The sequence below is a fragment of the Triturus cristatus genome, chromosome 5_1 (assembly GCF_964204655.1).
Source record: "Triturus cristatus chromosome 5_1, aTriCri1.1, whole genome shotgun sequence".
Lineage (NCBI taxonomy): Eukaryota > Metazoa > Chordata > Amphibia > Caudata > Salamandridae > Triturus > Triturus cristatus.
The window spans coordinates 735,476,335-736,053,050 of record NC_140587.1 but is presented as its reverse complement, the minus strand read 5'-3'; positions in this window follow the sequence as shown (position 1 = coordinate 736,053,050).

The following is a 576,716-nucleotide window of genomic DNA, read 5'->3' as shown; positions in this document are numbered from 1 at the left end:
TAGCAGATTACTAACTTAAAACGAATGATATGCTTGAGGATAATGTCACTTATTTAGATTTTTCTAATTTTAACTTTTTAAAATTTTTAGTTTGAAATTTATTGCTTTAATAATTTGTTTTATTTTATTTTTTATTTAGTTTTTTTACCATTTTCATAAGATCTGACATCAATGAATCAACCCCATGTCTGCATAGGTGCACAACAGCAATAATTGTACAAGGATTTTTCAATTGTTAGCTGCACCTCCCAGCGTGCCACATCCCACATGATGCACTGCCGATAAAGCAAACAACTACTGCTGAATTGTTTTGTTGTGTTGTTGCTCTTTCTAATCCTTCCTGCATGTAGAGTCACCATGAAAGTTTACGCTGGTGTAGTTTTCCGTTTTACAAATGAACACTCTATACTATTGTCAATTATTTATAATAACTTAAGTAACCATACTAAATGATATTGTTTGTTTGTATTACTATATGAACTGCAACAATGCCATGTTTCACTGATTTTTTTCTTGCCTGTTTGCTGCCAGATAGAAGTACTGTGCATGACTTGATGGGTGATTGACTATGCAACATGGTTATCTCTTCAGCTTGGTGTGAAGCTAAGTGCCACTGCCAACTGACAGCTTCAAGATGGCCCCAAAGAAAGGTGCTGCAAAGAAAGTGGCTAGTGGGGAGCAGAAGAAGCATATTTCCATCACTGATGTGTCGATCGCAGGAAAATTGTGGCTGCCGCACTGGCTTCCGGTGAGCAAGCTGAGAGCAGTACCCCTGCACCACCTCCTCAACGTAAGCCCAGGACCATGTGTGTCAGTGAGACAGCCTGTGCAATCATGTCGATGCCGATGAGTAGCGATGTTGAATTAGATTTGTCCCTTTCACAAAGTAGTACACAATTGTTTCAGGAAACACAGCAAAGTGAGCAGAAGCCACAGCCAGCAAACGATTTGTCTGATGTTGGAGCAGAAAAGGAGGTTGAGCATCATCAGAGTAAGAAGTTGAACCGCCTCTTTTATAATCATTGGCTCCCACATCTCCAGCAAGGAAAAGGAACAGTACTGCTAAAGCAACCCACTTTTCCAAGCGCCACTTCTGATGATGATGATAGGGACATGGAGTGGATCCCGACAGAGACCAGGAGACAACAGGAGAGACAAGGGAAAAGAAAAGTTCCAGAAAGACTTAGACTTATGAAAGGTGATGAAGAGGAGGATGATGAGGTAGTCATGTTGGAAGGTGGCACAGAGGAATCTGACATTTCTATTTAACCAGCTGAGAGGGATGTATCACAGGAAACACTGCCACCAGCTCCCATATTTGCAAAGCCCTCACTGAGACCTGCCCCAACCCCTGCCTCAGGAGAAGCAGAGAGGCAATCGACCCACCTACCTCTAGTTTGTCCTAAGGCATTGGCAGTGGCCCTGTAAAAAAGTACTCATCCCCATTTTGGGACTTTTTTACAGTTAGCAAAGAGGGCAAGCACATTGCAGTATGCACCATTCGCCACCCAAATGTTCGTCAAGGTAAGCCTGGTACACATTATGGTACTGGAGGCCAGACGACCCATATAAAAAAACACCACGCAATCAAGTGGGAGAAGCACCTTAAAAAAATTGATGAAGGTGCTCGTGGTGGTGTGGAGAGCCACGGAATATCAGCTACAACTCCAATAAAGGTGGAAGGTGATGACGAGGAAGAAGAGTGTGACATCTTCACTCAAAGCAGCCCTGTCCCCAGCAGTGCACCAGCAGAATCAACCACCTCAGCAAGTTCACAATAGCACAAGAAGACTCAGAGGAAGATGATGGAGACACCGCAGCATACAGTGACTGCCTCACCACCATGAATCACATTGAGTCTACCACTAGCGTCTACTTCTCAAAAGAGACCTGTGTCGGTGATCCCAAGAAAAGAAGAAAATCCAGGCTACTATTACGGGCATATTTAGGCAGGAAGGGCCCTACAAGCGAAACCACCCAACCGCACATTTGTACAATGGGAAGCTGGCAAAAATGTTAGTGCTGGACCTCCTCTCTTTTTCATTTGTGGAAAGAGTGGGATTTTTTGAATTTGTGGAAGCCATCTGCCCAAAATGGAAGGTGCCAAGTAGGACCTATTGTGTCAGAGTTGCTTCTCCAGCACTGCATCACAATGTGCTGCAGTAGGTTGGACAAGTTTTGCAGCAAAGTGTTGTTCACACAATCCACATGATGACAGCCATGTGGACCATTTGTCAGGCGACTGATCACATGTGCATCACTGCACACTGGATCTCTTTTGAAAGGGAAAAGCAAAAAATATCTTCAGGTCTTGGCCCTGAATAAAGATTTAAGATAATTTGGTGGCAAGCAACAGTGGCCATGCTCGCCATGGAGAATTCAAATACAGCTGTAAATATCTTTAGGAATTTAACAGCAAGGTTTATGAATGGCTGCAACCCAGAGATCTTAGAATTGGATTTGTTGCCACGGACAATGGCTGAACATAGTCAAGTCTATTTTAGACGGAGGCTATTTCAGGGTCCTGTGTTTGGCCCATTGCATCAAACTGGTGGTGCAAGACTTCCTCAAAAAGGAAGACTTAGTCAGCAACATACTGACTACCTGCAGAAGAATCTGCCCCCATTTCAGCCATTCTTTTAAAGTCCAGAAGCAACTGCGGATTATTTATAGTAATAATAGAGCACCAGATAAAGCCCTGATTCAGGAGGTGCCAACACGTTGGAACGCTACCTTTTACATGCTGCAACATCTGTTTGAGCACTACATACAGATCAATGACTATGTCATTCAAAGAGGAGGGGTTGCAGTTGGGAAAGCTATGACCATAGATGCTGACACATGGGGCCTAGTCAAATGCCTGACACAGATGCTACACCCTTTTGAGGTTTTCAGATTTTAATGCTGCGTGAGGAACGTTTTGCAATGAGTGACGCACATAGGAGATTTGTTCTCCCCACCCGTGGTCAGCTTTGCCAGATTAATTCATCCAGCCACTGGGAAATTATTGTATCAACATAAGTTGTGTAAATTCACAGCTCTTCACTTCTGCACTTAGAATTCTTTTAGCTTCCTCGAGGCATTGGTGAGGTGCAATATAATCTGTGCACGTTACAATTGTTCTTCGTGCATTTGGAACTGTTTTGCCTACCTGAGGGGTGTAAAAATCGCTGGCCAACTACTCACCAGTGCTGCCACATTTCCTCGCCTTCCTCATTCTTTGTGTCTCCCCCGCCGCCGCCACTGCATACTGCGGACGAGAGCAGGGGAGACTACAGCCCCCAGGATCCTTAGTGGACGCTGACGCCGCCAACGTGCCCGGAGGCGATTAAAAACTCGTGGCTCCCTCGGGGGAGCGGGTCACTTTCCTGCAGCTGTTTTGCCTACCTGAGGGGTGTAAAAATCGCTGGCCAACTACTCACCAGTGCTGCCACATTTCCTCGCCTTCCTCGTGCTGTGTGTCTCCCCCGCCGCCGCCACTGCATACTGCGGACAAGAGCAGGGGAGACTACAGCCCCCAGGATCCTTAGCGGACGCTGACGCCGCCAACGCGCCCGGAGGCGATTAAAAACTCGTGGCTTCCTCCGCGTCGCGGGACGCGCGTGGGCGTCGCCGGGCTGAGCCCGGGCAGAGGGCGGGCCGTCTGTGGCCGTCAGAGGCCAGAGGAGGCCGGGCCGGGCCATCACCCTTGGTCACCGAGTCAGGATCTGGACTTCTCCATATTTGCAAGAGAACATTTGAGATAAGTCACGGGGGGGTTTGAGGGTCATCCAATGTTGGGTTACATATCGGATAATATCCTCTGATTTGTGTTTGTAATAGGTTCATCATTAGTGGACTAGTGGGGATAAGGCAGCTCAACGAGGGAGTGATACGATATTATAAATCCGTGAGGCCAAAGTTGTGACATGGGGAAAACATAAAAAAACCCCAGTAGAACAGGGGTAGGAGTAAAGGGAACTCTAGACGCTTTTATTACACGAGCAGAATCCTTGTTGACACACGAAATACTGCTCACGGAGCGTAGGTTATCCCTTGACTCCCTCCTGGCACATAAACGATCGTCGTTGGGGACAATAGCTGAGTGTGTTACACCAGGGGTTAGCACCCTTGAAGGACAGGGCACCCCCACCCATAGTAAAACCAAGCAGGTTATCACAGCACAAGTCCACACAAAGACGTTAGTAGATGGGGGACATGAGTTAATGGTACCTGAGGGGTCTCCAAGTTCCACTCGACAACATGATATTTCACCCTCGAGATTGAATGTAATTGTGTTAGGAGATCTAGAGTCAGATACATCGGGCAATAGGGCAACCGGAGAAGAAGAGCAGAATGGTATTATAACAGGGGGGGAGAGGGAACCCAACACTTTATCAGGGAGGGAACGAGAAGTGATTACCCGCTCCAAGAAAGCGTTATTAGTGCCAGGCCCCACCCTAATCTCCGCCCCCAGCGACAATGCAAGGTCTCCGGCTATTTCACATTGCAAAGGAACGAATAAAACTAGAAAGGAAAACAATTCGAAAAAGGGAGGCCCCAGAAAAGACCCGCTAATTGCTGAGGAGGCAAGAATTCGTCCAACCTGTAATCAATGTGAAACTCGCTCTCCGGTAAATAGGAAGGAATGGTCACAGGAGATATTGAAAGTATTAGAGTCCAATATAGAAGCTCTTCTCCGTAAACATCTGGCCCCCTTAGCGGAACACATTAAGAAAATTGATGAGAAAGTTAACAGGTTGTTAGATCCACATAATGGTGAACACCCAGTGTCCCAATTAATGATGAGTCAGGAAGGGTTAGGGAGCGCTCTGTGCCCTGCCAGTGCCGGTACAAATAGTAGTAGGCTGGCAGAGAGTGAGCAGAGAGTTGCTCCTATCGTGAGTAAGGACAAAGGTAGACCCCCTAACACCGTACCCCCTTGCTCACAATACGAGGGTAATAACAAAGGGCTGGCAGTAGCCCACAGCCTTTCAGACGCACAGGTGCAGAGTACACTGGGTTTGCAGACGCTGGACTTGCCTCCAGCATCTTGCCCTTACACAATAGTCTTAGCGGGAGTCCCAGCCCATAATCGTGATAGAGAAGAGCCCACAAGTTCCCTGATCAACAAGATTAATCATTGGTTGTACAATAATGTGAAGGGAGTCAAGTTGAGGAATAGCCAAATCCTTATGGCAAGGAGGGTAGCTTGGGTTGGACCCTCAGAGAAAAAATTTGCAGGAGACTGCGTGATTGTTAACTTTAGAGACCCGCAGATGGTAAAAGAATTACTTACTTCTAGTTACGGGATTTTTGACAGAGGGTCGACAATAAAAATGCTTCCACTTAACTTCTTTTACAGGGACAACTCAACTGAGTTACGCCAAACGATTGGGAGAAGAAGGGTAATACCCACTACAAGAATCAATAGTCTGGGGTCCGCCCCAAATCGGTTCACCCCACTGTTTGATGCAGCAGTGATGGATGAACTTGATTGACTGGCCCAAGGTGTGTATATGGAGTCCCCACCACCTCCAGTTAATTTAATCCAAAAGGAGATTGTGAATATCACGGGAAATACTCCTGCACCTAATACCAATCAATACGAGGTTATACCAAACCCTTCAGTTAATAGCTTAGTTTCTGGAGGGATTTATCCTGCAGGATTTTCTTCTTTTTTAAAACAGCCTACCTTAGTCAGGAGTAAGATAAATCATGAGGCTGAGGAAATCAGGGTGGTATCATGGAATATTGCAGGAATATCAACCAAATTAAAAAACAAGGAATGGTTAGATTTCAGTCGGAAATTTCACGGTATTTGTTTACAAGAAACGTGGGAGACGGATAGTAGTGCTCCACATTTAGAGGGATATAAAATGTTTTTTGTGTCTGCTCGGAAATCTAACATGGGAAGAGCGAAAGGGGGACTAATAACGTATGTGTCTCTTGCTTTACAAGGGACCTGGGAGGTCTTGGGCTGGAGCTCGGATAATATACAGGGAATCAGCTACTGTAAGAAGGGCTTAAGATTTGTTTTGATAAATTTTTATAATGCGGCCCAGTCAACTCAGAGGCTGAATGAGCTTGAGGATAGATTGGCAGATTTACATTCCAGGGGAAATAATCCCCCAATCCTGATCTTGGCGGGCGATTTTAATTGTCATCAATGCCCACACCTGAAATGGGGAGGGGGTAAATGGGATTCCTGCCCATCCATCAAGGATTGGCACCTAGAACATACATTGGAAGGTAGCAAACTGGGAAATATACTGGGCACATATGATTTAATGCCCACGATGGATTTAATTAAACCTAGGAATTCTAACATCATTAACCCAACGTTTAAAGGCAGGGGCAGGGATACAATTATTGATTTTATTTTTGTTTCACATTGTCTTAAACACAGGATCGTAGATTTTAATATAGAGATTAGTATATTTAGTGACCACAACCCCTTGGTGTTGTCATTGATGGATGAGGATTCTTCCACACAGACAAGGCCTAGGATGACGAGGGGCAAATTGGAAGCTATCGACCAGGGTAGGCGCATACGTTGGTCAAATATAGATGGGGAAGCAGTTTATAAAAAACGTATTGCTTCGCCCGATAGCGGGATCTGGATGTGCCTAGACCAGGAAGTTAAAGGTAAAAAACTGATAAGTGCCTTTGAAAGTATGGCAAGGGATATTGACAAGCTACTTAGGGCCAAATCATCATCCACGTCGAACCTTCTTCCAAAATGGTTCGACAAAGCATGCTCCAGTGCCCAAAAAGAACTAAAACGGGCACTCAAAATGGTACCTAAAGATAGGAGTAGGATTGTGGAATGTAGGGCACAATATAAATTGGCCATAAAGAAGAGGAAACATACTATCCACTTTGAGGCCTGGGAGAATTTAAAGGAGGCAGCAGAGCTGAGAGACATGTCTAAATTTTGGAAGGTGATAAATGACCCAATTTTCCAGCCACTGAACAATGAGAAGATGACTTGTAACATCCTGCCAGAAGCATGGGTCTCTCATTTCAAAAAGTTGTATAACCACGGCAGTGGAACTGCCCAACAAGCTATAGATATGGGTACTCTCCCAAACTCATGGGAGCAGTTTAAAGTGGGCGAGGTTAAAAATGGAATACTCGCCCTGACAAGAAACAAGGCCCCCGGTCCAGACGGGATTCCCCCTGATCTATTTTTATCCCAGGTTGAGCTGTGGGCCCCTATACTCACGAGAATTTTTAATACAGCAGTGGAAGAAGGAATGCCCAGGTCCTGGTCAACCGCCAGCATTGTCCCCTTATTTCAAAAGGGCAATAAGAGCGATCCTCAATGTTACCGTCCGATTTCCTTAATTGATGTGTCGGCAAAGGTGTTAGGGAAGGTGATTCTAAATCGTTTAATGGACTGGGCAGAGGAAAACAAAATTATCACAGACACCCAGTACGGTTTTAGAATGGGCCGCTCCACATCAGACCAATGCCTCAACTTATATAACTTAATCGCAAAGTATACTGTGGCTGGCGAAGGCACAGTTTTTTTAGCCTTCATGGACCTCACAGCAGCTTTCGACCGGGTTAACCGAGGAAAATTATGGGAGATCCTAGAGCTGCTAGGGGTGGATTTAAGTTTGATATTCATTTTAAAAACACTGCACATGAATACAACAGCCCAGGTTAGATACAGCAACGAGGGGACTCTCACCGACCATTTTTCTTGTACAGGGGGTGTGAGACAAGGCTGCATCTTGGCGCCTTTTTTATTCACACTGTATATAAATGGTTTGGATAAAGCCTTAAGAACATTGGGGGTTGATTGCCCGAGGGTGGCAAATAGAAGTATACCTGTCTTATTATATGCGGATGACGCAGTACAGGGAGGGGACTGCAGTCTCTTATTGATGGCTTTTGTGAGTTCATGGCAAACCTAGATTTATCCCCCAACCTAACAAAATCCTACATCATGGAAGCAGGAAAAAGACCAACAAGGAATTTTACTTTTAAAATTGAGGGACACAAACTAGAGAAGGTCGAGGTTTTCAACTATCTAGGGATAATCTTCGATAAACACCTCAATTTTAACACACTAATTTCAGAAAAATGCAAGCAGCATGTGAGCATAATGGGCTCAATTATGAACCGAGCCACGAGATTAGGCCGTTGGTCATTGATGGAAATATTGAATTTATATAATTCAATTTGTTGTTCCAAAATCATGTATGGGAGTGAGGTTTGGGGATTTAGAAGCATCTCCACTATACAACTGGAGGAAAATAAGTTTCTTAGGAGGATTTTGCAAGTTCCTCAAAGCATTCCGGCTCATATTATCCATGAGGAGCTAGGGCTCCCCTACATTTCTGATAGATTAAGTCTTAAGCCATTATTGTGCTGGATTAAAATCTGGACCAACCCTGAAGCTAGTCTAAGTAGAGAAATAATTATAGACTGTATTAACAGGGACAAAGGTCACAAGATACCATGGCTCAAATATGTGAAGGATAAGCTGGAATGGCTGGGTTTTGCCAGATACTTCAAGGATCCCACGTCCTTAACACCCCAGTTAAAAGCCACGATAAAAGCAGAATATATGAGGTGGTTAGCCTGCGCTCGGGAAGATAGCGAAATATTGAAAGGGTCAGTACGATCACATATATTAACAAAATCTGTTGTAGGTTTAGAACCCTACCTGGCACAGATCTATAACAAAAACGATAGATTTTTAATGACCAGATTTAGACTGGATCTTTTACACCACATTTTAGCTGTTCCTGCAGGGTTCACGAAAAATATTGGTTCAAAGGGTCCCTGTGGCTGCGATCTGGGATCTCCACAGGACACCCTCCATTTTGTATTCTTTTGTCCACTATATGACTACCCGCGGGCTCTCTTTTTAAAAACCATCCTAAGAGTGAATAAATTCACCCAAGTTAGGGTAGCACTCTTATACTTAAAACTTTCCGCGGACCCTTTTACTTTGTTCTGTACTGTAAATTTTTTGAGATTAGCAGCAAAATTGAGGAAATCTAGAAGGGAGGTGTAAGTAATCCTATTTGCCGGGTATTACAGATGTGGCATCGGGTTTAAAGCTCCTCCACAAGAATGCTATTCATTGCGTACACAACAGGAGATAACCCGTGGATTTTTGCAATTGTTGTACTGCAACGTTTAGAGTATTTGGGATGTTATAAGAAGTCTCTTTTTATATAGGCCACGGCTTATTTTAAAATGGATTGTTTTATGTAGACTACGATCAGGTTTTTTTTAATCGATGTTATTGTGTTGATATCCCATATTTTTATAGTTGTTAGCACCCCGCACTTTATAAAACTATGTATTTGTAACCTATTCAGATGTTTAGGCCCAATCCTGTTACCGTGTTCTTGGAAAGGCCCATTAGATATGTTTTATCTTAATGTTTTTATGATGAATTGTTCATATTACTGTATGTGTAAATATACTGTTCTTTTTCTTGAGGTTTTAATATCCGAATAAAGATACTTTTGATGATGATGAGGTTTTCACATGGGAAGTAAGCCAGGAGGACAGTACGATGGGCCAAACAATCCAATTGCGGCATCTCCTACAAGACCAGGTAAAGAAGGCATCTGAAATGATCACCCCTGCAGGCTTGAATGAAAACATCGAAGCACATTCCTTTGTTGAGAGCTAAGTCCCGTGCTTGGCTCGCAATTTAAAGCTGCAACATGACATTGAGTCCAAAGATTATATATGTGCCACACTACTTGATCCACGGTACAAAAAATTCTGTCCACTTTCGGAAGGGGATGTTTTAAAATACAAGGGGTGGATTGTAGAGTAAGCCGTAAACTTGGAAGAAGAACTGCTTGAACTTCGAGTCCCAATCCGCACTTCTGGGGTGCCGCCTTCAACTTCCAGAGAGGGCAGTCTCTTCTCGTGGCAGCCAACAACACCATCAACCAGAACATTGGCAACAACAGAAAAAGAAGGTCCGGACCCAACCTCTGCATTGTATTGGGTTCCATTGGCAGGGCTCAAGGCCAGTGCAGAGGCGATGTCAAAACAGGTAGAGCAAGTGGCAGCACCAATGACCACCCACAGGATGTTCTGGATGATCCAAAATAGATCTATGTGGATAAAAATCCATTTATGTATTGGTATGGGAAGATGCGCCAATGGCCAGAGGTCAGAAGGCTGGCAGTAAAGTATCTGACTTTTCCTGTCACTGGTGTGTCTGCTGAACGTGTGTTCAGTGCACCTTTCAAGGTTGTATTAGTGAGAAGGACCAGTCTCTCGCCTCAAAAGGTGGAGAGATTGACTATGATCAAAATGAACCAAGATTGAATACCACACAATTACACCATTCCTGAAACAGCAGCACAGCAAGAGGAAAAGTGTGATTGGTCTGAAATTGAATCAAATGTGTTAGCTGACCAACTTCTGGGTGAACCACCTGAATTTGAGGATGAAATCTACTTCCCGGAGTAAGTATGCCAGTGCCCCCATATAACATTTTAAATGTTCTTGTTGAGCTTAGTAATTTCTTTGCAATATATATACATTTTAAATTGGCAGGAGGAACATTATTATTTTTGTGTCAGATTTATGCTGCTGCACATTTTTTATTAGTCACATATACATTGCCAGATAGCATTTGAACCAGTGTGCATTGAAGAAGCCTCCACAATTCCTTCATGACATTGGGGACAATGCCTTCTCCCCTTGTATGCCTATTGCCTAATGCTGCCTATCCCTTTTTGAATCACTTAGAACTAGAACGGCTGCTCCATAAAGTCATTTATCATGTACAGAACTGCCTGCCAATACCAAATTCCAATTTACCCAAGTACCTGAACTACTAGTATTTGCCTTGGATTGAATAAGGTAACTTCAACTATTGCAACGGTGAGTGACTGATTGCGTGAGTGATGATTTAAGTTGACTGATGATTCATGTGGTGGCAGACACTCAGGGATGGTGTGCGTTGAACTGTAATATGGGTAATTTTTTAAGATGATTATTGATTTGCATTGTTTGGGGCTTGACTGAAGGTTTATAATGGAAGAACTCAGGGCGGTACTGGGAGCTGCAGCAAGAACAACAGCAAGATGCATGAAGTTATTGAGTATCGACTTCAGTTCAGAGGTAAACCAAGAGTCTGAGGCCTAGTACAACTCAGCTACTTGGAATAGATAGAGGTGCATTTGTGAAATGCTGTTCTGTGTGTGTGTTGAACTTGAGGCAAGTGAAACTAAGAATCTCCCTCTTGTTTTATTTGCTCTTCCTCCAAGTCGTCTTATCTTGATGCATTCCTCATGTACCTTACTTTCCTTCCGTCTTTCGCCTTGACTCTAAAATACAGATTCTCTTTTACAATCCGCAGACCTTCTTCTAGTCTCCTTCTCAAACGGAAGGCTAAAACTAGTTGAGCTCAACAACACTCCTGCTTACCTACCCGACCAGTGTAGAGAGGCCACAAAGAGTGGACATTCCTGAGGAGAATTCAGATGCACCACCCAATTTTGCAATGCAGTATCAATTTTCTTTTGGCAATCATACTAACTAAGAGAAGTGGGTGGATGGGTTCACTTCCTAACCTAGAAGACAGAACATTTATATATATTGTAAATTGGGTCTCCGGGCAGAATAACTGTATGTAATTCATGTATCTGTACTCTATCATACTCATTCCTTTCTTTCCTTCTAACAACAGATTGATGGCGAATGATGTGCTGCTGCTTGTTGCCCAGGTAAATGTTGGCCTTGTGTTGTAGTGTTTGTCTTTGTCAAACTTTTTCCAAAATCCCATTACTCAACCATTCAACAAAAAACTTAACACATTTCCCTGGAGTTGGGTGATTTATTGCGGTGTGGCTTAAATTACACCATAAATGGATCACACACTTGGTGGAGTGGATGTGGTGAAAGCAATACCAACTTACTGTAGAATATTCAAAGCAGTAACCCACACCAGCCCATTACCATTCTGCACATTAAAAATGGTCCAATGTTTTTTAGATATAGAAGGAAGATCATTCGTCAGCATCATCATTATTCGGGCCTTGTGTTGCCTAACTATAAATGCCTAACTTAAGCTAGTCAACTCCAGCCTTTGCATCCTACTTTCATAACTTGTGGATTTCACAAATAATACTGCTAGCTCCACATTAGCCACATTAGCCAAAACTTACTAGCATTGTTATTTTTCTATTTTAGCACAATCAGGAATTCTCATTGTGTCATTATCATCACGTAGTACTCAGGTGGTGTCAATTGTTTGTAAATATTTGATAAATATATAACCCACTTACTAAGTCTTCCTACTTCGATTTAGTTGCCTACAATGGATAATCATCATTCAATAATTCAGAACAAGCTCACCTGGATGGAACTGGAAATGGGGCCTCGCTTGTGAAGTTGTGATGCCTCCCCTGTTATTGCTGCACATATATTCAGGTAAGGCAACTAGTATGGATGTAATTTAACTTAGTAAGAAATAAATTAACTGCTACTATTTTTTATCTAGATAGTTCAGACCCTGCATACAAAATGGCCTAGGTCACCTGATCATGGCAGCGTTCCTCATTATGGTCAAGATAGTTAGAGAAGTATAAGCCTAGATTTGATAACTAAGTGCTACGCTATCTCTAGTCTTATGTTACAAGTGCATAAACAATCTGCATAAAACTACTTGAAGGCAGCAGCACAAAGTAAACGTGAAATAAACTACTCCAGGCATAAATTTAGATTTAAAAAAATAGTTTACCCCTACAAAGCAAGCCACCCTCTCTATCCAAACAACATGCCCACCCCTCTTCCAAACAAAACTGACCCAAGCCTCAAACTCAAAATGTTCAAGAAAGTCTCTTGAGTCACTCTCCCAACTCCCTTGACACCCTCTCCACCCAGCCCCAGCAAAAAACAAATCCCTCCCACCAAATCAAAATATTTAAAAAAGGGTTAGAAGAGGGCATTATGGACGTTGGACTAAAGCTCCTCCATGTTCTGCACCATTGAGGTGAGCCAGCCCTTGATAGTGTACAGCCACTGCAGGAGGCAGCGCAGCAAAGGCTTGTTGCCATTCTGGGGAGGGGTGGAAGCAGTTGGCAGGCAATGGCACTGGCGATGGGAGTGCCAGGAGCCTGGAAGCTGAGGGGGACCGCCTGCACTGAGGACCAGGATCTGTGTATTGATTTCCTTCTTCTCCTCTTCCAGGACCACCAGCCTACAAACGGGCTGCTTTCTATTGCCCGTCGTGTGGTTCCGCTGGACCTGCAGGAGCAACTATATTGAGAAAAACAAAAAAGAAAAATTGTAAATAATGCTCTATGCAAACAATTGTTTTAAATTACAGTGTGACACAGTAGCAGTACACTTCTGGTCCCCTGGGGCCATTGGAATTTATTTAATGTGATGATTATGATTAAGAGAATCACAAAGCCAATTATATGTTTTCTTTTACCCACACATGTTGCCAAACATGAACAATCCGTGACTGTGTGGCAGAAAAGTAACAGTCAGACTAGCAGAGAATAACATCACAGGATTAAATACAGTAATTGGATTATTTCTTACTTTTAAGGCCTTTTAAAGCAACTATAAACAGACTCAGACACTTTGAGTTGAAAAATAAATGACTTCTTATTAATGAGTACAACATTATGCACTATTATGGAGTACAAGTTGTGTGTGGTGCTAAAATAATAAAGCCATGCTCTTTGCTAGCCAGCACCTCTGCTAGTTTGCTACTGGCTGCAGCTGCAGTTGACAATTATCTAATTCCAATGGCCCTGATCTTCGCCAAATGAATTTCTCTTTCTACCCAGTCTTGAAAAAGGCTGATGAATAATATACTACGTCAGTCACACACCTCATATATGAAATGCGAATATTAATATATATTATCCTTTCTACCGTAAAGAAGGTATTGAGGAAAATGAATCTAATGGACTGCACTACAGGTAAAGTAACAAATTATATAGATTTTATTTGGCACATTTGTTAATGTGTATCCAATATGCCAAACTTGGAGAAACCATGCACTTACTCCCAATTTACTATGTGGCCTCTCCCATCACTATGTTTTTTGACAAATTCATTTGCTGGGTAAGAACCAAGGAAAGAAGATTGATTTTATCTACTGCAGGGTGTAGCAGGGTGTAGGGTAGAGGGTTTAGACAGGTAGGGTAGAGCTTTTTTATATATATATTAGAGGGGCCACTACACTGATCATCGATTCATCATCTTTAGCTTATTCAGTCACGGTTCAATTCACAAGGGAACAATCTGAACAAGTGTGAATTAATTTGTTATGGAAACCATGATATATGTTCTGGAATCACTTCACATGGGTACCGCGTGATCAAAAGCATGACACATGCCAAGAATGGTCCACCCACCCTTTCACTCATATATCATTTCCTTTCTTTTGAGTTACCTTCCGTTCTTGCATACTTGCCTCAAGCCATCAAAGCTCATTATGTGAGATTTTGCTGCATTGCAGATCAAAGAGTCCATAATAACTGTACCACCGCTGTGGCTGGTAAAGCTCGGGGAGGGGAGGTTCACCTCAGAGTAATTTCTGATGATGACGAAGCATAGTAATTGCAAGAAATGTGTGACTTACCAGTGCCCATCCCTGATGCCGCTTCTACCCCTTCAACTGAGCAGTCATTGTCTCCTCCTGCAGCAGCACTGGAGGTGGCATCACCGATGGTCTGTGGGGCTAGAATATAAAACATTATACATAATTTAGATCCCAGATACGGCAATGCAGCACTACAGCTCAGTTAGCACATATCTTCCAAATATCTGGGCATTTTATTGGTTGGTTCACAAAGTTAGACAAGCCAGGCATAGAATACCCTATGGTGTTGGGCGGCAAATGCAATGTGAGTGGGACCTCATTCTTTTTTTTCCAGCCTTGCTGCACTGTCATTGGAATCAGGTGGCGCACTCTAACTATAAATGAACGGGTCTGCAGCGCACTGCACTGGGGGGTGGTCCATGATGAACTGAACTGTGTTACAGATAGGCATAAGCAGGAAAAGGAAAGCCTTTTAAAAAAACAAACATGGTGATTTTTTTATATTTTAAATACTAGCTTACTTGGGCATGCTACCTGAATCTTCACGAATCATGATACAAAGCCCAACATTCCAATGTACAAAAAATACCCCAGGATTCTATGGTTCTACACTAAGAAGTCCACAATAATCTTAAAAGGACTTACTGGGATCTGCAGAGCCCTCAGCATCAGAGCTGGTGGTTGGCGCCAGCTGAACAGCTTTCCCCAGACCCTCGAAATTGTCCCTCTTCTTCCCCTTGGGTGCTGATGAAAAAATTAAGAAGATACATAAAAATAGATTAATGATTCTGTTAATAATCTCCAATAATTATTTTCTTAAAGCAAAAGCAGTCGCTAAAACAGATCACCTATAGTACTACTAGTTTATTTAGTTAAATCCATAATCAAAATCTCCTTAACAAAAACTGCATTTGGAGTTAATGTATTCCAGTTAATGATCTTTGATTTTACTCTATTTCCATTTCGCAACACCCTTGCTGAGCCAACTCAGTCTACCTTTTTTGCAAGGATAGATGCATACTTCACATCATCACTGTGAATTCAATTAAATAACCTGGAACTGTATGAGCTACATAAACAAAGTCACAGAGAGAATGCGCTACTCAGTGATTCACAATAGTGACAGAAGAAACAGCCTGCAATGGCTTCTTAATTAATCTGCAAAAGCAAGCGCCTGATGAATGCGATTAGGTAGCAGCACCTGCTTAGCAGAAACTAGAAACTGGATCACACAATAAATAATATACCAGCTTAAACTTTACTAAACATAACTTACCTCTGAGTTTGAGCAGCATGCTATTCAGATATTTTCTTTGCATTATAGAACACAAACACATGAAATAATTAATACTCACCGACCCCCGGAATCTCGACGCCTAGCAGGTCCAGCATGTCTTGTTCCCGGTCGAGAATGTCTGCACAGCGGTGTGTCAGATGCTGTGTGGTGCGCCAAACCTAGCTGTGCGCTGCACACACCGGCGCACTGTCTCCCAGCCCATTGATGCTCCTGCAGGGGGTAGCCAATAGAGGGCCTGCTGCTTGCTGCCAGCATAGAGGGGAGGTGGCCCTGGCCAAAAACAATTTGTGCTGCCAGCTCCTCTTCTCCAAAGTACGGGGCTGCACACCTGGGTGGCATGGAAGACACACCGCTGTCATGGCGCTGGGTGGGTAAATAAAGTAAGAAGGGAAAGGAAGGGAAAGTAGAGAAGAAAGAAATAACGAAAGAAGGGGGGAATAAAATCAAATCACAAAACACGAAAAAATGTAAACAAAAACGTAAAATACACAAAGATGCACACTATTGTAAAAAGGAAAAATTAGGAATGTAATAAAGGAGAGGATGTCCAAGACTAACAAGAGACATAAAATTAGGCCCTGCACCATAACAGAGAGCAGAAAAACAAGCTGGCAACTGATGGTGAGCTGTTGGATGGAGATATGATTAGGAATTCTATTTTCAGGGCATTCAGTTTGAGGTGGTTTTATGACTGGCAGAATTGAGTTTTCCTACGTTTGCTGTTGAGAGAAGGAGAAGTGTTATCAGCATACAAGTGATAAGAGATATTTGCTTGTTTGAGAATTATGATAAGAGGTTCCATACAGATGTTGAAAAGAGTGGGGGATATGGTGGATTCTTGTGATACACAGGTGAGACCAGGGATGGGTTGGAAAGTGAGCCCTCATATTGATTTATTGCAATTGATTGTGAAGAAAAGAGATGAACTAATTTAATACTTTTCCAGACATCCCGCCTGTTCAGTGTTCTAGTACCTCCAAGAGCCTGCTATGACTGAGTGGGTAATTAGCATAAACTACAGGAAGTTCTAGTCCAAATACTTCAGATCTTTCCCATGTTGCATGAGGAGAGTTTTGAGGAGATGTTGAGACCACTACGAGGCATGCTGGTTTGAAAAGCTTGGCACATTTTTTACCAAAGCTCTAAACAAATACAAGACAATTTATTTTTATAAATTCATTAGATGGCTTGCAAGGAATCCTCTTTTGAAAAATTGATACTTATGAAATCTTAAGAAACAATACCTCCCTCATTATTGTTGAAAGATTCTAACTTTCAGCACTTCTAATCCCAGATTTATGAAGCTTATACATAGGTGTAAGAAAGTGTCTCTTTTTCCACAATCACGCCAATTTTCGAACTGATGAAGTTAGTTTGAGGACACTGTACATTAGGACCATGCTAACCAGGACCAATTGTATGTGCTCTGACCTGAAACATTCCCAGTGTACCCAGCGCCTGTAACCTAAATGTGACCAGTGGACTGCACTACCGATTGTGCCACCAATAAATTGACAATGAAAAACATGTCTTCAGGCTTGCACCTGGCGTCTGCGTGTGCAGTTTTCAAGCTGCAAATTCCACTTGGAAAAATTAACCTTTTTTCCATGCCTAAAAATATGTTTTTATTACTTATAACTTACTCCTAAAGTAGTTTTTGAATATGCATATGGTAGGGTGCATAGTATTTAAAATGTAGAACATGTACTTAAATTGTACATGTTCTGGCAGTGAAAAAGCTTCAAAGTTGTTTACCACTGTGACAAGGCTGGCTCTCTCATAGAAAAAAGCACTGGGTTACATAATAACATATAATGCACAACTTCATTACGTGAATAGCAAGATCCATGATTCAAGCACTCAATATAATAGTAGCTTTAAATCCATTCTAATGGTCAAGTTGGATTCTAAATTACTATTTTGAAAATGCCACTTTTGGAAATTTGGTATTATCCCACCTAGAACCTGATCGCATTTGTATCCAGGAAAAAAGAGTTAATTCTAGGTGATAGCTGGCTACCCTCTTGTTCAGATCAAGAAACACAAATGCTGTAAAACGTTCAAGTGCTAGATGTATTAGGAACCGTTTTGCAATTCCCTAGTTGCGAATCCTTGCGATTCGGCATGTTTGAAAGTGTGTTGAACAGTTTCTGCGATTCCCAGTGAGTCACAAAGGATCTACCTCATGAATATTAATGAGGTAGGTCACAATTTGCAACCCATTAGGAATTGCAAAAATCAAAGGGATTGTGGCCTTCTGAGGTCAGCAGACCACCATTTCTGGGTTTGCTTTTAAATAAAGCATCTTTTTTTTCCAAAGCAGCCTGTTTTCCTTAAAGAAAAACAGGATGCTTTACAAAAAGAAAAAGAAAAAGTGTTCCTTTCATTTTTTAAGAGCAGTAGAGGTCCCTGGGACCCCTGCCTGCTCTTAAAAAAGGATTGTGCATACATTCAAAAAGGGGAAGAGGTCCACAAAGGGCAAATGGGTTACCAGCAACTTGAAGTTGGTGGTAACTGCGAATGTTTTGCGACCACATTCATGGTTACAAATCTTTGCACATACTGCTGCGATTCGGTATTTGGAAGGGACGTCCTCAATACGCCCCTTCCCAATACCGAATCGCAAACCCATTTTGCGATTCGATAATAGGGTTTGATACATGGGCAAAGCATTTTTGCATTTGAAAAAGGGCAAATTCTGTGAATTGGCCTGTTTGCAAATGCAAAATTGCATGATACATGTGGCCCCAAGTCTTTGCTGAGCCCAGTCGGCTGTGTCCTTCAGGATTTGCCCTAGACCCTGCTGGTGGCTTCTGTGAGATTGAGTCCTAACTCCCAAGTGGTGCACAAAAGCACCTGAACCCTTGGCTTTTGATAGAGGTTACTCTTGCCCCATACAAAAATGCAACACTGGACACTTAGAAACGTTTTACAACCTTTCTGCAAAAAGAACCAGAGGCTACGCTGGACCGCCACAGAGTCTCAGCCAACGACATCAAACTGGTGGTCAGGCTCAACTTATTAGTTTGCCCTGCTGAAAGGATCCAGACTTTCAGAAAAGTTTCTAAGTTTGAATGTGGAGGACTTCACCTGGACCAATGCAGAGTAGCAACCCGTCGACGAAGACTTCCTGGACCCTATTTTGGACTGCTTGGAGTTTTTTCACCCTTAACATTGAAAGCCTCGAACTTTCAGCCAGAGTGGTTATTTCTGAGGTCCTGCAATTACACCACCTGTTGTTGATGATTGCTACTTCAGATCCAGCTGGCATCCCAACCTGCTCCCAAACTTTTTGCTGAGAATATTTTCCAGAAAAATGATAAAGTCAGAAAGTAACCTCTCCACCCAGATGAATGTGGTCTTTGTATCCAACTAGGCCTGGGTGGATTTCACAGAGTTCTAATACGCAGAACTCTCTGAAGTGACAAAAACCTCAGCGGAGCTCCGCAAGTGGCAAAGTGTGGCGTGAACTGCTGTTAACTCTTCCCGCAACTTGGGTAAAAATTGTACCTGAGCGGAAGCTCATGCTTGCCAACTTACTGTTGGCAAGCGGGGAAAAAACTCTACTTTGCTACTTGGAGTGGAGTTTTCTGCATTCCATGAGCAGTGCAAAGCGCAGAGTATAGAAAACTCTACAAACAGAGCAGAGTTCACCACCCAGGCCTATATCCAACCTTTCCTGCATCTCAGTCTGCCTTAAGTTTTGACTTTTACCAAATCTAGTGTCACTATATACAAGTGGTTGGTGCTTTGTGCTTTTTGGAGCTAGATTCATTTAAAACCTTTAAAAATCATATCTCCAGTTCCCTACATTAGATGTTTGCAATTTTGGTGTTTATTTGCTCATTAGAAGTTTCTTTATGTTTATAAAATGGAGTGGGATTGTTATTGTATTGTATTTTCTACTTTCTAACTGTTTTGCTACTGATAAATGCTTTACATATTTCTCCTAAGGTAAGCCGTCTTGCTCTGTGCTATAGCTACCAAGGCTTTAGCTCAAGTTTAAATTATTGAAACATAACAGGACCTAGTAATGAATAGTGCCAATTACTTCAAGAGGACTACTCCCACTTACATTTGCTTTATTCGGTCTGTTCATTGATTGTTTTGCTGTGAAGTTAAGTACCCCAATACTAAATCTCTGAAAGAGCTGTTACAGCTCGCTATCCTGCGAGATAAGAGGGGAAAGGCTTGCACTTCATCCAGTTTCCCGAATAGAAGAGACCCGGAACATCTGAGGCAAAAGATTTAAAACACCACTGTTGCATCAGTACTTACTTTCTTTATGACCCCCTGAAAGGGGTCTAATAAGAGTATCACACATAAACAAGCATTGGCAAAGCCAATCGGTCTCTCCTATGCAAGAACTACTTGCTTCCCCAATGTGATTTAGACATGTGTGGCATTGTATTTTATCCATGTGTGGCTGCAGTTCAACATGGCTAAAAGCTAGTAAAGTAGAGGAAAGTGGTGTGGAGTGTCATTGAGTGGAAGGGCAAATACTGTAGAAGAGTGCTGAAGAGTGGAGTGGCATTGAGTGTGATGTATTGGAGTGGCATAGAGTGGAGTTGTGTGGAGTGGTATACAGTGGAATGGTGAGGAGCATAGTGGAGTGGTGTAGAGTGGATGTGCATAGTTTGTTGCAGAGCATAGTGGAATAGAATGCAGTGGCATAGAGTCCAGCGGCATAGAATTCAGTGGCCTAAAATGCAGCGTCGTAGACTGTAGTGCTATAGATTACAGTGTTGGATAGTAGAATGCAGTGGCGTAGAGTGCAGTGGTGCAGAGTAGAGTGGTGCAGAGTAGAGTAGAGCGATGTCGTTTACAGAGGCATAGACTAAATGGTGCAGAGTAGAGTGGTATACAGTGGATTGACATAGAGTGCCAGGGCATAGAGTTGAGTGCTACAGAGTAAAGTGCATTGGCATAGAGTGTAATGGTATTGAGTGCAGCGGAATGGAGTGCAGTGTTACAGAGTAGCATAGGGTGAAGTTTTGAAGAGTAGATTGGAGTGGTACTAAATGGAGTGGTGTAGAGAGCAGTGGCGAAGAATGCAGTGGTGTAGAGTAGAGTGGTGTTCAGTACATTTGCATAGAGTATAGTGTTGTAGAGTAGAGAGGCCTAGAGTGCAGTGCCATGGAGGGTTGAAGAATAAAGTGGAGTGGTGTAGAGTGGACCATGCGTGGTGTGGCAGCAAAATGCTGTTTTAGACATCACATTTTCAATTGAAATGACCATTACATTTGCACAGTCATATAGGTTTTCTAAAAAATCTATACAGCATACAAATAATAATGTGTGGAAATGGCATCACCTAGTGTATTGAATTGTTTTGATTATATAAAAGTATTTGTTTCTAACATACTTCAGAATTAACAAAAAATGTACTTCCTTTTCCTAATTCTGATATATTCTGGAATACTTGCACAGTTCATTTAAATGGATGCAATCAAGCATGCGATTATTCCAATTAAGCCAAGAGATATTACTAGTATACAAAGTCAGGAGCCCAGACGGGGTTGGGAGACTGGTAAGAAGCAAAAATCCTGCCCAGAAATGCCTTTAGTTGAAACCAATGTGCAGCATTTGGGGCCAAAGTATAGGGAAAATGAGGGGCTAGACACACAAGATCTTAACGGGGCACAGGGAATCGCATTATGAATTAAAAAATAAATGCATTTTTTGGCTGTAAACAACTCCAATTCTCGTACAAGGATGCAGGTGAAATCTTATTAACACGAAGGGTGGCATGGGTGGGCCAGAGGCTGAAAGACATATATGGCAACACCATTGTGATTAATTTTAGAAATCCCCAGGTTGCAAGGACCCTTCTAGTGCGAAACCAGCAAAGGCAGGAAGGGGGGATCAGCCCTATCCCATTGGGGTACTTTTACCCCCCGGGACTTGCGCTAAAAAATGGAATGTGGCCAGTCTATGAGGCAGGGACCAGGCACCAGCAAAACACCATTTTGGGGCCAGATCAACCAAGCCCACTGTTTTTTAATCCCCCACTTGAAAATAGATTTGCGTCCCTAGAAGCAGTAGACTGACTAAAATTAGTACAGACATGGGAAATGGATCTGAACTCACAGACGGATCACTGGCGTGATCTCCCCGAATAGAGAGAGTTGCGTAAGAGTCCTGTTATTTCTAGAGAGAAAGCAGATCAGGTCACCAAGAGGGTTGTCGGAGAGGGAAGAGCCCAAATCGAGGGGGCAGAAGGATCTTTTGTTAAGTGTATCTGTTGGACTTGGCCCTTTTGGCAGGTTCACCCCTGAACTTTTTGCCTTGAGCTCTGACATAGTGGTAGTGATTTTTGGCCTTTGCGCACCATAGCACTGTGGCCCAGTGTAAAGTGAATGTGCTCTCTGAGTGCATGTGGTGAAATTGGCCTGCCCTCCCATAGGAATGCATGGGGGATATGTGTGTCCATGGTAATTCCTGGTATGAGAGGAGTGCAGGGCCGAGTTTAGTATGTGCGGACTCGTGGGAATAAATGCTGCGCAATGGTGTGCGCAGATTTATGGTGACTGGTGGAGAAGTGCCACTTTTAGAAGTTGGCATTTCTGTGTGCTATGTTTCTGCCTGCCTGATGTGGAGTGCATGTCTGGCTTGGGATTGACAGAAGCTGAGGAGCCAGGCTGAGTCTGCCCAGTGGTGAATAGAGAGATCTGCATGCAGACGCGAGGGAGGAGTTGTACCTGGGACCTGAATAGGGCTGTGCCTTCCCTCCACAATGCTGGCTCCGCCCCCTGTGGTGCATCTGAGCACCTAGCCCCCACCTGACAAAGGAGAGAGGAGCTGAGCAAAACAAAGTGCTCCAAAGCTCCCCCAAACCAGTTCTGACTGGTATCCCCACGCCCTGTGCTGTGACACAAAGTAAAAGGGCATATAAATATAGGGGCTGTGACCCCATGAAATTGTTCAGTTCCTGTTCAGTGTTCCTGACAGAGGGGGGCTTGCTGCTGGTGGGGCCCAGGAGGAACCGCCATGGGGTCTGCCTCCCTGCTGGAGGGCCCTGTGTGCTGGCCCCTGAGCTCTACATTGCCCCCTTGATGCCTAAAGGACTGTTTGGGACCCTTTTGCTTGCTTAGGTCCCATATTTGTGGATACAGGACTTTTTGATGCCTCCAGTGCCTCGTGTGCGCTTTCTGTCACTTTTCCAAGAAGAGGAGCTGTAGGCTCCGCAGCACTCAGCCGCCATGTATGACAGAGGGAATCCCCGGTGTAGGGATTCCCCAGTAGTGCAGGAGTTGCGGGTGCCCACCCTGTATACTGGTTCCTTTATTTTTGCGGCATATTAGAAGAGCGGGTGCCCACCCCGCTCTTCCTTTCTGAAGACAGGCGGGTGCCCACCCCGCAGTGTGGCCGTGAACCGAAGCTGCCGCAATCGGCGGCAAAGCCAGGAAGTCAGGCCTGCTGCGCCTGACTGTGGGCGGGGCCTGGTGTGCTCCACTTCCGCTTCCCCCTGCCTGGGGGAAGCTGTGCCGTGCCTCACTGGTCTCCCGGGCGGGGAGAGAGACCGGAACGGGATTCCCCGCGAGGCTCCCGTGATGAAGACGGAGCCCCGTGTGCAGCCTGGGTGAAGAGAAACAATGACCGAGGCCGCCAACGGCTGTGCGGGGCTCCCAGGAGTCCAGGGAAGCCCCGCAAGAGAAGTGCTGCCGCCTTGAAGACCCGGAGCTGCACAAGTCATCCCCGGTGAGTGCTCAGGTGGTGAGCGGCCCCAGCTGGCAGCAGGCCGCTTCACCATGGGGGGAGCAGTCTGGTGTGGTCCGGGCGGCCCGAGAGAGAGCAGGCCACCCCCATGACGGGCACAATAACTGAGAGAGGGCCCAGAGGGGCCCGTGCCCTCTAGTTTCTTTCTGGGTGCATGTTGTGCCTCAAGAGCCAGCGCGCTCCAACATTGGGGACCATTTCTGTTGCGGGTATAATTGTTGATCAGAGGGCCCAGAGGGGCCTGTGCTTCCCCAGTTCTGGCCATATCCTACAGCTTCCCCAGTTGGCTACTGGGCAGCTGCAGCATTTGGCGCACTTCTGCCAGGGGCACATTAAGTCCAGAGGCACAGTGGTGCCCACATTTTTGGCTGATCCCAGCTGCCCTGCGAGAGTGCAGGCAGCTGCAACGTTCTTTGCGCAGTTATTTGCGAGACTCCCTGAGAGGGACAGAAGTGGCACAGAGGTGCCAGGCCTTCACCATTATTTACAGCTGCCCAGCAAGTAGTGGGCAGTTGCACCGTTTAGGCGCACAGTTCTTTGGGGGCATGTTTTGAGTTAGGAGTGAGATGCACTCCTTTGCCCCATTCTTTCCCAGCTGCCCAGCAAGTAGTGGGCAGCTGCAATGGTTAGGTCTGCGCAGATTGCGAACCCTTGACTTTCGCTGCTTTGGCAGCGTGCCCTTACATTTGGGACATAGGGCATTTGAGCCCCTATTTGAGATGGCCAGTTGGCCAGGGGGTCTGTTGGGATTGTAGGGCGCCAGGCCCTAATGTGATGTTGTGCTAGGAAATGTAATGTATGTAGTATGATTACGCACTCTGTGTTATACGTCTAACTGTGGTTTATGATTATGAGGTTGTTTTGCATATTCAGGCTTATGCTAGTGAGATAATGTTTCTCTGTGTGATCTATGCCCCTAATGTGAGTTATGCTTAGGAGGTTTGGGTCTAATGCGTTTAGACTTGTGAGATGATTGCATAATGTGTTTATGCTGGTGAGGTTGGCGCAGAATGTAATTTGCGCCTGATGTGATACTGTGCATAATGTGGTTTATGTTACAGGCTGATGCTAAGTACAGTGGTTACCAGTAGTTACTGGTTGTGTTCTATGTTTATAATAAGTTCTACATTTACTAAGTTCACTTTGTGATGGTACTGACAGTGGTTCAGTGGGCCCTGCCAGGTGTATATAATCCCGTGGCACCATGTATATTATGTGTTTACTATTCTAATGTGTTTTGAGAATACAATGGCTATTTTTTATATAACCTTGTGTGGAGTTCCTTTTGTAGTGTGCCAGGGATGCTGTGTGCGTGCGCAAATGCTTTACACATGGCCACCGGGATAAGTCTGGCTGCTCGTGCCAAGCTACCAAGGGGGTGAGCGGGGGTTATCTTTGGCATGTAACTCCCTCACCCTGACTAGAGTGGTGGTTTCTGCCTGGCTTTGGCGCAAGCCTTAGCCAACCAGAAATCCCATTTCCAACAGTATCATAGAAGGCACACTATTGAGGCCCCCACAGACACCTAAAGTCCATCAGCGGGTGACTATAGAATCCACACCCCCTAAAGCCGACCGTCCCACTATTGGGAACGACTCTGGGCTGCCTGCAGAGGAACCTAGTGGTCCAACACAGCCAACAAATGATACACCCAAGTTCCATGTATTATCCTGGAACATTGCGGGCCTCACTTCCAAACTATATAATCCAGAGTCGGGAGCTTTTATCCAAGAAAATTACATTTGTATGTTCCAGGAAACCTGGGCTAGGGAGGATACCCACAGACTAGGCTATGCGACCTTCTGCCTAGCAGCTACAAGTGGGGAAAGGGGAAGACCCGCAGAGGGAATTTGTACCTGAATTGCCTTGCACCTGGGATGTACGGTAAAACAGGTTGAGACATCCTCTCGAGATATACTTTGTGTTATTTTGAGCTTCCCCACTAAAACTAAAATAGCTGCAATTAATATCTATTCCTGCCCAGTTAGTCATGCCCAGGAGTCGACAACCCTTGATTATTTGACAACTTTTTTGCATACCATTCCTGATAACACTCTGGTGATCCTTGCCGGTGACTTTAATTGTCAGTTTGAACCTCTGAAAGACCTGATTCCCCGGCGAATCGTACTTACAACAGACCGGGAAGTTCTTCCATTTTAGATTATATCTTGGTGGACACTAAATCTTGGCACCTGGTTACTGATTTTATGATCGTGCCCCGATAGGACAGTGACCACAATGCCTTGATTCTTACGATGGTACCAACGTGCCCCAAGGATGCACATAAAGGTCAAACTCCCGGCCCTAGGGTAACTTTAACTAGTTGTAGGAGAAGAGTTAAATGGGGGGTATTTTGCAAATCTCAGGAAGAGCTAGCCTCCCTCTACCAAACAGCCATCCCATATCTTGAGGCTGCAAATCAACTTAGTGGAACTGTTGACTCCTCCACTGACTTACTTGAAATCACAAACAACCATCAAGGTCTTTGGCTAATAGTTTTTTCCCCAACACAGGATCTAGGGAAAAGGAGTCTCCAGGTCACCTTTGGTATAATAGCGACTTCTGTAAGGCCAAGAAAGCACTAGCCCTAGCTATTAACTCCAAAGACAGACTTCTAATAAAAGACAAGTGGATAGTCCACATAAATATAATCAACGTGGCAAAGAAATAATGGGAGGGAGATAACTGGGAGAGCCTGAAAAATGCCTTATGTACCAGGGACATGAGGACTTTTTGGAAATTAGTAAATACTGTACAGACGGTAAGTTGGCAGTAGAAGCAAACTTGGGGGCAGAGTTCTGGAAGGCCCACTTTGAGTCCTTATATGCAAGGGTAGATGGTGAAGCAGGGCAGGCCACAAATGAGTGCCCACACTTGCATTCACCCCTTTTTGATGTCCCAGTAATCTCTTTAAAATAGATAATGGATGCCCTAACTAGGGTAATCCCCTCTAAGGCACTGGGCCCAGGCAATATCCCAGGTGACCTCTTCTGTAATGAGCCTAATATTTGGGCCCCGTACTTATGGACCCTGTTTAATGCCATCATGCAGGGAAAGCCGATTCCTACGACATGGTTGGGGGCGGAAATTATCCCAATTTTTAAAAAGGGCTAACCTCTCCTTCCCATTAACTATCGCCCAATCAGCCTTATAGATGTCACCCAGAAGATATATGCACGAGTGCTGTTGGGTCGATTAGAGAGCTGGCTGGAGGAGTATACTATACTTAGCCCCTACCAGGCTGGTTTTAGAGCCAGAATTTCCATAATAGAACAAATATTTAGGCTGCAACTACTATACTAGAAGACAGTGTTTTTGGATGGTGGCAGCCTTTATTTGATCTTTGTGGACCTAAAATCGGCATTTGATCTGGTCCCCAGGGACAAATTGTGGGCCATTCTACTAGATCTGGGGGCCCCTCTGTATCTTTGCCACCAGATGAAACGGCTCCATGAATGTAATTTTGCCCAAATCAGGCACGGGAAAAACAGTGAGCTCACTGACCCGATATCCATAGATAGAGGGGTACGACAAGGGTGTGTGTTGGCCCCGACCCTTTTCTGCTTATTTATTAATGGCCTTGTGGAGGCCTTGATTGCAGGGAGGGACATAGATGCTCCTAGGTTGGCGAACCTCAAGTTACCTGCCTTGATGTTCGCCGACGATACCCTCCTACTATCTAAGTCCCCTATGGGAATACAGAGGGCTTTATATATTTTTTATTTATTCTGTAAAAGCAGAGGTTTAGAAATAAATTCACAGAAAACCAAATACATGGCTTTTAATGCAGGAAATACCACACAACCAAATCCTCAGCTAGATGGGAAACCACTAGAGAAAGTGACCGTCTTCGAATACCTGGGAATAACACTCACAGAGAAAATGGAGGGGGGTGCACAAATAAAAAAGGCCAGCCTAAAGTTGGCACAGACAACGGGGGGGTTAGCAAAGATGCTCAGGAAGTGCACTCACAAAATGGTTGGACAGGTAATGGAAATTTATAAAGTTCAAGCTAGGGGGGCGGCCTAGTACAGGGCAGAAATCTGGGGCCATCGGCCACCCGACCCTCTATCCAAGAATGAGAATTCCTTTGCCAGGCAACTCTTAGGTCTTCCCAAAAGTACACCACTTATGCTCTGCCAAATGGACTTTGGGGTCGGTCCAATTGCAGAGGATGTTGCCCTCAGACCCCTCTTACATTGGTGACATTTATGGAGTACCCCAGAATTAGCAGTTTTTAGAGAAGAGCTGAAGGAAATTCTAAATTTACAGGGAGCTAGTAAAATTCCATGGCTGGTCTATATCAAAAATTCTCTAGAAGCTATGGGGTTGGGCGACCTATGGGCTAATGCCGAAGGCAGTTGCCTATCAATATCCAGGAAGGCCCTGTCACAGATCTTTAGGGAATACAGACTCAATCAGACAAAGAGGAACCCCGCGACTGGTATATTGACTGCAACCTTCCTAGAGGCTAAAGAGCAATACAGGTTGGAACCTGCTCTTTATGTCATCCAGCCTGCCCTTGCCAAAAAGCTCCACCTACAATTTAGGCACAGACTATTGCCATTACGTGCCTATACAAACAACTGGGGGGGCACTCTGACTCAGGGTTGCCCGCTCTGCAATAATATATCGGAGATTGACCAACGCATATTATTTTTTAGCCCGGCATACAAGAAGGCGAGACACCCATGGTTACTACAGCTATGTAGAAACCTCGGAACAAATCACTGTCCGGAGGGCTATAGGATACTAAAATATCATACTAGCATGAATATTGTGTACTCAGTCTCTCGATATTTATTTTCTATGTGGTGTGTACGTCGAGCCATTTCAAAGTTCGGCCTTACCCAATCTGATTATTTTATCCCATTTCTGTGATTACTAATTTCTTCCAACCTCTTTTTTTCATATTTTAAAGTTACAAATATGTATTTTTATATATTTATTACATTTTAAAACTTTTATTCGGAATTTCTGACATTGTAATGCACATGCTCTTTATTTCTGGGAAATTTCTGGGAAATTTAAATATAAGAATTGTGCTGTACTTCTTATTTGTGCTTTTATGGCCTTAAAGGCCGAAATAAAGAATTCTTTGACTTTACTTGACTAAAGTCAGTAAAAGAACAGTAAGCACCCTGAAGACAGAGCCTGACATTTGACCTCTGTCTTTGACAGTGCAGCAAATTCGATAACATTGGAACAAGATTTACTGGCCTCTTTACAGAAAGGAGCACTCGTGGAAGAGTACACACAATTGGTGTGAAAATGCTGTGCTCCTTGGGAGGGATGAACTCACCCTAGACAGCCTAAAAGAAATAAAGCTAGCAAAAAGAAAGTCGGAAAATGTGAGTTACAAACCACAAAACCAATGGTAAGCAATAGGCAGAATGCATTCCCAAGAAAGCTCTCTGAATGTGCCCAAGATGCCTTTAGCAAACCAGACAGCTTTTCTGTCTCGTAAGCTTCAAACTAAAAATGAATAACATTAGGTAGTCTATTTACATTCACAATTTATTGGTATAGAAAAGCTTGGACGGTGAAAGGTCTTTCATCTTGTTTAAATGTATTGTGATCTCATTCCATCAGTAACTCTTTGAAATCACACCATCTTTTAGGATAAAAAACAAGCAGAACTGTTAGTCGAGGATTTAAAAAAAAATGGGGGCATATTATCAAGAAACGGCGTTAAAATTATCGCCGCTTTAGCGGCAGAAAACTGACGCTAAAGCAGCAATAATGGGCTTAATAATATGCCCTTGAGAATTCCCATAGAAGCCCATGTTCTGGTGTCAACATGGGCTTCTATTGGAATTCTCTGCGGCATATTATCAATCCCATTATCGCCGCTTTAGCGGCAGTTTTCTGCTGCTAAAGCGACGATAATTTTAACGCCGTGCTTGATAATATGCCCCGTAGTTGGGCAACAGCCATAATCAAATAAATGATGGCACTTTTGTGTAAAGCAAGGAAGATAGGTTGGAAATCGGGGTTGACTGAAAAGTATTTGACTTAGTTTTTGTAAAAAGGTGACCCAAAACTCCTCTAATCTGGACAACTATCAAGCATGTGAGTGCTGTCTCCATGTGTATTATGGCAATAAGTGCATCATTGTATTTGTCTGTGCCATTTAGAAAGTCTGGATGGAGTTAGTTAAAAGTTAAACAGCATTGGATAAAAATGGGTTCGTTATCTTGTTTGTGTAATATTATTGTGAGATTTTTGTTTATTGGAAACCATTTCATATTTCCTCAATTGTCTCAGGGAGCCATAGGACCACTTCTTAGCCCAGCACAGCAAGTCATCCAACTTAGGGCCATAATAGTGTTTGCGATGACCAAATAGCAAATTTTGGGAATTTGCTATTTGGCAATCTTAAACACTAATGTACTAAAGTGTGTTTAATGATATTTGCAATTCCCAGGTGGTCGCAAATAGACCTACCTCATGAATATTAATGATATAGGTATTAGTTTGCGACCCGTTGGGAATCACAAACATCACAGGGATGGTGGCCTGCTGGGGTTAGCTTACCACCATGTCTGCACTTGTATTTAAATAAAGCAAAATAGGATGCATTTCTTTTTTTTAAATGAAAGTTTTCATTTAATTTTTTAGGAGGAGGCAGTGGTCTATGGGACCACTGCCTGTTCTTCAAAAATATTTTTACAGCCATTCTCAAAGGAGAAGGGGTCAAACATTTGCACATACCTATGAAAATCTGGGTCAAACATTTGTACATACCAATGCAGATCAGTGTATTTGAAAGGGATGCCCTAAAAACGCCCGTTCTAAATTCAAATTTGCAAAGCAAAATAGCGATTCGGTAACAGGTTACTGAATGACAATTTGGGCTTGGTACATAAAAAATACCTTTTTGCCACAAAATGGCTTTATATATGTGGCCCTCTGTCTGTACTGAAATAGAAATAGAGGAAAAACTAATGCCAAAGGGTAGCTTTAAGAAAGAATGTTAAAATAGTGTAGAGTCAACATAGCCTTTTCATCAAGAAAGTATCTAAATTGTAAATAACTGTTAATCCTTTTGGTGCATCGAATGGCCAGGAGCCGTCCAACGCACCAGTGTTAATGTACGTCGGACAAGGCAGCACACATGGAAAAAGCAAAAACGAGGAGAAATAATACATTTCTCCTCCTTTTGCCAACTTAAGACCAGGATTTATCTGGTCTTAAATTTGGCGCTGCCTCCTATGTACTCCACCCTTGTGCATAGGGGGCAGCGTCAAAATGAGTGGGTGTAGCGGTGGAACGCTGACCGTAACACCCACTGCCCACCCCTTTTACGCTAACCATAAAGGCTGCCTTCTTGGGGATCACCTCAGAAGGGTAATCCCCAAGTAGGGATCCACCCACTAGGCACCAAGGAGGGGGGAGGGCAGCCCCTTGGGCAAAGGCTTATGGCCCTCCCAATATTTTGAACATAAACAGTCTTTCAGCCCCCCCTGGGAGGCAGAAGGGGTCAGAAGAGTCAAAAACCCTCAATCTGCCCGATGATCCCATAACTTTCCACACAGAATAGTGAGGAAAATGTGATTTTTCACAATCTAAAATGAAGGTTTGAGGGGTATTTGGGGTAGGAAAATGTTGGTAGATCCATGCACGCCACACATCCATAGACTCCCCTGGGTGTCTAGTTTTCAGAAATGTCTGGGTTTGGTAGGTTTCCCTAGATGGCCACTGACCCCTGGACTAAAAACGCAGGTGACCCCCTTAAAAACACAGGTTGTTTTTGGGATAGATAGGTGAGCAACTTTGTTTTTGGTCCTGGGTTTGCGTACATCTAGGGGAACCGAAAAAACCCACAGGAATTCTGTGTAGGGAAAAGTTGGGGGATCTACGCAAGTCATACTTCCCTGGACTCCGCAGGGTGTCTAAGTTTTCAGACATGTGTGGGTTTGGTAGGTTACCCTAGATCGCTGCCGAGCCCATTGCCAAAATCGCAGGTGCACCCCCTTGCAAACCAGGTTGTTTTTTGATAGGTGATTTTGATGTCTCCACAATACGTTTTTGGCCCTTGCCTGTCGTGGGTACTTAGCCCCCCTACACGAGTGAGGTACCATTTTTATTGGGAGACCTGGGGGTAATGCTGGGTGGTAGGAAATCTGTGTCACCCCGATGATCCCACAACTTTCCAACAATTAAATTTGAGAATTTTTTTATTTTTTTCTGTTAAATTTGAGGTTTGCAGGGGATTCTGGGAAGGAAAATGTTGGGGGATCCATGCAAGCCATTTCTCGCTGGACTCCCCTGGGTATCTAGTTTTCAGAAATGTGTAGGTTTGGTAGGTTTTCCTAGATGGGCGCCGAGCCCTGGACCAAAAACCCAGGTGACCCCCTTGTAAATCCAGATCGTTTTGTGATAGGTAATATTGATGTCTCCACAATATATTTGGGGCTCTTGCCTGTCACGGGTACTTGGCCAACCCACACAAGTGAGGTACCATTGTTATCGTGAGACTTGGGGAAACGCTGGGTGGTAGGAAATTTGTGTCAGCCCAGTGACCCCACAACTTTCTCACAAAGAAATGTGAGAAATATGTGATTTTTTTCAGCTAAATTTGAATTTTGCAGGAGATTCAGGGTAGGAAAATGTTGGGAGGTCCCCGCAAGCCATTCCTTCCTGGACTACCTTGGGGGTTTAGTTTAAAAAAAAGTGTGGGTTTGGTAGGTTCCCCTAGATGACCGCAGAGCCAGGGGCCAAAAACCCAGGTGACCCCCCTTGCGAAACAAGGTCATTTTGTGATAGGTAAATTTGATGTCTCCACAATACGTTTTGGGCCCTTGCCTGTGGCAGTTTCTTGGCCCAACCACAATAGTGAGGTACCATTTTTATCAAAAGAACTGGGGGTAACGCTCATTTGTAGGAAATTTGTGTCAGCCCAGTGATCCTACAACTTTCCCACACAGAAATGTAAGTGTCAAGACTCGATTCTCTAATTAACCACACAGGACCAGAATGAAGCCATTTCCCAACGCTCCCCTCAATACGTTTCCGCCAGGCTGTTCTACAATCCTTTGCGGGTAAGTACTAAGGGGGGAAATGGGGACTGGATAAAGAGGAGACTGCCCTGCTTTCTTCTTGAATCTTGAAGGCTGCAAGGTAAGACATTACTAAGTACAAATTGCTAACCATCCTTAAAGTGTTTAATATTTTCTCAAGTCTTTATGCATAAGAAATTAGTAAGGAATTTTTGTCTTACCAGATGACTTCTTTGGGCTTGCCTCTCTTCTATATGTATGTTGATTGAAAGAATGTTTTTGTTTCTATTTTTTTTAACAGGTTGTGCTGGATATCTTGATTCTATTTCTCCTGGAGAGAGAACAAGGTAAGTATACATTCAGCATAAATCATTTTAGAGTTATTCGTTCTCTTTTGTCTAACTCACTTCAAAATCTTCTTCACTAAGGTAAGTTGATAGGTTATCGTGTTAGGATGCTCTGGTTCTTAATGACTGGATTCAATACTAGAAAAATTGATCTCTTCAGATTATATGAATGGAAAGTTTTCTTTTATTTCTTATCTGTATTCCTGTTCACTCTACTCTCCTATTGATGAGCCCCATTATTCTCAGATTATTATAACTAATCTGGAATTTCTGTAGCTATCAAGCCTTACGGAGAGAAGTAGATTTAAATGACTTGCGTATTTAGTTCTAGTTGATTTTGACTAAATACTGTGCCGGTTTATCTGCAGGTTCCTGACTAGAGTAGCGCTGAACTGTAGAAGCGCTACCTCAAATTCTTGCAATGACTGTTATAATAGGGAGTAGTTCACTATTTTTTAAGAATGTAAATTATACACTACTTTTCTTTAGGTTGCGCAGGGCAACACTCTTTTTGCCCTGCGCCTTGACAAGGAAAAGCGTACTGGTTGTTCGCAGGGTAGCGTCGCCTTTCTAACTCAAACGCTACTCTTTTGGTCTTGCGCGATATAAATTTTCTAGTCGCGTCGCTTACTTGAGTTCTCAGAGCATGCACGGACTTCGAACACTAATCTGAAGGTTTTTAAAATGATGGGAACTGACGCAGGATGACCAACGGCCTCCGGTACGCTCCCTGACTAAACTTTTATCCGACGACTTGAGGTAGGTCTCACTCGGGTGAAGCTCTCAGTGAAGTGCGCCTTAGAACGTTAACGTGCACTTCACCTGAGCTGCTCAAAACACAAGGAAAGAACTAGACTGCTAAACAACAAGTGTGCTGGCAACGTTGGACATCTAAGATGGCCGCCAGCACACTCTCCAACTCCGGGCACAACTAATCTTAGGGCACAACCGCTGGGAGAAACAAGTGGAAGTGTTAGCGACAACTGGGCTGCGTGGAGGAAACCTCCCGTGAGCCCTGACAGTAAGAGAAATTTGATTTTTCAGCTAAATTTAAGGTTTGCAGGGGATTCTGGGTAGGAAGACATTGGGGTGTCCACACAAGCTATAGCTCCCTGAACTCTCCCCGGGTGTCTAGTTTTCAAAGATGTTTGGTTTTGGTAGGTTTCCCTAGATGGCTGCTGAGCGTGGGGCCAAAGACCCAGGTGATCCCCTTTGCAAAGCCTGTTTGTTTTGTGAGTTTTGGGTCCTTCCCTGCCGTGGACACTTGGCCCACCCACACAAGTAAGGTACCGTTTTTATCAGGAGACTTTGGAGAATGCGGGGTTGGTGGAGGTTTGTGTACCCACGCAGATTCCACAACTTTCCATCACAGAAATATGGGTAATATATTTATTTTTTTACAAAGTTTGATGTTTGCAAGGAATTCTGGGTAACAAAACCTGGTGAGAGCCATACAAGGCACCCCATGCAGAATTCCCCTGGGTATCTAGGTTCAAACAATGTTTAGGTTTTCAAGGTTTCCCTAGGTGCCGGCAGAGCTAGGGTTCAAAATCCACAGCTAGGCGTTTTGCAAAAAAAGGTCAGTTTTCACTGTAAAAATGCGGTGTGTCCATGTTGTGTTTTGGCATTTTTTCAGCTGCGAGCACTAGGCCTACCCTCACAAGAATATTGGAGAATGTGGAGTGGGTGGAATTTTGTTGATCCACGCAGATTCCAGAACTTTCCATCACAGAAATGTTTTTTTTTTACAAGGTTTGCGGTTTGCAAGGGATTCTGGGTAACAGAACCTGATGAGAAACACAGAAGCCACCCCCTCCTGGATTCCCCTCATGTCTACTTTTCAAAAATGCATAGGTTTGCTAGGTTTTCCTACGTGCCGGGCAGAGCTAGAGTCTCTACAGCTAGGCACTTTGAAAAAAAACGGTATGTTTTCACTGTAAAAATGTGGCGTGTCCACGCTGCATTTTCAGCCCTTTGCTCTTGCAGGCACTAGGCCTTCCCACACAAATGAGGTACAGTTTTTATTGGGAGACGTAGGGGAACACAGAATTGTAGAGTAACTGTTATTTCCTAGTGACTTTCATTGCCTTTTTGCCTCCAAATGTAAGACATTTTGAAAAATGTCCTATAATTCACATGCTAGTATGGGTACCCACAATTTTGGAGATGTGCAAATAGCTACTGCTTCTAAACTCTATATTTTGTTCCCCTTTCGGAAATACATAGGTGTCCTTGATACCTATTTTTCACTCTTCATATTTTACCAAATAAATTGCTATGTACCCGGTACACAATGAAAAACCATTGCAAGATGCAGCTCAGTTATTGGCTCTAGATTCCTCGAGTTCTTGGTGAACCTACAATTCCTATATATCCTCAAAACCAGAACTGTCCAGGGGGTGTAACTGTATATTGCTTTCAAAAATCTGTCATACTTAGAAGAAGTTACAGGTGAAAACGTTGGCACAAATGGCTGTTTTATTAACTAAATTTAAATTTTTATTATTTTTGACTGTTAGTTTCTAGAAAAAAAAACCTTGAAGGATCTGCACAAATGACCCCTTACTGAATTTAGAATTTTGTATAATTTTTAGAAATGCATAGCTCTCTGGGATACATTATTGCTTTTACACTCATTTCTACCACCAACTGGAAGGAGGTGGAAATCACAAAACGTAGCAAAAATAGGCTATGTCCCAGTAAAATGCCAAAACTGTGTAAAACAAAAGTTTGCCTTTCCCTGAAAGCTGGGAAGACGGTTATTTCAGCACCACAAACCCTTTGTTGACACCATTTGCAGGAAAAAACAGACACTTTCTTCTGCAGCACTTTCCCCCCATTTTTCGAGAAAAAAAATATAGCTGTATTGTGGCTAATTTCTAGGTCCCCTCCAGGGGAATCCACAAACCCTGGGTACCTTTAAAATCCCCATGATGTTCGAAGAAACGGACGCAACTTTGCAATCGATACCTTATGTGGACAAAAGGTTACAGGGGCCTAAGTGCAAACTACCCTAAATAGCCAAAAAAGGATTGCACGGGGAAGGCCTAGCAGCAAAAAGGTTAAAAATTGTGCTTGTGTAGACCAAATTCACTTTGCAGTGAGTGGAGGAGTAAGGTATCTAGCCTTGAAGCCGAGCCAAACGTTCATTGATTCCTAGTTTGTGCCATTTCTAGAAGTGTTTTCACCAAAAATAGTAGGCAACTCTAAATTAGGGTAAAGGGTGGGCTTTGTTAATATGTAGAAATATGTAGAAATCATCTAATGTCATACTAAACCTTACCCAGGTTGCGCAGCACCTTTAATCTACCTTTCTAGATGCATTTACATCACCAAATCTGCCGATGTAAATTGATGAATCCTATTGATTATTGATACAGGAACCTGCTGGTTGATTAATGGAGTAAAGTACATTTAGTATAGTCCCTTGTAGGCTCAATAATAAAGCTTCCAATTAGGGACGGCCCAAAGGTCCCGAATTAGTTAATGTTAGAGATTTCAGTAATCTGTGAGGCAACCTTTTTCTGCATTATATAACTGTTATGGCCACTGCCACCTCCCAATACCAGCAGAGGTGTGTGTGTGGACATGGAAATGTGACTCTCATTGTTGGTTTAAAGTAAAACTTTTTTTTCTTTTTGTATTGGGAGAGTACACCAAATACATCGTATATCTATAAAAAGAGCAAATAATTCATAAAGGTACAATAAATATCCAAGAAGAGCCACTCAATTTCTCTTATTTACAGAACGTATATGTGTTTGTGGCCCTTCCAAACACTTAAGATATTTTGTATAAGAGTCTGAGCGCAATGTAGAGCTCCATTTTAAACCCTTTACCTTCAACATTTTAGCCCAGCAATGTTCAAAAGTGGGGAGTACCTTAAATTTCCATTTATGTTAAATTATGGAGGTAGCAAACAAAATAAACAAGAACAATGTATTTTCTGGGTACGGGATCAATGAGTCCAAAACTGAGTGTATGGCTTGGAAACTGAACGTCTCTCTCCCCACAATAAAAAGAGAGATAAGATATTTGGGTATCAGGATCACGCAGAATATTGAAGACATCACAGTTACCAACTTACATAGAGTTGACAAGGAAATCTCTAACTCTTTAGCGAGTTGGGCCTATCTGCCCCTGTCTTTAATAGGAACAGTTAACATTATAAAAATTATGCTCCTACCGAAACTCATATTTTTATTCCAAAACATCCCATTAGCTTTTAAAGAGGAGGATTTAAGAAAACTACAGACAAAAATTACTACTTTTATATGGGCCCCCAAAGGTATAAGAATTTCCTGGAAAAAGTTTCAGAGAAAGAAAAGCAAGGGAGGTTTATGCATGCCCGACTTAGGGGCAGATTTACAAGAAAGTGACGCATCTGTACAGATGCGCCACTTTCCCTGCGCCACCCTTAGAAACTCTTGCGCCACCATAGATGCGCCGTATTTACAATACGGCGCACTATGGCGCAAGGATTAACAGATGCGTCAGAAATTCTGACGCATCTGTTGGCGTAAAAGTCACGGATTGCTGGAGTCGTGTCGCAAGCACTGCGCAACTCCAGCAACGCGTGTTGAGGCCTATTCCCACTGCACTGCATCACTACTTACGCCTGTTTGAAGCAGGGGTAAGGTTTTGACGCAGTGGCATCCCAAAAGTAGCGCAGTGAAATCTTGTAGATTTCACCGAGTCACTTTTACGAGGTCTTCCTGAGTGGGAACGCCCACCCTGCATACATTATACCTAACACAGGTATAATGTGACGCAGGGCTTTACAATGTGACGCATCTCCCTAGATGCGTCACGTTGTAAATAGGCCGCATTGTTTGCGCCGCTGTTGCATCACAAAAGTGACGCAACTGCAGCGCAAAAGTCACGCACGGGGCTTGTAAATCTGCCCCTTAGTTTTCTATGCATGGGTATTTCTAATGAGGGCAGGGAAAATGCTTATGAGTGAACCAGGCAGCTCAGACATTGGGAAAATGCTTAAAGAAATGCTGAAAGACCTAAAAGGAGGAGATCAAGCCTTCATATACAAATTTGGAGACCCAAGGTTTTTCAATAAGGTACGACTAAAGTCTCTAAGGGGCCTAGCCACTATTTGGTCCAAAGTCAGAAAGCTGTTGAAAATTAGCTATTACAGCACTATGGTGCCTATTTGGGATACTCCAGGCTCACCTGAGTGGACTAAGGATTCTCTGGTAACCTCGCTAAAAACTGCAGGGATATCGTGCTGGGCACAACTTATTCCTGAGGGCTCACTGCTATCTTGGGAAGACCTAAGGAGCATTACAGACAGCGAACTATCCAAATTTAAATATCTACAAGTAGAATGTTGGTCTCAGGCGGTGGGTACAACGGTTGGTCGCTCAAATTAACTGGAGACGGCTCTGAGAAAGAGAAATCGGAACAAGAAAGAGGTGGCAAATTTATACAGGCTCCTGACAGACCTAGCAGATGGTGATTTCATCTTCCCATTGCAGCTGTGGGGCGAGAGCTTGCCTGAAACCAGTGTGGAAGAAATATGACAAGTATCTTATGATCTTTTATATTCTACAGTTCAAGCTGCTAATTTAAGAAGAAACCATCTCTTTTCTCTTCACAGGGTATACTGGTCTCCTTTAAAGCTCTCCAAGTTTGCAAAGGGACCAATTCCATGCTGTCAGAAATGCCAGCAGGAAAACGCAGATGATGAGCATATGTTTTTAAGCTGCCCTATGCTACATCCGTTTTGGGAATTGGTTACTAGAGGTATGGAAGTCATATTTGGCTTTGACATTCAGGTGAGCATAATTTTAGTATTTTATGGGATTTTCCCAAATTATGAGCTGCTATCTTTAGATGAGAATAAGTTGTATTTTTACCTCATCTTACTTACTTGGAGAGAAATCTGTAAATGTTGGGTTAAGAATATTCCTCCGACGTTTCTAGACTGGGTAAATTCTATCAAGTATACAACTAAATTGGACAGGGCCAGATGGAAAAAGAATAGCAAGAGAAGAAAAGACTTTTGAATGCCGTGTGTGGGCTGGCTCGAAAATCATTAACATCAGGGGTACAACAGCCCAATGATTATCTCTTTACATAGAGATACTTCACCACTCGGGTCAGTTCTGGGGGCTAAATAGATAGAGGAACAGAACAGACCGAATACGAGAGGTTTTGTGCAAAGCGCACCCATTTAGATCAGAGTTCTCTTGCCAGTGCCAATCAACTGGGGGGCCGCAGAGCAAGTTAAATGGCTCTGGATATATCTAATGGCATATGAGGAGAAAAAAAAACCCCATCCAAATACTAACATCTGCGGAATACCCCAATAAGATAGCTTGAACATCCGGAGCAAAATCAATAGTCCATGTATGTGTACAATATTCATTAATAGAGGCCCAACATCCCACAATCTTTGGACAATCACACATATTATGGCTCCAGCTCCCTTTGCCTTCTTTTAGACATTGGAAAAATTTCACCTGTATCTGGGGGTTAATACTATGGAAAGAAATCAGGTGTTCTATATAGTAGCCACTTCGTAGAAAAATTGCATCCCGCGTAAGTTAGCGCTTTTTAACAAAGAAAAGTTGAACACGTTAATCTTATTACAAACCTCTGTCGAAATTAACACTCCCTCCCTTTACTACCATATCTGTCTGGCTTTACTAGACAAGTCCCCTTCCTTATACTTTTGAAATGTGGCTATCCAGTGTGTCACAGGTTTACAAGATTCAATCAGTTCTTCCACTAATTAAGAACTGATCTTAATTCTTGTCAGGTCCATTCTTTTAACAAGTATCCAATTTAAATAAAGTACAAACGAAGAAATGTCTTCCAGTACCTGACATCCAGTTCTATATCTGGCCACTCTTTACAGGTATCTTAACTTAAAAAAATCCCCAATAGTCTGATAACCGTTCGTCTCCCATTTATGGGCAGCATTCTTGCCAAGAATGGAATGTGATCCACTAAAAATATAAGTCAATCGAGCAGAGCCATTAATAGCTAGTGTATTAAAATATTTAAATAGTTGTTCCTTATGTTTGAAAGGTCATTGCAAATGTTTATAGTGACATTTTTTCAGTGATTTGATCAGGCATAAGAAATCCTTAAGTTTGTATTCCTGCATATTTAAGTCTAAAAAATAATTATCAATTGGTTTACCAAGACCTAGCAGACAAAACAACTTAAATGAAAAATGAGCAAAGTTGACAAACAAATATTCTTTTATACTTGGCAGTACAATACCTCCTTTTATTGCTAGCCTGTATAAAGTACTCAGCGCAATCTGTGGTGTTTTAGTGTATTATTAGCCCAAATAAAAGTAGAAAACAGTAACTCAATTTCCTCAAAAAACTTCATCCGTAGGGGAGAAGGTAATGCAACAAATAAAAAATTAAACAGAGGCAATGCGGACATACGAATCAGAGTAACCCAACCATTAAATATATTTTCAAATCTGCCCTTGTAGAGAAGATTGCCTTGATCTTCTCAATAAGAGAAAGATAGTTAAATGTAAATAAAACATCAACACCTTCCATAGTGTAGATGCCCAAATATCTCTTGGTCTTGGAATTTATCAGACGTCGAAGTTTTGTGGGTAAAGAATCAGTCATACAATTGCATATGAGAATTACAGTTTTGAACCAATTTATTTTGTAACCACCCATTGACTGAAATTCCTGAGAGATGTCCGAAACCCCTTCTTAGGTGACCACGGTAGGTTTTAAAAACAATGCTACATCATTGGCATATAATTTGATTTTTTATATTGCCCCCCAAAGGGGGTTCTATCCACTCATCTTTTCGCATAGCAATCGCTCAAGGTTCTAGAAAAATTGCAATTAGGATGGGTGAAAGAGGACACCCCTGTCTGGTGCCTCGATTGATCTTACAGGTGCCGATATCGTTGGAGTTTATACTTAATCATGCCATTTCCCCTCATAAATCTTTGTGATGGCCTGAATAATATTAATAATAAAATCTAAATTCTCAAGAATTAAAAAGAGGCTATTCTAACAAACCAGGTCAAAAGCCTTCTCAGCAATCAATAAAACATCTGTGCCGGTTCGTTTTTGTTTAAAATTATCTAAAGCCTTGACCCAAAAAATTTTATTCATTGAAAGTTGAGAGCTTTTTAACTAATATAAACTGACACTGATCTTGATGAATAAGTGCTCCTACTAATTTATTTATTAGGTTGGTCAATAGCTTCATCACTATCTTATAGTCTGTATTAAAAAGACTAATTGGTCGATAAGAACTAATGTTCTCTGAATTCTTATCCTTTTTTATAAAGCTAACCACAATGGCAGTGTTACATGATGATGCAATTCTACTGTTATTAAAATATGGTTAGCAAATTGTGCTACTTTAGATTTTAACAGAGATATATATTTTTTATAATATTCAACTGATAAGCCATCTTTACCATAGGCATTCTCTTTGGCTATTCATTTAATGACCTCCTCCATCTCCTCTGAAGTGAACTCAGCTGTCAATTCCTGTGTTTGATCTTGGTTTGGTCTGGGAATAGAGAGACTACTCAGGAAATTTACAAGATGTTCAACATCAATTTCCTGTCTAACACAATATATCTGTTCATAGTGTTTCCGAAACACGGCCTGAATCTGCCTTGGATCAGTAATCTGGATCTCGTCTCCTCATCGTGGAGTAACAATATTTTATTCTGGGCCCTCCTCTCTCGGGCCTGCCAGGCCAAAAATCTTCCTGTATACTCGCTCTCTTCATATACTTTTTGTAGATAGGCACTATCAGCAAAATAGGCTGGCTCATAATAGTAATCCTGCATTAACAGTTTCACTTTCCTAAGCTCTTGTTGATTACTAAGACTGTTATGCCGCAGAGCTTTTCCATTGGCTTCTTTCAGAGCCTGCTCTAGTTCAATTGCTCTTCCTGTGAAGCACTATTTTTCAGCGATACTCTTAGACATTATACAAGAATGCATGGCTGCTTTAAAGGCATCCCATGCAATTTCAAGACTAGCTGTATGTTGATTAACGTTAAAGTAGTGGTCAATCTCAGCCTCAATCTCTTTAGATCAATCCTCATCTTCTAACTTGACCCTACTGAAAGTCCATCTAGCACCTTACTTATCAAGCCGCAGCCCCATTACTGAGACGGCTGCTAGGGAGTGGTCTGAAAACTCATTTGGCAAATGTGTATAATCCCTTAAGGATACTTCCAGGAAAGTAAAAAGGACAGCCCAACCTTGCTGCAGGCTTATACTGTTCTGAGACACAAGTGAATTCGCAACTGGATGGATATATAGTTATCCAGCCACCAAATTCAGAACCTTCCTACAGTCAGATGTAAGTTTTGAAGACCGTGGTTTCTTCAGTTTTAGAGCAATAGTGGATAAGTGTAACATGAGGTTCAGAAGTAGATAAAAATCCCCTCTCAGGATTAATTTACAATTGATTGATGACAAAATCTGATAAAGTTCCGACAGCGTGGTTTGATCGTCCACAATAATGGCATAGATTGTGGTGACCGGAACAGACCCTTCCTGACCTTGTGGCCCAGAGCCTGGCATTGTGGCAGTTATCGTACCAATGAAAGAGGGGCAACTCCCTGGGGACTAAATAGAGGCAGAAGCAGTTCAGGCAAAGCTATCTGGAACATCACACCAAGGGGAGCCACCTACAGGCAGTAGGGTCATTGAAGTTGTTCCCATCTTCCATAATAAGCCAAGTACACTGGGTCCTACAAATGAGCCAGACTCAGAGACCAATTTAGAACTATCTCCTCCTGCACAGGTGAATAGAGATAGTTTATTGCAACAAATAGAACTGAATGTCTGAAACCTCAGCAGAGATAGTACCTTGAATGTAATACTTGAATCGAGGCACCAGAGCTGTGGGGGGTGACATAACTGCAGATGAAGGCTCGAGAGTAATCGGTTTTCCGGAAGCTCTGTCTGGGGTCCTACATGAGATCCTTGAGGAAATAAAAGCAGTCAAAAGAACTCAACAAACAATTGCTGAACAGGTGGCGGGCTGCCTGTTCAGCCTAGAGGGGAAAATATTCCAGGCACTCGACAGAATGGGAGAGATGGAGTGGTGCATCTAAGATTGTGATGGTAAGCTAACCCAGGCCACAGGGACAAATCAGCATGTTTAGAAACATGTATTGGCACTAAGAGCTAAATGAGAGGTGTTAGAGAATCACTTGTGAAAGTCAAATCTCAGAATTACAGGTATTCATGAACACAAAGAGGATGCTGATGGCCTTTCACTTACATAAAAAGCTTGATTAAAAGGTTTGTTCTGCCTGATCATTCACAAGATGTAGCTATTGTACATGTGCACCGGGTACCTGCCCAAGCTCAGGCCAACTCCAAATACCCTTGCATGTTACTTATAAATTTAGCTGATTTCGGGGTCAAAGAGAATATACTAAGGAAGGCAATCCAATAGAAAGTATTTGATGTGAATAATGGATGCTCAATTTGTATATTTTCAGACATTGCTGTAGAATCTGCAAGAAGGAAAAAGGACCTACTACCAACATGTTGGCAGGCGGGAATGCAGGCGATCATTACTCGCCCTGCCAAAATGAAAGTTTTACATGAAGGTGGGGAAAGTCTGTTCTCCATTGAGGATGCACAAATCTTTTCCATGAGATAGTGGAGAGCTCAGAGACTTTGAAGACTGTATATCTGAATTGAAAGCCTAATTCAGTTTTGTTTATTTTAAAAGAAGCCTGTGAGATACGATTTAAAGTGTTGTATATCAGGGCTGCGAGGAACCCTAAATGTGCATGTTTTCTGATGCACTGTACCTTCTATAAAAGACCAGAGAATCATGATTATTGCTATTTTACAGAGAATGCAGTATACATATCGCTATAAGCACTAAAGTGCTATGAATAATTGATCATCAATATGCAGATCACCTTAAGCGCAAATGCGCTATGGACCATTAGAATAAGGTGAAGCATTAGGAGCAATGCATTTGTGAAGGGATCACACTGAAAACCACTCTTTGATGAGCGCAAGATAATACAAAATCTCGGTGGCCATTTTAACTGAAGGGTATAAAATCCCCACCCAGGCCCAACAATGCCTTTGATTCGACAATCCAGTCTTTAAGAGATACTCACCTAAAGATTTGGAGTGCCAATTCAATCTGGATGACACCATGAATGAAGGGTACAATTTTGAAAGGTAGTGTCCTTTTGCATTGTATTTTTCCGAATGTGTTCTCAACTGACATATTTGTACACGTTCCAACTCATTCACCATTCTCTGTTACAATAGAAGCCATTTAGTGGTCGTTTAGGTGTTCCCACCACAATAATATGCACAACGGTTTCCTCGAAGGTTGTACTCCACTCTAAGCAAGTCATCCACATTTTGGTGTTTTCCCCCCACAGTGTAATCTTGCACTTCTATTGTGGCTCATTTTCTTGCTTTACTAGATGCTTTCTGCTGTAATTTTCTTTCATTTCCTTCTCATCTCTGCCATTGTTGCTTATCAGCAAGCAGTGGCTTTGACTATTTAAATCACTAGCATTGAATATCAAATTACAAGAAGTAATTCATAAGACCTGGCCTTTTCTCAAATTGTAGGGCAAAATCTCAGCATTCTTGGTAACAGCCCAATAAAGGAAAATGATACACTTCAGTGGAGTTCCAAATAGTTCAGGCTTTATTGCGTTTTGTAGAGGTCCAATCACCCATACTTCTCTACAGGTGGCAAGACGAGGATAATTCATCAGAAACAACTACATCTGCTAACCTCTTTCAGTAGTAAGTTTATTCTTTGTTTAGACATAAAAATAGCACTGATGGTAAGTCTTTTTGTGGCTTTACTCCCATTTACTTGTCTCCTCCTAAATCAAGTAGTTATTTGATTCTGCTAGGTCCTGATCCGCCCTAAAGCTAGAGTGACTAGACCAATGGAAAGACAGCATTGCTGTTGCAAGAGGCACACTATTTGTACTCCTTGAGCAAACTGAGTGAATTTGTCAAATGCAATAAATATCCAAGAATATGCACTTTAGTATCCTGGAGGATCTGAGTAGAAGATGAAATGAAGCCATAGTAAAAAAGGAAGAAAACAGGTTTAAAGCTCTAACAGATATTCGTATCAGTCAATCAGTGGGACCTTTCTCCACCAAGTGTACCCGAATACGTAGGTTACAGTAACAACATATTGAAACATTTGCAGTGTGCTATTGGACACAGATAGATTTTTACAGGTTTTCTTCTATCAATATTTATTGTTCAGTCTTAAACTGAATGAGGAAGCAGAGTTTGCTGGAATTATAAGACGGGTCTTACATATCACAATGTTGATAAAGGCAACTAAAGTAATAGGGCACTTAAATAAATACAAATTTGTGCAATTAACGCGTGGAAATATTGTGTAGGCCTAAAACGAGAAGCAAGATTTATTATAGCAAATGGCACTATGCTTTCCTAGTTAGTCATGTCAAGTTAGAAATGCTTTATGATGCAGTTCTGCTTTCCTTTTCTTCACTAACCTTATGTCAACATTTTTGGTATTGTGACTAAGTGACGATTTCAATGATAAAATGTGCTCCCATTGAAAACATGACCCATAAAACACGATTGTGAATATATGAGAGTGTGGAATGACAAACCTAACTGTGAACTGTTTCGTTTTATAGAAGAGAGTTGAGTGAGAACCAAACCACGACTTGTACAATGTTGTCAATAATGTTACATATAACACTTAATAGCTGTTCCCATGAAGACATTGTGATCCTATTGGACAAAGGAACCAGGCTACTACAACAATTGAATTAATTTAGATAGCAAAATGATATAATTGTGCATGTTCCTAGACTCAAGAGAGAGCTTCTTTAACAGATGCAGATTTCCCTTTCTCCATACTCAGGAGAACTTCTCAGACTCTCTGTGGTCTGAAGCCCTGTGCTCTGAGCAGAACTTTTAATTCCCCTTGCCAGATTTAGGATATATTTTCTGAGACTCCACTGAATTTCTGAACTTCTCTTCTTAAGAAGTACAAATTGAATTGCTTAAAACCTTTTGCTTTCACCTCTTGATTTCAAACTTTTTTTGGGTTCAAGATACTTTTTTCATCTTAATATTTATAATAGGAACTCTACTTATATGGAACGTGCTTATGCAATTGTTCTGTATTGTATTACAGATTAATTGATTACTTATTGATGACTAATAAAGAAATATCTACAAAAAGAGATTAATACAACTCTTTTAACTCATGGCAAAATCTCATAGTTGACTTCCTATTATTGATGTTAAAGTATGATATTTAAATTTGAATGTTGAATTGCAACTTCTGAATAATTCTTATCTACAGCAAAGGACCATGACCTTATGGCACAGTAAGAGTGGGGACCTTATTTTCAAGTATGCTGAAACCGAAATTCTGGTTCATAAACCAAATATTGATTAAGGTCCTTTGCACCAACAATAGAATAACTTCAGCCGCATGATTTAAAGACTTTGCCTTAGCGAAGCTCGTGCATCTGCCTCAAAGATTGCCAAATCTAAATTGTCAGTGCTTGGAAGAGCTTTGTAATTCCTAAAAGCAAATCTCTGTGCAAGTGTTGTGACTCCTTGCAAGCCGTAATGAAAAGAATTAGGCCAAGTGGCATTCAGACTGTGCCACTGTTTGTTTCATCTTGAGCCATTCCATTTATTGGCAGCAGTCGCAATGCCAGTATATTGCAAATGCGAATGCCAGTTACAATCCACTTACTTGCATCTTGAACATCTCTGAACTAGCAAGCACATCAAACATTACAGCACCAATAGCGTCCTTTATGCATTAGGCCCAATATTGTTTTTTTATAAATGTCACATTAAAGCGAAGGAGTTTCATGGCACTGTATAACTGATAGTCATTTGTATCCAATTCAATTGTACACATTATGCCACCCTTAATAGTGCAGAACACTGAAGGACCTACTGGGTTTCAAACTAGTGACCTTGGGGTATAAACAGATTCTTGAACCTCATGGATTATACTACTGAGCTATAGGAATTAACAAATATATAGAGGTCCATATTATTAACTAACTGTGATATCATCCTTACCTAAGGCATCTTTCACCATTCCTCCCTTACTGTTAGAAATGGTATTTCTGGTTGGCTAAGGCTTGCGCCAAAGTCAGGCAGAAACCACCACTCTAGTCAGGGCAAGGAAGTTACACGCCAAAGATAACCCCTGCTCACCCCCTTGGTAGCTTGGCACGAGCAGACAGGCTTATCCCTGAGGCGATGTGTAAAGCGTTTGCGCGCGCACCCAGCAACAACACCCAAGGCCCACCACAAAGGAAACTCCACACAAGGTATTATATAAAAATAACCTTTGTATTATACACAACACCTTAGATAAAAACACACACTTTACAATGTGCCAACAGGCACGGGCAGAATTTACAAGAGATTATATATACAGGGGACAGGGCCACATGGACCACTGTCAGGAATTAGCACTTTGTAGAAATAGCACTTAGAACGTAGGAATAATATTTTAGAACATAGCACATACAATCACTGTAGCACTAAAAATAGAACATATAGCACACAACCAGTAACTACTGGTAACCAGAAAGTACCACCTACGCAACCCTAACCACCTTTAGGAATATATCACGCAGGGAACTAGGACCTCACTAGTACCACCTGTACTAAGGAGAAAACAACCACCTAAGTATCACTCTACCTGTAGGGGTCTAAGCACATAAACACATGATGCATAACATTCAGAGGTGTAAACACAATTCAGGACAGAAAATATCATGAAGGCATTGCGCAGGCGCAAAAAGTACATGTATGAAAATCACCAAGTGCCCTAGGGGAGGGCACAACACAAGATAACTGTCCGCAGGCCAACTGGCCTCTCAGGATGCAGAAATACCCAATATACAGCGATATCAGGGAGCGACTATGCAGGCTGCGCAAGCCAGGCGCACAAGGCACAACCTAAACGTGGCAGCTGCCCACTAAGTGCTGGGCAGCTGTAGGGACTGGGGCCTGGGCACCTCTTTGCCTTTCAAAACAAAAATATGCAGCACGTGAGCCACCTAGGCTCTGGAAGTACTATGCCCAAACGTTGGAGCCTCACAGGCTCTGGAACCACATAAGCACCACATAAGAGCCTCACGGGGCTCCGTGAACCATTAGGCCCCTGTCGTTAGAGCCTCTCTGGGCTCTGGAACAAGAATGGCCCCGTAACGTTGGAGCCTTCTCGGGGCTCAGGGCAAACCAATGCGGGTCGTTGGAGCACACCAGTGCTCGAGAAAATATTGCGGGCCCCTTCGTTGGAGCCTCGCGGGGGCTCAGAGACACTGCGGCGCGTGGGAGCCTCGTGGGCTCCACGCACCATAGAAATGCCCTCGGAAGGTTGGAGTCCCGCTCGGGACTCTGAAACAACAATGGCCCCAACCGTTGGAGTCCCGCTCGGGGGACTCAGCAAGATAGCAGGCACCAGCGTGGGAGCGACCCCCCCCTCACTCACCGGGGCTTCGTCGAGGTAACTTCCTGCTGGTTCTCTGCTTCGGTCCCTCGCAGCGGGGCGGCGGAGCTTCTTCTCTGCGTGGGGAGGCTCCGGCAGCAGTACGTCTTCTTCAGCGGTGGGGGCAGGCACCGGCAATGTGCCTCGGGCCCCCTCCGCTTCTGCTAGCCGGCTGGTGCACTTGCGGGGCTCTCCTCAGGGCATGGGAGCCCCGCGATCCCCAGCACGTCCGGAGTTGGCCCCGCCCACATCCGGGCCGGGTCCTTACGATTTCCGGGTTGCCGCGGGCAGCGGCGGTGAGCTCCTCAGTACGGCGGCAATGCGGGGTGGGCTCCCGGAGTGAAAAATAATTAACAGGCGGCCATGTGGGGTAGGCACCCACTATCTAATGAACATAAAAGTGCGGGGTGGCACCCGCTATCAGCAAATCACTCCAGTAGCGGGGTGGGCTCCCGCTTGGTTCTCCTAGCGCCGTGATGCAGGGTGGGCACCTGCTCGATAACTAGACAATAAATCGAGGTGGGCACTCGATATTGCGGCAATGTCCCTGGCAGGGTGGGCACCTGCCAGGGGACCTCCGGATCAGTCACGAACAGGGCAAATGCCGGGTGGGCACCGGCTTGCAGCAACAAAGCGCTCCTGAGTGCTGAAGGGAAATAAAAGCGCTTCCAGGCGCTTAGGGGCAAAATAAGGCGCTCCCAGCGCTTAAAGGACAAAAGAACCACAAAATCCAGCAAAGTCCTTCCCTGCATGCAGCAGGGCAGGGGTGGGGGGCAAGGCTGGACCCAGAGCCAGCTCACTGGGCCTCCAGGCAGGGAGGTAATCCAGGTGGCGGTCCTCTGGTCCAGCAGCAGCAGCAGCCCCCCTCAGGTAAGATCCTGGCAGAGAACAGTTTCTGTGGGGACACAGCCCCATTTTTATACAGGCAAACCCTTTGTTCTGGGTTCAGGGTGAGGGGGAAAACCAGTCGCAGCTGGTTGGGGAGCACCCTTGATGTGCTCAGCCCCTCACTCTATTCACTGGCAGGGCTAGGGTCGTCAGTCGCACCACAGGGGGCGGGGCCAGCATTGTGTGTGGAAAACCCTGTCCTATTCAGGACCCAGGTGTACTCCTCCCACCCATCTAGCTGCTGATCTCCCCATTCACCACTGGGTGACTCATCCTGACTCTGGGGAATCCCTAGCCCGTCACATGACACGACCAGCCAATCACGCGACAGACACACGGCACACAGAAGTGCCCACTTCTAGAAGTGGCACTTCCACACTAGGTACATGCACGCCGCACACATCATCGCGCAGCATTCACTCCCACGAGTCCGCACATACCAAACTCGGGCCTGCACACCCCACGCATCAGGAACTACTAGGGACACATACATTCCCCATGCATTCCTATGGGAGGGCAGGCCTATCTCACCACATGCACTCAGAGCACGCACGCACTTTACCCTGGGACACAGGGAAAGTGCGCAGAGACCAAACAATTACCACACCAAGTCATCAGTAAAAAGAAAAAAAGTTCAGGGGTGAACCTGCCAGAAGGGCCAAGTCCAACACAACCCCCTTCCAGCCAAAACGCAGGGCAGCCCAATCACCACCGTGATGGACTTCCCTGCTTGGGGCGATAGAACACGGACGCGGGCCCGCAACTGCAGGGACACCCTCCGGTTCTACGCCACGGTGAACCCATGGAATTCTTTCTAACACCACTGTCTGGACCAACTGGGCTACCCCACTGGTACTCCCAAGCTGTCCGCGGCCAAGACCAGGCCCTAGGCCACCCAGGTGCCACTGGTCTTTGCCTAACCACAGAGTGGGGGGTAGTAACCCCTGGCACATAGCGGCCATTCTCCACTCTTCCTCTCTGAAAGACAGGACTAGACTGCCACTGGTTCTCCAGCCTAGGGTCTACACCCTCAGGCGGACCAGGAGTCTCAGGGAAGGCTCTCCTCCCCCTACCTCTTCTCCTAGGGTTCCTCCTCCTCTGGCGAGGGGTACACCTAGAACGCCATTCCAACCCAGGGTTTAACCCCTCAGGTTGTACAGGGGGCAGAGGTGGGCTCTCCCACCCTCTGCACCCCCTTCCAGAACCCTGCTCCCTACCAACTGGGGCGGTACCTCTGGAAGAAGAACTGGTCGGGACGCTGATTACAGACGTCCCACCCTTCAGGTTAGGCTGATCCCGAACCTGGCCTTCCAACCTCCGGCCTAGAACCTTTGGTGGAATAATTGCCTGGCACTCCAGGACTTCTGGGGATCTCCACTCCATCCCCCTGAGGCTATCAAATGACACATATGTCGAGCGACTGTCTGTCTGGCGCTGATCTCCCGTCCCCTGTCCACCTGACAGTGCGCGGAGATCCCCCAGAACAGAAGTGGTGTCACCCTGGTCACTACACGGGAACCTAGCCCAACTGTGAAGTCCCTGACCCACCGGCTCTTCCACTGGGGAACTCATCCCCCAATCACTCACGCTGGACTCCTGTACCCTCCCTACCGGAGCGGTACCGCCAGACTCCAGAACCACAGGAGCCCTGGTTACAGGTGCTCCAGGTCCTCCACTCACTAAGAGATCTTCCTCAAGTGGACTAACAGGACAGCCTAGGTCCCCAACTTGGTGTTCCCTCATGAAACCATCCAAGTCCTGAGGCAGGGTTTCGGGCGTCTGGGGACCCTCGGTCACCCCCTCACTCCTGCTCCACTGAGCCAGGCAGTGAGCCCCTACACCCTCCTCGCTATCCTGGGACCTAGCTGGGCTACACTGAGCCTCCTCCACCACGCTGGGCTGGAGGATCTCTGACCCACTATTGTTGGAATCACTCACTAATGACACTAGAGAACCTCTGGCCCTTTCCCAGCGGTCTGCTTCCTCTGCAAGGTCAAATGGACAAAAAGAGTTATACCTCAACAGGTGTTGGCGCAACCCTGGAGAACAACTACTGAGCATCTGCTCCTTGATAATCATATTTAGTACTCCATCCAAATCCTGCTCCGGGTTAAACACCAACCAGTCCACCAGTGCATCATGACATTCCTCCACAGCCTCCTCCCAAGACTGGTGAGACAGCTTCTTACTGCCCCTGAACTTCAACCTACATTCCTCCTCTCGGGAACAAGGTACCACACTCGGGGAACTGGGACTGGGACTCTCTATACTGCACTTTATATTGCGGCCCCCCTGGACTCCACCCTCACTGGGGAATCCAGAAAACTACCACTGCGCTCAGGGGACAGGGAAAGGGGTGAGGCGCTATCTTCTACGCTGGACCCAGCAAGGGACTCCCTGCCTACGGGGTCCTCACTCTCTACTGGCGTCCAGGTACTGTCATCTTCTTCTGAGTCTTCAGGGCTCCCCACAGACCCACCACCCTCCAGGTGTGAGGCCCGGGCCCTTTCTTCCTCACTGCGCTCACGTTTCCATTCATCTGCTTGCCATCCAATCATGTAGTTCCTCAATTCGTACACAGTGTCTGACTCTCTCACCCCTATGTTTCTTTCTCTACAGAACCTTTCCAACTCCTGCATACTGTAATAAACTAGATCACTGAGATCAAAAGCAGGCTCCATTCTGGCAGACGTTCTAGAGAAAAGATCACACAGGGAACCTAGGGGTCTGAGTTTAACAGGAGTACACAATTCACAAAAAAGGATTCAGCAAGCTCTCTATCCCAGAGAACTCACACTCACTTGCCTAGTGCCACACACCATTCATCCACACACAACCCTCCCCTCGGACTGGTAAGGTAGTTTCTACCACCCCTGATTCCTCAACCTGACCACCACGTGACACAGGTACCAACTCTGGGCGCAGGGCGGGGGACAAATGTACAGGACACTATTACGCTGCCACCACTGGATCCCACCCTCTGGTGAATCCAGAAAACACAATGCACTTAGGGGGATGATCTACCCTCCCGAGCTAGGGACACCTAACTCACAGTGCACAAAAACACATTTCCAAAGAAATGACAATTAAAAACAAACTTAGAACAATAATCCCTATACCATGTGATTTATCTAAATGCAGAGTTTTGTAGTGTGGCCAGTTGCCGCTGCGGTACAGCGCAAACGCAAGTCCAAATCCCACCGCTGATCACCAATGTTAGAAATGGGATTTCTGGTTGGCTAAGGCTTGCGCCAAAGTCAGGCAGAAACCACCACTCTAGTCAGGGCAAGGAAGTTACATGCCAAAGATAACCCCTGCTCACCCCCTTGGTAGCTTGGCACGAGCAGACAGGCTTATCCCTGAGGCGATGTGTAAAGCGTTTGCGCGCGCACCCAGCAACAACACCCAAGGCCCACCACAAAGGAAACTCCACACAAGGTATTATATAAAAATAACCTTTGTATTATACACAACACCTTAGATAAAAACACACACTTTACAATGTGCCAACAGGCACGGGCAGAATTTACAAGGGATTATATATACAGGGGACAGGGCCACATGGACCACTGTCAGGAATTAGCACTTTGTAGAAATAGCACTTAGAACGTAGGAATAATATTTTAGAACATAGCACATACAATCACTGTAGCACTAAAAATAGAACATATAGCACACAACCAGTAACTACTGGTAACCAGAAAGTACCACCTACGCAACCCTAACCACCTTTAGGAATATATCACGCAGGGAACTAGGACCTCACTAGTACCACCTGTACTAAGGAGAAAACAACCACCTAAGTATCACTCTACCTGTAGGGGTCTAAGCACATAAACACATGATGCATAACATTCAGAGGTGTAAACACAATTCAGGACAGAAAATATTATGAAGGCATTGCGCAGGCGCAAAAAGTACATGTATGAAAATCACCAAGTGCCCTAGGGGAGGGCACAACACAAGATAACTGTCCGCAGGCCAACTGGCCTCTCAGGATGCAGAAATACCCAATATACAGCGATATCAGGGAGCGACTATGCAGGCTGCGCAAGCCAGGCGCACAAGGCACAACCTAAACGTGGCAGCTGCCCACTAAGTGCTGGGCAGCTGTAGGGACTGGGGCCTGGGCACCTCTGTGCCTTTCAAAACAAAAATATGCAGCACGTGAGCCACCTAGGCTCTGGAAGTACTATGCCCAAACGTTGGAGCCTCACAGGCTCTGGAACCACATAAGCACCACATAAGAGCCTCACGGGGCTCCGTGAACCATTAGGCCCCTGTCGTTAGAGCCTCTCTGGGCTCTGGAACAAGAATGGCCCCGTAACGTTGGAGCCTTCTCGGGGCTCAGGGCAAACCAATGCGGGTCGTTGGAGCACACCAGTGCTCGAGAAAATAATGCGGGCCCCTTCGTTGGAGCCTCGCGGGGGCTCAGAGACACTGCGGCGCGTGGGAGCCTCGTGGGCTCCACGCACCATAGAAATGCCCTCGGAAGGTTGGAGTCCCGCTCGGGACTCTGAAACAACAATGGCCCCAACCGTTGGAGTCCCGCTCGGGGGACTCAGCAAGATAGCAGGCACCAGCGTGGGAGCGACCCCCCCCTCACTCACCGGGGCTTCGTCGAGGTAACTTCCTGCTGGTTCTCTGCTTCGGTCCCTCGCAGCGGGGCGGCGGAGCTTCTTCTCTGCGTGGGGAGGCTCCGGCAGCAGTACGTCTTCTTCAGCGGTGGGGGCAGGCACCGGCAATGTGCCTCGGGCCCCCTCCGCTTCTGCTAGCCGGCTGGTGCACTTGCGGGGCTCTCCTCAGGGCATGGGAGCCCCGCGATCCCCAGCACGTCCGGAGTTGGCCCCGCCCACATCCGGGCCGGGTCCTTACGATTTCCGGGTTGCCGCGGGCAGCGGCGGTGAGCTCCTCAGTACGGCGGCAATGCGGGGTGGGCTCCCGGAGTGAAAAATAATTAACAGGCGGCCATGTGGGGTAGGCACCCACTATCTAATGAACATAAAAGTGCGGGGTGGCACCCGCTATCAGCAAATCACTCCAGTAGCGGGGTGGGCTCCCGCTTGGTTCTCCTAGCGCCGTGATGCAGGGTGGGCACCTGCTCGATAACTAGACAATAAATCGAGGTGGGCACTCGATATTGCGGCAATGTCCCTGGCAGGGTGGGCACCTGCCAGGGGACCTCCGGATCAGTCACGAACAGGGCAAATGCCGGGTGGGCACCGGCTTGCAGCAACAAAGCGCTCCTGAGTGCTGAAGGGAAATAAAAGCGCTTCCAGGCGCTTAGGGGCAAAATAAGGCGCTCCCAGCGCTTAAAGGACAAAAGAACCACAAAATCCAGAAAAGTCCTTCCCTGCATGCAGCAGGGCAGGGGTGGGGGGCAAGGCTGGACCCAGAGCCAGCTCACTGGGCCTCCAGGCAGGGAGGTAATCCAGGTGGCGGTCCTCTGGTCCAGCAGCAGCAGCAGCCCCCCTCAGGTAAGATCCTGGCAGAGAACAGTTTCTGTGGGGACACAGCCCCATTTTTATACAGGCAAACCCTTTGTTCTGGGTTCAGGGTGAGGGGGAAAACCAGTCGCAGCTGGTTGGGGAGCACCCTTGATGTGCTCAGCCCCTCACTCTATTCACTGGCAGGGCTAGGGTCGTCAGTCGCACCACAGGGGGCGGGGCCAGCATTGTGTGTGGAAAACCCTGTCCTATTCAGGACCCAGGTGTACTCCTCCCACCCATCTAGCTGCTGATCTCCCCATTCACCACTGGGTGACTCATCCTGACTCTGGGGAATCCCTAGCCCGTCACATGACACGACCAGCCAATCACGCGACAGACACACGGCACACAGAAGTGCCCACTTCTAGAAGTGGCACTTCCACACTAGGTACATGCACGCCGCACACATCATCGCGCAGCATTCACTCCCACGAGTCCGCACATACCAAACTCGGGCCTGCACACCCCACGCATCAGGAACTACTAGGGACACATACATTCCCCATGCATTCCTATGGGAGGGCAGGCCTATCTCACCACATGCACTCAGAGCACGCACGCACTTTACCCTGGGACACTGGGAAAGTGCGCAGAGACCAAACAATTACCACACCAAGTCATCAGTAAAAAGAAAAAAAGTTCAGGGGTGAACCTGCCAGAAGGGCCAAGTCCAACACTTACTAATAAGAAGCTCATCACCGCTAACAGGTTAGGAACATACAACTAGGGGGGTTTATTATTTTGGAGGGCTTTGGCCCAGGGTGATATGTGAAAATCCTATAACATAGCATAACATAACATAACATAACACAACATATCACAACATACCATAACATGTCAGCATTTACAGTGGTGGTTGACAACATTAAAATATGGTGGGTAGCAATACCCGAAAAACTCATCATATGTTTTGCACTTGCTGGCCTGTATAATCGGGGCAAGATGACAGGACTCTTCACATTTTAATTAAGTACAGCTCCTCGGTGGCGGGCAGTTGTTCCTCGCGGGGGATCCTGGTGAGTGCAGCAGGAAAGGGAAGGACTGCAGGATTGGTTGGAACTGGCTAACCTAGTGCTCATTTTGAGGCTGGGGGCCTGTGCCTGCAATCCCATGGCTGTTTAACAGCGCTGGAATTGCAGGCAGACAGATTAGCCGGCTGTAGACAGCCAGACAATCTGTCATGGTCACTGGCGAGGCTGGAGTAATAGCAAAATTATAGGAATCACTCAGCCCTGCCCCCCGCCATCGTACTAACAGCGCGAGTCTGGGACAAATTATAATAAAATGGTATTTATTGCCCTTTTATTAATGTCTGTTTACCTGCTGCACTCGCAGCAGGCAGGGCGATGCTCCTCCGCCCTCAAAGACGAACCGCTCCTGAACCTGTGAAGTGAATGCTACCTTATTTTCGCTCAAGAAGATGTAGCAACAGAAGTGAAAGCGCCTTGTACATAAAGGACATATTAATACACACATACATGCAAACTGCATTGTGTTCTCAGACCCCACAAATGTTACATTCACATATTAATCAGGATCCCATGATGATGCCAAATCGAGCAAACACATGCACACCCCCACCCCACATACAGAGATACTCACAAGTACAACATCTGTCAACCAGAACCAATTTTTTTGAACATTCTTCTTTATTGAAGGATGTTGCGCTCTATGATATCACAGCAAATGTTCCATTACATTTACACGTACTGCTATTCCTTAAACACTGCGTGCTTTCTCATTTTATTTTCAAATTACTCATTTATTAACTCAGTGGTTATCTGTAGTTTTCAGACATGCCTCTCTATAAAAACACACTTATGAGACATGAAATACCATTAGATCATAATTGGCTAGAATTAGAACTAATTTACGCACAACATAAAAACTTCTAAACCCATCACGTTCTTTTAACATGCGCGGCAAAAGTGAAAACAATATTAAAAATGGAAAAGCAGTTTCAAAAAACACAAATAGTATTTCTTAATACCTGGAATGCGCAGGTTCTCCAGAGGGGTACCGTACATATACGTAGGGGCAGATTTATGTTGCACTTGCGGCACTTTTGCGCCGCCGTTGCGTCACTTTTGTGACGCAGCAGCGGCGCAAATCCTGCGCCATGGTGCGGGGTATTTACAAACGTGACGCATCTCCCAGATGCGTCACGTTGTAAAGCCCTGCGCCACATGTAGGCGTTCCAGGGCAGGTGGGGGCGTTCCGGCGCAGGAACGCCTCCTAAAACTGGCTGAGTGAAATCTACAAGATTTCACTCAGTCACTTTTAGGCCCATGCTGCGTCAAAACCCTGCGCCTGCTTGAAGCAGGCGTAAGGATTGACGCAGCATTGTAGAGATAGGGCCCCCCAGATCATTGCTGGAGCTGCGTCGCGCTTGCGACGCAACTCCAGCAATGCGCCACTTTTCGGCACAGATGCGTCACGCATCTGTGCCGTTTTTGCCCCATGGTGCGCCGCATTATAAATGCGGCGCATCCATGGTGGCGCAGCGGTGGCGCATAGTAACTGGCGCATCCCTGCTGATATGCAGGGATGCGCCAGTCGTCATAAATCTGCCCCAGAGTATTTTAAGACGGATTATCAGAAGTCCCAGATTTTCAAGAATATTCACTTGTTTGTTTAGCTTCATGTGAGCTTCACTGTTTATTTCACACAAGTACTTATTTACCTACCGGCAGGGATTGCGCCACTTACATGAATCCAACACTCATACAAATGATTGGAGATTATTGACGGATTTCCAAAGGATAGGTTTCACAGGTGTGGCAACCAGTTGTCAATTTACATTTTACAGCGATTATGGTAATTAGATTGGACCACAAAATATTGTTTGGATTGACCTGGAACAAGGTGAAGCTCCTCGTTGCGCTATTGTAGCACTGGTGTAATTGATGAATCCTCTTTTCTGGTGTGAATTGTTTCGAATTGCCATACCCAATGCACATAACGTTTTTCGTATTGATACGGACAGGATATAGTAAAGCAAAAGAGGTTTGCCCAAGTCACCTCACACTCTTTGGACATGAAGTATGACCTTGAAGAAAAGGCATCGAAAACGGGGATGAATTGTAAAACGATAATATTTGGTCTCAATCGACATAAGTCTACCTATTGGACGTGAGACCTAATCACATAACGTTATTCGATTTCATGTATTTGTTATTTCAACTATGTATCCCTGTAAAAAAGTATGTTTATTACAACAAATTCCATGTGTAGAAGAGAAACAATATTTACAAATCAACAATTCTTTTCTTGTTCAACAATTTTTTGAATCAACATATATATATATAATATATCTGTTGATTTTATATATATAAATAAATATATATATATATATACTCAAAATTTCAAATATACAAAACGAACACTATATACACATTTCAAATGCAAATTCATTCCTTGTCCCTAGTTTCTCTATTATACACCAATTCCAAACAGCTTGAATGGCTGAAGTCCCACAGAGCCAACCTAGGAGTGGGTGGCCATGGTGCCAACCGATCAAGCGGACCAGAATTGAGCCACATGAAGCCAAGCCTAAGCACAGAAACACAACAAAGGCATCCCAAAAGGAGGCACACAGGCACATGACCGCCCACAGGGCTGAAAGCCCAGGACATACAGGGCAGCAGTAAAGAGCTCAAAGTGACAGTGGGGTTTGAATCGTGAACCAAGCAAGTGACAGACAATTCCTGAAAGCCAAGGAACAAAAAGCAGAGTGTGCAACATGTTGGGGCAGCATAATGTAAGGTCCAAACCCTTTACATACAACACATATGCTTAACGATTGTTTAACTGTATTAATGTGTGTGCCCTTTATTAATCAATTGCAGTAAGTGGGTGTATATTCCTTTTTAATGACAGCCACCCGAATATTTGGATATATTGGAATACATGTATTCATTGCTAAAGAAAATGCATTCCTTTTCAAAATTGGCATTTGATATAATCACTTATGGTAACCTTAGAACCTGTTTAAATTTAGGGTTGGCCTAGCATGTAACTATGCCTGAGAACACGTTACATATTATGATATGTTTGCAAGTGTCTTGTTTTTCTCTTCCTTGTAGGTGCCTTATCAATGTCCTTGTTTGCTTAGAATAGTTTCATTGTTCATTGTATAAGATTTGCAGACCACTGATCTTTTTAATTGTTTTTGGTCTTGGATATGAAGATTGAGACAGTGGGAGAAAACATTCTGTATCAGGCAGACCAGACTGATGCTACATTCAAGGCCGTCCAGATGACCTCATTTTTTATGGTAGCTGGAAAATAGGGAGTCCATCTGCAACTGAAGTACACTGTCTTTTGATTGGTTTGTCAGTGGAAGATAATAAAGAGAAGGCTTCTAAAATCTTCTTTCATGTTCTGTAGTGTCTTTAGTGTAACATATCAGACCATATATTTTGACTTTTGCTCAGACGCAATTACGTGAAACCCAGAAACTGTAAGCGGACTCAGAGTCTGCATCTACTGGTGTGTAAACAACGGAACCGTAGTCGTGAAGAGTAATCGGATTACGGTTGCACAGGGCGAAAGAATGTTAGCGAGCCAATTCTAAAATTCTTTTCCACAGAATACCCCTGATGAAGGGACCAGGTGTCCCGAAATGCATTGGGGTCTGCGATTTGTTGTACAGAAAAGTCTATTTTATTGCAACTATGTTGTAATGTCGTTTGCTTTCATGTAAATAAGAATATGCAAAATATTTGATGCTCCAATGTATATTGTGAAAAATTGAATAGAATAGAATCCTTATTAAATTTGTGTTTAAAGTACATACTGTATAACTAGCAGTGCCTGTTGTAGTCCTAGTTGCCACCCCAGGACTAGGCCACTTTTCTAGAAATATAATTTCAGGCCAGATTTGGAAGGAAGGCTGAAAGAGCCTTTCTGAAATACACACAATCATCAGCATCAAACATTGATTGTGTGAGTGTGCATTTAAGTATGTGCCAGTGAAATAGATTTCAGTTATCTGTGTGAATTGTTTGGATATGCAGTAATTATTGTAGATTCAAATGGTGGATTGATTGCTATTGTGATGATGTATTATTCACATTTGTAAAGTCATTAGAAGTTCTATTGGATCTACTGGTTTGGTTATCAGATTACTCGAAATCCAAGCTCTAGAGATATGTTGGTTACTTGTCTGTCATTGTGGTGTGTAATGTGAGGTGTTGGGTGCAACTTAATAGGGATTGTGAATTACCATGTTTTCGGATTGTGTGCCTAATTTGAGTTAGTGTACTTTGCTCCTAAGTGCACAGGAGTAAACACACTGGCTCGGGTGGATTTCTGCTGGATAGTAGTTTGCCTAGTGACATTTTTTATAATTACTGAGCTTTCCTGTGGTGTTTCACATGATGTGTCTTTACATTTTCTGTTCTTGATTTGAATTTGAATTGTATTTATTAAGTTTTGTGGTTTGCAAATGAATTGTCATACTTGGGTTACTGATCTTATTTCCTTTCAAGAGTAAACAGACAAGGTTTCTATAGATGTTTTGGTTTAAAAGTGGTTTTAAAATTGGTTTCCCATTCATGGAGAAGCATTGCTGTGATTGGTTGCTCAGCCAGTGAGCCTCACTGGGATTGGCGAGACACCACAATGAATCTGCGCTCCGATTGCCTGGTTGCTGACAAAGCTGAACTGTGATAGGTCAACCTTTGATGGAGCCACACTGTGATTGGTAGCTGTTCACTACTTTGTTTGTGGTGATCTTGAGTTTATTTTGAGTTAGAATAACGGGATATTTATTAATAAAGCCTAAGGCTACTGTAATACCTAGCGAGGATCTGAAATTACCGGTAGGAGGAACATGAGGCTACGAAATGATGAAAGAAAGTGGGTATTATAATTGTATCTGAATTTAAAATTGGAATAAATACACTGCCCATAAGGAAGCTAAACAATTTCCATCAGATAGTATTTTCTTGAGACCAACCATGTACGATATGAAGCTGTGAAGCTGATGACTAGACCTAGTCAGTTTGAGGTGCTTAATAAATAGGATTGCATTGTGATAGAGAAAGAGAGAAAGATACTGACAAAGCAGGTGTAGAGTTCATTAAAATATTGACTTGAAAGCAAAATGGATCAGCAGGAGATACATTCGGAGAGGATATAATCAAATGGGTGAAGCCATTTTCTGCCATAGTGAATAGGAAGGGGGACCAAGCTAAAACAAATAAAAGATAAAAACAAGCTGATGATTTTGATGATGATAATAAATGTATAAATTAGCTTTCCAATTCCAAACCTCCTCTGTATACAGACAGAGCAGCAGGTACGACTCCTACTAGTGTTGAACTAGATACAAGTGCTGGGGAGAAAGTACTGTGGTGCAAGCTCCTGCTGGAGCAGTACCGATTGCACTGAGTGAGTCGATATTGACAGCAGTGCCCAGTACCATCAGGGATTTGCAATCTGAAATACGTATTCAAGCTGCCACTTCTGTAAGGACAGTGGTAATTGAAGAGGCTACAAGAGAAATTAATATTTGCATTTAAAAAAATGTATTTGGCAATGTGCTGCATGGTAATGTTGATTAAAATAGGCCATTGACTTACAATGTTATTGAAATTAAATATTTGATTAAGGAAGCAGCTAGATGTGCAAGAGAAGCACACCAACAAACTTGAGGCGTTAGCTGATGAATTACAGGGTAACATTAGCAAAATGAAGAATGTGAAATGTAATTACAAACTCGATTTGGCACATGGTGAAATGAAAAAAAAGATTTGATTATATTAAGAGCTCATATTAAGGAATTAATTGAGACAATCAAGTAGAGTTATTTAAAGAAATATTGAGAAAAATGCAAAATAATTTGAAAAAAATCAAGGTGTTGTGGATGGATTTTAATGTATTATTTGAGATTGTGGTTTCTGGTGATCTGTGGTAGAGTGCAAAGTTTGAGTTGGATGGCTGACACAAGAACCAGCTAGGATTGGTAGAAATAGGGCAGCAGCTCGAGAGGTAGCAGACAAATAAAATGATGTATATGAGTAAATTAAAAAATGAGTTCCTGAAAAGGATATCAATTGGCAAAATATTTATTTTGAACACTTTGTAAAAGCAAAAAAGAGTCAGTGCTTTCTTTTTATGAAAGGCTTATGTATAACTTTAAGAAACACAGAGGAGTCAAAACCCCGAAAAAGATGGCATTTGTGGATTTTCAGCTGCTTTTGTAGTAGGATTAAGACCAGAGATTAGTAATCATGTTCGATAGAGTCAATTATGATGGCAGACAAATAGTATAGGCGAGATAGTGAAGCTGGCGAAAAACAGTAGGGAAGGGAGTAGAGAAGCAGATGATTGCTGAAATGAAAAAGTTTAAGAAAGGGTCCAGAAAATTATGAATTCAAATATGAATTTGTCACAGGCTGGTATGAATGGAATGAATCCAATGCATGGTAGACAAATGGAAAATGGAATTATGCAGCAAGGTGGTGAATGAGGAATGACGAATGATAGAATAAACATGACTGTTGAAATTATGATTAAGAATTCAGCTTGCCACTTCTGCTGGAAAATCGGGCATTGGAATGCCGACAGAATCTTATTCGGGGAAATGGATGTAGTTACTAAGCCTGGGCGAAGCACTACGCTACGCTCGCGTAGTTTGCGAAGTTCGCACTACTTCTGCGGTCATTTTTTGCTTGCTCGCGGTCCGCAACGTCAAGTTGGCGACCGCGAGCAAGCAAAATGGCATCCCGGCGAGACTTTTTCCTTGTTCGCGATGAGCAACATCAAGTTGGCGATCGCAAGCATGGAAAATAAACCTCCCGGTGAGATTCCCAACGCGAGGAGGTCAGGTTTCTCATTGCGAGGGGCCGCGTATGCTCGCGACCGCTCGCGATGAGAAACTACCAGTTCGCGTTGAGAAAGCTGCCGCTCGAGTAAAAAATCTACTCGAGCAGCAGAAAACTACAGCTCGCACTGTGCAAGATGCCATTTTCAATGATTGCACAGTGCCGGTTGCTTGTCCGCACTGTGCAATCATTGAAAACAACATCTTGCACAGTGCGAACATGTTACTACGCAGTTCGCGAAGTGCTACGCCTAGCTCGCGTAGTGCGAACTTCACTTTGCGTAGCTTCGCAAAGTGCTACTTTGCGAACTACGCCCACCCTTAGTATTTACACAGATGCAGAGAAATGTCTCAAATAAGCACAATTTTGAGCAAATGTACAGAATCAGAAATAATTTATAATGGCAATGTCTAAAGCTCCAGTGATGCAGCAAAACATGAGAAATAAGAAGTTTTATAGTGCAGGGTATCAGCAGAATCCATTAATTCTCAGTGATGAGGTTTCAGGGAGTAGTTTTTAATTACAGTGCCTGAGGGGGAGGAGGACTGCATATTTGAAACAGTTCTGGAGGTAGTCTAAAGTGGCCCATATACTGAGGGAGAAATCAATGGTCATCTCATTTTATTTCTGTTTAATACGGGGATTACTAAATCTACAGTTCGTTCTGAAGAAGTCCCAAACCTACCACTCACGGCTATAGAAGTCTAAATTGAAGGTATCAGCAATAAACAAATTGTTAATCAGGTTTTAACATATGTTCTAGTTAAAATTGGGCAGGTGATAAATATGTGCCAGCTTAGTTTGTTTCCTGTAAACCTGTTGGGAAGGGACTTACTCTGCAAAATCGATCATGTGATTTATTTCACTCCAGATGGCATTACTAATGGAGCACAGGATGAGTATTCAGTATACAAGATGAATTAATAAAATTAAAGAATTCAGTTGTTTCAAGTTTTGACAAAAAATTACCTACAACTGGATTGATGAGGTGTAGGATTTTACTGTAAAACTAATGAGAATGATTAATAGAGCAAAACCAGTCAAAAGAAATGTTAAACCTGATGCAATCTTTCCAAGAACTAAACAGTACAGACTAACAAAAGAAGCAGAAGAGGAAATAAAGTAAGTGCTTTAAAGAATGATTGAACAAGGAACCCCCCCCCCCTCCCCCCCCGGGAGGTACTTGGTAGTTATTGTAATGCTCCCGTGATAGGAATTAAAAAGATGAATGATAAGTGGAGGAACGTACAGGATCTTCACAAGATCAGCAAGATACTGATTCATATTTTCCAGTGGTACTGAATTCAGCAGATATTTTAATTCAAACTCCATCTGAGGTACAATGGTATGCAGTCATCATCTTATGGCAAGAGCTTTTCTCTGTTATTTTGCATGAGAAATCATACTTCTTATTTGCATTTCAATTTTAAAATGAAGATGTCATGTGGTGCAGAATCCCACAAGGGTACACAGAGAGTCTTCAATCTTCTCCAAAATATTGAAGACAGTTCTTCAGAGTTTGAGGTTGCTGTGCAATTCAGTGTTGGTTCAGTATATAGATGACCTACTAATTGCATCAAAAACTAAAGAGGACTATAAACAAGATGCCACTGCTCTATTGAATCATGTGGCTGAAAACGGATAAAAAGTTTCCCCAACTAAAATGCAGTACTGTAAAAAGGAGGTGATATATCTTTGACACCATTTTATAACAGATGTGAGGAATATCTCAAAAGAGCTTGTTTCTTCAATTCAGATATTGTGTCTTTCAAACTCACACATGGAGGTTTGGATGTTTCTTGGTTTGGTTTGCTGCTGTCATCCGTGGATTCCAAACTTTCCCTTGATTGAAAAACATTTAGCAAGGCTGACTTACAGTCATGTTCAAGAACCGATATCACTTGACAAAGAATGTTGTTGTGCATTTGAAAATCCAAACGATTTTGCATTGTGCGCCTGCACTCAGGCTGCATGAGTAATATTTCACATTTTCCAAATGTTATCATTAAAGATCTGGATATGCACTTTTGATTCTTACCCAGTGCAGCACTTGGCCCTTTCTGAAGGGTCACCCCAAAACATTTTGCCTTCCTCCTCCCTTTTTTCTGACCTGGTTTTTGTTGGCCCCAGGACTCTGGGCACTTTACCACTGCTAACCAGTGTTAAAGTGCACATGCTTTGAATCTAAAATGTGGTAACATTGACTTACCCAAAATTCATATATTTAATTTACTTGTAAGTCTCTAGTAAAGTGGACTATATGTGTACCTGACCTGTAGATTAAATGATGCAAGTGGGCCTGCAGCACTGATTGTGCCATCCATTAGAAGCCCTTTAAACATGGCTCAGGCCTGCCATTGCAGAGCCTGTGTGTGCAATTGTAAGCTGCCGTTTTGACCTGGCAAGTTAAACTACTTGCCTGCTGAAACCTTCCTTTTCATAACATGTAAGTCACCCCTAAGTTAGGCCCTAGGTAGCCCCATGGGCAGGATGCAGTGTATTTAAAAAGTAGGACATATATATGCTTTTAAGTTTTACATGTCCGGGTAGTAAAATGCTCTTAAATTCATTTTTCACTACTGCATGTCCTATCTTACCCATAGGTTAACATTGGGGTTACCTTAAAAAACTTTATAACAGTAATTTCAAATTGGGAGCAGATGAAAATTAGGAGTTTGGTGTGTCTGAACTCAACATTTAAAATCACAACTTATGGTGAAGTCTAAAAAAATGCCACTTTAAGAAAGTTGGATCTAGCTGTATTATTTCAATAAAATATAACTTTCAAAACATAATCCAGTAACTTAATTGCCTTGGACCTTGCTTTTATTCACAGTGTTTATTAAAAATCATTTTCATAGGTAATACAACATACAATATGTTATAAAAGGGCTACTTTGTACTTTTTGTTTATAAATAAAGATATCACACAGAACTGTACTGAATGAATCAGTGTTCAACATAAATTACATTTAACGTGTTAGGCTAAATCAGATTGTGCAAAGAAACCTGTGAAGCATCAATGAAAAAAAAATAATAATGACATTTTGCATTCTCATTGTAACACAAAACCTGAGAAAGTACTCATAGTACCAGTCATCTATTTGTAACTAGAAACCGATTTGCCCAATCACTGTTATTCTAGGAATTGTCAACCACTTGTTAATGGTGACACTTGGGGGCTGCAGAATTGATTTTCGTTAGAGTGGGATGGTCATTGTATACAGAGATGCCCACTGAAATATCGTATTCTTGCAAGGTCTTCCCCAATAATTTTCATCAGTGCATTTTGAACCTCCTGAGATTAACTAGGTTCTCCTCAGGACTTTGACTGTCTCCATTTTGTGGAACAATAATTTGATGAATGTAATTAAATTCAAATATATTTATACTTTCCTTTCTACTCATTATTGTTTTAATCTCTGTAGTTTAAGGACCTTATGTGTCCCATCACTTGATGCTTTTTATCGTATTCCAATTGTCCTTAATCCAACTGTTCTTTGTACTGATTTTGTTTCTGTAAAAATGAGTAATTAGCTTGTGTTATATACTTCCGCTAGGGAAGGATATGTTGATGAAAGCATATGTGTAGCTCATGTATGTCTCTAACTGCTTGATCGATACGGTATAACAATTCGTCATCATTTATATGAGCAATAGCTGTCATATAAATAATTGAATTGAACTGTATGGGCAGTATTTTATGATGATGGGGCCCGTGTGTTTGGTGAAAAGTGCTGTAACTTATGGTTACAAAGAAACTATTTGTTTTCAGATCCCATCAATGGGGGCATCATATTACAGGTAAGGTCTTAGTTAAATGCGTTGCACTGTTTCAAGTGATTCATTATTTACGGTGAACACTGCAGTGGTGTTTGTCCTCCAACTGGGGGCCACTAGTACAAATCAGGTTTTGGAGGAGTATTAAGACTCTGGAGTTGATGGTGGGAGGGCAATGAAATCAGTAATGAGGTTAGTGAAAGTAGCTTGCAGTCCAGGTGGTTAGTAGACAAGGGTTCTGTTTAGGGTGAAGTTTTCGGAGACTTACAGATTGAGATGCATGGGGTGGTGCTTTCTGTGGTATTGAACACTTGATGGAGTCTTTGTATATGACTATGAGTCCTCCTCCTTGGTTGAGAAGGTGGTCCATTTGTGCAATCTTCTAGCCCTCTGGGATTGCCTGGAAGATGTTGGGTGCTGACGTTGAGTTCAGTTAGGTTTCTGTTAGGAAGAGAAGGTCTGGTGCATCTCTGCTCAGCAGGTCACAGATATCAGTTGCGTGTTTGCTGAGAGATAGTTTGCTGGTGCTTGCATGTAATGTGTGGGTAGGCTGCTGCAGGTGAACTGTGGGTATCTGACAGGGACAAAGTAACAAGTTCAGACCGACCACAATGGAACACAGGCCGACTACAGGGATCAAGTTAGGTCTTAAGTGGAAGAAATGTCCTCCACTAGGACAATATCATAACCAAAACCTTTAGGTCCCTATTCCATCTGCCACGACACACATCAAACCCCCAGCTGAGGCTAGAATTTGGCCTAACAAAACAAACTTTGGCCATGCAAGGGGTGTACTGTTTTAAACTAAAAAATGGCAACACGTAGACTCTAAACTGCCATCTATAGCAGGAAATTTGCACAAGAGCTCATTCCTCAACTACAGCCTACCTCGCATTGTCATTAGCAACTCTTGGATTACATTCCCTTTGGGATGCGCAGATTAGCTATCTTCAATATAAAATCTCTGTGAATAAACTAATTAAGCAAATCTCACTGCTAACTGACAAAGAATCTCTCTCCAAGAGACGCCAGCCTGGATGACTACAGCCAGGTACTTCATTCTGAGCCCTCAACCATTCATCGATACCAAGTCCACGTCAAAGGGAGGTTTATGAAATAGAGATTGGGATGCCTTCTCTCTCTTCTATATCTGCCACCATAGCAACACTCTTAGAGAAGGGAGAAATGCCGGATATGGAGACAGGGTCCTGAAACAATGCTTCACATACTTTGCCTGTGTAAATCCAAATTGGAGGATCACAAAATCATACTAAAAGCAATGTTTAACAGAAGGGGGCTACATCACTGTAAACAGGTCATAGCCTGTTTTGACACACTCCTGGCTGGTGAAATACCTAGCAAGAGTTGAGCAAAAAAAACACTTTCGAAACCAAGGCAGTGGAAGAAATGTGAAATAAAAATGTTGAGGACCTTAATTCACTTTGCACAGACAGCTAGACAAGCATGGCTATCTTACTGCATTTTGTCCAACCTTACGCACAAAGCTAGCCAAGGTCCTCCATGTAAAGTAGTGTCACTGCCACTTCTGCACTCAGCGGTATATGTATGATCTGAGTTGTGTGGTGATCGCTGAATGGAACATGATGTATGCACAACACAACTTTAATATTACATTTGTAGAAATAACCAAAGCTTGGGTAGCCCTGAGCGGATCATTATTCTTGAATGAAGCAATGCATCACAAATCACTGCATTGCCTTACTCTGACCCAGGGAGAGATTCAATGGCCATTGCATTGGTGTGTCTATGCAACTCCCATGGTTTTAGAAGTGTTTCCAAACTTACCAGACATGGTATACCTGGCAAAGCTAATAAAGTTAAAGACACGCACTACCAAGATGTTTCAGATTTGAAAGTTGTAGCATGCTACTGGGGAGTCACTTTCTAATCCAAAAAGTGTAGAATGTGTAGAACAACCAAGTTTCATCTCCTAGTTAGGCGATGTCCCCCTGTACACAGCTGTTGGTCCCAACTTAGTGGGTAAGAATTTAATCCAAAATAAATAATTCTCCAGTTGCTTTTTGCTGTGATGTTTATTTACATCAATCCGAAATATTGCTTCATATCAAGTATCATGCGTGTTTGGGGCGAAAATCCATATGTACAAATTTAATACATCATTCCTGATGCATTTCGGGCAGCCCAGTGCCCTTCATCAGGGGAAAAACATCTGACATTCAATAAATACAAGCTTTTACATGCGGAAAGCACAGCTACTGGTTGTAATTATGCAGATGAGATAGAAAAAAAACGTATCTCCCACATATGAAAAGGAATAATGAGTGAAAAAATGGAAACAGAAATATATCAGTAAACAAGTCGGTGCACATGAGAACGTGGCAGAATGAAACTTGTGAATCAGTGGGTTGCAGCGCGTGCTGACGGTAATACGAAAGGTGCGGCTTGTCAGTGTATGTATATCATGGCAAGCAATGTTCTAGTGAAAAGAGGAACAAGGAAACCCTGAGGTCAGACGGGACCGGGGGTAGACATGTATTTACAAGTAACAGTGGTCCCATTCAAGACAAGTCAAGAAAAATATCACAATTACTACAATAAGAATTGGAATTCAAAAGAATGAACAATGCATGTGATTTTTATGTTGATTTTAAGAACTATAATAAAGAACAAAAATGAGTGAGCTAGCCGTGAGAAGGTTTGAAAGGAAATCAGCCGATTTCCTTAACCCAGGCTGGGGACTTAAAAAGTGACTTTTAAGTAAACAATGCAAATACGAAAAGTCAAATCAACATCTCAGACGTTTCGATCCCCAAACAGATGATGGGATCTCTTCAGGACAAGACGGAGGTAAGGATGCCTGGGAAGTTAGCCTGGGTAGGAGGGGGAAATAGATGGTGGGAAGGGAAGGGAGGAAAAGGGAAGAAAGGTTGGACGAATTAGGTAAACAGTAAGTATAGGATGAAGTGATAGAATAATGCGGGATCAGAATATGTATAGAGAAGTAATAGGGTGAGTACCGATTGAAAAAACCAGGGTGGGTGAGGAGGGGGGAGGGGGGTCTATCGAGTTTTAAGAGGAGTTAGTAAAAATGGGGGTGGGGGAGGTAAAAGGGAGGGTATTAGGAAGGGGGGGGCGTGTGTGGTGGATGCCAGAGGTGAGGAGATGGAAAGAGTAGTTCCTTGTAAAAGCAATGTTCTAGTGGCAAAAGTGATCGAAACGTGATGGTTAAATAAACGGCTCTATCTTAGGTGAATGGTGGCGAATGAATGAGACCTGTGTGAAAGCATGCGTTATACAAACATGTGATGGGCTGAAAGTCATTCGGTCCCATGGTACTCACAGTACAATAACGGAGGTATGTACGCCGCAACTTCCAACCTAAGAATTCAACAGTCACAGATTAGTCTCTGTGGCTCCCAATATCAAACAGTCTCACACGCATAACCACTGTGAATCGAGTACTTACAAAGAGAGCCTCCCGCAGACGTACACCTCAGCATGTAGGCAAACAATGTAGATATGGCGCGGATAGTTCCCGGAAGCTAAATGTGAGTCAGATAGTGGGCTGTGACCTCTTTGTGATAGGATGAGCGCTGTCATGTGTCACGGAACGGTATAGTGTAAACAACAACAAATGGTGATGTATAATAGAAGAATTCAAGCGCCATATTGTAAAGAGAGATGATCGCACGAAATTTGTAACGAAAAGCACGCAAAGTTTGTACAACTGAAAAATGAACCCCGGTTGTACCTGAATGGTTGTACAACAATGGATATTTAAAAAAATATATAAAGCGCCATTATAAAACGGAGTAGAACGAAGAGTCAAATTCCGCACTGTAGCGCAAAACGTGCTGTGTGGAAAACGTTAAGACAAAAGAGCACAAAAGTACACAGTGCTGTATGAAAAAGTGTAAAAATAAAAAAGTACATAGAGGTGAATGCACGTCTAAAGGACAACTGAAGCGGGGTGAGTAATGAAAACGGAAAAAGTGATAGCCAAGACGAAAAGGGTAAACAAACAATGATAGAAATGCAGGAAACAAGTATAAGCAATGGGGCTGAGGTAGCGAGATGTAGGCATATAAATAGACATTAGAGGTAACACAAAAACTCCATGCGATCATTAAGTCCGTGAGGTTTCATCGTGTTCAGAAAAGGGATCCAGTGGTTCTCTCTCTGGAGTAAAATGGTGTTGTTGTCCACTCCTTAATTTTTCACTATAATTTCGAGAACCAAAAACTTTAGTTGGCAAATGCTCCATCTACCTGCAGCACAGGTAGATGGAGGAATATGCCTCTCAGGATTTGTTGTTTTGCAGGAAGGCACCCCTTCATGCACAAATGCATTCCTGCATGCAACACGAGCACCCTTGCACTATAGTGAAAGGATGCCTGTGTTGGTGCAAGGCAGCCAAAACTGCACCGGTGTAGGGGAAAAAGGCAGGAATGCATTGTTTTCTATTCAGCACATTCCTACCCTTCTGCTTTTGCATATAACAATGCAGTAGAGTAACTTACTGCACTGTGTGACTATGCTTAAATTATGCCTCTTAGTGTGCAGTCACAGGACATTCAGTAACCAATACTGTGATCCTCATGTATCAAGCTACCACCAGCATAATGCCATGCAACACACACACTCAGTCACCACACACTGTTTGGTTCTACACTCACTTTCAACTGCACTTGAGTGTGTCATGGTGAACACACACTACCAGCACACCCACATTAACCATGTGCACACTGTTCCACACTTGAACCTATGTGTTGTGTATGTCTTGTACAGGCAGATACATTCTGCACATGGTTTTATCAAGCATACAGGGGTGAGTGTAACACACTGCAACAGACCTTTTGAAGAGGTGAGTGAGCCTGTAGGCCTCGCTGCAGTGAACCAGGGTTGAATGGTAATTTACCCTACTACTGTTAAGTACAAAGCATGCTCCCATCCCTACTTTATCTTTGTCTTAATATTGGCAAAGGCGTATTCTTGAGGTAATGCGATGGTTAGCAAACATCTCCATTGTCTTACTTCTCTGGTTAATGCCACACATTGAAAATTCATTTTGCTTATTGTGTTCCGTTACAGGCCTTTGAGCCTCATTGCATTGCTGTGCAAAGAATAGTAAATGTGTATTTTGTTATCTGTGGCTAGATGTGGTATGTATAACAATCTGTCCAGAAAAAGTGTCACATGTGTAGTGTTTTGTGGATCACCACACAAGCATGTATGCCTACTTTATAAATGACAGTTTTACATCTACACCTGACAACTGTCACTAATGATCTGTGATGGTATGTGCAACAACATTTGCTGCTGCAATATGCTGTCATTCTGCATGCCGGTCTGTTTGTGAGACACACTGCAATGAGGTGTTAGCCTTAGACACTGACACTGACATTTTAGGACATTTGTGTTCTATCATTCACTGAGTATCATATGGAGCACACTTTGCTGCTGCAGAACACAGCATGACTGCTAGCTGTGCTATACTGCACTGCTTAAGTGCGTGAAGACAGGAATGGGCTATTACTATATAGATATGTGGTAATCCTACCCTGTCCCTTTCTTGCAGTACACTGCATCACATTGGCTTGCTACTTTGATTGTGTTATTTTTCGTGTTATGACCCCATGTTGATCAACAGCTCACACAACATGAATGTTACATGTTGAGGCCTACATCTGATCAAGAAGATGTGAGTGAACTGATTTTTACATTGGCTTTCACATATACACAACACAATGAAGTAGTTCTAAGGATTATTTATAGGTAAAAAATGAGACATATTTTCTGTTAGACTTACCATTAGATGATATATAATACCTAAATATTTGACCAAAATCTGGACACATCTCTGCCAACCAGCCATTGTGTGTTGGATCTCTCCTTTGTTGTCTTCATCCTTGTCAAATCCCTCTGTATTTAGTGACTCGTAGTCCCACTGGACCTTTATTTTTACACAGATGTGTGCAATAAAGTACATACGAAGATTATTTTGCACACCATACAGTGAGTTCCACAGTCTTCCACCCGACATATCCAGTCATCTGCACCTGGACTTTCAGACACCAAAAGTCCTCTCCACAACATTCCAAATCTTGGTGTGTACTCTGTTATATTGTTTTTCAGCCTCCATCCAGAGATGGGTGAATGGGGCCATGGCTACAACCCATATCCTTGGTCAATTGAAAGTACAAAAATACAACAGTAAATGGTTTAGCAAATTGTTACTGAGACATAACTGTACATGTATGTTATGTTTGCCTGCAAACCTATACACATTTCTTATATTTAGATACTGTTGACCATTGGTTTAGACTTGTATCTTCAAGTTCTATGTGTCATTGCAAATATTGGCAATATCCTGATACCTTGGACACTTCTACGTGCTGACTGATATGTTTTTGGCAGTAGATTAGTGTGATATGTATTTTGGTATGTTCTTAACATTTCTAGGTTATTTACACTCACTATATGTGCAAAGTTAAAAACTTATGATCTGGTTTTCAGCCCTTGGTAGGTTATGACAGTACCAACATGTTTGGCACTCACACATACATTTGTCCTTTTGTCACCTCCGATGTCCTTACTTACCTAATTGACATTAGCACAGCCTTTTATGTGTTCACTGAATTTAGCATAGCTTTTTGCTTAGTACATGTAGCGAATTTCCAACATGTGACATGTTTGGTTATTCTTTTTTTTTCAACCAATAGCTAATGCTTTTTAGATTGGCAGGGTGTTATTGTGAACTTAGATTGGCACATAGGTATGGCAATGTAGGCCTTTTTTGGGGGGATACCCTAATGTTGATACAAGTAACTTTCTACTACTGACCTCTACACAACACTTTAATATTTCACATGCATGTATGTGATTTAGCATTGTAGGTGATTCAGTACTTATACGCCCTGAATATTAAATCATTTATGTGGCAAGATAGTGTTGAGTTTGGGATCCTGAGTTCCCTGTGATACCTTATCCAAGTTGCATTTTATTCTAGGTTACTTACTGGAGTTTGACATGTTAGACAGCATATTGATTGACTTTGTCAGTTTAAGATTGATGGACTGAGATGCAGGAAAGGTAGGCAACTTGAGCCACCAAACTGGTCTTCTCTCATATTGATGAAGAATGTCAGTGTGGGTTGATAACTATGTGTATTTTAGTATCTAGACTGTAAGAATGGGTGTGACATATGTGTACTGTGTACTATTGGTATCATATATGTACCTGGTTTTGATATTTACACACAAATTGAAGCTACACTTACAGTGCATGACATAAATGGAATTACAACTACATATTCCATTATTGCTCCTGATACTTAGTTCAACATACAAGTTTACTGTTATGTGTGACACATTTACTTAAGAAAACATGATTTGTTCAACACCCATTATTTTACAGTAACTTTCAGAAATTTCACAAGACTAGATTAAACAAGGAACATTCATACATCCCACAGTTAGCTAATGTGTACCCTTTCTACTCATATTGACTTTACTTGTGGACCGCATGATGGTTCTGTTGATTTGTTAACCAGTGCAGAAAATGTGTTTATGTCTACTCACACAGTATGAGATGACAAAATAATTCTCACAGGTGATTTTTGCATGAATCCATTGCAGAATTTCTGAGGGAATGACACAATGGGACATCATTGTCTACATTGTCCATTTAAACCACTATCTGCATAAAACATGAGAACTATTCACAAACACATAGATGGCTATTATTTTGTACATTTAACTTCTTAGTTAGTATTAAGTATATTTGTGATTTCCTTACAAATGAGCTGGAAAAGGTACCCTAGCTCCTCTAAGCTTCTGAGGACTTTCGCGCTTTAGTACTGTATTGAAGGTGCGCAGCGTTTGTATTTTTAATCACCTGCTTTTGTATTTATGTTATTAGTTAGTTTATTCTCCCTTGCTTTTAACACTGGGCTCTCTCCCTCTTACCTGCATCTTAAATTGGTGACTCACCACTGCTTTAGCGGGTACGGTTCTGGGGGTCCTAATACTGTGGGAAATCGGCCGCCATCTTGGAGTGGTGGTGGTGACGTTTTCGGGCCGCCATTTTGAGCGGTCTAGTGGTGTTGTAGACGCGCGGTCACTCTACTTAAGGCAGATCCTCAAGGGGGTCAGCCTGGAAAAGGTACCCTAGCTCCTCTGAGCTTCTGAGTACTTTCGCGCTTTAGTACTGTATTGAAGGTGCGCACCGTTTGTATTTTTAATCACCTGCTTTTGTATTTATGTGATTAGTTAGTTTATTCTCTCTTGCTTTTAACACTGGGCTCTCTCCCTCTTACCTGCATCTTAAATTGGTGACTCACCGCTGCTTTAGCAGGTCCGGTTCTGGGGGTCCCGATACTATGGGAAATCGGCCGCCATCTTGGAGTGGTGGTGGTGACGTTTTCGGGCCGCCATTTTGAGCGGTCTAGTGGTGTTGTAGACGCGCGGTCACTCTACTTAAGGCGGATCCTCAAGGGGGTCAGCCTGGAAAAGGTATCCTAGCTCCTCTGAGCTTCTGAGGACTTTCGCGCTTTAGTACTGTATTGAAGGTGCGCAGCGTTTGTATTTTTAATCACCTGCTTTTGTATTTATGTTATTAGTTAGTTTATTCTCCCTTGCTTTTAACACTGGGCTCTCTCCCTCTTACCTGCATCTTAAATTGGTGTCTCACCGCTGCTTTACCGGGTCCGGTTCTGGGGGTCCCGATACTGTGGGAAATCAGCCTCCATCTTGGAGTGGTGGTGGTGACGTTTTCGGGCCGCCATTTTGAGCCGTCTAGTGGTGTTGTAGACGCGCGGTCACTCTACTTAAACCAGCCCTCAAGCGCGCAGCGGTAACGCGCAGCGGGCGTGCCGTGATCGTGCCTGAGTCAAGCCAGAGTCCTGCCCGTCTGCGCCCGTCAGCGATAAGGAGGCGCGAGGCGGGGGGATACCCTGCTCGTGGGAGTCTTTTACCTTCTCATGTGATGTCTCCGGTGCATGGGTATTCCAGGGACGAGCTGTTGGACATTGTACAGTCGGCCCCATTTTGTGCGCGTGAGCCTGTTAGCCCCCTCCGTGGCCAGTATAAATGTGCCTGTGGGAATTGGTTGCTTAATGCCCCCTCTACAATCTCGGCCCTGACGGAGTCCTTGCCGGTCAAGTCCTCTCGTAGTAGACCCTCAGACTCACGAGATATTTCCATTTGGAATCTTAACGTCAGGTCCCTTCTGAGGCATCACTCTGAACTCTATGAGCTCTTAAGGGATAAGACACCGGACGTGTTCTTTATGACGGAAACCTGGCTTCAGGAAGTAGACACGGCAGCCGTGAATCTTGCACTCCCTCCAGAATATTCCATCTTTACCCACAATCGGGCATCTAGGGGAGGTGGCATTGCTATGGTCGTAAAGTCCTGCTACCCCTGTGAATGGAGGGTAGTTACTCTTTTAGGATGTGAAAGTGCGTTTTTTAGAATCTCTATTAGCCATCAGTTTTCTTTTTCTGGCCTCTTAATTTACCGCCCTCCCGGGTGTGATACTGCGTTCAGAAAGGCTCTCCCGGACTGTGTCAGTTCTTTGGCATTGGGCTGCGCTAACTTCAGCATTCTTGTAGACCTTAATCTCCATTTTGATCGCTGTCATACCTCTGCCATCAGTAGCACTTTGGCGGATTTGGAGGCCCTTCAGCTTAAGCAGCTGGTGACCTCCCCCACTCATGTGGGGGGCCACATTCTTGATCCTTTATTTACTAATTTGATAGGGGTCAAGGTGGCTATGCCTTGCCCAGTTGCTTGGTCCGACCACTTTTTAGGTAAAATTTATCTTCTGATCAATGGACATCCATTTAAGTCCCTGGATAGAGTAGTGTATAAACGCCATTGGAAGAAACTTAAACTGGAGGATTTTCACCATCTGTTGGAGGTCAATCCTCTAGGCCCTTTTTTCAATGTTGACTCTGGGTATGACCTTTTCTGTGATTGGGTTTCTCGGGCCTTGGATGTATTCATCCCTGTGGTCTGGACGAAATGTCGCCCCAGAGTACCTAGCCCATGGTACGACAGTTCCCTGGTGCCGTTAAAAAAAGCTTGTAAACAGGCAGAAAGGGACTGGCGGAAATCCTATGAGGCTGGGAAAAAATCTCTGTATTTTTCTAAAGTTAAAAAATACCATAGAGCTGTGTGTAGAGCACGTGCGGCTTATTACTCACAGGAATTTAGATCAAGCCTCAACCCGTCCAAGCTAATTTTTAAGGTCCTAAAGGACCTGACGGCTAAAAGAGCTTCTGCGGCGGAAATTTGTTCAGTGGCCCATTGTGAAGACTTGGCCTCTTTTTTCCTTGAAAAGGTTCAAGCTATCTATCGTGCCTTTCCCACTATAGAGTTAGTAGCTGAACCTCTTGGCCCTATACCGGCTATAGGTGAGGCCTTGGCATCATTTCCTAGTCTGTCGATGAAGACATTTCTGAAACTGGTCCATAGGATAAAATCTGGTTCCCCAGCGGATCCTATGAGGCCAGCTCAGTTTAGAGATTCTGCTGCTATCTGTCTTCCTCCAGTGTGCCATCTTATAAATCTTTCTCTCGCCTCAGGTGTTGTTCCAATTAAATGGAAACAAGCTGTCGTAACACCCATCTTGAAAAAGTCTACATTGGACCCCCTATAACTCGAGAGCTATCGTCCGATCTCTCTCCTCCCTTGGGCCGCGAAAGTTGTTGAGTCCCATGTGAACGGGGTGTTGACTGAACATCTTGCAAAGGCTAGCATTCTGGATTCTTCCCAGAATGGCTTCCGTGCTGGACACAGCACCGAGACAGCCTGGCTTTCAATGATGGAACATCTTCGTTCCGTACTTGACTCTGGTCAGACTGCGGCACTGATATTACTTGATCTTAGTGCCGCGTTTGATACGGTTTTGCATGGGATCCTTCTTCAACGTCTCAGGGAGGCGGGTGTTACGGACATTGCTCTTGATTGGTTCCGCTCTTTTCTTACTGATCGGACGTTTAAGGTCCGCCTTTTGAGTCCAAGTCCTATTCGCTGGAGCTGGGTGTGCCTCAGGGCTCGTCGTTGAGTCCCACATTATTTAACCTCTATGGGAGACCGCTAGCTGCTGTCGTCAAACATTGGGGCATTACCATGGTCTCCTATGCCGACGACACGCAGCTGGCGGTTGCCCTGAGTAGAGACTCCGACCTTGACGCCCCCAGATTCCGGGATGGTCTTTTGGCGGTAGCTAGCTGGATGAATGCCAACTGTCTCCAGTTAAATGCAAAAAAACTGAGGTCATGATTGTGGGTAAGCGGACGGATCTTTGGGGCGACGTGTGGTGGCCTCCTGAACTGGGTGTAACTCCTATTCCAGTCTCAGAGGTAAAAAACTTGGGGGGGGTGGCTAGATCCAGCCCTAAGTTTTAGTATTCATACTAAAAAAGTGGCGGCCACTTGCTTCGGCATCTTACGAGGGTTGAAACCCATCTTGAAGTTCTTTGATGCTCCTACTAGGCAGCTGGTCATACAGGCATCCATACTATCTCGGCTTGATTACGCCAGTTCGCTCCTGTTGGGGGCCAACCAGGCTGAAATTGCCCAGATGCAACGTATTCAGAACGCCGCAGCTAGAGCCCTGGTAGGTCTACCGAGGTTCTGCTCTGCGGAAAGTACCATCCGTTCTTTGCACTGGCTGCCTATAGCACAGAGGATCTTTTTTATGACCTTGTGTCTTTCTTTCAAGATCCTCAAGTGGGCCTCTCCCCAGATTCTTGCTAACCTTTTGGTGCCTTATGTGCCCTCGCGTTCTCTGAGATCCTCAGGTCAAAACCTGGTGGTGGTTCCACGGTTTAGGCTTTGCAGGGCTGGAGGCCGGTCTTTCCGGGTCCTGGCTGCAAAGTTGTGGAACTCTCTTTCACCCTACATTCATGAAATGGATGAGCTTCTGAAGTTTAGGAGGGCTATCAAAATGCATTTGTTTCCTTTTTCAGTCTAGTACTTGGTTTGCGCGCTTCTGCCCTTATACAGTTTTGTGGTGTTGGGACCTTTCTTCAAGCGCCGGGACACCCCTTGGCTGGGGCATCTGTGCGCTATAGAAGTGTTTTTAACATAACATAACATAACATAACATAACATACGTGCCATTCTGACACTGCTCATTGATGATACTATGTCGGAAAATGAAGGCATCATGTGCACTATTCGGGTTTTTTGCCTGCACATTTATGAACTTTCCTGATGATCCACTATGGGCTGGACATTGATGGATTATGTGTGCTTGCAGTTTCTGTACAGGTGGTATGTTGCAGAAGGGGGCACCAATTGCACATGTGTGCAGTCAATTGCACCAAGGACATGAGGCAATCTAGCGATGGCATGGAATCCTTGCTTGGTAGCCAGTTGTTGTAGAGTTTTGGGGAAGAGAAGGTACTGGGCTGTGAGTTTGATTATGCCATCCAAAACAGAGGATAGGATGGTAGAAAATGCTCCAGGGGAGATTCCTGCCAATCTGGCTTTTGTGACCTGGAAGGAACATGATGCCAGTAAGTGGCTCACAGCAAAAAGTTTGACATGTGGGAAAATGTTAATGAGCCTTGAAGTAGGTGGGTCTAGACTTGGCCCAGTCTTAGCTAAAAAATGCTGGACTCCCTCTTGAGCCGGTAAAACTTTATGATCTCATTCTCTCTGAGGTCAATCAGAGCTAGGCGCTGCCGTAAACACGCTCCTTCCTCCTTCGCTGCTTATGTGGTTGTGGTCTTCTAGCTACTCTGATTTGCCGTATGACGACCTCCATGGTGTAGTAGAAGTTGCCAAAGTCCCTTGTGATGTGTATGTTTTTATATCACAGCCACTGCTTCATTTCCTATGCCTAGTTTGCCGATGTGCAGCAATTGCAGCGCATTTTAGGTTTTGTGTCATGTTTCCCAGAGAGACGTTGGGGAACCCATAAATGCCACTGCATCACAGTTGTGTCAGAATTTGCAGGAAAACGATTACATTGCATAGATTAAAATGAGTGAGGCACAGCTACTCTCAATACAGCTTTTGCAACACACAACCCTTGAAAAAGAAAGTATATTTGGAAATTAGTCATTTCATAAATATGACTTAAAACTCGCTCCACCATTGCATCACAATACCTGGCGCAACACCAGTGCACGTCTCTCGTATACATTGCCCTTGTTGTATTCATAAACACTTGCTCTAGCATTATTTGGCTCCTTAACCAAATGTATGCCTCAGGCAGAAATGTAGTATTCTTAGCTTCCCATATCATCACCCCTAAATGCTGTCTGACACTGATGCCTACTATCTGAAACAGGAAATAATGTAGTTGTAATATGATTTATATGTGGTGTTCTACTTTGTATAGTGATGTTTCCATATTATATCATTTCCACTCACTGTGTCTCATACTTCTGACCTTGAACCATTTGCAATTGCTATTTGCCCACTCAACTGTTATGTGGCTCCAACATCATTGTACGCCAACTTTGGATGGGTAAACTTAGTCTATTTTGCAGTATTTTGTTTGCCTTCCATACCACACTTCAAAGTAGGAAAAACAATGATTGTCAATTCATGGGTATTTTCTCGGCACTAGAGAAATAGCACTATCGTATTTGACGTAATCTAATCAAATCTATACTGTATTATTAAAATGCATAATTACATTTCAGTTGTTCTGCCAGAATTTACGTATGTGACCTACAGGTTGCACAGATACCTGTGCAACAGGTGCTAATCCTACTGAGATATCCTTAAATTCTATTTTTTTTTAATGCACTACATTGTAACTTATTACAGCATATCTGAGGTCACTTGCAAGATACAATTACTACTCATTGATTGTGATGTTTTTTGCATGTGGATTTTTGCAAGAAACTCAGGAATTTCATGCACATTTAAATCAACATCCACCTAATTTCAAAGTCTTGAGAAAATCATTTAAAAAGTAATTTGAGAGGAAATGGCACATACATTTTTTAAGCCAACTGCAGCTGTGATATATTGCACGTTTGCATTGAAAACCTATGCCAGAACCTAGATTCGGCTGGTCTACCTGAATCTTTGATAGTCTATTTTTCTGAAATGTTTGGGCTGTTTTTGGGTTATGTTTAAGTCCATGTTAGGGCTGTATGTGGGCTGCTATTCAGAATGTAAATCTAAACATTTTTACATACAGATAATGTCTTCTTTACAGCAGGATTGTGAGCTGAGAGCTCAACTGAGGAGGTCAGGTGATGACGTAATTAAATATTTTATCTACCTCACTAGTGGCCATTATCATCCTCAGAATTTGGCCAAGCTCAGACTGATACCAAGAGGGGTGAAGGTGGCAGGGGAAGCAGATCCACTGATGTCAAAAGCCTTGGATTTGCCCAGCCCACTAGCTGAATTTAGCTAACTGGACCAGGGTTGCTCCCCTCTCTGGCATCCTGAGCTTCTTTGATTTTGTCTCATCCTTGTGCAGTGAGCTGTTTCTGGCTGACGCTCAGGGCCGGACTGGGTACCAAAACCGACCCTGGCAAAGTGCTCGGCTGGCACTCCCGGGGGGTTGCGAGTGCGGCCGAGTTGTTTGCCAGGGCCGGTTTTGCCCGATTTTTGTACAGGACCGATATTGCAGCTATGCTGCACAAACGGCCCTGTAACAAAAACGGCCCCCGGGGGCCCAAAACCGCCCCCCACCCTGGCAGCCCACCAGGGAAATGCCCGATGCCCCCTAAGGCCAGTCCGGCCCTGCTGACGCCGAAGAATGAGGTGCCTAAAGTAGTTTAGTCTGTAGCCTGTGAAGTGTAGAGTCCAAGGGAGACCACTAGAGCGTGGCGCAATGCCTCTAGGTGAGTTGGAATGTCAAGGAAGCAGGGACGTCTGCCCACATTTTAAAGTGTATTAGAGCCTGAGCACATTTTGTCTTTCTAAGCTTTTTCTAAAATATTATGATATTTGGTGCTAGGTTATGCTATTGCAGTTATATGATGTGACAATCATTTTAGTGCAGTCTGACTTGCACAAACCACAATTTCCATGTGCCAAAAATCTAAGATTTGAGCTTTACAAACACTATGCAGCATGTTTATATTTTCTGAAGCCAATGTTTGTGCAGTAAATGACAAGTCCGTAAAGAGATGGATGCAATACATCTCTCTGCTCAGAAGCAGACTGAGAATTACGTACACAGTGGGTCTGATTCACAAAAGTAACCTTACATGTTTTGTGCAAGTTTACGATTGTTTGCTATTCACAAAGGTATTATACTAGTAGTATCTTAATGACTGAGGTGCCTATGTACATATAAAGATAGGACAGTCCTATTTTTTGTTGCATGAGACTTCGGGTGCAGCAACAGCCAAGCTTCATCAAATGAGGGGCACTCAATGCCCGACCCACAAGAATAATAACTTCTCCTTCACCCCCCATTCCCTGCCCGACTACTTAGAGCAGATGATAAATTGTATGTATTAAAACCCTCTGAAATGGTGAATTCTGTGTGGTTTTATAACCGGAAAAATCCGTCCCAAATCGTAACTCTCCACTCCATGGGGTTCAACTCATAATTTCACTTTACCTGCGGTGATGTTCCCGAGTGGTAACAGTAAAATTACATGCGATTTTCCCTTTCTCGAAGGGAAACTCATAAGCAGGGCCTCCACAGAGCATTGTAATTGCCACTTTTAACAAGTTCACTCAAAGCACGTGGTGCACTCATTGAAAACAGCCTCTTTTCAATGCATCAGCCAAGCATTTCGCTCCTTTGTTTTGACAAACTTGCCACTTTGGCACTTGCAAGATGTAGTAGTTTCTGTAATGTGCGGAAGCACACGTGTGATTTTACAATAGCTAAAGTTATTTTTGCATTTATACCTGTGATAACATGTAATTTGTCTGCTGCCTTCATTTAGCTCTCATAAAACGAAACGTAATATCTTCCTGTACTTGTTTCTGATGTTATTGTGATGCATGAATTTGGGACACAAGCGTTTCTGCTCTTCCTTTTATCATGTTGAGAGTAAACAAAACAACTCTCTCTATGCTCAGTTCTTCTCTGGTGTTTTGGTTCAGCAGACTTAGATGACAATCTGGGACACTGGCCGTGCAATCAGTAATGCTTTGGCCTGAGCACCTGGGCTACAACTTGCCCAGTCAAGCACTATATACTAGAACCACAGGTTTCTCTTATTGAAAAACTTCCTATTCTCCCTTTCTACATTAGTTGTGGCACAAAACACACACACTGCTTATGTGCTGTTTTTGTTTGATAAGTTAGGAATAGCTGAGGGGGCGGTGTCACAATTACTGGCATCTGTTCAGCTGTCAATGTACGGGTACACTGTGCCAGCCGAGAGCTGTGGGCCAGTAAGGCCACACTTGACTGGTAAGGAAATGCACAGTCACATGGCAAGGGTACATTGCTGGAAGTAACAAAATCATCCACTCATGTCAACAGCTGGACACCACATTTGACAAACTACCCTGTAGTAATGTAATCTGCGTACCATAGACCACGCAATCATTTCCCAGGATGGAAACCAGTTGAGGAGATGAGGTTGTCTCATACCACCCCAGAACATGCAAAACCTACAGACACCATTTAAGAAGATGGAACATAGGGTATATGTCCTGACTACCAACCTTGGAAATATTTGCAGTATGTGAACAGGTTTGTTAGGATTGGGATTAGCAATTTGGGGGCATATCAGCAACAACCGGCGATAATTATCGCTAAGCGCACTTAGCGCTAGGATAATTATCGCTGGGTAGTGTGGATTTTTATCGCTGAGATAGCGTGCTATTAGCAACGCTTATCTCAAAAGTGATAAAAATCCTAGCGCTAACTGCCAAATTTGAGATTATCGCTAGAAACCCAGCGATAATCTCACGAAGTTTGGCGTTAGCTTGATGATAGGGCCTCACATACTTAGCTATGATATCCACCTTCCATAGGATATCATGGCTAAGTCAGTCCTGAAGCAGGTGTAAGAAAGTAGCGATAACAGGGGTTATCGCTACTTTTCCTGCCGCTATGCTTCATAGCGTGGGGCTTGATGATAGGAGAAATGTGGCTTAGCGACATTTCTCATGTCAGGTCAGGAACGTCCACTTTGCATCTCATTAGAGATGCAAAGCTGGGCGTTAAGAATTTGTGCGCTAATGCAAGGTTTCACGCGATAGCATGACCTTGCTGATTAGGCGATAGAATTATCACCGCTTTTCGGCCGAAAACGGCCGCAAAAGTGGCGATAATTTTCTATCGTCGCCTTGTAGATATGCCCCTTGATGCCTATGCTTTAAGCAAAATTTGGAGTTTAAACTCCGCCCACCTGAGACTGATGTTCCAAGTTGTAGTTGTAACAATCTGCATTTTTTTACGAGCTGGGTTGAAAATGGGAGCCACTTAATTTTGGAACTTGGGTCTATTTCCTGTCTCTATCTGACCCTGTAAGATCCCAAAGCAAGGCAAAGTGGGGAACATCGTGAACTCTACGTAGCACAATTATCAGTTTTTTATATGAGAATTTGATTTAAGATAAGAGGGCATATTAACAAGGGCTTTAACTCCGCTTTTTTGGCTTTAAAGCCAAATAAGATGAGATAAAAATATCCCCCTATAAACAACAGGGTGCTAACATGCAAAATCGCATGTTAGCACCCTTTTTCACTACGTTTCCCTTTGCATCTCTAATGAGATGCAAAGTGGGCGTTCCACAGCAAAATAATAGGAGAAATGTCACTAAGCGACATTTCTCCTATTACCAAGCTTCACGCTAACCGTGTTAGAGACAAAAAAGCAGCGCTAACCACGGTTAACGCTGCTTTTTTACGTCTGCTAAATTTCCGACTTAGCCATGTAATCCAGTGGGAGGTGGTTTACATGGCTTAGTCCACCATGGGCTATCAACAAGGATATCCCTATCCTTGTAGTTTTATCACTGCATTACCAGCGATAACCTCCCAAAATGCCGCTATCGCTGGATTTTTTATCGCCTAGGCGGTTAGCGTTGTTAATAACGCGATAACCAGGCGATATTATCCAGCGATAGCAGGCGTTAAAAAAATTAACGCTAAGCACTCTTAACGTTAATTTTTCCTGTTCCTTGTTAATATGCCCCAGTCACCTTTGCAACATCAACCCACAGAGCTGTATCACGCATCTACTAAAGCCTGGTGAGAGAGTGGACCCATGCAGCAGAAAAAAAACGTCTTCATTTGAAAATAATGAAAGTAAAAAAATCAAAGACAGTATAAGAAGATTTTACTAGTCAGGAATAGAGGGAACATTTAGTGGATCCCAGAAACAGGGCATCCAAAGTTAAGCTGTGGATGTTCTTTTATGCTGACCTCGTGATTCCCTGCTTCATTAGAGGTGGAGAAAGCACTGTTTCCAATGCTGCAGCATCAGTCGACTTCACAGTCAGAAACTCCTTACCAGCAGCCCCTCCGTCACTGAGCTAAAGGCTTTGCAGCATCAAAAGACCCACTTATTTTAGGGTGATGTAAGAAACTGGGTTCCTGATTGAGGACGATGAAACCCTACTTAGGCAGGCACCAGAGTCCTTGTCAGGATGAAGTCAAACGCAAACCCCAAATCAACCTGTTCTCAAATCTCTGGGAGCATGGCAGTCAAGTTCATTTAGAGAGTGCATGTAAAATATTTATGCAGCACTTCAAACAGCAATAAAGGGAAAACACAGCACAAAGAGAACCCTACACCAGACTAGGAAATAGAGTTAGCTTTAATAAATAAAACAATACGAAAATGACAAAACACAAGGTATGCAGTTTTAAAGATTTCAGTGAATATAGTGCAAAAAAGCACAAAGCAACAACTATGGTTATCTGGTCATGCCAGACAGGGAAAAGGCCACAAGTTCATGCCGAACACGATGGAGTGTGGCCCAGCTACAGGGACCCAATTAGGCCCTCTGAATAAGAGTACCTTTAATCCTGGTTGAGGAGCATTGCATGGGCCAGCGTCAAGGATGCGTTGTGCGATGTATCACACAGGCTCGGTTCCGGGGAGCAGCAAGCCTGTGATGCAATGTCCTGAGTCGTTATTGAGAAGGCAGTTGATGAGGGGGTTTGCAATGCAAAGTCCTGCATCAAGATTGCTTCCCACACTAGCTGGGTCTGAAGAAGTTGCCTAGCTTGAGATGCGAAGTCTTGCGTCGTCATCGGGGCTGCTGTTGACGAGATGCTTGTGATGTAAGGACCTGTGCCCTGTGCTGGGAATGCGTCTTACTGTGGTGGTGCCGATGAGGCTGCAAAGACTATGCAAAGTCCTTACACCGGTAGAGTAAACAGAGGCAGTGCTTCGGTTCTTCACAGGGTCGTGCCGAGCAGCGGAGGAGATGCGTCGGCTCTTCTGCATCACTGATGGGCTGTCTGAAAACCCTCAGGCCCACTTCCAAAAGTCCAGGACTGGGGTGACACCACTTGGCAGGGTAGGACTCACAGTTGCTGGTTATGAGAGACTTACCTTTGGAGTCACTCTTTTGGTTCTTGGTGCATGTCCAATCCTGCTCACCCAGGCAAGAGGGCAGCAGGTCAGCGCAACAGGCAGCAGTCCTTAACTGGCATCTTCACCTACCAGCATCTCTTGGCTTCCCACAAACAGCGCTACTCGCTGCAACGATTCCCTTCCTTCAGCCGCCATTCCCGAGGGCGAGGCGAGACACGCCCCCTCGGCTGGCCACGCCCCCCGCCATACCTACAAATAGAGCGCGCCGGTGCCAGCCGTCGCATTTACGATTGGCTCCTGAGGCGAAAAGCCGGGAGCAGGGGCAAACTACTTTTTAAAATTATTGTGTTTTTATATTGTGTTTTTAACTGGCATCTTCTCCTACCAGCATCTCTTGGCTTCCCACAAACAGCGCTACTCGCTGCAACGATTCCCTTCCTTCAGCCGCCATTCCCGAGGGCGAGGCGAGACACGCCCCCTCGGCTGGCCACGCCCCCCCGCCATACCTACAAATAGAGCGCGCCGGTGCCAGGTGTCGCATTTACGATTGGCTCCTGAGGCGAAAAGCCGGGAGCAGGGGCAAACTACTTTTTAAAATGATTGTGTTTTTATATTGTGTTTTTAACTGGCATCTTCACCTACCAGCATCTCTTGGCTTCCCACAAACAGCGCTACTCGCTGCAACGATTCCCTTCCTTCAGCCGCCATTCCCGAGGGCGAGGCGAGACACGCCCCCTCGGCTGGCCACGCCCCCTCCAACCTCCCCGACCCACCGGCATAAAGCATGTGTCTTAGTAGGAAGCGCAGCGGACGAGCGCAGCGGGCGCGACTTTTGCGCGCCAAAGGCGCGCCTAAGGCAAGCCCGTCTGCGCCCGTCCACGGCCGGACGGGGCTAGGGGCACGACATTATGCCAAAATGATGTCTTATTCCTCAAAAGAACTCATCGCCCTTCAAGGCCACTGGCCACTTCCCGATCCCACCCGCAGGCTCGTCTCCGCATTAGGCCTCGCTTCTTCCTCTTCCTCCCCCACGACACCACACCCTCCGTTGCATACCCCCCCGTCACCATGTCCCCTCCCACCCGACCCTCACCCCACTACCCCGCCTTTGTCTGTATTCCTACTCAACACCAGGTCAGCGGTCAAGCACCACCACGAGCTGTTCGTCCTACTCGATTCAGAGAAACCTGACCTACTGCTCCTGACCGAAACCTGGTATTGTGATTCCTCCCTTCCTGTTCTCCTGGCCACCCTACCCCCCTCCTATGTGGCCTTACGTGCCGACCGCCCAGCAGGCAGGGCCGGTGGTGGGGTCGCCTTAATCGCCCGGTCGGAATTGAACTTTCAATCACTTCCCTTTTCCCCTATCCCCTCTGCTGACTTTTTGGTTGTCCGTTCTCTTCTATCCTCCCCTCCTATTATTTGCCTTTTAATGTACCACCCTCCTCAGCCTTCGCCCTCATTCCTACCGGCATTTCAAGACCTGTTGGCCAACTTGGTGGTCAACTACGCCTCGGTCTTGGTGCTGGGAGACTTCAATTATTGGCCCTCAGACCCACATGAGTGTACGGCCTCTAAAGAATTCACAGAATCTCTCCTGTATCTCAACTTTGCTCCGCATATAACTGTCCCTACTCACTCCCATGGGCATATACTCGACCAGGTCTGGTCCCTCAACCTCCCAGTGGCTTCGGCAGCAGTCTCTCCCTGCCCCTGGTCTGACCATGCCCTCATTTCCCTCTCCATTCTCCGCAACCCGGTATCAAAAACTCCGCATGCCAAAAACACCTGGGCGCGGAACTGGAACAAACTGGATTTTCCCTCCCTGACCTCCCTGCTTCGAAACTCCACTCCCACCCTCTCCGGCTTATCATCTACCTCTCAAGCCAAGGCCATAAACACCTGGCTGGCTGGTGGCTGTGATTCAGTGGCTCCCTTACGTCGCATTTCCATCCGTCGACCTAAGGATTCCAACAGATGGTTTAACGACCACCTGAAAGAGCTTAAACTGAGCGTCCGACGGGCGGAGAGGCAATGGAGGAAAAATTACTGTCCTTTATCAAAAACTCACTTCCTCACATCACTGGCCAAATATAAAATAGCAATTCTCGCCGCAAAAACCACCCATTTCTCTGCAAAAATAACGTCCGCTGAAAATAAACCCAGGGAAATTTTTGGCATAGTGAATGACCTGGCATTCTCAGATCGAACCTTACCCCAAATCCCCCCCTCCCAGCCTCTTTGTGATCAACTTAACGCCTACTTCCTGGATAAGATTGTTACCATCAAGGCCAACATTCCACCACCTTCACCTGCATTCGTTGATCCTTCCCCTCCCACCGTTCAATGCCCTCTCACCTCCATTCCCCCCCTTTCTCAGGAATTATTTCTGGAGATCCTTCCCAAAGTGAAGTCGGGGTCTCCGGCGGATGTCTGCCCGGCACGTATTCTGCAGCAAATTTACTCCTGCTGTTCTGAACCCCCCATCGCCTTCCTCAACAGCTCCCTAGCACAGGGTGTAGTGCCCCCCGCGCTAAAGGCAGCTACTATAGTACCCATTTTGAAGAAACCTGGCGCGGACCCTTCCATCTCGGCCAACTATCGCCCCATCTCCTTGCTGCCCTTCTTGGGCAAGGTGATGGAACGCCACGTCACCGTGGTACTCAGCGCCCATATTGAGACCAATGGGGGGCTGGCATCTCGCCAGGCCAGTTTCCGTCCCAGACATTCGACTGAATCTGTTGTGGTCTCAGTCCTAGACAACCTCAGAAAGGGTATGGATGATAACAAACACCAGGCACTGGTCCTCCTTGACTTGTCCGCCGCCTTTGACACGGTGGACCATACCATATTACTGTCCCGTGTCAGGGCGGCTGGAATCGGGGGATCAGCCGTGGTTTGGCTCTCCTCCTTTCTGAGGGACCGCACCCAGGCAGTGCGGCTAGGCGTCTTCTCTGCCACTCCCCTCCCTGTCACTTGCGGCGTTCCCCAGGGATCCTCTCTTTCCCCCCTGCTTTTTAATCTCTATATCTTCCCTCTTATCTTCGCGCTTCAGCAGCTGGAGGTCACCGTGTACAACTACGCGGATGATCTCCAACTCATCTTTGATCTGTCCTCCTCTCCCCTTTCTGTCTCTAATTTCCAGTCTACCATGACATTCATCAGGGACTGGATGAACCACAACCACCTTAAGCTGAACCCGGATAAAACCGAGTTGGTTCTCACCGGTGGTTCATCCAGCCCCTGGAACTCTCTTTTTTGGCCCCCCTCTCTTGGGCCCGCACCTTCCCCCTCAACCACGGTCAAAACACTGGGTGTCAAAATGAATAATCAGCTCACCCTTCACCCACAAATCAGCTCCGTGGTCTCCTCTTGTTTCCTCACTCTCCGCACCATCCGCTCTGTTTCCCGCTTCTTTTCCCCTCAGGCACTCAAGATCATCATGGCCGCCCTGGTGATATCAAAACTGGATTATGTCAACGCCCTCTATCATGGCATTCCAGCTTACAGCCTGCGAAGACTTCAGTCGATCCAGAACCAGGCGGCCCGGCTGGTTTACGGCCTCCCACGCTATCACCATTCCACCCCCTTTCTCAGGGAGCTTCACTGGCTTCCCGTAAAAGAACGCTCCCTTTTTAAGACGGGCTGCATGGTCTTCCAGGCCCACCAAGGCACTGCCCCCGCCTTCATCTCTTCTTTAATAAAACCCTATGTTCCCACAAGAGAGCTCCGGTCTTCCTCTAAGTCCCTTCTTCAGATCCCCCGCTTCACACGTAAAAAGTGGGGTGGGGCCAACTTCTCCACCTTGGCTCCAACATTCTGGAACTCCCTTCCTGACCATCTCCGTTCTGCTACCCAGTACCTCTCTTTTCGCAAAGATTTAAAAACCTTCCTCTTCAATCAGGCTTTCCCCGCTTAGCTCTTCATTCTTATCACTCTTGTCTTTTCCCTCAGTTGCCGATCCTGCCTACTAGCGCCAAGAAACCGCATGGTGTACGCTGCGCTTTAGAAATGTTTTAAATTAGAAATTAGTCCTTCAGGGCAGCAGGCCAGCAGAGTAGCAGTCCTTTAAGCAGCAAACTGTTCTTCTTCCTGGCAGAGTCTTCCACAGGTCCAGCAGTGTTGCAGAGAGCAGGGGGTCAAATATTTATACCTGGTGCCTTCTTTGAAGTAGGAGAAACGTCTAGAGAATTCTCATTGAGGTTTTAAGGTTTCCTGCCTTCATTGCCCTGGCTCCAGACTAGTTACAGGGGGTATTCAATCATTTGTGTGATGAGAGGATACAGTTGATTCAAGTGTAAGTGGGACTGCACCTACCTTTGCCCTCCCATCCTGCCAGTGATGGTCCATCGAGGCCCACCTAAGCTCTCTATTGTGTGTGGCTGTCTAGGTGGTCGAACAAAGACCAACTGCCAACTACACCAAGTGGTGTTACCCAGGGACAGGCACCAACCACTAAATGGCTAAGGCAGAAAAATGGCAACTCTCTAAAAGTGGCGTTTCCAAAATTTTAATTCAAAATTCGACTTTACCATAAAAGAGTGTTTTTCATTACATTTCCAAAGTCATCAAACAAGAACTGTTTACCTTCTTCCATTTAGAAGATATTCTTAATACATTTTACAAGGTAACATCAATATTATCCTAAGGGAGTGGTAGACCTTTCAATAATGAAGAATGAGTTAGTCACTATCAAGGCATGTAAAACGTAAAAATATAAGTCCTACTTTTTACATCCACTGCACCCCACCCTGTGGGGCTTTTAGGGCATACCTTAGTGGTGATTTATAGGTATTAAAAAGGAAGGTTTGGACCTGGAAAAAGGTTTATTTTGCCAGAGTGATTACAGTTTAAAACTGGACACACAGGCTGCAAGTAAAGTTCTGAGACAATTTTTAAGAGCTACTTGAGAGGGTAGCACAATAAGTTCTGCAGGCCCACTGGTAGCATTTAATATACAGGTCTTGTGTACATGCAGTAACTCTTTACTTGAATATGTGTAAATTGAATTTGCCAGTGGGGGTCAACTCAACATTAACATGTTTTAAGGAGTGAGCATTCACACTTTAGCACAGGTAAGCACTGGTTAGCAGTGGTAATGTACATACAGGCACATGCATCAAAGCGTTTTGCGATCGCAAACGGAGCGAATCGCAAAAATCGGCCGTTTGCGATCGTAAAAATAGCTTTTGCGATGCATGAAACAACTTGCCAATCGCAATTTAAGAAATCGCTAATTTTTGTGATTTCTTAAATTGCGATTGCATTTAAGGAATCACAAATTGCGATTCCTTAACTGCAATGCAAGATGCCTTTAAAAATAGCGATTTCGCTATTTGGGCCCACTATTTACCGTGGAATCATACCACATGGTAAATAGCAAAAACTTTGAAAAATGCACTAAAGTGCATTTTTCAAAGTCGTAGGTTACACACACACATGTCCTTTGGACATGTGTGTGCGCAACATTGGTGCACAGATCGATTTCAGGGGTGCAACGGGGTGTTGTCTTGACACCCTTGCACCCTTGAAAATGCATTCTCAATTTGCGATTCTCTAATTGAGAATCGCAAATTGAGAATGTCTTCCCATTGATTCCTATGGGCCTCTTGGCCCATAGGAATGAATGGGGAGGTATTCCTTAATTGTGACTCGCAATTTGGGAGTCGCATTTAAGGAATGTTTAGAAATCGCTATTTTTCCAGCGATTTCTACATGCATAGGCTTTTGCGATTCCTTAATTGCGATTCCTTAAAAATCGCAATTAAGGAATCGCAACAGCCAATATTGATGCATGTGCCTGATAGAGTCCTAGGGACAACAAAACCAAGATCAGAAAAATATGGGGGAGTAAGGCAAAATGTTTGGGTACGCCCACTCTAAAGCGGACAGGTCTAAGAGGCAGGATATGTGATGCTGATTTTTCTTGTTTGCAGCTGCCGTGAAAGACAGAACAGAACATGAAAAAAACAATGGTCTGAACACTAGGGAAAAAAATCACTGTGCTTCTGGTGTACTGCAATTTTTGTTTTAATGGAACGGTAGGAAACCATGACAGGGTGGTGTGTCTGAAATTAAATTTTTCCTGAAAGAGTTCAAGCTGCATTGAAAAGAACAGTTTTAAAAAAAGTCTTCACAAACACATAAATATCTCTAAAAATGATGTGTGATTTTTCTGAAAAGCTGCTGAAGGCAGGCATACGATACTCCAGCATAATGACAGTCCATCCTTGTACTCAGAATGATCCCCTTAGACCAAGGTACTCACTATCTAAATCATCCATGCTTTGTCTCACTCACCTGGGGTTTAATAAGGTGATATCAGTTAATCTATTCAAATGGTTCTTCTCTATCTCCTCAAAATAATAAATTTTATTACATCCTAAGTTTGTATGTGAAAATTTTTTCAGGTTTGTCTGTCTCTCGATTACTCAGTAATGATTGTACATTTGTCTTTTGATCCTTCGAAAATGATTATCTACCCTCTTGGCTTGATCCACTCTCAGCAAATACACAAATTAATAAATACAAAAACTCAGTGTTCATGTGTGTTTTTCTCATCACACTATCACTCTTACAAGAAATAAATGTCTGTTTTCATTACCATGTTACGGGACATATTATCAAGCACGGCGTTAAAATTATCGCCGTTTTAGCGGCAGAAAACTGCGTCTAAAGCGGTGATAATGGGCTTGATAATATGCCGCAGAGAATTCCAATAGAAGCCCATGTTGACACCAGAATATGGGCTTCTATGGGAATTCTCAAGGGCATATTATCATGCCCCTTTTCACCGCTTTAGCAACAGTTTTCTGCCGTTAAAGCGGCGATAATTTTAACGCCGTTTCTTGATAATATGCCCCCACGTTCTTTAAAATGTGCAGTAACAACTCCCTCTTTAGGGATTAATAAGAACTTGGGAACAAATTGATTGTGTTCTTCCTCTTCTTGTCTCTTCCGCGACTCACATACACAGACAGAAGCACCCATAAACATGTATGAGACATTTCTCTAAGCAAAATAGTTGAAAAATATCCCTTAAATTCACAGATTCAGAAAGCCACTCATAAGCGCAACTGATAAATAGATTATATTTTTTCTATATCTTCTATATTAAGGTGCTTCAGAAAGTTTTCCAATTAGATGTGTTCACAGTGTTGTCCCTAAAACACGAAGTTTCCATGAATTACTGTTTTATGCAGAGAGATCCACTTCAGTACCTATCTAATTTTCTGTTTACCTTAGCTGAAAATATATTATTTTGAGACATGAAATACCATTAAATGTTAATTGTACAATAATTTACCTGTAATAGAACTACAAAGTAATTGTAAACATATCTTGATATTGGATGAGAGATAAAGCGATTGAAGGCAATTATGAAATTTGGAGAAAAAAAACTGCGTTGGTATCATTTCAGCACTTTGATTAGGCAGTGCTTGACTTTGCGGAGCAGGAAGTGTGTGTCTACCCCCTCCTAATAGTTCGAGAAAAATCCCAAAGGCTCTAACATGTTTCAGGTTATTCAGGATGGTTTCTGTGTCTATTTAGCATCATTAACCGCAGAAATCAAAATTATTTATAAATTCTTGCGTTTGAATAACCATGTGCAGCTAATGTAAATCAATATTTCCATACCTTCCCTTTGCTGTCACTCTTTTCATTCACTCTCTCCCTTCACTTTGAAGTGAAGGTTTACAGTAGGAAATATGGTTGGTTAAACATTTCTGATACCACTCTTGGAATGGAATATCATATGGGGAAGGAAAGTGGTGATTAAAGTCAATCATCAGAGGTGCCTAAATGTCATTAATAATAACTTTAATACAATCCAATACATTGATGTGAATGCCTGTACTGAAACAGAAAACTCTCCCACAAGATTATATGCAGGTGTGGGAATGTCATATTGCCAAGCAGGGATTTTCTTGTGTTTGTTGGTCTGAGAGGTTCCAGCAAGTTTGAGAGAGTGTGCCATGATACGCACTTGCATGGTAGAGCAGAGTTTACTACTGAGAGGAAATAATTGCCAGTATGTTAACTTTAGCACCACAAAAAATAAATATGGCTTGCAACCTAGCTGAGATTGTGTATCTTTTGGTAGGGACAAAGGTGATACATACTATTGGTGCATTTATGTATCTTCTGTGGCCAAGCAATACAGGCAGCAGTGGACATGTCTTTAATGGAAAGTTCTGAATGCGTATTAATGTAAACTGGGATGGTCTGGCTGTTAGCATGTCTAATTTGGGAAGGGGTGGCTCCGAGAGGATCCACCATAAAAAAGCTACTGATGTCTAAGGTTGTCAAGCCCCATTTGTTCTGGGCTTTCTTCTGTGTCTTTTACTGTGCACAGCTAGGCTGTCCAAGTGTGTTTCTTGTTTTTTCTTTATTGGTTTTTAATCTAAAAGTTCAGACTTAACAGTCGATCAAATAAGTCTGGTGTGTTTGAAAATACAAATCTTGACATGCTTTATCACAGTGTTAAAGAATAAAGCGATACATTAACACATTAACACATTTTAGCGGTGTCAAGAAAATTCATGTCAGAAAAAGCTCCCCTATCCCTACACCCCACTTTCCAGTGATCTAAGTCTCCCAGTATCCAAGAGTCTTCCTCATCCCCAACATAGACCCATTATAAGTGCAAACATCATGTGATCAAGGCCATCCGTATCCTCTCTGGTTGATACATTTTTCAACGACACCTGTCCGGTCAAACACCACCAAGAGGTAGACCTCGCAGGTCAAAGTTAGTATTCGATATAACAGTACAGACTCAATAATCCTATCCAATAAATCCAAGTGTACATTGGGCAGGCTCAAATGTAAAAAGCATGTGTGTTTTTCTGTATGGCATGCAGATACATTAGAGTCACTCCCTAGGAGTAATGTCTAGTTTTTTGTGTTTGCCTGTGCTTTTGAAGGAAATGCTGAAGGTGGTTAAGTGTGGTTTGACGTTTCATCTTCACAATTGATGGGCCTGTGGTGTATGTCTACTTGTGCTGCATAGTGTATGTTTAGGGAAGTCTGCCATGTCTTGAGCATGCTGCTTCTTGCTATGGACAACAGTAGCACAAGTTTACTAGTGAGAGCAAAACATTGCCAGTGGGTGTCATAAACAAAGTGTTCTGAGAGTGTGGATGTTGAGACCAATCCCTCTGTCTCCCCCTGGAGGGCGACTTAACCCCTTGCACTGGATCACTGGTATTAAGAAAAACCTGACTGGGTTATGGAGACAGTAGCTTAAGGCCAAGTTTAAGGATATCAGGGTCTCCATCTTTGGCTGATCACAATTACTGAAGGGATAGCAACAAGGAACAGACATTAGACTTATGGTTAACAAGGTTGGAGAGGTTCCCAATGCAACCAGAAGGAATGCTGTAACTTGCTCCTGTCATACTTCAGTCCCTGCAGAAGAGTCAAAGTGGAACTCCATGCTGTACTGGGACACATGCGGCCTAGACACAATGGCAAACTGGCAAGGAGGTAATTAAGCAGGATTCACCAACACATGGAAAAGGGACGAAGAGGGAAAAATTGGGAGAAAACAACAGAGGTGAAGGTTCCAGCAAGGAGAGTGCACACTATTGCAGAAAGAGAAGAGTCAAAAGAACCATTCTCCACTGATCTGTGTGTCATCTCCTCTAAGTTTCCAGTCTCTTGTGCCCAAATATGTGCCTGTTAGCAGGAACGTGGGAGGAAAAAAACGATAAGATGGTTTGCAGCCCAGATGAGACTGTGCTTGCGACCTAGTCCTATAACCCAGGTTCAGGGCCTTTAGCAAACCAGTATAAACCTTGGCAGCAGGCTATTAGGCTATATTTGGAACATTTAAATGGTGGGAGCTCCATTGAAGACAATAAAGTGGCTCAGGAAGGATAATGTCTGGTATAGGCCTTCTGTCTTTTCGTTTCTTCATTTTTAATGTAGAACATTCTACCCTCTACCAGTTGGTAAAGACCTACTCCATTGTTATGTCTCTCCCTGTTGCTTGGGCCCATCACTTGGGTGCAGGGCCTTTAACATCCTGTATAGCCCTTAACAGCAAGTAAAAAAGCTATATTATTGACCCTCATTTAATCCATTGTCTTTTTAGTTCTGTAGTGATCTAGATCCTCTTCATTTGTTGGAGGAGTTTAAGCCTTGTTTTCAACTAGGCATTCTAGATCAGTGTTGCTTCCTCCTGTTGGGTGACGTATCATGCCTCAAATTCCAGTTTGTTTAGATTCTCCTGGAATGTACTCCTTGTTTTAGACTATTTTCCATTTTTACACCAGGTTATTCTAGTCCCTGTTTTGACAGTTGAACAATCCTAGCAGAGTTGGTTAACTGTCCATTCTCCTACTCTTCTTGGGGAATTTCAGTTTGTGGATTCCACCTTCCTCAATTGGGACTTTATCAAAAGTATCTCAATGGTCTAAGAAAGGGAAGGGCCTTGGGTCTAATATGATACTTAAAGACTTTCAGACACATTGATGTCTGGGCAACATCTTTTATCACAAGTTTTATCAAGTTCTCAAGTCAGGAAAGACATTGCAATCTATCATAATGTGATGATTGCTCTAGTCTAGTATAAGGAAAAATGATACTTGACAACAACTACTATCCAGTTTTCCTATTAGATAGGGTGGGGGGAATTTATTGGGAAGTTGTAGCAAATAAAATGGATAAATGTGAATCTAAATGCCTGCCTTTCCAGCTGTCACACAATATTTAGGTGTGAAATGGTTGTGATAAAATAGTGTTTCTGTGTTCTTGTTTGGTTACAAAATTCACTGCTGTAGAGAGGTGAGGTATGTGTTTTGCCTTCCTCAATCTCTGAGTAGCATTTGATACTGTTGTTTACAATCTAGTGTTGTTAGGGAAATCTATGGTCTCACATGCGGTGCCAAGAGGCTATACTGCGTGGGTGCACTAGGTAACCAGTGGGAAATGTTGTAAACAATTTTGGGGCATATTCTCAAGGATCTATCGCCGAGTTATCGGCACTTTATCGCAGCCAAAGTCGCGATAAATTTATCACCCCATTCACAAGCTGGTGCTAACAGTCCATATCACCAGTTTACCTGCGATAGCAGTCGCAAAAATCTTCGCCACAGATGACCCAGGCAATTAACGCTAATGATATGCAGAGTAGGCGTTCCCATGGAAAAAGCCGCGACAACATTCTCAATGACCACCCAGATCGGCGATAAGTTCACAAAACAGGCGATAAGGTGCATTAGCAGTAGGAAATTAACACCTGCTCTGACCTGGTGCAAAGTTTGATGACAACCTTCACCAGAAAAGGGAGCCTAGCCCATAGCCACACATGAAGAACAACAGATGCCCTGGAGCAACTGATCATTCAACCCGGAGCCCTAATAGGGCAACAACACCCACCGCCATTTATTTTATTTATTTATTTATTAGAACTTGTAAGGCGCAACAGCTACCCAAAAAGGGTTTCCCGGCGCCGAGATACAGCATGAAAACAGTGTTAGGAGCGAAAAAGCAGGCTACTCGAGTTATTGGTCGAATAGCCAGGTCTTAACGTTTTTACGGAACCTGTCATAGTTTTACTATTTTCGGATGAAAAGGGGGAGGGCGTTCCAGAGGGAAGGGCCAAGGAAGGCAAATGATCTGCCACCCATTCTTGCCAGCTTAAATCTAGGGATACAAAAATTAGAAAGCGATTGAGAACGAAGACTGCGCTTGGGATAGTAGGGCTGGGCTAAGGATAAAAGATAGTTAGGTGCAGTGCCAGCCTTAATTCTAAACATAAAGGTCAGAGCTTTGAAGCAAATTCTGTTTTCAACCTTGAGCCAGTGGAGTTCCCTGCGATGATTTGAGACCCAAGAGTTTTTCGGGATTTTACAAAGTAGACGGACTGCAGCTTTCTGAGCAAGTTGCAGTCGATTCACTACCACTTTATTTGAACCGAGATACAGTATGTTACCGTAGTCTAGCCGAGAAGTAATCAAAGCATTTACTACAGTCTTCTGAGTAGAAAGAGGCAGCATCCATATGATTTTCCGCAACCATTTAATAATGGTGAGACAAAGACCCACTACTTTGTTGGCTTGTTTACTCATAGAAAGAGTACTGTCCAGAATAAAGCCCAGGTTACGAACATGTGTCACTGGGGTAGGGATATTGGCCAGCTGGTCAGGCCAGTGGGAGGAATTCCACAGATCATGCTGTTTTCCTAAAAGAAGAACCTTCGTCTTGTCTCCATTTAGCTTTAGCTGGTTGCTAGTCATCCAGTTCAGGATGTTTTGCAACCCCAACTTAAGGGGAGAAGAGGAAGAAAGACTAGGCTCAGAAAGGGAGAAAATAATCTGGGACCCCCCCATGGGCCCTACCCCAGGCACCCTCCACCCTCCCTTTGGACAAAGATATTGCACATCAACCCTACGAAATCATGAACCAAACAATTAGCCTGAAATCACAACACCTAACATACATGTGTGGTCAGAAAAAGTGGAAATCATACATTCATCTCATAATATTCAAATAATACGTTTATTACAGAATAAAACCCAAAAAACTATTCTGAAGAGTCATGGCGGGTCTTCCTAGGACATTCTGTAAGTCACAGCCTGCAAGACAAAAATCTAGATAAGAAGGTGTGACATGCGCTCATCAAAGTACAGAGAGAGAGAGCGAAAGAGAGAGAGAGATAGAGATAAGGGGAGAGAGAGAGAGAGAGAAAGAGAGAGACAGACAGAGAGTGAGAGAGTGAGAGAGAGAGAAAGAGAGTGAGAGAGTAAGGGAGAAAGAGAGAGAAAGAGAGAGTGAGAGAGAAAGAGAGGGCGAGAGGGAGAGGGAAAGAGAGAGAGATAGTGAGAGAGGGAGAGAAAAAGAGAGTGAGAGAGAGTGCCAGCACTGCATACCCAGGCCTCACTGTTCACCTGCTGCCACCGGTGTGTCTCCAACCACGTGCCGGTATACACTGCAGTCCCCCAGGTCCCTTATCTGAAACAGTTTCCAGAGACATGAATGGCAGAGTCCATACAGTTGCACACACCATCATCGCTTGCACACCCCTGCACACACAGGCTGCTGCACCCCAGCCCCTCCCGCCGCCCAGCAGTGATTGCCCGCCCATGCGCAACCAGGCCTCACTGCTCACCTTACACCACGAGCGTGTCTCCAAGAGGGCCCACCACGTGCCGGTGGGAGCTCTAAGCCTAGGGCCTGTGACCATGGCACCCTCCACATCATGCAGCCCCGCACCGAGGGGGCACCAGTACACACACTTGATTCTGGGTCTTGATTTCACAATGACAGAGACCATACCAGTGCACACGGCATCATCGCAGGCTGCACACCTGCTCAGCTCTTGAGGTGCCACTAACTCTGTGAACCGCGAGGCAACGCTACGTGGCAGGAGGCCCACACTGCCCGCTGGCTCAGGCCTACACTGCGGTCCAGCAGGGCACACACTAATCCCTACCAGTCCAGACTGCCAGGACGGCGCATCATCGAAGGCTGCACACCCGCTCAGCACTACCTCAGTGCACCGCCAGACACCGTCCCGTGGCGGTGTGCCTTTGCCTGCCACAGTGTATCCGGTGCCACCAAATCTGTGCACTGCTAGCCATGGACCCTTTATAATTGAGTTCCGTGGGGCGAATGCTATCATGTCACCCCGTAACTGAGTAATGTGACGTGGCAGGGCCCTAGGCCCTCATGCATAAATGATAACAACACGGAGACACCCAGTTCGAGAGTGGAAATGGCGTCCAGCATGTGCACCAGGCTCTTTTTATTGGCAGGGTCACATGTCCTGTGATGCCTGTGCTGGATGGGAGCCATGAGGGATTGGCTATGGCATGCTGACAACTAGACCTGTGAGCAGCAGAACCCTACAGGGAAGACCCGGGACATGTAGCGTTGTCGTCCCCCCTAGTGAGCGTAAGCGAAGTGGGCTGTCCTGGCATATGCCAGTCCAGCGTAAGAGTGTGAACAATGACCCCGGGGCTCTGGGCGTGGTTCAGTCCTGGCCTGGACAAGGAAGTAACTAATGCATGTGTCTCCGTAGTTGTGTCGGCATCACCCGGACCGCAATCTGCAATGTATCACCCTGTGACCCAAGTTCCACAACATGAGCAACATGAACGTAAGGGGAATCACTGTCCCTACATTCATACATACTTCCACACTTGAAAGATCATAGACATGACACATCTGTGTAAATAGGAATGTTTATTGCACATTCGGTGGAGTGTTGCAGCTGGAGCCCTACAGGGCCATGCAAACCCCACTTTACATTGTTGACCCGTGGAGGGCCAGCCAGAGTCCTTCAGGGAATGACAAGTACATCAGAGGAGGATGTGTTCAGTCCACAGTCTGATAGCTGTGTCATTGGTGAGTAAACAGAATATGGCAGTCCATGTCGAGGCCCAAGGTGAGTGTCGCAGAGTGCATCGGGGGACTGTGGAAGGTGATGATGCAGAGGGCAGAACCAAGCAGAAACAGGCCACATGGTTGGGATGAATGATACTGCGTCCTGACCACGAAGGCAGATTCATCTGCATCTTCGTCCTCTGCTGTTGCATGTGCCTCACATGTGCATGGTGGTGTTCTGTCTCTAGCACTGTGTGGCAGTGACACCTCAGGGGCCGGAGGAGGAATGTCTGCCAGACTGTGTGGCACAGACACATCAGGGTCTGGAGATGTGGATGGGGTAGTAGCAGCAACATGCATCAGTGGCAGGCCTTGTGGCAGCAATGCCATGAGGAGTGTCTTTAGGGCATTGAGGGAACCAGCTACCTCTCGCTGGTGTGCTGCCATGGCAGCCGCTCTTTCCGCCTGCATCCGCCGCTCCATGTTCTCCATGATCCTCCGCATTTGTCCCAACTCCAGGGCGAGATTGCTGGAGGCACTCTGACTAGACAGTCGTTCTTGTCGCAGAGTCAGGACTCTAGCGATGTCAGCCATGGTACGTTGGAGAGCATGGAGCGGACTGTGGGTGTCTGTTAGGGACTGTGAGGGGTCCCTGATGGTGGTGGGTGCTGCCTGCTGTATGTTCTGTGCAGGGGGTGGGTTCTCCTTGTAGCAGCTGGGCTGCCCTGCTCGTGGAAGTGGGCTGCGGAGGCTCTCCACAAGCTGTTGGAGGGCGTTGAAGGTGTGGTGGTCCTCTTCGTCATCAGAGAAGAGAGGTTCAGCCTGCTCTGCATGAGGTGCTGGATTTCCCCCTGCAATGTGAAGGGGAGATGCAGTTTAACATTGTGTTCACATGTATGTTGACGCATTGTACATGTTTACATTCAGACTGCATGACCATGTACATTGTGATTGTATGGGGGGAGGTGCCTATTTGATGCGGGACAGTGGACATTCTAACAACATCATGGATGTGTGTTTGTACTTGTACATTGTGAACTCACATTTCCCTGCAATGCCAAATGTGATTGGCCAGTTTCCATGCACATGCGGCACCAGTTGTGTCCTCTGTTCTGTTGTGGACGTGTTGCGGTTTGTACCACATCATTGTCAATGTTGTTGTGCTCTGCATGTAATGTGTGTGTGCCACATTTTGGGGGAGTCGCCCCTGCAGCTCTGATTTAGCTGCCCCTTATCCCTTACATGTGGTGTGCCTCTGGCTTCTGTGCTGAGATGTTGCATACTTGGGTGCATTGGTCTCTTGGTGGGAGTTGGGGGTCTGGGGCATGGTCTGTCCGCAGATGTGCAATGCTTAATTGTGCATGTGTACCATTGTGCCCATCTCTCCCTGTCCCCCCAGTCCCTGGTCGTTCCTCACCCTGTTGCTGTTGTGTCCAGTCATGTTGAGCAGTGTTCGGGCCCCCTTCTCCTGCCACCATCACCCCACTGATGACTGTGGACACAATTTCCACCATCTCATGCAGCTCCTCCTGTGGCGCTGAACTCCCACCTCCAGTCTGCATTGCTGCCTTCCGGTTGTTTGCGAGTTTCTGCTTGGTTTTGTGCTTCACATCATTCCAGCGCCTCTTGACCTCTTCCATTGTCCTCCTCTTCAGCACTCCCACTGTATTCAACTTGACCACGATGGTCTGCCATATTCCATTTTTAGTTGCCGATGAAACAGTGGAGGTGACGAACAGTAGTTTATGGTGTTCCACCACCTCCGTTATCAGGATCCTGTTTTCCTGCGGGCTGAACCACTTCTTCCTACTCTTCTTATCCTTGCCCTTCCCTGACCCCGAGGTCCCAGGCTGGTCCTCCGGGGGGCTTGTGGGGTTCTGGTTGTCCTCTGTACTAACTCCAGCTACCTCCATTGTGCTTCGCTGTTTTTTGGCTTTTGTTTGTATTTTTTTTTCTACTTTTATAGAGCATTTTCCCACATGGCACGTGGGAATTGCAGGCCTGTGGCTGGTTTTTGCAGATTTTTGTATCGCGATTGGCGTCATTGCTACTATTTTTGCGTTTGTGTTTTACGTTTTTGCCGTATCGCGTTGATTTTAATGCGTCCATTTGATGCGTTATTGTGAGGCTATCGCATGGTACCGCCGTGTTGGGAATGCCACGTTAACACGACGTTATTTACCCGCGATAGACTGCGATGTGAAGAGTTGCCTCAAGCTAATTTTGCGGTAGTTATCACACGTTCTTGAGAATATGCCCCTTTGTGTACCCTAGGGTTTAAATCAGACTCATGACCTGATACCCTTTCTGTTACATGTCCTCATTATTATCTTACAAAAATACCATAAAGCATGTAGTGTGTTTTCATAAACATATTTGGCTTGGATTTTGAGTAAATATATACCAAAAATGAACTTTGTGAAAATGATTTGATTTACGAAGTGAGAATGGAGTCACAGATGCTTAGAGACAACACAGCAGCACACAAACTTACACAAGACAAAGGAATAGATTCATAACACAACCGCCAACAGAAACCACTAGAAAAAAGAGAAGATGAAGACATTTTCTACAAAATAAGAGACTTCACAAAATGAACACTACTATCTTAGAAAAGGTGATACTGGAATACAGAGAAGCCATACAAGGGCCCTGGGAAACAGCAGGGTCACAAAGGTCCACATAGCCAATGAGAATAGTACTGGGGCAAAGGGAACACCCACTTAGTTCGCCTGTAGATGGAGGGTAAAGCATTTCATGCTGGGCAATACAAAACAAAAAGCATTCATATGTAATCAACGATATCAAACATGTTAGGTAAGATGATGTGCCCAATATTTCATGAGGGGAAGAGAAGAATGCACAGCTTTTTTTAATTGAAAGGGTTCTTATTGATCAATCAATTTATATTGCATGATATATGTGTTATAGTGCTATACACTGATGAAAGGGCAATGATATTCCCAATATTCTTGTAGGTTCCCTAATCCATTTAAGTTTCAACAAAGATATTCAAAAATCCCTATATTAGCTGAATGTTACCCTAGTGCAATCAAGGTCCACATAGTTACGCTGAAGATCCCATGCATTCTGCAACTCATTAATCAAGACCAGTGCTGTTACTCAAACTGACGTGTTCCTTTCCATCCAGACATAGATACGTTCTATTCCTAGCACCCTCAGTTCTGGCCTGGAAAATTTTGTAAAACTACTCTTTTGCTCTTGAAACCACCTTCAATTGAAAGCCTACCGTCATTCAGTACCTTCCAATTCCCCTAAGTTGCAAAGATCATCTATGGTTACTGAAACATGTAAAATTCCTAACTATCTGAAACTTCCCCATCACTCACCTATTAGCATTGTCAAAAATATCTACATTTCTGACATTCTCAGTGCTATCTTATCTATAGAATATGGTCATGGGTTTCCTTGGAAATTTGATTTTAGCCATTGTACATAGGGCTTGAAAAGAGCTATATGCCCAAAGTTTTATTGTGTCTGTTTCACATCTCCGACAAAATCCAAACCTACTTACATTAAAAAATAACCAAATTAGAAGACATGTCTTTAGGTATAAATCCTATAAATTTTTAAACAGCTGATCATCCTGTTTAGGATCCTATTATTGTCATTGGCCAAAAGACTGTCTTTGATTTGAAAACTTTGGATCATGGTCAGCTTCAGTACCTTCCAGAATCCCAATAAATGTGAAGAAATTTTTCTGAGTGCATTTTTTTAGATCTTGTGTCTAGAAATGCAGTTTCCCATTGATGATAGATGATTAATTATGCTCTTATTTATATTTTTTATGTTTCTGTCAACATTACATTTGTGCTTTACATTGTAGGAATGTAATCACTGGCATCCTCAATTTTGTTTGCTAATTTGAGGAAGTCATCTTGCCTTTCTACAGAGAGTTCCCAAACCGGAACTTCTACATGTCATCATTTTTCTTATAATAAAGGCTCTCAGGTTTGTCTTCACAGGTGGGTTGGGCTCAGGGCCTGGTTAAGGTGTGGTGGTATGTGGTATCCAAAGTGATATAATCTATGATGCTATTTTTTATGTCATTAGTTGTATAACATATGAGGGCATGACCAAGCATATTACAGTGCTACCTCCAGGAATTACTGTATCTCTAGCTATGAAGGCCTGACCCTATGTTTTCCCCCATATGGATTTTCCAGGTAATATGCAAGATTCTGAGTCTTGGAGTTTTACAATTAGGATATTAGAAATCATATGGAATGTCTGTATTACCTCTCTTTCCAACATGCAGAATCCAAAAGGGGGAGGTAGTACTGCTTGATAGGGTGACATACTTTGCAGTATCAGTATTTCCATGAGTGTTATTATCTCCCAGTATTAAAATGACCATCATTATGAGGGTCACAGAGGATATTAAAAATGCAAAAATCTTCCATTGCACGTAACTGGTAGAACCAGTGCCAGAATTGAAATCTTTTCAAGGTTCATTGTATCTTCATAAACACTACACAACTAATTACTTTATATTGTCTTTGATTTAGAATAATATGAAAATAAAAAACAACTGACAAAAGTGAACCCTCCAAATATGGCTTCAGCTCTTACATTGCCTGACCTTTAGCTCTTGTGAACATTTATTGAGGTATCAAAAATAGTAAAATTCATGTATGCTGTAGAAACAAATCAGTGCAACAGCACAAATTATAATGGATTTTTAAGAAAATGATCTTACTTTAACTATTGATGATAGTGGCATAGTATGAGTAACGATATTGTATTACCTTTTACATATTTTTTTTATTTATTTGCACAGCTTCCATGCAATGTTTTTTGCATTTACTGCTTCATTGAAAATAAACAGGTCATACAACCAATGACGAACCATGAGACATTGTTTTTTACAAAATACAAAATGTTCAAGCAATTGCAGTATATTTTTTGACTCCATGGGTCCTATCACCTTGCCACATAGGGTCATTTAATGTCAATTATCCTCTCTTAATTAGGCCATGCTTTAAAAGCCTGGACCATCTTGGTTCATCATTGCTGCTGCTGCCGCATCAAGGCATATGGCTTGTGTGATGTTCTTTATGTTTATTGGAGCCTAATGTATCATGTCTTAGCAGCAGTCCATAGAACCATTTCTGCCATGAAAATGATGGTGAATAAGCTCAGGTGAACGCAGCACACCATGAACCAACCTATTTTGTAGCCCCTCGGTCTGCACTGCATTTCTCCTTCCTTGCGCATAGTTGAAAAGGGCGCAGTTTTCTCAAGCTGAACAAAATATACTGTTTTTAGTAAATTGGGTTTAGCGTGAGAAACCTTGGGTGGTTGCATAGGAATGTCCATGCACCACCCTTGGTACGCCCCCATGGCCCAAAGTAACGTGAAGTAGCTCAATGCACTGCTTCACATTACTTATACGTTATTTCCAGTGCTAAACAAGTTTAGAGCTGGAAAGTAAATTGATCCTGAACCACACAAAAAAAATACATTGCTAACATATTTTTTTTCAAATTAGGAAACATGTTAAAAAAAATTATAAATTCAACCGTCCACCATTTTGTACTCAGTAGTACAATAACTTTGTTGGTGAGCAATGACAGTTTGCTGTCCACACAGTGCCACCTATCTGCTCAAGTAAGTAAAATGGATGTAATAAACACATTTAGTAATAACCCAGATAATACCTAAACATTATATACATTTTTATTTTCTAAAAAGTTCACAAGTTTTTGACAGACTAGCTACAGCCTTAAAATTGCACATACTGCCTGGAGGCGAACCTTTGATTCTTTATATTAGCAAAAAATGTTTACCTAAACATAAAAAAATTAAAAAAGGCCTTTACCTCAGGGAAGGTGCTTGACAATGGTGGGGGTCAAAAATATTATTACTACTCCGACAGGTGCTTGCTTCTGGAAAGGTGTTGGACAGTGGTAGGGGTCAGATTTACTTTTGCCACTCTGCCGGGTGCTAACATCAGGGAAGGTGCTGGAGAGAGGTGGGGGTCAAAATTACTATTAATCCTCTGCCAGTGCTATCCCCAGGGAAGTTAGTCCACAGTGGTGGGGTGGTCTAAACTGCTACTGTAACCCAGCCGGGTGCCTGCCGCAGCAAAGATGCTGAACAGCGGTGGGGGTCAAAACTTACCATTGCTAGTCCTCCGGGCACTTGCCTCAGGGAAGGTGCTGGGCAGTGGTGAGGGTCAAAATTACTATTACAACTCCGCTGAGTGCTCGCCTCAGGGAAGGTCCTGAATAGCAGTGGGGTCAAAATTACTGTTATAACTCTGCAGGGTGCTTACCGCAGGGAAGGTGCTGGACAGTGGTGGAGGTCAACGCACTATTAGAACTCCACCGGGTGCTTGTCTCAGGGAAGGTGCTGGACAGTGGTAGGGTTCAAAATTACTATGATAACTCTGCCAGGTGTCTGCTTCAAGGAAGGTGCTGGAGAGTGTTTGGGGAGAAAATGGAATGTATTACGGTAAAATATAGTGACATTCTAATTTATTTTACAGACCTTGCAATTTCTCGATTAAATTGGAAGTTGTCAATCCAAAATCACAAACCTAAACAATCAAAACCATCACTTTTTAAGAGAAAAAGACCCCCAAAGGTAAAAATCATTCCTAACATTATTCAAAGAAAAAAGTTGATAAATGTCTTTTAACAGATAAGCATGAATTAGATACAAAGATCTCTCGTTTCATTTACACATTTTGAAAAAATATGTCTTGCCAACAAAACAATGTCTGACAGTGTCCTTTAAAAAACCCTTTTTGCCTTTAACAGTTACATTGCAAACCATAAAATCATGGTTGAAAACCTGCACAATCTGAAACCTTCTCTTTTGTCCACATTCTTTAGCAGTACAAACTACTAAGAAGCACCAAAAAGTAGCAATTCAACCACTGAAAAATCCACAAGTAAAATCCCATCACCATCAGACATCACACCTCTCAGGGATACAAACAAGTTGAGGTAAATAAGGTCATCAGAGTAGTTGCCTTAAAAAACAAGTACATTTCTCTGCACAGGCACCCTATTTTAACACAATTGTCTACTTTTTTGTACATTATAAATAAAAGAATGGTTTTCAATTTTACTACAGTAGAAATAATAGCCTGGTTTTCAAACAGTTTGTAAAATAATCATACAGGTGCTTATTAAAGAATTTTTTTGGTACAAACCATTAAAAAACATGTACTTTTTTCTGTGTTTCTACAGATCCATACTGAATGGCATCAAAAAATCAAGCAAGCTACATGCATTCAAACAGAGGAAATAGACTTCTAAAGTACGATGGCTACCTTTATTGTAAGGAGAGATTAACTGAGACAAGGAGCCATTGGAGGTATGTGCAGTATTTTGCGTCCCATTGCACAGGTAGAGCAGTTACTCTTGGTGACACTGTTGAAAGGACCACAGAACATAACAACTCTGAATCTGCAACAGACATCAAAGTGGGAGAGAACAGCCAGGTGATAAACATGCTTCCACTTCCAATGAACCCTATGGTTTAGTTTTGAGGGAGGGACCCCAAAACATTCCAATGTATGTTGCAAGTTGTATGCCCGCAATTCCTAACCTTAGAAGGATTATACAGAGACAAAAACAGGAAAGTAACACTAAATGGGTAACACCACAGACCTACTCAGGCATTAACATTCCTCCTGATTAGACTGTAACCTTCGATAACAAAACCTTCCTTTTGTATGAAAACAAAAACCCTCCGAAAAGAATAATGGGGCATATTATCAAGCATTGCATTAACATTTTTGCTGATTTAGTGGCAGAAAACTGCCGCTAAAGCGGCGATAATGGGCTTGATAATATGCCCGTGAGAATTCCAATAGAAGTCCATGCTGACACCAGAATGTGGGCTTCTATTGGAATTCTCAAGGGCATATTATCAAGCCCATTATCACCGCTTTAGCGTCAGGAAAGCGGCGATAATTTTAATGCCGTTTCTTGATAATATGCCCCACTAATTGTTAGCACACCCCATAACCTCATAACTTTGGAGAATAGTGATATTTGGATGATTGATGGCACCTTTAGGTCCACACCACATCCATTCACCCAAATGTACACTATTTATGCCAATATCAATAACACCACAGTTCCTTTAGTTTACTCACTGACAAGCGCTAAGGGCTTGATTACGAGTCTGGCTGTCCACGGACTGCCAAACTCACAGGGGCGCAGCAGTGGCAGTCTTCTGACTGTCCTATTACAAATTAGGGCAGTTGGACTGCCATTGCTCCACCACACCCACCAGGAAACCACTGTACCCTGAAGTGGTGGGAGGGAGTATAAGGGAGAAATATGCTTGGCATGGACTGTCATGATTCCTTCTCCGCCACAGTTTTCATGGCTGTTCCTCCTCCATGAAAACTGTGGGGGGGAGAAAACAAAAGGGGCCCTACAGGGCCCCTGGTGCCTCACACTATGTTGATGCACACAGAGGGGCCCAACATGCATGCGCCCCAATTCCTGTATGTCATGGACTTCACAGTCCATGCAGAGCAGGAACTATTTTTGCCATTTCCATTGCAGTGCCCATTTCCAGTGGGAATGTAAAAAAAAGCCCGCCAGACAGGAGAAACACTCGTAATCCGGCAGGCGGCCCAACTACGGGTTTTAGGGTTCGGTGGGGGTCGGACCTGTTGCTACACAGCCACACGCATAATCAGGCACTAAATAAAAGTCCTAGAAAAGTGATCATTAATTTTGAATTGACCATGATTATTACTATTACTAAATTATACACTGAAACCCAAGGCATATTTGCAGAAAATCTAAAAATAATATTGTTTGAGGATTGCATTTCAAACAGTAAACTGCAGTATGAATTGAAGAAACTAACTGCATTATGCTTTGTACTTCCTGACTGTCTGGATGAGTACTACACTTCATTTACAGAATCAGAGTATTTTACACAAAATGAGGACAAATCGCTGCCACTACAAAATTATTTTGAGGACACAAGGATTGGCAATGTAAGCAGGCTGGGTCACAGGAGGAAGCCAAGGTTTGTAAATTGAGTGATGGAACTGTTACGTGACCTGCTTAGAGGGAGGTGCAAAGAAAAATATTGCCATTGAGGGATGGCACAACTCCTTCACCAGATCTAGTGGTAGACCTGACCCTAACTTCCATCATTTTTGGAAATTTTGAAGAAGGAGCAAAGTTTCTAAGAAATGAAAATAGCACAATCATTTACAGGTGCTCTGAGCCCAAGTGTTTTTAAAAAAGAAAATAAAAAAAAAGATCTATCCAAGCTACTATTGGCTAAAATTCAACAGCTTACATTGATGGTGGCTTCAGGCTCCCTTGTCAATCCTGCAATCATACAACATTTCTAAACACATACTAACCCCTGCTCTAACTTAATTGCCTTTTTTGACCTATTTAAAAAAAATTAGATTGCCATATTTGCACAACTGCGAACGTCAAGGTTAAAAGTACATGATAAATAAGGACTTTTTACCCCACTGCTTTTAATGGGAAACCATGGGGAAAAAGCCTACACAGAAACTTTTCTTTATATACATTAGACTTCTATTATCCCTGGCTACTCTAAAAGCAAGACACGCTGACCTCTCAGAGACCTGCTGGACTTGCCTCTGTCCACATGCAGATTTGTACCATTTATTTTTTAGATGTCCGCCTGTCCACAATTTTTGAAAAAGGTCTGGACTCAAATCAACTTAATTTATGGCTCTAGTTATCCTTTATCTACTTCTCATATATTTTTGGGGAGCTTATCTCTCATTTGGATGGCGTCTGATTCCAACACAAAGATAATAGACTTATTGCTAGCAGTTGCTTTACAACAAATAACCAAAAATTGGAAGGATTTTACCAAATTATCACATCAAGCATGGTGGTACGCTGTTTGCTACAACCATAGACTGGATACAACTTTGGTTTACCCCATTCATATGACAACACAACGCTCAAATGTATGGTTACATATCACAATGTTCATTGATGCTAATGCTAAACATCCCCTTTCCCTGAATCCAATACAACAGGAAGTCTCTAAACCTCCTTGACTTTCCTCAAGTTGATATTATATTAATTTGTTACTCTAAATTTTGCATTCAGATCTACTTATGAAATGTAACCTTCTTTTATCTGCACTGATTATTTTGCATACCCTTGTTATCTTTCTATCTCTCAAGATATGTTAAACTGACTCATTCATCCAATAATTTTGATTCTGAATTTAGGTTTAATTTATGAACTTATTTACTGTTCATATGGTCTTTTGTATTGTAACTTTGAGTTCTCTTAATAAACTTTTTTTTAACTTAAATGTTTAAAGATATGTTATTACAATTGTAAAAATGTTGAAATATTTTTTTTCAAAAATACTTCAAATTCTGAAGTATTTATTGTACTTTTTAGATTTTTTAAAAATTGTTAATAAATGTATTAGTGTTCATTTTTAAATGTTATCAGCATTTTATAAAAAATACCATTATGATCTGAGTAATGTTTTAACATTCCATTAACTTTGAAATATATGTTTTCAATTCTAGTGGTCTAGTGGTTCAAGTTACTATTTTAGTAAATATTTTAAATCTGACTAAATGTTTAATTTGATGAATATAAATTAATACTGAGGTATTACAATTAATACCTGAGTATTAACACACTTTCCCACCCATTACTCCTATATCCCTCACATCCCATGCCTAAGGATGTATGTTACACCTTATTTTATAAAATGTATTTTATTTATTTTAAATGTATAAAAAAGTATAAATAAATTCTCAGGAATACAAATAATACTTGTGTATTAATACACGTCCCCACCCAATCCCCTTAAATTCCTGTTATCTTGTGCCTAAGGGTGTGTGTTACACCCATGTATAATGTTTTAAAAATAAATCATTTTTTTTACATCTGTAGTACAATAGTACTGAATTACCGTATTCATAGTATAATAAACCAAATACTTGCAAATATACTTACCCACTAATGTGCTGTAAGTGCACTACACAATAATGTGTGGTAATGGCATGCATGGTAATGTTGTTTTAATGGTGTGGAATGCATAGTAATGGCATACATTGTAACAACCCCTGTGTAGTAACAGCTTTGTTGTAATGGCATCTCGTGGTAAAGGATGCAATGTAATGGTTGTTTCCCGAATTATGTATCTGATGGGGGAAATTGGGACACTAGTCAATGTGTGAATGTGTATGGCAGCCTCAGGCTCCCTTATCCTGTTGCTTCATGTCATTTTTTCGATTTTAGTTTTGACCTCCCCCTTGCAAACAGGTAGGGGATGTGTAGGGGAATCATAGCAAACAAATAGTCACGTCTAGTCACTATATTCATTTTTATCAACTGTCTTTCAATGGAATCCCGTTGGTGACTGTGAGCCTTAGGAGGGGTCAGAGTACTGCAAGCCCCATGAGCTCTTGTGGCAGATGCCACCTTCAATGCTAGCAACGCACTCAGGGGCACTCATTTCTGTGGGTCACTCATTTCCGGCTCACAGTTACTAACGGGCCTTCCAGCTGCGAAGGGAAGGCCCATTAGTAACTGTGAGCCATAAGAGGGGGCAGAGTTCTGCAGGCCTCGAGCTCTTGTGGCTGATGCCGCCTTCAATGCACCTATTTCATTTGTTGTGGGCTCCCGCTGTGTGGGTACTTGCCCGGACCAAGACCAGGCAAAGAGGGGGCCCGTCTGCGCTCGTCGGTGCCAGGTCAAGACTGGCCCCACTCTTTTGGTCGGATGATCTTGGTGCACAGCTCATCATTTCTAACCCTGGGCAGAGTTCACGTAGTCGAAGTGGTAAAAAAACTCAGCGACCTACACAGAATTCCGCAAGGAAGCGGAATTGCTTGTTCTGCCCGTTTGCGATGCGTTTTTCCTGTTCGGGAACGCATATTGTGTGTTCGGGACTCTGATTACATGCTTGGGGGAAATATCTCACGAACTTGCTCATGCGGTCACCAATAGGTGTGGCCATCTTGTTTTTCACTTGTCCCTCCCGTTCGCGATACGTATTTCCTGTTCTGGAACGCGTATTGCATGTTCCCGCCCATTTGCGATATGTATTTCCTGTTCGCGAACGTGTTTTGCGTGTTCGCGACGGTTTCTGCATGCTATGGGGAGGAAATATCATGCGAACTTGCCTATGCAATCGCAATGGGCGTGGCCATCTTGTTTTTCACTTTTTTGCAATGATCCTGAGCCTGTTTTTCCATCCTCCCTCTATCTTTTCAATCCTTTGTTTCTGTAAACTTTTTTTTAGATCTTTTTTATTTATTTTCTGTCTCTCTATTTTCCTGATTCTATATTTTGAGTTTTTTTCTACTTTTTGTGTGTTTTTAACTACTTTTTCACTCTTTTTCTATTACTTGCTTTTTTCATTTCTTTCACTTACTTTTTTAATTCCTACCTTTTCTTTTCCGCCCCCCGAGTACAGAACCATGCTAAAGGCAAAGGGCAAGGCTCGTAGCCGCAGCCAGAGCGCGACCGCCTTCCTTGCAGAAGGAGGCGCCCAAAAGGGGTGCAGGCACGGGAATTATTTGGTGAGGCGGAGGTGGCCGCACTGGATTTTTTTGTGCGGCGCAACCTCCCCTTAACCCTGGCAGCAGGCGGCAGGCCTGGGTCCAGGTACAGGCTCCTGGAGCATCGCCAGTGGTGGGGAAGTGTGCGCCGGGCAGTGTTTCACTGCTCTGGGGTCCGGCGCCCCCCTAACCAGCTTACTCACCGGTGGTCCGATATCCTGGCCCGGGAGAAGGACCTGCTGCACCTGCTAGGAGTTAAGGTCCCAGGGCTTGGTGAGTAGCTATTTAATATTACTTCTTTGTGTTCTTCTGCTCTGTGTTATATATTGCGAATATCATTTTTTTCTGAATAGCAAGAATGCTGGGGCTTTCATTGCAGGTAAATTACGTTTAAAAATCTTCTGTGATTGTTGTGCCACAGGTGCTCGGTGCTACTAATCTTGCTTGTTTGCAACTCTGGGCTTGCTTAGCTTGATTATGTAAGAGTTTCTTTTAGAGAACTTAAGTTAGGTAATGCTAGAGAGACTCTAGTCCTTCCGTTGTCCTCCTGTCACTAAGAGATAGTGGTGGATTGATAGGTTTAGTTACTTATTAGTATGAGGGGGTAATTTTTTAGCGATTTGCGTGACGCATGCTCTGTTACGTCACGTGCTGTTAAGTGCTGCTTACCCCAGTCCTTGGTAGAACCTTTTGTAGTTTGTTTAGTGAGTGGTAATAAGCTTAGCACTAGCAGAACATCAGCAGCAACCAACAAACAATTTGGTGTATGCAAAAATATATGCATGTGTCCTCCATCAATGCATTTTTGTGGACTAAAATAAATGGAAATGCAGACTTAGTGAACAGTTGGACCGTCTGTAATACGTGGGCTAGGTGGTACTAAGGCTTAGTTAGTATTCTGGAATCAGAATGGAACACTGGATTAGTGTTGATAAATATAAACTAGACGGACCGCGTATCCCCTGATACTACTAGTCGACCAAATTAGATAGGTAAATTTTATTGGAATTGTTGTTTCCATAAATGTCTTTTTGACCGTTTAAAAAAAACTATTTTATATATTTCACACCAATCATCAATGTTTGTCTATTTCTTTCTTATATCTTTCATGATCAGCATCCAGGGGCAAGAAGATGAGGTCGGAGTTGGCGGGAGCAGCGGGAGAACACCAGGGACAGGACCAGGAATGCTCGTCTACTGAGGGCTCTGCTGCTGGCCCCAATAAGTCTTCCTGTTGTTAATATTAATAATTATATTTCCCTAACTTTTACTGATCCTTATTTTTTCTGAACTATTGTATCCATTTCCTAATGCTATTTGTTACCAATTCTTCTTCGTTCTAGACTATCTGTTTCTAAATTCTTGTTATCCCTGCCTCTAACTGCCTGTGCTATGACTCTCTGTACTACTACTATTACTCTGTCTGTAGCTAAGCTTGCCCAGTTGGTCACTCTTTATTTAAAAGGTATTATTAAAATTCAGATTCACCAATAGCTCTAGCCACTGAGTCCAGTCCTTTGGTTTGGCCTCTTCTAGTCTTCTTAATCTAGAGAGGCTTTTTGACAATTCCCACCAACAAACTGCCCAACTAGATATTTTACTATTTTTGATAGGATAGGAAGTACTACTACTAGTCTACACTACTCTAGTACCTGATTTGTACTAGTGTTGTATGTTGTATATGTATGTATTAACTTTTTTTTCAATCTTGCTAGTGAAAAAGAATAAAATAGGAGGAAATGTATATGGCATCTAGAAAACGTGTAATGTTTTTTCTAGGCGTACCAACCACCAGTGCCGGGGCCAGCGACGAAGGCGATGTAGGCGCAGCCAGAATGGAGGGTGCACGAGATGCAGCAGCTGCAGGGGGTGAGACAGCAGCAGTGGCAGGCGGTGGTAAGTTATTTTCCTTACTTATTGACATAAGACTTGCTGCAAGACACTGTACTGTTGAGAAAGACTAAGTTGTTGTGAACAACGGTTGAAGAAGACACCCTTTACTTAGCATTAGCAATAGCATTAGTGGCGGGAATTGAGTAACTAATAGCCTCTTCTATCTGACTTCAACTCAGCTGTGAAAGTTTTATGGAGAAGACTAAGAGTCCGATCAGATGACATTGATGGAGGGGTTGAAGGAAAAGAGAAAGAAGGGTAAGATTTCATATTTATGATTATGACTGGCAGAGAAGTATACGCGGGATGCAGGCATAGGTGGCTGATAGGAATCAGATGCATAGGTGGTTGAAGGATGGGTGAAGGTGAAAGAAAAGATGCCTGCCTCGGTGGGTGAAACTGTATGGGTGGATAGCAAGAATCCTCTGGGGTTTTTCATGGGTCAAACTCAAAGCCAAGGCAAGCATGGAAGGAAGGATGCACGGGTGGTGGTTTGTAAAAATGAATAAATGTTTGTTGTTGGTGAAACAAACTGAGGTTTGTTGAGAGATTAAGAAGAATGATAGACATGTTTACTTTGACTGGATGGATGCCTGGATAGTATCCATCATAGATAGCATAGGTGGAGACTGTGACTGGATGAGGAGTCTTACTTTGAAAAGAAATCGCGCCAGAGTAGCAAAGCCAAGGAGAATAGAAGTTGTATTTTCAGAATACACCCTTGACTCACAGTAGTTTGCAAGCACAGCATATATATTGTGTATGTATGTTGTTATCAAGCGCCTCCCTCCGACTCCGAGGCCCACTCCCTACCTATGTTAATTTATTTTCGACTGTGCCAGCCTGCCATGGGTGGCCTAGCTATCGGCTGCATGGTTACACAATCAACCAAAACAAAGTACCTCATGTCATCCCATATGTAAGCAAAGATCATTTGGATCAGATATCATCTGCCTTTTTGTAGTAGTCAGGGCAGGATGAAAGTGAAATTGAGCAGTTGCCCTTGATGAGTATGGCCAGTGCCACCCGTAATAGAAAAATACGATGATTGTGTAGTCAGCTTCCCCACCTGCAGACAGTAGTAAATAAAACTAACTGAGTCTGCGTCACAAGTATGTTTGTCTTGGGCCCAAGCTGACTGAGCTGGCAGGCCGGCTACAACAAGGTTACATAATTTCACTAAACAAGAGAAAAGAAGGAGACTGGTGTACTGTGTACTCGAGTCCATAGTCCTAGTATAATGCCTGAAACTTCCACAAATGTTAGAGGCCGAGGAAGTGGGAGGATAGATACATACCACAAATGTTATGTACTGTGCTTGCTAGTGCTACTGTGCCATTCTGTGTCAAATGAATTTGTCTTACTCTTTTGCTAAGAGTATATGTTAGTTTGTTACAATACACTTTTTTCTCCTTGTTATAGCTACTCCTTCCCAACCCAAATACAAACTGGCAGTCATGGCCCGCCGCCAGAAGCTCGAGGCCATTCGAATAGAGTATCGGCGGCATGTGGTTCTGGCGGATGAGGAGGAGGCGGCAGCAGCTGCAGTCTCCTCCAATGCCCCCTGGCCCTCAAGGGATACGGCGCAGCGGTCTGGCAGCCGCCCACCGCCACACTTCATCCAGCACTGCTGCCCTCGTGAATGCAATTGCAGGAAATTCCAGCGCTGCATGCTCCTCCAAAATGCCGGCCTAGAGGAGCGGATAAAGGTCCTAGAGAAGCAACTAGCCTGCCGATAGAGACCCTGTTGGATTGCCCCTTTTTTATTCCTTTTTATGGTGGGTTTGAATTGGGTGTTGGGGTTTATGGACAATTGGTTGGACTTTTTCGTTTTAGACATTGGTTGGGGTTAGGGAGAGGAGTGGGTCATAGTTTATTTTTTTTAGAGGATTACATTATTTTTATTCTTTACATACGATGCTAATGTTTTGTGAGGGGTTACTGTTTTACGTCACACTGTTTCCTTGCTGCTGCAGGGCCACAGCCAGTGTTTGATTTAAATAATCTGCCAATTTTGTAAGACACAAACAGATAGATGCGGTACCCCTCACTGAGTGACTTGTCCTACTAGTACTGTCAGTCTCTCCTCCTAGTCTATGCATTCTGCAACTGGACTCAAGGGAAGTGTGAATTAATGAATTAATTTCCATTATTAATTATGCCTCCCCCAAACTTCTTCTCTTACCTGTAATTGATGTTTACCTTAGGCTCATTGATGTCTGCATGGTGTTGATGGTATAGGTTCCCAACATGCCATGGTTGTGGTGGTTGTACTAGTAGACACTGGCAGTAGCATTAGCAAAAAAAGAAAATGAGACAGTCAGTAGCCTGAGAGAAACTCTGGGAGGAGTAGTAGAACTAAGTACAGTACAGTACACAAGAAGACTGCCAAACAATAATAATAATGCTGATTAGCAATGGTAAAGTAAAATAAAACATAATGGTGGTAGGGATAGCCTACTACAACAAGTTACAAACTGTAGTCGTGTAGATTCACTCGACACAAGCGTAACCTTTAGAGCTGTGTAAGAGGATGACAAATCCAATCTATGTCGGCAATTAATGATGATGGATTAGGTTCCTTTGGAAAAAAAATTACTTTCAAATATACTGAGCATGAGTGGGCAAGCAGAAGAAGATACTCGCCCTGTCTTGAAATTGAATTAGTGTTCCTTTCACCACGTCCGCCCCAAGCGTGTGATCGATTATTGGTGTACATTTAATTTAGTCACACCTCAATATAAATCACACAGCCTGGGGGAAGAGGGTTAGGGTTTTATGAATGGTTGGGAAGGGGGGTTTGGGTAGGTTTGACAAAGAAAAATATTACGCATGGACAAACAACAAAAAAACATCTTGGCAGACGACCATCACATCCATAAATCTGTTAAGGGAGAAAAAGGAAATGCATGCATGATGATGATGACTTGATGGTTAATGATAAGTAATACATACTAGCTAGACTAGTAGACAGTACAGGGAAGCAGTATATTATTAATTATTATGCAATGTGTCTTGCCTGTCTGCCTTCAGAGAGACCCAAATTACATACATTTTTACTTCTGTTGTACCGGGGTTACTTTTTAAAGCTAGCAGAGAAAATTAAAAAATAGCTGTAGGGATCAATTATAAGCAGAGAGCAAACAACAACAACACACAGTATGATTGAAGAATCATTAATACTGTGTCATGAATCAAATTATTTAAAATATGACGAATGTTGACAATAAAGTGTTACAGTATGTTATCCTGGTCAAATTGGGGAGTTGCATCTTGGCATTCCTCTTGGTCCTCCGGTCCACGCTGCATCCGTCAATCTTGGGTGCCACTGCCTGCCTGGCGGATGTGGATTCTTAGGTGAGTGTGAGCTGTTTTTCCCAGTATAGCACAGGGTAAGGGCTGGCCTGTAAGTGTAGATGGAAAATCAAAAGGGGTATTTAAAAATCAAGTAGAAAAACCCCCCATAAATTACGGAGGAGTGCAAACACTTTCAGAGCAGCATGGCTAAATCATGTCTACTCTGTTGTCTGTTTCCAGCATTACCCTACACCAGCAACAGGACAGAACAGGCCCACGGCACCCACCCATTCTCCACTTACCTTAGATTTTGACTGAGCCAGACAGAGCACACATGTCACATATATACAGCAACATAGCATTTTCCAAAGTAGGTAACCAAATCAATGGAATGCACAGCTGTTAATCATACCACCACTACTACACCCATGACTCGACTCCACCACTACAGTTATTCCATCAGTCCTCTCCGATCCTGAATACGAAGATATTATGTCACTGTGGTCATCATCATGGTGTGTGTCCACATTCCATATTCAAAATGCAATGAATTGGCCTGCAGTAGAAGTACAATTTTGTTATTAAATGACAAGAAGGGAAACATTGACTTGAGTTAATTTTAGGGTGCAGATTAAATAATAGTACACAATGACTTCACTTCATGCACAACAAACAACAACAACACAAACACCAATCACTCAGTCAGCGTCCAATGCAAGCCATCATTCATTACTTGTTCCTTCTCATCTTAAGTTAAGGGGCATTCTGTCTCGGCTCGGAAAGAAGCATAGCTATAGTAGTCATCATGTTCCACTTCTTTTGGGGGGACTCAACGAGACAACATTTTCTTGTACTATTATTCTCCATCCAATCATCATCTGGCTTGAGGGAAATGGATTTAGGGTGAGTAAGGAGGATGGAGGAGCAGGACTCAGAGGAGTGGACTTTAGTTAAATGCAGACAGCTGCAACTGCAATATGGCAATAAAAAGACTAAAAGACGGTGGTGGTGGATTTGTTGTGATTCAAAGTTTCTAACCAAAAAGACAGGCACACACAAATAAAAGTAAATAAGGAAGGAAGAAAATAGGAAGTTCAAGCCTAGTTGTCAGGGAAGTATAGCTCGTCCTCAAACTCTGGGGGTTCAACCAGAAATAGGTAATCATCTAACACACTACTTCCGTCACCTAAGTCGCTGTCCTCATCTTCCTGCATTGATTCATGTATTGTGTAATTCGGTGCTGATTAATTTTGATCGTGGTTAACCACTCCACGTTTTTGGGCGAGAGACTGGTCCTTTTCACTGTTACAATGGCACCAGCAGCACTGAAAACACGTTCAGAAGAGACCCTTGCGACAGGGCAAGCCAGATAGTTTATCGCCAGCCTGCTGAGCACTGGCAATTGGCCCCTTTTCCCATACCAATACTGCAATGGGTTTTGATCAATGTAGACCTCTATTGGGTCATCCAGATAGGCCTGGACCATCTGCTAAATGTTCAGAGGTGCTCCACTTTCCACTTTGCTTGGCCTCTTTTGTCTTTGCATCAGCACTGGACCTAGCAAACCCTTGCTGTAAATACCAATCCTGTGCTGATTTTACTGGGGCTGATGATCCGGTTCTAGCTGTTGTCGATAGTGTTTTTGACCGCTCTGAGCCAAACGCACTGCCCTCAGGCTCTGAAGTTGAACTTGACACTGGATGCCCTGCTGCAGTACTTGTTGTGGGTGTGAGTAGCGGGCCTTTAATTAACAGCCGTTCATTTTAGTCACTGGCTGCCTCAGCTATCCAAGTTTTGTACTGGGCAACATCCACTTCTGAAAAAGGAATTAATGTTGTGTCGATTTGTACCGTGGATCCAGAATTGTGGCACAAATGCAATGTTTTTCTGAAACAATGCAAACTTGTACCATTGTATTTTCAGCTAAGCGATGGGATAAGCTCTCCACCAACTCATATGCTTTATTTTTTTCCTCCACAGCTGTGTACGCTTGAGACACCACCTTCAGCTGTTGCTCTAGCATGTGCAACAATGGGATAGCTTGGCCCATAGTACAGTTGTCCTTGCTGACTTCACGTGTGAAGAGCTCGAAAGGAAGAAGCATCTCTGTCAGGCATTTAACTAAGCCCCATTGGTCCATCTGTAGGGTCATACCTATCACAGTTGCATCTCTTATTCTTTGTATGACATACTCATTGATTGGTCTGTACTGATCAAATAGACGATCAAGCATGTAACAAGTTGAGTTCCAACGTGTTGGCACCTCCTGGATGAGTGCTTTGACTGGCATTCTATGCTCACGTTGAATGATCCTCAGCTGCTTTGAAAGAATGGCTCAATGTGTGCTTATTCTTCTGCAGGTGGTCATTAAGTTGCTGACTCAGGCTTCTTTTTGCAGAAAGTCTCGAACAATGATGTTAATGCAGTGCGCCAAACACAGGACCCTGAAACAGGCACCATCCTCCATGGCCTTAACTATATTACTGCCATTATCTGTGTCAACAAAACCAATGTTAAGCCCTCTTGGGTGCAGCCATTCAAAGACCTTGCTGTATGAGATTTCTCCATGGTGCTCATTGCGACAGTTGCACGTTTCCGAGTAGCATTAAAATCGCAGCAGTGTCAACAGCACCTGCTTCAGATATCTTTTCTCTAACCCCCACAAAAGAGATCCAGTGTGCAGTGATGCACATGTAATCAATGGCTTGGCAACTGGTCCACATGTCTGTTGTCAGGTGGATATTGTGAACAGCACTCTGCTGCAAAGCTTGTCCAAGCAATTCCAGCACATCATGATGTAGTGTTGGAACAGCAACTCTGGCGAAATAGGACTGGCTGGGAACTTTCCATTTTGGTCAGATGGCTGTCACAAATACAAGGAAACCCACCCCTTCTAAAAAAGAAAAAGGGAGAAGGTCCAGCGCTATCATTTTAGCCAGCTTCGCATTGTACAAACGTGCCGTTGGGTGGTTGCGTTCGTATTGCCCCTCTGACCTAAGCATGCTGACAATGGTAGGATGGATTATTTTCCTTTGCGATGCAGCTGATGTAGGTGACTTCTTGAACCCAGTTAGGCTCAACGACAGCAACACACTTTTTTTCATTGCAGTACTCTGTTGACTTGGTGTCTCTGCCTGACTCATGGGACCTGATTCACAGAACTAAATTAAGAAAAAATCCTAAACTTACTACCATTTTGGTATTCACAAAAGGCACTTACTCATTTTGGTATTCAGAGAAGGCACTTAATCATTTTGGTATTCACAGAAGGCACTTACTCATTGATGAGTAAGTACCATCTGTGGAAACCAAAATGAGTAACTGCACTTACTCATTTTGGTATTCACAGAAGGCACTTACTCATCAATGAGTAAGTGCCTTCTGTGAATACCAAAATGAGTAAGTTCCTTCTGTGAATACCAAAATGAGTAAATGGTAGTAAGTTTAGGACTTTGTTTTAAGTTAGTTCTGTGAATCGGGCCCCTACTACGCTGCCACTGAGATGTTGCTGAGGATGTGGGTGGTACCACTACACAGCTGGGTACAGGGCTACTTTGTGTACCAGAGAAAATGTCTCCCTCTTGTTCACCTTCCACCGCGATCATATCTTTTTCTACTTCTTCATCGACACCAACAGCAATGGGTGCAGTTTTACTTTTTAGATCTTTAAGGTGTTCCTCCCACTGGATCAAGTGGCGTTTTTTCAGATGGGTTGTTTGGCCTCCGGTGCCATAGTTTGTACCAAGCTTACCCAGACTAACACTATGTCGGCAAATTGAGCCTATAGCAACGTTCTCCTCCGTACTGCTAACTGAAAAGAAGTTCCAAACTGGGGAGGTGCACTTTCTTGCGCTGCTGGAGGTGCCACTTGCAATGCCGGATGAACTGGAGGGTGTGCCTGGAATTTGACTCTGTGCAGTACCACTACTATCTACTGAGGTGGTGGTTGTGCTCGATGTAGGTCCCTGCCGGGCCTTTGCAAATGCAAATATGGAAGCTGGAGGTGGTGTTTGTGTTCCCTGTCCTGGTGGTATCTGTGCCACATCCCTCACAGCAATTTGGGATAGGGTAATAATGACAGCCTCCATCTCCACTGGGCCTGGAGAGATGTTCATGATAACCGGCTCGTCATCATCATCCCCCTCTTCTACATCTACTTCCATAACTCTAAGGCTTTCTGGAACCTTCCTTTTACCTAGCCTAGTATTGTGGCATGCCTCACTCTCAGACTGAGCTGGTGGCTTCCAAGTGGCATCTAGATCATCAGAAGGGGGGCTTGAAGAAGAAGTTGATGGACTAACCCTCCTTTTCCTTGCTGGGGATCTGGAAGACAATGGATCTTCTGAAAGAGTGGCTTGCTCTTCTTCGTCTGCAGGAAGCTCGATTTCCTGAACTGCCCCTACATCGGGAGGAACAACTACTATTGTGAGCTGTTTTTGCGGCTTTTGTTTTGGTTGTTGTTGCGGCTGTTGTTCCGGCTATTGTTCTGGCTGTTGTTGCCCACTTATCTGCTGTGTTTCCACCTGCGTTGATTGAGTACTACTTTGCGATAATGACATTTCAACACTGCTTGTTGGCGTTTGTGCAAGTAGACTGGTTACCTCTGCGACACTCTTGGGCTTGGGCCTAGGTTGGTGGGGTGGGCCCGCTGATGCGGAGTTGCTGCTCCCAGCTTGGTCCCCGGACACCGCTGATGCAGGCCTAATTTTTTGTTTCCCAAAAAACATCTTGGCCAGCACACCAGTCTTGGTAAGTGCCACTTCCTTCTTCTGTTCCTTCTTCTCACTGGCAACTTTCTTGGTACTGGAGGACCTGGGACCTTTCTTTGCAGCCATCTTCTTCTTTCCGATGTCAGCAGGACGCAGGTGCACAAGTTGCAAAGATGTCTGTGGTCACACGTGGACGTAACGTGTTGCACAGCAGGACTTCTGTCTGGCAGTACAATTGGTGATGATGACACCTCCTCCTCTGTCGTTTTGTGCACCTAAAAGCAAAGAAGCCAGGAGAAGAACATCAGTGAAATGTTGCATTTGTTGTTGTGGTTCAATTTCTACTAGTACAAACAAACAAATATCATATGTAACTTAGTGGGTGGTGGTCACACGTGTTAGTGTTATATTATTACATTTTATTAACTCAGTTTAAGTTATAAAAAAACATAACAGTGTAGCCATTTGTGAGACTTTAACCACAAGGGCTTTCATGGTATACTGTGTACACTCAGGAAGGATAGGAAAGAAGAACAAAAAGAAAAATGCAAATGTAATGGAATTGGAAACTATTTGGCATTAATTTGCTCATCACGTCATTCAGGGAGCTGCAGCTGGCAAAGGGGATGGAAGCAGTAAGCAAGGAGGAACAAAGGAAAGATATGCAGGCCTAAATGGCAAAAGCAGCACACTACTAAACTACCACCACAAAATGGCCGCCAGCCCCATGACCAGGCCACGCACAGCAGCAACAAGAAAGGGAAGACAGACAATGCAGGCCTATGGCAAAAGCACGCTGTCTGGCCTCAAAAGGGCCACCAGCCACATGGCCAGGCCCACAACAACAAGAAAGGGAAGACAAACAATGCAGGCCCATGGCAAAAGCACACTGCCTGGCTTCAAAATGGCCTCCAGCCACAGGGCCAGGCCCACAACAACAAGAAAGAGAAGACAGACAATGCAGGACTATGGCAAAAGCACACTGCCTGGCTTCAAAATGGCCCCCAGCCACATGGCCAGGCACACAACAACAAGAAGCCTAGGCCAATAGTAACAAAGGAAAGACATGCAGGCCTATATGGCAAAACAGCACACTACTCGCTACCACCACAAAATGGCCACCAGCCACATGGTCACTCACAATCACAAGTTCACAGCAAACAGGAGACCTGGAAAACAATGAACTCAAGCAGGCCTATATGGCCAGACAAAGGAGGGATGCTAAACAACACAGCATTCGTGCAAAAACGAAAATCCACAGGGCTAAACAAGGTTTGCAAGTTACATAACAACCCCACCACACGCACGCATCCAATAAAAAAGGCATTTATTTAACGCACACCAAAAAAGTGAAATAAAATAACCCAAAAAATGCACATTTAGCAATTCAGTTCAATGCCATCCATGCCCTAAGTGATGTTTAAATTCAACAGACACCATAGAAACAGTTGTTTCATTTCATGCATCCATGAGTATGAGTAAAGAGTTTAAGCTTTATTGTTCAATTACTTAAAATCGCTACAATATACTAACATTTCAGTATACTATAGGTATGAAGAGAATAAAAAAAAAATTAAAAACACACGGATTGCTAAAAATTAGAAGGAATTAAAATGTTTAAACCAGTATCCAATCTGGCAATAAAGTGCGAGTGCATAAAACATGGAGAGGAGTTTATCTAGGTCTCTCTTGCTTGACAACCAGCTGGTAACTTTTTGTGCCTCAGTTTTTCTCTGTCTGTGCGGCCCGGATTGGGTCTATACATTTCCCTAGCCTTGCGAGCTGTATTAGCGGAGAAACACAAGTCTGAAACTTGGCCATGAGATCTACAGATGGGGATTACCAGTTGGTGCTGCTCGCTTGCTAACTTTGGGCAGCAGCACAGCAAATGGAGCCAGGATTCATGATGGTAACTACAAAGACGTCATGTGAATGAATTATCCTGCCGGGCCCAGGATTTATTAAAGTCCACAATGGGCAGTGCAAGAAGTCTCATGCAGGTAAATCTTTTCCGGGCCGGGTCTGTCAGTGCTTGCTCAAAGTAAGGCTGTTGTTTTCCCACGATGTAGGAAGTGTCCAGTGATTAGAGATTGTGTTGATGATGTAGACTATCCAGGTCCCTTTCATACAATATTTTCTTGACCTGTTTGTTCACTGTTCTTTTCCAGTCAGTTAAAGGAATGTTTGGGTTATGCAAGTTTTGGACGTCTATTTCCATTTGTCTAATGGCTGCAACCAGCTGTACCTGCCATGGGGATCTGCTTTCTTCAAATAGTGTTTTAATTTGCGTTTTCAATGAGGTAGCTGGGGCACGCAGGGTGCTAATATAATATTTTAGAATGTCCACTGAGCAAGTTGCTCTCCTAGCCTGTCGTGGAAGGCCTAGAACCTTTTTATAGTATGGAACAAAGTGGTCCCAGTACAATTACATCAATCAAAACAATATAATTAAACAATAGCAAATACATCAAAAGGTTTGAATAATGTTCAAGTGTTATTTAATCACACTGAACATCTGCTGCAGATTTTTGAGATCACAATATACAAAAGACATTCAAAACCATCATTGGTGTGCCCAGATGGGTGGAGAGGGAAAGGGACAGTGAATTGTGTGAGATTGTGAGGTAAGTGAAAGATATTACTAGCAGTTGTTACAATCAAATTGTTGGGCATGCTATTCAATGCCACACATTTTAAACATGGTTCATATCACATTACACTACAATAGAATATATGCAGCCATGTAAGACAGAAGTCACAGTGCGACATGCGCTGTTGATGTTACTGGCATCAATGGTGTGTCGACGTTTCGACCCCTGGATTCGAGTAGGTATTCGTCAAAACCTTACTAATGGGGTCTTCCTCAGGACGGAAGTGCAAGTGGAAGGGAAAGGGCACCATATCTGCCTGAGTTGGCAGTATTCAAAGGCGCATAAAGTCATCTAAGAAGGTGGGGCACATTGCCTCCAAGGAGTACGATGGAGAGAGTGGTGAACACTCAGCCAGTGGGGTGAATTCCCTATAATTGGAAAATCAAACGCAGTCCAAATACTGCTAGAAAGAACCGTGGTCAGAAGACCAATGGTTAAAGCATAATAGCTAAATCAGAATTATTTCAGCTGGTGGAATGAATCCTCTTAGCGCAGCATCCTGTCACTGGTAGGAATTAACCATTTTATCGGCAGAAAGTTGGTGGTTCATGAGGAACTTGGTGAAGGCGCCAGGGAAAACTAGGTGGCCGTAGTTAAGAGAGGGAACTAGCTTTGCTTTTAAGACTTTCAGAATGGGTTCTGCAGTCAGACTATGTAGTCGTCGATTAAGGCTTCTCAGACTATGGATGATTCCGGCCCCCTTGCTTCTTAGATGTTTCAGGTGGGCTGTGGGCTTGTCCCGTCCGATAACCTGAGCCCCAGATGGTTATAACTTATGCATGTTCTGATTTGCCGGTCACCTAGGCGCCATTGTCCTGTCTTCTTTCGGTGGTACTTCCCAAAGATAATTATCCTGGTCTTCTCCTGATTTGCCTGGAGATTGTTCTTTTGATTAAACCTGTACAGGGCATCAAAGGCTTTCTGTAGTCCTGTCCTAGTGTGATCCATTATAACTATGTCGTCGGCGTACAGGAGAATTTAGAGCCGCACGTTCCCCAACCTTGGTGTTAGTAGATTTGCCCCCTGCAGGGCTTTTCCCAGGTCGGCTGTGTAGAGATTAAAAAGTAAAGGGGCTAGGACGCACCCTTGTTTGAGGCCTTTGTTGGTTGGAACCTTAGCTGTTACGGTTGTTTGGCTGGTTTTAATACGGACCCAGGTCCCCTCATGAAAGGCAATTATAGCCTTTAGCAGCTGTTGGGGAATTCCCCAAGAGTCCAGTTTTTCCCACAGCTTCCGACGGTCAACCCGGTCAAAGGCTGTGCTGTAATCCACGAAGCAGCAAAACAGGGGGAATTGTGATGGCTGGGTTGCACGGATTGACAAGTTTCCCAGAACTAAGATGTTATCTGTGGTGGAGCTTTGGGGCCTGAAGCCGGATTGAAAGAAGGTAAGGATGTTATGCTCTTTTGCCCAGGTTTCTAGTTCTTTCAAAAGTTTTCTGGCATATGCTTTCGCTTCTATATCTAATAGAGTGATGAGCCGATAATTTTCAGGTTTCGTGTGATCCCCTTTTTTGTGAATGGGAAAAAGTAGTGAGCCTTTCCACGGCGATGGAAGAGTGGAAGTGGCAAAGGTGTACTTATAAAGTGGTGTTTTTTAAATCAGGTTGACTATCTCGGCCTTAGTGATATCAGGTGTTTTGACAACTTTATGTATTGCTGAGGGTGTTTGTTGTGGCTGATTGTAAGTCATATTCTGATGTGTTGAGTACAACTGTTTTGCGTATTTGACCCATTCAGAAGCTGCTACGCCGTTTGCCTCAGACTGACCGGTGTGGCTATGTTGCTTGATATGTCTCCAAAGTTGGATGTGCCCCTTTTCTTTAAGAAAGGTAAATATTTTCAGCCACTCTGCCTCAATTTTCTTCGATCGTATTTCCCATACTTCCTTTCTGTGTTCTCTATGAAGTGCTGTTATTGCCGATGTTTGGGAATCTGTGGCTCCTTTTCTTCTTACCTTCAAGGCCCTTGAGAGACTGAGCTTGGTTTGAGTTGAGGCCCTTGGTATGATTTGTGATGGTACACGTTAGGGATAGAGATCCTTCGCTTGGGGGGTTCCGGTTCATCCACCAAGAAACATTTTTAGTTCGAATAAAAGTGCCTTCCAGCACTCCAGGGGGGATACAGTACTTGTGTCTTTGGAGCTCGACTCTTTAAGTGTAATCCACCTCAGGAGTTTTTGACCAAGGTTTGTGGACCATTTTATTCTGCTCAGAACTTCGTGGTGCTCTTCTCCCGTTGAAACCCCCAATGTTTCCAATTGTTTTGCAGATTTCACGTTTAACTGAAGAGTTACCCTCAGTGGTCTGTGATCACTCTCGTCCCTAATTCCCACTGCGAAGTTGTTAAAGTATGTTTCCAGGTGATTCGAAATAAAGATGTAGTCTATGGTGGACTTGTCCCTGAAGGTTGGGAGAGGAAACCAAAGAGGATCCGCAGCTTTTTTGATGACATGGGCATATACCAAGTTTTGGGTGAAAAGGAGCCGCTTCAGTATGAGTTGGGAAATCCATTTTTGAGTGCCCCAACTCCCGGGTGTTCAGTTCTCTGATGATTATTGGAAAGAGTGAGTCATATTTATTTATAAGCTGGTCCATTTTTGTTGCCGTTATTTTTAATACTTGTTTTTATTGCTGCGAGGCGGGGTTGACGTAGCGGTTTATTATCAAGAGGCGAGTTGTGTTGTTGTTACTTTTTAATCCGCTGATGAGTACTGCTTGCAAATCCAAGGTATTGGTTATTACGGTTGACTCTATTGTGCGCGCTTGATTAATAAAAATTGAAAGCACCTTTTCCCCAACTTTCTCTACAGAAGAAGACAAGGATAACTTCGCCGATCTTTCGGGACAGAGTTATCATAAAGAATAGTGGTTTCACAAAATCAAGGTGGGTGATTGGGTCAAGATAAAGATTCCACATAATGTGCCAAAGGGTTTATCTAAATTCAGTAAACCCATGTGTGTTGATATGGTTTCACGGTATGCTGTGAGAGTTGATGGTAAGAATTGGTGGAATGTAATTAGGATTTACAGAATTCCTGACAATGTTGTGCATCAAATGGGTTTGAAAGATAAAATTGTTTCTTCTCTTAATAAATCTTCTTTTGAGGTTGGGAAGATTGGATTGAGTGGAAGAAGTTCATCTTGTGACAATTCATCACAAGATAAGTCTACCTCATTGGTGAGGAGGAGCACCCGTATGAGATGTGTTCCCAAACGTATGGATTTATAGAATGTAGTATTCATTCTAGTTTTGTGTTAATAAAATAGTCATTCTAATTTTAGTGTTAATGAAACTTTGCTTCAGTATTTTTATTGTATGTTTTTGGCATATGGTTTCCTTTTCATGCTATTTATTGTATCTAGCTTTGTTTTAAGTTTCGTTTTTGTTTTTCTTTAATTTCTCAATTATTGTGTTTCTGTAAAGAATGGAGATATTGTAATATCTGTAGCTGTGATGTCATGGCTGACTGTGGGTTCTGTCCTTTCCTTGGTGATGGAATGTCTATGCTTGAAACAGCTTGACACTCCCTGGAAGCTGATGTAGATGAGCGGTAATAAAGTTGACCTCTCCTCATACCTGCCTTTATTGTGGTCACTTCAGTATTTGGGCTGTCACAACCTGCTCGTGATTTCCTCAAGTTGGAGCTGTGGTGTCATTCGATGGATCACTTCCGTGTCTTTGTTTAGTTCCTGGAGGGCGACACGGCCAAGAGCAGGATTGGGTCCGCCGTCTCCCGATATTTATACTTTGTTCTTGTGTTGTAAGGAGATTAATGTTGGAAGGGCTCCCTGGCTGGTCGTTCATTCCATTGTTTGGGAGACATTTGAATAAAAATTGAGTTATAAGTCCTGCTGTTGAGGACTTTAAAAAGGAATTAATGTCAGGGACTGCGTTCTGGGCACTCCTAAGGATTCTGGGTGATACTTGAATCGGGGGAGTGACTTTACAGGGGCATTTTCTTGGCGTTTGAGGGCTTTTTCTTTTTTTTTGTCATCCTTAAGTTGGGGTGCCCGGTTGTCAGTGGCTTTATAGTGCCACGGTATGCTTAGGCTTCCTCCTTGGAGTTCGAGCAGGGGGAATGTCGGTGCCCTGGGTCATAGCGGGGTGACTAGATGGTCTTTGGGCTGATACTTTTGCCTGGTTGGTACCCCCGTAAGCCACTCCACCTCTAGCCACACAACGCCACTGCCCAAGTGCTTGGATGCAAACTGTTCTCTCGACTTCCAGCACCAAGTTCAGAGCCTTGCCCCTCGGTTTTCCTGCAACTGCTGTCCCCCTGCAGCACTCCCAAAGTGATGCCCACCAGGGGTGAGCCGAGACAGGTGACCTCTCCCCAAGGGTGACACAAGATCAATTGTCACTGCCCCAGGGATTTACCTCAGGGGGAAGGCGCGTTGGTTCAAAGTGAGTCTTGCAGTCACCCTTGCTTCCCGCGGCGTACTGCGCTTGTTTGCCTTTTGCATACCTCTCAGCCGGTCACCGTCAAGGTGCTTCTTTTTTCTGCAATGATGATGAAGACGGCGGATGATGGTCACGGCAGCCTCTGATCCTGGCCACTTGCAAAAGCACACTCCCTGGCTTCAAAATGGCCGCCAGACCCATGGCCAGGCCTACAACAACAAGAAGCCTAGGCCAAAAGGAACAAAGGAAACACATGCAGGCCTGTATGGCAAAAGCAGCACACTTCTAAACTACCACCACAAAATAGCCACCAGCCACATGGTCACTCACAGTCACAACAAGCAGGAGGCCTGGAAAACAATTAACTGAAACAGGCCTATAATGGCCAGGCAAAGGAGGCATGCTAAACAACACAGCTTTAATGCAATAAAATGCAAAAACGAAAATCCTCAGGGCTAAACAAGGTGTGTAAGTTACACAACAACCCCACCACACACACAACAAAGGCATTTATTTAACACACACCAAAAAAGTGAAATACCCCAAAAATACACATTTTGCAATTCAATCCAATGCCATCCATGCCCTAAATGATTTTTAAATTCAACAGACACCACAGAAACATTTGTTTCATGTAACTCTGGGCGTAGTTCACAAAGTAGCGCTATGCATAGCTACGCAAAGTGCCGGGAGGTTTATTTTCCATGCTCGCGATCGCCAACTTGATGCTGCTGATCGCGAACGAGGAAAAAGTCTCGCCGGGATGTCATTTTGCTTGCTCGCGGTCGCCAACTTGACATTGAGGACCGTGAGCAAGCAAAAAATGACCGCTTCACTACGCAACGCTACACTACATGTGTTTGCACTGTGCTACGTGCAATTTGCATAGTGCGAAGTAGCGCAAACTTCGCAAACTACACGAGCATAGCGTAGTGCTTTGCCCAGGCTTAGTTTCATGCACCCATGACTACTTCTGGGACTACTGGCTACCCACAATATATATTTTTTTTTAAATGAAGAAAAGTACAAAAATTGTAGTTGCAGCCACGGCAATGCCCCAATCAAACAAACAACACCAACTTACTTTTAAACTCTCCAATCCAAAAGTCCTCAAATCCAATGACATATGATGCAGCACACACAAAGGGTGATCCTTCCAGCTCCAACTCCAAATGAAAAGTGGACAGGACATGGACAATGTACTGGGAGGAGCCTGCTGGACAGGAACAGGAAGTTAGAGACTCTGGGGCACTTCCTTCCTCTCCAAAAAAAGTAAAAAAAGAAAAAGAACTCCTTGCACAAAAAAGTACAGCCAAATGTCAATCTGAGGAGTTTTTTTTATCCAAATCATCATTTTCGAGAAGGTTTTCTGCTGTTTAGAGGTGGGCGGCCAATTCCGTTCCGCTCGCGCAACTTGCGAAATGTTTTCCACGTTACGCGCGGAACGTGAAAATGTCGAAACTTCCTCGATCCACAGCAAAACGGAATTCGGGGGCATGCATGAGGTAATTAAACCTCACCAGGAAGTGACCAGGAGGCTGCTTTCTCCTCATCTGCTGCTCTGATCGGCATCTGACCCTTTATAAACAAGAGGCATGTGAACTCACATTGAAGCCCCACCCGTTTGGCCATGCCCCACGCACACTATCGGTATATACCGTCTTCACGCCATTTCCCCAATATGATGGACAGCTGACTCAAAGGACCTCGGCGCCATTCGGCGTGGTGGCAAACTTACACACATACATGGTCACTGGAGACAACTCTTCTGGCCCTTTACACAGCTGTAGTGTAGGGAAAAAGACAAACATCTATCTGCAGCATAGTGCATGGGGACGCTGCATGCAGCAGCAGTAGGGAGCCGCTGCATTTACTAGCTTTATAATCTGTATGCTGCGTGGGATCCAGTGTGTCTAGTGGTGCGAACATTTTAAATGTGTTCGAACAACACTTCTATAGCGCACAGCAGAAAATGAAATTGCTTCTAGGAGCTGATGGGATTTCGGATCTTGGTGAGTTACAAACCGGTAATAATAGCACTCAATATTTGAAATAAAAACAGTACCCTGTTGTTGTTTTTCATTAATAGAGCGCACAATCTGCAATTATTAAGACATTGCAGCACCTTTCGGAAATCCAGGGCATAAAGAGTAAAGCAAAAGGGCACCATGTTTCTTTCTGAGCCCCACTCCATCAGCTGGACACAGACATAACTTCTCATCTTGGACCCTGTCCACAGTAGGGTCCTGCTGAGCATCAAGCTACTGTCTGCTGGCGTGTGTACTATTCACAGGCAGCAGTGGGAAGAGCATGACAAAGGAGTGAATAACTTGCTTAAAGCACTCTACATCTACCCAACTAGGTAGCACTTACTGATTAGCCTGCATAGATTACAACATCAGCTAAATCTCCGCGAACATGCAAAATTACGCGTGTTCGCGGAGATTTCGTGCCTTTTTGCGGAAGGCACTTCCGCAAATTCTGCCCACCCCTAATGCTGTTCGAGAGATATTCTTCTCCAGATTGCAAATTTTGCTGTTCGGAATCGTGAGCTTCACCAAACTTCCGCCGGATCTCCGATGGCGTGTCCGAATGACGTGTTCGCGATCGCACACTCTCGCGGGAACACGCGGCCGGCTACCAAAATCTCGTGGTGTATGCGAACAGATAGGAAAACTCGTCGGTGAATGCAGGGATCCTGGTAAGGTGCTACTGCGCACGCGAAAATGCATTTTGAAAGCACGAACAAGGGAAAAACTCCGCTACGCCGTGGATCGTGGAGTTTTCAGTAACTCCGCGTTCTACACGGAACGCAAAGTTGCCAAAAATCCACAAACTCCGCAAGCGGAGAGGATTTTACCGCCCAGGCTTAATCATTTCTACTGCCTGGCTGACTTTGCCAAAGCTTGCCCAGATTTAGGGGGTTTAGGACATATGCCCAGTAAATAACATTCTCACTGACGATCTTATTTAGTTTTGTGGGCTTGCAAATTTGGTGCTTACCCCCCCTGTAATTTCCCAGGGTTCTGCAGAAACTGTCATATTGTCATATTTGGCATCATTGGGAAGAGGAAGGCATTACCCGTTATGGCACCATCGGGCAGTCTTATTTAACTATCGACTAGTTCTTGGCTCAAGCTGTGGGGGCCATGTCTAAGGAAATTGACAGGGCTAAAAGGCGGCTTTCAGTTGATTTAGGAAGCACTGGACCCTTTTCCACAATTGTTACATCACTGCCTGCCCTCCATGATCAGGGTCTGGTCACAGTTACTTCTAACTTAATTCTTGTGACTTCTCTTTCCAATACTGCTGCAGCCATGGGCCTTCAACTTCCATGCCCTTTCTCTTCTCTTCTCCAAATACTGATGTGTTGAGCCCTCCAGCACCCAAACAGAAGACAAAGAAGAGGGTTAGAGTTCCTGTGGTCACACAACAGGGGATGGCGAGCCTGCATGCCAGGAACAGTCCACAGGACATGGTGATATACCTGGCTCCAGTACTTCAAAAAATAACAGTTACTCTCACTGACTTATTAGGCCCTCTTTAGGTTAGACTTGATAATTTGGAGGCAGCCTCCTGGGATCTGCCAAGTAAAATTGTCAATCTTTTGAGGCTTATGGATAAATCCCCCCATTACTCACTATCTAAGTCCCAAGCCACATCCTCTGACGCATCCGCAGTCAATCCCCTTAGTTGTAGTAGTAACCAAAATTAAATTGGCCACATTAAGCCCCAGGCTGCACTTAGTCAGATTACTTCCCTAGGGCCTAGAGTTCCCCACCAAAACATAGATGACCGAGCCCATACTAATTTGCTTCCCTCGGTTCCTTATGTGGTAGGTGCCCTTTGTACCAGGGATCGGTCACTTAAGGGCACTATGTCTCTGTCTTCCGGCTTGTGCCCCTTACACTGTAGTTTTGACCTGGGTTCCTGGACTGCCTTCATACATTGTGAACACCATTGGGCAACTGATTATTAAAGCCTCATACTGGTTAGCTCTACATAATGATTTTACCATTAGAGACCACAAAGACATCTTGATGGTGCGGAGGGTTCCTTGTACATGGTCTATTAGAAAAACAATTAGGGGAGATTGTATCATTATCTCTGTGCAATACCCAGAATTGGCATGAAAATGTTTACATGGAGCATATAAATTGTTTATTAAAGGTTCATGAATCAAACCACACCTGCAGTTATTTTATAGACCCCCCCTTGAGCACTCTAAGGGTAGAAGAGCAAATGGATGGTGGGCATGTAGATAATAGAGCAGGGACCCACCAATCATTCGTAAATTGATATGCTTCCCTGGCGGACCTTAACTATTTGGATTGACTCCATGAAGCAAAAGAGATTTTTATCCTCCTGTTCCAACAACTGGGCTCCTTACCCCAGCGCACATAGGAGGCTAGTGACACAACAATTTTAAGACCAAGTCAGACCTACCTACCAGGTAACTCCCATTCTATGGGGATCCAACAATCATCCCTTTCTACCTTAACTTTTCCTGCAGTCGTTACCCCCAATCCCGGGAAAGACCTAAACCTTATTTCTTGGAATTTGTAAGGTTTGTCCTCCAAGTTCTCTGATGATAGTTGGCTACTGTTTATTAGGTCTTTTAACAGTATGTGCTTACAAGAGACTTGGAAACCCAAGCATACATTATTTTTGAATGGATACAAGACCTTTTTTTGTCCAGTGATGAGCTTGAATATGGGCAGAGTCAGAGGGGGTCTTATTATTTGCATAGCTCTCTTGTTTGTAACTCCAAGCAGATTATGAAGTGGGACTCCTAGGTGTTCCGGGCATAAAATTGCGCATTGGGAATTCCCCCTCAATGGTAATTATCAACTTTTATAATACAAATAGGGGGTCGGGCTGGTTCTCTAATGTTATTGCCCTAAGAATTGCCTTAGACTTCTGAAAGAGGGAGGGCCTTGAGCATGACCATTGTATCCTGGCTGGGGATTTTATTTGTCGTCCATGCCCATATTTCTTATGTTGATTGCCCAATGCACAACCGTGCCTGATCTCGGATGATGTGCACCTGGAACATACCATGGAAGGGGAGGAAATAATTTTGTACACATGTATAACCTGGTATTTACCTTAGATCAGTTGCTAACTGGGTCTAGATCTCAAATCCCTCTGACATTTAAAGAAAGGGGGTCTGGCACAATTACAGATTAGATTTTTGTAGCAGCCTCAATGGGGGGGCCAACAGCTTCTTTCAATATTTTACATAGTCCCTTTAGCTATCACAATGCACTGACTTTGTCCATGTAAGGGGTAGGGAATCAAATGGAGGGCCCTTGAAAAGCCCTGGGGAGTCCTGGCACCCATGATCCAGGGGAGGTGACTACGCTGGTCACAAATAGGAGCTAAGGATTTTAATCATAGTCTTTTTGCTCTCTGTCAGCCGAAGACACACACTTGCCTGGATCCAATAACATCCGGTGAGGAGGTTTTAAGTTTGTTTGCCTCCATCGCCCAGGCAGTCTCTGGGCTTTTATTGACCTAGGCGGTTGGGTATCGTCCAGCTCTCCATTCTTGGTTTGACCCTGCATGCTCTCTGGCCCTAAGGCAGCTGAAAGTAGCCCTGAAACAATTGCCTTGGGACAAGGCATGGGTGTCAAACTCCCTACTAAACTATAAAGAGTCCCTGAAAAAACGGAGACATCAATTACAGAAACAGGCTTGGGCTGATTTAATGAAAGCTGGGGAACTGAGAGACTCTACTGTATCCTGGAAAATAATTAATTGCCCCTGCTTTGTAAAGCCTTCCAAATCTACCCAGTGCCTATATATTAGTCCAGACCAGTGGCTTTCCCATTTTGAGTGTGTATATAATGCTGGCCTTCCCGACGGGCCTGATTAGATATTGTGCCAAGTGTGGCTGTTACACCAGTTACCTTCTCGTTAGAGGAAGTGTATAGGAGCATTAAGTCCTTGTTACGGAACAAGGCCCTAAGTTCTGATGGGATTCCCTTAGACCTTTTTTAGGTAGGTCAGATATTTTTCTCTCACGTGATAATGTACATCCTGCGGGCTGCTTAAAGAGCCAGACGTTCTAGACCTGATTGAACTTTGACTGGCATTTGTGCCTATGTTGTACCTATTTTATCATATTTACCAGCTATGACAAGGTGGGGCATCCTTTTTTATCCCTCTTTTAAACCTGGATGTGCAATAGTTTTATCTAATATTCTTAATGATGAAGTTATTTCTTAATGTATGCTTAATGTATGCTTGTATCTGTTATGGTTGCATATGCTTCTGAATAAAGATTTATTATCATAACGGTGTCTTATCCCATATAGAGAAGCTGCGGAGTGACCATTTGTTTAGGTCTAAATTGATTTTTTAGAGTAGGGGGTTGATGCTCAGCTCTACCTTGTCTTTCAACCCTGGCAATACCTCTATTACTAGGTTGGCCATTCCAAGCTGCTATTGTTGTATAGTAGGCTAGCAGAAGAGACGTGTACTTATCTCAGTTGATCTTGTAGCCGGAAAGGGCTGAAAAGCATGAGATCAGAGGTTTGAGGGTGCTAAGTGAGGAAGGCGGATCCATGAGAGGGGCCAATATATCATCTGCATATAGCAATGTTTCTTGTGTCCCACGTGGAGTTAGAATGCATGAATGTCTGGGGATTCTCTGATTGCCACTGCCAGGGATTCCAATATGATTACAAATAACAGCAGGGAGAGGGGACACCCCTGCCTAGTGAAACGATTGATTGCAAATAGTGTAGAAAGGTGCCCATTGCAAGAGATATTCACGGTGGTCTCTGAGGATAATCTCTGAATCCAAAAGAGGATCATTGGTCCTATATCCAACAGACAGAGTACTTCAAACCTGTTTGTCTACTTGACCCAGTCAAAGGACTTCTCGGCATCGAGGGAGACTGTCAGCTTTCCATCTCTATGATTGCATACTCGCCAAAGTAGATAGACTAAAGAACAGAGGTGGGAAGCCGAAGTGAACTGTCGGACAAACTCTAATTGGTCCCCATGTATAAGGGTTGGTAACACCAGCTTGAGTCGATTTTCAAATACTTTGCCCATTATCTTTGTGTCAATATTTAGAAACAATAATGGCCTATAGTTGGAACAATGGAGGGTGACCTCTCCCTGGCTTCAGAATAAGGGCAGTTTTGGCACTATTGTTTTCTGACATCATATAAAGATTATGCCCATACATAATATTGGGGCCAATAGGACGTTATGCATTTTATAATATTCTTCCAGGTATCCATCCATGCCTGTTGATTTACTCTATAGGAGGCTGTCTATGACGATCTTAATCTCGCCCTGTGTTATGTCTGCCTCTACATTCTGCCTTTGATTGTGGTATAATTTGGGAAGTCTGAGGTATGCTAGTAAAGGGCCTTATGATGTACCCAAAAAGTGTTCAATATTTGTATTAGATGTGTAGCATTGTGGAAGCTTAGGATGGCTAGTACAGCATGCTCATTCTCTTAACGTCTCAGTTACATAGCTAGTAACCTTCATGCTTTCTCTCCCCTTTCAAAATGTATTTTTTTTAGTCTTAACCAGGCTGTTTCAGCTTTAGAAGTATACTAGGTGTTAATTTCGTGTTTTCCTCCATGAGAGCTTTCAGTGTCTCTGCCAAATGAAATGCTGAGAATTGGGTGTTGAACCTCGCCACGCTGCTTTCAACAAATGCTTTGGGGTTTGTGGCAGCCCACATCTGAGATGCTGGGTCCTGACAAAGGTCTCCTCTTATGGAGGCCTTGTCTGTGGTTCATAACATGTTGGTGGTAGCACCAAACTTTTATTTTCCACTATGCATGCTTGCAGGAAGGATCTCAGCCTTTGTTTGCCTTTGGGGAGCCGATATCTAGCTAGGTTTATTCTACAGTGGCTGAATGGGGGCATGGACCTTTGCATCCAATAGTATCTGGATGGTATCATAGTCTGACACCCTGGAAGGCTTAATGACCGAGCCTACTAACTGCCCCAAAAGTGTTGTGGACACAAAGAAGTAGTCAATGCATGCTTTCATTCCATGTGAACAAGAGGTGACTGTGTAGTCTCTTTTGGTGGGGTACTGAAGCCTCTGTGAGTCAACTAATGAGTAGCCAGCCTTCAGGTGTCCCAGTGCCCCTCTGTCGACCGTAGGGCAGGGGAGTGGGTGATCTGGATTATCCATGTATTGGTCTAAAAACAAGTTCCAATCACCCAAGGAGTGTCTTGCCTTGTTCAATGTAGGATACAGGAGATCACCTCCAATGTTGTTCTTTTGTATTGTGTTGGTGTGTAAATTGACTAAATAAGAAGAGTTTGAGTACACAGTGATGCTCTAATAAAAAACGTAGTGGCCAGAATTTGGTATTTCCATATTTTGCAGAGTATCAGTGATAGGTCTTTTCTAATTAGGATGGCTACTCTCCCCATGAGATACAGTTGGGAAATGAGTTTGTCATTATCTCCGAGTATAATTCTACTGGCATGATATTCTCTACCTTTCCACTCCCTCTTTAACTTCTGACTCTCCCTGTCAAGGAGGTGTGTCTCCTGGATCATGGCTATATCTGGGTGTAAGGAGTGTGTGTAGTCCAGTACTTTTTTTCCTCTTGAAGTAGTAAGAAAAACCATTGTCATTAGGGAAGATTATTGAAATATTGGTTGCTGTCAGCATTGATCTGACAGGAATCTTGTGTGGTCACCAGTGTTAAAAGGTGCTTCTGGCTTATTATAACCTGGTGTACACTTTGTGATAGTGATTTATTGTAGTTGGCTAGCAATGGGACCCGCACCTGGTGGTAACTGATGTGGGGTACAGTTAAGTGCCCTCCATCTTCCCTAGGGTACCTGAGAAATGCAAGTTGGCTCTCTGGTTCTGGTCTTCGAACAACCTTCTTTTGCAGTTTGTTGAGGCTGTGATTTTTAGTTCCATTTGATCCAGATGGCCCTCCGTTGTCAATAACCTGAAATTAAATGCTGTAATGTCTGCACATACTGATTGGATGTCTGACTTTCGGAGGTGTTCTCAACCACTGCAGTTAGTGTTATTCAGAAAGCTTCCACTTATTTCATGATCACTGCATGTCCAACGTCTTTTAGTGGTTTGGATTGTTAGCCACAGACTGCCTCAACAAATGGAGTTGTCTGGCTAGTTTTGATTCTAGATATTACAGGGATCAGACAGGGTGCTAGTCATTTCTTTCTCTGTACTGAGCTGTATTGAAACTATAATGTCTTAGGGAGATGTGGTAGGGTGTGTCTCTTGAGAGGGACGTCTAAGATCTCCAGGTTGTTGATTCTGCTACCATGTTATCCTCCTCTTTAATATTTATGGGTCTGTGCCAACCCTCTTTCTCTTCAGGAGTGAATGGAGGGGGTGTCTGCCACTCCTCATCTGATCATGTTGTAGGGAAATCTTGGACTCTCCTGTGTTGCTCAGTTAGATCAGTTTAACTCCTTGTGGTGATTGTCACCCTTATTATCAGTTTGAAATGGCATTGATTCTGTACGGGGAGCCAGTAGAGTTGCCTGAGGTGGAGTGTGAAGTTTGTTCATTGGGGAAGGCAGAGGATGAGACTGCCTGCAGTGTTCTGTATTGTCTGAAGTCTCTGCAGGAGGTGTGCGGTAATTCTTATGTACAGGGTGTTGCCGCAGTCCAGTCTGCTGGCGATGAAGGCCTGTTTCACAATGCATCTTGTGTGTAGGAGTAGCCACTTGAAGATCTTACGTAGCATGCACAGAGCAAGGAAGCAGGTGGAGGAGATGGCTTTGATCTGTAAGTTAATGGTGAGCTTGCTCTCAATTATGAGTCCGACGTTTCTAGCATGGTTGAAGGGAGTGAGTGCGGGTCGTAGGTCTGATGGCCACCAGGAGTTGTTGCTGTTGCCAAAGGTTAGTACTTATATCTTGTCTGTATTCAACAGCAGGCAGTTATTCTTCATCCAGTCAGTGATGTTTGTAATGCATCTGTGAAAGGTGGACCTGGTGGTGGAGGGGTAGTCGTGAGTTAGAGGATGAGTTGGGTTTTGCCTGAGTAGGAAATTATGTTGAGACCATGGTATCTGACAATGTAAGCCAGCAGCGTCATATATGCTTTGAAGCGCATGGGGCTGAGGGATGAGCCCTGGAGAACACTGCAGGAGATCTCCTTGGGTTTAGACGTCAAAGGTGGAAGGTGGATCCTCTGGGTTCTTCCGGTGAGGAAGGATGTGATCCATCTGAGTGCTTCCCCTTGAATGCTAATTTGGTGGAGTCATTTGATCACTGTGTACTGGGATACGGTGTTGAAGGCTACTGAGAGGTCGAGGAGGATCAAAGCTACTGTTTCTCTTTGGTTGAGGAGGATTTTATGGTTGCGATCAGGGTGGTTTTGGTGCTGTGTTTGGTATGTTGTTCGCAAGTGTATACCCACTGCCTGAGTCTGCAGTGGATATGCAGCTTTGTTCCTGTCACTGATTTCCTGCTTGTTGCTCCCTTGCTGCTCACCTTCTCAGTGATCTGGCCTCCTTTATTGCATGCCTGGGGTCCCTGATCCATCAGTAATGTGCAGTGCCTCTGAGGTTCCGTGCGAGACGGAACGACACTTTTTGGGTGTGGTCGAATATGGATGAGTTTGGTATCTACGAACCGCAAATGACGAGTTTAGTGGGTGTACGCGGTTTCGCTACGCAACCACGCATGGTTCGTCTCATTTTTGGGTTTGTCCATCCGAACCCTCGGGTTCCATTTTAGATGCGGCATCCATCTTGTCTCTTGCCCTCAAGTAGCCAGCGAACTGACCTTATCCGCTCTGTGACCCTGGGATTCCCAAGCTTACACCAAGGACACGTGTTTCTTTGAGGGTGACTTTTATGATAGGGGAAATGACACGGCAAAGGCAGATGGCCCCGTCTATTGTTTCAGTCGTGCATGCATTGGGCACGAGCTCTTTGATCCTGTAATCAAGTTTCCGTTATTACTCCCAACACTCTTTTCCAATCTGTCGTGTATCCTTGTTCTTTCTCTGCATCTGTTTCTGTCCCTTCTCCTAATGTGTTTACAGTCAGAATGGAATGTGTTTAAATGTGGGGATGATATGTTTTTACAGTTGGGAACCGGCAATGCTGCTGTAATTATGTTCCGGCCTCTTGAAACATGAACGCGACTCTTTTGAAGTTTATTGTGGGAACTGAGTTGTAACCTTTGTTTGCCATGTTGTGCAATGGCAAAAATATGTATAAAAGGAGCGATCCACTTTTGCAATTCGAAGCAGTCTCTCAGAACCTACACGTTGTGTACTTCTTGCGATTTCTGTATCCCTGCAGTAAATAAACGCTGATCTTTGACGTCGCTGGAAGTGTCCCGTGTCTCTGTGTTTTGTACGCCAGAACAGGTAACCCACGAAGGTTTCAGGTGTTGTCCCCTGGCACCGCTGGGTCTTAGAATAACCCAGTCCTTCAGTTGGCGCCCAACGTGGGGCGACATCAGCGGTACCGGTCCAAAGCCCGACGATCGTGAGGAACTTCATGTGAAATCTCCGAGGGAAGGTGCACCCCGCTTCATCGATCCAGTTGTCGAAATAAGTGGCCCGAAGTCTTTTCCCACGAAGATTCCCGCTTCCAGACGGCTGCGACGGACTGATGCCCTGACTGTCGACCTGTTTTGGCGCCTGGCGTAGTCCTTTGTACGGCGAGACGATAGACGGGCCTTCCTGGTGACGCCATTGCTCTTTCAGTTAAGTATTTGTGGGTCGCTCCCAGAGTTACCTTGTTGTTTGCATGGTTCCATTGCATTTGTGGTTCTTAGTTGTTGGTTCTTAGTTGTTGGGTTTTCTTTGACGATTGCAATTGCCAAAAACCGAGGGTCTTGCATTTTTTGTGCGAGGACATCATAATTCGATAGCCCTCGAAGTTTGTAAACTCGGTTAGTGTGCGCGATGCCTGACCGTAGTACTTTGTTTGGTTTCCTTAAACGTTGCAGCACGGATTCCCGGCTGGAGGATTCATGTCCGATACCTCCGGTTGGAAGTCCAATTTATGAGCTCTATAGTCGCCATGGCGTAGGTCCTATCGTATATAATGAATATTGGGTTCGTTACACTAAAAATGATGGTGTTCTTAGTTGGCCATCACATGGTAGTTTCGAAACTGCCGTCTTAGATAATCTTGAAGCTAAACTGTTTAAAAGGAAGGCTAGGCCGGCCATGTTTGATTCCTTCCGGTTATGGCGCAAAGAGGCCAAGCAGAAAGAAATCAAACAGATTAAGAAAAATAAGAGAGAAGGTGTTATTACGGTGATGCGAAATGCAGAACAGTATCAGCGAGACAAAGATGAGAAGGAGCAGGAAGTCAGTGCTCGACTTCATCACATGGCGGTGGATAAGTGTTATCCGGTGTTACCCTCTAGTTCTGATAAGACGGGAGAGGAAGTGATAGAAGATTCGTTATTGTCTTATCTATTGAAATCACCACCTCCCTATGCTCCAGATACCGTGGGTCCTATGATTCTTTCTATTCCTCAACCTGCTGTTCTGGCGGCTGCTGGTCAGCCCGCTGTTCCTCCTGCTCTCCCGAATCCTCTTGTGCCGCAAATTGTTCATCCTCCTTTACCATCTCTTCTTCCTACTGCTCCTTTGCCAGTCCCTCATCAGCCTATTGTTACCACTACTCCTGTTACCCCGTCCACTACTCTTGTCTCTACTCCTACTGTTGTTACTCCTGTACCTCCTTCTTCTTCTCCTTCTGTTCGTAGCCGTCTCTTTAATGCTGTTGCTACTCTCTATTCTCCGCTTTTTGGGCCAATACTAGGATCGACTCTTTCTGATGTTGCTCAGAGGCGCAGTCAGATTCCTGATGGTAGGGAACGTGAGTCGTTGGTAAAAATGGCGCGTACATGGATTCGCCATCCTGTGAAGTACACTTCGCGTATAGTGTTTGAGACATTTTCTCAGTTTAATGCGCCCACACAACGATTCGTGTTCGAGGAAATGTGTAAATCTCTGAGAGAAGAGTGGGATAATGATGCGGTCGATAATGTACCGCCCGAGGTCTCTGAGCTCCAGAATCAATTTTCGACTGGTGTGATTGTAGGTGATAATGTTCGATGTGCTGTAGAGCGTCTGTTATCTTTTCGATGTACAGTGCAACCTCGAGCATTGTTTAAGGACGAGACTGAAGAGTGGATGGCGAAACCTGGTCAGTATCCTATGCGGGAAGTTCCCCCAGTATGGATGCCAGGTGATCCTAATGCTAATCCTGCTATTCCAGCACGTTTTCAGAGAGTTTGGATACACCTCCCTTGGAAGCGATCGGAAGTTTTGCAGGTAAAGCAAACCTTGCCCGACCCCCGTAAAAATCCAGCAGGTTATTATAAGGAGTTGTCCCAACTAGTGGATGCTACCGTTATGAACCTTGCCGATATTGACATGTTGTTTGGCAATGTAGTGCCTCAGCCGATTTGGGCGAAAATCCGTCACGAGAATCACGCGGCTGAGTTAGACGGTGACTGGGCTGCTCTTGCGGCGGCAGACGCCCAGCAAGTTGGTGGGGCTAAACCTGAACAGCTTATTGCGGATTTGCCCCAGAGGATAATTACCCTTATGAAGACACTTATGCCAGCAATACGCGTTAATTGGGACAAGTTGTCTGCGTGCAAACAAAAGAGGGATGAGAGTGTCTCCGATTTCTTTACGAGATTTGAGGAGGCATTTATTGATCATAGTGGTCAGGACATGAGCGCTGAGGGAGGTCAGCGGTTGTTTGTTGATAAATTCGTATCGAATTTGTTGCCTGAACTCAGCAACAAGCTGAAGAATTCTGAAAGTTCGTGGGCTGTTTCTACCACTGCTCAGATATTAGCCACGGCCCAATACTACGAAAACAGAGAGAAGGAAGAAAGCGAACGCGCAGACAAGAAAACGAAGGATCTTAAAACTAAGGTCTTATTGCAGCAAGCGTATCCTCCATGCTCAAATTACAATGACTCGCAACAGCCAAATCGATCACAATCGCAGTTTTCTAGATCACAGTTGCGTAATGACTCTTCTGCACCTCGCTTTGTGTTGGGGTATAATCAATGCGCAAATTGTCGGGGTGAGGGCCATTTGAAGTTTAATTGTCCAGTTTTACGTGACAGGAACAATGGTGTTTCGGCTCGAGGAGGTCGTAGTGGTCCTCAACAAGCTTCACGTGGTAGAGGTCGCGGTGTTACTCAGAATCAGACCGAGCGTCTTGCCACTTCCTCAGACTCGCAAAATTGTTTCGATCGACGCGATCTCTCGTCTGGTAGATCTGCACAGTATCATGTGGATGACTATTATGTTGAGCATGATGTTGATGCGGATGGTATCTACTAGGACAGCCGTAGACAGAGGAAGGGAGAAGTATCAGTTCCGGTTGATCAGAGAGGGCCTTATGTCGCAGTTGCCACATTGGGCGTGGTCGAGCCTTTTCTGTTGGACACTGGTGCAGCGAAAAGTTCCATCATGCATTCGAAACTCCCTGGCGCGCCTTTGTCTGGCTTAACGAATGTTTCCGTTGGATTCTCTGGCGCCCCCGTTAGCAATCCAGTTTCTAGCCCCTTGCCCCTTACAATTGGGTCTTCTGAGTTGGAAGCTCCGTTGATTTTGACTACTGGTTGTGGTGAGAATCTTTTGGGCTTGGATTTGTTGAAACGGTTACATGCGACTTTGTATTGCTCTCCTGCGGGAGTGGAGCTTACATTGGGTCAGAGAGTGATCTCTCCTATGTATTTGTCGATTGATAAGCTCCCACCGGAATTGAGTTCTCTTCCGGCTTCTTTGTGGGCGGCAGGTCCCAATGATGTGGGCCTGCTGGATATCCCACCTTATGTTGTTCAATTGCAATTCAACGCGCGACTGCCGCGCATTCCCCAGTATCGTATCTCCCTTGATGGTGAACGAGCACTATTAGCGATCATTTACGATTTGATCGATAAAGATGTCATTGAGGAAACACGAGGTAACGTGTGTAATAGTCCTGTGTTGCCTATTTTGAAGCGAACTGATCCCTCCAAGCCTCCTGTGTACCGTCTAGTTATTGATTTAAGGGAAGTAAATAAAATTGTTGTTCCACAGTTTCCCGTGGTACCTGACATTACAGCTTTGCTGACTCTGATTCCAGCCTCTGCATCATGGTTCTCGGTAATCGATCTGAAGAATGCGTTCTTTAGCATTCCGATTGCTGCGGAAAGCAGAGATTTATTCGGTTTCTCATTAGGTGGTCGTAGCTTCAGGTTCAAACGTGCTCCTCAGGGCTACTGTGAGAGTCCATCGATCTACAGCCAAGCTCTTAAGAATCAACTTGATGCGTTCGTGCTGCCAACTGGTGCGGCCTTGATTCAGTACGTTGACGATCTGTTGGTAGCTGCAGACACTGAACAGATTTGCAAGACTGCTACAGTGTCACTGTTACAGCATCTTTGTGACTTACATCACAAAGTGCCACCTTCTAAACTGCAATATTGTTGTCAAGAAGTAACCTACCTAGGTCACTTATTGTCAAAGGCGGGAAGAAGGTTGACCCCTGAAAGAATTGCAGCAATTGCTCAAATGACTGTGCCAACAACTCAGAGAGATGTGCGTGCCTTTCTAGGTATCACTTCATACTGTAGACAGTGGATTCCAAATTTTTCACTGTTGGCGAAGCCATTGATAGCTCTCACGTGCAAGGATGTTTCGACTCCTTTGCCATGGACGGAAGAATGTCAGAAAAGTTTTTCTGAACTGCGTGATGCGTTGTGTTCGGCTCCTGTGTTAGGTACTCCTGATTACAGTAAGCCATTTACATTATATGTCCACGAGAGGGAAGGTTGTGCGTTGAGTGTTTTGACGCAACAATTTGGTGGCAAGCAGCGTCCGTGTGCATATTTTTCCTCGACCTTAGACCCGGTAGCTAGAGCGTTGCCGAGTTGCTTGAGGGCGACGGCGGCAGCTGCGGCGTCTATTCGACAATCCGCAGGTCTGGTCATGGATAATATGCTCATAGTGATGGTTCCGCATGCAGTTGACACTCTCCTGAATCGGACAAAAACTCAACATCTGACGAGTGCAAGGTTGTCTGGGTATGAGTTGACCCTTTTGGCAAGTCATATACAGATTAAGCGTTGTAGTGTACTGAATCCGGCGACATTGTTGCCGACTAATATGGAATCAGATGATGTACCACCACATGATTGTTATTTACGAACTGAGGAAGAAACAAAGGGTCGTGTGGACCTGAAAAACACTCCATTGACAGATCCCGATGGTACTTTGTATGTTGATGGTTCCTGTTTTAAATTGCCGAATGGCGATGTGACGACCGCGTATGCTGTAGTGACGTTGAGCACGGTTGTGGAAACTGCGAGATTGAATCAGAATTCAGCACAAGCGGCAGAGTTGATTGCATTGACAAGAGCATGTGTTTTGTCTAAGGGAAAGCGAGTGAATGTGTTTACCGATAGTCAGTATGCATTCGGTGTTGCGCACAGTTTTGGTCGATTGTGGAGAGAAAGAGGATTTATGACATCGCATGGTACGAAGATCCAACACGGGCAGCTCGTGAATGATCTTTTGGATGCACTTACATTGCCTAAACAGGTGGCGATCGTTAAATGTAGTGCGCATCGAAAAGTGACGGATGATGTTGGTCGTGGTAATGCATTTGCGGACGAGATTGCTAAGGAAACGGCTAAGAATCTTGCAACCTGAATGTATGTGACAAGTTCAGCGAGATGGTCGACGGGAACTGGTATGTGTGAAGACACTGTTGAGAGTGTGAAAGCAATTCAGAACGAGGCCACCGAAGCTGAAAAGACCAAGTGGAAAGAAAGCACGGGAAAGTTGGATATGCATGGATGTTGGGTTGACTTGTCGGAACGTCAGAGGTGGATGTTACCGGATGCGTATGTATTAGCTGTCGTGACGATGGCTCATGGGTTGTCACACATTAGTGCGAAAGGGATATGCAAGTTCTTGTCCCCTGTATGGAAGAATGATGGTATTGCAAATGTGCTGAGAGAGTGGTTAAGAATTGCATGGTGTGTTTGATGCATAATCCTGGCAAGGGCACCCCCACTCCACCTGGTCATTTTGCTCCCCCTGTTTGTCCCTTTGAGGTTATCCAACTGGATTTCATCCATATGGAGAGATGCAATAATCTGAAGTATGTTTTAGCTGTGGTTTGTGCGTTCTCCAGATGGATTGAGGCCTATCCTCTTAAGGATAACACTGCCCTGTCCACAGCGAAAGTCCTACTGAAGGAATACTTTCCTCGGTATGGAATGGCACGGATTGTGTGGTCAGATAATGGAAGTGAGTTCGTGGGAAGTGTGATGCAGAGTGTATGTAAGGGCCTTGGAATTCGGCAGAAATTCCATAGCGCTAATCATCCTCAGGCAGCGGGTTTAGTTGAAGGGTACAATGGTACCCTGAAGCTGAAACTTGCAAAGATACAAGCTACGACTGGTCTATCATGGCCTGATGCCTCTGGCTCTCCTGTCAACCAGAGCGACTGTACACTCTCGAGTAGGGCTCAGCCCATATGAGATTGTGTTCGGCCGCCCTGCGAACATATGGGGAGTCCCGAGACCTAAGGCCTTTGATAGTCTTGAGTATCCAATGCTAATTGATTATCTTCATGATCTGACTACTAAATTAAGGTTAATTCACCAACAGGTCTTTGAAGCTCTACCGGCACAGACAGGGGGTCCTGGACATCGGCTCCGGCCAGGCGATTGGGTCGTTACCCGAAATTTTGGCCGAAAACGTAACTTGGAGCCGAGATTTGTGGGACCCTTTCAAGTGTTATTAACAACGAGGACTGCAGTTCGGTTGGAAGGCAGAAAGAATTGGGTACACGCTGGCCACACGAAAAAAGTACCGATCCCCTCACCAACAGATGGTTGGGTGAGAACTGGGATTGTGGCAACGGAAACTGAGACCCCTTTATGCTTTGTTCCGTTTAGTGATGCTTAACCTGTAGGAGACAATTCGTCACTGCCAGACACACCTGTGAAGTCATCAGTCGTAGAGAACTCAAGGTCTGAATCGTCGTCCACTCCACCGAACACTGTTTCACCAGCTGAACAATTGTTTGTAGAGCAGACTCGACCTGGCAGAAATCGATACTTTCTTCGTCCACGTAGCAAGGACTAATAAAATTTTGTTTTATATTTTCCTTTACTGGTGCTACGAACATTACGAACAATTACATCCTTTCTTTTTGAGTTTTTTTATGTGCTTTTCACTGCTAAGAGATTTGTATTAAAGCTGAGCGTTTAAGAAAACCTATCATCCGGGTTAACCGTAGGGCCGTGCGGGTACTCCTTTCTGTTTAGCAGGTTTCTGACACTAGGTCGGTTACTTTTGTCGACTCCTGGGAACTCCTGGGAATTGATAATCGCTACTCGGAACGAAGTGCGTCAAGTACGTCACGGATGGTTTGTAGAGGATGGCATTCTCTAAGCTGTTGGAAGTAGAAAGGATGTCGGCGCAAAGATCAAAATTGCATAAGATTGTACGAACAAAATGTTTTCTGTTTCAGGTATTCCTACTGTTTCTGACTGTGTCTATGCTATTGGTGGGCGGAGTGTATTTTGGAATACAGTCGTTATCACCTTCTGTTTTACCTACTCTTTCTCCTAAACTAAGCTCCATTACCACTGTTTCTCCACGTTCTTTTCATCCCCTGCCTCAACACAAACAGGTTAGACGTTCGGAATTCATGAATAACTCCTTCGTTCAACTCCTACATCAGCATCAGTTGGTGATGAATACTACCAACTGCTGGGTGTGTGGGTTAATGCCACATACCATGGATAGGCGTATTCCGTATCTGGTTCTTCCTTATAGCTCCCAAGGGTCAGCTCGAGCATTCCAAACTATGTTCCGTAGTGCACTAGATTCCTACCCCAGTCGAGAGCCACGCTCTGCGAACTTCGGTCCTGGTCCATACCACAAGCCTTTGGCGATAGCGATTGCGGATCTAGATAGAGATGTTTTTGACGCATCGCTTATTCCAGATGAAGAGGTGCAAGCCTATAAGGATCTGAGTGAGGCTGAGTATAGTACGTCAGTGGGTGATAGACAGCTCAAGAGTTCGTCCCCAATATGGATCGTACCCCACCTCGGTAATTTCTGCTTGAAAGGTTTGGGTCGAAATCCGAGAGCACAGCTTGGGAACAGTGCTTGTACTGACACGTATGTCCTACCGATGCTCTCTTCCCCTGTTTTTCTGACTGCTAAGGGCACTTATTTCGTATGTTATGAACGTGCATATACATGGTTACCCCGTGATTTCTCGGGTACCTGTTATATTGCGAATCTTTTACCACCGACTTTTACGGTTGCCTCAGACTATCACAAGACTAGAGTTGTGAGAGGCGTTATTAGCAAAGAGGACACTGCCGGTCAAGAAGCAGGAGACTTCTTTAAGGGTTTCTTGCCGTATTGGGGACCTATGGTTAATAGTAGGAACCTAAGACAGTTGACCGTGTAGTCGAGTCGACTGCTAACATAACTGCGAGTGCTCTTGGTAATTTAACAGCCGAACTTCAGGCGGATAGACTCATGACGTTGCAAAACCGTATGGTTCTAGACGTTGTTCTTGCAGATAGAGGTGGTGTGTGCAAAGTTATCCATTCGAGCTGTTGCATTTTCATTCCTGACAATGCTCCAACTGTTTACCAAGCCATCTCGAAGTTGCACAAGATCTCCGAGTCCATACACATGGACGAAGGTAATTGGACACTTCTAGGATGGTTATGGGGCCTGATATCCACTTGGGGTTGGAAGATTCTGATGATCGTAAGGGTTGTTGTAACGTTTCTATTCACGTGTTGTCTTTGCGTGCAGTGTGGTCCTGCCTTATGTGGCCTTTATGCTACAACGTGTATAAGACGGCCATCTGTTACCAAAGAGACATTGATGGATAGAATGATGTTCCAGCAGCAGCTGAACGATTTGATGAATATTTAAATTGTTTCCGATCTTGACTAGTGCTTGCCTACATGAGGGCAAAAGGAGCGTCTGAGTTTCCGTGCGAGACGGAACGACACTTTTTGGGTGTGGTCGAAAATGGATGAGTTTGGTATCTACGAACCGCAAATGACGAGTTTAGTGGGTGTACGCGGTTTCGCTACGCAACCACGCATGGTTCGTCTCATTTTTGGGTTTGTCCATCCGAACCCTCGGGTTCCATTTTAGATGCGGCATCCATCTTGTCTCTTGCCCTCAAGTAGCCAGCGAACGGACCTTATCCGCTCTGTGACCCTGGGATTCCCAAGCTTACACCAAGGACACGTGTTTCTTTGAGGGTGACTTTTATGATAGGGGAAATGACACGGCAAAGGCAGATGGCCCCGCTCGAGGCTCATCTTACCGTGCTAGTCTATTGTTTCAGTCGTGCATGCATTGGGCACGAGGTCTTTGATCCTGTAATCAAGTTTCCGTTATTACTCCCAACACTCTTTTCCAATCTGTCGTGTATCCTTGTTCTTTCTTTGCATCTGTTTCTCTCCCTTCTCCTAATGTGTTTACAGTCAGAATGGAATGTGTTTAAATGTGGGGATGATATGTTTTTACAGTTGGGAACCGGCAATGCTGCTGTAATTATGTTCCGGCCTCTTGAAACATGAACGCAACTCTTTTGAAGTTTATTGTGGGAACTGAGTTGTAACCTTTGTTTGCCATGTTGTGCAATGGCAAAAATATGTATAAAAGGAGCGATCCACTTTTGCAATTCAAAGCAGTCTCTCAGAACCTACACGTTGTGTACTTCTTGCGATTTCTGTATCCCTGCAGTAAATAAACGCTGATCTTTGACGTCGCTGGAAGTGTCCCGTGTCTCTGTGTTTTGTACGCCAGAACAGGTAACCCACGAAGGTTTCAGGTGTTGTCCCCTGGCACCGCTGGGTCTTAGAATAACCCAGTCCTTCACCTCTCATGGGCATGGTGTCTCAGGCTGTATTGGCCTCAGATGTCGTAGATGAGTGCCTCTGTGCTTTGCGCTGATGTCTCCCTGTATTACCCAGGGTTAATCCCTTCAATTTGTTGCTCAAATATGAATTTACCTTGAAAAACAAAAGATGAGAGCTGTTTGGCAAAACAAGAACAGTTGGTTTAATTAAACACTTCAGCTGGGAGCACCGTTATAGAAGTAAGTCTGAGTACTGTTTCAAAATACAATAAATCTGAACACGGTTTTATACAATTCTTTGAGTATCGTAAAGTGCTTCCATCAATAATTTTTTGATAAAAAAAATGTGGGCCTTATCTTTGAAGTCATAAACAAGGCCCATAATAACAAATGCAGGTGGCCCTCGACCTTGTGTGGACACAATGGGGGGCCAGTGGGTAATGTGCCCAGATGTCTGGCATGGGGGGCACGTGATCACTGCATGTACTGTATGTGTTCTTTCCTGATTGGCTGTGTGTTCAAAACTTAATGTGGCATGTGACTTTATGTGTTTTTAGGAATGAGCGCTCCCCTCTGTCCCTCTGTCCATATGTGCTTTCTTGGGGACAATCTAACTTGACCGTTGTAGTGTTGCTGTGCTTATCTGAAGAATTGACCTGAGCTTCCTGTTTGCTTGTTTTTCTGTTGGCTTCGTGTCACCCCACCTGTGGCCTGTCAATCAATCACCTCAGGACTTGGTCTTGGCACCTGCCTGACCACTTATTTTTGATTTGGGGTTGATGGAGAGTTCATTTCGGGTGAATTTCATAATAGAGAGGCGATTTCGTTCTTATATACACTGGTATCAATTTTATCAATATTAACACATTTAATGATGTGTGGTCAGTGTGTCCTCCCTTAAAGCGACTGTAGTAAAGAGGGACCACACTGGATTGATTAAGTCAACATAGGTTTATTCAAGTAGCAGGTAAGCAGGTAAACAGGTAGAACAAATCCAAGTATAATGCCACAGAAACCCCACCGGGAGCAGCCTGCTAGCTGCTCAGCCCCATCCATCAACTGTCATCCCTCATTCAGTCACCCAAGCATTCCACTCATATCCCACACACCAACCATTCCATTCAGAACACTCACACAGGCTGAGCAGCCAGGGACAGGGAAACATGGGAGAGGCAATCCATAACATCAGGACACTACATACCTCTTCCCTAATGAACAGAAGAATGGTGTAACGTAATCAAAGAATAAAAGATAAAAACAGCATTTAACTATCAACATAAAATGACAGCAACAGTAAATAGGAAAAAAAAATATCGCAAGGGGAATATAACTAATCAAGATGGAAGCCACAGCAACCCCACCGGGAGCAGCCTGCTAGCTGCTCAGCCCCATCCATCAACTGTCATCCCTCATTCAGTCACCCAAGCATTCCACTCATAGCCCACACACCAAATATTCCATTCAGAACACTCACACACGCTGAGCAGTCAGGGACAGGGAAACATGGGAGAGGCAATCCATAACATCAGGATACTACAGCGACCTGTTAATGTAGCCAAGTGCAGAGCTTCACAGGAGTGCTGCCATGCCAACGGGCACCAGACCATTCCCGATGCAATGGCTTTAATGAACTTTGTATGAATAAAGTCAAAGAACACAGGTTAACCAAAGATGCAAATTTCAGCTTTTTCCGAATTAAGCTTGAAGAAACTCTTGTTATAAGAGCCTTGACATATATGATCTTTGTCTGTAATAGGAATGATACGTTGGATATTGGCTGCATAAGAAATAATATTATGCCCAAAAGATTGGAACTGATCAGCCAGTAGTGGAAGATATATGTTAAAGAGTGTGGGGCACTAAGATAAACCTGGAGGCACCCCATGTTTGAGAGCATTGGAAGAGGATGAATATAGGGGAAGGAAGATCACCTGAAGAAGCTAAACATAGAACAACATATCCAAGTTAAAGGATGGCCACATCTACCAAGGTTGAGGAGTCTTTTCAGCAGAATAGCAGAACTTTATCAAAGGCTGCCAACAAATCAAGTGCCAACCTGATATAAAATGATTTTATTTTGCTCTCATTCTGTGAGCAGAGCTAGTTATGTGCTATGTTGTGGCTGAAAGATAGATTGAGATTCACAGAGGATAAATAGACACAATATACTCAGAAAGCTGAGAATTAGCCAGTTATCAGCACTTTAGATCCAGTAGAAAAATGGTAGATAGGCCTATAGACTGATGAATCCTCAGAGACAGTAGAGGGCTCATTTAATGAAGAAACAACCAGTGGACGCAAGCTGTTTAAAGCGAGGTGTTAAACTGCTCATTCAAGACAAGAGCAATGACCTCAACTGCTGAGGCCATAATGTGTGGAGGACATGGAACCATAGAGGAGCCTGATATGTAGGATAAAATGTCTGCCCTAGGCTCTTGGCCAGAGATAGAAGAATTTTTGGACAAAAAACCCCACCAGGGTCCGTTAAGACTCCTGAGCATGCAGGCTGATCTGTGAAGCGAGAAGCAAAAAAAATGGAATAATATTCACTATTCTAAAGAATACTCAGATGTTTTGTTACTTCACAATTCCCTGGTAGTGAAAAATCTATTTTATAATAGTTAAAACTGTAGGTAAGGTTTACATACAAAATGGACTTAAGAATACTTACGCTTCTATTGTGAGTACTGAAAAGGTAATCATGGCCGAGAAAATGAATTATAATCAAAAAAGACTTGAGCAACAGCTTGATTGGTCAACAGTTAGTATGAAACAAGAAACACCATCAGAGTAGGCACTGATATCAATTAGCGAAATTACAGATAAATGGTAGAATACATCTTTTATGACTTCTTAAAGGTGTACATTTTGAACACCTATCTCTTTATTTTTTCTGACACTTACTGTGTGCATTTAATGAAGACAGAATTCAGACTTCATTGATTGATTTTGGTTTTCATTGTTTTTTTGGCTATGTAATATTGAAAATTATACTACTTATTCTCGGTGGACTCTTTGTAAACTATTCCCTCAAGCCTGTTTTACTTTCCCATCCTTCCCATCTTGATTTCGTGTAGGGCATCTGCCACATCAGTCATCTTAAGGTACTCTCAGACGGCCTTTGTGCTCAAGCTCGCTCAACAGCCAGCATGTAGGCTAATGACCATAATGCTGTCTGCCTGCAAATTTACTCTACTCTGCTTAGTAATTATCATAATTCTAGTAATTCTGGAATGCTGAACACGCATTATTTAATCATTAATGTTAGTTACCTATCAATACTTGTGCATTAAATTTTACTGCTCTTGCGAGTTCTATTGTTTTTGCCCTATAAGTACAGCAATGTGGCTTTTTCCTTCATCCTTGTCTGTTCTCATTAACATGCTTGTAAATTCCAGGTTCCATTGCAGTTTTCAGATTCTATGAGGAAACAAGACGCCCCTGTCAGTAAGTATATCAACCCATGCATGCCAAATCACCCGAATCATTTCAGTGATCCTCACTCATACTCACCTCCCTCTTTTCTGAGCCTTTTATGGACACAGGGACCACTTTGTTCTTTCTTGACCCTGCCCCTGGTCTGGATAATGACACCCAGACTACATCTAAGTAACCGTTGACCATGATTTTATTCTAATTTTGCTCTTAATTTCATCCCTCCATGGATTTAATTGGAATCCTGCTTCCATTTTTGCAAACCATGCTTGGTTTGGTCTCAACATCGAGACCTTGTGAACGGGCCTAAAGTTAAAATGCTGTTGACATTTCTTGAAATTGGACTAACCATTGTCTATACTAGGTTGGCAGGCCACATACTGCTCTTTACTCACTTTTAATTTCCTGTGTATAATTGGCCTTCTGCTTAACTTGCATATACGCTTTCTTCAAAAAAAATTGACAATATATCACTATGTGATCATTTGAGCACAAAACACATTTTATTGCACAGCATTGTATAAAACAATGGTATGATAATATATTAATAAGTGAATCTGATCCTTCCCTGCATGGTCCTGCTGTTGCTTCAAAAGTATCTTGCCGTTTTTGTTAGAACAAGCCAGTGACATGATTCATTTACAGATATTTTATTAGGCGGAATATACCAAAAGCAGCGTCTGTTACCTACTGATTGAGACATAAAAAATAATGTGGTTCAAGAGGTTTTTGGGAAAGGCTAGCTTCTATATAAAAGCCATAATTGCTGGATTGGGTAGCCATTTCAGACCATGTGCTTTTCATAGGAACTGAAAACCCTGGCTCATAAGCAAGGACAGTATCGACAGAGACATGAAAATAATGTTCATTTTTCATCACTGTCAGTAAATTTGTAAATCAATATTTGCGAAAGTGGAAATCACATTTGGTTTGACTGGATCAAAGAGCCATTTTTTATGTTTTCGCAGAGAAAAGGGTCTCTTCCCTGCTGTCAGCTAGGAACCATCCTTTAACTAAGGATCTATTTGAGGGTGTTGCTCAGTTGCATGACAATATGACATATAAATGGTGTTAGAAATGGGATCTCTGGTTGGCTAAGGCGTGCGCCAAAGCCAGGCAGAGACCACCACTCTAGTCAGGGCAAGGAAGTTACATGCCAAAGATAACCCCTGCTCACCGCCTTGGTAGCTTGGCACGAGCAGTCAGGCTTATACCGGAGGCAATGTGTAAAGCATTTGCGCACGCATACAGCAACAACATCCCAGGCACACTACAAAAGGAACTCCACAGAAGGTTATATCAAAAATAGCCTTTGTATTCTCAAAACACATTAGAATAGTAAACACATAATATACACTGTGCCAACTGGCACTGGGCAATATTTACAATGGATTATTTACACATGACAGGGCCACCTGGACCACTGTCAGAACCATCACAAAGTGAACTTAGTAAATGCAGAACATATCATAATCATAGAACACAACCAGTAACTACTGGTAACCACTGTACTTAGCATCAGTCTGTAACATAAACTACATTATGCACAGTATCACATCAGGCGCGAATTACATTCTGCGCCAACGTCACCATCATAAACAAATGAGACAATCATCTCACAAGTCTAAACGCATTAGACCCTGACCTCCTAAGTACATTAGGAAATAAATCTCACTAGCATAAACCATAATATGCGAACCAACCTCATAATCATAAAACACATTTAGAGGTATCAACACAGAGTGCGTAAATCATTCTACGTGCATCACATTTCCTAGCACCCGAAATCACAATAGGGCCTGGCGCCCTATTAACCTAACAATCCCCCTGGCCAACTGGCCATCCCAAAGGGGCTCAAATGCCATCTGTCCAGAATGTCAGGGCGCGCTGCCAGAGCAGCGAAAGTCAAGGGTGCGCACTCTGCGCAGGCCTAAATGTTGCAGCTGCCCACTACTTGCTGGGCAGCTGGGAATATTAAATGAGGGCCTAAACGGTGCAGCTGGCACTAATTGCTGCACAGCTGTAAATGATGGGGAAGGCCTGGCACCTCTGTGCCACTTCTGTCCCTCTCACGCTGCAGCTGTCAGCGCTGGTGCGGTGCAGCTGTTGATGAGGAAACGGGCCCTGGCACTACGGTGCCTTGAAGATAAATGCGCCCACACAAGAAAAGCATGGGCCCCTCTGGGCTGGCCTAAGACAATTATGGCCATCGATGGAGCCACGCACAGGGTCTAGAAATAAACATGCCCTAAAACGTTGGAGCCACACGGGGCTCTGTAGATAATGAATGCCCCCATAGTGTTGGGGCCACCTAGGCTCGGAATCTAAGCATGCCCATGTTGGAGTGGGCCACTCTCCTGGTGGGACCGCTCAGACTGGCTCCGTGCCTCACTCGGCACCCACAAGGACCTTTCAAGCACTTCGGCCCCATGATGCGGCCCTGTCCCCTGCCCAGCCCTCACTCACTCACCGGCTCTTGGCGGGGAAGGCTCCTCACTTGGATGTGGCGGGGGCAGGCACCGGCAATGTGCCTCGTGCCCCCTCTGAGGGAATCCTGCTGCCGCACTAGCTTCACCCGGTCCCCTGTCTCGGGACCGGGACTTTAGGATGGGGCCAGCGAGGCCCCAGGCTGCCTCCTTCTCTTCCGGCGCCATCCAGTGCGGGGTGGGCTCCCGCCTGGATTTTCCTAAGCGTGCACCGGGGCTCCCAACAGCTCACGGGAGCCCCGCTCGGGGGACAACTTCCTGCTGCACCGCAGGCTCCGTCCACGTCCCGGGCAAGGATGACTGACTTCCTGTGGGCCGCGGAGGTGATTTCTTTACTCCGGCAGTAAGAGGGGTAGGCTCCCTCGTAATGAAAAATATACAGCGGGGTGGGCACTCGCTTAATTACTAGCACAAAGTGGGGTGGGGACCCGTAATTAAATAAAAATAAGCGGGGTGGCACCCGCAATTGCGGCATGACGGGGGAACCCCAAAGAGGGGGGGATCCCTCCCGAAGGGGGCAGCAGCACCGTGCTGCTCAGCCCACGCTTTTCCCTTTCAGGGGAAATTAGAATAAAGTGCTCCCCAGGCGCTGGAAGGCTCTATCAAGTCTTGGCAAAGCCAAAAGAGAGAGCAGAAGGTCCAAGAGGTCCTGGAGGTATCAAGGGGGCAATGTAGGGCCCAGGGGCCAGCACAAAGGGCCCTCTAGCAAGGAGGCAGCCCCCATGGTGGTCCCTCCTGGGCCCCACCAGCAGCAAGCCCCCCTCTGTCAGGATCCAAAGCAGAACATTTTCATGGGGTCACAGCCCCTATATTTATACAACATTTCCCTTTGTGGCACAGCACAGGACTTGGGGAAAAACCAGATGCAAATGGTTTGGGGGAGCTTTGGAGCACTTTGTTTTGCTCAGCGCCTCTCTCCTTTGTCAGGTGGGGGCTCAGGGATTAGACGCACCACGGGGGCGGAGCGGCCTTGTGGAGGGAAGGCACAGTCCTATTCAGGTTCCAGGTGCAAGTCCTCCCCCCCATCTACATGCAGATCTCTCCATTCACCACTGGGCTGACTCACCCCGGCTCCTGGAATTCCCCAGCCCTCTCAGCTCTTGTCAATCACAAGCCAGACATGCACTCCACATCAGGCAGGCAGACACACAGTACACAGAAAGGCCAACTTCTAAAAGTGGCACTTCTCCACTAGTCACAATAAATCTGCACACACCATTGCGCAGCATTTATTCTCACGAGTTCGCACATACTAAATTCGACCCTGCACTCCTCTCACATCAGGAATTACCTTGGACACACATATCCCCCATGCATTCCTATGGGAGGGCAGGCCAATCTCACCACACGCACTTAGAGAGCGCACGCACTTTACACTGGGCCAGTGCAGAGGCCAAAAATCACTACCAATATGTCAGAGCTTAAGGCAAAAAGTTCAGTTGTGAACCTGCCAGAAGGGCCAAGTCCAACAAATGACAATATAGGCATTGTTTTTAATTCTAAAGATCAAAAGGAAGGAAAAATCCTCAATGTTCATGTACTCATAGGAGCAAATGAGACTTCAATTTTGCGGAAAACATTTGCATTTGAAGTTATTCATTTTTTTTCTTTGCTTATAGATAACCTATGTACGCGCAATGTTGACAGCGCATTGCAATCTGCAAACTAGGGGGCAAATTTACAAGCCCCTTATGCCAGATTTGCGCCGCTGTTGCATCACTTTTGTGACGCAGCAACAGGGCAAAGCCAGCGCCATGCTGCAGACTATTTACAACGTGACGCATCTAGGGAGATGCATCACGTTGTAAAGCCCTGCGCCACATGTGGGCGTTCCTGCACGGTGGGGCGTTCCGGCGCAGGACCGCCTCCTAAAAGTGGCTGAGTGAAATCTACAAGATTTCACTCAGTCACTTTTATGGCCATGCTGCGTCAAAACTCTACGCCTGGTTGAAGCAGGCGTAAGGATTGATGCAGCATGTTAGGAATAGGGGCACCCTGAGCCTTGCTGGAGCTGTGTCTTGCTTGCGACGCAACTTCAGCAATGTGACGCCTTTCCGCGGGGGATGCGACACGCATCTGCCCATCCGTGCACCACGGTGCGCCGCAATGTAAGTGCGGCGCATCAGTGGTGGCGCACAGGTGGGCATATGCGTCGCAACTCTTCTGGCGCATCCCTGCTGATTAGCAGAGATGCGCCAGAAGTAGTAAATCTGCCCCTAGCTATACACGGGTATTTTCAGGAACCTAGCCTTAGCACGTTTGTATTGCACATCGGGTCATTATTGTCGATGTCAGTGGACATTGTGAGGAAATTAAATATTCCTTCCTTAAAGTGTAATGTGTGGTCTCTGATTTGCATGAATTTCCATATCTTGAGCAGCCACTCATCTCACTCATCTGTTAAACGTGCCACTGAAGCAATCAAGCAAAAGCGGAAAGAGCGACTTCAAATATAAATCGGTTACACAGAAAGGTCAGGCACAAATTCCGGAAAAAGTAAGTAACAAGCAAGCGAAGATGTGTTATTGATCTAATCCAGTCAAGTGAAGTCAACATCTGATTACGTTAATATAGCAAATGTAAAAAGTTCCATGACACAGGAAGGAGGATGCAGCCAGCGGAATGACAGATAGACACGTCAGTGCATCAGCCTTTGGAGTCGGTGACGCTGAGGATTAAAATAGCAGGCTATAAAAAGGAAAGCCTTTTATACATATAGATTCTTGGGTACTGGTTCTTTTATAAAGCAAATACATATAACGATTCTTCATCCTTGTTTGTGAAAGAAAACTCCCAGTAAATGGCAAATCATGAATCATTTGCTTGACCTAAGAGGGGTTTATAACTAAGCCCGGGCGGACTCGTGAGGCTGCCAACACATATTTGTGACACAAAACCTCAACAGATTGTTGGACATAGACACACAGGCACTGGCCAGTGTGAAGATGTAGAAGCAAAATGGGGTCAGCCTGTACAATGGGCACATGTAGCACACTTTAGATAAATACAAATGAGGCCAGGGAACAATGCCACAGAGGGAAAACTATGCTGAACACATTGAGAATGGGCACAGTGTTGGATGACACACATGATACCGAGGCAAGGGTGTCTTAGGGAACTGAAGTGGGCACACTGCTCCATGGGCCTGGAATTATCTGACTGTAACATGAGCTACCGTCCCGGCACTATGCATATCTCCCACTCATGCACACAACATCGGTCATGCATGCTGCAAGTCTGTTCATTTGAACACTCACACTCCTTTAAGTTTTAAAAGAAAAGTTTATTGAAATTTAAGTACAACAGAATTATAATAAAACAGCATGGCTAAATTCAACTAAAAAGGGGTATTGTCCTACAGGAGGGGAAGAAATAAAGAAATAAGAGAAGGGAATAAAAATGAAAAAGAGATTTTCAGTTAGTTTAACAAAATTGATACGCAAAAAGCATAATTATTACTGTATAAAACGTATGCATAGGAAGTATAAAGATACATTGGGTATAGAAAGACTTCTCCAATAACAATGTATGACATACTTAGAAATACAAAACATTTTATATGTATAGATGCTTAAACTCAACAGAAATATGTTCAAGGAGGATTGGGAACTTCTTCCATACGAGGATTGTGTAAGGGTAGAGAACGTGCAACTTCATTTAAAAAGTTTGTGATTGGTACCCATAATATATCACGTTTAATAGCAAGTGTAATGGGATATACATAGGCCCTATCTAATCTATGGTGGTAACAAACCCCATACCATCAAGCTTGAAAAGAAACATTTGAGGCATCCTTCCAAGACTTAGTGATTTGTTGAAACGCCACAGCTATAAGTAAATCAATAATGGAAGTATTTGTAGTGGAAAAGGACCATATGTCGGAGAGACTGCCTAAGAAAATATGTGAAAGAGTAAAGGGGAAATGTGTTGAAAAGATTTTGTTGATCTGCCGCCACACGTCATTCCAGAATTTGTAAATCGCTGGCCATGTAAATAACATATGTTTAAGGTCTGCCAGTGAGGCTGAACAAGTCCAACAGGTAGAAGGCACAGAAGGATCAATCATGTTCAATTTAGCAGGAGTAATTAAAAGTCTATTGTAGATAAAAAATAACGTTTGAGTTGTATTAGCTGCTCTAGACGACTTCCTTATTTTAATCCAAATTTTCTGCCACACGGTAGCAGAAAAAGAGTCCTCTAAATCTGACTCCCAATCGGATTCTACTTTGGATTTATCCTGAGTAGTAGGAAACTCTCTCAACTTTCTGTAGATTTGGGAAGCAGAAGAAGAAGCAAGTAAGTAAGGGAGAGGAAGAGGAGAAGGGTGAGTGTGAGTGGTAGATGAGGAGAGGGAATCATAGCTATTCTGTGCAGCCACACGTAGTAGATTATATTTAGGTTCAAAGGAAACTGGTAAAGAAAAACGAGATTGAAGAGTATTGAAGGAGACACAAGTACCTTCATGAAAAAGCTGGTGAGTCCAATTAAGACCAAGATCTCTCCAGTCCTTCCAAAAAAGCATCTGATTTTTTAATTTAATAAGGGGATTATACCATAGGGAGGAATGCAAGAAACGTGAGCGATCATCAGAGCCGTCCACCAAAAGAGGAGAAAACGTTTTCCGAGAATTTTTAAGAATGGGAAGGGAGAAGCTCTTGGGAATGCGGGACAATGACACAAATTCTTCAAAGGTGAAAGGATGAAAGAAAGAGGACTCAATGTCTACCCACAGAGGTTGAGAAAGGATATCAGACTTATGATCAGATAAAAGGGAAACAGAGTGCTGAAGAAAAAATGAAGTATGATAAGTAGCAAAATCCGGGAAATTAACTCCACCCAATTGCTTAGGGCATTTAAGTCTGGCAAAAGACATCCTAGGTTTCTTATGATGTCATAGGAATTTTGATAAGATGGAGTAAATATTTTTATAGGAGGATTTAGGTATATTAATTGGAAGATTAGAAAGATAGAACAAAATTATCGGAACTAACATCATTTTAATAGAATCTAATCTACCCCACCAAGATAAAAACAGAGGATGCCACCGAGCTGTAGAATCCTTTAGAGTTGCTAATAAGTTTTTAAGATTAAGTGCGACAGTGTCCTTAATAGAGGGTTTAAACCAAAAACCTAAGTACTTAATCTGAGTCGGGCTCCAGTGAAAAGATGAGGCCAAAAAATCTACGTAGAAACAAAATTTATTTAGCGGAAGGATTTCACATTTGTCTACATTTAATTTATAACCCGATACCTTCGCAAACCCAGAAACTTCAGATAAAAAGGATGGAATAGAGGATTTAGGATTAGAAATGAATAAAAGTATGTCGTCCGCATAGGCCAAAAGTTTCAAATACTTCTCCCCATATGGAAAACCGGTGATACTGTTATTTTCTCGGAGCTTTGTCAAAAAAGGTTCTAATGCTAAAATAAAAAGAAGAGGAGAAAGGGGACAACCTTGTCGGACACCTCTAAATAGGGGAAACGAAGAAGAGACAAGGCCATTAGCTAATATAAAGGATCTAGGAAAGGAGTATAATAAAGAGATGTATGCAAGAAATTTTGGACCAAAACCAAACCAAGCAAGAACTGCGAATATAAATTGCCAATTAACCCTATCGAAAGCTTTTTCGGCGTCTAATGCAATAGCAGCTAAAGAGTGTGGGTAGGAATGAGACTTACTTAATACGTTAAAAAAGAGTAGAGTATTATCAGAGAGGTGACGGCCCTTAACGAAACCACATTGTTCCTTACCAATCAAGTGAGGTAAAATTTTATCGAGACGGAGCGCTAGAATTTTTGCAAAGATTTTGTAATCCAGATTAATTAGAGAAATGGGTCTATAATTCTTACATAAGGTATGATCCTTATTCTCTTTAGGAAGGAGGCAAATTAAGGCTTCCTGGAAGGAGCCTTCAGATTTTTTGGAAGATATAAAGAATGAGAACAGTTGATGAAGCTTAGGAACAAGCAACTTGGAAAAATGTAAGTAGAATTCGATCGTAAAACCATCTGGCCCAGGAGCTTTGCCTTTTTTAAGCACTTGAATGGAATCCTGAATGTCTTTAGGACTTATATCAGCTTCCAAGGGGGCAAAGTCAATGCCTGGAAAAGAAGGGGAGGGAATAGAGGATAAATATTGATCTATATCAGTTGACAAGGGAGGAGATTCCGGAGTATAAAGCTTTTGATAAAAAATTGTGAATTTCATCAGAATATCCTCATCTTTATGGAGTGTGACATTAGATGAGGAAATAATAGATTCAATTCTTGTGCGCTCTCTCTTAACTTTAAGGTATTTGGCAAGAAGATTGCCAGCTTTATTCTGAGCAGTATAATATTTGGCACTAGATTTAAGTAAACATAAATTTGCAGATTCCGTAGAGACTTTATTAAACGAACATTTAGCCTTGAGAAGCTTGTCCAAATCAGAGGGGGATTTAGTCAAGTAATAGGAATGTTCCAATTGTTTGATTTGTAAGTTAATCGATTGTAAAGACTGGGAAGCGACACGCCTTTTACGAGAGACAAAAGAAATAATGAAATCCCTAGAGGCAGCTTTAAAAGTGTCCCATAACACTTGAGGAGAAATCATACGAGATTCATTTTCGGTAAAAAACAAGAACTCAAGAAAAGCTGGGGTAAATTTAGGATCTAATAAAAGAGAGTTGTTAAACCGCCATCTCCTAGTACCTTTTACGGGTGGGAGTAAATCTAGGTGCAAGGAAACTGGAGCGTGATCAGAGATTAAAATAGAAACTATTTCAGAATGAGTAATATGCTGAGTCAAGGCTTTAGAGATAAAAATATAGTCGATCCGGGATTGGGAGGAGTGGGCTGGTGAGTAATATGTGTATTCCCTAAGTGTAGGATGGCAGAGTCTCCAGGAATCAACAAGAGACCGTTGGGAAATAGTAGAAGTAAATTGAGTGTGCATCAGAGAGGGAGAGAAATGGCAATTGGAGCGACGATCAATAAGAGGGTCCACAATTGTGTTACAGTCCCCCCCCCAGAATGAGGTAGTCATCAGAAGATTGCATCAATGAGGTGAGCATCTGTGGCCAAAATAGCTTGTCCTGTGTGGTAGGAGCATACACATTAAAAATAGTTATAGGGATGTTATCAATTAACAAAGATACATTCACCCATCTACCATCAGAGTCATTGGCTTGGTGTATAACTTTGATATTTAAGCGTTTATGACAAAGAATAGCAACACCATTACGTTTTCCTGAACCAGGAGATGCAAAAACATGACCCACCCAATTACGACGTAGTTTGGCAATTTCAACCTCTTTTATATGAATCTCCTGTAATAACACAATATCCCCTCTCAAATTTGCCAAATGGGATAACACACGCTGCCGTTTAATGGGAGAACCCAATCCTTTAACATTCCATGTAAGTATATTTAACGACATTTAAAAATACAATTTATACCAAAGAAGTTGTGTGGAAGTCAAATACATACATAAGTGATAAAATACAAAGCATCTTGTAAAAATTGGAGAAAAAATGGCATTGCGTCTAGAGGAGTAGCTAAGAAATAAGGAGAAAAAATATGAAATAAGAGAAAGACTTGGAGAAGAGAGATTAAAAGTAGAAAGGTATGAAACGAAAAGATTGAGGATCAAATATAAACAAGAGGAAAAACAACTGGAGGAGAGATATGACCAGAGAGAAAAGCAAAGAGAGTAAAAAGAAAAGGAGAAAGAGGATAAAAAACAGTTATTACAAAAAACAAAGGTACAAAACGACAGACAAGAGTAATGAAAAAATAGAAGAACAAATAGACATACCACCAAAAATAATGAAGAGCGGGGTTGGTGAAGCCACATGAGGAAGATGGGACACTAAAACGGGAGACTCTACAGCGACGATGAGGAAGGGACATCCGCTAGGCAAGCTGAGGAGAACAAGGAACGATGAAGAACCACAAAATCGCTACCTGAGAAGGAGAAGAAAAGGGGGAACAAATTAGCACAACATAACGTTACAAAATACAAGAGGGGAGAGTTTAATATCATTAATGGTGAGACAAACAGACACCGCTAAAATGAAAAGGTCCATCATGACTGAGGCACTTCCATGGACTCCGTTCTGCAACTGTACAGGAATTGTTGGAGCAGCGCAGGGTCTTCATAACTGGTAGTTTTGTTGTTATAAGTTACTTTAAAGAGGCATGGATGGAATAAACCATAGCGTGCGTTTATACTGCGTAGTGCAGGTCTCATGTCTAGGAATTTCTTCCGAGGGTCAGCAGTTGGTTTAGCATAATCCTGGGCAAAGAAAAGAGCAGAACCATTCCAAGTAATTTTCCCCGGTTGCTTGGCAGCCTGCAGGACTCTGAGTAGATCCGTATTCTCCAGAAAGTATAAGATGACTCCCCTCGGTTTAGTAGACGATGATGAAGGAGAGCGAGCTAAGGGACCTAAACGATGCGCCCTTTGAATATTTAATGAGGGATTTTCTGGAAGACCCAAAAGAGTTGGCAAAAAGGATTTGAAAAATTAGATTGAATTGGCACCTTCAAGACCTTCAACCAATCCATAAATGCGCAGATTATTGCGCCTATTACGATTTTCTAACATTTCAACCTGTTGTTTAAGTTGAGCCACCTCCTGAGATATAAGAGGAACTTGAGCTGTGATGTTTTGAACAGAGTCAACACGTAATTCCAGGTCTCCAACTCTCTTCTCAGTGAGAGACCAGTTAGCTTCCAGATTCTGAAGTCTGGCGTTAGTTTCCTCCATATGTGGTTTGAGGGCACGAATTTCATCAAGAAGGAGTTCCATAGAAATCGGGGACGATGAACTAGTGGGAGAAGGCGGGTTAGCCTTCACCCTTTTGCCAGAAGTAGACGGTGACGCAGAAGGTATCTTGGTATTTTGTTTAGCACTTGAGCGAGGAGTAGACAGAGTAATAGACTTGGCGCCAACATAGTCTTTGGTATTATCGTCAGTATGTTCTTGTAAAACATCAAAAGGATTAAAGACCTCTAAATTGCCCTCGGTGGAGGAACGGGCGGCGTTACAATTGCCGCGAGGCATGATGTTCTGAGAAAAAATATACTGAGAGTCCTTCAAAAGAAAGCAGAGTCAAAATTGGAGGATAGTAGCCCAGCAAAGATGAAGAAATATTGTTGAGCAGTAACTGCAGGCACACCAGAAATCAAGTAATATAGATGCTGCCTAAAAAGGACGAAAGAAACGTGATACTAACAAAGAAGGCAGCCAAATATGGATCAGCACCGTCATACAGCCGCAGGCGGGGAGCAAAGGATCGTTGAAAAAACAAAATGGCGGCCGCGGCGGTGAGGTAACAGGAAAAACATTAAAATAAACTTTCCAGCCTCACCCTATGAAAAAATAAAGGTATCATTCTGGAGAGTGGCAGTTCCGATTGTCAAAACGAACAATTTCGGCGATTTCGACGAAGAAATGCTGCCTGCAGAGGTCGCGTTCCCTCACGGCTCGCCGGAGTTCCCGGGAATAGCGGCCATCTTCTAAGGCTCCGAAGCCACGCCCCCGAACACTCACACTCCTATGTTGAGACTCAGCATCAGTGCCAACTGATATGGACCCCAAATGACTGAACAGGACAGGGCACAGGCAAGGAAACAACACATGTCTCCGACCCCACCCCACATGATGCAGACAGCAATGTGCACTTGGATTAACCGCCAGCCTAGATGAGCATGTGCAATAGTGATTACACACAGACCAGGGAACACATGTCAAGGAGGGGAAAGGAGGAAGAACAGCAGCGGATGACTTTGGGGAACAGGAAATGCAATGCACATATTAACCCTGCCAGTGTATCGATGCGACTGGGCACTTCCCAAAGCTGGTGACACACAACAAACACACATGTACCTATCCCCTTGCTGCTGCTGCATCACCTGTAACCGCCTATCCATGTCAGGGAAGACCACTGCCAGGACACGCTTCATTTAGTGGGTCAGGCGCCGGCGCCCGCGGTTCTTGCCTTCTGGTGAGTCCCCCAGCAGGAACCGGGTGATCCTCCTGGTCCAGCACCGGATGTCCTGCCAGCGTTTCCTCACCTGTGCCAGATGCCGACTGCGACCCTCCACAGATCTCACGGCCCTGACGGCCCGCTTCCATATCTCCCCCTTCTCGTAGGTGGTTACCTGTGAGGATGACAAAGTGAGACAACATCACTACACCTGCTCCATGTCACAGAGACACACATTTCAACATCTTTGATATGTTGAACAGGGCATAGTATGCTGCCAACAAATAGCACCTTTGTCATAGGGACATTAGGCTCAGTGGAAGCCCCAATGCACTACATGGCATTGAAAGTACACAGGTGGCAAGAGGGGTGCGACACACTTCCTGATCATGGCACACACTGGACATCACAAGCAACACAAAGCTGATGGCCAGCACCTCCAAGCAGTCACATACCCCAGGCCACTGACCCAACAACAGCAGACTACACAGACACACACAGGCACAGATCATTCACATGCCAGTGGCAACAGCCAATACAAACCTCACTCTGCACATGTGCCACTTGCCTGGGGGGTGTCACAGGTGTGGGGCTAGCCCAGCAAGTCAGACACACAGCACGGATCACTTCTCACATCAGATGGGTCGAGCTGTTGCCTCCTCCATGCAGCTGTGGTGCAACACTTCACATAGACACTCACCCACATGACAAGGAACATTCACACACATCAATGTCCAGATCATTTGGACACTCTCACCACAGCTCCACTCAACTCACACACATCTGTGGGTACAGTCACCTGTCACACGGGGGGAACACTGAATCACCTCAGGACTATAGAACAAGAAGGGCCAAGAGGATTAGCAATGCTGAATGCGCCATGCAGCATGCAGTGAATGTCACAGTAAGCACAATGCAAGTGAGGAGTGCACATATGAACCACATCATGCTCTGCATGACAGACATGAGCCATTCCCCTCCCCCGGGACCCACTCTAAACAACATTTCATGTCTGTCACACCTGGACACAATACCAGAAGTGCCAGTCACAAAAAGAAGGGGCACAGTCAAAGGTAGCGGAGTCAGCACTCACCTGCACCCCTGGTCTACCATACAGGCTGGGGAACTGTGGGAGGATGACGTCCAGCAACGCCTCATTCTCTTCCTGTGTGAATGGCTGGGCCCTCTCCACAGATCGCGACATGGTGCCAGAGGAATCACAAGCAGCAGCAGTGGTGTCGAATCAAAGGTTGTGCAGGCAAGTGCCCTCTCATGAGTTCTGCCTGAGTTATATCTGCCTTGCTGGCCAATTTCGGTAACAGGAGTGGTGCAGAGTGATTGGTCAGACTCCTTTGCATCCTACGTTTCCTCCAATCCCTTTAAACATACACCAGTGACAGCATTAGCATGTTTTCGAATTTGCAGCATCATGTCAAGTCAACAACCACTTTGCAACAATGTATATTGTGGCCAACTGTTTTTTCCAGGCCACATGATGGAAAAATTTGAACTTCAAACTGGGTATCCATGACAACCAGCATGCATGTAGGCCCTAATACTTGTCCCTTATGTGAGCCCATTGTAAATATCATATCCCCACACAGGTACGGTGCGTTTCACATGTACCCCTAGGGCACCACTCCTCTAGTGCTACGGGCCATACACGCGTGTGTAGGGCCCGTAGCCCTATGCTGGTGTTGCTGTACGCGTACGCCATAGTGCTACGGGCCGTACCTGCGTGGGTAGGGCCCGTAGCACTATGGTAGTGTTGCCGTAGGCGTACGCCATAGTGCTACGGGCCGTACCCGCATGGGTACGGCCCGTAGCACTATGGTAGTGTTGGCGTAGGCGTACGCCATCGTGCTATGGGCCGTACACACGCAGGTACGGCCTGTAGCACTATGGTAGTGTTGGCGTAGGCGTACGCCATTGTGCTACAGGCCGTACACATGCGGGTACGGTCCGTAGCACTATGGTAGTGTTGGCGTAGGCGTACGCCATCGTGCTATGGGCCGTACACGCGCGGGTACGGCCCGTAGCACTATGGTAGTGTTGGCGTAGGCGTACGCCATCGTGCTACGGGCCGCACACACGCGGTTACGGCCCATAGCACTATGGCGTACGCCTACGGCAACACTGCCATAGTGCTACGGGCCGAACTCACGCGTGTGTAGGGCCCGCAGCACTATGGCGTACGCCTACGGCAACACTACCATAGTGCTACGGGCCCTACACACGCGTGTACGAGCCGTATCTCTATGGCGTACGCCTACGGCGACACTCCCATAGGGATAGGACCAGTGTGTACACGTACGTGTGTACAGTCCGTACACACATGCGTACTCCTACCCAAACACCATATAGTGATACGACCATACACACGCCCTCAGAGCGTGTGTACGGTGCGTTTCACAGCTTACACTGGTGATAGGAGGCGCACAGGAAAGGAATGGAGGTGTCTGACTCGCACAAGGATGGACATCAAGTCATTGTCAGTGCAGTGCTTCATGTGTAGGGCCTAGGTGTGTCAGGCAGTGAGCTGGCACATGTCTCCTCATGCTTTAACCCAATAGTTGTGTGATGACCTGTGCACACATGTCATGTGTGATGGGGCACTATGTGGTGCACTTCCCCTTCACACCTTTTACATGTGTGCATGTAGTTCAAACCTGTCAAGCACTGCATCACTGGCATGGCACAGTCACCAACACCCACAACTGTCCCCTGATGCCAAGGTACACGGATGATGACACCTGACATCTCACTACCAGCGTGCCCCGATGTGACAATGTCATGTGTGTGTCCATGATCTTGCTGTTGGTGTTCTGTCAACGGCATCTGCTGTAGCTGCATCCAACATGTGTCTGTGTGTAGATGCCCATGTCACACTATTACGCACACCAGGACACATGTGGAATAACACGTAACGTGTGTCTGTATGCATCGAACAGGGACTTGCGAGCTTAGGACATATCAGCGTAGTCTCAATGTCTGTGTGATAATTTTTGACATGTACCCCTTCATGGCAAGGTGTGTGGTCTGTCCTTTTTCCATGACATGTGACCTGTGCGTCTAGCTTGCCGGCAGCTGTCTGTATGAGATAACATCCTTCAAATGCACATATGTGGATGTATGTCACTCCTGTAATGTGTCTGGCTGTTCACTCACACTGGCCCACAGTTACTTTCATGGCATGTCATGTAGACCCTGACAATCCACGTTTGTAGCTGGCTCTTGGTAGGAGTATCACCTGGCTGGCATACGTGTGCAGGATGTATTGCACAGACCAGACTCTGTATATAGCATATGTGTATTAGCTGTTAAACATGTGCTCAGTTCATTGACATTGGTGTAGTAATGTACTCAATCTTCGTTATTCCTTCCAAATTGCTGCAGGGCACCGCCTCTCCCCCGACCAATGCCAGACTTGGCTGCCATGAGGGAACGTGACTGCATACGCCGCTACAGATTCCCCCAACAGTTAATTGTGGACCTGACAAACAGGTTGGCCCCACACCTCCAACCGCAACACAGTTATCCGACTGCGCTGACCTCCAAGATGAAGGTGATGTCAGCCCTACATTTCTTTGCCAGCGGTACGTTTCAATTGACCATAGCTGATGTGGGTGGCATGTCCCAGACCATGTTTAGCCATGTCCTGCATGATGTTTTAGAAACTATGTTGGAGCACCTGGATTAATTCATCCATTTTCCAACTCCTGAGCAATTGACAGGTATCAAGGGTGAGTTCTATGCCCTGGGAGGGATGCCCCATGTAATTGGGTCCATTGATGGGACACATGTGGCTTTGGTACCACCACAGGCACAGGAGGTAGCCTTTCATAACCGTAAACATTACCACTCTATTAATGCCCTTGTGGTGTGTCTTGCTAACATGGTAATTTCCCATGTCTGTGCACGTTTTCCAGGGTCAGCACACGATGCCTACATCATGAGGCGTAGCATGGTGCCAGAAATGATGCTGCAGCTGCACAACGAACGAGCATGTCTTGTTGGTGGGTAGACTCTGTTTGTCCAGTATTCAGCGGTATCTTAGTATATGACGGCATCTCCTGACCCACTTCTTTACATGATGTTTCCATGTAGGGGACTTTGGCTATCCCAACATGCCATGGCTGGTGACGCCTCTCCGCAACCCGAGAACAGCTGCAGATCTCCGTTACAACAACGCCCATGGGCAGACCAGGCGAGTGATTGAGAGGACGTTTGGCCTCCTGAAGAGCCGATTCAGTTGCCTCCACAAGACCGGCGGGTCCCTCCCATATGCACCGGTGAAGGTCTGCAAAATCTTCCTCGTGTGCTGCATGCTGCACAACATGGCAAGGGAGAAAGCTGTGCCACTCATCCTGGATCCCGATGAGCAGGAACATCCACCCGTGGAGGATGACGGCCTTGGTCACAAGGCAAGTGAGGAGGAGGAGGAGGAGGACATCCGGAGTCAGCTCATACGCAACTTCTTCTCATAATGGTGAGTCCCTGGGTCTGAGGGTGCACGCTTGGAGCCTTGTGTGGCATGTGTTGCAATGTGTGTGTCCAGCTGACTGTATGCGAAGTGACTTTGAGGTGTGTGCTGATGTGTCACTCGAGTGCTGATGTCATTCCACACATTTTAGCTGACACACTCAATTGACAACTAGCATGGTGTCAACTTTATCCATGTAGAGTACATGACCATGCATGCGGATGACTATGTTTTTCCTAACTTCTTGTGTGTCTCTCATCCCCAGGTATTTGCGCATGCTGTCTGCTCGTGGCATCGTTGTGCTCCTGCTATTCCTCATGAGTAATGCAACGTGTGCTGAATAAGCGTTACATGCACGGACATGGTGAGAAGTCTCCTTTGGGTAAGGATTGCAGCAAGGCTTTTTGGGTGTGGTAGTTGTTTGTAATGTGTGGGCACTGCTCCTGTGCAGGTATTGTTACTATGCATACATGTCGACTCACCATGGGGCACATAACATGTAGCATGACTCACATGAATTGATAGTCACACTTCGTGACAGTCATCTGTTATGGGATTGTGGATTTTGATGAAGGCATCTATGTGTGTACAACTTCCCTCGGAAACATACGTGAGGCTACGGGTGAACATATTGCGGGACATCCCCATGAGAGGCTCAATGGGGATTTGCAGCCTCTCCGTGTGCAGCAGGGGATGTTTGGCTCACCCCTTCACTGGTGTGCCACTCCTATGGATTGACAGCATCTGTGGTGCGAAGGGGGTGTCCAGTGTAGGTCCCACATGTTAATCCAAAAGACCATGTGAGTCTGTTAATATTGATGCATTTCCATAGGTGTGAGCCTGAGTAATAAAGGCGTTCCTTAGCCTCCAAGGTGCCTCATCTCTGTCAATTCAGGTCTCTTGCCACTGTGCATGCGCCATCTCTGGCATGGTTGTCAAGGATTGTGCATATGAGTCTATGTGTAGATTAGCAACCTGCATGCTGTTCTACATGTATTTGATTCTCTATTGTGCATGACGTCCATGGCTGTGTATGTGTTTTGGTATGTTGGTCCCCACAACGGGCCATCAACACCTTCTGGGGTGTGTTTCCTGTGCGCAGCTTGGCCTTCAGTTTCATGAGCCGGTGTCAGTCATCTTTGGGGATTGTGCATCCTTTGTCTCTGGGTGTGCCATTGAAAACCGGTCACTCCTTCCTTGACATACACCTGTTGCAGTAGTCCTTTCTGACATCCTAGTCTTTGTGTGAAAATTGTGGCATAGTTCCCAGGACATGCCGCCTGCTGTTGCAGCCACTGCAGCAATGGCACACAAAGTTTTCTGATTTGGCAACACACACACATCAAAGATGCTCCTCTCTTCCTCCATCAACCCATTCATTTGGCTTTCATCAGCTTGTCTGTGCCACAGTTGCGGCCATGCCGTCCCAAAGGCTGGACCGTCTGCACATGCAACGTGCACATTGCACGAGCCTCATGTCCTTGCATGACCCACATCACACTACAGTCTGATGTTGCAGCCACCCTCCAAGCAATATCCATCCACACATCTGCCGCCAGCTCTCAGGCATACACTAAGCACACACACAACACCTTTGCATGATGAGTTTGCAACTCCGACTGCCTACACAGTGCTGCCATGCCTTCCAGGCCCTGTCACACCCACCAGGTCATGTCCCTCCTACTCCCCACCTGCTCTGTACCCCGGCAAGGACATGGGAGTGGGACTCAAGGCTTCTGCATGTAGTATGCTGTCGTTGTGAGGCACATGGCACAGGTATCATCTCTCAGCGTGTCAAACTACAATGTGTCCAGGACCCCCCTCTCCACCATCACATGCGCACACAACCTCATCATCAACTCGTATGCCATTGACAGCCAGGTGCTCCTCACCCTCACCAAGGGCGCAGACATTGCCAGTTCCAATATTGTAGATTGTATGGGATCCATTGATGAATGGCAGAACAGCAGCCACCTGAGGCTGGACTTGTACAGGACTGAGGTCAACATCTGAGCATTGTCCCCTTACAGCTGGGTCAACTGCTTGTGTCCCACCCGCAGAAGCCCCGCACAAGCACCCAGTGTCCATGCACACAAGATGGTGTGCATCATGGATTGCTTGCTCACATTTGCCATGGTAATCACCAGCATCTGTGCCTCAGACTGCAACACCCTCTGCATTATGCACATGATCTCCAGATAGATCCACTCCAAGGAAAGACGGACCATCCCCCAGGTCCACGACAACATCCGTGTCAAATACTGCCCTGCCCTCTATGGGGCAGCCACATTCAAACTCCCAGGACACTTGTCCACATCCAGGCTGCATCTGCACACCTCAGCTGCAACATCCTGCGCCCCAGCCACATCACCGTCCAGCAGAGATAGCTGCAATGGATCACTGTGTGCTGCAGGATGACCTTCAGACTCCCCACCCACACTCAGGAGGCAGGCCACAACCCCGACCCGACACCAACCTTGTACCACTGTCATCCAAGACCCCGTAGTGCCATCTCCGTGCATCCAACCTTGACCTGGCCACCATTCTTCAGATCCACCGTACTCCAGCATGCAGGACATAGTTCTCCAACCTGGGAACACATACCTGGGACTCCCTCCCCGGGAACCTCCGAATGAGGCATGACCTCTACGCCTAAATGGTACTCTTCCAAATAGGTCTGTCGTCACAGTATTGCATGCACCCCCTCAGCAGCTTGATGCCATCACAGGTGAGTATTGTGCTCCATGTCTGCATTGAATGATACATTGTGACCCATGGGTGTTCTGTACCAGACTCCGATCCCACGGTATGGATGTGTGGAGTTAGTTCAACACTCAGGCATAGTTTGACATTTACACACACATATGTTGGGGAATAATGCCAAATGACAGCAAGATCTCATGACAAAATAAAGTATTTATTTTTGGTGGGGTAAGTCTTTTGGTAGATGAAGTAAGGTGCTCCACCGGGTGCATAGAATCCAAAGTTCACAGGGGGAGATAGCATCCTTGTCAGTTGGAGTCATCAGAGTCCAGACCACAGTGTTGGTCATCATTGGTCAGACTGTGACCAGCAAATCCATGTGGCAGAGAATGTCATTGGGTGAGGTGGTGCTGTTGCGCCAGAGGGCCAGGTGCCAGGCCAGGTGACCTGGGAGATGTAGATGGTCCGCTGACTCTCATGGCCTTTTCTGTGGACGACCCACCTTCCTCCGGGGACCCCCAGATGCAGGCCTTGACGATGTCTGTGAGTCTCCGTCGGACGAATCCTCCTCCTCCTCCTCCCTCCCTGTGGCTGGTGCTGGTCTTCGCCTGGTGTCACAGGGAGGGTTGCCCATGTTGTCGGCAATCCGACGGAGTGAACGGCTCATGTCCGTTTGCACCGCCAGGAGCTCAGCCAGTCTTGCCTCCATCCGTCCTTGGTGTTGTTGTTGACTGGCATGTTGCTCGGCCTGATTGATTGATTGATTGATTGATAAAAATTTATAACGCGCAAAACAATAACCCGCAGGTATCAAGGCGCCTAACAATACGATCAGAATTGAAGCAAACATCCATACATATAGGCTTGCCGAAAGAGGCAAGTTTTGAGGGCACTATGGAATTTCTGTAGGGAGGGTAGGGATCTGAGGTCCAGAGGAAGGTCATTCCACCATTTGGGGGCCAGAGTGGAAAAGGTCCTGCCACCCCACTTAGTTCTTCGTATGCGGGGAGCTGTCAGAAGCGATTTCCCGGAGGAACGCAAGTTCCTTCCAGGAGTGTAGTGAGAGATGATGGAACCAACTCCCGAGTCGCTGTTTTTTGCAATGGCTCTATATGTCATGCATAAGACTTTGAACCGTAGTCGATGTTCTACCGGTAGCCAATGCAGCGTTTTCCTCGCCGCCGTGGCCGAAGAGCGTCTGGGAATATCCAGAACAAATCTAGCTGTGGCATTTTGAACTACCTGTAAGCGCTGCAGGAGGCTCCTGTTTAGCCCCGCATACAGCGCATTACAGTAGTCTAAGCGTGAACCAATGAGTGCGACAGCTATTTGCTTTCTGGACTGCAAGGAAAAGTATTTCCTAATCCTTCGAAGAGTGTAGATCAAGCCCCAGCAGGTGGAGATGGTTCTACTCACCTGTTTGGTTATGTCAAGGGCAGGGTCTATCATCACCCCGAGATTCTTAGCAGATGTAGTGGGGGAAGGACACTTTCCCAGCGAGTCAGGCCACCAATTGGCTGACCAGATGTTTTCTTTCCCTCCAAACACCATCACCTCAGTCTTCTCCCCATTCAGTTTAAGAGAGTTCTGAATCATCCAATGACCAACCGCCTCCATACAAGATCTAAACTTGGAGGCGGTTTGCACATCTGAATGGGAGAGAGAGACGAGTATTTGGGTGTCATCTGCATAAGAGACTACCTCCATCCCGAAAGTTCTTATTAGTCTGGCTAGTGGGGTCACGTAGATGTTGAATAGGGTCGGGCTAAGCGCCGACCCTTGGGGGACCCCACATAGCACAAGTCGGGATGGAGATAGGAACTCCCCCAGCTTAACTCTTTGTTCCCTCCCATCAAGGAAAGAAGTCAGTAGATCTAGGGCTGCGTCCTTCACCCCCACATCCCTCAGGCGCGATGTAAGTACTGAGGGGGAGAGGGTATCGAAGGCCGCAGTTAAATCTAGTAGGACCAGGAGGGTGGTCTGGCCCCCATCGACTGTCGTGCGGATTTTATCAAGTACGATGGTGAGGGCTGACTCGGTGCTGTGTTCCCTCCTGAATCCATGCTGGGAGGAGTCCAGGCAGCCAGAGCTCTCCACAAAGACAGCGAGATGCTTGTTAAGATGTGCCTCAAGCATCTTCGCTGGAGCCGGAAGCAGCGAAATAGGACGGAAATTTTTTAAGACCTCCGGATCGAGAGAGGCCTTCTTTAACAGGGGTTTCACTACTGCCTTCTTCCACTCCAGAGGGAAGATGCCGTCTCTGATGGCAAGATTCATTATTTCTAGCAACGGTGGTAGGAGGGTCTCCCTGCACTGCTTGATGATTTTCAATGGGCAGGTATCCAGGGGAGAACCTGACTTAGTCTTATTAAGCAAGATCTCCAGATCATGCAAGGCCAGCGGGGGAAAGGAGTCCAGGGTGCACAGTGGGGAGATGTCAATAGTGGTCATATTCATCTCAACCCGAGCAGTGGGCACACTTATACAAGCTCTTTGTTCCTCAAGAGCCAAGTGGATATACTGTATTTTCGTGTGGAAAAAGGAGGCAATCTTATCACATAGGTCTTGAGATGGAATAACAGGATCAGGAGCTTGCAGGATGACTAAAGAGTCCACGATTTTAAAGAGCTCCTTCAGCGAGGAGAGCGAGGTTGTCAGGGCTACATAGTAGTCTTGTTTGGCCTGCACAATCGCCGCTTTATATTTCCTGACAAGGAGTTTATGGGCTTCCTTGTTCTTAAGGTCCCCGCTAGCATGCCAGAGCCTCTCCTTCCTCCTCACTTCTTGCCTGAGGAGTCTAAGAGAGTCAGAGAACCATGGGGCAGATGGTCTCTTTTTGGCTCGGCGGCGGGTCTGCACTGGGGCCAATTCATTCAGGGCCTCCATAGTAACCTGTTCGAAATGGCCAACTGCGGACTGTACACTGTCCAAACCTGTAATAAGAAGGCTATCAGCCCAGGGCGCAAAGGAATCACTGCTAAGATTTCTAAAGTTTCTAGCAGTTTCCTTTACGTGATTCCCTATTTTGCAGACACCCACCCTATGATATTCCAAGAAAAATGGAACCGCAAGGTGATCCGACCAAGATAGATACACCGGATCTTAGATGGTCAAACGGAGATCATTTGAGAAAATGCCATCTAATGTGTGGCCTGCACGATGAGTGGCCCCGCTAATTCACTGCGTGAGTCCACAGGACGCCAGGGCCTCAATAAGACATGATGTATCGGATAAATCATGCCGTTCTAAATGAAAATTAAAATCACCCAAAATGGAGAAATTTTCTTGACCAAAGTAGGGTTCCAGGGCCTGGAGGAAGTTGTGCGTAAAATCGGTCCTCGAGCCTGGAGGTCGATATACTAGGATTCCATTAAAAAAGGGACATTGCGCTTCCTTTATTGTAAAATAAAAAGCTTGAAAGCAATCCGGGAAGTCGAGTGTAGGTACAATATGACATTGGAGGTGGGCTTTATGAAGGATCGCTATGCCCCCTCCCACTCGACCCTGTCTGTCGAATCTAGCCAGGCAGTATCCTTCCGGGACCGCTTCAATTAGATCAGGACCAGATGAATCTTTGGCCCATGTTTCAGTGACAAACACTAGGGTAGGCATTCTATCTGATACCATCTCCTTAAACATTATCTTATTTTTGACAAGGGAGCGGGCATTAATCAGGATGCCTTCTACTCCCACTGTCCTAGAACTGATGATGGCAGGTTGGCTAGGGAAAGGTGATAAGGGACAAAATTGGAAGGCCTACGCGTGAGATGGCAGCCACATCGTAAGGGAAGAAGAAGTTCGTCAGGCTCGTAGGAATGCGAACATCCTAGTCTTCGACGTTTCAGGCATAGCATTTGCCGGTGAGAATAGCTATAGCGGAGTGAAAGGGTATCGACGAGGTCCAGGGTCCAGCCATCCAGCGCTTCCTCAGCGCGGACGGGCGCAGACGGGCTGTACTCTGGCGTGACTCCGGCGTCACTAAGGCGTCCACGCTGCGTGTACACGCTGCGCGCCATACTCTGCTAATTATGTAGGGCTCTAGCCAGTCCACGTACCGGCTTCAGCGAATGGCTGAGGAGCGCTTGTGACCCACCCAAGATGGCGTCCCAGGAAAACAAAGCGCGGGGACCAGGCCGCCCGAATGGCGGTGAATGCAATCCTGTTTTACAGTGCAGCAGTGCGATCCGGGTCTAAGGGCACAGGTAGGGCAACTGATAGTATCTAAACAATTTATTCTAACTTTTAAAAACAAGGTGTAACAAGCGCAATTTAAATCAAAGCAAAAAACAGAACGGGGTTTTTTAAAATTCAATTGCGGCCTTCCAGCACATAGCGCTATATACAGGACGAGATTCAGGCAAGAGTGAGAGGCTCTCCTACCTGACTTAAATACTATTGCCAATTTCAGCCTCTAGCCAGTCCACGTGCCGGCTTCAGCGAATGGCTGAGGAGCGCTTGTGACCCACCCAAGATGGCGTCCCAGGAAAACAAAGCGCGGGGACCGGGCCGCCCGAATGGCGGTGAATGCAATCCTGTTTTACAGTGCAGCAGTGCGATCCGGGTCTAAGGGCACAGGTAGGGCAACTGATAGTATCTAAACAATTTATTCTAACTTTTAAAAACAAGGTGTAACAAGCGCAATTTAAATCAAAGCAAAAAACAGAACGGGGTTTTTAAAATTCAATTGGGGCCTTCCAGCGCATAGCGCTATATACAGGACGAGATTCAGGCAAGCCTGCAGGTTCTTCATCTCGTCGAGGGTCCCCTTCATCTCTGTGAGGCTCGACACTACCTGGCTGATACCCCTGGTGTCACGCCGGTATGTGTCCAGGATGTGGCATATGTGTGACATACCAGTTCCCTCAGCTGGCTGGTCAGGTTCGCGCCTCCGCCTGCCTCCACTCCCACCACCCCTGCCCACATGAGCCTGGCCTGCCGTTGTGGGCACATTGGGTCTATGGGACCCCTGAGGGATGGCATTATCGGGGTTGTCTGCCTCCTCCTTGTCCCTCCTGGTCAGACTGGCTGTGTTGTTCAGTGCGAGCAGGGCTCCTGGGTGTCTCCTGGGATGTGGCAGGAATGGGGGTGGTGGTTGGCGCAGATGTACCTGACGCAGGTGCGGCAGGGGCTTGGGCACCAGAGGGGCCAGGTTGGTCGGGGTCATCCACGGAGTGGTGAGAGTCGTCGCTGCCAGTGGGATTATCTTCACGCTGAGCCTGGGACTGTGATTGTTCGCCCCCATTGTTGGGGGGAGGTCGATGACATTGCCCTGTGTGTGAGAGAGAGACAATGTTAATGCTGTTTCATGCCACATCCATGTTTCATACATATTCAAGTTGTCACAGATCCTCCAGGTAGTTGGATGTGCCTAGCATTCCTCTCAATGTCCACTTGGGGATGGGTATGTTGCGGTGGACAGTTTGGTATGTTCTCCTGAGTGTTTGACCAGTAGAATTTTGGCTCGGATGCTTATTTGGCGATGGATTGGTCTTGTTGTGTCACATGTCCATTGTGAGAGTGGGTAAATCCATTGCCTGCCCCGGGGGTATGTGCTTGTGTGAGGGGGGTGTGTGACCGGGCCTGCTGTTGGGTGTAGTGTGATTTGTCATTGGGTCTCCCAGGTGATGTGTCTGTCCCCTCATGGTGCATGCTGGCATGACAGTGAGTTTGAGTGCCTGTGCTAGATATCTGAGCTTGTGTAGTTGGTGTTTGAGTGTACAGTGGTCACAGAAGGACCTTGTGCTGCATGGGGTACGAGCCTGGGGTGTGTCACGTACAGGTGGGGGGCTGTGCTAAGGTGTTGGGGTACGGTGCGTACAGGTGCGGGGCTGTGCTACGTTGTTGGGGTACAGTGCGTACAGGTACGGGGCTGTGCTACGGTGTTGGGGTACGGTGCGTACAGGTGCGGGCCTGTGCTACGGTGTTGGGGTACGGTGCATACAGGTATGGGGCTGGGCTATGGTGTTGGGGTACGGTGCATACAGGTGCGGGGCTGTGCTACGGTGTTGGGGTACGGTGCGTACAGGTGCAGGGCTGTGCTACGGTGTTGGGGTACGGTGTGTACAGGTGCGGGGCTGGGCTACGGTGTTGGGGTATGGTGCGTACAGGTATGGGGCTGGGCTACGGTGTTGGGGTACGGTGCGTACAGGTACGGGGCTGGGAGACGGGCCTGGGGTGCGGCGCATACAGGTGGGGGCTGGGGTACGGTCCTGGGGTACGGGGCGTACAGGTGCGGGGCTGGGAGACGGGCCTGGGGTGTGGTGCATACAGGTGCGGGGCTGTGCTACGGTGTTGGGGTACGGTGCGGAGGGGGGTACGGTGCTGACATACGGGGTACGGTGCTGACATGTGTGGGGTGAGGGGGGCTGTACGACTCGTATCCGGGCACAAGTTTACCCGTGTACATGTAGGCTACAGCGTTCGCTCCGTACGGGGCCTTTTACATGCGGTTGTGGATTCGGACGGGCGGTACGGATCGTACTTGTGCGCTCGGACTTCTGTTTTACGATTTGCACGTAAAAATGTCCGGCTCCCTATCGGACACTTTTCCCGACGCTATTCGGACGTAAAAATTTACGGCTCCCTCTCGGACCATTTTCCCGACGCAATTCGTATGTATTTTTCACGTACGAATCGTACTTCGCAGTTTGTACGGTACTTGTACGATTCGTACGGGAAAATATACGGATACGAGTCGTACGCATTTTTTTTTCCCGGATCGGAATCGGCACCTATGTGTTCCTTATACAGTTGGCCATAGGTTTCCACATGAATCTTCCAGTTCTCTGTGTAATAGCAAATGATGAGCATGGCCTGACAGATTGGACACTTCTAAATCCTGGCTTTCATGTTTATTCAGCAGCTTGCTGTACTGGGTATTTAGAAATGTTCCTGATCACTCTATGATATGTGCACTTACTGCATGTGTAAAGTGATAGATTATTGACCAGATATTTGACTACTTCGTCCTTCCTAGGTAGATAGTGACATTGCAAATATGTTTTACACTCACACATACATATGTACATGTTAAACCACTGAAGTTGCTGTTGGCCCATGTGACAGTAGCACAGCCGTTTCTTAGTTCACTTAATTTACCATGTGATTTTGGTGCTTTCATGTGGTGCAGTTCCGACATGTCACATGGATTGTTATGCCATTTATTTTCAGGCTTCAACTATTGTTTTGCCAGAGGAGTTGTCATGGTGTACTTTGATTGACACACATGTATTGCAATATGGGCGATCTATATGTGGGACACACTGATGTTGTTACAAGTAGCTGTCTACTACAAAGGTCGACATTAAACATTAGTTTTTCATATGTATGTGTATGACTAACTTTTAGGGGAATGTGTGCATCTATGCCTTGATTTTTCCTCATTGCTGTGGCAAACGAATGTTGAGATTGGTATTCTGAGTACACTGTGGTGCCCTTATCAGGTCGGATTTTATTTTATGTTGATGTCTGATGTATGATATGTTTGGCATCATCATGTTTGACGTGAGGTTCACATTGCTGGATTCATATGTTTTCTATTTGGGCTACTGACTACACAGGACAGGTGAGCCATCACATTCATTGCATCAGTCAATGCGGCTTAAAAACCTACATTTATGTGTATGTAGGCTGTCAGTATTGCTGAGACATATGTATGTTTTGTAGTGTTGGGGTCACAATGTTATCCAGTATTGACATGTACACATGTCTGGGACCCACATTGACATGGCATATCACACATGGTCTTTCCACGCGCTTCTTCCTGTGTTGCTCCTGAAACTTTACTCCATATACAAGTATGCTGCCATGTGTGACACGCTTGCTCAATTCCACAGTACTTGCACTCACACCTCTGACCTTGTTGACCTTTGACTGATACCAAGAGTATGTACACCATTGAGGAAATACTCATCTTTACTTTTCTCTTGTGTTTCATTTATACTAATACGTGCTTTCTTTCTTGCCACATGGTTTCATTTGAGATTAATTACCCAGTGCAGTTGACATGGTTCCATCCATAAACACTGAGTAAAATCCATTGCCTCCAATGATGTAAAGCAAGTGGCCTTTGTACATTTTAAGGGAGAGAAACTGATACAAAATATTATATTCGAATCAGAGAGTGAATTAAACCTCCAGGGTCTGGTATGCATTTGAATCTATCACCATCGGACTGCAAAATATTCTTCTAATTTATTGCAAAAGAATTTGTTTTGTTTTTAACGTTTTTCTTCTTTGCACTACTTCCTTTTCATGCAACCTGTTTTAAACTGATTTTTAAAGAGTGTGTAATAGTATACGGTTTGTTATAGTTAGTTATACCCATGTCCTACTACCCTCTGTAACTATATTATTGGTTGAACATTAAGGGGGTAGGGTATGCTACCATTGCTATTCCTACAACAACCTAGATAAACAAGGGAAGTTAAAGTAGTATCTGCAAGAGAAGTACTTTACATACAAACTAAACGGGTTCACTTCACTCCATAGTTCTCTTGCCTGAAGAGTTTACCAAAGTGCCTTCTTAATAATGGTGTTAGTAGTGGCATCAAGCTAGTGCTCTAACAGGAAAAGATTCACAACAAGTGAGATCCCAATACCACCTAGGTAAGCTCCAACTATAGGTTTAATCAAAAGGATTAATCATCGCAAGCAACTACATTGAAGAACAAATGCTGAGTTAGTGGGTTATATATGAACATAGCTTTACAAAGAGTGAGACAAAACTACTACCACAATGATACAATAAAGAAAATAATACCAGATATTATAACAAAAGCTAGCAATAGCAGTTTCTTCTGAGTAATGGGGAGCAAGTATTAAATTTAAAACCACAGTTATGAAATCCTCAAGTCAGGAGGAGAGGTGTACTCAGAGTCCGGAGTGGATTTGTTAGCATTTATAGAACACAAGGCCTAAATGATGGTGTTGATAAATGAGGTACTCTAAATCTCATCTAATACTTTTACTGGTATGGTCTTTTTTTGCTCAGGAAATAGAAGACCCCTCGGTGAGTTGGTGTTGCTTCACCAAGTGTGTGATCCCATTATGGGGTAAATTCACACCTCAATAAATCACCGATCCCGGGGGAAAAGGGTTAGGGGCTTGAAGAATGGATGGGAAAGGGGATTTGGGGAAAGGTATGATAAAGGAAAACACTACACAACAACACAATATTTACTGGGCAACGATCAGCACATCATCAACAATCTGTTGTGAAAGGAAATGAAAACAAAATATACACTTCAGTAAAATTCTATGCAAACAGTCCTTCAACCCCAGAGATGCAAGCTACTGAGGCATCTAAATGTTCTATCACCTATGTTTGAAAAATACAAATTATGGAGTAGGGAAAACTTAAGAAGTGTAGTCTAAGGGGCATATTTACAAAGGAAGTGGCAGAGTTAGGTGTTTCCCTTCCTGGCTTAACACCTCACTCCGCCAATTCAGAAACTCAGGGCTGGACCATATTTACAAGACTATGGTGCAGCCCTGCATTTCACCCTGCGCTGGCGCTATACTTAGCAGCCTAGCGCCAACACAGGCAACCTTGCACCGTAGTACAAAGGTGTCTGAGTGCAGGGGAATATTGTTTATGTCCAGGAAGGTCATCCTGTTTTTTAAATAACGTAATACTTGTTCTGATGTTTAGTAAATACTATATTTATGTATTTAAACACACTCAGTATAATTCTAACATCTATTAAGCCTGCAACATTTGCAAGGCCCTGGCTGTAATAGCTGTAAAAGTATGATGTGCATTGTGATATTAAAAAGGTTTGTATCACATATCTGTCACTTTATTCATATTTTTAATTTTCTAATATTCTGTTGGCACAGTCAACCTTTAACACTTTTTATTTGTCCCCAAGTAAAAAAATACACAGGTACAATTTGAGAACAATTTGGGGGATTATTTCAAACACTGGTGGGGCAAGAAGTCTTCAAGCTCCTAAAATCAATGTTATACATCAGGACACTGGGCAACTACTTTGGGTGTAAGGGTCGGGGGTCTTATTAGAGGTAGTACATGCTATACAAATACAATTATGATTCTTTGAAAAGGAGATATGTGAGTACCTGGAAATTACAATCTTCGACCATGGTATAAGATGTGAATAACATCACATCACTTTAATTTTGAGTGCACCACTGTCTAAACCTTAAATAGTTTTTGAATGTACCTAATCAACCATAATAAAATGTTTTGAGTGCCTAACCTTTGTTGTTTGTGGAAGCCAACTCAATCTGTGTGGGTGTAACAGATACGTAAACTCTATGCAATTAAAACTCTTTGCATGATAGTCAGTGAAGCAGGGTTACTTCATGTAGAGTTTTATTTTAAGCAACATATTATCAGGGCAGCCCAAATCAGAAGTTCTAGAAGAAGCACAACATACAATAAAATTGCAAGACACTACGCACATAAAGGTAGATAGCTACACAAATCTGTCATTCAAAAGGAAATACTCCTAAAAGAGTGATTTGTCACGTGGTTTGGAAGCAGTGCATATTTGGGGTAATACACAATAGCTAAATGGGTTTTTAAGTGCAGAGTCCTTTTAAGATAAATAAGTAAGATAGCTCAGTGAATTTACACATTGCTCTGACATTTGCAATGATGTGGAGATCATGAGTTTGAATCCTTGCAAAACAGACCCAGAATTCCATCCTTCCATGTTCCAAGGAAATGGCAGGAGGTAGATATGAAGCGATTTACCTTTAGCTATCAGTATTATTTCTGCTTCTATACTGACCCATCATGTCTCGTTGTTGACTGAATGATGTGGTAAAGCATCAGAGATGCAGTACATTTAAGAAATCAATTATGTGTGAGTGTGTCTGTATTTGCTTGGGGCTGTAAAGCAGTTTCAAACAAACTATTTTCTCAAGGATAGCTTTTGGCTAGTACATTGTCTTGAAATTCTATCCCAAGCCCACCCTTTTAGCTATACTAGCTCCTATGATACACTTTAGAACTTAAATTCATGTCTCACTGCTTTTCAAATCTACCCCCTGCCACTGGGTTGGGGTGGTGCCGTTGATGCTGGAGTGTTGCTCCCAGCTTGCTCCTCGGAGGCTGGTGCGGCAGGCACATGACCCCCAAAAAGGTTTATGCCGGCATGCCAGTGGTGGAAATCTGTTTCTTCTTCTCCTCTCCATTGGCCACTTTCTTCGCAGCACCTTTCTTTTAGGCCATCTTTAAGCTGCCAGTTAGTAATGGCACTTAGAGCCACAAGGCTGTCTGGCAGTACTGTGGGTGATGTCTCTTGTGCACCTAAAATCAAACAAGCAAGAAAAACGTTTTGTGAAACGTGGCATTGTTGCAGTTTGAATTAGCATAGACAGAGACAATATAATTTAGTGTGGTTTTCAACCCGCCACATTTTGATGGGTAAACAGACAAAGTATCGAGTTTAATTTATTGACCTACTGGAATATCGATGTTGAAATATCGTCATGCCAGAATATCGACAGTCAGAATATCGTCGACAAGAATATCGAGTTGAAGGTAAGTGAAAGTAAGTAATATCGTTTTTACAAATATCTATGTTAAAAATATTGTTTTTTAGTTAGTGTTATGTATGTTAGTATTTAATTTAAATGTATGTGTTCTATATTTTTGTGTAAGTATTGCTTTTGTATTTTAATATATGTGTATAATTTTTATAAGTTATTACATTTTTAACAACATTTTGCTTTTTAGTTCTGTATTGGGTTGAGGGTTTATAGGGAAATAGGGTGGGAAGTAATTTAATGATAATTTAATGATAACACATTTATTAATAATTTCTAGAAGTTAATAATTATTTTTTAATTAAATTTTACGTTTTATTTCCGTAGCGGGTTGTGGGTTTTTAGAGAAGTAATTTAAATATTATTAATTAATTAATAATTGTTATTAATTAATATGTATATATAATATTTAATACTTTATATTGTTAATTGTGTAAATTAATTTAATAATAATGATTTATTAATTGGTTAATAATAATGAATAATTAACTGTTAAATATGTTAACTGTCTCATTTTTTAGGAGTGGGTTGTGGGTTTTTAGGGGAGTGGGGTGGGAAGTAATTTAATTATAATTAATTAATTTATGTTTTGTAATAATTAATATTTATGTTTGTAATATTTTATATTGGTAAATGTGGTTATTAATGTATTAATAATTAATTAATTATTATTTGGATATTAATCAATATTAAATAATTAATAAGTATGTTAATTGTGCCTTTTCTTTAAAGAGTTTGTTGTGCGTGGATAGGGAAGTAGGGTGGGAAGTAATTTAATTTTAATAAAATTTTTATTATTTTTTTTTCTACAATATTAATCTAAAGGTATTTTATAGTGTTAATTAGTGATTGTTTTTAATTTGCTTGTTAATTGTTATTAGTTAATTCATTAATTGCCAATTAATTATGTTACATTTTTCATGTTTTACAATATTGGTGGTGTCATTTATAGGGGAATATGGTGGGAGGTAAATTATTTTTGAATTATTAATTATTTGATAATTAAGGTTAATTATTTTGCTGGAGTGGGAATACTCAATTATCTCCCTCTGCTATCCAACACTTTCCCTACTGTTGCATTAGCTGGCGTGAGAATACTAAATTATTCCCCTTTGCTATCCAACACTTTCCCTACTGTTGCATGTGCTGGAGTGGGAAAAGTAATTTTATCCCCTCAGCTGTTTAACACTTTCCCTACTGTTGTACTTGGTGGAGTGGGTATAGTAAATTATTCCCCTCCGCTATCCAACATTTTCCCTACAGTTGAACTTGCTGGAGTGAGAATAGTAAATTGTTTTCCTCCGCTAACCAACACTTTACCTACTGTTGCACTCACTGGAGTGGGGATAGTAATGTTTACCTACCCGCTATCCAACACTTTCCCTACTGTTGCACTCACTGGAGTGGGAATTGTAATTTTTACCCCCGCTATCCAACACTTTCCCCACTGTTGGACTTCCTGGAGTGGGAATAGTAATTTTCACCCCTCCGCTATCCAACACTTTGGGGCCGATTCCGATCCTGTATCTTTTTTTTCCGTACAACTCGTATCCGTAATTTTTACCGTACGAATCATGCAAGTCCCGTCCCACCCGTGAAGTACGATTCGTACGGGAAAAATACATACGGATCGGCCCCATCCGTACAACTTCGCTCGGGAAAAGTTGTACGAGACGGACCCGGACACTTTTCCGTACGAATAAAAAAAATACCGTCCGGGCGTACAAGTACGATCCGGACCGGCTTTCCGATTTACGAATCGTACGGAAAATGTCCCGTACACGGGGAATGACTTTACCCGCTACAAAGCAAACTTTGCACGACTCGTATCCCGGGAAAAGTAGTTCCGGGGGTGCGAGTCGTACAGGCCCCCCGTGCATATGTACGCACCTCACAACAACATCGCGTATGTACACACCTTACAACAACATCATCACATATGTACGGTGCGTACCCCAACATCACGTATGCACGCACCCCACAACAACATCATTGTGTATGTATGGTGCATACCCCAACATCGCGTATGTAGGCACCTCACAACAACATCATCGCGTATGTACGGTGCGTACCCCAATATCGCGTATGTACGCAACCCACAACAACATCATCGTGTGTGTACGGTGCATACACCAACATCGTGTTTGTACGCACCCCACAACATCATCGCGTATGTATGGTGCGTACCCCAACATCGCGTATGTACGCACCTCACAACATCATCGCGTATGAACGGTGCATACCCCAACATCGCATATGTACGCACCCCACAACAACATCATCGCATATGTATGGTGCGTACCCCAACATCGCGTATGTACGCACCCCACAACAACATCATCGCGTATGTACGGTGCATACACCAACATCGCGTATGTACGCACCTCACAACAACATCATCGCGTATGTACACACCGAACAACAACATCATCGCGTATGTACGGTGCGTACCCCAACATCGCGTATGTAGGCACCTCACAACAACATCGCGTATGTACACACCGTACATAGGCAATGTAAAAAAGCACAACACCACAAAACACGTCTACAGTGCACAAAACATGGAAATGATCCATCCAAACAGGCAAACAGAGGGGCAACCTCACAACCACCCCTTATAACAAACCCACCAAAAATTCAAACTGAGGCCCACCCACAAATGGACCAATAAAAAGGGCCCACACACACAAACCATGAGCCTTTGTAACAGACTCACTGCAGCTAGAGAGCACACATCAACAGCTGCACCCATTCACCTTAACATATACACCTTCACACAACCTCCTTCACACATACCACCTCTTCACATTCAGACCAACACCTTCACATTCAGACCCACACACCCACAACCATCCACACCCTAACCCCACACCATGCCCACAGACAAGAATCCAAAGTTCACAAGGGAGGAGCTGGACATCCTTGTCAATGAAGTCCTCAGAGTCGAGCCACAGCTGTTTGGAACATTGGTCAGACAGACCAGCATAGCCGAAAAATCACGCCTGTGGCAGAGGATCTTCGATAGGGTGAATGCTGTTGCACCCATCAGAAGGACCAGGACTGAATGCCAAGCCAGGTGGTATGATCTGCGGAGGGCGGTCAAGCGAAAAGTGAATAACGACTACGCCCAGAGCAACATCACTGGAGGGGGTGGGCCCCGCAGACCAGTACATTTCCATCCCTGGGAGGAGAAGGTGATGGCCCTGCTTCCACCAGTGGGAGTACATGGACTTCAAGGACTTCCAGAGCCTGGTGAGTACACAAACAACTTACGTAACATGGGGGTAATGGCATCCACACCCCAACTACACAAAATGCACGCAACACCCCCAAGCCCTCACCAGCCAGAACCACAGTCAAAAACAATGCTAATGTCACTAACATGTGTATGCCCCATTGACAAAGCAAGGCTATGCTATGTCCCATGCTACACGAAGCACCAACCCAAGAATGGATGGCCAGTATGCTGGGAGTGTGGGTGTCACAAAACACATTTTTGAACTCCAAATCAGACACAATTGCCCTCATCCCATATGGCCCAGGTACATACCCATGCACCATGCGCAATGCACAGGAATTGGGAAAGTACTGACAAGATAGCTGACACTTGGCCGGGGTGTAGGCAGCACAAGGCCCTCCTGTGACCAGTGCAAACACAAACACCAAGACAACAAGGTCAGATATCTAGGACAGGAACTCACACTCACTGTCATGGCAGCATGCTCCATGGGGGGACAGCTACATCACCAGGGAGCCCCAGTGCAAAATCACACTACACCCACCAGCAGGCCCTGTCACACACACCCCTTACACGAGCAGACACCCCCGGGACAGGCAATGGATTTACCCACTGTCACAATGGACATGTAACACAACAACACCAATACATAGCCGAAGAAGCATCCAGTCTGGAGAACATATCAATCTGTCCCCCGCAACATACCCATCCACAAGTGAACATTGAGGAGAATGCTAGGCACATACAACTACCTGCAGGAACAGGGCCATCTTGAATGTGTATGAAACATGGATGTTGCATGAAACAGCATTAATATTGTCTGTCTCTCACACACAGGGCAAAGTGATGAATCTCCCCCCAACAATGGGGGTGAAGAATCACAGTCCCAGGCTTGGGAGGAACCTGATCCCACCGGCAGTGACGCCTCTCAACACTCCGTGGATGACCCCGACCGACCTGGACCCTCTGGTGTCCAAGCCCCAGCAGCACCTGGTTCAGGAACATCTGTGCCAACCACCACCCCCATTCCTGCCACATCCCAGGAAAAACCGAGGAGCCCTGCCGGCCGTGAACTACTGAGCCAGTCTGACCAGGAGGGATAAGGTGCGCTGGGCACCCAGGAGGAGGCAGACAACACCGCCACTGCCATCCCTCAGGGGTCCCATAGACCCGATGTGCCCACAACGGCAGGCCAGGCTCGTGTGGGCAGAAGTGGTGGGAGTGGAGGCAGGCGGAGGCGAGAACCTGACCGGCCAGCTGAAGGGACCGGTATGTCACACATAGACAACATCATGAACGCATACCGGCCTGACACCAGGGAGTTCAGCCAGGTAGTGGTGACCCTCACAGAGATGAAGAACCAGCAGGCCGAGCAACACGCCAGTCAACAAGAACACCAATGACGGATGGAGGCAAGACTGGTTGAGCTCCAGACGGTGCAAAGGGGCATAAGCCATTCACTCCGTCGGATCGCCGACAACATGGGTAACACTCCCTGTGCCACCAGGCAAAGACCACCACCAGCCACAGGGAGGGAGGAGGAGGAGGATTCGTCCGACGGAGCGTCCCAAGCATAGTCAAGGCCTGCATCTGAGGGTCCCCGGAGGAAGGTGGGTCGTCCACAGAAAAGACCGTGAGAGGCAGCGGACCATCCACATCTCCCAGGTCACCTGGACTGGCACCTGGCCTCCATGTGCGACAGCATCACCTCATTGACTTACATCATCTGCCACATGGACTTACTGGTCACAGTCTGACCAATGATGCCAAACACTGTGGCCTGGACTCTGATGACTTCAAATGCCAAGGATCCCATCTCCCCCTGGGAACTTTGGATTCTATGGTCCCTGTATTGCACCTTTTTCTGTGCACAAATCACGCCCCAGACCTCTAATAAATAAATTTATAATTGTAAATTTATGTTGCTGTCATTTAGCATGAGTCCACAACATACGTGTGGGGATATGTCAAAGTATGCATGAGTGTGGGACTAACTTCAGCCATCCACACACTTGGATCTGAGTCCGGTTGAGGACACACATGGGTCACAATGTATCACCAAATACCGACATGGAGCCCAATACTCACCCGTGATGGCCTCAAGCTGCTGAGTGGGGGCTTGCAATACTACTCAGACAGACCCATTTGGCAGAGTATCATGAAGGTGTAGAGGTCATGGGTCATGTTGAGGTGCCCGGGGAGGGAGTCCGGGTCTGTTTGGATAGGTGGGAGAACTATCTCCTGCATGCAGTTTTCCTGTGGATGTGATGAATGGTGGCCAGGGTAAGGTCGGCTGCACGGAGTTGGGCCAACGGGGTGTTGGGAGACAAACGTCCAAGGTCGGTTTTGGGTCTGGGGTTATGGACTGCCTCCTGAGTGTGGTTGAGGAGTCTGAAGGTGATCCTGCAGCAGACAGTGAGCCATTCTAGCTATCTCAGGTTAACGGTGATGTGGCTGGGGCGGGGGATGTTGACGATGAGGTGTGCGGATGCACCCTGGATGTGGACAACTTCTCCTGCAGTTTTGCTGTTGTTCCTCCGTAGAGGGCGGTGCTGTAGTTGACCCGGCTGGTGTTGTGGACCTGGGGGACGGTCTGTCTTGCCTTGGAGTGTATCTATCTGTGGATCATTTGCAGCATGCGGGGGGTGTTGCAGCATGAGGTACAGATGGTGTTGAGTTGCATGTTAATTGTGAGCGATGAGTCCATGATGAACACCAGCTTGCGTGCGTGGCCACTGGGTGCTGGTGCGGTGCCCAGGCCGGTGGGACACAAGGAGTTGACCCAGCCGTAAGGGGACAATCCTCAGATGATGACCTCAGTCCTGTCCAAGTCCAGCCTCAGGTGGCTGATGTTCAGCCAATTGTCAACGGATCTCATGCCTTCTTGAAGGTTGGATCTTGCAATGGCTGGGTCTTTGGCGAGGTTGAAGAGCAGCTGGGTGTCAATGGCATACGAGATGATGATGAGGTCGTGTGCGCATGTGATGGTGGAGAGGGGGGTCATGGAGACATTGAAGTTCGTCACGCTGAGAGATTAGCCCTGGGCATGGGCCAGATGGCCCCAATGTACTACATGCTGCAGGGTGGAGGCCGACTCACTAGGCCTTGCTGGTGGGCTACTTGTTGATTTAATCCGGGGCCCTCCTCTGGATACCAGTGTTGGCGATGTGTGAGCTGACAGTGTGGTAGCATATGGTGTACGATGCCGTTGAGAGGTCAAGGGGGGTTGTCTCACCATTGTTGAGCAGGGCAAAGTTGTCGGTGGTGGCAATGATGACGGTTGCAGTGGTGTGATTACTGTGGCAGATGTTCTGGTGCCGGTTGCCTGGAGCTGTTTGCACGGAGGAAGTATGTCAGTTGCTCATTGAGTGTCTTCCTGATGACATTTGCTGAGTAGGGAAGCAGGGTGATGTTCCATGAGATCCTGCGGTACTGCCGTCCGTTGTTGAAGAAGGGCCTGGGTCTCTGCATGCCTCCAGCTCCCATGGAATGTGGCAAACTCAAAGGAGACATTCAGAATGCGCTGGACGTGGGCTTCAAGGATGGGCAATGATGTGGTTGAGATGTTGTGTGGGAAGGGGCCCGATGGAGAGCCAGAGTGGATGGTGCACATGAGCCAGGTGGTGTATTTGCTGCTGACGGGAGTCCAGAACTTGAGGGGGGTTTGTCCCGTGGATAATAGTGCTGTCTGCCTCTGTGTGCCAAGGCTGTCGTGTATGGCCATGAGCTTGCAGTGGTAGAAAGTTGCAAGGGATTTGATCTGCCTTGCAAGGGTGGGGTGTCTTTTGGATGGAGAGCTGCTGTCAGTCCACTCACAATGCTGATGAGCTCCTTTATGTCGTGTGTTGTGGTGCCTCGGCCCTATCTGAAGGATCTCCACTTGTCCTTGCTGATGATATGGTGATGGCTGTGTGTGGCTTTTTCCAGGGCTGTAAGGTAACTGATGGTTATTTGTGTTGCAAGGTTTGCACAAGAGTACGGCTAGATCTGTATGAGTCCAGTAGGTCTGCCTTGTCCAAGGTGGCTTAACTGTTGTTGTGCTTCACAGGAAAGTCCGTCAATGTGGCCAGATTGTTGGATCAGTTGCTGATCCAGTGTGTGAGGTTGCAGGGTGTGGCGGGCGTGTTGGTTCGAGTGTCCCACACAGCTTGTCTGTGGCGACTTACATCAAGCATCTTTGGGTGATCGGTAGCGGGGTGTGGGGCAGTGTGCTGGAGATCTGTAGATGAGAGTTACTCTGAGGGTTGCCAGGGGGTTGGTGTGAAACCGGTTTTGTGACTCTGAGGGTGTACTTGTGAATAAATTGCAAGTCATCCGCCGGGATTGTTGGTGCCATCCCTGCGGGTAATCTTGTATTTGTCAGAGATGGCAATGAAGAAGTTGTGTGCTGAGGATGCTTTTATCCAGGTTACTGTCATGAAGGTGATGTGTGGGGCTGTTGTGTTGAGGAGGTAACAGATTCCAATGGCGTGCTGGTGGACGGAGCGGGTGTGGAGTAGGAGGCACATGACCTGGTTGTTCTGACAGGGTCTGGTAGGCGGGGCAGCACTGTGTAGGCAGTTGGAGTTGCACACTCAGCATGCAAAGGTGTTGTGTGTGCGCTTAGGGGTTGCCTGATAGCAGGCGGCTGCTTGTCTGGTGGACATTGCTTGGAGGGATGGCTGCAGCATGAGCCTGTTGTGTGACGTGGGTCATGCAAGGACCAGAGGGTCATGCACTTTGCACATTGCAGGTGCAGACGGCCCTGCCTTAGGCACAGCGTTGGCGCAACAGTGGCACAGACAAGCTGCTGGCTGCATAAAGAATGGGTGGAGGGGGGAAGGGAGGAGCATTTTGGAGGCGTGTGGGTTGCAGAATCAGGGCACTTGTTGGGGCGGTGCCGCAGGTGAGGCAGCAGCAGGCGGAAGGGGTGAGAAACTAGGCAAAAAGTAGCACACAAAGACAAGGATGTCAGAAAGGCACAGTGCAACAGGTGTATGTAAAGGAAGGAGTGTCAGGTTACTCATGGGTCACTCCGAGAAAATGTATGAAGAATCCACCAAAATGACGGCCACAGGATCAGGCAACAAAATGCGGAGCTGCGCACAGGAGACACACCGTCAGCAGGCGTTGAAGTCCCATTTTGGGGAGCAACCTGCACAAATACATACACAACCAGGTACTTCATGCACAATAGAGATTATTAGCCATGAAGAAATGCATGCATGTTGCCGAAGTACACATACACTCATATGCTCAATCTTTGACAATTAGGCCATAGATGACGCATGCAAACTGGCAAGAGATCTGCTGTGACAGAGATGAGGCACTTTGGATTGTGCTGAACACCTTTATTGCACAAACTCACACAAAGGGAAATGCATCCATACGAACAGACTCACAGGTCAGTTGACAGAACATGTGGGACATACGCTGGACCCCCCCCTTCACAACACGGATGTTGTAAATCCCAATGAACTGGCACACAAGTCAAGGGGATGAGCCAAACACATCCTGCGGCACACGGAGAGGCTGCAAATCACCATAGAGCCAGTTGTTGTGATGTCCCACACTATGTCCACCCGTAGCATCAGCAATGTTTCAGAGGCAAGGTTTACGCGTTTGATGCCTTTATCAGACTCCACACTCCACTACAGATGACTGTCAAGAAGGGTGACTATCATGTCATGGGAGTGATGCTGCATGTTATATGCTCCATGGTGAGAAGACATGTATGCATGGTACCACAACATGCACAGAAGCAGTCCCCACACATTCCCAACCCGTACCACCACCAAAAAGCCTTGCTGCAATCCTTACCCAAACTGACAGTTCCACATGTCCGTGCATGGAACGCTGATTCAGCACACGTTGCAATCCTCATGAGGAATAGCAGGAGGACAAAGATGACACGAGCAGACAACAGGCGCAAAAACCTGGGAATGACAGACACACAAGAAGTCACCTAAAACAAATCTCGCCGCACACATGGTCAGTTACGAAACATGAACAATGTTGGACACATGCAAATTTCAAAGAAAGTCTCTCCGCAAAACTGTGTGGCATGACATCATCACTCGAGTGACACCTCAGTACACACATCAAAGTCACTTTGCATTCAGTCAGCTGGACACACACATTGCAACACATGCCACTCAATGCTACAAGCTTGCACACTCATACCCAGTGACTCACCATTATGAGAAGAAGTTGCGTATGAGCTGACTCTGGATATCATCCTCCTCCTCCTCATCACTTGACTCGTGATCAAGCCCTGGATCCTCCACGGGTGGGTGTTGCTGCTCATCAGGATCAAGGATGAGTGGCACTGCCTTCTCAACGGCCATGTTGTGCAGCATGCAGCACACAATGAAGATTTTGCACACCTTCTCCGGTGCATATAGGAGGGACCCGCCTGTCTTGTCAAGGCACCGGAATCGGCTCTTCAGGAGGCCAAACGTCCTCTCAATCACTCGCCTGGTCTGCCCGTGTGCATTGTTGTACCTGTGATCTGCAGCTGTTCTTGGGTTGCGGAGAGGTGTCATTAGCCATGGCATGTTGGGATATCCAGAGTCCCCTACATGGAAACATCATGTAAATAAGTGGGTCAGGAGATGCCGTAAGAGCCAAAGATACCGCAACACACTGGACCAAGAGAGTATACCCACCAACAAGACATGCTCATTCGTTGTGCAGCCGCGACATCATTTGTGTCAACCTGCTACGCCTCATGATGTAGGCATCATGTGCTGATCCTGGAAAATGTGCACAGACATGGGAAATCAGCATGTTAGCAAGACACACCACAAGGGCATTTATTGAGTGGTAATGTTTACGGCTGCGATAGGCTTGCTCCTGTGCCCGTGGTGGTACCAAAGAGACATGTGTCCCATCAATGGACCCAATGACATGGGGCATCCCTCCCAGGGCATAGAAATCACCCTTGACATCTGTCAACTCCTCAGAAGTAGGAAATTTGATGAATTCATCAAGGTGCTCCAACATGGCTGCCAAAACATCACGCAGGACACGGCTGAACATTGTCTGTGACATCCCACCAACATCAGCTATGGTCAATTGAAACGTACCTGTGGCAAAAAAATGTAGGGCTGCCATCACCTTCATCTTTGGGGTCAGTGCAGTAGGATACCTGTGTCGCGGTTGGAGGTGTGGTGCCAGCCTGTTGGTCAAGTCCTCAATCAACTGTTGAGTGAATCTGTAACGTTGGATGCAGGCACGTTCCCTCATGGCAGCCAAGTCTGGCATTGTTCTTGGGACAGGCGGTGCCCTGCAAGACATTGTTAGGAATCATGAAGATTGAGAGTCTGCCAAAATCAATGTCAATGAACATAGCACATGCTAAACTTCTACTAAACATCAGGTAACTATGGAGTCTGGTGTGTGCAATACATCCAGGACACATATGCCGTCTTGCTGGCACTCCTACGAAAAGCCAGATACACCTGTTGATTGTCAAGTCTACATGACATGCCCTGAAAGTCTGAGTGAACAGCCAGAGATATCACCGGAGTGACACACATCCACATAGCTGCATTGGAAGGATGTCATCTCATCCAGACAGTTGACTGCAAGGCACACGCACAGGTCACGTGGAATGTCAAATGTACATATGACACACATTTCGATGAAGGGGTACACGTGACATCAATTAAACACAGCCATTCAGACGACGCAGACATGTATGCCTGGGAAAATATGATGTCCGATGCACACAGACCCTACAGCTGTGGGAATCCACATGTGGCATGGTGTGCGTAGATGTGTGCCATGCCCATCTCCACACAGACCCATGTTGGATGCACCAACAGCAGATGCAGTTGACGGAACACTAACAGCAAGCTCATGGGAACACATGACACACACCTGACATAGTCACATAGGGGCACGCTGATCGTGACATGTCAGTTGATAGAGTGTCCCTGTCCCTGGCCTCAGGAGACAGGTGCGGGTGTTGATGACTGTGCCATACCACTGCTGCTGTGCATGACACAGTTGGACTACAGACACACATGTGGCAAGTGGCAAGGTGATGTGTGCCACATAGTGCCCCATCACACATGACATGTGTACACAGGTCATCACACATTAATTGTGCAACTAGATGAGATGACATGTGCAATATCGTTTGGCTGACACACCTAGGGCCTGCTCATGAAAGTATGCAATGACAAGTACTTGATGGACATCCTTGTGCGACTCGTAGCCCTCCATTCCTGGCATGTGTACGCCTGTATTACCATTGTAAGCGTGTGAAACGCACCGTACACCCGCAATCATCGAGTGTGTACGCTTCGTTTCACCATTGTACTTGTGCCGTAGGGGTACGTGTGAAACGCACCGTACCCACGCATTCATTGCGTGTGTACGGTCCGTATCACTGTTCTACTAGTTCCGTAGGGGTACGTGTGAAACGCACCATACACCCGCAATCATCGCGTGTGTACGCTTCATTTCACCATTGTACTAGTGCCGTAGGGGTACGTGTGAAACACACCGTAGACCCGCAATCATAGCGTGTGTACGCTTCGTTTCACCATTGTACTAGTGCCGTAGGGGTACGTGTGAAACGCACCTTGCACCCGTAATAATCGCGTTTGTACGCTTCGTTTCACCATTGTACTAGTGCCGTAGGGGTACGTGTGAAATGCACCGTACACCCGCAATCCTCGCGTGTGTACACTTCGTTTCACCATTGTACTTGTGCCGTAGGGGTACATGTGAAACGCACCGTACACCCGCATTCATCACGAGTGTACGCTTCGTTTCACCATTGTACTTGTGCCGTAGGGGTACGTGTGAAATGCACCGTACACCCGCAATCGTCGCGTGTGTATGCTTTGTTTCACTATTGTACTAGTGCCGTAGGGGTACGTGTGAAATGCACCGTACACCCGCAATCATCGCGTGTGTGTGCTTCGTTTCACCATTGTACTTGTGCCGTAGAGGTACGTGTGAAACGCACCGTACAACCGCAATCATCGCGTGTGTACGCTTGGTTTCACCATTGTACTAGTGCCGTAGGGGTACATGTGAAACGCACCGTACAACCGCAATCATCGCGTGTGTACGCTTGGTTTCACCACTGTACTAGTGCCGTAGGGGTACGTGTGAAACGCACCGTACCTGTGTGTGGATTTAAAAATTACATAGGGGACACATAAGGGACAAGTATTAGGCCCTAAATGCATGCTGGTTGTCATGGATACTGAGTTGAAATGTGTCCATCAGGTGTCCTGGAACAGTCAGTTGGACACAAAATACAATGTTGCAAAGTGGTTGTTGACTTGACATGATGCTCAAAATTTGAATTATGCGAATGCGTGTCATAGGTGTATGTTTAAAGGTATTGGAGTAAAGGTACGATGCAAATGTGTATGACCAATCACTATGTACTCCTCAAAATGAATGCCCCTCAGCAAGACAGATATAAGGCAGACAGAACCCATGAGAGGGCACTTGCCTGCACAACTTTCGAGCCGGCCACACTACTGCTGTCTTTGCTTCCGCTGGACCATGTCACGTACTGTGGAGAGGGCCCAGCCATTCACCCTGGAGGAGAATGAGGTGTTGCTAGACGTCCTCCTCCCACAGTAGACCAAGCTGCATGGGAGACCAGGGGAGCAGGTGAGTGCTGACTCCACTACCTTTGCCTATGCACCTGTTGTGTGACTGTCAATATTGTGTCCAGGTGGGACAGACATGCAGTGTTGTTTCGAGTAGGTCCCAGGGGGGGACATGCTGATGTCTCTCATGCAGAGCATGATGTAGTTCCTGTGTGCACTCCTCACTTTCATTGTGCTTACTGTGACTTTCACTGCATAGTGCATGACACATTCAGCCTGGCAAATCCTTGGTGGCTTTTTTTCCTATTTTCCCGAGGTGATTCAGTGCCCCCCCCGGTGTGACAAGTGACTGTACCCACAGATGTGTATGAGTTGAGTGGACCTGTGGTGAGAGTGACCAAATAATGTGTACGACCTCATGGACATTGATGTGTGTGAATGTTCCTTGTCATGTGGGTGAGTGTCTATGTGAAGTGTTGCACCACAGCTGCATGGAGGAGGCAGCAGATCTACCCATCTGATGTGACAAGCAAGCCGTGCTGTGTGTCTGACTTGCAGAGCTAGCACGACACCTGTGACACCCCACTGGTAAGTGGCACATGTGCAGAATGAGGGTTGTATCCGCTGTTGTCAATGACAGGCGAGTGATCTGTGCCTGGGTGTGTCTGTCTAGTCTGCTGAGGGTGCATCAGTGGAGTGGGACATGTGACTGCTTGACACGTGCTGGCCATCAGCCTGCTGTTGCATGTGCTGCACAGTGTGTGCCATGATCAGTGAGTGTGTCGCACCCTTCATGCCACCTGTTGACTTTCAATGCCATGTAGTTCATTGGGGCTTGCACACAGGCCAATTTCTTATTGTGAATGATGCAATTCCTGTCAGCATCCTATGCCCTGTTCAACATTTAAAAGATGTTCAAATGTGTGTCTCTGGGACATGGAGCAGGTGTTTTGATGTTGTGTCACTTTGTCATCCTGACAGGTAACTGCCTACGAGAAGGAGGAGATCTGGAGGGACATCGTCAGGGCCGTGAGATCTGCGGGGGAGCATAGTCGGAGCCTGCCACAGGTCCGCAAAAGGTGGCAGGACATCTGGTGCTGGACCCGGCGGATCACCCGGGTCCAGCTGGGGATCGACCCTCCTCGCCCCCACGGCGGGTGCCGATGCCTGACTCCCCACATGAGCCGTGTCCTGGCGGTGCTATTCCCTGACCTCGATAGGCAGTTACAGGAGAGACTGCGGCAACAAGGGGGTACATGGCTGTTTGTTGTGTTATGTGTCACCAGCTTTTGGAAGTGCTCTGTAGCCTGGATACACTCCCAGAGTTTATATGGGCAGTGCATTTTCTGTTCCCCAATGTCACCTGGTGCTCTTTTTCATCCCTTCCCCTCCTTGACATGTGTCCCCTGGTCTGTGTGTAATCACATTTGCACATGGTGATCTAGGGTTCCAGTAAATCTAAGTGCACATTGCTTTCTGCCTCATGTGGGAGGGTGGTCTGTGACTTGTGTTGGTACCTTGCCTGTGCCATGACCTGTTCACTATGTTGGGGGTCCATATTTGTTGGCACTGATGATGATTCTCAACATAGGAGTGTGAGGTTTCAACTGAACACCCTTGCAGCCTGCATGACCAATGTTGTGGCCTCAGACATGATGTGCATGAGTGGGAGATATGCATAGTGCCATGACAGTTGCTCATGGTACAGTCAGCTCATTCCAGGAACACGGAGCAGTGTGCCCACTACAGTCCCCTGAGACACCCTGTTCCCCTAATCATGTGTATCATCCAACACTGTGCACATTCTCTGTGGGTTCAGCATAGGTCTGCCTCTGTGGCATTGGTTCCTGGCCTAGTTTGTATTTTTCTCATGTGTGCTATATGTGTCCACTGGACAGGGATACACCATTTTGCAGGTGCATACTCACACTGGGCAGTGCCTGTGTGGCTATTCACAAAAATCTGTTGCTGGTTATTTGTCACAAATATGTGTTGCCAGCCCCAGGAGGTGATGTTGTGTAAATCTAGCAATTTTTGCTGCACAGTTTTTGTTACCCTGAATAAGAGGTTTCACTTCTTGATCTATATCAATCACTTTGACTCAGGTATGGGTGGTTGTGCGGGAGAGGCCTACATGGGCACCCCTGATTTTTCCTTGCCAGGTCTGACCTGTGTGTGAGAATTGGCTGTACACAGAATCACCGTGCAGTGCCCCTGTGATGCTGGCCAGTGCTTAATGTTCATGCTTTGCAGCCTGTGTCATTTTAAAAAAACATGATTCCTGCTCATATATTTTTGGCACCTGTGTGTGGTTCGATGCAACGCAGTTTGGACTTTGTGTGCTGACATCTGTGTGGACATTCTGGCTTGCCATGAGGATGTCTCCACAGTACAGCTATGCTTTTTAACAACCCAATTTCAGGCCCAGTAGCTTATGCATTGTCCTGGGTGTGGACATTGGTGCCACTTCAGATGACAGGCAGTAGGTAATATGTGTAGCCAACTGTGTAATCAGGTGACAGATGGCCATGTGACAACTGACATAATTCAAGTTGTTACTCTAAAAAAAATTGTACCTTGGCACTCAGAGCACTTGTCAACAGTTCTTCATGTTTTAAATGTGGTAATTTGATTATTTGTGTTAAGAACACTGATGTGCCTGCATGAAAGATGTCTCCCAAGGAAGAGCACACCAAACGACATTCCCACTTTCATGGAACACGCTGGCACCTTTGCAAAGAAGCCACTGTTAGAATTAAATGGCGTTGCAGATTCTCCATATACATGTTCCCACAGTGGTCTTGATTTTGTGAGACTCCTTTGTTGTTGGTGATACAAACTAACAAGTCTCAAGACATCAAGACCTCCGTGGGCCCATGTATATGGACTTCTGCAACACCATTCATTTCTAACATTGGCTTCTTCGAAAAGGTGCCAGCTTCTTCAATGACAGTGTAAATGTAGTTTTGTGTGCACTGCCTTGTGAGACATATTTCATGCAGGCACATGAGTGTTCTTTTCACGAAATGGCGAATTGGCACATTCAAAACATGTCGATTGTGTAAAGTATTGTGAGTCCCAAGGTACCAACATATTTTCGTTTTGTGTTCCAAAGTACTTACATGTCTCTGAGTGTGGTGACACCTTGAGTATTGAGGTGTGTCAGTTTACGTTGGGTGCACCACTACTGTTTCTTTCAGGGTAAACAAGAGGTGACATGACTTCATTGTATTGCTGTGCTCACCGGTTCACAGACACTAGCTACTCAGTGTATTTCTCATTCACGTTGTGGCCTGGTGTGTTCTTTTTTTCCTTGTGTCCAAGTGGCATAGTGGGTCTACCAATTGGGCAGTACAGGGCTTACATATGTGCGGAGTAATCTAGCTGTTACTGATGATGCTTTGCCTGATATGCACTGTGACCAATTGTTTTTGTGCTCATGTGTCAGATGTATACAGGTGACTGATGCATTTCGGTTTCTTCTCCTTGCCCACAGCATCATCATCCGCAACGGAGGGAGACACCTGCATGGACCTGGAGGAGGGACCCAGCGACAGTGCCACCAGTGCTGTGGAGTAGGGAGGAGCCAGTGGCACGGAGGGCGAGGGGAGTCAGTCAGAGGACCTGTCTGGACACGATACCAGCCACGACGCCGACGGGTCCGACGCTGACCTCCTCGAGGAGGCGGAGGTTGCAACACCACCTGGCAGCATCCCCACATCTATCCCCGCATCCTCCGTTACCATCTCCGCCCTCCCAGTTGCTCCCATCCCTTCTGTCCGTGAAGAGGTCCACCATGTCTCCTTTGGCCCCAGGCACCACACCCCCTGCCCCTCTCACCCCTGCTGCCCTCAGTGAAGAGTCTGTGGACATACTGCGGCAGTTGCAGGTTGGGCAGGCATCGGTGCTGAATGTCCTCCATGGACACACTCAACTGCTCACACAGATGGTGTCGTTCATGGAGGGCATGTAAGCAACGATGTCTGACCAATGCAGGATTCTGCGGTCCATGGACTCTTCCCTGACAGCAGCAGTTACTCTCCTGCAGCGCTCCGTCCCCCCCTACCCAAGACCCATCCACACTTCCCTCTCCCATGCCTGTCCAACGCACACACAGACAGTCACGGGCACGCACCCCACCAGACAAAGCCAGCACACCCCCAAGTAAGGCAAAGCGCACACCTCCTGGCACGCATACTCAAGGGATGTAGGCACACCCACAGGGTCTGGGGACAGACGATATACACGCAGCCACAGTCGCAGTCCGCAGTCCTCACAACCCTGTTCCTCCAAAACCACTCCCCTTGGCTCCCCCACCAAACTCTCACCCAAGGAGATCTTTATGGGTGAGCTGGACCTCGCCCCCTCTGAGCGACCACCCCACAAGCGGGCGAGTTAGTCCCCGGGCACGGGAGTTGAGTCCCCCACCGTGTCGACCCCCTCCCCGAAGAGCGCTGCACCCCATCCCTCACCCACCACACCCTCTGTTGACCCTGGGGAATCCTCTGGTGCAGGGGTTCAGATGGAGGTACTGACAGCGGTGTGCAGTGCCGAGCTCACCTCCACCTTCGGCACTGCCCCACCCCCTGTGGTGGAGACATCCCCCCCTGCATCCGCAACACCTACCCTTCCCCCTCCTGTCCCTGATGTGCCTGGTACTGCCATAGATGATGCCCCCCCCGGTCGACAAACCTCGAGTTTCCTTTGTGCAGGCAAGCTCGGGGTAGACGCGGTCCCCTACGTCCCCCCTTGGACTTGAAAAATGGACTGGACATTGGCCTCTGTACATAGTCTATTTTTCTTTTATTTGGTGCTGAATAAAGCCTTTCTTTTTACTTTCAACACTATTGCATTTCAGGTACTTGATGTTGGTGCTGAGGCTCCTGGAGTTGGTGTTCTGGTAATGTGTTAGGGTTGTGAGAAATGTTTTTGTATGATGGTCATGAGGTGGACCATGGTATCTGTGTGCCATCACAATGTCTCTGCAAAGAATCATTGGTAGTGTGTGTTAATTTTGTTTAGATATATTGTCCCAAGGAGTGTTCCTTCCTCTGTGGCACCTGACATGTTCCCTGCAAACAGTTACACAATTGTTGTGCTGACCTGTGTCAACATTTCCTTTCTTGGTGACGGATCCCTTCAACAATGGCCATGCCTGCTCACCGATGTATCCTGCTGAATCGTTTCTGTGCCATCCTTGCTAGTCACTGCACTTGTGTTTTGAGTATGTAGGAATGCCTTCAGGGACAAATTCCCCCTTTTCAGCACTATGGATGTGCGTAATCACAGCCTACCACACAAATGGTACTTGTTATGAAGGGTATTTGGGCACCTGACTGACAATTGTGGGCATTGTATCTAGGGGACTTCCACCCTATTCCTTCTATGAGAGACAACATCTTGGTGGCTGGACCAGCACCTGGACATTCCTATCAGTCCTGGGATGTGCGTGACAGTGTGTGTTCCCTTTGGCTATCTTAGTTTTGTAGGCAGTTACATGACTATACAGTCTTGTGGCATGATATCAGGATGTGTATTGTGCTGCATCCGCCATGGGTGGGTATGCATGTGTTATATGTCCTCACACCCACATGTGGTGTGTCATGCAGTGTGTGAAATACATCCATCCTCCTGGGAGTGGGACACTGCTGTCAGTTATGTGTTGTTATAGCACTATCATCATAGTCCAAAGTTAGGGATGCGTCCATACCACCATGTAGGTGTGGTCATCTGATACTGATGTACACCCCCCCATATCTCTGTCCACTGCTGGGAGTCCTGTGCACCCACCCCCATATGTCTGGACACTGCTGGTATTCATCTGCACACACACCTCATATTGCAGGCCACTGCTGGGAGTCCTCTGCACCCACCCCCATGTCTCTGTCCACTGCTGGGAGTCCTGTGCACCCACCCCCATATGTCTAGACACTGCTGGTATTCATCTGCACACACACCTCATATTGCAGGCCACTGCTGGGAGTCCTCTGCACCCACCCCATTGTCTCTGTCCACTGCTGGTATTCATCTGCACCCACCCCTATATGTGTGGCCACTGCTGGTATTGATCTGCAGCCACCCCCATATGGCTGGCCACTGCTGGGAGTCCTGTGGACCCACCCCCATATGTCTGGACACTGCTGGTATTCATCTGCACACACACCTCATATTGCAGGCCACTGCTGGGAGTCCTCTGCACCCACCCCCATGTCTCTGTCCACTGCTGGGAGTCCTATGCACCCACCCCCATGTCTCTGTCCACTGCTGGAATTCATCTGTACCCACCCCTATATGTGTGGCCACTGCTGGTATTGATCTGCAGCCACCCCCATATGGTTGGCCACTGCTGGGAATCCTCTGCACCCACCCACCCACCCCCTTGGAGAAGTACACTGCTGGCCTGGACCTACACACACACCAATATGAAGGTAACATGCAGGGCCAGTCCGTAAGCCCATATTCCTGGCGTGTGTACGCCTCGTATCCCAAATGTACTGGTGCCGTAGGAGTACGTGTGAAATGCACCGTACCCAAGCATTCATTGCGTGTGTACGGTCCGTATCACTGTTCTACTGGTGCCGTAGGAGTACGTGTGCAACGCACCGTACCCACGCATTCATTGCGTGTGTACGGTCTGTATCACTGTTCTACTGGTGCCGTAGGAGTACGTGTGCAACGCACCGTACCCACGCATTCATTGCATGTGTACGGTCCGTATCACTGTTCTACTGGTGCCGTAGGGGTACGTGTGCAAGGCACCGTACCCACGCATTCATTGCGTGTGTACGGTCCGTATCACTGTTCTACTGGTGCCGTAGGAGTACGTGTGCAATGCACCGTACCCAGGCATTCATTGCATGTGTACGGTCCGTATCACTGTTCTACTGGTGCTGTAGGGGTACGTGTGTAACGCACCATACCCACGCATTCATTGCATGTGTACGGTCCGTATCACTGTTCTACTGGTGTCGTAGGGGTACGTGTGCAACGCACCGTACCCACGCATTCATTGCATGTGTACGGTCCGTATCACTGTTCTACTGGTGCCGTAGGGGTATGTGTGCAACGCACCGTACCCATGCATTCATTGCGTGTGTACAGTCCGTATCACTGTTCTACTGGTGCCGTAGGGGTACGTGTGCAACGCACTGTACATGTCCACTTCCGTTGTTGCGGTACGCAGGGGTTACAGGCCACGCCCCCAAGTGACCAGACCCTGGTGGTAATGTATGGGCTACATATTATAGGTTTTGCTTTGGGGATGGGGTATGGTTCCTGCCCCTCACTCCCCCCTGGCCCCTGGGTGTTGTTCTCACTTTCTGCGGCGTGTGCGTCGGGTCCGGTGCACCAGGTCGTAGGCTAGGAGGACCGGGATGACACATACGATGGGGTTCATGGCGTGTACATCGCGTACCGGGGGCCGTTGCGTAGCGGGTCGCGTCGGACTCTGCTTTTCCGGCTGTGTTTGGCTCCCGTAAAAAAAGAGCCGTATGGAGTGACGTAGGGACGAATTGTACTTGCTGAGTCGGAAACCGCTGTTTGAATGCGTCCGGACGTCGCGTACAAGCTGTTCCGGATCAGAATCGTTGTTTTTTTTGACCCGCACGGTCTTTTGTACGAAACGTACGGAAATAGGCTTTCTGTACGAATCGTACTTGGAGAAAACGCTCCGTACAACGATTCGTACAGCCTTTTCCCAGGATTGGAATCGGCCCCTTTATCTACTGTTACACTCGTTGGAGTGGGAATAATAATTTTTACCCTCCCGCTATCCAACACTTTCCTTACTGTTGCACTTACTGGAGTGGGAAAAGTAATATTAACCCCCGCGTTATCCAACACTTACCCTACTGTTACACTCGTTGAAGTGGGAATAGTAATTTTTACCTCCCCGCTATCCAACACTTTCCCTACTGTTGCAATCACTGGAGTGGGAATAGCAATTTTTACCCCTCCGCTATCCAACACTTTCTCTACTTTTGTACTAAAATATTATTTAAAATATAATTGATATTTTATATATTAAAATTATAATATAATTTGTATTTTATTTATAATATTTATGCTACAGGTGTTTGTGTATATATATTTAATTGTATTTTTTAATATATTTCTAATATGTTTTAATTAAATAAAAATATTATTTATTAATTATTTTAAGGTAAATATATATATATTAAATTGTAAACATGTGTTATTTTTTTTTAATTAAATTTAATATTTATAAATTTTTGCATTTACAAATCAATAAAAATAATTTATTTTTAAGTTAATAGTATTTTTTCATTATTTTACAATATTTTTTTAACATTAAAAAAACCCAATATATTTAACTTCAAAATTTTAACAACAATATTTTTTTCCGATATTTTTGTACTTACCATGTTGTAGATAGGATGTCGATATTCTGGACATCGATGTTCTTGACACGATATTATGTCAGTGATCCATTTTGATGGCGGGCGGCTGCGTGGCGGTCAGAAACACCGACCACCACTGGTCCGATGGGTTCAAGGAGCCCATTGGTCCATTGGAGGTGAAGTAATGCCTACAATGGAGGCGGTGCATACCAGGCCCTGTCGTAGGCATTCCGATGTTCCTTTCTGCCGACCCATTCATGGCAGTTAACCAGCCATGAAAAGGCTTGCAGAAACGGTCTTTGGGGGCCCCTAGCGGACCCCCATCCCCCCGGTCCACTGATATAGGCACTGGGGTGCCCCCTACATGTCCCTTTAGGGTGCTAGAGGCACTCCTATGGTGTGAAACCACATGATGACCTTTGACTACCATCATTTTAATTGACCTTTGGTGTTTTACTTTACCCCAGCCTGAATGTACGTCCTGCATATGCCTTTTTCCTTGAAGATTTCTCCTGTGTAATCTTGCAGTTTTAAAAGTGGGACCTGTCACAGAGTAGAACAATCTTGCTAAGAACAGAACATGTGGGATGTGCATTTAAAAGCATGAGAGAGAGCGAGAGAGAGAGAGAGAGAGAGAAAGAGTTTGAGAGAGAGAGATAGGTGGACTGTACTTTTTGGTCCCGAAGTGCAGTGTCATGAGCAGTGGTGCACAAATGTGCATTGTGTTGTACATTGATATATGAAGTATGTGATGGTATAGGCAGTAGTGCACAAATGTGCATTGTGTAGTACATTGGGAAGGATTACGTTTGACTGACACTGTCAAGATTTTAAAAGGAAGTTGTGGAAATTTAGGAAATGTAAGGCTGTACTATTAAATGACAAAAGGTGAGAACTTATCTAAAAAACTAAAATTAGGCATGCCATCCTAATTAAACCGAGGAAGACATAGTATTACAGAGCACATTAGGACAGGATGTTAACATGCAGCATTGTGATTTGTTGGGAGAGTCTGGGTGCTTCCAGTGCTACCAGTGCTGAGACTGAGGATGGAGGAGAGGTGGAAGTGGCAGCGACAGGTAAGTTTATCTACATATTTTTCTCATCCCCCCTTCCCCACCACCCCTGTTCTGAAGCAGCCACCACTGACGTTGATATTGAATGTAAAATGATATTGCTGCATGAACGTTGCCTCAAGATTAATCAGCCTAGCTTCTTAAGCAAACGCCAATCATTTTACTGCTACTTCTATGACTGCGACAGAAGAGTTCATTACCTGTAACAGTCATTGTATTTTAATTGGAACATTTTGATCTCAGGAATTTTAAATGTTGGATAGTTATTGTTTATCCGCCTATGATTGATTTTTGGTTCGGAAACAGCTTTGGCTGTCTCGCCAGTCTCGTATATTAAAAAATTACAGAAATATAAAATTCACATACACTCACATAGAGGGGGCTCCAGATTGGATATCTTCATCCATTGGTCTACTCTATCAACTGTTATTAACATTTTGTTTCCACTCACCATTGCACACAGATGTCTCTCTTGCAGTTTGAGCCTATTTTTCCTGAACACTTGTTCACATCTGCCTCCAACGCAGTGAATTTCAGTGTCACAGGTGGTGGGGCAATATTAGATGTATTTTTATTTCAAATCTGCTTACCTTTTTAGTTATGCTTGTGTCTTTAATCTCTATCTTTTGGTTATGGTAATTCAAAGTCAGTAGTATCTTTTCTGTGTGCCAATAAGAATCATGTTTTCCTATGACATGCCGTAAATTTGAAAGCGGTTACTTTAGCAATTCCACTTAGGAAGTATTCATGCTGTTTTGGTTTGACTGTATTGTTGCATACAGCTACAGTATTTAGGGAGCAACATTTTTCTTTTTCTTTATTTTGTGGCCTATGCTTGCAATAAAAATTTGGAAATGAAAAAGCCGCAGAGGTGGGGAGAGCCACGTAGAGCTCCCGTAATGCTCCTTGGCTAGCTCATTTCCAGTTGAGGAGACAGGGGGATGGCGGCCGTACTCCAACTACGCAGGTAGGTCCGATGTCTGCCGTAACTTTGGGTGGTGTACTTGAGCCCTTTTTTCACAGGGTGTGTCATGGCAAGGTGCAGCCTCGGGGAGGCGGCGCATGAAAGGTAAAGTGGCAGCGGCAGCGATGTGGATCAAGAGGAGCAGGGACAAAGAAGAGTAATATGAAGCGGTGATTGAGTGGTGATCTGTGTGGGAAAAATATTTGTGGCTACAGATCAGCTGAGCGGAGCGCGCGGAGCCACAGATCAGGAGTTCAAACTCAGCGGCGCTGTAAGCCTCAGTCATTTCAACAGCTGTGTTATACTTGCTTCATAAGGTTCTTTCAGCACTTTGATGTGTCAGCTTTGAATATCCTGCTCTGTACTTTGGTGCTATTTTCTTAAGGATGCGCTTACTTAGCTCTGTTATCTGCCATCTAGCTCTGACTCCCAGAGGACTTCTGGCCTCCTCCTTACTTCTCTATCCCCCTCCGCTGCCCTTTCTATCATCACTAGTTTTCCTTCTTGTTTCACCAAAAGGAGAGGGATTAGTGAGTGAGGGAGGGAGGGAAAAAGAAGAAAAGCATGGGAAAGAGGGGCCCTGAGAGGAGCTGAAATTATAGCAAGGAGAAAGAAATAAGAGCAATAAGAGCTGAGGAGTGGAAATAAAAAGAAGAAGTAGAGACACAGTGAAATTATTCCCAACCTGAGGCGAGACATTAGGTCTAACCCCGAGTGGAGGTTAAAGGGGTGTGCTGCGAAAGCGGTCTTTATAGCACAGATATGGCTTGTTGGTTATCTCGTCTAACTGACCGCCAAATTTTTCAGTATGATCCGGACAATGCCTGACATTTCTTGATATTGCTCCTTGATCATAGAGACTAAGAGGAGCCCAAGAGGACTCAAAAGGGAGAAGACAAGACGATGAAGGAGGGGTGAAAGTATAAACTTAAAAAGTGATCACTTCCAACTTTATAGTTATTCAAGGAGCTGCTGGTGATCCTCCACCTTCTAATTATTATCATAATCTGCTATTTTCAATGAAACGCATCTCAAGGGACTCCTCTATGAAAACAGGTACTGCTAAACGGAACCTCAAATGGGATAAAAGGTACAAGACGGATAGCTTTAAGGCGTTATAACAAATGCGCAAGAAATAGCTTCAGACCCCGTATAAACAGTCTCTCTATCCTGTGGAATCTTGGCTTAATATGTCTCAGGAACCAAGTAGCAGAATAGAATCCAGCTCAAGCACTGGAACCATATCTCTTATAGCAACTACAGCAGTTATCTGCACTTCTGACCCCCGCAAGAGCCCTTTACCTGCACCCTCAAATCCACAAGAAGGGCCAACACAAAAGAGATTCAGGAAAGTAGCCATACATCTCCCAATTTCACTCAAGCAACCACCGAATTACTATTAACTCAGACATCCAAACCGCCATCTGAATCTTCGATACAGAATTTGACTATTGAACAAGACCTGGCAATGGCAACCACCTCAACTATTGACTCCTCACTGCCTGTACTGCCTCCTCCAATTGAGGTGACTCTGCAACAGATCCTAAGTGAACTACACAAGATGAAGATTTCACAAGAAAAAGCTCCTAAAAAACTAACCAACAATTCAAACAAATCATCAACAATCTCCAGCAACTATCCTCTCGCATTACCCAGGCAGAGCTTAAAGTCTCCTCATTAGAGGACTCTTCTAAGAATCAGTATACAATAAAACACAAGATGCGGATGGGACTTGATGATCTTCAATTTAAGATTGATGATATTGAAAATAGGGCACAACGTACCAATCTGCAAGTTGTGGGGATACTGAAAGACTCTGAAGCTGGCTCAACTCCTATAAAGCTGATTTCTGATCTAATTCATAAGCATGTATTGGTGGACAAGGCAGTTATAGGCGAGGATTTCACCATTGTTCAGGCACATCGGGTTCGTCCAACTCGCCCTTCAAACGCTAAATATCCCCGAACAATTGTGGCTAGCTTTGGGGATGTGTGTATAAAAGAACAGATCTTATCTTAGGCAAGCTCTAAAAAATTATTTTCCACAACAGAGAACTTTTCGTTTCAATTTTTTGGGGATATGTCGATTCCAGGGGTGCGCAGACGAAGAGAGTTTGCTGGATTGATCAATGAATTCAAGAACTCATGGGCACCTGCTGGGTTTATGCATTGATCAAAATTAAGAGTGTTACATAATGGACATGGACATGTTTTTCTGTCTGTAGATCAAGATAAAGAATTTCTACGCATAGCAAGGCAGGGAGGTGGGTAAGAATGTGCAGCATTCTGGATCAGCAATTCTAGTGAGGGGGCTCATAAGAGGTGTAAGGAGAAAGGGGCATAACTTTATGATACAAGTGATGCAGCCATCAATGAACCTAAGCCATCCATTGCTCCTTATGGAAATGAGCTTTTGAGTGCAACACGAAAGTACTCATTTAAGGGCGAAAGGGGCAAAGGGGGAGGGGTGGGACAGAAAATTGGGCCCATGACGGCTAGGGCCTACAAAGGGGGTCTTGAGGGCTGGGAGGCTCACAGGGTGCAGGGGTTTGGGGAGAAAAAGAGAAAAGTTGCAGTTAGTAAAAATGTAATGTTGGTTATTGAAGGTAGCAAGGAAAAAAAAAGAGTTTTTGAGTCTTAATATAGTTCTATCACCTTGGTGTAATATTGAACCAGAATAGCACCACAACAAACAAATATATGGATTAGCTTAATGTAATATCAGTGAAGCCAATAACAAGACCACATTTAAATGTACATTTGGTGTCAGCACAAATCCAGAATATTTTGCTTAAGGTGACACATTTAACACATTTGAACACATTTAAAAAGAGATTTGTGCCCTTGCAGGCTACCAGGTTACATCTCTCGAGCTTTTTTGCTTCAGCAGGGGGCTGCAGTAAGGGGGTAGCAATCTTGTTTATGCGCCATTGCGATGGAAAAGCATCACATATTATCAAAGATCCTAGCTCTAGATGGATTATCGTAAGCTGGAAGATGGGCAACGAGATCATCCAGATAGTTAGTTTGTACGGTCCAATATCTGATGATACAGCCGTCCTCGAGGGTCTTAAATACGCTCTATCCCAACTTCCGGGTTATATTATAATAGGGGGAGATTTTAATCTAATACAGAATTTACAACTCGATTCCTCACGTAAGAATAAAGCTCAAAATAAACCCAGAGTAGCAAGAGGTGTGGCCACCTTAATACATGATTTCGATTTAGTGGATCCTTGGTGAATCCAGCATCCTCAGGCACATGAATATACCTGTTTGTCCAATAGATTCAATTCCAACCTCGAGAATTGACTTTTTGTTTAATCTCGCATCACTGAGAACAGGGCAAGACTCATATTCTTTCAAATCCATTTTCGGACTATTCGGATCCAGTGATAGAGATCAAGGTCAATCCTGTTAGACAAGAATATTCCCGCTGGACTATAGATAAGACCTTATTAACCGAGGAAGAATGGGTTACGAATATGCGTGTCAAGATCAAGGACTTTTTAGAAATAAATAAGGGGTTTGCCTCTTGTATGTCAGTCTGGGAAGCCTGTAGAGCTGAGATCAGGAGGGAGATAATATCTTACAAAGCCAACGTATCCAAACTAAGAAGGATTACTGCTTTGGCCCTACAGTGTGATTAGATCAGGCAGTCCAGAGACACATAATCGACTATTCTCAAAGTACAAAAAATAATTTGGAAAAAGCCAGACATGATTGAAAAGCCTTATACGTCTCCAATACTATTGAGAATGAAAATACATGCTTTCAAAAACTCAATGAAGAAAGCGAACATGCTGGCAAGTTCCTGGCGTGTTCTTTAAAAAAGAGAACTAATAATGCTACGATCAAAACAATTTTCGATGAAAATAGAAATCAAGTAGTTGATCAAATGAATGTATTTGGGCTGTGTTTCTTTCACATTATAAGAAAATATACTCATCCCTATCTTCGACTTCTTCTGCTTCTATAGACAAACTTCTTAATCTTGTAGAGGTACCTAATGTCACCGATTCCCAGCAAGACCATATAGTAGCTCCCATTACAGTCAAAGGGGTCCAAGAGGCCATTAAGGAGTCCCATAATGGGAAAGCATGTGGCTGTGATGGCTTCCCAGACAAATTTTATAAGGTATTTATGTCCCAATTGATAGAAACCTTAGTTGAGTTACTCAATGCAATATTTGGAGGAAGCCAAGTCCCTAAGTCTTTTTTCTGAGGCAGTTATAATAAGCTTCATTAAAAGAGGCAAACCCCTTGACAATCCGGGATCATATCGGCCAATCAGCTTACTTAACTCTGATTACAAATTGTTCACAAAATCATGGCAGTAAGAATAACCATCTCTGCCCAAACAGTGGTTCATAGAAATCAGTCAGGATTTTTGCCGGGGAGAACAATGGCAAGCAATACCAACTTTTTAATCCAACTGATTATTATATGAATAAAAAGATAGAAGCTACAATAAATATTATAGATGCTGAAAAAGCTTTTGATTTAGTTCCATTGGAAATTCTGTTTGCAATCCGTTAGAAATTTAATTTCCCCTTACAAATTTTCAGTTTATTAAATAATCTTTATAGCAATGCCGAAGCAAAGATCATAATAAATTCCCAAACCGTAGGATCATTACAAATCAAGCGAGGAACTTGGCAACGGTACTCAATGTCACAAGTGCCCCTTGTGTTATTCATAGTGACTCTAGTTTCTTTGTTATGACAGGATCCACAAATTAGAGCACCGTTGCCGGGAGCTCCTAAGCTAAAACGTTTTGCAGATGACGTAATTTTATATTTCGCTGAGTAGAAGCAAATTATCTTGAATGTTTTAAAAAAAAATCAAATCCTTTTCGGATCTGGGGGATATAAAATTAATCATTCTAAATCTGAGATTTTGCTTTTTAACTGTTCTGATTATATCCTTCCATTAGCTATGCGTAATCAGGTCTGTACGACCGGGTCAATTAGATATTTAGGGATATATGTGTCACATGATCCTTCACAGTTATATCAGCTTAACTATGAAACTATACTTTTAAAGGCTAAAAATCTCTTAAAACAGTGGCAGGCCTTACCACACTCTATGATATGGATTATTACTGTTATATAGATGATGATTCTGCCTCTATTTCTTTTTATATTTTCAAATGTACTAATTAAAGTCTCTACAAATTTTTTAACATGTTAGATCAAATGCTACGTCATTTTGTTTGATCTGGCAAGAAACCTCAAACACAACTAGGGACTTTACAGCTACCTATCCAAGAGGGTGGTCTAACACTCCCTCACTTTAAAAAGTATTACCAGGCAGCATTTTTGGATTGGTGTACAAGGTGAATTACTAGACGTGATCTGGGTAGCAATTTCTGTCTGAAGCAAATGCCATATAAGCCAAAAAAGTATAACAACTTGGGAAACGGTGCGGATATATTGCTTTGAGGATTTCCTTGTCGGAGGTGCAATGAAATCTTAGACTCAAATTAAACTGTCCAATCCAGGACTCACATCTTCATTACTTTTTTTCTTTTTTCAACTTCGGAATTTTTTGAGCAGTTTACAAGTACCCCCCCCGGATGCTCTAGCAAATTTGATTAGTCTCAGCTCCTATGTGAAAAAAACCGGAGGGGTAGGGAATTGGTACCAAATTCTACTTGATCAACTATATGTTAAAGTTGTGCCACAAGCACTACATAAGATTCAAAGCACTATAGGTTGTAGGTTGGATGTGCACACATGGAGAGCTTACAACATCTGGGTGCATAAAGCCATAAGGGGGACCAATTTCAAACTCATGGCTTTTTTTTGCAAGTGGCAACTTTATTATACCCCATTTCGCCTCTTCAAAATGTACCCCTCTGTTTGGGGAGCATGTTTCAGATGTAATTGCCATAATGGGGACTGGTTTCATATTTGCTTTTCATGTCCAGCTCTAATTACATTTTGGAAGCAAATATTTAATTGGTTTAGCAGCATACTCCAAATAACCTTAGGGGCATATTAACAACGGACTTATCGCCACTTTTCCGGCACTAAGCGGCGATCATAATTTCACAATATTTACAATGCGCCGCTAACATGCATTAGCGCATGTTAGCAGCAGTTTTCCTAACGCCTTGCCTTGCATCGCTAATTAGATGCAAAGTAGGCGTTCCTGAGGAAAACAGCATTGCAATACGCGCTAAGCCCCCATTACCGCCTGATTTTAACGCTTGCAAAAAAGCAGACTTAGCATTATGTAGTATGGGAGGTGGATTGTGAAGTTAAATCCACACTTCAGTATCACCGAGCTCTGCTATTATCGCTGATCATTTATCTCCGGATTTCTCGCGTTGAAGGGGTTTTTGGACGCTATCACTGGATTTTATATCACCAATGCGCAAAGCATTGTTAATACAGCGCTATCATAGCGATAAAATCCAGTGATAACCGGCGATAGAAAAAAACGCGCTAAGCGCGTTTAGCGATAATTATTGCTACGTGTTGTTAACATGCCCCTGTGTTCCTGAACCGAGTACTGTTCTTTTAGGAATGATTAATACACTCAGTCTACCTATTCAACAACAACAGTATTTTTTTATTGCATCGCTTGTTGCCAAATCTCTGATCCTGAAAAAATGCAAGGAGGCTGAGCTCCAACCTTTTCTCAATGGCTACTCAAGAAATCCTGAATTGAAGTGAAGGAAAAATTATATTCGCAAAGATTAGGAGCTTTAAGAATTTTTTTAAAATCTAGGTTGGAGGTAGGCTAACGTTTATTTATACCTGCGAAAAGGGAGCTTCATATCGTTAATATAGGTTTTTTATTCATGTTAATTGACAGGTATTTATCATGTATATTAATGATAATTGCATTTCAATGTTTGTTCTTACTAACTGCAAAAATAAAAATTTCTATAAAAAGTTTTTTTGAAGGTTATAAACATGTAAAGTTAGCACCTGCTTGTGAAGAACTGGTTAATAGGCTTCGCCAATACTTGTTATTTTTATACTGGCACTTACTAAGCGAATACACACCTTTAATACACTCCTAATGAAGGATTGATCTTAGTATGGGAAGTGAATGTGTACCAAAACATTTATTTTATTAGGTGGGTGAATGCCTTAGCAGTTTTTATGCAAGCCACTGGTCTTAAAGTCATCAGGCTCATAGAGCCATGCAGTTTCTTTTAGCAGTACACAAAGTCATTTGTCAGCTCCTGGCCATTATGGTTCTAGAGGTCTATGTATCCAGATCTATGTGTGGCACTGGGGGTGATCTCTATGTGGACTAGTGGCTAACTTAAAAGAATGTTTGTATCCATCTGGAAGAAAGGATGTGTCACAAGAGGTCATTGAGCACTGAGTGACTTCCTCACCCATGACCATGGACAAAACCATAAGCCCTTCTAATAAAAAAAGCCAGGAGCAATCAAATACTCCTTTATCTCATCTCTATTTTAATTCTCTGAAGGGATTTCAGGTTCAGCTGGACATTTACTCAATTAGAAAATCTGTAGTTATCTGTACAATGTTTGCCCACAGCAAAAGCATGTTTCCACAAATAATTGCTTTGGCACTGGTTGAGGAATGTTGATGCATTTTTTAAGGAAGGATACATTTATGTGAGTGCACTTCTCGGGAATTTTCTGCAGGTTGGCTTAGAGCATAAGGAGATTCAGGGATCCGAAAATGTGAATTTCTCCTCCAGTTGTTACTCTTTGAGCTGTTGCTCTTTGGGATGGAAAATACCTCTGAATGACTTTCCAGCAATCTTGGAAACAAGGCTGTGCTTCGCCAAGCATAAACGTGTTTTGGTTTGATGTAAACATGGTTTCCAAGAATAACAAAGGGTGTTTGGTGGACTAGAAGAGTCATTGAAAATCTGTTGCATAGATCTTAACTGTATTTTGTGTAGCTAGCAGAGTGGATTAGTAAAGGCCGTCTTTACCAGCACTTTAAATGTATGTGAGAGAGGGGCTATGGAGAGACGAGGAGCACTTTGTCGGGTGGTAGTGATGGAATACGTGGAAGACATCATGGCGTGGTGCCAAAAGGTTTGTTGCATCAAGAGCCATCTGCTCTAAAGCGGACCTGCATCGTGTGTCCCTTTCTCTCAAGCACATTTAAAATGAAGCAGTTAAGAATGTGAAATCATATCTACTATTATGAATTCATACCGACTTTAGATTCTTTTTTATGACCTTTTACACCATGGAAATATATATACAGGGTCGGACTGGCCTTAATAGGTGCAATCAGGCAGTGCCCAATGGACTGGTCTGACAGGTCAGTGTGTGGGCTATTGTTTTGCCTGTTTGTGGGCCATTTTTATGGTCTGCTGGGTTGGTTCTCTCTGTTGATTTCCTTGATATTAAAACAAACATTGCCTACAGCAAGTTCAAATCAATGGAGCCCTCTATAACTTGCAAAACACTTATACAGCATGTCGTTACAAGCGCCAAACTGCGACAATTTGCTACCATGGACACTTTTTAAGCTATCTAATTCCTAAATGTGGGCCACTTTTATTTTGGTGCCCAGGCCTAATTTGTGTCCATGTCTGACTCTTCAAGTACAGACAAGAAGCTAGTTGCGAGAGAGGGTCATATGTATTCCCCCATCCTGGGAGGCTATACTGAAATAACATGCCAACAGTCACAAAAATGTTAATCAATACATGACAACATGGTGTATGCTTGTTTTGATGTGCATACAAACAGCCTCACTATTCACAGCCATGAGAGGAACCTCAAATTTATACTCTTGGGATCATCTTTTATCACCTTTTAATAAAGCTCTTATATGTGTTGGTTTTTAACCATAACTGCACCTCAATTGTTTTAGCAATTATCACTTTCTCAACATTTTTTATATTTCTTTCAATTTTGAGTATTTTTCTCCTTGTTGAAGGAATCTCCTAAATATTAACGCTGTAATTGGAATAAAGTATGGGATTATTTATGAAAACGTTGTGCAGTGCAGTGATGCGCAGCAAGTCAGCTTGCTGCAGGCAATAAGGCACATTCCTGCCGTGTTCTCTATGCTGCCACCCTTTTGGCAGCCTAGTGCCAATGCAGGCACCCTTGCACAATGGTGCATGGGAGCCTGCAATGCATGCAGGAATGTTTTTGTAATGTATGGGACACTTTCCTGCATCAAAACAATCCTAAGAGGCATGTTCCTCTTTCTATGTGTGCTGCGGAATGCAGCACACATGGAAAGAGGAAGTAACAAGGAGAAATAAAAAAAATCTCTTCTTTACACCTCTCCAGGAAAGGAGTATCTTTTTGGGCATTCCCAAGTTTATCAGTCCTAGTAAATAAGAGAATGCGTAAAAAACCATGGGAGTTGTTTAGGAACACCCAGGCAATGCCATGGAATGCCTTACCAGAGCAGAGCAAGGCAACTTAGCGAATTGCACTGCGTTGCCTTACTACAGATGTATGGTGTCACTCAAAGCCATGGAAAGTGGCCTTGTGTGGCTTCATAAATATGATTTAAGATTTCCATCGCTCTTGTACGATGTTGTGTGGTGCAAGAGTGACACAAACCAGCCTGTAAATGTGTAGATGAAAATGGCACAAGTGAGAAAGAGAATTTATAATAAAACTGTGGAAAGGCAGACAGAGCATGCAAAGAGAGGAGCATTTATATTTTATTTCAGGAGAGCACTTTAAGCATCTGCTTTTCACATTAGTCGGTTCATGAGAGGGTTGTCGTCACCATGCAATAAACCTGGGCAACTCTAAAAAAGTTTACTTTTATTTGTATTTATTTGAACTCGATGACGGAGTAGGTCTCCACAACATGTACCAGATACAACTAAAAATTGCAGGTGCAGTTTTCTGAGAGCCTTCCCTGTTTTTTGCCACCATTTACCACACCTTTTTGTTTAACTGAAATAAGTTTCCAAAGCAAGGTGTTTCAATAAAACAAAAACATCAATGGCTCGCATCAAGGGCATTGTGAATCCCCCACTTTAGTAGCTACAGCGGGGGTGGGGTTCTCTATGGGGTTCTCTATGGGCCTGGGAAAAAGCTGCAAATTATTGTTATACATTAATACAGAGTCAGTAGAAGAGCAAGCAGAATCAAGGAGTAGTGAAAGATGGATAAAAAGAAGAGGGAACAATGGAAGTAAATTTGCATGGAAGGAAGGGTGAAATAATGGATGGATGAGTGGGTGGATGGATGAGTTGGTAAAAGGGCAAGTTACTGGGTGGACAGGCAAAGGATGGCAGAGTAAAGGGAAGGATGTATGAAAAGAGGGATGGATACTTGAAAGGATGGCAGAGTAAAGTGATGGATGGATACATCGATGAGCAGGACAAAGGATGGGAGAGTGCAGAGATGGATGGGTAGGTGGATGGACAAGTGACGAATGACAGAGTAAAAGGACTGATGGATGACTAGGTGAACAGATGAGTGAATGCATGGCAGAGTGGATGAACAAAGGCATGGATAGTTGCATGGCAGAGTGGGTGAATGCATGATGGATGGATGGCAAGACAGATGAATGGATGGATGGTAAAGTGGAGAGATGCATGGCCGAGTGAAGGAATGAGAGGATGGATATATGGATGACAGAGTGGATGGATGGATAGATGGACTAATGGATGGCATAGTTGGATGGCAGAGGTTCAGTTCAAAGTGGGGGGTATTTTAATTTTCTGGCTACTCCCTTGGCTCTCATGCATGGAAAATGTTCCCGGTCCAATTGATTGATTTACATTCTCGGGATGCTATTAAGCAGTGAAATCCAGTAATAGACGAACACTGAACTGGCAAACCAGTGGTGACTAGCTGTAAAGCCAAGTGTCTCTAATCACAGCGACAAGACTTATGCATGTATTCAGACTTAATTCATGATAATAATATCCAGTTTTTTTTAACTGACACCTGATCTTAGATCAGAAAGTGTTTCTTGGTAGCAGAGAAAACAGGTGCAAAATATACCATCCAAGACCTTTTTCAAATGTATTTTTTCTTAAATGAAATTGCATGTATTTTCCAAAGAGCATCTTAGTCTCTAGTTTCAAAGATGTTCAGCAGTCACAAAATCTGTTCTGTGGTAACTGGTATGCATGTTTCAATTAAAGACAATAAGAGAGAGGTGGTATTCAAATAGTGTCTGATACTGAGTTACCATGACTGTCCATCTTTTCTTCTTCACCATTTGACAGCGAAGGATCACTGATATAAACATAGTCAGAGAATAAACATGATAATATCATGCAGTACATTATCAATCAGTGCAATTGACTCTGCCACTCACGTTGAAGTTACATTTGGTAGGTATGATGCTTCTCAAATTTCTGAACTGGAACATACTGCATAGACTTCCTTCCGTGCTCTATGATGATCTCTCAAACAAGAACTATCCAAAAACAAAATCAGATCAGCCATTTCTAGGGGAATTTCTTTAATGTCTGGTTTTGGGTTGCTACATAACCCCCATGGACACTGATGGAGATGTGTTCTTGTTCATTATTATCACCATCACTCCTGTCTTCATTACTGTCTGGAACAGAAAGCAGCATTGCAAGATTGAGGACACTACAGGCCACATGTAGGATGCAATTTTGCTTTCAGAAATGGGCTATTGGGCTGTTTCTGACCTCAAAAATACTTTTACAAATGTACAAAACACAAATTGCGATTCAGTATGTGGAAGGGGCGTGTTCAGGGTGCCCCTTCCTAATACCGAATCAGAATGGTATGTACAAATATTTTGCAACCGAAATGTGGTAGCAAAACATTTGTACTTTACCACCAACTCAAAGTTGGTGGTAACCTACTCACAAGTGGGAAAGGATCCCTATAGGACCCCTAATCCTTTGAGAATGGTTGAAAATATATTTTGAACCACAGCCTACTCTTCTAAAATGAACAGAAAGCTTTTCATTTTTTTTTCACAATGCATCCCATTTTCCTTTAAGGGAGAGGGGCTCCATTTAAAAAAAATTGCTTTATTTAAAAGCAATCATAATCTGCTGACTCTACCAGGGCACCATCCGTGTGAGTTTTGGGAATTCCCAATGGGTAGCAAACTAAACCTACCTCATTATTATTTATGAGGTAGGTCTATTTGACACCCACTGGGAATCACAAAAGTGTAAAGCACACTTTAGTACATTAGTGTTTGCAATTACCAAATAGCGATACACAAACATTCAATATTTGGTCATCGCAAATACATGTGCCTCCACATCTATTGGATGAACTATTTTCAGCTACTCATATGACTTTTTTATTTCTGGTCAGATTGCTTTTCTCAGATGCTGAGTACGGGTCAGCAAAGTCTTAGAATGTGGAACAAACCAATTAAAGTATGTCTCATCACAATTCCTTCAGTTTGCTCAATTGCTCTGCAAATAGCTGCAACTGCAGTCAGACAATTAGGAAGACTTTTACTGGATCTGACACAGCTGATAGGTAGGCTACAGGCCTAATGACTCAACCATGTCTCTGAGTGAAAGCTGAAAGAGCACACCCGCCTCTCTCATGGCAATAAAAAAAAAACTCCATATTGTAATTGGGCATTCCAAGGGTATGTGTATTAAACAACTTTTCCCTCAATACCAAGAAGACCTCTAAACATTCATAATTAAATCGTACCGGATCTCTGATATTGTTGTGAGATAGCCATAATAAAGGTTTTGCAAACAAGGAAAGGTTTGGAATCCATTGATGGCAGTAGCCAAAGGAAACATCTGCAACTCCCTCTGGGTAGTAGGAGAATGCATCTGCAGCATTGCAGAAACATGTTCTTTTGATACCTTCCTTGCTCCTTTTTTAATGTGATAACCAAGGTAAATCCTTGCTTTCTTATAATATTTCATCTTTGAAGGGGAAACCCAAAGACTATTATCTGCTAAATGATTCAACAGTGCAATCGTGTCAAGCTTACAGTCATCCTTGGTTTTAGACACCACCAATAGGTAATTTTTATATTAATCAGGACTGAGATACAATGTAAGTGCAAACTTTCTAAACCTTTCTTTAGAATCTGACTAAAAATCAAAGGACTTTCAGTAAGCCCCAATGATATTCAACACCAACCATGAACTTTATTATGGAACTTAAATGCAAAAAGGTATTGACTATGCTCGTGCGCATTGTATACCATACTGCATCAGTTGAATTCTAAAAAAAATTACTGCAAGATTAGGTCCCACTGGACACCACAGAATCACTATTTTATGTATTTTTCTAAAATCCTGTATGATTTGGATCTTGCCACTCACTTTTTTCAATGCCTATTGTGGGAGAATTGTAAGGACAACCAAGCATTCCCCCACAAAATTCCCTGTGCAATCATTTTTTCAACCCTAGGCTTCATTCCCTTTTCTACCTCCTTTGAACGTTTGTACTGTTAATTTTTTGTTTTTAGATTACTCTTGACAGGCTTTGCAGTTTTTATCACTCCTATCTCTTCTATTGGGAAATCCCATACCTTTTCTTTGAAAGTACATCCAAACCCAGAGGTCTTGTGAGTTTATTTTCAACACTTAATCTTCATCTTGTGTTTCAGTTGTGCACCATCCTTGTGTTTCAAATGTGCACCATCTTGTGATCAATAAATGATGCAGTTCATATTCCAAAGCAAGTCTTCACCCAACAAATTGACAGGAAATCACACAATATGAATTTATGATTATTCTCTAATAATCCTAATTAATTTTAATTGGGGCATCTGCTGTAACCTGGTTAACACTCTGTTTATTGCTAATGCCTAAACTTTAACTTATTTTCCCAAGAAGGGGTCGGTATGGAATCTTCACAGAATGAACTGTAGAGAGAGTAGCTCCTGTAGCTATCAAAAACTACACTGAGTTGCCACTGGCTTCACCACCAATGTATGGGTCACTCTGGTCTACCTCTAAAACTGTTTCAAGTTAGCAATCCCCCTCCACTCTTAGTCACAATCATTGCCAATTAGTATTTGTAAACAACGGAGGTAAATCATTATTCATAATCAATGGATTCTGTTTGTATCTTGGACTGCAAGGTATTTTGTTTTCTGTTTTTTTCTGCAACACCGGGACTGTAGTCATGTTACTGCACATACTGCAAAAAAGCTGAATGGGCTGGGGCCATGGACTGTGTTTGCACCTGATTAATTTCTCACTGCATCTGGGGAACAAAATCATTCCTGATTCAATCTGGATTCTGTCTACATTCCAGCTTCCAAAGTCTGATTTTGCTACAGAAATGGTAAGCAGCACTCCTCTTCAGCAAATTAACACGTGCATTAATTCCAGAACTATTTACAACCTCTCTTCTAGGACCTTGGATCTGCCTCATCTGAGCAACCATCAACTTCTCTTTGACTTTTTCTGCTTCATGTCAAACAAATTCCAACTGTATTAAGTCCTGCTCCCGAGCAAAAAGTGAATTCAATTAGTCAAAGAACAAGTTCATAAAGGAATATTAGTCCATAATCAGTATTCTTCTTTATTTTCAATATGTCATCATATACAGAAGACACATGTGTTTCACAGGCGATTCATATCATTATGTTGATGTAGCCGATGTAGCCAACATGTGTTCCGTCTTGGGTATATCACCCACTGACTTCCTCAGGGCTACAATAACAATAATATAAAAATTTACACTCAGAAATCATCCTATGCTGTGTATCCAAAAGGATTTCTCACTAAAAAAGCAAACGTAAAAGAAAAAAATGAAAAAGAAGAAGACCACCAGAATAATACACCATGTGAGATACACCATCCAATAAATCAAAAGCACTAAAGTAGTAAGCAAAGGGGATATGAAACCACTGAAGTGAGGTGAAAAATACCCTGGAAATAACATAACGGTGTATCGGCAGAAAGTGTACACTCAGTTCAGGAGCAAAAGAGAGATTATATATTTAAAAAGGGAACGCCCAAAGAGAGAAGTTGAAATGGTGCACATAAGTTGCCTGAGAGTGCCAAAAACCAGAGTGAGTATGCTTGTGTCAAAACACAAGCATATCACTCACCAATAATTAATTTGAAAACAGGTCCACCACTATCCAGGCAAACGTACAGAAATCCCATTCAGCATTGGTCAGAAAAGGAGAAAGATTATTTTAAAGACTATCATTATCACTTAATATCACAAATTGGCCTTCATGCCACACCATCACAATCAAAGATTATGTCAGGAAAACACAATCCAAAATCTGGGCCCAGAATATATCATTAGTATTATTCGAGAAGTTAAACATCATTAAATCATAATGACAACTCGAGCATAAATTTCGATCAGTATCTTTAAATAGAGAACCCCCAAGGTACACAAAACACACAAACCGGTAAGTGATACATATATCAGAAAAGCCTTTCTGTAATTAAACCTAAAGAGTATAAACAACATAAACAGTTTTCATACACCCGAGTAAGGGAAAACACATAACTCCTAACATTGTTAAGACTCCGCAATTATGTGGAGTATGTGACAGGTTTACCTGAATCCGCTTGTATCCAAGGTAGTGTGTGAGGTAAAGATGTTAACCTAAAAATAAAGTGACATGCATTATTCTAAGCCACACTCCAGTATAAATGTGCCAATGAAGTGGTGTCATTGTTTCTAATTGAAAGCTGTGTATCACCCGCCCATATCAATAGTTTTCAGACATATTAAAGTAAATATCTAAAATATCAAGGTTGTCTCGCATTATGGAGCAACCATAATTTATGAAAAACTACATTGGAGACCACAAGGTCTCTCTTACCAAAACACAAGCATAACATTCCCTGAGTATGCAGGAGAGTGAAAGGTAAGAAGAACCTCAGTAAGAGGAAAAATATATGTGAAAGGCAAACTGCCTCCATAACCTAAGGTGAGCTTAAGTGCCGTGTACAGTACGCACCAGCCACCTGATCTAAGGTAACCAGTCACGAAGTCACCATATGGCCAGAAAAGAAGAGAAATTTTACCAGTTTTTTGGAGAGTACTCCAGTTCTAGTCTCCAGCTTACAGCAAGAGTCCACCTCAGATGTACCTCTATAAGTAGCCGACGAAAGCTCGTATATTCAAATATCGGGGCGGAAAGAGTAGAGATGGAAATCCGAATGGTGGTGTGAACAGTCGCCATCTTGTAGTGGTTATATAAACCCATGCAAGAATACAGAAAAGGGTCTGCCATATTGTAATGTGATACAATAGGGCAGATAACTAAATAAATAAAAATACCATCTAATTTAAATATTAGTAATAAACTAAATAACAATTAAAATTATTTATGTGCATACAGGCCCAATCAAAACACATTCTGAGGTGTCAGCACCACTATTCAATTTTACTGCGATCGATCAGCTCTAAGTAAATGACAGACAGCAGAAAGTCAGTATGGACGCTGGAGTATTATTCCCAGCAGAAACAGGAGGAATAACGTATCAAACCATCTCTAGCGATTTATATCATCTTAATTCTAAGATCTGGTAGTTATCCAATACATAATATACGGTCTCAATAGCTATAAAAAGCTCAAATAAAGAAAAAAAAGAGAAGAAACAAATAAGAGAAAAAGGGGAGAAGGAGAGACCAAAAGATCCAGAAGTCTGGAGTCGTGCACAGGTCAGGGAGTATGTAAACATTAGTTGAAAATCACATAGAGATTCACCGTTGCATGGTTGAGGCATGGACAATCATCAATACATGTGATACATCATACATGTAGAAAGTAGTGTAGTCATTATCCACATTGATTCCCAGTTCCACTGCCCGTAGGTTTATGATCCAGAGGGTCTCAAATTGCCTCAATCTGAGCTCCCTCTTGCCTCCCCTAGGGTCGGTCTTTACAACCTCTATCCCGTGAAATTTGAATCCAAGTGAATTTTTTCTGCTCCATACATTCACTTGCATGGCTTCCTATTGGATATTTGATATCCAAGTTTTTTAGTACACAGAAGTGATCTGCTATTCTGTCATTGAGCAGGCGGATGGTGCTGCCAACATAAATTTTATTACATTTAACTGTATCTCATATACTACGAACTTCGTCATACAATCTATTTGATCATGAATCTGAAATTTGCGTGATCCGTTGTACACAAAACACTAATGCAACCTGGCTGACACAATTGAATGTCAGCTTGTTATCTGCGGATGTTGCAGTATGTGTAGGTTGGCTAAAAGAGGGGTCAAAGACTTTGAATACAACTGATCTGTAAACTACCAGGTGTTTGTCAATCTAATGAAAATGTTGAGTAAAGGCAAAAAAAATTTGGTCTAAAAAATGTACACACTACCATAGGACTCTCTGGCGCTGAAGGGAACTACTTTGCGTTTGGATGTGCCTATTGGGAAATGGCAGCATGCCATAACCAATAGTGAAGTCAGCCAATGGCTGAAGTGGACTGATGCATTGCCCCTTGATAGATGCCTGAGTGGGTTGGAGAAAAATGTTAATGACAAAACCACAGCGGAAAAGATGAAGTGCGGCTGAAAGAACAGTAAAGTAACTATGTCATTCACATTATTTTAGTAAAATCAAAAGTTCTTGGCTAACACAGACCTAAAGTCTCTTGCATTTGAGAAAGAATGAAAGAACGAAAGAAAGAAAGAAAGAAAGAAAGAAAGAAAGAAAGAAAGAAAGAAAGAAAGAAAGAAAGAAAGAAAGAAAGCAGGAAAGAAGGAAGGATTGGAAGAAATAAGGAAAGAAAGAAGTAAAAAAGATAGCAAAGAACATAGGAAAAAGGAAAGCACAGAAAGAAGGAAAGAAAGAAAGAAAAAGAAAATAGAAAGAAAACAATACGGAAGGAAAGAAGTAAAAAATCAAGAAAGGCACAGAAGCCAAGAAAGTTGGAAAGCACAAAGGAGGCAAAGATAGAAAAAAGAGAGAAAGAAGGAAGGAAAAAAGAAAGGAAGGAACAAAGAAAAGAATAGGGAAAGTAAAATAAAGGAAAGAATGAATGAAAGAAGGAAGAACAGATCAAAAGAAAAGAAACAAAGAAAGAAGGAAAGATGAAAATAAAGACCAAAAGATGGAAAGAAAAAAGGAAGTTAAAGAAAGAAAATAAATAATGGGAAAAAGAAGAAAAGAAAAGTAAAAAAGAAAGAAATATGAATAGAAGGAAAGAAAAAAAGAAAAAAGGAAAGAAAAGAAGAAAATAAAGCAGAAAATAAAGAAAGCAATTAAGAAAAGAAAGAAGGAAAGGAAGCATGAAACAAGGGATGAAAGCAAGAAGGATTGAAAGAAAGAAGGACGGAAAAATTAAAAGAAACAAGGAAAGAAAAAAGGGAAGATGAAAAGAAACAAGGGAAGAAAGGAAGAACAAAGTAAGGAAAGGAAGAACTACAGGGAAAAAAGGAACGAAGAAAGAAAGAAAGAAAGAAAGAAAGAAAGAAAGAAAGAAAGAAAGAAAGAAAGAAAGAAAGAAAGACAGAAGGAAAGGAAAAAAGAAAGAAATATATTTTAAAAGGTATTACAAGTGCTGAAAATGAAACACGATAGGCTGATTTTCTTATGTAGGCAATGTTTATTAAAGAACCATTGGTGAAATTGAGTCCAAAATAAACTTGTTCTGAAGATTTCACCACTTCGGAAATCACATGTATATTGAAGCTTTCCGTATGTGTACTGCATGCATAGTAAAAAGAGAATAACTTAATACAGAACAGTTTCAAATAGATGCAGTCTGTTATGCTGTGAAATACCAGCAGCCAGATAAACAAAGGAGACTTCAAAAGGAATTCACAACAACATTTGTAGCAGACAGCAACTAATAAAGCATGGAATGTGGCTTGTGCTCACATCTGGTACAAAGATCCTGCTTTTACTACAGACTTTAAGCACAGAGACTGCTCTATTTTAACCAGAAAGTAAAAACAAAAACACCAGCTCTGACAGGAACTACATTGTCTGCAGATGTTGGGGCATATCTACAAGGCGGCGATAGAAAATTATCACCGCTTTTGCGTCCGTTTTCGGCCAAAAAGCGGTGATAATTTTATCGCCTAATTAGCAAGGTCACGCTAACGCGTGATACCTTGCTTTAGCGCTCGCAATCTTAACGCCCAGCCTTGCATCTCTAATGAGATGCAAAGTGGGCGTTCCTGACCTAACATGACAGGAGAAATGTCGCTAAACGACATTTCTCTAACATCAAGCCCCACGCTGTGAAGCATAGCAGCAAGAAAAGTAGCGATAACCCCTGTTATTGCTACTTTCCTTACGCCTGCTTCAGGACTGACTTAGCCATGATATCCTATGGAAGGTGGATATCATGGCTAAGTTTGTGAGGCCCTATCAACAAGCTAACGCCACATTTAGTGAGATTATCGCTGGGTTTCCAGCAATAATCTCACGTTAGGCAGTTAGCGCTAGGATTTTTATAGCTTTTGAGATAAGCGTTGCTAATAGAACGCTATCTCAGTGATAAAAATGCACGCTAGCTGGGAATAATTATCCTAGCGCTCAGTGCGCTTAGCGATAATTATCGCCGGTTGTTGCTGATATGTCCCGTAGTCATTGTAAAAGAGCAAAATGCAGTCACTCAAATTGATGGTGGCTGAAATAAGCTGACCAAGTCCCCCATGCTGTATGTCGTAGTGGCTGAAAGCAAAAAGTGAATAACACAACAGACTAATAGAGAGATGGCTGAAAGCCACTTTATGTAACTATAGTACACATCAGTTTAACAAAATCAAAAGATAAAGGCAAATCCCAGACCTAACTATAAAACGATACAGAGTTTGTGCATGTAGGGTCTCAGCAAATAGCTCATTACAGAGGTTTTAATCAAAATTACGTTAAGTCCCAAATGGGCATAAAAATCAATAGAGACACGGACAGCATCCTCTGAAACATCTAAGTCTTCAGGAAAGTCTTTGGGCTCACCCCCAAAATCAAGTGTTTTTATACATTATTGTCACAGATGATGTTAATAAAACTCCAGATTCATAGTGGTATGATCAAATCTGTTACTTTCACCGCAGATCAGAACAGAGTCCCATTAGGCATCATATTGCCTAAACACCTAAGCACTATCCTACTACATGAATAATTATTCTCTCCAGTCTATGCTGATACAATCCAGAGCTAGTGGATCAAACTAGATACATGAACAACCTCAAGCTATTATTAATGAATAGAGAATAGTGAGAAAGCAGAAAGGCCTTGAAGTAATAGTTTCAGTTTTGAGTTTGAGCCTAGGAAAATTCAACAAGAACATAATGAACAATAATTGCGGAAAAAATCAAATATGATTTTGCTTGCCTAGAAATGTGCGGGGGAACACACGAGTGATATCCCTTTGAAGAAAAATGGATGCTAGGCCCAATATTGAAGCCTAGTTAAATAAGGGAAGGAATTAACACTTATACACATCATAGAGAACTTGCTTTAACAGCAACAGTATTTTAGCAGTGTGTACATGGGTAATCAAGAGTGAAACAAACATTAACACATTGTTGATGTACAAAAATACAAATGCAAATAAATCCTCCGCAGTTGTTTGAACCAAGAAGCCACATTAAGGTAATCATTAGACTTTGCATCCTTCATAACATACCATATCATAACAGAACTTAATATAGAATCATATAACATAACTTAACCATTGAACACATTGAAAGAAGCAACAAACTAGATACTGTACAACAGTGGTGGCTCCTCCGCTAAGGCAGGGGAGCGTCACCCAACTGCTTTGCAGGAGTGAAAGAAAGGGAAACAAAGGATAATACCTCAAGGGTATTATCATCTTATTTTTTCTTCCTGCAGCTGCTTTGCGGGCTGGGCAGGGCTGCTCTGATGACAGAGGAGCAGGGAAGAGGTGGTGGCACACTGTAAGTGTGCGTGTCTGTTTGGCCCGCTGTCTGGGGATGGCCAAACAGTCATGCACACTTTACATGTTCTCCACCCAGGCTGCATTATAGCCTGGGTGGAGAACATGCCCAGGCTCCCAGACCCTGGCTGAGCGCAGAACCACGGCGCTCAGACCAATCACAATGCTGCATTGCAGCACTGTTATAGGCTTACGGGAGCCTTAGTGCTTCCTGTTTCCTTCTGGCTGGGAGAGTCGACAGAGGGACAACGGAGGAGAGATGCGACAAGGAGGTAAATCTTTTTTTCTTTTTTTATACCTCCTTATCCTCCCACCTCAACTCCGCCACCCCTGATCTGTGCCAGCTGTCACTGCTATACAATTGTGCTGCAAGAGAGGGTGACAGGTGAAATCACAAAAGTCCTCTAAAAGACATCTAAATAACAAATCTCAAGGTCGGTGGGAACTTGTCATTTCCAAGCAACCATGACATGAACAAAACATTCAATCTTTCCCTCCCTCAGCTTCCAACTGATGTTCTCACTCATGTATTTTGGGTTAGATATTAAAAACCAACCCTCAATCCATGTCTCATATGCCTAAAGAGAGATAATTTCATGCTTCTCTAGCTACACGCTCTCCATATGCTCCGCACTGCTTGTATGCACAGTTATTAAACAAGCACACACACAGACACACACACATTTTCAGTTGTTGGGTAAGATGACTAGCCACAATACCCCTTTGAGCTTCCACAGCAGTGCCAACTCACAAATAGCAGGCAGGCCTCTGATGGTGACCCTGGCAAAGTCTTCATGGATAATAATTACAGCATGGTGAGTTCTCTATAGCAGGATCCTCAGTGACATCGTGTAGCTTTATTGGTTTACTTTTACTATCTTTATATTTGTTTGACTTTATTGTGATTCGACTTATTTACACTTCTCTGTTCCAGCAGTTAACTCTTCCTTGTTGTATTAATGGAATATTAGGAGAAGAAATATCTAATTTACACACTATTTACATATTAGGGCCAACAGGTACAATCATAACCTTACTTACCTTGTTACATTACTTTTGTGTCCACCATTCTAAAAGTCCACATATTTCATGAACATTTTCCCTTGCTTTCTTTCCCTTTTGGTCATTATTAACAGCTTCCAACTGATAACAATGACATACCCATTCCCACCAGTGTGCAATTATAGGCAGATTTTTCTCTTGCCAATGTCGAGCTGTGCATAGCCTTGATATTAATATTAGAATATACCAATTCCTGGTATTGTTTGGTATCATAGCATCTGTACCCGACATAGCAGATTGATTTGTCGCCCTTATACCAACATTAAACATTCTAGATAATAAAGCTGCAATTTGTAACCAGTAATTCGGCATGCGTGGGCATTCCACAAATGCATGCATACTCCATAGAGCACCGGTCATGCCTGGAGTGTCCCACCATTTTACCTTTATATAGCTCAGCAAGTGTATAATGTAATCAATTGATCACTTACTATTACTGACCCTTCAATCAGTACATATAAATTTAGAATGACCCTAATTGAATGTCCTGGATACATACACATTGTCAACATTTGACCATTTTTCTGCGCTTTTCCCAATTTCATCTTCGAAAGATACAGAACAAAATTATAAATGAGCCTCACAGTTAACTTCCCCACGTATTCATCCAGTAACTGCAGAAAGGGTATTGAAACAATAATAGTATTAGTTATCCCAACTTTATAAATGTAATCCCTAATTTGCAAATATTTGCAAAACATATTTTGGGGGATTAAAAGTTCCTTTCGCAGTTCTGAAAAAAACAGTAATATTGCAGATTGAACCATATAACCCACCCTATTTATCCTTGGATGAGCCCATGTCTAACATTGTGTATCCGTAAAAATATCTGGAAATTATAAAGTACCCCACAAAGGTGTATATATATTGATACATCGAATCTGAAATTTCCGTCTAAGAGCATTACATACTGTATATACAGCCATTATCACCTTGAGTCTAACCCTTTTAAAATACCCAGCATTAAAATATCAAACTAGTGCACAGTTGGCATGTTTTCCACTTTTCATCCAATACATTTCCAAATATCGCAATTTACAATCTGCAACTATTAAACAGGATATTTGTGCCGGATGACTGTCCAAAAATAAGATTTGAAATCTGGTTATGTCCAACCCCCTTTATCTTGTGCTAATTTTAGGAACATGATTGCTTTGTGTGCTTCTGTTAAACATAAACTGATTCATAACAGATTCCATTTTTTTTTTAAAAGGGGGTTTGAATAAGCAGTGGGATCGAGTGGAATATATAGAAAGACTTTGCCGGTACAACCATTTTGTTGAAAATACATCTTCAAACAATTGTTAAAGACAATCAGTTCCAAATGTAACATTTTTGTAAAGATTTCTTCATTAAATCTTTATAATTTATTTAATTAGCAATGCGGTGGTCGTTCATATTCTCTGTGTAATTCATAAACTTTTGTCTACATTTAACCTGCACTCTCAAATTACTCTGCCATGTCTTCAATAACCTCAAGGACTTGTAAAGCCTTTGTAGAATATGCAGCCAAATCATCTGCATATGCAGAGACCTTAATCCATACTCCATTTCACCAATTCCAGCATTTGAAGATCCAATATCTGACTTATGAATGGCTCTAAATTAAGAGCAAAAAAGAGGTGGTGAAATAGGGTATCCCTGTTGAAATACCCTATTTCAGTGGTTCCCAAACTTTTGACTCCCGAGGACCCCCGTTGACTCACCACTGGAAGCCGGGGACCCCCAGCAATTTGTATGATTTAAATTTCAAACATTAAAAGAGTAATCCCAAAAAAATAAACACACATGTGCACACAATAGAAATACTCAAATTACTAAGGATTTTAGAATTTTATATTGAAAGAGTTTGCAAAAAAATGAAAACTTTAATGGGAAGGTTGGTGCTGCATCTCCGTGATTAACTTTTAAATGGTTGGTTTTATTTCGCAGTACAAGGCTCCTGCTCCTGCCAGGGCCAGACTAGAAGCTCAAAGCAGCCCTAGCAAATGTTTTAAGACCAGTCCCCATACAGTGCACACCAAGTGCAGTGAGTGAGCCTGACCACTACAAAGGGGGCTTTGGGAGGCTCTCTCCCCCCCAAGAACATTTATGATACGATGGTGCATTCTACAACACATTTTGTTTATGATATATTGAATTGTATTAGCTTATAAAGAAAAGTAAATGATGACCTTACTATGCACCAGGATACAACAATATTTGTTGGGGTTCTTCAATGATTCCCTTATTACCACCCTTCAACAGTGGGTCTCATTTCTCCATAGCACATCTGTCACATGTATTTCATTTGATTTATAGCATCTCTCATACCATTGTAGAATGTCAGAGCACTTTACATCAAACACATATATGACAATGAATCATACTTGTAAATCAGTGTAGAGAAAATGTTACATAAGGCATAGGGGACTACAAGGTGTAGGATTCACATGTCTTTCTTACTGGTAGGCATTTTTAAAGAGAGCTTGGTCTGGAAATGCACAAACTCAGGATTCAGAACATAACACAGTGGTTAGCAATGACTAACAATAAAAATGTATTTACACCCAAATAAACCCCTTAGCAGCATCAGGATAATGAAAGACTGGGAAAAAACATACGTTACTAACTTGTACCATGCAGTGTGTAAGCAGCTCCTTGATGACAGTTTATAGGTCACTGTGCTAGATTATGATTGTCTCTTATGAGCTGCAGAGTAACAAAAGAATCGGTGACAAAAGCAGTATCCCACTGACCTATGCACATAAATTACTCTTTTTTAAAATGCATGGCACACGTTCCTTGCAGCACGCATATTAACCCTCTGTGCTACATTTGATAAGTCAAACATGCCACTAGACAAAACTCATCTCTCTCTTGCAGGTACATTAATCACTGGTGTTATCTGGACACTTTTATTGTTGCTCAAACTCTGCTAATTCTACAAGGAGCTGTGCAGTGCTTTTAATACTGCTGCCTGCATACCCCCTGGGAATGTCTCACGGACCCCTGGGGGTTCATGGACCCCAGTTTGGGAAACACTGCCCTACTTAATCTTGATGTGTTGTGATGTCAAACCCATGCTTACCAGTCTGGCCCTAGGAGCAGTGCATAATATCTGTATGCGCTGAATTACCACATACAATCTTGAACAACCCATAAGAATCCCTGTGATACATGATCAAATGCTTTTTCAACATCCAACAAAATAATACTTTCTGGTTGAAGAAGAAAGTTGGCTGCATCAAGCATGTTCTTATGCCTCTCAGCCAGGAATAAACCTATGCCATTCATGACTAACCATATTAATAATTACTTTTGATAAGTGTATTACCAGTATTTTAGATTACATTTTAGCATCAACATTTATCAAAGATATTGGACTATATGGCCCACCTTCCTTTGCTGTCTTTTTTTTTTAATATCACCACATTAACCAGATTTCATGTTAGTAGAAGTCCCTTGCCAACATCAGCTGCTATTTTGGCCATTATAGGAGCAAGGATATCAACAAAATGTTTTGCAGAAATCAATATCACCATCATCTTCCCCTGCAGTTTTCCCAGATTGTTATGTTTTTATTACTTGCATTATCTCAGCAACATACATTTATTTATCTAATTCTTTTTGCATATCATGTTTTAGTACTGGTAAGTAGCTTTCTCATACAAATAACTAATTTCCCATGCATTTATAAATTTGCTCAATTATTTCGTTACATTATCTTGCTCATCTTTAATCTCTGCTGTCATATTTTGATTCCTTTTAGCCCCAGTCTTAAGAACCAGTAGCCATTCTATTGCCACCTCACATTAAAGGTCTTTAGTTTTTTTTAACAAGAACTATTCACAGCCTTTCTTCTTCATATTTCACTTCATATTTCCACTCTTATTGCCACCAACTACTGATATATTATTTCCACACTATCCGTAATACCAAGAATAGCAATAGCATGTGCCTCTTCCAATCTGCAGGTTCTATGGGTCCTATCCTTTCCCATTAATTCTCCTTGTTTCCTTTCATGAGCTATACATTTAATAATTCAGCCCCTTATGTAATTATTTGTAAGGCATCCCAGATTGTATTTAAACTGGTGTTTCTCATATTAATTTCCAAAATTTCAATTATGGATTTGTTCAGGAATTACTTTTATGCTATCTCCACTAATATTGACCTATCGAAGGTCCATCAAAATGGGCACACTGACTGCTTTGCTTTAGCAAGTGTGATCTTAATATAGCCTTATAGCCCGCTGTAGCCGGATATACCGGCTATTAAAGGCCCGCTCCAGAGTTAAAGGCCCGAGCTGAAGGCGAGGGTACTTTAACAAGGGAGCGGGACTTTAATAGCTGGTATATCCCAGCTACGAAGGGCCATAAGGCTATTAGAACATTATGCCACTAGAGGGCAGAATGTTCCAACAAATAAAACAAAGGCCTCTCAGAGTTTGACGATTTTAAATTGCCTCGGGCTCCGAGAGGCCTTTGAAAACAACATTGGAATATTGCTTTGCGGGCCTTTACCGGCCCATAAAAGCATGGAGCACTCCATTGACTTCAATGGAGCTCTCAACATTCCAACGTTATAATAAGAAGTAAATTATGATCTGAGATCATCTTTTGGACCAAATTGAAATGATGGATTTACTAATATGTCACAAGCAGCCATTATCATATCTACTCACATATATTGTTAATGGGCCTGATTCACAGAACTAATCTGAGACACAATCCTGAACTTACTACTTTTGGTATTCACAGAAGGCCTTTAGCAGTAGTAAAGTTAGGATTTTGTCTTAAATCTGTCTTAAGTCTGTCTTAAGTCTGTCCTAAGTTTGTCTTAAGTTTGTCTTAAATCTGTCTTAAGTCTGTCTTAAGTCTGTCTTAAATCCTAACTTTACTACTACTAAATGCCTTCTGTGAATACCAAAAGTAGTAAGTTTAGGATTTTGTCTTAGAATAGTTCTGTGAATTGGCCCCAATGTACCTTTCAATAATATATAAAACCAGATTCTTGAGGTTTAAGATATCTCCAACCATCAATCAGCCCAAATTCTACACAGATCATTTAATTGTTTCTCTAAGTCTAATCATTCACAGCCGTTTCTTACTTTTAGTGGTATCAATTTCAGAATCCATGATGCAATTAAAATCATACAATATAATTACTTCTCCGATCCAACCTACCAGATCTTCTTCTATCACATCCCATACACTTACATCAACCTTATTCGGTCGGTCAACTCCATGGATATTTTATTATATTATGCTCAAGTACGAATCTGCCCTATGCTTCCGATTTTGCCCTAATTGATTGGATCTTCATAACAGTTATTATCTCCACCCCCTGATTGATATTTGTTGCGGTGTACATACAATGACTTAAAGTCCTAGTTGATCAGCCAGAATCTGCCTATATACACAATGTGCGATTGTGTTAAAATTATGATGTCAGCTTTGTATCTCTGTAGACTATGTTTATTGATCTTCACTTATGGGGACATCTCAGTTCTCTGAAATTCCTAGTAGTAGTGCAGAAATCCCCCACAGCTCATGCACCCCAACCACCCTTTCCTCCAATGCCCCATTTATGTTAAATACACTTTTCACATTCCTCTCTTTCTCTGGGAAAAATTAACCTAACTTTCTGGGGTTACCATTCCATAATGCCATGAACATACTACACCATCTCCCTCCCCCAACCAGATCTAAATGAAAAATATCAATCAACTTCTACTTTTTCCTGCCGCCAATCAATCTAACAATTGTCTGTGTGTTTAGAGTCCTACTCGCTCAACATTGTCCCCTTACATTAATAATTTCTCAACCTAAGTATATCCATTCCTGATACAATCATCATACTTTGCAAATCGATAACATGTTTCTGCATCGTAATCACTTAATGCATAATCACACACTTATGTATATTTTAATCTCCTGTGTACAACTGCATCTCATGACATTTCCCCCTTTTCATAATTCATTCACCACTCTACATCACTTAGTCCACTAGCTGTACAGTTTTTCTGTTTTGCTGCATCTTCCCACTTCTCTAAAGCTCTTTCACGTCACTGATCAGGATAGGGGGAAAAACAAGGCACAATGGACAACATTCGAACTATATGACCAGAATACCATTGCCAAAACTCTCTCGGATATCAAACCGAATAACCACTACAATGACCCACTCCCTTCTAAATGCCTAAAGTGAATCAACCATATCGTCGTCCCAATATGGACAAAAATAATAAATGCCTCACTATCACAGGGGATCATTCCAGAATGCCTAAAAACAGGTCAAGTCATCCCCATCATCAAAAAACCTACAGCGGACCCTGCAGAGCCAAATAACTTTCGACCAGTAACTAATATTCCATTACTTGCCAAACTAATTGAGAAATGTGTCCAAAACCAACTGAGCCATCACATCGCAAAATTCAAGCTACTGGACGACTGCCAATCAGGATTCAGAACAGGCCACAGTACGGAAACAGTGATTCTACATATAGTGGATGATGCGCTACAGGCCCTAGATCAAAATCAAACATGTCTACTAGTCCTTCTTGACCTGTCATCTGCATTTGACACGGTAAATCATGAAAAATTACTAGCCAGGCTTCAGGACAGGATGGGTCTATCCGGGAATGTGCCGAAATGGTTTGAATCCTTCCTTCAAAACAGAACACAAAGATTCCTAGTCAACCAGAAGTTATCACCATCATGCCTGAATGCAATTGGAGTCCCTCAAGGATCTACAATATCTGTCACTATTCAACCTGTATGTCGAACCCCTTACTGAAATTCTCCGAGAGGCAAACATATCCTACCACATGTACGCGGATGACACTCAGATCTACATCAAGATCGCGTCACTGGAAGACATCAAGTTAATGAATGAGGCCTTAAAAGTATCATTACACTGGTTAACTAGCAATCATCTGAAACTAAATGCGCAAAAAACGGAATTCCTATTAATGTCACCAACAAAGAACCACACAAAAGTGAAGGAATGGACCAAAATTATCACAGCACTAAACTGCACCCCTATTCTAGTTGATTCAGCGAAATCATTAGGAATCACAATGGATAAGAACCTAGACATGAAAGCTCACATCAAATCAATGGCAAAAAGTGCCCGGTTTCACCTAAACTATATTAGAAAAATGAAACCATTCATTTCTACAGCGGACCTCAAATTGGCAGTCCAATCCTTAGTTATGACCATATCTCCCCACACCTAAAAGCCTTAAACTGGTTACCATATGAAGCTAGAATTCAGCTTAAACTAGCTTGTATTACCCATAAAGCGCTCCACTACAAAACACCAGGGTACCTAGCCCAGAAAATTGAGCTATCAGGGGGAAGCAGACCAGCCAGGTGTGCCAAAGAGCTGCTGTTCAAACCACCCATCTTTCGGAAGAAGAAAACGTATGACAGAGCTTTCTCCGGCGCAGCCCCCAGAATCTGGAACTCTCTACCTCCAAACATTAGAAAAATTCCAAATACAGCAAAATTCAAGAGGGAGGCGAAGATCTTCCTAATGAGCAAGTTCCTTCCGTAGGCAAGACTGCTCATCACTAACACCTGATATAGGTGCTACCAACACAGAACAACAACGTATGTAGAGATAAGGTCACCAATTTGCCGAGAATAGGTTCTACGATACAGTACTATTCGGGACTTGTTTTCAGGTAGAAAGTCACGATAATAAGACACATCGGAACCATTAATACGGGAAAACTGTTACACCTTCTACACTAGTTAGCTTTCAAAAATTGCTATCTGAACACAAGAAGAAAGACTTGTGCAGGAATCTCAGATTGATAAGACACTCCTGCTATCAAAACTGTACATAGATGTTATGGCTTCTTTACTAGATGTTCGCAATCCTACCTCATGTAACTGTGAAGCGCTCTGATACCCAAGGGTCATGTTCGCGCTATATAAAACTCTATAAATAAATAAAATAAATAAATAAATACTCAGAAAAGCATATCTGACCATTGATAATTATCGTCAGTCTGCATAGTTCTTTCAGATATACAGTTACAACCAGTTCTTATAATGGTGTTATGTATTTGCGCAATTGCCAGCTACTTTCCACAGGTAGGTAACAAAAGTAAGATCTTGCAATGAAAGATATGTCCCCCTCAGTAATCAGAGTACAAGCGGGGACAAAATGGCAGCGGTTAAAGTTAGGTCTCAGGAACCTAATTCTCACTCCTTCCCTATACAAGGGACTATATAGGAATTTTTGGATGTTAGAGCCTACCATACCCAGCAATTTAAGAAAACTGGCTTTTCCATACCATAGCAGTTAGCATAATGTGTGGTACATTGTCCCCGGTGATGAATAAGATAGCGGCACCAGAATTACTTGCACTGATTCTTTCCATCAATGACGTTGCAATCATCATGGTCTCTTGCTGCATTATGAAAGGTCACACCATAGCTGCAGGGCCCAGAAAAGGCAGACAAAGTGAAGTGAACAGAGAAGGACCGGCTGCCATAAAATCATCAAGCAAACATAATTCCTCCTCCTGAGCCTCATTCATCACGGTGCCAAGAGCAGAGATCAGTGAGACGCAATCAGGTCTCCAAACTTTTGCCTCCTCTGCAGCTAGGGCTCACAAAGGAAGTACCAGGAGTAGCAGGGAGCAAGCTAGAGGTCTCAGCTGTGACCCCTGACTCCCTCCAAATGTCGTCCATGGTGCTAGTGATATAGAAGTTGAGTTTGGAGGTGCCAGCATACCACTTAGAGATCGATTCCGATGTTGTTCGGAAGGGCTCCAAGCAGGATTGTGAAGAAACAAATCTGATTCGGAGCATATGTTTCCGACTGAATTGTCCCCCGTTCCAAATGACCAAGTACAATGCGAGGAAGCCATCCACGCCGATGGAATCTGTTACAAACCTGAATCAGAGCTGACTCGTTCAGCTCAATGAGCCTGGCTTACCGAACGAGTGAGTACGATGTCCGATTCTGACAGCCGTACTGACTCGGTTTTAACAAGACAAAACGGCTGTGGGAATCTGACTTGTACGGGCCGTAGCAGGCGCCCCTTCACCCGGGGTCCTCCGAATCGGACAGAGGGGTACCCATGGGTCCCCCCTTTCCATGCATGCACAGTGTGGTGAGCACCATTTTTGCAATTGGAGCCTGTGTACGCGTTTGGTACACAAGCTCCCATTGAGTACAATGGAAGTCCGACCGAACCGAGTCCATCACTATACATACACATCAAAATCAGTCGTTCGGACTCATGGAGTGTGATTCGTTTGGAAAGCTCTCCGGGACCGAGTCGTTCGGAGGGCTTTCCTAACGAGAGCGGAATCGACCCCTTAGTGAGACAACGTGCATTATTACTACAAAGGAAGCACAAGGCACACTTTATGTGAATGGTATATATGTTTTATTGTATGGCTTAAGGAAAAGACTCCACCAATGAAGCTGTGGCAACAAGGCCCTCCCCTGTGCACACCTTCACAGGAAGGAGTCTTTAATATTTCAGCCACACTATGGTGTGCTGTCGAAATATCTATATTGTGCAAGTGATCTGGTGCTTGTGTTTGTGGCTGAAATATCTCCAATTTAAAAAATGCATCACTGGGAATTCATTGTAACAAAGAAAACAAAAGAATACTTTTGGATTTAATGTGACAACATGTGGCTCGTGAAAGGCTAGACCCACTTAATTTGCCATACACTATGTGCAGCACTGGCAAGGACAGTCATCTAATAGCAGGTATGCCAACCATTGATCAGAGTATTGCTTTGGACAGCTCAAGTAAGTCTATTAAAAAAAATTTACATCATATTGTTTTTATAGCATAGAAGATTACATTTTTTGTGTGGAACTTATCGTCGATGGCTGGTTACATTGACGTTCGGCTATTAACCTATGCTTTGAAGTACTTAAAGTAAAGTTTCTTGGTAATATCCCATATTCAACTATTGCACCCTGTAACAAGTTATAATTGTAATTGTAATTGGATTTATACAGAGATTACTACCTCTGACAAGGCATCGAAGCACTTTACAGTGAGTACCACACTACTCTGAAACTCAGATGTAGCGTCTTGTGAGTTTAAGATGATGTCTCTGATGGACTCCATTGAACAATGACATAAGTGCTTGGGTGTAGGGATAGAATTCATCTTGTAGAATGTTAAGCTAATGATTTGACGCTGAGGAATAAAGACACACAATACCAAGCTGGGTGTGAGATGTGATCATTTGCCTGTACTTGGGACCTTTCAACTGGCAATGAGATAGGGGATTATGCAAACCCTTCAACCCAAAGAACCATGAGTACTCTCCCTCCACGAGAGGGGGGTATGGTAATTAATAAAGCCGGAAATGAAGAATGCAGGCTTCAGGTGTGTTGTTTACGCCCATGAAGAAGGGGCCTTTGCCCTTGAAACGTATCGGCAGTGATAAACAAAGGGAGGAGCAGGAAAGCAGGCTGCATAATTATGCAGGATGGCACAGCATTTTTGAGTGCTCTTTCAATGCCCTAGGGCACATTCTTGAATTCATATCTGCACACGGTGGCCCGGCCATGGGGAGGGCACCATCGTCAGCTGGAGAGGACTACAATCACCGGCTGGGTGAGGCTAGAGTTTTGAACAAGCCAGGACTGTAATGGCACAATGCACTAGATGCTTCCAGAGCAGACTTTCAGGCTCCATAACCCACTAGAGGAGATAATGAATATTTAATTGTTAAACGCACGCTTGAACTTACTCAAAGTGAATTGTTTGCTTGCATCATGGACCCCATGCCCCAGAATGCACGAGGGACACTAAGCACATGCCCACGAGAGGGGTGTATGTTAATTAATAAAGCCGGAAATGAAGAATACAGGCTTCAGGTGTGTTGTTTACGCCCATGAAGAAGGGGCCTTTGTCCTTGAAACGCGGAGGAGCAGGAAAGCAGGCTGCATAATTATGCTGGATGGCAGAGCATTGTTGAGTGCTCTTTCAATGCTCTAGGGCACATTGTTGAATTTATATATATATATATATTCTACTCCAAAGGTTGTCCAGCAGGTGAGTAGCACTCGATCAGCAGCTCCATTTATGATAGGCAGAGGTGAGGATCCGCTTGTAGAAGCTGTTCCGTAGTGGAATTGCCTGACGCGTTTCGAAGCTCCACATGCTTCTCTTCAGAGGCTTGAACGGAGACGGTGTGTGCAACCGCTGATTCACTTCACCATTTTCATATTGCACACCCACCAATGGGAAGCTCAAATGAGACTGTGCATTGTGGGAAATGTGGTCCGGGTAGCACACAAATCTTGTCCTGTATGGACCCTGCAAGTGGACTCGTCCTCAATCCTGTTTGCCGCTGCTGGCCCACATTGCCGACATGATAGTTACCATGTCGGGTGGCCCCCATAACATTACCGGGTGGTGCACTCTCCGCGGCAGGATGGCCGCGTATTACATTCTGCTCCAAAGGTTGTCCATCAGGTGAGTCACACTCGATCAGCAGATCCATTTCTGATAGGGAGGGACGAGGATCCGCTTGTAGAAGCTGCTCCGTAGTGGAATTGCCTGATGTGTTTCGAGGCTCCATATGCTTCTCTTCAGAGGCTTGAATGGAGACGGTGTGTGCAAACATTGAACCCACTTCGCCATTTTCATATTGCACAGCTACCAATGGGAAGCTGAAATGAGACTGTGCATTGTGGGAAATGTGGTCCTGGTAGCACACAAATCTTGTCCTGTATGGACCCTGCAAGTGGATATATATATATCTAAAAGAATTCCCAAGTTCGCTGAAGCAGCAAAACAACACGGGCACAGACTCCAATTAATATGTGGCTTTGTTTCACAGCAACAAGGTCCATATGACGTGTTTCAGCCGCCGACCTGTGGCCTTGATCACATAACGCACTGTGTGAAAGTAACATCTTATATACAGGTGAGGTTTTTTTTACATTTTTTTCTTTTCTTAACCACAGAGTGCATTTCGACCTAGCCCCAGGCAGCCACATGTTCTTGACCCACAGGTAAAATAATGGACATTATAAACAGGCTCACAGCATGGGTTTTTAGCATAGAAAGCAATGGACATGAATGCAGTGAATGAGTCTGGGTGAATCCAGTATATTGAAGAGAGTACCCACTGCATATATAACAGCATAGTGCTTTATAGACATGCTGAGAAAATTAAATACATAACAGGTATATTTTCACCGAGACATGGTTATAAAGAAAAGACCGCAGCAGTGTCTGATATAACTCTATTGTGGGTTTAAAACCACCTAGCACACATAGATATGTGGCAGAATGACCATATTTAGAAGAACGGAAGCTATGTTAATGGCTTCAAACATTTGGGAATAAATGGCGGTACCGTAATCCTGTATTAGATCAATGCCTGTGATCCAGGCTCAGGGATTTGATATTTTGATCTCGTAATGAGCACAGTAACATTGTGTGTGTCAACATAGAGAGTATACCTGGGGTTGAGAAGTCAGTGCAGAAAATAGAAAAAATGGCGTGCAAGTGCATAATTGAAAAGAGTGCTCAAGTGTAAAAAATAAAAACAAACTCGTTCTACAAACTAGCACGATGTGCTGAAGGTAACAGTTGTTGCAAACACCAAATTGATAAACGGATGTCATGACGTTCCAGCCTGAACAGCCAATGCTGATATTACTACTAGGGCAAGGTACCCATAAAGCACAAACTGACACATATGAAAAAACTATAGGAGTCTATGCAAATATTACTGCATAAATGCATTGACTAAGACAGCTAGAACATGCATAGAAATCAGGACAGGACTTAGAATTAGCTTCCACATGAATCAATAGAAATAGAATAGTGTAGCTCATTCTCATTTAAAGATAATTGTATATATTTTCACTAATATTAAGACCAGGCAGAGTCTTGGTGTTGAGATCCAAAATGTAGCGTGTCTCTAACTGTCTCAATCTTTTCTCACAGTTACCACTGCGTCCAAGTGTAGGGTCATTGTCAATAACAAAGTACTTGAGATGTTCAAGGTTGTTATTGTGAACCTCCTTGAAGTGCCGTGCCACTGAGTATGAAGGGTCATTGTTGACAATGGCCCTCAGATGCTGCAAAATTCTCTCATGGACTTGAAGGTTGGTGCTACCTACATATCTGAGGCCACAACTGCACTGTAGTACATAGACTGCAAATACTGTTCTGCATGTATATTTTATGTTGATTATGATGGATTCAGTACGAAAGGGGACTGTGACTTCTGTGGTGTTAATGCCAAAATGACACGCCCTACAAATACTGCATTTGAAAAAACCTTTGATGTTAGTGAGCCAGTTGGATTTCACAACCACCTCAGGACTACTTTTGACCAGAGCATCCCTCATGGAATATGAATGACGGTATGAGATGGTTGGTCTCTTAGATCTAGAACTGGGTCAGTCAAAACAATGCGCCAGTGTCTATTAATGATATATCTAATGGTTTGTTGTTCTTTACTATATGTAATGACTAAGCGAGTGTCCACCATCCCAATGTCATTGGCATCAGGGGCAATCGTGGTATGGCTCTCTTCCTTGCTGCTATCACCTGTCAAAAGTTGTTCTCGAGGTATAGCATTTGCTCGGGTTCTAGCTTTGGTGATAGTCTGTTCTGAATAATCATGTGCTAGGAATCTTCTATGGGCATCATTTGGGACAGTAAAAGGTAATTCACAGAACAGCAGATCCTGTGGAGCCATAGCATTTCCCCATGGGGGATACTAGCAATGAGGTGCCTGGGATGAAAACTAGATGCATGCAAAGTGGAGTTACCAGCAGTGGATTTGCAGTGTAACTTAGAATGGAGTAACTCATTTTCAATGTAGACAGTGACATCCAAAAATTCTATGGCGGTAGTGCTAATGGTAGCATTAAATTCAAGTTTGAAATCATTAGTATTGAGAGCAGAAATAAACAACAGGGCACTCTCCTTTGTGCCATTCCAAATAACAAAAACATCACTGCTGTATTTCAGCCGTGTTACAACATTTTCACTCCAAGCTGCATGATGCATCACCCTGAGAACCCGCTCCTCCCACCAGTCCACATGTAAACACGTGTAGCTGGGGGATAAGCAGTCTCTCATTGTGACACCTCTCAGCAAAATATTCCTGTCAAACATTAAAAAGTTATTGTTAAGACACCACTCTATCATGAACAGAATCAACTCATTATGTCTATAACAATGTATGGGGTCTGTCCTTTAAGAAATGTTCACAAGCTCTCAAACCATTGCAATGCTTGATGCTGGTGTAGAAGGAAGTTATGTCCATAGACATCAAGATGTAGTGTTTGGACCAAGCAATATCCTTAATTTTCAGCAAGAAATCACTTGTGTCCCTTAGGTAGGAAGGTAGCTGTGTAACAAAGTGCTGCAAGAAGTAATCAACGTACGTAGACATATTTTCACATAAGCTGTTGCAAGCTATAATGATCGGATATCCTGGGACCGGTGATGTGCCAGCATGTACTTTGGGAAGAAAATACAACACCGGGAGCACTGGTGTTTCATTGTTGAGGAAAAGAAATTATTCCTTAGTCAAGAGTACCTATGTTTTGAAATTGTTTAGTTTCTTCTTCACCTCTTTTATGTTTTTTTGTAACTTCCTGGATATCGGATATTTTGTAGCAGGTATCGTCATTCAGATGTGCAAATATACTTGGACCCCATCTACTGAATCTGTCCAGGACTCAGGAGAACTACCACGAGACTTGTGGAGTGACAAATGTGATTCCTATCATCTAATCTCCTTAAATAATGTTGAGACCAAATTACTGCCCACAGTCTTGACCTCTCAACTACCACAGGCAGTGGTGCGGCGGTCCCGCACCGGCAATTAGGATGCCACCGCCACCGTGGTGGTGGCATCCTCTATTCTCAGCATTGTGGCGGGCGGTGCTGTGAGCATGCTGGGAATTCACGTTGTGCATTGTCACGCACAAGGTGACAATCACCGCGCGGTGCCTGCCACCTTGTCCATGACAATACAGGGGGTACCATAGGTACCCCCCCATGTGCACCTCCCACTCCCCCAATACCCTGGGGGCCCGTAACGGGCCCCGACAGCAAAATCCACCTGGCTTTCCATGGCGGGGTCTCCGCCATGGAAAACCCTGCACCGCTGCCCCTGCTAATATGGATGGCGTTGTCCAGCAGACACCGCCACCATATCCAGTCCCTTTTCCGCCCGGTCGACTGGCGGATGGTCTTTCAGTCCGCCGGGGTCCCCCCGCCATACTAATATGGCGGGGGGAAATGGGTGGCGGGCGGAGGGAAAAGTCAGGCGTGCGGTGGCGATCCGCCCGACATCGTAATCACCCCCTTTGTTTTCTCAAAGACTTTTATCATTTACTCAGGAATTATTTCTGCTTAACGATACTCCTGATATCTGCACAACTTCTTTGGGATTCCTATGGCTATAGATTTCATTATTGCATATGGTTCTAAATAACACAAACTTAGCAATCAAAAGTCAACTGAACTCAAAGGCTACACCACAGTTTCTTGAGGTCAAATAGGCCAATAGAGATCATGAAATAAAATATTCAATGACCTTGCCGGTGAAGCTGTGAGTGATTGCAGACAGAAGACCATGGGGCAGATTTAGAAGCCCCAGCGCCACCAGTACATCACTTTTCGTGACGTACTGGTGGCGCAGGGGGCCCTCCATATTTACAAGGACAGGAAAAGCAACCCTGTATGACTTTTCCTCTTCTTGTAAATATGGCCTCTTCACAAGCAGCACTGCATTGAAGGGGCGTTCCATGGGTGTTGTTCTGGGTGTTCCCACGCAACACCCATGGAACAAGACACATCTCCAGATTTACAAGAAATCGTAAATCTGGAGATGCATCTGAATGCTACGCCACCCTAGAGGTGGTGTAGCGAGGCGCAACGAGGACAAATGTTTTCATTTCTCCTCGTTTTTTCCTCTTTCAATGCTTTGAAAGAGGAAAATGCCTGTAGTGATTATTTTTGTGCAGGAAGGTGCCCCTTTCTGCACAAAAACAATCTCCCCACGATGCAGGCATCCTTGCGCTAGCGCATGGCTGCAGTTTGTGCGCCTGCGCAGGGTGAAGCACAGAGATGCGACATATTCTTGTAAATATGTTGCATCCCTGTGCTTCAGAATTGCCGCAGCGTGGCGCAGCCAAAGGGATTGCGGTGCCATGCTGTGACACTTCCTTGTAGATCTGCCCCCTGGTACTTTACCATTTCTAATGAGGCTTGAGATTGGTTGGATGGATGGAGACTGGTTGGTAGTGCTGAACATCGATTGAAACCGGTGAAACAACAACGGAACTCCAAGTCCCCGGACAAAACACCAGACTCAGAGGGCCAATGACAATGACAGACCTAAACCTGATGTCTATCGGCTGGCCCAGGGGCCAAGCATCATCTCCATTTTACACTAGGTTGCAGGGATCGAGATCAAGCCATGGGCCAGACACTAGTACTGTATGACATTGAAGCCTGTTTGCATAAACACTTCTAAATGATCTCCACCCACACAGTCAGGATGTTTGGAGATAAGAAAACCAGACGGATTGGCGTATGACTGATTACTTTTGTCCTTTTTCCTTCTAAGAGGTGGTGATGCAAAGAGGTGGTTATTTGAAGACTACCACAACCTCCTAAAGTTTTTGTTATGTGATGGGACGACAGACGCCCTGCAAAGTTGGGCACCGGGCATTTTGAGGTCCATCATGTAGGGAGGCAGGGAAGAGGGTTTGAATTGGTTTTTTTGGTTGCTTTTTTGGTTTTCGTAATGTTTCATTTGTATGATGCTAATTGTTTAGCAATGATGTAGCAGTTGCAAGAATTGTTCCACACCTCTGTCCAGGACGTTGACCCATTCTGTAACAGTATGGGTTCCTGCCTCACTTTCTCAACAGGGGTATTCACAATTACGTCTAGTGTATCACAACAGATTATTATCTGCCTTTTACATATCTACAAATCCTTAGGGGAGATAGAGGGCCCACCTTACCCACTGCCCGTTCATACAGTATCTTCATGGCAGGCACACTGGTGACACCCACTTTTAGAATAATGTCCTGGATTGTTAATGGACTAGAGTACAAGATAAAGAGAGGAGTGGTGCTGCAATATCTTAAGAGACATTCCCTCAACTTGGTCCTACTCCAGGAAACACACCTTAAGGGGAAAACCTACTGTGCACTAGACAGGTGGGGATATAAAAAGGTTGCCCATGCTGGCTATATCATGGGTTCACAGGGAACTGGTATCCTAATACACAAGTTGCTACCACTAGGTATACAAAACACCTGGCCAGACACACACAGACTTTATGTTGCTCTCTCAGGAATGTGAGAGGGCCAGACGATTAACGCTATTTCAGTCTATGTGCCTCCGAGGCTCCACAAATCAGCCTTTACTGACCTCAGTGTGCTCCTCCTAAGCCTCCAGGAAGGTGAGATTTTGATGGGAGGTGATTTTAATGCTGCCCTGCGTAATGCCAAGGGCAGATTGCCATCTAGACATATTGGGTCCCTTTTTCGACCACTGGCTGATGGCCCAGGCCTAGAGGACACATGGCACACTTACAACCCCACCCAACACGAACACACATTTCTTTTGGGTGTCCACTGTAGCTTCTCTAGGTTAGACTACATTTTTACCCTCTCCCACCAGCTCCCTCAATTCAAGGAAGTTCACCACCTTGTTATAGGCTTCTCTGATCATTCACCAGTGTGGGCGGTATATGGCTTACCTGTTCGGATGACCCTTGGCAAATTGTGCTTAACCCCTAGTATCTGAAACTTCAGAATATTCGTAAGAGCTTGCAAAAGCCACTGAGAATTATTTTGATTAAAATGTGGGATCTGTAGACTCAGCACAATATCTATGGGAGGTCTACAAATTTCCCTCAGTGATGCAACCAGAGGGGATGCAAGCCACATCCTGCATCTGAAACAAAAGCAAAACAGGGACACTGTAATAGAGGCTGCTAGGGCAAATTATCGCACCGCATTTATGAGGTAGGGGATAGGGTCAGAAAGCTCTTAGGAGGCTAGGCAGAAAGGAAAGGGCCACCAGGAGTTTGAGTTAATGAGGGAAGGTGGAGACCGGATCAGGGAGAGTCAGGGTATTGCTGGTGCTTTTGCCATTTTTTATAAACAACTATATGCCCCTACACACACCGCTTTGACAGAGGAATCCTTTGAGTTACTGGCAGACCTTCCGCTCCTTATCTCTCACGCTCCAACAAAGAGACCCTAGAACAAGAACTCATAGAAACAGAGATAATGCAAGCAATTGTGGACTTAAAGCGAGGCAAAGCAGTGTGCGTTAATGGTATACCCATGGAGCTCTGTAAATTCTGAGCCTCAACGATTGCCCTCCACCTCCTACGTTTGTTCCTGAAAAGCAGCAAATTAGGTCTACTGCCCAGAGATCAGTGGCTGGCCACCATAGTTGTCATACACAAGGTAGGCAAGCTGCCTGATGATTACGCATCATACAGACCAATCTTATTGTTAAATGTAGAGGCCAAAATCCTGTCAAAAATATTAGCAACACGACTCATCCAAGTGGTCGAAACTCTGATCATCCAGATCAATCTGGCTTCATGACGGGTGAAACACCAATCTAAACTTGAGGCACTTGCATGGTGTTATGGGTTGAATGGATGGACTTGGTGCAGAAGCCTTGGTGCTCTTGCTAGATGCATGTATGGCTTATTCTACCATTGAATTAACCTTCCTGTTTGCAGTACTCTCTAAATTTGGCTTTGGCCCACAATCAACAGGTGGGTGCACATCCCTGAGGAGGAACCCACCCATCGAATGAACAGGCTGAACATGCAACCGGAGGAATATACTTAAGAGCTATCTATCGAAAGGAGCTCACCAAGTAAGTCCTTCCCAATTCCTAATGTAGTTACGCTTGCCCTCTGGTACACACCCCTGGGTGCATTGGGTTTGAGGAGTAGGATCATGTATAGGTTGGAACATGTCTTCATGCTGCAAAATGAACTGATTCTTGCCATTGTCAAATTGACTGTTTTATGAGTAATAATCAGATTTATAAGAAAAAGTCAACTGAACTCTTACAGCATATCAAACATTTAGAACACCTATATTATACTTCTGAATCTTAACCCCACCTTGATCAGTTTACTTAAAGCTGAATTACATTTTAATAAACTTTCTACAGAAGACGTCACTTCTTATTTACTTAAATCTAGTGCCAAACACTGTGACGGGCAAAATGAAATAGACAAACAATTAGCCAATTGTCTCAAGGTTCGAAAGGAATGTTTTAAAGCTGATTTCCTCCTTGACAAGCAAAATAATCCTCTCCTTACTAATGCTGATATCCCAGAGGAATACAAATACTATTATTCCACTTTGTATACTCAGGAATCGCTCTCTTCTTCTGACTAATTTTCACAATATTTCTCTTCTATTTATAGGGAACATGACTCATCTATTTATTTTACCCCTCTTGAGAAAGAGATCACTACTTGTGACTTTCTTATCTCAATTAATTTAATCAAGAAAGAGAAGGTTTCTGGGTCAGATAGTTTCACAATTGAATTTTATCTTCACTTTTTGAAAATCCCATTACCTAAACTTTTCAAGCTATTTTCATTTTTTATCACTAATAACTCAGCAAAAGGGATATTTCCAGAAGCTTTAATTTGTTGTATCCTGAAGGAAGGTAAGGAGCTCAAACTTTGCAAGAGTTATACACTTATTTACTTAGTTAACTTAGATAATGAGATTTTTGCAAAGCTCATTGCTCTCCGCCTTGTTTCACTCTTACCACAACTGATAGCTCGAGAGCAAACAGGGTTTGTTAGAGGCAGAAACTTAGCAAATAATCCCCTAATTTTTCTCAGTATAATAGGCAGATAAAATTGACATGCCCAGTCTTTAGCAGTGGTTTCTCTATAAGCTGAGAAAGGTGTATGAGCTCATCTTTCATTTTACGCAAGCTTAAATAGTTTGGTTTTGGGCCACATTTTCTTACTCTAATTGGTCTTCTATATTCCTCTCCATCTGTTTCTATTCTTGTCAATGGTCTTCAATCACAATCCTTTTCACTACATAGAGGAGTCCGGCAGGGATGTCCTCTTTTGCTTCTAGTATTCTTTTTGGCTTCAGAAACTTTCTTGCTTAAAATACGTAAAAATTTGGTAATTACGTGCTTTGCATATGATGAGACACAGGTTAAAATGTCCATACATGCAGAAGATATTCCAATGTTTATTTCTAACCCAGCTTCCTATTTACCAGCTTTCTTAAGTGAAGTAAGAAAGTTTGCTATAGTTTCTGGATATAAACTCAAATGTGATAAATTCAAAATTCTCCCTCTCACTAAATTCTGCTTTAAAAAACCTTCTCCAACCTGCCACCTTCAACCCCAATGACCTGAATCAACCAGAAAATATCACCCAAACCATCACACCTGTTCTCCGCTCACCACCTGGGCCACCTCAGCCACACTGGGTCACTCACTGACCTCTACCCCCACCACCTATACAACCTCACAATGAACCCAGTGAGCATACAACTCAACAGCCTCCTCAGCACCTCCATCTCCACAGCAACATTCCCAGACAGATGGAAACATCCAGACATCAGAATCCTCTTAAAGAAGGTCTCCGCTGACCCCATCGATCTATTAAATTATCGGCTGATCTCCCTGCTCCCCTACCTGGCCAAAGTACTCAAGAAAGTCATGAACCAGCAGCTCACCAACTTCCTGGAACAAAACCACCTACTGGACGCCTCACAATCAGGATTCTGTGCTAAGAACAGCACTGAGAAAGCACTGATTGCTGCCAAAGACGACATCAGAACACTCCTCAACCATGGCAAAACTGTGGCCCTGATCCTCCTCAACTTATCTACTGCTTTCAACACCATCTCCCACAACACCCTCATCAACGGACTACAACATAGGCATACAGCAAAACGCCCTCAAGTGGATCGCCTCCTTTCTTACAGGATGCACACATAGCATCAGACTGCCTCCCTTCACCTGCAGTCAAAGACATCATATGCAGCGTACCACAAGGATCAACCCTCAACCCCACCCTGTTCAACATCTACATGCCCCCCCTCTCAGATGTCATCAGATCCCACGGACTCAACATAATCTCCTATGCAGATGACACTAAACTGATACTCTCACTCACCAAGGACTCCTTCCATGCCAAAACCTACTTCTGCAATGCCATGACCAACGTAGCCAAATAGAAGAGAGACAACTGCCTCCAACTCAACCCTGACAAAACTGAAGTGCTCATCTTCGGGAAGAATATCTCCACATGGGACCACAGCTGGTGGTCCGCTGAACTTGGACCTACACCCACACTGACCGACCATGCACGTAACCTCTGCATCATCCTCCACATCCATATGACCATGAAATGACAAGTCGGGGCAATAGCTTCCTCTTGCTTCCAAACTCTGCAGGCTCTGCAGAATTTTCAGATGGATCCTAACCAACACCAGAAAGACTCTCACTCAGGCCCTCAACATCAGCTGCCTCAACTACAGCAACGCCCTCTATGCCGGCATTTTATTTATTTATTTGAGTTTTATATAGCACTGGCTAGTCCCGGAGGTATCAGACAGCTTTACATAAGGTTCCACAAAGTTAAAAAATTACATAAGTTACACGTTACATCAGTTACTAGAAAAACATTTCAAGAACGTAGAAGATGAGATAAGTGTAGATTAGAAGGGAAAGGGTGTAGGGTAAAGGGGTAGGAGGGAAATAGGATGGAGTGACGAAGGAGAGTCTGCCCAGAGTCCGGCTAGGTACGTGACAGCCGAGGGGGATGTCCACAGCCCATCTCCTCTATGTCTATCAGGTAGCTCTACCGGTCATCGGTCAAATAGCTAGGCATCTCCACCCAGCTCCTCAGAAGACTCCAGACCATACAGAATGCTGCAGCCAGACTCATGCTTGACCTCCCAAAATGAACCCACATCGTCCCCACCTGGAAGACCTCCAATGACTCCCCATCCAGAAGAGATGCCAGTTCAAGATCCTCACGCAAGTCTACAAAGTCCTTCATGACCTAGGACCTGCTTAAATCAATCAACTTTTATCAACCCTCTAGACACCAGTGCTCCTCTTCACTTGCCCTCGCACCCCCCAGCATCCATAGCAGCCAAAGCGGTGCCCGCTTCTTCTCCTACATCACTACCAAGACCTGGAATAACTTTCCCCTCCAGCTCTCTACAGCCCCCTTTTATAACACCCAAATATCTAAATAATAGAAATCCAACTATCTCTTCTGATTGTTGATCATGTAAAGCTTCTTCTGCAAGTTTATCTCATACTTTCCTTAAATTCATTACTTTTGGTTAAAAGTATGATCTTGACTCAATAATATTTTTCGTGCCAATGTCCCTTTTCCAGGGTTGAAGTAGAGCCAAAATTAGGCCCAGGCAACAAAGAAAAAGAGGTCCACATTTGTGGCTAATGACCTTTCATGAAACATTGCTTAATATATAAGAAATTTCTGCTACACAAAGCTTTCTAAGCTTGTTGGGCAATAAGCGTTGCCCAAGATTAGTAACACCATTATTCTGCTGCAATTCACCCACAAGACTCCTCACCCTATCTTCAGGACTATACATTTCTCCTCCTTGGGTACATGAATTTGCTAGTCACCCCAATTGGTCCCTTAATCTGTGATCCCCCTCAGATTCCTAAATGTCCTGTATTCCATCAAGTGATGAGTCAGAGAACCATGCTCGTCCTTTTGTCCGGAGGTTTCTGTTCACCCTCAAGAAACATGAGGCTCTGCTCATCCTAAAGACTTGAGACATTTTCTCATCATTACTTAGTGTTGAAGTTTATGGCACACCAACAGTACCCTTATGCTCATTTATATTCTCAGTCCTCTAATTTTCCTGCTCACACTGAGGACAATAGGGGTTTCGCCTCACTCTCAGGTGCCTATGGAATTCAGCTCACCTGATTTACCTATTCATCATTGCTCCCTGAAGCTTGTTCACTCTTAATCTGAAGCTCCAGCTCATTCTCACGTTACTGAGAACCATGCTGACCTGAGATGCTCTGATTCAAATGTTTATTCTTAGGTGAAAACACCAGATGCTCTTCCCCCTCTAAGGTCATCAGGCTCCTATTTCCTTCCAGTTCCCACAGAGGATAATGGGGCAAGCCTATTGTCCACTTTAGATCCCTGAGACTCCAGTTTACCTTAATTTCCCTCAAACTATTGCACACTCTCATGTCCTTGATGCTCTGAGTCTCCCCAGGCCTCTGTTCAGTTACCCTGGGCTCCTAGTCACCCTCGGGTACACAAGGTTGCTGCTCACATTTGTTTCCATGAAACTATTGGTCACTCTCAGGTCTCTCAGAGTCTTCTGTTCAGGACATACTTTCCAGAAGCTCCTGGTCACATTAGGTGCCAAAGACTCCTTAAAATTCTCACGGCACTAAAGTTCTTGCTCACTTCACTACCATGACACTGAAGTTCCTGCTTACCATTGAACCACTGACATTCTTGAGCTCCTTCAGATCCTGTGTAGCTGCCACCCACCTTTAGGTGACTGGCAAACCTGGCAAGTTGCAGCATGCATCAACGGTTGAACACATTAGCGTTGGATTAGGCTTGCTTCTTTGGTTGCCACCCGGAAGCCTCTCTGCAAGCGATGTTTTTTTTAATTGCATACAGCTTGGTACTCAATGTCTTTTGTATTGTGGGTAGGGACATGATTTTAATCTTGAAAAGCTGCAGGAATTCACTCTAATTGCAAAATTTTAATTAACCTCCTTGATATTATCTGCCCCCTCTCCTGTGTCTTCCCTGTGGGCTATTTCTTCAGTTCTTTTTATACCTCTTGTGCCCTTATTCTTGCTCTGATTTTGTACCTCTTCTTAGAGATTTACTTGATTTTCTCTGTCTGCAAATGTTCCTTTATCTCCAGTCATGTTCTCTGCAGTCAGTGCCACTCACTTACCACTGCCCCTTGAAACATTTTGTGCTGTGTACTACACCTAATGTTAAATTCTGTTGCAGTGTTTTTTTGTGATCTTTAAAGGTGGTGGGGTGTAATTCTTGCCAGGAGTTCACCCCATTATTTTTAAAAATTTGTCTTGAGAGTTGCCCAAATGTTAAAATGAGCTTCATCGTGCACACAGTATTTCAGTACCAGATTTTTGACAATGATATTGCCTAAATTCCATGGATGGCCTTTATGTCAAAAATTGCCTCCAGTATTTCAGAGGCAGCATTTAATCATGGTTTGCTTCCCCCAACTCCTCCCTTAGCCCCACTATGCCATGGCTGCGTTCTCTAAGATAAATAATTGTCTCCAGTATGCCAGCACCAGCATTTTGTTACAGATGTCACTTTATGTCAAATGTTTTGTCCAGTACTTCAGTGTCTTTATTTTGCCTTGGGAGACCTTCTTTATGTCACGAATTACCTCCACAGTGTTAGCGAAAGCATTATGACACAGGGGCCCCATGCCAAGAATTTTCTCCAGTGTGCAAGCACCAGCACCTTGCCAAGAATTGCTTCTAGCATGTCAGGGCCTACATGTTGGTATGGGTGCCCTTTCTTACAAGTTACCTCCAATATACCTGCAGCAGCAGATTCTGCTGGGTGCTGCCATAAGCCCAAAATCAAATTGAGTATGCTATTGCCGGCTACAGACTCACGCTCATAAACAGGCAAACAACCACATTCTTACTCTTACTCACACACTCTCCCTCATACTCACTCCCTCTCAAAGTCACTCTATTTCCCCTCTCACTATAACTTCCACTTTCTGACTATCACACAGTTACTCACACACAAACTTACTCATACACACTGGTTCTCACTCTCACTTACAAACACACACACCCACCATTTTACACTCAATGACTCTGGGGCCTGGTACAATTGCAGTAGTTTCACCTTTGACAGATACACACCTAATGCCCTTCCACATGCTGTCACAATCTCCAATCACCCACTCCTTATAGCACACTCACACTACTTTATCCTCAAAATAACTTACATTTATTCATACACTCTCACAATCTCATATTCCCATTCACTTTCACTCTCATTGACACTCAAATAAATTCACACAAACTCTGACATAATCTCAGTCACTGTCAATCACTCTCACACATACACATGCACAGAGAAATATCATGTTACTTACCTTGCTTCCTTAGATGGCCACTCAGAGGCTCCTTGGCAACAGCAGAGTATAAATCTTGTGCTGGGCATTAGAACCACAAACTATGATTCACAATGATGAGCCAGACAGAGCGTCAGGGCTAGGTTTAAGAGGAAGACCCACCTCAAGCCCTCTCCCAGATTCTTGATAGGAATGGAAACACAGCCCTATAAGAAATTGGTTCAGTGCTTGGGATCCTGTCCCTGCTGCATTGTGTGGCTCCTGATTGGCCTTATGGATGCACTATGTGTGCCCTGAAAGATACATTTTAGCAGAAATACAGTTACACCTGAGGCATGCGCACTATGACTGCTAAATAAAATGGATATTGCTTGAGTGAGGGTATCGTAGTTGAACTACGCTCCTCACATGCGCAATCCGGGCATCCATTTACAGAGTGCTATGTTTTAACAGCTCCCTTTAGTTGGTTAATGCTTCAGCGCCCTCCTACTCCCTCCTTCTGTCATCAAGCACCTGGAGACAAGGCCTAGAGGACTGACCTGTGCAACAGCAGTGCTAACGAAAACTGGAAACTTTAGTTTTTATGAATGCTGATCAGTTAAATCTTCATCAGCAGAGGCGAGGGAAAGAAAATTGGCCTCACAGGGGACAGGGCTACGCTCCTTATTTGCTGATCAGGAGCAGTTATTTTTCTATTATGTCCCAGTTATTGCTTTGCTGCAGAGAGTAACATAAAGTCCTCCTGTGTCTGGAAACAATGTTAGAACCAAAGGAGAATCCACTGGTGGAATTTCCTTTACCATTCCAGCCCTTTGATGATGGAACTTCCATCGGTGGATTGTAGTCTACATTTAGCACTATCTCTCAGAATGCCAACGGCCTCTAAACTAAGCCTTAGACTGAGGGGGAGAACTAGCATAGTGCATTTGAGATAGTATCAGCCCTTCCTTTTTTGTCATAGACCAGGAAACATTTGACACTGTCTTCTGCCTTTGTCTCCTGTCCATCATTTCCTTCATCATTCACTTGCCTCCCTCCTCTCCAAGGGGCATATTATCAAGAAACGGCGTTAAAATTATCGCCGCTTTAGCGGCAGAAAACTGCCGCTAAAGCGGCAATAATGAGCTTGATAATATGCCCTTGAGAATTCCCATAGAAGCCCATGTTCTGGTGTCAACATGGGCTTCTATTGGAATTCTCTGTGGCATATTATCAAGCCCATTATCGCCGCTTTAGCGGCAGTTTACTGCCGCTAAAGCGGCAATAATTTTAACGCCGTGCTTGATAATATGCCCCCACTTTCGCTTTCCAGCTTTCACTCTCTCTTCTCTAGCTTTGTTAATTTCTACCCTTCTTTCTACTGTGTTTCATCATTTCTGCATCCTAATCGTTTCCCTCTCCCTCCCTCCGTTTTTTCGCCTCTCTAGCATTCTTATCCTCCCTCTTCGAACTTTCCTATCTTCTCTCCCTTGATAACACTTTTCTCTTACTCTCTTTTTGTCATTCTTGTGCACATTGCCTGTCTCACTTCTCTTTTTGTCTCTCTCCACATTGCACTCCTTGCTCAATCTATTTTGTTACTATCCAACCATGTCTATGCTACCTTCCATTTGTCATTTTGTCTCAGTATACATGTTTTTCATAGTAATGTTTTTTTTAAGAAAGAGGTTATTTACTCATTTTGGTTGTTTGCATTATTTTTTTATTTATTTAATGGAGAACGGGAGTCCCCTCACAGTTTTTAAGACATCAGGGTGACAGCAGGCACCTAGGCTCAAATGTCTGTTGGTGGGAATAGCAAGCCTATTAAATGGCCACCACTCGTATTCTGGGTTCCTGCAAAGCCCCCATACATCTCACCCCTACATGACACTAGTGCTACCTGTGATGCTCAAAAATAGGACCACCACTCCCTGAGGCCCCACTTTCATGCACAGACTCTCAGGATGGGAAGAGACCCACCTCATGCCCTGCCGGCTCAGTTTGTCATTTGTCCTACTACACAGGACAAAGAGCCATACAGGCTCTCTACTTGGGTATACTGTGTTCTGACCTTTGTTTTAAGCATGCTGCAGCTTTTTACATTCAGCACCAGTGGGCAAGCCGGTCCAGACAAATGTGATTGTATCTAGAGCTGAAGAAACCAGCCCACTAGCTGGCCATTTACCACGGATCCAACAAGCCATGGGCGATTCCCCGCCTTGCCAATTTGATGTAAATATATTTCTAGGAGGTCTACTAGTAGAATGGAACTCCTCTCCCTGTCCTCAAAATCTTATTGATATATTGACTGCTGTTGCTTTTCAAGAAATTACCAAAAGCTGGAAAGACTCATATGCTATTTATTTTCAAGCCTGGTGGTATGGTGTGTGCTACAATCATCTATTAGAAAGAACATATGTTCACCCTCTATCCTTGGCAATAGGCAGAGACTCTTTGGTTACCACTCGCAAACTGTATGGACTCATCTGTTGCCATGGTGTTGAACCATCACCCCTCCTCTGAAGAAGTTACTAAACCTCCTTCACCATTCCTGTAATGTTGTTCAATTTACCGTTTTAAAATGTATACTGCACAGTTTACACTCAATTTCATATTATCTCAACAGTGTTTTCATATTTAAAGTTTTGTTTATATGCTATGTTCATTATATTTTCCCCTTTCACCTTTTCTCCTTTCCCTTTTATTTTGTTGCCCTTCTTTCTCTTTACCTTCTCTCTATTATGCTTACCTGTTCATTATAATTCATTATGTTTTTTTGTATTTTATTGCTCATCATTTGTTACTAGTGCTATTGACTTGTTGTGACTTATTTTTCTTGCTTATTCTTTAATAAATCTATTTTTAAATGAAAGAAACCTAATTTTTGCTTCGTTGTCTGATAAAACTAACTAGATAATTATCTACAGAGCGTGCCACGTAACTTTAATCACATGCTTTGCGTAATAATTTGCACTTCTTGCTGTATCAAATGCCTACCTTTTCCACATCATCAAATCAAGGGGTATATTATCAAGAAACGGCGTTAAAATTATCCCCGCTTTATCGGCAGAAAAATGCTGCTAAAGCGGCGATAATGGACTTGATAATATGCCCTTGAGAATTTCCATAGAAGCCCATGTTCTGTTGTCAACATTGGCTTCTATTGGAATTCTCTGTGGCATATTATCAAGCCCAATAGCGGTGATAATTTTAATGCCGTGCTTGATAATATGCCCCCAAATCTCTTGCTTAATTTCATATTCTACTACCCTATTATTCCTTTGGCCCTAGGTGTTATGAATAGAATACAAACTCCTTTCGCTCCTTATTCTTTGCCAACAACTTCAACATTATCTTAAGTACTGGCATGATGTTCACTACTAATGCATTTCTGGATAAATTGCATTGTGTCTGGACACTGGTGAATATACAGGAGTCGCTAAATATGGGCACTTTGAAGCGAGAACATGCAAGATGTGACCAAGAACAATTAGACATATAACCTCAACTGTGATTACCTCCATAATTAACAAACTATACGCAAATAAGTGCTGATTGTTATCACAGAGGTAATATTGGAAGAGAGAAAAACAGCACCTACATATTTTCCCTCAGAATGTTTGGGCAGGGCAAACCTAATAAAATTTAACAAGAAAAAGGCCCAATGAATACCTAGACATGTAGATTTTGGTGTGGAAAGTACCAAGGGACATATCAGCAAGGGCCGGAGTTAAAATTATCGCTGCTTTAGCGTCCGTTTTCGGACGAAAAGCAGTGATAATTTTAACGCCCTATTAGCAGGGACACGCTAACGCGTGAATCCATGCTTCTTCGCCCTTTCCCTTAACGCCCAGCTTTGCATCTCTAATGAGATGCAAAGTGGGCGTTCCTCCCCAGAATAACGGGAGAAATTTCGCTAAGCGACATTTCTCCTATTATCAAGCCTCACGCAAAGAAGCATACCGACAAGAAAAGTTGCGATAACCTCTGTTATCGCTACTTTCCTTATGCCTGCTTTGAAACCGACTTAGCCATGATATCCTATGGAAGGTGGATATCATGGCTAAGTATGTGTAGTCCTATCAGCAAGCTTTTGCCAAAAGTTGTGCGATTATCGCTGGATTTCCAGCGATCGCACAGTTGGCAGCTTGCACTCTGAATTTTATCGCTTTGGAGATAAGCATTGCTGATAGCACGCTATCTCCGCGATAAAATTCAGAGTTGGCCGGCGATAATTATCCTCGTGCTACGTGCGCTTATCGATAAATATCGCCGGCCCTTGCTGATATGCCCCCAAAATCCTCATATTATACTCAGCTTTTGAGGGCTCAACTTAGGTGGTATTTATCGTACTAAAAATTTCTAGAAGTGATTAAGAAACTATTGAAAATGACATTGACTTTTTTATGCAAATCGTTTTTCTCTGGATATATAGAACATATGGCTACAGGTTTGTACAGTACACTTTTGTGATAAGGCATCATCTCTCAGGTATTCTCTCGGCTGCTCACCTTGTCTGGTTCTTATTTTTATTTTTTTCCTTCACCTGCCTCTAATATCTGAAAACTTAAGCCTAGCTAAGCAAACGTAAACCGTCTTTAAAATCACAAGGGAATGTGTCTTAATACCGGCGCATCCGCCTCAGCACACTGCGTACTTCACAGCTTTAGCCTTCGGAAAATAAGCGGCTGTTTTAGCTTCGAAACAGATTCTTATTTACTGCGTTTTTTCAGAATATTGACTTCAAATATAATGTAAGGGTTGTCATCACCCTGCACCTAGAATGTTCATAAATATATCTGAGAGACGTAAACATACAGTGTGATTAAAATATAAAGCTTCGGGTTAAAGCAATAAATGAGTTTTAGAAAATGGCGGAAGGGCGCCAAGGTCGAAGTAGTGCTCATTGCAACAGCGAAGTAGAGCCGGCTCATGCAGTCAGGTTTAATTTCCCCGGATAGGAAGCCTTGAGCTCAGATTAACTTCTCTTCAGGCTGACCTAGATCACGGTAGCCTGTGCAGAAAGTTTCTCTGCAAAAGGTAAACGAAACATCCATATACGTTCAAAGTGAAGCAAGTGCCTAACTGTAATACAACAGTACAATCAGTACCAGCATTACCATTGCGTTTGCTGCTCTCATATCATGTAATACAACCAAAGGAGACATGCTTGTTAGAATTTCAGCTGGCAAACTGAGGGGAAGTGATCAAATATGCTTTTAACCTTTCACAACAAACCAGAGATTCATCAAAACTCAAGTGGCTTTTTTTGTTTGTTTTTTTGTTATGTATATTTTGTGTGTAGTGTATGTTTTGTGTTCAGAGAAAGCGATGTGAGTGGGTAGGCTGTGGGCTCAGCTGTCAGTCACGTGGAGGATACTGAAAGAGATGTATTATGCCTAAAGCAGCAAGGCGGCGGGACAGAGAACAGAGAAAGGACGGCAGGAGTGGAGAAATAGTGACTTCAAAAACAGAGGTGGATAAAACAGGAAAGTCTGTACCTTCCATGTACCTGCATATTGATGATGGCATGCCTTGTTAGTGGTATGCGTTTTTAATCCTGTGTTAAGTTCACTAATAAATGCTTTTTAATGCCAGTGAAAACTCTAAAACTCCACATAAAAATAAGCATGTTCCCCCCTCTGTAATTATCAGTTTTCTCAGAGAACTACCATCCTCCTTTCCCTCCTCCCAGAGTCCAAAAGACTGCAGCCCTTATTTATAAATGCCTGCGTCATTTTTACATCGCCGTTGCATCACATTTTGTGATGCTGCGGCGGCGTAAATAATGCGCCACATTAGGCCATATTTACAAAGGGACGCATCTAAGCAGATGTCACTTTGTAAACCCCTACGCTACATTATACCTGCGTCGGATATAATGCGTGCAGGGTGGGCATTCACCTGCAATTAAGGGTCGTAGAAGTGGCACAGTGAAATCTCTGAGATTTCACTGCGACACTTCTAGGACGCTACTGCGTCAATATCTTACGCCTGCCCCACAGCAGGCATAAGACTGACGCAGGCCCTATCACATGCGGTTGGCCCAATGTGAAAGGACACATTGCTGGAGTTGCGTCTATTTTCAGATACATCCCAGCAATGTGCCGATTTTGCGCCTACAGATACTGAATGCTGACGTATCTGTAACGCCTTGCGACATGGAGCGTCGTACATTAAATACGGCACATCCATCCTATCGCCAGGAGGGCACAGTTAAAACTGTTGCATCGCTGTTTTCACGCAGTTATGCAACAGTTTTCATAAATAAGTTCCTACGTGCGCTGCACCTCGTTCCTCGGATCCTGGCCACACTTTCGAACGCCGGGTCTTTTTTCTTTGGCTACCAACCGATCTGCGGATGACCATATGGCCAATTGAAGTCATCAGCAACAGCCATTTCTGTCACTGAGTATTAGGGTTTGCAACAGGGTGCCCCAACATCTGTCCGAGGTTGTCCAGCCAGTACCTCACCGCAGCTGAACGTTCACATCTGGACAACAGCGGTTTGCCCCACCACTCCCTATAGCTGGCAGACCCCACTCCTAGAGTGTTATTTCCATTTTATTTAAGAGTTTTTTCCTCTCAGTTCAAACCATGTCAAATGAAACTCTACCTTCACCTTCCCCAACACAAGACAAAACAAAACAAAGCATCTATAAGAGGTGATTGCATATGAGCATGCAGTACTAAATAAATTGACAAATATTTAAACATGCATTTCAGAATACAAGTCGCATGAAACAGGAATCAATAAAAATAGACACGAACAATGAAGCTTAAACAAAAAGTCAGCTGATAGGAGAGGGGGCATTATTTGATGGAGACAGAATCATACCAGTCTAAGGCAAGGAGGCTCCTCGTAGCATACAATATCTATAAAAAAAGGGATTCCCCACCAATTACATCAAACCTGATATTATAAATGCGCAATCAAAAGGAATTAAGTGGATTGAAGAGTAAAGAGGAAAGTGCTCTAGTGGTTGCATATGACCCAATAACATCTGCCACCTACCTAAGATTCCCAATGGCATGCTTCTCCTAGACATGGAGGGCCCTACTCACAAAAGTAAATACAGTCGGAAGCATACTTATCAGACTGAATTTAACTTTCTTCACCTGCTAGAACTTCACAAAGCCATTCCTAGAAGGTGTAAAACATTTATGGAGTGGAGATCTGCGACATGAATGCGGAGATTGCCACAGCCGTAATTCCAACTCACCGGGAGGGACGGTGCCCATCCCAAGGCATGGTTTGCCTTGGAAGCTTGATAAAAACATGCATGTTTGTAGGCATTTCCAAACTCCAAATGCAAAGGAACGGCTACCTCTACTGGGAAGATATTTCTCCAGAGGAGAAAATAAAAATGAAACAGTCCATTTGCACAGGGGATTCTACTCCCACAGTGTGGAGTGCACCAATTTAGACAGCACAAGTAAAGGAGCCAGCGGGAATGTCCCATCGGCCTTCCAGGACCCCTCCTAGAATCCTGCATCTGGTGCAGCCTTCCACGTGTACTCCAGTGAATGTCTGTGAGCAGAAAAAGCAACACAAGTACATTCACAATGACATGCAATATTTTCACATTCGAAGATTACATCTTTTTACAAAAAGTGTCACCTTATTGGGTGCATGGTTGTGCCTAGTTTTCCCAACTAGTATATTCATTATGTGGTGGAATGAAAATTCTGAATCACATCTGTATCTTAAAGAATCAACGCCTGGAAGTCATGCATCCATGGTCTACTGATGGTTAAAAGGAAAGATCACTCTTTGACTGGTCTACCAAAGTGTTAACCGCGGTCCTTTATATTACACCAAAAGATCGACTGACAACAACTTGGGATGGATTCCCCAGATGCACAAGAAGTACATAAAGTGAAATTCCAGAGGGACGTTTAGTTTCTAAGCCTCTTTTACAATTTTCAAATGATCATATCTAAACCCCCTTAAATAGGTCGCCTGATTTTCCTATTCAATGTCGCTTCATTTCTTATCTGCTACTAATTCACAAACTCATGTGAAGTATTGGTTGAAAATAATGGACAATTGTTGTGAAGGTAATGCTCTTTCACTACAGAATCCCATACCTCCAGAAGCATGCCTGTAATGTGGCTACAATACATTCTCTAACGCAGGGGTCTCCAACCTTTTCTATAGTGAGAGCTACTTCTGCTCAAGGAAAGTGTTCCCGAGCTACTAGCAAATTTTATACCTGTAAAATAGTGATCACACTATGACCACCCAAAGCAAGATTTTCAGTAGTTACCACCGAAGTATACCAAGTGCGGTTACCAGCAGAAATGCTGGAAAAAAGTTCTTCAATATTAAATGCCTCCCCTTGACTTATGAAGTAACATTCAAATATTGACATGACCAGTGGCACAAAGGACAGAAGCACAGCAGTACGTTTCCTTAGCTCTGCTTGAATTACATTCACCAGTTTCTGAAAATGCACATTTTTCTATCTAATACTACTTTCCACTGTGGGCAAACAGACTCAATTTTCCAGTAGAAACCTCATTTTTGAAAACTAAAACTGCCTTTAAAATATCAGTTTTCAGTTTTTGAGAAATGCACAGTCTCAAAATATCAGCTTGTCATTATCATCATGTACTCGCATGTATAAATGCCTCATATGCACAGACTACTTTGAATTCCCAGGTATTAGTCATATGCCATGGATGCTCACCATTGGTGTAGGAAACAATGGTCCTAGACTTCTTTAAAGCTACAATTCAGTTATGAAAACCATTCATTTGTCAAAGGGCATCCGGTACATATAGAATTAGCATTGTATCATTAATGTACCACCATTTTCTTTACAATGCAAAGAAGCATATCCCAAAAAGACACAAAGGCACACAATATCGCTCCAATAGTGACTGTTTATTATTTAGTTACTTTTATAACAGATCACCATATTCAATGCTCCAAAAAGAGAAAGAGGTTGCTCCAAGAGGAGTTGAAAAAGGAAAGTGCTTGTGAGGTAGGACAGATATAAAGGAGGGGAATCCAAAAGGCAAATTCAATAACCAATCAATTACACATTCTTGTATCCTTAGTAAAACTGGTCGTGGTTCATAGTGTCAACGTTTCGACCCTGGTCCGTGGACAATTGCGGGTTACCCCATTATATCATAATGGATGCTCACGATAGTACCACGGGTGCCTGGATTATGCCAGTAATGCCCACCATAATGCTAGGGCCACAGTTGTGCCAAGGCTGGGAACCAAAAGGTTCAGGGATAAGACCACATATCAGTCATGGCCATTAATATGCCAGGAATAGGTACATATAGGCCAGTCATGGTCAGAGTAGGTCTATGATGGCTGCCAGCATATCACAACTGGGCCAAAAACACTAAAATTGTCAAGGATGACCATAATCATGCCATTGGCACTATTATGCCAGGAATGGACACAATTATGCCAAATATAACACTCTTATGATGGGGCTAGCATTTATATTTGGCGGTTCTTGGCACCAGGCATAGTTTCAGGAAGCAATAGTGTTTATTATGGGCACACACATTAATGTTGATGAATCTCTTAATTTTCTCCGGTCAGGATCATACCCTGTTCTCCTCAGGTCTTGAGCTGATCATGCATCTAACTGACACATTATCACTCTGACTCCTGCGGTCCCGCACTTTGGTGGGTCAGCACTGATTACCGCACAGGCTACTGCTGCCATACTTTTTTGATGGTGCACTGTTCACACACATGTTGTGACTGATAAAGGAGGGACTGCAACATGGTCAATCTCCTTGTGGCTTAATTATATTGAGATTGGATACAGACTGTCATGTAGCAGGTCCTATAAGCTGGCACAGCGTGTTTGAGTGTTAGTAAGAGTTACTGTGATAAGTTTGGCTGGCTGTCACTCTTAGGCACTCTTAGAGTCTTGAGATGATCAGTGCTGCCTTCTTTAATGGGCACCTATTCAGAAATTGATACTGGGCTTGACTTCACCTCAGAGAGCTACTATGAAGGTACTGGCGAGCTACCAGTAGCTCCCGAGCTACTCGTTGGAGACCCCTGCTCTAACGTATGCTTCTCTAAGATACCCAGACCATGCCCCACAAACATCTAGCTTTTTCATGACCAGCCAGTTCTTTTAAGTCTATCTGGGGTCAATGGCCTTGCAGCCTCAACTGAGACACTCTGTAACAATCAGGTAAACCTCCCACGCGCTTTATTCAGAAACTTTAATCAATCTTCCTTGTAGACAGATTTGGCTGCTTCCCCTGATACACAGAATCTATCAGAGCCCTGTAGAGAGATGCAAATGCTTCCCTGTCAGTTTGAATTGGGAGGGCCTGAAAGGTGTATTGTATCTTGGGGGCAATATTCATTTTAATGGAAGCAATCCTACCTAACCAGGATATGTATGCATGCTTCCACCTATTCAATCCGTCTTTAGTTATTTGAGAAGTGGCGTTAGTCTTGTATAAAATTGCACCAAGTTTTCTGAAATTTAATGAGGGTTTGTGATTTTGAGTTTTCCTTCTACCAGCTGCCCATATTAATCAGCAGAAGAATAATTTCCCTAAGTTTATTTTATATCTTAAAACTGCCTCAGTGGTGGGTAGAATGAAATGAGAGGTATAAAAAACATGGGACATCTTGCACTGTCAGAATTAACTCCACACATAGGGACATATGGTGCTTCTTATCACCAAATATTACCAATTAATTTGCCATGGAATACCGAAGGCCATTGCCAGTGGCTCAAAGGTCATCACAAACAAAAGAGAACATATCAAGTGGCCCTATCCTTCTGCTTAAGGTAAACCAGCTGGAGGGGGCACCATGTTGACTTCTATCCTAGATACAGGCTGGTGATATGTGGCTATCAGCACATTTATATTATGCCCTGGCAACATTTAAATTACACCAATGTATTTCATGCAATTTTGGGAATTTCAGGTTACACTTGTTCCACAAGAGTCCGTAAATTATGCCTCGTCACTCAATTAGGTGCCATTTGTGGCTACATTTCACAGCAAGCGCATGGGAATAATGCAAACAGCCAGAAGGGGAATGGCTGTTGCTCGTGCCACCGGTGCATTTTTAAGGTGAAATGAGTCCTCACATCATAAATTGTCACAATGATGCATTTTTCCCTAAAATATAGTTTCCAAATGACAGATTTGCATTTTGTGTTATTAAACATAATATTGCGTACATTTCTCAAAATGTTTCATATTACATGACAGAAAATTACACGCATGGTGAACACCTCTAATGTATAACGGTTTCTCCCGTCACAGATATCCACATTATTTCAGTCATAAAGAACCTATTCACCCCATTATATGCCTTCTCTGTATCTAGAGCAGGTAGTACCATTTTTTTTTCTCTGTTAAACGTTTTAAGAAGGTGATTATTCCTCTTGCAACACTAAAAGATGATGGATGAAATGTTGAACATTGTCAAACATTCACCCCCAGTCACAGATCTGGGTTTAATCCATCGTCATTTTGCTCACCACGCCACCCCAGTTCAGACATAGTCATATGCAAATCAGTCTTGACCCTGTGCCTCATGGGAACAGTCCAGACCGAACTGCCAGGCCATGTCTTCCCTGGACAGGAATCAAGCATCCTAGGACCGGTTTTGGGCTTTCAGCCCTCATCAGCCAGGATAGCTTGACTCCAGTGGCGTAGTGAGCACGGGACCCACGTCTGGGCGTACCCTTCCCACTTAGGGTGAAAATGCAACACAAAAAGATGATGGACAGAATGTTGAACATTGTCAAACATTCACCCCCAGTCACAGATCTGGGTTTAATCCATCGTTATTTTGCTCACCATGCCACCCCAGTTCAGACATACCCATATGCAAATCAGTCTTGACCCTGTGCCTCATGGGAACAGTCCAGACCGAACTGCCAGGCCATGTCTTCCCTGGAAAGGAATCAAGCATCCTAGGACCGGTTTTGGGCTTTCAGCCCTCATCAGCCAGGATAGCTTGACTCCAGTGGCGTAGTGAGCACAGCACCCACGTCTGGACATGCCCTTCCCACTTAGATTGAAAATGCAACACAAAAAGATGATGGACGGAATGTTGAACATTGTCAAACATTCACCCCCAGTCTTCTTGACCATACCTGGACAAACTCCACCTGATCCCAATGTATCATGTCCAGAAAAACTTTGGACAACATTTTAGCCAAGCCTTTCATATAAATCATCTTGTCAATGTTGTGTATGTTTCTAAGCAGTACATTAAAGGTCCTCTTTACCCAATTTGAAGAGAACTACCACTTTTACTTCATCACATACTCAGTCAATATACAGATTTTTGTCATTGTGCAGTAAATAACCATCAACACTGGAGTCAAGCGTGGGAGAATACCTGGTAAGTCCCTCCATGAAGCCACTTGGTCCTGGGCCTTTACAAGATTTGACTGACTTTATCATTGCAAGTAGAGTTGAATCCAATACTAATGCTTCTGGGTCTCCCTCTATTCAGTCATCATTCCAGTGACGATGACCTTTTCAAGAAGCTCACCCCAGCCTTGGAATGAGCCCTCACATCCCAAATATAGGTCCTGATGATACTGTTAAAACATGTCCATCTTTTTCCTGTCCCCACATATGTTCGTGCCAAGCACGTCTTTTGGTTCTGTTGTATGAGCATAATGTGTTTGGCTCTTAATAAATTAGTCAGCATTGTTCGAGCCTTAAGATATCTAGACTATGTTTTTTTTATTTTTTTTATAATATTTATTGATGGAATAAACACAGAATTAAAACAGTACATAACTGGGAAAAGATGTAAGGAATGATAAAGGCATCAAATATCTATAACATCCTTTGATGCAAGAATAATACATAATGACATTAATAAATATTGTGATACAAAAAAGGAAGAGAAAAAGAACGCTTATAAAAGGAGAAGAGTAATAAGGATAAAGAATTACAACATCAGAATAAAGGAATGTGTTTCTTAAGAGAAAATGTGTTGGTTGTAATGTTTTGTGATATAAAGAGAAAAAAGGAAAGAAAAGAGCAGAAAAAAGGAAGAAAGAGGGGAGGAAGAGAGAAAGAAGAGAAAAAGGGCGCAGAGATAGAGTAAAAATGGGTGTTATTGGAAGGGTGAGTGTGAGGATAGAAATGTATTAAAAGGTGACCATAGTAAGTCAGATATAATCTTTAAACAAATGGAAGAATGAGAAACAGAAGCAATTTTATGTTCATCACAAATCAAATTCCACCAGAGTAAATAGGAAAGCTTAGAATTATCTTTCCAACATGTTAATATAACTTTAAAGGTGATTGCAATAAAAAGGTCAAATAGAATCGTTTTGGAGGGGAGGTGATCAAAGACAGCAGATATGGTACCTAAAAAAACATTGTGAATAGCAAAACGAACATCACAAGAAAATATCAATAGACATTTCGACCATATAGTTTGCCAAAAGTCATATACCTTGGGACAATAATAAAGTAAATGCATCAACGAGCCTTCCAAAGAGTGGCAGGACCAACATATGGGAGAGATAGAATGGTCAATATTATGGATAAAAAGGGGAGTAATTACAACTCTGTTATAAATAAAATATAGGGATTGTGTAATACTGGTAGCTTTAGACGTTTTGAAAATCTTTTGCCATAAGCGGTCCCATTCATAAACAGTAAGTGATTGAGATAAGTCTTGTTCCCAAAGTAATTCAATAGGAGATTTATTCCTAGTACTGATAAGAGTGGATAACGTTTTATATATAAAAGAGGCACTAGGAGTAGGATCAAGGGGAGTCTGAAATAAGGATGTAACAGGTGTAAAGAAAGTGGGGATAGGATCAGAATTAAAGTTTTCTAAAAAGATTAGGGGGCAGATTTACAATAACTGGCGCATCCCTGCATATCAGCGCCAGTTATTTTGCGTCACGGTAGACACCTCTTGCGCCACCATGGATGCGACGCATTTGCAATGCGGCACACCATGGGGCAAGAATAGACAGATGCCTGACGCATCTGCTGCCGTAAAGGTGACACATTGCTGGAGTCGCATCGCAAGCGCGACACAGCTCCAGCAAGGCTCGGGGTGCCCCTGTGCCTAACATGCTGCGTCAATCCTTACGCCTGCTTCAAGCAGGCACAGGGTTTTGACGCGGCATGGCCGTAAAAGTGACTGAGTGAAATCTTGTAGATTTCACTCAGCCACTTTTAGGAGGCGTTCCTGCGCCGGAACGCCCACATGTGGCGCAGGGCTTTACAACGTGACGCATCTCCCTAGATGCGTCACGTTGTAAATACCCCGCAGCATGGCGCTGGCTTTGCGCCCCCGCTGCGTCACAAAAGTGACGCAACGGTGGCGCAAATGTGGCGTACGGTGCTTGAAAATCTGCCCCTTGGAGAACAGGGGATAATGTATTATATTGAGGAAGGCAAGAATCAGGAAGGTTAAATTTCTCTTGTAATTGGGAATAAAGTAGAATTGAATTGTTAACTATCAACTGGTGTACATAAAAAATGCCTTTCTCTTTCCAGTGTTTGTAGTAGAAAGATTTATTGCGACACTTAATATATTTATTAAACCATATAGAGGAGGAAAGAAAGGATTGGTAAGAATCAAACCCATGGAAAAAAAGAGTATGTAATAGATGGTGAGGGTATTTTAATATAGGATACTTGGAAATGGAAGTACAATTAGTCATAAACACAATATCCTGAAAAGAAAAGTCATTTAACATCAAACGTTCAACAGCAACCCATGTAGGCATTGGCCAATCGTGATATTCTTTAGACATGGCATAAAATTGACGAATTAAAAATGAAGTGTGATATAATTTAAAATCAGGAAAACGGACACCACCCTCTGATTTTGGACTGATTAATTTAGATAGAGCAATACAAGTGCGTTTTTTATTCCACAAACATTTAGTACAAATAGAAATAACCTGAGAAAAATATTAATTAGGAATTTTAAAAAGGTAGCATTGAGATCGTGAAAAGCACCTGGGGAACAATCATCATTTTAATTGTATCAAGTCTGCCCCACCAAGATATAAAACAATGGGGACCAGGAAGACAGTAAATTGGTGAGCTTAAGTTTTAAGGCAGAGAAGTTATGGGCTAGCGTATCAGGAATATTTGAGGAAAACCATGTACCCTTATGAGGACACTAAGTGAAGTTAGTTGTATCAAACATGTAATGGTAACATGATGAATTTAGAGTTAAAACTTCAGTTTTTGTAGAAATTAAGTTTATAACCAGAAACCAATGAAAATAAAGCAATGTCTTGTACAAAATGAGGAAGGAAAGTGCAGGGATTGGACAAGTAAATAAGGATATCATCTGCATATGCAGAAAGTTTAATTTCGTAAGAGTTAAGTTTAAAACCAGTAATAATTGGATTATGTCTAATACGTTCAAGAAAAGGTTCTAAACAAAGGAGAAAAATTAATGGGGAGAGGAGGCAACCCTGACGGGTGCCTCTTTGTAAATGGAAATATGGGGAAAAAAGACCATTGACAGACATACAAGCACGCGGGGCAGTATATAGTAATTTGATATATGAAATAAACCTTTGAGCAAAGCCAAAGCATTTGAGAGTATATAGCATATTTTGCCAATTTATACGGTCAAAAGCTTTTTCAGTGTCAAGGGAGAGGGCAGCTAAAGGAGAAGAGCAATTTTTTACAAGGGCAAGAATATTTGAAAACTTTCTAGCATTGCCAGAGGCAAGTCGGCCGTTAGTAAAGCCAGCTTGATCTGGTTTGATAAGTGGTGGAATAATCTTCTCAAAGCGAGCAGCTAAAATCTTTGCAAAAACGTTACAATAATAGTTAATCAGTGAAATGAGACGAAAAGTTTTACAGAAAGAAGGATCTTTGTCAGGTTTGCGGATGACAACAATCAGGGCTTCTAAAAAAGAGCCGCATGCTTTGGAGTTGAAGAGGAATGAATTAAAAAGATCCAATAATTTTGGGTCAAAGATTGTTGAAAAATTTGATAATAATTCCAATGAAAAACCATCTGGTCCAGGGGCTTTGGCTTTTTAAAAAGATTTAAGAGCGTCAAGTATCTCCTGAAGAGAGATATAATTTTCAAGAGGTAAAAAAGCATCAGAAAGGGAGGATGGTTTAGGGATACCTTGGAAAAAAGTATTGAAATCTGTTTCGGATGGAGTTGTATCTTCTGTATATAAAAGTTCATAATAAGATTGAAATGTATCAACAATATCTGAGTCTGAGGAAAGGAGTTTGTTGTTTTTTTCTGAATGTATAGGTCCAATATTTTTACGTTCTGATTTGATTTTTAAATAGTTGGCTAATAATTTACCCGCCTTATTTTGGCCTCCATGAAATTTAGATTTGATCTTGAGAAGAATGTTACAAGCATCAACAGTAGCAATTTTGTTTGAGGTAGACTTGGCTATAATCAATTCTTGCAAAGTGGAAGAGGATTTAGAGGGAAAGTAATTATGTTCCAGGGTTTTAATCTTTTGAAGAGTTTCATTATATGTAGCATTGAGTAGTTTCTTTTTCCTTGCAGAGTAAGCAATGGTAAAAGCTATAAAAGAGGCTTTAAAAGCATCCCAGTTGTTATGAACTGAGGTGTCCGATGATTTATTGAGTTAAAAAAATTCATTAATAAAAGAGGTCGCTTCTGAAGTGAAGGTTTGGTCTGAGAGTAGGTGATTATTAAAACGCCAACAGCCGTGTTTGCAAGTGTTGAGTACATATCAAAAGAGGCAGACATAGGGGCATGGTCAGAGATAAAAATAGAACCAATTTCAGAGGCGTGGATACATGGGAGCAATGACTTAGAGACCAGAATATAATCAATCCGGGACATAGTATGGTGAACAGGTGAAAAAAAAGTAAATTCACAAATATCTGAATTACATGTTTTCCATACATCATACAGAGGACGGGAGGTGATGGCAGATTGAAATAATTTGTGAGTCTTATCAGGTTTAAATTTGCATTTCGATTTTCTATCAGAGAAAGGATCTAGCCAATTATTAAAGTCGCCGCCAATGATTATATTGGGACTAGAGATAGAGGATAATTTCAATCTAATACTTTGCCAAAATTCCGGGTCTGGTTTGACAGGGCCATATAGATTGAAAAAAGTGACTTGTTTTTGACAAATAATAGCATCAACCAAAGCCCAACGTCCCCTGGAATCACATTCAGTTGATAATATTTGTGCATAAACTGATTTATGAAATAAAATAGCAACTCCACCATGGCGGTCAACAGCAGGAGAGAAAAAAAATTGATGAACCCATTGACGTTTGAGCCTAAGAGATTCCACATCATTACAATAAGTCTCCTGCAAAAAGTCAAAATAAGCATTAAGTTTGGATAAATGAGACAATACCTTTTGACGTTTGACAGGATGACCAAGACCATGCACATTCCACAAGACAACATTAAACATGTTGAAGGGTGAGAGGGAACATATGGAAACAGGAACAATTAACTGCAGAACCAATGTAAAAGAAAGAGAAACAACATTTATCATATTTGAAACGGTGAAAACATGAAATATAAAAAATTTGAGAAAACAATAAAGATAAAGAAAAACACTCATAAAGGTAGGAAGATAATAATAAGAAAAACCCAAGACTTTATGTTTTAGCATGAGCCCAGACGTCACTGATCTGTTAACTGGAAGCTTGGTAAATTGGCCCCTTATCTGTATTATTGTTTGCAAATTCTATACAGTGTGTTTTTTTCTGTGACGCTACTGCTTCTTTGAGTTCTTGGACTCATCTAATAAGTGAAAACTCAATTTCTCTTTTTTGTTGCTCCTACCACCATTATTTCACCCGTAATTACTGCTTTGAGAGCCCATAGAAGCATCCTGGAAATCTCCAGTGTGTTATTTTAAGCCCAATTAGTCATGAATGTCCTTGCTGATCTCTGCCCTGTTAGCTGCATCTTACAGTATGCATCTGCTGGAGACGCCATTTCATTTATATCAAGGATGTGGCCATACCATATATAGTTCAACCACGTTTGGGGCATTATCTGAAATTATTATACAATGTAACTCTGCTCTTTCTACTCCTGTCATTAAGTCCTTGTTGAGATATAAATTATATGTCTGGATCCTGATAGTTGCATGAATGAATAAACGTTGCATTCCCTTTCCTTAGAATGTTAAATTCTCCAGAAATCCACCTGCACAAATCTTCCAATGTTTATAGCACCTCTGATAAGGCCAATCCTGAGGGGCTTCTAGCCCCATCATATCCATTTGTGTACCAATCACTTGATTACATTTGCCTCCCAAAATTATGAAACTCTAATCAAAGCCTTTCAGTTTCGAAAGCACTGCACTCATTAATTGGTCTTCACATCACAAGGTTCAATCACCAATTACGGTAGCCCTATTCTGCTCTTCATCATTTTGTGTCAAATTCCTAAAATGAATTACAATGAAGGGTTTAATTTCCTTTCTCGGTTACAATGTATGTCACAGACTGTATGTGGAAAAAGAAAATCCTTGGTTTGGGGGTCAGTGAAACATAATATAGTGGGGCTTTGTGTATTTCATCAGTTAAGGAACTAGGGAGCAGATTTACAAGCCCCTTGCGCCTTCCTGCGCCGCCATTGCATCACTTTTTTTGACGCAACGGCGGCGCAAAAAATGCAGCTTATTTACAACGCGACGCATCTAGGGAGATGCGTCACGTTGTAAAGTCCTGCGTCACATTATACCTGCATCAGGTATAATATATGCAGGGTGGGCGTTCCCACTCAGGAAGGCCTCGTAAAAGTGACGTAGTGAAATCTACAAGATTTCACTGCGCCACTTTTAGGACGTCACTGCGTCAAAACCTCACGCCTGCTTGAAGCAGGCGTAAGTAGTGATGCAGTGTAGTGGAAATAGGCCTCAACACGCATTGCTGGAGTTGCGTCGTGCTTGCGACACGACTCCAGCAATGCGTGACTTTTCCACCAACAGATGCGTCAGAATTTCTGACGCATCTGTCAATCCTTGTGCCATAGTGCACCGTATTGTAAATACGGCGCATCTATGGTGGTGCAAGGGTTTCCAAGGGTGGCGCAGGGAAAGTGACGCATCTATACAGATGCGTCACTTTCTTGTAAATCTGCCCCTAGATCAACAAACAGAACTGATGGCATAGTTGCAGAATCCTGAATGGGCCATTTGACCTGAGGAATATAGCGTTTTTGATAGTTAATTGAATCTGATATAATTTTTACTCCCAACTAGGGTTAGACAGCAGTGTGTTGCACCAGACGTTTCCAATATCCTTTGTCCTGTACTGAAGAATACAAAGGTCGTAACGTGAGTGTATCCAGCCTACCAAATTAGGGTGGGTTTGGCCAAGTCTATTGATTAAATTAAAGTACTAAATTATTGTTAGCTGAATAATATTCCTGTTGTAACGAAAGTCTCTCACAATAAATTATGTCTGTTTTATTATAATGGCATCTGACTCAGGTGAGAGTATAAAAAGGTCGGTAGGAGTTAAATTAATTAATCTTTTAGATCTCTTCTATCAGCACCTAGATCAATGTACCTCATACACATTTAAGTATGTTTACCTATGGTGATAATTAAACAATACAGGAGCTATATTTCGCTTCAGATTATTCAAAATTATTTAAATTATTCCTTTTCACTAAAGAGGTCAAGAAGTTAAGAGATAATTCATAAAGGTACATAACACGTGTGAGCAATGTACAGGTGTAATCTACAACTATGCTTTTGAGTTACAATACTCCTTTCCGCTACTCACAAAATCTGAGTCTATAGTTTCTCAGCAGTGTAGCCCTACAAGTCTCCAAAAGGGGGTGGAGGCAAATTTACTAGTGTTACTACTAGGGGTGGGCGAAATTAGATGCCATTGTTGTATCTCCTGTAATTTTTGGAATTTTTACGGAAAATTACACCATGCCCACCCGGACTGTATCTTTTACTTGCGGCAATAGACTGTCTCCTTCAATTAGTTGGTAGGCACCTTCTTTTTGTCATTCGTCCACGAAGCACGATGTTGCAGCACTATGCCCTCTAAATTGTATGTTTTTTTAATTTCTTTAATGAGCGCGGCGCCCGCTAGGGACACCGCGCTCACTTTATTTATTCACATTTTTGCGGCATCCACTTCAGAGACACGGTGCTCTATTTGTTTATTTCGTTTTTTTTACTTTAAGACTGAGAACGGCGCCGCTTCAGGGACACCTCACGCGGTATTTTTTGGCTTTGACTCTGAATGCAGCACCCACTTCAAGGGCGCTGCACCCAGTGTTAAAGTTGAACAAGCATTTGCAATGCAATAGGTCTCGCATTTACGTGAGTTTGAGCTATTGACATTGTAAATGACAATGCCTTTTATTTTTGTTTCTGTTTTTAAAACATAAATAAAAGGCATTGTTATTTACAATGCCAATAGCTCAAACTCGCGTAAATGCGAGACCTATTGCATTGCAAATGCTTGTTTTATTTGTGTTTGCTTTAAAAGTGCTTGTGCTTCCAATTGACCCTCAGATGCAATGAAGAGACAGCCGAGGGGCTAAGAGAACAACAATATGGTGTCAGTCACTGAGGTAAAAGGGTGCGTAACGCCACTTCATCTAACCCTGGCATTTTGGTGAATAGATGTGTATCAGAGACTCAGTGATGCAGCGTGAAGGGAAGCTCGGCTGTCATGTGCCTTGGTCTTCGCCTGTACTCACTGCACTGACAACCATAAGCTCTGAGTGAGACAACTCATCACAAAAACACACATGCCACTGAATCATAACAGGCAGAAAACAAAGAGACAAGTAAGGGTGAAGCAAACCAAGCAATGCAGCTGAGATACAGTCAACGACTGACAGTGACGGGCGAAGGGACAGAAAGGTGGCGGGCAGAGGCAGACACGAAAGAGACATCCAGTCTGAAGATCACACAGGGGAGAGGAGAAAAAGATCAACCGGCCAAGGAAGCAGTGGAGGCAGCAACAGACCGGGTGAGATGGGCTGGAAGGACACAAGGAGACTAGAAAACAGGGATAGACGGAACCCTGCTGACAAAGGCAGGGGGAGGGGAAGGGACGATCAGAGGCAGTGAGTACTGGACACAAGGAGCAAACAAGACTCACATGACAAACAAGCTGCCGCGAAAGTGAAAGTGATCGCGATCAAACATGTGAAAGCAAATGGTGTGCAGGCTGCCAAATGGTGCGTGCGCCTGGCGCACATGCACGGTATTTGGAGGCCTGAAAGCACTAGTTTGCAATTCCAGATCCCCCATTTACAAAAGCTCTCGTGAGAGCAGCGCTAAAGCGCTGTCTCAGGCGAGACCTAAAAAGGAGAAAACGAGCACGGTGTCCTTCAGGCGGCGCCGCGCTCAGTTTTGATGAGGTGAGTGCAGACCTCCCTTGCCCTGGCTACTACTGTGAAACGTGGATGTTTGAGGGAACTTGTCCGTCGTCCCTCGGACAGCAGGCAGGACGCACGGTGTTGTCGTCCCTTCAGCACTGAGCAGGGAGTGCGCAAAGATTCCCAAACTTGTAATGCGGTTCTAGGGGGCCCCCCAGAGGGTGCTGGAAAAGGTGAGTTAGGGAATTTTGGGACTAAATGAAGCGGCTGCGTGTGCAGTGCGCTGTGCATGGCAGGGTGTGACAGGCTCCAGGGGCAGCTTCTGCAAGCAGAAATCAGTTTTTGCAGGCGGGCTGGTAGCCTAACAGTGAAACTGTGTCCCTGCTGATGAGGCGTTAGTGGCTGCAGCTGACGGGCTTTGTGGTTTTAGTGCGAGTTCTGTCCACATTTTTCATACACACAGTCACCTAAACCAGTATTGTAATTTGGTGAGGACCAGAAGACTCAGAGTTGCAAGGCACGTGATTTCATTGTATTGGTATATTTTTGTAGCGACATTAAAGATATACTTTGGTAGCAGTCACACCACTTGCTGACCGGGAATGTCTGCTGCCCTGAGCTAGATCGCGGGAAGGCGAGTCCCCACGGAGTGGCACGCCACAGCGCCTCATTAATAATGCTGCTCCCCGTGTAGGCGCTAATGCTGAGTGCATTGGCCACTGGAAATCTCAAAAGCTTGCTGTACCTGCAGAGACCAAGGTGCACGGGCCAAGACGAGGACCCGCGGTGTTCTCTCCATGACCTTCTGTGCCCCGGTTCACCCTCTGCCCCAGCCCCGACCCTGTCGCTGCAGGATGTCGGGGCCATGGTTGCAGTAGCTTCACTGGCGAATTGCTTCTTGTGTGACGACAGTGCTGATTGTTGGAAACACAGGATGTGTTTATTTTTTCAATTAAAAAATACTTCTCCAGAGGTGCTTCATATCTCCTGGAAAACCACTACACTCTTCTGTTTTTTTTTTTTTTTTTTTTTTTAAAGATTTTATTGTGCACAAAAAGGGTTACAAACACGGGCCTACAACCACCAGGGCCGGCCGCTAGTAGTCGAAGTGTTCCAGCATATCAGAAAACAATGACTGGCCCACAGGGGCTCCGCACTATCACAGTAGATCAGACTGCACATAAGGGAAATCAGAATACACACTTTTAGTATAAATAACAACAAAAAAGAAAAATACAAAAATACAACAAACAAGGCGAAACGACTTATGAAGGGCGGCGAACACCATCCGGGGGAGTCAACACCCAACCACCCAAGGGCGGTCAATAAAAGAAGACCTGAGAGGGAGGGGGGGGCCACGAGAGAACCAAATCTGTACTCCAAAGTACGAGATACACAAGGAACCCTCAAGGATCAGGGGGACGAGGCAACCCCGGACGTCTCCACCAAAGGGGGAGCACAGATAGACCCACGATACGCGTTCCACTGCCCCCAAATTCTACCCCAAGCCCCCGGTTTACCACGAGCCACATACACCGTTTCTCCCTGAACATGCACCAGTCCATGTTCTCCTTCCAGACGGATACGGTGGGAGGCCGCTGGGAACCCCAAAGCTGTGCAATATCTCTCTTTGCAATCATGTTCCCCAAGGCCGCCCACCGAGCCTGAGCCGCATTGCAGTCATTGGGCTCCCATACATTCAGCACACAACGACGCACCTCCGGCAGCAGAGCGACCCCTGTGACTCGTCTCATAATATCATGCACCCGGCGCCAGTATTCCGCCACCTCGCGGCATTCCCATAGGATATGGAGAAAGGTAGCACTGAGCCCGCAGCCACGCTTACAGAGTCCGTCGTCTGAAAACCCCATCGAGACCAGGCGGGGGCCCGTCACATATACACGATGGAGAATCTTAAGCTGGACCAGGCGGAGACGGGCCGGGATGGCCACCTCCTTAGGGGATGACAGTGCAGTCTGCCAGTCCTCATCGTCCAGCTCCACCCCATCTCCCGTCCATGCCTCCCGAAGACGCACCAAGAGGTCAGCCCGATTGTTTATCAGTTTTTTGTAAATCAGGGAGATAGTACTGTCGGGGACGTGACCATCGAGTATGCGGTCCTCGAGAGGCGAAGAAGAAGGGACCGTGGTCCCCTCCCCAAAGACCGAAAGCAGGGCGTGCCGAACCTGTGCATAACGGAAGAACTCTCTGTCACTAAGCTCATACTCGCGCTGAAGCGTCGCGAAGGATTTAACCGCACCTTTAACCCACAGGTCCCCCACTCTGCTGATGCCGATCGTATCCCAGCGCTCGAAGCCTTTCGTTGTCCAGAGGCTTCCCAAGCGGTCTGAGTCGAATAGAGGAGTGGCGCACGTTAAACGCTCACTCCAGCCCATCGCTACGTTAGCCGCCTTCCATACACGGACCGCAATCCTGGTAGGGCCCGTAAGGGCCCTACCAGCAGACCGCGAGTAAAGCGCTCTGTTATAGTTACCGCCGGGGAGCAGGAACTTATCCATCTCATATGCCGGGTTCGAACCAGGAGCGTACGTAGCATGATTAATGGCAGACAGCTGGGAGGCCCAATAGTACCGTCTAATATCAGGAAGCGCGATGCCCCCGTCATACCAGGAAAGAGTCAGCTTGGCCAAAGCGATACGCGATCGCCCGTCCCAAACCAGTCTCCTCTGCAAACTCTCCACCTCCCTAAAGTAGGCCGCAGGAATGACATCAAAGGAGTTCTGGAGTGCATAAAGGAATCTGGGAAGGGACATCATTTTAAACAGCGCCGCGCGACCAAGCGGAGACAAGGGCAGCTTACACCACCGAGCCGTATCTGCCCTCAAACGCCGGAGTGGAGACAGGAGATTCTGCTCATAGCGGACCGCCGGATCCAACGAAACGTACACCCCCAGGTATTTAAAGCCGGACTGAGATATTTGGAGCGGAAGCCGAGGTGGCAAGAGAGGAAGACCACCAGAGATAGGATACACACAAGATTTGGACCAGTTAATTCTCAGACCCGAGTTTTTCCCGAAGGAAGTAAGGACATCAAAGAGAACATTGAGCGACTTCCGCGGTGAGGTGAGATACAAGAGAATATCATCCGCGTACAATGAAACCCGATCCTCGAAGCCCGGGGCCCACCAGAGCCCTCTAATCGAGGGCTCCCAACGGAGCCAGGCAGCGAGCGGTTCCAGGGCGAGAGCAAAGAGCAGCGGGGACAACGGGCACCCCTGCCTAGTTCCCCTCCCGAGAGCGAAAGGCCGAGAAACCCGCCCATTGACAACCACCTGAGCCATTGGTCCAGCATAAAGTAGCTTCACCCAGCTAAGGAACCCCTCCCCAAAACCAAACTTCGCCAAGACGGCCCAAAGAAATGGCCATTCAATGGTATCAAAGGCCATCGTGGCGTCTAGGGAAACCAATATGGCCGGTTCAGCGAAGTACTCAGCCCTAGCGAGGACGCCGTGCAGACGCCGTAAATTGAGAGCGGTATTACGATGTGGGATGAAGCCACATTGATCCGGATGTATCAAGTCACATATAACACTCAGCAGGCGATTGGCGAGGACCTTAGCAAGGATTTTGGGTTCGGCATTTAGCAGGGAAATAGGCCTATAGGAGGCACAGCGGTCACGTGGCTTACCCTCCTTGGGAATCACCACTATAGTAGCCAGACGCTGGTCGTCAGGAAGGGAACCCCTCTCGAGCGATTCCTGAAACATATGACGGAGGAAAGGCGCGATTTTATCCGGGCGCAACTTATATAGTTCAATCGGCAGACCGTTGGGGCCCATAGCCTTGCCCGAGCGGAGGGAGCGAATCGCAGTAGCTATCTCTTCGACAGACAAAGGGGCATCCATCAGCTCGCGGTCCTCGACGGATAAGCCGGGCAGGGCAATATCCCGAAGCAGAAGACGAGAGTCGTCCTCATCTCTATCAGACACCGGGGAGTACACTGCACGGAGGTGGTCAGCAAAACACTCAACAATCTCACCAGGCTCAGTCACACACACTCCATCCGACACCCGAAGCTCCGGGACCACACGATTCACTCTCTCCTTCTTGTCCAACCAGGCAATCAGCTTACCCGCCTTGTCTCCGGCGTCATACAACCTACCCTGCTGCTCCCTATACATAGTCTTGGCAGCATCAGTGACGAGAGACTTATATTCAAACTGCTTCAGGCTGAGGGCATGCAGCCCATCCGGGGTGACGCCCGCCTCCAAGGCTGCCTCCAGCCCCGATATTTCAGTCTCCAGCGTCACAACCGCCACTCTCTTAACCCTCTTGGCCTCCACTATCTGGGACAGGGCATGCCCGCGGAGCACTGCTTTGAAAGCTTCCCACAGGGACACCGAGGACAACACCGACCCCTCATTCTCAGAAAAATATTGATCAATCGACTTAATCAGGCTATCACGGATCTTGGGGTCTCGCAGGTACCAAGGGTTAATAGGAGCGATCCGCCCAGCGGACCGCGACCCGGTGTCAAAAAGCAACCACAGTGGGGAATGATCATAAATACCCCTGGCCCGGTGTTTGACCTCTCGAATCCGAGTAGCCTGGGCCGCGGGCATAAGGAAATAATCCAGTCTGGAGAGACTCCCATGGGCCCCAGAGTGAAAGGTGTACTGACACTGTGTCGGATGCATTAACCTCCAACAGTCCACCAGACCGAAGGTCTCCAGGAGCCCGCCCAGCCACGCCTGGGCAGCAGGGAGGGCCCTGGGCGGATGACGGTCCAGGTCACCCGAGACAACCGAATTAAAGTCCCCACCCATAAGCAAAAGACTGTCAGGAAGCCCAAGCAACATACGACCCAAGTCTGAGAAGGTGGAGTTCTGGAGGCCCGGGGGAACATAGACCGAGATCAAGGAAAGGGACTGCCCCTCCCACCTCCCAGTCAGAGCCACATAGCGCCCTCTATCGTCTGGGACCACCCCGGTGATCTCCAACGGAAGTGAAACTCGCAAGAGAATGCCCACCCCTCTCGAGCCAGTGGTGAAACCAGAGTGGGCCACAAGTCGATATCCCCCCCTGTTCATAGCCCGACAAACATTGCCAACCAGATGCGTCTCCTGTAAGAACACCACATCAGGAGTCAGACGACGCAGATATTGCAGCACAACACCCTGTTTGATACGGTCCCCCAATCCATTGACGTTCCAAGACATCAATCTCAACCCGTCCCCCCCATCCCCTCCAGTAGATCAAGGGCCCCCTAGCAAAGAGCTCAACACCCAAGGATGAACCATAGCCAATACTTCGCCTTGAAAACAAAAAACACTAATCCAAACAACCCCACCCACCCACCAACCCCCCCCAACTCCAACACCCCCCACCCTGCACCCTTGCGGTCCAAAAAACCACCCCAACTTGCAGTGTGCCTGTCGCCCTACAAACCCCATTCTACGAAAAGACCCCGGAGGAGGGAAGGGACCCGTCCCCGCCCGCTCCCCACACACAACATAGTGAAACAAAATGCACAAAAGAAGTAGAACCCAGCCGAACAGTACAACATGGCAGAGTCCGGGACCATAAGTCACTCCAAACGAGACCCGCCACCCTCGGTACCGGCAGAGGGCCCAGTCCGGTCACCCCGGTCCGGCAGCGAATCCAGCCAGTCACTCACAGTCGCAGGAGAGTCAAAAAAGGTAGTCCGATCTTCATGTTCCACTCGGAGCCTTGCAGGATAAAGCATAGAGTACTTGAGACCGAGGTCCCGGAGACGCCGCTTCACCCCCTGGAAGCCCATCCGCTGTTTCTGGACAAGTTGGGTGAAGTCCGGGAAAAAGTTAATGGACGAGTTCTCATGTCGGACCGGGCCATGGACCCGTGAGGCCTGCAGAATCGCGTCTCGGTCTCTGTAATGGAAAAGTCTCGCAACGATAGGCCTGGGGGGGCACCCGGTCGCGGCCGGCCACCTGGGACTCGATGGGCCCGCTCCACAGCGAAAAACTTACTCAGGCCAGCGGGAGCAAGATGTTCGAGGATGAGCTCCTCGACCAGGAGATCAACCGGGCGGGTATCGGAGGTCTCCGGAACGCCTATGACGCGGATGTTATTGCGGCGGGCCCGTCCCTCGAAGTCTTCCAGCCGCCGGGCCATCAGATCATTGGCCGACTTGAGATCGCCGAGAGTGGCCTGCAGGTCCGACACATCCGTACCAAGGGAGGACGTCCACGTAGGGATGTTTTGGTCTTACGCCTCTCGGGGTCCCCCTTGCCTCCCATGAGAACCTCGATCGCCGAAGGGGACCACCGAGGAAGCGTCGAGGTGGCACAGGCCAGGCAGACGCGTGTCGCACCACAGGCCGCAATATGGCGGAGCGAAGGGACCCCCGTCAATGAGCACACTGGCAGCAGACGAAGCCACCGGCATCAAGCGAAGGCAAAATGAGAGCCCAGTCGCACCAAGCAAGTCCACAGTCCAGCCCCTCAAAGACCAAAAGTGAAACCGAAAGTGATGTGACGGCCACTGGCACAGCCCCGCTGCCGTTGTTGTTCAACTACGCCCCGGCTCCACAGATCGCCCTCGCATCGGGCAGCCGTCGGGTGGGCCTCAAAAGTTCAAACCGCCATAACTCCGGATTGCCAGGTCCGATTTGATTTCCGAAAGGAGTTTAGTGTTCAGCCAGCATTCCTCTCCCAGATTCCATCAACCAAGTCAGGATAGAGTCAGGATAAATTCCAAGGAGCAGCGAGGGTCCGGGGAGCCCTGAGCTCACGCGACCATCTTGGATGCGCGCTAGGCTCCTCCTTGGACTACACTCTTCTTGTTGCACTGCCACTGTTTACTTCCTACCACCCTTATGATAAGAGGAATTCATTTAAAGCAGCCATTAAGTAAATTATGTCATTATAGGTCTCAAAAACGCCATCAAACATTATAGAATGCTTCCTGATGTTGTTTGTTAAAAGGATGAGGCCTGGGCAAAGATAACTGGCTCTTCTGTACACTGGGTGACCCCATTAACCTCCTGCCTCACTTCGTATGGAATCATACTTTGACTTTGCTTCAGTCTAGATAATACCAGGAGGTGTGTTTGTCTGCTTTACCCAAGGCTGTCGCCTTTATTCGGCGTCTAAACATATTGTTTGTGCTCTTGTTTATTTTAGCTTTGCAGGGGCCGGAGACGGGGTCAGCACGCGTTTGCCACATTGCTGCCCTCATTGCGCGAGCCCCGGGCCCGGCCACTGAGGGAGGGATGGTTTGAAGAGGGTGATGGCATGCAGCTGGGCCCTCTTACATGACACGCCGCCCCGGCCCTTCATGGCCACCGTGAGCGCGATGGCGCATTGGCTTTCTTAAGTTAGTGGACGGATTACTTCTCCTCTGGACATTCTCTAACAGGCATTTGCAGTGCGATGGGTCTCGCATTTGCGAGACTTTGAGCTGTTAGCATTGTGGGTGACAAACCTTTTATCTATGTGTTGGTTTTGAAAACAGATGGATGGGGGCATTGTCATTTGCGGTGCCAATGGCTTGGGGTTCTGCCGGTACGAGACCAATTGCATTGCAAATGCTTGTTTCAGTAATCCTTGAGTACCACTTTTACTGTATTATCTCGTTCAGAGTGTTTTTTAGCATTATGATCACAGTTTTACATTGATGTGTTGATGAAATTGTATCTTTTATGGTCATATTTTCTTATATGCTGAATAAAGATTATTATTATTATTAATATACCATTGCATCACTTTGTGTAATTAAGCATGATTAGCAGAAAAATGTACTGCAAACAGCGCTATCTGGAGTAAAGATTTACTGTGATCACCCAGAACAAGAGATAGTGAGTGACAGTTTCTTGCAGAGCTTTTGATTAAATGTGTCCCTGCACCAAACACTGACTAGGTGATGCATTTCACTCTAAAATATAGCACAAAATGATGGATTTGCATTTCACTTAATGATGTGTAATTTTGTGTAATTTTGGCATAATTAAATGCAAATTGTGTGAATTTTGGGCACTGTAGGTTCTAATGCAAACAAAAAAACAGTTGTACGCCATATTCACAAACTGAATTTTGCAGCACATTAATAGTATTACAATAATATTACTAAAGACCAGAAATTAAATTCACAAACCTATGAATTTAAATCTCTATCTCCACCTCTCCTATCTTTCCTATGGGGAGATCTGAAGACATTTAATCTTACTACTAAGTAGCAAATATGGAAGGGACGGGGGCAGGAAGGTAACTGAAAAAGGGATTTACGAATTAATAAATGGGAGGGATTTAGGGAAGAGTAAGAAGGGGTTCATGGAGTGTAAGAGAGGGGTTGAATGAGGGAGATGTACTCAGCCACAAAAATGTAAGCACCTTGCTATTCACAAACTGCACCTCTAAGGTACTACAGTCAAAAAGGGAACCATAACATATCATTCCTTTAGTGAATATGGTTTTGTTTCCCTCTGATGGTCAAAAAATTAAATGTTGGTTTCTTTGTTAATAAGACATTGAGCCCTCACCCTCCTAATGGTGGTAGGCTAAATCATCGAGTCAACTCCTAATTCTTCTCAAAGCTCTTGACACAAGTGAGTTTCACCACAAACCTGAAGGACCTCTTACGGTGCTGCTAATGTGTTTGTGAACAATACCGATGTGATGTGGGAATCCACAAACCCTGAGTACCTTTAGAATCCCCATGATGTTGGAAGAAAAGGACGCAAATTTGGCGTGGATACCTTATGTGGTCAAAAAGTTACAGGGGCCTCAGCGCGCACTACCCCAAATGGCCAAAAAAAGGCATGGCACAGGAGGGGGAAAAGGCCTGGCAGCGAAGGGGTTAAACACGATCCAGACCTCTGGGCAGAAATGTTGGCACCAGTATCACCACAGGTCAGGAGCACATATAACACAACAGCAACATTCAAAGGCTCAATTATGTCACCAATCTTTAAAGGAGAGGATAGGTCTTCTCCAGTAAACTACCGTCTGATAACGTTAACTGATAACGATGCCAAATACTTTGCTGGAATCATACTTGAAGAGTTAACTGCATGGGCCTCCAACGATGCCGTCATACCATACAGCCAGACTGGGTTTCAAAAAGCATCCAGCACGATCACAAACATACTAGCAATTTCTCTACTAATAGATGCTGCCCACGCTTCTGGAACACCGCTATTCTTCTGTTACATTGACTTTAAAGCAGCCTTCAACTGCATGGAACGAGGGAGGTTGTGGCAGAAGCTAGCCAGCTGGGGAATATCACAAAATCTGCTAAACCTGAAGAAAACCCACACACAGGCATGCTTCTGGGGTGACACCTAACAGGAAAACACAGAGGAATAGAAATATCTTGGAGTCATTGTTGACAGGAAAGGCACCTTCACAGCCCAGGAGAAGGCGACAAGAAGGAAAGGCCTTGCTTGGCTATAGCACTGAAAAACATGAAGAAAAACCTAGCCGGCTGAAGCCTCTGCTCAAAGTCGCAAGAGCGAAACTTCTGTCAACAATTTCATACGGAAACAAAGCATTAAGAGGATGAGATGCTAGCATCCTAGATACCACAAGCATACGAGTCTATAGAACCATTTTTTCTCTGCCCAACTACACCTCACCGTCCCAGATAAGACTGGAATTCGGACTGTTCAAACAGTCGTAGCCAGGTACGGCGCATACATAATATCTTGGAACAAGATTCGGACAGCCGAACCAAACACCCTAAACGACATACAATGGGAAGTATTACAGTACGGTAACACATCACCGGCAAGAGTGTACTTACAAGAGTCTCTCAACCTTACAGGACTGACAGAACTCTAGGACTCACCTATCAGTTCCCAGACCTTGAAGCATCTGGTTACAAAGTCACTTAAAATTCAGTTTTCCATAGAGGATAAATCTACACTATCCAAAAGAGCACATGGATGGATGACACTTAAACATTATACAACTCTTACCCTCCACAACTATTTTGCAAAAGGCTATCCAGCCTTTATTTTAAGTTTTTAAAATAAAGGCTGGGACTACTACCAGTTAAAGATCATCTGGCACCCTGGATGCGTGGAAATCTTCCCATCACTTGCCGCCTTTGTGGGACTGGAAAGGAAGTTCTGATGCATTTAGTCTGTTCCTGTATAACTGTAAAAAAAGTAAGGTGCTATTTCCTAGTAAGGGCAGGCAATCATGTGCGGCAGCAGCTCCTGGCACCACCACAGGTCTGTGGCAGCAGAGCATGTTGGAGGCCAACTGGGGGACATCCACAGGAGGACAATGAAACGGCACCCCTGGACACCGTGCTAACTGTCCTTGGTGCATACCAGCAGAACCAGGGACAGATGGGTCAGGTTCTTGAAGAACTGCGGGAACTCTGCCGGCTGCAGAGCTCCATGGACACACGCTTGGGACAACATGTGGAGTACATGGGCCAGCTTGTGGGTGCCATGAGGGACATGCATGCGGCAAAAATTGCTTCCAATCCCCCCCGTGGCTAGCTGGATGATAGTCACACCACCTCAGCAGCGGACACAGGGAGGGGTGAGTCACACCACGGCGAATGTTCAGACACCTCTGCGCATGCAGCAGGTCCCCCCCGGCCAAATGGAAGAGGGGGCATCTGAAAAAAAAACAGGAAGTTCACGTGGCACAGCACAATACCATACCAGTTCTCGGAGCAACCGCTGATGTCACCACTGTAACACCGAGCATTGACTTTGTCGTAAATACGAATCCACATTGCCACAAGGATGGGAGTGTTCGGTTGGACTTTGCAACTCTACCATTGTGTGTTCTACCCTAACTAACCGTGTACTATCACGTTCTACTTCACCCCTCACCTTTCACACATCGCAAAATAAACACAACTCACAACAGTATGCCTTTGTGTCAACAGCATTCTCATCACATTAAGTAGCATGTTGACTCACATTGCAATGTCTCAGAATATGTAAAAGTGGAAATCCATTGAGAGAGTGGTGGTACCTGGAATGACACAAGGAAGCAACAGTGCATTGCCATATCATGCAATAACCGCAAAAGCACACCACGAGGCAACACTGTACAATATGCATTACAGACAACACCAGCCAACACAATTAACATGGACAGCAGGGGGACTGGAGCACACAACTGCACCTCCCAACACAGTTTAGCCCTTAGCATCCTGGGGAATGCAGTCCAGTTTAAAAGCTGACTTCTGTTACCGTTTTCGTGTGTCACCTAGGTTGGTGCAGGTCAGTGCTGTGAATCTCTGGACACATGTATGTCGCGTTCTCCTCCCACATCAGTAGGGGTAAGATACATTGTGATCAGTGTCTGCTGAGAAAGCTGCCACAATCTACTCGGGTCTCTGTACCTCTCCCTGCCCAACTCAGGTGAAACACCTCAGTCACTTGACAAGTAAGCATCATGACTTAACTGCATTTACCAGAATGCCAAGGGGTGAACTGTGCTGGGAGGTGAAGCAGTGTGCTCCAATCCCCCTAACAACATCATCATGGACATGACGGAAGTTGTCACAGATCACACAGCGCAGACCAATGAAATCGTTGGCTGTGTACCCACAAGACCCAGCATCACAGCAGATCCTGTCATGTGGACAATGGTGACATTGTCGCATTCACACACCCAAGTACTGTTGCACAGGGATTTTCAAGTGACATGTTTACCCACATGTACACCAGTCCCAGACAACATAACCATGCTAAATCTGTTTCATAATCTGTTTCATAAAGGACGTCATCTTCTCCTGAATGTGCACAAGTGCTGCGGTCACAGGGCAGGCATCGCGTATATAGGAACTGTTGCATGCCGTATTCCTTGCTGTAGCAATGTCCTCCTCACTCCCCCATAAGTGATTGTGGATATTCATTTCTGGCCTCACATTCCCACAGCGAAAGCGGACTTCAATAGGTGTGCAGGTACAATGGGCTTCTGTTTCAACAAGTGGTCACTCCCACATCAGCCCTGAGACCTTTGAATTCCAGGTACCTTGACCGTCCCACACAATTCAGTCATTGCTGAACACGGCACTCCCACTTTTTTCCAGGGTACTGACACAATAATGATCGAAAACCTCTGATACTGAAGGCTGTTGCACATTTTTTCAACACATGTGGGCTCTGGCATTGTCCCTTCATCTGATGCGATTTCTGGTGTTCTACTGGGTGTCATTCCTCCAATTTCTAGACTGCATTTAGCAGTTTGATATCCTTACTCATGGCTGTACAGCTGAGCGCTGGTTCAGGGAGTGCTCTCACGCCATGTCTGCCTGTCCTGTGGTCCAGGCAAACCCTGGTCAGTTGCAACAGTACTGTGACCTCATGCAGCTTCTCTTTGGATGTGTCCCATTAGCTGTGCTATGCATCAGTTATAGGCTAACCTTCCGCTATGCCTATTTCACCTGCGTGCAACCTGTGTTCTACTGCCGAAGATGCCCCTTTCAGTGGTCCAAGGATCTCTGCCTTTCCAACACATCCCTTGCTGCCCTGGATCATGAGCTGTGGGTCAGTCCTTTGTTGGTCCATGATCAGGACTGCTCCAGTGATACACGATTGTGCGATGCCTTTCAATGTGTCAGACAGGCTGACAGCTGCGCCTGTGCGCTTGCACAAAGGCTCCTGTGCCATTCCTACATCTGACCTCTCCCCGGTTGAAATTGGGATGCTCCTTTCATCCTTGTGGTGCGAGGAGCACATCTGTTCCTTCATACTGCTGGATTGAATGGCAGTCCTTTTGCTGGAGATGATTTGGGTCATCTTTTGGAACTGATTGCCTTCAAGGCTACCTGTGCCTTCTTGGATTCATAACTACTTAACAGCAACAGGAACTGTTGGTGACTAATTCAATGTCCTTTTAATTTATTTTTTCATGCCTACTAACAGGAATTGTCATTCAGCTCTCTGACTTTAGCACTTTATGCATCTGCTTTGACTCTGCTGACCTCTGCGGTCTGTTTCGCTTGTTCACAGACCTGAGCAAGGGGAGCCTGTCATCTGACCATCGTGGACATTGTTGACTGACATGAGCCCGGCTTTCATCATGCAGCTTTACTGCACAAAATTACATGACGTTGTCGTTTTGCAAGTACCTTAGTATTTGTCTGTCACTTGAGCAGTGTCTGCAGAGCTTGTTCTCTGCGTGGTCCAGGAGCACTGCCTGAACTTTCGGTCCGTGTCCGGAGGCCATTGTCTGTTGACATTCTGTTCTGGTCAGGCCCTAGCACCCTCACTCAACAAGGTGTCACAGCTGCTAGAGGACACAGGTACCTTTGGGGAGGCGGGCTAGTTGCCCCACACTTGGTGAGTGATCCATCCAGTGATGTGGGTGACACAGCAAATGGGATGTACATTTCACCATGTAATGGTTGAACAATAGGTCTGCTGGCAAAGCCCATAGACCTGGGACATCTCATTCAACTCCTCCCAGCAAGGGGTGGGGGGATATGCTTGTGGGTCTTTGTCCAGAGGGATTATTGATATGACATCTTGCTTCATCTGTTATGGATGTGTCTCAATGAAAACTGTATATGTACTCATGCATTCTCAACTTATTGTGGCACGTATGTTGCCTGTACTGACACTGTAGTAAAAAAAGCACATTTGAAAGCGTTTCTTGTCTGCGACTTATCAACTTGTGTACATGCACTTGCAAACCTCTGAGTGAGTGGGAGAGCTAGTGTGGCACTATGGCAATTGGGTCCTGTGCTAATGGGTGTTTCTGGGTGCTCAGTCCCTGCCTGTCCAAGTTCTACAATCCTGTAAGTGTCCAAAATGCCAGAAACAAATCTCAAAGTTTGTTAGACAACAGCAGGGCACACACACACAGTCATAGTCGCTCATTGTTAACTTACACTCAGCAGAAGTAGTTGACGATGAGCTGTTGTCGCTGGTCAAGGCCTTCTTCCTTACCACTGTCATCATCACTGTGCATGTGTGCATTGGGTGTGGGGGGCTGCTGCTGTTCATCGTTGTCCAGAATCAGGGGGATCCTTCTGTGCATGGCCAGGTTGTGTAGCATGCAGCAGGCGACTACCATCTGGCATACCTTCTGTGTTGAGTACTTAGCTGCACTACTAGTCTGGTCCAGGCACCTACATCTTAACTTCAGCAGTCCAAAAGTGCACGCCACCACACAACGTGTCCTCCCATGTGCATCATTGTATTGTACTTTCCACTGCGCTGTTGGATTTCGCGGTGGGGACAGCAACCACAGATGATTGGGATGCCCAGAGTCACCTAGTTGTGAGACAGACAAGCAAACAGTGTGATCTTAATGTGAGGGGGGAACAGCATGCCACACATACATCACAGTCATTGACACAGCCCACTCACCAACAAGCCAGGCCCACTCGGGCTGCAGATTGGCCATCAATTGGTGTATGGTGGTATTCCACAAGATGTTGGAGTCATGTGCCGACCCAGGATACATTGCACACATGTGTGAGATGATCTGATCCGCCTGGCATTCCACTTGTATGTTGATGGAGTGGCAGTATGTGTGATTCCTATAGATTTGTTCACTTGCCTGTGGTGGAACGAGGGCAATGTGGGTACCTTCAATGGCTCCCACAACATTTGGAATGCCTGCCAGGTCATAGATGACCCCCTTCACAGCTGCCAATTCCTCCCTCCTCGGGAAGTGGACATGTCTGTCCTTGTAGAGCATCAATGCTGACAGGACGTCACGCAACACCATGCTAAACATGAGCTGTGACATCCCCTCGGCACTGGCCACAGTGTACTGGAAAGACCCAGTACCGGAGAAATGCAGTGCAGCCATTACCTTCACTCTAACAGACAATGCAGCCGGATATTTTCTTTTTGGCTTCAAATGGGGTTCCAACTGGGCACACAGGTTTTGTAGTGTGCGGCTATCCAAACGGAATTTCTGGATGATTTAGCTGTCGTCCATCATCGCCAGGTCAGGGACAGGTCGAAAGATGGGTGGTCTCCTCCTACGTATGTCAGGGTACACAAGCATAGGCTGAGTTCTAGATGAAATATGGTGCACAGCTTACCCAGAGTCTCCCACAACCACAACATTGACAGGCCTCATGGTCATGTAAAATGCACAAGTGACCTGCATTCAAACGTTGTTTTTCTTCACTCACTCAACATACTGACACTGCGACATCCAAGTAAGTCGATGTGTATGGCATATTGTACACTGCTACATCAAGGATGAGCTGCCCTGTAGTCTGCTGGCATGGCACTAGTGTATCCCAGAATCATTGCTGAGTTGCTTGTATCTGCTGTTACTGCACAAGCGTAAGCTTCAGTCCAACAATACAAAACAACATTATGGGATGAGGGCAGTCATCTGGACAATGAAACATGGATATGCTGCACAGTGGACAGACACATGTAGACATTATGAGGTCAGTCCTGCGTGAGTGTGTGTGGAATTTGTGTAACAGACATTGCAATGTTCACCTGAATGAGGCACTAATGCACATGGATTGTGAATACATGCCCACATGGCTGACAATGACCGATGATGTCGGTCAGAGCAATGTTTGTTTGTTCCACATGTGCACTCCTATTACGTGTGTGTGAATATGTCAAGCAATGGCAGCTGTGCACACTGCATGCCACACCAGTACGTGTGTTGGGAGTGCTAGGGGTTACAACTATGTCTGATTTGCAGACAGTGGACACCTCTGATTGTCTGCCTACATCACTGGCACTTCACAGGTCGACTCCTGGCCAAGGGACGCCAGCCAGTTGTCAAGGGATGTACAAGCGATGTTCACAGGTTGAATTTTTCATTACACAACATTGGTACAGTGCGAGAGACCTTTGGCCTTTTAGACTCCTTCCCTCAGTTGGGTCCATGCCGGTCACGGAGCATGACTATGTATATACTTTCCCTCTCCTTTTCTTGGACATACCATGTGTGTGGAGACTTGACTCAAAGGTCACACTCTCTCATACCTTCACAGTGTAGTGATCAGCTGGTCACTATTCTAGTTGTTCTGATGTACCAGCCACTCCCAGAGGGCTGGCTTACCCCCAACCCACAGCCACCCAGCACAGGCGTCACTGGACATAGGACCCTGCCAACAAACGGGTCCGGATGCACGTGCCCTGGGCCAATTTTCCAATAAATGTACGGTGTCTGTGTGGTTATGTTATATGCATGGGGGCCTCATGCCCCACAGCATTACACACGGGGTGCCCCAATCACTTTATGCAAATGAGTTTTGATGTGTGATGTAATTCTCATGGCGCCAATGCAAATGCAGTATGTGTTCGCATGCGCCGTAGGTGGTATCCACAGTGATGACACGCATTGGCCACAATTGGATGATGCAGGGTTGCAGTCGCATATTTCCGGCCGCCGTGGTGTGGTAACCACTATGCGAATGAGCCATCAGCCAATGGGGCCCTTCAGCGTAGATATTTTGATATTGTGGTGTGCTCGCCCTGCAACTGCAGGGCTCGGCATTGGCCCCATTTGCCTTCAGGGGCACCGAGGGTCACACATGGGGATTGGGTGAGCCTCGCACTAAGCATTTTTGCAGGTTGTCACATTCATCGTGGTGCTGCAACACTTGTTGGGAGTTGTAGTTTTTCAGGGGTTGCATGTGTTGAGATGATTAATACGTACCTCTGCTGTTGAACGCGGTGGCATCTTGTCTGCCGGAGATGCATCAGGTAGAGCTGCAGGAAGATTTTTCCAATATTTACCTAATGGAGAACTTATCTGTCTATTTAGCCGATTTGATCCTTTAAGAACTCTCGACGGCCCAGTGGTGATCAGAACCGCCTCACTTTAACCTATTACAGTCTGATCAGTTCCTCTCATTTTACACTGGTGAGCGCGACAATGAGTCTCTTGTTCATTTTAATTAATGCACTGCTAGCCTTTACCTATGATGTTGATCTATTATATACTAGTCATCTCAGCCCTATTTTTGCCTCATATACTTTTATTCTCTATTTTTCACTTTCTTGCTTTTTCATTATGTTTGAGGCTTTTTGATTTTGGACATTTTTTGCCAGACCTTCTTGATTCTCTTTTTCCCTCTTTTTTCATCCTTTTTGACTATTTTCTTTTCTTTTCTCCCAATCCTTCCTAAGTCTTTTTGTCATATGTATTTCAGTGTATCCTTTTCAGACTGTCCTTTTAGTTTTTACCCTATTATCTGTTTGATTTCAATTTCTCCGTCCTTTTGAATTGGTGCAATCACTATCATTTGTTTTTCTAGTGTTGTTCAAATTTTGAAAAATTGGGTGGCTTTGACACTTGTGACTGAAGACCATTGTACGATATGAGCAATTTCCGAGTAATAAAATTAATGAGGTATTGTATTTTGAGCTTTCATATCTTAATTTTCTGTTCATATTATTTTATATCCGTCAGGTCCCATTACATCGTCAGTCCATTTTTACGGTCTTTGTAAGCCCTGAGGAAGGTGGTACCCAAATTAGGGTGTGGTCACCGAAACGCGCGTCGGTGCATCTAATGAGGCCCTTCTTACAATTTCCTTTGTTGGCTCTTTAAAGATTGAAATTGTATTTGAAAGTATATATATTATATATATATATATATATATAAAAAAATATGTGTGATTACACACTGTACGGAATATCTATATATTGATCTTTGAATTTTGATTCTCTTGTATGCGGGACCTCTATTTCGATTTGAGCTACTGTCGGTATAAGTGAGATGTATGTATTGATGGTGCTGTATGACATTGGTGCGAGTTTGAGAGTGTGTTGTGAATGACTTTATATGGGACCTTTTCTGTATATTTTTTCTGTATTTTGATTCACGCTGTTGTACCTATAACGCTTTGTCACTTTAATGTATTATTATAAATTGTGTCCATATAATTATTTGGGAACTGATCAATTTTGACCATAATATAACATGAAAAATGAAAAATAAAATTTAAGAATAAATATCTTTTTTCGTGTTAAATGGTCTGTCTGCTGGTCCAGTTATAGTGTCAATGCCTCAATAGATGATACTGTGTACATATCGAAATATACAGGTAGAGAAATATTATTTTTCTTAGAGCTGCAGGAAGGCCTGTAGCACAAGATCCATGGCACCTCCGGTGGTTTAGATGGGTTCTGTATCGCCTCTTCCTCTCTGTTGTTGTGTTTCCGCCATCCACAACGTGGTGGTTTTTATGCGGCGGTGGAAATGGCTGTTTGCCACATCGTGATCTGGTTGGTGGATGGAACTTGTTTCCGCACACCGGTCTTGCTCTGTTGGCTCCATCCGCCACCCTTGCATATGCAGCAAACGTGCGGAGCCTGTGAGACTGCAGCAGGCGGTGAATGGCCTCTGTAGGGCCATTGTAATTCAATGGTCGCAATGACCCCACCTGGAGCGGGAAGATGTCGTTTTTCTACCACCACCACTGGTGGGGATGGGCTTCTGTCCGTCATCGTAATGAGCCCCTTAAATTTTAAATGTGTTATTCAATCTACATGTACCTTTGTATTACATACTAAACTTACTTAGGCTATAGTGGGGTTCTCCTTGGCCATTCATTTAATGAATTTTTTGTCTTCTTTTTTATTCTTCTTTTATACTTTGATATTTTTTAACATGTTTAAAGACTTAACTCTGTTAAATTTATTTATAACATGGAATTATATATTTATATTTAGTTGTATTTTATTGCGATGGCTTTAAGTAACTTAGCCATTATTTAATAAACTTGAAACTAATCTTGAAACATGCTGGAGTGAGGGCTACAGTTTCTTTACTACAGAAACACTATTAGTCTCAGGGTCTTCACTATCAGACTAAAAAATGAAGTCCTTCATCAACATTGATGATTTTTCTTCTGTCTCATTACATTCCTCTATAAATGGTATACATGAATTTTTCTCTGGCTGAAACAGACTTATCTGGTTCCGCCATGGTCCTAATGTTGGATTTTTATTTCATTACTTTTTCTTTTCCTCTGGAATGGCGTTATAGCAGTTTAATTCTCCTTTTGAAAGGACACTATCTTGCTGATTGTTCTTCACCCGAACTTGTATCTGAGGAGCGCACGTGCCATTCTCTTTCACATAAGGTCCAGGGTCTATACAAACAGACTAAAAATGAAGTCCTTAGCTTGACATTTGTCAGCAGATTAAGACATCCTCTGCTGCACATCCACTGCAGGCACCTCTTTTAGGTTCCAACAAGCCTGTGAAGTATGTCTATTTAGACCATTGCAGACCACTGCATTCAGATGGCTCCTTCAAATATATCTAGTGGCTGTTGATTCTTACTCTTGGTTTCTTAGGGTTTGGCCACAGCAATTAGCTCACTCTCAAACAGTTAATAAAGATTTGCAAGTCTTTGTAGGTACATATGCGGTAGCAGCATTCCACTCGGACCAGGGACCGGTTTTTGCCTTTAAGGCACCCTGGGTGTTGCTGTGCATTATTCCGCCCCCTATCATTGTGAGAGAAACTCGATAGTGTGATGGAAAAAACATGACTTAAAGCAGTCCTTAACAGCTAGAGTACTAGGTTTCGGTCGTAGGTGGGTCCATCACCTGTTTGGAGCCCAGAGAGCATTAAATACTCTGTCTAACAGGTCTTTGGGTGCCCAGACCCCATACAAGATTCTCTTTGGGGTCTAAATGTATGTTCCAGATCTTGATAACTCTGGCACAGTGGCTAGAGATGCACCTTTGACATCAATGAACGTTTTGCTATCTTAAAGGAATTATATGACATCCGAGATGAGCGCTCCAATTTGAATTCTAAACTTTCTACCTCTGATGAAGGAAAGGAGCAACCAGTGGTTTCTGGTTGGATTCGTAAAGTCAGGATCTACTCTGGGAGAAGTTTGCAGATAAATTTGGCACGTCTGATTGTGCCAGTCCTTTCTGTTAAAGGTTGTCGAACTGTGATTTTGCCACTGCTAGCTGGTGGTTAACACAATAGACTTGTTTCACAAGATGTGATCAAGCTACACCATGTGACCAATCCTTTACAGCAAGCCATGGGGTTTCTGAATAGTTTCTTTAAAACTCTCCCTACCGAACACGAAATCCATACTCATGCTTTAAGCAGTCTAAATCTTTGTTCACCCCAGCTGGGGTGCACAGAAACTGAACTTTCCATCATACCAGTTAATGATGATAACACAGGACCTGTTTCTAATGTGAGTTTGCCATTTTCCACTACTGTACCTAGCAATGAAGTTATATATTATCAACTGGTATCTATCTTGTCTCCTTTGCACACTGAGGTTCCTGTTTTTACTCAGACTGCCTCTGGTTATTTTATCAACATTGATGATTTTTCTTCCATCTCATCGCATTCCTCTATAAATGGTATACGTTCATTTTTCGTTGGCTGAAACAGACTTATCTGGTTCCTCCATGGTCCTAATGTATGATTTTTATTTCATTACTTTTTCTTTTCCTCTGGATTGGATTTATAACAGTTTTATTTCTCCTTTTAAATGCACACTATCTTGCAGATCCCTCTTCACCAGAACTTGTATCTGAGGTGCTTACGTGTCATTCTCCTTCACATAAGGTCAAAAGAGACTTGTCCCTTGTGGACATTACTGCAATTCCTGTACATGATGGTATTGCTTGAGATAAATTGCCGTATGAAATTTTTGTTCCAACTGAAACATTACAAATTGCCTATGTTTTTAAAATTGCTATGGGTGATTTTCTTTCTCCACGTTCTATGTCAGAGGAATGGGATGTTTCTAATATGATTAACCTTGAGCGGAGTTCGGGGAGTGTCGCTACGCGAAACTCTGAGAAGTGGAAAAAAAACTCCGCCCCGCTACGCGAAGCACCGCAAGCAGCGGAGTGCAATAGAAAAATCCATTTGCAGTGATTTTCAGTGCCGGATGCTTGTCCGCACTGTGCAATCATCGCGAACGGCACCCTGCACAGCACAGGCGCGCACTGCTTTCCGTTCTGCCGCTCGAGTAGATTTTTACTCAAGTGGCAGCTTTCTCAACGCGAACGGACAGTTTCTCAACGGGAGCGGTCTTGATCATAAGCGACCACTCGCAATGAGAAATCTGACCCCCCCGCATAGAGAAATCTCGCCGGGAGGTGTATTTCGACGCTCGCACTCTGCAACTTGATGTTGACGATCGCAAAAGAGAAAAAATTTCGCGGGAAGTGGATTTTCCTCGCGCTTTCCAACTTGACGTTGACAATCGCGAGCGAGGAAAAAAACCTGCTACGCTACGTGGAGCGGAGTTTTTGAGAACTCCGTGAGCTCCGCGTAATGTGGAGTGTGGAAAACTCCGTAAACTCCACGAGCGGAGTGGAGTTCACTGCCCAGGCTTAAATATGATATCTGAATGAGAACCGTACCTTGTATTTAAGGATGAGGATTTGCAAATTATGGTGAAATGTTTTGTTACCATCATTATGTACATCACTATTTACACTAATACAGAGCTAGTATTCAACATGCTGTTTTTTTTGCACACAGTGATTACACTGTCTGACTAAACCTGTGGGTAGTCCAAAAGCATATGACAAAAAGTTACCATATTTTTCTAGCATGTCCGTACAGATCCTGTTTAATATCTTAAATTTACACTTTTGTCAGTGAAGACAAATATGCTCATGCAATCAAAATAAATGTATTCAATTTTCTTTATTTCACAACTAGACATCCACGGTTATAAATATTGGAAGCAAAATGCTAAGCTGCTTGGGTAACATGACACTGGCAAGTCCAGGGCACTGATGCTTTATTTCAGGCTTCTCAAATCCCTCGCCAAATTATGTTTTTTGAACAGAACAGACTAGATGTCTTGTATTGGCTAACATTAAAAATGCAAATACTCCAAGCATTCCCTCAGTTGCAAAATTTGATGATTGGCATCAGTTTATAAATTTAACAGAACAGCTCAGTGAGATGGTGCAAAAAGGAACATACAATTCGTGCCTTTCTGGTTCAGGTGGGTGGTTATTATGGCCCACTGACACAAATGACTGATCTGACAGTTTTTTAAACTCTTTCAAGTGGGTTACTGCAAGCAGGTCATGCCCCCGGTATAATCAGTCGCAACACTCAGGAGTGATCACTACTTATAGCTACTTATAGCATAGGAAAGTTATGCTAGCAATGGCTTGAACATTCCAACTTGTCCACAGTAAAACATCATTTATCTCTATTCTCATATAATATATATTTCCAAGATTTCTGTTAGATCCCAGAGCCCCTCATCTTAAACATTTTATTTCTGCCACATTCAATTACATTTTGGAAATTTCTCAACAAGAAACTGCTGTAAGGCTTAGACAAATTGATGAAGAAAATTATGAAAAAGCATGGACAGTTGTTGATAATGAAATGACTACATTGTCCACACTTATTTAATCTTTTAATAATATTGTTTCATCTGTGTTTGATATTATACAGAATGTCTATACTTTACCAAGGCCAAAGTCAATTGAGATCAATTTTGCAGTTAGGTTGGACACTGCAGTTTTTAAAATCAAATAGAGTGCCATCGAAATATTTAAATGCACTGAATTTTTTTTGACTTATGTTTTGGCACATATGCAAAAAATCATGATGAAAAAGGAATCCACTTACACACAGCTTAAGAAAGAACGTTTAGATATATTGCCTTTTACTGCAGCAGAAATTCCTTCCACTACATGGCTGATTCACGGATTAATTTCTTTACCTATATTAACATTTCATATCACCTCATGTCTAAAATACTTTCTTGTGGGCAGGAACGAAGAAATAGGCACACAATTTCTACATGAAGCTTGGTTTTTACCCTTTCAGGTCAAAAGCATTTATGACAGCAAAGAAGTTTTTGTTAGTATATAATACTGTGAAACTTCTTTTGGAAACTCCTATGTTTGGAGAAAGATAACACTTTGTGGTGTATGTAATGCCTCAATGGCTAACCTTGGGTGCTATTTAAAGGGGGTTCCTATTCCAATGATGAAGCATGATTTTTTTTAAATTAACCCCTTCAGCGCGGCGGGAATTCCCCCGTGGTGCTGAAGGGTTCGAGCGCGGGCGGGGCCATGACGGAACGGTTCCGTCATGAGCACAGCGCAACCGATGCTCATGACGGAACCGTTCCGTCATGGGCATGGAAGGGGTTAAAACTGCAGCTATTTCATTTTAAGTGATCAGAGCTGCTGTAGGATGAAAGTAGGTGTCCCTTATGTAGTTCCTGTTTCTAACCCTGTGAATTACAGCATCAATGTCTTATTTCCTCCTACACATTCTCTTTGGAACTTACTTTGTGGCCGACGGTCCCTCTTTCACAGATAAACTTTGTAGGCCTGTGTAGTTTTAGAGAGTGCAGCCTGTGTGTCACTGACTACTGTGCTCAATTGAATGCACTATTAACTTATGCCTTGCCATGCAATTGTCCCAGTTTCTGGACATAAATCTGCTCTTGTGTGTCCTTTGCAGTTGCACTAATTGTGTTGTCCTGTGATTGTGCCCCCTTTGCTGCAAGATGCCAACTATGAACAAATGCCAAATGCACGTTCGGCTTTTGATTCCTTTACGAAGCTTGCACTTGCACTGCAGTTGCCCTCAACTTTTGTCAATTGGGCTGGAGATGACTCTCATTGCCATTTGGGTCTTGTTTAGCCGGCTTCTGTTGATGTGGTCGCTAAGGATGCCAATTTATATGCCTCTTAGACTCTTTGATTGGCTTTTTCTTTTTTTATTAATTTCTTCTTTGCATTTTGTATTAGTTTACATGGGTTTTAATTGGCCTCTTTTATTGCTTTCATTATCTATTTATTGTTTAAAGTTTTGTATGTGAAATGCTAGGCTTTTCAAACATACATAACGCACTACTTTTATGTATTTTATGTATTATTATTTATTTCTCTTTGAGTAGTCCCTTTTTTGACCAAGTGGAGGGTGTTATGTGGCTTGCATTTAACTTCCATTTTAGTTCACCTGTTAAATAATTCTCATTTTCTAACAACGCTTTGTACATGTTTTGCTTATGCCTTTGCACAAATTTCTACCTGATTGGGATTGTCGCTCGGTAGCCTGCCCAGTTAGTTCCAGGGTCGCACAAATTCAGAACATGAGGCATTGTTTTATTTCTGTGCGTGCAAAGAGGCAACTCTTCTACTTCAGTCTAATTTAAATTCAGTCCTGCACCATTGACACAGGTTGATTAGCTTACTGTTTTATTTTAAAAACTGCATCCATGCTAAAGTCACTGAGAGGTTCACTTCTGATGGAGACCTCATGGAACCCTGCTGAAAGATGCAGTCCCACTACCCTAAACCTTAATACTGAGATGGAAGATAGTGAGTACCCTCCGAGATGCATTTGTGGATGCATTGATCCCAGTTTCCTGACATACACTTCCAAGGTATGGGGTTAGGTCATTCCAACAGATCATGCAGATGGGAACCACTAATAAATTCTCTTTAGTATAGAGTCTAGCAATAGATAGGAGTAACGTTAGCCACGTTATGAATTATTGCCTTGATTGGTTTGTATTTTTCTCTGGTCTAATAATGATCATTACAATAATGTGTCTCATCTTTTCTTCAATAGCAGTTCATGTTTTATTTCCGAGGATTAGATCTTTTGAATAAATGTTTGAAAATGCAATATTGTATCTTTTCTTTGTGACCCTTTGGGCATACAAGAGTGACAAACAAAGGGGCTGGATCTGTTTCCATAATTTCCTTGGAAATCTGAGAGTCATGTTCTAGATTACTGACAACATCCATAACTATGGAGGTTTAAGAGTTTAGATGAGCTACCAACATTTACTGATTATGTAAGAAGACTTTTGTGGCACAGGGCAGCACAGCTAGTCACCTTGCTGCACTGCCCTGTGTCACAGGAAAACAACAGGAATGTGCTGTTTTTATCCACTAGAGTGCATTCCTGTCCTTTCCATTGCACCGGTGCCGATTTGGCAGCCTAGCACCAATGCAGGCAAACCTGTGTTGCAGCACAATGCAACATACATATAAAGAGGAAATAAGAATGAGAAATGAATATATTTCTCCTCTTTATGCCTCTCCTGGGGAGGCACATCTTTTAGGAGCATTCTCAGGGTTATAAGGCCTTGTAACTCTGGGAATGCGCAAAAAACATGGGAGTTGCGAGAAAAACACCCATGCAGTGCCCATGGAATACCTACCCAGGGCAGAGTAATGATTTGCGATGTGTTACATTACTCAAGGTTTTTGGAGCCACTTGGTACAAAAAGGCTTTTGTGTGGCTTCAAAATTTTGACTTAAGGTTTGCATCACTCTTGCACTCTTGCACCATGTTGCGTGTTGCAAGAGTGATGCAAGTTGGTTCATAAATATGGCCCTCAATGTTTGTATTATGAATTTGTGTTGTTCTAAATACACAGTTCTACTAGATTGGTGGGAACCGTGTAACATCACATTTGTGAAGGAGTAACCTCTCCGCCAAACTCTAAATCAGGCCCTAAGTAGTAATTTTAGCTAAGATGCAGAGGTTTTAAATCCAGGAGACAAAGCACAGGCAGAGAAGGCATGTTATCATGTTTCCTGTTACTAAATTGCTGACTCAAGCCCCCCAGCATACACTCGTACTGAGAATTTATATGTCAGACTTTATCACAAGTTTCAGGCACAGGAGCTCAGAGTAATAGGCCGAGTTTACCACAGGAACAGTTTCTTCACGTTATTGGTGACTCCCCCGGGCCTCGCAACTTTTCCTCTCCATACCGGGCCGGTTTCCTTGGCTCTGAGTGAGTGAATGATTTAGGGGGGAATAACATCGGTCTTTCCAAGGAGGTCTTGGGCAGATTAAGAAGCTATAGAGGTCCAGGCAGGACGCTGGAAGCAGGAGGCAGGGGGTGGGAGGAGCATTTCATTTAAACTTCAAACATTGTTAAAACTCTGCCAAGCGGCTAAAAGTACCCCTTGAAGTGCACAGGACTGAGCAATTAGGAAGTAACTCTTGGTGATCAGGGCAGTATTTGGTACACTTAGCACTTTTGATAACGAAATCAAGGCTGAAAGTGGGAAAACACTTTAAACATACGAGTGCGGTGGCTAAGGTTAATTCAGTGGCCGGGCTAAAAGCTAAAACACGCTTAGCCCAGGTGAAAGCCACAGCGCAAACAGCCAGAATTGAGCACAGTTCAAATCTCTCTGGTTTAAATTCTAGCTTCGAAAGCTCAGAAGAAGAGTAGCTTCTATCCCCGGTGCAGCTAGAGGGAGTAACACTAGAGATGCAAAAATCTACGGAGGCCATATCAGCATTGGGAAGGGAACAACAAGTTGATCCTACAGCTGGGGGTTTTAAGAGGGATCTGAAAGGCACTAAGGATTTTCCTCTTTTTATAAAAAAAAAAGCATCCCTATTGGCTCCTCCTAACCTCATAACAAAATATCAAGAAGTTCCAGGAGAGTTGTTACTGGACTCAACACAGGTCCTATCACCTCCACCACGAACTCGGACGCTTGGACAGACTTCATTTTCTCCCTCAAAGGGGGGTCCGGCTAAACAAAATCAAAATCAGAACAATTCTTCGATCAATCAAGAAGGACTGCCAGCTCCCAAAGAAAGAATGGCTCTGAAATCGACTCAGCCAGCGTTGCCCGTGCCTAAAAAATTGTTATTATCAGTGGAGACTCAAAACCAGTTGCAGCCACAGGCTTCATTCCTGCCTCAGGGGCAGCTACAGGGCAGAACCTGTCTGGAGATTGAGGCGCCACAAACAGGGAATAAAAAGCCTGATGGGAAGACATTCCAAGATTACCAAACAAACAGAGTATAGTAGGGTCTAAGGGAAAAACCTTTAATGACCTGCCACAGTTCTATTCCCCAATATCTACAATATCAATAACCTAGTGACTGGGGGTCTTCCGACAAGGTACCCAAAAGTGCCTTAAGGCTACAAGGGACAGAAATAAAGAAGCAAAGTAAAGAATATTGTGAAAGTATGGGGACCCTTGAGCAGAGCTTGGATTCCCGTCAATTGTCTACGTGATCAATCTTATCATCTGGTCATCCACCCAAAAGAATGATAAGTCTCTTGATCATGAAGACTATCTTCAAGGGAAAGCTCTCTCGTTAGAATCAGCGAAGGAGCGCCAGATAGTGAGAAACTGATCATATATATCTGCGATTAATGATCACACAGAAAAATCATGCAGTGCATAGAAAAGTGAGTGCAGTGTTTAAAATAGAGTTGCGAGGAGAAAACGACAGTTTAATGAAAATATCGCCTCACACACTAAATAAAACCAAACAACAGTGCAAAAAGCAGTTAACAAATAACTGCTGTTCATCAAGTTCGACATGTTTCAGCCAAACGGGAAAAAACTTTACCCACAGCTTTCTTCAAGACTTAAGTTGTCAAATATTGCTACTGCATGGATGTATCAACTAATAACAGAATGTGTAAAAAAAATAAAAAAAAATGTGCACATATGACCCCTAAACGGTTGGATTTAATACAACCTTTCTTTACAGATCCTCCGCTTCAGGGGATGCAGAAGGCATCTAAAGAAAAACATAAATAGCAACAATATTCTTTTTAGCTTCTTACAAAAGGAAAATCTGTATTTTGTACTCAAACACTAGACCACCTAGCTTGTTAACCAATGGTCTGCATCAGCATATCAAATATATATTGATGCTCACTCTATTTTCATTAAACAGTCATTTTCTCCTCACAACTCTATTTTAAACACTACACTCACTTTTCTATGCACTGCACGATTTTTCTATGTGATCATTAATCACAGATATATATGATCAGTTTTTCACTGTCTGGCGCTCCTTCGCTGATTCTAACGAGAGAGCTTTCCCTTGAAGATAGTCTCTATGATCAAGAGACATATCATTCTTTTGGGTGGATGACCAGATGATAAGATTGATCACATAGACAATTGATGGGAATCCAAGCTCTGCTCAAGGGTCCCTATACTTTCACAATATTCTTTTCTTTGCTTCTTTATTTCTGTCCCTTGTATCCCTAGGCACTTGTGGGTACCTTGTCGGAAGACCCCCAGTTCACTAGGTTATTGATATTGTAGATATTGGGGAATAGAACTGTGGCAGGTCGTTACATTTTTTTCCCTTAGACCCTACTATACTCTGTTTGTTTGGTAATGTTTTAGAGCAGCTGACGGCTGTGGGTCAAGTTTCAGAGAACTACACTTTAGAGGTAGTCTTTTTTCTAACCAGAGTTGACAGTTAGTGTAATATTGATGTAATTTGTGTTTTCTTCCAGTCTTTTTTCACATTTTTCTATTCTTTTGTTCTTTTTTCGTTCATCCACTTTAAGATGGCTGAATACAGTGGTCTAGCATATGACGATGCAGTTTATCAATCCATTCTTCACAACACTCCTAGTATACTCGAGGGACCCAATATTCCATCTGTAGGGGGAGGAGACGAGTGGGGTAAAGTACTTATTCTTAAAAAATCAGATTCACGATCTTCAGTACATGGGGCAATTATGGCAGAATAGCTAAGGGCCAACCGTGCACCCCCAGGTTTAGTTGTTACTAATGCCCCTCGTTTGTTTTTGCAAGATAAAGTATTTTTAAAAGATTGGTCTCTCATAGCCTGGCGCTGTACACGCGATTGGATTATGATTATTAGCACTGCTAAAAGAGTTGCTGATTCTATTCTAATAGAAATACAACTTCTAGAATCCCAAATTAAGACCACGATCACGGCGACACTCTTCAGAAAAAATCAAGAGGAGTCCAATAAAAATAACAAAGAGTTTAAAGATTTGATTCTACAAACCAAAATTGAGAAGTTTAAGAAAGACTTAGCTAAGTTTAAACACGAGAGAGTATACCCATACACGAGTGAGAATTATTCCCCTCCAGAGTTTAGAAACAACGGCAAGAGATATGGGTCTACTTACTCAGGCTCTAGCACAGAAGATAGTGCCAGTGATTCGGAGGGATCTGGCTCTTACAAACAACAATACAGAGGATGAAGCAGGTTTAACAGATTTAATAGTCATAGAGGGCATCCTATGTCACAATTCCAACAATGGTGGCCACCGGCACCTTGGGGTTACCCAATACATCCATTCCAACCCCCAATGGCACCCATCCAAGGATTTCAACTTGAGTTTAACAATCAGTCTTTTTTAGGGTCTGGCTCACAGAGATCAAGAGGCAGAAGAAGAAACCAACGTCCACAGGTACATTGGGATCTGTCAGCATGACCGCACACAGGAACCCGGAGCCAAACGAGGAGGAATTTCCCGCAACCAGACAACAGTCCAAACCTAGTCTCATAGTGAATCTGAGTACTAGAACCTTGACTAAGGAGGAAGAACTGGTTCTAAATAGAGGCCTCGGTTTTGTTACTACCTTTGAGAGTGATCCATTTCAAATTCAGTGCGAGTTAGCACAGTTTTTTCGGAGGTTAAGACTACATTACTTCTTTAAAGATAAACAAGCAACAGGAGTTGATCCAGGTGAAAATAACACTGCCCTCACGAAACGGTCTGTGTTTAATCCCCCAGGACATACAGTACCGCCGCCAGTATTGACCTTTGAAAAAGCTGTCGAAGAGGACATCTCCAAACTTTGCAAGAACCACAAAAGCGTATATAGGATTTTGCCATGGGTAGAACAACAAGCCCTACACACTTTAGCACAAGACCCTCTAGTTACATTTAAACCTGCTGGCAAGGGCGATGCAATTGTCATTCTAGATACAGTGGACTATAGAACAGAATACCTTCGCTAATTGAGTGATAGGCGATTCTATCAGCCACTGAGAGAAGATCCAACCGAAAAACTGAGAAAAACAATCACTGACATGGTTGAAGAAGCCCTGAACGAAGGATGGATAACAGCTCGTGAATCTCAATTTCATCAGACAAAATATCCAATTATGCCATACTTCCATAACCTACCCAAAGTGCATAAATCCCAAAGACCACCTCCAGGACGGCCTATAATTTCTGGTCAAGGATCCATTTTGGAACCTTTATCTACTTTTGTAGATTTTTTTTAAGACCGATTGTACGCAAGATGCCTACGTGTCTTAAAGACACGAAAGACGTACTACGATTGATACCCTCTATTGATTATGACACGGAGAGATACTTTTTAGTCTCCTTCGATGTTGAATCATTATATACTTCAATTCCCCAAGATGAAACCTTGAAAACAGTAGCATCCATCTTGAATGGAACACCCAGTTCATTTCATCATGGCACTTGCCCAGTTGGTCATGAAGGACAATTTCTTCAGATTTGAAGACACGATCTATCTGCAAATCTCGGGGACCAGCATGGGCAGTGTTTTTGCGCCAAGTTTGGCAAATTTGTCTGTACACTTTTTTGAACAACAACACATTTTGACACCTACCAATCCTTTTTTTACATCTATTCGCTTATGGAAACACTATATCGATGAAGTGTTGGTAGTGTGGCGGGGAGACCGTGGTTCTATACTTCTCTTCCATCAATGGCTAAATACCAGAAATCAATACTTAAAATTCACAGTAGAAATCAATAAAATGAAATTGGCCTTTCTGGATTTATCCATTTTTTCCACTCCATCGGGCTTAGAGAGCGAACTATATCGTAAGCCAATGTCACGCAATTCTTTACTGCAATATGGCAGCCAACATCCCAAAGCATTGAGGGATAACTTGCCCTATGGGCAATTCCTTCGGGTTCGAAGGAATTGCTCAACAGAAAGTGCATTCAAAGTTCATGCTGATACCTTAACTGAACAACTGGTATCAAGACACTATCCTCGCAAACTTGTCAAACGATCACTCAAACGGGCTAGGAATAATCATCGTGAAGCGCTTTTGGAACCTTCTATTGACAAACCAGCTCTTGACCGCCTTACCTTTGTAAGTACTTTCAGTACAATGACTAATGATATACAAAAGAGTGTCCACAAGCATTGGCGGATTCTGAACTGCTGTAACGAGAAGATTGCTCCGCCATTGTTTTAATTCAAGAGATCAGGGAATATACGAGACCGACTGGTCCATACTCGTCTGAAATCAACACCTAAGAGGATGGTAGGGACATTATGGGACCTCCCGGCAGTAACAGGTCATCCTCCATGTGGCGGTTGCTCGATTTGCCTTCAGACTACGCACACAACAACTATAGACATAGGGACTAACAGACCATGGGTCCAATCTAATTTCACAAATTGTAACAGTGACAATTTGATTTACCTATTAACTTGTCCCTGCCAGACCAAGTATGAGATAGTGTGAGATAGAATACTCAGGGTGGAAAGCTGCAGAATAGTCAATCAAGATGTGCATTAAGCTACAGAGTTCCTTCGCTAACTCTAATTAGTTGGCAGAAATGGAAAATCTCCCAGGAGCCAGCAGGGCATTAGCGAACAGAAGAGTATAGTCAACAACAACCGCTTTTACAATGCTGGTGAGTAGACTTAGATGCTACATAAGATCTCCTTGAAATAGTGAGTGTAATTTATAGGTGTTTCTAGCTGACATTTTTTAAGTTAGTCCGGTGCACTGAACTTGGTTTTGCGCCTATGATAGGAGTATGGTGGATCTATCTGTTGCACCTATCTTTGTCACTGGACAGCTGTATTTTTTGACTGTGAAATAGAGTATTTTTCAATCGTGAAATAGATTATCTATTCTAGATGAGCACAGTATTAGAATCTAGAAAGGAACTACTATTGACAGCTCTGTGACGCTTTTTTGTAGTCACATAGTAGCCGTTTATGGCGGGACGTTATGTCGGCCTACGTGATTTATTTAGGGTCGTCTGAGGGGACAGGTCGTTTTGAGTGAAACTTAATTAGCAAGTGCCATTCACTAGCTCGATGTAATTTTAGCCTTTAAAAGTATTTATTACCACATCGGAGGTGTTTTTTGATTAGTAGCGAAGCACTGGAGAGAACTACAATCGCCATTTTGATTACGTCACATTGTAGTTTTAGTGACATGATCACCAAGAGACGAGCCTCTGCACTAACGCGGAACACATGTGGACGCGGCAGTTGACAGCATTTATAGCAAGCTCCCTGGACCGATCGTTACCTCCATCCTCGACTCAGATGAACGCCGGAGGCAACGACGGACAGGTAGGGGCATGCAGACTCTGTTTTCGTCAGTCGGTATAGCGGAGCTTTTATCCTCCAAGTTATTTTGCTTTCATGGCTCTTTTCCCGCTTTTCCGCTTTATGGGCTAGAATTTTCTTTGTAGCAAGAACTAGTGATAATATGGACAGACAATGGAGTTCTTTTCGTGTTCGTGAGATCCATTATGCGAGATTTTAAGCCCAGGCAACAATGTGCAGGTCCTCTTTGTCAGACAGAGGAGTAAACTGTATTATGTTATTGATTCATTCTTTCGGGTCACTGAGACCCTTTGTTTAAGTCTTAAAGGCAAGGTCACAACGTGTAGGGAATCCTTATTAGACATCCTAGTCCCTATCTAGAAATTGAACAGAACGGTTTAATTTTAGTAACACTCGTTAAAAGACTTATAATAGAAATGAGATTTGTGTGAAGACTTTCATGGCTCGTCACCCGTTTTCCGTTTTTGGGGGCTATAACTGTATTTGAATTAATAACTAGTCACAATATGGATAGAAAATAGAATTCTTTGTGTCATGCAAGATGTAAAGGCAAGGCCACAACTAGCAGTTACTCCTTGACATACAGAGGAGTAAACTGAATTTTGTTCGTGATTCATTCATTCGTGTCACTAAGACCCTCTGTTCAAGACTCTTAGGCAAGGTCATAACGTGCAGGGAGACCTTAACACACGGTCTCGTTCCTTCCTATAAATTGAACAGAACGGTATAAGTTTATTGACATTCGTTAAAAGACTCAAAATGGAAATGAGGTCTGTGTGAAGACTGGCAAGAAACACATTACATCACATTGCGATCTGGATACACATTTTTAACAGCACTACAGGGGAGTTGACGTAGTTGAGGTTGTGTAGATCAGATTGATCACAGCTGGGAAGTTTTTTTTCCCCCTTTTTTGTTTGCTTTCTTTTATAGAGCGGGGCCTCGTATTTCTGAGCAAGGTTCCAGGCGAGGTGAGGTCCAGTCCCAGATCAAGACGGGTGAGCATCAATATATATTTGATATGCTGATGCAGACCATTGGTTAGCAAGCTAGGTGGTCTAGTGTTTGAGTACAAAATACAGATTTTCCTTTTGTAAGAAGCTAAAAAGAATTTTGTTGCTATTTATGTTTTTCTTTAGATGCCTTCTGCTTCCCCTGAAGCGGAGGATCAGTAAAGAAAGGTTGTACTAAATCCATCTGTTTAGTGGTGATATGTGCACATTTATTCAAAAAAGTTTTTGACACATTCTGTTATTAGTTGATGCATCCATGCAGTAGCCACGGCTGAAGAAAGCTGTGGGTAAAAAAAATTCCCGTTTGGCTGAAACATGTCGACCTTGATGAATAGCAGTTATTTGTTAACACTGCTTTTTGCACTGTTGTTTGGTTTTATTTAGTGTGTGTGGCGATATTTTCATTAAACAGTCGTTTTCTCCTCACAACTCTATTTTAAACACTGCACTCACTTTTCTATGCACTGCACGATTTTTCTATGTGATCATTAATCGCAGATATATATGATCAGTTTTTCTCTGTCTGGCGCTCCTTCGCTGATTCTAACGAGAGAGCTTTCCCTTGAAAATAGTCTCTATGATCAAGAGACATATCATTCTTTTGGGTGGATGACCAGATGATAAGATTGATCACATAGACAATTGATGGGAATCCAAGCTCTGCTCAAGGGTCCCTATACTTTCACAATATTCTTTTCTTTGCTCCTTTATTTCTGTCCCTTGTAGCCCTAGGCACCTGTGGGTACCTTGTCGGAAGACTCCCAGTTCACTAGGTTATTGAGACATTCCAAGATAGCAGTTATCCCTTGACGGAAGAATACATCACGAAACAGATAGACATAAGGGAAATGTTGAACCTCATCTTGGTGGAGATAAGGGAGATGAAAAAATCACAAGAGCTCGAGACTGCCACCCTCCATCTGCGTCTTGGCAAAATCGAAGAAGCAGTAGCTTGTTTTCCAGCCAAGTTGCAGGACATTGAAACAAGAATTGCGCAGCTAGAAGATCAGATGAGCGACATGTTTTTGAAGATGAATGAAGTGCTAAAAAAGAAAAAAAATGTGGAGAACAAACTCGAGGAACTCTAAAATCACTCCCGAAGGTCAAATCTTCGAATAGTGTGGGTCCCCAAAGAGATCAAGGGAGCTCCAACTATCAAATGGGCTGAAACGTTTATTAAACAAAAGGTTCTCCCAGAACTTGATGGGTATCTAACAATTACTATGGCACACCGAGTTCCCTCTCATCCTATGTCAAATTCCAAGATACCACAAACAAGCCTCTTGAACTTTTCCGACTTTCGTGTTAAGTAGAGAGTACTGGTGAAGGCAATACAGCAGAGACAATTTGCTATAAATGAATGTCAAATGTTGTATATTTTCTGACATGTCAGCTGGGGCAGCATGTAGGCGGAAGGAATTTGTGAAGATGTTATATCTGTTTAAAGCACAGGGTGCTCAGGCCTCAATAGCGCAACAATCTAAGCTCTGGGTTCCTGTAAAGGGGAAGTTTCATCTTTTCTCAAATATAGAAGATGCCGAGGGCTTATTGAAAGACATTTCTTCTAGAAGTTAAAAATTATTTGTGTGTATAATAGAAGATTTGGGCTTCAGTATTGATGGGGGTAGCAGGGTCACCTGGGTGTAGTTCCATGACACCCAATAGGTTTGTAGGGAGGGCTGAAATGTGGCTAGCGTGGCTAGTGGGGTTTTTCATATTTTAGGGGAGGGGTCACACTTTTGTAGGGGGGTGGAGGGGTGTATTGGGGAATTTTCAGAAGGGAAAAGGGCAGTAGCAAAAGGGACCAAAATTGGAGATAACAGGATGTCTTATTTGATCAAATATCAAGTTTATCTAAGATACAGAAATGGCTAGTAATTGTAGTATTCTGTCAGTCAACGTAAATGGGATCCTCAACAAACAGAAATATGGTGGGCTCATCAGATGACTAGCCTCCTTCACGCCCCATGTTTTGTTTCTGCAAGAAACACATCTCAAGTCCAATTCACCTAAGCTTTACCTACCGAGTACATTTTCTGAGGCTTTTTTTGTGTAGCCATCTATTTTTCTAGAAATGTGTCCTGGGAGTTTGAGCAAATTCATAGGGATCTACAGGGGAGATGGCTATGGGTAGCTGCAAGACTAAATGGGAGGATTTTAAATTTTGTAAATTACTATGGTCCGATTATGGACGATGCCTCGGGCTGGTGAAGATCAATGAGCTGTTAAGGGGTGTCCCCAGTCAAATTATCATCGGGGGATTTTAATGATATACAGGATCTAAAAAAGGATACCTCAAATAAAAATAAAAATAAAAAACAACTAAAACCAAACACTAAAAGAGTGTTTGAGGCCATCAAGTACGACTTCCAACTTATAGACCAATGGCGCAAAGCCAACCCAGATATAAACTCCTACACTTGTCATTCCCGCCGTTATCAGACTGCACCCTGCATTTACTTTTTTTAACATCTTAGGTCATTCAACATCTTAAAGTTAGATATTGGGACTAACTCTTTTTTCTGATCATTCTTATATTAGGCTCAAACTTGAAATTGGTGAGGGGAGGAGGGAGTGTTCCAGGTGGCAGATGGATCGCCTCCTCCTTCAGGTTTAACAGTGGGTAGAGGGCATCAGAGTATGGATCCTTGAATATTTAAAGATCAACGAGGGTACGGCAGAACCCTTTTCGGTCTGGGGGGGTTTTAAGGCAGCGGTGACAGTACAAATTATCTCCTTCTTGGCCACCCAGTCGAGAATTTGTCGAGCTAAAATTGCTGAACTCCAGCTGGCAGTGGAAAGGGCACAGGTCCAGAGAACTGTGACAGGTTCCCATCAGCTTGAAGACGCCAAACAGGCATTGAGGGAATTCTTTTTTTTAAAAGAGATCAGTAGCTCCCGAACCTACCAACAACGGGTTTACGAAAATAGCCAAATGGTTGGAAAATTGCTAGCTAGCTCCACAAAAACTAGACAAGAAGCAGCTTTAATCTCGAAGGTGATAGATCCTAAAAGTGGAGGAAAGGTATTAAATAGTGACGAGATTGCACAGGTTTTTATGAAACATTACCAGCAGCTCTACACAACGGAATATCCGGTTGTGGAAGATGTCATTCAGGGATATTTTGATAAAGTAAATTTCCCAAGTCTATCCAATTTTTTGGTGGATCAGTTAAATTCAGATCTAGAAGGTATGGAAATCTTGGCTGCCCTAAAATCAATGGCTGGAGCTAAAGAGTGTGGGGAGGATGGACTTCCAATAGAATTTTTCAAGGTATTTGCAAAAGAATTGACCCCGCCCTTGACAAAACTTTTTAATTATATTAAAAATGGCGGGCTGGTGCCCTCACCCTTTAAAGAGGCGACAGTTGTCAGCTTTGTGAAAAAAGACAAAAACCCAAAAGATATAAATTATTACAGTCCTATTAGCCTCCTCAACGCCGACTATATGATCTTAATGAAGGTTTATAGCTGGCAGATCAATGGCCGTAAATACCAAATTTTTAATACAGGCGTTGGACTATTGCAATACCAATTTAACCCCGGCTTGTATTATGATGGTTGATGCTGAAAAAGCTTTCAACTTGGTTAATTGGAATTCTTTTTTTTTTTGCTCCTGATAGATTTGGCATTCCTCCCCAGATCATTTTAATGCTGCAAAATATCTATCAGGGAGCATTGGCTCAGGTGGTAATAAATGCAAAACGGGTGGGTACAGTAAAAATAAATAGGGGGGGGGCAAGACAGGGGTGTCCGCTTTCCCCTTTACTATTTACGATTTTTATAGAACCATTAGCCATCCTTATACGTGAAAATGATGCAATTAATGCCCCACTTTTGGGTATGGCCAAGCTAAAGCTATTTGCAGATGACATAATTTTATACCTGAAACCCAATATCCAGAATTTGGAGTTGGCTATGAGGGAATTTGTTGAATTTTAGTTAATTGGGGGCTATAAAATAAATCACAATAAAACTGAAATTCTTATATTGAATACTGACACAAATTTTCTCCCAGCCAATCTTAAGATACAGGCAGCAAAACCCAACCCCATACTATATTTAGGGATATATGTCTCTGATCAATACCAACAATTATTTAAGTTGACCTACGAAAACACGCAGGGTAAAATAAAGCAACTGTTGGATAGGTGGCTGTTACTTCCTTTAACCCTGGTAGGACGCGTATCTCTTATAAAGATGTCCATTCTCCTCTTACTTGTTTTTCTGTTTAATAATTTACCTATTAAAATTAATATTAACTATTTTAAAGAATTGGAAACCATGTTTAGACAGTTTGTTTGGAGAAAAAAGACATTGTGGGTTAAGCTCGCTTCGATACAATTAACTATCAAACAGGGTGGACTGGCCTTACCGCTCGTATGCACTTATTATGAAGCGGCCTTTATAGATTTATCAGCTCGTTTATTGTCTTTTAATGGATTAAAAGATAACTTTTTTGGGAGAAAATGGTGCAGGAAGCCGGGTCACAGATTCCGATATTTCTAAAAACCTCCAAACTACAGAAAAAAATGAGATATAAGACGTTGAAAGATTATTCCAACAGACTTCAATTCTTTTTTAAGGAAACGGGCTCCTCTGGGTTTCACTGTTTAAAATTGGCGGAATGCAAAAACCTCGATCTTCAAATTCAATCTTGTCACTTAGGAAATTGGAAGCTTTGTGGTTTAGAAGAGCTAAGACACTTCGTAATCCAAGATAGGATAATAACTTGGCATGAGGTACTGATGAGGAGTGGGGATCAGAGACACCCTGCTTTTTTTGATTATTTGCAGATTGTTGATTTTTTGAGTCAACAGAATTTTTCTTTTGGAGCACTGACCAAACTTGTAATAGCCCTATTCGGAGCTAAATTAAGAGGAGTGGGGAATTGGTATCGCTTGTTGCGTAACCAGGGTCAATCCCAATTGATGGTGAGCCATCTTGAAAGGGTGATGCGGGAAACGCAATGTACCTTCTCCAATCAAGAAACTCGGTGGCTGGCTTACTTTACACCGAAAGCACTAAATAAAAAATATACGGAAGTCGAAAACAGTTGCTTTCCCTGCTAGGCAGAAGGCAAAGGAGCCTGGCTCCATATTTGTTTTGCATGTCCTAGAATAGGCCATTCTGGGAGAAGATTTTTTTCATCCTTAAATAGGGCAACTAAGAAAAGAATATTGCCAGAGGCCGAGGTGGCTCAGTTCGGAATTAGCAAAGATCGGACTAATTTGAGGAAGGCTGAAGAGATTTTTCTTTCCGTCGCTTCCTGAATAGCCTGCTCTTTAATTCTTCAGAATTGGAAGTTGAGGGAAGTTCCCACATATGACAAATGGTTCAATAAAATGAAACGGATGAGGGCTTTCGAAGAGGCCTTCACGATGCGACTGGGCGCTTCCAAAAAGTTTAACGAAAATTTGAGGTTTTTGAATAATTTGGAATGCTACACTGACCAGGAGTATTATACTGAAAACAGAGCTTTTCTGGTCAACTATAGCACTTTAGCACAAGCAGTTTAGTACGGAGTTATCTTCTGGCTTCTCTGAACGTTCTCTCTTTAGCTCTTAAAATACATCAGCAGCTAAATATGTTTGTTTTTTCTAAGATGGCTTCTCTGCTTTTATTAATATTTAATAAATGAATTTGATCTTATCCAAATGTTAACTTATGAACGATTCCTGTTTTGGTATTTCACATGTGATTGTTCTGTTCTCAATGCTCTGCTCAATATATATATATTTTTTTTAAACTAAATGTCTGACACAGTGAGAGAACAGCAAATAAGAATGAAAACCCTAACAAAAGAAGCTAGGGCCTTGTGTACCTAGAGCTAGGTCACCAATAGTGGGTGTAAATTGCTGACTATAGTTTTGCAAACTGCTTGTCATTTTACTACTCTTATTAAGTAACATTGCCTTAAAGGGACACATTTTCCTTTTTTCCATTTGGAGAGATATCTAAATTTCTTTTTGCCCTGTGGTGCAAACGCAGATGTTTAGTGAAAAGTTAGGGTTGAGATTTGGATGGTGTTATTTTAATTGATCCTGTTACCTTGATCTTAAAATGTTATTAACGGACGTTTATACTTTAAATCATGTTTATTAGCTTATTTATGTTTTTAAATGTATTGCGCCAGAGGATGACATTCTCCCTTACAGGGAGGAAAAAGTACCATTATTTGTTCCTTCTTCTTCTTTTTTTTTATTTTCAAGCTATATTATGATGCTGCATTTTCACTGCTATTTTATTGTGCTTTTATGGCAGTAATTGCCAAAATAAAGTTTTTCTGATTGATTGATATCGGGATTTGCATACAATGGTCCATCTCAAGCAGAATCTACCTCCAGAGGTCCCAGAATTCATCTCTACAGGATGTGACATCACCAATTGTGTGCCAAAATAATCATCAAAAGAAGAAGACAGGCAAATATACCTTAGTTACCAGCCCAGCACCCATATGAAGGAGACATCTGCAGATTTCCCAACATCTATCTATACAAGAGGTGACATAGCTGAATTTCCCAGAATTCATATATATGAAGTGACGTCACTGGTTTCCCACCACATCCATCTATAAAAGAAGTTGCCAGTTAATTGGACATCATTTCTCAGCATCAAGTTTAACAGGAAATGATGTCCAGATTTCTTAGCATCCATCTTTACAGCAATTCATCCACCATTCCCTGCCTCCTCTCCTACTTTATCCAACTCCTCAGGGTGTCCCATCTACTAGGCTTCCCCAGTTAGGAAATGATACAGGCAAGGGTATCACCTGTTTGAATATGTAAGGACTTAGTACCAGAATGCCTGCTCCAGATAACCTATCTTCATCATGTGTCTTGCAAACATCACTTTTTACACACTCACACCCAGACCACATAAATACATTCATGTTATTTAACAAATATCACTCACTCGAACATACCCTCTTTCCACAAAAGAACAAATTCAATTGATGCCCATTAATGCACACTCATCAGTCAACGAAACTCAGACATCACTGACAATGTCAAACCCTGCCTTACTTCACACAATACCGATGGAGCATTCTCCTGTTCTTCCTGCAAGTTTCCATACACTTACCCACACCCAACACTCATGGCACCCGCAGTGACATCACCACCCTCTCTTACAGTCTCACAATCCTGCATACACCTATGCAACACTCTGTACTCACATGTACGCTCCTCAACACCCGCTCACTGATCAAACACGCCATAGAGATCTAGGACCTGCAGCAACAGTGCACCGGACCTACTTTTCATCATGCAAACCTGGCTGAACCATGCATCAGCACCTGATGCCACCACAGCCCCTCACAGCTACAAGATCACTAGGCAAGATAGCGGCAGAATCATCATCATCCACAAGAACACCATAAGCTGCACCATGTCCACAGATACATCATCCTCCAAAATGAAACACCTGTCATTGAAGCTCAACTTCACAGCCAACTACACCCTGAGCAGCACTCTCATCTACAGACAACTACACTGACACCATAATCTACAGGACACTGGGCCCACGCACCAACTACATTGACATCATTATAGACTGTGTTGCACCATTTTCTCTCGACGCTAGCATTTGCATTTTACTCAGAGGTATGAAGTTCCAACTGTAAATCATGCCGACCCCAACTCAAATCCACTCATCAAAGATCTTGGGAGCCTGCATCTTACCAAACATGTAAGGGACCAACCCAAGTCACCAGACACCTCCTGGACCTAATTTTCACCATCTTTAACAGCATCAGAGTTGACAAGGCCACACCAGTCTTTGGACAGACTACACCCTCGCTAAGTTCAGCAGTCATATCGCGCTCCAATGCACATGCACCAACACAAGACCAGCCATCTGAAACTGAAACAGCATCACTAACAAGCAATGGAACACTGCTGTCAATAGCCTTCAACCTGAACACAGCAAGAGTTTCCCCATAGCATCAAGAATTTCAACAATTGGATTATCTCATGCACTGACTCCCTGGTCTCCCTCAAATACAGCAACACTCTAAGATCTAGATGCCAGGCTAGTCGGTACATAGAGAAGCTAAGACTGATGAAATGCCACTGCAGACAACTGGAGTGTAAATTAAGAATGAGCAAGGACAATACAGGCAGGAGTACATTCAAATCTGCCTTAAGATGCTACTACCAAAAGATATGGACCACCACCTCCACCACTCTGAAGGATCAAATCAGAGCTAACACCAACAGAAGCAAAGACATCTTCAAAAATTCTGAAATATTTCACCCTCATACGACCTCTGCAACAATCTCTCTTAATTCTTCAGCAACAAAATCACAGCCATTGAAAGCAAATTCAAACAACTGGACCTAAATTACCTCTCCAAATGCCTCCTGATCTTTTCCACAAATCACCCCAAAAATATTGCCACCACCATGAATTCCATTCACTCAGGGGCCGCATTGGACCACTGCCCCCACCGCACCTATTCCAGAGGACTGCAACCCATCAAAACCATTCGAACACAAATTCTGAATGGCTCTATTTCTTCCATGATCTTCCCAGATGCTTGGAAATACACAACTGTCCGCCCATTGCTGAAGAAATCCTCTCTTGACCCTTGAATGCTCGCCAACCACAGACCAATCTCCCTACTACCATTCCCAGCAAAGGTCCGAGAGAAAATCAACAGACACCTCACCGAATACCTCAATGACCACAAACTCCTCAACTCCACTCAGTTTTAGACCCAAACACAAGACAGAAAGTGCCCTAATCACGGACATGGATAACATCTGCATGACTCAGATGATACACAGCGGCCTCACTCTCCGGGACCACTCCACAACATATGACAAGGCCTCCGACCCCATCCTCATCCAACAGCTTCACAACATCAAAATCTAAGGGCATGTACTCTGATGGATCTGCTCTTCCTACCTGGAAGGACCTAGTTAGTACTCCTAGCACTATAGACCTCGGACGCCTGCAAACTCATCCGCAGAGTTCCCCAAGGATCCTCTATAAACCTGCCCCTTTTCAACGCATACATGATCCCTGTAGCCAGCATCATTCACTATCATGACATCAACACTCTCTTCTACACCAAAGACACACAACTCAATCTCTCACTCACAGACAAGATACTCAGTACCCGGATCAAGTTCAATGCATGCTAGACTGAACTGCCCACTGAATGGAAAAAAACTGTCGAAATCTGAACAATGACAAGGCTAAAATTGTGATCTTTGGGAAGAGCACTTCACCCTTGCACTCCACCTGGTGGCCAACAAAGCGAGGAGCGAGGATAGACACCCACCCCCAAAGACTGCTACAGCAGACTCTGGTGTTCAATATCTGGGACAATGTCTCAGTGAGTTATATGGTTGTCACTGACATGAATGTTGATCAGCAGTGCTTGCGTCTAGCTGGGCTGATTTAGGGCCTGATTTAGATCTTGGTGCTACTACCACCGTCCCGCCACAAAGGCGTCCCAAGTACTCCGTCGAGCTGACAGGGGTCTACCTGCCATATTTAGATGTTACAACTAGAAATAGAAGACTAGGGCAGTGGCAGTCTTATCTGCTGGCTCGCAGTACTCAGCCGCCATCAGCCTGGCAGGATTGCGCCAAGCCGATTTAGATGTTCCCATTGTGCTGGTGGTGTCCAGGCGGTGGAGAGCTGATGAGCTGAGGCCATGGTGGTGTGAAGACAGGTAAGTATGACTTATTTTTACATAGAGCTTTGAAAGCCAACAACATACACACACTATTGAATGTGCACCCATACCCACCACTAAAACCTATGTTGGCATACTGGTCAAGTAGCAGCAGCACATGATGGACCTGGTCAATAGTGTTCAAGATGTAATCCGTGGTGGAACCCCCAAAAAAGGTGGGTTTTCACCTCGTTTTCCTCAATTAATCCAACTTGAGGTTGGAGGTTTCCCCACCACAGTTGCTTCTACGGAAAGGCACATCGTAATCTGGACTGCGGAACTCTGGACTAGAGTCCCGCTGCTAGCCGAATCTGCCTATCCTGTGGACGACGTAATTGAGAATTCTTGGTGGAGTCGTCGGGAACCACAGAGGCCTTTTGTCTCAGGAATTGCCAACATCTAATTATGGGGTGCAGACATCCAACCTGGTGGGAGGGAACACTGCTGAAAAAGCGACGGTGAGGCCTAGTCTGCCAAGATCTAAATCTGGCCCTTCTTTTATTTATAAAGCTAATACATGTCAGAAGTGTGGTATAAAGAGCTATATCTAACGGAAGTTATCATTGCCAGGCTTCACTCATCTGAAACATCATGATATATGACAGGGTAAGAGAAGTCTTGACTTATAAATATGTAAAACTGACCCACCTGATCAAATTAGGGTAGGGACTTCAATGTGTGGGCACCAGGTCAACGTATGTATGTTGACTTTTCCGTTTCAAAATCAGGAACGAGACTCCATGCATATTGGGAAATCAGGAACCTAGAGAACTGTACATCAGCTCATAAAAAATAATGTCTAAAGACACCTCAAACACTTCTAATGCATTGAGTTGGACAGTGAAAGAGGGTAAGCAATTGCTGAACTCCAACGAGTGTAAAAATGAATACAGGGCATGTAGTTATTAATTAAGCCTAGGCGGGGTTCACGAAGTGCAAAAAAAACTCCGCTGCAATACGCAGAGCTCCTCGAGCAGTGGAGTGCATTAGATAAATGATAAATTGTCAGTGCCAGGTGCTGGTCCGCACTATGGAATCATCGCAAACGGCACCATGCACAGCGCAAGCAGGCGCTGCTTCCTTTCTGCCACTCGAGAAGATTTTTACTCGAGCGGCAGCTCTCTCAACGCCAGCCGCGGTTTCTCAACGTGAGCACTCGAGAGCATACGCAACCACTCGCAATGAGAAATCAGACCGCCCACGTTGAGAAATCTCACCAGGAGGTTGATTTTCCACACTTGCGCTTGCCAACTTGATGTTGATGATCCCGAATGAGGAAAAATCTTGTTGGGAGGTGGAATTTCTTCGCATGCGCTTGTCACCTTGATGTTGCGAACGCGAGCGAGGAAAAAAAATCTGCTATGCTACGTGAAGCAGAGTTTTTCAGAACTCCGTGAGCCCCGCGGAACACAGAGTGCAGAAAACTCGGCAAACTGCGAGTGGAGAGGAGTTCATCACCCAGACTTAGTATTAATATTAGATTCATGTGTATCGATGTATGCATTGAGTACCTTTTAGGTCTGGCCTAGAGACAGTTTTAGTTGTCTTATCAGCCTCATGTAAAAAAATCATAAATTAAAATACCCAAAGCTCTCATTAGCGGCATCCCTCAAGGCTCGATACTCCACTTTTATTCAATTTTAATTTCAACATGCACCAAAGTGGGAGCGAAATTTTATATGTACACTGAAGACACACAATTGATATCTGGGTTTGTAAAGGACCAATCTAATACTTCTTCCATAGTGCTTCTTGCACGCTGATGGATGTCACAGAACTGCTTGAAATTAAATCCAGTGAAGATTGAGCTGCCAGTTATCCCTGAGGGTGTGAGCACCATGGATTCTCTGACCTGGCCTTCAGTAATGAGTCCCTGCCCTCCTCCTGCAACTACACTCAATTATATGGAAATCTGTCAATTTATCTGTGACCCTAAAGCTTCCAGAATCTGAAGATCTGCTTTTTCCATCTAAAAACGACAAGAGATATTCTTCCATTCATTCATAATTGATTTCAATCTTGCCTCAGTTGCGGTAATGCAACTCTTATCAACCCTGACAAATCTCAGAAACCATGCAACTGCCCATTTGACTTGCAAGGTTTCAAAGAAAACAATTACATAGGCTTCTGGTGCTTTAAAGAACGATTTTAAGTACATAGGGGCAGATTTATAATAACTGGCGGATCCCTGCATATCAGCAGGGATGCGCCAGTTATTGTGCGCCACAGCTCCGCCACCATGGATGCGCCGCTTTTACAATGCGGCGCACCATGGGGCAAAAACGGCACAGATGCGTGACGCATCTGTGCCGTAAAAGTGGCGCATTGCTGGAGTTGCGTCGCAAGCGCGACGCAGCTCCAGCAATGCTTTGGGGGGACCTATTTTCACAATGCTGCGTCAATCCTTACGCCTGCTTCAAGCAGGGTTTTGACGCAGCATGGGCTCAAAAGTGACTGAGTGGAATCTTGTAGATTTCACTCAGCCACTTTTAGGAGGCTTTCCTGCGACGGAACGCCCCCCCCCTGCACAGGTACGCCTACTGCTGGCGCAGGGCTTTACAACGTGACGCATCTCCCAGATGCGTCACGTTGTAAATACCCCGCAGCATGGCGCAGGATTTGTGACGCAACGGCGGCGTAAATGAGGCGCAAGGGCCTCATAAATCTGCCCCTCAGTCCATAGAGCTGTTTCTCAACTCTTTCCAGGTTGTATTGCATGTGAATAATGTCGGCAGAGGGCCCTTGCAATTGAAGGTTCAATGATCAGTTTCCCTAGAACCAGAACGGTCACCTTCAGCGATCATGACTTCTCAATTGCAGCTGCTTGGAAGTGGCATTCTCTACACTTTTTACTCATTATTTTCAGAAAACACTTGAAAACGTTCTTATTGTTGAATACACTGATGCAACTCCCACGCTTGGGTTATTTTAGCACCAAGAAACTTCAGTGTCAGTGCTCTGTACAAGTAAACCTTATCGTAGGATAACATTGGCCTTAAGCCCTCCTTCTTCATCAGTTAGTCTATGCAGCTATCATTCACATGTTGCTTCCGCCCACCACAGCATTCAGCAAAGGGCCCCCTTCAGCTGATGGCTCTCTTGTACTGCGACAGACATCATTTCGCCTGATCACATGTGCACATCACTTAAAAAGAATGATGTTCCAGTGACAAGGCCAATACATTCTCCTTTGCAATACATTTTATTTTACATTCTTTAGTATTTTAAAGTCCTTGTGTGCTTAACCTAGGTATTCAGGTTGTAGTAGTTCAAAAGCCCCTTTTTTGTACAAATACGAATCACATTTCCCTCTAATTTACATTAAAACTGAAAAGTTCTCTTCACCTGCGCTATGTACACATACCTGCTAGGACATACTCGCACTGGCCAATTAAAATGATATCTAGTTATTCATTTTCTATTTGTTTATTGCAAACATATGGCTGCCATGTGTGGATGATGACTCTTTTCTTCTGTTTATTTTTGTAGCACATGCAATTGCATTTCCATGCAATCTTTCTTTTGTGCAATTAGCCATTGCACCAGCTTGCCAAGGCCAGAAATATTGGATTTTGGTGTTTTCTTGTCATTTTAAAATTATGTATTAATTGTTTTCTAACTTGATCAACATTTATGCTAGGTGTTTATGTTGTCAAAACTGTACATGAAATTGAATACAATGAGCATTTTTAAGGAAAGCTGGTCAAAAAACAATAACATGTTAAATTTCTACATTTAGAAATGTAAACTCTATTGAACATGTGAAGTGTCATTATTGAAGGGGCATATTAGTTATAATTCTGCATGCATGAAACATGAAGACAATGTGAAAATGGAAAGAAAAAGTGACAGTCAATAACACAGACTGACAATGACTGATATCAGAAACTGCAAAGGCCCAACAGAGAAGAGATTTAAGAGAAACAAAAAAACATAAAGGGGCCGCATGTCATTTTGCTACACCGCGCTGCGTTAGTGTCGAAGTACAGGGATGCGACATATTTACAACAATATGTCGCATCTCTGTGCTTTCCCCTGTGCTGACGCACAAACCAGCCATGCACTGGCGCAGGCACCCTTGCACCAATGATGCCTGTGTCATGGGGGGATAGTTTTTGTGCAGGAAGGGGCACCTTCCTGCACAAAAACAATCAATTGAGGTGATTTCCTCTTCCAATGTGTGCTGAAGAATGCAGCACGCATTGAAAGAGGAAAAAAACGAGAAGAAATGAAAACATTTCTCCCCGTTGCACCTCGCTACGCCACCCCTAGGGTGGCATAGCATTCTGACGCATTTCAAGATTTACGATTCCTCGTAAATCTGGAAATGCATCAGTGGACATGGGTGTTGCGTGGTAACACCCACAGCAACACCCATGTGTTACTGTGGGTTGCGTGAACAGGGGAGATATTTACAAGCACAGGTTAATTCATGCAGGGTGACTTTACCTGTGCTTGTAAATATCACTCAGCAGGCTGCGCTACCGGTGCGTCACGCAACGTGATGCACCGGCAGTGCAAGGGGCTTGTAAATCTGTCCCACAATGTCCATTAAAGTTACTTTATTGAAAACATACATACGTGTGTCTTTTTATAGCAGCCACCCACATGTTTAAAGACCTACACTTGCTCCCCCTTCTATCCCGGATCACCTTCAAGATCACTTCCCTCACTTATAAAATCCTCAGCAATAAGACCTCAGTTTATCAAAAAACTAACCATGTTTGGGGGAGAGTGCCAGACCAGTAGCCTGGATATTGCAGACTGGGGATGAAAAATTGCAAATAAAACAGAAGGTAAGCCTTCTATTTTCAATCTCCCAGGATCCGGAAGTCAATTCTATCAACATTATATCAGCACCAACATTCAACAACTTAAAAAAAAGCTGAAGACAGCTCTTCAAAGAGTATTTCCTCTGACATGAAAGTCTATCCTTGTCCTTAGCCGACAAAAGGATCAGGTTCTCGTTAGTGAAATAGATCCCAGCCATACGTGGGTATTGGTATCTGATCACTGATCTGTGACCACAACTGCATTCACAAACCATTGATACATGTCCTTACGAATTGCATTTAGGAATGGGTGCTCCTCTAATAAACCCTCCTAAATGTGATCAGCGTTGTTGAAACCATTTTGTGAGATTGAAAGACTTTTCTGACTTGCAAAATAATGTTTTGTGCATCAAAAAAAGTTTGTCAACCCTGAAATTTGGCAAACTGCAGGCTTTGCAACTTCAAAATTCTTTTGTACGTGAGGTCTTTAGCAAGCAAGTAAAATAAATGTGGAAGGTGCTGTGTACCCCAGAGTGAAGGGGAAAGGGTAATTGTTTTCCACCTTTTCATCTGTTACATGTGGTACAATGGGGAGGATTTATAACAATTTAAGTGAGCAACTCAGAGACAGACCAAGGATCACTGTTATAAGAGGAAAGTGGATTACTGTTAGTGAGAGTTATTCCAGCTGATGACAAAAGGGGAAGCAAATCAGTATGGTGTGGATCCATTGATGCAAAAAGGATGCAGGCAGTGTTCATATCTCATTGGTCTGCAACTTGAAATTGAAGAAGCAAAAGGTGAATGGAGTGCTAAAAAGTAAACAGACACTGATCTTGCCACCTTATATGCATACCACTTGTGCTTTATTATTAATACCTAACACTGGTGATATCACTGATTTTGGTAACTGATGCAGAGGACACTGGAACACATTAGATCTCTGTGTTTGCAAAAGTGGAATGGCTGTACTTATTACCCTGCAGAACAGATTCCACCCCATTTCTAGACTATGGAGGGCAAGTGATGATTGTCATTAAGTGTGAGCTTCTTGCCTTTTTTGAAGCACCTGTTCACATTATATGAGTTGCCGAAGGCAACACATGAGGAACGCCCCCAATCATTTTCCCAGGGGGTCACCACTTTCGCCAGAGGTGCAATGATGGCTACTTTGAGATTAGTAAAGCCTACCTGGCTCCAAAAGGAATGCAGGGATGAAGTGATGTCATTGGTGGGTGTTGAAGAACTTGGGATGACAGTGTATGTGATTCTAAGGGTATAGGAAGAAAATTATATATTTGATGCTCGTGAATGGAATGCAGGAGTGAAGGTGATCCATGAGAATTAGAATGGGTAATAATAAGATTTACATTTGTTTGGGGATAGTAAAAAAAACATGGAGAACCTTATGTGTCGGGATGGATTTCATGTAAATTGGCTGAAAACATTAATGCAGCTGAATTGGGAGGGGGCATATAATTTTGTTGGTCAGTATCACTTCATCAGAGATCACATAGCACATAGCAGAGCAGGATGGAGATAGGAAAACAGCTGTCACTTGAGGGGGAGGGATCCAAACTGAAGACAAGCAGGAAAGCAAGAAGAGAGGTAAAGCTTCATGGATCCAAATATTTCAGTTAACAAACTTCTGCTTACATCCGTGTTTTAACGCTATTTGTGACATGAATGTGGAATTATGAAAACAAATGGACTTGGCAGTGCAGTTGGGCCAACAGTTACATTTTGCATAGAAGGTGCTCCAGAAGTTGACAAGGAGACGATTATCAACACCCAGACAGGTAGAATATTGACCTTGAACATGTATCTCTCTCTATTTCCCTCAATATGAGTTGTGCGGAGTGGATTTACAGCTTATTTTTCAGCGATAATTCTGATCCCTACAATTTCACATTTGCAATATTTTTAGATGTTTTCACACCCGGTAAAACTGTGATTTTACTGCATTCCCTTATACTCCTTGTGATAAAACAACACCCAGCTTTATAAGATACTACACTATCACACTGGGCAAATCCAGGTGCAGAAATGGAAATGCTACTACAAGTTGAAGCTGAAGCTACAAAACGTGCAGAATTACCACAGAAAAATATAACCTGGTCAGAGCAAACATAAATACACGATAGATAACACAGACAACATAATCAGCACAGCTGAACGCAATTTATCATTATCAACATATATTCATATATATACATATATTAGTGCAGACCACACCTTCTTTCTCACACTCTGCCAAACAGCACTATGGTCAAAGGTCTGGTGCTGTGTCACATCTGGCTCCAGGATGTAAATCTATTGGTTATGCAGCTACAACTAAAGATGCAAGTGCAGTTGTAGAACCGACCAAACAGTTTCCAAGCACCTAATAGGTGTAGATGAATGCACAAATTGACCAGGAGATGCCTGAATCTATAGAAAATATTCAGAGGAGCTCTTCTAAAAAAACTCGAAAGCTTGGCCTGAACACAATCCTCAGCTTAATGAATGCAACAGGGAATGCAAAGGAGGCCAACATTGGAAAACGTTTTTTTCCCACCATCTTTAAAATGTTGGTGGTCAAAACCTTTCAGCTTACAATGCTATTTCAAGGGCGGCTGGAAAGCCTTCGTGCTATGGCATAGCATTGATTTGCACAGGTGTTAAACCAAGTAATGGGTGCACTACTGCACCTAGCAAAACAGTACATCATATTTACAACAGATATAGAAATAGTGAATGGTGTCAACGTTAACTATTATGCCATTGGTGCATTTCCAAGCTACTTGGTGCCCAGAGCTGCATGCATGTGGTATTTGGACAATCAATAGCAATTAAATAGACATGGCACAATTGGAAGAAGCAGATTACCATTAATGTCCGAATGATGTGTAATGCAGACTAGTAATCGCTCATTGACGTGCCTGTTTCCCAGGAAGTACACATGATTCAATAATCCTACAAAGTAGCTGGATACCACACACCATGTCAAAATGCCACTCACAAAGGTCATGGGGGCATATCAGCAACAAACGGCTATAATTATCGCTAAGCACACTTAGCGCTAGGATAATTATCGCCGGCTAGCGTGGATTTTTATCGCTGAGATAGCATGCTATTAGCAACGCTTATCTCAAAAGCGATTAAAATCCTAGCGCTAACTGGAAATCCAGCGATAATCACACAACTTTTGGCGATAGCTTGCTGATACGGCCTCACGTACTTTGCCTTTTTTTTAGCACAGTTTTATATAGCGCAAACTTGACCTGAATCCAATCAGGTATCAGAGCGCTTTACATAGCACCAGTTACGTTGCATGAGGACACACATTAATTTTTTTGTTTTTTTTGTTAGGCATTGGGAGATTAAGTGATTTGCCCAGAATCACAGGAGGTTTAGCGTCATTACTGAGACTTGAACCCAGTTCCCCCAGGTCCGAGGTCGAGCGCCCTAACCGTTAGGCCAACTCCTCTCCCACGTAGGATATCATGGCTAAGTCAGTTTCAAAGCAGGCATAAGGAAAGTGGCGATAACAGAGGTTATTGCTACTTTTCCTGTCGCTATGCTGCTTTGCATGAGGCTTGATAATAGGTGAAATGACGCTTAGCGACATTTCTCCCGTTATCCTGGGGAGGAACGCCCACTTTGCATCTCATTAGAGATGCAAAGATTGGCATTAAGGGAAATGGAGATAAGGCAAGGTTTCACGCGATAGCGTGGCCTTGCAGATAAGGCGATAAAATTATCACTGCTTTTCGTCCGAAAACAGACGCAAAAGCGGTGATAATTATTTAACGCCTGCTTGCTGATATGCCCCATGGTTACTTGGTGAGTTCAAGCACTGCCATTTAGATATTGTTTCATAAAGTAGTACATCACTGAGAGGTCACATACCTTTGTCGAAAATATGGAGCTTCCATATATTTTTTAGATTTATTATTCTGTATGAAACAGTGTATTTAAAATTGTAACCAAAACATAGAGGGGAGACAAAAAAACAGAATAGAACACATCAAATTTGGTCAAGTAGGGTTAGTCTCTAGGCGGCTCAAGTTACCAACGTAAGCTTTACCCTGGCATGTGTATTGTAAAGACGATATAACCCGAATTTAACTTACCTCATGTTTCCCAAGCAGGTGACTTGTGTTATCCATTTCATGAGAGGCTGATGACAGTCGCCCCTGGCCCTACAACTACTTTTGGATGTGCATGCAGTGATTCGGAATCATAAACACAAAATGCCATTGAATTCGCGTTTAGGCTGCTCTCTTCAGATGTTCTTCACCAAAGTGGGGGCACTAGCTTATTCACAGAGAAAGAATGTCAAATCACACTTTTGTGCTGTATTCTGCACAATGTAGTAAAAAAGCGTTGTGTACCCATGCCTAATGATATGAGGAAAACCAGGCAGATGTTTGGTCAATGAGGAAGATGAGAATCCTGAGTCACCAGACTCAACAACAGCAGGGCACAAATGCTGTAGCCACCAGGGATGAAATAATTAGAACGTGTTGCTGATTTATAAAATGTTGTTTTGACATTACAATCCATAATAATATAAGTCTAACGCACAATGAATAACTTTTCACAATAATTAAAATATATTCATGTTTTTATTAGCTGACTAAGCAAAATATTCTGGCTAAAGTTATGTCGATCAAACTGATGAAACCCACAAAAAGACACACACACACAACGCTATCACTAACCTTGTCTGCTCTATCCTATCTCCAGTTCATAACCCAACTATTAGCATGCCCTACTGTCGCTTTTTTAACCCCACACCATCCCCCAAAAATACATTTAACACAGCCTACCTTTACAATCGCCCTGGTAACTTAATACTACCTACCTACCTATCTGCAACTCTAACTCTACCCTTGCATCTCAATATTAAAAACAAACTATTGAACCCCCAACTAATCCTTCACTTGTACTGTTAGACCTGGCACAATTGGCGTGAGTCTCCCCTGCATTTTTTGCCTTCGCTTCCCGTTCTTTTGCTGTGTTTTGACTCTGTTTTGCTAGTCTAGATGCTTTGAGCAAAGTGCAAGTGCTCCCTTTATTGAATTGTTGTTTTGGATTGGTGTTTCCATGATTGGCTGATTTTTACATTCTGTGTTTGAAAATTTCACTCTTAGAAAGTAGGTTTTTTCTTGCTTGGCCATCCAGTATGCCTCTGCCTGGTTTGTGTATTGCATGTCTGAGTTTTGGATGAGAGGGGCTGGGGAGGAGCAGGGGCTACAGAGAGCCTGATGATTCAGGGCTGGGCTGAATAGACCTGGGCTACATTTAGAGTAGGGGGAGGAGATTTTCTTTCACCTGAATGGGCCTGGTCTGCCAATGACCTCCTCCCAGGAAGCTGCACCAGAGAGGACAGAACCGGTTTTGACCAAGCACAGGGCTTCTCTATCATTAGAGAACAAAGGATTTTGTAGTATTAATATTGGGGCCAAGACCCCAGAACTTTAGATCACTTCTGGGAATCAAGAGGAACCTGTGCCAAGGAGAAGAGCTGGAGAAGCTGAGGAGGAATACTGCCCCTGTGCTGTTTGCTGTCTGGGGTTAGCCTGCAGTGACTACTTGCTGCAAGGAAAGGAAAAAGGACTTTGCTGTTTGCTGTGTCCCCTGCTTGAGGAAGATATCCCAGTGCTTGAATTGAGCTTGTCCCTGTTCACACAGTCTCAGGAACGTCAAAGACCTCACCAAACGTCTTTGCACCATCTCTGGAACCGTTGGTTTCAGTTGCCTGGAGAAGAAAAGGGTAACCAACTCTATCATCGAGTCAATCGCAGGATTCCATGTCCTGAAGGCACCGTAGAGAGCACCGTCTCATTGCGCAGCACAACCCTGGTCTCACCGACTCAGTCAACAAGCCACTGCTTGCACCGCGTCCTGTGGGCATCGCACTCCGCAACACTTTGCTACACACTGCAGTGATGTCACCGACTGTCGCTGCCCGACCGAAAACACCGACCAGCTCCATCGCTGCATCGTGACCTGCCAGCACCGCATCGAGCACCATTTCACCCTGCAACGCAAGCCTTGGTCTCATCGACTCCATCAATGAACCGCTGTATGCGCCGAGCCGTGAGGACACCGCAAGCTGCAATGCTTCCGTCTCTCAACCGCAATGGTTGCCCCTGACCAGCTCGTACCATCGTCAGCCGTAACAGCAAAAGTTACTACTGTCTCTGAGTCTGTCACCACTTTTGCTAACCCGTATCGATGCAGTTGGCCGAAATTGTTGGACTCTGTCATATTCAGTATCATTGTAACCCCGGAGGGAGCTACCCAGTTATAGGAACTGTATTTTCACGCTTCTCCCGCAATTTAAAGGTTAATTTTTGCACAGAACTATTTTTAGGAGTATTGCATGTTTTATTTTTGTCATTTTTGATCTTGTTGGTTTTTAGATAAAGTTTACTTATTTTTCTAAACTGGTGTGGTTTCCATTTGTAGTGTTTTCACTGTATTACTGTATGTGTTGACAAATGCTTTACACTGCCTCTGAGATAAGTCTGTCTGCTCGTGCCAAGCTACCAAGGGGGTGAGCAGGGGTTATTTTAGAAGTGTATCCCCCTTACCCCTTAGGAAGAACACCCAGAGGCTGGTTCAACTCAACTTGCTCGCAAGCCAGAAGAGCACTTGTTAACGCCCTACAATCCCAGACAAGAGACCCTCCTGAGATAAGTAGGTTATGCAGAGACTGCAAGTTCGCCAGAACGGAAAGAGTAAAGGAAATTAGGGAAACATCCTGTGACGGTCTCCAGCAAATTGCAAATTAGGGTAGCCGCAGCGACTTATGGAAAGTAATTATTGCACCCTATTTTAAAGACCCTAAAGATCCATCCCTGGATGTTCACGTAAGTGAGGACGACTGGATAGGTTATTTTGAAGGTATATTTGGTCGTGAAACCTCCATCTCCTCCCCGCCATCTGTTACTATCCACCGTCGGCAAGGTACCTTGAAATTTTCACAGGATGAAGTCACAAAAGGACTAGAGGCTTGTGTCCCAGGGAAGGCAATGGGGACAGATGGGGTGCTGATCGACCTCTTTCAAGATCATTCTGAGATGTGGGCCCCGTACTAACCAATGTATTCAATAGCTTAATGATCGAGGGACCCCTACCGTCCTGTAAGCACAGCATAATAGTCCCGATCTATAAGAAGGGGGACAGAAGTAGTCCAAAGAGCTACAGACCCATCTCCCTTCTGGATACCACGGCCAAACTCATTGGTCGGATCTTACTAGCTAGACTGGAGTTCAGGGCCCAGGAATATAACATCTTGATGCAGGCCCAATATGGTTTCTAGAGGGGAAAGGGGACTGTCGATCAATGCCTCAACCTCTCACTGTCCATCGATAAATACACCAAAGGTAAAGGTGGGAAGATCTACATGGCCTTTATGGATCTGACAGCGGCCTTTGATTGTGTATGCCATCATAGGCAGAGGTCTATGATGGAAGAGATGGGGATTGATCCACCAATACTACTTTTCATCCGCCAGCTATATGCCAATGCCACCGCCTGTGTTAGATATGGCACAGACGGGGAATGCACATGCCGAGTCAGACAGGGCTGCATGCTTGCCCCTTTTCTTTCTTCCATCTATAGAAATGGGGTTGGGGCTACCCTGACTGACTCCCCTAGGGACGTGCCCATTTTTGACAGCACCCCCCTTCCAGTATTGGCATACGCTGACGATGCCATGCTATTCACCAGGACTGGGGTAGCCCTGCAAGGCTTGATAACAACCTATGCCTCATTCATGGCCTCACTAAACCTAAGGGTGAATGAGTCAAAATCATTTATCATTATAGCAGGAGCACCCAGAGGTTCGAAACCCCCTTGTTTTCACCTGGGACCAAAGAAAATCGTGGTAGTTGAATCCTTTCCATACCTGGGTGTATTATTCGACAAAAATCATTGTTGGGAGAACCTGGTTACCGCCAGAGCCCTAGGTATGGAAAGAAGTCTCCAAGCTATTAAAGGCTTTGCTAAAAAGCTGTACACAAGTCCGTTGAACCCCATTAAAAAGATTTAGGCTGCAAAAAACTAAAACAGCAGCGACGTATGGAGCGGGAGTCTGGGGGATGGCCAAGATTGAGAAATTACAAATATTATAAGATAGCTTCTTTAAAAACAGGGTGTCACGCCCCCAGTCCTTCTCTAACTTCATTCTACATAGTGAACTTGGGTTGCCTTATATGACAGATTCAATTAGATTGGCCCCAATCTTGCTTTGGGTCTCAATCTGGCGTAGAATTACTGTTAATTTAACGCAACGCATAATGGAAGACTGCCTGAAACTGAAACACCATAACAAAATCGGCTGGCTCAGCTATGTAGAGGCACAGCTTAGTGCAATCAGATTGGGCAAACTATTCAGGGAATCTGCATCCCGCAAAATGGTGTCTAAACAGAAAATCATAGGGGCATTTACCCAGAGGGCAAATTTTACCCGTAGAGAAAAGAATCGCCATCAAAAAGGGTTAATTGTATATAACCTCACCCCGCAAAGAGAACAGGGATGTTTCTTCTATTTTTCTAGATTTGCGTCTAGCCAAAACAGATTCATTCTCCTTCTCTTTCACATGAACCTCTTCCCCTTGATGATAGGGTTCCCAGAGAAGCAATTTAAACATGCAGATCTGATTCCACGTCCATGCGATAATCACTCGCTCAGTCAGATCTTCACCTCATATTGTTCTGTAAATTTTATCAGACAGAAAGAGAAGTTTTTATCCTCCCAATTTTAAGGCATAATAATTTTAGTCAATGCAGGGTGGCACTGAATTTTTTAAAATCCCTCCCAGATCCATTTGTCTGTTTTTCTGTTGCCATCTTTTTATGGGCATGCATGAGAAAGAGAAAATCCCAGGGGAGCCACTGGAAGTAACTAAAATTATCGTAATTTTGTAATTTTGGAAATAATGTGGCAGCGGGCACTATAACTATCATAGCCCTTTTAAGATCTGGACGTTTTATTTGATGCATTCTATTTGATTGTAGTCTGCCTAAAATCTGTTTGAAATGAATTTGTGCTTTTATGACCACTCTCAAGTGATCGAATAAAGGTTTTAAAGAAAGAAAGAAAGAAGGAAAGGAAGAAGGGTCCCTACTTGGACAAAGGTACCTACTTCTATCAACTAGAGACCCCAATTTCTAACATGTACAAATTCACTTTACATTTACACTGTCCTCTTCTATAGGTAAAGTAAGTATATTTGCTAATGTCAATATGCAGCCCAATCATACCCCAACTCATCCCTAAATGATCTATATGTACCCTACATGTAGAACTAACAATAATACCAGCTCTCAAAAGTAAGCTTTATGTACCATTTTTCTTAGCAGGCATATCAGAGTGCTCTGGGAAGTTGACTGCACATGCTGATCTGCGCATCGACCTCAGAAGAGGCACCTGCTGTGAGGTCTGAGGTGGGGAGGAGGTGGAGGGTGGTAGTGGTTGAGTAGTGGAACTGCTGTCCACTGTGGTGGCACGGGTGGCGAGAGCAGGCATCCTCAGCCATTTGGGCCCATATAATATTGCCCCCATGCTCCACAGAAGGGACACTTTTCCCCCTGAAAGCTGTCTTGCAAAGTTTGGAATGGTATTAGCAATCCTGTGTAACATTCTGCAGTTTGACTCAGAATCAGAGGTCATATCTCTGGCCCACAGATCTGTATTCTGCTCCTGATTTTTATGTTTTATGTTTTTGGTGTATCATTACAGAACATGCCTCCTGGTTCTGCAGTGTCACCTGATCCCTCAGTGAGTCATGTGTGTCATTAAGGATGGTTCAATTTTTCGAGGTTTGATGCAGGATTATAGTATCATAAGCCTGAATGACACTCAGCCTCTCAATATTGTGTGCCAGGGGCCAGGTGATGTTCTGAGAAAGTTCTGAATGCGGAGATTCTATCCTCACTGAATCAGGACTGAGACCTAAGGTAAGTATTTGCTGTATGCCTAATTTCACACTCTCTGTGCCTCATGCTTCAGTATCTGAACCATGTTTCACCTTGGATTATCACCTGTCTTGGTCCACACTTGTGATTCCAACTCAATGGCCAAGGTAGACCCACTACATTTGTCATCTAAGGGAACACATGTTGTTTGGGATATGGATATGGTGGTTTTACCTTCACCAATGGTTGTGGTGAGTGATGTAGTAAAGGTGGTTGAGACAGATAGAAAAAAATCTATATTATTTTAAATCTAAATACATTGTGGTTATAGTTGTGTTTACTTAATGAATTTGGTCTCAACATGGTCCACAGTGAGCAGCATATTATTCTGTTCTCTACATTAACTGAGCACATATTTGTTCTCAGATAAGTCAACTACCTCAAACTAAGCTTAGATACGTGTGTGACTCAGAGATATGTACAATGCCATGTGCAGCATCGGACATGTAATATCCCATAAAATGATGTATTGCCTTGATCATATACAGTGTTGTCAGAAAGTATTACCCTTCATATAAACTTTTGTTGGCAAAACAGTGTAATAGTGTGCATGGTTGACCTTTCAGTACAAATGCTTTTTAGTAGCAGCTGATATCACATAACATATGTAAGGACAGACCCCAAATGGCATTGATTAAACCACTCACATTTCCTTTAAATTGAAAAGTATTCTCCTCACCTAGCTCCACAGTTTCACTAACCTCCTTACCACCTGCAATGCCCTGTATGCTGGAGATATTTATTAGCTCATGCATTGTTTTCTTCCTGGGCTCTAATTTAGGACAGGACGAGGACCCTATTTTGTTGCCAGGCTTTCATTGCAGTGTTTGGCTAGGATACCTTGAACCCTCCTTTTGAGGTAATTGAATCCTCAGCTCTGTGTGGCTGGGTTGAGACAATATTTACGTTATTTGTGATGGCATGTCACGGTTATGTTCCGAACTTTGGTTTTGTGTTTACAATGGTGCTCCCCATGAGAATTGGCTCATATTTCACCATCCTTTCAGCCCACAGCTGACATTCATACTCAGAAAAATCTATGCTTCCTCAGTCACCGTGCATACTTGGTGACTTGCTGGTCAGATTATTTTTGGTTAGTATCTCTCCAGGTGAGAGGATGGGAATAGATTGTGTATTCATACTTTCCATTGCACTAGCAATGATAAGGTGTTAGTCTGTTGTTTTCTCCCGTGTCTACTGCACATGGTGTGTGTGAGACTTATTTCATGACTCACATTCCTGTTTTTGGCATGCAGATCTGATGTATTTCCTCTGTGTCATGTGAATGTAACAATTTTGGTAAATTTTGTGCACCTGCTTTATTTCTGCTTGCCATTTTATTGCACCTGCAATTACTAAGAGAGATAAAACTGCATGAGGATATCCTGGATATAGAACCACACCTGATCATTTTGATTCTACAGGACCCGAGAAAAGGGCATAATCCCTTCTTCAGGGCCCTGATTTAAGATGGTTGACTGGGGTGTGAACCCTGGACAAGCAAAAGCCCAAATCTCTTTCAGGATGAACCACAAAATGTCAATAATTAACCTGTGCTTAACCTAGGGTAGCTTGACACACAAAGCAGTCAGGCTTAACTTAGAAGTGATGTGTAAAGTATTTATGCAGCACACAGACAGTTACTAAGTGAAAAAACAACACAAGAAAAATCCTTAACCTATTTAGAAAAATAGAGCACTTTTTAATTAAATTATTTGACACCGAAATGACAAAAATGTAAGCAGTGGAACCAGAGTTATTAATTTTCAGAGTTTTTAATGAAAACTAGCACCTAAAAGATCAAAGTGCCAACTTCTGACATCTAGTCACGTGAGACCGGGTCAAAGTTGAAAAATATGTCTGACTGCAATGGAGCACAGTTTGCATACAAGAAGTGGATTGGGCCGGACAACACTTACCTTTGGAATTGGAAAATTCTGACAAAAAAAGAGTCTGAGAAGGTAAAGTTCAGCAGAGCAAGGCTGTAGGATGTGTCTGAGGAGGAAGTGTTGTCATTGGATGGCCTTGGGTCAGAGCTGCGGTAAAGATTTTTGTGTTTGGGAATGGAAGTTAAAAATCTCCAGGGGGGCAAGACAGAGGGCTTTATCCGAAGACAGTTCCATGAGGCCAGATACCCCTTTGGTAAAGGACTGCTGAAAAGGATTTGCTGCTATGGAGAAGAACCTAGTGGGAGAAGCTGCAAAGTCAATCCGACCACCAATTCACCTTGGGCTGATAGACGGGTGGGTTGGTCCCAGTCTCCTCCTGGTTCTCAGAGCAGTTTTTGGCTAAACTTTTCCTAAAATCTCAGTTTTGGTATTTGCCCACCTGAGCACCACAACCAAGGGTCCAGGACTTGTGTGATACATTTTGTGGTTTCAGGACTCACTCAGTCTGGGTACAGGTGTGGGTTTAAGATGGTGAGAGCCTTTTGTGTCCCTGTGGCTCTGAACAGGAGGCTGGCAAACTATCCCTTGTGAGTCACTTTAGAGGTCCTGAGACAGGTGAAGATCCAGTCATGGTAACCAGGCAGAAGGTGGCAGACCAGCAGGAAAATAGGTCAGCAATCCATCAGGGCAGCAGTCCTTAAGAACAGCAGTCCAGCAAAGTGGCAGTCCTTCCAGCAACGCAGCTGTCCTTCTTCCTGGCAGAGCATTCAAAGGTCCACAAGTGTACCGAAGAGTTGCTGTCTAAGGTCCTACATTTATACCCTGGTGCCCCGGTTCTGGAAGGTGGGAGAAGCTTCTAGACAGTGGCTTTAAAGTATGTGGAATTTCCTACCTCCTCTGTCTTAACTCCATCTAACTGCAGTGATAATGTGTGGTCATTAGGCCCTTTGTGTGACGGCAGAGCACAGGCTATTCAGTTGTAGGTGGTGCTGTGGCCAGCTCTACCCCCATCCTGCCAGCAGATGGCCCACTCAGGCAGTCATAATCCCTCGATCATGTGACTGTCTGGGAACAATTCACAAAGTCTAACTGTCAGTTACATCCAGTCATGTGACTCAAGCTGGGTTACAGGTACAAATAGGCTGAGGGCAGAAAAATGCTGACTTTCTAAAAGTGGCAATTTAAAAATTGTAATGAAAAACCTGAATTTATCATTAAAGATGGGTTTTCATCACAACACCAAACATGACACCAAACATAAGATAGCTATCTGTTCCCAATTGGAAATTACAGCTTATTAAATATAATAAGGGATCCCCAAAGCTATCCCTGGAATGGGTAGGCCTCCCGGTAGTAAAAAACGAATTTAGGAGTTTTCACTACCTGCACAAGTAAAATGTAAAAGTACAAATCCAACCATTCAATTACACTGCATCCTGCCCGATGGACTTCCTAGGGTCTACCTTAGTGGTAGCTTATATGTCATAAAAGGGGAGTTTAAGGCTTGGCAAGGGGACTTTAATGCCAAGATGACATGACAGTTTAAAACCGCATTCATGCTGCTGTGGAAGACCTGGGACATATTATGAAGTGCTACATAGGCAAAGGACAGAATAAGTGCCACAGGCTTATTAGTAGGATTTAATTTTTAGGCCCTGAGTATATGGTATACAACTTAACAAGGAACTTACAAGTAAACTAAATATGCCTATGGGTATACGCTAATGTAATCGTGTTTCAGGGGCGTGAGCACTAGCACGTTAGCACTGGTTAGCAGTGGTAAAGCACACTAAAATAATTTCAGCAAAATGGAGGAGGTGAGGCAAAGAGTTTATGAGAAGACCACCCAAATGCTGACGGGTCTAACAAATCCTTATTACTGGGTGTGGGTTTACAGCACCATGCAATTAAACACATTATAATGAGGACTTTTTTAGTGAGAGGTCACAATGTTATAAATAAGCAATACCATACACCACTGCAGAATGTGTTTCATAAGAAATTGAACACTGGAAATCATTAGCTAGAAGGACAGACAGCATGTCTGGACAAAGGATGCTATAAAGGTGGAGTAAAGATGGGCAGGCCACCTCACTCATGTCACATCATCCATCATCATGACGCAGAGTGCTGTACTTCATAAATGGATGAACCCACTAAAGAGTGACGAGGTTAGGGGAATTGTTGCTTACTTTTTTGACAAGGAAAAGGCAGGACCTCGTGGAAGATAATATAAAGTGCAGATGCCTTTGAACAAAAATGTCATATAGTTTGTAACCAAGTTCATTCAAGACAGATTTTTCCTCATTTTAAGAACTGAAGGAAAAATCAGATCTATTAATACAGAAAGCTGACTTCTGAAGAGAAGACACATGAACTGTATCAGGTATATGATTTTGATCAATGGTTCTTGAATCAATGCATAATGTGGGTTTACCAGCATGGACTTGGAGAAATTTTGGAAGAGGCTGCAGATTTGTTAATGCATTTGGGTCATTTGAATGAAGGGGAGCTATGGAGTGCAAGCATTAGAATTGATAGCATAGTTAGCTGAAATGAATGAATGCATGCAAATCAATGTGCTATATATTGCCTACACTACCTGCCACATGATAACCTTATGAAAATCCAGTGGTATCATATATCATGAACAGTCCCAAAGGAACAGTGGTACTCCATACAAGTGAACCACATGTCTATATTGCCTCATGCCAGTAGAGGAAATATACAGAACTTACTAGTCATAAATGGCTTTTTCACATGGACGAAGGTTTTTACCACTCATAGTGATTTTTCCTTATAAACAACATGCCGGATTTGGGTGAATTAACCCCAAGTAAATACCAGTGGCTGAGATTCATTGTTGCAATTCAACCATCACCTAATTGTGAATGGTATGCCAAAATGTAGGTCATTTGACATTTTGCCAGAGGATTGAGGTTGCACCTCTTTGAGAGGGACAACAATGCTTGAAACTGATCTGGTTTCCTCTGTTTTTCCTTCTGGAGGGGACCTGGACTTGTAGTTTGGAATGAAGAGTTATTACTAAAGTAGGAACAAATGTGATTTGCAGATCATTGTTGAGGTCACAAAGACATGGCTCAAGGGTCTCTCCCTTATAAAGTTTTTTTTTCAGAAAATGACAGTTTGATAGAACATTGTTTCCCAAGAAGAGGGCATTGTAAAGAAGTGTGAGCGAGCAAATCAAGAGTTCAAGTGGACAAAGTGGGAAGGTTGTGAGATATCCATGCCCTGATAAACATAAAAGAGGAGAGGGTATGGAGGAAATATTAATAACCACAGTCTTTGTCAGGGTGAACTAGTATATTCACAAAACTAACCTGAGCTCAACCCCCTGGTAGCTTGGCACAAGTAGAAAGGCTTAGCAATGTGTAAAATAGTTATGCATTGTCAAAAAGTGATAAAGTAAAAACATAGAACAAGAAAATATAGACAAGTAGAGTAAATAATAAATAAAATGACACTAGAATGACAAAAATCCAATAAGGGATATCGGAGTTGTGAACTTGAAGGATCGAAGTACTGCCAAAAAATGTTAAGCAACAAATGAAGTCATCTGGTTGTGATTAACTGGTACCTAGGCGCAAGCGTGAATTAAGATCAACAGTGATAGAACACCATTTGGATACAAAAACCAGGTACGACCTGGTCAGATGTTTAAACTTTAGACTTAGTGGCATATGTACAAACCCCTGTTGCCATCACAGTGTAACTTTCACTGACCTTGTGGTGGTGTTAGGGACCTCGCCTTATTTGCAAGGCAGCATTAAACCACTGAACAAGGCTTAACGCTGCCTTATAAATAGGGCCCCCTTTCATGCTATGCTTAGCGTGAAAGGAGTGAGCAGTGGGTGTTGTGGTGGACATTCCACCGCAACACCAATTGTTTTTGACGCTTTCCCCTATTTACAAGGGCAGAGTAAATAGGAGGCAGTGCCAAAATTAAGACCAGGAAAAACCTGGTCTTAAGTTGGTGAAACGAGGAGCAGCACACATGGAAAAAGCAAAATATCTTGGATTGTTTATGTGTAGGAAGGTGGCCTTTCCTGCACATAAACAACCCTTAAAAAAAATTAAATTTTGTAACTTCCATGTGTGCTGCATTAAGCAGCACACAGTGAAATTACAAAATGGCATTTGAGGATTGTTTATGTGCAGGAAAGGATACCTTCCTACACATAAACAATCCTTCCCTGCATGCAGACACACTTGCACTATGGTGCAAGGTTGCCTGTGTTGGCGCCACACTGATAAGTGTAGCACCAGCGCAGGGAGAAACGCAAGGCTGCACCATATCCTTGTAAATATGGTGTAGCTTTGGGTTTCTGAAGTGGCACAGTGAGGCGGTAAGCCATGACGGTTAATGCCTCACTCCGCCACTTCCTTGTACATATGCCTCTTAGTCTCTAAAATGGAAGTCAAAAATCCTCAGCAAGGGCTCCATATCATTGGATCATTGGACAGCTGCTGGACTATGTCTCTGTTAACCTGTTGACCTTTGGCGGTAAAGCTCAGGGAGAAATTTTAATTTTGCACCAAGATAAGATCCCTCTCTGGCCAGATACCTGTGGCACCTAAGCCCTATACAGATTTCTACTTTTGGACTTAGTCACTGTTTTTGAGCTTGGATTCTTCCAGAGGGGCAAGGCTGTAGGCTGTAACAAAAGAGGGCTCTACAAAGCTGGATACCTTCTCTACAAAGTCCTACCAAACTTGATTTGCATCTGTGTAAAAACTCCAAGCTGGAGAAACTTGAATCTTTTGCCCAGTGGCAACACACCTGGATCAGATTGGCTTGGCAGGTTGGTCCTTTTTTCTCCAGAGGTCTTTGAAGCCAAAATGTTTCTAAGTCCCAGGTCTCCAAAGATTTTCAGAGGAGTACACTTTGACATCAGCCCGGGCAGGTCCAATTGGAAAAGGAGTTTGGCCATATGACCTTTGGAACCCATGTCTTTGTGCTGGGTACTAGAGGGATAGCTGGTCCAGTCTTCTAAAGCCCTTCTCAGGTTAGACACAGCAGATACAGTCCTCTTCTATTTTTCCACAGGCCCAGGAAGTGATCTGAGGTGGTTCTGTGGGTACCATATTTATGCCTGGTGCATTCCTGTGGGTGGGGGTGACTCCTGACCCATCTCTAACCAAGAGGTAATAAGGTCTCAGGGGTTACCTTATCCAGGTTTGCAGCACTACCTATGTGCCCAACTGCAAACAATTCCAAAGGGCCCTTATCTGCCTAAATTCAAGATTTTTAAATCCATCTCCCCTTGTGCAGAGTCTGTGTTCCCACCCCAGAGGTGTGGCCAGGGAAATGATCACTGTGGTCACTCCAGACCAGTTCAGGGGGCATCTTCTCCTCCACTAGGATCAGTGCCTGCCTGTCTTAAAAAAAATACAGACGGTGCTGACCAGCTGGCAGCTAATATTTGCTTGTGACAAGGTAGGCCTTATTGAAGTTAAGCAGCCTAGATGGTTGTCTTGTCAGAGGAGCAGAAAATCTCCCTACACCCTAGGTATTTGTCCCAGCATTGGGAGCAGGTTCGTACCTCATCAAGGGGGCTATTCAGCTACCAGGTGACAGTTGAGGCTCATACAAATGGGCATCAAGAGGCTTTAGGCAGGGAAAAGGTAACTTTCAAAAACTGCTTTTTCAAAAATATTTATAGAAAATGTGGCTTCACCCTTGAATTGGGCTTGTAGTGAATATTTCTACATTCAATATTGCATCCTACTCCTTTCTTGTGGAGCAGCTAACCCTGCCACAGTGAAAAAGGTTTTTATGGTCTTTTCACTGTAAAGACATTTTTAACATTAAACTTTTCCATTTCCTACTTTTAAATACCTTGGTCCTCACCTTATGGGCAGTATCCCCTACTTAGGGATGACTTATTAATATTTAAAAAGTTTAGGCCAGCAGAAGGAGCTATTTTGACAGGTCAAATTTACAGTTGAAAACAGCTTAGCCAGGCTACAGATGGTAAGACTGCAGTTATGTCTACGCTGCCACTGTTGTTGATTAGACAATGGTTGCTGCAGTCTACTTATGAAAGTTAATTTACCGGCTCTGCGTACATTTTCGTACCATATACTAGGTACTTATAGATAAGTTAAATATGTCAAACAGTGGTATGCCAATTTCATCCCATTGAAAGCGGGAGTACGGGTACTTTATCACCAGTTAGCATAGGTGAAATGCAACATTCTAGAGCCAGCAAAAATGGTCAAGGCAAAACTTTTTGAGGAATACCACGCTTAAAAGGACCAATAAAGAAGCTGACATAAGGCAGTTAGGGATCAGGGTTGTTCGTGAAACCAAAAAAGAAGTAATTCTGTGGCCAAAGAGCAGGGAAGACAGCAATATGAAATCCTAAATAATATAACACCGGCAACAGTACATAAAGGGGCATATTCAAGAGGATCTATCGGTGAGTTAACAGCACTTTATAGCAGCCAAAGTTGCGATAAACTAATCGCCCCAATCACAAGCTGGTTTTCACAGCCCACAGCACCAGTATACCCCTGATAGCAGACGCAAAAAACATCGCCACAGATGACCCCCACAACTATCGCTAATGAGATGCAGAGTAGGCGTTCCCATGCTAAAAGCCGCGACAACACCACACCTCAACATCCTCAACGACTAGCCAGATCGGCGTTAAGAACACAAAGGCGCGTTAGCACCTGGAAACTAACACCTGCTCAGACCTGGTGCAAAGTCGTACGACAGCCTGCACCACAAAAGGGAGCCCAGCCCAAAGCCACATCGGAAGGGCAACAGATGCCATGGAGCCACAGGTCATGCGGCCTGGACACCCAAGAGGGCCACAACACCCACCGCCACCACCCCAGGACCCCAACCCCACCCGGAACCACAGAGGCAGCGCTGACAAAGACAGTGGACCCCCAGGAAACGCACCAGCCTCACAGACCCAACACCTGACCAAGTCATTGCCCACTACAGGCTCATAAGGACAACCATCGTACGCATCCTGACCATCATCGCCCAACAGGCCGACGGCACCAACACAGCGGACAACCAACATCCTACCCACAGAAAGCTGCTGGCTGTGCTGCACCTGTTGGCCCCTGGTACCCCCAGCCAACACCCGCCAGAGTCGGAGGAGTCTCACAGCCAGCCACATCCAAGTCCCTCACACCTGTCCTGGACATCACCATCAGCCTGGTACCCCAGTCCCTATACATCCAGCACAATGCGCAGAATCTGCTGGAGACCAAGCAAGGACCATACACCATAGCTGGATGCACACATGTGTTGGGGGCAATACACAGCACACATGTCCTACCTGTGCCCCCTGGTGACACAGCACACAATTACCGCAAAGCACACGTCTCACATCAATGTGCAGGCAACATCCGAACACTGTGGAACCTCCACCAATGTCGCCTCCAAATACCCAGCCAGTGTGCATGATTCCTCCATCCTCCGACAGTTCATCAGCAACCAGCGTTCCCAGGATGGCACCAAGGTAAATGCAGAGCCCCTTGGCAAGTTCCAAATGAACACCCTACTCACCTCAACTCCACAGCCATGCAACTCACAACTCTGGCAATGCACATGTCACAAAATCACAACCAACATGCAAAACAACATGTCCACCCACTAGACACGACAGAACAACTCAAAATGGTAACTTGGGCAAGGCCGTGAACATGAGCCATCAACGGCATGGCACCCCAGCCACACAATAGCCAGATGTGGGGAGAGGTGGCAACCAGGCATGTGTGAAGGATGCAGGAGAACCATGATTGGGAAAGTACACAATGCCAAAAGTGGCGGAGATGTGCTGGACAGACCGCAGTATGCAGAACACACCCATATCCATGGCGACATTCACCTCAGGTGTATGGAGTGTAGTGGACAGTGGGCGCAACCTTGTCACCCCAGCCAGTGGGGAAGATCGCGGAAATGTTGCCTGTTACGTCCCCCCCGTAGGCGTGAGCAGAGTGGGATGGCCCGGCGTATGCCAGGACAGCGTAGGGGTGTGAATAAAAAGCACATAGCCCTGGGCGTGGTCCTCTTCCGGAAAGTCCAACGTCTCTGCCAGGGTGGCGCCTCTCACCACGCTACAAGGCCGACGCCGTCCTTGTGAGAAGAGTTGCCTGCGATCCTGTGCCCCTGCAGTACCCCAGCCTGCTGGACCCTGAACCCGTCAGGTCTGCATCCTGCACAGCCAGGCCACACTGATCACCTTCCAACACCGGCGTGTGTCAAGGACGGCTCACCACGTGCCTGCCTGCGCAAGCTCCAAGCCAGAGGCCTGCGACCTTGGCAGCCTCCTCAGACCATCACAGCCTCCACGACACAGGCCTGCTGTAGTCCTTTCTCGTTGACGTACTCTACTGCCGCCTCCGGCCTACACCAAGGTCAGAGTAGGTCACACATTTGGAACTGAGTCTTGATTACATGATGGCAGAGTACATATATTCATTGCAGATTTTATATCAGTGTACTCCCTTTGATGTGGTGCCACCAACTCTGTGCATGGCATTCTTACGACACGTGTCTGTTGTCCCCTGCTGACTACTGCCTTCGGCCTACACTATGGACAAGTAGGTCACACATTTGGAACTGAGTCTTGATCATACATTGTCCGTGTACGCACAATAAGGAAGACTCTACTTCACTGTACTCCCTTCGGTCAGGTGGCAGCAACCATGTGCATAGCATCCCAACGACACGTTACTGTGGGCCCTTGCTGACCTCTGCCCCCGGCCTACACTGCGGTCGAATAGGTCACACACAATTTCAAATTCAGCCTTGATTTATTTATGGCTGTCTTGATGTCATTGTACAGGCCTCATCACAGACTGCTTCCCCTTTCAGCCCCGGTGCTACTATGTCTATTCACCGAGACCCATGGACACATTCTGGTTGGACTTTGGTGGCGACTGAGTCCATGGACTTGGGGTTGTCATCACCATCATGGCGGTGATACTGACTCTGTGGCGAAAACGAGGCCGTGGCATTTCACCCCTCCATTTTCTGCTACCGGACAGCTTCCCCCCTCTGCATCATGCCCTGGAGGACACCTTCCACTGTCCCCTGCAACCCTCCGCAACATACACCTCAGACATTGATGAAGACCAGCTCAGGTCTGACTGCACCGCAATTCACCATCCTGTGGCTGGGTGCCTGTGCCAGCCGCAGTGCATCCGGGGCCACTAAGTTTGCGCTGGTCATGTCCGGGTCCCCTTCTTCTTGATATTGGATGGCCTCTGAAGCGATGGCCCTGGGGTCATCAACGCCATGTGTCTGTGTCCCTGTGCTGTCCTCAGCCTCCGGCCTCAACTGCGGCCCACCAGGGCTCACTCATCAAATCGAGTCCTGACCGGCCTGGACGTCGCATCACCGCAGGAGGCACACGCCACCACCGCCAGGACCGACTCCAACCGCAAAATGCCTGTGTCGAAATGGTCGTACTGGCAGACTGACGGAGTTGCCTCCACATGTCATGGATGCCATCTTCTGCCTGATCCCCTGCTCAGCACTCCAGGTGCCACTGACTGAGTACACCATGAATCATTGTCCATTATTGTCTTGGTTATGTACTGTAGTGGGTTCACGCAGCAATGTCACCTCAGGCGGTTTGGGAGACCTGGGACGACGATGAGGAAGATGATGCAGGTGCGACACCCCCCCACTGCAGCTGCATCATGTAGGTTCCGAAGGGACAGAATCCTAGACATTATCTTCACCTGAGTGTGCTCAGCTCTGGTGCCCCATACTCAGCGCACTGCAACTCACGGACACCTCTGTTTGCTCATTGTGTGCCCTCTGGACTTGCTCAGGCTACCTCCATGATGCTACGCAGTTGTTCCTGTAATTCCAGTGTTGTCTGTTTCCGCATTCATTGTGTTAACTGTTGTATTTGTTGCCAGCACCAACAACTCCCTGAGGGCTGACTTGCACCCACCCCACACATCCAGCACAGGCGTCACTGTACTTGTAGCCCTGCCAATAAAGGGGCCAGGCGCATGTGCCCGTAGCCAGTTCGACATAATATCTGCGTGTGTCCCTGTGGTCTTGTTGAATGCATTAGGGCCCTGGTCCCTATGACATTACATTGTGCTGTGTACAGCGGACGCAGACATGTCACCGCAGGCAGCGGGTTAGAGCTTGGACATGTAGCTTTGTCGTCACCCACTCAATTCGTAAGGGAAGTGGACTGTGCCGTCGTACGCAGAGCCAGTGTGGGTGTGTGACTGATATGTGCGTGCCCCTGGCCGTGGTTCTGTACTGGGAATGTGCATCTACTTGTGTCTCTATGACAGTGTGGGTCTCCTTTGTGGGGTGTAGGTGGTCCCAGAAGGGTAATGGACACCCATGTATGTTTTCTGTTATGCCTTTCATGGAATCGGACCACACCTGCACCTGTTGGGCCACCTTCTTTTGGCATTCTGACACCTGCCATTGGTGTGCCATGTGTGGGTCGGTGAAGTGTTGTGAGCCAGCTGTGCTTGCGGGTGCTTCATGCTGTGTGGTCTGTTGCAGGTGCTGGGTTCTCCTCTAAGTGGCCTGTCTGCCTTGGTCATGGTGGTGGGTTTCGTGGGATGTCCATTGGCTGTTGTAGGTCGTCGGTGTCGAAGGTGTGGTGGTCGTCTCCGGCATCACTGATGGGTTGTCTGCTGCGACCTGCTGGAGGTGTTGTTTGTCCCTCTGCAATGTGAAGGGGAGATGCATGTTGACATTGTGTTGACATTTATGCTGGCGCATTGTTCTTGTGGACATGCAGACTGTGTGACAATGTACATCATGACAGTTTGGGCGGTGCTGGCAATTTGCTTGGGACAGTGGACATTTGGACTACATGACTGATGTGAGGTTGTACCTGTACCTAGTCATCTCACAGTTCCCTACTCTGTCCAATGTGATTGGCCTGTTTCTGAGCATGGGTGGACCCAGTTGTGTCCCCTGTTCTGCAGTGTCGGTGTTGCACTTTGTGCCACATTGTCATGTGATGTGCTGTGATAGCTATGTGTGTGTGCTGCTGTGCGCTACAGAGATGGGGAATAGGTCCCTTGATATTTGTGGTTGTGCAGTGTGCTACACATCGTTGCGCATGTGTGCCATTGTGCCCATCTCCCCCTGTCCCCCCAGTCCCTTTTAGATCCTTACCCTGTTGTTGTTGTGTCAGGTCCTATCGAGCTGTGTCCGGACTCCCAACTCCTTGCACCATCTCCACACTGATGACTGGCCTCCATTTCCTCCAGCTCCTCCTTGTGCGAAGGACTCCCACCTCCTGTCACCGTTGCTGCCTTCCTGTTGGCAGCGGGTTTGTACCTGGTTCAGGTTTCCATGTCATGCCATCGCCTCTTGGCCTCCTCCATTGGCCTCCTCAACACTGTCTGCATTCAAGATAGTCTGCTTGTGGGTCAGTCGCTGGTAGTGTTCTGTCACCTCTGTGACACTGGTCTTGATTTCTTGCGGTCTGTACCCCGTCTTCCTCTCCCTCTTCACCTTGGCCTTGCCCGACCCCGTTGTTCCTTGCTGGTGGTCTGTGGGGCTTGTCGGGTTTGCGTTGGCCTCTGCGCTGGGTCAGGGTGCATCCATGTTGCTACGCACTTTGGATTCTTTCTGGTGTGTTGTTTTTGTTGCTTTTATGGTGCATTTTCCTGCCAGATGTGTGAGATTTGCTGGGCTTCCGCTGGTTTTCACTGCTTTTTGTATCGCGATTGGCCTCATCACAGCTTTTTTGGCATTCGTGTTTTGCATTTTTGTGGTGTGGCATTGATGTTTGCACAGCCATTTGACGTGTTATCTGGTGACTATCGCATGCTACCGCCACGTTGGGAATACTTGGTTGGCAGGGCGTAATTTTCCCGCGATAGGCTGTGATGTTGAGAGTTGCGTTAAGTTACTCTTGCAGTAGTTATCACACGTTCTTGTGAATGTAGTATACCCCAAAGTGTGCTGGCATGACTGTGATGGAAAAAGGCAGATGCACATTGTGCAAGCTAAAGTAGTCTCACAATTAGATAGCAGCGTCACTTGAAAAGAAGTGATTAGAAAAATGGGAGATGATGAAATGAAGGTCTAAATGGTGATTGAAAAACAAAGACATACTATTGCCATTGTGCATTGACCTGTTGTTAGTTTTTGCTCCCCTTCTTGCCCACATAAGATTAAAATAATTTCTATATACCATAATATACCTCAAATTATCAAAATATATTATATGTACACAAAAGCAGATATTGAAAGTGATTAGCCCCACTGAACAGTGTTTTGTTGTTGCTGGCTTCTTATGTTAGGTGCAGGATTTGCAGTGGATGGTGCTTTAAAACCCTCTTGTCTGTAAACTTTGCCTGTGGATATGGATCTAGGTAGGAGAATGAACTACCAGGCTTGTAAAAATGATTGGGGAAATTGGGTTAGATATGTGAAATCACAGGGATGGTGGACCCGTTACTCATTAGATGGAGATCACTACAAGGGTGATGTATTAGGTAGCCTTTCTGCAAGGAAGCAAGGCTTATAGCAAGGGGGTCATAATTATCACCTTTCACACTTTTGCATACAGAGGATCATTTACATGAGAGGGGCACATATTTGATAATTATGAGTCAATACAGGTGTATGCTCAAAAGGTCGCATTCCGGAAAAAAAGATCTCAGTTCGGCAAGCAGGCTTGAAGAGCATATGATTCTTTTAGTGACCCAACAGTTCTTGGGAATACATTTCCCTACTCATTTCACTTTTCCTCTGCACCTACATTCTTGCTGTTGTGCATGCATCTCTCATATACAAATGTTTTTTGGAGGTAGTCCATACCTCGACAATGTGCAATAGCTGAAAGAAAGAGTTCTAACACTAAATATATCACTGGGCAATTCTGGGAATAATTAGTCAACTCCACGATATCCAAGCTCCCAAACAGAAACAAATAGTCTCTAATTAGTAGTGTACAGATTTTATTAAACTCTGGGCAAACCCTGCCAACTTAGGGTGGCAAAGCAAACACAAGGAGATGATGGACGGAGCGCTGAAACTTTTCAGACACTCACCTCCAGTCACATATCTGAGTTGAATCCATTATCGTTCTTTAGCTCACTTTGCCACCCTAGTTCAGACCCAGCCATATTCAAATCAGTCTTTACCCTGTGCCTCATGGGAACAGTCCAGGCCGAACTTCCAAGCCAGGTCTTCCCTGGCATGGAAACAAGCATGGATGATTGTTGTGCATTTGAGAGGACCATACATTTACATTGTAACTCATATCATGGGTCCTGGAATGATATTTTATGGTTATCCACTTACAGACACCATTCCAACATGTGGCATGTCATGGAGTTGGATACATGTGCTCTGATATACAAAAATACACACTGACACATACAAACCACCATCTCAGATATTTTGAGTACTGCATGTGAAGAAAGTAGATATACAACACAACAACAAAAGCAGAGTTGAGACCAAACAGGACATTGAGATATTGTGAAAGTTATTGAAGTGTAACTTACCAGAGTCCACTGCCCCAGCTATTCCTGTCTAGCTCTCAGAATACAGGATGGCCATGACGGTCTCCTCCTAGGAACACCATTGCAATGGGGCGCTGAGAAGACCACTGCCAGTAGTTTTAAAATCCATCCAATGGCAACTGTAGTGGTGCCTTTTGCGCATGCACTGCTGCTATCCCCGGTATGACTGAGTAGTTTTAAAAGGCTTGGCGGGTACACCACGGCCCTGACGACATGAGAGGACGCAGTACCAACATTTAGGCCTGGGCTAAAATTCCGTTCCGCTCGAGGAAATTGCGATAATTTGACATTTTCGCGTTCCGCGGAGAGCGCGAAAATGTCAAAATTTCCGCAATCCGCATTTTACCGGAAATATTTTGCTTGCTTGCACTGTAAAATAATACATTCTCGCGTGTGTGCGATCGCCTTACCTGAATCTTCGCGTTCGCCGACAAGTTTTCCCGATCCGGTCGCGTTCTCCATGAGATGTTGGATTGTTGGTAGCCATTTGCGCTGTCTCGTGACAGTTCGCGCCCACAGTAACGTCATTCATCTCGCAATCACTTCTTTCTTCTCGTGATCATGCACCGCGAGACAAGTGAAAACAAGATGGCCGCGTCCGTGAGCAACCGCATGGGTAAGTTGGCGAGCCCCGACCACGCAGAAAATACCGCGAACGGGCAGGAAAAAAACTTCCGCATCTTCGTGATATTTCCACGTGTTTGCGGAGATTTTTAACATTTTCGCGATAATTTGCGAAAGTGAATTTCGCAAATTCCGCCCACCCCTACCAACATTGCCAACCACAACAGTCTCAGAAGGAAGAGCACTGTGGCCGTGTTTCAGATAGCACAACACGCCATACAGCGGGTGGTAGACCGGCAGCGCTGTGGTGTCTTGGAGGACGTGGATGTGGTGGTCAGGCAGTCAGACCACCGAACTCATAATCAGGGCTTCAGATTTCAGTGGGATTAGTAAATGCAACCACTTTAGTGTTCAACAATTCTCCTAATATGATTAAATTGGAGCAAGAATAGTAAACGGTACCTCTTTATTGTCCAACATCTTCCCTCAATATTATTAGTTTGGATTGGTAATAATAAATGCCACTATTTTAGTGTCCAACACCTTCCCTAAATTGGTTTGGATTGGAGTGGGAATAGTAATTGTCCCCCATTCAATATTCAGCACTTCACCCCTATATGGTTAGATTGGAGTGGGAATAGTAAAAGTCACCCATTTAGTGCCCAACAGCTTCCCCCAGTATGGTTAGATTGGAGTGGGAATTGTAAATGTCACCCCTTTAGCATTTAACATTTTTTTTTAAATGGTTTATGTTAAAGTTTGATTATTTAAGTTTATAATTTTAGTATGAATTTTTTTATTTTATTGTATTTTTATGTAGTAGAAATAGTTTGCGTTGTTGTACTACCATTGTTTGTGTTCAGAAATATATTTGAAAAAAGTTAGCTGAATGTTTTTAAGCAAAAATATAAGTAATTGCATGTGTTTATAAACAAAAACATGTAACATATTTTTCTCATTTTTGTTATTTTTCATAGTGTATTTATTATATACTTTTAAATATTAAATATACATGTTTCAGCATCAAAGAACATTTATATAAACTTAGACAAATCATTTATCATTATTTTTATTATTAAAAATTATATTTCATTACTAATAGATGTATATTTTCGGCTTGAATTTAAAATTTTCTCAGTTTATTAACATTTCTTACATTATTATTTATGCATTTAACAAGTTTTTTCAGTATATATTAAATAATTTTGTATATCTTATACTATTATTTCATATATACTTAAACATTTTGCAACATTTTTTGCAAAACTTTTTTGCATGTTGTACATGTTTAATAAGTTTTTTACATGTTTCATGTATTTATCCAACATGTTTACATTTCTTTTCCATTCGTTCCTTCGTAGAGATTGTCTTTATTTTAAGTTTCATTTAGCGCCCATATTTTTTACCGCTACCTCCTATTTTGTAGTCTATTTGTGTTATTTTTGGTCTATTTTCCCAGAGCCAGGTCACAGTAAGGTGCTTGTTTAAGGATTTTCAAGGATTTTGCGGCAAGGGTGGGGGGAGGTCTACTAATTAGGGCCTGATTACGATGTTGTTTGGAAACTGTCCCAAACAAATCGGTTCAGGACTAGTTTCTAAACGAATCGTGTCCTATGAGTCCAGACGACCGGTTACGTTGCCTCCCAACATCCTTCGGTCGGATTCGCATTGACTTCAATGGGAACCTGTGTTCCGTACATGAACACAGGCTCCCATTGAAAAAAGGGGTGCTTGGGAAAACCTTGCACACTGTTGTGGGCACCCTGTGGCTCCTACCACATTGTGTATGGTTGGGAAGAGGGGTCCCTTGGGTACCCGCACAGGCCCCATTCAGACACCTCTGGGTGAAGGGGGGCCAGCAATTGGCCCCCAAAGACCAATTCCGAAAACCCTTACCTCTGGGGCAAACCGAGTCGGAACAGCTGTCCCAATCGCTCATCGTAATCACTCATCTGGAAACCATGTCAATAGAGCTCTACGAATCAGCTCAGAAAGACTCAGCCTGTCCGGATGCCTTTTGGAACTGATTTTGACTGCTCGAACGGTTTCCGTGCATCGTAATAGGTTGTTCGGAAAACTGTACATTTTGTAGGAAACAAGGGTTCCGGGTCGGATTCGACAGTACCCAGTCCCATCTGGGACCCTTCCAAATGACATTATATTCGGGCTCTTAGTTGCAGTGTTTTTGGGGGATTTTTTGTATCTTCAGATGTATTAACAGTACTGTTTTTCACTAGTTTGTAGTTTTGGGATTTTGTATTCTATTTTAATAATGTATTATGTTATGTTAAATTGTCTTATGTTATTAATATTTTGATGGCTAAGTGTGATGTATACGTCTTTTTGGGAATGCAATGTGTTTTGTGCGTGGGTATTCTAATCTTCTTATCAGGCTTTTTCTAGAAACGTGTTCCATGGGCATTGGGAGTTCCCATTTTTTTTTTAAAGGAAGTCAAACGTGGGTTATAATAAACCAATGCGTTTTATTTTTCTTCCTCTTTTTGGGTTTCCTAAAGCGTTTCTTCTTTTGAAACATTTTTTTTTTTTATGATTCCTACATACTTTGGATTGCTTTGAGGGATCTCTAATGGATTCCTTTTATTTTTGTTTTCTGGGGGGATAATATTTTTCACATTTTTGGTGGATTACTATTTTTGACTATGTGGATACAGAGGAAGATCTGCAACTACAGAACAGTAAGTTTTATTTATTTCATGTCTTTTGGTGGGGAAATGTGATATTGTGTTGTTTGTGTAAATATTAAGTGACAGTTACATTTTTATTTAAATAAATATACATAACTTTATTATCTTAGTCTTCAGTAACATTGGATTTTTTAATTTATTAACTGATGTAATAAAATATTATATTTCTTATTTACAAAAAAGGATTAGTTATGATGGTTCAGATTTTGTGATAATTGTTTAGGACTTTGGGTATGTTAATATTTATATTATAATATGATTTTAGCTATTATTTCTAAGTAATTTACTAGATTGCTCCATTTACAGTTGTTAGTAGCTTTTCTCTTTTTGTTATGCTTCTATAAATTTATAGAGTGTAGACTGGGTTCTGCATAGTGTGAATTGGAAGACATTGTGCCATCCTTCCAGTGTGTTGAAGTGCCAAGTTGCTGTCATTGTGCTGCAGCAACACTGAAAACTGGAATGGTATAGGGAGAAAAATACAGTGGATTGAGGCCCGGATATCTGTACTGGGGTGAATATTTGCCATTGTTTCTCCATTCTGTCAATCAATTGTTCGTTTTGCATTTATCACCAAGATTGGGACGGGTTTGCCCAGATAAGGGTCCCATGCTCTCAATGTCACTGGTGTTAAGCTAGCCTGACTGGTGAGTGGTGAAACTCCGAAACCGGTCCCAGGAGGCTTGTTTCCAGTCCAGGGAGGACCTGGCCTGGCAGTTCGGGCTGGACTGTTCCCATGGGTAGCAGATTCAAGACTGATTTTCATATGGCTGTGTTTAGACTGGAATGGCATGGGGAGCAACGCAATGATGGATTTAGGCCCATGTCTCTGTACTGGGGTGAATATTTGACATTGTTTAGCAGTCTGTCTATTAATTGTTCTTTTTAAAGTTGCTGTCATAGACATTCCACCATGGTATATGTGTCCTGAGTGCTGCAGTCTGCCAACCAAAGTGTCTTCGAAGTAGTCCATTAAGGGGGCTTAGTTTGTCTTCCTTTTGTTGGTAGAAAGGGCTTTCTATTAGCACATTATAGCAGTTGGCTACCTCTTTTACAGGAACACAGGCTAGAGCTGTCATTTTCTTTTTAATTTTAAATGCAAATTGCCTGTTTGTAGCCTATTCTACACTTAGGGCCTGATTACGAGTTTGGTGGTCTGGTCGCCAGAGCTCTATTGTGGCTGTCGGAAGAATGCCGCTAAGCTGGCAGCTTCCCAAACCAAAATATTACAGCAACACAGTCAGGTTTGCGGTGTTGAGTCGGTATGCAATTGTGGTGTCATGCTTCTGCTCATAGGGAGCCTGAAGCATATGCTGCTGCAGTGGAAGCACCGCTTGCAAGTCAGTGCACTGTGTGCCATGCACCATGTTGTCCATGGCACACAGTGCATGCATGACAGTGCAAGAAGGGGGGCACACCATGTGCCCTCATGCACACAAACCATGAGTTAAAATGCCCTGGGGCCCGGTTTTGGGTCCCTGTCCCTGCCTTCCTGCTGACCTTTTCACAAGAGGATCCCCACCATGAAAAGGTCAGATGAAAGGAAGGTCTTAATCTGCATGGCCGCAGACCACCTCTTTCCTCACTGCCGTCCTGTTGGGATCCTGGAGGCGGTCTTGTGTCTGGCTGGTCTTTATCTGACTGCCATAACTGGGCAGTCCGGCCGCAAAGGTTGTAGCAGTACGGCAGTTTTGGGACCACCATACTTGTAATCAGGCCCTAAGTGCAGATTGTTGGAGGTGCCTCCATATACTTTGATTAAAATGATAGTAAGAGCTTTGCATGGCAGTGTGAGGGTACATTTTTTAAATGGTTTGAATCATGGCATGCTCAAAGTCTGTGATTATTTGTTGGGGTAGTAGTTATTTTTTATGTTTAATGTAATTTAACAAGTCAGAGTGAATGCTGCTTTGTATATTTGTTAGTAGAGCATATATAAGAAGGATATTTGTCTTCAGATATTTATCATGTATGGTGTATATCTGAGTGAATGGTTTGGGACACATTTTGAAGGTCCCATCCATCATCCACGTTTGGCTTTGGGTAGGTTTTAGTAAGTTATTTGCTGTAGTGAATTTTAGGATTAATTTCTCATTATTTAGGTTGTCATGTAAAAGGAAAGGTTCTTTATTATTAATGAATGAATGAATGAGGAGGCACTTGTAAAGCGCCTGGTTACCCGAGGGCATCCCAGCGCTAAGGAGTACGTTAACACAGATTCACAACAGATCAGAGAAAAAGAAGGGTTTTTCACTGTTTACGAAAATCCAGATGGTTAGATTGAGAGCGGATGTGAATTTATATTTGCTGTTGATCCACATTCTTGGTTGTAGGTGTAGCCCAAGCGATTTAGTAACTGCTTTCCCTTCTGTGAAGTGAGGTACTTTGCTTCCTCTGTCATTGTATCTGAACGTAGTGTAATAGTATAAATACTAACAATATTTTAAAGTTTTTACGCTTATTATCTACATGTAAAATTATGCATTTATATCTATTGTGTTGCTTACATTTATGTTCTGTTTAGCTGTTTCACGATTCACAGCTTTTCCATTGGGGGTTGGTAGTTTGTAGAGGTTGAGGTAGTTAGGTTTAGTTTTACTCATTATTTCTGTACGTTTATAGCTGTTTAATAACTTAATTATTCTTACTTTCTTATATATTTTTGATGATTTGTGGTAGTTGTTTTTTCTGGCAGTTTATGGCTTTTTTGAGTCATAGTTTTGTATTTTAGAAAGTCTGTGTGGTGAGTTAGAAGTTTGAGAGTGTATTATTAATTATTTGTTATTTTATGTCTTTATGTTTATTAACAAGTATATTTTCCTTTAAATATGTTTAACTTACTTGGTTATGTAGTTGTTGAGATGCATTTGTTTTTTCTTTAATGGTCTGGTGTGAGAATATGGCAGAGCTTCCTCATTTTGCAGCACCATTTTTTAAAGTATTTGGTTGTTTAGACTAGTGTGCCTTTTATATTGTTTATTTAACTTTTCGTCAGATTTTATTTTTTAAAGTTGTTTACACTTCGATTTTATTGGTTGGTTTAGTTTTAGTTTCAATCTTTTTATGAGTTATGTCCTTTTATGGTAAACTCTAATTTAGGTTTTGTTTTTAAAGAATGTTGTATAGTCTGTTTGTTTTTAATATAAATATTATTATTATTAAGGTTGTTTGTTTAGATGTTTGTAGTTAGTGGTTTTTGTTTTTGGATTGTATAGTTATGATATTAGGTATATAATTTATTGGGGTGAATGGTAAAGATGTAATATATTCATCGTTAGTTTTAGCATGTGTATAAAATGTTTTAGGTTTATCTCCAATATTTGTTATATGGAAAAAGATTAAAAATATTTATTTATGCTTATTCAATTATTTGGTGATTATATTGTAGTTGATATTGTGTGAAACTATATTTTTGACATATGTTTATTAGGGCAACTCCACAATACTGTAACACAGGCACTAGCCCAATTTTGCTCTCTGAAGTTTTCATTTCCATCAGCCATTTTCTAGCCCTTTATCAGTACCATGTCAAGACACAAGCTACGTTTTATTTGCTCTTGCACCCATGAGAAGTGGGTTTTGAGTGGAATTTGTCACGTTTGATTGAAATGTAGAATTCACGTTTGCAATTTTTTCTAAATTTATTTTATTTTCAGGATGCAATTATACATTTGGAATTACTTTGTCATGCATTTTGATAAATCATAATGTATGTTTCTACATTGTATCTCAGCTTGTGTATGATTTGAAGACATCTATCTTCTATGTCCATAACATGGAGTAGCAAGGCCTTCTGCACTTTGCCCTCTGTTTATGTTTATTTTTCTTTAAAGGTAATTGGGCACAAAGAGTATTCAGTTTTGGCCGTGATGAAGCCCGGGATCGGGTAATAAACCTTCTTGCTAATATCCCAACTGTGGAGTGCGAGTTTACCTTGGAGTTACGTTTTTTCCTTGGATCTTGGAATATATGTTTATTTAAAAGTAGCAGTGTTATTGCTTTTGATCTAGGGAAAAAATGATATTTGTAACACTCATATTTGTGTTCTCGATATTTGTGGTTTACTAGTTAAGCATATAGAGTCAATATTTTTGTAATCGTTATTTAATTTCCAATATTTTTGTGTTTTGATTTTGTATGTATCGATCTTTGTGTCAGGGATCCTTCAATTACATAATGATTTGTGAATTACTTCTTTTTGTCTTATTTTGCTATTTTTGTGCTTCACATATAATGAGTGCATTGTTAGGATAATAATAAATATCTAGGAAACAAAAGACATCTTTGACAAACATCCATAAATGTATAGAATTTAACAACCAATGAAGATATTCATGTAGTCATACAGATCAGTGGTGGTTAAAACAGCAGACGTGAACCAGGCTATACATTGGTGCCAGGAGTAGCAGAGGGACCAGAGAAACAGCAAATGACATACATATGAGTCTTCATACATATGAGTCGTCATATGTACTGTTACTGTGCAATGGTTGGGTAGCTGAAGCCCTAGAGCACGACCCCTGCTTTGTATGTTCATAACTAGCACTGTGCTAATTGAAAGTATATACTGCAGAATTGTATTCTGTCTAAAATACAATGCATGAAAATTGTGGGCAGCACTTTATTTGTTATCAGAGGCCCATTCATACACACAGTTTGTGAAGGCCCTATAGGAGGATCTCCCAGACTAACAATGTAGATCCAGTGCTCCAAACTGCACTGGTCTCAAGTTTGTATAATGTAGGTCTAGTGCTCCAAACTGCACTGGTCACATGTTTGTAATTACAGACATGTGGGTGGCTCAAATGTCTTTCATGTGGCTTTGATCAGTTGCTTTGTTGCTATTAGTAATTTTCACAGCAAAATTCTCTTGTATTTGGTCATGGCTTTAGTTCCGGAGTTTCTAAACTTAAACAACATTATCGCCTCTAGTGTCTGTTGAAACTGGGTAACCTGGCACCTCCTTAAAATCCCTCTAAGTCTTGGGCATGTCTACTGCATGTATATAGTAAAACGTTCTTGCACCCCATAACTCAAGCAAGATCTATTTGGGCATATCATTTAAGTCTGTGTGACGCCAAATACCAATTGTCTACATAATTTTGTTGATTGTTCTCCCCAACTCTCTCTGCCTCCCGAGATTAGGCAGGGCGGTTTTATGAGTTTTGGGTCTCTGTCTGTTGAGGCTGTAACAGATATGTTAAAAATCACCAAGTCAGGGTCAGTTTTTGACCCCTGTCCCCCGTCGGTCATGCATCTGGTTGCGGACAAGATCGGTCCTACTCTTATGCTTTTAATTAACCAAGTTCTGGTCTCAGGGACCTACCCCATTGTGTGGAAGACGGCTAGTGTCAGACCAATTCTGAAGAAAGCCTCACTTGACCCAACTGAGTTTAAAAATGATCAACCAATCTCGGGTCTACCTTTAGTTGCCAAGATCATGGAAAAGCACATGAATGCTATGCTTACTGAAAACTTGGACTGCAACAGCTTACTTGATCCGTCTCAGCATGGTTTTCGTTCTAATCACTCTACTGAGTCTGCTCTTATTGCTGCAGCGGAGGAGATTCAGACGGCAGTCGACGGAGGTGGGAGAGCTATTTTAGTCCTCCTCGATCTGTCGGCTGCTTTTGACACCATTAATCATACGGTCTTAGTGCAACGACTAAAGGAGGAAGGCATTAGTCAGCGAGCCTTGGTCCTTCTTTCCTCTTTTTTGTAGGATAGGCAGCAATCTCTCAACTGGGAGGGCATAAAATCAGATAATTTCAATCTGACCTGTGGTGTTCTGCAAGGCTCTGCCCTATCCCCCACCCTGTTTAATCTTTACGTGAGACCTCTAGCCGCCATTGTCAGGAAGCATGGCTTTGCTTTTGTCTCCTATGCGGACGATTCGCAACTGGTCATTTCGCTATCCGATACACCAGAGTTAACAGCGGGGCGTTTCATGCGTGTCTTAAGGACATCATGGACTGGATGACGCAAAGTTTCTTAAAGATTAATACGGAGAAGACTGAAGTTATGGAATTCGGGAATGGACCACCAATTTGGAACAACCTCTGGTGGCCATTTGAGTCAGGACTCTGCCCTCTCCCTGTGGAAAAGGTCAGAAATCTTGGCGTCATCTTTGACAATAAAATGAATATGTCAGCGCATGTTAACAGCATAACCTCTGCCTGTTTATTCCTGCTCAAAACCCTCCGTAAAATCTTTCCTTTTATTCCCATTGCACTCCTGAAGACGGTAACGGCCGCTCTTTTCATGTCGAGACTTGACTATTGTAACGCTATGTTCTTGGGCATTGATAAGTTCCAGATCAGCAAAATTCAATCCTTGCAGAATGCCACTGTTCGCGTTCTGTTACAAATTCCGAAGGGCCATCCCATCTCCTCCGCTAGGAGTTCACTGCACTGGCTCCCTGTCCAACAGAGAATCGAGTTTAAGGCACTATGCCTGGTCCACAAGGCACGATATGGTGGTGGTTCCACCTATTGTCAGAATTTGTTCAAACCCTATGTCCCCCGACGAGATCTACGCTCTGCCAATCTCGGCCTCATTTGCACCTCTAGATATCGACGTGCTAGATGGGGTGGCCGCACATTCTCCATCTGTGCCTCCCAACTATGGAACAAGCTTAAAGCCTTCCTACGCCTCCAGCCAGACCTCCTTTCTTTCAGGAAAGCGTTGAAGTCTAGGCTGTTTAACGTCCTTCAGCTCTCTTAGCTCCATCGTTTTCGTTGTTCTTCTCACACCTCAGCGCCAAGACGCCTTTTGGCATTCGAGCGCTTAATAAGCTTCTTTATACTTATACTTATGATAAGTTCTCTTATAATTATTTGAATTGTACTCTCACAGATCCTCGCATTCTTCCTGTTTATGTCTCTACTTATAGACTGTTGCAATGTGCATTGGTGTGTTTCACTTCTTTTAAGTAGTTTACATATAGCAGCCATTTAAGGGTGGCCAAGGCTACTGACACATTATTGCAATACATGACTTTACTGCATTTATCAGTAATTGCAATATGAAAGATGCCATGATATTTCATTTTTTTCCCTGAGGGTACCTGGAGATATAGGCAACTAAAGCAAGAACCATGAATTCATCACCTGTTTCCTACGGTACAACCTCATTTTCTACCCTTTCACAAATGTAATTTCAACAGTTTTCTAATGGTGAAATGTCCATAGGTAGATCTACAGTGTGTGTAATTTCATATTCACCAGAAACAGCATTTACGGTCACATCAGGAATTACGCAACACTTGTATGGATTCTAGAATAATGACAAACCTTGCTAGCTAATGTTGTTCATACTGGGAAAGAACTCACCCCAACTCATCACCAGATTAATCTTGCAAATTAGCATGTTTGCATGCACTATAACTCTGCACCAGGTTGCCTTAAAACGTTGTAATATATATATTTGCACTACCCACTGGAATACTAGCGACTGCCGTGATTGCATTGTAAGACTACTGAGTGGTCCCCATGTTTCATGCGGTTGCTCTGCAAACTTTTTTATTCATGAAAATAAAACTTCCAATGTGAGAGATGATTTTTCAGAAACAAAAAATGAATGGTCTTGACACACTGGGAATTTTCTCCCAGGGTCTGGAAGCGATTTAATTTTTTTCTGTTTGGGACCTCCAGGCTTTTCCTGAAGGTCCCACACAGGAAAAAGGTACGATACAATGATAATGCAGTGGGTGGGTTGTAGAACTCTGCTGATGCATGGTGGTGTTGTGCTGGGTGAGGAGATAATATGGTGGTAGGTGGGTAACGAAGTGAAGAATGTGATAGTTCTGCAGTACAGTGATTTTACAGCATTGTAGAGTAACAATTAGTGCTTTTCAACTAAATAAGTGAGGTATAGTTCAGATTTAGACATAGCCAAATCCAAGCTATGTTTTGTAGATTTGGACTGCCTGCACGTATTAGATACAATCATTAGATTTTGACCTCTAGAAAGACAGTGAAAAACACATAAGGTAGAGAAAGAGGGAAAACCTTGACAAAGGGAACATACAAGAGTCAGATAGATGGGCAGGGAGCATATGGTGGTGGATTAAACATGCATGTGGTGAAATAACTATGCAGTTTTAGAATTCTGCATGCCGACATTCAATAGCACAGTCTGCTGGATTTTCAGGAAAACTTTGGGCCCCTGCATTTATTCTTTTACAACTTTAGCACTAGATATAGACACCTGGGTCCAGTTTATCTATAGTTTCACCCAACATCAGGACAGCAGCCAAAAATGCTGTGCTATGTTGCATGATAGAGCGAGAGCAGGAGGCCACTATATCTACAGAGATATGGCCCTCTACTTGCCTCTCCCTAGTGCCACCACAGATATTTGCTGATGAGTGCCAAGCACAAATCTTTGTGCCATAGTGCCTGGGTGTTTGTGTGGGTTCAGCATAGGTTTTGTACTGGAAGGGATCCCTTCCCATACAAAATGCTATGCCTAGACAACTTTTACAACTTTTCCTATCTTGTATTTGTGATGTACAGTGCAGCACACATGGAAAGCTGGAAAAGAAAGGATTGCAACACCTGATTTCAAGTAGAGTGAGTATTTTTACCCAAAACAGAGTCTCACGTTTTTGCTAGATGAGGTTTTGCCCGGGGGGGAGGTGAAACAAATAGAATTTCACTCCACGGAATTCTGCTGAATTATAATAAAAACTCTGCAAGATCCTGGGGAATTCCACCAATAGGTAAAATATGAAGCTTGCACAACAATCTACCACCAGTAGCGTGAGCAGCGCCGAAAATCAGAGCGAACTGCAGTATGCCTTGCGAGGAACGTGCGGTCATTTGAGGTGATTTTGCTGCTACTTTAGTGAAATATCTACTTGGGAAACAAATTACTTGAATGGTGGCCCTCTGAACACAACTACTTTTGAATGCCTGCTACTGCCCGTTTAAGAAACTCGCTCAAGGGGGATGCCAAATCTCACTTGCCTGCTACCATATCCTTGTGGGAGAAAAATTCCACCACGCTGTGATTGGCAGAATTTGGTCAGAACTCCGCATTAAAGATTAAGGTGAGTGACCAAAATCCTATCAATTCACGGATTATTCTGCCCACCACTAGTTTTGCTTTAAAAACCCTTTGTGGTTGCATGGGAACACCCTGTACCACCCATAGGATGCCCTTTTGATGCTTTGCGCTGCTTAGTATTACTTTTACACCCTTTCCAGTACAAGTTTTGCACTGGAAAACAAATGCCCCGGAAAGGGCCCGTTAGCATGGCGATCCGCCTGCCAAAACACCCCACCGGACAGCCTTTTACCCCCCCGCCACATTAGCATGGCGGGGGTACCACGGCGGACGGAGAGTCCGCCATGGAAAGGCATGCAGTGTTTTCTTTGGGGGCCTGTTGGAGGCCCCGGGGGGGTGGGAGGGTGGGGGGATGCACTTGGGGGGTACCTTTGGCATATACAAGGTGGCAGGCACCGTCCGGTGCCTGTCACGTTGTGCATGCCAATGTACAATATGCATTTACTACATTGTGGTGGGTGCTGCTCACAGCACCGCCTGCCACAATGTTGTATATGTGGTGTGCGACCCCCACGGTGGCGGTCGCATCCTAATTGGCGGTGCAGGACCGCCGCACCACTGGCTGCCGGTCCCAGCACCAATAGGGTGGCGAACGAACTGTAGTCTGCCTGCCATCCTAATGGACCCCATAGTTATATATTAATTACTGGACATTTCACAATTATTGAGGCATTTTTATCAAGGGTTTTTCATCACCCTTGCAACACGCAATGGGGCACAGTGCGATGCAAAACCTATAATGAGATTTACCAAGCCATACATGCCCACATTTTGAGGCCCTGTATGGCTTGGTAGATATGGAGTAATACAAGCAAGCACAAGTCACTGCCTTGGGACACTCTGCCCAAGGGAGGCATTCAATGAGTGGAGCATGCGTGTTCCTACGCATCCACCATTGGATTGTGAAACATTCTCAGGTTTACCAATACTGGTAGACCTGGGAATGCGTCAGAATGCTGCGCCTTCTCTGGTGAGGCATTACGAGGAGAAATAATTGTATTTCTCCTTGTATTTTTCCTCTTTGCATTCTGCAGCACACACAAAGAGGAAAAAGCCTCAGAGGATTGTTTTAGTGTAGGAAGGTGCAAGGGTGTCTGTGTTGGCACTATTAAGCAGTTTGTGCCACAGCGCAAGCTTGATAGATATAGCACATTCCCACCTTCTCCCTTTTTCGAAGCGAAGCACGGTGTCTTGATGCGTTGCATTGCATGAAATAATAATAAATATGGCCCTGCATCTGTTGGGTATTGTTTTAAATAATGTAACATTTTAACATGTGGCCTTCACTGTTACGAGCACTTTTAAAAAAACGTTTTATACGAAAAGACCAATGAAGTTGAAGTTACTACTGTCTAAATTTAATCGAAAATGTTTTAGATTATGCATGCAATAACCTTTCTAGTTGATGACCGCTCGATAGTCCATTATATCTTTAGTATTTTGGGGTTTGCTTATATTTTCAACCCAACAAAAGATCGTCCAGTGCGCACATGTAATTGAAGCAGGATCAACGGGCACTTCCTTCGAAACCCTCTGAGCGTCCTCTGCTCTGAACGGCGATTCTCAGCAGCAAGAACAGCTGGGGCCTGGGTGATGGGTTTGACACATGTAGATTGGATGCAGATGAACAGATTACACATCAGATGCTGCCGCACACAGTTTTTCAATTACAGTATAGTCTTTGTTTAGACTTTTTCCATACTAAGCTTACGAAGAGGCGTTTTTTTAATGTGTTTAAAATACATGAAACGGAAATGTAGACGCGCGGCCGAGGTGGCGACGCAGCCTGAGAACACGAGTAAATTGGTTACGTTTGGGACACATGTTCAGCACGGCTAGCTACATAGCCACAACCGCAGTACGGTGGAAATCTGAAATAAAAATCGAATATCCAACGTTTACACCGCTTGCAAATGTCGATTGCGTCTGAGTGTTCACTACCTTCGAGTCTGGGTTATTTGACATCCTCTTGTCTATGCACAACTAAATACAGGCCTCGGTTGTGTAGAATTCACCACTATCTATGTAAAATGTTAATTTAATCAGAGGCAGATGAAGCGGCCAAGCATCCCAGTTCATGCAACTGACACTGCGATTGTAAGCTGCATACTGCCTGTTCCTGCAAGCCTTGATGACAGACAGCATGAGTGCTCCCACTCCCAGAAGCACAACTAATTATGTGGAGAGATAATTTCAATAACTAGTCTCGGTAAAGTCCATAAATCGGGCTTTTTGAAATCTATGAGATAGGTGTCGAACATTGAGATGTGTTTTTACAGAGTTCTGTGTGTATTGTGGGTGGTTGTTGCTTGAGTTGTTATTGAAATGCCTGTGTTGAACGGGTGTTTGTTATGAGGAGCACAAGCGCACGGAGGGTGCCAGTGAAGGTATGTAAGCAAGTTGCTGCTTGGCGGTAGTTTGGTGCCAGTGAGTGGTTTTGGAGTAATAGTGTGGGTGTATGGGAGGAAACAGCGGTAGTACAGGGGCGAGGAAGTGATGTAGAAGTTATGCGGGATGGTATTATAGACCTGGGTGGTGATAACCTAAAGTTTAACATGGTAGTGCATTCCCAATGCCAAAGGTGATCTGGAGGCCCTGCTCAGTGATTTGTTGTGTTTATACTTGGCTTGACATACACGTTCCATTCTAGAATGTCAGGTGTGGGGCGGTTGTCAGTTGCAGAAGCTGGAGTCAGCTGTGTAACCCTGGGGCTGTTAATAAAGTTACTTGCCTGCACTAACCACAATACTGAGTCTGTGGTGACTCTAGAGGGCATACAAACATAAACTTAGTTAACCTCAGCCACCCTCTCCCTGCACAAATTATGCACTCGAAATACGGGCTCCTCTATAGCATAGCACAACTAGGAGCTCACTAGTGGCAAATGCACCACCTGAAAACAGTCAAAGAAACAGCAATGAACGCAGTGAAAAGAAACTATTTTGTCTTTGCAACAGTTTTAGGCCTCCTGCAAGAAGCTCATAATAGAGGCTTAGACTTCCTACTTCACAACAGCAATCAACAAAGTCCACAATATAAGCACAAGAATATTCAAAGTGTTAAACACTTTGTGAATCATATTCCAGAACCACCAATCAAGAGAAGTGAGTGGCAATAAAAAAATATACCTTAAACGTGAGCTCCTGGAAATCCAGAAGCATTTAGACATCACAGAAGCACTGAAGAACATTACCATTATCTCATCAGAACTCCACACCCAAGTAGGCTGCCTTCACCATCCTCTCCATTATTGGCATGACTATTTTCTTTATGTAATTGAAGGCCTTCTCCCTGGAGACTATGGGGCAGATTTATGAAGACTCCATGCAGTACAATGCAGCAAGTCACCATGATGCGCTGCGTGAAAGGGCAGGAATGCATAGTTATTAACAATATATGTCCCATTCCTGTCCTTTCTTTGCGCTGGCACACAATGTGATGCCTAGTGCCAACACAGGTACCCGTGTACCATGATTCAAGGGTGTCTGCGTAGTAAGCAGGATTGTTTTTTTGCAAGAAGGGGCACCTTCCTGCTAAAAAACAATCCTCTCAAGCATTTTCCTCTTTCTATGTGTGCTGCAAAATATATAAGAGACATAAAGATATTTCTACCAGTTGCGCCCCTCCTGGGCAGGGGTAGCATTTTCACGCATTCCCAGGTCGATCAGTAATGGTAAATCTGGTAAAGCGCCAAAATCCATGGGTGGATGTGTGAGAACACACACTCTCCACCCATGGAACGTTATCCTAGGGCAGAGTAATGCAATACAGTGATTTGAGCTGCCTTGCGTTATTTTAGATTATTCAAGCCACTCAGGGCCATGGGTGGTCTTGCATGGCTTGATAAATCGGGCTTAGTAGTTGTGTCGCCCTTGCACCCCCTTGTGTGGCACAAGGGCTACGCAACTCAATAATAGATTTGCCCCTATATCTTCCCATTATGAAAAGACATAGGGGGTGGAGCTAATTGAGCCGAAAGATGGCTGGATTGTAAAGTGGCATCTTAAGTCACACCTACAATCCGACAACATTATATTGTGGAAAAGCCCGCCTGTGCTTCTAACAGCTGTATTTTGCCAGGGTGACAATTAAATAAACAAAAACCCCAGACCTGCTTTGCTCACTGTCACGCTCTGGGATGTGGCGAGAACTGAGTGCCCCAAGAGCCCGCACTACCTTCTATGCATATCGAGATGCCATGAGTGCAGACCCCTTAAAGAGGAGTTTGGATGCAGCTTGTATAGTTCACTACAGCGGCTGATGGAACACATATTGCAAGTGCCGCTGAAAGCTATGAAGAGCATCAGAAGATGTTCATGTTGACACTTTACTGAGAGAGTGCTGTTTTATCTGTGAAGTTTGAGGGCCCAGACATCTACCTGCTGAACCAGCAATGAGGCTAGGATTGCCTCGATGTCCTGACCTTTACTCGTCAGCTGTTGGACATCAGCTGTGAGGAATGCTACTGGAGGGAGGGGGGAGGCAGATCTGGGATTGATTCCCTGCCATGATGGACAGTGTGGTGGAATGCCCCAGGGGCGTATGAGGGTGCTCTAAAAACCTTGTATGGAGGACCAGCCTGTGCTTCTCAAGTGCGGCCACTAAATGTGATTACCAAATACTGAGTCGTTATTTCGATGTACAATGCATTGTCAAATATGAAGCTCAGTTAACTACAGTATTTGCATACAAAATCAGGCCCTATATTTTTATAATCAATATTATTTGACTTTCATATTTTAAAAATCGATATTACTTACTTAGAATCAATATTCTTGACAATGATATTCTTGCTGATGATATTTCCATGCAAAAAGAACAATTGATGGACAGAATGCAGGACAAAGTCTTACATTCACCCTAGTACAGAGATCTGGGCCTAAATCCATCGTTTTTTTTGCCACCATGCCATTCCAGTTTGGACTCAGCCATATGCAAATCAGTCTTGACCCTGCGCCCAATGGGAACAGTCCAGCCTGAACTGCCAGGCCAGGTCCTTCCTGGACTGGAAGCAAGCATCCTATGACCGGTTTCTGGATTTCAACCTCATCAGCCAGGATAGCTTGACTCCAGTGGAATGGAGAGCACGAGACCCACGTCTGGGCATACCCGTCCCACTCGGGGTGACAAATGCAAAAAGAACAATTGATAGACAATATTTCCATGTCACAATATTTTTGACCCTTTACTTTTGCAAGTCAATATTTCCAACTCAACGTTTTGTCTCAACACCACTTACAACGATTAGAACATGAGAAGAGCCCACTAGAATTATCCCATAAAGAGACTAAAGCAAGCATATAATGCGACCGCCCATGGTGTGGTCGCAAGCCCCCATTCTCAATGGCAACTTTTGCTCCAAGAAATGGGAGTTTGTGTAAATCCCTGCAGCGTGTGGCAGGCACCTGAAGATTTTTCGATGTCGGACGGAACAGCTTCATCCAGTCAGCGGTCTGGATGGCCTAATTTGTATGCATCCTAACACTCTTCAGTCGCATTCCTACATTTTCCAATGGGAGCATGCATTCCAGCCATAAACCGGCCATGATACATGCTCCAATAGGGAAATGGGAGGTGTGGTTTATCCCTGCACCCCGTGGCTGGCACGTCAAGGTGCAGGGATCAACAAGGGGGCACCATAGATGCCCCCTCAGCCACCAACCGGTGGCTGTGCACCCAAGAGAGTCCTGCTGGGGGCCTCCAAGCACACTTTCTGACATGGTTTCCATGTCGGACAGTCCAGCATGGAAACCATGACGGAAACTGTGCATCGTAATCTCAAGGGTGGAAAGGCCCACCCTTGAAATTACTGAGAGGCGTCTGACTGGCTGACCGACGCCTGGAGTCCGTTGGAAGCCAGCCGGAATGACCAACCAGTTTACTTTCTGACAGCCGTAATTAGGTGAATGGAAAGTAAACCGCGGTGCTGATTACGATGCAGCCGTCGGTCGGAGCCTTTATGGGCTGTATTGTAATTGGCAACTAAACCTGCAAGTTTACCCTGAAAAACTAATAATAGGCACCTTTTATCAAACCCAATAAATAATAGACCTTGGGGTATCATTATTGATAAGGTATGATAAATAGCACCTAGCTCCAACACAAACTCGCAATCAGTCCCATGATGTTAAGTGACATTGCTGCAGCTTGCGCTATTACATGGTACGCGGACATATGCCTCCAGATCCTGTTGTTTACCATCATACATTATAAGTTGCAATAACTGACGCTATGCCACAAAAAATTTGATAACATATTTGATGACACACACTCATCTGTGATATTGATATTTGTGGCTTTCAGCAGTACTAGATCTAATTGGCGTTAATAGGCGAACCATCAACTCCTGTATCTTTTAGTTTCTTTTTTAACTCTCTTTTCACAGTCGAATCTTGGGATAACTCAAAAAGCAAAATATGTATCAATTGCTTGGTGTACAAAATAATTAATGTCAGGGGCTTACAGAACGTCCTGTCTAGATAATATATATTCATTAGGCATGTTGCAATTTGAGACCCCTGTATTCATAGGAATGATGCCCTGCAAGAATCAGAAGATTTTTAGAGAAACATTTCTCCACATACAATAAAGAGAAACCTCCTGTGCAGTTTCAATGCCAGCGACTTATGAGTGGAAAAATTGCTGATCATTTTCCCTGTAATGGCACGCTATTGTATAGTAAGACTATGCATAATATGTGTGCGGGATTTGATCATTCCTCAAGTACCTATGGCTAATGAAATAGCTAGTCACTAACAAATCGCAGACTGTTTAGAAATCACTAAATAGGGCATTTTTAATTTACAAAGATTTGCTAATGGTATATTTCATAAAATAATGCACCACAATTAATTTTAGTGATTCCATATTTATTTAATAGGCAATACAGAATCACTAAATGTGATTACCAAATACTGAGTCGGCATTTCGATGTACAATGAATTCTCAAAAATGAAGTTAACTTAACTACAGCATTTGCATACGAAAGTAGAATCAATTGTAAGCAGGTGGGAACCAGGTGCAAAGTATGAAAGAGGGCCCAAATCGCCTAGCAATCTTCCACAATGGCTGCACTCTGTTCTATAGTGAGCAGGATGCATATTCTTGGAGCTTAAAAGTGGAGGAGGAGTAAGAGGAGAGAAAGAATTTTAAGAAAGAGTGTGACTCTATCTAAACAAACCAATCGGAGTTTTTAGGCTAGGTACAGGTTTAGCAAAGAGGACATTTTTACTTTAATTATTGAGATGTTCACTTTACTAAGCAAGACAACTCAGTGGTGCTGTTCCTATATTCAGGTTCAGTGTATGTCATGCCTTTAAGCTTCTGTTGCAGTCGCAGGAGGGATATCCAAGAGTGTCTTATACAGGGTTTTTAGGAATACTCTAGATACTGTGATGGCTAGAATTATGTCACTCCTTGCATTTTACAAGAACCCTTCTGAATCGGAAGCTAAAAAAAGAATTCTGCATTTAGAACTATTTTCTTAGAGCAAAAATGCCCCCTCAGGTTCAAAATGGATGCAAAGATGCATTTTATGGTAAGAAATAGCTCTAAATACAACAGAACATGGATGGTGAATACAAGCAGCTGCTCACTCTCGATAAATGTGGTCTTGCGGTTGGATGTTTCCCGCGAATTACTCCTAATTACGTGAGTGGGGGTAGTTGAATGAATATTGGTAATTCCAAGTCATAGATTAATGGCATAATTGAAATTTTGCCCAGGCCTAGTATTGCCACATATGTGATCACAGACATAGGTGCTTGATGTACCCTAGGAGCACTGATATAGCAGTTAGCATTTCCTCTAAAGTATTTGATGTTTTTTGGGTTAGGCTCCTTACTATATCAGCACTCTGTTGACACCTGGGTGATACAGAGTCTTGAGCCATTCGTGTCGCCATATCCTTTTTAGCCATAGCTCATTCTTCAAAGCCTGATGCAATAGCTGCATTACCTTCGGAAATTGTTCTATCTGATTGTTTTGCCCATCTACTCAATGCAGAGGTAGCCCCTCTGCTGCTTTCTATGAATTCTCAACATTGATTGTTTTAATGCATTGTATTGTGCTGAGGTAGGGGAGCTTTCCCAGACTTCTGTAGTTCTTTCTCTTTTGAAAATGGAAAGGGAGGTATTGATTGTTGTTGAGTTACTGCAGAGGAAGCAATAGCTGTAGTTGGATCTCCTAACATAAGGGTTCGTTGTGACTTTCAGACTCTGTTGGAATGCTAATCACAGTTTCAGTAGTATCAGTTTCTGTGTGACAGGATGATTCACCGGCAAACTCTCTGTTTCCGGTGGTGTTCTATGAGTAGGTTGAGCAGTTATATGTCAAAACAAAGTGAAAATATGTATTTAATAGAAATAATAAGCATAATTTTAAAATTACTTTTATTAACTCAGTCTCAAGATTAATTTTTGATTACACGTATGAGTTTAATTGCAAACCTATATGGTTCCTTAACAAGATATTTGATATAGGTCATTATGGTAAAAATGTAAAGATGAAGCGATGTTTGCAGCTCTTGGCTTTATGCAGAATGCCTTACCTTACCCACAATACTATGTTTTGAATACAGTGTAAACCTGAAATGTAACATTTACTCAATTCTGATTACATACTTTGTTTTAAATACCTACTTTGAGTAATTTCTAAATAAATAACTGTCAGGACCCCGTTTAGAGGGCCACGGGTCAAGCAGGAGTTACTGGCCCAAATCTGGGGGTTAAGGCCTTTTACTCCTGATGTCCTGGGGCAGGATATACTATGGATCTTGAGCAACTGGACCAAATACCCCTTCAGCACTTTAGTCTCAGTATTAGTGTGATTAAGCAGTCAAAAGATTCTTGTGGGGGGTGTAGACACAGGGGGAGTGAACACAGGATCAGATCTCAAAATACCTACAGCATCAGTAAACGAAGGCCAGTCAAATACTCACTTTTATGAAAAAAATAGCATTTATATGCGATCACAAAGTAAAATTCGGCATTCACAAACATTACACACAGCCCCTGAGGTAATGGCTCTAGTGTTTCATAGGTGGTCACTGAGTCCCAATCCCCTCCATCTAGTGGTAGTCAGAGTCTCAGGAGTCGGACTCTCTATTAAAGTCAAAAGTGTTCCAGCACTGTCTGACAAGCAAGTTACCACAGGGATGTTGGCCCATAAATCAGTCTTACCCACACCAGCAGGACCCAAGTGACCAGAGTCTCTGAGTGCTCCTCCTTTGCAGGCTCTAAAGCTGCAGCAGCTGCCTCTTGTAAGTCTTTCACATGCAGCTCAGGAGGGCAGCGGTTGGGTATCCTCAAGTTACTCACACGCGGTCCTGCAGTGGCAGTAGCCAGGGGTTCTTGGTGGTCCTTTATGCTTGGGTGTGATGATCCTGGTTCTGGTCCTCAGTCACGGCATGGTCAGCTCGGGTCACCACAGCCTTATCCTTCATCTGTCAATGGTCTTCACGAGTCCATGCTTTCTACTTTGTACATGTGGTTCATCTTATCATACAGGGCCACTGTTACTCTGTTGTGCATGGGCTATGGCCTGATCTACACAGCAACAAATTTAATGGTGGCCCCATCTGGCATACAGGCTCGCTGACCTGATACCGCACCCAGGCTACAGTTCTATGGGTACAGCAACAAACCTCACAGAGGCCCCATCAGGCATATGGAGTCACAGACTTGATACCAAACAAAGGTTAAGGCCTGCACGCTACGGCAGCAATTTTCACTGAAGTCACATATAGCAATATGGGGTTGCTGACTTAGGAGTGCACACAGGCAATGACCCGTTAGGTGCAGCAAATGTCATTAATCACTTCACAGTGACCCTTACCTGTCATAGAGGAGTTGCTGGGTTGTCCCTGCACATGGGCAATGACCTGCTCAGTGCAGCAGATGTCTCCTTGCACCTTGCCACTTGCCAGGATCCCTCCTCTGGACCTCTCTCCCTCCGATGTCTCTTCTTCCTCACAGGGCTCTTTGGTCTTGGCAAGCAGGCAGGTGCTGGTGCCCCAGGCTCCAAGGGCAGGTGGTCATGGATTCCCTGGGTAATGTTCCCTCACGCAGGTGAGAGACTAGTAATCCTTGGCCCCCAGTCCTGGTCACAGGCAGAAGTATTGCAGAGCTTTTACTACTCACATAGCATAATTGGCTACAGATAGCTGGCAATTATTGGGGCCTCAATTTCCCCTATTTACAGTCCATTTCTACACACCAAATCTGATTTAGAGTCTGAGTTTTTGAAGTTTATGTTGGTGGTCTGCTTCCTTTTGAAGTGCTCACTCAACTGTTCTTTCTTTCTCCAGAAAACAGTCTGTTACAGCAAGAGCGACTCCAAATCTAGTAGCCACACAACACAGGCCATGGGGTAATTAGAGGTTCACACCTGGATGTCAGCCACAGTGTCACATGTTTCAAAAGCTTACCTCTGGGCTACAGCACAACAGTTTATGATTCTATTATCAGCCCCATCTCATTCCTGAAATGTGGCCAGACCCCTTCTCAGTGGCCTCTTTTTGAATCAAACAGCAGCTTTTCAAGTGTAAGAAGAGCCTGTTTCTCGCTTCCTTCAGTGTGCCACCGAGCTTACAGGAATGCAGCAGCCCAGAAATCAGACTGGGGGGATTTCTCTACCTCCTCTCCTTATGTTCCTCCAGTCAGACCTGGGTCTCCCAAAATGGAACTCAGAGTATTCCATGTACTGTACCATTCGCAGGCACACATACACTCAGCACATGTATATAGCATACATGCACTGCACAGCACTACATCCTTTCTGTATTACATCATTCACAGGCACACATACACCAGAACTTGCATTTATATATATATATATTTTTTTTTCACTGAAAAAAACATAGGTTTCAGGCATGTTATAGTTAGAAATTAGCATTTAAAAAACCTTAGAAATTCACTGAAAAAACTGTAGATTTTAGGGAAAGTTATAGTTAGTTGGACATACGTACAAAACCATAGAAATTCCCCCGTTATAGTTAGTACAGCTAACTATAACTCGCGCCCCCTCAATGCACTGCTGATGACGTCACATATTACATCACTCATGACATGGTCAGTGACATCACTGATGACATCTCAAATGACATCACTGATGACATCACTGATGACATCATCCCTGTGATTATTAGATGCATCTTCTCAAACCTTAATATAACCCTTGATATACCCACTCTAAATTACAGACTGCCATTCTCAAAACCATAGACACTCCATCACCAATAACTACATACCCACTCACTGATTCTTAGGTTTACACACACATCCACTCACTCACCCGTACAGTCACTCATACTTATGGTCACTCAGTACAGGACTATCATATGTACTCATACACCTATATAGACACTCACACACCGCCACTCATCCATAGAGGTACTCACACACCTAGTCAGTCATGCAAATAATTAATCACACTGCCATTTACTAACCTATACAGTAATACACACACCAGCTCAATTACTCATACAAATGCTAGCACATTCTTACGCTCTTATACAATCACTGATACAAGCACACACTCATCCATACAGCCACTCTCACAATCACACACTCTCACTTATAGCCATTTATATACTCCAACACACATATATACTGCCTTTCACATATGTAGTTACTCACACATGTACCACTGAGATATACATTCACTCACCAACACACCTATACACACACTCACCCACCCATACAGCCCATCACAGATGAACTCTTGAAACCATGCACCCAGTGAATCAACCACTCACACATCTATGCACAGAGTCACACACACCCCACCCACACAAACAGTAAGGCACCCATACAGATACTCAGACAGCCAATCAATAACCCATATAGACACTCATGTAGCTATTCGCAAAACCATGCAGCCGCTTACACGCCAACAGATAGACAGATACAGACATTCACACAGTTTAGTCACTAACCTATATATTCAGTAAGATACGCTTAACCACTCACTTATAGTCATTCACACACCTACTAAATCATCCATTCAGACACTTATACACCCACTCATTCTTCGATATGCCTTTCAATATATATATTAAACATATTTAAACTTTACAGAAACACACAGTCACAGGATGATGTCATCAGTGATGTCATCAGTGATGTCACTGACCATGTCATGAGTGATGTAATATGTGACGTCATCAGCAGTGCATTGCGGGGGCACGAGTTATAATTATCTGTACTAACTATAACGGGGGAATTTCTATGGTTTTGTACGAGTGAAATGCCCAACTAATTATAACTTTCCCTAAAACCTATGGTTTTTTCAGTGAATTTCTATGGTTTTTTAAATGCTAATTTCTCACTGTAACGTGCCTGAAACCTATGGTTTTTTCAGTGAATTTCAAAGGTTTTTTAAATGCTAATTTCTCACTATAACATGCCTGAAACCTATGGTTTTTTAAGTGAATGTCAAAGGTTTTTTAAACACTAGTTTCTAACTATGCCTACAGAGGTAGGACATGTGAAGATAGAAGAAAAAACGTACAGAAAGAAGCAAAAGAAATGCAGAAAGAAGCAACAGTAGTCCACAAAGACGAAGAAAAGTGCAGGAAGAAGCAAGACATGTGCAGAAAGAACCAATAGAGGAGCAGAAAGAGGCCTTGTTGCAAAATCATCCTGTGCCTACAACTTTTTCAGACGGGTACTGGTGGTAACTGACTCTGACTAACCAGGCCTAGAGCCAGTGCTATGCTAAAAAACACTTAGAATACAGTGAAAACACTCACATACACTAAGGAACACTATGTGTTGGGGTACCCCTGTGATTAGCATGACCTCCTCTGTAAGGCCCTAGTACATAATAGGGCAGGGGGATTAAAACTACTTCTTAAAAAGTGCTACGGGGCGCCTTTGCACAGTGGTGAAGGGAGGGGGGGCCTGCGGTGATGTGTGCAAACACGCCCTTTGGCCGTTTTAAATTGGGAGATTACGTACCCTTGAATCCTGACAGTCGTTGGGGTCCAACTAGCCAACCAGGTACCTCCAGTAAGCACCACAGAGCTGCGTGCAGAGTGGTGTAAAAAGGGGCATGGCCTGGGCCACCTCTCTGCAATGCAACGCAGTGACGCTTACTGGAGGTAAGTGGTGGGCTAGTTGGCTCCCAGGGACCCTCAGGATTGAAGAGGAATTTATTCCCCAACTTAAAATGCGCCACAGGGTGTGTTTGCACACATGTCACCTCAGGCCCCGCCCCATCCCTTCACCACTGTGCAAATGCACCCCATGGCACATTTAAGTTGGGGGAATAAGTCCCCTTGAATTCTGAAGGTCCCTGGGGTCCAACTAGCCCACCAGGTACCTCCAGTAAGTGCCACAGAGCTGCGTTGCAGAGAGGTGTAAAAAGGGGCGTGGCCTCTGAACACCTCTCTGCAACGCAGCTCCCTGGCGCATACTGGAGGTACCTGGTGGGCTAGTTGGCCCCCAGGGACCCTCAGTATTCAAGGGGAATTAATTCCCCAACTTACAACTCGCCAGGGGGCGCGTTTGCATAGTGGTGAAGGAAGGGTGCGGGTCCTGAGGTAACATGTGTGCAAAAACGCCCTGTGGCGTGTTTTAAGTTGGGGAATTAATTCCTCTTCAATCCTAAGGGTCCCTGGGGGCCAACTAGCCCACCAGGTACCTCCACTGTGTGCCAGGGAGCTGCGTTGCAGAGAGGTGTTCAGAGGACATGCCCCTTTTTTACACCACTCTGAAACGCAGCTCTGTGGTGCTTACTGGAGGCACCTGGCTGGCTAGTTGGCCCCCAGGGACCCTCAGGATTGAAGAAGAATTAATTACCCAACTTAAACGTGCCACAGGGCATGTTTGCACACATGTCACCTCAGGCCCCACCCTCTCCCTTCACCATTGTGCAAACGCGCCCTGTGGCGCGTTTTAAGTTGGGGGATTAAGTCCCCTTGAATACTGGGTCCCTAGGGACCAACTAGCCCACCAAGTACCTCCAGTAAGCGCCACAGTGCTGCATTGCAGAGGTGTAAAAAGGGACGTGGCCTCTGAACACCTCTGTGCAACGCAGCTCCCTGGCACATACTGGAGGTGCCTGGTGGGCTAGTTGGCCCCCAGGGACCCCCAGTATTCAAGGGGAATTAGTTCCCTATCTTACAACGCACCAGGTGGCACGTTTGCAGAGTGCTGCAGGGAGGGGGCGGGGCCTCCGGCGCGATGCCGGTCTTTTAAAAATCTATTTTTTAGAGAAGGAGGGCTGTGTGGCCCCCCTTCCTTTCCTATTTTATTGGCCCTGGGGACCCCATCCCCCAGGGCCTGACCTCCATTTTCTTTATTTAAAAAAATTGGAACGGGGCCGCGTGGCCTCCCTCCTGAGGCCATATTTGGCCTCGGGGACCCCATCCCCCGGGGCATGGCCAGGTTTTTTTTTTGTCATTAAATTATTGGAGGGGGGCTGTGTGGCCCCCCTCCTCAGGCCATTTATGGCCCCGAGGACCCCATCCCCCGGGCCAGCCTTTCTGTGTTTTTAAAAAAAGAACTATAATGGGGAGGGGGGCCACCCGGCCCCCCTCCTGGGCGACTTATGGCCCCGGGGATCCCATCCCCCGGGGCCTGGCCTCTTGTTGAGGACCGTTGGGGATCCCCAATTCCCCCACGGTCCCGCCGGCTCCCTGCTGTCTGCGGGAGCCGGCATTGCTTTTCCACACGAGGAGCTGCTAAGATGCAGCTCCCCGTGTTGGAAAGCAATGTGGTTTGGATTTTGAAAGCGAGAGCAGGTTTCCTGCTCTCGCTTTCAGAACCCAAACCAGAGTTTGCAATGTCGCGGCTCCCGCCCTGTCATTGCAAACAGCAGTGTCCCGTGGGGTCGGCCCTAGGGGGTGGTGGTCCCCAGGGCCACCACTGGCTCCAGGAAGAGGGCCGCACGGCCCCCCTCCAAACATTAGCAAAGCCCTGGGCGGTGGTGGTCCCCGGGGCTCAGGGGTCCATAACAGACCCCCAAATTTGCATAGTTAGTGCCCCGGGGAGGTGGTGGTCCCCAGAGCATGTGGGGGTGGCTCGAGCCCCCCCATACAGGTAGTTTAAAAAAAATAAATAAGCCTGGGGTTGCGGTACCCTGGGCTGCGGGGGGGCATGAGCCCCCGCAAATATTTTAGAAAAGCCCTGGGGGTAGCGGTCCCTGGAGTTGGGGGGCCTTGGAGGCCCCCACCCATTGAAATACAAGCCCCGGGGGGTGGCAGTCCCCTGGGCTGCGGGAGAGTTGTGTGCCCACCCGCAAATATTTACAGAAAGCCCCAGGTGTGGCGGTCCCGGGGGCTGAGTGGGTCCCCCCCTGGACCCCTGCAAATATATTTTTTACATGCCCCCAGGACTTGGCCTACCCTGGGGCTAATTAATAACGAGGCATGGGAGACCGCGCTTCGTTTTTTTTATTTTCGCGCCGGAACCGCGGATCCTCCGTGCATCTCGTGATTTTCTTTTTTTAAAATGATTTTTGGGCCCTTGGGGTCATTGTGGGACCCCCTTAGCAGGCCTAGGGGGTCAGGGTGTTTCTACCCTGCCCCCTTTTCTTGTTTTTCGCGTTTGTTTTACTGATTTCTTATGCCTTGTTCTACTGAGGCACAGGATGGCTGCCAACACTTCCTGGTTTGAAGTGTCGACAGCCAAGTAGAATGCAGCTCGTGATCGGGAGGGTGCGCGGATCCTCTGCACCTCTAAATATCGAAACGTTTATTTTTGATTTTCTCAGCAACTACCAAACGGATTTACACCATTTTTAAAAAGGTTGCTTTACCTTTTTGCCAAATTTGGGGTAAATCCGTTCAGTAGTTTCGGCTGTACCCTTACATAATGTTTCCTATGGGAAATTGATTTTTTTACTCTTATTTTTTGAATTTCTCAGCAACTACTAAACGGATTCACTCCATTTAAAAGAAAAGGTCTCTTTCTGAACCAAGAGCTACCTTTTTGCGAAATTTGGTGTAATTCCGTTCAGCAGTTCGGGCTGTAGTCGTGTCTAAAGTTTCCTATGGGAAATAACATGGAGAAAATGCGTTTTTGGACCCCCCTTCTTTTTCGGCCCCCACTTGGCTCAGGATAGGAGCTGACCGGAGCGGGCCATAAGTTTTTAAAGTTTCGAGAAGATTCTTCAACCGGCGCCAAAGTTATAGGGAAAAGAAAAAATGCTTTTTGAACAGGAACAAGGTCCTAACTATAACTACCTACTGGCGACCGCCAGTAGGTAATATAGATATAGATATATATTACCTACTGGTGATCGGATGTAGGTAGTAATGGTTAGGACCTAGTTTCCATAGAAAAGCGTTTATTCTTTTGCCAATATCTTTGGCGCCGTTTGCCAAATCTTTGCGAAATTCTCCAAACTAATGGCCCTCTCTGGTCAGCTCCCGTCTTGAAAGTTTAGGGGTGATTCGTCAAGCACGAGCCGAGAAAAACGGAGGGTCCCAAAACACGTTTTCTCCATGTTAATTTCCGTAGGAAACTTTACACAAAGCTACAGCCGGGACTGCTGAACGGAATTACACCAAGAGCCATATTATCAAGGAACGGTGATAACATTCCTGCCGCTAAAGTGGCGATAATGAGCTTGATAATATGTCCTTGTGAATTCCCATAAAAGCCCAGGCTTTGGTGTGAACAGGGGGCATGGCCTTGGACCACTCTCAGCAATCGAACTGTGTGGGGCTTACTAGAGATAACAGGAGGGCTAGTTAGCCCCAGGGACCCTCAGGAGGCAACGGGACTTCATCCCCCAACCAAGAGCTCACCAGGAGGCTTGTTTGCAGAGTGGTGGACAAAGGGGACGCGAGTTGTAGTTAGCTCAACTATCTATAAAAGCCCAATTTCTCTGGTTTTGTATCACTGAAAAGTCCAACCAACAATAATGTCCCTGAAACCCTTTTTTTTTCCAGTGAATATATATATATATATATATATATATATATATATATTCACTGAAAAAGCCATAGGTTTCAGGGGCGTTATAGTTAGTTGGATATTTCAATCGTACAAAACCATAGAAATTCCCCCGTTCAACTAACTATAACTTGCGCGCCCGCAATGCACTGCTGATAACATCACATATTACATCACTCATGACATGGTCAGTGACATCAATCCTGACATCACTGATGACATCTCAAATGACATCACTGATGACATCATCCTTGTGATAGAGTGACAGACCTCCTCTCACCCTAATATAACCTTTGATACACACACTCAAAAATACAAACTAACATTTTCAAAACAATGGACATACCAATACCAGTTACAACACACCTATTCAGTAATTCCAAGATCTACACACACATCCACTCATTCACCAACAGTCCCTATACAGTCACTCATACATGTACTCACTCATCATATGTACTCATACACCTATACATCCTGTTACACACCGTCACTCATCCATAGAGTTACTCACACACATAGTCACACATGTAAACAAAGTATCAAACATCCATTTACTTGCATATACAGTTATACGCACACTACCACACTTACTTCTACAGAAACTTACACATACTTACTCTCTTAAACAATCGCTTAAAAAAACCCACTTATTTGTACAGGAACTCTTCCAATCTCTCACTCTCACATATACTCACTTATATACACCAATACTCACATATACAAGTTTAAAACATATGTAGTTACTCATAAAGACACTATTGAGACAGTCATTCACTCACTAACACACCCATACACACACTCATCCACCTATACAGTCCTGCACACATGCTGTCTTCAACACATACAAACAGTGAGTCACTCATTCATGCATCTATGCACTAAGTAATACCCCCACCAAACCATACAGACACTCAGACACTCATACTGATACTCAAAAAACCAACTAATAACCCATATAGACACTCATGTAGCTACTCACCAACCCATGCAGCCACTTATACACAAAGTGAGAGACTGATACAGATATTTACATATTTAAACATTATTCACTAACCCATGTATTCACTAAGATACACTTAATCAGTCAGTTATACAATCAATTTTGCCAACAAAAATCATCCATTTAGACACTTATATACCCATTTATTCTTCTATCGACCTTGAGATATACATATATAAAACATATTTAATTTTCAGAAAAACACACATTCACTGGATGATGTCATCAGTGATGTCATTTGAGATGTCATCAATGATGTCATGAGTGATGTCACTGACCATGTCATGAGTGATGTAATATGTGACTTCATCAGCAGTGCATTGCGGGTGCGCGAGTTGTAGTTAGCTGAACTAACTATAACAGGGGAATTTCTATGGTTTTGTACGAGTGAAATGTCGAACTACTATAACGCCCCTGAAACCTATGTTTTTTTCAGTGAATTTCTAAGGTTTTTTTAAATGCTAATTTATAACTATAACATGCCTGAAACCTATGGTTTTTTCAGTGAATATATATATATTTATTATACTATGTATACATGTGAAAATGTCTCGGTCCGCCTGTTTGCCTCGGTGGCACAGAAAAAATGGGAGGAACTGATGTCAGCACGCCGGCAAGGTCCTCTTATGGCTCCGATGACGTCATACGTGTCGCGAGCGGAGCCGTGCTATTATGACGTCCTCGTCGACGTGGGAGAGCTAGGAAAGAATTTCCGTGGAATGCTGGTGCAGGGGATATTTACCTAAGTGTTCAGGCTAGTCCTTTGGGAGCAACTGTTTATGTTGCCACCCCAGAAACCGAAACCAGTGATCCGAGGGCAGAGGCCCTGCAGATGGCACACAAGGTGGGGTGCCCAGTCATGTGCCCCGGCGGGGCAGCGAATTGACAAGCACCACAACCCACAAAAAAGGTAACAAGGACACTGAATAACGCAGGATCTTCTCTTTGCATCTGGCAGGAACAACAAAGTTAAAATGCCCTAGTACCAAAATGTAGAATTAGTGCTACAACGGTCTTGAAGAGAACCTGCGATGCCGCGTCTGCCTCCCGCACCCTGGAGGCGGCACATGAGTCACGCGGTACGCTCATTCTGCGGTGGAACGCACACACTCGTTGACCTCTCATGGCGCTGCTCCACACTTCAGGGAGGATGCTTTCCATTAGCTATGTTTTCTGATAACGTGTCGCGCCGGCCCCGTCCAACAACAGAACTCCTTTAGATCCAAACAGACTCTTCCACTTTCTCACCGGAAGTGAAATCAGGCCACGCGGACACTTTCACAATACAACAGCTGGGAATGCACTTTTCGGTAAAAAAAACACATTCCTTCCTCCTAATTAATCAAATAAACGTCCACTGAAGAACAGGGGCCAGCTTCGATCAGTAAACAGCCGTTACAATGGCTTTTTTACTTCGCGATACCATTACAATGCATGCATTACCACGCATGTGTTATACATCGCAAAGTCATTACTACACATTTTTTTTAGAACACATGGTCATTTACCACGCATGCCTTTACAACAAATTTTGTTGTAAAGGTATGTATGGTAAATGACCATGCGTTCTAAAAAACATGTAGACGATCCACGTTGTTGTAAGGAAACAGAGGCTGTTCCGTTTCCTCACAACGACGTGCACCGTCCCTCAGAGACGACGTGAAGTGGGAACCACGAGGAGAGAGGAACCACGAGGAGTGAGAGGTAAGGGGGATTGGGCATGGGGTGTTTTTTTTCTAGGGTTTAGGGTAGTGCAGTGGTGTTTGGGTAGTGTAGAGGGTAATGCTGGGGGTTGTGTTTTAGGGTTTAGGGTAGTGCAGCGGTGTTTGGGTAGTGTAGGGGGTTGTGCTGGGGTAGTGTTTTAGGGTTAGGATAGTTAAGTGGTGTTTGAGTAATGTAGGGGGTCATGCTGGTGGTAGTGTTTTACGGTTTAGGGTAGTGCAGTGGTGGTTTGGTAGTGTAGGGGGTCGTGATGGGGGTAGATTTAGGGTTTAGGATAGTGCAGTGGTGTTTGGGTAGTGTAGGGAGTTGTGCTGCGGGTAGTGTTTTAGGGTTTAGGGTGGTGCAGCGGTGTTTGTGTTGTGCAGGGGATCATGCTGGGGTAGTGTTTTAGGGTGTAGGGTAGTGCAGTGGTGTGTGGGTAGTGTAGGGAGATGTGCTGGGGGTAGTGTTTTAGGGTTTAGGGTAGTGCAGTGGTGTTTGTGTACTGTAGGGGGTCTTGCTGGGGGTAGTGTTTTAGGGTTTAGGGTAGAGCAGTGGTGTTTGGGTAGTGTAGGGGGTCATGCTGGGGGTAGTGTTTTAGGGTTTAGGGTAGTGAAGTGGTGTATGGGTAGTGTAGGGTGTCGTGCTGGGGTAGTGTTTTAGGGTTAGGGTAGTTAAGTGGTGTTTGAGTAATGTAGGGGGTCATGCTGGTGGTAGTGTTTTACGGTTTAGGGTAGTGCAGTGGTGTTTGTGTAGTGTAGGGGTTCATTCTGGGGGTAGAGTTTTATGGTTTAGGGTAGTGCAGTGGTGTTTGGGTAGTGTAGGGGGTCGTGCTGGGGGTAGATTTAGGGTTTAGGGTAGTGCAGTGGTGTTTGGGTAGTGTAGGGAGTCATGCTGGGGGTATTGTTTTAGGGTTTAGGGTAGTGAAGTGGTGTATGGGTAGTGTAGGGTGTCGTGCTGGGGTAGTGTTTTAGGGTTAGGGTAGTTAAGTGGTGTTTGAGTAATGTAGGGGGTCATGCTGGTGGTAGTGTTTTACGGTTTAGGGTAGTGCAGTGGTGTTTGTGTAGTGTAGGGGGTCATTCTGGGGGTAGAGTTTTATGGTTTAGGGTAGTGCAGTGGTGTTTGGGTAGTGTAGGGGGTCGTGCTGGGGGTAGATGTAGGGTTTAGGGTAGTGCAGTGGTGTTTGTGTAGTGTAGGGGGTAGTGCTGGGGATAGTGTTTTAGGGTTTAGGGTAGTGCAGTGGGGTTTGTGTAATGTAAGGGGTAGTGTTTTGGGGTTTAGGGTAGTGCAGTGGTGTTTGTGTACTGTAGGGCGTTGTGCTGGGTTCTAGAGTTTTAGGGTTTAGGGTAGTGCAGTGGTGTTTTTGTAGTGTAGGGGGTCGTGTTTTAGGGTTTAGGGTCATGCAGTGGTGTTTGGGTAATGAAGCGGGTCATGCTGGGGGTAGTGTTTTAGGGTTTAGGGTAGTGCTGTTGTGTTTAGGTAGTGAAGGGGGTTGTGCTGGGGGGAGTGTTTTAGGGTTTAGGGTAGAGCAGTGGTGTTTGTGTAGTGTAGGGGTTCATGCAGGGGGTAGATGTAATGTTTAGGGTAGTGCAGTGGTGTTTGTGTAGTGTAGGGGGTCGTGCTGGGATAGTGTTTTAGGGTTTAAGGCAGTGCAGTGGTGTTTGTATAGTGAAGGGGTCATGCTGGGGGTAGTGTTTTAGGGTTTAGGGTAGTGCAGTGGTGTTTGTGTAGTGTAAGGCTTTGTGCTGGTGGTAGATTTAGGGTTTAGGGTAGTGCAGTGGTGTTTGGGTAGTGTAGGGAGTTGTGCTGGTGGTAGTGTGTTAGGGTTTAGGGTAGTGCCGTTATGTTTGGGTAGTGTAGGGTGTCATGCTGGTGGTAGTCTTTTAGGGTTTAGGGTAGTGCATTGGTGTTTGGGTAGTGGAGGGGGTAGTGTTTTAGGGTTTAGGGTAGTGCGCCCAACCAGGCACAATATCCAAGGACAAAGGGGATCCTGACTCTTTTGAACGCTCCGCCAATTTAATAATTTGGGTCAAGGGCCCTACCACGTCCAAGACCTATCAATTCCTTTCTTGTGATCCCTCATATATTTGGAGAAAAAATACATAGTTTCTCAACAATTTCAGGCGTGTGTGCCACCTTCCCCTTCAGTGAGGGCCTGGGGCATTCTCCCCTCATCCTATTCCTGATCCCCCTTTCAAGGGGTTGATGGATTTTCCCCTCCACATACTCTGCCACTTTGGTGTCAGGGGTCCACTCCTCCAACCTAGGATGGTAAATTTGGGTAGGCTCGAACATGTCCGAGTGGACCCCGTCCTCAACCCGGGACTGAGGGGAGTGGGACTCTGGATGCCAGGGATGCCCCGAGTCCTTATCCTCATCGGAGGAGAAATCATCCTCCGATAACCATTTCCCTCTAAGGGAAACCCGCCGTCGGGGTCTTCAATAGTGGTGACAGCATCGCAATTTTCTCCGGACTCCTCCTCCTCCCGGCAGGGTGCATGTTTTAGCATTCCCGCATTCTTGAGGAAGGTCTCTGTAAGTTTATCAAATCCTTCCAAGTGCCCCGCGTTATGCTTAACGGCCCTTTTATTGCCCATCTGGGAACTACTGGGACCCGCCACCACCAGATCTGGGTGACTGAACACCACAGAGATGCTTTTCGCCAGCTTATCAACCTGATCCCTAAGAGGAGCCAGCGCCCTAGAAATAGCCAGAGAGAGGGCTTGGTCCACTGCTGGAGGGAGAAGTTGGGGGGCCATTCCTCGTCCACTTCCTGGTAGGAGGAGTAAAAATGGTCTTCTGGAGAAGACATGATAGCAGAGGGTGTGAGCACAGAACAAATGCCCTTAAAATCCTTAAGACAGCCCCCTCGCTGGTGCTCCAACAGCTGGGCTTTCCCCAAAGCTGTTATAAGAATAGACTAAGGTGCAATACAAATTACCACCACCAGGTGGCGCTTGTCACTAACGTGGCCATGTGAGGAAATCAACACATAGCAGTGTCAAAATTAGGCTAGGGTTGGTCGGGAATCAAGCGGACACGAAAGGAGTGACCGGATTCCCAAACACGCGTAAAGACCAGCGGGAGCGCTCGACGGAGCTGCCTCGCTCAGACCAGATGCGCCTGACAGGATCTCACCGCGCGCAGAGGTTTAAACTACCGTGATCAAGAACAGAGTTTGAAACGCGTAGGAGAAGTGCATCTAAATAAAGAACTACTAAAGCTAAAAGGAGTGCTGCGTACTCATATTTGCAGAAAATAGATGCAAGACACTGTCCTGGTATATATATATATATATATATATATATATATATATATATATATTCACTGAAAAAACCATAGGTTTCACACATGTTATAGTTAGGTGGATATTTCACTCGTAAAAAACCAATGAAATTCCCCCGTTATAGTTAGTTCAGACAACTATAACTCGTGCGCCCGCAATCCTGCTCATGACGTCACATATTACATCACTCATGACATGGTCAGTGGCCTCACTCGTGACATCACTGATAACATCATCCTTGGGATAGAGTGGCGGTCGCGCGAGTTATAGTTGTCTGAACTAACTATAACGGGGGAATTTCATTGGTTTTTTACGAGTGAAATATCCACCTAACTATAACATGTGTGAAACCTATGGTTTTTTATGTGAATTTGCAAGGTTTTTTAAATGCTAATTCCTAACTATAACGTGTGTGAAACCTTTGGTTTTTTCAGTGAATTCGTACGTTTTTTTAAATGCTAAGTTATGTATGTATTATTATTTTTTTTATATATTTATTTTACAATAAACTACGTATTAAATTTTTTTTGGAGAGGTTTTTCACCGTGCGCGCACGGAGCGCGCACCCCCGCGATTTAAAAAAAAAAAAAAAACATTTTTTTTCTGCCTTCGGGGTCTTTCAGGGACCCCCTGACAAAGGCAAGGGGGTCAGGAACTCTCTACCCTGCCCCCTTTTTACGTTCGCCACCTTCCTTCTTCACTCTCGCACTGAAAACAAACAAAATGGCGGCCGACACTTCCTGATTTCGACCGATTCGAACGTTGACCAACATGTAACCACCAATCAGAATTATGCTCGCGCACATTAGGGTGCTCACACGGTGCACGCACGGTGTGCAGCTATAGATATGTATGTGCTTTTAACTGCAATTTTCTCAGGAACTACTGAACAGATTGACTCCATATATGCAAAAGGCACATCCCTGACCTGAGGACTACCTCTCTGCCAGATTTCAAGTAATTCTGTTCAGCGAAGCGCACCGTGCGCGTACGGTACGCGCACGGTAAAAAACCTTAAAAAAAAAAAAAAATACATACCTTAGCATTTAAAAACCGTACAAATTCACTGAAAAAACCATAGGTTTCACACACGTTATAGTTAGGAATTAGCATTTAAAAAACCTTACAAATTCACTTAAAAAACCATAGGTTTCACACATGTTATAGTTAGCTGGACATTTCACTAGTGAAAAACCATTGAAATTCCCCCGTTATAGTTAGTGCAGGCAACTATAACTCGCGCGACCGCAATCCTCTGCTGATGACGTCAGATATTACATCACTGATGACATATGTGTCTTTCTGAAAAAAAATATATATGTATAGCTAAAAATTAATGGAAGAAGACATGGGTAAATAAGTGTCTAAATACAATGATGTAATATCTGACGTCATCAGCAGAGGATTGCGGTCACGTGAGTTATAGTTGCCTGCACTAACTATAACGGGGGAATTTCAATGGTTTTTCACGAGTGAAATGTCCAGCTAACTATAACATGTGTGAAACCTATGTTTTTTTAAGTGAATATATATATATATATATATATATATATATATATATATATATATATATATATATCCAACGATACCTCCTTCAACCTTCAAAGAAGTGCACCGACACTTGGCAGAGTTTCGTTTCAAATTCATTTAATGGTGAGACAGCACGAAGGTAAGCAGCAGTTAATCCCAACGTTTCTGCTCTAATCGAGCCTTGATCACGGGAGGCAGTCTCTTTTCAAAATGACCCACGTGACTTTTCACTTATATCTGATTTACATGGGCCATATTTCCACTAAGAGCGCGCACAGGGAAAATCTTTAAGTTGTAAAGGTGAGACAGCGCTGTCTTTTCTTCTTTGCAGATGACAAAATGCGCAAACACTTCTTTATAAATTGATTTCCCCAGCGCTGAAAGCCAAATCCGCCAGCTCACACAGTTCGTGATTTCAGTCTTACTCACTGTACTGAAACGCTCCTCTAGCCAGCAGTACCGGAAAGATTTCCTCTGCTCCCAACTTGCCACACGCAGCGAAGGCATTCACAGAGGGCAAGCAGGTCAGGCTTCAAACAATAAATCCAGCAACAGTGCCCCTCGACACAAGCCTGAACCTTAAAGGGCGGCCAGTACATTCCAGCGTGGGGCTTCTGGTAAAATATCCAACGATACCTCCTTCAACCTTCAAAGAAGTGCACCGACACTTGGCAGAGTTTCGTTTCAAATTCATTTAATGGTGAGACAGCACGAAGGTAAGCAGCAGTTAATCCCAACGTTTCTGCTCTAATCGAGCCTTGATCACGGGAGGCAGTCTCTTTTCAAAATGACCCACGTGACTTTTCACTTATATCTGATTTACATGGGCCATATTTCCACTAAGAGCGCGCACAGGGAAAATCTTTAAGTTGTAAAGGTGAGACAGCGCTGTCTTTTCTTCTTTGCAGATGACAAAATGCGCAAACACTTCTTTATAAATTGATTTCCCCAGCGCTGAAAGCCAAATCCGCCAGCTCACACAGTTCGTGATTTCAGTCTTACTCACTGTACTGAAACGCTCCTCTAGCCAGCAGTACCGGAAAGATTTCCTCTGCTCCCAACTTGCCACACGCAGCGAAGGCATTCACAGAGGGCAAGCAGGTCAGGCTTCAAACAATAAATCCAGCAACAGTGCCCCTCGACACAAGCCTGAACCTTAAAGGGCGGCCAGTACATTCCAGCGTGGGGCTTCTGGTAAAATATCCAACGATACCTCCTTCAACCTTCAAAGAAGTGCACCGACACTTGGCAGAGTTTCGTTTCAAATTCATTTAATGGTGAGACAGCACGAAGGTAAGCAGCAGTTAATCCCAACGTTTCTGCTCTAATCGAGCCTTGATCACGGGAGGCAGTCTCTTTTCAAAATGACCCACGTGACATTTCACTTATATCTGATTTACATGGGCCATATTTCCACTAAGAGCGCGCACAGGGAAAATCTTTAAGTTGTAAAGGTGAGACAGCGCTGTCTTTTCTTCTTTGCAGATGACAAAATGCGCAAACACTTCTTTATAAATTGATTTCCCCAGCGCTGAAAGCCAAATCCGCCAGCTCACACAGTTCGTGATTTCAGTCTTACTCACTGTACTGAAACGCTCCTCTAGCCAGCAGTACCGGAAAGATTTCCTCTGCTCCCAACTTGCCACACGCAGCGAAGGCATTCACAGAGGGCAAAAGAGACTGCCTCCCGTGATCAAGGCTCGATTAGAGCAGAAACGTTGGGATTAACTGCTGCCCACCTTCGTGCTGTCTCACCATTAAATGAATTTGAAACGAAACTCTGCCAAGTGTCGGTGCACTTCTTTGAAGGTTGAAGGAGGTATCGTTGGATATTTTACCAGAAGCCCCACGCTGGAATGTACTGGCCGCCCTTTAAGGTTCAGGCTTGTGTCGAGGGGCACTGTTGCTGGATTTATTGTTTGAAGCCTGACCTGCTTGCCCTCTGTGAATGCCTTCGCTGCGTGTGGCAAGTTGGGAGCAGAGGAAATCTTTCCGGTACTGCTGGCTAGAGGAGCGTTTCAGTACAGTGAGTAAGACTGAAATCACGAACTGTGTGAGCTGGCGGATTTGGCTTTCAGCGCTGGGGAAATCAATTTATAAAGAAGTGTTTGCGCATTTTGTCATCTGCAAAGAAGAAAAGACAGCGCTGTCTCACCTTTACAACTTAAAGATTTTCCCTGTGCGCGCTCTTAGTGGAAATATGGCCCATGTAAATCAGATATAAGTGAAAAGTCACGTGGGTCATTTTGAAAAGAGACTGCCTCCCGTGATCAAGGCTCGATTAGAGCAGAAACGTTGGGATTAACTGCTGCTTACCTTCGTGCTGTCTCACCATTAAATGAATTTGAAACGAAACTCTGCCAAGTGTCGGTGCACTTCTTTGAAGGTTGAAGGAGGTATCGTTGGATATTTTACCAGAAGCCCCACGCTGGAATGTACTGGCCGCCCTTTAAGGTTCAGGCTTGTGTCGAGGGGCACTGTTGCTGGATTTATTGTTTGAAGCCTGACCTGCTTGCCCTCTGTGAATGCCTTCGCTGCGTGTGGCAAGTTGGGAGCAGAGGAAATCTTTCCGGTACTGCTGGCTAGAGGAGCGTTTCAGTACAGTGAGTAAGACTGAAATCACGAACTGTGTGAGCTGGCGGATTTGGCTTTCAGCGCTGGGGAAATCAATTTATAAAGAAGTGTTTGCGCATTTTGTCATCTGCAAAGAAGAAAAGACAGCGCTGTCTCACCTTTACAACTTAAAGATTTTCCCTGTGCGCGCTCTTAGTGGAAATATGGCCCATGTAAATCAGATATAAGTGAAAAGTCACGTGGGTCATTTTGAAAAGAGACTGCCTCCCGTGATCAAGGCTCGATTAGAGCAGAAACGTTGGGATTAACTGCTGCTTACCTTCGTGCTGTCTCACCATTAAATGAATTTGAAACGAAACTCTGCCAAGTGTCGGTGCACTTCTTTGAAGGTTGAAGGAGGTATCGTTGGATATTTTACCAGAAGCCCCACGCTGGAATGTACTGGCCGCCCTTTAAGGTTCAGGCTTGTGTCGAGGGGCACTGTTGCTGGATATATATATATATATATATATATATATATATATATATATTACCTACTGGCGGTCGCCAGTAGGTAGTTATAGTTAGGACCCTGTTTCCATAGGAAAACCGCAACATTCTATTTTGAATAACTTTGGCGCCGGTCGACGAATCCTCGCAAAATTTTCAAAACTAATGGGGCGCTACGCTCCGCTCCTATCCTGAAAGTCTCGGGGGGATTCGTCAAGCGGGGGCTGAGAAAAAAGGGGGGTCACAAAACGCGTTTTCCCCATGCATTTTTCCATAGGACCTTTAGACACAGCTACAGCCCGAACGGCTGAACAGAGTTACTTGAAATTTGGCAGAGAGGTAGTCTACAGGTCAAGGAAGTGCCTTTTGTAGGTCTGGTGTAAATTCGTTCAGTAGTTCCTGAGAAAATAGCATTTAAATCAATATATATATCTGTGGCAGCTTACCGTGCGCTTACCGTGCGCTTACGGTAAGCTTACCGTACGCGTACGGTGCTGTGCGCGAGCGCGATTCTGATTGGCTGTTAGATCTTAGTAAACATTCGAATCGGTCGAAACCAGGAAGTGTCGGCCGCCATTTTCTCTCTCGCACTCTGAGGGGGGAGGAAAAACAAAGTTGGATAACATGAAAAGGGGCAGGCTAGACAGATCCTAACCACATAGCCATGGTTATTGTGTCCCAAAAGAACCCCCAAGGCCAAAAATTCAATTTTTTTTTTTTTTTTAAATGCCGATTGCGCTTACCGTACGAGTACGGTAAAAAATAAATTTAAAAAAAAACAATATCCACATTTCCCCCCCCCCCCGTGTGCAAAAGGTGCCCGAAGGGCACCTTTAGGGCATTGCATATACATTCAAAGATCAATTAATAGACAACCTTTCTCAACGAAGCGCATAATATGTCCTCCGTGTGCGGGCGGTGCGCGAAGCGCATCGTGCGTACATGGCCCATCCAGCGTAACGTGGGCACGCGGTGCGCGTAGCGCACCGCGTGCCCACCGTGCGTGCACGGCACTAACTGCGTAAAGTGGGCGCGCGGTGCGCGAAGCGCACCGCGTGCTCACTGTGCGCGCACGGTGCGCTTCGCGCACCGTGCGCGCACGGAACGAACTGCGTGAAGTGGGCGCGCACGCCTCGAACGGCGTAAAGTAACTTAGCATTTAAAAAACCGTACAAATTCACTGAAAAAACCATAGGTTTCACACACGTTATAGTTAGGAATTAGCATTTAAAAAACCTTGCAAATTCACTGAAAAAACCATAGGTTTCACACATGTTATAGTTAGCTGGACATTTCACTCGTAAAAAACCATTGAAATTCCCCCGTTATAGTTAGTGCAGGCAACTATAACTCATGCGACCGCAATCCTCTGCTGATGACATATGTGTCTTTAAGAAAAAAAAATATTTGTAATATATGTATAGCTAAAATTTAATGGAAGAAGACATGGGCAAATAAGTGTCTAAATACAGTATTAGCATCAGCAGAGGATTGCGGTCGCGTGAGTTATAGTTGCCTGCACTAACTATAACGGGGGAATTTCAATGGTTTTTTACGAGTGAAATGTCCAGCTAACTATAACATGTGTGAAACCTATGGTTTTTTCAGTGAATTTGCAAGGTTTTTTAAATGCTAATTCCTAACTATAACGTGTGTGAAACCTATGGTTTTTTCAGTGAATATATATATATATATATATATATATATATATATATAAAGAGAAGTGTTTTTTTGTATTTTAAGAGGCGTGATGTGGCATCGCCTCATACCGGCACCACTGGCGATTTGGTTGCACTCCCCGAAATCCACAGAACCCCAGAACCCAGTTGTGCAGTGTTATGAACTGGAATGCCCCCGATATTCCATGATAACAGCTAAGAATGGATGGGCTGAAAGCATTGGAATGTGTTCGATGCTGGGAGCTTGAGCGCTACCCTTGGTGAGGACTCAAACTCTGCAGGAAACCCTTGACTATTTTTACATGGAAAAGTTCGGAGCCAAGCACTGCGACAGGCATTTGCCTAACAGTGATTCTCTGGAGCCCCTGCTTACTATGTGGCATCGCGAGTATTTGAAAATGCTTATTCCAGCAGAATAATGGAGAAACCAGGTGAGCATTTACTGCCGATACTCCATGGATTAAGTAAAAAGACAAAATTCTTATCTTGATTGAAAATAACAGAGAGAAAGTGAGAACAGTTTCACAATACTTACGAATAAAGATGAACTTTCATGAGTACATACTGCCAGTTCGTGGATGTGAACAAATAATATTGCACTCTCGCAGTTGCCCTGGAGAATGGGCTGTTGCTGGTAAAATGTCACAAACATGGCATTATTATTTTCTGCTGGAACCTAAAAATGTATGTTTTTAGTAAAATGCACACGGGTGTTGGTTCAAATTAACTGTATTGAGAGACAGTGAAGACAAACAAAATGGTAACATCCAGTAACTCTTCTATGCTCATGAAATGGACTACACCTGTGGCAAAGGATTTAAAAGAAATGAACATTCAAGGCAATTGTAGTTGACAAAGGCTGACAGTGCAGCCAAAACACCTACTAGTTTTTACGAGCACTGCCTTTGAAATGAATCGAATGATACCAGAGTTTTGAGTACCGGACCATTTTTGGAAAAGTGGTCATTTACAAAAATAAATAAATAAATATATATATATATATATATATATATATATATATATATATATATATATATATATATATATATATATATATATATATATATATATATATATATATACCTAGTTAACAGCACTGCATTATCTCTGTATTGTACCATTCACAGGCATAGCATCACCAACCGCAGGCATACCACACAAATGAATTAAGCAACACTACACACCATAATGATCTAGCCCATGGGTGAGATAAGCACACAGGAGCCAAACGCTAAATGAGTGATCCTGTCAGCTTCACTCCAGTAACATACATAAAAAAAGGACATGTTGGAGTGGATGTTGGATCTCTGCTTGTTCCCCCAACCTATAGCTGCAGCCTCTTTTCTTCTTGTTGCTACCGTCTCTGGTGTGGCAATGCAGGTTCTACCATTGCTTCCTAATTTCTTCCACCATCCTCTTTCTGACACCCACAGTACTAAAACATTGCTACCTCTATGCCTAAATTAGTTTTTTTGTTTTTCTCTGGAACTAACATGGATGTTTTGCCAAAGAGCTTGCCATGTTCAGAGACACACTCTTCCACTAGTATTTACAGTTCTTGGTCACTGAGTTCTTGCCTTCTCTCTGTGCCTACCGCTGCTTGTGGCTCCTGGTTGCATATGGTGCTTTCAGGCAGCCTTCTGTTGAGGGAGAAGTTCAGTTTGTGCTGTGCCGCTGATAGTAAATGTATTTCCTGTAATAGGTGAGGTCATCGGTCGCTGCTGGACCAACAGTCGCAATTTGTGACTCATGCGGATTTACAAATTATGATTCAGTATTTAAAAATAAATAATGCTTAGGAATCATTATTTGCCTATAGGAATGGTACATACATCATATTTAGCAATTCCTATTTTGTAATTCATTATTTGCTGTAACTTAGGAAATTCTAAATATCCTTTTCACACATCAGGCCCTTCATTTCTAAAGCAATAACCTCTGGTGTACCACTATTCTTCCTGCTCTGTTCCGAGTAGCTAGTTGGGCAGCAACATTATGCATATGTATAAAAAGGTCCACTTAATCCCGCACAAAGTTGTAGACAGAAAGCCCCACAGGACACAATGGGTAGGGGGCTAAAGCACAGGATCGATTCAATCAAACATAAAACAACTGTTATACATCTCAAGGAAAGCTATAAATCAACGCTTACATGCTAGTACGCTCATCAAATAACATAAAGCGCAAAGAATCCCGAGGGGATTGAGAAATTCATTGAAATCAACACTGTGCAAAAATAATATCAAATTCACCGAAAAATGGCAAGCCATCTTGAACAAATGTTTGTTAGACGTCATATTATTAATCATTGAGGAATTGGCGAAAGTGTTGGAAGATCTCAACAAAGAAATTCAACAACTGAAACAGGAACTGAGCAATGTCATGTCAAAGGAGGAGATGGATAAGATGTTAGATGACCTCAATCAAAATTTGGATGTGTACACCAAGGAGATCAATGAGAGGAAAATCAGGAAATTCCGAAGAGATACTATAGACTACAAATTAGGAGAAGTTTACAATTGGGCAGACATATACGCTCAAAGGCATCAACAAAAACCTAACTATGGTAGATTTTTGGATACGGACGCTTCTTCATCAGATGACACACATAAATTTTCATGTTTACTTTTATTTATCCTGACATTCAGTACAGGAGCACGAGATGTTTGAGAATCATATTTTGAATAATCAGATGTATCCACATTTGAAGGTAGACCACCGAAAAACATGAACTCTTCTAGATTCTTACAACACGTGACACAAATCGCGCTCCGACCATCTTTTTTGTTTAGGCACAAAACCTTGCGATCATTTCACTCACGTTTGCGAAGCACCACCAAGAATGCTGGTTTACTAACATTCTGGGTAATATATATACTATTAACACTGTTTTCCACAAATACTGAGTTATACGATCGATTCACTGAGTAGAACATTTTGGACCTGTAGGTGAGAACTTTTACGTTAACATGTGTTTGACATGACGATCGCGATACAGATGGATTACCATCGCTCACCAAGATTAAAAGTAATCACCGCGTAACGAACACGTTCACTAGTTTTCAATTTAGTGCATTGATACTTTTTTTTCACTGAGTATTTTGTCACACATTTGTTTAGGTTCATCATTTACACGGTTCACTTACACAACTGACTTCGGAAGTCTGCACACTATAAAGCAAAGTAAGCGTAAAATACCTCAAGTGACGTCCTTACGATGATTTTATAGTGTTAACCATCACTGATTTTCTTTTAAGAAAATTGTACACATGCTATTAACAACTTGTACGGGATTGTACAATTCTAACCACACAAAGCTAATCATCACCGGAAATTCTTTTTTAAACTGGCGATTAACAGAATCGTTCGTTTTTCACTGTACTTTAACATCCGCATGTATTTTTATTTAACAAAATCCTACAGGTTTCACTGGATTTACCTTTCGGTATTGCTCTATGTTGAGAAATATTGTTTACTAACTTGTCATTATCAAACAATGCTTGCATGTTTATTCAGTCACCATTAGATGTACTTTGAACATTGAATATATGTCATACAGTCATGTCTCGAGACTGACCTAACGTTTCCTCAAAATTGTAGATAATTATGTCCCTGATGAAGGGCTAAGTCCCGAAATGCATTGGGTAACTGCGCGCATAAAAATGATATGATGACCTGAATTGTTATCATGAAAATAGAATGATAATATAAGAGGAAATGCAGTTGCAAAAAACGTTATGAAAAAGAAGGATAAACAATTTGATTTAGAAGATTGTATGAACTTGCAGTTTACTTGATTACATGTTCTTTAGGAGTGCGAGTGGGGGACGCCCCTCTATTCTTGAGGATAGCGCGATCATAATGTAGGAGGCTATTGGAACATCTGCAGATGCAGGTCTGATAAAAGATAATTATTATTATGGAGCAATCATGATTCAGGGCAATCTCAGTGTTTTTAGATAATATATCTCTGGTACAATCCACTCTTTGATAAATACACTATGACCTGGTGCCAGCCTGCCTAGTCAGCTTTTTGAAATTTTCTATAGTGTTTCACCACATCGAAAAGCCCACTGTATGGCGTACACTAGCTGCCTTCGACGTTCCTAACCGCTTTTTGACATTTAAATTTGCCCATACATATGCCAAAATGGTGAGCAGATGGTGGTCTCACGACTGGTAGCACCACTCCAATGTACACTGACGACGTATTTCTTTTTGATTCAACAGCAGTAGGGCTACATCATGCCCTGGATGAACTACTGCATTGACTATGATACGTTACTACGCGTACTAATACCACACGTGTCATTACAAAGCGGGTATTACTATGCGTAGTCATTCACCACAATCTACCATTACAACGCATACTTTTACCATGACAATGCCTTCACCACGCATGCCATTACAATGCACAGGGATGCGTGGTAAAGGTATACTCTTGTTAAAAGTATCTAAGGTAAGTTACACTACCCTGCCCTACCCTACACCCCAATGTAGTACCCCTGCATGACTTACCCCAAGCTCCAATCCTTTCCCTACTCTAAACCCAATGTCACTACCCCTGCATGATCTCCCAATCGCCAATGCTTTCCCTACCCTAAAACACCACCCCTGCACGACCCTCCCCCCAACCTCCAGTCCTGTCTCTACCCTAAAACACTACCCTGCACAACCGCCCGACCCCAGTCTTCTCCCTACTCTACAACACTACCATGCACGACCCTCCCCCAACCCCAATTTCTCTCCTTACACTAAAACACTACCCTGCATGAACCCTGACCCTACACTAAACCCTAGAGCAGTACCCTTCACGACCCTGCCCCTGACTTCCAGTCCTCTCCCTACCCTAAAACATTACCCTGCATGATCCCCCAACCCCACTCTAAACCCTACAACACTGCCCCTGCATGGCCCTCCCCGACCCCAGTCCTCTCCTTACACTTAAACACTACCTTGCATGACCCCGACCCTACCCTAATCCCTAAAACACTACACTGCATGACACCCCCTGACCACCAGTCCTCTCCCTACCCTAAAACACTACCTTGCACAACCCTCCCCTGACTCCAAGTCATCTCCCTACCCTAAAACACTACCCTGCCCTACCCCAGACCCTACCCTAAAGCCTACAACACTACCCCTGCACAACCCTCCCCCGACCCCAGTCCTCTCCTTACACTAAAACACTACCCTGCACGACCCTACCCTACACTAAACCCTAAAACACTACCCTGCATGGCCATGCCCCTGAATCCAGTCCTCTCCCTACCCTAAAACACTACCCTGCATGACCCCCCAACCCTACTTTAAACACTGCAGCACTACCCCTGCACAACCCTCCCCAACTCCAGTCCTCTCCTTACACTTAAACACTAACTTGCATGGCTCCCGACCCTACCCTAAACCCTAAAACACTACCCTGTATGACACCCGACCCCCAGTCCTCTCCTTACCCTAAAATACTACCTTTCAAGACCCTCCCTTGACCCCATGTCCTCTCCCTACCCTAAAACACTATCCTGCATGACCCTAATGCCTACAACACTACCCCTGCACAACCCTTCCCAGACCCCCAGTCCTCTCCTTACACTACAACACTAGCATGCATGACCCCCGACCCTACCCTAAACCCTAAAACATTACCCTGCAGGACACCCCCGACTTCCACTCCTCTCCCTACCCTAAAACACTACCTAGCATGACACTCCCCTGACCCCCAGTCCTCACACTACCCAAAAACACTATCCACCACGACCCCGACCCTACTCCAAACCCTAAAACAGTACCCTATATGACACACCCCCCACTCCCTGACCATTGTTTACCTTAAAAAAAGAACCCCGACCCCGTCCCAATCTCCCTTACCTCTCTCTCCTCATGGTTCTCCCTCTCCTCGTGGTTCCTACTGCACGTCGGGTTTGATGAGCGGTGCACGTGGTTGTGAGGAAACAGAAGAACCTCTGTTTCCTCACAACGATGTGGATAGCCTAAACTTTTTTACAAGATATGTGCTTTTACCACACATACCTTTACAACGAAAATCATTGTAAAGGCATGCGTGGTAAAAGAACATGTGTTGTCAAAAATTGCGTAGTAATGACTAGGTGTTGTTACAACGCATGCGTGGTAACGAATGCGTTGTAATTGTATGCGAGGAAACAGCCACGTTGTAATAGCTGTTTCCCACTGCATTATGCCTACTAGCATTTCCTAAAGATCAATATAACGAAAAGCACTGTTTCATTTTTTGTGGCAGGAATATAAGTCTGTCCTGCGTTTGTCATTAGGGAGATGAAAAACTAAAGAAAATTATAATATGTCTATCTGTGAATGGTCTATTCTCATAGCTTAAATTATGCTTTGCCTATTAAACAACTATCAGTCAAGGCCACAGCACATAGGAGAAGGTTGACATGCAGGCATTACTTTAGAATTTGAATTATCTAGTGCATATGAAAGGGGTCTTGCGGACATTATGAGATGGAGATATCGAGTCACTAAATCTGCGCCTAGCCCCTTGACAGAGCTTTTTTTAAAACAGAATTGAATGTATTAACAGGCAAGAAAAGATTTTTGCAAACTAATTTAAATAACACACACAGAGTTTTTTCATTCACAAATAATTATCTACATGAATGGGCAAAGGTATATCAAATGTAATATTAATGAGGCTCAGAATTTCAAATGTATGCTAACATGTGGAATCAGCACTTTAGGGGAAAACACACCCACACTTTATTATGGCACAGGAGCATAGGTTGGAACAGATGTTCTAAGCTATTTTGTAGTTGCAAACTCTTCCATTCATAAAATGAATGGGTTTGCAGCTGCAAAATAGCTTTTTGGCATTCATTAACCATATATTGCAATTTGGTATTGGCATACCATGTCCTATCAGATGAATCAAAGGAGGTGGTAACTCATTTGCATAAAGGAGGGGTCCACTTGATACCCTCCCCCCCTTTCTGAATATTAAAAAAAGTTTATTGGGGAGTTTGCAGTAGTCTATGCGAGGGACTCCTATGGCAAAAGACATCTATGAATAATAAACCTTAATTTCTCTTAAATGGCTGAACAAAACTTAAACCAAATTACAAAAAGCATGCTTTCTGGGTAATTATCTAGCTTTCTGCCACATTTGGTGTAATTCTTTTCAGTTGTCTTTTTCTGTATCATTGTCTGATTTTTCCTATGGAAAATGCATGATGCAAACAGTGTTTTGGGAGCTGATGTGGGAGAACTGGTTATTTGGAAGGTATTGTGAAGATTTATCATACAGCAATAAAAAGTATTAGCAAAACAAAAAACGCTCCTCCTTTGGAAATGCTGACTCACTGATTACCACACTGTGTCTACTGTTATTGATATAAATATATAGATATAGTAGAATGCTTGTTGCTAGGTTATTACAAGTCAGCATCACACTGTCCTGCGCATCGCCAAAAAATACAGAGAAAGAGCCGGACTCATGAATATGTTATTACTCTGTGGTATAGCCTATACCCAATCTGCCTGCGGTTGAATCAAGAATGCTTCCTACATCATTGCATTGACACAGAACAGGTTCATATTAGAAAAAAGCATTGATTGGCGTGTTATATTTTTGAGTTGTATTGTTGAAAGCTCATATACTAACTCATAGATTTTCCAAGTTAATGTATGCGTTAAAAACAGCACAGTTTCAACAAAACCAGGGAATTAACTCTTTCAGGGTTTGCGATTGGGCATCGAAGATGCCCATGCTAAGGATCCTGATTCTTTTGTAGCAGACTACTGAGTCCGCTGAATGGTCATGCTTTTGTTATGTTGTGTTATGTTATGCTGTGCTATTCTATGCTATGTTGTGTTATGTTCTGTTATGCTATGTTGTGTTATGTTGCCATGAGCTGACACCATAGGATGTGACCCATGCTTCATTAGCAGGAGTGGAAGCAACCTGTTAGTACTAACACCATGCCGATGGTCGCAAGTGTGTATACAGTGGCTTACCATAATCTGAGTGGTTCGGAGCATCCATCACAGAAATTGCTTTAAAGAAGAGTCTGCACTTATACTTCTGATACCAAATGATATGAAATCACTAAAAGTATGGTAAAATGCATTTTTACCGTTTCTACTGAAAATGTAATATTCAATTCAGTAGTGTTATATCGGTTATAATCGGGTTCACCTGAAACTGGTAACCCTAAATGTAGTGAATTGATGTTTATGTCACCGAGGATTTGTAAATGTGTGCAAAACACAAAATTATGACAAGCAATGACAATGTTATGTAGACCTTTTATAAGCAATTTCTTTACAAGAGGATGCCAATGGCAATGTATGTGGGACTCTGATATTGTTTGAAGTAAGCAAGACGTGAACTGCTGCAGAAGGTGGTAGGGTTATCTCTGGGAAATCTTACCCCATTAGGGTGGGGATGTGAGTCACACCCAACCATAGCCTGATGCCAGGTATAAATGTGGCATTAATGGGCACCCTCTTAGGACACTTTTTTGGCATAATGAAAGCATAAGAAGATTGGGCCTGCTGTTTGTAAGCTGAGAAAAGTCCTAAAGTACTGGATCTGGTCCCTCTTGTACCCAAAACAAAGAAGAGGACTACAAGCATGATAAGACTGACTTCCTGTTTGAGCTACAGGTATACAACATGCTACAAGAGGCCCTACTTGCAAATGTCCAGCTGACCATCTCAAGCTGGAGCTGCCTTGGACTCTGCTGTTGGACTCTGCTGGAGTGGGTCCTGACCCTCAAGTGCTGTTCCTATGGTTCAGAAATGTTTGGCTGTGTCTGGATGGACTTCTCCTACCACCCCTGAAAACATGGGACTTAGAAACATTTTTGAACTTCAAGACCTCTGGAGTACTCAGGACAAACCTGCCAAGACAATCTGACAGAGGAGATTTGCTGCTGGGTGAAAGAGGAAGGTTTCACCTGCTTGGAGCTTCTCTGTAGTAGCAGATCTGGTTCAGGGGCCCTCATATAGAAGATATCCGACGGAGAAGGTATCATGGAGGCCTCTTCAGATATTGCCTGCCCCCTAGCCCAGCTGAAGGAGTCCAAGCTCTAAAAACGTGACTTTATGCAAACATAGTATTCTTGACTGGGTGAAGGTGCCAAATGTATTCATCCAACAAGGTAGATTCCCTGGGTGTGAAAATTCTAATTCCTCACACTTGGAGATTTCCTGCAAAACCAATGGCTTCACCGGAACCACGTTCAGTGGCTATACCCCTTGTGAAGTCTTCCTGAAATAATCCCTGCTGCCTTGCACCCCTGAAGATTTGGGATTCCAGTTTTGAGACTAGGCCCAAGGTAAAACCACCATCTGAGTCGAACTTGGTTTCTGTATCCAGCCAATGGTCCATTGCGGTTGGCATCAAATCCTGCATGGGTCTAGGTCTACTGCGACCAGTTGCCAGCAGTTGCATCGTAACACTTTTTAGCACTCATTTTATTTAGATAATTAAAGTTTTTCTACTTCTGGTTCCCCTTTAGGATTTTTGACATTTTGATGTCATTTTTTCGATTGAAAAATACTCAATTTTTCTAATTCACTTACTGATTTAGTGTTATGTTAATGATTTACTCATTGCCCTAAGTTAAGTCTGTCTGCGTTGTGCCATAGCTACCAGTAGGTTAAGCATATGTTAATTTAGTGACTTTGACATTCACCCCAACAAGAATTGTGATCATTGCTTGTGGTGGGCAATCAGCCCCCATGAACAAATAACCTGATTTCTTACAATGTTAAATTACAGTCACAGTTCAATCAATCAATCAATCAATCAGGCATTTATAGAGTTCATTAAATCAACCGAGAGGGTCTTGACTCTCTTGAGTTGGTGGTGGCTGCGTGGGGGCTCGAACATTTGAACATCCAGGTCTTTAGCTCTCTTCTGAATTGCTGGAGCAATGGAGCCATCCTGAGGTGGAGGGGAGGTTGCTCCAGTTCTTGATTGCCAAGTGTGAGAAGGAGCAGCTGCTGCTATTTACTTGTCGGATGCATGGGGTGTCTGCAAGGGAGAGGGATGCTGATTGGAGGTGTCTAGTCGGTTGGTAGAAGGTCAGGCATTTGTTGATATATGCTACTCCTTTGTTGTGCAGTGCCTTGTAGTGCAGGGTCTTGAATTGGCATCTCTTCTAAATCGGGAGCCAGAGTAGGTTCCTGAGGTGGGATGGGGTGTGATATGGGTCCTTTTGGGAAGGTCAAGTATGAGTCATGCTGCTGCGTTCTGTATAGTCTGGAGTCTTTTTAGGAGTGTGCTGTGATTACAACTTAGAGTGTGTTTTGTTTGTCCAGTCTGCTGATGATGGGGGCTTGAGTGACAATCCTTCTGGTACTAGTTGGGATCTACCTGAAGATCTTATGGAGCATGCAAAGGGCGTTAAAGCAGAAGGATGATACTGCTTTGGCTTGCTTCTGAATGGATAGCTTACTATCCAGGTAGTTCTTTAGTTAGGCTGGGTTGGCTGAGGGTTTCTTCAGGAGGAGCCTCACTTCAGTGTATTTCCAGTCCTTGGGAAAGGAGGATGCGGTGATGTAGGTGTTCAGGACCTTCTGGAGCTTGTCATCAATTAACTTGCATCTGAGGTTGAACATGTGGGTGCTCTTGAGTGCACGGAGTTAATGATGGAGATCGTGTCTTGCATGGTGACGAGGTCTCATTGGGTGAGAAGGTGTTTGGGATTTGTGTTCATGGGTGGGAGCATGCTGATGCTGCTGGTTGCGGAGGTTTGTTGTCAGAGGTTCTCATAAATGGCCAAGATCTTGTCATGGAAAAGGTCGGCGAGGCAGTAATGTCGCTCTCGGTGGCTGAGGGGTTAGGGGATTCATTCACTATGGTGAAGATTTCTTAGCTGTTGTCGATGCAGTGTGCTAGAGCGTTCCTCTTGGTTTGTTTGAGGAGGCAGTGGTACTGTTTGAGATTTGTGCTGAAGGCTGTGCAGTCTTCCATTTTTCTACTGCGGCACCACTTCCTCTCAAGTTAAAGAAAGTTACATAAGGTGGATTGCAGTTCCTCGGTGATCCAGCTGGCTCTGTTATTAGGGTCTTTGGTCGTGGTTGTCTTGGTGGGGCGAAGATGTTGGCACATATTGTGATCCATTGGGAGAAATTCTTTGCTATTTGTTCTGGATTGCGAGTTGAGACTGGGAGGCGGGAGCAAAGGGTGTTGTTCAACAGGTCTTCAGAAATATTTTTCCAGTCTCTGTGTGGATCTGGGGGGTACGGAGCTGAAGTGGGTGGATCCAGAAACGGTAAAGTGTACACTGTGTTGGTCAGTCCAGGTAAGTTGTGTAGTGTGGTTGTATCTGATTCTGTCACTGGAAGCGAAGATGGGGTTGAGTATGTGTCCTGCAATGTGGGTAGGATCAGTGACCAGCTGTTTGAGGGTGATGTTACTTTCAAATCAGGTAGGAGTACTCCTTGAAGGAAGTGCTTTGGAAATGCCTTGCAACCATGTAAAAGAGAGGACATCTATGCTCCGTTTCCAGGGTCTTAACTCACATTACAATCTTTATTTACTTTATCGAGTGAGAACAGGCCAAACCAGGAATGTTATAAGAATGAGAGGGGCAGCTTTATGTCCCAGCCCCAATATTTCCAGAGCACTACGCTGTGCAGCAAAAGTTCCTTTTTGGATTTTTAAATGAAAGCAAAGTTGACATTTTCCATTATTAGATGGCAGTTTATGTGGTAATCCCAATAGATGGTGCCAGATTCCATGTTTTCTTTCCCTAGTGTACATTCTTTTATTACCTTAAATCACTGCACTAACAAAAAAAGAAGAACCGGTGCAGTTTACATTTTGTCAATGTCTCCCAAAAACTTCTGACAAACTTGGTCCAAATCCTTACTGCCATTAAGAGTGTTCTAAGCCTCTGAAATGGTGGAAAAGGCTAAATAAACACATCAATTGCATGAGTAGTAAAGATTCGGAGAGGTCTGTTTTATGCAAATCTGAGATGCACAGTAAAAACTAGTGTGTGTTCATTGTCATACGCTAGAAAAAGATACTAAACATTCTTCTAGAATGGTTCAGGCAGACAGAAATCCCCTTTGCTTTCTCTCAGCAAATGCCAACAGAACCAAGAGAGATGACGCCCAATGTGAGCTGTCTTTAGGATCACTCCTCAATGTGGTCGAGGTACCTTGGAAACATTTACCATAGATCATAGGAATTGGAGGGAACACCTTTAGGTCCAGATTTACTAAGGTTATGCACTGAGGTTGCATCATGTTTTGCCCCAGTCCCGATGCAAAATCTATTTTGGGATTTGCAAAGCCACTCAAAGCCTAATTTCTGCAGCTTTGTGTGGCTTTAAAAAAAACAAAAAGTAACCAAGTGTTAGACCTGGCTTTTCCAACAGGTTTATCCCAGACCTTTTGCTTTGGGGCCTCCTGTTTTTGACCCTGTTTTTTTGGTTTAAGGACTCTTGGCACTTTACCACTGCTGATCACTGCTCTCTGTGTAAATTATTAGTATGGATTGGTGTTTCCATGATTAGGTTAGGGGGTGCAGTCCCCAGTGGGAGGACCAGTGGGTCAGGGTTTGCTAGCTCTGAGGTCAGAGCACCCCAGGACTGACCCTGGTGAGGCCCCATCTGGCCTGGGGGGTCTTCATGCTCTGTCAGGTGAACAGGAGGCTGGAGACCTGCGCCAGGCAGACTCTTGCACAACTCTTGAGGAGAATGTGTCCCTTGGGGGGGGGTTGGTGTACTCCCCCAGAAGTTCTATGTTGTCAGGCCAAAGTCCAGCCTAAGGGTGCAGACACGGGGTTGGAGGGACAGTTTTAGGTTGTCCCTCCTGACCTGGAGGAAGGAGGGACTGCTAAAACTGCCCCTCCTGGTTTGTCTTCTGGGTCACCGCTCCTGGTGGGAGGGTGCAGGGCACGAGTGAAGGGGCAGGGAGAGGGCAGACTCATCCCTGAACCCCTGCCCTCCCTAAGGGTACAGACCCTAGGCTGGGATGCAAATTGTGGGATAGCACTCCTGAACTGTTGGGTGAACTGTGCAGGACACCTGGCACAGGTGCCCTGACAGTTCTAGAGTCTGGGAGTATCACTCTAGGTGGGAGGATACAGGGACCCAGGAAGGAGGACAGGGTGTGGAAGAGACCACCCCAGTCCCTTGTTCAGCCTCAGGGTACAGACCCTAGGCTGGTATGCCTGTTGCAAGATGGCATCCCTGAACTGGTGGGAGAATTGTGAAGGACACCTGCCACAGGTGCCCTGACAATTCTGGAGTCTGGGGTACCACTCCAGATGTGAGGGTATAGAGTCCCAGGGAGGAGGACACTGTGTGGGAGAGCCTACCTCTGTCTCCTGTCCAGTCTCAGGATACAGAACCTGGGCTGATGGGCAGGTGTCAGGATGGGAGAGTTGGCAAAGAGGCACCTGGTGCTACCGCCCCCCACTCTCTGATGCCACAGGGGATAGAGAACCACGAAAGGCCTTGGGCCTTGCTCCCAGCACTGACAACTATCAGTGGCCACTGTGGATTGCTGTCCTGGTGGACATAGTGGCCCCTGGTGGGGGGACAGGAGTCACACCCCAGGGGTGGACTGGACCACACCACTGTGTTATCCCTGTGGGTACTATCTGCCTGCGGGGACACACCTGCGAGCAAGGTTAGGTGCTGCGCAGATAGGGTCCTAAGGTGAGAAGGAGGGTTCCACAAGTGTTAGCTTAGTAGACCTTGAGAGTATGGACTGGGTTCAGCAAGGCATTGAACCAGAACATAGCCCCGCTGTTGTGGGCCAGGTCTAGGTTCTATCGCCCCAAGCTGAGAAGTCCATCAAGGGATTGATTAGTCTACTCTGGTTTTAGGCTGGAAGGGGGTTGTGTTAGACCTGGCTATTCCAGCAGGTTTATCCACCATATTTTTGGACCTCCTGTTTTTGATCCTGTTTTTGTTGGTTTTAGGAATCTGTGCACTTTACCACTGCTGATCAGTGCTAAAGTGCATATGCTCTCTGTGTAAATTATTAGTATGGATTGGTGCTTCCATGATTGGCTTATTTGTTTTACTGGTAAGTTCCTAGTCCAGTGCACTGTGTGTGCCAAGGCCCTGTAAATCAAATGCTGCTAGTGGGCCTGCAGCACTGATTGTGTCACCCACACAAGCAGCCTTGCAAAAGGGTCTCAGACCTGCTACTGCAGTTTCTGTGCTCAGTCTCTACTGCTATGTCAGCCTGGCAAGTGCGGCAACTTGCCAGACCCTAACCTTCCCTTTTATTACATGGGAGTCACCCCTACGGTAGGCCCACAGTACCCCTGTTGGCAAGGTGCAGTGTATATGAAAGGTAGGACATGTACTTATGTGTGTAACATGTCCTGATAATAAACTACAGTGAATTTCGTTTTTCAATATAGAAAGGCTATCTGTCCCCCAGGATAGAATGGAAGGTTATTTATAACATCTTATAAATATAACTTTCAATTAGGACAAAATAGGAAGGTGAAGTTTAGTATGCCTGAACTCAGAATATGAAAATGTACCTTTTAGTAAAGATGTTTTTTATATTATGTGTGTGAAAATATCACTTTCTAAAAGTGAGTATTTTCTTGCTTAGCCATTCTGTGTGCCTTTGCCAGGTTGTGGATTGACTGTCTAGCGTTGGACTGTCAGGGGCTGGGGATGTGCATTCACTGTAGACAGCCACTGGGGGATTGAGGTGTGTCCTGCCTTTCCTGGATGAATCAGGGCTGGGCTGAATAGACCTGGGCTACATTTAGAGTAGTGGGAGGAGATTTCTTTTCATCTGAATGGGCCTCGTCTGCCATACAAAATGCGGTCTCTACCTCCTGCTGGGAAGCTGGGCCAGAGAGGACAGAACTGGTTTTGAACTTTTGACTGAGCACAGAGCCTCTCTGCCACCAGAGAACAAAGGAGAATGCTGTATAAAGATCGGGCCCAGACCCCAGAACTTTAGATTACTTCTGGAATTCAAGAGGAACCTTTGCCAAGGAGAAGAACAGGAGAAACTGAAGGAGTAGTACTTGTACTACCCCTTTGTTTGCTGTGTACTGTTTGGGGTTGGCCTGCAGTGGATGCTTCTACCAAGGATAGGATAAAGACTTTGCAGTGTGCTGTGTCTCCTTCTTGAGGAAGATCTCCAAGGGTTTGAAGTAGAACTTGCCTCCTGTTTTGAAGTCCAGCGATACAAAGACTTCAACACCAGCTCCCCTGAACTTCCTTGCTGGGAGTTCTGACCTTCTAGGAGGGGCCTGTTGCTGAATTGTGCCTCTGGAGGTTGTTCATGCTGCTGGGAGCTGGAAAAGATACACAACTATGAGAAGCGCAAAGCATACACAGCTGTTTCCGATGCTTCGCTGAAGAAACCGTTGCAGTGCCTGCCGGCGATTTGAGAAATCACTGCATACCGCATAGAGTGCACCGATCTACCATCTTCGAGATCACCAAACAGATTCAGACGCAGGCCCTGCTGTGCGGCTGCAACAACTAACGCATCGTGGGACTGCGGCTGGAGAGACCAACGCAGCACTGTTGCCTCAGCTGCAACGAGAACCAACGCATCCCTGATCACCCCACATCGCACTGGGGCGCCAAGTGTACAAGGACACCAGGGGCTCAATAAGAAACCGACGCATCACCTCCCGGCACAGTAAGAAACAGACACATCTCCAACCCTTCAGTAAGGAACCGACGCATGACCTCCCCTGCGTGGCAGTAAGGAACCGACGCATTACCTCCCCCAGAGTAAGGAACCGATGCATCACCTTCCATGCGCATAAGGAACCGATGCATCACCTTCCCTGTGGCTGTTTTTGTTTACAAGTTTGCCGTATCCAAGGTACTTTGTTTTGAAAGTATTGCATTCCCAATTTACTATGGACAGAACTGTTTTTAACCATCTAAGAAGTACATTTTGATTTCTGTATTGTGGATTTTTGTTGATTTGGTCTTTTTTGGTTCAGATAAAGATTACGTATTTTTTCTAAGCAGGTGTGGTGTCCATTTGTAGTGTTTTCACTGTATTACTGTATGTGTGCACAAATGCTTTACACACTGCCTCTGAGATAAGCCTGTCTGCTCGTGCCAAGTTACCAAGGGGGCCAGCAGGGGCTATTTTAGCAGTGTACCCCCTTACCCTGACTAGGACGAAGGGTCCCTACATGGATAAAGGTGCAAACTATTGCCAACTAGAGACCCCCATTTCTAACACCAAGACAATACAATCGTGGAGCAAGGGCATTCATGTGCGTCCACCCATGTATTTTGTAGCAAAACCGTATTTACTAAAGTCCGTTTTGCGCCAAAATGGTGTGCCTACCCGAGGCTGAAGTAGCTATGGGAGATAATTTTATTTCTCATTGTTACTTTCTCTTTGCATCTGTGCTGCAAAATGCAGCACAGATGCAAACAGGAATTAGCCTCTAGGAAAACATTTTGAGCACAAAGGTTTCCTTTCCCACACATGGCTGCCTGCTTTGGTGCTAGGCGGCAGCAAGAAGTGAGCCTGCGCTATGAGAGAGCAGAACTGCACCACATCTTGTGTGCATTTGTGCTCTCTCCCTTTGACACAGCACAGTACAGCATCCTCCCTTGCTTTGTTGTGTTGCGTCACAGTTTATTAAATCTGGCCCATACTGTGCTAAAAAGGACAGTTTGATGACACAATATATACAGCACGGATGCAGGATGGTCTATTTTGTTTATCTGACATGTCTAAAGCAAACCAAATCTAACACATATTATAGTTGCATTCAAACTGAATGCAAATTTAGGGGCTTATGTTCAAGGCCCTTGCTCCACTTTTGCGTTATTTTTAACATGGGAAAAGTGATGCAAAAGTGGCGCAAGGGGCTTGCAAATCTGCCTCTTTATGTTTAACTGGTTACATACCGTCAACTAGCAGAACTAAAACCCCAGTCCCTACAGCCCAACAATGATGATAGTCAATGTAGGAAAACAAAGAGAAAAATGAGGTGCTCTGGTCTCCTCTGTACCAGTTGTGACAAAAAAAGCCCAGAAATCGAATTTCAAGAGGTTTGTTTTTGACAGGTCAGTAAGAACAGTGGCTTCTCGCGTCAGAGCAGCGTGTTCTAAGAGCTTTGAAGATCAGCATTTTCATGAGGAAGCACAGTCTGTTCAAAAAGAGACACTAGATTGTTTTTATCTGTTGATAGCACTGTCCGTTTCGAAAGGTTGTGTGTGCGCAATCTGTGAGCCACAATAACTTCTTATTTGAGAGTATTTTGTTGAGTGTTCCCCTTCATCATGCGCAGTGATTAATCGAGCTGTTGGCTCATTTTGTGAATGTAATAATCATTACGACCTTCGAGTAGTTGTCATAAAAAATAGCTGTATTTTGAGTTTGATTGGGTGCTCTCTCTGGGTTTAATTGTTCTTGCCATAAATCAGTTGCTCCCTAATGAGCTGCTAATGTAGAAAAACACAGGGGCATATTAGCAAGGGCAGTATCTCCGCTTTAGCGGTACTTTTTGCTGCTAAAGCGGCAATATTTTTATCGCCCTATCAGCAAGCTGTCGCTAACAGCTGTTAGCGACAGCTTTATGGCGAAAGCGACCGTTTTGGGTGCCGCTTTGCATGTCAGCGATATTTATTGCTAATGACATGCAAAGGAGGCGTCCCCAACTTGAAAGCAACTGAAAGCAGTCGCAAACACACCTTCCGCCTATTACCAAGGCCCGCGAAGCGATAAGATAACGCACGCTAACCGCGTTTATCGCTTAGATTTTACACCTGGTAGAAACCTGACTTACCCATTATAGTCAATGGGTGGTGGACTCTACGGTTAAGTCCTCACTTGCATATTAGCCAGATTTCCATTAGCGATGGGATTTTTATCGCTGGATATCTCACGTTATTGTTGGGATTCACCGCTATCGCTGGATTTAATATCGCCTTTGAGATAAACGTTGATGATAATGCGTTATCTCTGTGATAAAATCCAGCGATAGCCGGCGATAAAAAAACAGCGCTAAGCGTGCTTTGCGATAATTATCGCAAGTCCTTGCTAATATGCCCCACACTTCTCATTGGTGTGGTTGTAGTTCTCATTAGGTAAGAATAAAGGGCTTCATTTATGAAAAGTGACGCATCGCTGCATTAAAACAGTGATGCATCACATTTCATTGCGCCCTCCTTGAAACATGCTGGATACGTCATACTTACAGTATGACGCATCATGTTACAAGGAGTTACCGATACGTCCGTTTTTCTGACGTATCTCTTGGGGCAAAAATGACGCATTGCTGGAGTGCGTACCAAAAGGGACGCAACTCCAGCAATGGGTCATTTCACATGGGCAAGTCCCATTTCAAATGTGCCTGTGTTAATCTTACGCCTTCTGTGAGGCAGGCGTAAGATATTGATGCATTTGCGTCCGAGAAGTGGTGCAGTGAAATATCATAGATTTCAATGCGTCACTTCTACGAGGCTTACTTGCGTCAGAACGCCCACTCTACATACATTATACCTTGCGCAGGTATAATGTGGCGCCGGGGTTTACAAAGTGACGCATCTACCTAGATGCGTCACTTTGTAAATATGATGCAACATGGCACATTTTTTATGCCACTGTTGCGTCACAAAAAGTGACGCAGCGGCGGGACAAAAGTGACGCTAGGGCTCATAAATAAGCCCCAAAGTATTAGACATTGAACTAAGAGAGGAAGACACAAACATTCTCACTGTCAAACAAAGCTAGATATTTACCAGCAAGCATTGCAGCATTCACAGTTGGGGATAAAATTAGGGTGACCACAATTTTAAAGACAAAAACCGGTACATTTCTCAAAAATAGAAGAAGGACTACGATTTTACTTCAAGCGAGAGCACTGAAAGACAACGCTCCTCAGCAGAGAATAACAAAACAATCAGTATGAACATCAATAAAATTCAATTTTTAAACCCAGTCGCTTGCCTCCTAATTAAATTGCTTTCTTGAAACAACTGCTAACTATCCTTGCTTTGTAAAACATGAAAAAGAACTTCACAACGTTTTCAGTCGACCCTCTCTAAAAACTGGGACATGAGCTAAATTTCCTGAAATCTGCTGGGAACGCTGGTGAAAAACCGGGATACCATGGCAAATCCGGGACGCCTGGTCACCCTAGATAAAGTGCATATGTGCCAATTGTCATCGTGAATCGAGGTCTCAAGGACAATAACCCTGGTGCTGACACATTTTTGCTTTCGCCTCTGTGGTTTCAAGCCCTCTAGCCTCAGTCTTGTTCCACGTTGGCCGTGATCCATTCCTAGTCTTGTTCCCTAAAATCTTTCCAAGAAGTTCAATCAATCAATGAATCAATCAGGACTTTGTGAAGCGCGCTACTCACCCATGAGGGTCTCAAGGCTCCGAAGGCGGGAAATCGTGCAGAAGTTGGTGATTTGCTGACCCTTTTGTCTGTCTAGTGAACCATTGCCTGTTTGTGCATTCAGTGGGGTCCGGCAGGCACTACCTCAACCTCTTGGGGACCCTCAATATGTTATATGCTCCTTTGTACAGGGGATCATTCCTCACTTCTAGAGAGCATTGCTCACCTCCATTGGTGCCTTCATTAATGGGGGGGAGTGGCTGGTGACTCCAGCAATGGTTGCCCTGCATGGCCCCTTGCTACACCATTGATTAAGGGGCAGCTGTACAAGGCCACTTTGCAGTCACAAACCCCATGATTTGGAAACTCGCAGACTTTGGGACCGCTACGTGACTTTTTTCTATGTATTAAACCCATTGTGAGAGTTGAAAAAGCGTTTTAGGAAGTGGCAAGAAAGTGGTGTCCCCTCCTAACTGCAATTCAAAATGGTATGTATGAACTGTTTTCAACCACAGTTGCAGTATCAAACTATTAAAAAGCTATACACTTCTCAAAGGAGGAGAGTAACTGTTTTGCAAAAGAGAATCATATTGGGAGACCTCCGAGGCAGCAGGCACCCAACTACTACCTGCTCGTCATAGTTTCTTCCAAGTAGGATTTCTTTTAAAGCAACACTGTTTTTTCGAGGAAAGTGGGCTCCTTTCAAAAATAAAAAGATTCCCACCTGGGAATGCAAACACAGGAATGGTGGTCTCATGTTCCTTGCAAGCTATCATTCCTGTGTTTGGAGACAATCACAAGACTGGTTGCAATGAGTCAGTGAACAATTGGTGACCGTTTTTTGCAGCTAGTCATTTCATACGTACCTAGGCCCGGATTCTGAACACTGTCACCAGGCAAAGGGGCGGCTGTGCTGTGTTGCCTGACAGGGAGTGAGCAGGAGAGCGCCATAGTCACAGAGAAATTGGACTCTCCTCCCCTCTCCCTAGAGTCGGTGCTGATTTCAGGAGCCGTGTGCCAGGCACATACCTTAGTGCCATAGCGCTAGGCGGCGTGTCTGAGTCTAGCATAGGTTTTGTTCAGGAAGAGTACCTTTCCTGTAAAAGCGACTATGCCTAGACATGTCCCAAAGCACTTTCTTAGTGCAGCACACAGCAAAGTAGGAAAAACATGGAGAAATGTAAACAGTTCACCGTTCAACGCCTGCTTTTAAGCTGAGTTCATCTTTGGCACTAAACCCTTTCCACAAATGTTAGTGAATAGGGTTTAGCGTCAAAAAGCATGGGCGGTTGCATGGGACAGCCATGTACCACCCATGTAACACCCCCTCAGTGCAAAGTAAAAAAAGCAGTGTTTTGCGCTGCTGTGCGTTACTTAACCATAGAAACCAACACACATATATGTGCTTTGGTTTGTGAATCCCAAAACGGGTTTAGTGTCGAGTTAGTGTTAAAAAAGTAATACTAACCCTATGCTAAATCTTTGAGAATCTGGGATGAAAGGTTTTTCTTGTAAGATTTCCGTAATTGCTCTGGTGACATTTTTACAATCAATGCTTGTCTGTGCACTGATGTGCACTCCTTTACCTGTATACACCTGGACTTTGAGCAGTTCTCTTCATCAGGACACATTTATTGATCTGTAACCATTTAGTCACAGGGCTTTCAGTTTCTCCATGCTTCACCCATTAGCCTCATGTATTGACCATCATTAGTCTCTTGCTAGGGTAGCTGCTTGCAGGAGAGCACCGGTGCCTCTTGGAAATAGCTTTCCTGTTTACAGGACTCCAAACCATCCCTATGCGCTTGCCTTCGCGACTCCTCAATTAGAGCTACCGGATTTAATTGCCATCATCAGTTATCCAACACTGAGCCTTCTCTTGGGCTGCACTGAGCAGCTGAAATCTTCCGGATGGCTTCTTATTCTGATAAGAGTAAAAGAGTGTCCTCAGCAGCTACTCCTAAAGACCTGCACTCGATAACCTGAAAAACACGGCGAAACTAATAGTAACAGGGCAGAGTACAAAACATCTGCTAAAAGGAGTTACGGAAACTTATGCAGCCGCTGAAAATAATCAAATTATTTTTTGCAGATCTGAACAGGTGATCTATATTTTAGACAAATTAACTTTAGAGAAGAATGAATGAATAAAAAACACCTAAAGGACTGTACTACCCATTCAGAATGAAAACAATTCCCAATAGATTCTTTGATGCGTGTACTCAACTAATTGTTCTGCGCCCCAAGTGATGAAGAGCCACACAATGTTGTGTTGTGGCACATATTTCTAAACAAAGCGCTGATTCAATTCATGAACCCATTTCTAACCAATTATGCGTCATTTGTAGATGGCTCTTGTTTGTGAACTGAGGAGAGTAACCTGATGGCCCCTTCTGCAGTGTGTGCTGTATCTACTGTTGCTGAAGCAAATGTTTTGAAAAATATTTCATCTACTTAAGGTGCTGAATTTATTTCTTTGATAAGAGCACGTTTTCTAGGAGCAAACAAAGATACAACTTTGTACACTAATTCTTAGTAAGCCTTTAGAGTTGTCCAAGGCCTTGGACAGTTCTGGGGATATAAAGGTTATTTAACATTGGCTGTCACACCCATTAAAATGTAATATGGGTTGCCCACTTGCTGGGTGCTGTCCAGTAAGCCATCCACACTGACAGTGGTTAAGTGTGCTACTCAGAAGAAAATTGCAGATGATCTGACCTATAGGTGCCATCATAGACCCTATACCCGGAATGTATCCTCTGCACCATTTAGTGACTTGTAATTATTATATTTTCTGAAGCAGCTACGATACAACGTTCTTGGCATTTTACTGTATCCTTTTAATATGACTTGCACATACATTGTACAGTTTTATTTTAATTATATGGTATTTTAAATACATATTTTTTTTAATTTGTACTTCACCAACTTGCTATGGTTTTAAGTAAACATACAATAAACTCATTAATGAATTATTCCACAATAATGTCTCTCCTACGTCAACATTAAATGTGTGAAAAGCATTCAAGACAAGCAAGGAGCACAGCATTTGCCCAGGGGACCATTTCTAAAGATCTTTGTGGATTCCATACAGATATCATGTTTTCAAAAATATGAATACATGTTGCTAACTGTCTATTTCACAGACTGGATAGACGTGTATCCATATACACACAGGGAGGCAATGACAGTGGCAAACTGTTTGTTGAAAGAGTTTATCCCAAGATATTTTTCAGGAAAAATTGGTTCAGACAAGGGCAGACACAATTCAGGCAGTATGCAAGGCCCTCAACATTATGCAACAGTTTCATTGCCCATATGATCAAAATGCAGTTCCAAAGACTGCAAACATAGGGGCATATCAGCAACAACCGGCGATAATTATCGCTAAGCGCACTTAGTGCTAGGATAATTATCGCCGGCTAGCGTGGATTTTTATCGCTGAGATAGCGTGCTATTAGCAACGCTTATCTCAAAAGCTATAAAAATCCTAGCGCTAACTGCCCAACGTGAGATTATCGCTGGAAACCCAGCGATAATCTCACGAAATGTGGCGTTAGCTTGTTGATAGGGACTCACAAACTTAGCCATGATATCCACCTTCCATAGGATAGCATGGCTAAGTCAGTCCTGAAGCAGTTGTAAGGAAAGTAGCGATAACAGGGGTTATCGCTACTTTTCCTGTCGCTATGCTTCATAGCGTGGGGCTTGATGATAGGAGAAATCTGTTCTCCTTTCATGTCAGGTCAGGAACGCCCACTTTGCATCTCATTAGAGATTCAAAGCTGCGCGTTAAGAATAGGTGCGCTAATGCAAGGTTTCACACGTTAGCGTGACCTTGCTAATTGGGCGATAAAAGTATCGCCGCTTTTCATCCGAAAACGGGTGCAAAAGCGGCGATAATTTTCTATCGCCGCCTTGTAAATATGCGCCATATTTGCTTGAAAAGTGTCCGAACTCATTACCATAAGCTCTCATGTCTATGAGAAGTACGCCAAACAGAAAGACAAGTTTGAGCCCCTATGAAGAGAATATGAGGGGGACAATATTTGGCACACCACCCTCTGTTTTAGCAAAAGCGCATTTGGCCAATTATGCTATTTTACACTATTGTCAAACAATGCTCACAAATGTCAAGACTTTCCACTCCCAGGTCTCAGCATCACTGCCATGGCCTCAATCAGAACTGTGCCACCCCGTGCAGGCAAGTTATTAGCCCCAAATTAGTGTTCCCAAGATGAAATTGGTTCTGCGCCACCATAGGAGGTATCCAAACCTGGTGCTGCTGGTGACCAATATAGCTGCCAAGTGCAAAGGATACTTATGGGTAGACACCAGGCACTGCAAATGGATCACTTTGCCTCGTGGGGAAACAAAGGACAAAGGGTGGGAGTACATAAGTGCTATTAACCTCTAGTATCCCAATTGTAGCATTCAAAGCAAATGGGAAACACAAGGTTCAGACTGAGAAGATGAAGAAAATACCAATGCTTGAGATCAGGCCTTGTCAAAATTTGAATTATATAGGTTTAATCGAATCAATTGTGGTGATTTTATATAACAAAATGTACTCTAAATTAGTGAGATTACACTATCAAGCCACATCAGGTAATGAGACGTCCATCAGGAAGAAATCGTAATGCAGTATGTTGGGAAACAACTTGTTACAAACACAAATGTCATCATCCCAACACCAGTATGAAATCCTTTCATGCATGCAGTTGTTGCAGCGTGGAATATCAAATTCCCCCTTCGACACAGACCAAATACCTCAATAGTAAATTCACTAAAATACATTCATTGGTGGGGCCCATAACACCAACACTCATACTCCGTTGATCTGCTTCCCTAGAGGAATAAGCTTCCAAACGCTGAAATGAATGGAATATCTTTACCTAATTCTGAATGCATTGACTCCAACCCTGAGCTATTCCTCTCATAAGGAGATGAATCATTTAGTTGTTTTTATAGGTTTAGTGAACACAATCATTTATCTATACTTTACTCATTAATCTAGATTTTCTTCTTCAAATAATCGACACCACACATTTGTCAATTAATCAAATATCATTTATCTAAGAAATTTGCAAATTGTTAGAAATCATCATCAGAACCGTAGAACATCATATTTACCTAATCTGGCTAAAAGTTGTCCTCTAAGTCAGTCAAGTCATGGAAAAACCTTAAATTCATCAAAGTCAGGCCGCAATTCAGTCTCTCAGAGATTCAGGATAACAGCTGCCCAGCAGTGTCACCGTCCTCTCCGTCAGCATACCGTCAGGAAATCAAGTTCGTCAAAGAAGAAGAGTTTCAGAGCGAGAAGTATATTAGTTCAATTCCCTACCTACTTTTATAATGAAAATAATGTCAAAAGGTATCAAGATTGGGATTTTAGAAAGTTCTGATTGGTTGTCTTGGGGTCGAACGGTAAAGTTCTCACAAAGTCTGCAAAATGAAGTCATCGCACTTGCTGGTTCCGGTTTTAAGACAGTCCTTTGTATAATTATTGGCGAAGTTCCCAGAGCAACCTTGACTAGGACTTCAACTCCTAGGGTCAGGACCAGGCCACTGTTGCTGGCGGTGACGCATGCGCACTTCACCCAGAACCTCGTGTTGTCAGGAGCAGTCACGTTCAACGTCTCGTTCAGCCATTTTGACTAGGCCGAAATGGGCAACTTAAGCAAAACAAACACAAAACGTAATTAACACATGGAAATGGCTAATACAATGTTAATCCCTCGCTAATACCCTTATGAGTAAGTAATTATCTAGCAGAAAGCAACATCCAAAGCATTTATACTCACTCAATAAAGCACAATTTACAATCACATCACCAAAGCAACATGTATCATGCAATATTCTACTTTTCTACTATTAATATGCATACATATGTTAGTTTACAATTAGTTTAGCCATGCAAAGTGCAATGCCCACTTTTAATTCTTTTGTTAATATGATTGATAAGTCTTATACTGCAAACCAATTAATAAGATTACTATTAGTTGATTATTCAGATTAATATAAACATGCAGAATGGGGGGGGGGGGGGGTATACAAAATGTTGTACTATCCGCTCCAGCAATCCCTCCTTTGGTGATTATATCACCACACCAACAAAAAATGTTGTATCCCCTTTTATGGAATTTCAAATTGATTTCTTGTTTCATTCAAATTTCAGTTTCTCCTGTTTCTTCTCTTTTTGCTGTTTTATACATACTTTCCTTGATTTCTTCTAATTCTATTTCTTCAAATTCCCTTTCTTGTTTCTTATCTCTTCTCCTTAAGTTTTCTCTTTTTAAATCTTTTCTGATTTTTATCTTTTCTACGACAAATACATCCTACTCTAATTATTAATACTAAGAAAATCACACATGTTAATGGAAATAATATCTTACCTATAAATGTACTACCTAATTTTACTACAAAGTCTTTAATAGCTGATATTTTCTTACCAATCTTCTCCCAGACACCTTCAACATCCAGTGGTACAATTTCGTCATGCAATTCTGTAATATTTTTAATATAAATTTTAAAATCTCTCCTTTCGTCAGGAATGTAAGTACAACAATGTTGAACTTTCAGCATTCCGCAGACTCCACCCTCTTTCGCCAATAAAATATCAAGGGCATGTCGATTTTGCATTACCATAGCACGCATGGCAACCATTTCAGTATTTACCAATTAGAATCCTCCAGCGGTGCTTGTTGACAAGCGATCCACTACTGTTGAAAGTCTTCTAATTTTGTTTGCATTCAGAGATATTCCCACCGCGGGTATCAGTGCTCCAAAAATGTCACCCACAATTTCAGTCCAAGACTCTCTCTTACTACGTGCTAAATAACTACCTAAGCTATGTACACCATCTTCTCCTCTATCCATATGAAAAATCTTTGGAAAACCAGGCCAACATAAGATGTGCCATACCAATGGTCTGGCAAACGATAATATGCCCTGTTCCCACAAATGAAATACAGTCCTGGAAAGACTGGATCTCTTCCACCTTTAAATCCCCTTCCTCCCATGATTCGGTATGTATCATGGCATTCACTATTCCCTACAAAATAATTGTCATACGCTGATTGATTCCTTCTTATACACAATTTCCCTTTCTGAGGCCAATCGAAAGCCATAGTTGGACTCGTTTCCCCTTTCAAGTGTTTCTCCATTTCTACATCCCAAACTGTTTTCTCCACTTTCCCTTCTTAAGCCTTTCTTTGCATTTTCAATCTCCTCTCTTCAACCATATCTAAAAATGTCTTCTCCTCTTTCTTTAAACTACAAGTCAAGTTATTTCTAAATATGTATTCTAATGTTAGTTCTTTAGTCTCTAAGAAAAATTCACCTAATACTTTTGCAGGTTTTACCTTGTTTAGTTTGTTAATTGCCGGTACTTGTGAAAATATAGTATCTACATCTGAAAAATAATACTCTAATTTACCTGTTTGATAAAATAAACTAGCTATTACACCACATGTTATTCCATATGTTACTGGAAGGTGATGATACGTCACTCCTTCAGATACAGATGCAGGTAACTGCATACACACATAGCAATCCCTTACGTCCATTGTTTTTACATATTCATACAATAATTTTGAAAACACATTGTTAGAAAAATCTGTTATAGACCTGTCTTTATGTAAATAGTTTCAATCTATTCTAGTCGGAACTACCTTTTGAATCTTCCCTATATTAGTTATGATATCACTATGTCCTTCTAATGTATCTAAAGTAACTTTAAATGACATTAGTAGAGCGAGAATACTCCAAAGAAGCATTAATAATCCTGTACAACAACAACACATTTTGCACCATCTTCTAAAGAAGGTACATCTACTTTTGCTACTTTCTATGTTTGCCAACTTAGCTAAAATGAGCCGTGTCTTTTGACTTAGCCTCTTCTACTTCACAACTAGTTTCTAACCCAAGGCTCTTAAGCACCTATGTGGTTCTACCAGTTTTTGTCTTTTTCAGTATTTTATTGTCTTTCCATCAGTAATTTTCTTGTCTCATTCAGTTTGGCATCTCATCATCTTTCACCTTCCCTTCGTTTTCAGCATACAGGTTGTCCTGAACATCCGCTTCTTCTCCAATATCGGACAAGATAACTCTCAGGATTTCCGATTCTTCGTCTTCCTCAACCACTTCCGGTACAACCACCTCTGGATTTCCTTGGCTATGCGCCTCTTCTTTTACTTCAGGCAGGGCCACATATGTCCATTCCTGTGATTTATACTTCTGGTTAGGTTTCCTTGTTCTTTTGCTTTCTTTAACCACTGTTGTTTCTTCTCCTTTCGATTTTTCCTCACTCGTCACTTCATTCACTTGTTCAGCCTTTGGCGAATTTACACGTGTCAGTCGATATCTCAGTCTTTTTATTTTATTAGGCCAAACCTCGTCCTTTGCCGCTCTTTTCAATTTACTCCCTTTATCATTCTTGTCAGTCCTCCAAACTCTCTTTCTCAGAACTCGGCCTTCTGGTATTTCATCTCCGCTTTCCTCTGACTCTGTTTCAACTTGCTTTTGACTCTCAACCATTTCTTTTTCCATCTCTTCTTCTGTTTTCCCTACTTCTGTCCCTCCTCGAATCTCCGACACGCAATCTTCCTGCTGACTACTTGTCCCTGCTTCGAACTGGATGTTGGAGTTCCCTACACTTCCTCGGGGTCTTCCACAATAATCTTTCCCTTTCTCTCTGTATCTGGCACCTGTCCATCTAATGGTGTTGTTTCAGGTAGAATTTCTCTCAATCTTTCATCTGGCACTTACTTCTCATGGATTTCTTTTATTGTCTCTCCACTGTCCTTTTCTTTGTTCTTCCCTTGTTCCTTCTTGGAAGAGTGTTCTCTTTGTTCTGTCTCTGAGTCTGAACTGGTATCAGACATCTGTAACCTTCTCCTCAGGGAATTACTTCTGGGGACCACAGTTAAACTCGGCTCTGTTTCCCCCCTTTCAGGGTTTTCTTTGTCTTTCGGCTCTCCGTCATCCGACTCAGTACTGGATTCTGATTCGTCAAAATACTCCTTATCTTTGCTGGTATTCTCAAAGTATGACTTGCATGGATCCAGTTCTTCAATCCAGCACACTTCACAGCTGTTGTGGTCAAGATGACTTCTCTTGGTTTTCCCCACCTGGGAACCAAACAGTTTCTTCTTCGGTGTACTTTTGTCCTTACCCAGTCCCCTGGGCTTAGATCATGAGCTGGCTTCTTTTCAAGAGTGGTGGCATCCGCTCCAACCTGATGAAACACAGAATGAACTGCGTCAGCCAGGCTTTTACAGTATTCCAACACCATGTCATCAGTTATAGTCATCAGCTTGTTGACTGGTATAAACACATGGCGCATGGCTCGTCCCATGACAATTTCATGTGGACTCAAACCAGTAGTTCTGTCTGGAATTGATCTAATAGTCATGAGTACCAGAGGCAAGACATCGGGCCATTTCATACCTGTGGCTAAACACATTTTCACTATTCTGTTTTTGATAGTACCATTCATCTGTTCCACCACACCAGAAGCCTCTGGTCGGTAGGCACAATGTAGTTTTTGTCGTACATTCAATGCTTCACATATCAGTTTTATGATCTCATTATGAAAATGTCCTCCTCTGTCTGACTCAATTGTTACTGGGAACCCAAATCTAGGTATAAATTCCCTCAACAGTAATTTTGCCACTGTCATTCCATCATTTCTTCTTGTTGGGAACGCCTCTACCCACCTGGAAAATAGACATACCATAACCAAAACATACCTCAACCTGTTACAAGGAGGCATCTCAATGAAATCCACTTGCATTCTGGTAAAAGGCCCTCCTTCTCGACCTATTGTTCCTAGACTCACTACTGTCTTTCTTCCTGGATTGTATTGCTGACAAATTAGACATCTCTGACAAAGACTTTTTGCTACAAGTCTGAATTTTGCATTATACCAAGTCTGCTTGAAGGACCTAATCATGGCGTCTCTCCCTATATGTCCCTGTCCAGGAAACATCTGTGTCATGGCAGACATCATGCTATCAGGCATAACTGGTCTTCCATCTCGATAGACCCACACATGAACCTTCTCTCTTATTGCACATCCTGCTTTTACCCAGTGTTTTATTTCTTCCTCTCCTGCTTCTTCCTGCAATTGTCTAACCTCTTCCCATGTTCCCACAGTGTTAGTAAACATTGGGAAACAAGAAATCAATTCCTTTTCCTTTGCCCGATTGATTGAATTCTGATTTTGTGCACAATATTGCGCCATATCATTTGCGAATTTGTTATCAGTGGCTATGTAATCACCACTGCGACTATGGGCAGCACATTTCACCACAGCCAATTGCCTAGGCAGCTGTATCGCCTCAAGCAACTTTCCAACCACTTCAGCATTCTTAATGGGAGTTCCACTCAAGGTTAGGAAACCTCTCTGCAGCCATATTTGGCCGAAGTCGTGGACTACCCCATAGCCGTACTGGCTATCAGTTATCACAGTCACTCTCACACTTTTCCCAATCTTACATGCTCTGGTCAGGGCAACAAGTTCAGCTACTTGGGCCGATCTTACTCCTTTCAAATAGGATGCTTCCATCACTGCTGCAACTGTACATACCGCATATGCTGCACTCAGCACTCCATCATCTGTCCTCAAACAAGATCCATCAACAAACATGACATAATCACTTTATGGTAAGGGTTCATCTTTTATGTCAGGTCTTGGTTTTGTACAAAAATCAAGTACATCCAAACAGTCATGATCTGCTTCATCTCTTACTTCCACATTCTCTACATCTGGCAACAGCGTTAAAGGATTCACATTCACACATCTCACAAGACTCACATTTGTTGCACCCAATATGACCTTTTCATACTTAGTCAGTCGGCTGTGTGTCATATACTGAGTACGACTCCTTGTTAAAAGGATCGCCACATCATGAGGTACAAACTCTTTTACAGGATATCCCATCACAATTCCCTCACTCTGTTCCAAACTTCGACATGTGGCAGCTACTGCTTTCAAACACCCAGGAAGGGCTACAGCTACTGGGTCCAACATGGATGAAAAATACGCAATTGGTTTCCTCAGTTTTCCATGCTTCTGTACTAGAACAGAGAGTGCACATCCATTTCTCTCACTGCAATACAACTCTAACTCCTTGTCATAATCAGGCATTCCTAATGCAGGCGCTTCACACAATCCTTCTCTCAATCTTTTGAATGCCGTCAATTCCTCTTTATTCAAATCAATAGGATCTCTCACATCACTTCTTGTCAAACGTACCAAACGTTTTGCAATCAATGAAAAATTGCTTATCCACTGACGACAATATCCAACTATTCCCAGAAACATTCTCACTTCTCTTTGGGTCATTGGTGGACTCATTCTTTTTATGATCCTGATTCTGTCTCTAGTTATTTTACTGTGTCCTTTCTCAGTGTTATGTCCTAAATATTGTACTTCCTTCTTACAAAATTGTAATTTTCGATGGTGACACTTTTAGTCCTCCATCTGCCAAATGATTCAGTAAGGCTACTGTGTCTACCTCACAAGCTTCACGAGTTTTCGATGCCACAAGCAGGTCATCGATATATTGAACCAATACAGAATTTTCAGGCATTTCTCGACTTTCCAAAGACTTCTTCAATAGCTGATTAAATATTAAGGGCTTTCTGTATACCCCTGTGGAATTCGGCACCACGCCAAAATACGCTCACCTAAACGAAATGCAAAAATCTGCTGACTGTCATGGTGTAATGGGATGGAAAAGAAAGCATGGCACAGATCAATCACTGTATACCATTCTGCGTCATGAGGGATCTGATATAGAATCACAGACGGATTCGAGGACTGGTGTCGCACACGACGAATCGGTGCATTTCAGAAAATTTCCCTATACTAACTTTCACTGGTTCTGTAAGGTAAGTTTTAATCTGTCTGTTGGATACACCAACTACTTGGATCGTTTCATTCCGAGAGAGGAAGATTCTTGACATCAGCTGATCTAACAGTTGATCGAGTAGCACCATTATCAACTAGGAAAGTAATATTTTCATTATTAACTTTTCCATCTACAAATGGGCCTGTCTGGTCTACTTCTAGAGTTGCGCCAAGTACGCACTCTTCTTCCTCCCTTCGGCACCGTCGATAACCCTCTTCTGAATCGCTTTCATCACGTTGCAGCCAATACTGCGAAGCAGCGATAGCGCGTTGCGGCTTATTTACCTGTTCTTCGTTGTAAAATCCATTCTCTTTACTATACTTCTGGCAATTTTTGTTCTGTGGAAAAGGTGGTTTTGGCACCTGATTCTGTTGTGTTACAACCTGCTGTTGTCGTTGCTGTTGACCACTCACCTCATTCTGCACCTGTGGACTCAATGATGCATTTTCATCGTTAGTACTCGGAGGAAATTTACACTCGGATTTCCAATGCCCTATCCTACCGTAATTATGACATGGAAATTTCTTTTTAGCCTCCTCGATGTTCCCTTTATTTTTCCCAGGATTACATTTTTGTCTTGACCCAGCTTGTTCCGCTAATTGAGCTTCCTGTCTCTCTGCTACCTTTACTTGTGCCACATAGCCTTTTCTTTCAGTTTTCACTGTTTTGCTTCAATTTCATCACTGAAATATTTAGCATGTCTCAGTACTTCATCTATTTTGTTATTTTGTTAATCTACCATATGCTGTTTTATCATCTCACTAATTTTTGGACGAAGACCATATACAAATCTGCATACGAAATGACTCAAATCCTTGTCACTTAGAGTTTCATCTCCATTGAATTGTTTAAAGGCTTAAATTAACCTCTCATAATAGGCACGTACTGACTCTTTGCTTTCCTGATGTGTTCTGTCAATTTCGACCCAATCTGTCTCTTTAGGGGGTACCTTGTTTTTCAAAAATGTCATGACCTGTTCATATTTATTCATTACCTCGGGGTCTGGAGCCCCTGGGCCCGATTCACAGAACAAACTTAAGACTAAATCCTAAACTTAGTACCATTCTGGTATTCACAGAATGCACTTAGTACTTCTGGTATTCACAGAATGAACTTACTACTTTTGCTATTCACAGAATGAACTTAGTACTTTTGCTATTCACAGAATGGATTTACGACTCCTAAACTTACGTCCGCACTCGGGCCGGAAATTCCGGCCCGGAGGCGGAGCTTCCGGCCCGGAGGCGGAGCTTCCGGCCCGGAGGCGGGGCTTCCGGGCCGGAGGTGGAGTTTCCGGCCCGGAGGTGGGGATTCCGGCCGATTTAGCTATGGCTGAAATCTCCACCTCCGGGCCGGAAGCTCCGCCTCCGGCCCGGAAGCCCCGCCTCCGGCCCGGAAGCCCCGCCTCCGGCCCGGAAGCTCCGCCTCCGGGCCGGAAGCTCCGCCTCCGGGCCGGAATTTCCGGCCAGAGTGCGGACGTAAGTTTAGGAGTCGTAAATCCATTCTGTGAATAGCAAAAGTACTAAGTTCATTCTGTGAATAGCAAAAGTAGTAAGTTCATTCTGTGAATACCAGAAGTACTAGGTGCATTCTGTGAATACCAGAATGGTACTAAGTTTAGGATTTAGTCTTAAGTTTGTTCTGTGAATCGGGCCCCCTGTTTTTGGATCCCATGGGTATTCCTGTGTCAGACAATCTTTCATTATTTTGCACTCTGTCCATGTATCTGCTGGTACTATTATGTCAAACAAGCTATTTAGATCAATCCACAATACTTTGGATAATTTTACAAATCTATCCACCTGTCTGTACCACTCGACTGGTTTTTCATGTAGTCGAGGGAAGTCATTCGTAAATGACAAAATATCCTGTCTAGTCCATGGGACATGTACATATCCTCCTCCTGGAATCTCTCTCATAGGGCATTCTGTCACAACCTTCTCTTTTTCTCTCACAGGGTAAGATGAAAATGTTTTGTCTGAAACTTGATCTCGTTTCGGAAACCATCTGCTTTTCCATTTGTCCACATCTCCCCATTTTCTCAACAAAATAATTATCTCTTTAATCTGACCTATTCGTCCTGTGGTATTCATGTTTTCAATGTCTTTTTCAGTGAAATCTACTTGATAGGTTTCTGCAGTGCCTTTACCTTTTCAATATCAATACCCATTTCATTTGCCACTCCATGTTACGCTTTTACACAGAAAAACACAACTCCTCATCTTGGTAAGTTTTTAACTTTTCTGTCGGGATAGTTCCTACTATTAATTCTTCCAGTACCATTCGTAGTTTAGCCACATCTATTGACTGAGATTCTTTGTCTTTCTTTTGCAGGCTTCTCAACCATTCACTCAATTCCTCTGTAGATGGTCCTACTGGCTTCTCTACATTTCCTTGTCCAGAATCTTTTTGTGTTTCTGATATTGACTCCACTATTGTCATACGTTTTTCTGCACAGTTTTTGCATACAAATGTTTTTTTAAAAAAATTTGGTTCAATCATACTCATAGTCTGTCTCCATGGATTCTCATTCTGACTCATTCTTGGTTGTTCAGCCGGTTTACTACTTTTATAAGGAACTGTCAAACAATGTTCGCTATCTTTCTGTTTATCAAAAATAGGCATTACTGGACCTATTGTTACTGGAACGGTTACCGCTTCTAGATTCTTAGTCAATTCTCTTATTTTCTCGGATAATTCTAGGGTCGTTTTTGCTAGTTCTGCTGAATTTTCATCGTTTATTTTACCTCCAGACCTCTACCTCTCTAATGGAATTGTTTCTTCACAAATCTTGGAACTCTGGTTCCGATTTTATGATTCATACTGTTTCTTTCATTGGGGCACTTGGGGTTAATATTTCTGGTTCTGGTCGATATGGGGGTGGATTCTTATAGAACATATCATCAAGAACATCATCCTCTGATTCATTCATTCCATACCCTCTCGATTCCACATTATGCTACTTTTCTACACACTTTCTTCCTTCATTCTCTCCTGCAGTTCTTATGGGAAACAAACCCTCAGTCATACTCCCATTCCGCCACCTTCTCATTCGATCATCATGCGTCTCATGTCCGTATGATCTGCCAAACAGGTACCTATATCCTCTACCATTTCTCTGTCTTTCTCGGTCATGCATCTCGTCTTCCCATTCCGTCAATGCCTCAAATTAGGTCTGTCTAGGTCTTGGTTCTAAATTCATCATTTTCTCTCTTAAATTTCTCAAAACAGCCAAATTAAATGAACCTTGTTCTGGAAAAGCCAACACTCCGTCCTTTTCGGTATATTTGACCCAATTATCTAACCAAATACAGGTGTGATATCCATATTTCGCAACCATGAAGGATACAGGGGTTTTCGGTGGAGGAAGTAACTGTCCTTCCCTAGTTACAATCGGTTTGTCCTTCTTAAACCACTTTTTAATTCTACCAAACCAAGACTTTTTCTCCTTTTCTGGTGGATCGCAATACATTTTCCTTTCTTTCCGTGTATCACTAGTCTCGCCTTACAACTGTACCGCTATTCTGTCCAATCGTAGCGCGACTCACACTAATGCACCAATCCGGAGCGTCTATGTCACTCTTACAATTCTCCAATCCCAGCGCGACTCACACTAATGCACCAATGTGGAGCGTCTACGTCACTCTGTATTTCTCCACTCCTAGCGCGGCGCACGCTAACGCACCAATCCGGAGCGTTTTACGTTTCTGACCGACTGTCCAATCCCAGCGCGGTCATTCTGACGTCAGCAGCCGCTGCGGCAGCTCCTGCTCCTGTCTACCCCTCCTTCACAAAATCCGCTTGGTAAGTTTTTGTTTAAAATTTACAATTCTGTTAGTAACAACATAAAGACACCACCATTGTCCGCTTCGCTAACCAAAGAATAGCAATAGACCTTTCTCACGAGAATTCCGTCTTTCCCGAGAGCAGCGCTTACCTCTGCCCTACTACGGAATCGTTACTTCCGTTGATAAAGTAGCACATCCCTCTACCGTACCCTTCTAACAAGCATTAGCTAACCGTTTCTCCAGAATTAAGACACATAGGTGGAGACCCAATGCTCCTGAGAAATAAAACTAGAGTTTCACAATTAACCCGAATGCCTTTACATTCACGCACTTTTACACTAGAAAATGTAGTACATTCACACAGAATTCTGTCTTTCCCGAGGACAGCGAACAGTCTGCCCTACTACAGAATTATAACATACGTTAACAATGCAGCGCTTCCCTCTACTTTGTCCTTCTAGCAAGCTCAGAGAACACCTGTTACCTTTCCAGTGATAAGCGTTAAAGGAATGCCATTTGGACTCCTGGTACCTAAGATCACAACTTCACAGGTGGCCTTCGCTATCATATACACTTCTCTCACACAGAAAATGTCTATAATGGCAACACATGGCGATGTCACTGAATCGAACCCAGACAATGCATCATGCAATCATTACACGTTTCTCCCTGTGTACCTACAGGGCAACAACAATTCCATCTTTCCCGAGAGCAGCGCTTACCCCTGCTCTACTACGGAACCGTTACAAACTTCCGACTTCCTACTGTTGCAGCGTGGAATATCAAATCCCCCCTTCGCCACAGACCAAATACCTCAATAGTAAATTCACTCAAATACATTCATTGGTGGGGCCCATAACACCAACACTCATACTCCGTTGATCTGCTTCCCTAGAGGAATAAGCTTCCAAACGCTGACATGAAAGGAATATCTTTACCTAATTCTAAATGCATTGACTCCAACCCTGAGATATTCCTCTCATAAGGAGATGAATCATTTAGTTGTTTTTATAGGTTTAGTGAACACAATCATTTATCTATACTTTACTCATTAATCTAGATTTTCTTCTTCAAATAACCGACACCACACATTTGTCAATTAATCAAATATCATTTATCTAAGAAATTTGCAAATTGTTAGAAATCATCATCAGAACCTTAGAACATCATATTTACCTAATCTGGCTAAAAGTCGTCCTCTAAGTCAGTCAAGTCGTGGAAAAACCTTAAATTCATCAAATTCAGGCCGCAATTCAGTCTCTCAAAGATTCAGGATAACAGCTGTCCAGCAGTGTCACCGTCCTCTCCGTCAGCATAACGTCAGGAAATCAAGTTCATCAAAGAAGAAGAGTTTCAGCGCGAGAAGTATATTAGTTCAATTCCCTACCTACTTTTATAATGAAAATAATGTCAAAAAGTATCAAGATTGGGATTTTAGAAAGTTCTGATTGGTCGTCTTGGGGTCGAACGGTAAAGTTCTCACAAAGCCTGCAAAATGAAGTCATCGCACTTGCTGGATCCGGTTTAAGAAAGTCCTTTGTATAATTATTGGCGAAGTTCCCGGAGCAACCTTGACTAGGACTTCAAATCCTAGGGTCAGGACCAGGCCACTGTTGCTGGCAGTGACGCATGCGCACTTCACCCAGAACCTCGTGTTGTCAGGAGCAGTCACGTTCAACGTCTCGTTCCGCCATTTTGACTAGGCCGAAATGGGCAACTTAAGCAAAACAAACACAAAACGTAATTAAAACATGGAAATGGCTAATACAATGTTAATCCCTCGCTAATACCCTTATGTGTAAGTAATTATCTAGCAGAAAGCAACATCCAAAGCGTTTATACTCACTCAATAAAGCACAATTTACAATCACATCACCAAAGCAACATGTATCATGCAATATTCTACTTTTCTACTATTAGTATGCGTACATATGTTAGTTTACAATTAGTTTAGCCATGCAAAGTGCAATTCCCACGTGTAATTCTTTTGTTAATATGATTGATAAGTCTTTCACTGCAAACCAATTAATAAGATTACTATTAGTTGATTATTCATGCAGAATGGGGGGGGGTATACAAAATGTTGTACTACCCGCTCCAGCACAGTCAACAAAACTTTCAGGCAGATTTTTAACCTGAGTGGACTCTTTGGATAATATTTGAGCACAATATTACAAATCTGAAAATGAGCAGCATCAATCCCCAAAAATCTGCAGTTCTTGGGTAGTCAACAAACATTTCTGTTCGATTTTTTACCAGGACGGACCATTTAGGTAATTTCAAGCACCAAAGTACAAATCCAAACAGGAGTAGCAGTATTATGAACGTCAGCTAGTGGGAAATCAACTAAAAATTAAATTTTCAAGTTTAATTTTTCCCCGAAGGAACGATTTGGGTAATATTTTGAGCGGAGAATGCATTTTGCCTTAAGACTGGGGAGCTATGGTGATACAGCAGGAATTCCTCTTCCTGTCTGAAGAATCCTCCATCTGCTTAGTTCAGTTTTTGGTCATTTTGGATTTGGATTTTGAGGGAAAACGTCGCTTTCTTTTTGTCGCTAATCTCTGCTACATCCACTGCCTTGAAAACTTCACTTTTTAGCAAATATGAAGTAAGGCTAAAACGGCATTTCAAAAAAGGTTCGGGCCTATCAGCAAGGGCCTGCGCTAATTATCGCTCAGCGCTCTTAGCGCGAGGATAATTATCGCAGGCTAACGCTGGATTCTATCGTGGAGATAGCGTGCTATCAGCAACGCTTAACTCCCAAACGATAGAAATCCATGCGTTAGGCACAAAACAGTGCGATTATCGCTGGATATCCAGCGTTAATCGCACTGCGACCGGCGATACCTTGCTGATAGGGCAGGGTGGATTTAGCAATGTAATCCACCTCCCATTGGATTACATGGCAAAGTCAGAATAAAAGCAGGTGTAAGGAAAGTAGCGATAATCGCGGTTAGCGCTACTTTTCTTATCGCACTGCATGTTAGCGTACACCTTGATAATTGGAGAAATGTCGGTTAGCAACATTTTTCCAGTTATTTTTGGGAGGAACGCCCACTTTGCATCTCATTAGAGATGCAAAGCTGGGCGTTCAGGAAACAGGCGCTAAGGCATGGATTCATGCTTTAGCGTGTCCATGCTGATAGGGCGATAAAATTATCGCTGCTTTTCGTCCTAAAACGGACGCTAAAGCGGCGATAATTTTATCGCATCGCCTTGCAGATATGCCCCTTTGTTGTATGAGAGATGGCCAACACCACTATTTATGTTCCCTTTTGTGTTTGATTTTGGTTTGTATTGTTTTTGTTGGATTCCCTGGAGTTTGGAGTAGAGGCTTTGCTGGGATCAACTTTTTTAAGGGAAAGTGTTTGCATTTTTTGGATGATGGTGCGCTGGGGTTAAATATACCTTTCCTCAATGTTCTTGTGTGCTGTGTGAATTTTATACTGATTTGTTTTAACATTTTTCTATGATGTTGTTTTACTGTTTGGGGCATAGTCTACCCTGCACCAGGCTTTGGATGTATTTTTGCAGTCTTTTCACATTATCACTGCTGATATGCTGTACGTTTCCTAAATCATTTAGGGGTTCAACGATGGCCTTGTATTCCATGCAAAATGGAGAATATTTTTTTTAATTTGTCCGCATGTGCCTGTTGGTAGTTAAGGTGGGGTGGCTGCCAGAGTCCAGGCCCATGTAACCATACATGTTTGTTTCTTCTCAGCTACCTTCTTCCCCGCATGCTTGATTATAATTTTTTATGAGTTTATGTAATTTTGATGCAGTTGAAATCCTGTTTTTCTTGTTTTCCTACAAGTTTTAATTGGTTTTCTCAGGGGTAATTGATGTGGACTTTAAATTTCATTACATTTTTTTCCTGACATTGCTAATGCAGTGGTAGTGGGTAAAGGGTATTTCCATGTGAAGACCTAGGCATGCCATCATCATTGCCTCTTATTCTTCCTCCTCCCTCCTGAGTCCCACACTGAGTCCAGACTGAGTGCCGCACTTCACCCTTCACCACAAATAATGTTCTGCAACTACAGGTCAAATAAGTATAGGGTAAGGTAAACTATAATAAAACATCAGGGCTTGGGCTATGTTTAGATTTGGGATGGACTAACTGAATGTCTTGTACTAGTAGGCTTAGTTACATGGTTAATGGAAGGAAAATGGAACAGTAATGGAAGCTATGAAAAGTAGTCACTTAGAGACTGTGGGAAAATGTGACACATGCTGGGATGGGTTTGTCATTTTTGGCTGGCTGGGAAAGAATACAGGAAGTGGTAGGCGAGTGGACATCAGGCACAGTACCTTTCCTTCATCCAGCCCAGAGAGAATGAGGCAGAACATTGGAGGCTGGATAATATATAAAATAATTGCTAACTGGCCTCGAAAGAAAGGTAGGAACCCCTTAAAAAATACAGTAGCTGTCAAGAAAGGAAAGTGACTTGCCACTCATCCCAGCAGCACTCCTTCCCTCTCTACTGGATGGCCGTAGCCCTGTTCATCAAGATTCTGGAAAAACCTACAGACCAAGACAACTGAGGTGGGCCAGGATCTGGAGAGTCACTGTATTTGTATTTATTTATTATATTTGGGTAGGGAGTGAGCGTAAGCCCCCCCTCCCAGTGTTAGAAGAAGACTCTGGGACACCCATTTTTTTGTGGAGGTATGGGTTGTAAGGGGTTCTGGCACTCCATCCCAGGGCCCAAAAGGGGAGGGAAGGGGGTCGCTGCTTCACACACCGACAATGCAGCATGCCCTACCGCTCCCTCTGACTGGAGGTATAGTCACACACTACTCATATGGAGTGGCATAGAGAAGGAGGCTGCCTCCTCCCACACCAGTACTGAGGGCCTTATTACAAGCTTGGTGGTCCCTGAATCACCGTACCCGTGGTTATGGCCTAACGCTGTTAGCTCAGCGTTCTGAACGCCATATTAAGAGTTGTGCAGATTGCTATTGTAAGACCACAGCTACACCGCCGACAAACCCAGAACACTGCAGACCACCTGGTCCACGTCCAGGGAACAGAAGCCATCCATATAAAAAGTTGGCTTTTCCATGAACTGACTGCTGCGATTAGACCGCCAGCTTCAAGTCAGCTCAAATGAAGATTTGGGGTGCGTACTCCCCCATTTCTTGTTCTTTCAGTCAGAGTTTGACATGGATCCATATTTTCAATTACCTCCTTGTTGTCCAGTGGCTAAAGTTTATTTTTAAAGGAGGAAGCATTGCACTGTCCCTCTACCTGACTCATTACAGACCCATCTCCCGGGGCCAATATCATTTTAATTGGGGTGGTCTCATCATGGACTACCTTTCCAAGACATGAAAGCGCTGCGGGCACCCCATCCCCATGTGGCCAAAGTTTTCTTTTTTAAGGAGAGGCGTGGACCCCTTGAGCAACCTAGTGGCTCCAGAATACCAACCCCAGTGCCACGGTTTAGTTTTTAGTGAGAGGGACAGGGGCACGCCTCTCCCCGAGTCATCCAGTGGTCCCGGGCACCACATCCCTCAAGGTCAAATTCTTTTTTGAGGGGTGAGGGTGTGTACCCCCTGCTCCAAGCCATTCTGTGTACCTGGGAATTCATCTCCCAGGGCCTGATGCCAGCAGTGTCCTGGAGTCCCAAACCACTGGCATACCACTGTTGTATGCCAAGTAGAGCATGGGCAATGAGAACGTTTAGTCTCTCCTCATGCTCTTCTAGGCAGAAAAGACAGATTTGCTCTCACTGAGCAGAGAAAAGCTGCTCCTGCTGGACGGGAACCCATCAATGTAGGTGGCTCCTGCTGCACGCAGGTTGGATGGAGGTGGGGGAGCCAGTAGAGGCTGCAGGGGACCTGGGCTGCAAATTTCTGTGAGTGTCATGGTTAGAACTGGGGCAACCACAGCATTTTTAAGTTTGTTGTGGCCCTAGGGCCTGTTAAAGGCTCAGGTGGGGGGCAGCACACACCCATTGTAAAATAATATTATAAATACCCACCGCCCCCTCTGGGGGTACTCAAACTAAAAAGGTCAGGAGCCCGCTCTTTTTATTTTCACAGGACCTCTGATCCACAGATCCTCCATGGATCTGGGGTCCCATTAAAAAAAAATCCCTCTGGGACCGCCTCTGCCAGGACAAGGGACTGAGGTCCTGAGTCCAGAAATGGCAGCTGACACTTCTTTGTTGATGTGGTGACAGGCAACAACTCCTGAACAGATTCATCCCAAATCACCAAAAAGTTCACTTTCTCAGCAATATCTACCTTTCTGCTAAATTGGGTGTTATTCTGTTCAACTGTTTTCGAGGGTGTGTGGAATAAATATTGAATCAAAAATATTGGGATACAAAAATACTGTGTCAAGAATATTGAGTGTCAAATGTATTGTGGACAGGAATATTGAAAGTAAAAATAAGTTTGTGAGTGTTGTATTAATGATCTTTGCAAATGTTATTTTAGAAATATTGGTAGATCCATTCATATATTTTGTTTGTTGGGTTTTTAGTATGTAAGGGTGGGGAGACATTTGAAAAAGTAAATATTTTAATTTAAATATAATGTCTATTTTCCAATGATATGCATATATATATTTTGAAATTTAGACATTTATTTTTTAAGTTGAAATATGCAATAATTAATTTTAATGTATAGATAAATTGAAATCATTTAAAAAAAAGGTAGTTTATTGTAAATAATACAATTGTTTTACACAAATAAATGTCTTTTTTTCATTTGAATTAAAAAAGGTAAACAAAACCTTTCTAAATGTATTTTGATTACAAAGTTTTAATTAAATAAATGTATGTTTCCTTGAACTTTTAGAATTGCCTAATTTGTTTAATTGTTGAGAAACATAGGCGTCGATTACGATCCGGAAAAAAACGGGTACGAACCGTCGGTCGGTGCGTATTCTCCGTCCGACTCGTACCCGGTTGTAAAACATTACAAACATGGAATTATGATTCGCACGGAAACACCATTTCCGTACGAATCGTAAAAAAAACCGACCGACGAAAACATGCATACGAATGTGATCCGGGAATGCTGCGACGTGACGTCGGGACGCTTCCAGGCAGCGTTTCACGACCCAGGAAGTACGATTCGAACCGACAGCAGTCCGGACGGCAATATTTTCACGGCACCCAAAAAGTGCCGGAAAGCGAAGTACGGCGCGAAACGACCAGAGTAGGTGGCCCGGTAAGCGCTGTACCCCCCCCAGCCCCTGTACGTTTGATTCGACCCCCCCCAGCCCCCGTACGTTCGAGTCGACCCCCCCAGCCCCCGTACGTTCGAGTCGACTCACCCCAGCCCCCGTACGTTCGAGTCGACCCCCCCCAGCCCCCGTGCGTTCGAGTCAACCCCCCGTGTATGTACACCAGAGTACGTGTCGAACTGTACGTGTCGAACCCCCGTGTATGTACACCCGAGTACGTGTCGAACTGTACGTGTCGAACCCCCCGTGTATGTACACCCGAGTATGTGTTGAACTGTATGTGTCAAACCCCCCGTGTATGTACACCCGTGTACGTTCGAGTCGTACCCCCACCCGTGTATGTACGATGCGTACCCCCTGGTGGTGGGAGTGGAGGACGGCGGAGGCGCGAGCCTGACCAGTTGGCTGCGGAACCGGTATATTCCCATGTAAGAAACATCCTGGACACATACCGGCAGGACACCACGGGCATGAGCCAGGTTGTGTCCACCCTCAACGAGATGAAGGGGACCCTTGACAAGATCAAGATCAAGACCCAGCAGGCCCAGCAACATGCGGAGCAACATGCCTGTCAACAGCGACACCAAGGACGGATGGAGGACAGACAGGCTGAGCTCGTGACGGTGCTCACGGGAATTAACCGTTCACTCCGTCGGATAACCGACAACATGGGCAACCCTCCCTGTGCCACCAGGCGAAGAACATCACCACCCACAGGGAGGGATCAGGAGGAGGAGGATACATCCGACGGAGCATCCCAAACATCGTCACGGCCTGCTTCTGAGGGTTCCCGCAGGAGGGCGGGTCGTCCACGGAAAAGACCGTGAGGGTCGGCGCAACAGCACCATCTCCCAGGACACCTGGCCTGGCACCTGGCCCACTGGCCCAACAGCAGCACATCAGCAAATGACATTCTCTGCCACATGGACTTGCTGGTCACTGTCTGACCAATGTTGACAAAGACTGTGTCATGGACTCTGATGATTTCCAATGGCAAGGATACCAACTCCCCCAGTGAACTTTGGATTCCACACAGCCGGAAAGCCCCTCTTGTCATACCCCCCCCCAACACGTACCCCAACACAAATAAAAACTTACATGATCAAGAGATGATGCCTACATTTTGCATTATTACCTTACATGTGTCTTGTAAAGTCTAACCATGCCTGAGTTCTCATATGAATTCAACCATCCATAACCTGGGGCCTGAGTCTGACACAGGACACACATGGGTCACAATGTATTAGGCAAGACAGACATGGAGCACCATACACACCTGTGATGGGCCCAACCGGCTGAGGGGGTGGCCGCACAACCGTGCCGACAGACATATTGAGTACAGCAACAGTCATGCGCAGAGGTCAGGGATCATGTGGAGTGTCCTGGGGGGCACCCAGGTATGTGTAGACAGGTGGCAGAACCATGTCCTGCAAGCTTGAGTCAGGTGGAGGCAGAGAATGGTGGCCTGGCCAACGTTGGATGCATGGGGATGGCACATGTCACAATACCCACACAGTCATGGACATCATGCACAATACAGAGTCTAATCCCAGACAAACAGCTTGCATATTGCTACGCTACACATAGACACATAGCCACTATCACTGAAAAACATGCCAGACATGCCGTATGCACCGTGGCAACACACCAGCATTGACTGAGAAGAGGCACCTTGGAGGCATAGGGACACCTTTATTAGTCATGTATTCCGGAATGCAGAGGCAACTCGGAGTACACATACACAGGTCATGTGGAGTAACATGTGGGTCCAACACTGGCACCCCCCTTCTGCACCACAAATGCTTGATATCCATGGAACTGGCACACAAGTGTCGGGTAACAGCTAAACACCCCCTGCTGCTCACGGAGAGGCTGCCATACACCATTGATCCTCTGATGTGGAAGTCCCACACCATGTCAAGCCAATGCAAACCGTATGTGTCCGAGGGCAGTGTTACACACATTGATGCCATCATCACAATCCACTATCCCATTACAGATGACTGTCAACAAGTCTGACCATCTATTCAGGTGTATCCAGCTACATGTCATGTGTCCCATGGTGATGTCTGCAGAGGAACCAAACATCGACAGGGGCAATACACCCCTGATGCATCCCTTACCCTAAGGAGACTTCCAAACTTGTCCGTGCGTGTAGTCAGCACACGATGACGTGTCCATGAGGAATAGCAGTGCCACAACCAGCAGACGGCATGCGCAAGTACCTGGGGATGAGAGACACACAAGAAGTCAGCCACAAAAAGCACATCCACTTGCATGTACTCGACACATGTAAGGATGACAACATGCTAGGTCACAATTATGACTGTGGAAATACACTCATCACTGGCACCATCACTCGAGTGACACATCCACACACACCTCTGACTCACGTGGCATACATGCAGATGGACACACACATTGCAACACATGCCACACAAGGACCAATGCGTGCACATTCAGACACTGGTACTCACCACTAAGCAAAGAAGTCGCGTATGAGCCGACTCCGGATGTCCTCTTGCAGAACCACGTCCTCCACATCACTAGCCCCATTGCCAAGCCCTTCGTCCTCCACGGGTGGATGGTCCTGATCATCTTGATCCAGGATGAGTGGCACAGCTTTCTCAACTGCCATGTTGTGTAGCATGCAGCAGACCATGAAGATTTTGCAGACCTTCTCCGGGGCATATGGGAGGGCGCCACCGGTCTTGTGTAGGCACCTGAATCGGCTCTTCAGGAGGCCAAATGTCCTCTCTATCACTCGCCTTGTCCGGCCATGGGTGGTGTTGTAGCGGAGCTGGGCCGGCGTGCTGGGGTTGCGGAGAGGTGTGATCAGCCATGGCATGTTGGGATAGCCAGCGTCCCCTACATGGAAACCACATGGACATAAGTAGGACAGGAGAAGCAGTCGGGCTGGAAGTCTACGCAAAATACAGGACAGACAGAGTGTACCCACCAACAACACATGCTCGTTCGTTGCGCAGCTGCGTCATCATTTCAGGCACCCTGCTTCGCCTCATGATGTAGGCATCGTGTGCCGATCCTGGAAAACGAGCACAGACATGTTAAATCACCATGTTGGACAGACACACCACAAGGGCATTGATGGAGTGGTAGTGCCTGCAATTCCTGTACGCTACCTCCTGTGCCTGTGGTGGTACCAAAGCCACATGTGTCCCATCTATGGACCCAATGACATGGGGCATCCCTCCCAGGGCATAGAATCCACGCTTGACACCTGTCAACTGTTCAGGAGTTGGGAAATGGATGAACTCATCCAGGTGAAGCAACATGGCCTCTAAAAAATCATGCAGCACATGGCTGAACATGCTCTGGGACATGCCACCAACATGAGCTATGGTATATTGAAAGGTACCCGTGGCAAACAAATGTAGGGCTGCCATTACCTTCAGCTTGGGTGTCAGTGCAGTAGGATACCTGTGCAGCGGTTGCAGGTGTGGTGCCAGACTTGCCGTCAACTCCTCAATCAACGGTTGGGGGAAGCGGTAGCAGCGTATACAGTCATTCTCCTGCATGTCAGCCAAGTCCGGAATTGGTCGGGGAAGAGGCGGCGCTCTGCAGTAATTCGGAAGTGACAAGGAAGAGTGAGTGAACTACAACAACAATTCATATGTACTGTGCACATGTTAATCTGTCAATACACATATGCTACATACGAAGTCAGGTATGTGCTACATGCCCTGGACACGTATGGCTGCCAGGTGACACTCCTACCAAGACCCAGCTACACACGGGGATTGTGAACCTCCACATCCCATGGCATGGGACTAGCTGTGTCCCAGTGTAAGTGAACAGCCAGACGCAATACAGGAGTGACATACATCAACATATCAGCAGAAGTAGGATGTTGATTGCAGAGACAGGTAGCGGAACACTAGAGCCACAGGTCACATGACATTACACTAGGACAGCCCACACACCTTGCCATGAAGGTGTACATGTCATGACTGACCACACATACATTGAGAGGATGCAGACAGGTCCTTGTCACGCTACTCCGTGTCCCATGCATACATACACACCTTACATCCGATACCACATGTGGCCTGGTGTGCGTAACAGTGTGCCATGGCCATCTACACACAGACACATGTTGGTTGCAGCAACTGCAGATGCATTTGAGGGAACACCAACATCAAGCTAATGGGAACACACTACACATACATGACATAGTCCCATCCTGCAACGTGGGTAGTCACATGTCAGGTGTGGTAACCCCTGTAGCGGGCATCAGGGGACACTTGCGTGTGTTGTTGACTGTGCCATGCCAGTGACGCTCATCTCAAGTGTTCTGTACGACATGCACACATGTCAAAGGAGTGAAGGGCATGTCTGGCACATAGTGCACCATCATACATAACATCTGTACACATCTCATCATACATCTATTGCCTTCACAACTCAGGAGTAATGTGCCACATCACAGCCTTTCACACCTGTGCCCCACACATGTAGTACTGCCTAGACAATGCCTTGATGTCCATCCATGGACAAGTATGTCAGCTCTATTCCTTTCTATGTGCTGCCTGTCACCACTGTTATGTGTGAAAGGCACCATACATTCGCTCTGAGGGCATGTGTACGTTCCCTATCACTATGGGAGTGCTGCCGTAGGCCTACCCATAGTGATAGTGAGCGTACACGCGTGTGTACGGTCCGTATCACAATGGGTACGCATACGCGAGCACACCCATAGTGATAGTGAGCGTACACGCGTGTTTACGGTCCGTATCACAATGGGTACGCATACGCGAGCACACCCATAGTGATAGTGAGCGTACACGCGTGTGTACGGTCCGTATCACAATGGGTACGCATACGCGAGCACACCCATAGTGATAGTGAGCGTACAAGCGTGTGTACGGTCCGTATCACAATGGGTACGCATACGCGAGCACACCCATAGTGATAGTGAGCGTACACGCGTGTGTACGGTCTGTATCACTATGGGTTTGCTCAAGTATGCGTACCCATAGTGACACGGACCGTACACACGCCTGTACGGCCTGTTGCTATGCATTTGGGGTGCCCTAGGGCCCCGGAACGCACCGTACCTGTGTGTGAATCTCCAAATTACACAGGGGACACATGAGGGACAAGTGTAAAGCCCTACATGCATGCTGGCTGTCATGGAGACCAAGTTTAAAGTTTGAATTTTTTTCATCAGGTGCCCAGCAAAAGTCGGTTTGAAAGAATCTACTTTGTTGCAAAGTGGTTGTGGAGTTGACATCATGCTCAAGACAAAAAAAAAGCAAAGCCACTGACTGTGCTAGGTTTAAAGGGATTGGAGGAAACATAGGATGCAAATGTGAGTGACCAATCACTCTGTACTCCTGTGCATGAAACAGGCCAGCAAGGCAGATATAAGGCAGCCAGGTCCCATGAGAGAGCACTTGCCTGCACATCTTTTGATTCTACAACACTGCTGCTGCTCGTGATTCCCTGGCACCATGTCAAGGTCTGTGGAGAGGGCCCAGCCTTTCACCCTGGAGGAGAATCTGGCATTGCTGGATGTGATCCTCCCACAGTACCCCATGCTGTATGGGCGACCAGGGTTTCAGGTGGATGCAGAGTCCACTAGCACAGACTGTGTCCCTTTTTTGTGACTGGGACTTCTGGCATTGTGTCCAGGTGTGACACACATGCATTGTACTGTAGAGTGGGTCCCAGGGGGGGGAATGCCTGATGTCTCCCAGCCAGAGCATGCTGTGGTGCATGTCTGCCGTCCTCACTTGCATTGTGTTTACTGTGACAATCACTGCATGGTGCATGCCACATTCTGCCTGTCTAATCCTCCTGGGAATGTTGCTTCTACAGTCCTCATGTGATTCTGTGGTCACCCCAGTGTGACAGGTGACTGTACCCACAGATGTGTGTTAGTTCAGTGTACCTGTGCTGAGAGTGTCCACATGATGTGTTCGTACCCTGGACATCGGTGTGTGTGTAAGTCCCCTGTCATGTGGGTGGGTGCATATGTGGAGTGTAGCACCCCAGCTGCATGAGGGATGGATATACCCTGCCCATCTGATGCGAGCAGGGAGCAGTGCTTTGTGTCTGACGTGCAGAGCCAGCCCCACACCTGTGAGCCCCCCCAGTCTAGTGGCACATGTGCAGAGTGAGGTTTGTAGCTGCATTTGGCAATGGCAGGTGAATGTCCTGTGCCTGTGTGTGTCTGTGTACTTTGCTGAGGTAGCGTCAGTGGCCTGTGGCATGTGACTGCTTTGAGGTGCTGCACATAATCCTGGTGTACCTTCTGATGCACAGTGTGAGTCTGGATCATTTATTGTGTCGTACCCCTCATGCCACCTGTGTACTTTCAATGGCACGTGGTGCATTTGCCCTTACACAGAGAAAAATGTCCCTATGACAAAGGTGCAATGCTTTGGCTGCATACTATGCCTTGTTGAAACCAGCAAAATTGTTCTAATGTGTGTCTCTGTGACATGTGGCAGGTGTATTGATGTAGTCTCACTTTTTCAACCCCACAGGTAGGCGTCTCTGCCAAGGAGCAGATCTGGAGGGACGCCGTCAGTGCCGTGAGGAGGACGGAGGGTCGCAAGCGGCGCCTGGCCCAGGTGAGAAAACGCTGGCAGGATATCCGGTGCTGGACGCGGAGGATCGCACGGGTCCTGCTGGGGGACTCACCTGTGGGCCCTAAGAACCATGGGCGTCGCCGTCTGACCCACATCCACAAGCGTGTGCTGGTGGTGGTCTTTCCAGACATGGACAAGCGCTTACGGGAGAAGCAGCAGCAGGAAGGGGGTAGGTACATGTGTGTTTGTTGTGTGTCACCAGCATTTGTAAGTGCGCAGTTGCATGGATACACTGCCAGTGTTTAAATGTGCGGTGCAGGTCATGTCACCCACAGTATAGCGGTGCTGTCCTTCCTCCCTTCCCCTCCTTGCCATGTGTTCCCTGGTCTGTGTGTAGTCACTCTTTCACAGGGTCATCTGGGCTGGCAGTTTATCCACGTGACCAATGCTTGCAGCATCATGTGTGGGGGTGGTTTTGGGACCTTGCCTGTGCTCTGTCCAGTTCAGTACTTGTGGGGTCCATGTCAATTGGCACTGATGCTGAGTCCAGACATAGGAGTATGTCTCTGAAGTGTAATGCCTTACAGCAAGCATGTCCTATATTGTGGCCTGTGACATGATGTGCATGAGTGTGCGATACGCAGAGTGCAGGGATGGTGGCCTGTGTTGCAGTCATTACCATTCAGGACCATGGAATATTGTGGCCACTACTGTCCCCTGGGGCATATTTTGCTAGGTATCATGTGTGTCATCACAATGTGTGGACACTCTCAGTGTCTACAGCATAGGATGTGCTCTGTGCCATTGTCCCCCGGCACCATGTATATTTCCGTAACATGTTCTACAAGTGTCCACTGTACAGCCTGACCTAATTTTCCTCGTTCATACTCACGGTGGCCAGTGCCTGTGTGTCTTGTTACAATTATCTGATGATGGCCATTTGTAAATGAGATCGTTGTACAGGCGCACATGGGGTATTTTGGGTCCAATATGGGTTTCTGGCAGCCCATGTGTATTTCTCCCAGACTAAGAGATGCAAGTGCTTCCTGTGTCTCATCAAATTGTCGCATGTAGGGGGTGGTTGGTGCGGGCAAGGCCTGCATGTCGACACCTGAAATCTCATTGCTCGGTCTGGCCAGTGTGTGATGTTTGTCTGGACATACACTCAAGGTGCAGTGTCCCATTCATGTTGGGCATGTTTTTAAGTATTACCTTTGCAGCATGTGCCTCGAGTTCATGGAGATGGTCCCTGCTCATCCCTAGTTACGGCAACGCTGTATGGTGCAGATGCAGTGCTGGATTGTCCCCAGAGCCTGGCTCCTCTGTCCAAATCCATATCATGTCATTTGCAAATGTGTCATGCTCTCCATAGTTTCTCAGTGGCATGGTGGGTGAACCAACTGTGTGTTGCAGGGCCCATATATGTACCTTGTATTGTAGATGTTACTCATCTTTCTTTTCAGGCTATGCACTGTAACCTATGTAGATTTGACTCATGTGACATATGTATACAGGTGTCTGATTAATTCCTGTTTATTCACCTTGCCCACAGCATCGTCGGGGGACATGGATGGAGACACCGGCACGGACCGTGCGGAGGGACTGGGCACCAGTGCCAGCAGTGACATCTTAGCTGGCACATCGAGTGGAACTGAGGCTGAGGGGAGTGAGCCGGAGGACCTGTCCACTGCCACCACAGAATATGAAGCTGACGGGTCCGAGGCTGAGCTCTCCGAGGGGGCGGAGAATGCTCCAACAGCTGACAGCAGCACAACATCTCTCCCCGCCCCCTACATTGCCATCATCGGCCTCCCACTTGCTCGTGTCCCTTCCTGGCGTGCTAGGTCACCACGTGTCTCCTTCCTGCCAGGCACCGCACCCCCGCCCCTGTCTCCACTGCTGCCGCCAATGCCGAGTCTGTGGACATCCTGCGGCAGTTGCAGGTTGGTCAGGCTGCGATGCTTAATGTCCGCCATGGCCACAGCCAAGTGCTCAACAACATGGACGCATACTTGGAGGGCATTTCAGCATCGCAGGCTGACCAACGCAACTTGCTGCGGTCTATTGTCTCAACACTGACTGCAGCAATGGGTCTCCTGCAGCACTTCGTCCCACCCCCTACCCATGCCCCATCCACACTTCCCACTCCCATGCCTGTCCCACGTACACCCAGACGTCAGCATGCACACACCCCACCCGACACAGGTACCACACCAGCAGGGAAGGCAAAGCGCACACCTCCTGGCACGCACACACAGGGTGAAGTAGGCACACCCACTGGGTCGGGGGGGAAACAGAAGACACGTAGCCAGAGTGGGAGTCCACATTCCTCACGACCACCACCCTCCAAATCCACTCCCCTCAGCTCTCCTTGCCAAGAGTCGGACACAGGGTCAGTCCTGCCCAGTCTGTCCATCAGCCCCAGTGTGGCACCACCCCGCAAGCGGTGGAGGCAGGACACCGGCAGGGGAGTTGAGTCCCCCCCTGTCCACACCCCCCCCAGTAGCGCTGCGACCCATCCCTCCAACCCCCCCCCCTCCTTGGGGCCAGTGGTTCCTTCGGGTGCAGGGGAGACGCTGGGCGACCTGGCAGTAGTGTGCAGCGCCGTGCTCGAATCCACCTTTGGCGCTGCCCCACCCCCTGTGTTGGAGTCGTCCGTCCCTGCACCCACCACACCTCCCCTTGCCCCTCCTGTCCCTGCGGTGCCTGGTCCTTCCCCCCAATATGATGCCCCCCCCGTGGAAGACAAAGGAGTCTGACTGTGCAGGCAAGCTAGGGGACACACGTACCACTGTGTCCCCCCTCCGGATTTGAGTCATGGACTGCCCTATGGGCCTTGTATAGATTGACATTTATTATGATGACTACTTACATCCTGCTGAATAAAGCAATTTGTTTTTTCCTTGGAACACTACTGTTTATCTGGTATTGCTGTTGGTGGACCAGCTCCATGATTTTGGGTGGTGATAATGTGTTGGGTGTGTGGGAAATGTAGTCTTGTGCTGGTCATAGGGTGGACCCTGGTATCTGTGTGCCATCACAAGCTGTTGGCTAAATTACTTTTGTCATGTAAGCAGTTACTGCATGGTGACATCGTCCCAAGGTGTGTTCCTTCCTCCGTGTAACCTGACATCTTCCCTGCAGGGTGTTTCCACTATGTGGTGCTGAGCTGTGTCTACATCAGCTGAGTGTGTGACGGACTCCTTCAACTTTGCACATGCATGCTGAGCGATGTCTCCACCTGCATCATTCGTGGCATCCTTGGTGGTCACTGTACTTGTGTATGTAAACTGTTGACATGACTTCATGTGGACATGTTCTCTTTTAGGTGCTATGCATGTGTGTACTCCCAGCCTCGCACACATGTGGTACATGTACTGCAGGGTCTTTGTGCACCTGACTGACATTTGTGGGCATTGTATCTGTGGCTACTCCACCCTTTGCGTTCCATGGGCACTGCTGGGAGGACTCTGCACCCACCCCTCCTGTGTCTGGGCACTGCTGGGAGGACTCTACACCCACCCCTCCTGTGTCTGGGCACTGCTGGGAGGACTCTACACCCACCCCTCCTGCGTCTGGGCACTGCTGGGAGGACTCTGCACCCACCCCTCCTGTGTCTGGGCACTGCTGGGAGGACTCTGCACCCACCCCTCCTGTGTCTGGGCACTGCTCGGAGTACTCTGCACCCACCCCTCCTGCATCTGGGCACTGCTGGGAGGACTCTGCACCCACCCCTCCTGTGTCTGGGCACGGCTGGGGGGACTCTACACCCAACCCTCCTGCGTCTGGGCACTGCTGGGAGGACTCTGCACCCACCCCTCCTGTGTCTGGGCACTGCTGGGAGGACTCTACACCCACCCCTCCTGTGTCTGGGCACTGCTGGGAGTGATAGGCACCCACCCCTCCTGCATCTGGGCACTGCTGGGAGGACTCTGCACCCACCCCTCCTGTGTCTGGGCACTGCTGGGAGGACTCTGCACCACCCCTCCTGTGTCTGGGCACTGCTGGGAGGACTCTGCACCCACCCCTCCTGTGTCTGGGCACTGCTGGGAGGACTCTACACCCACCCCTCCTGTGTCTGGGCACTGCTGGGAGTGATAGGCACCCACCTCTCCTGCGTCTGGGCACTGCTGGGAGGACTCTGCACCCACCCCTCCTGTGTATGGGCACTGCTGGGAGGACTCTGCACCCACCCCTCCTGCCTCTGGGCACTGCTGGGAGGACTCTGCACCCACCCCTCCTGTGTCTGGGCACTGCTAGGAGGACTCTGCACCCACCCCTCCTGTGTCTGGGCACTGCTGGGAGGACTCTGCACCCACCCCTCCTGTGTCTGGGCACTGCTGGGAGGACTCTACACCCACCCCTCCTGTGTCTGGGCACTGCTGGGAGTGATAGGCACCCACCCCTCCTGCGTCTGGGCACTGCTGGGAGGACTCTGCACCCACTCCCTCCTGCATCTGGGCACTGCTGGGAGGACTCTACACCCACCCCTCCTGTGTCTGGGCACTGCTGGGAGGACTCTACACCCACCCCTCCTGCATCTGGGCATTGCTGGGAGGACTCTGCACCCACCTCTCTTGTGTCTGGGCACTGCTGGGAGGACTCTGCACCCACCCCTCCTGTGTCTGGGCACTGCTGGGAGGACTCTACACCCACCCCTCCTGTGTCTGGGCACTGCTGGGAGGACTCTGCACCCACCCCTCCTATGTCTGGGCACTGCTGGGAGGACTCTGCACCCACCCCTCTTTGTGTCTGGGCACTGCTGGGAGGACTCTGCACCCACCCCTCCTGCGTCTGGACACTGCTGGGAGGACTCTGCACCCACCCCTCCTGTGTCTGTGCACTGCTGGGGGGACTCTACACCCACCCCTCCTGCGTCTGGGCACTGCTGGGAGGACTCTGCACCCACCCCTCCTGTGTCTGGGCACTGCTGGGAGGACTCTACACCCACCCCTCTTTTGTCTGGGCACTGCTGGGAGTGATAGGCACCCACCCCTCCTGTGTCTGGGCACTGCTGGGAGGACTCTGCACCCACCCCTCCTGTGTCTGGGCACTGCTGGGAGGACTCTGCACTCACCCCTCCTGCGTCTGGGCACTGCTGGGAGGACTCTGCACCCACCCCTCCTGTGTCTGGGCACTGCTGGGAGGACTCTGCACCCACCCCTCCTGCGTCTGGGCACTGCTGGGAGGACTCTACACCCACCCCTCCTGTGTCTGGGCACTGCTGGGAGGACTCAGCACCCACCCCTCCTGTGTCTGGGCACTGCTGGGAGTGATAGGCACCCACCCCTCCTGCGTCTGGGCACTGCTGGGAGGACTCTACACCCACCCCTCCTGTGTCTGGGCACTGCTGGGAGGACTCTACACCCACCCCTCCTGTGTCTGGGCACTGCTGGGAGGACTCTGGATACACTTGCTCCTATATCTCAGTTTTTGTAATTTTTTTATAATTTCTCACCTTTGGTCCTGACGAAGCGCTACGGATCCTTTAGGGACCACGGGCAGCGCGAAACATGTTGACCACCCACCCCACGTTCTCACTCTCATTCTAATTTTCTCACACACGGGTTGAGAGTAGCAGAACAACCTACCCTTCCCCTACTCATTAGAGTGTTACTCAGGCACCACTCTCCGTTAGATTTTAACCAGACCCTACGGACTCACTAATAAACCGTTTGGGGTACCTGAAGGTCTTTTTAGTCTCACCACGTCACCCACCATCCCCACACACCCGCACGCACAACTACGGCTACTCCAATAAAAAGATCTCCGACAGAGAGCCCTCTTGAAGGGCCCGTGAGGGACTGCAGCGCCACCCCCACGAGGAGCAATGCCCTATGATGATGCTTTGCACCCGCAAGGGTGTGTGAGGGCACTTGGAACACCACCCAGGAGTATCTGGCCTACACCACAGACATCACCACGAACCTCCTCGACCACTCTCTCTCCACCCTTTAGGCAGTATACCTTACTGGGACTGCCCGCTATAGGAACTGTTACCTGGTTGTTTGAATAATAAATTGTACCCCTACGCTATCCAACGTTTTCCCTACTGTTGCACTCTTTGGAGTGGGTATAGTAATTTTTACCCCTACTGTTGGACAGGCCACACGAAGGGCTTGCTCCCTCCCCGCATGACAGGGCCCAAGCCCCGGCCCCCCAGGCACGACCCACGAGAATCACCCGCACCCCGTCTCCCGACGGAACTCCTGCCCTCGGACCCCCATGTATCACGGGCCCAAGCCACCACCGGCTCCCTCGGCCGGGTCAAGCCGCCATCTTGGGCCCTGCGCCACGAGGCCGCGTGGCCTCCCCCCGACCCTAACCCTGGGCCTGGCCGGCCCCGACATCCCGGCACCACCATCCACCCAGGAGGTGAGCGGACCACTTGGCAGGTCAATGGGAGAACGAAGCGCCAAGGACTCTCCCCCGCCAGGTGACGATCGCCTCCAGCTCCCCCAGGCACCGGCTCCACCCCCCCGCTGGGTGTCTGGACACCTTCATCCCGGACCCCCCGACCTCCAAGTGCGAGGGTCCGGACATCAAAGGGCACCTGCCCTATAACTGGAGCAGCTCCGGAGCAGGAAGGCAGTTGTATCCTGGAGTCGAGAGACACCGAGAGAACTCAGCCTTGACGGACTACTGGCGCTGCCGTAGCCCTATCTTGTGAACTATCGACCTGCCTGCTGGCGCTGCCGCGGCCTTCTGCAACATCCATCCTCGTCGGGACCTGCTGGCACTGCCGCGGCCCATTGCAACGCCCATCTTCACCGGGACCTGCTGGCGCTGCCGCGGACCGTACATCGACCATCTTCACCGGGACCTGCTGGCGCTGCCGCGGACCGTGTATCGACCATCTTCACTGGGACCTGCTGGCGCTGCCGCGGCCCGTACCAGCTAGACCACCAAGCTCGAGGATTGTGAGCTACCCACCATACCACCTCAACTACCAGACTGGTAACCAGACTATCCCGCTACCCCCTTTCCCATCTTGAGAGACTTGAATCGAGGGGACCCCTGAGTCCAGACCTCCTTGTACCTTTTCATCGTACCTTAAGAAGTGCTTATAAAGAACGCTAACTCATCTCCTGGTGTGGTATCTGTCTGTGGGGGGGAAGTTATTGGTCTGTACGATCGCTGGAGACGGCTCTCCCCGGAGACCTCTCCCCTTGTCCTCGGCCGACCCTCCCGGTCCGTCTAACATTGGTGGCCAGCGGCGCGATCCGAATCAACGCGTAATCGTACAGAGAGTAGCTCACCCCACGACAAAACCACGATGTCAGCCAAAGATAGCGGTTCCAATGAAAAGTTCCAAATGGATAAGTTGGAAGAATATAGCCACCGCGAACTTAAACAATTTTGCATGGAACTAGGCATTGCTACCACCGGCCTGAGTACCAAAGATGATTTGAAGCGCGCCCTTGAGTCGTGGGCAGAAACTGGGATCACCGGATCCTCCGACCAAAACAGTGTCGCACCAGAGGGGAACGCCACGGCTCCCGAGGAGCGGGGAACGGGCCTCTCGCAGGAGGAGATCCAGGAAAGAGAAAGGACCAGATTACATGAGTTGGAAATGGCACGACTCAAGATGGACGGTGAACTAAAGTTAGCCGAGCAGAAACTAAATCTAGAGCATCTGCGGCTCCGAGAGGAGCGAGAAGAAAAACAGAGACAGAGAGAGCTTGAGGAAAAAAGAATAACACTCGAACACGAGCGCAAACTGGCGGAAATAGAACTTCGGAAACAGAATAAAGAACCGGGGGTGCCTGAGCGACCGCACACCCCAGGGGCAACCGAGAAAAAAGTCCACATCCCCAAGGATGTGGTCCGAGAGTATGTCCGAGAAGACGACATACAGCAGTGGTTCAAAGCCTACGAGATCGCCATGACCTCCCACCGGATCGACCGGAGTGATTGGGGAGCTGGACTATGGGGGAGGTTCGTCAACGAAGGTCGCGATGCCCTGTTGCAGCTCCCAGATCACCAAATGTCGTCCTACGACCACATGAAGGCTGCCCTCCTCACCCGCTACGGCCTCACACCCGAGATGTACCGCCAGAGGTTCAGAGATTGCACCCGGATCCCGGATACAACTTGGGTGGAGTACGTAAACTATTTCAGCCGAGCCTTCGAGGGTTGGATCAAGGGGAGCCATGTAACGACCTACGAACAACTCTTTAACCTTATGGTATGGGAACACCTGTCGAACAACTGCTTCGTCGAGCTCAGGCAGCACCTCCTCGACAGTAAATTGACCGACCCCCGGCAGCTCGCCGCTGAAGCTGACCGATGGGAGAGCACCCGAGTGGGCCGGAGAGGACCGCACGAGCAGAACCGAAGCAACCAAGGCCAGCACCGTCCTCGGGGAGGAGGAGGAGGCCAGGGGCGAGGGAGAGACACCCTCCCGGCAACACCCGTGGCCAGCACCCCGCCCCCGGCCAGCCGGGGAAACCCCCCGATGCGTCCAGGGTTCCGAGCCAATGTCACGTGCCACCGATGCCAGCGAGTCGGCCATTACGCCAATGACCCGAGCTGCCCGCAGAACCAAACACCCAAGCCCCGCCAGGTAGCTGCCGCCGCCCTGGGGGAAGAACGACTATCAGAGGAACAGGAAGAGTATGAGCCGGCCCAGCAAAAGTGGGAACCGGCCGCCATGGTTCTAGCGTGCCTAGGGGGAAAAGACATAGTCCCGCGGGCTCCCCTACCCGCCAACACCAGGAAATACGGTCAGTGGGTGACCATTAATGGGCATCGGGCCGAGGCCTTACGTGACACAGGCGCCAGTGTGACGGCCGTCCGCTGTCACCTGGTGAAACCCGAGCAGATCCTGCCGAACATTCTCTGCCCCGTCCGCTCAGCCGACAATTCCGAAAGTCTGTGTCAAATGGCCTGCGTCCCCTTCGAATGGGGAGGGGTCTCCGGCCTGTTGAAAGTGACGGTCCGGGATGATGCCCCCGTGGACTGCCTCCTGGGGAATGACCTTGAGAGTTCCCCGTGGGCCACCGTCGAGAGAAGAGAGCACCTGGGGATGCTGGGCCTCCCGGACTGGGCCTGCGTAACCACCCGGTCCATGGCCGCCCGTGCCGTTCCCCGACCAGAAGAACCGGAATGGCCAGCACCTCCGCCCCCGGTCGCCCCAGTAGAAGACAACGACGAGGCCAACCCCCCGGAGCCAACGACCGAAGGGGACGCGCAACCCCAGGACGTCCCCGGCCTGGTTCAGTGGCGTCAAGAAGGGGGGCCCACCCAAGAACAGTTCCGCCAGGAGCAAAAGACCTGCCCCTCCCTCGAGGGACTCCGCCAACAAGCCAGCGCCCAGAGCGCAGGGGACTCCACCGGAACTCACTGGGTCTACTGGGAGAACGACCTGCTATACAGCGAACAGAGAATCGCAGAGCTAGGGGCCGGTCGAGTACTGGTGGTACCTCTCCGCTTCAGAGACTTCCTGCTCAACCTGGCCCACGATGTCCCCCTGGCTGGACACCTGGGCCAAGACAAAACTTACAGTCGCCTAGTGACCCACTTTTTCTGGCCGAAGATGCGGAACGACGTCCTGAACCACTGCCGGTCCTGCCCCACGTGCCAGGCCAGCGGGAAGAGTGGCCGTAAGCTGAAGGCCCCTCTACAACCCTTCCCGGTGGTCACCACCCCGTTCGAGAGGGTAGGAATAGACATTGTGGGGCCCCTGGACCCCCGCACGGCACAAGGACATAGGTTCATCCTGGTACTGGTGGATCACGCCACCCGCTACCCCGAGGCGGTGCCTCTACGAACTGTAACAGCTCCGGTGGTTGGCCGGGCCCTAATGGGGATCTTCTCCCGGGTGAGCTTCCCCCGAGAAGTCGTCAGCGACCGAGGCACGAACTTCATCTCCAAATACATGAAGTCCCTCTGGCAACAGTGCGGGGTCACCTACCAATTCACGACCCCCTATCACCCCCAAGTGAACGGACTAGTGGAGCGATTCAACCGCACTCTCAAGGGGATGATTGGGGGATTGGAAGAGCCCCTCCGTCGCCAGTGGGATGTACTACTCCCGTGCCTCCTCTTCGCCTACCGAGAAGTTCCCCAGAAGTCCCTCGGTTTTAGCCCTTTCGAACTCCTGTACGGGCACCCTGTGCGAGGGCCCCTCAGCCTAGTCAAAGAAGGTTGGGAGATGGCCCCCCTAAAGACCCCTCCAGACGTCTTCAAGTACCTCCTGGCCCTACGTAATCAGACCCGGCGCTTCAGGGAGAGGGCCAAGGCAAACCTCGAGGCCAGCCAGGAAGACATGAAGAGATGGTATGATCACAATGCCTCCTCCGTCGAGTTCGAACCTGGACAACAAGTGTGGGTGATGTCCCCCACCGAACCATGTGCCTTGCAAGATAAGTGGACGGGGCCCTTCAAGGTGGTCGAGCGCAAAAGCCCCGTCACTTACCTCATCGACATGGGGACCCCCCGGAACCCCCTTCGGGTCCTCCACGCCAACAGACTCAAACCACACTTTGAGCGCTCAGAACTCAGCCTCCTGATGGCTACGGACAGTGGAGCAGAGGAGGACTCCAAACCCCTCCCGGATCTCCTGAAGACTCAGGAGAACGACGGTTCCGTGGACGGGGTCCGGCTCTCCGATGCCCTCACCCCAGAGCAACGCCAGGGCTGCCGGGACCTCCTGCTGCGGTTCGCTTCACTGTTCTCCCTCACTCCCGGGGTCACCCCTTGGTGCTTGCACGACGTGGACACCGGGGACAGTCCCCCTATCCGACACCGGGCCTACCGCGTACCAGATCGGGTACGGGCCTGCATACAAGAGGAAGTGGCCAAAATGCTCACGATCGGGGTCATCGAGCCCTCGGACAGTCCCTGGGCCAGCCCGGATGTATTGGTCCCCAAAGCCGCTGCCCCCGGCACCACACCTGAACTGAGATTCTGCGTCGACTACCGGGGCTTGAACGCTGTCACCCGAACCGACGCTCATCCTAACCCCAGAGCGGATGAATTGATCGACCGGCTGGGGGCCGCCCGCTACCTCAGTATCTTCGACCTAACAGCGGGCTACTGGCAGATCGGTCTCACACCCCGGGCTCAAGAACGATCCGCCTTCTCTACCCCCGGTGGCCACTACCACTTCAAGGTCATGCCCTTTGGCATGAAGAACGCCCCCGCTACATTTCAACGTCTTGTGAACCAGGTCTTGGCGGGGCTCGAAGAGTTCAGCGCTGCCTACCTGGACGATATCGCTGTATACAGCCGCCACTGGTCCGACCACCTCCTCCACCTCCAGGAGGTCCTACAGGCCCTCCAGCGGGCCGGCCTCACGATTAAGGCCGGCAAATGCCAAATTGGTCAAGGGTCCGTGACCTACCTGGGGCACCAGGTGGGGAGCGGGCTGGTGGCCCCGCTGCAACTTAAGATTGCTGCCATCCAGTCCTGGCAGCCCCCCGTCACCCAGACCGAAGTCCGAGCCTTCTTGGGGCTCACCGGCTACTACCGGCGGTTCGTGAGGGACTACGGCAGCATTGTGGGGCCCCTCACGGGTCTCACGTCCAAGAACCAACCGAAGCGGATTAACTGGACCCCCGATTGTCAAGCGGCCTTCGAAAAGCTGAAGGCCGCCCTGTGCACCGCCCCTGTGCTCCAGGCCCCCGATTACAGTCGGGAATTCGTAGTACAGACAGACGCCTCCGACCACGGCATCGGAGCGGTTCTTTCCCAAGTGAACCCCGAGGGTCATGACCAGCCGGTGGCCTTCATCAGCCGACGTCTCCTGGCCCGAGAACAGCGCTGGAGCACCATCGAGAGGGAGGCCTTCGCAGTGGTGTGGGCCCTCAAAAAGCTCCGGCCCTATCTCTTCGGTACCCACTTCTGGGTACAAACCGACCATAGACCCCTGCAGTGGCTGATGCAGATGCGGGGGGAAAACCCAAAACTATTGCGCTGGTCCATCTCCCTGCAGGGAATGGACTTCACCGTGGAGCACCGACCGGGCCAAGACCACGCCAACGCAGATGGCCTGTCCCGCTTCTTCCGCCTCGACGAGGAGAGTCCCCAAGGAGATGGGTGACTCTCCCCGCCTTCAGCTGGGGGGGACGCATGTTGGACAGGCCACACGAAGGGCTTGCTCCCTCCCCGCATGACAGGGCCCAAGCCCCGGCCCCCCAGGCGCGACCCACGAGAATCACCCGCACCCCGTCTCCCGACGGAACTCCTGCCCTCGGACCCCCATGTATCACGGGCCCAAGCCACCACCGGCTCCCTCGGCCGGGTCAAGCCGCCATCTTGGGCCCTGCGCCACGAGGCCGCGTGGCCTCCCCCCGACCCTAACCCTGGGCCTGGCCGGCCCCGACATCCCGGCACCACCATCCACCCAGGAGGTGAGCGGACCACTTGGCAGGTCAATGGGAGAACGAAGCGCCAAGGACTCTCCCCCGCCAGGTGACGATCGCCTCCAGCTCCCCCAGGCACCGGCTCCACCCCCCCGCTGGGTGTCTGGACACCTTCATCCCGGACCCCCCGACCTCCAAGTGCGAGGGTCCGGACATCAAAGGGCACCTGCCCTATAACTGGAGCAGCTCCGGAGCAGGAAGGCAGTTGTATCCTGGAGTCGAGAGACACCGAGAGAACTCAGCCTTGACGGACTACTGGCGCTGCCGTAGCCCTATCTTGTGAACTATCGACCTGCCTGCTGGCGCTGCCGCGGCCTTCTGCAACATCCATCCTCGTCGGGACCTGCTGGCGCTGCCGCGGCCCGTTGTAACGACCATCTTCACCGGGACCTGCTGGCGCTGCCGCGGACCGTACATCGACCATCTTCACCGGGACCTGCTGGCACTGCCGCGGACCGTGTATCGACCATCTTCACTGGGACCTGCTGGCGCTGCCGCGGCCCGTACCAGCTAGACCACCAAGCTCGAGGATTGTGAGCTACCCACCATACCACCTCAACTACCAGACTGGTAACCAGACTATCCCGCTACCCCCTTTCCCATCTTGAGAGACTTGAATCGAGGGGACCCCTGAGTCCAGACCTCCTTGTACCTTTTCATCGTACCTTAAGAAGTGCTTATAAAGAACGCTAACTCATCTCCTGGTGTGGTATCTGTCTGTGGGGGGGAAGTTATTGGTCTGTACGATCGCTGGAGACGGCTCTCCCCGGAGACCTCTCCCCTTGTCCTCGGCCGACCCTCCCGGTCCGTCTAACACCTACGCTATCTGACGCTTTCCCTATTGTTGCACTCACTGGAGTGGGAATAGTAAATTTTACTCTCCCGCTATCCAACACTTTCCCTACTGTTGCATTCTTTGGAATGGGAATAGTAGTTTTTACCCATACGCTATACAACGCTTTCCCTATTGTTGCACTCACTCGAGTGGGAATAGTAAATTTTACCCTCCCGCTATGCAACGCTTTCCCTACTGTTGCACTCTTTGGAGTGGGAATAGTAATTTTTACCCCTACGCTATCCAACGTTTTCCCTATTGTTGCACTTACTCGAGTGGGAATAGTAAATTTTACCCTCCCGCTATGCAACGCTTTCCCTACTGTTGCACTCTTTGGAGTGGGAATAGTAATTTTTACCCCTACGCTATCTGACGCTTTCCCTACTGTTGCACTCACTGGAGTGGTAATGGTACATTTTACCCAGCCGCTATCCTACGGTAAAAAAATTGATTATTTCGTATTAATATTACGTTTATATATATATGTTAAAAGATAAAAATGTAAGTTTATTTTTTTGAAGTTACATTAATTATTTATTATTTTTAAGGTTATTTAAGTATTTTTAAATATGTTTTAGTTAATTATATTTATTATTTAATTACTTTTACATTACTTTTAATACATTTAAAAAAATTCGATATTTTGACTGACTATATTTTTTACAACGATATTTTTGACTCGATATTTTTGTACTTACCTGTTTGTAGATAGGAAGTCGGTATTTTTGTACTCGATATTTTGGCATCGATATTTTTGTAGGTCTATATTTTGGTAGTCGGTATTATGTCAGTGATCCATTTTGTACAATTTCAATTCACAGTTTCCATTGATGATTGTGGGTGTAGCCCATGTGACTTAATAATTGCTTTTCTTTCTGTGATGTGATACATCTTGCTCTTTCTGTCATTATGTCTGAAAATAGTATAACTGTATAAAGTATTAACATTTTTTAAAATATGTATACATATGTTATTTAAAATTATGCACATAGTTTTCTTATTTATACTTACATGTATGTTTTTCTTCAATGTTTAATACTTTTTTGCAGCTTTTCTGTTGGGATGTGTCAAGAAAGCTTTAACTTGTTATGTAGTGACAGGTAAAAAGATCACCAAATGCAGGAAATACCCCATTGGAGAAGACTACATCCATTTTGTAAACTACTCCTTAACCCCTTGTATGTGTCAGATGACCAGGAGCAGTCCAACGCCACAGTGGGTGTGTGCATTGGATGGCTCTTTCCGCTACCCCCACACCCTCCACGTCATCTTGCACCTCGTGCTGACGTCATTAGATGTAGTCAGATGCGCTGGAAGCCATTTGCTTCCAGTGTGTCAATGGAGACAGGCAAGTTTCTCCCTGTGGAGGGGGGTTTTGAACAAAAAAGGCATTGAGGGAAAGATAAGGGTTTTCCTTACCTCCAATGTCTCTTTGGAGCATTCCTGCTGCACAATTGTGTATAGGGCCACAATCGTGCATCAGGAATGCCCTCTAGACACCAGTGAATATTTTAGGGTACGTTTCCTTATTGTCGGGGAGCGGCCCCTTCAGGAAGGGTTGCTCCCATTTGTGGAGCAATTATGTTGGCTGTTTTCTGCCCCCCTTAGGGGAAGATCAACTTATGCTTTCAGGCCCAAGCCACTGGATAACTGGGTATTTTTCAATGTCGTTGGGGAGCAGCCCCTCGGGCAAGGGTCACTCCCCTTTATGGGATGAATATTTTGCCCATTTCTGCCCCCCTTGGGGGCAGGCCTTATGTTTTTAGGCCTACTTCTGAAGCTAGTAGACACCAGGGTTTTTATTCAGTGTTGTTGGGGAGCAGACCCTTGGGCAAGGATCGCTCGCCTTTTAGGTAGTGATTAATATGGCTGCTTCGGCCCCCCTTGGGGGCAGATCAGCCCTATACTTTTATTCCCACTTGCCCCCCAGATAGGCTGGTGGATTGTGTGTGGACTGGTGCATTATTTGCATATGTCATTGTAATGTTGTATTTCTTCTAATGCAAAGCTTTTGATTCCTGTTTGGGGTTTTGGCAGTGGTTGATCTGCAGTTTGCGCAGTTGCAATTGTTTGGTAAGAAAAACATTTTTGTTGTGTTTACTCCAAATGAGTATTATTGTCATGCATAAAAGGATTTTTTGTAATTGGTATCATAATAGTAGCATATTTCGTATATGTTTCGTTAATGCACGATGTATATTGCAGTGTCTTATGTTTAATTTTCATTTCTTTTTCTTTTTTGAATGGGATATCGTTGGTCCTTGCTGTGTCTGTGCAGAGTAAACAGTGGTGAGTCTAGCTATTTCTGGAAAGTGAGTGGTATTGTTTTGGAGTATACAGGTTTTTTTGATAACGCCACATTTTGTTTATTACTTATTTTACTAAGGTGCCAATTACGATCCGGTAAAAAAATGGCCCATCCAACTCGTATCCGGTCTTTTTACCGTACGAATCGTACAAGTGCCGTACAAACTGCCAATTACGATTCACATGGGAAAAAGACCATACGAATCGCATTGGGAATAACTCCCCACATGTCCTCGGGTCGGAAAACGTGTCCGACACGGCCACGGACGAATAACCGTACAAATGTGAAAAGTGAAGTCCGACCGAGGAATCACGATCCATCCCGTGCGTCCGATGTTACAACCGTATGGTAAAAACACCGTCCGCACCGAACTCCCAGAGCAACCATGGAGACATGTGCCCGCATATGCGCCCAACACTCCCCCCAGCCCCCGTACGTTCGAGTCGTACTCCCCGTGTATGTACACCCCATGTATGTACACTCCCCCCTGTATGTACACCCCTGTACGTGTCGTACCCCCGTGTATGTACACCCGTGTACGTGTCGTACCCCCCGTGTATGTACACCACTGTACGTGTCGTACCCCCCGTGTATGTACACCCCTGTACGCATCGAACCCCCACCCGTGTATGTACACCCGTGTGTGTACGTGTCGAACCCCCACCCGTGTATGTACACCCGTGTACGTGTCGTACCCCCTCGTGTATGTACACCCGTGTACGTGTCGAAGACCCACCCGTGTATGTACACTCGTGTACGTGTCGAACCCCCACCCGTGTATGTATACCCGTGTACGTGTCATACCCCCATGTATGTACACCTGTGTACGTGTCGTACCCCCGTGTATGTACACCCATGTACGTGTCGTACCCCCATGTATGTACACCCCTGTATGTGTCGTACCCCCCGTGTATGTACACCCCTGTACGTGTCGAACCCCCAACCGTGTATGTACACCCGTGTACGTGTCGAAGCCCCACCCGTGTATGTACACCCTGTACGTGTCGAACCCCCACCCGTGTATGTACACCCGTATACGTGTCGTACCCCCGTGTATGTACACCCGTGTACGTGTCGTACCCCCGTGTATGTACACCCCTGTACGCGTCGAACCCCCACCCGTGTATGTACACCCGTGTACGTGTTGTACCCCCTCGTGTATGTACACCCGTGTACGTGTCGAAGCCCCACCCGTGTATGTACACCCCTATACGTGTCGAACCCCCACCCGTGTATGTACACCCGTGTACGTGTCATACCCCCGTGTATTTACACCCCTGTACGTGTCGTACCCCGTGTATGTACACCCCAGTACGTGTCGTACCCCCGTGTATGTACACCCGTGTACATTTCGTACCCCCGTGTATGTACACCCCTGTACGTGTCGTACCCCCCGTGTATGTACATCCCTGTACGCGTCGAACCCCCACCCGTGTATGTACACCCGTGTACGTGTCGTACCCCCGTGTATCTACACCCGTGTACGTCAGAGTCATACCCCCACCCGCGTATGCATGGAGCGTACCCCCACCACAACATCCTAAGGACGGAGCGCACCCCAGGCCCCAACATCACAACCGCATGTACGAGTCATACCAAGCCACACACAAGGACAGCACTGTACAACAAAATGGGCCATGTACACACCGTATACACGCTAAAAACGCATGTACACAACCAGGACAAACCAAAACGACACAAGAATACACCATTCGAATGGCACAAAGCCACAAAACATGTCCAACAACTACCAAAACAACACATTCACTGACCTGCAACTGCCACAAACAAACAGAGGCCCAAAACACCACCACTCCTTATAACACACCCACCCAAAGTTCAAACACAGCAACACCCACCAATGGACCAATAAAAAGGGACCACACACACAAACCATGAGCCTTTGTAACAGACTCACTGCTGCCAGACCCCAGAGACAACCTACAGCACCATACTTGAACCTTTACTATAACTTACACTTGCACACCTTCACACACACACCTTCACAAACACCCCCACATCACATTCACACACACACCCAAACAACCACACCCACACACCCACAACCATCCACACCACCCCCCCACCATCCACACCCACACCCCTCACCATGCCCACCAACAAGAATCCAAAGTTCACTAGCCGAGAGTTGGAGGTCCTTGTCGATGAAATCCTCAGAGTTGAGCCACACCTCTTTGGAACATTGGTCAGATAGACTAGCATTTCTGAAAAAACAGCCATGTGGCAGACCATCGTCGATGCTGTGAATGCTGTTGCGGACACCAGAAGGACCAGGCATGAATGCCAAGCCAGGTGGTACGATCTGCGGAGGAGGGTCCGAGCCAAAATGACCGGCGACTACAACCAGGCCAACGTCACTGGAGGAGGGCCGGCCCGCAGACCCGTACACTACCATCCCTGGGAGGAGAGGGTGATGGCCATACTGCCGGTGGTGGCAGTCGACGGATTAGAAGGACTCCGAGACCCGGGTGAGTACACAAACAACTCACCTCACATGGGGGGAACGTCATCCACAACCAAACTCACAAACAGGCACGCAACCACCCCAAGCTATCGCATGACTCAACCACACTCCATGAACATGCACATGCCACTGGCGCCACCATGCCCCATGCACCCAGCTGGACAATGTCAAGTCACAGGCCACAGAAAACACCAACACATGACACAGTAAGCCACATGGCGGGAGTGTGGGCCCAAAAAATCACATAGTGCAAATCAGAAGCAGACAACAATGCCCTCTGCCCATTTGGCCTAGGTCAGAGCCAGACAAACAGTGTGTCCCCACACAGGAAAGACTCGCCAGCAAATGGCGGACGCCTTGTATCAACACATGGGGGTGACGGCACCTTCTTGCACATGACAGCAGCCAATGAACAGCCAACACTGTGAAAGAGTGGCAGCACACACCACCACAGCAGCAGTGCAGACACACACACTACACCCAATGCGTGCCTGGAGATCACAAACAAACTCACATCAACAATCCAAGGGCCATTCAAAGATCTGCTAACAGTGTGTGCCCAGGAAGCTGGCCTGAGGTGACAGAGGGTGACACACAGAGGGAGGGAGAGGGGGACAGAGAGGGAGGGAGACAGAGGTGGACACAGGGAGACAGACAGAGGGAGGGAGGAGGGTGACAGAGGGAGGGAGAAAGGGAGATGGACAGAGGGAGGAGGCTGACACAGGGAGGGAGGGAGAGGGGGACAGAGAGGGAGGGAGACACAGGGAGACGGACACAGGGAGGAGGCCGACACACAGAGGGAGGGAGAGGGGGACAGAGAGGGAGCGAGAAAGGGACACACAGGGAGAGCAAATCAGCCTTGTGGGGTGTGGGAATGTCTGCTAATCAGCAGGTAGACTGCGTGCATGTAGACAAGGGTGGCCAGTGCCAGAACCCCCCCTCTCCTCCATGGCAAAACACAGGGCCATGTCACAACCTGTGCACGAGCACAACGACAGCTACCTGCATTATCTAAGTGTGTGCAACCACTCCATGTGCCCACGTACAGTGCAACACGGAAGGCGCCAATGCATGGCTCGCCACACCTGCCCACTCCACTGCTGACTGCAGTCACAATTGACGCAGCAACTAAGACTGTGCCACACATAGGTAAAGTCGCAAAAGCTGTGGCCAAGGGACCTACCCATGTACAAGTGCACTGTGAGTGGAATGCAAGACATATCCAAATTCACAGAGGAAATGTGTCAACTTAGAAACCAATGAAACATGGATGTTGCATGGAACAAAATTAACATTGTCTCTCTCACACACAGGTCAACGTTGTGGATCACCCCCCAACACTGGAGGGGAAGACTCACAGGACCCGGCTCGGCGGGATGACAGAGCCACCGCCAGCGATGACTCTCACCACTCTGTGGACGAACCTGCCCCCGACCAACCTGGCCCCTCTGGTGTCCAACGACCTGCAGCACCTGCGTCAGGTACAACGGGGCCAACCACCACCCCCACTCCTGCCACATCCCAGGAGACACCCAGGATCCCTGCCCCACCACCACAAAGCAGCCAGTCTGTCCAGGAGGGACAAGGTTCTCCGGGCACCCAGGAGGAGGCAGGCAACACCGCAAATGCCATCCCTCAGGGGTCCCGGAGACCCGATGTGCCCACAACGGCAGGCAAGGCGCAAGTGGGCAGGGGTGGTGGGAGTGGAGGACAGCGGAGGCGCCAGCCTGACCAGTTGGCTGGGGAACCGGTATATGCCCATGTCCGAAACATCCTGGACACATACCGGCAGGACACCACGGGCATGGCCCAGGTTGTGTCAACCCTCAATGAGATGAAGGGGACCCTCGATGAGATCAAGACCCAGCAGGCCCAGCAACATGCGGAGCAACATGCCTGTCTACTGCAACACCAACGGAGAATGGAGGACAGACAGGCTGAGCTCGTGACGGTGTTCACGGGAATTCACAGTACACTCCGTCGGATGGCCGACAACATGGGCAACCCTCCCTGTGCCAGAAGGCCTAGAACATCACCACCCACAGGGAGGGATCAGGAGGAGGAGGAGGACACATCCGACGGAGCATCCCAAACATCGTCACGGCCTGCTTCTGAGGGTCCCCGCAGGAGGGCGGGTTGTCCACGGAAAAGACCGTGAGGGTCAGCGCAACAGCACCATCTCCCAGGACACCTGACCTGGCACCTGGCCCACTGGAGCAACAGCATCACAGCATCAAAAGACATTCTCTGCCACATGGCCTTGCTGGTCACTGTCTGACCAATGTTGACAAAGACTGTGGCATGGACTCTGAGGATTTACAATGGCAAGGACACCAACTCCCCCAGTGAACTTTGGATTCCACACACCCGGAAAGCCCCTCATGTCAAATCCCCCCCCCCACTAAAATAAAAAGTCACACCATGAAGAGAAGATGCCTGCTGGTTGCATTATTACCTTACATGTGTCTTGTAAAGTCTAACCATGCATGAGTTCTCTTTTGACTTCAACCATCCACACCCTGGGGCCTGAGTCTGGCACAGGACACACATGGGTCACAGTGTATTAGGCAAGACAGACATGGAGCACCATACACACCCGTGATGGGCCCAACCAGCTGCGGGGGTGGCCGCACAACCGTGCCGACAGACATATTGAGTACAGCAACAGTCATGCGCAGAGGGCAGGGATCATGTGGAGTGTCCTAGGGGGCACCCAGGTATGTGTAGACAGGTGGCAGAACCATGTCCTGCAAGCTTGAGTCCGGTGGATGCAGAGAATGGTGGCATGGCCAACGTTGGATGCATGAGGATGGCACATGTCACAATACCCACACACTCATGGACATCATGCACAATACACAGTCTAATCCCACACAAACAGCTTGCATCTTGCTACTCGACACATAGACACATAGCCACTATCACGAAAAACCATGCCAGACATGCCGGATGCACCGTGGCAACACACCAGCATTGACTGAGAAGAGGCACCTTGGAGGCATAGGGACACCTTTATTAGTCATGTATTCGGGATTGCAGAGGCAACTCGGAGCACACATGAACAGTTCATGTGGAGTAACATGTGGGTCCAACACTGGCACCCCCCTTCCGCAGCACAAATGCGTGATAGCCATGGAACTGGCACACAAGTGTCGTTTAACAGCTAAACACCCCCTGCTGCTCACGGAGAGCCTGCCACACACCATTGATCCGCTGATGTGGAAGTCCCACAGCATGTCAAGCCAATGCAAACCGTATGTGTCCGAGGGCAGTGTTACACACATTGATGCCATCATCACATTCCACAATCCCATCACTGATGACTGTCAACAAGTCTGACCATCTATTCAGGTGTACCCAGCTGCATGTAATGTGTACCATGGTGATGCAACATGTCTGCAGAGGAACCAAACATCGACAGGGGCAGTGTGCATACATCGTGAACAACTGCCACACCCAATACACCCCTGATGCATCCCTTACCCTAAGGAGACTTCCAAACGTGTCCGTGCCTGTAACGCTGAGTCAGCACACGATGACGTGTCCATGAGGAATAGCAGTGCCACAACAATGCAACCAGCAGACGGCATGCGCAAGTACCTGGGGAAGAGAGACACACAAGAAGTCAGCCACAAAAAGCACAGCCACTTGCATGTGCATGTACTCGACACATGTAAGGATGACCACATGCTAGGTCACAATTATGACTGGGAAAATACTCCCATCACTGGCACCATCACTCCAGTGACACATCCACACACACCTCTGACTCATGTGCCATACATGCAGGTGGAGACACACATCGCAACACATGCCACACGGGGACCAATGCGTACACACTCAGACACTGGCACTCACCACTAAGCAAAGAAGTCGCGTATGAGCCGAGTCCGGATGTCCTCTTGCGGCTCCACATCCTCCACATCACTAGCCCCATTGCCAAGCCCTTCATCCTCCACGGGTGGATGGTCCTGGTCATCTTGATCCAGGATGAGTGGCACAGCTTTCTCAACTGCCATGTTGTGCAGCATGCAGCAGACCATGAAGATTTTGCAGACCTTCGCCGGGGCATATGGGAGGGCGCCGCCGGTCTTGTGGAGGCATTGGAATCGGCTCTTCAGGAGGCCAAACGTCCTCTCTATCACTTGCCTTGTCCAGCCATGGGCGGTGTTGTAGCGGAGCTGGGCCGGCGTGATGGGGTTGCGGAGAGGTGTGATCAGCCATGGCATGTTGGGATAGCCAGCGTCCCCTACATGGAAAGCACATGGACATAAGTAGGACAGGAGTAACGGTCGTGCTGGAAGTCTACGCAAAATACAGGACAGACAGAGTGTACCCACCAACAACACATGCCCGTTCGTTGCGCAGCTGCGTCATCATTTCAGGCATCCTGCTACGCCTCATGATGTAGGCATCGTGTGCTGATTAGGGGTGGGCGGAATTTGCGGAATTAACCTTCGCAAATTATCGCGAGAATGTTTAAAATTATCGCAAACAAGCAGAAATATCGCGAAGATGCGGAAGTTTTTTTCCGGCATGTTCGCGAGATTTTCTGCATGGTTGCGGGTCGCCAACTTACCCATGTGGTTGCTTGCGGGCGCGGCCATCTTGTTTTGAGTTGTTCTCGCGGTGCATGATCGCGAGAAGAAAGACGTGATCGCGCGACGCATGACGTCACTGCGGGCGCGAACTGTCGCGAGACAGCGCAAATGGCTAAAAACAATACAACATCTCATGGAGAACGCGACCGGATCAAGAAAACTTGTCGGCGAACGCAGGGATTCAGGTAAGGCGATCGCGCGCGCGCGAGAATGTATTATTTTACAGCGCGAGCAAGAAACAAATTATCGCCAAGCTGCGGAAACCGGAATTTTTGACATTTTCGCGCTCTCCGCGGAACGCAAAAATGTCAAATTATCGCAATTTCCGCGAACGGAACGAAATTTTTGCCCAGGCCTAGTGCTGATCCTGGAAAACGAGCACAGACATGTGAAATCACCATGTTGGACAGACACACCACAAGGGCATTGATGGAGTGGTAGTGCTTGCGATTCCGGTGCGCTACCTCCTGTGCGTGTGGTGGTACCAAAGCCACATGTGTCCCATCAATGGACCCAATGACATGGGGCATCCCTCCCAGGGCATAGAATCCACGCTTGACCCCAGTCAACATTGCAGGGGTGGGAAAATGGATGAAGTCATCCAGGTGAATCAACATGGCCTCTAAGAAATCATGCAGCACACGGCAGAACATGCTCTGGGACATGCCACCAACATGAGCTATGGTATTTTGAAAGGTACCCGTGGTTAGAAAATGTAGGGCTGCCATTACCTTCAGCTTGGGTGTCAGTGCCGTAGAATACCTGTGCTGCGGTTGCAGGTGTGGTGCCAGTCTCGCCGTCAACTCCAGAATCAACCGTTGGGGGAAGCGGTAGCACCGGATACTGTCATTCTCCCGCATGGCAGCCAAGTCCGGAATTGGTCGGGCAAGAGGTGGCGCTCTGCAGTAATTTTGAAGTGACAAGGAAGAGTGAGTGCACCACAACAACAATTGATTTGTACTGTGCACATGTTAATCTGTCAATACACATTGCCACATACAGAGTCAGGTATGTGCTACATGCCCTGGACACGTATGGCTGCCAGGTGACACTCCTACCAAGACCCAGCTACACACGGAGATTGTGAACCTCCACATGCCATGGCATGGGAATAGCTGTGTCCCAGTGCTAGTGAACAGCCAGACGCAAGACAGGAGTGACATACATCCACACATCAGCAGAATTAGGATGTCGATTGCAGAGACTGGTAGCGGAATACTAGAGACACAGGTCACATGACATTACACTAGGACAGCCCACACACCTTGCCATGAAGGTGTACATGTCATGACTCACCACACATTCATAGAGAGGATGCAGACATGTCCTTGTTACGCTACTCCGTGTCCCAGGCATACATACGCACCTCACATCCGATATCACATGTGGCATGGTGTGCGGAACAGTGTGCCATGGCCATCTACACACAGACACATGTTGGTTGCTGCAACGGCTGCAGCATTTGAGGGAGCTCAAACATCTACCTAATGGGAACCACCCACACATACATGACATAGTCACATCGTGCACCGTGGGTAGTGACATGTCAGGTGTGGTAACCCCTGTACCTGGCCTCAGGGGACACTTCCGTGTGTTGGTGTCCGTGCCATGCCAGTGACGCTCATGCCAAGTGTGCAGTACGACATGCACACATGTCAAAGGAGTCAAGGGCATGCCTGGCACACATTGCACCGTCACACATTATATATGTACACATCTCATTATACATCTGGTGCCTTCTCCACTCAGGAGTAATGTGCCACATCACAGCCTTTCACACCTGTGCCCCACACATGTAGTACTGCCCAGACAATGCCTTGATGTCCATCCATGGACAAGTATGTCAGCCCTATTCCTTCTGTGTGCTGCCTGTCACCACTGTGATGTGTGAAAAACACCGTACTTCTGCTAAGAGGGCCTGTGTACGTTCCTGTATCACTATGGGAGTGCTGCCGTATGTGTACCCATCGTGATGGTGAGCGTACAGGCATGTGTACTGTCCGTACCACTACGAGTACGCATACGCAAGAACACCCATAGTGGTACGGCCCGTACACGAGTGCCTACGTTCACTTTCACTATGGGTGTCTTCGCGTATGCGTACTCGTAGTGGTACGGCCCGTACACAAGCCTGTACGCTCCCTATCACTATGGGTGTCCTCGCGTATGCGTACACGTAGTGGTACGGCCCGTACACACGCCTGTACGCTCCCTATCACTATGGGTGTCGTCGCGTATGCGTACACGTAGTGGTACGGCCCGTACACACGCCTGTACGCTCCCTATCACTATGGGTGTCCTCGCGTATGCGTACACGTAGTGGTATGGCCCGTACACACGCCTGTACGCTCCCTATCACTATGGGTGTCCTCGCGTATGCGTACACGTAGTGATAGTGAGCGTACAGGCGTGTGTACGGGCCATACCACTACGAGTACGCATACGCGAGGACACTCATAGTGATAGTGAACGTAGGCACGCATGTACGGGCCGTTGCTATGCATTTGGGGTGCCCTAGGGCCCCGGAACGCACCGTACCTGTGTGTGAAGCTCCAAATTACATAGGGGACACATGAGGGACAAGTATTAAGGCCTACATGCATGCTGGTTGTCATGGAGACCAAGTTTAAAGTTTGAATTTGTTCTGGAAGGTGCACAGCAGAAGTCAGTTGGAATGAATCTACTTTGTTGCAATGTGTTTGTGGGGTTGACATCATGCTGAAGAAAAAAACAGAATAAGAACACACTGACTGCTAGGTTTGAAGGGATTGGAGGAAACATAGGATGCAAATGTGAGTGACCAATCACTCTGTCCTGTGCATGAAATGGGCCAGCAAGGCAGATATAAGGCAGCCAGGTCCCATGAGGGAGCACTTGCCTGCACATCTCTGTATTCCACGACCCAGCTGCTGCTACTGATTCCCTGGAACCATGTCAAGGGCTGTGGAGAGGTCACAGCCATTCACCCTGGAGGAGAACCTGGCTTTGCTGGATGTGATCCTCCCACAGTACCCCATGCTGTATGGGCGACCAGGTTATCAGGTGAGTGCAGAGTCCACTAGCACAGACTGTGTCCCTTTTTTGTGACTGTGACTTCTGCCATTGTGTCCAGGTGTGACACACATGCTATGTACTGTAGGGGGGGTCCCAGGGGGGGAATGCCTGATGTCTCACAGCAGTGCCCAGAAACAGGAGGGGTGGGTGCCTAACACTCCCAGCAGTGCCTAGAGACAGGAGGGGTGGGTGCAGAGTCCTCCCAGCAGTGCCCAGACGCAGGAGGGGTGGGTGCAGAGTCCTCCCAGCAGTGCCCAGAGACAGGAGGGTGGGTGCAGAGTCCTCCCAGCAGTGCCCAGAGACAGGAGGGGTGGGTGCAGAGTCCTCCCAGCAGTGCCCAGACGCAGGAGGGGTGGGTGCAGAGTCCTCCCAGCAGTGCCCAGACGCAGGAGGGGTGGGTGTGATGCACAGTGTGAGCCTGGATCATTGATTGTGTAGTTGCCCTCATTCCACCTGTGTCCTTTCAATGGCACGTACTGGTTTTGCCCTTCCCCAGAGGATCATGTCCCTATGACAAAGGTGCAATGCGTTGGATGCATACTATGCCTTGTTGTAAACAGCAAATGTGTTCTAATATGTGTCTCTGTGACATGTGCCAGGTTTATTCATGTAGTGTCACTTGTTCATCCTCACAGGTAGACGCCTCTGCCAAGGAGCACATATGGCTGACCGCCGTCAGCGCCGTGAGGAGTGCGGATGGTCGGAAGCAGCGCCTGTCCCAGGTGAGGAAACGCTGGCAGGATATCCGGTGCTGGACGCGGAGGATCGCACGGGTCCTGCTGGGGGACTCACCTGAGAGCCATAAGAACCACCGGCGCCGCGTCTCTCCCACATCCACAAGCGTGTGCTGGCGGTGGTATTTCCAGACTTGGACAGGCGCCTACAGGAGATGCAGCAGCAGGAAGGGGGTAGGTACATGTGTGTTTGTTGTGTTTCACCAGCATTTGTAGGTGCACTGTTCCATGGATACACTGCCAGGGTTTAATGGTGCTGTGCAGATCCTGTTACCCACAGTATTGCAGTGCTCTCCTGCCTCCCTTCCCCTCCTTGCAATGTGTTCCCTGGTCTGTGTGTAGTCACTCCGTCACAAGGTTATGTAGCCTGGCACCTTCTCCACGTGTACTATGCCTGTAGCGTCATGTGTGGGGGTGGTGTGTAACAGGTTTTGGGACCTTGCCTGTGCCCTGACCAGTTCTGGACTTGTGGGTTCGTTGTCAGTTGGCACTAATGCTGAGTCCAGACATGGGAGTTAATCTCTCAAGTGCGAGGCCTTCCAGCACGCATGTCCTATGTGGTGGCCTGTGACATGATGTGCATGAGTGTGCGGTACGCATAGTGCAGGGATGGTAGCGTGTGTTGCAGTCATTCCCATTCAGGAGCATGGATTTGTGTGGCCACTACTGTCCCCAGGGGCATCTTTTCCTAGGTATCATGTGTGTAATCCGAAAATGTCGACGATCTCTGTGTCTACAGCATAGGTTGTGCTCTGTGCCATTGTCCCCTGGCACCATGTATATTGACATGAAATGTAGTACAAGTGTCCACTGTCCAGCCTGACCTGATTTTCCTGGTTCATACTCACGGTGGCCATTGCCTGTGTGTCTTGTTACAATCATCTGATGATGCCCATTTGTACATGATTATTTGGACAGGCGCACCTTGGGTATTTTGTGTGCAATATTGAATTTTTGCATCCCATTTGTATTTAACCCAGACTAAGAGATGTAAGTGCTTCCTGTGTCTCCAAAGAATTGTCTCATGTAGGGGGTGGGTGGTGCGGGCATGGCCTACATGTCAACACCTGAAATCTCCTTGCTAGGACTGGCCAGTGTGTGATGTTTGTATGGACATACACTCAAGGTGCGGTGAGCCAGTCAGGGTGGGCATGTTATCAGTATTACCTATGCTGCATGTGCCTCTAGTTCCTGGATATGGTCCCTGCTCATCCCTATTTCCTGCCACGCTGTGTGGTGCAGATGCAGTGCTGGATTGTCCCCAGGGCCTTGCTCCTCAGTCAAAATTCCATGTCATCTCATTTGCTATTGTGTCATGCTCTCAGTTTTTCAGTGGCATGGTGGGTCAAACAACTGTGTCTTGCATGCCCTACATATGTACCTTGTTTTGTAGTTGTAACTCTTCTTTTGTTTCAGGCTATGCACTGTAACCTGAGTAGGTTGGACTCATGTGACATATGTATACAGGTGTATGATTAATTTCGGTCTCTTCACCCTGCCCACAGCATCGTCGGGGGACACGGAGGGAGACATGGGCACAGACGGAGCAGAGGGACCGAGCACCAGTGCCAGCGGTGACATCGTGGCTGGCACATCGAGTGGGACTGAGGCGGAGGAGAGTGAAGCCGGGGACCTGTCGACTGGCACAACAGAGTATGAAGCTGACGGGTCCGAGGATGATCTCTCCGAGTGGGCGGTGGCTGCACCACCATCTGACAGCAGCACTACATCTCGCCCCGCCCCCTCCATTGGCATCAGCCGCCTCCCACGTGCTCGTGTCCCTTCCCAGGGTGCCCAGTCACCGCATGTCTCCTTCATGCCAGGCACCGCACCCCCTGCCCCTGTCTCCACTGCTGCCGCCAATGCCGAGTCATCCAGCGGCAGTTGCAGATTGGTCAGGCTGCGATCCTTAATGTCCTCCATAGCCACAGCCAGGTCCTCAACAACATGGAGGCATTCTTGGAGGGCATTCATTCATTGCAGGCTGACCAACGCAACTTGCTGAGGTCCATAGACTCTACACTGACTGCAGCAGTGGGTCTCCTGCAGCGCTACGTCCCACCCCCTACCCCTGCCCCTTCCACACTTCCCACTCCCATGCCTGTCCCACGTACACCCAGACGTCAGCATGCACCCAACACAACAGACACAGGCACCACACCAGCAGGGAAGGTCCGCCGCACACCTCCTGACACGCACACACAGGGTGAAGTAGGCACACCCACTGGGTCGGGGGGCAAACGTGTGACACGCAGCCAGAGTGGGAGTCCGCATTCCACCAAATCCACTCCCTCCAAATCCCCTCCCCCTCAGCTCTCCTGGCCACATCTCCCCCAAAGACTCCTTCATGGCCGCTCTGTCCCTGAGCCCCACAGTGACACCACCCCGCAAGCGGTCAAGGAAGTCCCCGGTCATGGTGGTTCAGTCCCCCCCTGTCCACACCCTCCCCCAGTGGTGCTGCGACCCATCCCTCTGACCCCCCCCTCCTTCGGGCCTGTGGTTCCTTCGGGTGCAGGGGAGTCCCTGGAGGACCTTGCTAAGGTGTGCAGCGAGCTCCTAGAGTCCACCTTTGGCCCTGCCCCACCCCCTGTGGTGGAGTCCTCCATCCCTACACCCACGTTGCCTATCCTTCGCCCTCCTGTCCCTGCGGTGCCTGTTCCTTCCCCCCCACATGATGCCCTCACCCCTGTGGAAGACGACGGAATCTAACTGTGCAGGCAAGCTAGGGGACACGCATCCCACTGTGTCCCCCATCCAGCTGTGACTCATGGACTGCCCTATGGGCTTTGTAAATATTGAACTTTCTACAAACACACTATTTAAGATCATGCTGATTAAAGCCATTTTTGTTTCCTTTGAACACTACTGCTTTTCTGATGTTGCTGTTGGTGGGGCTGCTACATGATTTTGGGTGGTAATCATGTGTTGGGTGTGTGGGAAATGTAGTAGTGTGCTGGTCATAGGGGGGACCCTGGTATCTGTGTGCCATCACATGGTGTTAGCTAGGTTTCTCTGTTCATGTAAGCAGTTACTGCATGGTGAAATTGTCCAAAGGTGTATTCCTTCCTCTGTGTACCCTGCCATCTTCCCTGCAGGGTGTTCCCAATATTTAGCGCTGAGCTGTGTCTACATCAGCTGGGTGTGTGACGGACTCCTTCAACTTTGCACATGCATGCTGAGCGATGTCTCCACCTGCATCATTCGTGGCATCCTTGGTAGTCATTGTACTTGTGTATGTGGACTATTGACATGACTTCATGTGGACATGTTTTCTTTTCGGCGCTATGCATGCGTATACTCCCAGCCTCGCACACATGTGGTACATATACTGCAGGGTCTTTGTGCACCTGACTGACATTTGTGGGCATGGTATCTGTGGCTACTCCACCCTTTGCGTTCCATGGGCACTGCTGGGAGTGTTAGGCACCCACCCCTCTCATGTATGGGCACTGCTGGGAGGATTCTGCACCCACCCCTCCTGTGTTTGGGCACTGCTGGGAGGACTCTGCACACACCTCTGCTTTGTCTGGGCACTGCTGGGAGGACTCTGCACAAACCCCTCCTGTCTCTGGGCACTGCTGGGAGGACTCTGCACCCACCCCTCCTGTGTTTGGGCACTGCTGGGAGGACTCTGCACACACCCCTCTCATGTCTGGGCACTGCTGGGAGGACTCTGCACACACCCGTCTCATGTCTGGGCACTGCTGGGAGTGTTAGGCACCCACCCCTCTCATGCCTGGGCACTGCTGGGAGGACTCTGCACCCACCCCTCCTGTCTCTGGGCACTGCTGGGAGGACTCTGCACACACCCCTCTCATGTCTGGGCACTGCTGGGAGGACTCTGCACCCACCCCTCCTGTCTCTAGGCACTGCTGGGAGGACTCTGCACACACCCCTCTCATGTCTGGGCACTGCTGGGAGTGTTAGGCACCCAACCCTCTCATGTCTGGGGACTGCTGGGAGGACTCTGCACCCATCCCTCCTGTCTCTGGGCACTGCTGGGAGGACTCTGCACACACCCCTCTCATGTCTGGGCACTGCTGGGAGTGTTAGGCACCCACCGCTCTCATGTCTGGGCACTGCTGGGAGGACTCTGCACACACCCTTCTCATGTCTGGGCACTGCTGGGAGTGTTAGGCACCCACCCCTCTCATGTCTGGGCACTGCTGGGAGGACTCTGCACACACCTCTCCTTTGTCTGGGCACTGCTGGGAGGACTCTGCACCCACCCCTCCTGTGTTTGGGCACTGCTGGGAGGACTCTGCACACACCCCTCTCATGTCTGGGCACTGCTGGGAGGACTCTGCACCCACCCCTACTGTCTCTGGGCACTGCTGGGAGGACTCTGCACACACCCCTCTCATGTCTGGGCACTGCTGGGAGTGTTAGGCACCCACCCCTCTCATGTCTGGGCACTGCTGGGAGGACTCTGCACACACCCCTCTCATGTCTGGGCACTGCTGGGAGTGTTAGGCACCCACCCCTCTCATGTCTGGGGACTGCTGGGAGGAATCTGCACCCACCCCTCCTGTCTCTGGGCACTGCTGGGAGGACTCTGCACAGTCCCCTCTCATGTCTGGGCACTGCTGGGAGTGTTAGGCACCCACCCCTCTCATGTCTGGGCACTGCTGGGAGGACTCTGCACACACCCCTCTCATGTCTGGGCACTGCTGGGAGTGTTAGGCACCCACCCCTCTCATGTCTGGGGACTGCTGGGAGGACTCTGCACCCACCCCTCCTGTCTCTGGGCACTGCTGGGAGGACTCTGCACACACCCCTCTCATGTCTGGGCACTGCTGGGAGGACTCTGCACCCACCCCGCCTATCTCTGGGCACTGCTGGGAGGACTCTGCACACACCCCTCTCATGTCTGGGCACTGCCGGGAGTGTTAGGCACCCACCCCTCTCATGTCTGGGCACTGCTGGGAGGACTCTGCACACACCCCTCTCATGTCTGGGCACTGCTGGGAGTGTTAGGCATCCACCCCTCTCATATCTGGGCACTGCTGGGAGGACTCTGCACACACCTCTCCTTTGTCTGGGCACTGCTGGGAGGACTCTGCACACACCCCTCCTGTCTCTGGGCACTGCTGGGAGGACTCTGCACCCACCCCTCCTGTGTTTGGGCACTGCTGGGAGGACTCTGCACACACCCTCTCATGTCTGGGCACTGCTGGGAGGACTCTGCACCCACCCCTCCTGTCTCTGGGCACTGCTGGGAGGACTCTGCACACACCCCTCTCATGTCTGGGCACTGCTGGGAGTGTTAGGCACCCACCCCTCTCATGTCTGGGGACTGCTGGGAGGACTCTGCATCCACCCCTCCTGTCTCTGGGCACTGCTGGGAGGACTCTGCACACACACCCTCATGTCTGGGCACTGCTGGGAGGACTCTGCACCCACCCCTCCTATCTCTGGGCACTGCTGGGAGGACTCTGCACACACCCCTCTCATGTCTGGGTACTGCTGGGAGTGTTAGGCACCCACCCCTCTCATGTCTGGGGACTGCTGGGAGGACTCTGCACCCACCCCTCCTGTCTCTGGGCACTGCTGGGAGGACTCTGCACACACCCCTCTCATGTCTGGGCACTGCTCGGAGTGTTAGGCACCCACCCCTCTCATGTCTGGGCACTGCTGGGAGGACTCTGCACACACCCCTCTCATGTCTGGGCACTGCTGGGAGTGTTAGGCACTCACCCCTCTCATGTCTGGGGACTGCTGGGAGGACTCTGCACCCACCCCTCCTGTCTCTGGGCACTGCTGGGAGGACTCTGCACACACCCCTCTCATGTCTGGGCACTGCTGGGAGGACTCTGCACCCACCCCTCCTGTCTCTGGGCACTGCTGGGAGGACTCTGCACACACCCCTCTCATGTCTGGGCACTACTGGGAGTGTTAGGCACCCACCCCTCTCATGTCTGGGCACTGCTGGGGGACTCTGCACACACACCTCTCATGTCTGGGCACTGCTGGAAGTGTTAGGCACCCACCCCTCTCATGTCTGGGGACTGCTGGGAGGACTCTGCACCCACCCCTCCTGTCTCTGGGCACTGCTGGGAGGACTCTGCACACACCCCTCTCATGTCTGGGCACTGCTGGGAGTGTTAGGCACCAACCCCTCTCATGTCTGGGCACTGCTGGGAGGACTCTGCACACACCCCTCTCATGTTTGGGCACTGCTGGGAGTGTTAGGCACCCACCCCTCTCATGTCTTGGCACTGCTGGGAGGACTCTGCACCCACCCCTCCTGTCTCTGGGCACTGCTGGGAGGACTCTGCAGACACCCCTCTCATGTCTGGGCACTGCTGGGAGTGTTAGGCACCCACCCTTCTCATGTCTGGGGACTGCTGGGAGGACCCTGCACCCACCCCTCCTGTCTCTGGGCACTGCTGGGAGGACTCTGCACACACCCATCTCATGTCTGGGCACTGCTGGGAGGACTCTGCACCCACCCCTCCTGTCTCTGGGCACTGCTGGGAGGACTCTACACACACCCCTCTCATGTCTGGGCACTGCTGGGAGTGTTAGGCACCCACCCCTCTCATGTCTGGGCACTGCTGGGAGGAGTCTGCACACACCCCTCTCATGTCTGGGCACTGCTGGGAGTGTTAGGCACCCACCCCTCTCATGTCTGGGCACTGCTGGGAGGACTCTGCACACACCTCTCCTTTGTCTGGGCACTGCTGGTAGGACTCTGCACACAACCCTCCTGTCTCTGGGCACTGCTGGGAGGACTCTGCACCCACCCCTCCTGTGTTTGGGCACGACTGGGAGGACTCTGCACACACCCCTCTCATGTCTGGGCACTGCTGGGAGGACTCTGCACCCACCCCTCCTGTCTCTGGGCACTGCTGGGAGGACTCTGCACACACCCCTCTCATGTCTGGGCACTGCTGGGAGTGTTAGGCACCCACCCCTCTCATGTCTGGGCACTGCTGGGAGGACTCTGCACACACCCCTCTCATGTCTGGGCACTGCTGGGAGGACTCTGCACACACCTCTCCTTTGTCTGGGCACTGCTGGGAGGACGCTGCCAACACCCCTCCTGTCTCTGGGCACTGCTGGGAGGACTCTGCACCCACCCCTCCTGTGTTTGGGCACTGCTGGGAGGACTCTGCACACACCCCTCTCATCTCTGGGCACTGCTGGGAGTGTTAGGCACCCACCCCTCTCATGTCTGGGCACTGCTGGGAGGACTCTGCACACACCCCTCTCATGTCTGGGCACTGGTGGGAGGACTCTGCACACACCCCTCACATGTCTGGGCACTGCTGGGAGGACTCTGCACACACCTCTCCTTTGTCTGGGCACTTCTGGGAGGACTCTGCACACACCCCTCCTGTCTCTGGGCACTGCTGGGAGGACTCTGCACCCACCCCTCCTGTGTTTGGGCACTGCTGGGAGGACTCTGCACACACCCCTCTCATGTCTGGGCACTGCTGGGAGGACTCTGCACCCACCCCTCCTGTCTCTGGGCACTGCTGGGAGGACTCTGCACACACCCCTCTCATGTCTGGGCACTGCTGGGAGTGTTAGGCACCCACCCCTTTCATGTCTGGGCACTGCTGGGAGGACTCTGCACACACCCCTCTCATGTCTGGGCACTGCTGGGAGGACTCTGCACCCACCCCTCCTGTCTCTGGGCACTGCTGGGAGGACTCTGCACACACCCCTCTCATGTCTGGGCACTACTGGGAGTGTTAGGCACCCACCCCTCTCATGTCTGGGCACTGCTGGGGGACTCTGCACACACACCTCTCATGTCTGGGCACTGCTGGAAGTGTTAGGCACCCACCCCTCTCATGTCTGGGGACTGCTGGGAGGACTCTGCACCCACCCCTCCTGTCTCTGGGCACTGCTGGGAGGACTCTGCACACACCCCTCTCATGTCTGGGCACTGCTGGGAGTGTTAGGCACCCACCCCTCTCATGTCTGGGGACTGCTGGGAGGACTCTGCATCCACCCCTCCTGTCTCTGGGCACTGCTGGGAGGACTCTGCACACACACCCTCATGTCTGGGCACTGCTGGGAGGACTCTGCACCCACCCCTCCTGTCTCTGGGCACTGCTGGGAGGACTCTGCACACACCCCTCTCATGTCTGGGTACTGCTGGGAGTGTTAGGCACCCACCCCTCTCATGTCTGGGCACTGCTGGGAGGACTCTGCACACACCCCTCTCATGTCTGGGCACTGCTGGGAGTGTTAGGCACCCACCCCTCTCATGTCTGGGGACTGCTGGGAGGACTCTGCACCCACCCCTCCTGTCTCTGGGCACTGCTGGGAGGACTCTGCACACACCCCTCTCATGTCTGGGCACTGCTCGGAGTGTTAGGCACCCACCCCTCTCATGTCTGGGCACTGCTGGGAGGACTCTGCACACACCCCTCTCATGTCTGGGCACTGCTGGGAGTGTTAGGCACTCACCCCTCTCATGTCTGGGGACTGCTGGGAGGACTCTGCACCCACCCCTCCTGTCTCTGGGCACTGCTGGGAGGACTCTGCACACACCCCTCTCATGTCTGGGCACTGCTGGGAGGACTCTGCACCCACCCCTCCTGTCTCTGGGCACTGCTGGGAGGACTCTGCACACACCCCTCTCATGTCTGGGCACTACTGGGAGTGTTAGGCACCCACCCCTCTCATGTCTGGGCACTGCTGGGGGACTCTGCACACACACCTCTCATGTCTGGGCACTGCTGGAAGTGTTAGGCACCCACCCCTCTCATGTCTGGGGACTGCTGGGAGGACTCTGCACCCACCCCTCCTGTCTCTGGGCACTGCTGGGAGGACTCTGCACACACCCCTCTCATGTCTGGGCACTGCTGGGAGTGTTAGGCACCAACCCCTCTCATGTCTGGGCACTGCTGGGAGGACTCTGCACACACCCCTCTCATGTTTGGGCACTGCTGGGAGTGTTAGGCACCCACCCCTCTCATGTCTTGGCACTGCTGGGAGGACTCTGCACCCACCCCTCCTGTCTCTGGGCACTGCTGGGAGGACTCTGCAGACACCCCTCTCATGTCTGGGCACTGCTGGGAGTGTTAGGCACCCACCCTTCTCATGTCTGGGGACTGCTGGGAGGACCCTGCACCCACCCCTCCTGTCTCTGGGCACTGCTGGGAGGACTCTGCACACACCCATCTCATGTCTGGGCACTGCTGGGAGGACTCTGCACCCACCCCTCCTGTCTCTGGGCACTGCTGGGAGGACTCTACACACACCCCTCTCATGTCTGGGCACTGCTGGGAGTGTTAGGCACCCACCCCTCTCATGTCTGGGCACTGCTGGGAGGAGTCTGCACACACCCCTCTCATGTCTGGGCACTGCTGGGAGTGTTAGGCACCCACCCCTCTCATGTCTGGGCACTGCTGGGAGGACTCTGCACACACCTCTCCTTTGTCTGGGCACTGCTGGTAGGACTCTGCACACAACCCTCCTGTCTCTGGGCACTGCTGGGAGGACTCTGCACCCACCCCTCCTGTGTTTGGGCACTGCTGGGAGGACTCTGCACACACCCCTCTCATGTCTGGGCACTGCTGGGAGGACTCTGCACCCACCCCTCCTGTCTCTGGGCACTGCTGGGAGGACTCTGCACACACCCCTCTCATGTCTGGGCACTGCTGGGAGTGTTAGGCACCCACCCCTCTCATGTCTGGGCACTGCTGGGAGGACTCTGCACACACCCCTCTCATGTCTGGGCACTGCTGGGAGGACTCTGCACACACCTCTCCTTTGTCTGGGCACTGCTGGGAGGACGCTGCCAACACCCCTCCTGTCTCTGGGCACTGCTGGGAGGACTCTGCACCCACCCCTCCTGTGTTTGGGCACTGCTGGGAGGACTCTGCACACACCCCTCTCATCTCTGGGCACTGCTGGGAGTGTTAGGCACCCACCCCTCTCATGTCTGGGCACTGCTGGGAGGACTCTGCACACACCCCTCTCATGTCTGGGCACTGGTGGGAGGACTCTGCACACACCCCTCACATGTCTGGGCACTGCTGGGAGGACTCTGCACACACCTCTCCTTTGTCTGGGCACTTCTGGGAGGACTCTGCACACACCCCTCCTGTCTCTGGGCACTGCTGGGAGGACTCTGCACCCACCCCTCCTGTGTTTGGGCACTGCTGGGAGGACTCTGCACACACCCCTCTCATGTCTGGGCACTGCTGGGAGGACTCTGCACCCACCCCTCCTGTCTCTGGGCACTGCTGGGAGGACTCTGCACACACCCCTCTCATGTCTGGGCACTGCTGGGAGTGTTAGGCACCCACCCCTTTCATGTCTGGGCACTGCTGGGAGGACTCTGCACACACCCCTCCCATGTCTGGGAACTGCTGGGAGGACTCTGCACACACCCCTCTCATGTCTGGGCACTGCTGGGAGGACTGTGCACCCACCCCTCCTGTCTCTGGGCACTGCTGGGAGGACTCTGCACACACCCCTCTCATGTCTGGGCACTGCTTGGAGTGTTAGGCACCCACCCCTCTCATGTCTGGGCACTGCTGGGAGGACTCTGCACACACCCCTCTCATGTCTGGGCACTGCTGGGAGGACTCTGCACACACCTCTCCTTTGTCTGGGCACTGCTGGGAGGACTCTGCACACACCCCTCCTGTCTCTGGGCACTGCTGGGAGGACTCTGCACCCAGCTCTCCTGTGTTTGGGCACTGCTGGGAGGACTCTGCACACACCCCTCTCGTGTATGGGCAGTGCTGGGAGGACTCTGCACACACCCCTCTCATGTCTGGGCACTGCTGGGAGTGTTAGGCACCCACCCCTCTCAAGTCTGGGGACTGCTGGGAGGACTCTGCACCCACCCCTCCTGTCTCTGGGCACTGCTGGGAGGACTCTGCACACACCCCTCTCATGTCTGGGCACTGCTGGGAGGACTCTGCACCCACCCCTCCTGTCTCTGGGCACTGCTGGGAGGACTCTGCACACACCCCTCTCATGTCTGGGCACTGCTGGGAGTGTTAGGCACCCACCCCTCTCATGTCTGGGCACTGCTGGGAGGACTCTGCACACTCCCCTCTCATGTCTGGGCACTGCTGGGAGGACTCTGCACCCACCCCTCCTGTCTCTGGGCACTGCTGGGAGGACTCTGCACACACCCCTCTCATGTCTGGGCACTGCTGGGAGTGTTAGGCACCCACCCCTCTCATGTCTGGGGACTGCTGGGAGGACTCTGCACCCACCCCTCCTGTGTCTGGGCACTGCTGGGAGGACTCTGCACCCACCCCTCCTGTCTCTGGGCACTGCTGGGAGGACTCTGCACACACCCCTCCTCTCTCTGGGCACTGCTGGGAGGACTCTGCACACACCCCTCTCATGTCTGGGCACTGCTGGGAGGACTCTGCACCCAGCCCTCCTGTCTCTGGGCACTGCTGGGAGGACTCTGCACATACCCCTCCTAATTCACAATATGTACGCTTCGAACATACACGGGTGTGGGTTCGCTCCATGCATACGCGGGTGAGGGTACGGGTCATACATACACGGTTGGGGTGGGGGTTCGCTCCATGCATACGCGGGTGAGGGTACGGGTCGTACTTACACTGTTGGGGTGGGGGGTACGCTCTATACGTATGCGGGTGGGGGTATGTGTCGTACTTACACTGTTGGGGTGGGGGGTACGCTCCATGCATACGCGGGTGGGGGTATGTGTCGTACTTACACTGTTGGGGTGGGGTGTACGCTCCATACGTACGCGGGTGGGGGTACGTGTCGTACTTACACTGTTGGGGTGGGGGGTACGCTCCATGCGTACGCAGGTGGGGGTACGTGTCGTACTTACACTGTTGGGGTGGGGGGTACGCTCCATGCATACGCAGGTAGGGGTACGTGTCGTACTTACACTGTTGGGGTGGGGGGTACGCTCCATGCATATGCGGGTGGGGGTACGTGTCGTACTTACACTGTTGGGGTGGGGGGTACGCTCCATGCATACGCAGGTGGGGGTACATGTCGTACTTACACTGTTGGGGTTCGGGGTACGTTCCATGCATACGCAGGTGGGGGTACATGTCGTACTTACACTGTTGGGGTGGGGTGTACGCTCCATGCATATGTGGGTGGGGGTACGTGTCGTACTTACACTGTTGGGGTGGGGGTACACTCCATGCATACGCGGGTGGGGGTACGTATAGTACTTACACTGTTGGGGTGGGGGGTACGCTCCATAGGTACGCGGGTGGGGGTACGTGTCATACTTACACTGTTGGGGTGGGGGGTATGCTCCATACGTACGCGGGTGGGGGTACGTGTCGTACTTACACTGTTGGGGTGGGGGGTACGCTCCATGCATACGCGGGTGGGGGTACGGTCCGTACATATCCGTACCCACGCTGTGGAATGCTTGTGCGGGCCATCCCCAGGCCTTTGCCACGTGGGTATGAGCCGTCCCGCCATTGTTGGGGTGACGTAGGTGTGGGCGTGGTACGACTCGTACCCACGCTCTTAAGGCGTGGGTACGGGACGTACCTGTAAGGTTGTGTTGCCGGTTCGCGTCGTCAAGAACTTCCGTTGTGGCGGTCGCTGGCTTGGCTGGACACGCCCCCACCCCCTCGTAGTGACCAGGGCCTGAGGGTCAGGTATGTCCAGGGCATGTGTGCTGTGTGACTTTGGTGGGGGTTTTGTGGCCTGCCCTGGTCCTGCCACCCCCCCCTTCCCCTCTCCCTTTGTTGTTCTGACCTTCTGCGGCATCTGCGTCCGAACCTGTAGAGGAGGTCAACTGCTATGAGGGCCGGGATGACACGTAGGTTCGGGTCCATGTCTGTCCGTCGCGTACAGGTACTCCTTGTTCGCGTCGTCCTGTCTGTCTGTCGCGTACGTGTCCTCATTGTTCGCGGCGTCCTGATTTCCCGGCAGTTTTTGGCAGCCGGAAAATATTCACCGTGCGGGATGACGTCGGTGCGAATCGTAATTCCTGGTTCGTGAATGGCAGGCTGCGTGCGTCCCGACGTCACGTCGGCGCTTTCCTGGATCGCATTTGTACGTTTATTTTGGTCGGTCGGGGTTTTGTACGATTCGTATGGGAAAGTTGTTTCCGTGCGAATCGTAATTCCATGTTTGTATATTTTGACGACCGGGTACGCGTCGGACGGGGAATATGCTCCGTCCGACGGTTCTTACCCGGTTTTTACAGGATCGTGATCGGCAAAGTGTTTGTTGTTGTTGACTTGTAGTCAAGTTACCTTTATTAGTAAGGATTATGGCTGGCCGCAGGATTACTGCTCAGCAGGTGGTTGGTATGCCTTTTAAATCCTCCTCTGACCATGATTATGAGACTGTCAATGCATCTGAGGTAGAGGAGGAAGTGCAAGATTCTGGCATTGAGTTTTCTGATGATGAAGCTACTCTCAGTGCGGACAATTGCCAGTTTTTAGAGGAGGACACTGTGCTTTCCATTGGAAGTGCTGGACTCTGAGTTGATCCAAACATGGTGCAGCCGGTGTTGCCTGCCTTTGGTGTTGATGCAGGGCATAGAATGAATTTTGAAATTTTTTGCCTATACAGTTTTTTCAGTTGTTTATGGATGATTTTTTTTTATGAGATTGTTGAGTAGACTAATTTGTATGCTGAACAGTATTTGAGGGACAACAGGGCCAAGCCTAGACCCTGTTCTAGGAACTACCCAGTGGACACCCACAAATCTGTTTGAGATTGGGTTTAACTTTTTTGATAGGATGATAAAGAAGTTGTCACTGTCTTCATATTGGTGTACTAGTCCCTTCATGGCAACAGCCATATTTCCTGCAATCATAAGTCGTGATTGGTTACTTTTGCTTCGGATGCTGCATTTTCTTGATAATGCATTGTCGTTGCCATGAGATCACTCTGATTGTGAACGCTTTATAAGATTAGGCCTGTCCTTGATCACTTTGTAGATCGATTTTCAGAGATCTATGCTCCAGGGAAAGAAACAGCTGTTGATGTGTCTTTAGTCCTGTTCAAGGGCTGTTTGGTTTTTGGGCGGTACGTTCCTAGCAAGAGGGCACGTTATGGACCTAAGATGCTTATGTTGAGAGTAGAAAAAGATATGCATATAATTTCTGTGTGTACACTTGTAGGGATTCCACTAATGACCCCCTGGTTGTACGTCCACTTTCAGAATTTCAGAGAAAATTGTGTGGGAACTTGGTAGAGGACTTTTTAACAAAGGTCACTATTTTTACCTAGATAACTTCTACAGTGGTGTGCAATTGGTTAAGGAATTGATCAAAGTGGCACAATTTGATCTGACCGTAAAGGTTACCCAAAAGAGCTTGTTTGTAAACAGCTTCAGAGGCGACAGTGAAGTGCCTTGCATAGTGATGAACTTCTATTTGTGAAATTTGTGGACAAAAGGAATGTCTATATACTGACTACCATCCAAGATGAAAGTACATTACCCATAATTGTTTGCAGTCAGGTTGCTGCAGTGTTCAAACCTGTGTGTATTGTAGACTGCAATACGCACATAGGTAGAGTAGATAGAGTACATCAGATTTTGGAACTGCTGTTCGTAAGGCTTAAATGTGGTATAAGAAGTTGGCCATCCATCTCTTCAACTTAGCATTATTTAATGCTTTTGTTGTGTTCAAGGAGTGTTCTCCATCGTCAAGGATGACTTTTGTTCAGTTTCAGGAGTCTGTGATAGGCAGCCTTGTTGTAGTGGAACAGGAGGTACGTGTTCCTAGAGCTGGAGTGGTGGAGACTGTGGCTAGATTGAAAGACCGCAACTTTCCTGATTTGCGCACAAAAAAAGCAATCCCTGTAAGAGATGTAGAGTCTGTTTGCGAAGAAGTATGCGAAAGGAGACTCATATGCACTGTGCTGATTGTCCCTCTAATCCTGGGCTGTGTGTGACCACATGTTTCAGATTGTATCTGTCAGAGCGCCACTACCTCAGAGTCTGTACGTTGCTCTATGGGCCTACCTCTTGGTACCTCCAATTCAGGATGCTAATACAGCACTGAAAGTAAGAGTGACCAAGTGGGGGGAAGGGTCTGGACTGTATTGTTTTATATTTGTAGTTCTGTGTCACAGTTGGCAATAGTATGATGTATTTAGTTACCGCTGTTTGCAGTTATAGCTTTGTATCTAGTTCCAATTCGTTTGAGTTTTCTTTCTTGTTAAAAAAAAATTGATGACAGTGTGCGGGGACTGGCATTTGGCATGACGGTGTGCATTGACAGGCACTTTGCGGGCGGTGTGCTTGGACTGGCGTTTAGTTGGCGGTGTGCATGGAATCACGTATGGTGGGTGGTGTGCGTGGACTGGTGCTTGGCTGGCAGTGTGTGTGGACTAGCTCTTAGCTGGAGGTTTGCGTGGACTGGGGCTTGGTTGGCAATGTGCGTGGAATGATGTTTGGCTGGTGGTGTTTTGAGTAGGCCTGGGTGGTAAATTCCGTTCCGCTCGCGGAATTTGCGGAAATTGGGTAATTTCGCATTCCGCAGAGAACGCGGAATTGCCCAAAATTCTGCTTTCCACGGCTTCGTGGAATTTTTTGCTTGTTCGCGATCTCAAAATGAGATATTCCCCCCAGAGCACGCAAACAGTGGTCGCGAACAGGAAAAAAGCATCGCGAACAAGCAATTCCGCGTGTTCTCGGAATTTCTGTGTGTTCACGGAGATTTTTAACCATTTCGCAGAGATTTGCATAGCGCGACTACGCAAATTCCGCCCACCCCTAGTTTTGAGTAGTGACTTGCTGCTGGTCATTACACAAACTGCTAGCTAAACGCCGCTGGTCACACTACGTCAACTACCAGCCGGTGTGATTGCTGTGTCAGTCATGCAGGCGTATGAAAGTGACGGGCTCTTGAATGGCGTTGTCTGTTGATGTGAATGTTGTAACGTGCTGGTCCCACGGCTGGTGGTGTGAATGGTCTTGTGTGTGTAACGTATGAAAGGTGTATGAATGGCCTGTAAAGAGATTGATGCCTTGCAGTGGCTTTACAGCTCATGGGCTGTGAGTCATTGATTCAGATATTTAACCTTTTAATTATTAACATTGTATTTCCTTTTTGTGAAATCTCTTGTTACTAAAATGTTATTCTCTGAACCTTCACTCACACTGGGGCCAAATCCAACCAATATGTTGTGTACTCGAGGAATAGTTAGTTGTGAAGTAATAGTTATATTTTCTGTCTTTCTTTGCCAGGGGGTACATTGTCTCTCCATTATCTGTTGATATGAGTGTTCTAATGTGCTGGGCCCGCGGCTGTGTGGACGTGTGTGTCGAACATGAAAGGTGTGTGAATGGCCTGAAAAGAGGTTGGTGCCTTAAAGTGGCTTTACAGCTCAAGAACTCTGAGTCATTGGTTCAGGTTTTTAACCTTTTAGTTATTAATAGTGCATTTCCTTTTTGGGAAATCTCTTGTTAATAAAATATACATTTTGAAACTTTCACTCACCCGCATTCCAAATACAACCAGTAGTTGTGTGTACTTGTGGAACCGATGGAAAGGCAGTAATATTTGTCTAGTCTGTCTTTGTCTGCCAAGGTGTAGTTTGTCTCTAGGGAAAGCCTACCAACTTTAGATATTTTTGAAAACAATGGGGAGTACTGGGTGGTGTGCCATTCTTGAATCTCAACAACGTTTCTTACTCAAAATACCATTAACCCTCAAAATGTGACTATAGTCACTGATTTTCCAAGCATTACCTTTTATCATAATTAACCTATATAACAATGTTTTTGATAATTCAAAAAGTAAAGTAATTTGGAGCCTTGAAAAGGACTTAGATAATTTTCTTGGGAGGATAGGTGGTGAATATGTATTAATATGGGCAGGGGATTTTAATTCTGGTATATGTACCTATGAGGTAGGTGAGCCCTGTGGTTACTGTGACCATCTTGGTGATAGGATACCCCACTTCCCCCATGATCAGTATGGGGAATCCATTAACAACTTGGTGCATAAATACGATTTACGGATCTTAGATCCGTGGCTGAGGGGGGGAAATTATTCAACCAACATTTGTCGGAGCAAGGTCATCATCAACCATAGATCATATTATTATTTCAGCCAATTGTAGTGATTTGGTGGAAAATGTATTGATTAAACCCAGCCTTTTTAGTGACCATCATCCATTAATAGTCTTAGTTAGACTAAAACTCAGCCCAAAAGAACAGGGCAAGAGATTGGAAACTGATATTGAAACACAGGGGAAAAATGGAGTATCAATAAAATGGTCAGGAGTAATCCCGTCCCTATTCATGATAAAATTGACTGAAAAAATAAAAGACGATGTAGTAATCTGTCTGGATAGTAACTCACAGAGCCAGGAGATTATAACTGCTTTTAATAAAATTTTAAGTGAAATTGCTAATGGTTTATGTAGTAAAAAACATTATAAGGTCCAAGATTCTAACCCAAGATGGTTTAATCATGAATGTTCTAAGCTGAATGGGGAATTGAAGCTTGCACTAAAACAAACACCTAGAGATAGTAGCAAAGTTTGCACATTGCGGAAATTATATAAAAATACATTGCACAAAAAGAAAAGGGAGATTCGCGAGGAGGCATGGGAGAAATTAACCCAGGCCGCGGAGTTAAAAGATCAAGCCCTTTTTTGGAAAACAGTCAATCATCCGTTTTTTAAAGATTATGCAATGGTAAGCACTGATACCGTGGTACCTCCTGACGAATGGGTGGCCCATTTTGAGGGGATCTTCAACCCAGAGGGTGTAAAAATAACTGAAACCAGAAAAGCAAACTTTATAATGATAAATTCTGTTAGTTCCTTACCTATATCGGCAGATGAAATTGAAACAGCTTTACATAAATGTGCCAATGGTAAAGCTGCAGGCCCGGATGGTGCACCAATAGATGTTTTTAAGTGCGATATAGATTTCTGGATACCTATTTTAAAAAAAAATTTAATTCAACTTTAGGTTTTTTTTTACCAATTACCTGGGCCGAAAGTATAATCGCCCCAATCTTTAAAAAAGGGGATAGAGGGAAGCCAAATTGTTATCGGCCAATCTCCCTTCTTGATTCTACGTCAAAATTGATGGGGCGCATATTGTTGGATAGACTCGAAACATGGGCCAATAAGGAGAAAATACTGTCTGATGTTCAGTATGGCTTTCGAAAAGGAAGTGGGACGGTAGAGCAGTGTCTAAACCTTGAACTTATTATAGGGAAATACACTCTGGCAAAGGAGGGGGCACTACATCTCTGCTTTGTGGACCTTACTAGTGCTTTTGACTTGGTCAATCACAGTAAATTATGGCAAACACTAAATGAGCTAGGGGCACCCCCGGATATAATTGCATATCTATCACAAATGTATTCCCACTTAACATCTAGGGTTCGGTATGGAAAGAGGGGGGAATGCACCCAGGATTTTAGTGTAAAAAATGGCATTAGACAAGGATGTGTTTTAGCGCCCCTCCTTTTCTCCCTATACGTCAACAATGTGGATCCCTTTTTACAGACCCTGAATGTAGATGCGCCGAAAGTTGGGTCTCGTATAACCCCTGTACTGTGATATGCAGACGATGCTGTCCTTATATCAAGGACAGCAAACGGTCTGCAAAAGCTTATAGAAAACTTTGCCCTATACATGACAAGCAAAGATTTGAAAATAAATCTAAAGAAACTTTTGTGATGACATGTGGGGGTAGAAACCCAAAAAAGAAGCAACATGATGTAGGGGGTGTTTTAATTAATAGAGTGTCATCTTTCTCCTATTTGGGGTTGCTCTTTAACAAGAATGGCTCATGGAATTCTCATATTGACCTATGTAATATGAAATTTACAAGATCAATAGAGAGTATTTTTAGATTTTCAGCAAAATTAGGGAATAAACCTATCCGTGAAATGTTATCACTTTACCGTAGCAAATGCATTTCAGGGGCCTGCTATGGAGCTGCTATTTGGGGTAGTTCTAATGTTGTCTCCCTTCAGAACCAAGAAAATACGTTTTTAAAAAGATTATTGGCAGTTCCTCATGCGACTGCAAATCATATAATTCATATAGAATTGTCAACTCCCTATATTAGTGACACAATTAACGTTGCAGGCCTTATTCTCTGGCATAATAACTGGTCAAAGGATGAAACAAAACTCACAAAAGACCTTATTAGGGATTGCTTAGCTCTTGATTATAGTAGGAAGATCCCCTGGCTGGATTGTATTCATAATATTTTAAAATACTGTAATCCAGACATGGATAGAAGGGATCCACACCTTACATTTGAGCTTAGCAAACAAGACCTTAAGTATTAATATTTAAGACTAAAAGAAAATGAAAGAGAACGGTCCGTTGGTCAAAAACATACAGTCACAACATATTGTGATCGGCCACTTGTGAAGGGCCTCCAGCCGTACCTAGTATTGGTGCAAAATTTACGACAGAGATTTTATCTTACTAGGTTAAGGCTGAGCACGTTACATTATTTAGTTGCCTTCCCCAGACTGGAAAAATGGTGCCAGATTTTACCCAAATGCCTGTGCGACGGAAAATCCAAGCAATCGACGATGCATTTTATTCTTTTTTGTAGTTTTTATAAGGAAATCCGGAAATCTGTTTTAAAACCATTATTTTTATCTAATATGCTTTTTAACTATAACTATGCTTTTAACTTTGTATGTAGTCTAGAAACTACAAAGACGATTAGTACTGTAATTGCCTTCATACAGCTTGCGATCAAGAAACGTAAAGACTACTCATATCTCGATGCATTGCTGTATGAAACTGTTGGATGATTGCTTTTAAATATTGTTTTGCCTTGATTAATGACAGAATATTATAATGTCATGTAATTTTTGCACTAGCACTTTATTATTAACTATCTGTATGTATCAATTTTCGACTAGCTCGTAAAATCAAAGTACTTTAGTACCTTTATGGACTTTTAAAGATCAAGGTTGAGTTATATGGTCGAAAATGTATTCCAAATGGTTTTTATTCTTCTTATTGTGACTGCTCCAAAATATTTGGTATAACAATGTAAATTCATTAATGTTTTTTTATAGTGTGCTTTTATGCATCTAGGGAAACCTATCAAACCCAGGCATTTCTGAAAACTAGATAACCGGGGGACTCCAGGGAGGTATAGCTGCCATGGATCATCCAGCATATTCCTACCCAGTATCCCCTGCTTTTTTAGTTACAGGGGATTCTGGGTAGTAACACGCTGGGGGATACATGCAAGCAACATATCCTTGGACTCCCCCGGTGTCTAGTTTTCAGAAATGTGTGGGTTTGGTAGGTTTCTCAAGATGGCCACCGAGCCCAGGACCAAAACGTATGTGTCCCCCTTGCAAAACCAGGTCATTTAGTGATTGAAACTTTTGATGTCTCCACAATACGTTTTGGACCCTTGCTGTCGCGGGTACTTGGCCGACCCACACAAGTGAGGTACGATTTTTATCAGGAGACTTCGAATAATGCTGAGTGGGTTGAAGTTTGTGGCTTCCCGCAGACCCAGAACTTTGTAGCAGAGAAATATGAAGAAAATGTGGGGCTTTTTTGCAAAGTTTGAGGTTCGCAAGCTATTACAGGGGTAACAGAACCTAGTGAGAGCAACACAAGACACACCATTCTGGATTCTTCAGTATCTCTAGTTTTAAAAAATTTACAGGTTTGTTAGGTTTTCCATGCTGCCGGCTGAGCTAGGGTTCAAAACCCACAGCTAGGCACATTGTGAGGTACCATTTTTATCTGGAGACTTAGGGAAACAAAGAATTGTAGAACAAGTGTTATTACCTATTGACTTTCTATACATTTCTGCCTTCCAAATGTAAGCCAATGTGTAAAAAAAAGTCACTTTGAAAAATGTTCTCTAATCCACAGGCTAGTATGGTACCCACAATTTCAGAGCTGTGAAATAACTACTGATTCTAAACTCCATATTTTGTTTCCATTTTAGTAATACATAGGCGTTCTTGATCCCTATTTTTCACTCTTTATATTTTACGAAATGAATTGCTATGTACCTGGTACACAATGACAACCTAGTGCAAGGCGCAACTCAGTTATTGGCTCTGGGTACCTCCGGTTCTTGGTGAACCTACAAGCCCTACATATCACCACAACCAGAAGGGCCCAGTATAAAACACAGGTTTCAGGGATGTTATAGTTAGTTAGACATTTCACTCGTACAAAACCAGAGAAATCAGCAGTTATAGTTAGTTGTGCTAACTATAAATCGTGCCCCGGCAATTCACTGCTTATGACATCACATATTACATCACTCATGACATGGTCAGTGACATCACTGATGAAATCACTGATGACATCTCAAATGACATCACTGATGAAATCGCTGATGACAGCATCCAGTGACTGTGTGTGTTGGTTAAGCATAAATATGTTATATATATATATATATTCACTTAAAAAACCATAGGTTTCACACATGTTATAGTTAGGTGGATATTTCACTTGTAAAAAACCAGTGAAATTCCCCCGTTATAGTTACTTCAGATAACTATAACTCGCGCGCCCGCAATCCTCTGCTCATGACGTCACATATTACATCACTCATGACATGGTCAGTGGCATCACTCTTGACATCACTGATGACATCATCCTTGTGATAGAGTGGCGGTCGCGTGAGTTATAGTTATCTGAAGTAACTATAACGGGGGAATTTCATTGGTTTTTTTACAAGTGAAATATCCACCTAAATATAACATCTGTGAAACCTATGGTTTTTTAAGTGAATTTGCAAGGTTTTTTAAATGCTAATTCCTAACTATAACGTGTGTGAAACCTATGGTTTTTTCAGTGAATTTGTATGTTTTTTTAAATCCTAAGTTATGTATGTATTATTATTTTTTGTATATATTTATTTTTCAATAAACTACGTATTAATAATTTTTTTTATTTTTTTTATGGTTTTTCACCGTGCGCGCATGGTAATTTAAATGTTTTTTTCTGCCTTCGGGGTCCTTCAGGGACCCCCTGACAAAGGCTAGGGGGTCAGGAACTCTCTACCCTGCCCCCTTTTCACGTTCGCCACCTTCCTTTTCCACTCTCGCACTAAAAACAAACAAAATGGCGGCCGACACTTCCTGATTTCGACCGATTCGAATGTTGACTGACATGTAACAACCAATCAGAATTACGCTCGCGCACGTTAGGGTGCGCGCACGGTGCGCGCACGGTGTGCGGCTATAGATATGTATGTGCATTTTACTGCAATTTTCTCAGGAACTAATGAACAGATTGACTCCATATATGCAAAAGGCACTTCCCTGACCTGAGGACTACCTCTCTGCCAAATTTCAAGTAATTCTGTTCAGCCGTTCGGGCTGTACCTTCGACTAAAGGTCCTATGGGAAAATGCATGGGGAAAACGCGTTTTGGGACCCCCTTTTTTCTTGGCCCCTGCTTGACGAATCCCCCCAAGACTTTCAGGGTAGGAGCTGAGCAGAGCACCCCATTAGTTTTGAAAATTTCGCGAAGATTCGTCAACCGGCGCCAAAGTTATTCAAAATAGAATTTTGAGATTTCCTATGGAAACACGGTCCTAACTATAACTATCTACTGGCGACCGCCAGTAGATAATATCTATATCTATCTATATCTATATTCACTGAAAAAACCATAGGTTTCACACATGTTATAGTTAGTGGAAATTTTACTGATAAAAAACCAATGAAATTGCCCCGTTATAGTTAGCGCAGGCAACTATAACTCACGCGACCACAATCCTCTGCTGATGCTAATACTGTATTTAGACACTTATTTGCCCATGTCTTCTTCCATACATTTTTAGCTATACATATATTACAAATATTTTTTTTTCATAAAGACACATATGTCATCAGCAGAGGATTGCGGTCGCGTGAGTTATAGTTGCCTGCGCTAACTATAACGGGGCAATTTCATTGGTTTTTTATCAGTAAAATTTCCACTAACTATAACATGTGTGAAACCTATGGTTTTTTCAGTGAATTTGCAAGGTTTTTTAAATGCTAATTCCTAACTATAACGTGTGTGAAACCTATGGTTTTTTCAGTGAATTAGTACGGTTTTTTAAATGCTAAGTTTTTTTCCCTTATAATAAGCCCTGTACATTTGGTGGCCTACGGCCACCAAAAGCACAGGGGGTGGGGTAAGTGTGGATAGTGTTTTTTTCCATTGTAATAAGCCCAGCACATTTGGTGGCCTTCGGCCACCAAAAGCACAGGGGGTGGGGTAAGTGTGGATAGTGTTTTTTTTATTTTTATTTTTTTACCGTACGCTTACCGTAAGCGTACGGTAAGCGTACCCCGCGAAATTGCCGAAAAAAAAATAAAACCGTTTTTGCACTTGGGGGATGTTTGGGGACTCCCTCAACATGACTATGTGGGAGGGAGTTGTCAAAACAGCCCCTTTACATGTTTTTGGGCTTCCGATTTTAAAAATCTCTCTCAGTGCGAGAGACAAAATGGCGGCCGCCGCTTCCTGGTTTCGGCCGATTCGAATGTTTACTAAGATCTAAGAGCCAATCAGAATCGCGCTCGCGCACGCCACCGTACGCTTACCGTAAGCGTACGGTAAGCGTACCGTAAGCTGGCTCAGATATATATATTGATTTAAAGGCTATTTTCTCAGAATCTACTGAACAGATTTACACCAAACCTACAAAAGGCACTTCCTTGACCTAGGGACTACCTCTCTGCCAAATTTTGAGTAATTCTGTTCAGCCATTCGGGCTGTAGCTCGTTCTAAAGGTCCTATGGAAAAATGCATGGGAAAAACGCGTTTTGGGACCCCCCTTTTATCTCAGCCCCCGCTTGACGAATCCCCCCGAGACTTTCAGGGTAGGAGCGGAGCGTAGCGCCCCACCTATTTTGAGAAATTCGCGAGGATTCGTCGACCGGCGCCAAAGTTATTCAAAATAGAATGTTGAGGTTTTCCTATGGAAACGTGGTCCTAACTATAACTACCTACTGGCTATCGCCAGTAGGTAATCTATATCTATATCTATATCTATATTCACTGAAAAAACCATAGGTTTCAGGGGTGTTATAGTTAGCTGGACATTTCCCTCATACAAAACCCTAGAAATTCCCCTGTTATAGTTAGTTCAGCTAACTATAACTCGCACCCCCGCAATGCACTGCTGATGACGTCACATATTACATCACTCATGACATGGTCAGTGACATCATTGATGACATCACTGATGACATCTCAAATGATATCACTGATGACATCACTGATGACATCATCCATTGAGTATGTGTTTCTGAACAGTTTTAATATGTTTAATATATATATGGAAAGGCCTGTTGAAGAATAAGTGGGTGTACAAGTGTGTGAATGGATGATTTTCTAGGTGCGTAACTGACTCTATAAGTGAGTCATTAAATGTATCTTACTGCAGACTAGTGACTAAACTGTGTGAATGTCTGTATGTATCTGTGTGTTGGTGTATAAGTGGCTGCATGGTTTTGTGAATAGCTATATGAGTGTCTATATGGGTTATTCATTGGTTGTATGAGTATCTGTATGGGTGCCTGAGTGTTTGTGTGGGTAGGGTGTGTTGACTCTGTGACTAGATGTGTAAATGGGTGATTCACTGGGTGCATGGTTTTAAAAGTGCATCTTTGATGGACTGTATGGTTGGGTGAGTGTATGTATGGGTGTGTTAGTGATGGAATGTATATCTCAGTTGTACATTGTCAGTAACTACATATGTGAAACGCAGTGTATATATGTGTAAGAGTATATAACTATCTATATGTGAGAGTGTGTGATTTGGGGAGTGGCTGTATGTGCCATAGTGCAAGGATATCTGTGTCATGTGCTGTTTGTTTTTTCTGCAGGAAGACACAGAATTTGTTAGTATTTTTATGAGTAAGTGAACTTGAGTGTGCTTAACTGTATAGGTGAGTAAATTGGACTGTGATTAATTATTTGCATGACTGACTAGATGTGTCAGTACCTCAATGGATGATTGGCGGTGTGTGAGTGTCTATATAGGTGTATAAATGCACAGAGTGACTGTAAGTATGAGTGACTGTAGAGGTGAGTGAGTGGACATGTATGTAGACCTAAAAGTCAATGAGTGGGTGAGTAGTTATTGGTATTGGAGTATCTATGGTTGTCAAAATGGCCGTCTGAAATTTGGAGTCGGTGTATCAAAGGTTATATTAGGGTGTGAGAAGATGCACTAATTTATCACATGGATGATGCCATCAGTGATGTCATCAGTGATGTCATTTGAGATGTCATCAGTGATGTCATCAGTGATGTCACTGACCATATCATCATGAGTGATGTAATATGTGACGTCATCAGCAGTGCATTGCGGGGGCGTGAGTTATAGTTAGCTGAACTAACTATAACAGGGGAATTTCTAGGGTTTTGTACGAGGGAAATGTCCAGCTAACTATAACACCCCTGAAACCTATGTTTTTTTTGGGTGAATTTCAAAGGTTTTTTAAATGCCAATTCCTAACTATAACGTGCATGAAACCTATGGTTTTTTCAGTGAATTTCAAAGGTTTTTTAAATGCTAATTCCTATCTATAACTTATCTCTGAAGATATCATGTTTAATGATTTTGATTGGATTTCTATATTTTTCAAATTCAGTGTGTCATTTCATTAATTATATTTTTTTTAAAATACTTTTTTATATCACCATTTTTAAATGTATTTTTTCAATTAATTCTTTTAAAAATTAAAAAATATTATTTGAACTTAATGGGTTTTTCAAACATATTTTTTTATATTTTTCAAAATATTTTTTTAACTATATGTGCAAAACTTTATTTTATATATGTTTTTTTCCATGTTTTTGGATCCGTGCACCCTAAGCGCACCGTTCTCGATCCCTATGCGATAGCCTCCGCGCATGGTATGCGTCGGGTACGTGGTTAGTGCACGATTTCAATGCAACCGGTACGCGACTCCCAGCCTATATGCGACACGTTCGATGTACGTAACGCAACGTTTACGCGCCTCCGCGATGCGTCATCTGCGTCTATGACGCGGTGGGTGCGTGGATCCCGCGAAGTATTTAACATTTAAAAAAACATATTTATGTATTTCATTCGAATATTAAAACTCTAAACTAGTCTTAAAAGTAATATATTTTGACATCTAATCCTATGTTTCTTTTTAATTCAATTTCGCGTATGCGCGCTGGGTGTGTGCTGCGTACGCGCACGGTGCGCGGATCCCATGTGACCTGCAAAAAAAGAGATTTGATTGGTTCATTACACTTCCTGTTCTAACTACTGAAAGACCCCACCCATTTCAATCATTCTTCTTTGAGCTTCTTTGGAGAACCACCTCTTTGGAGAGAAGAAGATTTTTTAGACTAAGTTTACACTTAGCTCTAACTTTTTCAACCAAAAATGGCTTCAGGGCAGCAGGCATCACCTGCATCACCTCATACTTCTGAGGATTAATTTTTGCCGGAGTTACCACGCAAAGAACATTTCTCTTCAGTGGTGTGGAAATGTTTTTCTTTTCCCGAGGGGCAGAATAAAACCAAGATCGCAAGATTTGCAAAAGAGTCCTATCGAGAGGGGATCCTAACAAGAAATACTCTTGCGGCACGGCAAGTATGATGAAGCACATGAGGACCCTTCATCTAAACAATCTTGCAAAAGAAGAGTGCAGACGGATGAGAAACACTCCTGCTCCTGCGCCATCCACCTCATTGCAGCCGAGCACATCAAGAGTGCATCCATCAGACCAAACCTTGGACATCCGTCCTCAATTTCAATTTTTAAACTGATCTGCCGCCGCCAAGAAAGTCATATTTGCTATTTTTTTTATTTTTTTTTATTGTTCCCTTAAGTTCTTTCTTTGGTTTCTCCTGTTTTTTTTTTTTTCATAAAAACCAAAAAAAATCAACGCCAACTGAGTTTAATGTGCGCATTGGCAATTTTATCCTCTGTCTATACCACACTGTATTCATTATGTACACATTTTGATATTATACTCGACAATAATTTAATTAATTGTTTTTCGGTTTTCATGTTATTGGATTAATTGCCTTATTATGAGATTGTGTATAAGCTAACACCATACGTAGGATGATTGCGCACTCATATGTAAAGGGTATACTATTTACCATTCCAATATGGCCGATGTATTAAGAATGACACCATGACTTTTTGTATACAACTTTGCACTCCTTTTTTCTGTTTCTATTATGTTTACGTCATGCATACGACAAAAATGTTTAAATCCATAGTTTGGATGGCAGATTTTACCCGGGATCAAGGCGGTTCACGCCGAAACGCGTTGGGTATTTTTGCTAGAGCACCGGGTACGGTTACCAAGGCAACAACAATAGCCAATAAAGACACCACCAACGAAGAAAAACTACGAAAACTAGAAAAATTATACAAGTCGGAAATCTCCAAATGGTGGGAGGCCATATCTCTTCAAGATTACATAGATAAAGATATGGTCCCCAGAGGCCTACGTATTTACACCATTCCATCGTACGAAAAACCAGATCCCAAAATGCTAGAGGAGTGGGCTCAGAATTCAGCTTTGAGCTCAAAAAGAATGCTAGAAATTCTAGTCAAATATGCCTGGTCAGATAGAGAAAAACTTTTGGAAGAAATAAAAAAATGTGTTGAAGATCTCACCACCAATATGGACTCCACAACATACAATAAAGCCATGGAAGAGATCAAAACTAGAACCAAGAAACACAAAGCAGATATAAAGGAACGCAAGCAGTGGAAATTACACAGAGACTGCGAGGATTACGAACATGGCCGTATCCTTACATTCAGCAGGAAATACGATCACATCTACAAAAAACAAATGCCAACCACCACTACAGGTACTAGAAATTCTGAAAGTTCTGAAGTAGAAGAAACTTCGATCAGCGGCACTGAAACTGACAATTCAACAACATCAAGCATCAGATCTGTGGAAAAAGAAATTGGCAATTGTCCCGTCACTTTTTTAGACAAGTACCGGAACCTACGGAGAGGTCGGAAAACTCTGCGGGGACCAGCAACAACGAAACCCAAATCACAAAGAGGACGCGGAAGAGGAAGAGGCACAACAAGAACCGACGGAAACGAATACAACAGAGGTGGAAGAAGAGGCAGAGGAAGGGAGCACATGGGACAGCAAGCAAAAAGCTCAACTGTGACAGAATGATGGATACCAATACGGTAAACAAAACTATTTTGAACCTTTCACAGAGAGAAATCACTAATATTGAGAAACAAACATTGTGTCTTGGCATGTCCTTTTGTCCCACACAACCCTTCAATTTTGCGGAAACTCGCGTTGACATGTTCAAATTTATCCGCAAATTAAAACTAAAGAAATGGCATGACCAATAACGCACAAGAACTAGATTTGAACATCAGTGATGTGGACAACCTTATAATGCTACAACAACTAGAATCCAATGAAGGGATGGATGATTCTCTTCCCAACATAGCAGTTAATCAACTTCTAGATGCCAATGACATCACACACAACCAAGTGGCCATGACGGGTTTCAAACCCCGTTCAACCTTCTATCCACCATTAGGCCATGACAATATAGACACATCTCATGAAGTGGTGAACATGCAACTTATTAAATTCAGACAAAAGAAATGGTTTAAAACCCAACAGAAACAAAACCTCACATCGGCACAAAGAGATGCCATGACTTCCTTAGCCCAAGACAGCAGTATTATCATTCGCCCCGCGGACAAAGGGGGTAATGTGGTAATATTAGACAGAGACAAATACATTACTGAGGCATTACGCCAATTACAAGACAAACAATTCTACACAGTCATCAACAGGGAAATTTATTCCAACAGCGTGGAAGAGATTTGGGAAAAACTAAATAATTGGAAGGATTTGGGGATTCTTGAATGGCAGGAATTTTGTTATCTCAAACAGGACTACCCTATCCTTCCGGTACTTTACTTATTACCAAAAGTACATAAAGACCCCATAAATCCTCCAGGCAGGCCCATAGTCTCTTCCAGAGGTAGTGTTTTGGAGAACATCTCAAAATACGTTGATTTCTTCCTCAGAGAGTATGTCAGCGATCTGCCTTCTCATGTTAGAGATACCAAAGATTTCCTTGACAAAATCGAAGGTTTAGAGTGGGATGAAGAATATTTGTTGGTCACCATGGATGTCAGCTCTCTCTATACCATAATCAAACATGAACATGGCATAGAGGCGTGTAGACACTATTTAAGAACACGACATATCAGATTCAAAGACCATACTGATATGGTTTTGGAAATGATGCAGTTTTGCCTCACACACAACATCTTTTTATTTGATGGCACACTGTACCAACAAACAACTGGTACAGCGATGGGAACATGTTTCGCTCCATCCTTTGCCAATCTGTTTCTTGGCAAATGGGAGGAGGACACTCTAGTGGACACACATTTTGTCCCAGAGAGACAGAAAATCAGGCTCTGGCTCCGCTACATCGATGATATTTTCTTGGTGTGGAGGGGTACAGAAACGGAGGTCACTGAATTTATTGCAAGACTCAACAACAACAAATTTAACATCAGTTTAACCAGTACCATAAGCAAAAATGCAGTTGAATTCTTGGACACCAAAGTAGAAGTACACAACAACACCATCCAAACCAAGCTGTTCCGCAAGGATACAGCTGGCAATACATTACTTCATGCCCTCAGCGGCCACCCGGATCCTCTAAAATGGAGTATTCCATTTGGGGAATTTCTCAGGGCTAAACGCAACTGCAGCACACCAACGGGGTACAAAGAAGAAACGAAAATCATGCTGGAAAGGGTCAAAATCAGGGGTTATCCAACATGGGTCCTGAACAAAGCACTACGGAAGGTAGAAATGATAGAAAGAACTGACACTCTTAGATCCATGAGAGAGAAACAACAGGAACCCACACAACAGGAAGAGACAACCAGGGTAATACTCACATACAACAGAAATGCCAAAGACATAAAGAACATACTGGCCCAGAATTGGGACATTCTCAAAAGTGATCCCAATGTTGGTACCATCATTAGTGAGAAACCACACATCACCTACAGAAAAGGCTACAATTTTAGAGACAAGTTAGTACACAGTGATGTCACTATATACAACACCATGATGAACCAGGGACTCCAAGGTTTCTTTCCCTGCGGACACTGTAGAGCCTGCAGGAACAGCAGCATGAAAAAGGATTACAGGGATGGGGGTGGCAGGAACAAAGTCATCTCACAGTTCCTTACCTGTGGTACCCCGTTTGTTATATACTGTCTTGAATGCCCGTGTAAACTCAGGTATATAGGAAGCACAGTTACCCAGCAAAGAAACGTGTATTGGAACATATGAGGGCTATCAGTAATTGTGACCAACAGTATCCGGTAGCCCGTCATTTCCAAGAATACCATTTCTCTGACAACTCATGTCTTAGCTATTTTGCCATGGAACACATCCCAAGATCCCCGAGGGGTGGAAACAGGGTATTAAAACTTAGACAGAAAGAATCAAAAATTATTATTGACCTCCAGACCAAATCCCCGGGGGGGCTCAACATTGATGAAGAGTTACGAATACACTTACATGAAAAATAGTTTCGATTTACTTTGTCAACTTGCTTCTCATCCATTATTCGTAAAGAAATGTTTTCTTTGTGCATGATATAACATGAATTTACTGAATACAATATTATTTGCATAAGAAAATGAAAAAGAAACAATACTTATCATTGTGCACATGAATGTTCTTAGGAACTTATTTTAATCTGTTTATTTTAGCACACCTTCACAGGTTCAAATATTCACATTTACAATTCTTCTTTTTTCTTTTTCTTTTTCTTTTCTCTTCTTTTCACTACAGGAGGAAAGGCAGGGACCCATACCACACGGGTGGCACCACATTCACGGGTCCCCACCCTTTTTTCCGAAGGCACAACGTAAATGCGGTATCTTTTCTAATTCAATAAATGTCACTTCAGTATTTTTTCCGTGAAGCACTTCCGGCTTTTGTGGAGTACTATAGACTTTGTCGTGAGATGGAAACTAGGAACGGATTTAGGATTACGGATTTTCCCAGTATGATCATTGACTTTTGACATTGGACTCAACACTTAGTTTTCCAGGAGGTTGATGCCATGTGATACACCAATGGAGGTTGTTTCTTAATTCCACAACTCTTCATTCATCACACAATATGGGCACTTGTCCGTAATTTCAATCACCCTTCCCCAAACGGTGCTGTAACTTCAACCAGGTCACTAGTCTCCACCAATAGATCTGCAGCAGATATATGCATGTTGGGATTCAGCCCAGGATTTTCACTGAGAATCACTATATATTTTTATTCTCAATCACATCTGCATTTAGATTCTCACACAACTTCACAGAAAATATATGTTTTCAACCAACATTCTTTTCGTGCTTTAAGAGGTTTAACATTTGTGAATTTTCATTATATAACAAATACGATGTATGCTCACTTGTCATTGCAATGTGTACACCTTTCCTGCGCATTTTTGTATTTAACTTTATTGATACGTATCACGCACAATATATGCCCACTCGAAATATTATGTAGTATTGAATGATACTAACTTTGTCGTGAAATTTACAATTTACAATGTGTAGATATTTTGTTCAACTTTTGTATTTAACTATATTGGTAAACACACCACACAGTACAAAATGTATTCACAGTTGGGAAATCCCATGCTATTCAACCATGCAAAAATGGCCGCGACATTTGCACCATATCAGCGAGTGTTTATCTGTAGAAAAACCATCTTTTATGTTTACTACCTCGAAAAGTACGATTTGTTTATAAAAATGGTGACATTGACATTAATTTCCATCGTGTGAACAAGGCTGTTTAGCCGAAACGCGTAGCGTGGAAATAAACGTCCCACTGGGTACTTACTTTGGAGCCTGAGAGTGTGTTTTATCGCAACTTGACGAACAAAAATTTGGAATACCGGGTGCTCTTCCGGAGTACACACCACCCTCCACGGGTCCGTGGTCTCACAAGGAGCGTTTTTCTGGTCGATATATATATATATATATATATATATATATATATATATATATATATATACATATATATATATATATATATATATATATATATATATATATATATATATATATATATATATATATATATATGTATATGTATATGTATACATATATATCTCTATATATATATCTATATATATATATATATATACACCAAGATGTATTGAAGAATGAGCGGGTGTATGAGTGTCTGAATGGATGATTTATTAGGAGCGTGACTGACTGTGTAAGTGAGTAATTAAACGTGTCTTACTGAATGCATGGGTTAGTGACTAAATTGTGTGAATGTCTGTATCAGTCTATCAGTTGGTGTGTAAGCGGCTGCATGGGTTGGTGAGTAGCTACATGAGTGTCTATATGGGTTATTGATTGGTTGTCCGAGAATCTGTGTGGGTGCCTGAGTGTCTGTGTGGGTGGGTGGGGGGTGGGTGACTCTGTGCATAGATGTGTGAGTGGGTGATTCACTGGGTGTATGGCTTCAAGAGTGCATCTGTGAAAGGCTGTATGGGTGGGTGAGTATTTGTTTGGGTGTGCTGGTGAGTGAATGGATGTCTCAGTGGTACATGTGTAAGTAACTACATATGTGAATGGCAGTATATGTGAGTCCTGGACTATATAAATGACTATATGTGAGAGTGAGTGATTGTGAGAGTGGCTGTATGGATGAGTGTGTGCTTGGGTCAGTGATTGTATAAGAGAGTCAGTATGTGTTAGTATCTATATGAATAAGTGAGGTGGTGTGTGTATAACTATATAGGTGAGTAAATGGGAATGTGATTGATTTTTTGCAAGACTGAATAGGTGTTTGAGTAACTATGCGTGAGTGGTGGTGTGTGAGTATCTGTACAGGTGTATGAGTGCATATTTCACTGGCTATATTGATGAGTGACTGACGGGATGAGTGACTGTATAGGTGAGTGAATGTGTGTAGAGACCTATGAATCAGTGAGTGGGTATGTACTAACTGGTATTGGTGTGCCTATGGTTTCACGAATGGTAGTCTGTATTTTAGAGGGGGTGTATCAAAGGTTTTATTAGGGTGTGAGGAGGTGCATCAGATGATCATGTGGATGATGTCATCAGTGATGTCATTTGAGATGTCATCAGTGATGTCATGAGTGATGTCACTGACCATGTCATGAAGGATGTAATATGTGACATCATCAGCAGTGCATTGCACTATAATTTTCAACTTAAATTTCAAGAGGTGCATTTGCAGAGTGGTGGAGAAAGGCGGCATGGCCTTAGACCACTTCTCAGCAATCCCACTGTGCGGGGCTTACTGGAGGTAACAGGTAGGCTAGTTGGCCCCTAAGGATCCCCAGCAGCAAAGGGGACTTCATCCCCCAACCAAGAGCATTCCTGCAGGTGCGTTTGCAGAGTGGTGGACTAAGGGGGTACCAGAACTCAGCAATCCTGCTGTGTGGGGCTTAATGGAGATAATAGGAGGGGTAGTTGGCCCCCAAGGATGTCCTTGGGGACCAACTACCCCTCCTATTACCTCTAGTAAGTCCCACACAGTGGGATTATTAAGAGGCATTCGGAGGCCATACCTCCCTTTCTCCACTACACGCCTCGTGGTGCACTACTGGTTGTGGAATGATGTCCAATTTACTCCTGAGGGGCCTTGGGGGCCAAGAAGCTCTCCTGGTACCTCCTGTAAGTCCTACACAGTGGAATTTCTGAGTGCTGGTTGGAGGCCTAACCCCCTTTCTACACCACTCTGCGAACGTGACTGCTAGTAAACCTTTTAGGTTCTCATACTGGTGAAAAAATCTTCCCAGTAGTGCGCAATCATTCTTGTCTTACCTATGTAGGTGTCACAGAACCCCTCAAATAGACTGTTGAATACCTACGAACCATGTATTATAAAAAGAAACAAATCCATACACATCTTGTCCAAAAACTTAGAGAGCATGCAGTCTGAAACACAGGCATTCTACTACTTCTAGGTTTCTTTCTTTGTATCATGTCACTAGGAAAATGCACAGACACATGCATTGAAGCCTTCGGAAACATGGTGAGACTTACAACAGTGACATGAGAAGCGTAGAATTAGCCTTTAGAAAACCTTAGAAATTCACTAAAAAAACAAAGGTGTCAGGGACGTGGTGCAGCCGGTGTTGCCGAAAGTTTTTGCCAATACAGTTTTTTCAGTTGTTTATGGATGATTTTTTTTTAATGAGATTGTTGAGTAGACGAATTTGTATGCTGAACAGTATTTGAGGGACAACAGGGCCAAACCTAGGCCCTGTTCTAGAACTACCCAGTGGACACCCACAAATCTGGATGAGATTGGGTTAAACTTTTTTGATGGGATGATAAGGAAGTGATGATAGCGCTATCCTCCATAGAGGGGCGTCCTCCTTTAGCACTCCAGAATACTGTTTATACATTTCATCAACTTACATAACATGTTTTTTTCTTTGGGTATTAATAAAGTTTTATTTGCTTTAAATTGTGGCTTGTTTATTTCTTTTTTTCTTCTTCAAAACAAATCAAGTTCATTTCACTGTAGTCCATACATGATTATATTATCCACACATTATTTACATCTTCCATTGCCTTTAAATGTATTACAATTAATCCTTAGCCCAATGCATTTCGGGCCGTGGCCCTTCTTCAGGGACAGTATTTCTAGAAATAAAGATGTTGAAAACAATGTATTTATCAGTCAAGGCACTGAATTAATCTGTTATGATCAATGCAATGTATCAATATAGTGCGAATTGTTAATAGAATCAAGTGCGCTGTGAAAAGTAATGTGGCATAGCTAAAAAAAAGCGAGTGACCGGGTGTTGAAAGTAAAAAGGCTAAGTGGCGTCAAAGAAAACCGACTCAGTTTTACCGCAAGGTGCACGTTGAATAAAATCTGTGTCTAAGTTGAAGAAAAACGCGCGTGGTTTAAAGTGAGGAAATTGTCATGCCCGAAAGAAAGACGGCGTAAAGAAAGTATTCAATGTGATCGCAGTGAGCAGATTACTTACTGCATGTGTTGATTATGGAAGATCGTAGAAATAAGCCATCTGTAAAATGGAAGAAAGTTTTTTAATGACCTGAGGAATAAAAGTGTGATGAATACCAAATACAAATCTCTAAGCTATTGAAAGCTTACCTAGTAGTTACGAGGAGAAAGTCTAGTGGTGGCAGTATGCGGAAGTGAAGGGGAGTGACTTATATGCCGATGTCAAAAAGGCACATGACTTTGAAATATGCTCTAGAAATAAGAAATAAAAATGTGCGAAGATTTTTATACCACTCGGTCGATGAACTGAGTGTGCAAGTAATAGGATGAAACTTGAATAAAAATCCAGTAATAAATGAGCAACATAAAGGTCACGAGTCACGTGACGCGTAATACGGAAAATCATTGAAATGTTTCCAATGGTTACGAAAATCATTTTAAAAGATGTAATGATTAAAAAATGATAAAAGGTGCCTGAAAAAAATGTTAAATCACAACTCTAAACGTGTCAATAGCAGATTGATTAAAAATCACGTGTTCATGGAAGTAGAAGAATTTGTAGTTCATAATGTGAAAGTCCATAGACGTGCTGATTTGCGATGTGTAAGAGTCTGGGTAAAACGCAAATTGCAGACGTCAACGCGGATTAATGTATTACAGAGATCCAATAAAGAGATGTTGTGTGTGTAGCAATAGAAAAAACCAGGTGTAAAGAAGACATGAATTACTGAAATGTGACAACTTACTGAAAAACATAGTACATTCACCTATTGGTTTGAGTAACGAAATTACAAATGAATCATAAAATATAAAATATGATAAAATTAATTAACATCAACTGTGTCAGAAAGAATTATTACTGTATAGTCTCAAAGAAAGCAACTCAATTCAAGTTTTTCATTGAGATCTGGACAAACATTATATATTGTTTATAAATCTGAGTGCGTTTGTTATCTACTATCATGATAAGGAAGTTTTCACTGTCTTCATATTGGTGTACTAGTCCCTTGATGGCAACGGCCATATTTCCTGCAATCATGAGTCGTGATTGGTATTTCCTTTTGCTTCGGATGCTGAATTTTGTTGATAATGCATTGCCGTTGCCATGAGATCACTATGATTGTGAGCGCTTTTTAAGATTAGGCCTGTCCTTGATCACTTTGTAGATCGATTTTCAGAGATCTATGCTCCAGGGAAAGAAATAGCTGTTGATAAGTCTTTAGTCATGTTCAAGGGCTGTTTGGTTTTTGGGCAGTACGTTCCGAGCAAGATGGCACGTTATGGACCTAAGATATTTATGTTGTCTGAGAGTAGGATAAGATATGCCTATAATTTCTGGGTGTACACTTGTAGGGATTCCACTATTGACCCCCTGGTTATACGTCCACTTTCAGAATTTCAGAGAAAATTGTGAGGGAACTTGGTAGAGGACTTTTTAACAAGGGTCACTATTTTTACCTAGATAACTTCTACAGTGGTGCACAACTGGTTAAGGAATTGTTCAAAGTGGACACTCTTGCGTGTGGCACAATTTGATCTCACTATAAAGGTTACCCAAAAGAGCTTGTTTGTAAACAGCTTCAGAGGAGACAGTGAAGTGCCTTGCATAGTGATGAACTGCTAGTTGTGGTCAAAAGGAATGTCTACATACTGACTATCATCCAAAATGAAAGTGCATTACCCGTAATTGTTTGCAGTCAGGTTGCTGAAGTGTTCAAACCTGTGTGTATTGTAGACTGCAATACGCACATAGGTAGTGTAGATAGAGTGCATCAGAGGTTGAAACTGCTGTTCGTAAGGCTTATATTTGGTATAAGAAGTCAGCCATCCATCTCTTATTTAATGCTTTCATTGTGTTCAAGGAGTGCTCTCCATCGTCAAGGATGACTTTTGTTCAGTTTCAGGAGTCTGTGATAGGCAGCCTTGTTGTAGTGGAACAGGAGATAAGTGTTCCTAGAGCTGGAGTGGTGGAGACTGTGGCTAGATTGAAAGACCGCCACTTTCCTGATTTACGCGCAAAAAAAGTAATCCCTGTAAGAGATGTAGAGTCTGTTTGAGAAGAAGTATGCAAAAGGAGACTCGTATGCACTGTGCGGATTGTCCCTCCAATCCTGGGCTGTGTGTGCCCACATGTTTCAGATTGTATCACACTCAAAAGAGTTTTTGGGAGCAACCATAAGTCTAATAGTGAACTGCCTGGTCTGTATTGTTTTATATTTGTAGTTCTGTGTCACAGTTGGCAATAGTATGATGTATTTAGTTACCGCTATTTCTTGTTAAAAAAAATTGATGACAATGTGCGTGGACTGACATTCGGCATTAGGGTGTGCATGGACTGGCACTTTGCGGGAGGTGTGCTTGGACTGATTTTTAGCTGGTGGTGTGCATGGACTCGCGTATGGCAGGTGGTGTGTGTGGACTTGTACTTGGCTGGCAGTGTGTGTGGACTAGCTCTTAGCTGGAGGTTTGCATGGACTGGGGCTTGGTTGGCGGTGTGCTTGGAATGATGTTTGGCTGGTGGTGTTTTGAGTAGTGACTTGCTGCTGGTCATTACACAAACTGCTAGCCAAGTGCCACTGGTCACATTATGGAAACTACCAGCCAGTGTGATTGCTGTGTCAGTCATGTGGGCGTATGAAAGTGACGGGCCCTTGAATGGCATTGTCTCTTGATGTGAATGTTGTAACATGCTGGTCCCATGGCTGGTAGTATGACTGGTCTTGTGTGTGTAACATATGAAAGATGTATGAATGGCCTGTAAAGAGGTTGATGCCTTGCAGTGGCTTTACAGCTCATGGGCTGTGAGTCATTGATTCAGATTTTTAACCTTTTTATTATTAACATTGTATTTCCTTTTTGTGAAATCTCTTGTTACTAAAATGTTATTCTCTGAACCTTCGCTCACACTGGGGCCAAATCCAGCCAATATGTTGTGTACTCGAGGAATAGTTCGTTGTGAAGTAATAGTTATATTTTCTTTCTTTCTCTACCAGGGGGTACATTGTCTCTCCATTATCTGTTGATATGAGTGTTGTAATGTGCTGGGCCCGCGGCTGTGTGGACGTGTGTGTCGAATATGAAAGGTGTGTGAATGGCCTGAAAAGAGGTTGGTGCCTTAACGTGGCTTTACAGCTCAAGATCTCTGAGTCATTGGTTCAGGTTTTTAACCTTTTAATTATTAATAGTGCATTTCCTTTTTGTGAAGTCTCTTGTTAATAAAATATACATTTTTAAACTTTCACTCACCCCTATTCCAAATCCAACCAGTAGTTGTGTGTACTTGTGGAACATATGGATAGACAGTAATATTTGTCTAGTCTGTCTTTCTCTGCCAAGGTGTAGTTTGTCTCTAGGGAAAACCTACCAACTTTAGATGTTTTTGAAAACAATGGGGAGTACTGGCTGGTGTGCCATTCTTGAATCTCAACAACTTTTCTTACTCAAAATACCACTAACCCTCAAAATGTGACTATAGTCACTGATTTTCCAAGCATTACCTTTGAATAATCTTCTGGCAACAAAAAAACACCAAGCACTTCTAAGGTCTCCAGATGCAAATGGTACCTCACTTGTGTGGGTGTCCCAAGTGCTTGCAATATGGAAGGGCCCAAAACATATTGTGGAGGCATCCAAATTATCCATCACAAAAAGACCTGGTTTTACAAGGGGGTAACCTGGGTTTTTGGTCCCAGGCTCGGCAGCCATTTAGGGAAAACTACCAAAACCAGGCATTTCTGAAAACTAGATAACTGGGGGACTCCAGGGAGGTATAGCTGCCATGGATCCTCCAGCATATTCCTACCCAGAATCCCCTGCTTTCTTAGTTACATTTGAGGTTTGCAGGGGATTCTGGGTAGTAAAACGCTGGGGGATACATGCAGGCAATATATCCTTGGACTCCCCCGGGTGTCTAGTTTTCAGAAATGTGTGGGTTTGGTAGATTTACCCAGGTGCCGGCTGAGCTAGGGTTCAAAATCTACAGCTAAGCACATTGTGAGGTACCATTTTTATCGGGAGACTTAGGAAAACAAAGAATTGTAGAACAATTGTTATCACCTATTGATTTTCTATGCATTTCTGCCTTCCAAATATAAGCCAATGTGTAAAAAAAAAGTCACTTTGAAAAATGTCCTCTAATCTACAGGCTAGTATGGTACCCACAATTTCGGAGCTGTGAAATAACTACTGATTCTAAACTCCATATTTTTTTCTCATTTTAGAAATACATAGGTGTCCTTGATCCCTATTTTTCACTCTTTATATTTTACCAAATGAATTGCTATGTACCTGGTACACAATGACAACTTAGTGCAAGGTGCAACTCAGTTATTGGCTCTGGGTACCTCGGGTTCTTGGTGAACCTACAAGCCCTACATATCACCACAACCAGAAGGACCCAGTATATTGATTTTAAAAATCTGCCATACTTAGAAGAAGTTATTGGTGAGAATGCAGGCAGAAATTGCTGTTTTTTCATCTCATTTTCAATATTTTGTTTATTTCAACGGTTAGTTTCTATAGATAACCTTGAAGGATATACTCAATGACCCCTTGCTAAATTCACATTTTTTTCTATTATTCTGGAATGTATAGCTTTCTGGGATCCATTTTTGCTTTCACACCCATTTGTACCACTAACTGGAAGGAGGTTGAAAGCACAAAAAATAGTAAAAATAGGCTGTGTAGAAAATATTGGTTTTCTGAAAAAAGTCTGCCTGTCCCTGAAAGCTGGGAAGATGGTGATACTCAGACAACCAATCAATAACCCATATATAGACCCTCATTTAGCTACTTACCAACCCATGCAACTGCTTACACACCAACTGACAAACTAAACTGTGTGAATGTCTGTATCAGTCACTAACCCATGCATTCAGTAAGACACATTTAATCACTCACTTATACAGTCAGTCACGCACCTACTAAATCGTCCATTTAGACACTTATCCACCCACTCATTCTTCAATACACCTTGGCGCATATATATATATATATATATATTACCTACTGGCGGTCGCCAGTAGGTAGTTATAGTTAGGACCCCTTTTCCATAGGAAATCCGCAACATTCTATTTTGAATAACTTTTGCGCCGGTCGACGAATCCTTACGAATTTCTCAAAATAGGTGGGGCGCTACGCTCCGCTCCTACCCTGAAAGTCTCGGGAGGATTCGTCAAGCGGGGGCTGAGATAAAAGGGGGGTCCCAAAACGCGTTTTTCCCATGCATTTTTCCATAGGACCTCTAGACAGGGCTACAGCCCGAACGGCTGAACAGAATTACTTGAAATTTGGCAGAGAGGTAGTCCTCAGGTCAAGGAAGTGCCTTTTGTAGGTTTGGTGTAAATCTGTTCAGTAGATTCTGAGAAAATAGCCTTTAAATCAATATATATATCTGAGCCAGCTTACGGTACGCTTACCGTAAGCTTACCGTACGCGTACGGTGGCGTGCGCGAGCGCGATTCTGATTGGCTCTTAGATCTTAGTAAACATTCGAATCGGCCGAAACCAGGAAGCGGCGGCCGCCATTTTCTCTCTCGCACTGACAGTTAGGTTGTTAAATAAAACCAATACACATGTAAAGGAGCTGTTTTGATAGCTCACACACACATAGCCATGATGAGGGAGTCCCCCAAGACCCCCCAAGGCCAAAAAAGCCATATTTATTTTTTCGCTAATTTCGCCGATTACGCTTACCGTACGCGTACGGTAAAAAATGTTAAAAATAAAACGCTATCCACACTCTCCCCACCCCCTGTGCTTTAGGTGGCCGCAGGCCACCAAATGTGCAGGGCTTATGAGTAGTGTGAAAAACCACAATATTTTTAACAAAAATAATCAAAGAAAAAATTATCCACACTCTCTCCACCCCGTGTGCAAATGGTGCCCGAAGGGCACCATTTGTGCATGGCTTATAAGCACCGTAAGCACAGTAAGCACCGCGTGCTTACTGTGCGCGCACGGTGCGCGAAGCGCACCGTGCGCGCACGGAACGAACTGCGTTAAGTGGGCGCGCACGCCACGAATGGCGTAAAGTAACTTAGCATTTAAAAAACCGTACAAATTCACTGAAAAAACCATAGGTTTCACACACGTTATAGTTAGGAATTAGCATTTAAAAAACCTTGCAAATTCACTGAAAAAACCATAGGTTTCACACATGTTATAGTTAGCGGAAATTTTACTGATAAAAAACCAGTGAAATTCCCCCGTTATAGTTAGTGCAGGCAACTATAACTCACGCGACCGCAATCTTCTGCTGATGACATATGTGTCTTTATGAAAAAAAAATATTTGTAATATATGTATAGCTAAAAATGTATGGAAGAAGACATGGGAAAATAAGTGTCTAAATACAGTATTAGCATCAGCAGAGGATTGCGGTCGCGTGAGTTATAGTTGCCTGCACTAACTATAACGGGGGAATTTCACTGGTTTTTTATCAGTAAAATTTCCGCTAACTATAACATGTGTGAAACCTATGGTTTTTTCAGTGAATATATATATATATATATATATATATATATATATATATATATATATATATATATATATATATATATATATATATATATTCACTGAAAAAACCATAGGTTTCACACATGTTATAGTTAGCTGGAAATTTTACTGATAAAAAACCAATGAAATTCCCCCGTTATAGTTACTGTAGGCAACTATAACTCACGCGACCGCAATCCTCTGCTGATGCTAATACTGTATTTAGACACTTATTTGCCCATGTCTTCTTCCATTAAATTTTAGCTATACATATATTACAAATATTTTTTTTTCATAAAGACACATATGTCATCAGCAGAGGATTACGGTCGCGTGAGTTATAGTTGCCTACAGTAACTATAACGGGGGAATTTCATTGGTTTTTTATCAGTAAAATTTCCAGCTAACTATAACATGTGTGAAACCTATGGTTTTTTCAGTGAATTTGTACGGTTTTTTAAATGCTAAGTTACTTTACGCCATTTGTGGCGTGCGCGCCCACTTAACGCAGTTCGTTCCATGCGCGCACGGTGCGCTTCGCGCACCGTGCGCGCACAGTGAGCACGCGGTGCGCTTCGCGCACCGCGTGCCCACATTACGCTAGATGGGCCATGAACGCACGATGCGCTTCGCGCACCGTGCGCACATGGAGGACATATGATGAGCAAACTCTTAAATCTGCTTTTCATTTATTTTTTTTTATTTTTTTTACCGTACGCTTACCGTAAGCTTACGGTACGCGTACCCCGCGATTTTTTTTAAAATCAATAAATGTTTTTTTTGTACTTTTCTGTCCTTCTTTGACCCCCTTACAAATGTTAGGGGGTCTGTAACTCTCCTCATTGCCCCCTTTCCTTGTTTTCTCTGTTTTTTTTCTGAGTGAAACACACAAAATGGCGGCCGCCGCTTCCTGGTTTCGGCCGATTCGAATGTTTACTAAGATCTAAGAGCCAATCAGAATCGCGCTCGCGCACGCCATGTTTCTTCCGTACGCTTACCGTAAGCTTACCGTACGCGTACCCCGTGATTTTTTTTAAAAATCAATAAATGTTTGTTTTGTACTTTACAGTCCTTCTTTGACCCCCTCACAAATGTAAGGGGGTCTGTAACTCTCCTCATTGCCCCCTTTTCTTGTTTTCACTCTTTTTTTTTCAGAGTGAAACACAGAAAATGGCGGCCGCCGCTTCCTGGTTTCGGCCGATTCGAATGTTTACTAAGATCTAAGAGCCAATCAGAATCGCGCTCGCGCACGCCACCGTACGCTTACCGTAAGCGTACGGTAAGCGTACCGTAAGCGGGCTCAGATATATATATTGATTTAAAGGCTATTTTCTCAGAATCTACTGAACAGATTTACACCAAACCTACAAAAGGCACTTCCTTGACCTAGGGACTACCTCTCTGCCAAATTTTGAGTAATTCTGTTCAGCCGTTCGGGCTGTAGCTCGTTCTAAAGGTCCTATGGAAAAATGCATGGGAAAAACGCGTTTTGGGACCCCCCTTTTATCTCAGCCCCCGCTTGACGAATCCCCCCGAGACTTTCAGGGTAGGAGCGGAGCGTAGCGCCCCACCTATTTTGAGAAATTCGCGAGGATTCGTCGACCGGCGCCAAAGTTATTCAAAATAGAATGTTGAGGTTTTCCTATGGAAACGTGGTCCTAACTATAACTACCTACTGGCGACCGCCAGTAGGTAATATATATATATATATATATATATATATATATATATATATATATATATATATATATATATATATATAAATATACATATTTAAACTTTACAGAACACACATTCACGGGATGATGTCATCAGTGATGTCATCAGTGATGGCATTTGAGATGTCATCAGTGATGTCATCAGTGATGTCACTGACCGTGTCATGAATGATGTAATATGTGACGTCATCAGCAGTGCATTGCAGGGGCGCGAGTTATAGTTAGCTGAACTAACTATAACGGCCGAATTTCTCTGGTTTTGTACGAGTAAAATGTCCAACTAACTATAACATTCCTGAAACCTGTGTTTTTTTCAGTGAATTTCTAAGGTTTTGTAAATGCTAATTTCTAACTCTAACGTCCCTGAAACCTATGTTTTTTTCAGTGAATTTCAAAGGTTTTTTAAATGCTAATTTCTAACTACAAAGGTAGGACATGTGCAGAAAGAGGAAGAAAGGCACAGAAAAAAGCAAGAGAATTGCAGAAAGATGAAGCTGAAGTCCAGAAACACAAAAAAAGGTACAGAAAGAAGCAAGAGATGTACACAAAGAACCAACAGAGGAGCATAAAGAGGCCTTGTTGCAAAGTCATCCTGTGCCCCCAACTGTTTGCTGATGGGTACTGGCGATAACTGACTGACTAACCAGGTCCGGAGCCAGTGATATGGTGAAAGACACTTAGAATACAGTGAAAACACCTACATACACTAGGGTACACTATGGGTTGGGGATCCCCTGTGATTGGCATGACCTCTCCTCTATGGCCCTAGTACATAATAGGGCAAGAGGATTAAAAATACCTCTAACTAAGAGGTGCAGAAGGAGGCAAAAGAATTGCTGAAAGAAGCAACAGAGGTGTAGAAAGAAGCAAGAAAAGTGCAGAAAGAGGCAAGTGAGATGCAAAAACAGGCATGAAAGGTACAGAAAGAGGGAAGGCTAGTGCTGAAAGAGACAACAGGGGTACACAAAGAAGCAAATGAGGTGCAGAAAGAGGCAACAGACATGCAGAAAGAGGGAAGAGAGATGCAGAAAAAGGCAAGAAAAGTGCAGAAAGAGGCAGAAAAGGTACATAAAGAGACAACAGGGGTGGAGATAAAAGCAAGAGAGGTGCAGAAAGAGCATGGAAAGTGCAGAATGAAGCAACAGGGGTGCAGAAAGAAGCAGGTGAAGAGAAGAAATGAGCAAGTGGGTCACTGCATGAGTACTTGGGTACTGACTGAATGATTAGAGTACTGAAAAGAGAGTGCCTGGGTGAATTTATACATTTTGGGGTTTTGGCGCAGTGTTTGGATTAGTATATGGTGCTGGATGGCTGACTGGAGGAGTGCATGGAGAGTGACAGGATGATTGCTGCAGTGTATAGGTACTGCCTGAGTAATTGAAGGTGTGAAAGACAAGTGTGTAGGTGGTTAGAGGACTGCATGCGTAGTGGACAGGGGTTTGTAGAAGTACATGTGTTAGAGCCTGGGTCATTGCGTGAGTACTTGGGTACTGAGTGAATGATTAGAGTATTGCAAGGAGAGTGCCTGGGTGAATTTATAAGTGTTTGGGTTTTGGAGCAGTGTTTGGATTAGTACATGGTGCTGGATGGCTGACTGGAGGAGTGCATGGGGAGTAACAAGGTGTTTGCTGGAGTGTAGAGATAATGCCTGGGAATTTAAAGTGTGAAATACAAGTGTCTAGGTGGTTAAAGGACTGCATGCATAGTAGATAGGGGTTTGTAGCAGTCTATGTGCTAAGACCAGGGTCATTGTATGAGTACTTGGGTACTGACTCAATGATTAGAGTACTGCAAGGAGAGTGCCTGAGTGAATTTATAAGTGTTTGGGTTTTGGCGCAGTGTTTGGATTAGTACATGCTGCTGGATGGCTGACTGGATGAGTGCATGGGGATTGACAGGGTGATTGCTGAAGTGTATAGGTACTGTCTGGGTAATTGAAGTTGTGAAAGACAAGTGTGTAGGTGGTTAGAGAACTACATGCATAGTGGAAAAGGGTTTGTAGCAGTGCAAGAGTTAAGGCCTGGGTCACTGCATGAGTACTTGGGTACTGACTGAATGATTAGAGTACTGCAAGGAGAGTGCCTGGATGAATTTATAAGTGGTTGGGTTTGGCGCAGTGTTTGGATTAGTACATGGTGCTGGATGGCTGACTGGAGAAGTACAAGGGGAGTGACAGGGTGTTTGCTGGAGTGTATAGGTACTGCCTGGGTAATTGAAGTTGTGAAAGACAAGTGTATAGGTGGTTAGAGGACTGCATGTGTAGTGGACAGGGGTTTGCAGCAGTGCATGTGTTAAGGCCTGGGTCATTGGGTGAGTACTTGGGTAGTGACTGAATGATTACAGTACTGCAAGGAGAGTGCCTGTATGAATTTATAAGTTTTAGGGTTTTGGCGCACTCAAAACAAGATGGCCGCGCCCGCAAGCAAGCACATGGGTAAGTTGGCGACCCGCAACCATGCAGAAAATCTCGCGAACATGCCGGAAAAAAACTTCTGCATCTTCGCGATATTTCCGCTTGTTTGCGATAATTTTAAACATTTTCACGATAATTTGCGAAAGTTAATTCCGCAAATTCCGCCCACCCCTAGGTTAGAGGACTGCATGTGTATTGGAGAGGGGTTTGTAGCAGTGCATGTGTTAAGGCCTGGGTCACTGCATGAGTGCGTGGGTACTGACTGAATGATTAGAGTACTGCAAGGAGAGTGCCTGGGTGAATGTATAAGTGTTTGGGTTTTGACGCAGTGAATGGATTAGTATATGTGTTGGATGGCTGACTGGAGGAATGCATGGGGAGTGACAGGGTGATTGCGGGAGTGTATAGGTACTGCCTGGGTAATTTAAGGTGTGAAAGACAAGTGTGTAGGTAGTTAGAGGACTACATGCGTAGTGGACAGGGGTTTGTAGCAGTGCATGTGTTAAACCCTGGGTCACTGCATGAGTCGTTGGGTACTGACTGAATGATTAGAGTACTGCAAGGAGAGTACCTAGGTGAATTTATAAGTGTTTGGGTTTTGGTGCAGTTTTTACAATTTTTTCAGATGGGTACTGGTGGTAACTAGCTCTGACTAATCAGTCCTAGAGCCAGTGCTATGCTAAAAGACACTTGGAATACAGTTAAAACACCTATATACACTAGGGAACACTATACGGTGGGGTACCCCTGTGATTACCATGGCCTCCTCTGTAAGACCCTAGTACATAATAGGGCATGGGGATTAAAACTACCTCTTAAAACTTGCCACAGGGCGCGTTTGCACACTGGTGAAGGGAGGGGGGCTGAGCTGACGTGTGCAAACACGCCCTCTGGCCATTTTAATTTGGGGGATAAAGTCCCCTTGAATCCTGAGTGTCCTTTGGGTCCAACTAGATCACCAGGTATCTCCAGTTAGCGCTACAGAGCTGCGTAGCAGAGAGGTGTAGAAAGGACCACCTCTCTGCAACGCAGCTCAGTGGCGCTTACTGGAAGCACCTGGTGAACTAGTTGGCCCCCATGGGCCTCAGGATTGAAGGTGAATTATTTCCCCAACTTAAAAAGCGCCACAGGGCGTGTTTCCACACGTCACCTTAGGCCCTATCCCCTCCCTTCAGCACCGTGTAAACGCGCCCTGTTGCCGTTTTAAGTTGTGAGATTAAGTCCACTTGAATCCTGAGTGTCCCTAGGGTCCAATTAGCCCACTAGGTACCTCCAGTAAGCGCCACAGAGCTGCGTTGCAGAGAGGTGTAAAAAGGGCATGGTCTGGACCACCTCTCTGTAACGCAGCGCAGTGGTGCTTACTGGAAGCACCTGGTGGGCTAGTTAGCCCCCAGGGGCCCTCTGAAATGAAGGGGAATTATTTCCCCAACTTAAAACGCGTCACAGGGCGTGTTTGCATACGTCACCTCAGGCCTCGTCCCCTCCCTTCCCCACTGTGCAAACATGCCCTGTGTCTGTTTTAAGTTGGGAGATTTAGTCCTCTTGAATCCTGAGGGTCCCTAGGGTCAAACTAGCCCATTAGGTACCTCCAGTAAGAGCCACTGAGCTGCGTTGCAGAGAGGTGTAAAAAGTGTCACGGCCTGGACCCCCTCTCTGCAACGCAGCGCAGTGGCACCTACTGGGAGCACTTGGTGGGCTAGTTGGCCCCCAGGGGCCCTCAGGATTCAAGGGGACTTAATTCCCCAACTTAAAACACGCCACAGGGCGTGTTTGCACACGTCACCTCGGGCCCCTCCCTTTACCACTGTGCAGAGGTGTCCCGTGGCGCATTTTAAGTTGGAGGATAAAGTCCCCTTGAATCCTGAGTATCCCTGGGGTCCAACTAGCTCACCAGGTACCAGTAAGTGCCACAGAGCTGCGTTGCAGAGAGGTGTAAAAAGGGGCGTGGGCTCTGAACACCTCTCTGCAACGCAGCTCCCTGGCGCATACTGGAGGTACCTGGTGGGCTTGTTGGCCCCCAGGGACCCTCAGTTTTCAAGGGGAATTAAATCCCCAACTTACAACTCACCAGGGGCCGCGTTCGCACAGTGGTGAAGGAAGGGGGCGGGGCCTGAGGTGACATGTGTGCAAACACGCCTTGTGGCGCATTTTAAGTTGGGGAATTAATTCCTCTTCAATCCTGAGGGTCCCTGGGGGCCAACTAGCCCACCAGGTACCTCCAGTATGCACCAGGGATCTGCGTTGTTCAGAGGCCACTTTTTACGCCTCTCTGCAAAGCAGCTCTGTGGCGCTTACTGGAGGTACCTGGTGGGCTAGTTGGACCCCAGGTACCCTCAGGATTCAAGGGGACTTAATTCCCCAACTTAAAACGCGCCACAGGGTGTGTTTGCACACATGTCACCTCAGGCCCCACCCCCTACCTTCTCCACTGTGGGAACGCGCCCGTGGCACGTTTTAAGTTGGGGGATTAAGTCCCCTTGAATCCTGAGGGTCCCTGGGGTCCAACTAGCCCGCGAGGTACCTCCAGTAAGCGCCACATGGCTGCATTACAGAGAGGTGTAAAAAGGGGCATGGCCTGGACCACCTCTCTGCAACGCAGCCCTGTGGCGCTTACTGGAGGTACCTGGTGGGCCAGTTGGCCCCCAGGGACCCCCAGTATTGAAGGGGAATTAATTCCCCAATTTAAAAAGCATCACAGGGCGCATCTGCAGATTGTTTTCTGTGAGGGGGCGGGGTCTAGGCATGATCGCATGTCTTTTTTTTTTAAAGGGGGCTGTGTGGCCCCCCCTTCCTTTTACTTTTTGGGGGCCCTTGGGACCCCATCCCCCAGGGCCTGACCCCCAAATAAAAAAATGATAATTTATTAACGGGAAGGGGGCCGGGTGGTCCCCCCCTCCCGTGGCCAATTCTGGGACCCGGGGACCCCATCCTCCGGGGTATGTCCAATTTTTTGAATACTATTATGGAGGGGGCTGTGTAGCCCCCCTCCTCAGGCCATTTATGGCCCCGGGGACCCATCCCCCGGGGCCGGCCTCTGCATTTTTTATTTAGTTATTTATTTATTTATTTAATGGGGAGGGCGGCCGCCGCCCTCCAGGGCCAATTCTGGTCATCCCAAGGGGCCTGGCCACCTCATTGGGGACTGTGGGGGGAGCCCCAATGCCCCATCAGTCCCAGCCGGCTCCCCGCCCCCTGCGGGAGCCTGCATTGCTTTTCCACATGGGGAGCTGCTAACATGCAGCTCCCCATGTGGAAAAGCAATCTGCTTTGCTTCATTGAAGCGAGAGCAGGTTTCCCTGCTCTTGCTTCAATGAAGCAAAGCAGTTTGCAATGACAGGGTGGGAGCTGCGAGGCTTCCACCCTATCATTGCCAACAGCAGTGTCCCAGGGGTGGGCACCCCGGGACACTGCAGGAGCCAGCCCTGGGGGTTGGCGGTCCCCAGGGCCATCACAGGCTCCAGGAGGAGAGTCACGCGGCTCCCCTTTCAACTTGTACACAGCCCCGGGGGGTGGTGGTCCCTGGGGCTCGGGGGTCTGTTACGGACCACCGTATTTGGTTAATTAGTGCCCCGGGGAGGTGGCGATCCCTGGGGCGTGTGGGGGGGCAGTGAGCTCCCCCACTAATATAATTAATAAGAGCCCCGGGGGTGGTGGTCCCCGGGGCTTGGGGGGCCTTAGAGGCCGCCAACTTTAATAAAACAAACCCTGGGGGGTGGTGGTCCACGGGGCTACGGGGGGCCATGTGCCCCCCGCAAATATATATGCAAAGCCCCGGGGGTGGCGGTCCCCGGGGCAGTGTGGGGGGATTTTTCTGCCCTGGGACCTGGCCCACCCGGGGGATTAATTAAATGAAGCGTGGAAGCCCGCGCTTCGTTTTGCCGAAATGCATGCTGGGTGTGCGAATCTCGCCGATTTAAAAAAATAAATAAATACATTTGAGTCCTGGGGGTCCTTGTGGGACCCCCTAAGCAGGCCTAGCGGGTCAGGGTGTTTCTACCCCACCTCTTTTTCATGTTTTGCGCATTTGTTTCACTAATTTCTTGAGCCTCGATTCTACTGAGGCACAAGATGGCTGCACGCACTTCCTGGTTTGAAGTGTTGACAGCCAATTAGCATAAAGCTCGTGTTCGGGAGGATCCGCGGCCCTAGATGTTAAAACTTTTTTATTTTTGATTTTCTCAGCAACTACCAAACGGATTTACACCATCTAACAAAAAGGGATCTTTCTGAACCAAGGGCTACCTTTTTGCCAACTTTGGTGTATTTCCGTTCAGCAGTTCGGGCTGTAGCCGTGTCTAAAGTTTCCTATGGGAAATTGCATAGGGAAAACACATTTTGGGACCCACCTTTTTCTCGGCCCCCCCTTGCCAAATCTCCCCGAAACTTTCAAAATAGGAGCGGACCAGAGCGCCCCACGAGTTTTAAAAATTTTGCGAAGATTCGTCAATCGGCGCCAAAGTTATTGGGAATAGAATGTTGCGAATTTCCTATGGAAAATAGGTCCTAACTATAACTATCTACTGGCGACCGCCAGTAGATTATATATATATATATATATATATATATATATATATATATATATATATATATATATATATATATATGTCGCCAGTAGGTAGTTATAGGTAGGTAGTTATAGTTAGGACCTAGGTACTATAGGAAAATGGCAACATTCCATTCGCAATAACTTTGGTGCCAATTGATGAATCTTCGTGAAATTCACAAAACAAATTCTTTATTGAGATCAGCTCCTATGTTGAAAGTTTGGGGGTGATTCATCAAGGGGGGGCTGAGAAAAAAGGGGGTCCCAAAACTTGTTTTTTCAATGTTAATTTCCATAGGAAACTTTAGACAAGGCTAGAGGTCCAACGGGTGAACGGAATTACCCCACGGGTCTTGGTCTAGAAAGCACGCTTTTGTTTATTTGGTGTAAATCCGTTCAGTAGTTTTTGAGAAATATCGAAATTTACAGATATCGATATTTGGGAATTCTGCCATCTGATTAGCTGAGGCGTCACGAGTACAAGCTTGCTGCTGATTGGCTGTGAGCGCTGCGAGCGATTGCAACTAGGAAGTGTTGGCCGCCATTTTGTGATTCAGTCGAAGCGAGTAAGGGGGAAAAAGGGGGAAAAATGGGGGAAAGAGGAGGGTAGGAGTATTGTAACCTTTGAGGGGTGTTTAGGGTGTGCTATAGGGTGGTGCGAAGTGAACTAATCATACCTACCGGTGTGAAAGTTCTAGGCTATGAAAATTAAGTGAGGTATTGGCTAGTGTGTGATGTTTCTAAGGTGAACTTGTGCGCGACTCAAGGATTAAAGCGTGAGCCCACACTGTGTGTCTTATGCTGTGAAGTCATGTGCTGTGGCCGCTGCAGTACAGCTGTGGAAGTAGTGTCAGCATGTGTTTCTAACTACTAGGACAAACTACTGACCCGTTGTGGTCTGAAAGTTCTGGGGTACGGAAAATATGTGAGGTAGTGTGTAGATTCTCATGCTGCTTAGCTGAGCTGCTGCCGGACTCGGGGATGAAAGCGTGAGCCCAAACTGTGTGTCATATGCTGTGAAGTCATGTGCTCTGGCCGCTGTGCCACACCTGTGAAAGTAGTGTCAGCATGTAGTTATAGCTACTTGGAGGAACTTTTGTTTTGAACATTGTAACTTGTGCATGGTGTTTAGGGGGTGTTATATAAGGAGTGCGAAGGTAAATTTGTGCGTATGAAATAAATTTGGTATTTGGAAAGTGGAAAGCACTGAATTTTACGGGTCTGATGGCGCTGGGGGCGTAACGTGAGGTGCTGCTGGAGTTGGGAATAAACTGATGAACTAATGACCCCTATTGTGAACTTTTAACGTGCACGTGCCGTTGAATGTTCAATAAAATGTTGCAAAAGTATATCATTAGGTTAAAAAAAAATAGATTAACTTTTAACCTGCAGGTGTCGTAGAAGGTTCCAGAAAGTGTGGTGATAAAATAGGTTGAACTTGTGACCTGTATGTGGCGTGGAATAATACGTAGCTTTTCGGAAGGAAAATTCAAAATTAACCAATGGAGGTAAGTTTTGGAATGTCGTTGAAGGAATGAAGTATTCTGATTTGTTCTTTACATGTATTTATATGTGGAGCAACAGAGAAATTGTGCCATTCCTGGTTTCATTCTTGATGAAGTCGGAGCTTTACATGTACTGTGTGAGAAAGAGAGAATTGTATGCGTGTGTCATTTGAAATCTGGGTAACAACTACAAAGGTGAGTTAGAAATGAACACGGTGTGTTATGTGTTTTATAGTATTGATTAAGTATTTGAGGTGATGTTTTTAATTTTGAAAGTATTTTTTTATTTGTTAGTAAAGTGTGATATTTGATATTGGTTATGAAATATGCATAAAATTTGAGCTGTTGTTATATAAGTATTTTATATATGTTTAGGAATTTTTCACAGAGAAGAAGTGTAGTTTGTCATCTTTATAGGACTGTATTGTTTTGAAAATGAGGTACAGCGTTAATTTGAGTTTGTAATGTATTTGGGGAGATAAAAAAAATGTTGCAGGTTTGCAACTGATACTTTTTGTGGAAATAGTGGGGTGGTGGTGGTGGTAGGAGACGTATGTGTTATTAAGTTAAAAGTGATAAAACGAAATGCAGAAATGTTATGTGGGCAGGTTGTGGTTTTCTTTTTGACACTGAGAGGTAGGTTTGACTGTAAGTCAGGGTAGGTTGTTGTACAGTGGGGCAGTGTACAGTGTTTGGAGATTACATGGAGAGGAGATGGAGATAGGAAAAGTGATACGTTCCTTTTATATGTACGCATAGTTTGAATCATGTGATTCTAAGTTGAGATAAATATGAATATGGTTTCTGGTTTGCATTTGGGTATAGTGAATAGTTTTTCTAGTTTCTGACTAGTGAATAATAAAAAGGTAGATATACTAAAATATATGGTAGTAAACATTAATTATTGTCTGTTCTTATGGAATAGAAGTAGTTGGGGAGTGCTTCTTTAGAAGAGATGTTTTATAAATGTGTGAGAGATAAAAAAAAAGTAAATGAGCGGTATATTTTCTGTATGAGTTTGTTGACATTAGAGAACTTGTCAGGCTGTGTTACTGTGGCGGATATATGTAGGTGTTGAAAAGGTTCGTGTTTTACTGATGGTGAGCTTCACTATCCCTTTTGAGACACTCGTCAATTTATTCATTCCATTTAATATCTTTAATATAGATACAGTAAAGGGACTGTATATCAAAAGTTTGGGAATTAGAACTTTGTTTCCTCTCCCCATGCCCTGCTATACACTCTACAGAGTGTTTAAATGACTTTCGTAACATATAGATGTCTAGCTAGTAAAGGTGGTGTAGTTCGACTGGGCCCATTTAAAAAACGTGCTATGGGATGGTTTATGTTTTACCCGCCAAATTGCATGTTTGAATACTTTTTGCTGATAAGTGTTCTGGCAGACACCTGTTAAAATTAATGTCGTATATGGGTATAGTGGCGCTACTGGGAATTGTGGGGGTTTCTGTTTGATTTCATACGGTTAAGCAAGGGCGGGGATGGGTGTGGAGGAAGTGGTTATGTTGCTGATTGAAACACAGAATATAGTAACGTGCAGATGTCGAGATACTAAAGGTGATCTAGCACCACTGGGAACACTTATAAAGCACCCTATGGCATGGGATATGTTTTAGTCGCAAATTTGCATGTTTTAATATGTTTTACTGGTGAGCGTTTCGGGAGACATCTGTTGAAATTAAGCCTCTGTTTGGCTATAGTGGCGCTTCTACGTTTGCTGGGGCTCTTTCTTTTATTGCGTAAAGTTAAGCAAGTGCGGGTATTGAGGTGGTGTAGTGGTACTGTGACTATTTATAAACCGTCCTATGATATGGTGTAAGTTTGAGTTGCAAAATTGTAAGTTTTAATAGCTTTTGCTGATCAACGTTCCGGCAGACACCTGTTGACATTAAGTCTATCTATGGCTATAGTGGCGGTAACGGGAGTGCAGGGGCTCGTTGTTTGATTTCGTAAGGTTAAGCATTGGTATGGGTGGGGGTGGGGAATGTGCGTATGTTGCTGATTATAAGACGGACATTTGTAACGTGGGCATGTGTAGTTAGTAAAGGTAATGTAGTTTGAGTGGGCCTATTTATTAACCGTGCTATGGTATTGTTTATGTTTTTCCCGCAAATTTGCATGTTTGAATACTTTTTGTTGATAAGTGTTCCGGCACACACCTGTTAAAATTAAGCCTGTGTATGGGTATAGTGGCGCTACTAGGAATGGTGGGGGTTTCTGTTTGATTTCGTACGGTTAAGGAAGGGCGGGGTGGGTGTGGGAAACAGATAATTAAGGAATTCATACTGGATGCTTTCAAAGCGAAATTTGTGATACATTATCTTGCGTATTGGGAAAATGTGAAGTGAAACTACGTAAGATCTTTAAGGAATTCATACTGGATACTTTCAAAGCGAAATTTTTGATACAATATGTGGTGTATTGGAAAAATTGTGCAGAGAAACCATGTAAGATCTTTAAGGAATTCATACTGGATGCTTTCAAAGCGAAATTTTTGATACATTACATGGCGTATAGGGTAAATTTGCAGACAATCTACGAAGTAAAGGTAAGCTTTGAACATTTGAAGTACTATTGGATGTTTTATTTGTGTTAATTTTGTATTATATTTGAGAGAATTAGGGTTTATTTTTTTTAACAATCTAGTTGATTCCCCCTGCTATTTATGATGAAACTACACTGGCATCACTGTGAATAGTGAAGTTAAGTAGTAGCTGATGACAGAAAAAAAGGGAGAAAAATGGTTATCTGAATGTTAAATTGTTTTGTATTATTTAAAAACTCATTGTAATTTGTGAAATGTATCACGTTACATAGTACTTTTGCAGTTTATTTTATGTAGTTGAAAAGTTAGAAAAAATAGTATTAATGATAAATACACAATAGTAGTTCGATATTTAAAAAAACTTTGAAATTCATTGAAAAAAACATGGGGTTCAGAGACGTTATACTTAGAAATTAGCATTTAAAATACCTTCGAAATTCACTGAAAAAAACCATAGGTTTCAGGCACGTTATAGTTAGAAATTAGCATTTAAAAAACCTTTGATATTCACTGAAAAACCATATGTTTCAGGCATGTTATAGTTAGAAATTAGCATTTAAAAAACCTTAGAAATTCACTGAAAAAACATAGGTTTCAGGGACGTTATAGTTAGGAATTAGCATTTAAAAAAACCTTAGAAATTCACTGAAAAAACATAGGTTTCAGGGACGTAATAGTTAGTTGGACACTTACATAAAACCAGAGAAATTCACCTGTTATAGTTAGTTGAGCTAACTATAACTAGCGCCCCCGCAATGCACTGCTGATGCCGTCACATATTACATCACTCATGACATGGTCAGTGACATCACTCATGACATCACTGATGACAGCTCAAATGACCTCACTGATGACATCACTGATGAGATCATCCATTTGAAAATCAGATGCACCTGATCAGACCCTAATATAACACTTGATAGACCCAGTCTAAAATACAGACTATAATTTTCAAAACCGTGAACACACCAGTACCAGTTAGTGCATATCCACTCTCTAATTTGTAGGTCTACACACATCCATTCATTCACCTATACACTCACTCATACATACAGTCTGCCATCAATACAGCATTATCATATCCAATCACATATCTATACAGACACTCACACACTGCCTCTCATTCTTACAGTTATTCACACACCTAGTCAGTAATGGAAATACTCAATAACACTTTAATTTACTCACCTGTACTGTTATACACATACCACGTCACTTATTTAAACATATACTAACACATACTTACACTCTAATACAATAACTAATACAAGGACACACTGATCCATACAGGCACTCTCACAACCACTCATTCTCACATATAGTCATTTATATAGTCCAACACTCATATATACTCCCTTTCACATATGGAGTTACTCACATGTAACACTGAGGCATCCATTCACTCACCGAGACACTCGTACACACACTCACTCAGCCATACAGACCTTCACAGATACAGACTTGAGCATATACCTAGTAAATTAGCCACTCACACATCTATGCAGAGAGTCACACCCCCCACCCTCCCACACAGACACTCGGGTACTCATACAGGTACTTAGACAAGTAATGAATACCTCATATAGATCCTCATTTAGTTGCTAACCAAACCATGGAACTGCTTACACACCAACTAACAACCTAAACTGTGTGAATGTCTTTATCAGTCGCTAACACATGCATTAAGCAAGACACACTTAATTAGTCACTTATACAGTTAGTCACACACCTACTTAATCATCCATCCTGAGTCTTATACACTCATTCATTCTTCAATACACCTTGGCATATATATATTTATAAAACATATTTAAACTTTACAGAAACACACATTCACTGGATGATGTCATCAGTGATGTCATTTGAGATGTCATCAGTGATGTCATCAGTGATGTCACTGACCATGTCATCAGTGATGTAATATGTGACGTCATCAGCAGTGCATTGCGGTGGCATGAGTTATAGTCAGCTAACTATAAGAGGCGAATTTCACTGGTTTTATATGTCAAATGTCCAACTAACTATAACGTCCATGAAACCTATGGTTTTTTCAGTGAATATATATATATACATATTACCTACTGCCGGTCGCTGGAGGTAGTTATAGTTAGAACCTAATATCCATAGGAAAATAGTTTTTTGTTTTGCCAATATCTTTGGCGCCGGTTGACGAATCTATGCGAAATTCTCAAAACTAATGGGGCGCTCCGTTAAGCTCCTGTTTTGAAAGTTTTGGGTTGATTCATCAAGCAGGGGTTGAGAAAAAAGGGGGGTACCAAAATACATTTTCTCCATGCTAATTTCCAAAGGAAAATGTTGTCGCAGCTACAGCTCGAACTGCTGAACGGAATTACACCAAATTTGGCAAAGAGGTTGCTCTTGGTCCAGAGTGCACTCTTTGCTTTAAATGGTGTGAATCCGTTCAATAGTTCTGAGAAATTCATATTTGAAAATCATTATATATCTGGTGACTGCAGTGGATCCGCGAACCCTCCCGAGCACAAGCTTGATTCTGGTTGACTGCCAACACTTCAAACTAAGATGTGTTGGTAGCCATCTTGTGACTCGGTTGAAACGAGTCACAAGAAAAAAGGTTAAAAACAAGAAAAGGAGGCAGGGTACAAACACCCTGACCCCCTAGGCCTGGTCAAGGGGTCCAACAGAGACCCCGAGGACCAAAATAAAGCTTTTTTTCACAATTTTTGGCTGGAGTCGCGTAGGGTGTGTGAATCCTACCAAAACATCCTAAAAGAAATAAAGCGCGGTGTCCCGCACTTTGTTTTAATAAGTACTCGGTGGGCCAGGTCCCGGGGGAAATTTGCTAAATATATGCAGGGGCCAAGTGGGCCCCTGCAGCCCCGGTGACCGCCACTTCCCCAGGGCTAACTGTAAAAATGATGAGTGGGGGCTTGAACCCCCCACACTGCCCTGGGAACCACCACCTTCCCATGCACTCTTCATTTAAACATGGGGGTCTGTTGTGGGCCCCCAGCCCTGGGGACCACCACCTCCCTCAGGCCAGCTCCAGCAATGTCCCAGGGTGCCCAACTCTGGGACATTGCAGTTTGCAATGGCAGGACAGGAGCACTGCTCCTGCCCTGCCATTGCAAGCTTCTGCTTTGTCTCCTGTATCTGACCATTCTGCCCCTGCTGCTCACGAGCCCATGTCACAAATAGTTCCCATATATCTTTAGGTCTGGATGCTGATGGCATTAACTCCCAAAATGTGGTTAGTTGTGAGTGTTCAAATGTTACATCTCTCAGCCACTCTATTATGCTGGGTTTTAGCAAATCTGCTTGGGGAATGAGACTTAAGGACATTTTCCAAAGCAGACACTGTGGGCGGCAGACTGGGGAAAGTGTCATGTAGTGCTCTACACGTGGCCCTGAGCTTATGATACAAGAACAGTTCTGAGAATGGCACCGCTATATCATCCACTGCTTCTGGTGGGTGTCTAAATGTACCTTCTGGATATAAATCCGCAAATGTGCAGATCCCCATGTTTAGTGCAAACGCACTGCTGGCTCTATCTTCCATGGGTGGTAGCAGCGGATTTTGTGCCAGGGATATGGATGGGGCATAGAGGACAGAATGATTTGCCCTTTGCTTTAGACCATTCAACGCCCACCTCCGGGTATTTACTGTGTCTATGTCACCGCGTGGATGCTTTCCAATTTGATATAGTGCCACCTGTAGAGGGGTGGGTGCCGCCGCATCCGTCTCCACCGCTATATGGGGTTGTAAAGGGGTCGGATGCACCCAATAGTGCAGGTATTGCGGCTGTGCGCTCAAGGCATACAATTGTACGTCCAGTGCTCCCAGGCCCCCTTGGTGCAATGGTAAGGCGAGAAGCTCCCACGAAACTCGGGCCTGCTTACCTGCCCAAATCAGCGACACAAGCAGGGATCTTACTGTTTTTAAAAAAAGCTTGAGTTAGTGGAAGTGGTAAATTAACAAATAAATAAAGTAGCTTAGGCAGCACCACCATCTTGGCCAATGCTTTTCGTCCAGCCAATGAAAGAGGGACTCTGGCCCATGCAATGATTTTCCCTTCCAGCCAATTTATGGCTCTCCCGTAGTTCAGCTCCCATATGTTCTGCAGTTTCCTGCTATGCCAGATCCCCAGATATTTTATCGATTCATTGGCCCACTTCAGGGGAAATTCAGTGTGAGTGGGAGTGGTGGTGTCTGTTAAGGAAAAGATTACTGATTTATTCCAGTTGATGGAAATCCCAGACAGGCCCCTGAATTTTATAAACTCACGCAGCAGTGGATCAAGATTAGTCCCCGGATCGATGACGTACAATGTGAAGTCGTCAGCATATAACAATATTAAAAGGCTTCTAGTACTAAACCCAATTCCCCTGGCGTTGTGATGCTGTCAAATGCGGGCCGCAAGAGGCTCCATGGCTATCGCAAAAAGCAATGGGGAAAGTGGGCAACCCTTCCTTGTACCTCGTGAAACGGCGAATGGCTTGGACACAAGTCCGTTCTAACTTATCCTAGCAGAGGGGTTCACGTACAGCAAGCGTATAAGGCTGAGAAACATTGGGCTAAACCTCATGCGCTCCAAGACTCGAAACAGATAGGGCCATTCCAGTGTGTCAAACACTTTGGTCGCGTCAAGAAATACTGCGGCGGCTTGCACATCAGGATGTAAATAGTATACCACTGAGAATCCCGGGAATAAAGCCCGATTGATCGGGCGTGCAATGAGCGGGAAGAGAGGTTGTAGCCTGTTAGCGACCAATTTTGCCAATATTTTAACATCTATGTTTATGAGTGACAAGGGCCTGTAGGAATCCAATCCGTTTTCAGGCTTCCCAGATTTCAGGAGTGTTATTATTGTTGCCTCTCTCATTGTAGGTGGTAGAATGCCTCTTCATACAGTGCAGTCAAATGTGGTGCTAGTTCCTCCACATACGTCTTGTAAAACGCAGTGGTTAATCCATCCGACCCTGGGGCTTTATTTAATGGCAAGCTTTTTATTACCTTGGCCACATCCTCCACCATGAATGGATTGTCCAAGTATTCCCTGTAACCCGTCCCAGCCAGAGAAGTTCTAGCAATTACAGAAAGGGCTGCAGGTACTCCGGTAGCAGTTTGTTGGGAGGTGTACAGTTCAGAATAAAATTGGGAGAAGGCTTCTAAAATATTTGTTTGGCCTCTAATCACTGTAGTTGGTGTGTTTTTTATTTCAGTTACATAGGCAATGGTGCGGGGTGCTTGTAACATTGATGCCAATGTCCTCCCTGACCTGTCCCCCTCCCCTTATCTCCTAGACTGGGCATACTTCCCTAGAAATTTGATCTCACATTGTGCCTCTTCCTCAAATTCCAACATCCTCTCTTTCACTAAGGCCAGTGTATTCCAATCTCCTGTTGTATAAAACTCTGTCTCTCTTATTTGTTGCTCTACCCTTGCAATCATGCCCCGTATCGATTTTAAGCCTCCTGCCTCACTGGCTATGCAATTGCCCCTTGTTACTGTCTTGAAATCCTCCCATGATGAGACCTGTGTGGCAAACGATCCCTCATTCATGGTAAAGTAGCCCGTTATATCATTTCTGATTTCTTCTTGAAACATGTCGTCTAGGAGGGATTCCTGTGGCAATCGCCAAGTATACATGGGTGGGGTCGAGTTGGGCAGCGTCAATTGCAATATTCTGGGCGCATTGTCTGACAATGATCTGGGGAGATGCTGTACCTCACTGCTCCATGTGGCCACATCCCTGGACACTAGCCAAAAATCTAACCTGGACCAGGCCTTATGGTGTTCTGATATGCACGTCCCTTCCCTAATCCCGGAGTGGTTATGTTTCCAAATGTCAAGACGGTCCCCATCTTCGATAATGGCATTCAATGCGGAGGTAGCTGCCGGGTGTAGAGATCTAGAGGTCCCCTTCCTGTCCATTTCATTGTGCAGTATGGCATTGATGTCCCCCCACAAATAATAGTGTCACAGTTTGTAGCCCTCACTTTGGCCCATATGTCTTGGAAAAAATCAGGGACATCTACGTTCGGACCATACAGGCCTCTTATCTTTAAGGCAGGCACCTGGGTCACTCTTCCAGGCTCCAGGTCTTCTTGAACACCCTTACTGGCTGCCATTGACCGAGTGGTCACGCATCCCCACTCAGGCTAACCCAACATCTCTAAATGAGCACTTCGCTCCACCTTAGCCCAAGGGGAGCTCTCCAAATCGTTAGCCAACAGACAATCAACAAGCATGGCTGGCCTCACAGCTACTTGAAGAGAGTCCCTGAGACCCCCCACTCAAAGGGAACCTGAGCCACCTTACAGTGGCTCTGTGTTTTGTCAGGGGCAACAACTGGGTAATATGCTTTGGGGATTACCTGCTCTTCAGACACCAACTGACAGCTGTCACACTGGCTCCGGTGTCTCTAAGAGCTTCCACATTGAAGAACCAGAACCTATTGGATCTGGCAGCGCAGGGTACGCCCTCTGTCTCCGGAGTTCACCTGCTTCGCTACACAGAGACACGGGACACTCTGTCGGCGTTAGAAGATTGGATTTATTTAGCTGCAGCTAGTACAGTTATCCTAGAAGTACACAAAGTAGGTTCTCAGGAGACTGCCACTTCACTCTGTGGCACATCAGATTAAATACTATACAATACATAATTATTAACAAAACACACGCCCCAAGCATAGAAGAAAAGAGCCAATAGGGTAAGTGGAAAACAAAGCGGAACCAGTAAGAAAGGTTCGAAAATAGAAATATCAGATGACTCGAAGAGACCTCTCCTCCAACTGTGTTTGTCATCCTACCCCCAAACTAATTTATTAACAGATTACAACTGACTTGCAGGTGGTGAGATACGTTTGTGTGTATTGGAGGACAGTCATGACACAAGAGAATGCTAGCAGGAGACAGTGAAGGCCAGTCGATAAGATATGATCGGGAAAGAATAGTGTGAGCCTACAGATAGTTGAAACAGGGATTAGAAAAGCCAGACAAGGATTAGTGTACTCGGCTAGTCCAAATACCAGCCTCGCAAACAAGGCCGAGGACGTATTTCAACACCAAGCTACGGGAAAAGCAGAATAGACTTTGTTCGCCATGCTGCCTGAGTGATGGCAACACAAAATGGCGGCGGGTCACAAAATGGCGAGTCGATTCGATCGTGATCGAAAATTGAAGTTCCTCAGACCCTCCTTTTGCCAGAACTCAGGCAAGATAGACTCACGTTAATCTGAGTCCACATCAATAGCCATGAGATCATCGAGCTGTTGCTGTAACATCATCCTTATGTTTTCTGTTACTTGGGGTTTGGGTTTTGGAATGCACATAGTAGCACAAAGATCACAGATAGCGGGACCACAGTGCATATAAAGGCAACAAGAAAATACGATAGTCAAAATTATTCCAAGGAATGTCAACGCTTTCCAACCCCATTTGGACAGTAGTCCCCAAAACCATTCCGTTAAAGACCAATCTCCTTCGTCCTGATGAATAGACTCAGAGATTACGTGCAACTTAGAGATAGCTTGGTATACTGTCGGAGCGTCATTAGAAATAAAAATACAACAGCTTGACCCGATCAATTTTACATACTCCACCACGATCGGCAAGAATAAAGTCTAAGGCAACTCGATTTTGCAAGGTCATAAGACGATCCGCCTGTAGTTCCGCCGTGATATTGCTTAAGGCTCCTACAGTGATGTCTATTGTAGTCTCTACGACACGGACCAATTGCCTTATATTTCTGCTGTTAGCCATTGGACCCCAGAAGGGAAGAAAACCTTTAAGGAAATCTCCTCCCTCTTGTCCCGCGGTGTCTTTTTAGTCAATAATTCCTTGGCTGAGACGGGTTCGGTGATAATTGGCAGAAGCAGTGTAAGTAGGAGGAAGAAGGAAAGCTATGTAGCAAGTACCAGAGAAACCCGTTGGTAACCAAGTATAAGCTCTATCATAACAAATGAAATAGGTGCCTTGAGACGGCACTAGAGGAGGCGAGTTTGGAGAGGAATAAATGTACGTGTAGGAACAGTTACTCTTTGGTGCAGTGTCAGAAGAGCGATCGTTTATTTTTAAACAGAAGTTACCTTGATGTGGTATAGTCCAGATTGGTGAGGATTTTCCCTTTCCCACTTTATTATTAAGACTCGACATATATTGGGTGACGTTCCAATTGGTGTATGCTTTCCTTTCGTCAATGGAAATTTTGCTGTTCTTCATGATTTTAGCCATAACTACCATACCCTTAATCAAGGAACTATGACTAAAATCCGGATAATTAATTTGTGAAGTAACGGACCGTCTGAATTTGCTTTGATAAGCATTGGAGAAAATAACGAAGAATGCCCAAGCGGAACCCTCATAAGAAAAAGGAAGAACTAGATATGGTATTCCTTTCTCAGTGGTATGGGGCATAAGACCACATACCCAACAATCAGTTGTGTTAACCACTAATTGATGCTGGTGTAATAGTTGGACAAAAGAATTGTTGTAATACTCGGTTCTTCTGACAAGTTCATGTGAAGGAAAAGTATGAAAGAGGTGTGGAGAGATAGTAGAAGAAGGCAAAGAGGAAGAAGGGGAGGTGTTTCTTGGCAGCAATACATAAACAATCCAACCAATAATCGCCAAAGCAATACATAATGATATAAAAACACATAGAGTTATACTACAACGACTGTACATTATTTTACAAGATGCTTTCTTCACTTCATCTCTTCTTTCTTTATTACTTGGTGTAGTTTCCATTTTCACTCATGGATGCTCACGATAATCTTCCTCAATCACTGAAGTCACGATGCTCTTCCGTCCTATGACACTGAGGATCCTGCAGACCTATTGTCACTACTCAGGTCGTGACCTAGACTCCTACCGTGACCCTGCAACCTAAACAGAACACTACACAAGGGAGAAGAAAGTTTTAATTGTTCTATGGTCTGGGCCTGAGGTGATAACGCTCCTTCCCCAGAACACTCTGATCTTGAAACAATGTTCGTGGTTCAGTCGTATTCATTCTACGATGCGATGGAATTGCTTCTTGTAAAATGTCGTCGTCCTCTTTCTCAGACAATGTTCCATTCAGGTGTGCATCGCTAAAGGGTACAAATCGTGGAACTGTTTCGCCTTCACAGTCACCAACCCCTCTACGAACCCACTGATCAAAAGGCAATGCACACCATGAATCCAATTTTTCTTTCCTTCAACTTTCACTGCTGTCCTTGTCGTGAGTAGGACCATACGAGGCTCCCGCCATCTGGGTTCCAAATTCTTTTTCTTCTGAAAGTTTCGGGTGCAGACCCAGTCACCTGGTCGGATGGAATGACCTGGATCTGTGGAAGCCTCCGGCAAAGCACTCTGAACCTGTCGATGAAGGGTATGCAATTTAGTTGTAAGGTCATGCAGATAGTCAATCAACATTGGGTAGGGCCAATCTGAGAACTTATTAGGACGAGGTATTCCCCATACGTTGGCCAGATGGCCAAACACCACTTCGTAAGGGCTAAGTCCCAGACGAGAATGTACTGCAGTTCTGGTGGATAGCAGAGCTAACGGCAAAGCATCAGGCCAATTAAGTCCCGTACTTGCTTGAATCTTCGCTAATTTCAACTTCAAGGTTCCATTGCAACATTCTACTAAACCCGCTGACTGTGGATGATTTGCCGCGTGGAACTTTTGCTTGATTCCAAGACCTGCACAAACTTTCTGCATGACTTGGCCAACAAATTCGCTCCCATTGTCACTCCAGACAATGCGCGGCAAACCAAACCTGGGAAAGAACTCTTTTAGTAGGATTTTAGCTGTAGACAAAGCTGTGTTATCTTTCAAAGGGTATGCTTCTATCCACCTCGAAAAGGCACATACTACCACCAGAACATATTTGAGGTTGTTGCATCGATCCATATGGATGTAATCGATTTGCAACACTTCAAATGGGTATGTCGGAGGAGCAAAGTGACCTGCTGGAGTGGGGGTTCCCTTTCCTGGATTGTACATCAGACAAACAATACAATGCTTTACAACGTTGTCTGCACATTTCGGGATATTCTCATTTTGCCAAACTGGGGCTAAAAGTTTACAAATGCCTTTTGCACTAAGGTGAGCTGGACCATGGGCCATAGTAACCACTGGGAGTACATAAGCATCCGGTAACAACCAACGTTGATGTTCGGATAATTCCACCCAACAACCCATCTCATCCAACATGCCCGTACTTTCTCTCCACTTGCTCAACTCTCTTACTGAAGCCTCTTTCTGAATTGCTTTCACGCTTTCCACTGTATTCTCACACATTCCTCTCTCTCTGACCCAATTCGCAGGACCTGCCACATACATTCGACTTGTTGAATCTCTTGCTGTTTTCTTTGCTATTTCATCAGCAAATGCATTTCCCCGTCCATCATCATCCGTAATCTTCTTGTGTGCACTGCACTTCACTATCGCTATTTGGATGGGTAAAGCAAGTGACTCAGGGAGATCAGTCACTAACTGGCCATGCTGTATCTTAGTGCCATGTGAAGTTAAGAAACCCCTTGCTCTCCAGAGATGCCCAAAATTGAACGCGACACCAAAGGCATATTGACTGTCAGTGTACACGTTCACTCTTTTCCCTTTTGATAATACACAAGCTCTCGTCAGTGCTATAAACTCTGCTGCTTGCGATGAATTGTGTCTAATGCGTGCAGTTTCCACAATCGTATGTAAGGTAGTTACAGCATAGGCTGAAACCGTATCTCCATTAGGCATCTTAAAACAAGAACCATCTACCCATAGAGTCCCATCTGGATTCTCTAACGGTGTGTCTCTCAGGTCAATTCTTCCTTTTGTCTCTTCCTCAGTACGGAAGAAACAATCATGCTGATCCTCAATATTCTCCTCAGCACTCTCCTCATTTGGAAGGGGCAACAAAGTAGCTGGATTCAGGGTATTGCATCGTTTGATGTGCACGTGACTAGCTAACAGCGTCAGCTCGTTACCAGTTAATCGTGCACTCGTAAGATGCTGTGTCTTCGTTCTGTTTAGCAAAGTATCCACTGCATGCGGCACCATGACAATAAGAGTGTTATCTAACACCATCCCACCAGACTGTCGGATAGAAATTGCTGCGGCTGCTGTGGCTTTGAGACAACTGGGCAATGCTTTAGCTACGGGATCTAACGTAGCTGAAAAATAAGCACATGGCCGCTGTCTATGTCCAAATTGCTGTGTCAAGACTGATAATGCACAACCTTCTTTCTCGTGAACATACAGCGTAAAAGGCTTAGTGTAATCTGGGGTGCCTAGTACAGGAGCAGAACAGAGAGCAGCGCGTAAATCAGTGAAACACTTTTGGCACTCATCAGTCCAAGGAAGGGGCTGAGGCGTATCTTTTAAAGTGAGTGCCAACAAAGGTTTGGCAATCAAAGAGAAGTTAGGGATCCACTGTCTACAATAAGAAGTGATACCCAGAAAAGCACGTACTTCCCTTTGTGTGGATGGTACAGACATTCGCGCAATCGCCTGAATTCGTTTTGGTGTCAATCGTCGTCCCTCCTTTGATAGGAGATGACCCAAGTAGGTAACCTCTCGACAAACATATTGCAGTTTGGAGGGTGAAACCTTGCGATTCAGCTTAAACAAGTGACGTAACAGTGCAACAGTGACATCTTTGCAGATATCTTCTGAATCGGCGGCGACTAACAAGTCGTCCATATATTGGATAAGGACAGCACCAGACGGCAAATGAAAAGTATCAAGATGACATTTCAAAGCTTGGCTGTAAATGGAGGGACTTTCACAGTACCCTTGGGGTGCGCGCTTAAATCGGAAGCTTCAGCCTCCAAGAGAAAAAACAAAAATGTCCCTACTCTCTTCTGCAATAGGAATACTGAAGAAGGCATTCTTTAGATCAATAACAGAAAACCAAGTCGCTGTGGAAGGTATCATAGTCAACAAGGCAGTGATAGCTGGAACAACAGGAAATTGTGGAATCACAATTTTGTTTACTTCTCGCAGATCAATCACAAACCGGTACACAGGAGGCTGAGAAGGATCAGTACGTTTAAGAACAGGAAGAATAGGACTATTGCATGTGTTACCTCTCGTTTCTTCAACCACATTCTTCCGAATTAGGTCATGAATGATTTCCAAAAGCGCTTTCTCACCTTCAGCAGAGATTCTATATTGTGGGATACGTGGTAATTCAACATTGGGCTTGAGAGTGACAACATAAGGCGGTATCTCATGACAACCCACCTCGTTCGGACCCGTGGCCCAAAGTGCTGTCGGAAGAGAAAGCAACTCGGGAGGAAACTGATCTTTGGACAGATACATTGGGGAGATCAACTTCTGACCTAGAGTGAGATGTACGCCTGAAGGAGAACAATATATTGTATCATGCATTCTTTTCAATAGGTCTAGACCCAACAGATTCTCACCACAACCATTCGTCAACAGAAGTGGAGCTTCCAAGTCATAAGGACCAACTGAAATAGGCAAAGGACAAGAAACCGGATTGCAAACAAGGGCGCCAGAAAATCCTACAGAAACATTCGTTAAGCCAGACAAAGGTGCCCCAGGGAGTTTAGAATGAATATTAGAACTTCTCATTGCTCCAGTATCTAGAAGAAATGGTTCTGATACACCCATTGTAGTGACGTTAACATAAGGACCATTTTGATCTACTGGGATTGGCACAACTCCCTTACTTTGTCCATGGCTGTCCTAGTTGGCATGAAGGCTCTCATTCTCGCCTTCAACATAATTGTCTTCTTTATAATACTGTGTAGATCTCACATTCTGCTGATCAAAGTAGTTCATGGAATTAGGAGAAGGGAGGGCACGCTGTTCTTGAGTCAACACACCTCGACCTCTACCTCTGTTTGCTGACTGGAGGCCAGCACGACCTCGTGGAGCAGATAACGCTCCATTGCGCTGCAATAAAACCGGACAACTGCTTTTAAAATGACCTTCCTCTCTACAATAGGCACATTGATTAGGACCTAACAAAGGTCGCGGAATGTATGGCTCAGGTTTCTGATACAATCTCTGAAACTGCGGTGGCTGTTGAGTCTGAGGCTGAACATAACGTGGAGGATAGGCTTGCTGCAAGAGAACCTTCATTTTTAAATCTTTCGTCTTTTTCTCTTGCTTTTCTTTTTCTTCTTTATCCCTATTCTCCTAATATTGTGCAGTAGCCAATATCTGAGCAGAAGAAGAAACAGCCCAAGAACTTTCTGAATCCTTTAGTTTGTGTGACAGCTCGGGAAGTAAATTGAATACAAATGTATCCACGAATAATCGCTGTCCACCCTCGGTAGCCATGTCCTGACCACTGTGATCGATAAATGTTTCCTTGAAACGAGTAAAGAAGTCAGAGACACTTTCATCTTTCTTTTGCTTGCATGCTGCTAACTTATCCCAATTCACTCTCAATGCAGGCATCATAGTTTTCATTAACGTAATGATTCTACCAGGAAGTTCCGAGATCAAAGCGTCAGGCTTTGCGCCACCCACTTGGTCTCTATCTGTATCAGCTATAACATTCCAAGTAGCACCTAGTTCCTGTGCGTGATCCTCTCTACGAATCTTAGTCCATATTGTCTGTGGGACTACATTATCCATTAGCATATCAATATCTGCCAGGTTCATAATACAAGATTGTCTGCGATAATTCTTTGTAATAACTTGCAGGGTTCTTACGAGGATCTGGTAGAGTCTGCTTAAGGGCCAAAACTTCAGATCTCTTCCATGGCACATGTACCCATATACGCTGAAAATGAGCAGGAATAGGTGCATTACCACCTACTCCCGCAACTGCCTCTTTCCAAACTGGAGGAACCTCTCTCATAGGGTAATTTTTCGACGCTAGTTTAACCATCGGATCGGAATCAAGAAAAATCAGAGAAAACAATAAGGATCTATAAGAGATAAGTGTCCTTACAGCTTCCTCGACTTTAGAAACTACAATAAGTCCTGTTTCAAAACCGGCTTGGACGTCTAACAGATCTTGTAAGATCGGACTCGAACTCACATCTTTCCATTCTTTAATGAGAATGTCGCACATTACATTAAAAACATACCTTTGCGTAGGCGCATTCCATTGCAAAAAGGTAGGCATAATATCAGACACACTATATTGTGGACCCTTCTTGATCCATCTTCGTGCAAGAGAATCTAGCTTCTCTCGTTCCTCAAAATCTGGAAACTGACTACGAGATTGTCTTCGAGTAAAAGCCGGAGACACATTTAAAGCTCCAAAGAAAGGAGACAGAATACTAGTGACAGAATCTGTGAGACGCTTACGCATAGACGGTGAATTAGACATTAGAACTGGAGACAGAGTATTAGGAGAACTAACAGGAGAAGGACTATAAATTACAGGAGGAGCAGAAGGCAAAGGAGAGCTAAGATCAGGAGATGAAGGCAAAGAAGTTGAGACTGATGGTAATACTGGCAAGGGCGGTAATACTGGAGGAGGCAAATGCTGAAGAGCCGGAACCGGCGGAGGTACCACCAGCAGCTGAGCAGGCAGTAATGGCTGAGGTACATTGGCATTTTGCGCATAGGGCGGAGGCAACCTTAATAAATGGGACATTAGGGGATCTTCTTCTATATCTTTCTTATTATCAGAAGGAGAAACAGGCAACACCAGATAGCATTTATCTATCGCCATACGATGTTGTCTTTCTGAAATTTCAGTCGCATTGTCAATTTCATCATTTTTGAACTGTTGGGCAGCCTGTATAATTGTCATACCCTGTGATTTCCTATCTCGTTTTGCTTGTTTAATTCCTTTCTGATTGGCTTCCTTACTCCAAAGGCGGAAAGAGTCAAACATTGCAGGCCGGGCTTTTCTTTTGAATAATACTGCTTCCAAATTATCTAGCACATCAGGGTCAAAACTACCGTTTTCTGGCCATTTGAGAACACCATCTTTCTTCGTGTATCGATGCCATGTCTTGTTAAAGGCAATGGGGCCGATACCATGTTTCGAATAGAGCTCATATGTGGGAGTTCCAACCGAAGGAATCGGACAAGAGTCCTCAAGTCGGGAGTCCCTATTACAACCAAGACAACAAATTCTTCCAAACTTAGTCAGACCAGGCATCTCGCAATGACTGTTCACAAACTTCAAGGGAGTAAAACTCAGTTTACGCAGCACAAATGCACTTACCCTCGGCTTTAGTCTTTGCAATGACTAAACCTAAGACACCTAAGGACATCAAACAAAGAACCAAAATTGTGGGCGCGACCCACGAAAATACTGAACTTAACTAAGGACGTCTTCTTCCACCAACAGAGGCCCGTCTATCGTCTCGCTTTACCATACATCACCAAAGGAATGGGCCAAAGCAGGGCGGCAGTCAGGGCAGCGGTTGTCAGTAGCCGTCAGGAAGGAGTAACCGCGCTGCAAAAGACCTTCGGACCACTTTCGACATACAGGGGTCGCTTAGTGTGGCTCGCGAACCCTCCGGAATTTTCTTGCGAGGTTCCTCACGACCTTCGAGCAGAACCGGTACCACTGAAGCCGCACCACGTTGGGCGCCAATTGAAGAACCAGAAACTATTGGATCTGGCGGCGCAGGGTACGCCCTCTGTCTCCGGAGTTCACCTGCTTCGCTACACAGAGACACGGAACACTCTGTCGGCGTTAGAAGATTGGATTTATTTAGCTGCAGCTAGTACAGGTATCCTAGAAGTACACAAAGTAGGTTCTCAGGAGACTGCCACTTCACTCTGTGGTGCATCAGATTAAATACTATACAATACATAATTATTAACAAAACACACGCCCCAAGCATAGAAGAAAAGAGCCAATAGGGTAAGTGGAAATCAAAGCGGAACCAGTAAGAAAGGTTTGAAAATAGAAATATCAGATGACTCGAAGAGACCTCTCCTCCAACTGTGTTTGTCATCCCACCCCGAACTAATTTATTAACAGATTACAACTGACTTGCAGGTGGTGAGATACGTTTGTGTGTATTGGAGGACAGTCATGACACAAGAGAATGCTAGCAGGAGACAGTGAAGGCCAGGCGATAAGATATGATCGGGAAAGAATAGTGTGAGCCTACAGATAGTTGAAACAGGGATTAGAAAAGCCAGACAAGGATTAGTGTACTCGGCTAGTCCAAATACCAGCCTCGCAAACAAGTCCGAGGACGTATTTCGACACCAAGCTACGGGAAAAGCAGAATAGACTTCGTTCGCCGTGCTGCCTGAGTGATGGCAACACAAAATGGCGGCGGGTCACAAAATGGCAGGTCGATTCGATCGTGATCGAAAATCGAAGTTCCTCAACCCTATGGCCATTGATGGTCACCCACTGCCTGTACTTCAAAGTGTTATCAGGCAGCTGGGTCCTGGGGACTATCTCACAGTCTCCTAAAGAGACTAGGGACATCTCTGCGGGACCCCACCCACCTTAGGCACCCATCTCCTCCCCCAGGGCTACACTAGCCATCTGCTGGGGTGGTGCACCAGTGGGTGCTGTCTTCCCATACAAGGGACATCTAGCATCATAAGAACAGTGGGCCACTAGACTACACTTAAAACAGGTCTTGGGCCCCTTGTGAACAGGCTCAACTGTCGGGCCCCTGCCTTCTTCTCAGGGGGAGGCTGGGAACCCTTCCTTTGGTTCCCTTGGGGATTACTTTGGGGCCCTTTCTGGAACTCCCTCTGTTTACCCACCACTCTTCTGCTGGGGACCCTGCCCACTTTTGACAAAGTCTCCCACATGACCCTTTTGGACCCGGGTGCTCACCCAGCGGTCCGCCTCTTCAGCAAGCTTCCTAGGGTTAATCAGCTTACTATCAATAAGGTGCTGGCGTAGCTCTGGAAAACAGTTATTGGACAAGTGCTCCCATGCAAACAAATCATAGAGCGCTTCAAAATTATCCACTTTGCTACCCTTCACCCAACCATCCAATGCTCTGCAAAAGAAAGACACATATTCCACCCAAGTGGTAGACTCCAGTTTTCTGCAATTCCCAAACCTTTGTCACTCTGTATAACTCTGGGGTCAAACCATATCTGGACATGTGGGCTCCCTTTATGTGGGCAAAGGACACCTGCTCCTCTGTAGGTAAATCTAACAAAGTGGCCCTCCCATCACTAACAAAGTGGCCCCACAACCCCGCTCCCAATCCTTCTCAGGGACCCGGTGGGCCAACATTGCAGCTTAATAAGCCCTAAACCATTGACCAATATCCTCATTCTTGTGGAAATTTTCAACTACTTCTTTCAGGATGTAGGCTCTTGCTTCTACAGGCACTGGCGGTGCACTGCCACCAGAGGTAGGAACCTCTAAACTTTTGGCTTTGAGTTCCAATTCCCTCAACACTCTCTCATGTTCAAAATGCATTTTCTTTTCCTCTAAGGCTAACTTCTTAATTTCTAATTCCATCCCAGGCTCTATTTTCTTGCTCTCTATGTCTTTCTGACGATCCATTTTGAGCCTAGCGAGCTTCAACTTGTGCACCCTCTCCCTCTCTCTGTCCTCCACCTCTCCTAGGGACAGATCCTTGGAAGAAACACTGCTGCCGGCCCTGGAAGGTATTTTCTCACTGGTTGGGCCCACTGGCCTCTCAAGCTCCCCATTTAAATCCTCTGCCTCCACCACTGGCTCCTCAGGATGCTCACTGGCATTCCTAGATTCCAACCAGGCCCTCAGCGCCTTTTGGTATTCCTCATTCCTGGTGAGGCCTTTCACAAAGATTTTAAAATTATTGCACAAAGCTTTGAGATTAGGCACAGTGTAAACATAAATTCTCTCTTCTTCCAATTCAATGTCTACAGATGCTATGGATTTTGGCTTACTCATGGTAGAAAAGACTGGCAGTTCTCAAGAATCAAAAACAGAAAAGAAGTTCCAAGGAAAACAAACCTCTACCAAATGTATGTGGTTGCGTTATGGTCTGCACTCACTAGTAGTGTACACCAATCACTGTATATGAGTCACAAATGCAAGTCCAGAATCCTCACCGCTGACCACCAATGTTAGATTTGGGGGTCTCCAGTTGGCAGAGGTAGGTACTTTTGACCAAATAGGGACCCTTGGGACTAGTCAGGGTAAGGGGCTACACTCCTAAAATAAACCCTGTTCACCACCTTGGTAGCTTGGCACGAGCAGGCAGGCTTATGTCTGAGGCAGTGTGTAAAGCATTGGTGAACACACAGTAATACAGTAAAAACACTGCAGATGGACACCACACAGGTTTAGAAAAATAAGTATTCTTTACTTCTTGACTTAAATTGGTAGGACATATCTCAGTTCTCTTAAGATTGTAAATGCAACACTTTACTCTCAAAGTACCTTGGATGCGTAAAGCAAAGCAAACAAAAAGGGTCGCAGGGAAGGTGATACGTCGGTTCCTTACACTCAGGGGAGTGGGTGCGTTGGTTTCTTACTGCTGCGCAGGGGAGTTGATGCTCGCTTCCTTACTGTGTGGGGAGGTGGTGTTTCGGTTTCTTACTGCTCTCCGGTATGATGTGACAAGATGGCACCTCGAAGCGATACTTCTCTCCAATGCGATGCAACAAAATGGTGTCTTGGTTACGATGCGACAACGTTGATGCGATGCATGCATGCCAGATGGCCGTGTGGCAACTCGATGATTTTCTGAGCCATGACAGGCCCTGCTACACGCTTCTCCGGTAATGCGTACTCTGCAGCAGTGGCACGCTTCTCCAGTGATGTGACACGCTTCGGTGATGAGATGGCGACAGCGGCAGCAGCGGCACGCTTCCCTGGCGATGCGACGGCAGCTGCTGCCAGCAAGGGAATTCAGGGGGTGAGCTGGTTGGTGAAGTCTTGTATCATAGAGACTTCAGGCAGGAGGCAAGCTCAAAGTTCAAGCCCTTGGAAATTCTTCCTAAAGTTGATGAAAAGCACACTCAGTCCTCTTCTCCTTTCTTTGGCAATGAAACAACCACTGCAGGCCAACCCACACACACAGCACAGGGGTAGTCTCCTCCTTCACCTTCCTGGTCCTTCTCCTCAGCAAAGGTTTGTCTTGATTCCCAGAAGTGATCTAAAGTTCTGGGGTCTGGGTCCCCCTTTTTATACACCAAGATCCTTTGTCTCTGAAGGCAGAGAGTGTCTGTGCCTAGTCCAAACCATTTCTGGGTGCATTCTGCCAGTGTACACCTTCTTCCTTTGTCAGTGTGGGCCAGGGTCTTCATACATACCACAGGAGGTGGAGCCAGCATTGTGGAAGGCAGCCACAGCCCTATTCAGGCCCAGGTGTTACTCCTCCCACCACTCCTCATGCAGATAGGTCTATTCAGCCTTGTGCTGACTCACCCTGTCTCCTGGAGCCCCCCAACCCCTGTCACCCAGAAACCAGACATGGAATACACAACCTAGCAGAGGCAGGCTTGGATAGTTAGACAAAGAAATACCTACTTTCTAAAAGTGGTATTTTCAAACACAGAATATTAAAACCAACTTCACTAACTTCATTCTGAGTTCAGGCATACTAAATTTGTGTTTCTACCATGTTCCCTGGGTCAGTTAGGATTGTAAGATGTTATAATTAGGGGTGGGCGGAATTTGCATAGTCGTGTTACGCACATTCAGCGACACAGTAAAAAATCTCCGCAAGCTATGCAGATTTCCACGAGCACGCGTAATTGCTTGTTTCACCCATTTGCGATGCGTTTTTCCTGTTCGGGGAAGCTGTTTGCATGCTCGGGGGGAAATATCTTGCGAACTTGCCCATGCGGTCGCAGCCTTCTTGTTTTACTTGTTCCGCCCACTCGCGATGCGTGTTTCCTGTTCGCGAATGCGGATGTCCGATGGCACGTCTGAATGACGTATTCGCGGTCGCACATTCTTGCGGGATCACGCGGCCGGACGTAAACAGATAGGAAAACTCGACAGCGAATGCAAGGATCCCGGTATGTCGCTCCCACGCGCATGAACATGCATTTTGAAAGCGTGAACAAGGAAACATTTCTGCTACGCCACGGATCGCGGAATTTTCGGCAATTCCGCGTTCTCTGCGGAAAGCGGAATTGCCAAAATTCTGCAAATTCCGCGAGCGGAGCGGAATTTACCACCCAGGCCTAGTTATAATCAAACTGCCTATTCTGGCCTATGGGAGCAGGTAGCCTTACAACAGTGAAAAACGAAAATGGCTGTAATTAACTATTAGGACATGCCACACACATCAGGGCATGTCCTACCTTTTACCTACAATGCACCCTGCCCTTGGGCCTACCTTAGGGGTGTCTGATATGTGGAAAAGGGAAGGTTTGGGGACTAGCAAGTGGGTGCACTCGCCAAGTCAATATGGCAGTGCCTGCCTGCACGCAGGCCCTGCAATGGCAAGCCTGAGACACACTTTACAAGCTGCTCCGGTGGGTGACACAATCAGTGCTGCAAGCCCACCAGCAGCATTTGATATACAAGTCCTGGGAACATGCAGTGTACTGTGCTAGGGTCTGATAAGTAAACCAAACAAGCCAATCATGGATTCACTAAACCATACATCAATTTAACATAGGGAGCACTTGCACAGTGGCACTGAAGAGCCCAAAGCATCTAAAACCAGCAAAAACATCAGAGGCAACAGCAAAAAAATGAAAGGGAGACCCAGGCCAATTGTGCCAGGTCTAACAGCTTGTCTCTTTGGGAAGAGGGGTACAAGTCTCCGCTGCATAACTCAAGCACCTAACACACTGTACCTCACAGCACTGACCATGAAAAAGCAAGTCATCACCCTTCGTTAACCCATCTGTCCATGTAGGACAAGTAGTATGTACATGATGTGATCAGGTGCAAAGCTAAACTGAAACAAAAAGTACCACAGAAAGATATTCACATGTGTGCAATGTGATGAGAAATATCAACACAAATATGTTTCTTCACATTGCATACGTCTCCAAACCATGCAAATACAACACGGGCCAAACTACTACCGTGTAGTCACATTGCAGTACATAACAACGCAACACATCACAACCACTTGCAGTAGGCTCAGCGCCGGGATACGTATCGATACAACTCACCATTACAACTCCAGTGTGCACAACAGTGGGCAACGACTATAGGTATCAAATAGTACCATTCCACATGTTTGTGCGTCACCCACTGCAGGTCAATGTAATGACTTGTGTTGCGATGTACTGCCATGTAACAATGTGGTTTTTGCAACAAACACCATGCTAACACATGGATTGTGACGTATGTGATGTAATTGCTGTTTCACACCAACACATTCATCAAAGTTAAACATAGTAATTGCTGACAGATAGAGGAGAGTGGGTATGTGAGTGCCCACAGCAATGTGACTGGTGTAAACATGCACAAACGCAAACACGCATGCACAAATCTTGCTAAACATCAGAATTGAAGGAATACATTTGTCATTGTAAATACACAGATGTGTGAAATGACAATACAGCTGTGTCATGCACAGGGTGTCACTTGACAGTCAATGTCTATGTACAGTCAAGGTTAAAACACATGCACATACATGCACAGAGCTGGACATGCTCTTAAAAGCACATCTTGACTAAGTCACAATGTACTATGAACAAATAGTCTAGTGTCTGTGACAAATGATAAGTATAGATTGTTAGAAAAATCCACTCAATGTACTACATCTCTCATTTCTGTGTATGGTACATTGACATGTGTAAATACAATACTAACAATGTGTCTCTCTTCTACCCACAGGGGATCCTGATGTGAGTCCAGATACTGAACAAGAATCTGAGGCCCAGGCTACAGATGACACTGAGACCTCCAGTGGGTCTGTCTCGACATCCTCCTCGGACAATGACGAACAATCTGGCATCTCCGGTGTGGGTCAGCATGCAGCACCAGCACCAGTAACAACAGCAGCCCCAGTGACCACACATGCAACATCTGTGAACATCCAGATTCCCAGGACCCACACGGACACACCAGACCACCAAACCTTGGAAGAACAGCAACACAGGCCACCCCGGAGTTGGCAGGAAACATCAGCCCTGACAACAATGAAGGAGGACCTGTCGTGTCAGTGCATGCCATGCCAGGTTCTGTTCATGCGGGTAGGGTTAGGGGTGGTGTGAGGGTGCGTGGTAGGAGGACATTACCTCCTGCTGGTGCTGATGACGGAGAGTACCCCCAGCTGACTCGCATTTTCCATGCGTATCGAGAATGCACCGGAGACTTTGGCCAGGTTGTTGGGATCCTCAAGGGAATCAAACAGCAGCAGGCTGGCCATTTTGACCAGATGGACCAATATATGGAATGTATGGAGTCCAACTGGTCAAAAATAGATTACCTTACTGCGGTGCATAGGGACGTACTCACCAGCATCCGCCAGATAGCTACCAACATGACCCCACCTCCCTGTGTGCCATCTACATCTGTTGCCTCAACATCTGCAACCTCCACAGGGAGGGCTGAGGGCACTGGCGATGAGTCCCCTATAAGGCAGCAGCCTGCAAATGAGGGTCCCCCTCCTCCAAAGAAGAGGGGACGTCCGTGGAAGAGGGACAAGAGGCACTGATGGCCATGCATCGCCCCAGGAAGGAGAGAAATGCAACGGATATCCTCCTCTGTGTGCAAAGAATACACTCTGTTGACAGTCACTGGACTCTCCAACATGGGATGGAGGGTCTAATTTGGACTATTTGCTAAAATGACTGTGGACTTTGCTCTGAAACTTTTCATCTATCACAACTTCCAACTCATGTGTGAACTTTGGATTACTAATTTGTACAACACTTACCCTTGTTTGTAACATTCATCACATGCACTTAAATAAATTCAAATTCACACTATATGTGAATCATTCGTCAATTCAAGACTGTGCTGGCAATAGAACTGATGATCAGTCTTACATGGCATTGTCAACAAATAAACTGCAGAAGTTTAGCTACCGTCTACTACTAAAAATGTAACATAACCCATATGAGGGATACACACGACAAGGTAAATCACAACACACCTAGTACATGCAACATATAATCATTGCCTCCACTGTTGTAAGATGGAACCATTGAACTGCACAAACACTAATAATTGTCTCATGGAATTAACATCAGGGCATATGTACAGGTCATAAATTCATGTTGGATGTGTGGAAACAGACACGGCACACCTCTTTGTGGCTCACAGAATTATTACACAACCACAAGCAGCTGCATTCAACACAAGCCAGAGCAGATGACAGGGTCAATGACCACGATGAACCAAAATAATTTGGAAAAGGAAATTACAGAACAGAGTGTGTATTATTGATTCATGATCCAAATGAATTTACAATATTGTAACTGCATTGTGTGTCTCCGAGCTCACACGTATCCACACAACAGCCAAACGAGCCTGTGAAAGAGAGACATAGAACAGTCATAAATACAACATCCTGTTTAGGACATCTGCCAAAATTGTTACGCTATTATCCATTGTAACATTTCAACAACAGCTAGGAGTAATGTCAACACTGTACTGGTGACAATCATGACTCAATATACACTGTCCAAAAGCAATGACCATGCCAAGTTGCATGCACTCACACTTATCTAAACATATACTGCAACATACACATATCATGCTTAAAAAAGGCATATTCAAATAATCGTAGCATACTTACACTGTAAAAAAGTTGGTAATGAGCTGTCTCCTAACATCCTCCTCCTTCACCTCCTCCTCACTGGCAACGTGTCCCAGGCCTGTATGCTCCATTGCTTGAGGCAGTTGGTGCCCGTCATCTTGGATGAGAGGTAGCCCCTTCCTCACTGCCCGGTTGTGTAGCATGCAACATACTTTGATGATTTTACACACCTTTTGTGGTGCATATTAGAGTGCTCCTCCGGTCCGGTCCAGGCAGCGAAATCTTGGCTTTAGCAAGCCAAATGTCCGCTCTATCACTCGCCTGGTCCACCCATGTGTCTCATTGTACCGTACATTAGCAGGGGTCACAGGGTTCCTGAGTGGGGTCAGCAACCACAGCATGTTGGGGTATCCAGAATCTCCTACATTTAACACATGAGACAAATCAGTTGGTACAAAGAAGGGTACAACAAGGCATACATGTTACACACACCAGAAACAGACAACATCACTTACCAACAAGCCATGCACACTCATTCCACAGCTGCAACATCGTGTGTGGGATCCGACTATTCCTCATTATGTGTGCGTCGTGGGCTGATCCCGGGAATCGCACACAGACATGTGATATGATCATGTTGGGCAGACATACCATCAGGGAATTGATGGAATGAAAGTGTTTCCTATTTCTGTATGTCTGTTCATTGGCCTTTGATGCTATCAAAGCCACATGTGTCCCTCTATTGAGCCTATGACATTTGGCATGTGTCCCAATGCATAAAAGTCATCTTTAATACCTGGAAACTGCTGTGGTGTTGGAAACCGGATGTAGAGGTTGAGATATCACAACATGGCCTCACACACATCACAGAGCACACAACTTAACATAGTCTGTGGCATCCCACCAGAAGAAGCCACGGTATGTTGGAATGTTCCTGTGGCAAAAAAATGAAGAGCCGACATCACCTTAACTTTGGGTGTCAGGGGAAAGAGATAAGTGTGTCCAGGTAGCAAATGGGGGGCCAACTGGTCGCCCAAATTCTCAATGAGTCGTCTTGTGGATCTGTAGGGTCTTATGGTGTCCCGTTCGACCATGGTCTCTAGTGACACCTAGACACCTGGTCTGTGGACAGCTAGACTCCTGTGGGACATATGTAGAGGGATATTATCATATTGATATCACACTTTCAAATTTCGTTAGTAACATTCAAAAATTCAACCACATCTTCAAGGCAACACACAATCAATTCAGATGTGAGAGATGGAGCTAATACACAAAGGACAGCTACGTAACCCTGCCAAACATCCCATGTTGTTATGGAATACTCAACAAATGCAGTCATGTAATGTGTCTGATCACTGGCGTCTGACATTGTCCATTTGATCAAACGTCACATACTCAAAACACAACTCACAACTCTTCAATGTGTAGATGCATGTAACACCCATCACATGTTTGTAAGGTACACAGACATTGATCATGTCTATCAACCTAGCTGGAACACAAGATACAGACAGCTTGTTACTATGCACTGCACTGTCATGTAGTGGACAATCTCATGATGACATGTCAGACATACACGTACACTACCACACACATTATTAACTGGATAGGTAGCACATATGTACCTTCTCCATGCCTACATGTAAATAAGTGCCCCAAAGACACAACACCAACTCACATGACTAATACAAGATGATAACTCTGTCTAAATATTGTTAAAACATCAGCAGGTCAGTGTCGGTGTAGTACAAGACACAGATTCTGTGCATACACTCAAAATTTGATAACACAATGGTCATTTCCACACATATTCAGAAACTGCAGTGAGTATGTGTGGGAGTGACCTGGGTTGACACAATGATCCCATAGGACTGTGTCCAAGCATAGGAGGGTGATCTGTGAAGTGGTCACTCACAGTTGCAATGTACTTCACAAACAATGCATTTGGTGCACAATAAGCTTAGCCCATCATTCGAGTGTGTGTAGTCAGGTTCCATGTCCATTCGGACATGTGGTTCAAACAATCCAGACAGGTCCTTCAGAATGACATTAACATTTGCATTACTGTCTGACATGCTGAGTGAACATTGTAGAGCACCAGAGCCACATCCAGGCTGAGCCGGACGCATAGATTGGGTGTTCAATACAATGGTGTTGGACGCGGGTGAGTATACGATGGATGCATGGGCCACATCCAGGCCGAGCCAGACGCATAGATTGGGTGTTCAATACAATGGTGTTCAACGCGGGTGAGTATAGCATGGACACGTGAGCCACATCCAGGCCAAGCCGGACGCTTAGATTGGGTGTTCAATACAATGGTGTTCGACGCAGGTGAGTATAGCATGGACGAGTGAGCCACATCCAGGCCGAGCCGGATGCATAGATTGGGTGTTGGTGATTATGCCGACAGACGCGCATTTTGCATCGTGAACGAATCGCGTGCAAACAAATTTGGTTGACTTGTGCTACAAATGTATCAAAGTCTATGTTGTGATGACGGACAGATTTTGAATGTCTCGGTAGGCGTGTCTAATGCGTGCAATGTGATGGATTGGACTAATTCATACAATGCGAACAACTCAGACCTATTGATTTGGAGGCATGGAACAGAGTCTGCCTCTGCTGCACAGATATAAGTCAGTACGTTCACAAGATTATTCACTTGCCTGCACTACATGCTACTTGCCTGCACTTCTACATCTCTCTTCTGCTGTCTCTCCATCCTATTGGAGTCACCATGGCATGTACTGTGGAAAGGGCCCCTGCATTTACTGAAGAGGAGAACCAGGCCCTGCTGGACAGCCTCCTTCCACAGTACAGCAAGCTGTATGGCAAACCAGGGGAGCATGTACAAAATTACATGTCTAAAAACTGGCCCTCGAGCACTGTGATCCGAAGGGTATGCATGCAGACATATTTGGAGTAAGTCTTACAGTGTATAGATATATATGCACAGGAAAGTTAAAGTGATGCAGTACTGTGTGTTGTGGGTCAGACTTCCCTGCCCTGTTCTCATGTTTCTCAGGGAGGTATTCACACAGGACAACTGCCCATGTTTATACTTGTCTTCCATTTAGAAAGGAAATGCCAGTCTGACCATGACTCATATGTCCATGTGTGTGATGCTTAGGATGTAGCAGATGGAGTAATGGTGCATCACCATGTCATCATTCCAGGTCAACGCCCATCAGAAGGCAGAGATTTTGCTGACCATCACCCGTGCTGTGAGATCGGTGGGGGCCTACCATCTCCTCCGTCGCCACTGCAGAAGAGGTGGCAGGACCTCCGTGGCTGGACCCGGAAAATCGCAAGGGTCCAGCTGAAGCTGTCACCTCCTTGCCAAAGGGGTGGATGATGGACACTGACCCCCCACATGCTGAGGATTCTGGCAGTGGTCTTCCCTGGCCTTGATGGGCAGTTGAAGGCCAGAGAGCAGCAAGAAGGGGGCGAGTATATGCAATGTCTTTGTACTAGGTATGTAATGCTTGTTTCCCTCCCTCAGCCTGCTCACCCTCTCAAGGGTTGTATGTCTTCTTAAATAACACTTCATGGGCAATTTCTGAGTAGACACCATTATCATATGACGGACAGGTGTGTCCCTCCCTGTATGTGACATGTGTCACTTAGGAACTGTGTATGTGCAGTAGTCCAAGGTTATTGTTAACCATAGGCAACTATATCCGCTCCGCTAGCAGAGGTTGCAGAGATTTGGTAACTACGCATTTCATTGAAAATACGGAATTCATGCAATAATTCAGACTCCGCTACCTAGTGATATTATTTACTTCACCCACAACCCTTTAATAAAACAACTTTACCTTTACATGCTAAAAAGCATAGAACCAATTGACAAAAGTGAACAATGAAAAATGTCAGGCAATGAGAGAGGTAATGATTTTAGGATCACCCCTAACCTAGGGGGAGAGCAAGCAGATGCCTTGAACACAAAGAGCATATCATGCTGAATGATTCAGTGGTGGTCCCATCCTCCTAGGACCACCCCAAGCAAATTTATTGACAAAAATACAATGCCAACCAAAGGCCCAGCAAAGCATTATGGGGAGAGATTCTTGAGTGCAGTAAATATTATAGTATTAGCTCTCAGCTGAGCCTGGAGAGCCTGCCCCATGAGGAATGTTTTGATATTGGATACTATAATATTCACTGCACTCTAGAATATCATCCCATAATACTTTGCAGGGCCTTTGGTTGGGATTGTATTTTGGGGTGGTCCTTGGAGGATTGGACCACCACCGAATCATTTCAGCACGATGTGCTCTTTGTGTTCAAGGCATATGCTTGGTTCTCTCCTTAGGATAGGGAGGACCCCAAAATCATCACCTCTCTCAAAGCTTGCAATCTTTTCATTTTAAATTTTGTGAAATGACTACATGCATTTTAGCATGTAAAGATAGAATTATTTATTGTTTAACTAAAGGCACTGTTTGCTATATTTTCATTTTCATTAGATGACTATGTGTATTTTAGCATGCAAAGATATTTATTATTATGCGCATTATTAGTACGCATAACACGGAGTTCATGCAAAATCTTTGGAATAAGCTACTGCACCCACAACAGTTTGATAAAACAACTTTACCTTTACACTCTAAAAAGCTTATAACTAATTCACAAAATATCAGGCTATGAGAGAGGTGATGATTTTGGGGTCCACCCTAACCTAGGGGGAGGACCAAGCAGGTGCCTTGAACACACAGAGCACATCATGCTCAATGATTGTGGTGGTCCCATACTCCTAGGACCACCCCAAGGAAAGTTATGGTCAAAAATACAATGCCAACCAAAGGCCCAGCAAAGCATTATGTGGCGAGATTCTCAAGTGCAGTGAATATTATAGTATTAGCTCCCAGCTGAGCCTGGAGAGCCTGCCCCTTTAGGAATGTTTTGATATTGGATACTATAATATTTACTGCACTTTAGAATCTCATCCCATAATGCTTTGCAGGGCCTTTGATTGGGATTGTATTTTTGCCCATAACTGTGCTTGGGGTGGTCCTAGGAGGATAGGGCTACCACCAATCGTTCAGCATGATATACTCTTTATGTTCATGGCATCTGCTTGGTTCTCACCCTAGGTTAGTGAGGACATTAAAATCATCACCTCTCTCACTGCTTGCTGAATTTTCAATTTCATTTTTGTGAGATGACTGTATGCATTTTTGCATGTAATGATAGAGTTGCTTGATGTATTATCAAGGGTATGTGAGGTTTCTGTTTAATTAATTGGGGTGAGACAGAATGGAGTTGCGGAGCGGATTTCATGGAGTTATTGATCAATTCCGCAGAATTCCGTGTAGTGGTTCTCCGCCTACTACGTTTACCCTTAGTTACTGTGATCTGCACCAATACCAACAGGTGTATTGAGTTTACCATCATGTGTGCTGTAATTGTCTGACATGTGTCCGCACAGTGACTGTAATATGATCTGTGCTCTGTGTGTAACATACATATAGCTTTGAAGAGGCAGATCTAGAGAAACACTGGTGTTTGAGAAATATGCTACACACCCGTGCAGCAGGGGAGACCAATGTTGAAGCCTCAGACAATTGCAATGGAGAAATGTCCAAAATGGTGTAGTCACATGCATGTTGCTCCATGTAATCCCACATTTCACGCTGCCCAAGGACCGGTATGCCAACTGAGCCCAAATGAGACACTGTCATATCAGTGTTTTCTGTGTCAGGCAACACTTTCTACATTGCAAAGTCGATTCTCATGTGTGTGATTCTGTGACAGTGTGAACAGGCTGGACTTTGTACAAAAACACAGGTAGTTAATACATGTAATCTGGACAGACAGCTAATTCATGTAATCTGGCTAAAATACACAGGACAGAACATGTGTGTCTCATCCCGTGACTCTGCATGATGTTGGCTTTGACATTCATGCTCATGCAGCATCACTTCATTCCTGATTACTATGAAATAGGTCCTGTAGACAGATGTGTTAATTAATGTAGTCCAATGCCAAAGTAGCCCAACGTGACCTTGTCGGAGTCTTTGACTTGGGTGTGGCACAAAGGGGATATGTAAACTGGAGCACTACAGATGTGGCATGGAAGGGGATTTCATGTTTGTGACACAGTGCAGACTTAAACCATGGGATTCACTGGCCCAGTAACAATTGTCAGTACAGATTGTTTATGCAGACATGCGAGTGGCACAGTATGCCACATTTAAAGATTGTAATGATGCACTATTTGAACTTGTCTGTTGTCCTGCATTCAGACCATCATAACATTGACGTTCAGGACATGTGCCCACCTTGATGTCTGGTGATGGTAGTATATTCAACATGACAACTTTAATATCAGTCCATCCCATTTGCTGTGTCACTTCCAGTCTCCCCTAAATGAGAAGAGCGATGTGTGTAATGACACATTACACTCATGTGCATTACAGATCAGCCGAACCGCAATAAAGTGCATTATGTGTCATGTATTTCGTGGTCCATGTTACCCATCAGACAAATGGTTCCATTGCCAGTATGTGTTTGAGAACAAAGGTTTACTGGCAGATTGACAAGTGACATGTTCTCATATGTGCAAAGAATGAGAAAGGTGCCAATGACATTATGCAAGAGTTTGCTCTGTGATGTGTTGTGCTTGTACTCATGTGTCAAGTCTATGCAGTTGACTGATATGAATTTGTTCATCTTCCTTGTTCACAGCATCACCTATGTCAAGTGGAGGAGACGATTCCACGGACCTTGAAGAAGCGGGTAGCCAGACTGGATCCACTGTGGAGGAGAAGGAGGAGGGACCCAGTGGCACGGAGGGTGAGGGGAGCCACACCGAAAGCATGTCGGACACAACAACATCTGCCGATGAACTGTCAAGCACCGGATGACGATTTCCTTGTGGTGCTGTATGAGGACATGTCAGGTCCCACTACATCTGCTTCTGTCCCCACCACCTCCACCCTCCCAGCTGGTCACAGGTCAAAGGTCCGTGGACACACCCGTGTCTCCTTCGTGCCAGGCACCACTGCCCCTGCCTCTGTCCCCCTTGCTGCCCTGAGTGTGGAGTCGGTGGTCCTGCTCAAACAGATCCATGTGGGGCAGACATCCATTCTGAGTGTCCTCCATGCACACACCAGTCTATTAACACAATTGGTGTTGTTCATGGAGGGCATCTCATCAGACATGTCTGCCCTACAGCATGCAAATCAATCCATTGCCTCCTCACTGACGGCAGCAGTGTCCCTCCTCCAGCAGTCCCTCACCCATACTTCCCCTGCCCCATCCACTGTCACCACTACCTTACCTGGCCAAAGCACACTCACACAGGCACATGCACACACCCCAACAGACACAATCAGCACACAACCACCCAAAACAAAGTCTTAACAGGCATGCAGGCACAGTCCGGGGACTGACAGCACACACACAGTGGAGTGGGAGAATACAGTCTCACACACATCCAAAACGACTCGTCATTCCTCACTGACCTCTCCCTCCAAGACCCCTACCCCTGACTCTCCTGCAACACGCTCTAGCCAGTGGCTCTTCCTCTGTGACCTTGGCCTCGTCCCCAAAGATACAACAGTCACAGCTAGCAAGGGGAGGAGGAAATCTCCAGGTACAGAGAGGAGTCCCACCACTAAACACACACCCTCCCCTGAGTCCAAGGCCCCCACCCGTAAATCACCCAGGTCCCCAAAATCTGTGCCAGCACAACCATCCCGCACTTCACCCTCCCATCCACTTCCTCACAGACCCAGGCCCAATATACCAAGGATCAGACCTCACGCCCCATCACAGTTTACCACACACCCCATCACAAAGTCCCCAAGAAGATCAGGCTTTCCCCCACTCACACAAGCACTTCCACTCCAACTGCACACCCTCTCCAGTCTGATCCTGACACTGCAGTGGAGCCCCCACCCCCTCAACCCAAACAGGCCACTTCAGTGGAGCCCCACCCACTCAACCCGAACAGGCCACTTCAGTGGAGACCCCACCCCCTCTAACCGAACAGCCCACTTCAGTGGAGCCCCCAGCCACTCAACAGGAAGAGGCCACTTCAGTGGAGCCCCCACCCCCTCAACAGGCCACTGCAGTGTCAAGCGACTCCACCCCAGTTCCCATCCCTCGCTAAACCCTAAAATGTCACCCCCAGTAATGTCCCTGCGGTGCCTGGCATGCCCTTACAGATGCCCTTCCGAGGGGAGATGTCCCCTCCTTGTAGCAGTGCAGGCAGGTAAGGGAGAGAGAGTTCATTCTATCCCCCCCAAAGGACTTTTTGAAATGGACTGGTCATTGGCCTTATTGTTATTGCAGTTCTAAAATTTGATACAAAGGTTGACTAAAGCATTTTTTTTTAGCTTTGCATTTCGTGTTCCTAAGTCTGTGAATTATAATAATACATTTCCTGTTGAAATGTTTCTTTGTGACAATACTGATTGGGCAATGTGATGGACTGCATGTGGTCGATGGTATATGTGTCCTATTAACGTATGTATCAGAGTCAACATTGACTGCTATTGCAGGTTGTCAAGATCCACAATGTTTTGTACATGGAATGTGACATGCTTTTGAGACACTCCCATCTTTGACTTACACTTTTACACAGAGGTCGTGCTGACATTTGTACACATTGTACCATTTTTCTTAGGTACGACCGTCTACAATTGACATGCAGGATAGCACTTTGCTGATTAACAAGTCATCTGTCTCATCAGTACAACTTGGTTAACATGAGGTTTGACTACCTGCAGATGACTCTGGAGACACACATGTACAGAGGTTGATGCAAACAAAGTGTTTGGTGTGTTGTGATATTTGAATCCGCGACCGTGTGTACTTCTGACATGGTGGACCCCTGCCAAGGCCAAGCAGGACACAGCTGAGCTTCCAGATTTGGGAAATCATCTCATGGCACTGTGTTTTCTCTGTGACATATCCTGGGCCCATGGTGTGTGTCAGGTTAGCATTTGTCCCTGTGTTCAAGTTCCATTTCAGATCAAGACTGTAGTCCCTGCAGATGTTCATGTTTGAGAATATTGCTGTGTGCTGAGTAGGAGAGTTATTTTTTGAGCCTATTTGACTTACAGTGTCCGTGATGTGTGTGCCCCAGTACAATGTGCTCATTATGGGGTTATCCATGGTTGGTTTGAGATGTGGGCCTGCACTGTGTGCAAACTCACATTTGACACATTTAGTATTCCCCGAGTCACCTGTGTGCTAGCAACTTCAGCGTGTAGTTGATCTGTCATCTATATTTGTGAGCATGGCTGTTTGGTTGTCTTTGTGCATCTTCAGCCATGTAGTTCTACTAGCTTTGTGTGGCATGTGGTGTATATTTGTTAGATATCATTTTCTGTACTGGACCTGGGACTCATGCATCTTCAGTCTGCACATTAGTTGTAATGTTTATAGTTAAATTGCCATAGCTGCCAGAGTGTGGAACTGGATCTCAGCAATTAGGTAGTTTCAAATGTTCTCATTTGTATTTGTGTCTGGCGGATGTAAATGAATGAGTGTGTTAATGCTTTTTGATGGTCACTTCTTACATTGTCCATTTGCACTTTTGCAGCAGTGTTAGCCCCCAATGGCAATGGTTCTCGGCACATCGCTGAGGGTATTTTTACACACACTACAATGTTAGCCTCAACAGTCCTGTGGTTGTTTGGCACACAAACAGTAATTTGTAACAACATCGCTTGTGTGTTTGGGCACAAAGACACACATAATGGCATATTCTCAAGGAGCTATTGCCGAGTTATCGGCACTTTAGCGCAGCCTAAGTCGTGAGAAAAATACCGCCCCATTCACAAGCTGGTGCAAGCTGCTAATATAATCAGTTTCCCGGCGATAGCATCCTCAAAAAACAGATGACACCGGCAACTATCGCTAATGAGATGCAGAGTAGGCGTTCCCGAGGAAAAATCAGCAACAACACCACACCTCAACATTCTCAACAACCAGCCTGATCTGCGATAAGATCACAAAAAAGGCGATAAGGCGCGTTAGCAGCAGGAAATTAACACCTGCTCTGACCTTGTGCAAAGTCGGACTACAACCGGCACCAGAAAAGGGAGCCCAGACCACAGCCACACCTGAAGAACAACAGATGCCATGGATCCACTGATCATGCAGCTCGGACCTCCAACAGGGCCACTACACCCTCCACCACCACCCCCAGGACCCCCCCAGACCACCCCCACCCTCCTCCCGGACCAACACTGAGGCAGTGCAGACAAAGACAGTAACCTCATGAAAACACACCAACCTCACAGACCCAACACCAAGGAATGTCATTGCTCACCACAGGCTCAAAAGGACAACCATCCCACGGATCCAGACCACCATTGCCCACATGCTGATGGTACCAACACAGTGGACAACCAACATCCCACCTCAGACCAAGATGCTGGCTGTGCTGCATCTGTTGGCCCCTGGTACCTTCCAAACACCAACTGCCAGAGTCGGAGGAGTCTCATAGCCAGCCCAATCCAAGTTCCCCACAATTGTCTTGGATGCCATCATCAGCTTGGTACCACACTACCGATCCTTCCCCCACACTGCGCAGGAACAGCTGGAGACCAAGCAAGGTGTCTACACCATAGCTGGAATCCCGCATGTTTCAGGGGGCAATTGACTGCACACATGTCCTACTTGTGCCCATTGGCAACACTGCACACAGTATCCGCTACCGAAAGCACACGTATTCCATCAATGTGCAGGCAATAGTGGACCACCGGGGAATCTACACAAACGTCAATGCCAGGCAGAGTGTAGGAGTCCTACATCTTCCAACAGTCCATCATCAACAGGCGCTTCCAGGCTGGCACCTACGGAATGCGCTGCTCGTTGGAAAGCACCAAATTAACACACCACACACCCACAACTCCACAATCATGCAACTCACAACACTGGGAATGCACACGTCACAAACTCACATACAACATGCCAAACAACATGCCCACCCACCAGACACAACAGCACAACTTACTGTGGCAACCTGGACCAGCCATTCACATAAGCCATCAACGGCATGGCACCTCAGCCACACGATAGCAGATTGTGGGAAGAGGTGGGAGCCTGGCATGTGCGAAGGAGGTAAGTGACCGATGAATGAGAATGTACACAATGCCAAGTTTGGCATGGATGTGATGGCCAGACTACAGTATGCAGACCACACACAAATCAATGTCGACATACACCGCTGGTATTTGGAGTGTAGTGGACAGTGGATGCAACCATGTCACCCCAGCCAGTGGGGAAGATACCGGAAATGTAGCTTGTTATGTCCCCCCTGTATGCGTGAGTGGAGTGGGCTGGCCTGGTGTACGCAGGTCCAGCATGGGATAATGAATGATAATTGCGTGCCTCTGGGCGTGGTTCAGTACTGGAAATGTGCAAATGCATGTGTCTCTGTCGCAGTGTGGGTCTCTTTGTGTGGTGTAGGTGGTTCCTGAGGGGAGTTAGACACCCATGCATGTGAGTTTGTTTGTAATCCATCCGTTTGGACCCCACCCGCACCTGTTCGGCCACCTCCGTTTGGCATCCTGACACCTGGCATTGAAATGCCATGTGTGGCTTGGTGAGGTGTTGGGAGCCAGCCGTGCTGGCGGGTGCTTCCTGCTGTGTGGTCTGAGCATGGGCTGGGTTCTCCCCTATGCAGCTTTGCTGCCCTGGCCCTGGTCCTGGTGGTGGGTTGCCGGCTCTGATCCGTTAGAGCAGGGAGGCAGTTATCTAACAAACAGCCCGCGTATCTGGTGACGTTATTCACGCACACAGAAGGCTGGACCTAACAAACCTAATAACGGGGAAGAGATGATAAATCCTTACGTTCTTTGGTCCCAATACAATTTAGATTTTCCTATACAAACAAATCTATAAAATATTCCACTTTATGTAATACGGTGGCTCCAACGGATACAAGATAAGGACACACACTTGTATAGTGGCCCCTTTGTCGTGATCCGGGCTGACGTTAGAGATATCTCCACTCCTTCTGATTATGTAAATGATTAACATAATCTTTCGCTACCTCCAGATTGAAAGTTTTATTGTCCTGAAGAAGGTGAAAATATTGAATAAACACCAAAACGCTGCGTCGACTTTTCCACTGTTTTTAAGAACTTTTTTATATGCTTTTAGATACGCTTAGATTGTAACCCATAGAGGGAGGAAGACTACCATTGATCCATAACTGATTATGCAATATTTTGTCTGTTGGAATAAAATTGTTTTTAATATACTTATGATCAAGTTGAATGAGTTCTCTTTGTGCAAACATATGCTGGACTGTGTTACTGTGATAAATATGTTCTGCTAGCTCTAACATAGTTTTAGCTCCATAAGGTCTAGGTGTTTGAAGGCACATAGGATTATTATTAGATTTTTTCAGCATCCAATTCCTCCGCGTACACAGAGATATACTCTCTTCTTATTATTACATAGGGACCTCTTGTGTTTTTTTAGCTTATTAGTATACCCCGTCCCTAATAATTATATAGGGGTACATCCCGTGGGTGTTAGACTCCATACCACCAATGTGCTTGATAATGCTGGGGGATTGAACCCCACACTCAACTCTTTGTGACTACAGTGAGGGGGTTATTCCCCATTCCACATACATGCTTGATGATGCAGGGGGATTGAACTCCACACTCACCTCTTTGTGACTACAGTGAGTGGGGTTATACCCCTTTCCACCTATGTGCTTGATGATGCTGGGGGATTGACCCCATACTCTCCTCTTTGTCACTACAGTGATAGGTGTTTGTCAAATATCGATCTTCATGTCTAACTTGTGGTGTCAGTTTACACACATTAACACTATTTTGGCAGATCTGCAGTGGGGGGGTGTTCTCCCTCTACCCCTTATGGTGTGAAGATTGCATGGGGGTGATAGTTCTCCACCCCCTATGGTTAGACTCTGCTGAGAGTGATAGGCATCCACACCCCTATGGGGTGAAGAATGTTGGAGTGATGGGCATCCAAACCCCCTATGGTTGGAATCTGCTGGGAGTGATAGTCATTCACCCCCCTATGGGGTGGAGAATGCTGATAGTGACAGGCATCCACAACCCTATGGTGAGGTTATGCTGGGAGTGATGGGCATACACCCCCCCCATGGGGTGGGGATTACATTGGAGTGATAGGCATCCACTCCCAATGGTTAGGATATGCTGGGAGTGATAGGCATCCACCCCCCTATGGTTAGGATATGCAGGTAGTGATAGGCATCCACCCCCCTATGGGGTGGAGAATGCTGGGGTGATAGGCATTCACCCCCCTATGGGGTGGAGAATGCTGATGGTGATGGGCATCCACCCCCCTATGTGGTGGGGATTGCATGGGAGTGATAGGCATCCATCCCCCTATGGGGTGGGGATTGCATATGAGTGATAGGCATCCACCCCCTATGGGGTAGGGATTGCATATGAGTGATAGGTATCCAGCCCCCTATGGGGTGGAGAATGCTGGGGGTGATAGGCATCCACCCCATCTGGTGCTGTTGCCTTTCGCGTGCTAGTGACGTTTTGGTGTGTGGTAGGTGCCTGACTTACCGTCTCTGACGACCGCGGCAGTTACAGTTGAGTCATCAGTAGATGTACAGCATTGGGATCACATGCGTGATTGGATTCATGGCAGCTCCGTCTCGTCCTTGTTGATCGTGTTTTGGTGCGAGTCGGAGCTTCATTACGTCTCGTCCGAATGCTCTGACGTGCTGGACGCTGCCCCCTGGAAGTCACTTATGGATTACGCATTGTACTTGCGTATCAGGAAACAGCTTCTGACGAGCCTCCGGAAGACTTGATTTAGGCTGACCGCACCTGCTCCTTTGTAAAATGTTGCTGGATTACGAGCGGACGTGGCAGTCGGAAATCGGACAATTATTCGCATCGTACTTCATCGTTTGGATTTTCTGGCTCAGAATACGAGTCGGTCGTGAGGTAAGCCTGCGAATAGCATTGGGACTGCCTTTTTGGCAACATCAGAATCAGCCCCTAAATTGTTATGTACTCCTCTTGCTGGCATTTGGTTTTCTTCTAATTTGTTATAACAATTTTTACAAATACGTTAATCAGTACCCAACTCAAATCGACCTTCCACCAACAAGTAACCTCCAAATTGCTGCCACCTATCATTGTTCTCCTTTTCACTTTTTAAATACAAATTAACATTCCTAGTTTGACTTTTATAATGAATACGTCGACAACAAATACAAACATAGGGGCATATTATCAAGGACGGTGTTAAACATTATCGCCGGTTTAGCGGCAGAAAACTGCCTCTAAAGCGGCGATAATGGGCTTGAAAATATGCCCTTGTGAATTCTCATAGAAGCCCATTGCAGGCTCCATTCTGGCGGACGTTCTGGTGAAAAGATTACACAGGGAACCTAGGGGTCTGAGCTTAACACAGGAGTACACAATTCACAAACAGGGTTCAGCAAGCTCTCTATCCCAGAGAACTCACACTCACTTGTCTAGTGCCACACACCATTCATCCACACACAACCCTCCCCTCGGACTGGTAAGGCAGTTTCTACCACCCCTGATTCCTCAACCTGACCACAAGTGACACAGGTACCAACTCTGGGCGCAGGGCGGGGAACAAATGTACTGGACACTATTATGCTGCCACCACTGGATCCTACCCTTACTGGTGAATCCAGAAAACACACTGCACTTAGGGGGATGATCTACCCTCCCGAGCTAGGGACACCTACCAATTAAGTCCCCACTGTAGGCCAACCCAAGAAATAGCAAACAGCACAGGGGCAGTTACCTCCTCCAGCTTCTACTGCCGGCCAACCCCAGAAATAGCAAACAGCACAGGGGCAGTTACCTCCTCCAGCTTCTACTGCAGGCCAACCCAAGAAATCGCTGTCTGCACAAGGACAGTTAAATCCTACAGTTTCTGGTTTCTGTCCTTGGCAGGACACTCAACTCAAAGTGCACAAGCAACACATTTCCACAGAAATTACATTTAAGAACAATAATCCCTATACCATGTGACTATCTAAATGCAGAGTTTTGTAGTGCGGCCAGTTGCCGCTGCGGTACAGCGTAAACGCAAGTCCAAATCCCACCGCTGATCACCAATGTTAGAAATGGTATTTCTGGTTGGCTGAGGCTTGCGCCAAAGCCAGGCAGAAACCACCACTCTAGTCAGGGCTGGGGAGTTACACGCCAAAGATAACCCCTGCTCACCCCCTTGGTAGCTTGGCACGAGCAGTCAGGCTTATCCCGGAGGCGATGTGTAAAGCGTTTGCGCGCGCACCCATCAACAACACCCAAGGCCCACCACAAAGGAAACTCCACACAAGGTATTATATAAAAATAGCCTTTGTATTATCAAAACACATTAGATAAAAACACACACTTTACAATGTGCCAACAGGCACGGGCAGAGTTTACAAGGGATTATATGTACAGGGGCAGGGCCACATGGACCACTGTCAGGATTTAGCACTTGGTAGAAATTAGCACTTAGAACATAAGAATAATACTTTAGAACATAGCAAATGTAGCACACAACCAGTAACTACTGGTAACAGGTAAGTACCACCTACGCAACCCTAACCACCTTAGGAAAATATCGCGCAGGGAACCAGGACCTCACTAGCACCACCTGTACTAGGAGAAAACAACCACCTAAGTATCACAATACCTGTAGGGGTAATAGCACGTTACACATGATGCATCGCAACACATTCAGAGGTGCAGGAAAGGTAAACACATGATGCATAAAAACACATTCAGCGGTGTAGAACAAGGCACATGACGCATAAAAATACATTCAGAGGTGCAGGAAAGGAACAAGAGCGCAAAACTCACATTAGCCACCACCTGTGGCAGTCCCTAGGCCAACTGGCCTTGAAAGGGCAAGACGCCCTTTGTCCCAATGTCAGGGGGGGCCTAAACATGGCAGCTGCCCACTAAGTGCTGGGCAGCTGTAGGGACTGAGGCCTGGGCACCTCTGGGCCCTTAGAACAATTATGGCCTTCGTTGGAGCCTCGCTGGGCTCTGAGAAAACACTCGTGGCCCCCTGAGCCCCTCTGGGCTTTACAACAGGAAACGCCCCCTGAGCCTCGCAGGCTCTAAACAATAAGAAATGCCCCCTGCGTTGGAGTCCCTCTTCGGGGAACTCGTGAGCCTCACAGGCTCTTAAAACAACGGAGTGTCTGCGGGGCTCCCTACACGCCGGGAGCACCGCTGGAGATTGACGCAGCCCTCGGGGTCCCTCAGCTTCCCGGCCGGAACTTCCTCGCGCTGGGCCAAGCCCCGCCCACGTCCCGACGGAGGTCGCCTGACTTCCTGGGTTTCGGCAGGGGCCGCGGCGGTGACTTTCTTCACGGTGGCAAAGAGGGGTGGGCTCCCTCAATGATGCGATGTACGGCGGGGTGGGCACCCGCCGTAAGGATAATCAAATAAGCGGGGTGGGCACCCGCAAGCACACCACAATGCAGGGTGGGCTCCCGCTCGATCAAATAATTAAATAAGCGGGGTAAACGCCGGGTGGGCACCGGCTGGCAGCAATAAAGCGCTCCTGAGCGCTAAAGGCAAATCAAAGCGCTTCCAGGCGCTTAGGGACACAGATAAAGCGCTCCCAGCGCTTTAGGGCAAAATAATCCCACTCCAGCAAAGGTTTATGAAGGTAGACAGGGTGGCAAGGCTGGGCCAGGGGCCAGCTCACTGGGCCCTCCAGGGCAGGAAGGCAATCCTAAGTGGCGGTTCCTCCTGGCCTCCAGCAGCAGCAGCCCCCTCCTGTCAGGATCCAAAAGCAGAACAACTCTGTGGGGACGCAGCCCCATTTTTATACATCTTTTCCCTTTGTTCTGGGTTCAGGGTGAGGGGGAAAACCAGTCGCAGCTGGTTGGGGAGCACCCTTGATGTGCTCAGCCCCTCACTCTATTCACTGGCAGGGCTAGGGTCATCAGTCGCACCACAGGGGGCGGAGCCAGCATTGTGTGGGGAAAGCCCTGCCCTATTCAGGACCAAGGTGCACTCCTCCCCAGCCATCAGCATGCCAATCTCACACTCACCACTGGGGCAGACCCACCCAGACTCCTGGAGCCAGGCTCACCAGCCAGCTCCAGCCAATCACACGCCAGACACCTTTTACACTAATATGCCAACTCCTAGAAGTGGCACTTCCGCACATGACATAATCACGCATCATACATCATTGCGAAGCATTCGATCACACGGGTCGAGCCTGCACACCCCACGCATCAGGAACTACCAGGGACACATACATTCCCCATGCATTCCTATGGGAGGGCAGGCCTATCTCACCACATGCACTCAGAGGGCGCACGCACTTTACTCTGGGACACAGGGAAAGTGCGCAGAAACCAAAAATCACTGCCACCAGGTCACCAATAAAAGCAAAAAGTCCAGGGGTGAACCTGCCAGAAGGGCCAAGTCCAACACCCATGTTCTGGTGTGAACCTGGGCTTCTACGGGAATTCTCCAGGGCTTATTATCAAGCCCATTATCGCCACTGTAGCAGCAGTTTTCTGCTGCTACACCAGCGATAATTTTAACGCCGTCCTTGATAATATGCCCCATAGTTGGGTTTTTCAAAACACACTGTCTCAAACTTTCTAATTTCTTCTTCAAACTGATCGATGCTAATCTCTTTCCCATGTTCTTCAACATCTGCAGTTGTCAAGCTCTCAGTTTCTACACACTGCTGTTCAGAACCCAAAAAACAAGACTCAATTTCATCACACATTTTTTCTACATGTGATAAACAACCGTGTAAAAGAGCTGCGTTCAGTTCACTTAAACATAATGCAGGAGCCTTTCCATAGTACACATTGCTTACAAACCTCTGCATTCCTGAGTGGTGTACTCCTAACATTCTTAAGTGAACAAAAGTACTTCTGCACACTTTTCTTGTGAAAGACAAGCCAGAGAATGTCCATGCTTCTTAGTATATTTTCTTACATTACATAGATCTAGTCCTTGTAACAACCTAATCTTCTGTTTAACACTTTTCTGTGCATATTGTCATAAAAAAGATGCACATTATGTCAATAGATTCCTGCCAAATACTACAAATACTGCTACAATCCCACTTATATACAGGAGCTTGTGTGCAATTCCCTTGCACTTCTTCAGCTATTAATTCTTCTGCATTCATAACAACTATTTCTTCTTTTGGGATGGGACAACCATTCCGAACTTCGTAACAGTGACCAAGAGTATCAACTGCAAAAGGTAAATTATTTTGTTGAAAGTAGCTTTCCTTTATTAAAGAAAGGCTCACTAGTAGAAGTGTGTTTCCATTCACCACTGAAACTTTTACAAAAGTTACTTCTATTAACAAGTCTTTTTCATTTGCTTTTGTCTTTCAGAAACTTCTTTGTTTTATTTAATGATTTCGGGGCATATTATCAAGCCAGGCGATAAAATTATCGCCGCTTTAGCGGCTGAAAACTGCCGCTAAAACGGCGATAATGGGCTTGATAATATGCTCTATGGAATTCCAATTGAAACCCATGTTAGATGTGAAGGACATCTAACATGGGCTTCAATTAGAATTCCATAGAGCATATTATCAAGCCCATTATCGCCGTTTTAGCGGCAGATTTCTTCCGCTAAAGCGGCGATAATTTTATCGCCTGGCTTGATAATATGCCCCCTAATTCTCTTTAAAATCAAAATAAAATTATTTTTGTTTCAACTTAAAAGCAGTATCTACTACAGTTTTAATCTGCGGCTTCTGTTTGCAAGCTAGTAATCTTCTTTTATACTTCTTACAATCTTTCAATAAATTCTGAATTATTGTACTTCGAAAGAGTCGTTGTCGAATCTCTTGAAATTTCTTTTTGCCTTCGTGTAACATGTTTTTTCCTTAATTCTTTTTTTTTACCATTTGAAGTGCAATTCTCTTTCTCCTTGTTGAAAAACTCTTCTTTTTCCTTTCATTCCTATTGTTCTCATAGAATTTCTCCGCAATTTTTTTAAGAAACTGTTTAGTGGTCTTACCTAAACAAACTTTATCCTGGGTAACATTCTCATTTGTTTCTAACACATTTTGTTTCTTTTTCTTTAAGTAGATCTCTTTTTTTGTTTCCTTCTCTTTTCATCTTTATTGGCCATCTTGAATTTGTGATCCAAACAAAATAATTTTCTGAAAAACAAAGAACAGTTTCAATAGTTTCTTACATCTATTCAATATTTTAAAATACTTACATATAATTACTGATATTAACTACCAAGCAAATATTTACATTACTATTCTCCGGATTTCAAATATCAAAACACTACTCATTCCACTTAAATATATAGTGCTTACTTCAACAATGCCTTCCCAAACACCAGTACAAAGTACCATAATCCCTAATTATTTTCCTATTATGTCTTTAACCTCATTCGCCTCTTGCATCTCACTACTCAGAAACTACTAACAATGTTGGCCCTACCCAAATGCAAACCAGAAACCCTTTCTATGTCACAGTTAAACGTCTCACCATATTACTGAAAGGATGCATGCATCTCCCTGTGCCTTTTCCTAGTAGCATCATACTTTAAAAAAACATACTAACAGATCTATACCTGTGTTTTATAGCTATCAGATATTCCAAGACATAACTCATATTAAAATACATGTTGAAGCATAGACTTAACTCAGCAAAGTTAAACTGTTCAGACAAATCAGCGAGCAATGTAAATTGGGGCGATATGTAAGTTGCCACTGTGTGCAATTTTTTTCTATAGCATAGGAGTCGATTACGACTTTCTCTGTGCTCGTCAAATGTCCCCAGAAGGCCAGTGAGAGTCAACGCAGATGGGCCTCCGTTAACCTTCTTTTCACAAACAAGGGTAGAGGAACTTTTAGAGACCGGGAATAAAGAGGAGGGGGAGGTCAAGGGACTTGTCATTCCCAGTCTCCCGATCTGCTGCCCCTGTGATGTAGGCAGCTTCAGCACAAGCAGGAAGCTTGACAATACCTTAACTTATATTCAAGTGTGCTTCACAAGTATGCACAAACCAATGCACGAAGCTTCAATCTGCAGAAGTCCTTTTCTTGTACATTACCCCGGCTGATTTTGGACCCCAATTCGTCCCTGTACCTTAGACACAAGACCATGTAACCCTTGCAACATCACACACTGCACTTGTGTACCACTGAAACCGTTGACAACTTTCTCTGTGCTGTACAGATGCCATCACCAAGCCAGTGAGGGTGTAAGTGCTATTTTTCACGGTAGATGGGCCTCTGTTAACTTCCTTTTACAAACTATGGGAGACAAACCATTAGAGAGCAGGAGGAAGGAGGGGGTGGGGGGGCTCAAGGGACGTGTCATTCCCAGTCTCTTGATCTGCCGCCCCTGTGATGTACCAGCTTCAGCACGAGCAGGAAGTTTGTAAATACCTTAACTTATATTCACATGTGCTTCACAATTGTGCGCAAACCAATGCACGAAGTGTGCAAACAACATTTAATTTTTTTCATCTCAGTGAAGTTAATAAAGCATGTCCGTGTTAAAGCCCCCCACCCGTATTTTCACACAAGCTTCAATCTGCAGAAGGCCATTTCTTGTACATTACCACGGCCGATTGTGGACCCCAATTTATGCCTCTACCTTAGACACAAGACCATGTAACCCTTGCAACATCACACACTGCACTCGTGTACCACTGAATCCGATTGCAACTCTCTCTGCGCAGTACAGATGCCACCAACAAGCCAGTGAAGGTCTAAGTGCTATTTTTCAGGGTACGTGGGCCTCTCTTACCTTCATTTTACAAACAACGGGAGACAAACCATTAGAGAGCGGGAGGAAGGAGGGTGGGTCAAGGGACGTGTCATTCCCAAACTCTTGATCTGTCGGCCCTCTAATATACGCAGATTCAGCACAGGGAAAGACCCTGACAATTCCCTCCATTTATATTCACATGTACTTCACTATTGTGAACAAATACGTTCACAAAATATGCTTGGAACATTTCCATTTCTTTTTTATTTCTCACACATTCAGAAAACATATCTCTTGTAAAGAAACGCCCCCCACCTGTATTTTCCGACAAGGCACAATCTACAAACATCCCTATTTCTCTTTCATTGACCGGGCTGATTTTTTATATTAATTAAACCCTGTACCTTACTCGCAACACCATGCAGACCTTTGAACATAAGAGACTGAATTTCTTGTTTCACGAAAACACTTAAATATATACGGCACACTTCAACGATACCTTCCTAAACACACATACAAAGTGCCATAATTACTAATCCCTTTACCACCATGTATTTCACCTCCTCTGTCTTTTCATTCTTCACTACTCACAACTACTAAGAGTGTTGACTCTATCCAAATGCAAAGCAGAAACCCTTTTCATATCACAGTTGAGAGTTACACAATATCACTGAAAGCATGCGTACATGGAGATGTATCTTTTCCTAGTAGCACATACTTGAAAGAAACATACAAAGAGATATATACCACTGTTAAATAGTTATCAAATCTTCCGATGCATAACACGTGTAAAAATACATATAGAAAGGGACGTGTCATTCTTAGTCTCTCAATCTGCCGCTTTCTAATGTCTGCACATTGTGCACGGCCAGGGACTGTGACAGTTGCCTACACTGATATACAAATAGAGCTCACCAGTGTCAAAAGTCCGAGCACAACATCTGCATGCAACATTTTTTTTTTTTTTAATTCTCTCAAGTTAATAAAACATGGCTCTTCTAACCCCCTCCTCACTATTTTTCGACATGTAACAAAGTGCAAACGTGTGACATTTTCTTTAAGTTGCTCGAATCCATTTTGTAACCCAGATTAACCCTGTACCTCACTTTCAAAACCATATACTCCTTTAAACATGACAAACTACACTTCTTCTTCCTCAAAAACTCCTAAAAATATATGGGGTACTTGTTCAGCAACTACTCACACTCTATGCACTTTTTGTGACAAATGTGAAACAGCACACTTCAGTAATACTATGGTATTTACCAAAAGAAAATATTTTCAAACTTAAAAATATCGTCTCAAAGACTTAACCACTACTACACAATATATAACACATCTTATTAATTTGTAACTCACCTCTGCAGTTGGTATGCAGATTTCGAATTTCACAAACGCATGCAATATTTTCTTTCTCAGACAATAAATGTAATTCAAGACTCTCGTAAAGAATAGAACCAGTAATGGCAACATTTCCCTCTCTTTCCGCACAGAAATACATGTACATAACAAATCAAAATCCTTCCTTCATTATTTCAAATTGACAAAATACATTCCTATTGGTTACTCATATTAACCCTCCCTAACTCTCTTCTAAAACGCCCCGAAATGGTTCTCTTATTTTGTGGATTGGACACTTCCCCACACTGCCGCAACGCCATAGAGCCCCGAACCCTTACAACAATTCAGAAGCATATTTCTAATAACACTACTGCAAATTTTAAAGAACACACTTCTTCTAGACATACTGCTCATTTTGGAAAATGTACTTTAATAGCTTACCAGTTGTAATTAATTTAGCATTTCATATTTTTATACCACAGTTATTTCTACTCCTCCCCAATCACCTTTTCGCCAATTTCCATACCAACAGTTTCTGCAACATTCAACGGAAGGCTGCAGGTCACAACTTCACCATACTTCATCCTAACAGTTTCTGGAACATTCAGCAGCAGGTGCAGGTCACAAGTTCACCATTTTTTTAAGTTCAGACCAGTACCTTCCAAATGCAAGTAGCAGGTGTGGTTGTGCTCCACACATCTGATCGTATCCCATGTAGTATACGTTTCAAACATTTTTTTATTAACCAATCAGAAACATACTTTTTTATGAAAGTAACATGCACCCTAGTTTTTACTACACAATGTTCTTCATCACACAATCAGTTATCGCTTTCTCAACAAAAAAAAGCTTCTTCTCCACCTTTCAACATATCTCTCATTGTACCAATGGACTACATGAGCTACAGACATCTTTTTGTTCCTTCCAGCAATACCTTCAAAATGCTAGTATGGATCGTAGGACACAGCTATGTTTTCTGGTACAAAAGGTATGCTGAACACAGATGTATTGACAAAGACCTAGGTTTACAAAATGTGGACATTGAATGGTTTGCACAGAGAGGATTAAAGTGGCACCAATTGTTGCCTTCAACTTCATGATTGTGCCCTGTGCTGGAATGACCTAGGCACATTGAGTGGGGTAGGTCTGTAAATGCTCATGAAGGATACCTTTGGACAATTGATGTTGATTTTGCCTCAAACTGTCTTTGTATACTCCAATATATGCCAAAGGTAGAAGCAAAAATGGTCAAATCAATTCTGTCCTCAGATTGAGAAAGCTAGGAAGAATGAAATTAACCCCTTCAGCGCGACGTGGATTACCGCGCCGTGCTGAAGGTTCGTTGCGCGGGTGGGGCCGTGAAGGAGCGGTTCCGTCATCCGCACAGCACGACCGATGCGCATGATGGAAGCGCTCCGTCATGCGCATCGAAAGGGTTAAAGCTGTGTCTGCATACCTCAGAGATCATAGAATGGGGTCCATCTACAACAACAACATACATTTTGATATGAATCATATCTACAGAAATGATGGAGTACACTTCACAGATCATGGAAACAGAGTTTTTCTCAACAACCTGAAGCTGTGCATCCACACTTACATGTAGCCCCAACGAACTCACGATGAAAACAAGGGCTCTTTGCAGAGCCACCCTATAACTCACAACTCAACTAGGCCATTTTAGGCCCAGGGAACCGCATCCCCCCGAACCTCACCAAAATGTTTGGGAACCAGGCAACAAGCTTCAATTCCCCACACTCCCTGCCAACTCCCCGCCTCCTGCGGCAGCTGGCATTCCTTTTCAACAAAGCCAGCTGCTGCAAAAGTTTGGTATGACAGAACTCTGCATAGATCCCACCTTGCCATAGCAAACTACAATGTCCATGGTGTAGGCACCATGGCTCATTGTTGGAACCGGCCCTCGGAGATAACGATACCCAGGGCCATGGAAAGCTCCTCAAGGGAAATTGGATGATGAGCCACCATCCAATTTAAAGCCTGCGAACATCGTACTCCCCGGGGCCGGCAGTCCGCAACAGACCCTGCATTTTATTTCATGAATGCCCAAAGAAGTATTGCCCCCCCGGATCAGTGTGGGGAAAGCTTCACCCCTCCACACTTACATTTTATGTATACCTCCAAATACGTTCTACTCCTCGGAGCGGAGAGGGAGGGAAGACGTGTACCCCCATTCCAAAAATGGCAGTTGCAAAACTACTGTGTGCAGTGCAGAAGAAAGAGTCTATATACAGAGAGGCTTGGTGCCTGACTGTAAGGAGGGGGTGATATAGACAGGATGTTTTAGGCGTATGAAGTTACTCTAGAAGTACATAGGAGAATTGGGGAGCTGGTCTTTGAAGTCATATCCCTGGTGATTGAAGGGAAACCCTACTGGCCCTAGAGAAGGGGAAGAGGTTGAGATATCCCATCATGAGGAATGCCCTTATCAGTTAACATGAATAAACCCCAGTCAGTGTTTGCATGGGTGGGTTCCACATATATCCAATCAAAAGACAAAGTTTGGGTGTGGTTTAGAAAATCCAGTGCATAGATTTGCAGATTTGCAAAACTTGTAAAATGGACAACGTTATATACTTGAAAATATATTCACACTGATGTCATTAATAAAAATCGAGGGGTGCACATATATGAAATGATTTATTAAATTTTCAGAGACTCTACATATTCAGAATTGCAGATTCATTCCAATCATGTAATCGGAATTAGAAACCATAGAGTAGAAGTACCAATTTATGTTTTTAGACCCACAAAAGTACAGGGCTTCCCAAAAAAACAATTTATAAAAATTGTTTAGCTACATTAATAAAAACTTTATACTTACGTTAAGGACTTATGTGATTTTAATGTTTTTAAATGTATATAAAGTATATTTATTTAAAAAAAAGACTGTCTGCCATTTAAAAAAAACTACATTAAAAATCAAAAATCAAAATAAATTGTAGTACACTTAGTATAAAAACAAAACCCTACAACTTAACTAAAAAATCTAAACCTCACAGGGACAAAACACTTTGGAAATGGAATTTGGAAACCCTTAAAAATTCATTGAAAAAAACTATGGCTTCTGGGACATTATAGTTAGGCTCCGATTTCAGTCATACAAAACCATTGAAATTTAGCAGTTACACTTATAGTTATGTCAAGAAACTATGACTAGTGCCGTATGGTAACTACAAATTGCACCCCACCATGCACAGCTTTCTCATAAATAATTGTATTGTAAATGTTGAAGTGATATTATCAATAATGTTATAGACGAAGTCATGACTGATGTATTATGTCGGATAGTTAGTAGTGCATGGCGGGGGCATGAGTGGATGTGTGAGTGGGTGTGTGAGTGGCTGTATGAGTGTCTGATTGGGTGTCTTAGTGTTGTGTGGGTGTGTAAATGGGAGTGTGAGTGTATGTGTGCATGTGTGAGTGGCTGTGTTGGTTTGTGGGTGGGTTTATGACTGACTGTATAAGTGTATACATGGGTGTGTGAGTGACATGGAGGTCTGTGAGTGGATGTGTGAGTTGTTCTCTTGGTCTGTTAGAGGATGTGTGAGTAGCTATATGGTTGTGTGCATGGGTGTATGAGTGGTTTTCTGGGTCTCTGAATGGGTGTGTGACTGGCTGTATGTTTATTTTTTATCTGTGAATTTTTAAGTACATGTCAAGTAGCATTATATTTTATTACAAATCTTCCTTTTTTTATGCTTCTGTATGACATACAAAAAATCATGTATGTTATGTTATGTTATGTTAATTAATTTGTAAAGCGCAGCGGTTACCCTGGGGTGTCCTGGCGCTAGTTACCTATCTTTTCGGCCATCGCCAAAAGGAGTTCTAGTTATTAAACAGCCAATAAGGAGTTCTAGTTATTAAACAGCCAAGTTTTCAGAGCCCTTCTGAAGGACAACAGATCAGGTGCGTTTCTAAGCTGGGCCGGAAGATCATTCCACTCCTTGGCAGCTCCGAAGACAAATTTTCGTCCTCCCCAAGAAACCTTTTTCGTAGTTGGAACGGTCATCATTTTAGCTCCTGATGAGCGTAAATTTGTTGAGGGTGTGTTCCAGTTAAATTGTTTCTGCAGATATTCGGGTCCAACACCATGAAGTGCTTTAAAAATGGTACTCAGAGATTTAAAGAGCACACACTTTTTAACAGGTCTAGCCACAAGCCACACCATTAGATAATATTTGCAATATTTGGCAAAATCTTGCATATTATCATCATCCTGCTTTCCTGTTGATGGTGTACTTGCACTAATGCAGTTTCATCTCCTTCTGTTGACATATGTGTTCTTTCTAACTCCACACCACCTATCTGAATGGGGTGTATATCTGTAAAGTACTGGCCAGGTTTATCCCCATAGAGCACTTATTTGCATAAAGCACACTACACCTGAATACCTAAGAGGTTGCATGCACTTGTAAAACATCAATGTGTGCATGGTGTTCAGGAAATTTCTTTGGGCTCTTTTCTGAAGACAGTGAGTTTATTTTTGGAGTAGTGTTCCGAGTGGCCATCAGGGTCTGCTTTCATTTGTATTTATTTTTTCATGTCCCTCAGGGTAGAAAAGGGTCTTGTTGGCTCATGTGAGACCAGTAGAGTCACTGATATGGTACCACATCCTCCTGCAAGGCATTCACTTCCCTTTGTGGATGATGCAGTAGTACAGCGATACCCGGATATTTCATGTAGAGTTAAGTTTGCTATGAATGGGTTCTTTTTTTCAAGTAGGAGCCTAGAGGTTTGTTGACAGGCCTTAATAGCTAAGAAGGTTTGGAGTTTTTATTAAAATGTCTGTGTTTTTAGGTGTCACACTATCGTAGAACCTAAAAATGGTACAACAATATTGGTGAATTACAGTAAAACCATATCTGATGTATTGGTGTGTCTGTATTCATGTCAATAGTAACTTGGACTTGATTGTATCCACATCTTGTGTGATCTTTCATCTATCTTCTGAGATTTCTTTCTATTTTGGGGTATTAAGCTCAGAACTTTCTACAACATGGCATTTGGAGGTGACTAAAGAGCCTCAGAATGAGAAACAGCATCAAAGCACCTCTTCTGTGCTAATTAAATGGAAGTATCTTCTCCATAACACCTGAAGAAAAGAAGGTCTCTGCCAAACTGGCCACCTGCACATTGTGCCTGAAAAGTACTAGTTCTAGCATGGTGAAGCATTCAAATGCACGCATATGTAACAGTTGAATATGGCAAGGTGGAAACGGGAAGATGAAGGAGCATCTACTTCTTGTGTCATCCGGGGGGGACAATTTGGCAGTTCTGTTCCTGCACAAGCCCTTGCCTCCCATTAGCATGACACTCACCAGTTTATATCCAGCCATAGGGTTGTATGTATTCAGTGTTCCAAAATAATATATGCGGGCTACAGCTTGTGATAACTAGGTGACTGGCCATCGAGCTACCTGCAAACCAGTATTTCTTTGCATCCAAGGTTTGATGTCCTGTTTTGTTGTTATTTTTATTGAAAGTACAAAAATTGAAAATTTGCTGAAAAATACTGCTAAACTATAAAAAAAAGATTTTTAGTTAGAACCACTTCTCGGTTAAAGAATAGAAAAAAAAATGTTGTCTGTTATGTGTAGCCTTAACTGTGTCCCGAAGTAATATTAGATTTACAAAAAGAGGTTTCAATATTTGCACTGACTTTTTACAAATCCATTGATATTTTCTGAACTGCATTATTTGCTAGTAGTTTGGTTCCCAAAATGCTGAATGTAATCAATTGCTGTAAGTAATTGGATTCTTAGTTAAGGGGGATGATTAACCACCTTAAGAAACAAATACATTCTTTGTCAGGGTTTACCACTAATGTCACTAAATAAACCTGAGCTCATCTCCGGGTATGTATGGCACAGCGCAGATAGGCTTATCTTAGAGGCAATGTATTATATATTTATGCAATACCAATAGAGTAACAAAGTTAAAACACAGCACAAGAAAAATCACAAACCTGTTTAGAAAAAATGAGTACATTTTATTGAACAGACTGAAGCAAAACATAAAAAATCCATAAAGGGCAACCAGAGATATGAATTTGTCTTGAAAGTAGAGCAAAAAAGAGCTCAGACCAACCACAGTCAACTGGACGTGGTAGAAGGGTCTAAGCATGATTTGAAGTTGCCCATAATGGAACTCAGGTTGGATACTGAAACCAGGCTTGGACCAGTTGGAAGCTTTACCTTGGGACTTAGTCTAAAAAATGGAAGTGAAAAATCTTCAGCCGGGCAAGGTGGCAGCTTGTACACAAACAGGGTTCCACTCGGTCAGATAGCTAATGGATGAGGTCTCGGTGAAGTTTTTAGTTTTTGATAGGAAAGCCTTGACTTGGAAAAATTCAAATTTTTCATCCAAGGAAGATTATTCACTAGTCGGATACTTTTAGAACCTTTGTCTGGTCAAGATTTTTTTCATTTGCACATAGCCACTTTTTCAGAGCTTGGACTCTATCACCGGGACAAGGTTGTCGGCTGTAGTGAATACCTTCTTTGCAAAGTCTCACCTGAGATGGATTTGTTGCTGCGGAAAAGCTCAGAGTAGAAGAAACCTGAATCTTCAGTCCAGTTATTACCTTGGTCGGATCACCGTAGCAGCTTTTTTCCCCAGCCCTTTGGAGGTTATTGGAGCCAAAAGGTTTCTAGGGCACTAACCATAATTTCAATAATAGAAATAATACCCTCATTTACATCCTTACTGCAGTGTCCACACTAGGAAATGCTGTAGGTTTTACAGCTTTGATTCAATCAAGATGACGTTTAGGTGTGCCACACTATTGTCATAAATAGAGTGCTAGCGCTCTAGTTGTTCATTAGAGCATTGTAGTGGAGCTGCAGTTGGTCACTAGGGAGTTCATTGAATAGAAATTATGTCCTCGTCATTTCTACAACAAATTGAACACCCTCACTTTGTTAATCTCTAAATGGAATGCTTTCAGTTTTACACATGTGATTTTGCCAAAATGATGTTCAGATATGCCACATTTTTTTCATAAATGCACAATGCTTGTGTGGGAGCCCAAAGCCCAATAATTCTGTAAACTCCAATATTTTGGTGACCCAAAAATATACTTCTGGTAGCTATGTTCCATCTCTCCTGATCTTACGATGATAAACTCCACCCTCCATGACATCAGGCCCAATAAATTTACCAGAGCAAATCAAATCATGACTGGGACCACTCAATAACTGAGTTCTAGTTTAATAGAAGGTTATGGGTGGAAGTGTCCTTCAGAAAGATAAATCGGGAACACAATGGTAAGTTTCATTCACAATAAGGAAAATATCCAATTAGGTCATGTTGTGTTGTGCTCTACGAAAACTGTGTAGACTGAAAACTCTCAGAGGGACATTGATAAGGAGGGAAAAATGAGCAGGAGCTGGAAGAGTGAAGAACTAGAAACTGTATCCATCTTTAAAAAATTGGTGTCTTCATAAAAGTGTGGTATAAGTAAACTGCGTTAAAAATCACAAAAAAAGCATTATGATTAATGTGCTTCTAGTGCTATGTCATTATTTCAACGATTACAACCATATTCATTATAAAAATCATTAAAATGCACAAATCATTTATCAACCTAAATTATACAGAGGATTAAAACTTTCTTTTTTTTAATTTCTTTATTAAGATTTCTGCATATAGCAAATACAGTGCCACAGCAAAACAAAGCATACAAAAACAACCTCGAAGAGGCTTCAACTCATGCAATACAAAGCCCTTGTAGGATAACCAATTACAGTGTTTTAGAACACCCCCAAACAGCCGTGCATTCATTTTGCCTACCCATGCAGGCCATTGCCACATATATTTTACATTTGTATCACATCCGGGTGTTTCAATAGATAGATCATAAGTGGGACCCATATATTCTTAGGTCTAGATGAGACAGGCAGTTCTTCTGCATAGTTAGTCAATTGTAAGTCTGGGCATAGTACTACGCTTTGCTGACAGAGCATGCATAGTTTGCACTACTAAACAAAATGCACGTAGCACAGTGCAAGAACTGTGCTACAACACATAGCATAGCAGCAATAACAACAATACCCACAATTGCTTTGCTAAAGCAATTTTATATGCTAGAAAGCATATAACCAATCCACAAACGTGAACTGAGAATGAAAGTATTAGGCAACGAGAGAGGTGATGATTTTGGGGTTCCCCCTAACCTAGGGAGAGGACCAAGCAGATGCCTTGAACACAAAGAGCATTTCATGCTGGTGAACGATTCCGCGGTGGTCCCTTCCTCCTAGGACCACCCCAAGCACAGTTATGGGCAAAAATACAATCCCAACCAAAGACCCTGCAAAGCATTATGGGACGAGATTAGCAGTGGACAGTGAATAATATAGTGTCCAATATCAAAATAATCCTACAAAGAGCTGCAGTTCAACTAGTCGTTACTAGATGTCCCTCACGAGTCAAATGCAAAAGCATTGAAATTATTATTACATCAAGCTGCAGTTCCACTAGTCGTTACTAGATGTCCCTCACGAGTCAAATGTAAAAGCATTGAAACCCTTTCATGAAGCTTTTACATTTGACTCGTGTCGTGAGGGACATCTAGTAACGACGAGTGGAACTGTATCTTGATGTAACAATAATTTCAATGCTTTTGCATTTGACTCGTGAGGGACATCTAGTAACGACTAGTTGAACTGCAGCTCTTTGTAGAATTATTTTGATATTGGATACTATAATATTCACTGCCCACTGCTAATCTTATCCCATAATGCTTTGCAGGGCCTTTGGTTGGGATTGTATTTTTGCCAATAACTGTGCTTGGGGTGGTCCTCAGAAGATGGGACCACCGCCGAATCGTTCAAGAAGATGTGCTTTTTGTTTTCAAGGCATCTGATTGGTTCTCTCCCTAGGTTAGGGAGGATCCCAAAATCATCACCTCTCTCACTGCATGTTAATTTGTCATTTTCACTTTTGTGAAATGACTGTATGCATTTTAGCATATAAAGACAGTAATGTTTATTTTATTTGAACTTGCAGTGTGCAAGATGCTGTTTGCAATTTTTGCACAGTGCAGAGAAGCACACAGTGCTATGCACTATGCAGTTTGAGAAGTAGCTGAACGTAGATCAAAGTGCACTCCGTGGAGCTACATGTAGTGTAACTACGCCCAAGGTTAGTAAATTGTTTCCTGCAATACACAATGTCCCATAACCAACCTTTCACTGTAGGTGCACTTTTCCCACCCCACTTGATCACAACCAACCTTTTTGCTAACAACATAGTAACAGCCACAAATCTGCTATTGCATGGTTTTAATGATTTGACCAGCCTCAACAGGCTCTCTTGCGGAGTACATTGCACCTCCTCCATCGCCATTTAAGATATAGCACATACTACCCAACCCCAGTATACAATAACCAGCTTACAGCTCCATGAGAGCTGGAGGAAATCTGCCACTTCCTCTCCACATCTTACACATTTGGGGGTAGATTTACAATAACTGGCGCATCCCTGCTATCAGCAGGGATGCGCCAGTTATTTTGCGTCACGGCAGACACCTATTGCGTCATCATGGATGCACCGCATTTACAATGCGGCTCAACATGGGGCAAGATTAGACAGATGCGTGATGCATCTGCTGCCGTAAAGGTGACGCCTTGCTGGAGTCGCGTCTCAAGCGCGACGCAGCTCCAGCAAGGCTCGGGGTGCCCCTATGCCTAACATGCTGCGTCAATCCTTACGCCTGCTTCAAGCAGGCACAGGGTTTGGACGCACCATGGCAGTAAAAGTGACTCAGTGAAATCTTGTAGATTTCACTCAGCCACTTTTAGGAGACATTCCTGCGCCGGAACGCCCACATGTGGCGCAGGGCTTTACAATGTGACGCATCTACCTAGATGTGTCATGTTGTAAATACCCCGCAGCATGGCGCTGGCTTTGCGCCACCGCTGCATCACTAAAGTGACGCAACGTTGGCGCAAATGTGGCATATGAGGCTTGTAAATCTGCCCTTAGAGTTCTCCCTCAACCCATATCTGTAAAGACACGCTGGTGTGTAGGACAATTGCTGACTAAATTTGAAGTGAGTTATTCTGACATTGCAGTTTGCTGTGAACTGTCATATAAGCGTGCAGCAGTAACCCCGGTCCTTCCATGACAAAGGCACCTCCAGGACCCCATTGCACTTATCTAGGGCAGCCAAACTAACTTCCAGTACTCCTGTGAGGTTGCGTGATATAGTCTGGTTATTAACCCCTTCTTCTCAGTAGTAGTCAGGAGCATGTGGAGGGTGTTTAATGACTGCGGTTCACTGGGAAAGTCAGGGTGTAATGCTCATACCGCTGCACGCAGCCTGATGTTGACAAACCCCAGCATCGCAGAGACAGGGTGTGTCGTCATGAACGCATCCCGTGTCACGAATTGCCCCATCTGATATAGCTCCCCTAGCATGGTTATCCCAGCCTTCCTCAAAACTTCTAATGTTTAGACTTCATGAGTGACTGAAATATGAGGGTGCGCCGCCAAGGGCAAAGCTGGTGCATATATATAGTTCCAGCCCGCCCTATCACGCAATCTGTTCCACGCCCTAGAGGTGCTTGCCACTGTGTTAATCTCTGTTCTCGGGAATTCAGGCCTCTTGTGCAGTACCATAGCAGTGAGCTGGACCGGATGGGCATTGTCCGTTTCCAGAGGATTACAACTTTAAGATTAGCACTGAAAAGCTGGTGCTGCTATTGGAAGTACATGTTTCCCTCAGAATAGCAGACTTTATTCTCACATAGCTGAGGAAGAGTGTGTGCCCATATTAAAACTGTTCTCTCATTTAAGCTTCTGGAGCACCTATCAAGACCTTTATCAGAAAATCATGAGGGAAAATAGTACACTATCAAACATGGTTCATCAAATGCCAGCAGAGGATCAGCATTTTCCATA